The 576,716-nt window shown below is 41.3% G+C and overlaps 6 protein-coding genes, 1 long non-coding RNA gene and 2 other non-coding genes across 17 annotated transcripts; 4 read left to right on the plus strand and 5 right to left on the minus strand.

Annotated features, from left to right (window-relative positions):
* Window positions 1-7,085: 7,085 nt before the first annotated feature.
* Window positions 7,086-324,001, minus strand: LOC140741864 (chemokine-like protein TAFA-4). 4 transcript variants are annotated; one of them, XM_073072352.1, is made up of 6 exons: window positions 323,424-324,001; window positions 305,186-305,302; window positions 295,072-295,187; window positions 198,564-198,716; window positions 118,204-118,328; window positions 7,086-7,857 (listed from the first exon to the last, which is right to left on the minus strand). In XM_073072352.1, the coding sequence occupies exons 3-6, from the start codon at window positions 295,184-295,186 to the stop codon at window positions 7,825-7,827; spliced, it is 426 nt and encodes a 141-aa protein (XP_072928453.1). In that variant the 5' UTR covers window position 295,187; window positions 305,186-305,302; window positions 323,424-324,001; the 3' UTR covers window positions 7,086-7,824. The 4 variants fall into 4 exon arrangements, with proteins under 4 accessions (XP_072928453.1, XP_072928452.1, XP_072928454.1 ...); XM_073072351.1 differs by having other exon boundaries at window positions 323,228-324,001; XM_073072354.1 differs by lacking the exon at window positions 7,086-7,857 and adding an exon at window positions 92,813-93,335 and having other exon boundaries at window positions 323,228-324,001.
* Window positions 324,002-341,078: 17,077 nt separating this feature from the next.
* eogt (EGF domain-specific O-linked N-acetylglucosamine (GlcNAc) transferase) lies at window positions 341,079-378,719 on the minus strand. 3 transcript variants are annotated; one of them, XM_073072357.1, is made up of 17 exons: window positions 378,583-378,719; window positions 377,576-377,590; window positions 375,361-375,577; window positions 372,238-372,338; window positions 369,000-369,108; window positions 368,000-368,094; window positions 364,700-364,804; window positions 362,921-363,027; window positions 362,696-362,799; window positions 356,493-356,585; window positions 356,323-356,394; window positions 355,507-355,593; window positions 354,717-354,785; window positions 351,979-352,034; window positions 346,746-346,865; window positions 345,989-346,091; window positions 341,079-343,542 (listed from the first exon to the last, which is right to left on the minus strand). In XM_073072357.1, the coding sequence occupies exons 1-17, from the start codon at window positions 378,687-378,689 to the stop codon at window positions 343,396-343,398; spliced, it is 1,707 nt and encodes a 568-aa protein (XP_072928458.1). In that variant the 5' UTR covers window positions 378,690-378,719; the 3' UTR covers window positions 341,079-343,395. The 3 variants fall into 3 exon arrangements, with proteins under 3 accessions (XP_072928458.1, XP_072928459.1, XP_072928460.1); XM_073072358.1 differs by lacking the exon at window positions 378,583-378,719 and adding an exon at window positions 377,984-378,122; XM_073072359.1 differs by lacking the exon at window positions 378,583-378,719 and adding an exon at window positions 377,816-377,876.
* On the plus strand, window positions 378,715-398,428 carry LOC140741867 (uncharacterized). Its single transcript, XR_012102148.1, has 2 exons — window positions 378,715-379,289; window positions 398,172-398,428. It is a non-coding gene; the product is annotated as an uncharacterized lncRNA (long non-coding RNA).
* Window positions 385,109-421,212, minus strand: tmf1 (TATA element modulatory factor 1). The gene is made up of 17 exons (XM_073072356.1): window positions 420,969-421,212; window positions 414,400-415,772; window positions 413,363-413,466; window positions 411,959-412,085; window positions 411,003-411,108; window positions 408,493-408,635; window positions 408,010-408,176; window positions 407,273-407,429; window positions 405,768-405,860; window positions 404,960-405,116; window positions 403,582-403,774; window positions 400,841-400,910; window positions 400,669-400,761; window positions 400,418-400,537; window positions 396,325-396,477; window positions 390,476-390,601; window positions 385,109-387,198 (listed from the first exon to the last, which is right to left on the minus strand). Exons 1-17 carry the CDS (start codon window positions 421,108-421,110, stop codon window positions 387,055-387,057), a joined length of 3,468 nt encoding a protein of 1,155 aa, XP_072928457.1. The 5' UTR covers window positions 421,111-421,212; the 3' UTR covers window positions 385,109-387,054.
* An 8,966-nt stretch (window positions 421,213-430,178) lies between these two features.
* LOC140742171 (U4 spliceosomal RNA) lies at window positions 430,179-430,319 on the plus strand. The gene has a single exon (XR_012102245.1). It is a non-coding gene; the product is annotated as a U4 spliceosomal RNA (small nuclear RNA).
* Window positions 430,320-439,545: 9,226 nt separating this feature from the next.
* On the plus strand, window positions 439,546-439,686 carry LOC140742172 (U4 spliceosomal RNA). The gene has a single exon (XR_012102246.1). It is a non-coding gene; the product is annotated as a U4 spliceosomal RNA (small nuclear RNA).
* A 6,619-nt stretch (window positions 439,687-446,305) lies between these two features.
* uba3 (ubiquitin-like modifier activating enzyme 3) lies at window positions 446,306-482,982 on the minus strand. Of its 3 annotated transcripts, none has more exons than XM_073072360.1 (18): window positions 482,918-482,982; window positions 482,765-482,803; window positions 481,362-481,482; window positions 479,086-479,166; window positions 477,454-477,536; window positions 471,866-471,946; window positions 468,635-468,678; window positions 465,224-465,288; window positions 459,368-459,523; window positions 458,392-458,494; window positions 454,706-454,819; window positions 454,563-454,616; window positions 452,443-452,479; window positions 452,272-452,353; window positions 451,418-451,518; window positions 448,996-449,059; window positions 448,855-448,909; window positions 446,306-447,695 (listed from the first exon to the last, which is right to left on the minus strand). In XM_073072360.1, exons 1-18 carry the CDS (start codon window positions 482,935-482,937, stop codon window positions 447,607-447,609), a joined length of 1,389 nt encoding a protein of 462 aa, XP_072928461.1. In that variant the 5' UTR covers window positions 482,938-482,982; the 3' UTR covers window positions 446,306-447,606. The 3 variants fall into 3 exon arrangements, with proteins under 3 accessions (XP_072928461.1, XP_072928462.1, XP_072928463.1); XM_073072361.1 differs by having other exon boundaries at window positions 482,719-482,803; window positions 482,918-482,955; XM_073072362.1 differs by lacking the exon at window positions 482,765-482,803 and having other exon boundaries at window positions 482,918-482,944.
* A 22,619-nt stretch (window positions 482,983-505,601) lies between these two features.
* On the plus strand, window positions 505,602-520,975 carry LOC140741870 (PRA1 family protein 3-like). Its single transcript, XM_073072365.1, has 3 exons — window positions 505,602-505,877; window positions 518,704-518,921; window positions 519,749-520,975. The coding sequence occupies exons 1-3, from the start codon at window positions 505,702-505,704 to the stop codon at window positions 519,922-519,924; spliced, it is 570 nt and encodes a 189-aa protein (XP_072928466.1). The 5' UTR covers window positions 505,602-505,701; the 3' UTR covers window positions 519,925-520,975.
* On the minus strand, window positions 520,502-538,132 carry lmod3 (leiomodin 3 (fetal)). Of its 2 annotated transcripts, XR_012102149.1 has the most exons (4): window positions 537,508-538,132; window positions 535,565-536,983; window positions 534,247-534,365; window positions 520,502-525,309 (listed from the first exon to the last, which is right to left on the minus strand). XR_012102149.1 is itself a non-coding variant. In XM_073072364.1 (3 exons), exons 1-3 carry the CDS (start codon window positions 537,964-537,966, stop codon window positions 525,283-525,285), a joined length of 1,905 nt encoding a protein of 634 aa, XP_072928465.1. In that variant the 5' UTR covers window positions 537,967-538,125; the 3' UTR covers window positions 520,502-525,282. The 2 variants fall into 2 exon arrangements, 1 of the variants encoding a protein (XP_072928465.1); XM_073072364.1 differs by lacking the exon at window positions 534,247-534,365 and having other exon boundaries at window positions 537,508-538,125.
* Window positions 538,133-576,716: the final 38,584 nt, after the last annotated feature.

Raw genomic sequence — 576,716 nt, forward strand, 5'->3', positions numbered from 1 at the left:
CAAGCCTATGTCCATAACTAGCCACTGCCAACCACCAAACACCTTGTGGGACACTTGTTCCCCTTTCTCTTCAGTGAAAGCAGCTGCAACTACTTGGGAGTGACAGTAACAGAGGCAGGCCCTTGTCCAAAGGGAAACAGTGAAGTACCACTGGTGAAATAATAGCTAGTAATGTATCTTGTCCCTAATCCTCCTCCTTGCTTTCAGCACAATCCATAATCTCCTCTGGAAATTTCAAATGATATAAACAAGTGGCACTTCCTTTTATTCCACCTCTGTCACTCTGCAACCCTACAACATCAGCTTTGTTCGTTTCTTCTTTCAGAGAGCCAGGAACTGCAACCTGGCCTGTTAGTGAGTTGGAAGGATGACAGGAAAGACAGCGAAGATAAAGCAGCATGATTAATCATGTTGAATACTTGCAGCCATTGCTTAAATACTGTGTATTATTCAGAGGTTAGCTAACAGATGAGATGTTGGGCACATGATTCCTGCTGCTAGAACGAGGCTAGCTCTCTGGAGTAACGATGTCACACAAAAGCTTTGTTGCCGAGGATTTCAGAAGAGACAGACCGCAGATGCAGGCTGACAGCTATGTACAGAGGATTCAGGTTATTTTGGCCTTTGGTAAATCAGGGCAGCTGGCTTATTTCAGACAACTCCTATAGAACAAAAACAAATTAGGAAAATAGCTGGGATTCCCTTCGTTTATTTGCAACACTAATTGGGACAGCAGACTGTTTCTATCTTGCGTCAGTTGCATGCACTTGTATGGCCCTTACACTACACAATGCTTAGAATGAATAGTTTTTAAATAGCATCAATTGCAAAAATTTATGTTCATAAAGCAGTGATTTTTGTCACTGATAGTTAGTGGGAAATAAGCAGTAAGACAATTCTGAACTGTTTTGCTCACTGTGGATTCAAGCATTCAGGCTTGGAGATGCCAGAATAAAAATGAAACAATTTCACTATTTCCATAAGTTAGGAACTAAGAAGAATTTGAAGGTATCAACAATCGCCTTGAAGGTTACAATGAAAATGAAGATTTGGAGGATGCAACAATTTCTAACTAGCATCAATCGTGTGCACTTGTGAGGCTGTTACACACTACACCGTGCTTAGAATGAACAGCTTTTAAATAGCATTAGTTGCATATGCTTGTGTTATGTTTTTCATTTGAGCTGACCAACACCGAATTAAAAAGCAGTGATTTTTGGCACTACTTCACATAGGAAGTCAGTCCATTATTATCTACACTGGGTGTTGGTGTTGATTTTGCTCATTTACAGTCAATCAAAAAAGTATGGCAGCATACACTGCATGAATTCCTCTGCTAATACACAGTTTTATACTATTGTACTAGTATTGGGAATGTTCTAATTTGTTCTATATTGTATTTAAATATATAATTTGTTACTCAGTTAAACAGTAGTCTGTCTTTTTTAAACTATTCCTATGAAAATTCCGCTAAATGGGGCAAAATGTACTGGCTCTGTTGTGTTCTAATTAACGGGAATCCACTGTAAAATGAAGTGCAGAGCACATTGTCCAGCCTGAAAAAAAGCTGTGTGTTACACAAGGGCAAATCTGTAGGGAGATAGGAGCCTATACTTCCCAGGTGGAAACCATATTTCCAAGTGTGAACCATAGCATGACATATGACTGAGATCCCAGCTTCTACCATAAGACAAATTAGCATGGCGATATTACAGTGCCAGTGACCAGGGTTCAATTCCACCGCTATCTGCGAGCAGTTTGTACATTTTTCCCATGACCGCATGGGTTTCTTCCCACATTCTGAAGACCTGTGGGTTAGTAGGTTAAGTAGTCACATGGGTGTAATTGGATGGTGCAGGCTCTTTGGGCTGGAAGAGCCTGTTTCTGTGTTGTACCCCTAAATAAATGACTTAAATTATTACTTTATATGTGGTTGCTGCCTTTACCAAACAACCCTTTGACCCTTAGCAACTTTTATCAATGCACCATAGTAAGCATCCATTCTGGATGCATTAAGGCTTGGTAGCACAACTGCACTGCACATGACTGCAAGAAACTGCAGAGAGTTGTGAACGCAGATCAGTTCAGCCTGTCACCCTCCTTGTTTCCTCAGTAAAGTAGCAAGCATAATGACTCTGGACATCCTCTCTTATCCTCTGTCCTATTGGGCTGAAGATACAAAAGCCTGAAAGCACATACTACCAGGGTTAAGAACAGCTTCTACCACCCCCCCCCATAAGAATATTAAATGGTTCCCTAGTACGATAAAATGGATTCTTGACCTCATTATTATCTTGCACTTTGTTTACATACACTGCTGTTACACTTTATTCTGCATTGTTATTGTTTTACCTTCTTTTACCTCAATGTGGCATGAAATGATATGACCTGCATGAACGGTGTACAAGACATGCTTTTCAGAATCAGAGTCACGTTTAATTTCACCAGCATATGTTGTGAAATTTGTTAACTTCGTAGCAGCAATACATGTTAATGTAGGGGGGAAACTGAATTACAGCAAGTACATACATGCATATCGAATAGCTAAGTTAAACAAGTAGTGCTAAAACATAAATGTAAAAAAAAGTAGTGAGATTGCATTCATGGTTTCAATGTCAATTCAGAAATCTGATGGCAGAGAGAAAAAAGCTGTTCCTGAGTCACTGAGTGTGTGCCCTCAGGTTTCTGTACCTCCTACCTGATGGTAGCAATGAGAAGAGGGCAAGCCCTGGGTAGTGGGGGTCCTTAATGATGGATGCCACCTTTTTGAGGCACCACTCCTTGAAGATGTCTTGGGTTTACTGTATTTTGGTACATGTGTCAATAATATTCCAATACTAAGAAGGCTGAATACACCAGTGCTCTAAAGGGATTGTGGAATATTCCAGGAATGTTCAATGTTTCTAGGATTGGAGAGGTGTGGGAGTGGTCTTGGTTATTCAAAGCATAAACTTGCTGTCCCCTCTCAATCTCAGAGCAGGTATTATCCTTTCATTGCCATTCGATCAGAGCCCTGCTTGCCGGTCAGCAAGGGTAATCTACTACCTTCCATGCCTGGACAGGACATTAAAGGGACGTATGAGCCTAATTGGTGCTTATTTCAATTCGAAGTATCACAGAATGTTTCTTTTTGGCCTTTGCTTTCGCAACAAGGCCAGGGAGTTGCTTTGATGAGCAGCAGGAAGGGGAAGGGAAGGTGATGTCGGTGAATGAGGAATTGGGGTTGCAGTCAGATGGACTCACTCGCAGGCGAGTCAGGCAACTCCTGGGTTGCCTCCTCCCTTCCTCTTCCAGTCGCAGCTTTTCCTGGTTCACCTGTTCCTCAGCTGGTCGCTTTATAGCTGGTGCTTTGGTTCATGCCCTCATGATTACAAAGGTGTGCTGTACAGCAGGGCATCATAAATCTTGACAGCCACACTGCCACTTGCTTGAAAACTCCAGCAGAGTGCTGCAGGCAAGGAGAGCACCGGGCCGGATAATGCTTCATCTGGTCTGCTTCCCATGATAGTCCCATGCTCCTGCTTGCTCTGCTCCCTTGGGTCCAGTTCTCCTGGTTGTTACGTGAGGGGCTGCAGTATGTGACTTGCTATTGTCGGAGCATTTTGAACTGCTTTTAAAAGAGGCTCGGGTGATCGGATTTATGTAAAAATATGTCAAATGAACTTAAGCATTTTTTATCAAAGACATGAAAATTATATAAAATGTAAAGTTCATTTCCCTCTATTTACTTTCCAGTCCATATCATCACCCCTATCCCAATGAATGAGGCGACCCAACACACACCATTGAACAGGGCAGTCACCCCTCACTCTCACACATTTGTGCCCTGACCTGGGATTCATGGTGTGTCCAGCTGTGGAGAAAGAGCACCTCGGAATTTGACAGAACTTGAGCCTGTTTCAACCCGTGGTTTTTTTTCAACACACTAAGGTTCTGCTCTGTTGCATTTTGCTAATTGAATTGAATTGATTTTATTTCTTACATCCTTCACATACATGAGGAGTAAAAATATTTACGTTATGTGTCCATCTAAATGTGCAATCATAGTAATTTACAATAATTTATAGTAAAAAGAACAGTCAGTGTAATATACAGTACACTCAAATCAGCACAAGTTAATCAGTCTGATGGCCTGGTGGAAGAAGCTGTCCTGGAGCCCGTTGGTCCTGGCTTTTATGCTGTGGTACAGCTTCCCGGATGGTAGCCGCTGGAATAGATTGTGGTTGGGGTGACTTGGGTCCCCAATGATCCCATGGGCCCTTTTTACACACCTGTCCCTGTAAATGTCCTGAATCATGGGAAGTTCACAACTACAGATGTACTGGGCTGTCCACACCACTCTCTGCAGAATCCTGTGATAAAGGAAGTACATTTCCCATATCAGGCTGTGATGCAGTCAGTCATGATGCTCTCAATTGTGCCCCTGTAGGAGGTTCTTAGGATTTGGGGGCCTATACCAAACTTCCTCAATTGTCTTGAGGTGAAAGAGGCGCTGCTGTGCCTTTTTCACCACACAGCTGGTGTGTACGGACTACGTGAGGTCCTCAGTGATGTGGATGCCATGGAACTTGAAGCTGTTTACCCTCTCAACCCCAGATCCATTGATGTCAATAGGGGTTAGCCCGTCTCCATTCCCCCTGTAGTCCACAACCACTCCTTTGTTTTTGCGACACCGAGGGAGAGGTTGTTTTCGTGACACGGGAGAGAAAATAAAAAGTAGCACCTCATTTTGAATAGTGACCTTTCCAGAAACCTTCCTGATGGAAAACAGGAGAGGAAGTTACAAGACATTGTGGCTTGAGCCAGGAAGGAATAGTAAGGCCCAAGATCAAAGGCTGTGATAATGTTGATAATTACAAAGTGGTCCTCCACCTGTTTTGTGATTGGAGTTCTGACTGGGCCAGTTGAAAGAGTTTAGAGTAAACAACCTTACTAAGGTGATTCATTTCTACTTGTTGAGGTTCAGTAGGATTACTGCTTCCTGGCACATCGTGGGTAGATGTAGTTTTCTTCTGCAGGTCTTTCCCTCCATCTTTAGCAGCTTTTTACTTTCTGCTTACGGAGCTCCATACTGATGCATCTATTACTGAAAAAACTGTTCACAAAGCCCTTCACTTCCTGATAGATAATTTCCTGTTGGCTTCAGCAAGTTTATGGAAAGTACCAGATAGTTGAAAATATTATCTGTGACAAAATGAATAATTTAATTTGCAATGAAGGTACTGGAAGCTGATTTTGTTAAGAAATGCTGGAAGGGAGAATTTTTGCTGTTAAACAAGCATTCAGCTCTTGGAGGCAGGAAGAGAGAATTATTACAGGAACAGTGAATTCCAAAATGGTGACAATTCCCCCATGCTGATTGGCATTCCTATCCGCCACCTTTGTTTACTTTTGGCAGCCGTCAGCTGAGTGCTGTCTCATCGATCTACTGCAAAATGTGGCCCAAACTCATGGAATTAAATTTACTTCCAATTGGGAATCAATTAGATATACAAAGCAAAAGTCCCATATACATAGCACCTGCATCTTATTCAAGATTTAAATTTTGTCTTAATATATATTGCAAACAAAGTAGTTGGATAAATGATGTTAAAGGAAGATAGTTCTTAGATAATTTTGTTATGTCAATGAAGTCAATCTCAGTCATGGAGTCATACAACATGGAAGCAGTGTTTTCAGCCTAACAGATCTATGCTGATCAAGACACCAGCCTGAGCATTTACCAGAGTTCGACCCATTTCCTCCTAAACCTTTCCTATACATGTACCAGTCCTTGTACCTTTTAAATGGTGTTAACGTACCTGCCTCTACCATATCCTCAATCAGCTCATTCCATACACTGACCACTCTCTGGGTGGAAAGGTTGTCCTTCAGCTTTTTATTATATCTCTCCCTTCTTACCCTATTTCTTCTAGTTCTTGACTTCCCAGCCTGGGGAAAAGATGGTGCACATTTTCCCCCTATGTATGTCTCTCATGATTATATACACCTCTATTAAATTACCCTTATTCTCTCCTACACTCCAATAAATAAAACTCCAGTCTGCTCCGTCTCTCTCCATAACTAGGCCCCTCATGTCTTAGCAACACCCTTGAGAATCCTTTGCACTCTTTCCATGTAAATTGCCTATTTCCTATAGAAAGGTGACCAAGATTGAATATAATATGGCCTCACCAATGTCTTGCACAACAGAAACATAACATCCCAACTTCTATATTCAATGCCCTGACTGAAGGCCGATGTGCAATAAGCCTTCTTCACCACACCGTCTACCTGTCACACCTGTTGTATGCTGTGAATCTCATTTAAAGTTTTAGTGGATAAACCTGATGGATTGTATTAAGCTGAAAAAGATCACGTTATTGGCACCAATAAAGCATAGACACTTTCACTCCAAGTGTGAAAACTATTGTCAAACGTCGCAATGAAACCAATAGCTCTCTTCATAAGCAATTCATGAATAGACCAATGTTCCTGGGCGGACATGAGAAATCTCAGTGTTCTATGGAGCTTGTGGAAGTATAGAACAGAGGTTATTTTAGGAGGCTTCTGATTCCACAATCTGAAGAAAGTGGACATTTCCTACTGCTAACGAGTCCTAAAAGTTAAGCAGAATAATCGTCCATATCAATCACTCATCAGTGTGCGAGATGCCGGAACGCAAGGGATCAGGCAACATCTGTGGAGGAAAATGGAGATACTTCAGGTTGACTGGACATAAAATCCGGAATAATACAGGAAATATTTTATATTTGACTAGGTTGAAGATACTAATTTCATCGCAAATATCATGAAGCTTTAATAGTAAATTTTCCAGAAAGCCAGTCAATGTGATTATGAAAAGCATATTAAATTGAGTAGCAGTGACACGATTGCAAAATGGCTTCTGGCTTGCATCTTACAAAATAAATTGTCGATAAATGAACAAGTGTGTAAATCCTATATTCTAATAGATGCCATGGTCTGCATATTTGCAAGTGCCCATAGTTCTGTGAAGTTGCTATATTCCCAGCTATAGGACTAAGGCACGAACACTTTTGAAAGCTATTTGTGCTTTTTGCAGCTTCTAGTAAATGGGAATGCAATGAGATTAACCATTTATTATTTCTTTTCATTAATGGCAACTCAGCTACATATATAAAGCGTAAAAAATGCTGTAACTGCACAACAGGTCAGTTATCATCTGAAGGAGAAAGATAGTTAATGTTACAAGTGGGACAATTCAAAAGCAGACTTGTCAGCTTTATACTTCCAGGATATTCTGGGGGTTTTTTACTGCAGATTTTACTGTTTCTCATTTCAGCTCTATAAATTATTCTGCAATCCCATAATAGAAAAAACAAAATATTCGCAAAGGCTAGCAACAATGGTTATTACAAAACATCCTGACAGGAACAATTTCTTATTACCATGGTCAAAATTTGTTTCCCTAAATAGTAGTATGTGGAAGAAGTCATGGTGAGCAGTATCTTTAAGACTCCAAATTACATATTGATATTTTGTTGAAGGTTGATGAAGAGTCTTCCAAAAATGAGACTGAAGCGTAGGGAAATAAATAGTTACTACTTCAGTGTGATTCCAGAACATTCAACACAGATGTTACCAAATCTATAACATTCATTACTGGGAAATACTCTGCAATATATTCTGCTTGTATTACAACAGATGTACAATGTTTAAGCTGAAATCCCTGGTGTGCCACTCCTCGGGCAGTGGAAGGGTTGCCAGCGTAGCATCACTGTTTCAGATCTGTCCCAGGCACCATTATCACACAGATGCAGCATTTGTACAGAGATATTTGGTATAGGTGAAGTGCTCTGATTCCTATATACGTTGCAATGGACTTGAAGGGCTAATCTGTAAAACAGAGAAAAGAAAACCAGTGAAAGAGAGTATTGGAGTGAATCTTACAAATGGACTAATTCTGAACTTGTTATGCAAAAGCTCCTTCTCTGTGACAGCCAAACTCCCAATGGAGACATGGCTTAACCAAAACAGAAAGCACACAAAATTATAATTTGTATCAGTGGCTGTGTAGCCACTTTGGTCCCTGGTTTGTTTTCTCACAACAATTTCTCACCGTTAGGTTGTTATTGAATTCATATGAACTGCTTGTCACAGTTTGATAGAAGCAAAAATAATTCACTAATACACAGAAATCAGGTTGTCACATCACCACAGTCCAGGCAATATGCCATGCTGGAAACCATCTTAACAATATGCATAATTAAACCTGTTTCAACAGGCTTCTCTCCATACACAATTAAGCAAGCAACTTTAAACTGAGTAACAGTTATACGAATGATGTTTATAGTTAGGTGCTTTCCTTAGCAGTTTTCCACAAAGAAGACTAAACCAACAGCCACAGAAATCTTGGCCAACAAAACCTTATAGTGTTTCCTGGGTTTCAAAGAAAATGTACCGATGCTGCTTCAACATTACTTTGACATCCACAAAAACCCAGCATTCTGGCCAGTAATTCTATTTCTCACTGCTCGTCAAGCTCACAACATGCCACATGGATCATAAACTAAATTTTCAAGTATTCAAGAATTAATTTTCATTTAAAATAATCAGCAGTAATCTCAGAAAGACATTTTGCTAAATAAAAAGGCCAGAACACTATATCTGTTTTACTAGAGACATGCCTTTAAAAATGGTACAATTAGTTGTGAGTTGCCGAAAAGAATCACTGCTGTTTTTCAGCTTTTGATTTCCTTTTATTCCAGATAAAATGGTTTCGCCAAGGTACTTGGAGCTAGATTCTTTGCAGCCTACAAATCGAATAAAAATAGTCACCAATTTTTGAATTGAATTGAATTGACTTTATTTCTTACATCCGTCACATACATGAGGAGTAAAATTCTTTATGTTACGCCTGTCTAAATGTGCAATGTGCAATCATAGTCATTTATAATCATTTATAATAAATAGAACATCAATATAACATGGAAACACACTCAGATCAGCATGAGTTAATCAGTTTGATAGCCTGGTGGAAGAAGCTGTCCCGGAGCCTGGTGGTCCTGGCTTTTATCCTGTGGTACCATTTCCTGGATGGCAGCAGCTGGAATAGATTGTGACTCGGGTCCCCAATGATCCTTTGGCCCTTTTCTCACACCTGTCTTTGTAAATGTCCTGAATCATGGGACGTTCACAACTACAGAAGCACTGGGCTGTCCACACCACACTCTGCAGAGCCCTGTGATTGAAGGAAGTACAGTTCCCATACCAGGCAGCGGTGCAGCCAGTCAGGATGCTCTCAATTGTGCCCCTGTAGAAAGTTCTTAGGATTTGGAGGCCCGTACCAAACTTCCTGGGCATTAATGAAACCCAGTTCTATGCCTCTACTGATTGCAAGCCTTTGATTGAAAGCCATTCATCGACACGTTGCAGTGAATTAATATGGATTTTGACACCTAGCAAATGGTGGAGGAAAAGTTGATACAAGGTACTTGTGCTTTCAAGTTGAACCTGAGCTTTGCTGGGATAGAAACCTGAAAGAGGAAATGTGAGCACAAAATGTTCCAGAGACTGATGCACCATCAATAACTCACGCCGAGACTTAGGAAGTGAGATATCGGCTTTTATTGACTGAAGAACAACACTACATCCTGGGGAAAATGAGGGAGAGCAGCAGGCCACAGTCGCCTTTATACAGGGGTCTGTGGGAGGAGCCACAGGGGCAGTCAGCAGGGTCTTGGGAGGAGCCACAGGAGCAGTCAGCAGGGGTCTGTGGGAGGAGCCACAGGAGCAGTCAGCAGGGTCTGTGGGAGGAGCCACAGGAGGAGTCAGCAGGGGTCTGTGGGAGCAGCCACAGGAGCAGTCAGCAGGGGTCTGTGGGAGGAGCCACAGAAGCAGTCAGCAGGGGTCTGTGGGAGGAGCCACAGGAGCAGTCAGCGGGGGTCTGTGGGAGGAGCCACAGGATCAGTCAGCAGGGGGTCTGTGGGAGGAGCCACAGGAGCAGTCAGCGGGGGTCTGTGGGAGGAGCCACAGGAGCAGTCAGACAGGTATATCTAGTTCACCACAGAGACCTCACTCCTATTCTTCACAAAATATTAACTCTTGCCCATGATTAGTCACTCACTTGTATCAAACTCACCACAGTTTAGCAGATTGCGCCATCACCTTGAATTTGGTCCTTGACCAGGAAGGTGACGTTTTTGGCACAGCTGTCTTATGAACATCACCACTGCTTATTGGGTTTTATAATATGATACCTTTCAATGCATTCCAGAGCCCCCACTCTTAAGCAGTGGCCTTTTCATTGAGTACACGTGACAGATAGGGAAATGAAATATGAACCATTTGATGGCAGGATTGATAATTGAAAGAAGGTAGGGAACTGTTAAATTAATATACTGTAAGCTGTCTGTGCTCCTTGTTGTTGTAATTTATTTGTTACCTGTTACTCAATCCAAAATAACCAAGCAAAGGCTGTCAATAGAAAATCAGCTTTCTTTACTCCATAAATTATTCAGTTGTTACATTAAATTGCCATGTTTCATATATAACGCTTGGCTGTTGTTCTCTCAAATGGCAGATTTCTTCAGAGCAAAGTGTTATGTTTTGTATCTCCAGAAACTAATCGAATGAAATACACAGCAGCCAGGGCATGGGCCTACTTAGTTTTTACTTTTCTTTAGTGAGACGCTCACCTATGACATGGGGGCATAATGATGTATGCTATTCACATGCTTCTTACATGTAACCCGTAATGAATTATGTAAGCAAACAAGAATGCTTAGTCAAACAATACATTTACAACATGACTCAAATACTACTGAAATATTAAATGCACTACGCAAAGGACTGCAGGTCTGGATATAGGGAAGCCATATCAAAGTTAAGGTCAGCCAATCAAAGAAATCTAGATCACCCCGCTAACACTACTACTCCTTCAATCCCACTAACACAGAAATTGAAAACCATATTTATATTCACGTTAGTTCCCAGTGGTCACCTCAGCAACCTGAAAACTGCAAACCCATACAAGCACCTTTAGAATATTAGTACCACCATCCCCGAAATGGCCAGACTCAGCTGCAAAGTCTTCTGTCAGGTCTTCCTACATCAGTAACCACCCTGAACCTTTGTCCCAGAGCTCACTCTCGAGTCTTTAGGCTGTGTTAATTTCACATCTTACCCTCTCTGAGCTTAATCATCAGAGCCACAATCCAATCCTGATTTTTACTTAGACTCGCCCCTTTCTCTAGCCCTACTCTTTTGTACTAAAAACCTTCAGAAAAATTCTGTGCTGCCTTGTTTTGGTCATCTTGCATAATTTCTGTGTTTTCTTCCTCTTTTTGATTAATTAAAAATGTAATGAAAGTACAAAACATTACTGATAGTGGGACCTAACCAAAGCTACTCGTACTATAATTGAAAAAAAAACAACAATGATTATAAAATAAAATAATATTCATAGTAAAAGTTAAACTGTAGGCAATTAAATCACTGAAAAGCATTTTTCTGTCTAGACCTTAACAGCTTTTCTACCATTACTTACTAGCCTGCAATTGCAATTTGCAGAAGAAACACTTCATTTGCACTCTAAATTAAGAGCCCAAGCTGATGTTCCTAGTTTACTGCTGAAATTTTAATAATTGCAGCTTTCCAGATCCTTAGAATTTTATTAAATAAGAAAGTGCAATTGCAAGCCATTTTCCAGGGAAATTGGATCTTAACATATATGCACCAAGTTCTGACAAGCTCCGATTTGATCTCTTCTGACTGATGACATATCTTACATTTAGACAGATGGAGGTCAGGTAAGTGAGCAGCTTTTCCCTGAGAGATAGGCCCATTATTCTGCATCTTGTGTTGATGCACTAAATCATTTAGCAAACGATGTTCACTTCAACACACTGAGTGCTTTAACATTAAAACAAATGCTGTCCTCCAACACTTCCAACATAAAGTGATAAATATAAGTGATAAATACTTAAATACTTAAGGCAGAATAAGCCATAAAACTCAATAGCAGTTTTTGTCAGACTATGTAGATCTGGGAATTTGATAGCCAGATTTCACCTCCATTGATGTTATAACTCCAGTGTGAGCTGGTTAATTGGATACAACTGCCTTGAAGAACAAAGCAGGAGATGATGGAGGATAGATTTTTTTCCACACTAGACGCTCATGACCAGCTGTGTTCCTCAAGGGTCTGTGCTGGACCCACTATTATTTGCCATCTATATCAACAACTTGGATGAAATCGTACAAAATATGGTATAGTCAACCATTTTGCTGTAGATCTGGATCCCGTATGGTCCCAGAGTGGGTAAGGATGATGGACTTCATGAAAGGCAATTGGGAATTAAACTGATTTTTGTCTAGTTTCATTGAAATTCCTTGATTTTTAATGGCAGATTTATTTACTTAATAAAATTTAACTTACTCAGCTGCTTTGGTGGAATTTGACCCTATGTTTCTAGATCAGGAGTCCCCAACTTTTTTTATACCATGGGCCAAAACCATTAAGGAGTTCATGGACCCCAGGTTGGGAAACCCAGTTCAAGATTGATTTTTTCACACATATAGAACTGATATACCACATACCTGATGATCATCACACACTGAACTTAGTCAGGAACTCACAGTACTCACGGGCAGAAAATGTTCTTCATTAGGAACTTTCATGCAGTAGATTGCAGTTAACCTGGCAGCAGTTTGGCTAGTTTCTAGAAAATTAAGTACAGTATTTGAGAAGGATAAACTACCAGCAGCAGACTGTTGTTAGCTGTTTTATGAACAGTTTGACTGCAGTCATGGATAGTTTGATTCAATTGTTTTTGGTGCTAGACCAGGAGAAGGTTCAGCAAGAAGGAAAGCAAAGATATGAGAGGAACAGGAGGTCACTGCTCAAGAGAACACATCCATGAACCCATGAACAGTTATACGTAGGGGAACAAAAGTAATGTGGACCTGCACTTTACGAAGGAGGCTGTCGCCACATTATGTTCCCTGTTGAAACCACTTAATACTCTTTTTACCTGAGGACAGAATCCTTTCAGTTTGTAGCAGATGACATCAGTAGGTTTGCATTAAATCTGAGTTCCACAGGAAGTGACAAGAGACTCCTTGTACAAGGAGAGCTTCATGCCCTGAGCAAAGCAGGATCAGAAAATAAGACCCTTTACTTAGATGACTGGAAACCCCAGAGAACAAGATGTCACCAACCACCCCCTGTATCTCTAGACTCTCATTTTTATTGATTCAAAGTGATACCAAAAGAATTAGAATCAGAATCAGGTTTGCTATCATTGATATATGTCTGTTTAGTAGCAGCAGTACAGTGCATGACGTAAACTTTATTATCTTTATTCATCTCAACACTAAATTGATTACTCAACCTATGGACTCACTGTCAAAGGCTCTACAATTCATGTTCTCAGTATTATTTATTTACTAATTATCTACTCATTATTATTAATACTTCCTTACTTTTTGCATTTCCACAGTTAGTCTTCTTTTGGTTGTTTGTCAGTCTTTGTACCGTAAGTGTGTAGTTTTTCATTGATTCTATTGTATATCTTTGTTCTACTGTGATTGATGCAGGAAAATATAGTATGTGGTGACGTATCTGTTCTTATAATACATTTACTTTAAACTTAGAATGTGCAGGATGCAGCCTTTTGGAATCCTGTGTCTTGGAGGCTTCATAGCAGGCTGTGATGCAAGCAGTCACAGTACAATCGTAGAAATCTCCTCAAACTCCAAGTGAAGGAGATGCCTTCCAGATGATTGCATTGATGTCTCACACCCAGGATAGATCCACTGAGATGTTGATGACCAGGAACTTGAAGCTGATCACTCTTTCTGCCATTAATCTCTTAATGACGACTGTGTGTTCTCCCGACCTCCTCTCCCTGAAGCTCATAATCAATTCCTTGGTGTCACTGACGTTAAATGCAAGGTCATTGTTGTAGCACCACTCAACCTGCCAATCTAAGTCAATCCTGTAAACCTCCTCATCACCAACAGCAGTTCCTCAGTATACAATACGTCTTAGCTAAAAATAACATACCATTCAGGTATTTGCTCACTCTTGGCTGACTCCTTCACTCTGCACCAATCCTCTATTATTAACTTTATTCCAAAGATGCATAAAAGTTACTGTCAATGCTGACTGCTAGGTAACAGGGAGTATCCGCTCCAGACATAATAACCATCATAAATCCACAAACTCAATGCGTGGAGCCCATGGTGCAACAGGAAATACGACAAAGCAAGTAATTGGTGTGCTCAAGCACAGCTTCAGCTGTCTAAAATGTTTCAGAAGAACTGTGCAGCACATCTCTATCGGTATCTGTGAATAACTGCCGTGGGCTGCACAGCTATGCCTTTCCTGGCAATGAGACATGGAGTAGGAATAGAAGGATGAGTAAGAGGATGAAAAGCATGACAGGACTCGACCGCCAGTGTACCTCATTTCCTGAACACTGAGAGACGTACCAAGGGAGCTCCGTCTGAACTACTGCCATCAAACAAACCCGCAAATTTTACCACCAGGCATGTTGCAAATTCTAATTAGTCAACTATGAGTCAATGTCAACGGATCTTCACCACATTTCACTCAAGAAAAGGGCAAGTAGTAAATTAATCAAGTTTTCAGGATCTAGTAATCAATAGAATTAATGGTAAGTTACACGGTGCACTCTCAGTACCTATTCTTTACGTTTATCTATCAGCCCTAAAGCTCTTAAAAAGTATTTGCTGGTTTAAAAAAAAGGATCTAGTGCTTTCTCGGTGTAAATGACAAATAAACTCTTCACAGGTTTCCAGGCAGGCTCAGGTATGAATTTAACCGACGTTTCGATGCCAAACTCTGCCATCTTCAGCAGGGATGATGCCTGGGCATGGTCTAGTCTGGTGGTATTTATAACCCTGTCATCCATCCCTCCTGACTGGTTAGCCCTCATCCAGTCAGGTTTCCGCTGTCCCACCTTGTTTACAACCGAATTCCATATTTGCTTGTTGCAACTTCATCTTCCAAGCCACTTACTTGGAATACTGTTAAATACAAGTTGAAAATTAATAGAGTAAAAATCATGAGCTTTAACCAAACTGATTTCCAAACAAGTAACCTCGCCCATCCACATGACACATGTGAATCCATGAATCCATCTAGTCACTCAGTATTCAATCTAATATTTACGCCAGTCATCTGTACACTTACTTGAGCTATGAGTAGGAAATAAAAGGTTACAAGAGAATTCTCTCTTCGCCAGCCTTTACAGATACATGCAAAACTTGTGCCAACATTTTGGAGAGATCCAAACACTTTTGTAAGGCTTTGGAATTGGGGGTGACATCACCAGCCTGCCCTGAATATGGCTGACAAACAGTTCAAAGCAAACAAACTTTAAGATAAAATTTGAGTTTTCATTCTCAGCTGCTTTACTCTGAAAGATGATGAAAAGTAAAGTGACCCCTTCAGGAATATTTTGATGTGATCATTAAATGCACCCACTAGAAATTTGAGATAGATGTCCTGTTTACTTCACGCAGAGACATATTGCCAAAGATAACTCCATAAATAAGGCAACAGAAGCACTGTCAATAACACTAAGGCTCTCCTTGCAGAAAGCTTTGATTACTGACTGCTGAATGCTGGCAACTAGAAAGGGCAGTTTCCAATACCACTTAAGGAGCGTTCGCTGTTTTGTGCTTCACAAAGGTTATGTAATGGCCATCAATGCTCCCTCAAAAGTTCTCAACCGCATGGACTCCCCCTTTGGTATGTACTAACAACCTGTTAGGAATGGCAATATTTTCCTAAAGCTTAAGCAATTGCTTTAAAGTCATGATTAACTATCAGTTAAATTTGATCTCAAAGTGCTCAGATATTTTTGAGGAGCTAGCAAAATGAAGTACACAGCAATTCTTGACAGAGGAGGAAAGTTACTGTTGAGAATTCAGATATAATTGAATGTGAAAAATCATACCATGCGCACCACAGTATTTAATAATGAAAAGGCAAAAAAACAGTCAATATTTTACGTTTTAAGACCATCAGGCAAAATTAGGCCATTCGGTCCACTAAGTCTGCTCCATCATTCCATTATGGCCGATATATTACCCCTCTCGGCCCTATTTGCCTGCCTTTGCCCCATAACCTCTGATGCTCTAACTCAGGCTTTCTCAACCTTTCTGCCCTGGAGGAACCCTTGAAATAATTTTCAGGTCTCAGGGAACCCCTGCATAAAAATTATTATATCTACAGCTCAGAGTATGTTAGCACAATCAGTAAGCTGTAGATATAATTGTAACTCAGCTAGTGGCTTAATCTAGGGGCCCCTAGCCCGGCCAAACTTAAGAAATTTTGTTTGTGTGGATGCTGCACGATGTGTCCCGTTATAAATCAGTACCCTGTAATAACGAACAGTACACAATATGCAATTAAACGATTGAGCTTTATAATTCTTAATTTGACCATATGGCTATCACTCGTGCTCACCTGCAACTCGGACCCCTCTATCCCCCTTCATCCCTTGCAGGGTCCCGCTGCAACCCAGGCTGTCCACGGATAGCCCCCACCCCCCACTTCACCTGACTCAGTGAGAGAAGGGCTGGAAGCCTCTTCCTCAGTCAATGGGGAGTTAGCAAAAGGCAGCATGTCCAAAAAATTGAGGTCCTCGTCCTCTAAATCAGTATCCTTCTCAGGGGTGGGGGCTTGCCTAACCTTGCCTGCTTTTGGCCCTGCAGTTGCCCCCAATGTTTCCGCAGAGTCCTCTTACTAGGTGTGGGCTCCAAATCAGGCTCTAGGTAAACCTGAACCTCTTGACCCAGGGGCAACAGGTGGTTCCAACGGAGAATCTTGACAGGCCCATTCCCATCCTCTGGTTTCACCCAGAAAACTGGCAGGTTTGGCATCTGACTCTCCACCACATAGGGCGTAGCTGCCCAGCGGTCAGCCAATTTATGCTGCCCAGGTAGCCCCAAGTTCCGTATGAGGACTCGGTCTCCCGGCAGGATTTGGGAGAACCTCACCTTTTGATCATACCTCCTCTTATTTCCTTGATTCTGCTGGGCAGCCACGACCCCAGCTAATTCATAAGCCCTCTTCAGCTCCCTTCTCATATCAGACACAGATAAGTCTTCAGGGGTAAGTCACCCTCGTCAGTCCCAGAACAAAGGTGAATGGGCAACCTTGCCTCATGCCCAAACATCAGATAGTATGGCGAGTATCCAGTAGCTTCATTTCGTGCACAATTGCAACTGTGAATCAGTTGCCAATATGTTGACTCCACCTGCTCTTCTTGCTGATCTCCAGGTTCCCAAGCATTGAACCAGTGGGGTAGATATTCGTGCTCCAGATGAATTGTTAATTTTCCTGTTAAGTACTGTTAAAGTTGCGATTGTGGGCAGAGGTTTGATAAAATGGCTGGCGCAGCTCTCGTTTTAATGCAGACCAGCATTGACATAGCGGTAGCTGAGATTTCAAAGACAGTGTTTTATCATTTCTGAGGAGTGAGGGGAAAGAGTGGTCTGATTTGGAATGTCTAATTAGTCCCGTCCCCCTAGGGGAGAGTGAGAATTCTGAGTTAATATCCGCCCTTACCTCTATGCTCTCAACCATCTGTGAATCATGTCCCTCTAGGTAAAAAAAAATTCTCATCTCTGTTCTAGATGGAAAACCCTCTATGCTGAGGGTGTGCCCTCCAGTCCTAGACTCTCCCACTATAGGAAAGATCCTCTTCACATCCACTCTATCTAAGCCTTTCAATATTCGATAGGTTTCAATATATTCGTCCCTCATCCTGCTAAACTCCAGCGCATCCAGGCCTAGAGCCATCAAACGCTCCTCATACTTTCAATCCTTTATTCCCAGAATCATTCCCATAAACCTCCTCTGGGCCCTCTCCAATGCCAGCACATCTTTCCTTGGATTATGAGCCCAGAACTGATCACAGTACTGCAAATGCAGTCTGACCATTGCCTTATAAAGCCTCAGAATCACATCCTTGTTATTATGTTCTCATACTCTCAAAATGAATGCTAAGGACTCCTTTGCACCTTTGATTTCTGAAGTTTCTCCCGGTTTTGAAAACAGTCTATGCCTTTATTCCTTCTACCAAAGTGCATGGCCAGATACGTCCCTATACTGTATTCCATCTGCCACTTCATTGCTCATTCTCTAAGTCTACATCCACACTAGACCACATAATTTTGAAAACGCCGGTTTTGCATAAAAACGATAGGCGTCCACACTACGCATTTTTAAAAATATCTCTATCCACACTGAAACAGAGATTTCGACGAATCTCCTCCTCCTGCGCATGCGCAGGACACATCTGCCGAAAACAAGCGACATGTTTGGTGTCGAATCTCGCCGTAAAAGTGCGTGTTTGTGCAGTTACAGACTAGAAAAACTTAAAACGACGGACAGCTGTTGGCTCTCGCGCAGGAGAACTTAAAACTAAAAAAAAATACTGGAGCATACAGAGGCAACCGACAGGGATTTCACAGACAGATTGACCCGGCTGACGACGAACATTGAAAAACTGACTAACTCTGTTGCATTAATAAAGCACCTTGTTAAATGAATAAAACATGTCTGCATCAGCGTTATCTTGCATTTCCATACAATGTTACATTTGGCTGTTACACATCTATTGTCAGAGAAGTACTTGCATAAATAGGTAAACCACCTTCATATGAGCAAGGACAGAAAACAGGGCAAATTGAGTACAGTATACTTATTTATTCAGTAAGTTATGGGTCAAAGTATTGGGTGAGTACATTTCTAATTCTTCTGGCTTCAGCCTCTTTGCCGTCTGTTCTGAAATTGTTAGGTTGCGTTCAAGAAAACAATGAAATAGCGCGCTGCCGTCTGTCAGCATTTTCAGAAGTCTCCGGTTACCACATCCACATTGATCTGCCCGAGCAGCGTTTTCAAAAATACCCACCCTGGAAAGCGTTTCTGAAAAGCTCCGGTTTCAGGGGACGAATACGCCATTTTAGTGTGGATGGAGGGTAAAAGTGAACAGAAAAAGCTTCGGTTATGGATTTATCCAGCGTAGTGTGGATGTAACCTAAATCTGTTCAAGTCATTCTGCAGACTCCTAGCATCCTCAACCTTACCTGCCCTTCCAACTATCTTCATATCATCTGCAAAATTGGCCACAAAATCTTCAATTCCATCATACAAACAATTGACTTATGACATGAAAAGAAGCGGTCCCAGTACAGGCCCCTGCGGAACACCGCTAGTCAATGGTTGCCAACCAGAATAAACTCATTTTATTCCCACTCTTTGCCTCCTGCCAGTCATCCAATCTTCTATCCATGCTAGTATCTTTCTGAAATACCATGGGCTCTTATCTTATTAAGCAGCCTCGTGTGCAACCCCTTGTCAAAGACCTTCGAAAAATCCAAGTAAACAACATCCACTTACTCTCCTTTGTCTATACTGCCTGTTACTTCCTCAAAGAATTCCAAGAGATTTATCAGTCAAGATTTCCCCTTAAGGTCTTTGGCCTATTTTATCATGTGCCTCCATGTACCCCAAAACCTCATTCTTTATAATGGTCTCCAAAATCAGTGAAGACAGGCTAATTGGCCTATAATGTCCTTTCTTCTGTCTCTCTCCCTTTTTAAAGAGAGGAGTGATATTTGCAATTTTCCAGTCCTCTGGAACCATCCCAGAGTCTACTGATTATTGAAAGATCATTACTAATGCCTCCACAATCTCTTCAGCTACCTCTTTCAGACCCTGGGGTGTAGTCCGTCTGGTCAAGATGACACTTCAGACCTTCCAGTTTCCCAAGCATCTTCTCCTGAAGAACAGCAACTACACTCACTTCTGCCCACTGGCAGTCTCAAATTTCTGACATACTGCGAGTATCTTCCACAGTGAAGACTGGCACAAGATACTTTTTAAGTTGTCGGCCTTTTCTTTGTCCCCATTACTACCTCTCCAATGTGTTTTTTCAGCAGTCCAATATTCACTCTCACCTCTCTTTTACTCATTATATATCTGAAAGACCTTCAGTATCCTCTTTTATATTATTGTCAACTTACCTTCGTATTTGACCTTTCTCTCTTTATGGCTTTCTTAGTTGCTTCTGTTTACTTTTAAAATCTTCCCAATCCTCTAACTTCCCACTATTTTTCTGCTATATTGTATTTCTTCGCTTTTCCTTTTATGCTGTCTTTCACTTCCCTTGTCAGCCATGGTTGCCTTATCCTCCCTTTACAATACTCCCTTCATTTTTAGGATATATCTATCCTGTGCTTTCCAACTCAGCCCTGAAATTCCAGTCATTGCTGTTCTGCTGTCACCACTCATAATGTCCCCTACCAATCAGCTCTGGCCAGCTCCTCTGTCATACCTCAGTAACTCCCTTCACTTCACTATGTTACTGATACATCTGCCTTTATCTTCTCCCTCTCAAACTGCAGGGTGAATTCCAACATATTATGATCACTCACCCCCTAAAGGTTCTTTTACCTTAAGCTTCTTAATCAAATCTGGTCCATTACACAAGACCCAACCCAGAAATGCCTTTCCCAGGAAGGCTCAATCACAAGCTGCTTTAAAAAGCCATCTCATAGACATTCTACAAATTCCCTCTCTTGCAGTAAAATTAGTTGCATTGCATTAGGAGAGTTTCAGAGAAATATAATTACTAATTATTCTAAAGCAGTGGTTCCCAAAATGGTGTTATTGCCCCAATGGGTGTGTGGGATTCAATGGGATAAAGTTCAGAATCTGCCCTTTCTAATGGTTTATGTAGCTCATGTACAACTAAAGTATCACTGCCCCACTTTATGCATGTTCAGGTTTTCCCTGACGCAGCCAATGTGTCTTTTATGTGAAAAAGTTTTTTTCAAATGAAGCCATATAGGCTCCTTGAACACTTGAAGAGAATACATTCTGATAAAGCAAACAAGAACTTGGCTTATCTTCAGTCATTTCGTAAAAACTTACAGAAACATAAAACCCTTCAAAACATGTTTGCCAGCACTTCACAACAAATATGATGGTTTGCATGCTTCATTCAATGTTTCATTGCTCACTGCAATGCCCCATACAGAAGAAATGATTCTGACAGCAGTAAGGGGGGTTCTGAGTATGGTTTTACTTAAGTCATCAGATCAAATCATTAAAACCATTCTACTCAGCAACAACTCTGCTCAAAGACGAATAACTGAAATGTCTCAGAATGTGGGAGACACATTGTGCAACAAACTTAGGACAAAAGTATTTGCTCTGTAATCTTGCAACTTTGCCAGGCAATGAATCTGTGCTTCCTGGTTATGTTCATTTCATGAAAAATGAGAGCATGGTTCAAGAGTTGTTATTTGCAAGGGGACCAGAAACAGATAGAAAGTGGGAGTCAGAAGATGGGTAGCTGTGCAATTTTTCAAAGAGAAGGACATTCCACTAACCAGCATTCTTACTGGTGCAACATACTGGACACTATCAATGAGAGGATGCCACCACAGAGTTAGTACTTCATTGAAAAAAACTATACCCAACTATACCTCTACAACTGGATCCTAGACTTCCTGACTGGGAGACCTCAGTCAGTCCGGATCGGGAGCAGCATCTCCAACACCATCACACTGAGCACGGGGGCCCCCCAAGGCTGTGTCCTCAGTCCACTGCTGTTCACTCTGCTGACCCACGACTGTGCTGCAACACACAGCTCGAACCACATCACCAAGTTCGCCGATGACACGACTGTGGTGGGTCACATCAGCAAGAATGACAAGTAGGCATACAGAGAAGAGGTGCAGCGGCTAACGCACTGGTGCAGAACCAATAACCTGTCTCTGAATGTGAACAAAAGAGATGGTTGCTGACTTCAGGAGGGCACAGAGCGAGCACTCTCCGCTGAATATCGACAGCTCCTCGGTAGAAATTGTTAAGAGCACCAAATTTCTTGGTGTTCACCTGGCGGAGAATCTCACCTGGTCCCTCAACACCAGCTCCATAGCAAAGAAAGCCCAGCAGCGTCTCTACTTTCTGCGAAGGCTAAGGAAAGTCCATCTCCCAACCCCCATCCTCACCGCATTCTACAGGGGTTGTATTGAGAGCATCCTGAGCAGCTGGATCACTGCCTGGTTCAGAAATTGCACCATCTCGAATCGCAAGACCCTGCAACGGATAGAGAGGTCAGCTGAAAAGATCATCGGGGTCTCTCTTCCCGCCATTACAGACATTTACACCACATGCTGCATCCGAAAAGTAAACAGCATTAGGAAGGACCCCACACACCCCTCATACAAACTCTTCTCCCTCCTGCCATCTGGGAAAAGGCACCAAAGCATTTGGGCTCTCACGACCAGACTATGTAACAGTTTCTTCCCCCAAACTATCAGACTCCTCAATACCCAGAGCTTGGACTGACACCAACTTACTGCCCTCTACTGTGCCTATTGTCTTGCTTATTATTTATTGTAATGGCTGCACTGTTTTGTTCTCTTTAAGCAGTCCTGGGTAGGTCTATAGTCTAGTGTAGTTTTTGTGTTGTTTTACATAGTTCAGTGTAGTTTTTGTATCGTTTCATGTAGCACCATGGTCCTGAAAAACATAGTCTCGTTTTTACTGAGTACTGTACCAGCAGTTATGGTCGAAATGACAATAAAAAATGACTTGACTTGACTTGATTTACAATTCGCTGTGTAATTCACAGTTAAATCTTGTCACAAAAAAAATCTAAATGATCTGCTGCACAAATCATTAAATGCTGTTCTGATAGTGGTAAATAAAATCAAGTCCCATGCTCTCAATTCTGGAGTATTCAAGAGCTTTTTATTGAAAATGATGAACAGTTTGAATACTTGCTGTTGCACACAGAAGTCAGGTGACTCTCAAAAAGAATTGAATTGAATTGATTTTAGTACTTACATCCTTCATATACGAGGAGTAAAAATCTTTACGTTACGTCTCCGTCTAAATGTGAAATGTGCAATTACAGCAATTTATAATAAATAGTATGTACAACAGGACAGTCAATATAATATAGAAGTACAATTGTATCAGTGTGAATTAGTCTGATGGCCTTGTGGAAGAAGCTGTCCGTGAGCCTGTTGGCCCTGGCTCCTACGCTGCAGTACCATTTCCCGGATGGTAGCAGCAGGAATAGTTTGTGGTTGGGGTGTCTCGGGTCCCCAATGATCCTTCAGGCCCCTTTTTACACACCTGTCTTTGTAAATATCTTGAATAGTGGAAAGTTCACATCTACAGACACATTGGGCTGTCCGCACCACTCTCTGTAGAGTCCTGCGATTGAGGGAAATACCGCTCCCATTCCAGGCAGTGATGCAGCCAGTCAGGATGCTCTCACTTGTGCCCCTGTAGAAAGTCCTTAGGATTTGGGGGTCCATACCAAACTTCCTCAAATGTCTGAGGTGAGAGGTGCTGTTGTGCCTTTTTCACCACACAGCTAGTATGTACAGACCACGTGAGGTCCTCAGTGATGTGGATGCTGAGGAACTGAAAGCTGTTCACACTCTCAACCCCAGATCTATTGATGTCAACAGGGGTTAGCCTGTCTCCAATCCTCCTGTAGTCTACAACCAGCTCCTTTGGTTTTGCGACGTTGAGAGAAAGGATGCTTTCTTGACACCACTGTGTCAGGGTGATGACTTCCTCTCTGTAGGCTGCCTCATTATTATTTGAGATGCCAGTCACTATAGTATCATCAGCGAACTTAATCAGTAGATTGGAGCTGTGGGTGGTGACACAGTCATGGGTAAAGAGAGAGTAAAGAAGGGGGTTTAGGGCACAACTCTGGGGGGCACCTGAAATGCTTTAATGAGTTTTTTGAAACTGTTATAAAAATTTTTGAAAGCTGAATGCTTCATTCAGTAATCAACTCAAGAATATTAGGCATGACATTGCTTATTTGTCAGAATGATTCACAATGTTTAATGAAATCAGTCTTGAATTGCAAGGAAATGATGTGAATCTTATCAAAGTCAAATCAGTCATCTCCACATTTATGTCCAAGTGAAACATATTTAAGTATAACATTGGCTGTTGTGACCTTTTCCAGTTTTCAAGCCTTTCTGAGTTGGAAGAGAAAGAAACAATACCAGCTAATGATCGTCTAGTATACTGTGCCCACCTGGGTGAGCTGCACAAAGACATGCCAGAGAGATTTCAGGATCTTCTCTCAATCTAAACTCCAGATTGGGTAATAAATCCATTCCTGAACACTTGTAATGGGGAATTAACAGGAAGGATAGAGGAAGAACTGATCTCTCTACAGTTCTGAAGAAAAGGTTCAAAAAATCATATAAACTATTCCAGCTACTGAAAGAAATCTCGGATCGCTATCCTACACAGTGGAAAAAGATCAGGATGTTCTTTATTGTCTTTCCAACATCATGTATACTGGAACACAGTTGCAGCTCAATCACTCAGCTTCTTTCAAAGCAACAAAACAGACTGCAAAATACTAAACGTGAGGATCTGAGACACTTCTGAGTGACACTCAGCCTGACGTTGAGAAACTGCTATGGCCATCAAATCCATCCATCTCATGGAAAGGTGGGGAAAAAAACAATGAAATAGTGAATTGTTGGACTACCAGTGTATGCTCTAAAATTGTTGATGAAAATTGTTTTTAATGGCAATTAAATAGAGAAATAATTTTATTTGTAACTTTAAATAGGCTTGTGTATTTTTGCAAGTATTTATCACTTCTTTGAATATGCATTTCCTATGTTTTTTTCACTGTGCATCATAAATCAAAAATCTTTACAGTTGTTATGGGCAAGAAAAGTAGAGGGGGATGCTGGGGATGTGGTCTGGGAGTCAAAGGGGTGGTAACCCAAAAAAGTTTGGGAACCACTAGTCCCTAGGGATTGCATATGACAGAGATTCGATAACTACTCAGTACTTTAACTAACATAGGGGCAATAGTCAAGATGCTTCTTTGATGAGCTATGTTTTTCCTCTAGTTATTTAGTCTCATTTATAGCAAATTTCTCATTTTCTTTGATTATAAAGGATTTCACACCTTCATCAGGAGTTTCTTTCATGTAATTTGAATTTGTTTCAACACTATTCACTTTGGCATTGTGCAGAATTGCTGGACAAGACGTGATCAACGTTCAAAGACTTTTTGGTCATACATAATCCATATTTCTTGCCCTAGATCACCCAGGTGCCACTCCCAAACTATGCCAAGAAACCCTAATACCCCCACACAAAATGGGTTCACCTTTTCCTATGCATTTCTGCACTCAGAATTAGAATTGGGAATTGACCACTACACTATCACTCCGAGGGGAAAATTGCCCACAGCCCAGTGTCACCATTATCCACATCCTCCTCCTGCAGCTTTATTCTCTTTCGACTTCCCTGCTTATGAGCAGATCAAAAGAGATGAACCTTTATGAATCGTACAGTCATGTACCCACAACGCTTGCTGTATGGTGATAATGATAAAGTTTTTCCTCACTGTAATGTAGAGCGAGCGTCATGATCTCCTGCATATAGTGCATGATAAAATGGACTTCTGATAAAGTCAATTTATGACCGCACCATCTACCTCTTTATCACCTTGCACCTTATAAGACCATAAGACAAAGGAGCATCTACCTAAAATGGACTGTAACTGTAACTAACTGTAACACTTTATTCTGCATCCTGTTACTGTTTTACCTTATATGATCTCAATGTATTGTAATGAACTGATCTGTATGAATTGGAATGCAAGACAAACGTTTGGTTGTATCTCTTAACAATAATAAACCAATTTATAAATTTATCAATTTACCACACTGGAAGACATGGCACCTACTATCCATCACCAATGTGAATGACACAGAGCCCAATACTTTCGAGTTGATAGTGGCATTCACTTCTGCGGGCAGTCCAGTGCAAACACATATGTGTGGCTGGATCTCTACCTGCCAAAGGTGGTAGAAAAATGTGTTACGTACTGCCCTTAAAGATCTCAGCCTTCTTCCTCAGAAAACTGAAAGTCAGAGGTAACAGCTTATTCAACGGCAAACTCTTGGGAGATAAACCTGTCTAATCATAGTCCTTCTCCTGCAGCCTTCTCTGCAAAGGAAAGTCTACCCATTGGGACCAATTCTCAATCTGCTTTATTTTGAAACTAAAAAAAATGCATCTCAGGATTCACTCTAAAGTTAACAGCAAAATTCTTCTAATACGCTCAGCCTAAGAGCACATGACCTTCCTATTAACTAGAACGAAAGTGATGATGCTTTGAAATTGCATAGGTTAAAGGTGTTCAGGATCGCTTAATAGAGTATTACAGGCCATTCCCAGGTAATGAACTGGTTTTGTTTTTACAGACATCCACAAAACAATTTCTGCCCATTTGTCAAAATATACACAAACATCTCTTTATATTCTTTAAAGGAAGAACATCATCAAAAGCACATAAGAGTGATATGAAGACCAATTACCAAAATTGGAGAGCGAGCAAACTGGTTCTGCCGATCATAGGAACAAACATATATATACATATGTCAGACTTGTAACTTAATAACATGGGAACTTAATTGTATGTAGGGAATGTCCATGAGTCCGGTGTTTGTAACAGCTTGCAGTTCTACCTTCATGAATCACTTTCACAGGGTGATATCAATGCACAAGCATTGGTAACACCACTCCACACCTTGCTTGTTCAATGCCTGTGCTTTATGCATTATAAGGTTCCTGTTGTGCTTACCGATCAATTTTACACCACAAATAAAACAAGCAGAGCATGTATTTCTAGATCACTGCAATTTGGGGGGAGAAAAATCTAATGATATTCTTCAGAAGTTAAAACAGATCTATACTTCTACACTGCTCTTTTCACTCCTGATAGAAGCAGACCTCAAAGGATTAGAATTCACGTGAACATCAAAACAGTAAGGTTAACTGCTTCATGTTTCACATTGCTGAGATCAACACAAGGTGCACCCCATTTTTGAATGTGGATACGGATCATGAATAATTCAGATTTACTCTCAGTGATGCTCTTCCCTGTTAATAGGTTAATAGCCATTTTAGTTAATTGTCACTTCCCCCAAGATTCCTCTATGGCAATATCAGTGCATGCAGATTTTAATCTTGTTGGTAAATGAAGGCATGTATTCATAAAAAAAGTGATTCATCATCATGTCACCGCCTATAACCTCAGAGCAATGTAATTTACTTTACTATTAGAGCAGTTTCTTGTCTTGCTAATTTTCTCTCCTCCTTTGAAAACACTGACAACCTGCTAAGGGTAGATTGTTGTACGTGCAGGCTGCCCTCTGGTGCCATGCCAAGAGGAGATGTCCGAGTGTTGCCAACTTTGCTGACAATGGGAGTCTGAGGCTCTTCAGTCCTCATCTAGTATCAATATGTGATGACCAAGGGAATGAAAAGCTTTGCTGATTTTTTCCTTCCTTAGCAATGGCCTGATTTCAATATGTGTTGCCAATGAATCAAACAGAATGAAATAAAGTCAAGGCTTATATTAATGACCATGCTGCCTTATATATATATATATAAAATAAACTTGATGACATAAATAATAAACTTTACTATTAATCATTTCATCTTAACTAAGTTAAAGTCAACCACTAAAATGAAGCAGATTGTGGGTCACTTTCTTGGTACCAAATTCCTTCTATGACATAGTTAAAATTAGAATGTAGAATGCTCCTGAACATATTTTATGCCTTTTGCACGATTAAGTCATTTAAACATTAGTTTTTGGATGAGCAGAATACAAACCTTGACTCTAAAACTGGAGCAGCGCAGAGGACTCAGGATTTCTCGGCAGTAGCCCCTTTTTATTTGATCAGGCAAACACGACTTACGCTCCTAAAGGAAATCATCATACCACCTAGATTCAACATGGAATTTAAAGGAACAACTGGAGTAAATATTGTCCTTGGATTTCAGCCACCGGCCTCATAGCATTTGCCTCTCCGCTGTAATGGTGTAAGCATATAAGCAAATTAACCATTCATCTGAGCAGATGGTGAATGATCTAGGGAGATCAGTGGGCCTGAAAAATAATATAAGAGCCAGAAATGATGAACGAGGGACAATGTTGACTGCCTGAGTTGCAATATGGACTTACCATAGAAAATTATAAAAGAAGACCATTTTTAAAGTGATTATTTAGGTCAGAGGTACAATTAGAAACAGAGATCATTAGCAAACCATGTCCAGACTGCAAGTCAGACTCTGGTAATCTATATGGAGCTATGGATTCATCACTCTTTATTGTTATTTTATTTAAATTTTTGGTCCTAAAACTAAAGCAGGTAGTGCTGATGAAGCACAGAGTCTACAGAAGGACTTAGACAGGTCGGGAGAGTGGGCAAAGAAGGGACAGATGGAACATAGCGTAGGGAAGTGAATGATCATGCACTTTGGCAGAAGGAATAAAATTGTGGACTATTTGCTAAATGGGTAGAAAATTCAAAAATCAGAAGTGCAAAGGGACTTGGGAGTCCTTGTACAGGATCCCCTAAAAGGTAACGTGCAGGTTGTGTCAGAGGTAACGAAGGCAAATGCAGTGTTAGCATTCATTCATTTCATGAGGACTAATATACAAAAGCAATGATGTAATGCTGAGGCTTTATAAGACATTGGTCAGACCACACTTGGAGTATGGTGAGCAGCTTTGTGAGCATACAGAGAGCATTTGATGGCTCTGGGTGTGTATTCACAGGAGTTTAGAAGAACAATGAGGGAGGGTGTCATTTAACCCTATCGACTATTGAAGGGCCAAGAGACAGTGGATGTGAAGAGGATATTTCCTACAGTTCTAGGTGCCTAAAAGAGACACCATTGATCCGGTTCTCATCCACCATTACCATCACCGTCTCTCTGAGCAGCCAGGGTCATCAGGAGTCAGCCATAGGGGAGAGGGTCCTGTTATGAGGCACTCCCAACCGCGTCAGCTTCCAGGGCTTAATGCGCTAACTCTCCAGAGTATGGACAGTAGGCGCAACCCCTTCAAGGGTTCAGGATCATCATGCTAATAGGCAATCATGTTTTGGGTGCCAAGAATTGAGTATCTAAAGGGCACCTGGATAAAGCCTCATTACTTTATTGTTTACCCAACCAGAGATATCATCTAGCGTTTTGTTTTGTGCTCAGTTCTCAAACCTAGCCTCGGATACTCCAGCATTTGGGCCCAAACCATCTCGTCAAGGACTCTCGTCACAAACGCCCTCAGATCCCCCAAATACATGCTTTTTATCTCCTTCCTGAGATTGCCATGGATAATATTTATGTCCAATTATGGAAAGGAGGAACATTTTGCAATACAGTGCTCATTAGGTGTCAGATCTCTGTGGGAGAGCATTTTGGAGATAGTGATCATAATTCTATCTCCTTTACAACAGCATTGGAGAGAGATAGGAACAGACAAGTTAGAAAAGCGTTTAATTGGAGTAAGGGAAAGTATGAGGCTAAAAGGCAGGAAATTGGAGACTTAAATTGGAAACATGTTCTCAGGGAAAAGTACAGAAGAAATGTGGCATATATTCAGGGGATATTTGTGTAGAGTTCTACTTAGGTACGTTCCAATGAGGCAGGGAAGTTATGATAGGGTACAGGAACCCTGGTGTACGAAGGCCGAAATAAATCTAGTCAAGAAGAAAAGAAAAGCTTACAAAAGGTTCAGAGGGCTAGGTAATGTTAGAAATCTAGAAGATTATAAGGCTACTAGAAAAGAGCTTAAGAAGGAAATTAGGAGAGCCAGAAGGGGCCATGAGAAGGCCTTGGCAGGCAGAATTAAGGAAAACCCCAAGGCATTCTACAAGTATGTGAACAGCAAGAGCATCAGACTTGAAAGACTAGGACCTAACAAGTGTGACAGTGGGAAAGTGTGTATGGAACTGAAGGAAATAGCAGAGGTACTAATGAATAATTTACTTCAGTATTCACTATAGAAAAGGTTCTTAGTGATTGTAGTGATGACTTGCAGCAGACTGAAAAGCTTGAGCATGTAGATATTAAGAAAGAGGATGTGCTGGAGCTTTTGGAAAACATCAAGTTGGATAATAAACACAAAGTACACTGCAGATACTATGGTCAAATCAACACATACAACAAGCTGGAGGAACTCAACAGGTCGGGCAGCATCCATGGAAACGAACAGTCAACGTTTCGGGTCAAGACCCTTCGTCAGGACTGAGACTGTCAGTTCTGATAAAGGGTCTTGGCCCGATACGTTGACTGTTCGTTTCCACGGATGCTGCCCGACCTGCTGAGTTCCTCCAGCTTGTTGTACGTGTTGATCAAGTTGGATAAGTCACTGGGACCGGACAAAATGTACCCCAGGCTTCTGTGGGAAGCAAGAGAGGAGATTCCTGAGCCTCTGGCGATGGTCCTTGCATCATCAATGGGGTCGGGAGAAGTTCCGGAGGATTGGAGGGTTGCGGATGTTGTTCCTTTATTCAAGAAAGGGAGTAGAGATATCCCAGGAAATTATAGACCAGTGAGTCTTACCTCGGTGGTTGGTAAGTTGGTGGAGAAGATCCTGAAAGGCAGGATTTATGAACATTTGGAGAGGTATAATATGATTAGGAGTAGTCAGCATGGCTTTGTCAAGGGCAGGTCGTGCCTTACAAGCCTGATTGAATTTTTTGTGGATGTGACTAAACACATTGATGAAGGTAGAGCAGTAGATGTAGTGTATATGGATTTCAGCAAGGCATTTGATAAGGTACCCCATGCAAGGCTTATTGAGAAAGTAAGGAGGCATGGGATCCAAGGGGACATTGCTTTGTGGATCCAGAACTGGCTTGCCCACAGAAGGCAAAGAATGCTTATAAATGGGTCATATCCTGTATGGAGGTCGGTCACCAATGGAGTGCCTCAGGGATCTGTTCTGGGACCCTTACTCTTTGTGATTTTTAGAAATGACCTGAATGATGAATTGGAGGGATGGGTTAGTAAGTTTGCTGATAACACAAAGGTTGGAGGTTTTGTGGATAGTGTGGAGGGCTGTCAGAGGTTACAGCAGGACATTGATAGGATCCAAAACTGGCCTGAGAAGTGGCAAGTGCAGTTCAACTCAGGTAAGTGTGAAGTGGCTCATTTTGGTAGGTCAAATATGATGTCAGAATATAGTATTAATGGTAAGACGCTTGGCAGTGTGGAGGTATCTTGGGGTCTGAGTCCATAGGACGCTCAAAGCAGCTGCACAGGTTGACTCTGTGGTTAAGAAAGCATACGGTGTATTGGCCTTCATCAATCATGGAATTGAATTTAGGAGCCGAGAGGTAATGTGGCAGCTATAAAGGACCCTGGTCAGACCCCACTTGAAGTACTGTGCTCAGTTCTGGTCGCCTCACTACAGGTAGGATGTGGAAGCCATAGAAAGGGTGCAGAGGAGATTTACAAGGATATTGCCTGGATTGGGGAGCATGTCTTATGAAAGTAGGTTGAGTGAACTCAGCCTTTTCTCCTTGGAGCGACGGAGGATGAGAGGTGACCTAATAGAGGTGTACAAGATGATGAGAGGCATCGATCATGTGGATAGTCAGAGGCTTTTTCCCAGGGCTGAAATGGTTGCCACAAGAGGACACAGGTTTAAGGTGCTGGGGAGTAGGTACAGAGGAGATGTCAGGGGTAAGTTTTTTACCCACAGAGTGGTTAGTGCATGGAATGGGCTGCCGGCAATAGTGGTAGAGATGGATATGATAGGATCGTTTAAGAGGCTTTTAAGCTCCATGGAGCTTAGTAAAATAGAGGGTGATAGGTAAGCCTAGTAATTTTGAGGTATGGACATGTTTAGCACAACATTTTGGGTTGAAGGGCCTGTATTGTGCTGTAGGCTTTCTATGTTTCCATTACTGATTCCTTTTAAGAAAGCAGGTCTCTAGATTTTGTGTAAAGAGACCAGACAGAGAGTGCAAAGGTTTGGGGCATTGGCCATCTCAGGGCTTAAATTTCATCTCCATTTACATTAGGCATGCCTACTCACCCAATGGTTACAGGATCATTTCCTGACCCAGAAGAAATATTTATCTATCTACTGGCAGCCAGCAGTATTGGACATTATTTAAACAGCAGAATTCACCAGAGAGCAGATGATCATAGTATTATCAATAAAAATGGTATTATTTCTTTTCATGGAAGTTCTGAGAGTTCTCTTATAGTGTGACTAGAGTGAATTGGTGTTTATGGTTATTGTTGCAGAAGAGTGGACATTCTACACTCAGTGACCACTATATTAGGTACCTCTTAAACCTAACAATGTGGTCACTGAATGTACATTTGTGGTCTTCTACTGCTGTAGCCTATGCACTTCAAGGTTCAATGTGTTGTGTGTTCAGAGATGCCGTTCTGAATACCAATGTGGTAACGTGGCAATTTGAGTTACTGTTGCTTCCTGTCTACTTGAATCAGTCTGAGCTTGTTCCCAGGCATTTCTCATTAACAAGGCATCTTCCACCCTCACAACTGCCGCTCATTAGATTTTTGAACCATTCTTAGCAAACTCTAGAGACTTTGTGCATAAAAATCCACATTTCTGAGATACTCAAAGCACCCCATCTGGCACCAACAAGCACTCCACAGTCAAAGTCTTTTAGGTCACATTTCTTCCCCATTCTGATGCTTGGTCTGAACAACAACTGAATCTCATGACCATGCATTGACTCAGTGTAGAGGCTACCTTCACTGGCATCGTCGGCAGGAACTGCAAACAGGATAGCCGTGACACCACAGAATGTAAGGTGAGCAAGTGCTGCGGTTTGCATGGAAGGCACATTACCTCTACAGAGGCTGGCCCAAAAATTCCTTCATCTTCTTCAATAGAAGATGCCCCAACCAAGAGTCTGTGAGAGAAGCAAAAAGTCCAACAAGCAATTTCCACTCTTGGATTCCACTCAACTCTTTCACTTGGGAAGAAACCTTGAAGAGTCAGAAGGAAGAGACAATTCACATCAAAGGCACAGTAGCAGATCAATCACACATTAACATTGGATGAATGCACAAGGTCAATCTCTCAAGATGACTAAAGTTCACAGAAGAGGTGGCTTGTTGGTTGAATTGTACTTCACTCTGTGTAACTGGATTGGCCCAAACGTACTGGAAGTGTACAGCACTATTCTTCAAGATTCATGTCAGAGGGGAAATATGACCCTCACCTACAAGTAGAAGGAGGAGGAGAGGAAATCAAGAATTGGCAACTACATCACTGCTTAATGAGGACTGCAGAATTCTACTGAATCAAGGTATTTCCATTGGGGTTGCTGATTCATCTGGATCTGGTCTGCATTGTGTTCAGCAGGAGGATCACTGATAGGAGTCAACTTTATGTTGGCTAGGCAGCTGGATGCTTGCTGAGTCAGTTCGTGCTGTGGCCTTACAGGTTGAGTGACCCAGGTTCGATCCTGACCAGGGGTACTACCTGCAGGGCATTTATGCAAAGCAACTCCCACAAAATGCTGGAGGAACTCAGCAGGACAAGCAGCATCTATGGAAATGAATAAACTGTCGACAATTCAGGCTTCACTGGGACTGGAAAGGAAGGGGAAGATGCTAGAATAAGAAGGTGGGTGGAGGAGAAGGAAGACAAGTTGGAAGGTGATAGGTGAAGCCAGGTCGATGGGTGGGGGGGGGGGGTGAAGAAAGAAGCTGGGAGGGGATAAATGGAAAAGGCAAAGGGCTGAAGATGAAGGAATCTGATAGGAGAGGAGTGTGGATCATGGGAGAATGAGAAAGAGGAGGGGCACTGAGGGAGGTGATAGGCAGGTGAGGAGGTAAGAGGCCAGGGTGGGGAAAAGAGGAAAGGAGAAGAAAAAAATACCATAAATTGGAGAAATCAATGTTCGTGTCATCTGGTTAGTGGCTTCCTCTGCAGAATATGAGGGTTCGCTCTTCCAACCTGAAAGTGGCCTCATTGTGGCAGAAGAGGAAGCCATGGATGGACATGTCAGAATGGGAATGGGGATTGGAATTAAAATGGTTGGCCATCAGGAAATTCCACTTTTTATGGACAGAGCTGAGGTGCTCAACATTTATGCAGACTCCTAACTGTTCAGCTCTAGTTGTCTCACTACAGGAAGTATGTAGAAGCTTTCAAGAGGGTGCAGAGACTTACCAAGATGATGCCTGGATTAGAGCAATTGTCTTTTGAGGAACAGTTGAGTAAGCTAGGGCTTTTGTCTTTGGTATGAAGGAGGATGAGAGGAGACTTCATAGAGGTATGAATAGAGAGGACGGCCAACTCCTTTTCCTCAGGGCATCAACTTAAGGTGACTGCAGGAAAGTTGAGGAGACATGTCAGAGATAGGCCTTTTACACAGAGGGAGGTAGATGCCTTTATCATCCTGTTGGAGGTGGTGGTTGAGGCAGATACAATAGGGGAAATTATGAGACTCTTAGATGGGTATATGGATGTAAAAAAAAAATGGAGGGTTATGGGCTGTGTAGGAGGGAAGAATTAGATTGATTGTTGTGCAGCTTTATATAGGTCAGCATGACATTGTGGGCTGAAGGGTCCACACTCTGCTGTTTCATTTTATGTCCTATGTTCTATAACTGCTTCTGCCAAGTGTTCCAACCTTAACCAGCATAGTAAAGTTGGTACTATAAATTACCCATTAGTGTAGATATGTAAAAAGAATCCATGGGGATTTGATAGGCATGTAAAAGAGAATAATTTGTAGATGTATGGCAAAATTAGGAGTGGGGAGGTACAAATAGGGTTCCTATGCTGCAGGCTGAAATTGAACTGATGGGCTGAATGGCCTGATTGATAGTAATTACACCTGCTGGTAAGTCATCTGCTTAATGAAAGACATGCTCTATCTTGTCATGACTTTCTGAATTTCTGGAGTAAACAATCAAATATTGCAACTAGTACATGCCAATGTCCAGGAAGCAGATGGTAGGGAACACACTGCTGTAAACACTTCATTAGGAAAGGCCACAGTTTAAGTTAATCCCACCATTGGAATCTGTCCCAAACACTTCAATCATTGCTCATACAATGTATGTTTAAAGGAAATGACGTCATGGTGACATAACATAAATCTTGTAGTTGATATATCTTCTTGACATCATCTTGATATAATGTAAATTTTCATGCTCTTGAAGGAAAATTGTGCAATCATTAGCAAGCATTATTACTTCTGATCTTTTGGTGGAAGGAAGATAATTGATGAAGTAGCTGAAGATGCTTGAGCCTAGGACACTACATGTTGATGCTAGGATGTCAGACCCCCAATAACTACAACTATCTTGCTTCGTATAAGATATATTCCCCTTGATACTGTTCAGTTTTGCCAGGGCTCTCTGATGGCACACATTATCAGTTCCTGTGAACAAACTCTTGGCGTAATTAGAGATTGTACGAAATGACGTTGCGGGCATCACTGAGTTGTGGGAAATTAACAAATTAATAAATATAAACATACTTTGTATTGAAAGGACAGGCAGGAAGGCATACAAGGTGTGGGTCTAGTGGTAAGAGATGGAATTACATCTTTAGAAAGAGGTGACATAGGTTCAGAGAATGTCAAATCTTTGTGGGTTGAGTTAAGAAACTGCAAGGGTTAAAAAAAACACATTATGGGAATCATACACAGGCCTCCAAACTAGCCGATAATATATAACAGAATACTAAAAGATTTTTGCAGCTATACAAAGACTAAAAGGGAGGTGAGAGTTGATATTGGACCACTGGAAAATAATGCTGGTGAAGTGGTAAGGAAATGGCAAATGAACTTAATAAGTACTTTGCTACAGTCTTTACTGTGGAAGACACTAGCTGTTTGCCAGAGATCTGTGAGTGCCAGGGAGCAGGAGTGAGTGCCATTGCTATTACAAAGGAAAAAGTGCTAGGTAAATCAAAGATCTTAAGGTGGATAAGTCACATAGACCAGATGGACTACATCCCAGAATCTTGGGAGGTTGTTGAAGAGATAACAAATGTATTGGTCATGATCTTTCAAGAATCTCTTGATTCTTGCCTGGTCATAGAAGACAGGAAAATTGTAAATGTCACTCCACTCTTTAAGAAGTGAGGAAGATAGAAGAGAGAAAATTATAGGCCAGTTACCCTAACCTCAGTGGTTGGGAAAGTGTTGGAGTCTATTATTAAGAATGAGGTTTCAGGGTACTTGGAGACTAATGATAAAATAAGTCAAAGTCAGAATGTTTTCTGCGAAGGGAAGTCTTGCCTGACAAATCTGTTAGAATTCTCCAAGGAAGTAACAGGCAGATTGGACAAAGGAGAGGCAGTGGATGTCATTTATTTAGATTTTCAGAAGCCATTTGATAAGGTGCCTCACACAAGGCTGCTAAAAAAGATAAAATCCTACAGTGTTACGGGAAAGATACTGGCATAGATAGAGGACTGGCTGACAGGCAGTGAATGGGAATAAAGAGGGCTTTTTCTGGATGGCTGCCAGTGACTATTGGTGTTCCTCAGGGGTCAGTATTAACCATATAACCAAATAACAATTACAGCATGGAAACAAGCCATCTCAGCCCTTCTAGTCCATGCCGAACGCTTACTCTCACCTAATCCCACCGACCAGCACTCAGCCCAGAACCCTCCATTCCTTTCCTGTCCATATACCTATCCAATTTTTTTTTAAATGACAATATCGAACCTGCCTCTACCACTTCTACCGGAAGCTCAATTCACACAACTACCACTCTCTGAGTAAAGAAGTTCCCTCTCATGTTACCCCTAAACTTTTGCCCCCTAACTCTCAACTCATGTCCTCTTGTTTGAATCTCCCCTACTCTCAATGGAAAAAGCCCATCCACGTTAACTCTATCTATCCCTCTCATAATTTTAAATACCTCTATCAAGTCCCCCCTCAACCTTCTAAGCTCCAAAGAATAAAGACCTAACTTGTTCAACCTTTCTCTGTAACTTAGGTGCTGAAACCCAGGTAACATTCTAGTAAATCTCCTCTGTACTTTCTCTATTTTGTTGACATCTGTCCTATAATTTGGTGACCAGAACTGTACACAATACTCCAAATTTGGTCTCACCAATGTCGTGTACAATTTTAACATTACATCCCAAATCCTATACTCAATGCTCTGATTTATAAAGGCCAGCATACCAAAAGCTTTCTTCACCACCTTATCTACATGAGATTCCACCTTCAGGGAACTATGCACCATTATTCCTAGATCACTCTGTTCTACTGCATTCCTCAATGCCCTACCATTTACCATATATGTCCTACTTTGATTAGTCCTACCAAAATGTAGTACCTCACACTTATCAGCATTAAACTCCATCTGCCATCTTTCAGCCCACTCTTCTAACTGGCCTAAATCCCCCTGCAAGCTTTGAAAACCTACTTCATTATCCACAATACCACCTACCTTAGTATCTTAGTATCCTATCTGAGTATTGGGACATTCTTTTTCAATTATTTAGATAGACTCCCAGAAGTTTAATTCAGAGGTTGATAAAGAAGGCAAATGCAATGTTGGCATTTATTTCAAGGGGAATAGAATATAAAAACAAGGCGATAATACTGAAGCTTTGTAAGACACTAATCAAGCCGCACTTGGAGTATTATCAACAGTTTCAGGACCCATATCTCAGAAAGGTTATGTTGTTATTGGAGAGAGTCCAGAGGAAATTCATGAAGATGATTCCAGGAATGAAGGGATTAACACAGGAGGAGCGTTTGACAGCTTTGGGCCTGCACTCACTGGAATTTAGAAGAATGCGTGGGGATCTCATTGAAACTTATCAAATATTGAAAGAACTACATAAGGTGGATGTGGAGAGGATGTTTTCTCTGGTGGAGGTATCGAGAACTAGAAGGCACAGCCTTCAAATTGAGGGGAGACCCTTTAGAACAGAAGTAAAGAGGAATTTTTTTTAGCCAAAGAGTGGTGAATCTCTGGAATGCTCTGCCACAGACTGAGGTGGAGGCCGAGTCCATGGGGTATATTCAAAGCAGAAGTTGATAGATTCCTGATTGGTCGGAGCATCAAGGGATATGGTGAGAGGGCAGGTGTATGGGGTTGAATGGGATCCAGGATCAGCCATAATGAAATAGCAAAGCGGACTTGATGGGCTGAATGGCATACGATCTAATGTCAGGGGCAGTTACTTTCTTCTCCCTCTGGATTCAGCCATTGGTGAGGAGGTCATGTGTGCTAATGCTGTCTGATAGAACTGTAATGACTCCTTCCATCACTTCACAGATAATTGAGAGCAGTGATTAGCCAGCTGGATTTATCCTGTTCTTTCTTACAAAGGAGGCATACATAGAGAATTTTCCAGAAGGTGTAGTAGATAGCAGTGTTGTAACTGGTTTAGAACAGTTTGGTTGAAGGTATAGCTAGTTCTGGAGCACCCGCCTTCAGTACAGCATCTGAAATGTTGTCTGGTTACATAGCCATCGTAGCATCAAGAGATCTCAGACATTATTTGCTTTTAAGTGGAGTCAACTCAATTGGCTAATGACTGAATGTTGAAATTGTGGTAATCGCAGGAGGATGATATAAGTGTTTGGCAAGCAAGGCATCATCTATTAGTTTTATGCATCATCGGGCTATTATTAGCCAATTTTCCCATACATTCTGCACAACAAAGACCAGAAAACACCATAATTCAAAATGTGTAGCCATATTGATGGCAAATGGCAGAAGGTATTGCTGAATCTGCATGAAACATCACTTGCAAAATTGGCATAACATTTAAACCAGCTACTATCAACATGCTGAGAGTGGAGGAGTTTGATCTGTTACCGTGCTGGACTTCCCATACCAACTCATAGCTTGAGTGATGTATCTGCAGCGATTGTCTTATTGAACAGCGCACCAAGCTCTAACCCTCTTCATACCCCAGCGAACTTAAATAAATCATGTTCATTGAATGATATAATGCAGACAATTAATGTAGTTTTATAATTTTGCTTGCCATGACACACAAGCTACAGATGAAAAGCAGGGAATGCTACAAATGAACCAAGAAGGTAAAGAATAAATGAACAAACAAGAAGAGCACCAACATAAAACATAGCACCCAGACTGCGCAATAAAATCTGTAGTAAAAGAAGGTTCTACAGCAACTAATGACAAAACATCCAACAATCCAGTCCCCAAACACTTTAATGCACTCTGGAAATTGTAAAACAGTAAATAACACCACTACCAAGAGAAAATCTGCACATGCTGGAAATCCAGGCAGCACACACAAAATAACATCGCTGGCATATTATCAGAATTTTAAAGCCCTAACAATGCAGAAGGGTATACAGATATTTAACATTCATGTTTCTGAATTGTTTGGCTTTTCAAATAACCACAGCTGTCTTGTATATATCCCATGAATATCAACTAGGAATATGCTTTCCACTTTTGCATTCTGGAAGTTTGGCTTATTTTTTTCTAATTGTTCTGCACGCACAGAATCAGGATATCCTCTGAACGGCTCAGGTGTGAGATGCATAATGCGCAAAGTTTCAACTCTCTTTCGGAAGAGAATTGAATCTTTCGGAAATTTTTGAGTTCAAATCCACCTCCAAGGCTTATGCATACAAAATGGGATAACTGAAGCTCCAGTGCAATACTGACGGAATGCAGTACTTCATGCGCCAGATACAGGATGGGTTATTAAACTGCAGCTCCATCTACTGTCATAAAATGGTGCACAGTTCAAGGGGAAGCATGGAAGTTATTCCCAGAGTTCTGGCATATACCCCTCAATCAAGATTACTAGTCAATATCTAGAAGAAGCATGCTGCGTACACATTGGCAGCCACATTACTCATATAACAACTATAGCTTTGCTTCAAAATTAAGTGCAAAGCCTATAAAGAATAATAAATGTTATACTTTTGTAATTTTACTTACAGAATTACAGTAGGTGATTTTAACTTTCCACATATTGACTGTGACTCCCATACTGTAAAAGGACTAGATAGGATAGAGTCTGTCAAATGTGTTCGGTGAAGTTTCCTTTGTAGAAGTCCAGAGAAAGTCTGCAATACTTGATCTGCTATTAGGGAATGAGACAGGACAGGTGACAGAGTTTGTATAGGGGAACATTTTGCATCTAGTGCTTACAATGCTGTTTGCTTCAAAGCAAATACGCAAAAAAATAGGTCTGGTCCACGAGTTGAGATTCTAAATTGGAGAAAGGCCAATTTTGATGGCCTCAGAAATTACCTGGTAAGTGTGGATTGGGACAGGCTGTTTTCTAGCAAAGCTGTACTTGGTAAGTGGGAGGCCTTCAAAAGTGAAATTTTGAGAGTATAAAGCTTGTATGTGCCTGTCAGAATTAAAGGTTAAAGATAATATGAGTAAGGAACCTTGGCTTTTGAGAGATTTTGAGGCCCTGGTTGAGAGAAAAAATAAGGTGCACAGAGGTATTGACAGGTAGGAACAAATGGGGTGCTTATGGAGTATAAGAAATGCAAGTGAACAATTAAGAAAGAAATCAGAAGGGCTAAAAGAAGAGAGGAGATTACCCTGGCAGACATGGTGAAGGAGAATCCTAAGAGATTCTACAGATATATTAAGAGCAAGAAGATTGCAAGAGACAAAATTGGTCCTCTGGAAGATCAGAATGGTAATCCATGTGTGGAGCCAAGAGAGATGGGAGAGATCTTAAATTTTTTTTTGCACCTATATTTACTCAGGAGATGGCAGGCAAAATAGCATCAACTTCATGGACCCTACACAGATTACAGAGGAGGAGGTGTTTGCTGTCCTGAGACAGATCAGGGTGGATAAATCCCCAGGGCCTGACAAGGAGTACCCTTGGACCCTGTGGGAGGCAAGTGCAGAAATTGCCAAGGCCCTAACAGAGATATTTAAATCATCCTTAGTGACAGGAGAGGTATCTGTGGATTGAAGGACAGCCAATGTTATTCCACCGTTTAAGAAAGCTCTAAACTTAAACCAGGGAATTATAGGCCGGAGAGTCTGACATCAGTTGTGGGAAAGTTATTAGTAGGTATACTAAGGGACTGGATATAAGTAGTTGGATACACATGGATTGATTAAGGATCGTCACCATGGTTTTGTGCGTGGAAGATTATATCTAACCAATCTTCTCGAGCTTTATCAGGAAGTTACCAGAAAAGTGGACGAAGGCAAGGCAGTGGATGTTGACTACATGGACTTTAGCAAAGCATTTGACAAGGTTGGTGAAGAGGGTTCAGTTGCTTGGCATTCAAGATAAGGTAGTAAATTGCATTAGACACTGGCTTTGGGGGAGAAGCCAGAGAGCAGTAATAGATGGTTGCTTCTCTGAATGGAGGCCTGTGACTAGTGGAGTGCCGTAAGGGTATGTACTGAGTCCATTGTTTGTCATCTATTTCAATGATTTGAATGATAAAGTGGTTAATTTTTTCAGCAAATTTGCAGATGACACCAAGATTTGGGATGTAGTGGACAGCGAGGAAGGGTATCATGGTTTGCAGAGGGATCTGGATCAGCTGGGAAAATGGTAGATGGAATTTAATGTAGAAAAGTGCGAGGTGTTGCATTTCAGTAGGATCAACCTGGGTACACCTTACACAGTGAAAGACAGGGTACTGAGGAGTGCTGTAGAACAAAGGAACCTGGGAATACAGGTCCATAATTCATTGAAAATGGCATCACAGGTAGATAAGGCCTTAGATAGATAGATAGATAGATAGATAGATAGATAGATAGATACTTTATTCATCCCCATGGGGAAATTCAACTTTTTTCCAATGTCCCATACACTTGTTGTAGCAAAACTAATTACCGTAGATGTCGGATTATAAGCCGCTACTTTTTTCCCACATTTTGAACAGCTTTGAACTCTGCGGCCTTTAATACGGTGCGGCTAATGCATGGTTTTTTTTCATGCCGCCAAAAACATTTTGCCTTGTAACAGTAGACCAATAAAATTGATGAGTAGTTCACAGAGGTCCAATGAAATTGTACGATAAATCAAGCGCACTTTCACAATTAAATTATTGTAAATCAGTCATTTGTACTCACCCTCATCAACATGGAAAACACTCGAAGAAAAGCATTGTGCTGCCTTTATGGCAGTTATTTAGTTTATAATATTTTCGCTTAGTAATTCATTTTCTAGTTAAAGTTAGAAGTGTTTTAACTATATTTGTTTTCTGTACTACATCGCGGGATGCTATGACGTCACACCCGGTTTCGCCGCGTCTTGTGGGAAAAATGCCAGTTTGCGATAAACGGGAAGGAGGGGGGCGAGCGGCATTACGCGAGCGGCATTGGATCTGAGCGAACGCTGCTTTTAAGTTAAAGGCGATCAATAACTTTTCCTGGTAGGCTGCAGTATATATTTTTTTTACCAGTCGTTAGGAGATATTGGAATGTTGTTCAGTAAAAAAGTATACGCAACGTATATTTAAAAGTAGCCGCGTTACAGGCACGGTTCGAAAAAAAGCATTTGCAATATGTATTTGTTTATGTTACCATATGGATTTAATTAAAAGTTAAAAAATCCTCACGTGTAATATCTTTCTGTGTAAATATCTCATATTACAACGTGGGACACCTGCGGCCGAAAATCCGGTGCGGCCTAAAATCCGGTGCGGCCTGTACAAGTAAAAAATTGATTTTCTTTCTAAAATTAGAGCCAGCGGCTTTTAATCAGGTGCGCTCTGTAGTCCGGAATCTACGGTACATACAATACTTAACTCAGTAAAAAAAAAATATGATATGCATCTAAATCACTATCTCAAAAAGCATTAATGATAGCTTTTAAAAAGTTCTTAAGTCCTGGCGGTAGAATTGTAAAGCCTAATGGCATTGGGGAGTATTGACCTCTTCATCCTGTCTGAGGAGCATTGCATCGATAGTAACCTGTCGCTGAAACTGCTTCTCTATCTCTGGATGGTGCTATGTAGAGGATGTTCAGAGTTATCCATAATTGACTGTAGCCTACTCAGCGCCCTTCGCTCAGCTACCGATGTTAAACTCTCCAGTACTTTGCCCACGACAGAGCCCGCCTTCCTTACCAGCTTATTAAGACGTGAGGCGTCCCTCTTCTTAATGCTTCCTCCCCAACACGCCACCACAAAGAAGAGGGCGCTCTCCACAACTGACCTATAGAACATCTTCAGCATCTCACTACAGACATTGAATGACGCCAACCTTCTTAGGAAGTACAGTCGACTCTGTGCCTTCCTGCACAAGGCATCTGTGTTGGCAGTCCAGTCTAGCTTCTCGTCTAACTGTACTCCCAGATACTTGTAGGTCTTAACCTGCTCCACACATTCTCCATTAATGATCACTGGCTCCATATGAGGCCTAGATCTCCTAAAGTCCACCACCATCTCCTTGGTCTTGATGATATTGAGACGCAGGTAGTTTGAGTTGCACCATATCACAAAGTCCTGTATCAGTTTCCTATACTCCTCCTCCTGTCCATTCCTGACACACCCCACTATGGCCGTGTCATCAGCGAACTTTTGCACATGGCAGGACTCCGAGTTATATTGGAAGTCTGATGTGTACAGGGTGAACAGGACCGGAGAGAGTACGGTTCCCTGCGGCGCCCCTGTGCTGCTTACCACCGTGTCAGACCTACAGTCTCCCAACCGCACATACTGAGGTCTATCTGTCAAGTAGTCCACTATCCAATCCACCATGTGAGAGTCTACTCCCATCTCCGTTAGTTTGTGCCTTAAGATCTTGGGCTGGATGGTGTTAAAGGCACTAGAGAAGTCAAGGAATGTAATCCTCACAGCACAACTGACCCCATCTAGGTGAGAGAGTGATTTGTGCAGCAAATACGTGATAGCATCCTCCACTCCCACCTTCTCCTTATACGCAAACTGAAGAGGATCCTGGGCGTGCCTAGTTTGTGGCCTCAGATTCTGTATTATCAGCCGCTCCATGGTCTTCATCACGTGCGACGTCAAGGCAACAGGTCTGAAGTCATTCAACTCCTTTGGTTGTGGTTTCTTCGGTACTGGGACAATACAGGATGTTTTCCACTGTCTGGGTACTCTTCTTAAAGGAAGCTTTTGGCACATTGGCCTTCATAAATGAGTACAGGAGATGGGATGTTATGTTGAAGTTGTATAAGACGTTGGTGAGGCCTACGTTGGAGTACTGCATGCGGTTTTGGTCATCTACCTACGGGAAAGACAAAATAAGTCTGAAAGAGTAGAGAGAAAATTTACAAGAATTCTGTCATGTCTGGAGGACCTGAGTATTAAGGAAAGATTGAATGTTAGGACTTTATTCCTTGGAACAATGAAGATTGAGAGGAGATTTGATAGAGGTATGCAAAATTACGAGAGGTATAGATAGGGTAAATGCAAGCAGGCTTTTTCCGCTGAGGTTGAGAGGACTACAACCAGACTTCATGAGTTAACAGTGAAAGGTGAAAAGTTTAAGGGGAACATGACAGGAAACTTCTTCACTCAGAGGGTCACTTAAGTGTGGAATGAGCTGCCAGCACAAGTGGTGCATGCAAGCTCAAATTGAACACTTAAGCAATAACTTGATGGTAAGGGTATGTAGATGTCGTGCCCTGGTTCACACCTTTATTGTTATGCCGTAGGTATTTCACTTAGCAGTTCTGTAAGAGCACTCTCTTCTGCTTCAGCCTATTTGGGTTATTTTTAAAGATAAGTTATGATGAGGAATGTGTGCCATCCAATTAGGATGGCGGATCTGCGGGCAGGTTTCTATAGTGAGGGACACTAAGGTTGGTCTTGGGCTTTTGTTTGGCAGGAGAGAAAGAGAGAAGATGCTGGTGAGAACTGGTCGTAGGATACGACATGGTGGGAGACCCATTTGATCGAGATGGATTGTGAGCGCCATTTGGAAGGTGGTGTGTGCTTTCACGCAGACCAAGGGCCCAACGCGTGAGTGACAGAGAAGTTCAAGATGAGCTCCATCTTGAGCACATTTGACTGTTTAATTATAATGGGCCCTTTTTGTTTTTTTCTTTCTTTTCTTTACTAACTCTTTAAGTAAGTTTCATAAATATAATTTCTTTAGTCGTATGCAGTGTGCTGTCTGTTATTTCATGGCATTGAGTTGTAACAGGGTAGCAAGTTACACAGCATCCACACAAACCAGGGTTTGGGGTGAGAGAGCCGTCACAATCTCACAGGTTTGGCGGGACCGGAGTGTGTCTTCCCTAGACTTACTCAGCCAAGGAAACCAACAGGATTTCATAAGACTACGGTCCCAGTGCAGGTCAATGAGAGCAGACAGATTAAATGGTTTCAACATGGACTAGATGGGCCAAAGGGCCTGTTTCGGTGCTGTACTTTTCTGTGACACTATGAATTACCTTCATTATTATATCCTTCACAAATGGTAGAAGAATCAGAGCCGTCTCTACTTCCTGAGGAGACTGAGGTCCTTCAACATCTGCCGGACAATGCTGAGGATGTTCTACGAGGCTGTGGTGGTCAGTGCTATCATGTTTGCTGTTGTGTGCTGGGGCGGCAGGCTGAGGGTAGCAGACACCAACAAAATCAACAAACTCATTCGTAAGGCCAGTGATGTTGTGGGGGTGGAACTGGACTCTCTTGACGGTGGTGTCTGAAAAGAGGATGCTGTCCAAGTTGCATGCCATCTTGGACAATGTCTCCCATCCACTCCATAATGTACTGGTTAGGCACAGGAGTACGTTCAGCCAGAGACTCATTCCACCAAGATGCAACACTGAGCGTCATAGGAAGTCATTCCTGCCTGTGGCCATCAAACTTTACAACTCCTCCCTCGGAGTGTCAGACACCCTGAGCCAATAGGCTGGTCCTGGACTTATTTCCACTTGGCATGATTAACTTATTATTATTTAATTATTTATGGTTTTATATTGCTATATTTCTACACTATTCTTGGTTGGTGTGACTGTAACAAAACCCAGTTTCCCTCGGGATCAATAAAGTATGTCTGTCTGTCTGTCTGGTAGTGGTGTTTTCAAAGGGCTTCAGCTTCAGGTTCAAGAATCAAGTTTAATTGTCACATTTACTGTACATTAAAACATAACGAAATGCATCATCGTCGTGAACAACCTACACACCCAAGGATGTCTTGGGACAGCATGCAAGTGTTGCCACACATTCCAGTGTCAACATAGTATGCACACCATGCTCAGCAGAGCAACACCTAACATGTAATACTGAGCTTTAAAATAATTGTTATTTGATCACATGAAACAAAGTTTCCATGTACCCTGCTTCCAAGAATCCTTGGTTCTACAATTACAGCTAGTCTCATTCATGAAGTAGATATTTCGGATTACCACTTCATATCAGCCACAACGTGACAGTGTGCATGAATTTTGCATTGCTTCAGGCAGTATTTCTCTTCCCACATGCCTTGACATTACTGGTCCATAGACAATGAAACCTTTTATCTCTAAATTGTCAAAAAAATCATACTTCATTGCTTTATTCTCCATCTGCTCTCTGACTGTCCATTTCATCAGGAAAGCAGTGAACCAAGAACTCCAAATTTGTCACTGCAAATCATTTTTTCTCTCTAATACACAGTTTTTGAGATTTAATGTTGCTCTCAACAAGAGACAGAATTTGTTAAGAAAATGTATGCAAGTTAAAATTTTGCACATTTTAATAAGAAGAGATGGAAGAATAGAAATTACTGTCTACAAATCCATTGGCAGTTTGTATGGTACTGTAATCTTACTGAAATTGAATTTTGAAGAAAGAAAGTAATGTCACAACTATATAGCAACTTTAACTATGCCAACCAGTGATGAATTTCTATAGAAGTCCTTGCTATATTCCTTTATTGACAAAAAATTTATCTCACACTCTTGCTCTACCAATTGCAAGGATACAATATAAAGTAATAAATGGAACTTCCAAAAAATGTACTTTCCAGAAGAAATGATTCTGATGAGAGCAGATGTAATGCCAATTTCGGGATGCTCTGTGAAGGTGATGGGAGATTGGAGGGTTGTGGATGTTGTTCCCTTATTCAAGAAAGGGAGTAGAGATAGGAAATTATAGACCAGTGAGTCTTACTTCAGTGATTGGTAAGTTGATGGAGAAGATCCTGAGAAGCAGGATTTATGAACATTTGGAGACACATAATATGATTAGGAATAATCAGCATGACTTTATCAAAGGCAGGTCATGCCTCACAAACCTGATTACATTTTTTGAGGATGTGATTAAACACATTGATGAAGGTAGAGCAGTAGATGTTGTGTATATGGATTTCAGCAAGGCCTTTGATAAAATACCCCATGCAAGGCTTATTGAGAAAGTAAGGAGGCATGGGATCCAAGGGGACATTGCTTTGTGGATCCAGAACTGGCTTGCCCACAGAAGGCAAAGTGTGGTTGCAGACGGGTCATATTCTGCATGGAGGCCGGTGACCAGTGGTGTGCCTCAAGGATCTGTTCTGGTACCCCTACTCTTTATGATTTTTATAAATGACCTGGATGAGGAAGTGGAGGGATGTGTTAGTAAATTTGCTGATGACACAAAGGTTGGAGGTGTTGTGGGTAGTGTGGAGGGCTGTCAGAGGTTAAGTGGGACATTGATAGGATGCAAAACTGGGCTGAGAAGTGGCAGATGGAGTTCAACCCAGCGTGTGAGGTGGTTCATTTTGGTAGGTCAAATATGGTGGCAGAATATAGTATTAATGGTAAGACTTTTGACAGTATGGAGGATCAGAGGAATCTTGGGGTCCGAGTCCATAGGACGCTCAAAGCTGCTGAGCAGGTTGACTCTGTGCTGAGAAAGCATACGGTGCATTGGCCTTCATCAATTGTGGGATTGAGTTTAGGAGCCGAGAGGTAATGTTGCAGCTATATAGGACCCTGGTCAGACCCCACATGGAGTACTGTGCTCATTTCTGGTCACCTCACTATAGGAAGGATATGGAAATCATAGAAAGGGTCCAGAGGAGATTTGCAAGGACGTTGCCTGGATTGGGAAACATGCCTTATGAGAATAGTTTGAGTAAACTTGGCCATTTTTCCTTGGAGCAACGGAGGATGAGAGGTGACCTGATAGAAGTGTATAGATGACGAGAGGCATTGATCGCGTGGATAGTCAGAGGCTTTTTTCCAGGGTTGAAATTGCTAGCATGAGAGGGCACAGTTTTAAGGTGCTTGGAAATAGGTACAGAGGCGATGTCAGGGGTAAGGTATTTATGCAGAGAATAGTAAGTGCTTGGAATGGGCTGCCGGCAATGGTAGTGGAGGCGGATACAATAGGGTCTTTTAAGAGACCTCTGGACAAGTACATGGAGCTCAGAAAAATATAGGGTTATGGGTAACCCTAGGTAATTTCTAAGGTAAGGACATGTTCGGCACAGCATTGTGGGCTGAAGGGCCTGTATTGTGTTGTAGGTTTTCTAGTTTCTATGCTTCTATTTTACTATATCTCTGAAACACTCTATAGAACATTATTGCCACCGGGAGTCACATGGCACAGTTCCTGAAGCAACAGCAGCTTTATACTGCTTTCTTTAAAAAAAAATTAACCCACTCACAAATTTTATGAAGTTAATTGAGCTCCTTCTGTCAGCTTCAAAATGACGCTGGTATCACTTGTCTTAATGATGTTTCTTCAGCAAGTGCTGTTAGGGTGTCACTCATCTCCAGACTGTACAATCTGGTCTCTCATTTGCTGTTGTGTGAAACTTTATATATTAACTCTGCTTCATTAACAGTTAGGACTCATTTTGGAACAGCTTGCTAGGCTCAAATCAATATGACTTTTACAAACTTCTCCCTATTTTTCACAAGATAATTCCTATACATTATCACACTATACTTCCATCATCTCTCTGTGTTCCTTTTATTCATCTTTGACCTATTGTGAGGTCTCAGTACATGATCATGGTCGTGCAATCTCCTTGTGACTTGCAATCCATGCATTAGTCACCTCTCCTCCCTTTTCCTTCCAGGTTAAATGAATGAGATTCATCCATACTCTAAGCTTTCTAATCATTAACATTTCAGTAGGAAATATTCTGTTGTAGAGTGTGAGGTTGTCCTATACCTAAAGAGAAAAGCTTCAAGTTGTTGCTTCAAGGCTAAGTTTGATCGTAACTTGTAACTTTTCTACTTTTGCATTTGAACCAGCATGGTAGGAGAAGGAAAATAGTGATTTAATCTGTTGTTCTTCATGAATCATTCAAACTAAAAAAAATCTGAACTTGATCCACTATCTGGCACAAATTCTTTAGGGAGTCTCTGTGTGACAAGTCATATCTTAACTATTACGTATTCTGTGGTAGTGCATGGCTCCATGTTTTAATTCTAACCATATTGATTAGTACTAACTTCTTTCCTTTTTCTAAATAATCAAATGAAACCAATTGGAATGGTCCAATGGTTGTATGGGCCACTGTCATTCCTGAAATGTTGCTTTAGGGATTTGTGTTCTATTTTACCTTCTGACCTATTGGCACATAACCTGCTACCTCCACCATCAATATCTGCCAATAAACAGTTTACATTAAATCATGAGTTCTCAACCTGGGGTCTAGAGATCACAAAGGTATTGGTCCATGGCATAAAAAAGGTTGGTAACCTCTGCTTTAAATGCATGATGTCTATAATTATGCATTATATTTCCTTTGCATCAGTGCCCCGTGTCACTACTTGAGACAACTCTGCTTGTGGACAATTCATATTATCTGTGAGAAATTGGAGCTCTAGAGTCATAGAAACAGGCCCTTTAGCTCATCTGGGCCGTGCCAAACCATTTAAATTGCCTATGCCCATCGACCTGCACCAGGCCCATAGCCATCCGTATCTTTATCATCCGTGTACCTATCCAAACTGCTCTTAAATGTTGAAATCGAGCTTGCATGCACCACCTGTGCTGGATTAAGTGGATTAAGCACAAAACTGGATTAATGTTTCCATTTAGACTTGTGTCTGAATCCTTTCATCCATTTAATGTGTACAATTGTTTCCAAAGAGGGTCATTCAGTGTAATACTAGCTACTTACATTGCTATAATGAGGAAGTTATTTATTCAGTACATAAAAAGCAGGGCAATTTCAAGGCAGTGAATTTCTGCCTGATTAGTTCACCCTCCACAGGTTTATGTGTTGGCAATAGCTAACCTAGAATCTGTTTATTGATGCACACTTTGAATTTCTCTAGAACCACAAAGCCCCAGACCGCATGACAGGTGAATTCCTGAGGTAAGGCGAGAGTGACTCATTTTGAGTTAAGTGTGAGCACGGCACCAAGGAATCTTCAGCAAACTGACCATTGGACATCAAAGCAGAAACAATCCAATCACTGGTCATACTCTACACAAATGAAGTGGTTATTCCGGGTCGATCAGCTCACTTAAAGGACAACACTGCAGGATATCCTGGCAGTGGAGTCCTGGACCCAGCTATCCTATGGTACAACATCAATGACCTTCCTTCCGTCACAGAGTCTGAAGAGGGAATGTTCACTAATGGTTGCATTATGCTCAATTTCATTTGCAAGCTTCCTAGCGAATGATGCAGTCTACGTTTGCGGCATGGCTCAGAATATTCGGGCATGGACCAAGAAATGGCAAAAGACGTACCCGTCAATGAAGTGTGAGGCAATGACAATCTCCAGAAGGGGAAAGTCTAACCAGATACTCCTGGCATTAAACCGGACTACCATCACTGAGCATATCATCAGGAGATCACCTATAACTAGTAGACCAGTGACACAAGTACCGTGGCAATGAGAGCAGGTCAGATGCTGAGGTATCACAATGTGAGTGACTAACATCTTGACATCCTAAAGTCTTTCTGTTGTCAGAGACCTCAAGAAAATATTGGCCAGATCTTTAAAAATGATTTTTTTAAATGCATAAACCTATCCATCCCTTCACAATACAACTTGAAAAGCTCCCAAACTCTGTTGGAACAACAAAGGTTTCCAATCTAACTGGTCTTTGAATGATCAGTCAATTTTATAATTACTGTGCTGGCTCTCTGTACTCAGTTTTGCACGTTTAATTTTTCATTCTTTCCTCACACATGAGTCAATATCCTAGGCTCAGACTCACCTTGTTTATTAAAGCTGACATGTGGTCAATCAACCTTCTCAATGACATTCTCACTTTTAATGACCGTTATTCCTCACTATCCTCATCATCAGTATCAATTATAGGGTCTAAACCATTAATGAAGTCCTTTGCAGAATGTACAAACATGCTGAGATCAGAAAATCCCTATGTCTTTTATTCTTTAGTGCTGGGACTTTCTACAAATCACTGTTTCAACAGAGCGCAATTTATCATGTTATAGTAGACCATAAGACCATAAAACATAGGAGCAGAATTAGGCCATTTGGCCCATTGGCTCCTATCTACCATTCCATCATGGCAATTTATTATCCCTCTCCAACCCCATTCTCATGCTTTCAGCCTGACTAGTCAAAAGCCTATCAAAGTCTGCTTTAAATATACTTAATAATGTGGTCCCCAGAGCCATCTGTGACAATGTGATCCACAGATTCACCACGTTCTAGCTAAGGAAATCCCTTCTCATATCTATTATAAAGAAATGTCCTTCTATTCTGAGGCTGTTCGTTCTGGTTCTAGACTCACACACCATAGGAAACATCCTCTCAACATTCATTCTCTCTAAGCCTTTCAATATTCAATAGGTTTCCATGAGATCCTCCCTCATTCTTTTAAACTCTAGTGAGATCAGGCCCAGAGCCGTCAAACGTTCTTCACACAGTAACCCTTTCTTTTTAGGATCATTCTCTAAAAACCTCCTCTCAACCTTCTCCAATGCCAGTATGTCTTTTCTAAGGTAAGGAGCCCAAAACTGCTCACAATACAGTCACTGCTCATAATGCCTTATAAAGCCTTAGCATTCCATCCTTGTTTTTATATTCGAGTCCTCTTAAAATGAGTGCTAACAGTGCATTTGCCTCCCTTACCACTGGCTCAACTCGTAAGTTAACCTTTAAGGAATCCTGCACAAGGACTCCCAAGTACCTTTGCACCTCTGATTTTTTTTAATACTTTTTCCCATTTAGAAAATAATCTACACTTTATTCCTTCTACCAAAATGAATGACCATACACTTCCCTACACAATATTCTATCTGCCTCTTTATTGCCAATTCTCCCCATTTTCTAAGTCCTTGAGACTCTCTCTGCTTTCTCAACACTACCTGCCCCTCCACCTATCTTCATATGATCAGCAAACTTGGCCACCATACCAACAATTCCATCATCAAATTCACTGACCTATAATATGAAAAGAAGCAGTCCCAATACTGACCCCTACAGACCACCACTAATCACTGGCAGCCAACCAAAATGGCTGCCAGCGCCCTAAATGGCAACCAAAAGCCCCCCTTTATTCCCAGTCTTTGCCTCCCACCAATCAGCCAATCTTCTATCCATGTTAGTATCTTTCTTGTAATACCATAGGCTCTCATCTTGTCAAGGGCCACCATCTGAAAATTCAAGTAAACAACAATATCCACTGTCTCCTTCATCTATCCTGCCTGTTATTTTCTCAAAAAATTCCAACCAATTCATCAGGCAAGATTTCCCTTTAAGGAAACCATGCCGACTTTGGCCTATATTATCATGTGCCTCCAGTTACCCCTAAACCTCATCCTTAATAATAGACTCCAACATCTTACCAACCACTAACATCAGGCTGATAGGCCTATAATTTCCTTTTTTTCTCTCTCCCTCCCTTCTTAAAGAGTGGAGTGTCATCTGCAATTATCCAGTCCTCAAAAACCATTCCAGAATAACCATTATTGGGATTACAGGAGTAAGAAGCATAACTTACACTGAAAAGAGGGGCTCCCCAGATTATGAATGACCTGATTCATGGAAATCCAACTTTATGCAAATTCCTCCTTAGATTTTTAAAGCACCTTTGAAGCTAATAATTATTGCAGTAATAATAATTATTATTTTTATGAACACACTCACACAATTGATAACATGCAAACACCTTATGTTATAATGGATATGTTAAAAGCTACAACTGAAAAAGTGACAATATTCATAATCATTACTATAAAAAATTTACTTGCCTTCATCTGTACCTATTACTGCATATCAACAATTTTCTTGAAATTCATGAAAAAGTGCCCTAATTTTTGACAGAAGGTAAAACCTATTGCTAAAGTAAAGGAAAAATCATAAATAGCCTATCAAAATATTTTTGCTTTACTTGTTTACAAGTTGTATATAAAATTGTAACATCATGTACAGTGAAAAAGGATCTGGTAGTTTCCTGGCATATATTGCAAATAAACTCCTCCCGGGCTTTCAGCTGGGTACCGGTATCAATTTTAATTGATCTTTCGATGACAAACACTGCATAGATGCAGCAGTTTAACTCACAAACAAGAGAAAATCTTCAGAGGCTGGAAATCAGAGCCACACACACAAAATGCCGGAGGAACTCAGCAGGCCTTTCAGCCCGAAACGTCGAGTGTACTCTTTTCCTAGATGCTGCCTGGCCTGCTGAGTTCCTTCAGCATTTTATGTGTGTTGCTCAGCAGTTTAACTCAACCTGATTACTTACACTGGCACAATCAAGTGGCAAGCGTCATTCACCAAACTTTTGCTTTAAAATACCAGCTCATAAAAGACACCATATCTTACTACAAATACAAGCCCGATCCAGTTTTAGAGACAGAATCCTACAAATTGTATTACGATCAATCCATCATTACAGATAGGACAATCCATAATAACTGTCAGATATAATATTACAGGATAAACAAGCAAGAATAACTTACATAGTAGATATAGCCAATGCAAACGCACATAATATACAGAAATCAATCATTGAAAACCACCAGAAATATGCTGAATTAAAAGAGGAAATTGAAAGACTATGGAACATGCTCAGGTTATACATTGTCCCAGTTGTAGTATCTATAACAGGCATCATCCCAGATTCACTACACAATAGCATTAAACAATTAGGCTGTCACAGCAATATTTATGTAAAATCTCCAGAAAGCCCCAATACTAAACACTGCTAGAATAGTCAGAAGGTTCCTAATAATTGGGAAATGAGTGTGCTTGGCTATGCTCATACCTCAATTTTACCAGCTTGAGCTGAGAAAAAATAAAAGTACAATAATAATAATGTATCATGTTTTTCATTAATGATTAACACTATGTATTCCATTACTTTAATTATGGGTGGTGCTAGAATGAGTATTCAATGAAATGATAGAATTATAGCAAGTATTTATAGAGCAATAAGATACAGGCTATGTCAGAAAACAGATGTTTCTGACACATGAAGAAATCATCCCATGTATAGTTCTCAGGAACAGAACCATTTTGTAACCTTGCGATAATTGCATTTATGCCGCACTCCCTCCTCTGAATCAATTTTTTTAAATAGTAGGATGTATCCTGATGAATTAAGCTTTCAGATGGCTGTTCATTATTTTGAACTTGCCAACGTGTTGCACCTACTTGTGCTCTCAATGTAAAACAGAGATCCTCGTTTGGTCAATCTCCCTGAAAACTAATGGAAAATCTGCAATTCGAACAATGGACTATCAGCAGCCACTGCAGATGGCTTTAGTCGCGTATGCTTGTAATTGTACATCACTCATCTTAAATCATTTATCATGTTGTCTGTTTGAATGCTGCCAATAAAAGCTTAATACAGCTCTTTGCAAACTACAAATAGGGAAGAGGTGATACATTTTTTATGGTTAGCACATTATTACCCACACAGAGGAGTTCAGGTTTTAGGCAGTCCCCAATGTAGCCTATGAAGCTTTGCAGTTTTCTATTTGTTTAGCAATTTGTTATTAAGTTTTTGCAGGAGCCTTACTCGTAGAATCAGGGTCATTCGACTGCTTTTATGTTTGTCGACTTCCCATTTTGATTGCCTTCTTATCAAAGCACAGACAAGAAGCAAAGATTTGGGACAATAGGCATATTTTCTGTTCTAATTTTATTATTTGGAGCATGTCGGTTTAACAATTATGCCACTCTGCCCGTCGAGTACAAGTAAATTAGTATACCAGTCTTTTAGTAGGGGTGTAGAATTCAAAATAGAATAGGAGCTACTTGTTGTAATATGAACAAAGTCACCAGACAGACGCAGCTGGTAGATATAAAGTAGTCTTTTATTCTACAAAACAAGAAACTATCTGAAGTAAGAGGCCTGCTCAACCCAATATTGCATGACAATTCTATATTTACAATGTATCTACAGTACTTCCTTTGAATTACATATAATTTTCACACGTCCTTTTTCGCACCCACATCTCAAGACACCCAAGATGAATGTTAATCAGTATTGGCTGGTTTGTCAATTACCTACTCTCTACAGCTCTAGGAAACTATTGTCCAGGGCTGCATTTTAAATTTAGTCTACAATGCATGTTCAGTTCTAAAGACCGGTTGCTGAATTTAATATTTTGCCATGTAACCTAACTTCCAAATACTCCCTAACACTACTTATAGCTGGGTGAGGTAACTATGAACACATAAGAAAATAACATCACTAAATATTAAAGTATCATTTGAAATATTAATTTTCCCACTTCAGCAATCCTACTATAACATGAGATCTGGTTTATCTACTTAATCGCTTGAGGCAAAGGTTTTAATTAATACTGCATGCCTTTAAAGGTAATCATGGAATCCATTCATACCTGTATTTTCAGGATAAGATAATCACCTGCAGTCCTCTATCCATTACCCCACCTTGACCCATCACCATGGGAAGCAGTGGCAAATAGATTTTTAGCTTCGGTGAAAATGAAAATTGTGCAGCTTTTTGTAACCTACAGAGAATGTACAATAACAGCCTTTGTGCTCAGATAGTAACATGAAAGGTTAATGCACTATATCCTCTCGTGAATTTGGCCACTTCACTCATTTTTTTAAATCCTTATTATAAATCAGGCCCTCGGAACTAATAATGAAGACTGATAGAGACCGGAGGTGTGAGAGAGTTGATTTAATATGCAATATTTAAAATTACAATTAATGAAGCACCCTAGGCTAATAACAGCATTTAAACATGTTAATTCAATTTCCTTACAATACTGCACCCCATAGCTGCTCTCAATCAGTTGCCTGCTTTCTCTGGTGAGGATTGATCAATTAAATAGAGATTTGAAAAAAGGAAAAAGGCACCCTCTTTATGAAAAGGTTGCTGCCTGGAAGTTCATCTCTATTCTGCAATACTCAATGCACTAGACAGTAGTAACAGCATGATACACTTGGCTGTTTTGTGCTCGTTGTAGTATTTATTATTACCATGTATACTGTTTACTCCATGAGCTTCATGCCAGCAAGGAATTTCATTGCACCCTGGAGTATATGACAATAAAATATTCTGATTCTGAATCTCTCAAATTCATTTTCATTGACTGCTATTAACTTCAATGGAATTACAAATGCAGAGAACATCGCCCAGCTACAACTGCACTAGAAGTTGGCAAGGAATTTCAAGGCAATGTATTTTTAAAGCGAATGGAGAGATTATGCCACAATTATATCACTAATGATATCAACCATATCATTAATTTATGTCTTTTTCTACAAAAGACCAAAGAATCGTCAAACAGTTTTCTATGAAGGGAAAAGGATAAATTTTCTAATTAGTTTCATCTGATTAACGGCCACCACCTTTATAATTCATTATATAGCCTTTTTTCAAGTTTTCAAGACATTTTAAATAAAGAAGGTGTGAAACTGTGTGCTTTACATTATCAAGGGCAATGGTCATGCCTACAGGTTATGCAAAGCAGAATAAGGTAGGCAGTTTTCTCAGAGTGCAGAGAGTTTATGGAACAGACTGGCCACTTGAATGCTGAATATAATTAATTACATTCCTTAAGTTGGGTGCTTGGCATCTTTTCCTCTGTATGATTTCAATTGGGATTCAAATCCAGATCATGTGATTAGGGCATTTTCAATATATTGGATTGACTAGTCCTATTGTGCCTCATCTAGAAGCAAAATATCATTGATGATTAAAATCTGATAAAAGGTCATCGGCCTGAAACATTAAATCTGGTTCTCTCTTCACAGATGTTGCCTATCCTACTATTTCCAATGATGTCTGCATTAATTTTTACTTTTCCCACCGGGCCTTTTCCCATCACATCTCAGATCTCAGGGTTTCATGCTAAGCACTTTGGTTCAACTTTTCTTTTGAGAAGTCGACAATACCAGGGCAACAGGCTCCCCAAGTGAAATGGAGGAAGCGAGGGAAAGGTAGAGCACAGGACCCACCATGACAAGTATAAATGGCATGCATCTAGTAATGCTGTCCCATCTACCTTACAAGCAAGTGAAGGCCAATTACTGGTGGAATTGGCTGCAAAGTTCATTAGATACAGTCCCCTCTAAGGTGTGCACATGCAAACATCTTTTGTTACTAGCACACAAAGGAACTTTTAAGTATGTTTAACAATCGTACACAATCACGTTCCCTCTTCCAGTTTCCGATGCAGACGGTGTTGATTTGTCTGTGGGTTTTAGAGCTGGCTTATTCATGCTGTTTTCATTGAAGAAATTACACAGTGTGCACATGTTGTTGTCACTGGGCTTAAAATTGCACAGCACAAGATTTTTGCACACACTGGACATTACAAGTTAGAGGGGACAGCATAATACAGAGCCCATCCACTGCATCCAAAGAGCAGGACTGCAACAGATATTCAGTATCCACAATAATTTGCTTTGATGCTGCTTTAATGTTTTCTGTATTTTATTCCTTCCTTCCCAGAAATACTAAGTTAATGCCCCACTAAGAACTAAAAGTATCCACCCACTACAATGAATTTTATAGGAGCACCATTAAGAGCGTCCTGACATGCTGCATTTCCGTCTGGTATGATAGCAGTCGAGCATCTAACCAGAAGTCCCTACAAAGCACTATGAGAATGGCTGAGAGAATCAATGGGAATTCCTACCATCCACTGGGGACATTTCTCAGAAGCGCTGCATACACAGCGCACTTGGTATTATCAAAGATCCCACACATCCATCCGGCATCCTCTGGCTTTCTACCATCAGGCAGGAGACTCCAACGCGTAAAAACAAGAGCAGTCAGGATGGGAAACAGTTTCATCCCTCAGGCCATTAGACTTCTGAACTCCCTGCCGTATTGCAATCAAAGTATCACCAGTTAATCTGCTCTGTATCTGACAATATTTAATTTATGCACTTTACCTTGTTTATTATGAGTAATTCATATGTAGATTTTATCCTTATGTTCCTAAATTATTGATATACATGTATACATACATACACACACACATATATATATTATATTTGTATGTGTATATATATGTATGTATGTATGTATACATGGATATCTCATGGTATACATGTATATAGTTAAATGACAATAAACTTGACTTGATATCTTATTCTGGGCTACTTGACATCAGATAATATTTACACAGAAACCTCCCAGTAAGAGAAAATGTTAGTTTCCTTCTATTCATTAGGTACAAAAAAGAAATTTCTGCCCTGCTTTTGATCACTGATATACACCCTAATAGCCCAAGTTTCAGTCTAATGACATCTCTGAAAGATACCACCTCTGACAATTCAGAATTACTTCCATTCTGCCCTGTAGCATCTGACTAAAGCATTGACCTGGATTTATAGTGCTGCTTGACCCACAGGGAAGAGAGTATTATCAACTGGCCAAGTTAACACAGCAGTAACAGTTTAAATGCTTAAATGTGAGCACAGCTGCTATTTAAGAGGACACCCTTTGATTAAGAGAAGGTCAAAACCGTAGTTTGCTCTATTTTTCTTAGAGCTAACAAAATGACCTCTCCTACCTACAGAGGTCAGCGGTATTCTTTGAACTAAACTTTTAGGTGTTGTGGATTGCATTCTGCAGCTGAAAGTATCAGTTGAAAATATTACTGTAAAAACCAAACTGCCTGCAATATGCTGTAGGCTTATAAGAGAGGTCTAGATGTTCCATCAGTTGGTTATACTCTGCCACCTAATCCTTAAAGTCATTTCCAGGTTTGATGAACACTGCATGTTGCCAGATTGCTGAACTGATCACGTGGGGTCAATTGGAACCTGAACTACGAAGTTTGAAATTTCCAGCCCTGAGCTGTGTTGTTGGACCACAACTGATAAATGTAAACAAACCAAAATTCACGCAAGAAGGGGAAGAAAAGTTAATTTTTGTTCTTTGAATCTGAGGGACAAATGCTTTTAAGTTCAATAAGAGAAAATAGATTTCATAGGGTTTATTAATTTCATTTTAACACGCCTCATTGTGGCACAATTCTTTTGTTTCAAATTATGCAAATCAATTGAATTCCATTTTATCACTCAAGCTCACATTTGCACCTTAGGTGCTTTGTGCTTGCAAAGAGGATGTAATCTTAATATTTCTGGTGACTTGAACAATCATTCAGGTCAATAGAGCCTCCAGTAACTAATTACATCAGGGAGCCAATTTAGCCCGCCACCCTTTAGCAGTGAGAGTAAATACATAATGCATGTTTCTCTGGCAACCAATCAAAAATAACAAAATTGAGCATCTCAAACCTACCAAACTGACAAATTAAAAATAATCAGCTGCTGGTGTTCTTTATTTACACTACAGTAGGGTGACTAAACTTCTATTTCAGAACAATCTCTCAAATGCTCCAGAAACATACTTAAAATAAGTTGAACAGATAATTGTGGAATTCAGTGAGTTACATGTATTTTGTTGACATTTGCACTCACGTTAAACATTGAAATTTCCTGCTTTGTAACCTATGAGCACCTCAGTTCTGATGCCTGATATTTTCAAATCAAGGTAAAGATCATTCCTGCTGTTTAAAATGCTAGCATTAACTGGAGCTGTTTATAGGGAACTACTGGAATCATTATGATTTTAAAAATCTCAAGCTTCTTGCATTTGTCTAAATGCTGCTTCAAAGACCTGGATTATTTGAGTAAATTAGGGTTCCACAAACTACAAAGAATTCATGGAGCGACATTTGTTATCCGGGAATTTAGCACCTCTGAGTATGTTTACTAAAAGCTTCCTGAAGTCATCTTCGGAGATACAAAACAGCAGAATGCACATTTATACACTTAATTAACACTGCTTTTACATGCAGGTGAAAGACTACGATCTACTTTTATTTGTTCAGGCATATTTCATACTTTACTCAATTCCATTGTTATATTTTTGATGGAATTTAGCTTGCTTATGCAGGATTTAAGCAATCTGACTTTGCAACTCCAGATATTGAGTACCTTCAATGTTCATGTCTTTATATAATCTATTTTTGTCTGTGTTTAAATTAGACTTGCAAATCTACCCAATTACTTTAAGCAATAAATCTCTGGTTAACAAAAACGGCTTAATATGAGATTTTAATCTGTGTTTTAAAAAAAATTTTATGCCTTTGAACTTAGCACCCTAAATGTTGCTATAACTACCATTCTGCTCCTGATTACAATTTATGCAGTAGTTCAAAGCACAGAGGGTAGGACATGTACCATTTAATTAAAGGCTCTTCAAAGATGTTTCACTGTGCAATGCAATAATGAACATTATTTTCCAAAATTGTTCTTGGGAAAATTAGTCAAAACCCATTACTTCAACCCACTGACATTTGAATCTATAAATGTTAACAACACTAGTTCAAGGAGGGTGAAATTCATTAACAAACAATATTCCTTCAAAAGTACATTAATAAAATCATTGAGATGGAATACATAAAACATCTAAAGATCTTGCATTACATACCTATCGAAGTTTCTCCTCATCTTATTTATTATAAGGCCCAAATATCTAATTTATAATACAGTAAGAATACCTTGCAGAGGGATCTCAAAGTAATAAATTATTTATTGATCATTGATATGTGTGGATGCAGCATAACACTCAACATGCCTTCTGAACTACAAATCAGTCTGTGCCACTTGCAAAGCCAGCTCACCTGCTTCCACATCTTTTTAGAAAATGCATTGTTCTGTGAATATGGTGCAAATAAGTTTTGGCAGCTACTTTCCTCCTAAGGAAGGCTTATGCCATCAAAATTTCCAGCCAAAAACATAGGTGTGCTGATTTTATCCATCTCAGTGAACTGCCAGCAGGCATCAGGTTGGGAAGTGCCAACAAAGAGGCTGACTGAAATTTCCTACAACACGTTATCTGATATCCATTTTAATTAAGCTAAAACACAAGCTTAAAATTTCAGCTTCCTCCCAATTAGGCTGTGCCGACATGATAGGCATGCTCACAACTAAATTCCATCGCCTCTCTTTAAAGTTGATCTTGGATGCATCTCTAGATACCTGTGCAACAGGAAGAGAAGGCAAGATAGACCTCAACTGATTGAAGGCAGCACCTTGCTTCAGTGACTTGTCAGTTGATCTCTTGCTGTAAGGACCTGAGGAGACATCATTTTCTCTGCTTAGGGGAGGGAAACGAGCAGTGGTCACACTTAGAAATGTAGCTGAAGATACTCAAAGGCATGAACAGCAGAAGTGTGCTTCCCTGTTCCTTGATTCGGGACTGCAAGTATTTTCTTACTACTGCTCTCATCAGAACAGAAAGGGTGAGTATAGTACCATATTCACTGAAATCCTGAGATATGTCTGTTTGCTTAACTTTACTCCAGTACATTCCATCAAACACAAATTCCCAAAAAGATACACCCATTTTCCTCAGTATATATACTGTTATGATCCCAGCCCCCTCCCTTTTGAGAATCGCAAGGGCCCTAGTGAAGGGGGGGGGGGGGGGGTCAATGACCCAAGAGAGAGACGTGCGGAAGTTCGCGTTTCCATAGGGATGAAAAAAAAGGCGACATTGACTATTGTCTCATGGAGACCACGTGAAAATCCCTCGGGCAAAGTGGGCTGGTTGAGAGAGAGATCGCATCACCTGCAACCTGATTGACACCTGCGATCCCGTGAAGAAGTATAAAGGAGGGTCTGAGGGGGGGACAACCCTCAGACGCACCAAGGAGACACCAAGGAAGCACGATACCGATTCCCGTGGGAGCGGGAAGCCATTTTGAAGGAAGCCACGTGCGTTAGATTCCGAATTTTGAATCTGTGGCTGGAACCAACGGAAGACCGCTTTTAACTAACAACAGGGAAGCCTGCTCCCCTGATTCCAAGGATTTGCTCCGTAAAGACAACGGGCAAGTGTTTATCCTTTCTCAACCATCTCTCTCTCTCCACAACGTGAAACCCCAGCGGTTCCCAAAAGGGGAAAGCCTGCAGACTTCTGAGTGACTCTTTATATTTCAATTGGACTCAGTATTATCCCCTAGACCACGATTGAGCTTATTTCTGATTGATTATTACTATACCTGTGCTGTAGATTGAGTAGTGATGACTTATATTAGCTGAATGTTTGTATTAACCTTACTTTTGTGCCCCTTTATAAATAAAAACGTTTAAAAATAGTACCATCAGACTTCAGCAGACATATCTATCTTTGCTGGTAAGTGACTCAGTTACGGAGTTCGTAACAATACTTTCTCAGATCCCCATCTCTCCAACTACTGCTCACATTCACCTTCTCCACGTTGCAATATACCATCAACAGATATTCTCAATCTACCTGTTCCTTAGATGCTATTACTTCACCTTAGAGGAGATCCCACCTTCCTGGAGGAGATCATACAGATTACCAGGGACAGCCAATGAAACGGTATGGTTTTCCATTCCTGGAATACAATGCCATTGAAGACAGGAAGATCAGAGCCTTATGGGTGGTCACAGAATTCTACCTCAATTATCATGTGTGTTACAACAATTTAAAATAATCTTGCTTTACAGTGCCAATTGATGCCAATTTTCCCATCAACCAAGCCACTCGGCAGTGTGATGAGGAAGATGAATGCTACTCAGAAGAAGTCGCCCACCCTGAGGGTGCACCATTACACCTCATCCACACACACTGCCAACATGTGCACACTTCGGTGGGTCTGACAAGAGAGGCGCCCAAGCTGGTGAGCAAGAACAGATGGTGCGAATGGGGGCAGCAATGGGAAGGCTGCCTTGGCTGGCTCAGCATTTACCAAGCTCCGCAATGGGAAGAGTATTCTGCTAACACGGCAGCAAAGAATGCACAAGCAGGAGGGACGGAATGTGCATGATTGCAGGGACATTGGAAGAATTCATTTCAAGTTTCAAATGCATACCAACGTGATGACATCTTTGACTAAGTAACAGAGAAATGAGGTATTAGAGGCAGCAATCACTAAAATGTAGCAACCCCTCCACGTTGTTTTGAATGGTTTACAGGATACTGTATACATTAGTTATCATTGCACTTTTGTTCCCACTGCCAATTTTCTTGATGTTCAGTTTAAGTAATAAAATTAACAGTATTTTCAAGATAGCACTTCAAATTCAGCCCATGCAATTATTAATTCTTTAAACAGTTGCCATTCCAATCAGTGATCATTAAGTAGTACTGCTTTTGTATTCTTTTTATTTCACAGCAGTTTCTTTTGTTTCAAGTTACTGTGATGGCACCACGAGGAAGAGGGAAGTGAAAGCTGGTTTGGAGATATCAGTGAACGTAGAGGTGTGTATGTTCTATGTGAGACAATCAGACATGCAGTCCTGATGAACACATACCTTTGCAATGCCAAACCTACTTACAATTCAACAAACAGTTCTTTAAAACATTTTTCTCTTTTTTTAATGATTGGTCCAAGGTTGCAGTACCAGTATTTATTGTTCAAGTCTAAAATGCCACAGACCCACCAAGCTATTTCAGAAAAAATACTACATTGTCATGGATCAAAGTCACATATAGATGAAAGGAATCAAGGACAGTTCAACAGTGAATCAGAGTGACTTTTACTTTTACTTCATTTTTATTCCAGTTTAATTGAATTTGAATTCTCAGTTGTGGTGTAAGATATATTTCTAGAGTTGTCCAGGCTTAATGATACAGTAATAAATATGATGCAACTATAACTCCCCCATTTTCCTACATGATGCCAACACTGGTGCCCTCTGATGCTGCAAGCTGCTTAAAACTCCTCAGATATCTAAAAAATAAATAAAATAACAATGCCTAATAACTAAATGGTGGTTTGATGGTGAGATTTGTTATTTAATCTGAAAAGCACTGAAGTGTGTGGGACCTGAATGCATAGAAATTGTCTGCAATGCTCTTGATATTCCAGTATCTGACTATACTTCAAAATTATTCCATTAGCTATAAAATGTTATGAAATATTCTGAGCTTCGAAAACGCTTACCAAATAAGTACAAATTCTTACTTTCCTTTTTTAATAAAGTGTTTTTAGTTAATACAATGATACGTTAAGGATTTATGGACTCTTTTGTAAAACGGGACCAAAAATCGTCTGCCTTAACCTCTGGAGAGCAAGTTTCCTTTCTGCATTAGTTGTAATGTAGTGAGTCTTAGCAGATGAAATTGTTTCAATACACTGAAGAGCAGGAAGTACATTACAGAAATATTGAATGAGTACATTAAGTTTCACAATTGACATTGACTTTACTATTACATAAATTCAATTATAAAGAAAATCAGTGAATATAGCATTGCACCATCAATTCTCCCTGTGCCGAGTATGTAGATAATGAGGCAAGAAGCGATAGCCTTGGAAATGCAAGAAACTGGGAGCTGGAACATATGCACCATACACTGTTACATGCAGAGATCAGCTACAGAACATTGGGGCAGAACTACAGCAAGAGGCATCATCAAACAGAAGGGAAAGGGAGACCTGAAGTGAGTTTGTACATCACTGATTCACTGTAGATGCACCAGTGTGAAATATCTCAAGATTCAGCTGGTAGTCAGTATATCATAGGGCCACAGCATAGACATATAGGAAACTAATATACTTAAGTGCAAGTTCGAAATACAGTCTTTTAAATTCAGATTTGTGGTATGAATCGGTGCTACTCCATTGGCTGATTAACCACCTACAGATTAGCCCACCCTTTTATCAATGCAACAAAGATAAATCCTGTTTTATTTTCCAGACCAAGTGCTCACATCCCCACAAACATACCATAAAGTGAAGCATTTGTGAACTATGCCAAACAGGAAGTGCACTATTTATATAAAACATGAATTAAAAGAGCTGCCCTGTATATTACAAATTTACCTGTAAATTTCATATGCCTTAAGAAATGGTCCACAAAGAAGCACATTTACGAAACAGTAGTACAAGAATTCGGAGGGTGGAGCTTAGTCAAGATGGCGCTAAACGGCGACTCCTTTGCTTGCATCTTCAGAAACAGCTCTGTTTCTATCTTTAATGTCTCTATTTTCCCCTTTCAGGGTTCTTTTGAAGACCCTGATCTGGAGTTGCACGCTGACTTCAGTTCTTTGTGGGAATGGGACCTGCTCTCAGGGTGTCATGACCGGCCGTTATCCAACATGCCAAGGTCACGGCCTAAGAGGTCGGCTTGCCTTTGGAGGCCTGGGATCTCAGGGCTCTGGAGACGGGTGGATCGAAGGTTGGTGACCCCGACTGGTGTGTCATGGGAGCTGTAAGATCTTTGGCTGTGTGCCCAGAGACCTGAGATCTTTGGGCACAGAGCTCAGAAAAAGCGACACAATTAACTTTTAACATCATAAACCAGTGAGTTGTTTGTTATGTCGCTCCCTTGCTGTGAAATGGAGACATCTCTTTCTCCCTGATCAGGGAGAGAGAGAACCTGTGTTAGGTCGAATACCAGGTGAACACGTAGTCTTTGGACTACTGCAAGTTTGTGTCTCTACTGTTGCCTTGCTCACGCTTGAGTGCTCCGTGGTGGGTACCGATGCTTTTTTTGCTGGTGGGGGAAGGGGGGATTGTTGCTTGCTGCTGCTTACACGCGGGAGGGAGAGAAGCTGGGGGGGGGGGTCTTTGGGGTTCTAACATTTAAATGTCATTCATTCTTTGTGGCACTCCTCTGTTTTCGTGGATAGTTGCTAAGAAAAAGCATTTCAAGATGTACATTGTATACATTTCTCTGACATTAAATGTACATTTAAAACCTTTGAAGAAATTAGATCATTTAATACTTAAAATATATTTTTAATATTTGAATAACATTTTTCTAGTATCTATACATTATACCTAGGGTGAACTGACACAGTAATTGCAGCAGTTGGTGCTGGGGCATGAATTCTTTCAGAGCAAAGCAAACGAAAAAAAAATCAGGTCCTAAGAGAAGAACAAGAGAGAAAATTGAATATTTTCAGCTGTGCACCCCGGTGGGTCTGGCAGTCTTCCAAGATTTCTGCACAAGCGCCACACAAGAATTAAAGAGATAGATTTCAGTAGGTCTCTGAAGCAGCTTGCCCTACGGTGACCTGATGGTCCCCTCTACCATTTCTCAAAGCAATCCTACATGCCTTATCTAAAATAACTTAAATAAAAGGAACAACTCTAGTCTTTAAAATGCTGAAGATGTGCTTTCATCAATAAAGCAACTCATATATTGGATGTGCTTGATATGTCACTGCAATATCTCCTGCTACTAATACTAGAGGCCATGTTCTTGCTCATGCAGTATTCCCAACTCTTCAATTACTAAATCAATTTGGCACAAAGACTACCTGAGGGATCTCCTGACAATGTGCTTGTGATTCTACTGGCCACCTATCTCTGTGCGTTGCGGATCAAAACAGACCTATTTATCGTAACCCATCAAGTTTTAGCTTCAGAACACTGCATGATTTGTAAGTATCTTTTCATGTGGCATTGCAGCATTTTAACATCTAAAATTAAAAATCTAACCTTTTTTTTGTGTATCTGAATGTGCTGAACAGTTCTCGCTATAGAACTAGCGTAGGTAGTCAACCTGGTTGAGTTTCGAAGAACATCGAGACTGCTCGTCACATTGGATGACAATGTCACAACATCGTCAGTGAGATAATGCTAAGAAATCGTCTTCTTCAATTCACCCCAAAAGAGCCTTTGATAAGGTGGTGGCGAGCTATCTTCTTGAACCTCTCAGTCCTGAGGATAAAATTATTTCTAGAATTCTGTTGGTTAGATGTTCTATCATTTAGAACTAGCAATAATGTAAGAACAATATATTTCAAGCCTGGATGGTTTATAGATTGGAGACAAACATGTTGATGAAGATGGTGCTTCCACGAACCTTCTTAATGGGAGCGGTCATGGGTTTCCAGAGCAATGTTGGAGTTTTGGAGGGGACGTGAGGAGGGCCTTTCTCACCCGGAGACTGGTGATTTAAGAAGTGCCAAGATGACCATCCAGATCATCAAGGCAGAACAGAGCAAGTGCCGGCCAAGTGCTGAAAGATAGGATTAATATGAATGGGTACCCTTTGGGGCAGTGTGAATGTGGTGGGCCTAATGCCCAGTTTCCACGCTGATTAACTCTATGACTCTTTATGAAAGCCATGGTGTTTGACTGTCATATGTCGTGGAAGTTACTGTCAGGGAAAGGACATTGCAGATAACTGCAGCCATAGGTGGAATGCTGGTAGAGAGAATGAATGTTTGTGTGGTGTCAACCAACTAGAATCTTCTTTCTGGATAGTGCTGAACTTCTTGGGTTCAAAGTGACTTGCACCTTGTGGATAGTTGTGGCTGACATCTATATTGTCTCATTAGGAGACAAGTCTCTTACCACATGATAACCAACATCTGACCTGCTCTAGTAATCATTGACTGAACCTGTTGGGTTGTTAGCAAGTGGTGACCCTCAGGACATTGATGGAGGGAATCTCAGAACCAGTGAATCTCAATTGTTGGTGGGTTAGATTCTCTACCTTGTAGATGATTATCATTGTCTAAAGTGGCACACTTTACCTACCAATGCCCGAATATTGTCTAGGGATAACTCCATGTAAACATGTGGTGATTCATTTTCTGAAGAGTTGCAAATGAGATTGAAAATTGTGCAACCATCAATGAGCGTCACACTCTTCACATCTCTTACAGCAGGTGAAGATGATGTGATTCTCCCAGAATATGTGAGAAGTCCTGTCTCCAGTTGGCATCAATAATAGTTATATACTGAACAACAATGCACAATGTATTTGTAGAATTCTTCCTCAGACCAACGCGTATTCTACTTTCCAATAAAATTAACATCTGTCCAATCATAAATACGAGCTCTTCTTTTTCCATGGCTGGCTCCAAAAGGTGACTCTATTAACTAACAGAGAACAGGAGATGCCATGCTAGAACAATGCTCTGCAGAAGGGATCTTGCCTTCACTTGCTTTCCAGAACTCACCTTCTGTTCTATTCTCAGCCAAAATGCAAGAGTGAACAATGGAGTTGTGCTCTCCTCCTCCCCCTCCTCCTCTTCTTGTGGTGTGGGGAAAAAGGCCATTAGCATAGTTTTTCATGTAACTGCCCCACTATTTCCTAAGCTATTTTGATCTTAACATTAATAATGGGGGGAAATGCTTGCAACAAGCACTATTTTTTGTTTCACTGAGATTCTGGCAAAGTGACAAGTTGTGTGCTTATGATGACCATTGCAGCCTCCCTGCAACAAGTTAAGAAGATTAAGTTCTAGAGTACAAAATGCTCTGTCTTGATGAACCTCTGCAAAAAAAAACCTGTAAAGCCTTTCAGATAGAATTTTGAGTTTTTCCATATCATCTATATCGTGCAGCTTAACCTTAAAGTGCAAACTGACGATGCTTGGGCTGGTTTAGAATCAGAATCAGATTTAATATCATCGGCGTATGTCGTGAAATTTGTTAACTTTATGGCCGCAGTACAATGAAATATATGGTAAATAAATATAGAGAAAATAAACTGAATTATTCAGTACATGTATGTCTATTCAAGAGTTAAAATAAGTAGCGCAAAAAACACATTTAAGAAGCAGTTATGTAGTGTTCATAGGTTCATTGACTATTTAAAAATTGGATAACAGTGAGGAAGAAATTTAAAATAATTCAATCTTGTAGGCAATGCTTCCTCTTCCAGCCTATTCTAATACTTCTGAATTAACCTCATGGCTTCTGTTTTCAGATACAACTTCAACACGATACTTGAATAATGCAGGCAAACAATTCAAATATTGAGGTAAATCCGTCATCCAGCTGTGGCAATGTAAGATAACTGAAAAACATGCCCTTGTTTCTTACTGAAGTTCATCTGAGGCAATGTAAGATCGCTGAAAATCATGCACTTGTTCCTCATTGAAGATAGTTATTCAAACTCTGAGATATTTTATCCGAATTTGGAGCACTTCTATGTGTAGTGCATGGGAGACATTGCACACATACTCAGCTGATTTCCTCCTTTGAATCCACCTGTCTAATTTGTGGTTTTCCCCTCCACATTCAAGAAAGCATTTCCACATTTACTTAAGTAATCTCAAAACTGAAAAAGGCCTTTTTTTTCTATTTTCCTTATTTAGTCCTGAAACTCTACCTGAATATTCATCTATACATATACTGGTTATGTGCCCTTTCGGAAGATTAACATGTTATTTAGTTGCATTATTCTCAGCATATTCTGATCAACCCTCAGTTGTGTATGAATGGTACTGTAGCCAACATCAAAGAAAATGTAATCAGTGAGATTCTGCTTTCCTACGTGAATGCTGAAAGAGAAGGCAGAAACATGAATTCTCATTAAATGCAGTCTCCATAAGCTCAGGAGAAATTCACCTCCAGGGTTTAATAAGAAGCAGAAAATATCACCCCAATCACTTGGTTGTAGAATAAGCTTTAAAAAAAATTGAAGCCAAGATCTTCTTTCAAAAGGAGTTTTATTTGATTTTGGATTAAAGTTATTGAATATCCACAAACTGTTTTACCTAATACAAAGACAACAGAGAAATCCTCTATAAGTCACTGTCTTGATAATCCGGCATTCTTCCATACATTATGTTTCACTCTTTCATCTTTTAAGGCCATTTGAATGTCATATTAACTAAGGTATAATTTGTATCATTAGACAAGTTATTAGTGTAATCCTTACAATTTTTTTTTGCATTTTAACTGTCTCTTTTATAGTAGAGAGCTTCCACTTAGTATTCTGTTTTCTTGCAGATCACAATTCCTATTCTTATAAAGTGAAGCAAATTTCATAGGTTTGCTAAATACGCTGTGTTGTCCAGTTTTTATTTTTGCATTACCAAAAACAGAAGTGTCTTCATCAGTATCTTGTCAACTAACACAAGAAGCATGAGCCTTGATGTGTCGTTTCTCCAATCTGAAAATTCCTCAACCAGTAAATTACAGTTCAAACCACATTGGAGCAGATGACTGTATTGACCTTGCTTTGTGTCTGTATATAACAGAAATAATGTATATTAAAAAAAAGTGAGGTAGTGTCCAAAACTTCAAAGTCCATTTAGAAATCAGATGGCAGAGGGGAAGAAGCTGTTCCTGAATCGCTGAGCGTGCACCTTCAGGCTTCTGTATTTCCTACCTGATGGTAACAGTGAGAAAAGATATGTTTATCTTGTTTCTGTTCAGCAATAAGGTCCCCACTTCAGGTTTATAGTGCTATGCTCCACTGTATGGTTCCCTTTTAGTTTCTGTGTCAATTCCAGATCCTTATTTTACTGCTGATAATCCAAATTTTACAAGGTTCAAGTGGCTTAATGTACATATAGTGCATACATGTGTTATGTGCTGATATTTAGCTATCTGCAAAGTCCATTGTTTCAGTGTTAATGTTTCTCAGCGGAACCGTGGGGTAGTCCAATTCAGACATCTCTGATTGAGTGTGCAGGTAGAGTCCTGGAATTCTTCTACACCCTATATATATGAGTGTAGAAGGTATGATCAATAAATTTCTGCACGACATGAAAACTGGCAGTTTTGTGGATAGCAGGGAATATTGTCTATGTGTACAGCAGGATATACAGTAAATCAGATGGAAAATTGGACATATAAAATAAATGGGAAGACATTAATGAATGTTGATGAGTCTTGTTTGATTAAGAACCCTTGGGATTCAAGTCTGTAGTTCCCTGAAAGTGACAATGCAGATAGATTATGTGTAGTTCTGATCACCCCACAATAGCAGGGATACGGGTGTGATGGAGAGAGTGCAGAGGAGATTCACCAGCTTTTGCCTGGATTGGAGGAGTTTAGTTACAGGGAGAGATTGGATAGACTAGAATGGTTTTCCCAGGAGCAAAAGAAGTTGGTTGATTATCTATGGTACATAAAAATATAAGAAGCATAAATAAGGGAGATAGTCAGAATCTTTTTTTTCTCTTAGTTGGGACATCAAAACCCAGAAGGCATGGGTTTAATATGAGAGCAAAGAGTTTTAAAGGAAGTTTAAGGTGAAAGTCATTTTACACAGAGAGTGGTTGGTGTCTAGATCTTGCTACCAAAGAAGGTTGTGGAGCCAAATAAGATTACTATATCTAAGAGATACTTAGACAGGCAATATCATTGAAGGATACAGATTTCATGCAGGCAAATGTAATTATACTAGATGGGCAAAAACATTGTCTTAGATGTAGTGGGCTGAAGAGATTATTTCTGTGCTATAAAACTCTGACTCTATATTGAAACAGAAAAGCACAAATTGTCAAGTCTATCCCAATTGTCCTGAGGCACAGTCACTAATGTTATTTCAGTTGTTGGTTCTTCCAGCTCTGAGTTTTGTTCTAGGCTGTCCAGTCAACCTAGATGTCTTCAGGAAATGGGATCCCTGTTGCAGATACAATAGATAGACCCAAATTTTCATTATATATGTATGAAACCATGCTAGCTACTGGAATGGACAACTTGTGATTTGTCACAGTGGAAATGATTGGTTTCTGTTTTGAAACTAAATAGTTCTACCTCTGACATCCTTGCAGATGAAAATGATATATGTGACTATTATATTTTTAGTACTTCCTATAATGACTATATATTTTGTTCATTCTAGCCAACATGATGTACAAGGTTTGTGTCAGTAATTACACCAATGAGAATTGGCTCTTGCATTGCCATGTCAGTTAGTTAGACTGTTAGTTCACTGGCCCAAAACCAGTGTCAGGGGAGTAGACCTCTAATTAAACAGTGAGATACATACCCATGGGCTTGGTCCTCCAGTTGCCTTTCCCTCACTGTGCTACAAGCATTTCAAACCTCTAGGTAACTGTCAAAATTCCCCTGTCAATATTTTCCTTCTTCAGTAAAATATCTAATGATCTACCCATGTTTTCCTCCCACTCCACCCTTTGCCGCCAATATGCATTAGGGTTTTGTTTTCGTTTTTACAGTTATATTCAGATCTCATTTCAGAAATTACAAAAAAAAACATGGGATATATACTGGATTATCCTGGTACCCCTTTTCTATATTGATGCACCATCAATAACTCACTCTGAGACGTAAGAAGCGAGATATCGGCTTTTATTGACTGAACAACACTACATCCTGGAGAATGAGGCCGGGCTCAGGCCTCAATCGCCTTTATACAGGGGTCTGTGGGAGGAGCCACAGGAGCAGTCAGCAGGGGTCTGTGGGAGGAGCCACAGGAGCAGTCCAGACAGGTATATGTAGTTCACCACATATATGTAATAATTCTCCAAAATCACCTAATTGATGTTAATTCCAAGAGCATAGAAAGAAAATGAATTAATGGATCTAAGCCTGCCTTGATTTTCTTTCAACTGCTGTGTGAGCTTCATAAAGTGTTTATCATAATTGTCCAGCTTATTTTTGCTAACAGTTCCATTAGTATCATAAATTGGTTTCCAGCTGCAATGTTGCAACGTGTGAGGTTTCTGGGGGATGAAAATAAAGATAAGCAGAGGGATTCCAGACAGGACAGATTCACCAGAGACATGCGACACCGGTTATATGTGTGGCAAGTGAAAGAAGCTTAAATGCCTCTTTTTTGCTGAGGATTAAATATTATTTTACTTGGAGTCACCAACATAGAAATTAACCTTTAGTCCAACAGACAGATGCCAATGCTTTCCACTTGATATGACTTAAGTTGTGTAAATCTTTATCCAACCTTCACGCAGTTCATACTTCCTCTTAAATGCAATTGCACTATTTGCCTCAACTACTTCATTATCAAATTCCACATTCAAAACAGTCTCTGGGTAAAGAAGCTTCTCTTCAATTCTTTAATGGAGTTATTAGTTACATTCATGGCCATTAACTAATTCCACATGTTGTGATATTTGTTTCAAAAGCATGAATAAAGTGCATGAATAGCTGACTCTGTTTATACATCATATGTATATGATTTCCATTGTTTCCACTGTTTCCATTGAGAGTAGGGGAGATTCAAACAAGAGGACATGATTTGAGAGTTAGGGGGCAAAAGTTTAAGGGAAACATGAGGGGGTATTTCTTTACTCAGAGAGTGATAGCTGTGTGGAATGAGCTTCCTGTAGAAGTAGTAGTGGCCAGTTCACTTGTGTCATTTAAGGTAAAATTGGATAGGTATATGGACAGGAAAGGAGTGGAGGGTTATGGGCTGAGTGCGGGTAGGTGGGACTAGGTGAGATTAAGAGTTCGGCACGGACTAGGAGGGCCGGAATGGCCTGTTTCCGTGCTGTGATTGTTATATGGTTATATTGCAGAAGTTCTTTAAGCCGTAAATCATTTTTCAGAAGGACTTCAATCTCTCTTGAACCAACAATGAGAATACATCATCAGACTGCAATCTCAATTCCACATTCCCACCTACCTCTGGTAAACTTTTACCAACTTGTTCATCAAAAATCTATCCAGGGTGAAAATAACTGGAACTATCTTACTGGTCACGTTGTATCAGTAACATTGCCAATTTAATCCATCTGCACTGACTGCATCAATCACTTTCTTACTATTTGCTGCACTGGCCAATAACTTCACCTTTCCCTTCACTGTAAAGATATCAAATGGGACTGTATCTGCTGCCCTTTGAAGAAGAGGATTCCAAAAATTCATGACCAACTGAGAGAAAATATTTTGTTTTATCTCTATCTAAAATAGGTGGCCTATTATTTTTAATAGTGATCCTCCAGTTGTACATTCTCTTAAAGGTGGACGTTATGAAAGCACAACTTTATGGAAGCCCATATCAAGCTCTTAGATAGCCAATATACATGACTGGCTGCAACCACTATGATACCATTAACTAATTCTCAGGTATTTTCACATGGGAACTCTTTATATCGTCTCTGGATCAGCAAACAAGTTCAGAACTGACCCACATCCCACACCGATAGTTACAGCTAATATGCAATAAAGTGTATGTGTTGTAAGAATATATTGGACAAACGTTTTTTCCCCTGTAGAATTATGGAGGGTGAGGGGAAACCTAATAGAAGTTTATAAGATTATGAAAGACATACAGTAAGTAGAACGGACTGACAATATTTTCCCCATGGTCAAAATGTCTATTAGAGAGCAAGCATTTAAGGAGGGTAATGTTTTGTAACTTCAGAAACTAATTGAAAGAAAAACATGGGAGTCCAGAATAAAATGTCTACTTACTTTTCTTTCATGAGGCACTCACATATGACATGGTCACATGGTATTTCCAATACCAGGTAGTTTAAACCTGTTAGGGTTTGTAACTCCAGAGACAAATCAAAGGAAAAATACAGGAGCCAGGAAAAGGGTGTACTTAGATAGTTATTTTTCTTTTAGTGGGGTGTGCACATATGATGTGGTGCTGTAATAACGTACGCCATTCACATACTTCTAACATATAACCCATATTGAATTATATAATCAAACAAAGAATGCTTAATCAAACAATATATTACTCAAACATTACTGAAATATTAAATACACAACTGATAGAGGGACAAGTCTTTTTTATATACAGAAAGTGGTGGGTTGCTGGAATGTGCTTCCAGGGGTGTTAGTGGAGGAAGATCCAAAAGAGGCATTTAAGAGGTTTTAAAACATACACATGAATATGCAGAGAACGGAGGGATAAGGACACCTTGCAGTCCGAAGGGATTAATTTAGGCATTCAATTACCTGGTTATTAATCTGGCACAACATTGTGACTCAGGACCTGTACCTGCGTTCTAAAATGTTGCTGCAACTCACCTCTCACCTGGCTCATCTTCCTCAACAAGCTGCAGTGCTAAAATACAGAGATGTTGCCATGGAAAACCAGACCAAGCTCGACTGAATAGTAATAAATAAAGGGGTTTGCGGTTGACCGGCATCATTATTTGCACTTGCACTTGGGTTGTTGATGATGACCTTTTAACCTTCTCCCCTGCAGTTTCCATTTACATCAGGAATATCCTTCCTGCTCAGGCCAAATCTGTATTTGCAACCATTATGTAATGATGCAAAATGACCTAAAAACTGAACGTCACTAATGTATTACAATTCTGCTGTGCCTTTACTTACCAGTTTTCAGCTTTATGGAACTACTTTTCATCGGTGCATCAAGACTGAGCCCATGATCTAAAGTACACATTGTCACTGGTGATTCAGATAATTTGGTCCTGTCAATTGACATGCTGATCCTTCCATAGGAAGGAGCAATTTGACCCGAGTGGTAAATGCTATGGGATTTGCAGAATAAGTAAATAAATAAACAGACTGCATTGTGGAATATTGCACTTAGTTATGCCAAGTAATCATCACACCTGACCACTTAAATTCCACACTGGATGAGCCCAAATTTGTTACAGTTTGGCATTTCAACGTTTGCGCCATTTTTCAAAACTAAATATAACATATAAAACAATTCTAGCAAGACACCAGGACCAAGAAGAAGCTGAAAGGATTTCACACTGATTATAATATTGTTGAAGTTTAAACTGTATCTTGAGGCACAAGTATGACCAATCTCATTCCAGTATAACACGTATACTGTAAATGGAACTTCATACATCATGGCAGGTATGAAATCACTTTAATCTAGGGATCAGCTTTTCATTTCCGCTTCAGTCATTTCAAACTATCTGGCATTTAAGAACCAAATGCTGTTCACCATTTTCTGATGTAGTATAATGAAAGCTTTCTTCGTGTGCATTTCACATTACAGAAGGTTACTCTTTGCCAAGAAAGCAAAGCATACAACAAACAATAGAATCTGCCCAATTATATACCTGTACATCATGAAGCAAGAAGTTAACAGCATGGTTTACAGTGGGTCCAATTCTGCTCTTGCTTTACACATGTGCTGATAAGATTTAGACAAGTATATGGTTTTAGAAATAAAGATAGCATGTCAAGTTGCCAAGGTGAACAGGATAAATCCTAAGATAAAAATACAAAAGAAAGAATGTCTACATATATTGCTGTTTTATTCAGTCCCAGGACTTCCCAAAGCTCTTAGTGCCAATGAATTACTTTAGAAATGCAGTCATCATCATTTTGTAGGCATTCATAACTGCTCATCCATTTAGAGCAGTCAAACAAACAGCAAATGAGAGGAACGTCATTCTTCTCCCAGCCTAGACAGATGGAAATTTCCCAGCTCTTCTTCAATTGGTCTCTCATGTACATTTGAATAGATGGATGGATTATTTGAAAGATGGCAGTCCTGATAATGTAGCACTCTGCCAGTACAGAACCAACAACTTTAATTATTTAAGGGAAATGAGACTAAACACCAACCCACTCCCCACCAACCACCAGCAATTCCCCTGCCACCGACGTACGCCCAGGATAATTAACAGCAACCAATCAACATACTCATGAAGTACACAGACATGCCTTGTTCATGAAATGAACTTCAACCACAGTTTGTTACTATACTGTATTTTACGGCATACAACATGCTCTTTTCTCTACACTGTGTGTGTTTTTAACATTAGCTTGTTCAATTGAAGAGCCATATGGTGTACCTTCTTTACAAAAACAACACTGACACGGTCTAGAACATTCACCTTTGTGTATTACCTTGCAAAATAAGCTACTGCGTCTTCAGAGATCTGTTCAGTATAAAATTAAAACCTGACCTGAACCCAGCCTAACTAGAATCAATACAAACCGGATGTCAACCTGAAAATGTAATTTATTTCACTAACCAACTCTATTATTGGCATATTGAATGCTGCTCAGGTCTGGCGAATCACACACAGTGCATAATTACTCAACTCAGCGTTGCTGAGGTCCCATATGCCCTCAGTTAATATTGACTGTCTAGCCTGATTCTGACCCAAGTACAAAGACTTAATTTTCTATTTCAAATCTGACATGACTCTAAACCAACAAATACGGTTGTGTCCTATCAGGTGTGAGCTGGATAACCAGACTCCAGTATACATGCCTTGCTGCAATACTATTGTAATGACATTGCATGTATAACTAGACCAAGCTAATATTTAACCTCATAAATATGGGGGGTTACATATTTGGTTAAGATATGTTACATTCCAGTTCCATGCCATTTAGTACAAAACCACCCTCAATGCCAAGTGTACGATATAGCAGCAAATGCACATTGTATTTTGGTTCTGATGTCAGTGGAATTAAATTTCAGAAGCTGATGGTATAATGTGCCCTCGACTATACCGAGTGCTATTCAAATTGAACAAATGTCCATCCTAATGTACCTAAAGTAGCAGCAGATATTAATACCATTTTAGATGGTTAAGGTCATTCAGGGAGTTTAAGAATGATGAACCCATTACAGCAATCTTTGCTGAATTCATGTTAAGTAGATCACAGGGAAGCAAAGCTGAGGTAACTTGATGCTTCTCCGGGTCTGGGCACAGTCAGTGTGTTATTTCTTTGAGCATTATCTCCTGTATTACGGTGTGTTATTTGCTGTATCACTGATGAAGAACTACGGCTGAGAAGTTCTCGTGCAACAAGATGGCTTGCTGCTCACACACAGCGGGGATCCCAACAATCAGGGCATCCCACAACACAGTTCAGTGGTAGCTGAAGCCCAGGGCATAACTAAATGGATGTCGCCCTCAGAGATCAGGGCCATCTCTAGTCATGGGCCAAACACACACACACAATACTGAAGGAACTCAGCAATCAGACAGGCAGCATCTATGGAGAGGAATAAACAGTCGAGCAGAGTTGCTTCCTTTCCAGACCTAGTGAAAGTCTTGGACTGAAACATCAGCTGTTTATTTCCCTCCACGCCACAGATGCTGCCTGACATGCTGCTCAAGATTTACAGCATCTGCAGAATCTCTTGCATCTCTAGTCATGGGCCTAACAAGAGCTCATGCTGTGGGAGGAGCTTCACAAGATCATGGGGCAGAAACAGTGTAAAGAATCAAGGCCGTGCCTTGAGAGGAGATAGGGAGAAGGAATATGCCTGTGCCTTTGTGTGAGTGTGGAGGATGGGACTGGGGTGTAACAAAAGAAGGATCAGGCCTACATCTTGGGTGGAGAAAGAAAGCATTGGATCATGGAGCTTGTCAACAAAACTGGGTAGGTGGTGGGGAAGAGGACCTTGAGTTAGAGTGAAGGAGATTAAGATGCACAGGAGCTATAGCCTCAGGTTAGTGTGAGATGAAGGAGGAAGAGGGACTAGGGTTTGAGCCTTGAGTCAGGAATGGAGAAAGATGAATCACACATAGCATCACGGAGGGTCAATAAGAATTGCCAAGATCCATGGCTGACATTTCAAGCAGTGGAGAGGGAAGCAATGGGATGAGAAATTGGAGGTCAAAGTGTTCATCAGAGGTGCTAGAAGCTCATAGTGGCAAGTGTCTGGGGAGTTAGGAGAGTGCTGAGTTGGGATGCAAGGACCAGACATTCTGGAAATTCAGATGCTGGACCTCGAGAAATTGACAGCAACAAAGGTGGTGATATCAGAGCTCAGCTTCTTCCAGCATCAATCCAAAGGGTAAACATATTGTTACGTACCCCGTAACTGGGTGTCTAACCAGCAGAGAAAGAAGAATCCGTTGGAGTCTGGTGTACCAAACTAAAGGCGTTTATTAATAAAAATAAGCAAAAACCATATCAATAATGCAAATATACATATAAAACAAGTTAGCAGTAATAAACCTAAAAGTGTAGGAATAATAATAATAAGCAATAATAAACAAGCTCTATCGATGTCTAGGGGTAAATAAATTGTCATAGAATATACAGTTCAGTTCAGTTCATGAGTGCTGATGTAGTTATGGTTGTTGTATTGTAATCGTTGGAGAGAGAGAGAGAGAGTGAGCGAGAGGTAACAGCTACAGCAGCCAAACCTTCCTTTGCTTTCTTAATCCATCGTATCGGTGTGGTCATTCAGTTATGACCTCTCCGTCCTTCTGCTAGACCGTTCTTCTGTGGTGGACTCGTCACTCTGGCATGAGTGGACACACACACAAGTCCCCACCGGCCCTGCTTTAACACTGATAGCCTTAATGACCGACCTCCTGGTTCGGTCTTCGAAGCCCCCACCTTTCTTGTGGGTTCCGACACTCAATCAGTGTTCACTGGCGTGTCTGGAGGGTGTCTCTCCAGACCTGTCTTTTATCCCTACTAATGGGGACTCAGCTATCCATCACTCCTGAATGACTGTGTCCATCAAATAAGGCCACTCCTTCAGTCCACTGAGGAATGTTTATGAGCAAACTATTGTCCTTGCAGCGAAACAGTAAATAATTCAAAAAGGAGTCACAATACGGTTAATCAGCAATTTCCCCCTCTCTCTTATCTATCGCCGATGTTCTTGCTTGTTTTTCTGTCTCTCTTTCTCATGGTCAGCATAGCAACAGTAATAGTTCATGTTTCTCAGGAGGGGAATGGTTAACTCTGTACCCCATTATCTATCAGGTCTAGTCATCACTCATAACAATATAAATTAGGAGGATGATTTATGTAGGTGATAAAATAAATATATTTTCCTGTTTCTCTTTAATCTCTTTGATCTAATTACTTAAGGAAAAAAAGTAGAAGATAGCTTTGTAGATTGGGAGAAATAGATATTCAGATTCCCCCAAGGATAAATTCTGTTCAAGTTGTTTCAGCAAATTAGAGTTTCGAATGAACAACACAAGAACAGTACAGTACAGGCCCTTCAGCCAATGATACTGTGTGGACCTTTTAACCTGCTCCAAAATCAATTTACCCCTCCCCTCCCACATAGCCCTCCACCTTTTTTTCCTATGTGCCTGTCTGAAAGTCTCTTAAATGTCCTTAATGTACCTGTGTCTACCACCACCCCTGGTAGCTTGATCCACAAATCTACTACTCACTGTGTAAAAAAAAACCTCTGACATTCCTCCTATACTTTTCCTCTCAACACCTTAAAGTTATAACCCCTTTATCAGCCACTTCTGCCCTGGGAATATATCTCTGGCTACCCACTCAATCTATGCCTCTCATCATCTTACTGTATACATCTCTATCAAATCACCTCTCATTCTCCTGCTCTCCAAAGAGGAAAGCCCAGGCTCACTTCAGACTTGGCTGGTAATACCTTCATTGTTGGGGGTGTTACGTACCCCGTAACTGGGTCAACTACCAGCAAAGATAGAGAGGTCCGTTGGAGTCTGATGGTACTATTTTTAACAGTATTTATTGATAGAAATACACAAAAATAATATCAATGCAAACACACAGATAATATACGTTGTCAATACTAAATCTAAAAGCGCGGGTATAATAATAATCAATAAGAAATAGCTCTATCGTTGTCTAGGGGATAATGTATTGTCCGATGGAAATATAAAAGTCACTTTAGTTCAGTCAAGCTGTAGGCTGCAGCCTTTGGTTGGAGAGAAAGACGGGTTAAAACTTGCCCATTTCTTTTATGATGTCAATCCTTCGAGAGTCGTTGGGAGTTGATTTTCCCGTTGTTAGCTAAAAACCGTTCTTCCGTGGTAAAGGCAACCGATTCCAGGGCAAATGGAAACGGATGCACGTGGCCTTCCACTGGTTTTTGCTATTACGGGATCGCTAGCGTTTCTTCTGGTGTGTCTGAGGGGCCGTTCCCACAGACCTTCTTTTTATCCTGACTCACAGGGTCTCAGTTGTCAATCAGGTTGGGATGATGCAATCCCTCCACCAACCCCCCCCTCGGTTCATTGCCTGGGGCTTCGATGCATAGTACAGGATGCAATACACAAGTCCGTCTCCAAGAGACAATAGCCGGTGTCAATGGGTCCGCCTTTCGGAGGCCAGGACACATTCCAACTCTTTGTGGATTCTGCATGTCTTTCTCTCATTTCCTGGGTCCCCTGAACTGACTTAATAGCGATCTTGCGATTCTCACAAAGGAGGGGGCTACCCCGCACCCTTCGGCCCCTCAGAGCTGTGGCACATTCGTAACAGGGGAAAGGATTGGAGGATTCATTTAGATTGGGGAGAGGTGTCAATATTGAGAACAGCAACATGGTATAAAATTATTAAACTTATAGAACTGACATAAAAGTTATAAAATAATTTCATCGTGGATAAAAGCTTGATATTATGGTTCGGTAAGAAAATAATAGAAGCTATATGCATGTTATGGAAAATAACAATTTAAATGGAGTAGTGGAGGAAAGAGAAAGAAAGTAAGGAAACCACTAAGTAGGCATGGAAGTTAATAAGCCCATTAAAGAAGTAGCCAAGTATTGGATTTATTTCCAGAGGGATATAATTAAAAGCAGAGAAGTTATGTCATATTTCTTTAAAATCTCTTATTAGAGTCTAAGGAATTATATTGAAACTACCTAAAATGCTAAAAGGGTTATTTCTGCCTATGTTTTAGAATATATATATTCTCAGGCTCTGTTAAAACCCTCCAAAATAAAGAAATTAATGAGATGAAATCACGTATTAATCAAAATTTCATTGATGTAGAACATATACAAGTTCTATGTCATTTATTCATGGGAAGTGGGTATTGCTAACAAGATTTGCATTTATCCTCTGGAGACAACAGTGCAGGCCATCTCAAGGTAACAAATAGAGTCCATTTTTGCAGATGTCCTTGCGTCAATTTTTTTCATAAGTTGAAAAATACACAGAAATCACTGAACGTGGTAACCATTCCTCTACAATATTGTAATAAATTGCATTAAAAACACACATAAGGCTGAGAAGAAGATTGTGAGAAGTTGAGAGCAAGGAAAAACTAGTTCTGCCATTCATGGGAATAAGCATATGTACATGCATTGGACTTTTGACATGAATAATATTATGGGAGTTCAAACATGAGGAAATCTGCAGATGCTGGAAATTCAAGCAAGACGCACAAAAAGCTGGTGGAATGCAGCAGGCCAGACAGCATCTATAGGAAGAAGTACAGTTGACATTCCAGGGCGAGACCCTTCGTCAGGAATCTTATGGGAGTTCAGATATGTATCAATGGCCATAAGTAAGGCATTCATAACCCAGGGACAGTATATGGTGAACTCCCTTCTCGAACTAGTGCAATTCTTTTGTTGAAGGCACTCCCACACTGTTACATCAATGAATCTGAAGCTGTTACATCAATCAATCCACTATGTTACCCCAATAATAATGAAGGGCTTGAAAATATTTTCTTGCTGGGATGGTGTGTGATTTGAAGGGGAACTTGGAGATGATGTTCGGCTCATGTAACTCATATCCCTGTCCTCCTAGGTGGTAAGGACCAAAGATATGGGGTGTGCTATTAAAGAAGTCTTGATGAGGTTCTGTGATGTACTTAACAGATAGTAGAGCAGCAAAAGTTTATGATGATGAATTAGGCACAATCAAATGAACTAGATGGTATAAATCTGCTTGAGTGTTGTTGGAACTTCAATCATCCTGAAGGGTATTCTATTACACTCTCAATTTATGCCTTTTGGATGTCAATAAATCTTTGAAGAGTAAGGAGGCAGGTCACTCAGTGCAGGAAATCTAACCTTTAACCTGTTTTAGCAACCATGGCATTTACATCTAGTTAAGCTTTTATTCATTTGTAACTGCCAATCAGCCCCACCCTTAAAGATGTTAATTGTTTGGGACTCAATCGTAATGTCAATGGGCGGTTGTTGGACTCTTGTTGGAGATGGCCTTTCCTGAGCACTTCTGTAGCAAAATTCTTTTCAAGTTTTGATTGCAATAGGCATAGACTGCTTTCTTATCTGAGGAATTGCAAATTAACTGAACACTGTGCAAACATCCCTGCTTCTGAAGTTCTGATGAAAAGGAAGGCTGATAAATCAACTGAGCTTGGATGCTCCTCTGATAAACTCCAAGAGCAATGACTGAAAGCTAAGATAATTGGCTTCTAAACTGCTCAAGTTTATTCCTTTGTACTAGATTGTACTCTAGACATTCCTCTTTGATTCCCAGTGACTTCATTTGGTAAGATCACCTTCATAATCCAATGATACTTAAGTATCAAGAGCAGTCAATTTCACTACCCCCAAGGAATTCTTTTCTCGTCTCTCCATCACTGGGCTAGGTTTTAATGGTAATTTAAACTAAACTGTAGTGACAACCCCAAATGCAAAATATCATTAAGTAGGTTAGTATTGAGTAACAGCAACTTAATAATAACCACCATTTTGTTAATAACTGACAGCAGACAGATGGGGTAGCGACTGACCCAGCTAGATTTGTCTTACTAGACCCAGCCAGGATGCTGTCAAAACCATAGCCTGCACAGCCTCAGTGGTATCAGTCACTTAATATTCTGTCCTCATTAATCAGGACTTCGGGTAGAATGGTGTATCAACTCAAAGTTCCATGTACTGATCACCCTTGTTCCCGATATTTCTCACATTCAAATAGAGACATTTTTGATCAATCCAACTAACTGCACTTCTGCCCTATCTACTGCCCTATCCTTCCTCATAGTCTCTCTACTCTCTGCATCTACCATTACCACAACAATTCGTCCTCTGGCCCATTACTCAGGTTTCTATTCCCTGGTAAACTAGCTTAAACCCTCCCCAACAGCTCTAGCAAACCCTACCCACAAGAAAATTGATGCCCCTTGAGATCGGGTGTAAACCATTCCTTTTGTACAGGTCATAACTGCCCCAGAAGAGATCCCAATGATCCACAAATTTGAAACCCTGTCCGCTACACCAATTCATCAGCCACAGAATCAACTGTTATGTCATCTTATTCTTACCTTCAGGGTGGATGACACAGGCACAATTCAGAAATAAATCTACCCTGAGGTCCTGCTTTTCTGCTCTCTCTGTATTCTCTCCTCAAGACCTCATCTGTTTTCCTACTTATGTTGTTGAACCAATATGTACCACAACTTCTGGCTGCTCACCATCCCCCATGAGAATGCTATGGATCTTATCTGAGATGTCCCTGACCCTGGCACCTAAGGGCAACAAACCATCTTGGAGTCTCTTCCAATTCCACACAATCTCCATTCTGTTCCCCTTACAACCAAAACCCCCATCACCTCTTTCTCCTCTCTTCTCCCCACTTCCCTTCTGAGCCACAGAGCCAAACTCAACGCCAAAGATCTGGCTGCTGTGGTTTTCACCTGGTAGGTCAACCCACACCCAACCAACAACAGTATCCAAAGAGGTATACTTATTATTGAGGAGAGTGGCCACAGGCAAGTATATGGGTACTTGGATAGACAGAGCCTGATAAGGGATAGTTATCATGGCTTTGAAGAAGGTAGGTTGTGTCTAACCAACCTTATCAGTTTTTATAAGGAGGGTACCAAGAAGGTTGATGAAGGGAAGGCAGTGAATGTTGTCTACATGGATTTTAGCAAGGCCTTTGACAAAGTCCCGCATGGGAGGCTGATCTAGAAGGTTAAGTTGCTTACATTCAGGATAGCATAGCTAATTAGATTCAAATTGGGTCCTGGGTCCTGATGAAGGGTTTTGGCCTGAAACGACGAATGTTTACTCTTTTGCGTAGATGCTGCCTGGCCTGCTGAGTTTCTCCAGCATTTTATGTGTGTTAATTGGATTCAAAATTGGCTTAGCAGGAGAAGCCAGAGAGTGGTATGGATGGCTGCCTCTCTGACTGGAGGCCTGTGCTGCAGAGATAGGTGTTGATCCATTGTTGTTTGTCATCTGCATTAGTGATATGGATGATAATGTGATGAACTGGACCAGCAAGTTTGCAGATGACACCATGACTGAGGGTCTGATGGACAGTGAGGAGGGTTATCAAAAACCTTGTAGTGGGATCTGGACCAGTGGAAAGATGGGCTAAAAAATGGCAGATGGAATTTAATGCAGACAATTATATGCTGTTGCACCAGAGTAGGATTTACACAGTGAACAGTAGGACACTTTGGCGTGCAGTAGAATAAAGGGATATGTGAATACAGATTGATGATTCCTTGAAAGTGGCATTAGAGTTAAAGCAGTAAAGAGCTTTTGGCACATTGGCCTTCATAAATCAGAGTACTGAATACAGGATTTGGGATGTCATGCTGAAATTGTATAAGATGTTGTTGAGGCCAATTTGGAGTATTGTGTGCAGCTTTGGTCACCTACCTGCAGGGAAGATATAAATAAGATTGAAAGTGTAGAGAAAATTTACTTGGATGTTGCTGGGACTTGAGGACCTGCGTTACAGGGAAAAGTTGAATAGATTAGGACTTTATTCCCTGGAGCATAGGAGAATGAGGGGAGATTTGGTAGAGGTTATACAAAATTATGTGCAGTATACATAGGGTAAATGTTTTTTGCACTGAGGTTTAATGAGATTATAACTAGAGGTCATGGGTTAAGGGTGAAAGATGAAATATTTAAGAGGAACCTGAAAAGGAACTTCTTCACTGTAAGGGTATTGCAAGTATGGACAGCAGAAGTGAATATGGGTTCAAATGTAACATTTAAGAGACATTTGGTTAAATACATGGATAGGAGGGGTATGAAGGGCTGTGGTCCAGGTGTGGGATAATGGGACCTCGGCACAGACTAGATGTTCCAAAAGGCCTGTTTCTGTGCTGGTACTCAATGACTGTATCTGATTAATCATGTTCAGTTCTAATCTGTCTTTAAATTACTTTGTATTCTAAGGCGGCAGTTCCACAGGTATGTCATGCATGTTACATGATGCTGCAACGCAATTTGAATGCAAATTCTGGAAAAGAATGCAAGGTAATTTGATGCATGCTCTTGTAAGCACTTAGAGATTGAGAGAAGACTTAAGTGCTGTTTCACAAATGACCTCGGCAATGAAAAAAAATTAAGATGGTATTCAGAGACATTGTGACTACATTTAATAGGCAACCAAAGGAAATGCCTGACAATCAGATGAATAATTGTGGAATCAACACATTAAACCAGATACAAGTGCTGGTATGAGTGTGGATCTGGAAGACGGGCAGGATGAATTTGCCAGGCTGCAGGCATTTTCTGCCACATGGGAACTTAATTCACAGCCACATTTGTACTTGTGGCCCATTTGGGTTACAAACAGTTCTCATAAAGGAAACCATGTTGTAGCCTACGGACAACCTGTAACTGTATCTCTGCTTTAAAGGCAAACAATTTTTAGTGTTTTAACAAGTTACAGTAAATTAAAGTTCAAAGAAAATAGGAAATTCTGCAGACAAGCTGCCATCTTGGGAAAAAAAGGCAAATTAATAAATTTGCTATGAACTCTTCAATGGAATTTTAAAATTTCCTTCTCACAGGTGCTGACCAGCTAAATGCTCTTCTTTCTGAAGAACATTGGTGCTAACATTGGTGTGAAAAGTGCTAGTCTTTGGCTCGAGAGTCTTTGGCGAGGAGGCTGAGGGAGGAGACTACGCCAGGCACAATTGGAGAGGGTGAAGACATGACCGCTAAGCTGATTCAGTGTGCTACATGCATGATGTGGGAGGTCAGGGACACTGATGGTGCCCCCGGCTGCTACAGCTGTGGAAAGTGTGTCCAGATTCAGCTTCTGAAGGAGCATGTTGCAGCACTGAAGAAAGAACTGGATGACCTCAGGTGTATCCGCAAAAACGAAAGTTTTCTGGACAGGACCTACAGTGAGGTTGTTACACCGAGGATACCGGAAGAGAGAAAGGGGGCAACGATGAGGAAGGAAAGGATGCTTGAAGTACAGGAGACACCAGGGGATGTACCTCTCGTGAACAGGTTCACCCTCTTGAAAGCTGTCAGGACAGAAGATACTGCCAGTCTGAGAGGTGGACAGGTCTGCGAGCCGAACATTGGTGCAGAAGCAGAGCTGAGGAGTCAGACATCAGGAAGAGCCGTGGTAGTAGGGGACTCCATAGTAAGAGGTACGGAAGGGGGTTTCTGCAGCAACAGGCCAGATTTGAGGATGGTGTGGTGCCTCCTGGTGCTAGGATCCAGGACATCACGGACCGATTGCAGGGAATCCTCAAGGGTGAAGGTGAACAGCTGGAAGTGGTAGTGCATGTCGGCACAAATGACATCGGGAAGAAGAGGAAGGAAATTCTGCAGTGGGACTTCAGAGAACTCGGAAGAAGGCTGAAAAGCAGGACTTCCAGGGTGGTTATCTCTGGTTTGCTTCCACTTCCTCATGCTGGAGAGGGCAGGAACAGGGAGATAATGGATCTGAATATGTGGCTAAGGAACTGGTGCAGGAAGCAAGAATTTACATTCTTGGACCACTGGGATCTGTTTTGGGGTAGGGATGAATTGTACAAAAGGGACGGGTTGCACCTTAATAGGTGGGGGACCAGCATTCTGGCAGACAGGTTTGCCACTGCAACACGGATGTGTTTAAACTAAGTAGTGGGGGGGGAGGGGATGAACTGGAAATATAAGGATGGAGTTAAAGGGAAAGTGAAAATAAGAAAAGTTAAAAAGGACAACAGAATCAATGGAGTAGAAAGCTCAAGAAGAGATCATACATTATGGCCAAGTGAAATAGGAATTGATATGAAAGGAGAGGGGAGTAACGAATTAAAAGTATTATATATGAATGCATGAAGTATAAGGAATAAAGTAGATGAGCTCGAGGCTCAGTTGGAAATTGGCAAGTACGATGTTGTGGGAATAACAGAGACATGGCTTCAAGCGGACAGGGCCTGGGAAATGAATATTCAAGGATATACATCTTATCGAAAGGACAGACTGACTGGCAGAGGGGGTCGGGTGGCTCTGTTGGTGAGGAATGATATTCAGTCCCTTGCGAGGGGGGACATAGAATCAGGGGATGTAGAGTCAGTATGGATAGAACTGAGAAATTCTAAAGGTAGAAAGACCCTAATGGGAGTTACCTACAGGCCCCCAAACAGCAGTCTGGATGTAGGGTGTAAGTTGAATGAAGAGTTAAAATTGGCATGTCACAAAGGTAATGATACAGTTGTCATGGGGGATTTCAACATGCAGGTAGACTGGGAGAATCAGAATGGTACTGGACCCCAAGAAAGGGAGTTTGTGGAGTGCCTCTGAGATGGATTCTTAGAACAGCTTGTACTGGAGCCTACCAGGGAGAAGGCAATTCTAGATTTAGTGTTGTGCAATGAACCAGATTTGATCAGGGACCTCGAGGTAAAGGAACCATTAGGAGGTAGTGACCATAATATGATATGTTTTAACCTACAATTTGAGAAGGAGAAGGGAAAATTGGATGTGTCAGTATTACAGTTGAACAAAGGGAACTATGGAGCTATGAGGGAGGAGCTGGCCAAAGTTCAATGGATCAATACCCTAGCAGGGAACACAGTGGAACAACAATGGCAGGTATTTCTGGGAATAATGCAGAAGGTGCAGGATCGGTTCGTTGCAAAGAGGAAGAAGGATCCCAAGGGGAATAAGGGGCGGCCATGGCTGACGAGGGAAGTAAAGGGAAGTATACAAATAAAAGAGAAGAAGTATAACATAGCAAGGATGAGCGGGAAACCAGAAGACTTTTAAAGAGCAACAGAAGATAACAAAAACGGCAATACACCAAGAAAAAATGAGGTACGAAGGTAAACTAGCCAAGAATATAAAGGAGGATAGTAAAAGCTTCTTTAGGTATGTGAATAGCAAAAAAATAGTTAAGACCAAAATTGGGCCATTGAAAACAGAAACGGGTGAATTTATTATGGGGAACAAGGAAATGGCAGATGAGTTGAACAGGTACTTTGGATCTGTCTTCACTAGGGAAGACACAAACAATCTCCCAGATGTAATAGTGGCCAAAGGAACTAGGGTAAAGGATGAACTGAAGGAAATTTATATTAGGCAAGAAACAGTGTTGGATAGACTGTTGAGTCTGAAAGCTGATAAGTCCCCAGGACCTGATGGTCTGAATCCCAGGGTACTTAAAGAGGTGGCTCTAGAAATCGTGGACGCATTGGTAATCATTTTCCAATGTTCTATAGATTCAGGAACAGTTCCTGCTGATTGCAGGGTGGCTAATGTTGTCCCACTTTTCAAGAAAGGAGGGAGAGAGAAAACAGGGAATTATAGACCGGTTAGCCTGACGTCAGTGGTGGGAAAGGTGCTGGAGTCAATTATAAAAGAGGAAATGATAGCAGTAGAAGGATCAGTCCGAGTCAGCACGGATTTATGAAGGGAAAATCATGCTTGACTAATCTTCTGGAGTTTTTTGAGGATGTAACTATGAAAATGGACAAGGAAGAGCCAGTGGATGTAGTGTACCTGGGCTTCCAGAAAGCTTTTGATAAAGTCCCACATAGGAGACTAGTGGGCAAAATTAGGGCACATGGTATTGGGGACAGAGTACTGACATGGTTTGAAAATTGGCTGCCTGACAGGAAACAAAAAGTAGCGATTAATGTGTCCCTTTCGGAATGGCAGGCTGTGACCAGTGGGGTACCGCAAGGTTCAGTGCTGGGACTGCAGCTGTTTACAATATACATTAATGATTTAGATGAAGGGATTAAAAGTAACATTAGCAAATTTGCTGATGACACAAAGCTGGGTGGCAGTGTGAAATGTCAGGAGGATGTTATGAGAATGCAGGGTGACTTTGACAGGTTGGGTGAGTGGGTAAATGTATGGCAGATGCAGTTTAATGTGGATAAATGTGAGGTTATCCAGTTTGGTGGCAAGAACAGGAAGGCAGATTACTATCTAAATGGAGTCAAGTTAGGAAAAGGGGAAGTACAATGAGATCTAGGTGTTTTTGTACATCAGTCAATGAAAGCAAGCATGCAGGTACAGCAGGCAGTGAAGAAAGCTAATGGCATGCTGGCCTTTATAACAAGAGGAATTGAGTATGGGAGTAAAGAGGTCCTTCTGCAGCTGTACAGGGCCCTGGTGAGACCCCACCTGGAGTATTGTGTGCAGTTTTGGTCTCCAAATTTGAGGAAGGACATTCTTGCTATTGAGGGAGTGCAGCGTAGGTTCACAAGGTTAATTCCCGGAATGGCGGGACTGTCATATGTTGAAAGATTGGAGCAACTGGGCTTGTATACACTGCAATTTAGAAGGATGAGAGGGGATCTGATTGAAACATGTAAGATTATTAAGGGATTGGACACGCTGGAGGCAGGAAGCATGTTCCCGCTGATGGGTGAGTCCAGAACTAGAGGCCACAGTTTAAGAATAATGGGTAGGCCATTTAGAACAGAGATGCGGAAAAACTTTTTCACCCAGAGAGTGGTGGATATGTGGAATGCTCTGCCCCAGAAGGCAGTGGAGGCCAAGTCTCTGGATGCATTCAAGAGAGAGTTAGATAGAGCTCTTATAGATAGCGGGGTCAAAGGATATGGGGAGAGGGCAGGAACGGGGTACTGATTGTGTACGATCAGCCATGATCACAGTGAATGGCGGTGCTGGCTAGAAGGGCCAAATGGCCTACTCCTGCACCTACTGTCTATTGTCTATAAGATTTATGTCTATTTATATCATGGAGCAAAGATTGTCATAAGAACAAAGTAACAACTCTGAATAACCCAGTACTGGCAGCAACTTTATTAACCAACTTAACATATTCATATACTGCATTTTGGGTGATTCATTAAAATTAAGATTTACAAATGTCTCATAGTTCCATGTTAGGCAGGTGTGAACATTTCCTCTCTGATTTTTAAGCTCAGTAAACCACCCCAACCACCCTACAAGTGAAACAACTTTCTAAGTCAAAAACAAACCTTCATAAGTCTTGTTGATTGTTGTATACACTGAGGATTAAATGATGCTGGTGCTGTCCCCTCTGGCATCTTGGAATGTGTCCAAGATACAAGTGTCACAGACTGCAGTGACCTTTCCAAAAATGGCAGTTCTGTGCTTGCCCTGAAGACTTGCAACAGATCACCTGTCAGGACCAATCACTGTTGATCTTTTTGATCACTTTGAGCCTGTTTCTCACCTATTAGGGTACAAGACCAGCACCAAAATGGACACCATTATTTTTCCACAGATGTTTGTTAACTAACAAATTTACAAATCACCTTACCCACCACTTTAAACAACAGCTGTGTTTTAATTCCTGAAAACAATCTTATTTCCCAATCTCATTTACAAGCACTTATGCAGACTGAAAAGAAACTGGGGCCTAAAACCTTCTCTTTTATTACCAGGTGGAGATAATTTGCCCAGTCTAATATCCTTGGTGAATGGTTTATTTATCTCATTTTAATGCCCCTAATGTTTGTTTATTTACATGTAATGATACATCACATTCCAGGAAAACATATTCATAAAGCCAAATTAAGAAGAGATTTAATTGAGTTTCATCCATAAGTAGTAAACATTAATCGTCCTAAAGTTGAAGCTGCACTAATTTCTGCTTATGGCTAATTGATGCATTTATAGCCAGGAGAGACATGAAGGTGTTAAGTAGTTGACAATCTTTCCTAGCTCTGGAAATAAGCTCTCAGAAAACTGCAACTGTTACTGGCCAGCAATTCGATGTTAATTGAAATGATCTTCTGAGCATAAGACACTCAAAAGAAGACACAGTAGTCAGCAGAATTCAGGCTTGAGAGCTTAGGTCAAGCATTAGCCTCACATTAATGGATTATAATTAATTTCACAAAGTCAGATCATAGCATCACCACTTTCATCAGACGTTGCAGCCCCATCAAAGTGTACAGCATTCACTCCTATCGCACACTGCTCTATCTGATCTTGGTGGCTTTTGCATTGTTGGCACATTGTTGGTTATATGCGCAATGTGCAGAAGCTTGTCTCTCGAGAATTGGCTGTGTAATAAGTATCTGAAGGGAAGCTACGCAGTGTTCTTACAAATTAATTTGGATGCTGTAAAGTTAAGATTAGAAAACTATTAAGACGTCTTTAATTTATTCAGTCATGAACAGCCGACTTCTTAAAATGCTGAAAGGTGATTAAACACAAACTGAAATATCTTTCAATGATAACTCAAGCGGTGCTTTGGGAGAATCGTCAAAAGACATGGTTCATTTTTCACACAGAAATCCAGACATCGAATGCAACACACACACACACACACACACACACACACACACACACACACACACACACACACACACACACACACACACACACACACACACACACACACACACACACACACACACACACACACACACACACACACACACACACACACACACACACCCCCCCCCCCCCCCCCACACCCAGGGTTTAAATACAAGAAATGAGAGATTAAGAAGATGTCATTGTAAGATATAGGAACAGGATCGGCACCTCTTGACCTTTTGAGCCGGGTCTACCATGCAATAAGATTATAACCAACTTGTTATGTCTTCTGCTGATGTGCACTACTAATTTTCTTATGGTAAGTTAAGAAATAGTGACATTAATGTAACCTGTTGAATATTATTTTTTATTGTTAAAGTACACCTATATATTCACTCTGGTAATGGCAAAATAGCTACCTGTGCCTTTAAGAGAAAATGGTGATGTTATTATAGAAACATAGAAAATAGGTGCAGGAGTAGGCCATTCGGCCCTTCGAGCCTGCACTGCCATTCAGTATGATCATGGCTGATCATCCAACTCAGAACCCTGTACCTGCTTTCTCTCCATACCCCCTGATCCCTTTAGCCACAAGGGCCATATCTAACATTGAGAGCTTTGAGCTGCTTTTCCCATGTATGGTAATGAAAGATGAGTAATATTTGATACTATCCAGGTAAATTTATTTATACTTGTTTGCAAATCTAGAATATCAGAAATTTGACATGTTTTACATGTGGATGCTTTAGATTTCCACAAAGCTATTGGCGCAGGATAGCGTGGTTTTGCAAAGTTCCTTATCGGCCTAGTAGGTTAGTCTTTCTAGTGATTTTAACTACAAGGCAATATATTGTAAAAGTTTTTGTATAAGTTTATTTTTGTTCTACTTTATTAAGTACATGATTAATTGGGACTGGAAATGGTGTGTTTACAAGTTAACAACTCTCCTGCTACCAAACATGATGCAATGTATGCTGCCAAAGGTTAACGCCTCCACTGCAAGAAGAAGCTATCAAACTATTGGGCGCTGCACTAGAAGATCTGCTCTCCAGTCCAAGTTCAGTCAAGCTGTTTGCATGGCTCTGGACTGTACTGTTGGCAAGCCTTTAATGGTGCCACACACTCCAATGATCTCCTTTCCAGCGGATTAGCAGGTCAGCTTATGTTCCATTTTACAGGAGTGGCAGTGCTTTCATGGACTAAGATTTCCTGGACTACATCAAACTTTATGTCTCATCACACATAGTATACCCCTCTGCTGGACAGTTTGCACAGATTGCTGCCATTCATAGGTGTAGCTAAAGCCAGGCCAGCAGCCTAGAACTAGTTCAGGTCACCCTTCACGGTTTTCTCCTCCACTCCAAATCAGCAGCTATTTACCTGTTTGGCTCCAGCTAGTGGGGAGCAATCTGTTGAAAAGACAAAAGAAAAAAAAAAGGATGAAATGAATCTACGAGTATGTGCACACTATGACTGTATGTATTGGCATTCGCTTGCAGATGAAAAAAGGGAATGTTTGCAGGTTGATTGCTTGGTTCGACATTGCATGATTTGCACACTGAGTTGGTCAGGGACAGAGCGATTGCAAAAAGGTGGCTTGCCATTGTAGCAAGTGGAAAGTGTCACTGTGGGATCAGAAATAACTGTCCATATCTACAATTAAGGCAGTGGAAAGCAATTAAGAACCTGTTTTTTAAACGGGTTGGAATGTTGTTTCTCGCTTCCATGGTTTGCATGATTTGTGCTTTTTTTTCCTTTGCCCGCACATCAGGTGTATGTCATCATTGTACTTATTTATTTTTAATTGAGTTCTTTCAGGTTTCTAGCTTTGTGGCTGGCTGTAAGCAAACAAGGCTGCAAATTTATTCATTCCTTGATAATAAATGTACTTCGAAATTTGAAATTTTGATGTGAAACCAGCTCCAATGTAATGAAGAAGAGTGACTTTGAGATGACTGCCTAACTATGAAGTTTAAAAAAACACAGTTCACGCCTTTGTTTTTCTGAGATGTCCTGTCCATTGCTTCTCATTTTGATAAAAAGGAAGACTTCAGAATTTGTTGCCATCTAATTGAAAAATGGCACAGAAGATGAGTCCCTCACACCAACTCTGATCTACTCACAATCTCACTGGTTTATGTAGTTTTCTAATCAATAATAAGTGCCATGTAGTTTTTATTATGTAGTTTTTAACCATGTAGTTTCTGAATATCTTGGGGAAATGGCAAAATTTGGACAAAAATCAGATGGTAATTGCCAGGAAGGATTGAAATTGCTCACCAGGGCTGCTCCTGTTAGCTTGTTAAGCTCTCTCCTGCACTACAAATGAACACCTAGAGTTATGGAGATAGCATTCGCTGCCAGAGTTACTTCTTCATATAGTGTGCTTCCTGGATTTTTACGTAACCAGCTCCAGTTCTCGGATTTGCTCTCTTGACTTCACTTGCAGCATACCTTAGACACATTTTAAATCTTTTTTTTTAATTATTCTTCACTTTGCTAGATATGTAAATCATGATCAAAGATTGATTTACATAAAGAGGAAATAATAAAATATTTAAAAGATATGAAACATACAGCAAATAAATCACACATAGGTCTGTGTGAATTTTCTTTAATTGTAATAGGCATTCTTTTATAAAATCCATTCTGCTTACTGCTCAATCTTTAAGGAATAATTTGAAACATTTTTCTCATAATCTACTTGGAATGTGTTGCAATTTGAAGTTGCTAATCTCATGCTAAAATCTAAATTTATTGCATGAATTCTATTTATCTTAATAATGTACAGATATATCACAAATTTACAACTAATGACTTTCTATCTGCATCACACTTAATTGGTTTCTAAAGAAAATTGCTTCCCGGCTCTAAGTGTGGCTATTAGCATTTAATATAACTGTAAAATGCCCCAGCTACCTGCCCAGTATTCATGTTATGTTTTGATCATTTTCTTTTATTGATGATTTACAACTAAATGACATTCACTATCATGACATAGTCATATTTGTTATTCCATGAAAATCCCAAGTCCGGTTCTGTGATTGAGGTAACTGATCTACATTGTTTTTGAGGTGATGCAAGGACTGGAGGATTTGAATTGGAAGGAGAGACTGGATTGACTGGAGGGTAGAGACTGAAGGGTGACATTATTGAGCTAAATGAAATTACAAGAGACATAGATAAGGTCCACAGTCTTTTCCCCAGACTAGGGGAAGACTAGAAGGCAGAGGTTTAAAATGAAAGGGGAAAAGTTTAAAAGTGATCCTGAAGAGCAACTTTTTTGGGAATAAGATGCCAGAGATGGTGGTAGTTAGTCACTGGATAACAAAACGTTTTTCAAAAATGTTGCTTCCGCAGAATATTTCTTTTGTTTAGGAAACACTGCTTGAAACTGAACACAAATATAATTTCAGACTACTTGTATCATGCAGGAATTTGGAGAAACAAGAAATTAACTTTTATTGAATATAATGTGTTTAATTGCATAACAGTGCTATCACTTTTCAACTAAGGGAAGAATTTTTGTTGATGATTTTCATTTGCACTCTGTCTGAGGCTTCTCGCTTAAGTATCCAACAATAAAAAGCTAGCATTGATGGATTCCATTTGTCCTGATACTGTTTCTCCGTGACCACAATGTCCTGATGAAACCTTTCACCATGCTCGTTACTGGCATCACCAAATTTGGCAGGGAAGAAGTCTAAATGGGAATGCAGAAAATGAAGCTTTAGTGACACGTTGCATTTCATGGCTTTGTATGCTTGAAGCATGTCATCAATCAGCTGCACGTAGTTTGTTGCCAAGAGCATTTTCAACAACAGCCTTGAATGCCTTCCATGTGATTTTCTCCAGTCCCAACAGAAGTCCTTCAAATTGCCTGTCATTGATGACATGTGTGATTTGTGGACAACAAAAGTGACTTCCTTAATCTTGACATCAGTTATTCTGTCTTGAATTATGAATTGAAATAACAAACATAGATGATTTTTTTAAATAGTGCACAGCAGGCAAATTTCATGGTGATTTTCGTGATCAGCAGCCCACAATCTATAAGATGCACCCAAAAATATTCAGGAGGCATAATCTTTGTGATCCAGTGTTATAATGTTTAAAAGGTATGTGGATAGGAAATATTTATAGGATATGAGCCAAACATGGACAAATGGAACTAGCTCAATAGGTGCAAGTTGGACTGAAGGGGCTGTTTCCACATTGTATATCCCTATGACTCTAATGCTATAATTGCTCAAAGGGATAATTTGCCATTGGCCTGATTTTAAGAGGTAATGATTGCGAGCAGTTTTAATTCTTGCCTGTACAAATACAACTGTGTTAAGTATTATTTTATGGGTATCCAAAGAACACTTGGGTAGTTACTCTTCCTCAAAATCACACATGAAACTTGTCTGCCAGCTGTACAAACCTCAACCTGTAATTAACACACATATATTTGTTCTTATAATTTTGACCTAACAAAATAATAAAAGTAATGAAAAACTTAATCTGCTTCCCTGAATATCCCCAAAGATCAAACATTAGCATTGTAAACATTGACGGCAATCACTGTCACCTACGCTCAGTCAGTAATATCCTCAGTAGAAGTCTTGGATTTCAACATCTTCCATGTGCTGCTTTATAAATTTGCATGCCTTTGGATGAAATGTTACAACAAAAGCCACTGGAGATTTTAGGAGTCACTGGTGAGGAGGAGACTAGGTACAGTATCCTAGTAGGCATTTCACCCACAAATAAATTCTATAAAAGTGTCATTTATCTTATGTCGGTGAATCTGTAAAACGGATCCATTTATGCCAATGGAATAACATTTGAAGTCATTGAGTGGAAAGTAACAAGGCGCTGTAATAAAAATTCCTACTGGATAAACCCAAAATCAAAATATGACAAAATTTGTTACATAGGTATATTGATCTGTTTAGTATAAGTGAGTTTAAATAAATGGGTTAACATTGGATTCAAAACAGTAATGGGGGATTTTAATGTATATGCTTCACGGGTGAAAATTTTCTATTTTATAAAGTCCGCACTGGATAAAAAGTAAAATATTTCACTGTTGTGTGTAGACAGCTGGGAACTGCAGAAATCTATTCAATCAGAAAGATGCTTGACATTGCCTTAAAATAAGCACACTCAGGAACCAATTGTATTTCTAAGAAACAGCTCAATGCCATGAAACATGTTGAAAACAGGCAAGTAAGCAAAGATAAAAATAATGATGAGTTGGTAGTGAGAATACAATCTGATAAGAATGTAAGTCAACACTTAACACAACAGAATAATTTGATATGTACTGGCAGAGATATTTTAATGTATAGTAATTTATAGCACTAAAAACAAGGCTTTTCAGACCATCAAGTTCATGACAGCAAAGCATTGCCATACAGCCTAATCCTGTTTCCCAGGACTCGGAGGTTCTACTACATTAAGTGTTCTCTTTACACTACAAGTGATGAAGATTTCTGCCACTGTTACATTTTCAGGTGGTCAGTTTCAGATATTCAGTGCCCTCTAGATGAACAGAAGTCCTCAAAGACTTTTTACTTCTACTAGCTATCTTAAATACATTTCCCCAAATTCCTGATTTTGGATATAGGTCCATCATCAGATCTCTCTCAGTCTATAAAGACATTAAATACATATTTTCATCATAATTAAGCTTCAAGTTCTTGTAAACATCCTCATAAATTTCTCTGAAGCCTCTTTGGTGCTATCTTATTTTTCTTGGAGAAATGTGATCATTCCTCACTACAAAACTTTATAAATGCAACACAATGTTTCAAGCTCCTCCGCTGAATGTACGAAGGAGCTCCATGAATCAATTCCAATGAAAATGATAACAGCATGGTGTTTAAACAAAAAACCAGAACATATAGGAGCAGAATTCGGCCATTCAGCTCAGTGAGTCTGCTCCACCATTTCATCATGGCTTATCTATTTCCCCTCTCAACCCCATTCATCTGCCTTAAAGCTGAAGAGATTCGTGTCATGTCTTCCTTAGATTATGCAATCCCTAAATCGCTGCAGATAAAAGCAGATCAACATCCACCTGACTTTAACAGGATACCAAAGCCCACTTCTGTCCAGGTCACATCTGTCTGCATATATTATATCAAGTTATATCAACCCTAACCCTAAATGACTATATCAAAATTGCAATGCTGACTAACTGACCAGGCTAAGGATAGTTAGGTGATGTGAAAACATTTCAATATTAAATTTTAGAGCATTGTCTTATCTCATAATGCCAATAACAAAATTGTTCGATACTTTTACTAATAGAATTTACTTTTTGTTTCAAAGTTACAGATGACTGAAAAGCTACTCTTTACATTGTCTAATCTTAAAGTTGTGTCTCTCATATCCTCAAGATCTTCCAGTACATAATATAACTAATTTCAGTTCTGTACTATGGAGATGCATCAATCTGCTACCAAGGATCTAGACCTGCTCCAATTTGCCTACTACCATAAAAGGTCTACAGTGGACGCAATCCACCTGGCTCTCCACTTGGACTTGAACCACCTGGATAACAGCAATACCAATACCAAGCTGCTGTTTATTGATTACAGCTCAGCATACAACACCATCATCCCTTCAGTACTATTCAACAAGTTCCAGAACCTGGGCCTCTGTACCTCACTCTGCAACGGAATTCTTGACTTTCTAATCGGGTAGCCACAATCAGTGCAGATCGGTAGTAACATCTCCTCCTCGCTGACAAGCAACACGGGCACACCACAAGGATGCATGTTAGTGCACTGCTCTACTCACTCTACACTCACGACTGTGTGGCTATACACAGTTCAAATGCCATCTATAAATTTGCTGATGACACCACCGTGTCAAATAGTGACAAGGAGGAGTACAGGAGTTAGATACATCAGCTGGTTGAGTGGCGTCACAATAACCGTGCACTCGCCATCAGTAAGACCAAAGAATGGTCGTGGACTTCAGGGAGGGAAGGTCAAGAGAACATACACCAGTCCTCAGTGAGGGTTCAGCAGTGCAAAGGGTGAGGAGCCTCAGATTCCTGGGTGTCAATAGCCTGGGCCCCACGTATTGATTCAATTATAAAGAATGCATGACAGCGGCTAAACTTCATTAAGAACTTGAGATTTGGTATGTCACAGAATACTCTAACAAATTTCTACAGGTGTACAGTGGTCAAAGTTCAAAGTAAATTTATGATCGAAGTACATATATGTCATCATATACAACCCTGAGATTCATGTTCTTGTGGGCATACTCAATAAATTCAATAACCATAATCGAGTCACTTAAACTCCTTGCCAACTGAGCATACAACCACTATGCATAAAACAACAAACTCTGCAAACACAGGGAAGAAAAATATAATAATAACAATAAATAGGCAATAAGTATCAAGAACATCAGATGAACAGTCCTCAAAAATGAGTCCATAGGTCCTGCGAACAATTCAGTGATGGGGCATGTGAAGTTCTTTGAAGTTGTCCCCTTTTGGATCAAGAGCCTGATTGTTCAGGAGTAATAACTGCTCCTGAACTTAGAGGTGTGAATCCAAAGGCTCCTGTACCTTCTTCCTAATGGTAGCAATGATAAGAAAGAGAACATAACCTGGGTGGTGGGAGTCCCTGATGATGGAAACTGTTTTCCTGCAATAACGTTCCATGTGGATGTGTTCAATGGAGGGGAAGGCTTTACCTGTGATGGACAGGGCTGTATCTAGTACTTTTTGTAGCATTTTCCGTTAAAAGTCATTGGTGTTTGCATACTAAACTCTAATGCATGCAGACAATATACTCTCCAGCATCTATGCTGGAGAACATGGATCTATGTAAGTTTCTCCAGGTTTTAAGATGTCATGCCAAATCTTCGCAAACTCCTAAGGAAGTAGAAGTGCTGTCATGCTGGGCCCAGGGCAGATCCTCTGAAATGATAACACTGAGGTATTTAAAGTTGCTGACCCTCTCCACCTCTGATCCTCCAATGAGGATTGGCTCATGGACCTCTGATTTCCTCCTCCTGAAGTCAATAATCAGCTACACACACAAAATGCTGGTGGAACGCAGCAGGTCAGGCAGCATCTTTCGGGAGAAGCACTATCGACATTTCGGGCCAAGAACCTTCTCAGAACTAACTGAAAGGAAAGATACTGACAGATTTGAAAGTAGGAGTAGGAGGGGGAGGGGAAATGTGAAGTGATAGGAGAAGACCGGAGGGGGTAGGGTGAAGCTGAGAGCCGGAAAGGTGATTGGCAAAAGGGATACAGAGCTAGAGAAGGGAAAGGATTATGGGACGGAAGGCCAAGATGAAGCCACACTCAGGTTGGAGGAACAACACCTTATATACCGGCTGGGTATCCTCCGACCTGATGACATGAACATTGACTTCTCTTACTTCTGTTAATGCCCCTCCTCCCCTTCTTACCCCATCCCTGATATATTTAGCTTTTTTCCCCCCTTCCTTTTTTTTCTCTCTTTCTGCCCATCACTCTGTCTGTTCTCCATCTCCCTCTGGTGCTCCCCTCACCCTTTCTTTCCCCATAGGCCTCCCATCCCATGATCCTTTCCCTTCTCCAGCTCTGTATCACTTTCACCAATCACCTTTCCGGCTCTCAGCTTCACCCCACCCCCTCCAGTCTTCTCCTATCACTTCGCATTTCCCCCTCCTCCCTCTACTTTCAAATCTCTCAGTATCTTTCCTTTCAGTTAGTCCTGACGAAGGTTCTCGGCCCGAAACATCGACAGCGCTTCTCCCTATAGATGCTGCCTGACCTGCTGCGTTCCACCAGTATTTTGTGTGTGTTGCTTGAATTTCCAACATCTGCAGATTTCTTTGTGTTTGCCTCTATAATCAGCTACTTGGTCTTGTGGCATTGAGTAAGAGGCTGTTGTGGCACCACTCAGTCAGATTTTCAATCTCCCTCCTATATGCTGATTCATTACCACTTTTGATTTGGACTGTGACAGTGGTGTCATCAGCAAACTTAAATATGGCACTGGAGCTGTGCTCAGCCACACAGTCATAAGTGTAAAGCAGGTAGAGCAGGGGGCTAAGCACACAGCCTTATGGTGCACCTGATCTGATGGAGATCGTGGAGATGTTGTTGCCAATTAGAATCTGGGGCCGGCAAGTGAGGAAATCAAGGATTGAATTGCACAAGGAGGCACAAGGACTTGAAGCTTATTGATTAGTTTTGAGGGGGATGATGATCTGAATGCCAAGCTGTAGTCGATAAAGAGCATCCTGAAGAATGGATCTTTGCTGTCCAGATATTCTAGAGCTGAGTGAAGAGCCAATGAGATGGCATCAACTATGGACCTGTTGCTCCAGTAGGCAAATTGGAGCTGATCTAAGTCACTTCTCATGCAGAAGTTGATGCGTTTTGTCACCAATTAGTCAAAAGACTTCATCATAATGGTTGTAATGCTACTGGATGATAGTCATTGAGACGGGTTACCAAGTTCTTCTTAGGCAGCGGTATAATTGAAACCTGCTTGAAGCAGGTGGGTACCTGAGACTGCCAAAGTGAGAGGTTAAAGATATCGGTGAGCACTCAGCCAGTCGAATAGCACAGGTCTTTAGTACTTGGTTAGGTTCCCCATCCAGGCCGGATGTTTTCCATGGGTTCACCCTCCTGAAGGCTGCATGCACGTTGGCCTCAGAGACTGAAGTCACAGGATCGTCAGGGTTGTGGGAGCTCGTGACAGTTCCTCTATGTTTTGATGGTCAAGGTGAGCAGCGAAGGCACTCAGCTCATCTGGAGGTGAAGCCCTGTGGACACGTATAGTGCTTGATTTTACTTTATAAGAGGTGATAGCATTAAAGCCCGGCCAGAACAGTCAAGCATCTTTCATTGATTCAAGTTTCATATGGAATTGTCACTTCAACCATGAGATAGCATTCCAGAGATTGTACCTGGATGTCTTGTAGCTTTCTTGATCACCGCACTTGAATGCCTCTGATCTAACCGTTAGCAGATTGGAGATCTCATGGTTCATCCAGGGCTTCTGGTTGGGGAGGATTCTGAATGATGGTGTGGGGACACACTCATCTAGAACTGCTTTTATAAAATCCCTGACAACCATGGTGTACTCATTTAGATCCACAGATGAATCCTTGAATGCAGCCCAGTCCACCAACCTGAAGCAATGCTTTAACCGTTCCTCTGCCTCCCGGGACCACCTCTTTGTTGTTCCAATCTATGGAACCTCGCTCTTTAGCCTCTGCCTGTGTGCGAGTAGGAGAAGGACAGCCAAGTAATCAGATTTCTCAAAATGTGGTCTGGGCATGGAACAGTAGGCCTTCCTTATCTTAGTATAACAGTGGTCTAGTGTGTTGGGACCTCTGGTGGCACAGGTTAGATGGTGTTGGTAATTGGGCAGAGATTTCTTCAAACAAGCCTGACTGAAATCCCGCAAGTGCATCGGGATGGACTGTTTCTTGTTTGGAGATGGCATCATGCAGTATCTCAAGCACTTTATTATAGTTGGCCGCTGGTACTATATAAACTGGGGGTAGGATCATAGATGAGAACTCCCTTGGTAAATAGAACGATGGCATCTGATTGTTAGGTGTACAAGGGCAGGGGAACACAAGTTCAACAAAGCCTCCACAGAGAGTTTATCATGAAACACACACCTCCACCCTTTGCCTTTTCCATATCAGCAGTTTAGTCCATCCTGTGTATCGAGGAGCTTTGGGGTCTGATTGTTGCACCTGGTGTGCTGGCAGTGCATTCTGACTGGTTGCACCACTATCAGGTATGAATAGTACTTATGGATAGTACTTAAAACACAATGCTCAGCATTGAAAGAGAATGCAGAGGGCTTTAGACTCATCCAGCTCTGTCAGGAGCACAAACTGCCCCACCATCAAGAATATGTTCAAAAGGTGGTGCCTCAAAAAAGTGGCATCCGTTATTAATGACCCTTGGCATTTGGAACATGGCCTCTTCACATTACTACCATCAGGGAGGAAGAATAGGAGCTGGAAGATGCAGACTCACTTTATAGGAACATCTTCTTCCCCTCCACCATCAGATTTCTGAATAGTCCATGAACTCTTGATTGTCACCTCACTATTCCTCTGTTGCACTCTTTATTATTTTACACTGTAACTTATTTTTTCATGTATTGCACTGTACTGCTGCCATAAGTTCACAGCATACGTGTGTGATAATAAACCTGATTCTGATTCTGCTCGATTTAAAACACTGGAAGCCCACAATGATCAAATAGTCTCCCTGTTTTATTGATGTTGAATAAGGGATGAACATTGGTCAGGACATCTTTCAATTAGTTTCATGAAAACTTTATATATACCTGAGGGTTTAGATGGCATTTCACCTCTTTCAAAATAAAGCCTCTTCAACTATGTAGCACACACTCAGTGTTATAGAGAAATGCCATCCTTGTCCCTAGAGTAGAATTTGAGCCCCTAAACTTTTGATTGAAAACTGATGTATCTACAATAGCCCAAACCTGTCACTTTAGCTATCTGTCATCTTTAAAGGAAATGTCAAAACTTCTTCCATACTTTACCAGGCTACTGAATGAGAAATCAGATGTATTAAATCGCCTCTGTTAAACTCTGATTGGTGTCTTGAACTCATTTGTAAGAGATTTCTTGAGTGAAGAAACATCAGTGCCTGCGGCACCTATATTTTCTGCTTTTCATCCCTCTTCTGGAATATTTTTAAGTAAAGCATACATGAATTAGCATGGGCCTCTTCCCTTTTTGCAGCAGTAACTCCCACAGACAAATTTCATTGCAAGGAAAACATTCTACTGTGGCATATAATGTGCATTAACATTCTGTGCACTCAATATTATCTGAAGGACTCATGACTTCTGAGCAATTCCGGAGCCCTGCAGTTTTTAGAGTGAATTTCAAGACTCAAAGCAAAGGAAACCTGGCAAAGGATGAGAAAAAAAATGTTCCCCTATGTTTTCTGCTGTTTGGTACTGCATTTGAATAATAAAAGGGAGTACTGCATAACAGCAAGGTCTATCTTATTATTATCTTCTAATTTATTTCTAATTATACTAAGCTGAAGGTGGGCTGTGATATGATCAAGGACTCTTCACTTACGGTAGGTGGTGTTTCCACACTACCCCTCAGCTTCTGAATAATATAATTCAATCACACTTCAGGAACATATCATACTGGAACAGTGTGGTGTGATCATTTTCTCAGTGCTCTAAAAATGTATCATTTTCAGTTGAGACTGGAGAATTGTCTTTCCTTACTGACTTCTTTCACCACTGAATCATTCCCTTCAAATGGAGGCTGTCCCCACTACGTCCCCTGGTCAGAACAAAGGATGGATTGTGGTGCAAGTTGCGATGCACTTTAATTCGATGCACTAAGGTGGTGGCTGACATTAATCAATAAGATGAGGGCTTTATTTCGCACCCCCCCCCCACCATTTTTGGCATTTTATTTATACAGTTATAGGTTGTCCTGATATATTACATAGAGCATACACCATACATGTTCTACACTTTGCACAGCATTTAAATAAATTCATCTCAAAGGCAGTCAAGTACATTAAATGAAATGGCTTATAATCACCCAACCATCTAATAAAACTGTCTATTCCTTTTTTTATGTTTTACTACTGGGTGCATTTCTTGAATCTAATTTGTTTTCGAGATTTTTTTTGAAACAAGTATTGATGATATGATTAGAAAAAAGTTTCATAAAATTTTTAGAAAATCACCACCAGCTATAAAACTTCCAGCTAACTGTTGAAATTCTACATTTTTTATTCCTTAGCAACTAAATTTATAAATGATATGGAGAAGGATTGTGATAACAAGGGACAAGGAAAAGTCATTGTAGGGTAATGTTATTGGTGGAAGTGTACATAACTTACAACCACCAACATTGAGTTGGAGTTCCCTTTAACAGGCTGATTTTACGTGATGAGGTAATTACGCAAAGGTCTTTTACTGCGCTTTGTATTCAGCTTTTGATGTTCAATAAATAAATGAGTTGCTATGGTTTTTCTTAAACATAAAACACCTCCACTATTTTATTTCTGAAAACCTACACTGGTGATCCCGATGCTCCAGATCAATTCCAGGATTATTGACCATGTCGACCAATGAGGTCTCTTTTGAAACTGCTGGAACTTTGGGAGCAACATGCCATTATTTGGTTTGTATAAACAAAGGCCCATTTCGCACTGTAAGAAATCTCCGCTGACAACACCAAATATTTCTACGTAGTAGCATCACTTAGTAACTCCATGGCTGCAAGGGTGGTGTGTCTCCTAGAACACGCCCCTGAACACAATAAATCCCAATCACTGAAAACTCACCTCTTACACACTTTTGGACTAACGGAGTCTGAGAGCGCCAAACAGTTGCTCTCCTTGCCCGGCCTTGGCGATGTTGAGCCATCAGAGCTAATGGACCACATGCTGTCTCTCCAGGGAAATCACCATCCTTGTTTTATTTTTAAAGAACTCTTCAGGCAGCAAATGCTTGAGCAAGTTCACAGAGCCCTCACTAATGCACTCGTGAAGAACTATAATGGCTGATAGTCTACACTCAACCAGGCAGCAGTGCATCATTCCTCCTCCTTTCTCTACCTCAATAAGCCCGGTCAGCAAGGCCCCAAACGTAAGGATGCCAGTGGCTACAAAGCAGGCAACGCCAGGCCTGTGTTTTTACCAGGCTCGCTTTGGTACGAATGCTAGGAAGTAGCATCTGTCTTGCAGCTTCGACAGTGCCAGCACATTGGGACATCAGAGGGCTGTGAACACTGTGGGTTCCATCTGCCAGGGTCATCTACAGTTCATTACAGACACCCTTTCCAGGCGCTTCCCGTGTGACATGGGTGCTCAAGTGAGTGTTCTGCCAGCATCACCTATTGAGGAGAAGGCAAAGTGTGAAGGAACCTCACTGGAGATCACCAGCAGCAGTAGGATCCAGATTTATGGGACATGACGGGTGACACTCTGCTTCAGTGGGCAACATGGGACTAAATCCTGGCTAAAGTGACTAGATCTCTGCTTGGTGCAGATTTCCTGTGTGCCCAAGGACTATAAGTCGATCTTAACAACTGCCAGCTTGTGGATGTCAAGGACTTTTGAGTCATTACCCTGCTCCCCCAGTAAGTTCCCCACAACATCTCTGTCAAGCACATGCACCATCGCACGTGAGCTTAGTCAGCTGCTGGGCAAATTCCCAGACCTCACCAAGCCCACACTCTCCACTACAGTCACAAAACATGGGGTCAGAAACCACATTTCTACAACTGGCCCACCAGACCATGCCCGCGTGTGGAATCTGGACCCGATTGTTACCTGGTCCTACACATCCAGGACTTGTTGGCATGTTCAGCTGGAAAGTTAATTTTTTCCCCCAAAGTCAATCTATTTAGGAGCTACCATCAGGTGCCCAAGTGCTTGGAGGACATTTCCAAAATGGCTGTGATAACGCCATTTGGCCTCTTTTGAGTTTCTGCACATGCCATTTGAGCTGAAAAATGCAGCACAGACTTTCTAATGGCTGATGGACTCTGCATTAAAAGACTTAGGTTTTCTTTCATTTACTGGATGACATACTTGTTACCAGCGCGTCCAAATGCGAACATGTAACTCACCTCTGCATACTGTTGAGCACTTAAGCCAACATGCGTTGATTATTAACTCCGCTAAATGCCAGTTTGGGTTGACAACCATCGACTTTCTCAGCTATTGCATCTCTGCAGAAGGTGTGAAAACCCTCCCATCAAAAGTAGCCGCTATTCTGTATTTCCCACTGCCCCGCACTGCTAAACCACTGCAGCAGTTTATCGGCATGGTGAGTTTCTATCACCACTTCATTCCGCAAGCAGCTGAACTTGTGCTTCCCCAGTATAGTGTACTTAAAGGCAACACCCCTAAACACATGCTTGACTGGTCAGCGGACATGACCAAGGCATTTGATGACACCAAACAAGCTCTTTCTAATGTGATCCTACTGGTGCACCCCCTCCCCATAGGCGTTACTACTGATGTTCCCGATGTTTCAGACTATGCTGTGGGTGCTGTGCATGAACAATGGGTTGGAGGCATGTGGCAGCTGCTCGTGTTCTTCAGCCTGCTGCTCCACCCCTACAAAAGGAAGGAGAGCACATTTGACCATCAGGCTGGCCACCCTTTTTGTTTCCTTTTAGAGGGTCACCATTTCACAGCGTTCATTGACCACAAACCCCTCATGCACATGAAGGCCAAAATATCAGGTCCTTAGTGTTGTGATGGAAAATAACTGGTTCTTTGAGTCTCCACAGTAGAGGCCTGGACATACACAGTTTTAATAATAAGGAATTTATTTACAAGGGGAAGTCGGGTCAACACAAGCAACTACAATACACAGGAAGCGGTGTGGGGACAGGGTACGGTTACACAAACAAAGAACAAGGGAAAAGCACTACAACAGCTATTCCCCTTGACCTTGGATAGCCGTGGCTCCCTTACCAGGACAAACGATAGACCTTCCCAAACATAAATCAATGCACTTACCTCCAATGTGGTGGTCTGTAAGAGAGGGCTAGCCAAGGGCAAGTCTCACCTTTTAAAGCATGGGGCTGGGCGAGATAATCCAATTAAGGTGACCAATAATTTAGGTGTGCATTGATTAGTTGGGAGGGACCAAATGTTGATTGGCATGTGGTGTGTCCTCCAACCAGCCAGGTGGCGGTATATCTGTCACGTGGCCGGTATCTCTGGATACACTTGGTCTGCATGGCGGCAGTGCCAACTGACCTATGTATCCGAGTTCACAACTGATAAACAACTTAGCAAGGGAAAGAAATAATATCGTGGTTGATTGCCTCTCACAGCCTGCTGTTGAGGCCATACACAAAGGGGTTGTCTATGCAGGTATGGCAGCCAACCAAGTTACTGACCCAGAAATCAGGGCCTTCTGAATAGCGGTTACAGGCCTGCGGTTGGCTGACATTAAGTTCAGGGAAGCTGGGGTTTCTCTCCTGTGCGATGTCTCAACCAGTCACCCTCGCTCCATAGTGCCCGCAAACTGGAGATGGACAGTTTTTGACTCCATACATGGCCTCTGGCATCCGGACTGGAAGGCCTCACAGACCTCTGGGCTGTGATGGCCCTGATTCTTGGCGTTAGGCTACATCACACCACGGTACATCACTCACAGTCCAATGGCCTAAGTGAGTGGTTTCTCTGCTCCTTTAAGGCTCCTCTGAGGGCTTCCCTGATGGATGAGTGTTAACATGATCATCTCCTACGGGTCCTGCTAGGGCTCAGAACAACTCCAAAAGAGGACCTGCAGTTGTCTGCAACTGAATTGGTATACGGGAAGCCATTGCAAATGCCAGGTGATTTTATTCCTGACACCACAACGCCCGGTTGGCCTCTCAAAAGCACTCCACCCTCCTCAGTAAATTCTGTTCCTTTGCACCTATTCCTACCTCCCATCTAGGCATACAGCACTCTTGACCCACATTCTGCCTTTTTGTCTTTGTCCACCATGATGCACAGCAACATCCCTTCCCCACCTCTGATCCTCTGATGAGGACTGGCTCGTGCACCTCTACTTTCCTTTTCCTGAAGTCAATAATCAGCTCCTTGGTCTTGCTGACATTGAGTAAGAGGTTGTTGTTATGGTACCACTCAGCCAGATTTCCAATCTCCCTCTTATGTGCTGATTCATCACCACCTTTGATTTGGTGTCACTAAAACAATGGTGTCACCAGCAAACTTGAATATGGAATTGAAGCTGTGCTTAGCCACACAGTCATAAGCGTAAAACGAGTAGAGCAGGGGGCTAAGCACACAGCCTTGTGATGCATCTGTTCTTAAGGAGATCATGGAGAAGATGTTGTTGTCAATCCAAACTGACTGGTGTTTCTGAGCGAGAAAATCGAGAATCCACCTGAACAAGGGGTGTTGAGGACAAGGCCTTGAAGCTTATTGATCAGTTTTGAGGGGATGATGGTATTAAATGCCAAGGTTTAGTCGATAAAGAGCATCCTGATGTATATATCTTTGCTGTCCAGATGTTCCAGGCTTCAGTGAAGAGCTAAAGAGATGGAAAATACTGTGGACCTGTTGCTCTGGTAGGCAAATTGCAGCAGATCCAACTCACTTCTCAGGCAGTTGATATGTTTCATCACCAACATCTCAAAACACTTCATCGCTGTGGAGGTAAGCGCTACTGGACGATAATCATTGAGGCAGGTTACCACGTACTTCTTAGGCACTGGTATAAGAGAAGTCTGCTTGAAGCAGGTGGGTACCTCAGGCTGCTGAACAAGGGGTTAAAGATCTCGGTGAACTCTCCGCCCATCCCATCTCATCATTCATTCTTCACACCTTGCTACCTTAGAGATGCACCCACCATTCTTTACCCATGAACTTCCTATAATAGACAGCAAGCTGAACTGCCTGCCTCTGTGCAGAGGAAGGTTTGATAAATATACATGATTACATAAGAGAATGTATTTAGGTCTGAATTCTTTTGTTAGCAGAGATACAGTAAGTGTTACTAATTGTACATTTTAAATTGTTTAAAGGTGAAAAGGAAGCTATGAATAGCTAGAGATAAAGGGCAGGAGGTGGGAAAGGATGGGTTGGTGTTCAATGGAAGGCTGGTTAATTGCAACCTTGTGACCTTGCTCTACCGGTGCAAAATAGTATACACATCTCTATATCCTGAACAGCAAAGTGAGAACAGGCTCTCTTGCCCTTGTTACTCACCTCATCTTCCTTCTTATCTGAAGCAGATCTGAAACTTTTCTTCCACCCGCAGGTCCAAATTTACTGATCCGCAATGTTTTGTAATTTTCAGCAAACACTGCTGATTTTGAAGTCGCAACATGATAGATGATTGGCTGACTGGCAGGAGGCAAAGTGTGGGAACAAAAGAGGGCTTTCTTGGTTGGCTGCTGGTCTCTAGTGGTATTCCACAGGGGTCAGTGTTAGGACTTCGTTTCTCATTATAGGTCAATGATTTGGATGACAGAATTGATGGCTTTGTGGCCAAGATACGAAGACAGGCAGAGGGACAGGTAGTGTTGAGGAAGCAGGAAATCTGCAGAATACCTTCGACAGATTAGGAGAATCAGCAAAGAAGTGGCAGATATAATACAGTGTGGAGAAGTATAAGGTCATGCACATTGGTAGAAGGACTATTTTCTGAATTAGAGGTGCAAAGGGACTTGTGAATGCATGTGTAGGATTTCCTAAAGTTTGACTTGTAGGTTGAGTTGGTGGTAAGGAAGGCAAATGCAATGTTAGCATTCATTTCAAAATGACTAGAATATAAAAGCAAAGATGTAATGCTGAGGCTTTATAAGGCACTGGTTAGAGTATTGGGAGTAGTTTTGGGCCCCTTCTCTAAGAAATGGTATGAGAGGGTCCAGAGGAGCTTCACGAGAATTATCCCAGGAATGACGTGGTTAACATATGAGGAGCACTTGATGGCTCTGAGTCTGTGCTTACTGTATCTTGAATATTGAAAGACTCAGATAAAGTGGATGTGGTGAGGATATTTTCTAAAGTGGTTAACTCTAGGATTAGAGGGCACAGTCTCGGAAATAGGAGAACACCCCTGATGGCATGGAAGAGTAGAGCTGATGGGCCTAATGGCACAATTCTACTCCAATGTCTTCTGGTCTGATAAAGAGCTCCTCCAATGAACTTCACCTTCAGGATGGCAACTCATTTAATGGCACACCAGGTAAAAAGCATTCATTATAGTGTTGCTGTGATTCGTTGCTTGGATTCAGTTGGCTTTGAAGTCAGTGACCCACCAGGTAGATCCAAAACCCTTAGTCTATTTAAATGGTCAGAAAGTGAGAACAGATTTCCGTGGAACTGTTGAAATAGCAGTTCTGTCATTCTGTGGTGGCACACTAGCTACGCAAAGTAATGGCATTGACCTTGAAGTTGGTGACAACTCCTTGGGGATTTGGGGTTACCTGTACGATCACACGTGTGCAGTCAGTGTCTCCCTGCTCCTGTATTAAGCCAGTGTGCGTTTCATGCCCATTCTTGCTCAAGTGACTATGTGATCCCGTAAACCTTTGTGGTCTTTTGATACTGGTTGAATGCCCAGCTGGTGCAGTCTTTCATTGATTCTATCATGGTTAATATTCTATTATGGATTTATTGATAATGCCCACAAGAAAAAGAATTTTAGGATTGTATATGGTGATATACGTATATATACTTAGATAATAAATTTACTTTGAACTTTAAAATGTTTCCAATGCATCATTACCTAGAAGATGGCAGATGACATACATTCCAATCCTCCTAGGACATGACTATCAACAAAATTCTCAACCTTTTCCTGTAGATCAGGTGGAAAATGGAATGGTAGTAAAAGAAACTTTGTCCTTCTCTCACACCTCATTCTCCTATCCTCCCAACTTTGCACCACAAGAAATTCTACAGATGCTGGAAGTCCAAAGCAACACACAGGACTGGAGAAGGGTCTTAGCCCGAAACATCGACTGTCTGTCCATTTCCATAGATGCTGCCTGACCAGCTGAGTTCCTGCAACTTTTCAGTTTAGTTTGTGCAAGACTCGCTGCTGTCTTGCTTGGTTGGTACCTTGGGGAAGCCATTTCATATCTGCAGTATGAATGTGTCTAGCACCCAGGCTGTCATGGCCTGCAAGCACATTATTATGTAAGTTAGGGGGAGGCACAGAGGCGCAGCAGTTAGCATAACTACTGAGATTTGGGTTCAATTCCAGCCGCTGCCTGTGAGGAGTCTGTATGCTCTCCCCGTGACCACAGGAATTTCCTCCTGTTGCTTGGGTTTCCCCACAGATTCCAAAGACATATGGGTCAGCAGGTTACTTGGTCACGTGGGTGTAACTGGCTGGCACGGGCTCGTCGGGCTGGAAGAGCCTCTTACTGTGCTGTATCTCTAAATACATAAAATAAACTCTGTTGGACTCCCAACAGCTCAGAAATGTAATAAGCTTACTGTTGGAGAAGATTACAGCCTGAGGATAAATGGCTATCACTTGAAATGTTTGAGCATTTAATGGCTCTCTACCTGTATTTAGTATTTATAGATACAACATGGTAACATGCCCAATTACACCCATGTGACCAATTCACCTACTAACCCATACATCTTTGGAATGTGGAAGGAAACTAGATGAAACTTCTAGGTCACAGGGTGTACACAAAAACTCCTTACAGACAGCAGCAGAATTGAACTCAGGTCCCTGCGCTATGATAGTATTACACTAACAGGTAAACCACGGTGTCGCCACTCACTAGAGCTTAAAAGGATGCTGAAGAATTTATTTGAAACCTACCAAATATTGAACAGTCTAGATAGATTGGACATGGGGAGGATATTTCCAATAGTGGGAGAGTCTGGGACCAGAGGACACAGCCTCAGTATAGAAGAACATCCCTTTAGAAAAGAGATGATGAGGAATTTCTTTAGTCAGAGACTGATGAATCTGTGGAATTCATTGCCACAAATGGCTGTCGAGGCCAAGTCACTGGGTATATTTGAATGAACGAACGAGGTCTCCGTCGGTCAGGGTCGACCATGGATGTTGTGTCCCAGCTGTCTAGATATGCAAGCCAGGGCACTACGATATGGAGAGCAAGCTGCTGCCCATGTAGCAAGCTCCCCCTCTCCATGCACCCGATGAACCCAAAGGAACGGCAGAGACCGATACAGTTTGGCACCAGCAGCGTTGCAGTAGCCTCCGGTCTGCATTGAACTCAACGTAGGACTGTCTTAGTTACTCCAACTCCGGATTTTTCCCTCTGGGTTTACTCCCGAAGCCTTCCCCATGAGTGGATACAGCCGCAAGGGGAGGCTAATAGTGATTGATTAATTATGGCCACAAAAGTTACAGAGAAAAGGCAGGAGACTGGGTTGAGAGGAAAAATAAATCAGCAATGACTGAATGGCAGAAGACTCGACCGGCTAAATGGCCTTACTCTGCTCCTTTGTCTTATGGAAACTGTGGGAAAAAAAGCAATATGACAGTGAGACAGAGAGATAGAAGCTGGAGAGGGCAAGAAGCTCAACTTGGACAAAGAGAAAGATTAAGGGGAAATATGTCAAAGTTAAGGAAAGACAATTAGAGACAAGAGCATAACAAAAGAAGCAGGAACAAGACACTTAGCCCCCCCCCCCCCACCACATACCTGCTCAGCCTTCCCTCCCACAAATTCCACGTTTGTAGCACAAAATGGTAGAGGAACTCAGTAGGTCACATAGCATCCATGGAGGAGAGTGAACTGTTGACATTTCAGGCTGAGACTCTTCTTCAAGACTGGGAGGGAAGGCAGAAGACACCAGAATAAAAAGGTACAGGGTGGGGGTGAGGAAGACTAGCTAGAAGGTGATAGGTGAAGCCAGGTGGGTGGGAAAGGTAAAGGGCTGGAGAGGAAGGAATTTAATAGAAGAGGAGAGTGGACCATCGGAGAAAGGGAAGAAGGAGGAGCACCAGGGAAAGTGAGGCAGATGAGGAGAAGAGGTAAGAGGCCAGAGTGGGGAATAGAAGAAGAGGGAAGGTGGAGTGATATGAATTACTGGAAGGAGAAATTTATGTTCATGCAGGTTGGACCCTACCTAGAGGGTGGCCTCACAGTGGCAAAAGAGGAGGCCACGGACCAACACAGCAGAACAGGAGTGGGGATAGCAATTAAAATGACTGACCACCAGGAAATTCTGCTCTTGATGGATAGATCATTCTGTTTTCTGTTAACCAATTCTCAATCAATGCTAGGATATTACTCCTAATATATCTGATACTACCTCCAATATCTGCTTAATTACCTCAAATGTGACACCCGATCAAGGTTCATTTGTAAGTGCAAATGCACCTTATTGGGTTGTTTACCATACCTGTCTGCTAGATTGAACCGGAAAGAAGGCAGGCTTGTCAAAGTTTAATTGCCCTTGTGAATACTGCTCAACTCTTTACATTTCTGCCCCACAAGTACCCTGTTGACACTTACTAATGACAGAGTCCAGCATTTTCCCTGATTCTAATACAGCTTTAATGGGTCTTGAGTTTCTTGTTTACTGTCTCCCATGGTTATATTGCTACCTTCTCTGAGGACCATGGAATAATGGATAATGACAACTAACATCCCAAAATATATGCTCAGAACTACTTATGTTATCCATATAACCTGAGTGCTGAGAATGATTTATTAGCTCCATCCATACAGTCTGGTTGTATGTCCACAACCACCTCCTGCAGAACACTAAGGTGCAGACCATCAGGTCCAGGAGATACACAGAAAGGAGAAGCAGCACCTTGTATTCTGTCTTGGTAGTCTCTAACCAGACAGCGTCAACAGCAATTTCTCTAACATCCAGAAACCTCTCCCCTCTGCACTCCTCTTGCATCTTCCTTTATCCCTCAGGTCCCTTTACCTCTTCTCTTTCCCCTCTCCTTCCCCAACGAGATCTACTCATCACCTTCATCTTCCTCTGGCTCCCTGTCTCTTTCATGTTATGCCATGGTCTAATGTACTCTCCTGTTGTTTTCCTTCTTATTCAGCCCTTTGCATCTTCAACCCATCACTTTCCAGCTTCTCAAATCATTCCCTGACCCACCTCCTTAATATTCCTACTTTTCCCCTTCACTCAGACTCATCTATCACCCACCAGCTCATGCTCCTCCCAGCCTTCTCGCCTATTTGTTCTGGCTTCTGCCCCCGTTGAGTGTCAACTGTCCATTCCCCTCCATAGATGCTGCCTGACCTGTTGAGTTCCTCCAGCGTCTTCTGTGTGTGTTTTCATTTATGTTAGTTTGTCTGTTCCCTTTGGATGTCAGTCCTCTAATATTTAAAATAATAAAACTACAGTCCTCTATTATATTTAAGACATTCTCTTAAAAATAAGACAGCAAATATTTGTTTAACTTCATTTCCACTCTCTTATTTCCCAATTTTTCATCAGCGGGACTTGGAATGCAGGACAATTAATTCATTAATTCAATAATGTACATTGTTTAGATATTTCCACTAGATACAAGGACACTGGAGACTATATAATCCACTTTAAAACTGCAGGTCATAATCAGAAAGCAACTGTCAATTAATAAGAAATTTTGAACCTAAATATCCTTAGGTGATCATTGCAGAAGATAAAAAAAATTAGTTTTAACAGCAGCAGACTATGGTGCTCCCACTCTTTGAAAGTGCCTTCTATGATTTAAGTAAAACTAAGCAATATGTGCATGAACATAGCAATGTCATAGCTATAATTAACTATCCTCTCACACCCCAGTGCTTTGTTACCACTAATGAATGTTTAAATGGAATCCTTTACATTATGAGTCAATGGAACCAATGATGTGTGTGGATGCAAACTGTGTCCTTTGTTAGCTCTCCTTTTCATTGGGAGAAATTAAATTGAGAATGTTGGAGTCACTTCTTTTAATAATGATGAAGCTTCAAATGGAATATTTAACCTGATAAGTGACCTTTCCTAGAAGGAAGGAATTCTCTTGAAAAATTGTGTTAGCTTATCCTTGAATAATGAAAGCAAGAACCTGTGCTGGATTGAAAGGCAAAATTTCTAATTTTGAAAAATCACATGTATGCTGGAAGTACCTACATTATCTACGTAACCTCAGGGCTGACAACACACTACTAGCTCTGAAAATAGAATCTGCTTAATTCTACCTCTTATTTTAAATTATTCTTTTATAAAAACTCAAAAAGGTCGGCACAACTAATTTCTGTAAAATTAAAAACAGAAGAAACTAAAATATGGCATATTCATGAGCCATTGGTACTGGATTGGCTGCTAAATCTGAATCATCCCAGAAGAATACTGATGTTTCACAGCTGCAAAGCTTCCAAATCCAAACAAGTAGTGATATTTGCTGTTTGTAAACTTAGTCTTGGCTTCTGGGCACACTCTATCAACAAGAATATTCTCAGCTGATCCCTAAAAGCAGGTGTGCTTTCAACATCTAGACTTGATACGGTTGCAAGAGTTGATTTAAACTACTTAGAAAGAGGAAGTCTGTTCACCAGTTTTGAGTCGAATCGTTCAATTGCAGCATCACTAATAAGGGTCAATTAGTTTTACTCAGATGCCCTAGACTTCAATGTAGGAGTTGCTTTCATTTTCAGAAGAAGATGACAAGTCATGATCCAATTTGAAAGAAGTAGCTGGGATTGCTGATGCCGCTATGGGAATGAAATCATCTTCAGGAGACAGGAGAATTTAATGACAACCTTTCCAGCATTGATAAAAACTGAAAAAAAGTGGATTAAATTTTGAAGATTCTCAAATTCTGCCAATGAAATATTGGCAATGCAAACTGAAGGCACATCACAAGGTCTGGTCTAGAATTGTCCTTGCCAGTAAATACATGTAATGTTTAGTAACTTAGATATGGCAATAAAATAAATTTCAACCAAAAAGACCTCTCATAGACAATAGACAATAGGTGCAGAAGTAGACCATTTGGCCCTTCGAGCCTGCACCGCCATTTTGAGATCATGGCTGATCAACTACTATCAATACCCGGTTCCTGCCTTGTCCCCATATCCCTTGATTCCCCTATCCATAAGATACCTATCTAGCTCCTTCTTGAAAGCATCCAGAGAATTGGCCTCTACTACCTTCCGAGGCAGTGCATTCCAGACCCCCACAACTCTCTGGGAGAAGAAGTTTTTCCTTAACTCTGTCCTAAATGACCTACCCCTTATTCCCAAACCATGCCCTCTGGTACTGGACTCTCCCAGCATCTGGAACATATTTCCTGCCTCTATCTTGTCCAATCCCTTAATAATCTTATATGTTTCAATCAGATCCTCTCTCAATCTCCTTAATTCCAGCGTGTACAAGCCCAGTCTCTCTAACCTCTCTGCGTAAGACAGTCCAGACATCCCAGGAATTAACCTCGTGAATCTACGCTGCACTTTCTCTACAGCCAGGATGTCCTTCCTTAACCCTGGAGACCAAAACTGTACACAATACTCCAGGTGTGGTCTCACCAGGGCTCTGTACAAATGCAAGAGGATTTCCTTGCTCTTGTACTCAATTCCCTTTGTAATAAAGGCCAACATTCCATTAGCCTTCTTCACTGCCTGCTGCACTTGCTCATTCACCTTCAGTGACTGATGAACAAGGACTCCTAGATCTCTTTGTATTTCTCCCTTACCTAACTCTACACCGTTCAGATAATAATCTGCCTTCCTGTTCTTACTCCCAAAGTGGATAACCTCACACTTATTCACATTAAACGTCATCTGCCAAGTATCTGCCCACTCACCCAGCCTATCCAAGTCACCCTGAATTCTCCTAACATCCTCATCACGTCACACTGCCACCCAGCTTAGTATCATCAGCAAATTTGCTGATGTTATTCTCAATGCCTTCATATAAATTGTTGACGTAAATTGTAAACAGCTGTGGTCCCAATACCGAACCCTGTGGCACCCCACTAGTCACCACCTGCCATTCCGAGAAACACCCATTCACCGCTACCCTTTGCTTTCTATCTGCCAACCAGTTTTCTATCCATGTCAATGACTTCCCCCCGATGCCCTGAGCTTTGATTTTACCCACCAATCTCCTATGTGGGACCTTATCAAATGCCTTCTGAAAATCGAGGTACACTGGATCTCCCTTGTCTAACTTCCTGGTTACATCCTCGAAAAACTCCAATAGATTAGTCAAGCATGATTTACCCTTGGTAAATCCATGCTGGCTCGGCCCAATCCTATCACTGCTATCTAGATATGCCACTATTTCATTCTTAATAATGGACTCTAGCATCTTCCCCACCACCGATGTCACCTCATAAGGATAAAAGGTTAAAATTTTTAAAACAGTTAAGATTTGAAAGGAACAAATGTGATTACAGAATTATTCTGCTACTGTCATAAACTTCACTTAGCATTAGGTTTACCATTCAACAGTTGATGTGATTTTTTGTCATATGCTTCTGTTTTTCTGAAAAAAAATTCTGCTATTTGTGTACATTTTTATACTAAATATTCCAGGTAACTTTACAAACTCACCAAATTATGACTTCCCATGCTAATATTTTACCAGAGCTCACATGTTTCATACTTTTTATAAATGAATCATCGTAAACTATTTATAGTGAACAAATATAACTATGAACATTCAATTGCTTATCTCTGCCATTTTGGGTAAACAGAAGATAATAGCTTTGCTTTTTTAAATTTCAGTATTAGAACAGAAGCTCAAAGGAAACTGCTTCACATCCTGGCACTTAAGATTAGGATACAATAAGATATGTGCTAGTTCGATTTACTTGCCTTGGTTGTTTTAACCTTGTTGCCACTGCTGCAGGACCATCCGGAAAGATCTGGAAGAACCTTGCATTCTTCACCTTCCAGGCAGGGATCCATGTGGCACCACCACTTTTGCATCACTACAGAAGCTGGAAAAGCATGGAAAGGGAACTATTTCAGAGGATTAACAAATGACCTTGTTACACATGCAAGTAGAAAGTAGGAAACAAACTATTTAGATTGTACTATTGAAGCTGAGGTACCAACCTCAAACAAAGAAGCTATTAAATATAATATACCTCATTGTCTGTGTCAGAGTGATTTTTGGGTTTAGATCATTTACATTTAACAAATAGCTTTGGCTACCAGTCTTCTGTTCCTTGACAATGTATTGTGGATTTAATTTGGAACAATGCTTTTCCTAAAAGCTATGAATCCCAGTCCAGATACTGCTGGCGTCTGTGGGATGGATATGAATCAGAAAGTGTGAAGTTTGTATGTAGATTCAAAAGAAAGCATTGTAAATATGGAATTGACCTTTGTGTTTAGCAAATAAATATCGAGCCCCACACTGGGCCAGCAGACCTTTCCACCAAAAGCGTCTCCGTATGATGCCTGCTGAACCTGTTTTGTCGAATACAAAGGCAGCTTTGTATCTACCAGTATCTCTCTCTCCGGTGATTTCATTCACGCAACAACAGTCTGGTTGTTGGGGTCAATTTGGTTTTATGGTTGAATCTTTGAGCTTCATTTACTAGTTTTAAGTTTCCAACAAATATAAATGGGCCATGATTATAAGAGACATTACCAGAGTTTTGGAAGGTTCTTGATGAACTCTGAAATAGATTGACTCTACCTGTTAAGATATGCATTTGTAGAGTGCAAAGATCTTTAATTTTAAAGCTGTTTATCTCTTTTGTTTTATTCATTGGGCACAGCTCATCTCTTCAATAACTTTCTTCAGTTTTGAAGTCAAGGATTCTCCGACCCCAGTATATACAACAACAAAGCTGTCCTCCCACTTCCTGTCCCCTACAATGGCAAAGGTTTAAGGTTCTTAAGCAAGTACTTCATACTGTGAGCAAAGAATCTGAGATGAGGAATTATAACAAGAACATCAACAGAAGCTGCTTAAAAGCATGAACACAGCACAAACATCATCTACAAATTCACCAACAACACCACTGTTACTGGAAAAATCGCAGATGGCAACGATGAGACGTCCAGGAGTAAGATATATCAACGGGTTGAGTGGGGTCGCAACAACAGCCTCACACTCAATGTCAGCAAGAACATGGAAGTGATTGTGCACTTCAGGAAGAGGAGGGCAAGAGAACATACTCTAGTCGACATTGGGGAGTCAGCAATAGAAAGGATGATCAGCTTCAAGTTCCTGGTCATCAGCATTTTAGAAAATCTATCTGGGGCTCAATATATTGGTGCAATCATGAAGAAGGCATTGTCAAGAGGCAGTACCTAAATGAAGCAGCATCCATCATGAAGGATCTTTCCCGTCCAGGACACGCCGTCCTCTCATTACTACCATCGGAGTGGAAGTAGAGCAACCTGAAGACGCACACATAATGGTTCAGAAATTGCTTCTTCCCCTCTGCCATCAGATTTCTGACTGGTCCATGAATCCATGAACATTCTTGCTATTCCTTTTGCATAATATATTTATTTGTTATTTATAGTAATTTAATGTTGTACTGTAAACAAAACAACAAATTTCATTTCACGTGATAATAAATCTGATTCTGATTTTGATTCCGAGGAAAAAAACTCACTAGTTTCTGAAGCTCTGTTAAATGAGGAGGTTCAGCAGGTTTTGCCAGTGCTTCCATGCTGTTCAACAGAAAGGGCAACTGTACCCCTTTCCAACATAACCTGCAGAGGTCACTGAGTAGTTACTCCACCATAAACAGAAACCCAGGAAATTGTGTGCATTGTTGCATGATGTTTAGCTACTTAATGAGACAATAAATCAATATTACTCTTTAATAACCTCTGTGCACCCATACATTTATTTTATAGTTGTGAATAAATATTTCAAAGTTTCTGATCTATTTATAATAATAAAAATCACTTTTTCATTTGATTTTTAAAGATAATGTCGTTTCAGCAACCTAATTGTAAGTGTATGTTCAGATGTTCATTTTGCAACATAAAGAAAAATAATTTTTTGCAACTTAGTCTTCTGTCTCAGAATTATTCCATGGGAGTGACTGCTCAGTTTGCTGGATGGCATCCCTTATTGGGTGACAGAGATCCCTCAGACCTAACAACTGACCAAAACCAATTTGAAGAAAAAGGTGTGGATTTGGAGAGCCATGAGACATGCTTCCATGCTGCATTACTCTGAGAGTACAAGCAAGAATCAATTAGAAAGAAATATAATACCACCTGCTTTAATACTAAAAGATTTGTTTAGATCAGTGCCAAACTAAGATGACAGAGCTATTATTGGACCCCATTAGAGTTCATTAAATTTCACATACGTACAATAATTAAGCAACCTTTTGCCTTTATATAATAGCACAAACAGCTCCACATTCATCTTATGGAAAAGAGAGCTTACAGGAAAAGTTACCTTCATTAGAAAATAAGATTTTCAATCTTACATTTTTCAATCACAATATCTACCAATTTAACCCTAAATACGAATGATGCAGCACCAAAAGAAAACAGAAAATTAACATGGAATGAAACTCTCTTCTCTTTTTGCACATTATATCCTTAAGATTACAACTTCTGTATTATAGATTGTTTAAATAGATGGGGTTTGTAGTGTATTTAATATTTTAATATTTGAATAATATTGTAAATATATTGTTTGATTAAGCATTGCTTGTTTGTTTGCATACAGTAATTCATTACAGCTTACATGTAAGAAGTGCCGAATGTGAATGGCATACATCATTACACCACCACGTCATGTGTGTGCACCTCACTAAAAGAAATAAATAATAGTTAGACCTGTTTTCCAGCTTCCATGTTTTTCTTTCAATTAGTTAAAAATCATAACAGTGGCAATGAAGTAGTTTTAAAATGAACCTGAGATTACGACATACACGTTGGATTGCAGCACGTTCTTTTTCTTCTGAAGAAGAGAGACATTTGAGTCATAAAAAAGCACAGCATGTTTCTTCGGAAGGGGCAGAGATGGTCGAGTTTAAAAACGAAGACAGTAAATGAATGAAATTCATGTGTTCATAAGCAGTGAGAACTGGGAGATAATAATAATTTTTTTACAAAGCAGAAAAGGCTGGCTACATCAGAAAGATAGATGTGTTTGATTGTGGAACAGATGATGTATACTGAATGAACTGAACAGTATTTTGAATCAAACAAAATAGCCAATAGCAAGAGTCACTGTTAGAGAGTGCAATAGGTAGAAAAGATTACAGTTTGCTTAGAACTTTTACTGCTCCAACCAAAATAGCCAAAATGAGCTTTGCTGATATCATGAACAATGCAGGAAATGATGCAGGGTGGAGCTATATCTCTATTAAAGGAGGGGTAAGGCACTCCTTCCCTTCACTAGCCTCCAAGTCACCCTTGGGAAAGGTGTAGCATTTGCTTATCCCCCTGAGCAGGGTCACATGAAGCCATGGGAGCAGGTGATAGATGGTCATATGAGTAGCTGGTATGCATCACAACCACTGACACAAGACAGGTAATCTCTGATGAATATTGATAATGGCTGGGGTTACCTATGTAGTAAAGACACTGCCCAGAAGAAGGCAATGGCAAACCACTTCTGTAGAAAAATTTGCCAAGAACAATCATGGTCAAAGACCTTGATTGCCTACATCATATAATGACCATGATGAATGCAGAAACATTTAGAACCAAAACCCATTTAGATTGCAGAATGCTTTATGTTTCATAAGTGGAATCAAAAGGAAGGGGAGTCCATTTCAGGTTAAGTGGCTGAATTGAAGAAATTGTCCGAGCATTGTCAGTTCAGTGATGGGGCTAATGATGCACTGAGATTTCTTTTATTTTGTGTAATCTTACAAGAAAGCATTTGAAAATAGCTCCTAACTGAAGTGCAACTCAAATTTAAAAGAGGAGTTGAAATCACTGTAACAATGGAAACAGCAGTCAGAGATGCAATGAGTTACAGACCGGAATGAAAGTGAGTGTGAACAAAATCGCAACATCTAGACAGAAACCTGCCTGGCCGAACAAATGTGTTTCCTTTCTGGCAGGGGTTCACATACACCAGGCCAATGTGGAAAGGTGAAACCTGCAGAAAATGCAACAAAGTAGGACATACACAAACAGCGTGTTGGGCAGACAAAAATAAAAGGACTGCAGAGGGAAGAGAAAAAGATAAAAAGTCAAAATGCAGTTTCACAAATACTAATCTGTATGCTGTTGATGAAAAAAATATTAATGATGAGACAGGCCTGAGTAGCCTTGAGATTTGTATTGTAAAAGCTAACAGGAGAGAAGCAATATGCTTACACAAGAAGTGGACAACAAATTAATTAAAATGGAAGTTGACACTGGTTTGGCTGTTTCAGTCATTCCATAAAATGAGTTTGAATCGCATTTCAAAGATATTGAAGTGAAGCCTGCAGATATCCAACTGATGCACCATCAATAACTCTTGCAGACGTGAGGCGAGATATAGGCTTTTATTGGCTGGAAGAAAGAACAAGCAGCAATTGACCACCACACTGCATCCTGGAGACTGAGGCCGGGGCGGTGTCCCCAATCGCCTTTATACCGGGGTCCGTGGGAGGAGCCACGGTCAATGGGAGGAGCCACAGGAGAAGTCAGCAGGGGGGCGTGTCCAGACAGGTTTATGTAGTTCACCACACCAACTAAGAACTTATATTGCACAAAAAGTAACTTCTGTGGGAATGATATTTGTAACAGTGAAACACAACAACTAACCCGCCACACTGGGCTTGTATCCAGTAAAAACAGGAGGACCAGGGTTTTGAGGGTGTGATTGGCTGAAACAACTGCAATGTTATTGGACATCCATCCACCAGTTGCATGCCACATCCCCTGCTATAGAGTCAACTGAAAGCAAGTTAAGAAAGGTACTGGATGATGCCACAGCAGTGTTTAAGGATGGCTTTGGAAAATTCAAACGTTTCAAAGGTAAAATAGTGTTAAATGAAAATGCCACACCCAAGTTTTGCAAAGCCTATCCAGTTCCTTATGCCATCTGTGATAAAGTAATCAGTGAGATAGATCGTGTGGAGGCTGAAGGAATTCTTTCCAAGGCTGAGTGGAGCCCATGGGCAATGCCAGTTGCCCCAGTAGCCAAGAAGAATAGGTCTATCAGTATCTTCGGTGATTTTAAGGTCACTGTCAACTCTGTACTGAAAGTAAATCAATACCCGCTACCCAGGGTAAAGGAAAACGTTGCAAACCTTTCTGGAGGGAAACACTTCAGCAAAGTGGACTTAGCTGAGGCCTACCTACAGATGGAGACAGAAGAAGAGTCCAAAGTGTTTCTCGCCATTAAAAACTCACAAATGACTTTATCGCCATAAAAGGCTTTTTTTTTATTATCATCTGCTCCTACACTCCGGCAGAAAGCTATGGACCAGGTACTCCGTGTTACCCATAAGTATGACAAAGAACATCTCCAAAACCTCAAGAAAGTGTTAAAAAGGTAAGATTATGGACTCAGAGCATAACACAACAAGTGTGAATTCTTTAAACAAAGCATCACTTACTGTGGTCACACCATTAATGCACAAGAATTACACAAGTGTACTGAGTAAATTCAGGCAGTGCAGGATGTCCTAGGGACAAAGTGCACGATGCAGTTGTGCTCCTTTTTAGGATTTGCCAATTACTATAACAGGTCCCTGCCAAACCTCTCCATTGTGCTCCTCCCCTTAAACTCATTACTATAGATTGGAAAGAAATTACAATAGACAAAGCACTGTGAGTTGGCTTTCCAAAAGTCAAAGAAAATGGTGACATCAGACACCCTATTTACACATCATTATGATCTACATCATCCAGTAAAGCTTTCCTGTGATGCCTCGCCGTATGGTATTAGTGCTGTCATGAATGATGGAAGTGAACACCCCATAGCTTTAGCATCACATTCCCTGACTGCTGCAGAGAAAATGCACACACAGATTGACAGAGAGGCCTCGAGTCTGGTTTGGGGTGTAAAACATTCTAACTAGTACTTGTTTGGGAGTTTACCCTCGTACTGATCATCAACCACTGGTGTCCATTTTCAATCCACAGAAGTATGTTCCATTAACAGCAGGACTAGAAATGCAGAGATGGGCTCTGTTTCTTGGAGGGCACGATTACAAGATCAAATTGAAGAGGACAACTAATCATGGAAGTGCTGATGGATTGTCCCATTTACCCTTGGTAAAGAAAATAACCGAAAATTTTACGAAACAGGATACTCCTCTAGACAGTTTCTCCCTGATGCAAATCAAAAGTCTCCCTATTATGGCAGAGATGATCCAAAGGGAAACCAGAAAAGACTCCACACTGTCTCGGGTCTAAATGGCAACACCAAGTAGCTGGAATGTGCAGCAGAACTTCCAGTTCCCTCAGTTTTAGCAACACCAGGATGAACTTACCCTTGACAGGGGTTGCTTATGTGGAGATTGAGAGTTGCTGTAACATCCAAGCTGAAAGCCAACTTGTTGGAGAAGCTACATGCTGGTCACCTACACATTGTAGGTCAAAATGAAAACACTGGCTCAAAGCTTTGTCTGGTGGACTGGGATAGATCAGCAGATTGAGTAGCTCACCATGCACTGTTTGGGGAGCCAACATGTCCAGAAGGTGCTAAGAGCAGCACCTCTCCATCCCTAGGAACGGCCTACATTGCCCTCACAGAGAAGAAATGTGTGCAGAGTTGTCAGAACCACTTCCTGCAGTCCCACAGTCCCGGTGCAGTACAACCGCCTTCCGCCACTCAGGCAGACCCACCCGGTATAACACATTGGAGGCGCAGTCGAGCACCTCTCCTGGCCCCTTCCCGTGGTTCCAGGCTTGGGGGTTCATCCTTTCTTCCATGTGGGGCAGTAGACCCATACTCAGTCCCCCACAATGAAGACCTGTCCCCAGCTGTACGCATCATAAGCCCATTTTTGGCAGCCACCAGCTGGGCTTTGGCTGTACCGAGCCACATCACGGCCAGCCCACAGGTGCCCCCCTGAGGTGCTGTAGGAGGCCTACGTAGCCTCCCTAGGAATCTTGGGCCAGATACCAGATCCACTGGCGTGCACAGCACCTGCCCAAACAAGAGCACAGCTGGTGTCCACCTGGTGCTCTCCTGAACTGCTGTCTGCTATGCCCACAACGCTAGGGGTAGGTGGCGAACCCAGTTGTGCTGGTGCTGGCTGATGAGGATGGCAGGGTGTGGTTAAAACACTCCAACAGCCCATCATGTTGCGGGTGAAGGGGGTGGTCCATGTTTTGATGATTCCCAGCCGCCTGCAGACCTCGACCAACACCTACGACTCAAAGTTCATCCCTGGTCGCTGCAGAGTACTGTTGAGCTCCTCAGGGGTGCTGAACAGCAGAAGAACTCCTCCACAAGTCTCTCAGCGTTGGTGGTAGCACGCTGGTCAGGGACCGCATACATCTCTGGCCACTTCCTCAAGTAATCCATGGCCATGAGAACATAGTGGTTCCTGGCTTCAGTGCGGGCAAAGGGACCCAGGATGTCCGCCCCTCCATACTCTATTGGGGCCCCTGCCAGCAATTGCTGCATTGGTGCCCTTCTGGGATGTGCAAGCATCGCAGCAGTGCACGAACAGCTCCATGTCCTGTCTGCACCCAGACCAATAGAAGCATTTGTGCAGCTTGCCCATCATCTTTGAGACCCGAAAATGGTGGCCCCCCCACCAGCCCGTCCACCGACCACAGCACCGTGGCACTGAGCTCCCAGGAGATGTCTGTCGCAGTCGGAAAACAGCCACTGCAGGACCAGCAACCCGGGCACGCACCTCCTGCACGCCCTGCTGACAGTATAGGGCTTTGGCCTCTGGATCCAGGTAAGAAACCTCTGCTCATTCCAGCCGCTGTCCTGCGCTCAGCCATCCCTTCACCCGGGCCAGCACGGGATCACTCTCCTGCTCGCGGGTGATCAATGGTGGGGAGGGTCTACCTTGCCGCAACCACCACTTGCCCCCGACTCCGCTCCTTGAGGCGTCGGCAGGAACGACACCCAGTGGCCTCGCAGGGACAGCGAGAAAGGGTGACGGCATTGCCGTGATGCCTTCTGGCAGGGTGCTCTACCTCCAAATCGTAGCCCTGGAGAGCCTCCAGCTGCCCTACAGGACCGCGGACGCTCAACACATCAGTGGCTCATGGTCTGTGTGATTTGAGTGTTCGGATTGGAGCTCATCCTCCCATGGCTGCGGCATCTTGGGTTCACCGGCACAGGCCGCGAGGGAGGTGGGTTATGCACTCCGCTGTGTACTCTGGGTACGCTCGCTCCATCGGACCTTCCTGGGAAGGGATGAGGCTCGGTTGCCAGGCTCACCCTCCAGGCCAGCATTCTGTCTTCGGAAGCCAGGCCAGTGGGTGCGGGGCAAGGCGTACCACTCAGTCCTCCGCTTATCCCCCGGGTCTTAAGGCACTCCATCCAATGTCATAACTCTTCAATTTCACTGTCAATTTCTATGTCCCACTCCTGATGCCAGTGTGGCAAGCATTTGATTCATGTCGACAGACGAGAAAAGCTCATTTATCTAAACTGACGTCTTTATTGCGACAAACACAATAACAGACAGAGTGCATTAGCTCAGTGAAAACTAACTCAGTCACATACAGACAGGGGAGGTGACTATCACACACCTTGGTTACTGTCAGGATGGCCCACAAACACACAAGAGAAGAACTGTATAACCCGAGCTAAAATGTAACAACAAACAAATTTGAATATCTCGTTGTACTTCTACTGAACATGCACACCACAAACGCATTTTAAAAACGAGAACAATAAGTAGCGCTGGCCGCTAGGAACGCTGTGGCGAGCTGTCGACCACACCTCGGAGCACCACAATATTGTTTGATTAAGCATTCTTTGTTCGTTTTCATAATTCATTATGGGTTATATGTGAGAAGTACGCAAATGGCATTACACCATTACACCGCCAAGTCATATGTGTGCTCCTCACTAAAAGAAATATAACCACATAGACCTGTTTCCTGGCTCGTGTTTTTTGTTTGATTTGTTTCTGGCGTTACAAAACATAACAGGTTTTAATAATATGCTTTTGGAAGTACCTTGACTGACTCTGATTAGATGAATTCATAACCTAACTTCCTGGAACAGCAAACAAATCCTTTTGTATAACTGTCTTTAGCTACTGAATCCACCTTGTGCCTTCATTAAATTTTTCGCATATTTTCAATTACTGCAAACAATCACAGTGCAGCAGCTAACACCTTCAGATAATGCAGAAAATTAACTGATTAATAGATAAGCAAGCAAACTAAAAGCCATTTTATGTTCATCCGTTTTGGGCCATATCATATCTACCTATTGCCAACAGTCTTTTACCTGGCATATCTCAGACTTCTGCATTTAGCCAAACACGGAAGTCGGAAAGGAGCCAAAGGTCAAATGTGGCCATTTCTTACATGGTCCAACGGGATCACACTATGTACAGCGGAACAGCTGGACTGGGGGCCAGATGTAAGCTAATACAAGTACAACACCATTCACTTGAATGGGGTCACCAACTATGATGAAAAGACAAGTTTTTTTTTGATTAGTTGCTAGCATTTTGTTTGAAATATTTATCGAGATATAGCACAGCAAGAGTCCTTCCAACCCAGCATGCCTGCTCCACCCAATTACACACACACGACCAATTTTTGGAATATGAGAGGGAACTGGAGCACCCACACGGTTATGGGGAGAACTTACAAGCTCTTACAAGCTCTTACAGCAGTGGAATTGAGCCCGGGTCACTGGCACTGTAATGGTGTTACCCTAACTAATATACTATCATGAATTTTCAGCTAGATTCCTGCATGCTTTAAAGCAGAGATAAGCAAATAACTCAAAATAAATCTGAAAGAAATGAAATCACTTTAAAATCAATTTTTCCTCTATTATTTGCACCAGCAATTATAAATGCATTTGCTGAATGGTTGGAAGCAAATGTTGAAGTGAAACAGCTGTCCTTCCTGAAGACTCTTCACTTCTTGGTGGCTACAGGGGATATATTTCTTTGACTCCCTTTGATTTCTTATTAGCTTCATCATATTGTCTTCTGATTGAAAGGCCAGGCAGGCAATTTTATAACAACCTCACCCCATGCTGCTGCATAACCTGCTACATGGAAATTATCCAGGGAATTACGGAAGCACCCCTGATCAACCCCTTGCCTGTTGAGTGTTGTTACAGCTTTGGAGCAAATTATATAGACAGACTGACACGTTGTGTGTCATTCTGCAAGCCTCTGATGGTTCACAAAGAACTGCAATCCAAACACTCAAATAACACATTTAGCGACCATATTTTTTGGAGCGGGGGAAAGAGAGCAGTGTTGGCAGCTGGAAGACAGTTGTTGAGTGGTGAACAAGGGAGTGGAAGAGATTTCACATTAGAGCTAAATATGGGTAACCGTGGATGTCCTCCAAAGCCAAAGGACATCATTTCAAAAGGCTATCGCCATTTAAGAGCTGGTTGGCGGTCCGTCATGAGACAGGCCTCCGGAAGATCAGAGCCATGGAATCATGCAGAATGGAAGTAAGGATGAGAAGAGACATGCATTGCGGTTTTTTGTGAAATCACAGGCCAGTGGATGAGAGTTCAGGGACATCAGACTGGGGGTTTGAAGATGAATTTATGGGCTAGGATGGATGCTAGGTGAGAGGAGATCTTTAATAGGCCAGGTCTGATGAACACAGCGGATGAGCACGGGGATCTCACACCTGTATCTCCCATCCCATCGGTAATTATGCTAAGGCTCTTTTGCCTCCTTTCAGGGATTATCAAGCCACATAATACGTGGTATGCAGTATTAAAATCGGTCAAAGTATACTCCACAAATGCCTATTAGCATATTTAAATCTCTCAAGAGCAGACTCCTTGCCCTGCTCCTCTAGTCCATCCCAACTACAGAAAAAGGTTAGGATGTTTCAGAAAGAAATATGGAGTTAAAGTTCCCATTTTATGAAAACTGTTCAGTTTTCAGTACATCCGTGATTTTCCGAATGAAATTAGCCCAATGCGTGACCAGCAATATTCCAGTCAACGTTCTGTCAACCAAACTGCATGGGAGACAGGGGTAGGGTGAGCGTTTGTAAAATGCCTCAGAATGCTCCAAAGTTTTAGTGGTGTCTCTCTGGGACATGTTTAGAACGCATTAATTGCTGTGAAGTAGGTGTCAGTTACATTCCCTTTAATTTCAATGTAAGCCAGCTGATCCCCAGTGAAAATTAGTTGCAACTTGTACATCACTTCAGTTTCAAAATATTAGAGCATTCTCAAGATGAGCTGATGAAGCGAAGCTTCTACATTTAATGCCAAACATACAGTAAAATATTAATTTAGAATTGTAATTTGCAGTCAGTAGCAAAGTATATAAATTAAAATAGCAACCAGTGCTCCTGTTATAAATATCAAATGATTTATGAGCAAGCAGAGTTCTTTTCTCTATCTGCACACCTTACCGAGACAAAGCCAAAAACTCTTGAGTTAGGGGAAAAGGGACAAATTACTGGAGAGAAAAAGCACATTAACTTCTTTTTATAGCTTTGGATTCTGCACACTGCAGATTCTTGTTTGAAGATTATGTAGTTCATCCCCGGGAGAAATCTGCTACAAACTAATGAGCTTATTCATTGAAATGAGTGAAATGCCAGTCAGTGCTCCACAGTAGATGCACATACTGAACCTCACTCTACAGTAAAATATCTGTTCTAGACTGAAAATGAATAATTCCATAATAAACACCTGCATATGATTTGATGTTATCCTGAATAACCAAGGAACCTCAGCACCAAATTACAAACATGTGTTATAATTAAAAGGGGAGATGAAGCAAATGCCTCCAGGTTTCTTAATTATATAATTATGATAAAATTATTTCTGCAGGTCATTTTAAATATAGAAAAGTCTTTAAAACTTAAATGTTTTACAATGTTCAACACATCGTTACTTTCAGAAGCGAATTTTTGCATAGTATCATAAATATAGTAATGATTGAATGGTTCATTTTTTTCCCAAATGATACAAATATTCAAATTTTCAACTTTATCTGAGAATGTAATTTAGATCTAAGACTGTAAGATTTGTCTCTGTGTGTTTTGGATGGTAAAGCATCCACAACTGTTTCCAAAATGATATTCAGTGCACAGGCTTTATGACACAAGCCAGTTAGCACACCATATCAACAAGGACATTAAAGCAGGCACATTAAAGTTAACACCCATTGGGAGTAGGGAGAACAGGCTGAAGTACGTGGTCAGCAAGTTTAATGGTGCCTTGGTGTCAGCACTATCATTCCGATTGCACTTAACCTTCCTCAGATGAGTTTGCATTTAGTCACAGCAAGGAAATCCTACCAGCATTCTTTGAAGAGACCATCAACCTTAAGGTGTTACTTCTGGATTTCCCCTGGCTGCTGCCATGATTCTACAAGATTTTTGAGGCTAACTAGCCCCTCGGTTAATGATGAAGCTCCATGGTATAAAAAAGTTTGGGAACCTCTAAATATTATTAAATTCCAAATATCCCATGTGCTTATGCATTTAGAGTCTTCTGGACAAATCAATTGTTCTCTAGATGTGGATGACATTGTAGGCACACTATCTTGACTGGTAAAAGGCACACAATGGAGGACAATAATAGAGGAGCAGGACGAGGTGCACAAAGTCTCTCAGTGGGAGGCCATTTCACCTAAAGTGCGCAAGGAGCTATGCTCCTGCTTGTATCTCAATGAGAAACAGTTAAAGATGCCTGAGCTTCAGTTAGGGCTTCCTTGCCAAATTCTGCGAATACTTTAGGCACATTTGCATAGTTTGGGCCCCACAGTAGCGATGCAGTTAGCATGACGCTATTGCAGCTCAGGACATCAGAGTTGGGAGTTCAATACCGGCATTATCTGTAAGGAATCTGTACATCCTCCCCGTGGACGCCATAGTTTTCCCCGGGCCCTCTGGTTTCCTCCCACAGTCCAAAGACGTACATGGTAGGTTAATTGGTCATTGTAAATTGCCCCGTTAGGTCTAAAGTTAACTCGGGGTTTTGGGGGGACGCTATGTGGTGCAGCTCGAAAGGCCTATTCCACACTGATCTCTAAATAAAAAATAAATTAATTAATTGCCACACCACTGCAGAGCAAGGGCCACACTTCCAGTTACTGTCATAACCACTAAGGCAGAGTCATGGCCCCAAGGCTAGAACTGGAGGAACAGGAGGAGGCGGAGAATGGGAATGTGGGATCGAACAAGCAAAACATAAGTAGGGAATTTAAACCCATGTGAACAAATCCAATCCCATTTCCTCAACCACAAAGTCATGCTCAGTCTTCACTGAGCACTGTAGCCCATTCACTTGGTCACAGAATAAAACCAAACAGGCAACACAGAATAACCTGTCTAAACCAGTTTTTAATGAAGTAAAATATAAGGGATAGAAACATCAGCTAATTAATCTTGTGCATTCTGCCTTAAGACCTGCCTTTGTTTTTCATGTTGCCCCTGTGCAGTGCTGCCTGATGAATATTTGCTGATGGTCAGTGAAGAAGGCAACTGATGGCCTTGGAGATGAACTTGAGGAGGACTGGCTTGGAATACTGGGTCTCAGATCGCATTATCTCTGCAAAGACAGCAGCTGTCAGAGCTAGTAACAAGAGACAGCCAAAAGTCAGAGTTGAATCACATTCAGAGTCATTCATCACATCAAAACACACAGTGAAATGTGTCATTTGTGTTAGCAAGCAGCGCACGCAAGGATGTGCTGAGGGTAGCCCTTAAGCACTGCCACTCGTTCCAGCGCACACATGGCCTACCCGTAATGTTCAGCAGAATCACACGAGCGACACAACAATAACAAACAAGACAGTGACTGCAAAACTAGCCCTTTCCCCACCCTTCCAACGATTCAACCACTCATATACACAAGACAGGCTTCCAACCCCAAGGCAGGCCACCTCTGGGTCTCCAGTTCTCGGCCGCAGACTCACAGATATCAGGCCTCCAAATTACAGTCCCTGGCCTGGACGCAGACTCTCAGACATCATGCCTGCGACCTCTGGACAAATAGACCCAGGGGTTTTGAACTTCATGAGTGGGTGCTATCCTGAGAGAGGACTGCAGGTTCATCTTCCTGCAGTAGGATCCACTACCTACCCCTGCCATAGAGCAGTACCTCAGCACTCCAGACTATGCTGGCAAGTAGATTCCTGTATCGCTGTGATACTCTGCAAGGCCCATTTCACCCCAGATACATGATGGCAGCCTGAGAACTTACACTGCACTGGCAAGATAGTTGGTGGCTCTGCTTCAGCTCCAAAGGAAGCTGAGACATCAGTCATCAGACACTTCATTATGATTGAATCCAAAAGGATGCAGACATTGCCAGTAATTAATTCCATGCTGCAAAAGAACGGGCTCCTGTCTGTGTGATTACGCATCAGATTCATTGATCACAAATGTAAAATTTCAATGCATATACATATTAGCCTAGTTCTACAAGTGGCCTCAAAAAAATCTTCATTTGGCTCCTCTCTACTGCTGAACTTGATCTCTAGGGAGATAGCACCAGCAGTTAGCATCTTTAAAAAAAAAAGCCCCCCAACTGAAAGCAATTGAATTGTTAGTCTTGTGGAGATCAACAGTTGAGCATGGACTTATGGGAATTCTGTAGCACCTTGGGGAATCTAGTCAATGGACATATTCCTGGTTCAGGCCTGTGTCAACAGAATGGCAAAGGGAGACCACAGTAGGCTTTGATTGTTTGTTTGTTGATTTATTTATTGACTTATATATAGATAGATAGATGTAGCGCCTTTCAGCCCTTCAAGGTGCACCATCCACAATGCCCAAAAACCCCAATTTAACCCTAACCTACTCACAGGACAATTTACAGTGACCAATTAACCTACCCGGTACATCTTTGGATTGTGGGAGGAATCCGGAGCACCCATAGGAAATCCATGCATTCCACAAGGAGGATGAACAGAGACTTCTTACAGATGATGCTGAAATTAAACTCCAAATTCTGACGCCCCAAGCTGTAATAACGTCACATGAACTGCTACACTACCGCGGTGCCATTTGAATTGTATTCATTTAAATTTGTTTAATTATCTTTAAAAGTTCATAAGTGGCTTATTTTATGAAACTATCGAATTCAATTATTTTGAAATGTTCTGATTACTTTTACATTTTTAATAGATTTTGTTTGCTTATAGAGAAGCATTCAAGGATCTTGACAGGTCATATGCCAAGGATATGCCACAAGATTTCTCATCAATCATGTGGGCTGGGCTTGACCTGCCTGTCGTGTCCACACTCCCTACTCCATGGGGTGCCCTGTAACTATGCAATGTCCTGCCTACACACAAGATCTCACCACCAGTGATCTGGATGCCACTTTGTAGGAGGCTCAGACCAGGAGTCCAGCTTGACTGGGTATATAGATCACTGGTGAACTACCCATATTCACAACTCACAAGAATTTCTAAAGCAGTTAAGTTTGGCTGTTTGATTATATGTTAAAATTTGATCCCAAACCTGTCACAACCATGGATTCGGCGGCACATCAGATTCAGCAGTTGCCCTCATGAATATGCACATGTCAAGATAACTATTATTTCATTGTGATAGTGTTTAACTCCATTCATTCCAGACTTGGACATAGCTGTTCTTCGTTATCTGCATTCCGCCTTGCCTGAGAAAACTGGACTGTTGAGACAACTGACTAGTGATATTCATTTTATTCTTAGTTGTTCCTTTCTGTGGCAGTGTAGGCTTCATTTTCCATTTGAGTGTTTTAGTCAACGGCCCTGGTTGGCCTAGCATTTATTGTTTTCTTTTTCCCTTTAATGTTGCTGGCATTAAAGTCTGTGAAATATCGACCTGTTTCAGTGTCTCTCACTCTGCACTTGGGCCATATCCACACCGCGTGACAAAACCTCTACTACATTAGTGTAAATTACATTTTGAAGTTTATACCTTTTTTGTTTCAAATAATACTTATAAGCCTTCCACACATCTGACATTAACTTCCAGGGAGGAAGTTAATCTCAGATGAAAAGCATGTATGCTGAGCTAGCTATAGCTTTAACATCAAATTATATCTTTTTTTAATATAAATTCTTCCTCTACCTTGCATTAATTTTTAAACATGGGCAATGAGATTGTAACAAATACTCACTTTTCTGATGCGGGTTAACAGACAAGACCAAAGGCAAGCAGAAGAAATGAGATGTAAGTCAAGAACTGGAGTTAAACAATAGCCAGCTTTGACTTTAAATATCTTTAGAGTGTAGGAGGAAGTCAAGACTGAAGGAACTAATGAGCTCAGAAACTGTGAGCTTGAGGAGAAAATATATTGGTGTGAGGGACAATGTGATGAATCTTCATTTCAACATAGTGACATGCAGGGAGGATACGGAATAAGTGGGAGAGTTCATGTGGAGCTTGAATGATGGCTCTAAAAGGCAGCAAATAGGGATTGGTGTTGGAGGAACAAAAACTAGATTGGTATGTGATCTACAAAACACATCCAAAAAAATATGCATTGTCGTGTACTGTGGTGTGAAACTACAGCAGGAGAATCCAAATTATCGGACCATGTGTAATTTTAATTAGAATAAGAGTGGATAATTATTCAAATACTGAATTACAGTAAAAAGAAACCACCAAATATACTAACACATTCATATCTACAAACCATTGATATTGAGCTGTATGTTCCATGTGCACTTCACATAACTTGCCACAGCAACTCCATTTTAGAGCTTTATTCAAAAGTTTCCCTTTAATAAATCTGCTGAGGTGGAACAATGTTAATATTTCTACATTAAGGACTTAATTCAGAAAAAAAATTTGGAAGCTAGTTTCAAACAGAGAGCTAAAACATGTAAGCTATGACACTAGTGAGCCGTTAATTGTGTACCAGAGTTCAAACGTAATAACTGGGATCTGACAGAAAGTCATTGATCTGAAACTGAATCCCGATGAAGAGCCTCTGTCCGAAATGTTAACAGTTCATTCTCCTCCATACAGATATCACGTGACTTGCTAAGTTTCTCCAACACTTAGCGTTTTTGACCTGAAACATTAAAATGTTTCTCTCAAGGTAGATAATCAGAATCAGAATTATTATCACCGGCATATGTCATGAAATTTGTTGTTTTGCAACAGCAGAACATTGCAATACATTATATTTTAACTATAAACTACCATAAGAAATATATATAAAAATTAAATTAGGTAAATAGTGCAACAAGGATGCAAAATAAATTTTGCAGTAGTGTTCATCAGTTCATTATTAATTCATAAATCTGATAGAGATGGGGAAGAAGCTGCTCCTGAGTGTGTCTTCAAGCTCCATTACCTCTTCCTTGATGGTAGCAAAATAAAGATAGCATGTCCTGGGTGATGGGAGTCCTTAATAATGGATGCTGCTTCTTCAGCCATCTCCTTTTGAAGATGTCTTCAATGCTGGGGAGACTAATGCCTGTGATTTAGCTGGCTGAGTTTACATTCTCCTCCACACCAGACAGTGATGCAACCAGTTAAAATGCTCACCACAGTAAACCTGTAGAAGTTTGCACAAGTCTTTAGTGACGTACCAAGTCTCCTCAAACTCCTACTGAAATATAGCCACTTTCCTGACTTCTTTGTAATTGTATCATTATGTTGTACTCAGAATAGATTTTCAGATATGTTTACAAACCAGGACCTTGAAACTGTTCACCCATTCCACTCCAGATCCCTCAATGAGAACTAGTGTATGTTCCCTTGGCCCCCCCCCCCCTTCCTGAAGTCCACAAATCAATTCCTTGGTCTTACTGACGTTGAGTGCAAGGTTGTTGTTATGACACCACTCAACCAGCTGATCTATCTTGCTCTTGTATGCCTCTTCATCACCATCTGAAATTCTGTCAACAATAGTTGTGTCATCTGCAAATTTATAGACACCATTTGAGCTGTGTCTAGCTAAACTGTCGTGGAAGTAGAGAGAGTAGAACAGCAGGCTACACACCCATGCTTAAGGTGCACCAATGTTGATTGTTGGAGGGGAGGAGATGTTTTTTCTGATCTGCACTAACAGTGGTCTCCCAATGAAGAAGTCAAGGATCCAGTTGCAGAGGGAAGTACAGAGGCCCAGGTTTTGGAGCCTGTTGATTAGAACTGAGGGCATGATTGCATTGAACACTGAGCTAATATCAATAAACAGCAGCCTGATGTAGGTATTGCCATCACCCAGGTGATTCCAAGGCTGAGTGGAAAGCCACTGAGACTGCATCTGCTGTAGACCTATTCTGGCGACAGGCAAACTGCAAAAGGTCCAGATCCTCGCTTAGACAGAAGTTGATTCTGGCCATGACCAGCTTCTCAAAGCACTTCATCACAATAGATGTGAGTGCAACTGGACGATAGTCATTGAGGCAACTTCTTGGGCACTGGTATGATTGTTGCCTTTTTGAAGCAGGTGGGAACCTCCGACGCAGCAGTGAGAGACTGAAGATCTCTCTATCTGACCTGCTGAGAACTGTCAGCTCCTTCTGTTTTCACTTTGGATCTCTGGTATCCATGGTGTTCTGCTTTTCTGTTAGTCAAGTAGCGTTGCTTCACATTGATACAGCAGTTGCACAGGATGAAGCCAGCAACAGAGTCTAATAGATTATCAGTGCAAAGCTAAGTAGCTGTCTGTTGAAGGAACGCCTCTAGGCTTTACTTGGGTTTCAGCTGCCTCTTCATCATCAGTTTATTTAAAGCTCAACATTAGCCTGAAAAGATCTTAGGACTCAGGATTCCAAAAGAGCTCCTTAGGTCTGGTAAAGTAGATACCAAACAAACCGGAATGCACAGCCCCAAGCTTTAACTCTTTACAAGAATGTGATCATCAACAAGCTTGGAGTAGCAGTCTACGTCCATACGGATATTTTAACATTTTCCACACCTTCCAAATAATTAGTGGAATGATGCTTCCGTATTCGGTAGAACAAAAAGACTGACAAATGCCAAGCAGAAAATTATTCAACTCTGTCTTCCTTCTATGTATAAAACCCAGAGATAGTGAAGGAGCAGTGGCTTCATAAAAGTCTTCACTGAACTCATTGGATAGACAGAGTTCCCCTGAGATCTTACAAGCTCATATTGAGTGTTCACAGCTTCACAGTTCCCCAGTGTAACTGGGCTCTGTCCTGTTACATTATGTGAGGGTGAGGCAAGACAGAAGGAGACAATGTGATGTCGGTGGAATTAAGTTGTCTTGGTCAGTCTGATATAGAATGGCAGGCTTATGAATAATCTACTTTCAGCCAATGGAATGCCAAGTTGAGGACCCTGCTAAAACGAAGAAAAAGTAACGGCATAAACTAAAAGTGATGGCTTCGGATATCTGACGTTAAGCTGTCCCTCATTATGAATTGATATTAAACGAAGAAGTTGGCAACAAGGATATAGAATTAGAATTAGAATTTTATCTCTTACATTCATCTCACAACATGAGAGTAAAAATCTTTATGTTGCATCTCTGTAGCAATGTACAAGCAATAAGGAAGGCAAATGTGGGAGGATATTGCCTTAATATTAAGATTGTATACATAATCGTTTTGTATACATGTATGTCCAGTTAGATATGCAATCAGATTGATGTGTATTGATAAATCTGATGGCCTGGTGGAAGATGCTGTCCCGGAGCCTATTGGTCCTGCCCTTAATACAGTCGTACCACTTGGCAGACGGAAGCAGCTGAAACAGTTTGTGGTTGGGGTGGCTGGAGTCCCTGAAGATCCTCTGGGCCCTTTTTACACACCTGCTGCTGTAAATATCCTGAATAGCGGAAAGTTCACATCCATAGATGTACTGGGCTGTCCGCACCACTCTCTGCAGTGCCCCGTGAATGAAGGTCGTACAGTTCCCTTACCAGGCATTGGCTCAGTCAGTCAGGATGCTCTTGAAAATGCCTCTGTAGAAAGCCCTGAGGACTTGGGGACATTGCCAAACTTCTTCAGCTGTCTGAGGTGAAAGAGGCACTGTTGTGCTTTTTTCACCACGCAGCCAGTATGTACAGTCCAGGTGAGATCATCACTGATGTGTCCACCAATGAACTTTAAATCACTCAGCCTCTCAACCATAGTCCCATTGATATCAATAGGGGCTATCCAGTCTCCATTCCTCCTGTAATCCACGATCAACTCCTTTGTTTTTTGAACATTGAGGGAGAGATTGTTTTCTTGGCACCACTGTGTCAGGGTATTAACTTCTCCTCTGCAGGCTGTCTCATCATTGTTGGAAATAATGCTTGTCAATGTCGTGTCATCTGCAAATTTGATCAGCAGATTGGAGTTGTGTGTGGCAAAACAGTCGTGAGTGTATAGTGAGTAGAGGAGGGGTTCAGGACACAACCCTGGGGGGCTCCTGTGTTGAGGGTCAGAGGGGCAGAGGTGAGGGAACCCACTCTTACTACCTGCTGGATCGAGCTGCACAAGGCAGGGTGCAGGCCAAGGTCTCTGAGCTCCTTGTCGAGCCTGGGGGAATATGGTGTTGAATGCTAAATTGTAGTCCAAGAACAACATTCTAACATGGTTGAAGACACAGAGCAGAAAATGAACATGAAACCTAACTGAACTATTTCAACAAGGGGCAATTGATAGCAAGTATATAAGGAAAACGTCTAGGACATGTCAACTTCTGCAGATTTAAAGGAACTGATTGTCAACTGCTAATTTTATTCAACAACATTCAGGCGAATAAGAGACAAGCTGTCTTCATGACACAAAAGCACAATGTATTGAATATTTCCAACAAGAAAAAGTTCTAAGCAAATCCTCTTGAACTTCAACGGCATTACTATCAACAGAAGTCTCACTATCAACATCCTGGGCTCAGCATTGACCCAAAATGTACTTATAACAACTATAAATATAGTACCTAATACACCTTGACTACAGGAAGTACCATCCATAAAATGAATTATTGAAACTTGCTATGAAGTCTTTGACAGCAACTTCAAAATCCATGACAACTCAAATTGGAGAATGACATTTGGGAGAATATTAAAGGAATACATCAGGAGCACTCTGAAACTCTGTGCTATACCACCTCCGACATTATGCTCCTGTCCACCTCATCAACCACCTTTTGTTTCATTTGGTCTGGAGCCCAAGACTCACAAATTAGCCAACAGACCTAAAACTGGAGTGGAAGCAAGTTATCCTCGACCTTAAGGGACTACCTAAGTTGAAGAATGATACTGCTTGCAAGGTATTTTTGTATCTGGATTTTGTGTTTCAGGCATTTTCTTTGTACTGCACAATGATATTTATTAGTTTCAGTACTCTCCCAAACTACATATTTCCACTTGCAATTATGTAAATCCTCCTGTCTGTCCTGCCTCATTCGCTGGCTGTATTTGTTTAACAATAAAACCATTCTGGCTTTGTGGTTTTACTTCGTTTCACTTGCACATCTTTAATAATTGCAAAGACCTCAAAACGTTTAAATGGAATTTAGAGTAACTGTTGCTAGTCCCATCTGCAATGCTGTGGCTGAGCATTTTCTTTGCCTGCATCAATGTGACGAACACACATTTATATGTTTCACAGACTTGCCAAAGAACCTGTAAGGAACAACTTTCAAAGGTTGAAAGTAGCCATTATTGTCAGTGAAAACAAGCTGAAAGAATGCAAGTAGTTCATTACTTTCTTCATGTGACAGTTGTCATAGAAACATAGAAAACCTACAGCACAATACAAGCCCTTCAGTCCACAAAGCTGTGCCGAATATGTCCATACCTTAGAACTACCTGGGCTTTACCAATAGCCCTCTATTTTTCTAAGTTCCATGTACCTATTCAGGAGTCTCTTATCCGCCTCCACCACCGCCGGCAGCCCATTCCACACACTCACCACTCTCTGTGTAAAAATACTTACCCCTGACATCTCCTCTGTACCTACTTCCGAGCGCCTTAAAACTATGCCCTCTAGTGCTAGCCATTTCCGCCCTGGAGAAAAGCCTCTGACTATCCACACGATCAATGCCTCTCATTATCTTGTACACCTTTATTAAGTCACCTCTCATCCTCCGTCACTCCAAGGAGAAAAGGCCAAGTTCACTCAACCTATTCTCATAAGGCATGCTCCCCAATCCAGGCAACATCCTTGTAAATCTCCTCTGCACCCTTTCTATAGTTTCCACATCCTTCCTATAGTGAGGCAACCGGAAATGAGTACAGTACTCCAACATTACCTATCGGATCTTAAACTCAATCCCACGATTGATGAAGGCCAATGCACCGTATGCCTTCTTAACCACAGAGTCAACCTGCGTAGCAGCTTTGAGTGTCCTATGGTCTCGGACCCCAAGAGCTCTCTGATCCTCCACACTGCCAACAGTCTTATCATTAATACTATATTCTGCCATCATATTTGACCTACCAAAATGAACCACCTCACTCTTATCTGAGTTGAACTCCATCTGCCACTTCTCAGCCCAGTTTTGCATCCTATCAATGTCCCGTTGTAACCTCTGACAGCCCTCCACACTATCCACAACATTCCCAACCTTTGTGTCATCAGCAAATTTACTAACCCATCCCTCTACTTCCTCATCCAGGTCAGTTATAAACTTCACAAAGAGTAGGGGTCCCAGAACAGATCCCTGAGGCACACCACTGGTCACCGGCCTCCATGCAGAATGACACATCTACAACCATTCTTTGCCTTCTGTGGGCAAGCCAGTTCTGGATCCACAAAGCAATGTCCCCTTGGATCCCATGCCTCCTTAATTTCTCAGTATGCCTTGCATGGGGTAACTTATCAAATGCCTAGCTAAAATCCATATACACTACATCTATGCTTCTACCTTCATCAATGTGCTTAGACACATCCTCAAAAAATTCAGGCTCGTAAGGAACGACCTGCCTTTGACAAAGCCATGCTGACTATTCCTAATCATATTATGCCTCTCCAAATGCTCATAAATCCTGCCTCCCAGGATCTTCTCCATCAACTTATCAACCACTGAAGTAAGACTCACTGGTCTATAATTTCCTGGGATATCCCTACTCCCTTTCTTGAATAAGGGAACAACATCCACAACCCTCCAATCCTCCAGAACCTCTCCCATCCTCATTGATGATGCAAAGATCATTGTCAGAGGCTCAGCAATCTCCTCCCTCGCTTCCTACAGTAGCCTGGGGTACATCCTGTCCAGTCCCGGTGACTTATCCAACTTCACAAAATGCTGGTGGAACATAGCAGGCCAGACAGCATCTATAGGGAGAAGCACTGTTGACGTATCGGGCCGAGACCCTTCATCAGGGTCTCCCTATAGATGCTCCCTATATAATCTTCTCCCAATAGATGCTGCCTGGCCTGCTGTGTTCCACCAGCATTTTGTGTGTGTTGCTTAAATTTCCAGCATCTGCAGATTTCCTCATGTTTACTTATCCAAATTGATGTTTTCCAAAAGCTCCAGCACATTCTCTTCCTTAATACTTACATTCTCAATCTCTTCAGTCCACTGCAAGTCATCTCTACAATCGCCAACATTCTTTTCCATCGTGAACACTGAAGCAAAGAGTTCATTAAGTACCTCTGCTATTTCCTCTGACTCCATACACACTTTTCCATTGTCACACTTGATTGGTCCTACTCTCTCACGTCTTATCCTCTTACTCTTCACATACTTGTAAAATGTCTTGTGGTTTTCTGTAATCCTGTTCACCAAGGCCTTCTTGTGGCACCTTCTGGCTCTCCTAATTTCATTTTTAAGCTCTTTCCTGCTAGCCTTATCATCTTCTAGATTCATATCATTACCTAGATTTTTAATCCTTTCATAAGCCTTTCATCTTTTCTTCTTGACTAGATTTATAACAGCCTTTGTGCACCACGGATCTTGCACCGTACCATCCTTTCCATGTCTCATTGGAATGTACCTACTCAGAACCACGCGCAAATATCCCCTGAACATTTGCCACATTTCTTCGGTACATTTCCCTGAGAACATCTGTTTCCAATTAATGCTTCCAAGTTCCTGCCTCATAGCCTCATAGTTCCCCTTTCTCCAATTAAACATTTCCTTAACTTGTCTGTTCCTATTCCTCTCCAATGCCATTACCATTAAAGGAGATAGAATTGTGATCACTATCTCCAAAATGCTCTCCCACTGTGAGACCTGACACCTGACCAGATTCATTTCCCAATACCAGATCAAGTACAGCCTCTCCTCTTGTAGGCTTATCTACATATTGTGTCAGGAAACCTTCCTGAACACAGCTAACAAACCCCACCCCATCTAAAACCCTCACTCTAGGGAGATGCCAATCAATATTTGGGAAATTAAAATCTCCCACCACAACAACCCTGTTATAATTACTCCTTTCTAGAATCTGTCTCCCTATCTGCTCCTCGATGTCCCTGTTACTGTTGGGTGGGCTATAAAAAACACCCTGTAGGGTTATTGACCCCTTCTTATTCCGAACTTCCACCCATAGAGACTCAGTAGACAACCCCTTCAGGACTTCCTCCTTTTCTGCAGCCGTGACACTATCTCTGATCAACAGTGCCACGCCCCCATCTCTTTTGCCTCCCTCCCTATCCTTTCTGAAACATCTAAAGCCTGGCACCTGAAGTAGCCATTCCTGCCCCTGCACCATCCAAGTCTCTGTAATGGCTACAATATTATAGCTCCAAGTGTTGATCCACACTCTAAGCTAATCCGCTTTGTTCATGATACTCCTCGCATTAAAATAGACACATCTCAAACCATCAGACTGAACGCATCTCTTTTCAATCACCTGCCTATCCTCCCTTTCGCACTGTCTCCAAGCTTTCTGTTTGTGAGCCAACCTCCCTTTCCTCCATCACTTCAGTTTGGTTCCCACCCCCCAACAATTCTAGTTTAAACTCTCCCCAATAGCCTTAGCAAACCTCCCTGCCAAGATATTGGTCCCCCTCAGATTCAAGTGCAACCTGTCCTTTTTGTACAGGTCACACCTGCCCCAGAAGAAGTCCCAATGATCCAGAAATATAAATCCTTGCCCCCTGCTCCAATCCCTCAGCCATGCATTTATCCTCCACCTCATTATATTCCTATACTCACTGTCACGTGGCACAGGCAGTAATCTCGAGATTACTACCTTTGAGGTCCTGCTTCTCAACTTCCTTCCTAACTCCCTGGAGTCTGTTTTCAGGACCTCCTCCCTTTCCTACCTATGTCGTTGGTACCAATAGGAAACATCCCGGATCCTGGCACCTGGGAGGCAAACTACCATCCGTGTTTCTTTCCTGCATCCACAGAATCGCCTATCTGACACCCTAACTATAGAGTCCCCTATTACTGCTGCCATCCTCTTCCTTTCCCCACCCTTCTGAGCCACAGGGCCGGACTCTGTGCCAGAGTCACGACTACTGTTGCTTCCCCCAGGTAGGCCATCCCCCCCAACAGTACTCAAGCAGGAATACTTATTGTTAAGGGGGAGAGCCACTGAGGTACTCTCTAGTACTTACTTCTTGCCCTTCCCTCTCCTGACTGTTACCCATTTCTCTGTTTCCTGTGGTCCCGGAGTGACCACCTGTCTATAGCTCCTCTCTATCACCTCCTTACTCTCCCTGACCAGATGAAGGTCATCAAGCTGCATCTCCAGTTCTCTAACCCGGGTCCTAAAGAGCTGCAGCTCGACACACCTGGTGCAGATGTGGTTGTCCGGGAGGCCGGGAGTCTTCAGGACTTCTCACATCTGACATCGAGCACAGAAAACCGGCCTCGCACACATACTCTTTGTCTTTATTTTAAACAGATAACCCACCTCGCCTCGACCCTTTATCGCCAAAGCCCAGTTGAGCCAAAGCCTTCCTACTCGGTCTCCCACTCCGTTGCCCGCTCTTTAAATCTGTCTTCCTTTTAAACTCTTCCCGCTGTTCTCACTGGCCAACCTCCATGCACTTGCGCAGTCGTGCCCCGTTCAAACCGCTGAAGAAATAACCTTTATAAATATCCAAGTATTTCAGTTTTGTATTGTTCTCATAATAACCTTATCCTAGAAATCCCATTGGAGACATTTTCTTTCTTTCTTTTGCCTTTTGTTTCTCCAATTTCCCCACAAATGCGGACAGCTGCAGATCAGTGCAAAACTCTTAGACGTATTATAGCTAGGGTGCCTAAGACTTTTGCACAGTACTGCATAGAGAAGTATAGTTCTGTAGGTAACTTATTGAGAATAGATATCGAACATCAATAGTCTTTTCTATCAGGTGAATTCAAATCTAAATTGAGTTTGATTCTGCACTTCCTCAGCACTTCACCTTCCAGCAAGGATCAGTGAAACTGAACTGGTTGAGTTTTTTCTTCTTCAGTATCTAGAAATCCCAATGTCAACAGTAATTCTCTGTTCTACCTTGACAGAAATCTAGTAATAAGGCACAAAATAATTGTGACCTTGGAGCCTTCCAAGTATGAGTGGCTCCTAAACTGTACGGTTATTTCCAAGCATGGAGGTGCGTTTTTCTTTTTACATTTTTGACAAAAAAAATAATGCCTCATTAGACAGTTGAAATCCTGAGAAGTTAGACTGGCATAATGAAGCCTTGCTTTTGTCACATTGTTTGATCAGCCTTCACAGGGATGGTTTGATCTTTGCAAAATCATGTTTTTCATTAAGAATGAACTGCATAGCAACGTGAGACATTGAAGAGTTTGCACAAAGGTTTTGATGATGGATCAAGCCTTGCCACTCTGACAATGTTTTGCTCATACTATCAATTCTGCTGAGATTGTATTCAGGCTAGTTTGTAGCCTTTGTTCCCACAAAGATAAAAGAACTGTGATTTCATGAAAAAAAATGTTTGCATTATAGAATCATAGAGACACTATAAAGGAGACGGATTGCCATTCTGCTCACTGATCCTGATTCAACCATCCTTAAAGGCAGTCAGCTCTGGATCATCACCAGTCTCCATTAAAAAATGATTTCTTTCACATTTAGAAAAAAAAAATCTTCCTCCCTCAACAGCTTGGAGAAGGTAGGTAGCACATGTGGGCAGGAGGTTGTGGTGGTGGTATTACCATTGATCAAAAACTAACCTGGTCAGACAACCAAATAAGAATAAGCTAGAGGCTACATACATATATATGGAGGGGTGGCACGGTCGGGTAGTGGTTAGCACAACACACCACTGACCTGGGTTCAATTCCTTCTGCTGCCTGCAAGGAGATTCTATGTTCTTTTCGTGGCCAGGTGGGTTTCCTCCGGGTGCTCCAGTTTTCTCCCACAGTCCAGAGACGTACGGTTGGTAGGCTAGTTGGTCTTTGTAGATTGACCTGCCAGTAAGCTAGGGTTATATCGGGGGCTGCTGGGCAGCACAGCTCGAAGGCCTATTCTGCGCTGCATCTCAATAAATAAATAAAAGTACTCTGCAAAGGCATGACTCAGCTCCTGACTCCGTAAATTCTTTCCAACCTCTTACAAGTTCAGAGCATGAGGAAACACCATCCACTCGAGACAGTGCAGCTGCACCGCTGCTCAAGTATCTAACATAAAAGTCTACCTAATCAGCATCCCACACGATCATTTATTCCCTTCACCCGGGCACATTGATCCTGTTTCCCTGGCCTTGAACTCTATACCAGTGGAAAAACTTCTGTCAATTTATCCTATCAAGCGTGTCATGAACATTGACTCCTCTATCAACCTTCTTTTCTCTGAGGAAAACACCCTCAATTTCTCCAGTTTGACATAGTATTTAAAATCCCTCATCCCTTTTTAAACTTCTTTCTGACAACTTATCAAACCTTAGTAAAATATTGTAAATTGCCTCCAAAAGTCCCATCATCTTGCACATGTAACCATCATTTTTGTGGAAATATGTGGCCTTTTGGGCAAGCATAGATACTGCGTTTCCATTTTAGTCCATGGTACATATCACTCTGGTCCAATGCAGCCTCTATTTCTTTATGTGCAAATGGAATAGCAACTTCAAATGAAAGGAAAATGCAAATAAACTCAAAATTCTGGACTTTGCTGACCAGGCTGTGTTGGTCTGCCAAGCATTTCATGAAAATAGCAACTTTCTGACTGTCCCCAGACTGATGTACCATGAATAAAGTTGCTCTCATTAAAAGGTGTCCCTTTCCATCCAAGTACTATTTCAATAAAGTGATCAATGTCAGGTTGCCAATTTACTCTCAAGTGAGCGAGAATAAGGAAACTTCAGACCAGTTACTCTGATACAAATAGAAGGGAAAATGTTGGCGTCAGTTATTAAGGTACTTGGAAAGCAGACTCAAAATGGATTAATTAAAGGGATAACATGTTTGACAAATTTGCTGGAATTTTTTGAAGTTTCACCTCGTGGAATAGGTAAGGAAAAGTTAGATGTATTGTATTGAGGCTTCAGGTGGGGTGAGGATGTGAGTGAGAATTACACCCTCAACATAATTCTCAGTGTAACTTCACCTGACAGATTGAAATGGCTCAAGAAGTAGATTTACCACCACCTATTCAGGGCATCCAGGAACAGCCAGCACTAACACCATCCTCAATACCTCCAGTATCAATTGCATCGTTGTACAATCTGACTGGTTAAGAAAATGAACAATTAGTTGTCCCATATTTATAGCATTTTATCTATTGCTTAGCAAATTAAAAATGAACATAAATTCAGTGTTTATTGAACAGAATGTTCAGTGAACTACGAAAACAAGCTATTTTGTCTGCTGAAAATATTAAATAAAAGGGGGAATGCAAGTCAGGCAGTGTCTATGGAGAAATAAAACACAATTTTATTTAAGTCATGACCTTTCATTCCAACCAGGAGTAGTAACTCTGTTGCCCTTTTCACAGAAGCTTTATGACCTTGATGAGTATTTTCAGCAGTTTTGCTTTTTATTCCAGATTTCCATCATCCAAACTACTTTCCTTTTGCACTTCTGAATGTACTTGCATTGAAACTTTCCTCGCTACTTCTTAGATAAGTTTCTGGCTGGTGATGACACAGTATATGGGGAACATAGGAATAAACAGTCCACATTTCGACTGAGACTCTTCATCAGGAAAGGCAGTTCTGACGAGTGGTCTCAGCCTGAAACATCGACTGGTTATCCTTCTCCAAAGACGCTGCCTGATCTGCTGAGTTCCTCCAGCATTTCGGGAGTCTTACCTGGATTTCCAGCATCTGCAGAACCTCTTGTGTTTATGGGGAACAGAAACAGATTATTTGGCTCAAACAATCTATAACTTAGCAGAGTACAGCACAGCAACAGGCCCTTTGGCCCACAATGTAGCAAACCAGCTAAAAATTTTAAAAAAACTAATTCATCCTACCTACACAATGCCCATATTCCCCCATCTTCCTCATATTCACGTTCCTATCTAAACATTTCTTAAAAGCCTCGAATGCATTTGCCTCTACCACACCAGGCAGTGCATTCTGGGCATCCACCACTCTTTGAGTTAAAAACTTACCCCTCACATCCCTTTTGAACTTACCCCCCTCACCTTCAATGCATACCCAAGCATTTACATTCAAGTCAAGCTTCCCCCAATCTTTTCATACTTGATTCTATCAGAGAAACCCTCTATTCCCTTCCATCTCTTATCATTATACAGCCTCTCCTTTAAGCATTGCTTGATAGCTCATCTAGTAGCGAAGGTTCTTCTGAATTCCTTAATGGACTTCTTAGCTATTGTCATATTGATTGCAAATTACTGTCTTTAAAATCTTTAATCTTCTTTGTCCTTTATCCCAAGTGGATATATTTCTGCATCCAATCTATCAAAACCCTTCATAATTTTAAACATCTCAGACAAAATTAACCAAAATTATAATTATGGCAATACGCTTGCATGGTTTGAGAGCCAGTTAACTGGCAGAAAATAAGCAGAAGTAGTACTGGGGTCATTTTTTGTTGAGATGTGCTATTAGAGGGTGTGGAATGCAGAGGTACTGAGGTGTTCCTGCAGATAGAAGTCAACAAGTAGGCTCAACAAGCAATTAGCAACTTGCTGTGTTTTGCCTTAAGAGGATTAGAGTACAAGAGGAGAAAAATCCTTTTCTTTCTTGCGTCAACATCAACACAGTCCGAGGATCCATTATTTAGGGCACAAAAGGGAAGAAGTTTCATCAACCAGAAGCTAGTGAATTTTTAGACACTTTGCCGAAGAGGGAGGTGGAAGCTCAGTCAATGAGCACATTCACAACAAAGATCATTAGGTATTCTGAATTCATGGGGTTACTACAGGAAAGTAATAGCTAGTAGAGGAGTAACAAATACCGTATTGGAATGGTGGTACAGGCACGACAGGGCGAATACACTACCCTTTTTAATAGTTCATATTTTGGGGGATGCCAGGGGTAAATATTTTCACACAAAGAGTGTGGTGCACAGAACATCCTGCCAGGGGTGGTGGTAAAGACCGATACATGAGGGGCATTTAACAAACTCTTAAATAGGCACACGGATGACAAAAAAATGGAGAGCTAAGTAGGAGGCCAATCACAAACAAGAGAAAATCTGCAGGTGCTGGAAGTTCTAGCAATGCACACGAAGTGCTAGAGGATCTCAGCAGGCCAGGCTACATCTACAGGAAAAGAGTACAGTCGACGTTTCAGGTCAAAACCCTTTGGCAGGACTGATGCCCTTTGGCCCGAATCGTCAAGTGTCCACAGATGCTGCCAGGCCTGGCTGAGTCTCTCCAGCATTTTGTGTGTGTAGCTATGTAGGAGGAAAGGGTTAGATTGATCTTGGAATAGGTTAAAGGGTCAGCACAACATCATGGGCCAAAGGGCCTCTACTGTGTTGTGATGTTCTGTCTGTTACACACCATTCATTATGAACCAAGTGTTACAAATATAGCTGATGTAAAAGTGAATAGGATACTAAAATAACTTTAGTAAGTACAAGATATTGCAACAATCCCATAGCATTAAATTAATACAAGCTAAATATGAACTAAGCCACTTAATCTCACCATAGCCTATAAAAACAAAATAGCCAATAATTATTCTCATGGGAATCAGGAAAAAAAAATCTCCAATTTACCAAGCAAAGATTTTTTTTCTCTTTCTTTTGGAAACCATATATATTTTATGTTTCCTTCTGGCATTACTGTTCAACTAAGGGTTGTGATCTCTTGACCAGCACTCATATATCAAGGCTGTTAAGATATTCATTGGGTGTTGCACTCTTTGCTTCCTCTGAGAAAAGCAATAAACCTCACACAGCGCACATACGCTGTCATCTGGAATGGCTGAGATCCACAACTTGGCACGTGTGACACTGCATGAACAGAGCCAATACTCAGTGACAACAATCAGTAGTTCAATGAAAGAGTTCAAAAAAGTGATCTTCAGGATCTATTTTGCTACCTTTAACCGTGAAGATCCGGTTTATTTGCCGACATACACGTATCAGCAGTGACTATATTTCAAATAATTACCGGTAATTGGAAACGCAAATGTTATTTTCTTGACTCCTAGCTTCAATGTATTATTATGGCTGGAATTCCACGTCGAACTTTCATTTGATGCTATAAGACAATGGCAAAGAAATCATATTTAGCAAAATAACCAATAGTTTAAATCTTACAGAAATGTTGCGTTATGGGGAGGCCAAATTAATTCAAAATCTGCATCTTATTGAATTGAGATAGAGAGAACCTCAATTTGTGTTACATGCGATAAGAGAGCAAGCCTGATCATCTTGAGTGGATAATGTAACAAAGTAATTCTTACGTGCCTTGAAGATATTGCAGATTAGCTCGTTAAATTATTATTTTTAATTAAATGCTATTAAACAACTTAAAATATTTCTAAACTATTAGGTAAATATTGTAGCGATCTCCTGGATTTGCTTGAGACATAATCTCTGCAAATGCCCAGAGAGAATGGAAAATGGTCTCTGAGAGCTATTTATATTGAGAGTATTCTCAAAGTGCTGTTAGATGGGCTCTAATATTTTGACCCAGTGTCAAGGATGAGGCAAATGCATTTCACAGTCAGGGCAGTGTGTGGCTTGGAGGCAAACTTCTGGATGATATGATATCCTTGTCTTTCCAGTTGATAGAGGCTGCAGAATTACAACACATTTTTTATTAGATAAGGAATCCCAAACTGCTCACAATACTCCAAGGACAGTCTGATCAATGCCTTATAAAGCCTCAGCATTATATCCTTGCTTTTGTATTCTAGTCCTCTTGAAATGAATGCTATCATGCCATTTGCCTTCATTACCACCAACTCTCCCTGCAAGTTAATCTTTAGGGAATCTTGAGGAGTCCAAAGTCCCTTTGCACCTCTTCATTTTTAAATCTTCTCCCCATTTAGGAAACAGTCAGCACCTTTATTCCTTCTACCAAGTGCATGACCACACACTTCCCGACACTACATTCTGCCTGCCACTTCTTTGCCCATTCTCCCAATATGTCCATCTCCTACTGCAGACACCCTGCTTCCTCAACATTGCCTGCACCTCCACCTATATCATCTGCAAGCTTGGCCACAGAGCCATCAATTCCATCATCCAAATCATTATCATATAATGTGAAAAGAAACGGTCTCAACACTGACACCTATGGAACACCACTAGTCACTGACAGCCAGTCAAAGAAAGGACCCCTTTATTCCCACTCTTTGCCCCCTGCCAGTCAGCCAATCTTTTATTAATCTTTCCTTGTCAAAGGCCTTCTGAAAATCAAAGTATACAACATCCACTGACTCTTCTCTGTCTATCCAGTCATTTCCTCAAATAATTCCAAAAGATTTCTCAAGCAAGATATCTCATAGAAACATAGAAAAGCTACAGCACAATAGAGGCCTTTGGCCTCCAATGCTGAGCTGCAAACATGTACTTACCTAGGCATACCCATAGTGTTCAATTGTTCAAAGCTCCATGTGCCTATCCAGGAGTCTCTTAAAAGACCCTATCGTATCCGCCTGCACCACCGTTGCTGACAGCCCATTCCACACACTCACCACTCTCTGCGTAAAAAATATACCCCTGACATCTTCTCTGTACCTGCTTCCAAGCACCTTAAAACTGTGCCCTCTTGTGTTAGCTATTTCAGCCTTGGGAAAAAGCCTCTGACTATCCACACAAACAATGCCTCTCATCATTTTATACACTCTATCAGGTCACCTTTCATCCTTTGTCACTCCAAGGAGAAAAGGCTGAGTTCACTCAATCTATTCTCATAAGGCATGCTCCCCAATCCAGGCAACATCCTTGTAAATCTCCTCTGCACCCTTTCTATAGTTTCCACATCCTTCCTACAGTGAAGTGATCAGAACTGAGCACAGTACTCCAAGTGGGGTCTGACCAGGGTCCTATATAGCTGTAACATTACCTCTCGGTTCCTAAACTCAATCCCACGGTTGATTAAGGCCAATGCACTATATGCCTTCTTAACCAGAGAGTCAGCCTGCGCTGCAGCTTTGAGTGTCCTATGGACTTGGACCTCAAGATCCCTCTGATCCTCCACACTGCCAAGTGTCTTACAATTAATATTATATTCTGCCATCATATTTGACCTACCAGAATGAACCACCTCACACTTATCTGGGTTGAACTCCATCTGCCACTTCTCAGCCCAGTTTTGCATCCTATCAATGTCCCACTGTAACCTCTGACAGCCCTCCAGTCTATCCACAACACCTCCAACCTTTGTGTCATCAGCAAATTTACTAACCCATCCCTCCACTTCCTCATCCAGGTCATATACAAAAATCACAAAGAGAAGGAGTCCCAGAAAAGATCCCTGAGGCACACCACTGGTCACCGACCTTCATGTAGAATATGACCCATCTACAACCACTCTTTGCCTTCTGTGGGCAAGCCAGTTCTGGATCCACAAAGCAAGGTCCCTTTGGATCCCATGCCTCCTTGCTTTCCCTATAAGCCTTGCATGGGGTACCTTATCAAATGCCTTGCTGAAATCCACATACACTACATCTACGGCTCTACCTTCATCAATGTGTTTAGTCAAATCCTCAAAAAATTCAATCAGGCTAATAAGGCACAACCTGCCTTTGACAAAGCCGTGCTGACTATGCTTAATCATATTATGCCTCTCCATATGTTCATAAATCCTGCCTCTCAATATCTTTTCCATTGCCTGGGCTATCTCTACTCCCTTTCTTGAATAAGGGAACAAAATCTGCAACCCTCCAATCCTCTGGAACCTGTCCTGTCCCCACCGATGATGCAAAGATCATTGCCAGAGATTCAGTAATCTCCTCCCTTGCCTTCCACAGTAGCCTGGGGTACATCTTGTTCGGTCCCGGAGATTATCCAACTTGATGCTTTCCAAAAGCTCCTGTACATCCTCTTTCTTAATATCTACATGCTCAAGCTTTTCAGTCTGCTATAAGTCATCCCTACAATCGCCAAGATCCTTTTCCGTAATGAATACTGAAGCAAAGTACTCATTAAGTACCTCCGGTTCCATACACACTTTTCCACTGTCACACTTGATTGATCTCCTTAAGGAAACCATGCTGACTTTGGCCTATTCTATCATGTGTCTCCAAATACCCAGGAAACTCACCCTTAATAATAGTGTAACTCCCGCTTCGGCTAGTTGCTTAATATTGGGGGTGATAGCCCCCGGCCCAGCCAACTTAAGAAATTTCACTTGGGTGGATGCTGTGTGATTTGTCCCCTGTTACAAATCAGTACCACGAAATAACAAACAGTACACAATATGCTATTAAACGATTGAGCTTTATAATTCTTAATTTGACTATACGGTTAGTAAAGAAACAAAATAAAGGGCCCATTTCCATGAAACAGTCTAATGCGCAATGTTGGAGCTCACTGATAAGGCCGTTCATCCCCCACTGACCTCCTCCGATTGTCGCTGACCTTCGGACCTTCACTCCAAGTCCACCCCGTCTGGCGGTCGACCAACTCTCTGCTCATCTCCCCCTGGCAAAAGACCGTGAATTCCCGGCTCCCAGACATACAAGAAAGACCAACATCCACTCATTGGCTAACATGCCCTATTATCTCTAGTCATAACCCAAACATTGCTGCTACAGGGAAACCATTACCTTATCAGTGGAACATTACAGAGAAGCCACTACATTAGCAGTGAAACCTTACAGCGCACTACAATGGGTCCAACATTTTCCCAACCACTGAAGTCAATCGAACCAGCCTATAATCTCCTTTCTTCTGCCTCTCTCCCTCCTTAAAGAATGGAGTGACATTTGCAACTTTCAAGTTCACTGAAACCATTCCAGAATCTAGTGATTGTTGAAAAATCATTACTAGTGCCTCCACAACCTCTTTAGCTACTTCCTTCTGAACCCTGGTCCAGATGACATCTACCTTCAGACTTTTCATCTTTCCAAACACCTTCTCCTTAGTAATAAGAACAACACTCACTTCTGCTCCCTGGCACTCTTGAACTTCCGGCATATTTCACTTTCACAGTGAAGACTGACACAAGATATTTATTAAGTTCATCTACTATGTTTTATCCCCCATTACTCCTTCTCTAGCGTCATTATCCACCAGTCCAGTATCCACTCTTGCCTCTCTTTTACTCTTTATATACAGGTGTCTCTCCCACCCCCCCCCCCCACTCCTTTTACAAAGGTACAGCGTTCCTGTGAAACCTTCCTTAAGCCAAAATGGCGCAAAGCGAAGAACCATTAATTTATATGGGAAAAATTTTCGTAAAAGTGAAAATCCTCTTTGTAATGCGAAAACAAGTTACTAATGTAAGTCTTTTGTAAAAGCGAACTGGTGTAAAGCGAACATTCATAAAGTGGGGGGCACCTGTACCTGAAAAACTTTCGGTATCCTCTTTTATATTATTGGCTAGCTTACCTCAATATTTCATCTTTTCTCTCTTATGGCTTTTTTAGTTGCCTTCTGTTGGTTTTTAAAAGCTTCCCGATCCTCTCTACCTTCCCACAAATTTTTGCTATAATATTTTTCTTTTATGCTGACTTCGACTTCCAGGCACGATTGCACATGAAGGATGTACTCACGGCTACCTTGGACCAGCACTAGTTTGCCTACAAGGTGAAAAGATCAACTGAAGATCCACCTCTGTCACCCTTCATACTGTCTTGGAAATTCTGGAGCACAAAGGCACCTAACGTCAGGATGCTTTTCATTGAACACAACTCGGCCTTTAATACCAAACTACCAAACAACCCGACTGTCAAGCTCCACATTCTGGGTCTCGGCACATCAACCTGTAATTGGATCTTGGACTTCCTCACTGATCGTATACCCTGATGCTGAAACTAGGTAAGTGCACATCAACCCCCTAACCTTGAACACCAGTGACCACAGGGGTGTGTACGTATCCTACTTCGTTACTCTCTCTTCCCCCATGACTGTGCTCCTGTTCATGCTACAAACTCAATCATCAAATTTGCAGATGACACAACTGCAACTGGCCTAATCACAAGCAGTAACAAATCTGCATTCAGAGATGAGGTGATGAAACTGTCTGATTGGTGCAGGAAGGAGACAAAAGAAATGATAACTGACTTCAGGAGGGCAAGAAGTCCTGAATAAGCCCCACTATTCATAAATGGTGAAGTAGGGAAAGGGTCTCCAGTTTCAGGTTTTTGGGGATGACCATCACCGAGGATCACTCTCTTGATCCATCAACACAACCTCAATAGTAGAGAAGGCACAGCAGCGATTATACTACCTGTTAAAAAGAGCTAATCTGTCTCAAAGATTACTGCCCAACTTTTTTCGATGTGCGATAGAGAGCATATGACATTTGGAAGAACGGTGTTGTACTCTAGCAACAGCAAGACAGATCACAGGGCACTCCAGTGGGTGAATAGGACAGCTCAGCACACCATTGGGTCCCAATAAAGAGGGTTGATCATGTCTGAAGTTTCTTCTGTATTGTTTGAGCTTAATTCATTCAGGGAAGTGAAGAATGTTCCATCTCATTTGTAGAATGCCATTTAGAAATTGAAAGCATTTGAGAAGTCAGAAGCTGAGTCACACACTGTTCATGCTCAGCCTATATCCTTCCCTTTTACCCATAATAATTACCTGTCCACTGCTGTGCAGATGTCTGGCCATGGGATTAATCAGACCTAGCTAGCTTCAACTGATCCGTGTCATTCAAATACTGCACCCCATGGACATATACTAATGTAAAGAACGGTGTACTTGGTCCTGTTTTGATACTTCAGTCATGATAATGAGGTGGAAGAACAAATTTTATGGTGTGACCTGCAGTGTATTACATAAGAGTAGCTTAATGGAACATCTCAATTCCAGCACACGTTTTCCAGCTCTGTTCAATTTCTCCACCAGTTGTCACTTCTGTACTGAAGTGGCAACCAGAATAATGCATTCAAACATTGGAAGAGAGCTGGGATACAGATTTTTAAAATCAACAATTTGTTAATAACTCAAAAATGGAATCACTGATCTGGACTTCAATACTAATCTCCTCACATAATGTTTAACATCCTCGACAGCTGGTTACTATCAGACCTTACAGAGCAATGGTCGATTTATCATATTTCTGCATTTTAACCCAGTCAACTCATGCCAAATTGAATGTCAGTCATTCTTATAGAAAATCAATATATTGCTTAAACCCATTCACTTAACTTCCTTAAAAAATCTAAATCAATGCCTGCGTTGCCCTCCCAAGTTTGCATCTAATATTTTTATTTCAATCCTCAGGAATGGATTTTAAGAATGGAATTGCAGCTGTGAAATATCAAAGGCATTTAAAGAGGCTCAGAGACCAACAATTCTTTATCTTAGCTACTTTACCAAATCTATGGATTAAGTGGATACACAAAAACGGTTCTAATATTAATGGAAATGTTTTGGTAATTCCAACAGTTTTGATGTAATAATTTTACACCTTTATAAGACTTGGATTTTTACCCATTCAAATGCTGCCGTTGTTTACTAATTGGTTTGTTTTCCACATTTCCCAAATTGTCGGCTCAAAAGCAGAGTTCCAGCCAAGTTATTTTTCCCTGCCTAGCTCTTCATGACATTCTGGATTCCTGTCAATTTTAAATTTGCTTGTGCTATTTATGAGTTTCTGAACAATTACAATGGTTCCAGCACAGTTTATACTGAACAGTTTCCTGTGCTTCTGAATTGAAATAAGAATTCCTGAAGAAGTAGCTGAACAAGTATTCTTCATTCTGGGCTTTTGAAATGCCTGGTGCCGAGAGCAGTTAACCCTCTATTCATAACAACTCTCTGATCAGCACCAGTTGCTGTGGCTGTGGTACAGATTTATCATTCCGTCTGATGGTGAGGGAAGGAAATCAGATTCTGATTTAAATACAGCCCTTTAAGACTCAAAATATTAAAGATGTTATCGTTTGCTTTTGAAGACAGAAAACTCTATTAGTTAGCTGACTATGTAACAAAATATTATTAATGGGCAGTCGGAAAATGCAGTCCAAATATCTCCAAGGATTATCATATCAATCCTTCTTAGTCTCTACTCTCTACTATATGGTGGTAGTAATAGCATTGCAATCACTCAAGTCGAGTATGATGTTCTCCAAAACAATTGCCTATCAGTGGGTTCTCGAATGGCTGCAGAGGCTGATCCAGGATCCAGCACCCAGGACATGCCCTTTTCTCACTGTTACCATTAGGTAGGAGGTACAGAAGCCTGAAGCCACACACTCAGCGATTCAGGAACAGCTTCTTCCCCTCTGCCATCCGATTCCTAAATGGACATTGAAGCTTTGGACACTGCCTCACTTTTTCTAATACAGTTGGCCCTCCTTATCCACGGATTCTGCATGTGCAAATTCAACCCACCGCAGATCATGAAAACCCGGAAGTGCTCTTCCAGCACTTGTTGTTCGAGCATGTACAGACTTTTTTTCTTGTCATTATTCCCTAAACAATGCAGTATAACAACAATTTTACATAGCGTTTACATTGCATTAGGTATTATAAGTAATCTAGAGATAATTTAAAGTATACGGGAGGATGTGCGTGGACTATTGTGCATCTGGATCGAAAAAAAATCAGAAGTTCTCTTACTAAGTAAGTCGGAACAGGTACATCCGGTATTATTTCAAGTCAGTTGGTCAAACGTTTGTCTTGGTATATAGTATATATATTTACCTTTCTATGCATATAAAACACTTAAGAACGTATGTTTCAGCGCCGGGCTTGAGAACGGAAGTTTTCGGGACTTGGGACAGATCGTTCCCGAGAGCACTCTCCACTGTGCCGGGTTGATGTGGAGGATCAAAAACCCAAAACCCAATAATTAAACCACTGCGTTGCTTAGTAATAATTGTAGCTTTCATCGGGGTAGAGCCTTTCTCACTTTATCTTTTAAAATTGTTCCGATCGTTGACCGACGTAGCCTAACACTTTTCCAATGACCAATGGCATTTCACCTCTTTCCGATCGCTTTTATTATTTCCACTTTATTTTCAATCATGATCGTGATTATTTTCGTGAACAGAAACACTGCGCATTCAGAGCTCTGGCGCTGGGTCCTAATGTCCACCGCACTGAGACAGGTTAAATAAGGTCTGGAATTCCGCTGGGTCCTAAGGTCCACCGCACTGTGACAGGCTGCATAAGGGACTTGAGCATCCACAAATTTTGGTATCCGCGAGGGGTCCCGGAACCAATCCCTCGTGGATAAGAAGGGCTGACTATATACAGTATTTCTGTTTTTGCACATTTTTTAAAGTCTTTTCAATATACATAATTGATTTACTTGTTTATTTATTATTATGTTTTATTTTAAATTTTTTCTCTCTCTTCTAGATTATGTATTGCATTGAACTGTTGCTGCTGTTAACAAATTTCACGTCACATGCCGGTGATAATAAACCTGATTCTGATCCACATAATCCTGTATGCTAGGATGGATTCCCTTAATGGAGAATGCCTGTGCGTGGCTTTTTTTAATGTGGGGAAGCTGATGCATGCGCAGCCACCACACAGTCCTTGACAGATTGGGTTGGCATGGATTTCAAAGACAACTGGGGACCCTTCACTGCTGTAGTCTTCCACCACCTTCACTGTCATTGTGATGTGTCATCATCTTCCACCAGCTCCAACGCTAAGGGTTTTGGTTGGATCGCTATTTGTCTGGAACCTCCCCGCTGACCTTACCACTATGGGTGACCCTACCAGGACCTAAGCACCAGATGGCTAAACTCCAGATGGCATTGCTGTTGGGATCTCCGGAACTCACAAGCCTCTCCACCACAACAAGATGATGATCCTTAGAGAACTATGTGTACTTGGTACAGAACAATTATCAATATCAAAGATCCCCAAGTTCCCAACTCAAAGAAAAGTCAACTTGTTTTACACCTTTTAATTAAAAAAAACTTCTTCCAAAGTAGTTAAATGACCAACCAAGCACAAGAATGGCATTTGCTATGGTTAGTAGAGAATCACAAAATGTTTAAAAGATATCTGCCCTGAAATTCATACCTTGTTGGTAAAAGAGATGCTCTGCTCTGTGTATTCTGCCACCAGACGTCATTCCATTGACTGAGGGGAATGAATTTCAGAAAGCAAGTACTAATTCTGGACAGGGAGGACAGATAGGTTAAAGAGGGGATACAGAAGCCATCTTTGTCAAACTGGAAAACCCATCCCTGAACAGAGGGTGTGGGGTACCTATCAGTTACTCACAATGAAGTCCTCACACCTCTACCCTGGCGTCTCCACAACCATTCACACCTCCATTCCGGCAAAGTTAAGACTAATGACCCTCTCATGACCTCTATGACTCTTAACGACCCTTATGTGATTGCTACACCTTTAAACAAGTCACAGAGTTTATAAGCCGGAAAACTACCCACCATGGATTACAGATGAAGAAGCAAGCCCAGTTGCCTTGATTTACTGCTTATATTATACTCTTCTGAGCTACAATGAAATTTCTACCCATCGCATATTAGATTGATTTTAAATTGTAATTCAGATCACATCAGTGTTAAATATTTTTGGTAGCTATTCCTTATATAATCATAGCTGTCATTCTGTTTTTATTTTGAAGAAGGCATAAAATACAGGAAGAGAAAAATATTTGCGGATAGTGAATGTGAGAGTTTTAACTATCACCTGACACCTTTAAGACTTGGATTATACAAAGAAGCAGCCATATTTCCCGGAGTGACTGCTAAAAATTTTGAGACTTCCATGAGTGTCAGCTCCAATGCAGCGATTCCAAAGTAACAGACAGCAGCAGCTCTGCACTCTCATACTGATTATGCTCCAATACCGAACTCAAGAGCATGAAAATTTAGTAACACCAACCCTTCCCCAATGCCCACTGCCGCCCCTAACGCTAACACACAAACACAAAATTAACAATGGAATTAACACATAAATGTCCTGCAGTGCTTTGGATCTGAAACAGAACGCACTTTCCCATCTACTTAGAAAGAGAACAGCTTTAATAACTTCTATTTGTTAATACAGTATCTTCTAATTGATTAAATCAGACAATCAGACAATCAGACATGGTACATTTTTGTTCTTAACGTCTTCCAAAAATGTTCTGAATACTTAAGGAACTTCTGGGTACTTTTAAACATCAGGAACCTTCAGAATCAGAAATTGCCAGGTACTGCATCAGATGCTGTATTTTTGTACTAAATGCATTCTCAATGAAAAAACAATCACAACTGAACATGAGAAACATGCTGAGAGCTGCATGAGCTTTATCATTCCAGCTCCGGTTTCAGACAGCACGACTGATCTTGCGTGACGGCCTACAGGTGGTTCAGAAGGAAATAAGTACAACTATATATATTACTAATAACACCTTTTCTGAAGTAAATTGTGGTCAGCTATCACCACAAACAATTAAGAAGCAAGCAGAGGCAAAGTTGATTCAGAGGATGAGACTGTTGGAGTATCGCAAAAGCCGAAAAGCAACATGTCCAAGACAGGGTCTCGGATAGAATTGGTATCGCTGTCGCTGTTGGAGTGAACGATTTGGAGAGGAGTCGACACGGAAGACTTTCGATGCCCGCCCACCTCACCCTGGTGCGAGGTTGGTTCGCTCCAAGCGCTGAGCCGATTTGGTGGGATCGAGAACAGCTTCGGGCTGTACAGACCAAGCGTGTTGCTGCACCGGATGCGGATCCTAGAGTGAGGCACTACCCAGTGCCTGGACAATTTAAACACCAGCCCAGATAGGCCGGAAAGCCGTTGTGTCAGGACTGGAGGTGAAGGGCGGACTGATATTGCTCGCTCTCCCTCAATGCTCATTCCTTTTTCTGCGGCATCAAGGCCGTGAACTGCTCTGGCGGCTGTCGTTTCTGCGAGCTTCGCTACATTTTTGCCCCACTAATATGATGAACTGAGTTTGAGGCTTCGGCCTACTCCAGCTGCTCTGGGGAGCGGATCTAAGACTCAGTCTGGTTCGGAAAGCTGTTGTTTGCTCTTATTGCTTGCATGATGTGTGTGTGTTTTTTTTCCTCTTTCTTAGTGCAGTGGTTATGGTCTTTTTTTTAAATTGGGTTATTTGTGTTTCTTGCTTCCCAGCTGCCGATAAGCAAATAAGTCTCAAGGTGTATAATTTATACATTCTTTGATAATAAATGTACTTAGAATCTTGAACAAGTCTTCTTCATGCACTGGACATGCTAAAGCAATGACAACTCAGAACATGCATAGGCTCCAGAGAATGCTTGAGGGAAAGAAAAGAAATGGAATGCATGAGTTAGAAACATAGAAAACCTACAGCACAATACAGGCCCTTCGATAACCATGCTGTGCCGAATATGTACTTACTTTAGAAATTACCTCGGGTTACCCATAGCCCTCTACTTTTCTAAGCTCGATGTACCAATCCAGGAGTCTCATAAAAGACCCTATCATATCTGCCTCCACCACCGTCGCCAGCAGCTCATTCCACACACTCAACGCTCTATGCATAAAAAAATTACCCCTGATATCTCCTCTGTACTTACTTCCAAGCATCTTAAAACTGGGCCCTCTCGTGCAGGCCATTTCAGCCCTGGGACAAAGCCTCTGACTATCCACACAACCAATGCCTCTCATCATCTTATACACCTCTATCAGGTTATCTCTCATCTTCCATCGCTCCAAGGAGAAAAGGCCATTTTCACTCAACCTATTTGCATTAGGCATGCTCCCCAATCCAGGCAACATCCTTGTAAATCTCCTCTGCACCCTTTCTATAGTTTCCACATCCTTCATGTAGTGAGGTGACCTAAACTGGGCACAGTACTCCAAGTGGGGTCTGACTAGGGTCCTATACAGCTGTAACATTACATCTCAGCTCTTAAACTCAGTGCCGCAGTTGATGAAGGCCAATGCACCGTATGCCTTCTTAACCACAGAGTCAACCTGCAAAGCAGCTTGGAGTGTCCTATGGACTTGGACCCCAAGATCCCTCTGATCCTCCACACTGCCAGGAGTTTTACCATTATTACTATATTCTGCCATCATATTTGACCTACCAAAATGAACCACCTCACACTTCTCCGGGTTGAACTCCATCTGCCATTTCTCAGCCTAGTTTTACATCCTATCAATGTCCTACTGTAACCTCCAACAGCCCTCCACATTATCCACAATGCCCCCAACCTTTGTGTCATCATCAAATTTACTAACCCATCCCTCCATTTCCTCATCCAGGTCATTTATAAAAATCACGAAGAGAAGGGGTCCCAGAACAGATCCCTGAGGCAAACCACTGGTCACCAACCTCCATGCAGAATATGACCCGTCTACAACCACTCTTTGCCTTCTGTGGGCAAGCCAGTTCTGGATCAACAAAGCAATGTCCCCTTGGATCCCATGCCTCCTTACTTTCCAAAAAAGCCTTGCATGTGGTACCTTATCAAATACCTTGCTGAAATCCATATACAGTACATCTGCAGCTCTACTTTCATCAATGTGTTTAGTCACATCCTCAAAAAATTTGATCAGACTCATAAGGCACGACCTGTCTTTGACAAAGCCATGCTGACTACTCCTAATCATATTATGCCTCTCCAGATGTTCATAAATCCTGCCTCTCAGGATCTTTTCCATCAACTTACCAACCACTGAAGTAATACTCATTGGTCAATAATTTCCTGAGCTATCTCTACTCCCCTTCTTGAATAAGAGAACAACATCTGCAACCCTCCAATCCTCTGGAACCTCCCCTGTCCCCATTGCTGATGCAAAGATCATCACCAGAGGCTCAGCAATCTCCTCCCTCATCTCCCACAGTAGCCTGGGGTATATCTCATCCTATCCTGGAGACTGATCCAAATTGGTACTTTCTAAAAGCCAGCACATCCTCTTTAGTAATACCTACATGCTCAAGCTTTTCAATCCACTGTAAGTCATCCCTACAATTGCCAAGAAGTACCTCAGCTATCACCTCTGGTTCCATACACACTTTTCCACTGTCACAATTGATTGATCCTATTCTCTCATGTCTTACCCTCTTGCTCTTCACATACTTGTAGAATGTCTTAGGGTGTTCTTTAATCCTGCTTGCCAAGGCCTTCTCATGGCACCTTCTGGCTCTCCGAATTGCATTCTTAAGCTCCTTCCTGCTAGCCTTATAATCTTCCAGATCTCTATCATTACCTAGTTTTTTGAACCTTTTGTAACCTTTTCTTTTCTTCTTGACTAGATTTTCAACAGCCTTTGTACACCATGGTTCCTGTACCCTACCATCCTTTCCCCGTCTCATTGAAACGTACCTATGCAGAACCCCATGCAAATATCCCCTGAACGTTTGCCACATTTCTGTCGTACATTTCCCTGAGAACATCTGTTCCCAATTTATGCTTCCAAGTTCCTGCCTGATAGCTTCATATTTCCCTTTACTCCAATTAAGCACTTTCCTAGCTTGTCTGTTCCTATCCCTCTCCAATGCTATGGTAAAGGAGATAGAATTATGATCACTATCTCCAAAATGCTCTCCCACTGAGAGACCTGACACCTGAGTTAAAGATACGAACATGTAATGAGTTTGATCGAAATTGTGAATGAATGGAAAAGTTAATGGGGCAAGATAATTATTGACCAATTGGGGAAAAAATGTGAAACATGCGATAAAACCGCATGATAGAGACAGTAAAATGCCTAAAGAGCAAATCACTGCATCTACCGAATGAGCAAAAAAATAATGATATGTGTAATTAAATCGAAGTGCAGCATACGGAGCTTAGAAACAAAGTGAAGCAGTATGAAAAAGCTCCACAAGGACTTCAGGGGTGTGGTCCTGTCAGTGATGCTGCCAAATGGTTATCCAGTACCACAAACATAACAACTGGCAACAAGGTGCAAGTCCCCATGCGATATTTATTGTTTGGTTCCATTCAGCAAGGAAAGTCCGTGTGCAACGCTGCTGGTATACCGCTGTGTAACGTGGGTGAGTGAAAAGAAAACGGTCGCAGGAAGCAGGGTGAATGAAGAACCCAAAGGGAGAGAGCAAGAATGGGACAGTTAAATAAAACAAATAAGAAAGAAAGAGAGAAGCTAGTTAACTTTTCTGGAATGTCATTGTGATTGAAAATGGCAAAAAAAATGCATATTTGCAGATGTATTGGGACCAGAGTCACAGGAACTGTTGACCATAGGAATTCCCAAAGGAATATTCAGGTACCAACCCCTTCCATTTGATATCACCTTGGCTCCTTCAGCAAGCAATGGGCCAGATGCTGACAGGGCTGCAATTCCATTTGGATGACCTACTCATTGCTGGGAAAGGTGAGCATGAGCACCTGCAAAACTTGGATGCTTCTCTACAAAGACTCAAGGAATATGAGTGAAGGGTCTGGAAGGATGATTGAATATTTGGGCCATGTTATTAACAACTCAGGGCACCACCAAAGGCAAAGGTAATCATGGAGGATTTACTACCACAGAATGTAAATCATATAAGATCTTGCTTAGGACTACTAACATACTACGCAAAGTTTGCTCTTAACCTAGCAGGTATGATGAAACCCCCTTGTGAGCTTTTAAATTAATCAATACATTGACAGTGGACAGATTACTGTGAAGAGGCTTTTAAAAATGCTCAAAAGGGCTTTGTCACAATTGGAAGCACTCACACTCTTCAACCCATTATTGCTTCTACAGCTGGCCTGCGATGCATCGCCCTATGGTGTGGGGGCGTCTGAGGGCAGTTTATCTCACACATCATGCCATGCTGTGGGATGAAGAGCATCTAATCGCTTTCACATCAAGGACATTAAGCAAGGTAGAAAGCCGCTATGCCCGGAGTGAGCAGGAAGCACTTGCAACTGTCTTAGAAGTTACGAAATCCTTGGTTGACAATTTATACCACTGACAGATCATTGCCACTTGAGGTCAATTTTTTGTCCACCTATGGGCATTCATTCCCTGGCTGCTGGTCGAATGCAGTGTTAGGCTCTGTTATAGTAAGATACAGAGTACAGGAGGTCCGAGCACCATTCGAATACTGATGGACAATCCAGACTTCCCTTAGCTGTTACAGTTCCAGAGCCATCCCCAAAAGAGATCTTTTACTACAAGGAAGTACCTACAGCTCTGATAATTGCAGCACAAGTCTGGAAACGCACATGTACGGATTCTTTTCCAACCAAAGTACTGGGTATGGTAACTCAAAAAATGGAAAGGAGAGCCAACCATAGCAGTAAAACCTCACCATACTCAATGGAAGGAGCTGCCAGTCCAAGTAGGAGGTTTACAGTGGGGTTACCGTGTTATCATTCCTCCACCATTAAAAAGCAAATGTCTGACAAGCTACGTGCAGGACACTGTGGTGTAGTATACATGAAAGAAATTGCACACAACTACTTCTGGTGGCCAGGACTGGATGTAAACCATTGAAGAGGAGGTCAAAGCAGCGAGTGAGAAATGCTCCTCATCTTGCTCCTTTGCATTCCTGAGAATGGCCTGAAGATCCGTGAGAGAGGATTCACCTGGGCTTTGCAGGACCTGTAGAAGACCACATGTCATAGTGGACGCACACAGAAAATGGCCCGAGATTTCCATTATGAAGGACACTACATCTGAAAAGTGCATTGAGGAGCTCTTGTTGCATCTTTATCCTTTTTGGGCTTCCTCGACAGCTTATGTGACAATAACCCACAATGCCTGTCTGAAGTGTTCGGGACTCTTATGGGAGCAAACAGCATTCAGCGTATCAAGTCAGCACCATATCATCTAGCCACTAACGTCCTTGCTGAACAATTTGTACAAACAATGAAACAAGCCCTCAAGACTTCAGTGGGAGGTGGATTCCTCAACCAGCATCTTAGCACTTCCATGCGGACATACTGCAACACACCTCTCACCAACATCAATACGGCTCCAGCCACTACTGATGAAAAGTCGGCCTCACACCCGGCTTGGCTTGCTTGGACCCTCAAACACAGAACAGATTGTGCTAAATGAGCAGACAACCCAAGCAGAGAGATGTGCCAAAGCAAAGTACAGATGTTTCACTACAGGAGAGGGAGTACTTGCCCAGAACTACATCTCTGCAACAAAGTGGATGCCTGCGACGGTGGTGGCACAAACTGGTCCTGTGTCATACACAGTGGAAACTAGTAACCACAACATCTGGAGAAGGCATGTTGATCAACTAACTGTTGCCCACTCTGAGGCTACTGAAAACCAACACAAACTGACCAATCCAGATCAGTTGTAGAAATGGGACAGGGTACTAAGACAATTATAGAACCTCCCTTAAGACCACATGACACAGCCAGTGCTCCCCCATCGTCTGTGCTCTCTGAGATGTCCCCTACTGACAATGCAGTACCCAAGCTAAGATCTATACACACAACACCAAGAAATCGTCATTGGCATCCTCACAGGAACACGTGGCCTCCAGCCAGATTGGATATCCAGTTTACTGATGAATCCTCAGCAAATGGGGCGGAATAATCTCCTGGTTTATGTCAGGGAACAGAGGCAGTTAATCCTCTTTCCCTAGTTTAGAAAAAAAAATGTTTTTTTGCTGTTGATTGAATTTGATAATGAATCCATTAAATATTAATAGTTTAGCAGCTGGTCTGTGTATGGGAAGGGGAACGGATATGTTATGTTTTCATGTATATTTGGGCCCTTACAGCTTGCTGTCAATCTTCCCTGTGTGTTAGGTACTGACCATAATGTGAAAGGGCATTTTGGGTAGATGACTTACAAGTAAAATAGAACAGCAGCACATTGGGTCCTTGCTTCTCCATCTCCCATGTGTGTTACTCACAGCCACTCACATTCCCAGTACTACAAACATAACAGTAATATTTCAGTAGGAGCTATTTGATTGGTTAATTCATATCTAAGAGTTTGAATGGAATGTCTCTTTATCTGTGTTATAAAAAGGGTCGACCACGTTGACAGCCATCTGTTTTCTTTAGTCTTTCTGTTATTTGTTCTTAACTATCAGACTTGAACTATTCTACATTTTCAATTCCTTTGTTTGTTCTCTTAGCGCTTAATAAAACGATGATGAAGCAACAAATTTTATGTCTCTTTCTTGACTTCCCAAAGAACCTTGGAGAAACCAACATCTGACCTCCTGATACAAACCTGACCAGTACAAATAATCCCTGATCCCTTCCGAACTTTCCTTGCTGCCGACACTACATTATCCCCAATGCTCCCTTCGCGCACTTCAATCCTTCTCACAGCACCTCCAAAATGCAGACTTACCCGATTATCCTGCAACGGCAAAGCACGGAAAAGAAAGGGCTGTTCAGAATCATGACATCTTATACACGGTGAGTTTTGCAGCAGTGAATCCTCAAAGAAAATAGTCGTTGATGCACAGTCCATCTCTGGGGAGTGGAAAACTTTACAGCTCTGACAGCTTATTATCGATGCTTCTTCCTCTGACTTTCTCCACCAACACCTACCTCGAGTGACAGCATGAGAGATTGAGCTGGCTCTCCTCCCCATTTTGTGGTTACATGAATCACTCCAGATATCAGATTCAGAATCAGGTTTATTATCACTGGTGTATGTCATGAAATGAGATGCTCTCCGGCAGTAGCACAATGCAATCCATAAAATTTACTAAAAGCTACAATAAGAATATATAAAAATTAAATAGTTGCAAAGGAGAGCAAAACAGTGAGGTATTGTTCATGGATCCATGGGCCATTCAGAAATCTGAAGTTTGAGCATTGTATGAACGTCAATGGAAATCACAGATGATCTGCCACTGACCCAGAATTCTGCAGTATAAGATTTGAAGTGACTGCTAGACATTAGTTGTTGAATATTTGTATTACATCCCTTAACTGCTTTATTGAGACAAGCTCTAACAAAAGCAAAAACAAGAACTTACACTAGCTATTTAAAGCCTTTCACAGCAATAAAGTGAGTGGAATGAGTTTCAGACACAGGTATTGTGCTCTGATATAAGTACGATAGATAATTTTGTGCTATTAACCAGGGATGTATTTCTAGGCATAGCGCCTTCTCTGATTTCTTTATAACCATCAATTTCTTGACATTTAGACTTTGAAATGTTGCATCACTGTCAGTCTGTCCCTTACACAACTGTTACCAAGAACTTCCAACTTATATCAACGTATTATGATGCCTAACTGTCTTTATTTACTTAGAGACACAGTACAGCAGCAGGCCCTTCTGTGCATTGATCCCATGCCGCCCAATTACACCCAGTGATCAATTAACCTGGTAGCCTGTACGTTTTTGGAAGGTAGGAGGAAACCCACACGGTCACAGGGAGAACGTACAAACCCCTTACAAACAGCAGCAGAATTGAACCCCCATCACTAGCACTATAATAGCATTACATTAACTGCTGCTCTACAGTGCCACTTTAGAAAGTAGTCAATTTGGTACCTTGAGATGCTTTTTTATTATTAAGACTTCTTGAACAAAACAAAATCAATTACAGAAATGTAGACTTTCTAGTCACCAGGATGGCCAATGGAGGTAAACTTGAATTTGAGTGCTAGAGTAAAACATGCAACTCAATTATTCAACACCTTTTTGACTCAGCCACCAAGCACCTTTTTTACTGAAGAAAGCAAAAAAATGAAAATGGGAAAAGTCCTTAACACAACCACACTACTAATACCAACTGACTTTTTGTAATGGGGGCCCATTAACAAAACCAAGGCAGTGAGCATCTTAGTTCACTGTCGAAGTATACACACCTTACAGTGGGTATGGCTTTTCTTACTGCCAAAACAACCTTACCAACAATAAATATTAACTTAAATATATTCCAATGTATAGTATTCATCTACATTCTCTCCAGATGTTCAAAATCTGCAAAGCATGCCTCATCAAGTTTTATACTAAATTAACAAGAATAATAATAAGCTCGCTGATTATTTTATGACTTAATGTTGCAATATTTATTTTTCTTTATCTTAAATGCTTTGATTTGAATTAGCAGGCTAGTTCTACCACATGTTCCTGGCTTTGCACTCTTTTATTCTTGAGGTGACATTAACTCCAAACTCATCAAATGTACTCAGTGCAGGTTGCTTGAGAAGGAGATAATGGGTCTTCTCCAACGAGAGGCATGGTGGTATATTCACAATGGTTATTAGAAAGGGGATCTCAACCAAAGAAGAATGGTGTCATCTGTCAAAGTTAGGACCTTTAATAACTTTAAGCTAAAGATATTCTCAGTTTTTTTTTAAAAGGGTGCAGTAGAGGAGATGGGGTTGAAGTTATCCTGAAATGTTGCAATAGAACGTTCACCTCCAAAGAGGTTCAAGGTGTGAAGATTCATAAAGCTCTGCCTAATAGTTTCTAAAGTTAAAATGTAACAATCATTCAAACGAATGCCTTTGGAACCCTGTGCTCCAGCTCAAGCAAACCTACATGAAGTCTTCATCACTCAACTTAAATTCTACACCAGATACAGTAATACTAACACCATTGTGTGAGTTGCAGTACATCATTATAACAACATAAAGCTCTTTATGTTATGATTCAGATCAATTGTAGTTTATGCAGAGAATTTAAAAATCTTTGCATAAAATCTGTTCGTATCGTTTTACGGAATTGATAGTTGCAGAAGAATCCTGCTGGTACATTGAGACTACATAATTACCATTCTTCTCCATGCTAGGAACAATTCACTGCCTTGTAACAGAACAGCTCTAATTAACTTTGTGGTTGAAAGTGAGGTTGGAGCACATTTGCACTGCTTTGGTGAGTAAATCATTGCTATGGTGAAATGCAAACCTTTTAACAAACAGCAGGGCACTGAACTTTGATAAGGACATGACAAATCCACAGCAAATAAAAATACCCTAGTGTTAATGGCCTGTTCAATGGGATTGTTTCATAACATTTCAGCAATTTCTAAATCCAGGCTCTAACTCTCTCTCCCAAACAATGTGTTTAATATAGTGATATTTCAGTTCAAATTAATTCTTGCAGCTCTTTAAATGGGTAAATGACAAGCTAGGGTTTTAACTTGATCTTCTCAGATGCTAACAGTGCACCTAAGGATCAAATGTACAAGTGTAAAATTATCAGTTGCGCTATAAAGAAGAATGCAATGCTGGTATATCCGACTTACATTTGAAGATGTACATGATTTACTACACTTACTAAATAAAGATCAAAGACTAACTTTACTTGTCATATGTAAGTTGAAACATAGAGTGAAATGCATTGTTTTTGTCAAATCAGATCAGTGAGGATTGAGCTGGGAATTCTAAGTTTCGCCACTGCTTCCGCACCGACTCACTGACCCTAACCACATGTCTGTGCAGTGTGGTAGGACACCCAAGCACCTGCCTGGAGGAAACCCATGTGGTCACAGGGCAAAGGTACAAACTCCTTACAGACAGGAATTGAATCCCGATCTTACAGCTGTCACTGCAAAGCATTGCACAACCACTACACTCTAATAAATGGGGACTTTAGCATCGGATAGAATCTAAATTTTGCTAAGAATTACAGTTGCCACAGATAGCAACGCTGATGTGACTCTTTCTGGAATAGGTCTTGAATAAAGATATCTTCCAAAAATATAACCCTATCCTATCTTGACTGTTGAATGTTAGTGAAAATACAGTCTACAGATATTGTTAGAGGAAGCTTCAGATGATAACAGTAAATCACTCGCTGTGTTCCCAGTACTCATTTTGCCGTTAACTGGTGAATGTCATTGTAAGAGAACAAAGTGACCAAGATAAATCCTCTGAGCCTAAACAAAGCATGCACACAAAAGGCAGCCAATTAAATTTGAGAATATGGCGGCTCTCCATTACCCTGGAGAGAGTTAGTCTGCCTTGTTTACATAATATCAAAGTCAAGCTTGAAAGAACCCCCATTAAAGGATAGTTTGTTTGTTTATTTAGTTACTATCTCCAGGGTAGTGATCTCTGGATTTTGACCTGTGCCACACCCCATTAAGGTAGCAATACAACAATGGGACAGATGCAGTGGGCATCTCGAACTTCCAGTAATGGACCCCCTTCTCCTTCACCATTCCACATCCCCTTTTCTCTCTCTCACCTTACCTCATTGCCTGCCCATCAACTCCCTCTGGTGTTCCTTCCCATCCCCCTTTCTTTCTTCCATGGCCATCTGTCCTCTCCTTTCTTCCCTGTTCTCCAACCCTGTAGCTTTTTCACCAACTTCCCAGCTCTTTACTTCACACCTCCCCTCCCAGTTTCAACTATCACCTTGTGTTTCTCCCTCCCCTCCCCCCACCTTTTAACTCTACCCCTCATCTTTTTTTCTCCTATCCTGCTGAAGGGTCTCAGCCCAAAACATCAGCTGTACTCTTTTCCATAGAAGCTGCCTGGCCTGCTGAGTTCCTCCAGCATTTTGTGTGTGTTGCCTGAATTTATAACATCTACAGATTTTCTCTTGTTTGCAGTGGGCAGAGTTTCAGATTAGTGAATCATTGGGATCTATACTGGACCTTTACACAAGGGTCAGATTACACTTGAATTTAAGAGAAACCGATGTCTTTGCAGGCAGGTTTGCTAGCACTGTTGCAGAAGGTTTAAAGTCAGAGTGATAGGTCAGAGGACAGAGCAGTGATGTAAGGGTAGTGGTATTGTGGAGAGAGGCTGAGGAAGGTTAGGCAATGCAAGAAGGATCAGGACAAGGTGATGAACCTAGACCATGGATGAATTATGATGCTATAGGCAGGAACTTGGAAACAGATGTATTCAGGGAATAAATTTGGAGCAGGTGTATTCAGGGAAATGTACAACAGGAACGTGCAAGTTGTTTAGGGAGCACTTTGCATTATGTTCTGACCCATTGAGTAAGAAAAGGATGGTAGGGGGAAGGAAATATGTTTGCCAAAAGAGGTGGTGGATAAACGCATGGCTGACAGATTGAAGCAGAGGGCAGGGATTCAGATTTCTGGATTATTGGGACCTCTTTGGGGCAGGTGTGACCAGTACAAAAAGGATGGGTTGCACTTGAATCCCAAGGGGACCCATATCCTGGCAGGGAGGTTTGCAAAGGCTATTGGGGAGAGTTTAAACTAGAATTGCTGGGGGGTGGGAACCGAACTGAAGTGACGAAGGAAGAGGCAGTTGGCTCACATATAGAGAAAGCTTGGAGACAGTACGAGAGGGAGGATAGGCAGGTGATAGAGAAGGGACGCACTCAGACCGATGGTTTGAGATGTGTCTATTTTAATGGAAGGAATAGTATGAACAAAGCAGATGAGCTTAGAGCTTGGATCAGCACGTCAGAATCAGAATTCAGAATCAGATTTATTATCACTGGCATGTGATGTGGAATTCGTTAACTTAGCAGCAGCAGTTCAATGCAATACATAATCCAGCAGAGAGAGAAAAAATAATAATTAATAAAATAAACATAATAATAAATAAGCGAGTAAGTCAATTACGTATATTGAATAGATTTTTCTAAATGTGCAAAAACAGAATACTGCATATTAAAAAAAGTGAGGTAGTATCCAAAGCTTTAATGTCCATTTAGGAGTCGGATGGCAGAGGGGAAGAAGCTGTTCCTGAGTCGCTGAGTGTGTGCCTTCAGGCTTCTGTATCTGCTACCTAATGATAACAGTGAGAAAAGGGCATGCCCTGGGTGTTGGAGGTTTTTAATAATGGACGCTGCCTTTCTGAGACACTGCTCCCTGAAGGTATCCTAGGTACTTTGTAGGCCAGTGCCCAAGATGGAGCTGACTAGATTTACAACCTTCTGCAGCTTCTTTCGGTCCTGTGCAGTAACCCCTCCATACCAGTAATGCAGCCTGTCAGAATGCTCTCCATGGTACAACTATAGAAGTTTTTGAGTGTATTTGTTGACATGCCAAATCTCTTCAGACTCATAATAAAGTATAGCTGCTGTCTTGCCTTCATTATGACAATGACTTGGAGCTATGATGTTGTGGCCATTACAGAGACTTGGATGGCTCAGGGGCAGGAATGGTTACTTCGAATACCAGGCTTTAGATGTTTCAGAAAGGTCAGGGAGGGAGGTAAAAGAGGTGGGGGTGTGGCACTGTTGATCAGAGATAATGTAACAGCTGCAGAAAAGGAGGAAGACCAGACATTGCTCCGGTGCCAAGCTGTATGGGTCCTAATGCCCTTCCCTTGGACAACATCGATGGTGTGGAGAGGGGAGACTTGCAGCTTCGGCATTTTCCGGTCTTCCATAAAAAAAATCCTTGCCCAGGCTTGCGCCCTGGAAACTTTCCAAGGAGCAAATCTATGGTCTATCGAGACTAACGGAGGCCTACTACTACTACTGTTGTGGTGGGAGATTTTAACTTCCCAAATATCGATTGGCATCTCCCTAGAGCAAGGGGAACAGATGCGGAGGAGTTTGTTAGGTGTGTTCAGGAAGCTTTCTTGACACAATATGTAGATAAGCCTACAAGAGGAGAAGCTGTTCTTGATCTGGTATTGGGAAGTGAACCTGGTTAGGAGTCAGATCTCTCAGTGGAAGAGCATTTTGGAGATAGTGATCATAATTTTATCTCCTTTACCATAGCATTGGAGAAGGATAGGAACAGACAAGTTAGGAAAGCGTTTAATTGGAGTAAAGGGAAATATGAGGCTATCAGGCAGGAACTTTGAAGCATAAATTGGAAACAGTTGTTCTCAGGGAAACGTACGAAAGAAATGTGACAAATGTTCAGGGGATATTTGAGTGTAGTTCTGCATAGGTACATTCTAATGAGACAGGGAATGGATGGAAACATGGTGTACAAAGGCTGTTGTAAATCTAGCAAAGAAAATAAGAGCTTACGGAAGGTTCAAAAAACTAGGTAATGATAGAGATTTAGAAGATTATAAGGTAAGCAGGAAGGAGCTTAAGAATAAAATTAGGAGAGCCAGAAGGGGCCATGAGAAGGACTTGGCAGACATGATTAAGGAAAATCCCAAGGCATTGTACAAGTATGTGAAGAGCAAGAGGATAAGATGTGAGAGAATAAGACCAATCAATCAAGTGTGACAGTAGAAAAGTCTGTATGGAACCAGAGGAGATAGCAAAAGTACTTAATGAGTACTTTGCTTCAGTATTCACTAGGGAAAAGGATCGTGGTGGTTGTAGGGCTGACTCACAGCAGACTGAAATGCTTGAGCATACAGATATTAAGAAAGAGGACGTACAGGAGCTTTTGGAAAGCATCAAGTTGGATAAGTCACCGGGACTGGCCAAGATGTATCCCAGGCTACTATAGGAGATGAGGGAAGAGATTGCTGAGCCTCTGGCAATGAGTTTTGCATCATCAATGGAGATGGGAGAGGTTCTGGAGGATTGGAGGGTTGTGGATATTGTTCCATTATTCAAGAAAGGAGTAGAGCTAGCCAAGGAAAGTATAGACCAGTGAGTCTTATTTTAGTGGTTGGTAAGTTGATGTGGAAGATCCTGAGAGGCAGGATTTATGAAAATTTGGAGAGGCATAATATGATTAGGAATAGTCAGCATGGCTTTGTGAAAGGCAGGTCGTGCCTTAAGAGTTTGATTGAATTTTTTGAGGATGTGACTAAACACATTGATGAAGGTGGAGAAGTAATTGTAGCGTATTTGGATTTCAGCAAGGCATTTGATAAGGTACCCCAAGCAAGGGCTATTGAGAAAGTAAGGAGGCATGGGATCCAAGGGGACACTGCTTTGCGGATCCAGAATTGCTCTGCACACAGAAGGCAAAGTGTTGTTGTAGAAGGGTCATATTCTGTACAGAGGCTGGTGACCGGTGGTGCACCTCAGGGATCTGTTCTGGGACCCCGACTCTTCGTGATTTTTATAAATGACCTGGATGAGGAATGGAGGGATGGGTTAATAAATTTACTGATGACACAAATGTTGGGGGTGTTGGGGGTGTTGTGGATAGTGTGGAGGGCTGTCAGAGTTTACAGCGGGACATTGATAGGATGCAAAACTGGGTTGAGAAGTGGCAGATAGAGTTCAACCCAGATAAGTGTGAGGTGGTTCATTTTGGTAGTTCAAATATGATCCAGAATATAGTATTAATGTTAAGACTCTTGGCAGTGTGGAGGATCAGAGGGATCTTGGGGTCCTAGTCCATAGGACACTCAAATCTGCTGCACAGGTTGACTCTGTGGTTAAGAAGACATACGGTGCATTGGCCTTCATCAATCATGGTATTGAGTTTAAAAGCAGAGAGGTAATGTTGCAGCTGTATAGGATCCTGGTTAAACCCCACTTGGAGTACTGTGCTCAGCTCTTGGCGCCTCACTACTGGAAGCATGTGGAAACCATAGAAAGGGTGCAGAGGAGATTTCTGTTGCCTGGTTTGGGGAGCACGCCTTATGAGAATAGGTGGAGTGAACATGGCCTTTTCTCCTTGGAGCGACAGAGGATGAGAGGTAACCTGATAGAGTTGTACAAGATGATAAGAGGCATTGATCATGTGGATAGTCAAAGGCTTTTTCCCGGGGCTGAAATGGCTATCATGAGAGGGCATATTATTAAGGTGCTTGGAAGTAGGTACAGAGGAGATGTCAGGGGTAAGTTTTTAATGCAGAGAGTGGTGAGTGTGTGGAACAGGCTGCCGGCGATGTTGTTGGAGGTGGAAACAATAGTGTCTTTTAAAGGATTCCTGGAGCGGTACATAGAGCTTAGAAAAATAGAGGGCTATGGGTAACCTTGGGTAATTTCTAAGGTAGGGACATGTTCAGCACAGCTTTGTGGCTGAAGGACCTGTATTGTGCTGTAGGTTTTATATGTTTTTCTCTGTTTCTATGTGAAAATCTCATCAAGAGGAAAAAGAAAGTGTACTTAAGGTTTAGGAAGCAAGGATTATCAGGACTCTTGAAAGTTGTTATGTAGCCAGGAAGGAGATGAAGAAGGGATTCTGGAGAGCTAGGAGGGGACATGAGAAAGCCTTGGTGAGTAGAATTAAGGAAAACTCAATGGCATTCTACATGTACTTGAAGAACTGGAGTGAGATTTGGACTGATCACAGATCGGAGGAAGAAGGAGGGTTCCTTATTAAATACTTTACTTCTGTATTCAATAGTAAGTGGGATCTTGACGAAAGTGAAGGCAGCTTTTACTACCCATTGCCGAGCCTTCCTGTTAGCTGCAGTGAAGTTTCTGTGCCGTGCATACTGCAACATCTTAGAATGCTCTCTACCGCTCATCTGGAGAAGCATCATCTGATCAGGGATAGTCAGCAAGGCTTTATGAGGGGCAAGTCGTACCTCACAAACCTAATCGAATTGTTTGAGGAAGTGTCAAATCAAACCGATGAAGATAGTGCAGTGGATGTTGTGTATATGGATTTTAGCAGGGTGTTCAACAAGTTTCATCATTCAGAAATTCAGGAGGCATGGGATCAAGAGAAACTTAACTGCATGGATTCAGAACTGACTTTCCCTCAGAAGGCAGAGGGTGGTAGTAGATGGAGCATATTCTGCCTGGAGGTCCATGACCAGTGATGCTCCACGGGGATCTGTTCTGGGACCCCTGTTCTTTTTGATTTTTATAAATGACTCAGGTGAAGGAGTGGAAGGGTGGGTCAGAAAGTTTGCAGATGACACAAAGGTTGGTTTTGTGATTAGCGTAGACTGTTGTCGTAGGTTACAACAGGACATTGTACAGCTGGGTTGAGAAGTGGCAGATGAAGTTCAATCTGGAAAAGTCTGAAGTCATACGATTTGGAGGGTCGAACTTGAACCCACGGTACAAGGTAATGGCAAGATTTTTAGCAGTATGGTGGAATAGAGGGAACTTAGGGTCCACATCCATTGATCCCTCAAAGTTATTGCATAAGTTGGTAGGGTTGTTAAGAAGGTATAGGGCGTTTGTCTTCATTAGTCAAGTAACTGAGTTGAAGAGTCGCAAGGTATTGTTGTACCTCTGTAAAACTTTGGTTAGACCACACTTGGAGTATTGTGTTCGGTTCTGATCACCTCATTATAGGAAAAATGTGGAAGCTTTAGAGAGAGTGCAGAGGTGATTTACCAGGATGCTGCCTAGATTAGAGAATAGGCCATATGTGGGATGATTGATTAAGCACAGTAGTGTTTTTCTCTTTGTAGTGAAGGAGGATGAGAGCTGACTTGATAGAAGTGTATAGAATAATGGGGCATAAATAGCGTGGACAGTCAGTGCCTTTTTTTCTCAGGCTAATACGACAGGGCAAAACTTTAAGGTGATTAGGGACGATGTCAGAGGTAGGTTCTTTTTTAAACAGAGAGGGGTAAGTGTGTGGAGTGCTCTGCCAGGAGTGGTGGTAGAGGCTGATATGTTAGGGACATTTAAGAGACTCTTAAGTAAGCACATGGTTGAAAGAAAAATGGAGGTCTACGTGGGAGGTAAGGGTTAGATTGGTCTATGAATAGGTTAAAGTTCATCACAATATGGTGCACTATAAGGGTTGTACTGTGCTGAACTGTTCTATGTTCTATATTGTACATTTACTTAAGGTTGTTATAGCCAGGGAAGGTAACTGTTGATTGCTCGATTTGCACTATTGTCTTGTAGATTGTTGATTGCTAATGTACAAACTGTTCTGATAGTGTCCTGTTTTTTTATGCTAGCACTGAACCACCTTCCAGAACCATGACCGCTACCATCTAGAAGGACGAGAACAGCAGATACCTGGGAACACCACCATTTGGAAATCCCCCTCCAAGTCACTCACCATTCCGGCTTGGAAACATATCGCCGTTCCTTCATTGTCGCTGAGTCAAAATCATAGAATTCCCTCCCCCTAACAGCACTGTGGGTGTACCTATGCCTCAGGGACTGCAGCGGTTCAAGAAGGCAGCTCAGCACCACCTTCTCAAGGGCAACTAGGGATGGGCAATAAACGCTGGCTTAGCTGATGACGCCCAAATCCCGTAAATGAATAAATGAAATAAATAGATAGATAGATAGATGGATTCTGGTACATTTCACATACTGGCGATAAAGTGATACTGATTCAACACTAACTGGCAATACGTGTGACGCCAAACTGTATCAGTCTCTGCTGTAACATTGGATTAACCAGCTGTTTGGAAAGGAGGAGCCTGCTGCATGGGCAACAACGCCATATTCTACTGCTATATGATTCTACGTTTCAGATAAACAGCTCGGAGAGAACAACCATAGTCGACCCCGACCAATGAGGGCCTTCAGACACTGCGTTCTATATAACAAGTAGCAACACTTAACTAATCGCATATTATATGCTTCAACTCTATCCATTGCAGGATGATAAGACCATAATACCACGCAGAGTAATTTCCTTACTTACATAAAGCTAAGATAAAACCAGAAATAAATTCATCGCTACAGGAAGTGAGAAAACCGACTTTCATTTTTCCGGTAAGATCAGGAAACACGTGGAAAAGGTGAGCAAATGGACCAGGAATGGGAACTGAATTTTACCAAGAACTTAGCAACAAAGGAATTGAGCTGAATCTCAGAAAATGATTCAATGATGCTAAATATGTTATCACATTGACAATCAGATTCAAAAACTGAGCTTGTGATGTCACTGAGAGCAATCCGCTCATCCTGATAACTTGCTGCAATTTTCTTTCTTTTATCTCCCAGAAACAATGTAAGCTGTGTGATTGAAGAGTAAGCTAGTTTGTTCTGCTGCTGAAACAATTTCACCCTATCAACAAAGACAAATTTGCTGGAAATATCTGGCAGGTCAGGCAACATTATGGAAAGAGAAACAGAGTTAATGTTTCAAATTGAAGGCTCTTTGTCAGAACTGGAATAATAAAAAACAATTTACTTGCAGAGAGAATAGGGGAAGGATGGTTAGGACAAAGTGAATTTCTCTGATAGGGCTGCTGGCGTCCAGAACTGTTGTAGAGGCGATGAAGTTGATTGGTTCATCAAGGAGAGAGAGATTGCATACAAACAAAATGTAAAAGGTGTGAAATGAAGAGCTGTAAGAAATGCCAAATCATAGCAATGCAGAGAGAAGATCGGAGTCAATAACCTACAGTAGAATTGGCCAGATTTGAGACAAATGGAGAAAGCAAAGTTTTTGAAGTTATTGAAGTCAATATTCAGCCTAGAAATCCACAACATACACAGACAGAAGATAAGTCTCCCCCTCTCCCTCTCTTTCTCTGAAGCTTCCATTAGGTCAAATTATAACAATGCCAAAGACCACAGACAGATAGGTCAGTTGGATGTAGAATTGAAGTGACAAGCAAATGAAAACTCAGGGTCATTCCTGCAGACTGAAATCAAGTTAACTCATCCAATCTGTGTTTGGTTTCTCAAGAATGCTTTTAACCCAACTTCTCATAAGGTATCAATGAATTCCATGGGTCTACACATTCTGCCACACATTATCTTCCTGAAACAACAAGTCCTTTAGCTATGTGATAGACTGAAAGAAGCTACAGAAAGTAGTAAAATTAGACAATTCATTCTTGGATACTAGCCTCCATCATATCCAAGACATCCAAGATACTAGCCTCAGAAACACGACATCGATTATGAAGGCCCCCATCATTCAGGACATGCCCTCTTCTCATCAGGATAAAGATACAGAAGCCTGAAGGATCACACTCAGCGATTCAAGAACAGCTTTGTTCCCCCTACCATGCAATTCCAAAATGGATACCCTCATGAACACTACCTCACTTTTTCAAAAATATTATTTCTATTTTGCAGTACTTCTAATCTAACTATTTAATATACATATATACTTACTGTAATTGATTTACATTTTTTTTCTTTCTATATTATCATGTATTGCATTGTTAACAAATTTCACAACACATGCTGGTGATAATAAACCTGATTCTGATTTTGATTACTTAATCTTCTGTTCTTTCTCTTAATCAAAGCTGCATTTTATTCCTCTTTAGAATTCTTCTTCTCTGGGAATAGTTTCTAATGAGGGCTGTAAGCAAGCTCCAAAACAATTAACACTTGCCACTGAATCATAGTGAATCATTTTTGAAACTGTGTCTTAAATTCATTGGGTATTAATTATATAATGAAGTAATTATACACAATTAAAATAATATTGTTACTGCATTTTGTATGTTTATGCTAATTCATGAAATCAATTAATTTTTAAGAGAAGTCACCTGGACCAAATAGACTATATTCCAGGGTTCTGAAAGAGGTAGCCGAAGAAATTCTGGAAGCATTAGCAGTCATCTTTCAAGAATCACTAGAGACTGGAATGATTCTGGAAGACTGGAAAATCATAAGCGTCAATCCACTCTTTAAAAAGACAGGAAGTTATAGGTCTGTTAGCCTGACTTCAGTAGTTGGAAATATGTTGGAACTCATTGTCAGGAATGAGGTTTCAGGGTACTTGGAGGCACATCATAAACACACAAAGTCTGTCGATGCTGGAAATCCAAAGCACAAAGCAACAAGCGTATTGCCTTGGAGACACATGATAAAGTAGGCTGAAGCCAGCGTGGTTTTCTTAAGGGGAAATCTTGGCTGACAAATCTGAGGAAGTAACACACAGGATAGAGAAATGAGTGTCAGTGGATGTTGTTTACTTGGATTTTCAGAAGGCATTCGACAAAGAGCCGCACATAAGGATGCTAAACATGATAGGAACACAAGGCACTACAGGAAAGATACTAGTATGGATAGAAGAAGGCTGACTGGCAGAAGACAAAGTGTAGGAATAAAAGGGGTCTTTTCTAGTGTGCTGCCAATGACTAGTGGTGTTCCACAGGGTTCAATATGTGGACCATTACATTCCACGTTATATATTAATGATCTAGATGATAGAATTGATGGCTTTGTGACCAAGTTTGCAGATCACAAAGATAGGTGGAGGGGCATGTAGTGTTGAGAAAGCAGGCAGTCTGCAGAGAGACTTGGACAGGTTACAAGAATGGACAAGGAAGAAGTGGCAAATGGAATACAGCATAGGGACATGAATGGTTATGCACTTTGGCAGAAGGAATACAGGCATAGACCATTTTCTAAATGGGGAGCAAATTCAGAAGTCAGAGGTACAAAGAGACCTGGGAGTTCTCGTGCAGGATTCTCTGAGTTTTAACTTGCAGATTGAGTCTGTAGCAAGAAGGCAAATACAATGTTAGCATTCCTTTCTAGAGAACTAGAATATAAAAGCAATGATGTAATGCTGAGGCTTTATAAGGCATTGGTCAGAGAGCACTTGGAGTATTGTGAGCAGTTTTTGGCCCCTTATCTAAGGAAAGTGTGCTGGCATTGGAAAGGGTCCAAAGCAGGTTTACACGAATAGTCCAAGAATGAAAGGATTAATGCTTGAGGAGCGTTTGATAGTTCTGGGCCTGTAAATGGTGGAGTTCAGAAGCAATGAAGGGGTAATCTCATTGAAAGCTATTGAACATTGAAAGGCCTGGATAGAGTAGACATGGAGAGGATGCTTCCCACAAAAGGAGAGTTTAGGAAGAGGGCACAGCCTCAGAATAGAAGAGGCCCCTTTAGAACAAAGATAGGAGAAATTATTTAGCCAGAGGGTGGTGAACCTGTGAAATTCATTACTACAGACAGCTATGGAGGCCAAGTCATTGGGTTTATTTAAAGTGGAGACTGATAGGCTCTTTATTAGTAAGAGCATCAATGGTTATGGAGAAAAGGCAAGAGAATGGATTGAAAGGACCCATTTCTGCACTGTACACTCCTATCATTCTAAGCATACACGCTGCTGGAGAGAGGAAAGGTAAACCTGCCCAGTGGGAGTGCAACACACCTGGGAATCTGGGATTGGGCTTCAATCTAAGCTCCAAAGGGTTACAATTTTTGTGTAGTGATGTGATCGGTACCCTTTACAAAATTCTGCCTTCTTGCCATCACATCCCGGCCATGAACCCCCCCACCCACCTAATTAACCATTTTATCAGCGCAACTACCAAAGCTCATGACCTGCATCACTCCCCGGTGACAGTGTCAGCAACCGCTTTCTCCATGTAGGAACCTTACTGTTTTACTTCCCTTTCAATGCTTTTCTTTCCACCTAGTATTTTGATTTCAAAAGTAGCAGCTCACCGTCATGTTATCAGCTGGTCGCCCTCTTATGCTATGCCAATAGGTTGAAGTCCCATTCTGTAGCCTTCAGCACAAAGTTTAAGCTAATACTAAGGCAGTGTTGCACTGTTAGAAGTCTCACTCTTTGGGTCAGAGATTAAATCGAGACCACATCTACTCTCACATTAAGATATATATTAAAAAAAACAAGGGGATTACCTCAGGTGCTCTGCCTTCAGTCATCATCATAAATAGTGGATTTACTACTTTTTTTAAAAACATTACAACTTGTAAGAGCTGACTGTGAATAGACCGACTTCCATGTTTCCTACTGCCCAGCAGTGACTACAGTTCAAAAGCACTGCAATGGTTGTGCACTGCACTGTTGTACTGAGACACTGAAAGAGAGCCTTTTTTGTTCTTTCTATGTATTAATCTGTACCTCCTAATTGTTCTTTATATCTTCCTACAAACGAGTCCTTTCATTCTTTTTCACTGCTGTGTCTCCTAATTTGTGATCATCAGTGAGCTTCAAATTCATTCATTCGTGTGTCCTTGGCCAAATTGTCTACCCACATCTACACACCCATGAGCAAATCTATTTACTGTTACTGAGTGGTAGATGACATGCTCTGAATATACTGCACACATCATCCTATACAAACACACCCATATTCTAACCACCATCCTCACAAGGCTTCACCTCCTCACTTCTGTTAATGAACTTCAACTTTTGCAAACCTGATACCATTCTCCACTTCTCCCAATCAGATTTCAATAATTGTCCAGAACTACCCTTTCCAAATTACTTACCTTTTCTACATTTATAAAATCACACCTCGCATTTCGTCCAAAGCTTCTCAACTTTTTTGTCATACTTTTGACACAAGGATTCAATTTTGAGCTTTGTCACTTTAAATATACTCTTTGCCAATTAGTGTTCAAAGAGTAACACACTGCCCTGATGTGTTCAAATCAGTGGCCAGTACAGTTTTGTTAAGCCTTTACCTGTCTTGCATTTCACCATTTTGAAGGAATAATTCAATATTCTGCTGGTTTTATAATTAATACTGTGTATTGCTGAACATGAGGTGCATCATTTCTGCTAAGATACGTGGACCTTTCAATGATACTGTTATCATTATTCATTGATAATGTATATTACCGATTGTTCTATTCTTTATGTGTTACTTGCATTTGTCTGTATTTCACCTTCCACTGTTCTGGCCAACTGATGAAAAGTCACCAAACATTAACATTAAAGTGATTTCTCTCTCTACAGATGTTGCCTGTCCTTTTCAGATCTGTCAGTTTTTACTCTGATTTACTGATTTTGAAATTTCTGGGCTGCTTCTTCCAATTCCATTCTCCCTCCTGATTGGTATCATCAACAAATTTAATTAGTTTGAATTGAATACAAGTTAATAAATTCATAATAAACAGCCAGGCTCCTAAAACTAATTTCTGGACCTTCTAATTGCAATATGTTCAGATATAGAGATCTAAACACATTTGTGTTTGGGCACATCAATAGATATTGATGTCCAAATGGCTAATTCGGAAAGAGAAGTCCCTGTTTTATTTATTCTTTCATTGGATATGAACATTGATGCAACATCAGTATTTATTACCTATCCTTATTGGTCCTTGTGGAATGGTCGTAAAGCCACCACCCTCAAACTTCTAACTCCAGACCTTGTCACAGCCTTGCTCCAAATGTGAATCAAAGAGCTTAAGTCCAGAGATGAGGTGACAAAGACAGTCTTTGCCTTCAAGGTAGCATTGGATTGAGTATGGAGTCAAGAAGCCTGGGTAAAATGAAGTTAATTTGTCTCAAGAGGAATGTATTCCAACAGTTCAATTCATAGCTCCCATAAATGGAGATATATGTGCTTATTGGTCATTCATTCCAGTAAGATGGCAGCACATTCAGTCAAGGCCACACTGGGTCCCAACAAAGGTTCAACTGTTACATTCTTTGTGCCTTTTTTTGCGATCACAAGATTCTGCTGGATATTGAGAATTTCACTGCCCCACTGGTGATTTGTTTGAGGAATGGAAGGCGTCAAGTCGGTGCACAGAGGCAGCGTGTGGTCCAACAAACAGCGTAAATGATAGTCTTGGACATATTTCTTGTGATCGCAAGAACCTGTTGGACATTGGTAATACAGAATAGTTCACGGGCTGATTGGGGAGACCGACAGTGGGGGAGCTGCGTGGCCTCGATTGTTGCACGGACCAGGCCCTCATGCTGCGGGGGTCACCTGCTGCAGCTGCCCAGGGAGGAGGTGACGGGGGCAGTGTGGGAGGAAGCTGGAGTCCACGCTGGGTTGGGGGCTGGCCCCCCCTGTCAGTGCTGCCCTCCAGTATTCGCTCAGGGGAAGACAAGCTGGATCACCTTCATTTGCAGCTGCACGAGCGTGTGAGAGGAACTGCTGCGTGCTTGTTCTTGCAGAAACGTGGCTCCAAGACAACATCCCATGCACCATTAATTTACAGGCCATGACACTCAGGGGCTTGGGCAATATCTCTGTGTGGCTGTATGGTTTTCTGCTATCGTAACAAGATGTACTATGTGCCGTGTGCGACTGTTGGAACTGTGTTTTGAACCTTGGCCCTGGAGGAATGCTGTTTCATTTGGCTGTGTTTATGGGTACGGTTGAATGACAATTAAGCTTGAACTTGATCATTCCAGCCCAATGCCATCAGTGTAGGAATCTCTCAGGACAGTGTCCTGGATGTTTGTTAGGTGTGTTCAGGAAGGTTTCCTGACACAATATGTAGATAAGCCTACAAGAAGAGAGGCTGTTCTTGATCTGGTATTGGGAAGTGAAGCTGTCAGATCTCTCAGCAGAAGAGCATTTTAGAGATAGTGATCATAATTCTATCTCCTTTACCATAGCATTGGAGAGGGATAGGAACAGACAAGTTAGGAAAGCGTTTAATTGGAGTAAGGGGAAAGATGAGGCTATCAGGCAAGAACTTGGAAGCATCAATTGGGAACAGATGTTCACAGGGAAAAGTACGGCAGAAATGTGGAAAATGTTCAGGGGATATTTGCGTGGCGTTCTGCATAGGTACGTTCCAATGAGACAGGGAAAGGATGGTAGGGTACAGGAACCATGGTGTACAAAGGCTGTTGAAAATTCAGTCAAGAAGAAAAGAAAAGCTTACAAAAGGTTCAAAAAACTAGGTGATGATAAAGATCTAGGTTATAAGGCTAAGAGGAAGGAGCTTAAGAATGCAATTAGGAGAGCCAGAAGGGGCCATGAGAAGGCCTCGGTGAGCAGGATTAAGGAAAACGCCAAGGCATTCTACGTATGTGAAGAGCAACAGGATAATATGTGAGAGAATAAAACCAATCAAGTGTGACAGTGAAAAGTCTGTATGGAACGGAGGTGATACCTGAGGTACTTAATGAGTACTTTGCTTCAGTAATCACTTGGAAAAGGATCTTGGCAATTGTAGGGATGACTTACAGTGGATTGAAAAGCTTGAGCTTATAGACATTAAGAAAGAGGATGTGCTGGAGCTTTTGGAAAGCATTAAGTTGGATAAATCTCCAGGATCAGAAAAGATATTCCCCAGGCTACTGTGGGGAGGCAAGGGAGGAGATTGCTGAGCCTCTGGCAATGATCTTTGCATCATCAATGGGGATGGGAGAGGTTCCGGAGGATTGGAGGTTTGCAGATGTTGTTCCCTTATTCAAGCAAGGGAGTAGAGATAGCCCAGGAAATTATAGACCAGTGAGTCTTACCTCAGTGGTTGGAAAGTTGATGGAGAAGATCCTGAGAAGCAGGATTTGTGGACAGTTAGAGAGGCATAATATGATTAGGTATAGTCAACATGGCTTTGTCAAAGACAGGCCGTGCCTTACGAACCTGATTGAACTTTTTGAGGATGTGACTAAACATGTTGATGAAGGTAGAGCAGTAGATGTAGTGTATATGGATTTCAGCAAGGCATTTGATAAGGCACCCCATGCAAGGCTTATTGGGAAAGTTAGGAGGCATGGGATCCAAGGGGCATTGCTTTGTGGATCAAGAACTGGCTTGCCCACAGAAGGCAAAGAGTGGTTGTAGTTGGGTCATATTCTGCATGGAGGTCAGTGACCAGTGGTGTACCTCAGGGATTTGTTTTGGGACCCCTTCTCTTCAAGATTTTTATAAATGATCTGGGTGATGAAGTGGAGGGATGGATTAGTAAATTTGCTGATGACACAAAGGTTGGGGCTGTTGTGGATAGTGTGGAGGGCTGTCAGAGGTTACAGCAGGACATTGATAGGATGCAAAACTGGTCTGAGAAGTGGCAGATGCAGTTCAACCCAGATGAGTGTGAGGTGGTTCATTTTGTAAGGTCAAATATGATGGCCGAATATAATATTAATTGTAAGACTCTTGACATTGTGGAAGATCAGCGGGGTCTTGGGGTCCAAGTCCATAGGACACTCAAAGCAGTTGTGCAGGTTGGCTCTGTGGTTACAATAGCCTACAGGGCATTCGCCTTCATCAATCGTGGGATTGAGTTTAAGAGCCGAGAGGTAATGTTATAGTTATATAGGACCCTGGTCAGACCCCACTTGGGAGTACTGTGCTCAGTTCTGGTCACCTCACTACAGGAAGGATGTAGAAACTATAATATGGGTGCCGAGGAGATTTACAAGGATTTTGCCTGGATAGGGGAGCGTGCCTTACAAGAATAGGTTGAGTGAACTCAGCCTTTTCTCCTTGGAGCTATGGAAGATGAGGGGTGACCTGATAGAGGTATATAAGATAATGAGAGGTATTGATCCTGTGGATAGTCAGAGGCTTTTTCCCAGGGCTGAAATGGCTATTACAAGAGGGCATAGTTTTAAGGTGCTTGGAAGTAGGTACATAGGAGATATCAGGGTTAAGTTTTTTTACTCAGAGAAGTGAGTGCATGGAATGGGCTACCAGCAACGGTGGTGGAGGCAGATACAATAGGGTATTTTAAGAGACTCCTGAATAGGTACATGAAGCTTAGAAAAATAGAGGGCTATGGGTAACCCTAGGTAATTTCTAAAATAAGTACATGTTCGGCACAGCATTATGGGCCATAGGGCCTTTATTGTGCTGTAGGTTTTCTATGTTTCTATCTTTATCTTCTACATCCATCTACCTTGAGGGACCTCTATCAAACACCTTATTAAACTCCATGTAGATAATGTCCGTTCCTTAGGTTCATCAAGCACCTTTGTCACCTCCTCAAAAAGCTCAATCAAGTTTGTAAGGCATGACCTGAAAAAAGCCATGCTGGCCCTCCTAAGCAGGCCATACCTTTACATGATCTTTATCAAAGCCCTGACAATCTCATCACTTTCTTTTTTCAATATTCTGGGATATAGGCTACCAGGCCCTGGTTATTTATCCACCTTACTGCTTTTCTGAAGACCCAGCATTACCTCCTCTCTAACCTGAAAATGTTCCAGCACCATGACATGCCTTCACTATCCCCCAAATTGTCTACTTGGTGAATACCAACCAAAGTACTCAGTTAGTACCTCAGACATTTGTTCTGACTCCAAACACAAATTCGCTCTTTTATCCTTGATGGATCTACCTTCCCCTTGGTTGTCCTCTTTATCTGAATACAAGTATAAAATGGCTCAGGATTCTCTATGATCTTGCTCACCAAGGATACCTCATAGCCTTGTTTGCCCTTCCTAATTGCCTATTTCAGCATTTTACTGTTATCACTATGATTCACAATGACCCAATCTGATTTTAGGTTCCTAAACCCAATGTGTGTTTCTTTTATCTAAATTTAAGACTTCTCAGTTCTTCAAGGAGTTCCCTTACCATACCATTCTTGTCCACCCTCATAACAAAATATGCTGATCCTCAATTCTGAACAGCTAGTTGTTAAGCAACTTCCACGTCAGTCATGGACTTGTCTGACAGAAGCTGCTCCCAATCAACAACGCTTTAGCTCCTGTCTTGTCCTGCCATTATTTGCTCTTCCCCAATTTATTACCTTCTTACAAATGCTGATTTTATTTTTACCCACAACTATCTCAAAATGTAATGAGTTGTGGCCACTATTCCCAAAATGTTCACCCACTATCAGATCAGTCACCTGGCCTGGCTCATTTCCCAAAACCAGGTCAAGCATGTTCTTTCCACTAGTTAGAATTTCCACATACTGTTTGAAGAATTCCTCTTGGATGCACTGAAAAATATCCACTCCATCTAAGCTCCTCGTACAAAGGAAGCCCCAGTCAACACTGGGGAAGATAACGTTGCCCACTATGACAATTCTGTTGTTTTTGTGACTTTCCTTAATCTGTCTACATATCTGTTCTCCACCCCCCGCATCTCACTGGCTATTGGGGTCCCATAATATAACAGATCAGTGTAATTGCATCTATCCTGTTTCTGAGCTCCACCCAATTTGCTTCTGTGGATGAGCCCTACAATATGACCCAAGTACTGCTGTGACATTCTCTCTTATCAGTATTTCAATATCCCCACCCCCATTGCATATAGAGCAACGAAACCCAGGAATGTTCAGCTGCCAGTCCTGTCCTTCATTTAACCAGGTCTCTGTAATGGCAACAACATCGTAATTCCATGTACTGATCCATGTCCTAAGTGCATTCTCCTCATCCATAATACTCATAGCATTAAAATAAACGCTTTTCAGTCCATCAGTCCTACCATGATTAATCGTCTGACCTTTGCTGTCCATCATTTCAGTCCTACTCGTTATAAAACATCCTTCTTGCCCTCAACCCTACCTCCTATTGCCCTGTGGCTCTGGTTCCCATCCCCTGCCACTCTAGTTTAAACCTTCCCAGGATGCACTAGCACACCTCCTGATGACAACATTGACTCCCCTCCAGTTCATATGCAAACTATCTTGTTAGAACCGGTTCCACCTGCCCTGGAAGAGAGCCCAATGATCCATAAATCTGGGCACCTCCCCCTGCACCAGTTCCTTAGCCTCATATTGAATTGCACTATGTATCTATTTCTCACCTCACTAACACGTGACATGGGATCCGGAGATTATAACCCTGGAAGTTCTACTTTTCAACTTTCTACCTAGCTGTCAGGGCGCTGGAGCAGGGATCCAATTGCAGGCCCAGTATTGTGCACACAGTGATATTAATTGAGTAACAAATCTTGAGGTGCAAACAAAGTCAGCGTCAAAGTTCAGGCAGAGATCAAAACATCCAGAGGAATCCAAAAACCAGAATCAGGAAACAGGCAGAGTCAATATTCAGATACAAATGCTGGACAGGCTCAGGGAAATTCACTGGCACAATCTGGAAACAAATAAATGAAAACACAGGACTGAAATACACTGAGGAATAAACAGAGAGGCTGATGATAGGTGGAGCACAATGAGACTCAGGTGGCAGCAATACAGGTAATAATGAGAAACAGGTGGGAGACGGAGTACTCAGTAATACAGGGGCCAGAGTAGAGCAGGAGCACATGGCAATACAAAACCACAGACTGACAGCTAGGGGGAAACAGACAAAAAGACAAGAGTTCAACTGGAGGTACTGACACTAGCTCGCTAAGGACACTTTGCAGGACCCCGTCCCCTCTCATGCCCACATCATTGACCATTACAAGGATAGCATCTGCCTGAACGCAGACATTGATGGTTTATGTCTGAGGAAAACCACCCAGGGCCTCAAATCTGAACATCCCCTCTCTCAAACAAATATGATGACATTTCTGTCCTTGGGAAACAAACCATCAGTCACCTGTCATGTATCTTTCTGGACTAGCCCATCTGGGTGATCCTAACCGTGACTTTGACAAAAGAAGAACTGAGGAGAGCACCAAGTAAAACAAACTTAATGAATTAGGTGCTTCCTTAGATACAGATGTCTGCCTCCCTTTCTGTGGCTCTCCTTCTGTAGCTCCATCTTCCCACCACCCCTCACCTCACCCCCCAGCTCCCACTGCTGCCTCTCTCTCTATGGCTCCCCATCATACAGAAACATGAAAGTTTCTGTCCAGCTGGTAATCTCTTGCTGTGACTGTCTCAGAACACAGTGCCCATTTTGAAACTCCCCAACAGAATCAAGTGGGAATAACTAGGGCCTCAGTACTGGGAAGGGTTGTCTTGAGAGTATTAGTATGCTTATCCTCCCAGAGAGTCTGGCTCTTTGGGAGAAAACTTCAGCAGGACATTGCCGAGACCTTGACATTACTTACCCATGTTTTTAAAACATATAGGAAACAAATATGCCAACGTTTTTGGAACGCAGCAGGCCAGGCAGCATCTATAGGAAGAAGCACTGTCGACATTTCGGGCCGAGACCCTTCGTCAGGACTCGGCCCGAAACGCCGACAGTGCTTCTCCCTATAGATGCTGCCTGGCTTGCTGCGTTCCACCAGCATTTTGTGTGTGTTGCTTGAATTTTCAGCATCTGCAGATTTCCTCGTGTATGACAACGTTTTTACTGACTTCGGCATTACTCAATCCCCGTCCAAACCCAATGCATAAATTTAACCAAATTGAAGTTTTTCTTCTGTGTTTTACTTGCACAATATTTTTACTCTACACAGCACACTTAGTTTTCATATTTATTCTATTCTTGCTTGCATGACGCTTTTTTTAGCTACAGACAATTTTGGTATTTTTGTACTGTGTGTGATACATTTCTTACAGCAATTCCTAACGATCCTGTAAATACAGTCTAATAATGCAGCAGCATCACACCACAGCACCATGTGTTTTTAACTTGAAATGTGGGGTCAGAAAAGGAAAGCCAATCCAGACAGAGCACTTTCTGTTCAAACACTTCCTCAGTTTCTTTGTGAAAGAATGAATTCACAAGTCTACACAATCACATAGCACAAAAACAGGCCAAAAGTGAGTATTGACCTTGCACCCATTAATCCTGTGTTATTTTCCACAAAACACCTCAATCTTCCCTAAAAGTCTACCTGTTCTATATTTCCAAGGCTTCAGATTTGCTTGCCATTATTTTGTGTGTGTGTGTTTTTTTTTTCTTTTCTTTTCAGTGTCTACAAAAGTGGTAGGAGACTTGATAGTGAGGAGGACAGGTAGCAGCTTCAGTGGGCTACAGGAGGGATGTGAGGATCGGCTGTTGCCTCCCTGGTCCCAGGGTCAAGGGTATCTCTAAACGGTTGCAGAAAATTCTCCAGGGGGGTGGGGGGGAAGTTATACAACTTGGAAGAAATGACATAGATAGAATAATGGATGCGGTCTTGCAGATGAGTGTACGTAAGAATTTAAGGTGCAGGACCTCAAGAGTAGTGATCTCCAGGATCTCCCCATGCCATGTGCTAGGTCAGAAATAAGAAAGATCAGATCAATTTGTGGCTGAGGAGCTGGTGTACAGAGAAGGGATTCAGGTTCTTCCACACTGGGATCGCTTCTGGAGTAGACGAAACATGCATACGATGGATAGAAGCAACATGTATAGGATTGAAGCAGGGAGAGACCAATATCCTTGCCAGGAAATTTACTCGTACAGCATCAGAGGGTTTAACCTACATTAGGATGGGGTGGGAATAAAGCAGTAGCCAGCAAGAGTAAGTCTAGTAATCAAGATATCCAGGGACAGAATAAAGGCAGGGAAAGGAATACTCAGTTAAATACCACTTCTTTCAATGCTCGAGCTTTAACAGATAAAGTGGTCGAACTCAAAGCATGGACTGGTTCTAAGGACTGAGGTGTTACAGCCATAAAAGAAAAATGAGTGAGATAAGGGCAGCTCAGTATCTGAGATACAGATGCTACGGACAGGACAGAGATACCAAAAAGCTTAGATGGGGTGGAGCCCTATGGATAAAGCCGTTGCTGCAGTGCTTAGAGATAACGTTCTTGGAAGATCATCCAGAGATGCCATATGGGTAGAACTTAGAAACAAGAAAGGGAGGGTCACTCGAGTGGGGCTTATTATAGACCCTTACAATAGTCAATGGGAACTTGAGGAATAGGGGTCCTGAAGAAGGGTCTCGGCCGGAAACATCAACTGTTTACTCTTTTCCATAGATGTTGCCTGCCCTGTTGAGTTCCTCCAGCATTTTATGTGCATTACTTATAGGTGTGTAGAGAGGTTGTTCACAGTTCTAAGAATAATAGGGTGTATTAGTGGGAGATTTTAAATACCCTGGTACTGACTGAGCCTCTCAGAGTGTTAAGGGCTTGGATGGGACAGAATTTGTGAAATGTGTCCAGTAAAGTTTCCTGAGTCAATACTTGGGGTCCTATTCAGGAGAGTGGGATACTGGATCTCCTCTTAAGGAATGAGGTAGGGTACGTAACTGAAGTAGCTTTCAGGGACCAATTTGGTTCTACTTCCTGTTATTCAGCACTTAATGTGTGTTGCTTGGATTTCCAGTGTCTGCAGAACTTCTCTTGTTTGTGACCATGATTCAATTAGTTTTAAGGGGGTGATAATAAAGTATAAGACGGGTTAACAGGATAGGGTCCTAAATTGGAGCAGGGCTAGTTTTTGCGGAAATACACGGGAGTCCGCAGAGGTTAACTGGGTGAGTCTGTTCAAAAGGAAAAAGGACAAGTGGCTAGTGGGAGGCTTTTAAGAGTGTGACAGCAAGTGTCCAGGAGCAGCGTGCTCCAGTGGGGTGAAGGATGAACCAGGCAACTTCAGGGAACCTTGGCTGACAAGATATTGAGGAAAAGAAGAAAGTATACATTAGGTTTAGATCAGGAGAGGTGACTATAAAAAGATTAAGACTGCTCTTGAGAGGGAAATCAGGAAGGCAAAGAGAGTATATGGGATGAATCTGGCAGTGAAGATTAAGGAAAATCCAAAACGAATCTATAGTTATATTAAGAGTAAAAGGGTGAGCAGATCCCCTCAGAGATCAGCAGGATCACCTATGTCTTGAGCCAGTGGGTGGATGGGATTTCTAATGAATATTTCTTATTGATGTTATTGATGAAAAATCATGGTTGCTCGAGATCTACAGGAAAGAAATGAAATGTTTTGGAGGACATTTATATTACCAGTGAGGAGGCATTTACAACTTTACAGGGCATTAAGGTGGATAAATAGCCTGAGCATGTGCATCATCAGGCTTTGTGGGAGGCTAGAGAAGAAATTGTGGAGGGGAGGTGGATATATTTGCTTCATTGTTAGCCACTGGTGAAGTTCCCAAAGGCTGGAAGGTGGCTAATATTGTTCCATTGTTTAGGAAGGGTAGCAAGCACAAAAAAGGAAATTACAAGCCAGTCAGCCTGACATCGGTGCAGGGGAGGTTAGTGGAGAGAATTCTGAGGGACAGGATCTACCAGCATTTGGATAGATAAGAGTCTGACGCGGAGGATTCAGCATGACTTGGTGAATGGAAGTCATGATTGATGAACCTTTTACAGTTTTTTGAAGAAAAGGTAGATGAGGGCAGGGCAGTGGATGTTGTCGAGCAAGCCCTTTAACACGGTCACACATGGCAGGCTGATCTGGAAGGCTAGGTCCCATGGAATCCAGAGACAGCTAGTTAGGTGGGTTCAAACTTGGCTCGACGGTAGGAAGCAGAGCCTGGTTCGGAAACTGCACCATCTCGGATTGCAAGACCCTGCAGCGGATAGTGAGGTCAGCTGAGAAGATCATTCCCGCCATTACAGACATTTACATCACACGCTGCACCCGCAAAGCAAACAGCATTATGAAGGACCCCGCACATCCCTCATACAAACTCTTCTCCCTCCTGCCATCTGAGATAAGGCACCGAAGCATTCAGGCTTTCACAACCAGACTTTGTAACAGTTTCTTCCCCCAAGCCATCAGACTCCTCAATACCCAGAGCCTGGACTGACACCAACTTATTGCCCTCTATTGTGCCTATTGTCTTGTTTATTATTTATTGTAATACCTGCACTGTTTTGTGCACTTTATGCAGTCCTGTGTACGTCTACAGCCTAGTGTAGTTTTTTGTGTTGTTTTACGTAGTTCAGTGGAGTTTTTGTTTTGTTTCATGTAGTACCATGGTCCTGAAAAACATTGTCTCATTTTTACTGTGTACTGTACCAGCAGTTATAGTCGAAATGACAATAAGAAGTGACTTGAATTTGAACAGAGGGTGGTGTTTGAAGATTGTATCTCAGAATGGAGACCAGTAACTCATGGTGTACTGCAAGGATTAGTGTTGTTATTCCCTATTTATATAAATGACTTGGATGCAAATACAAACAAGAAAAAATCTGCAGTCTTTCCAGTCCTGCCGAAGGGTCTCGGCCCGAAGCATCGACTGTACTCTTTTGCGTAGATGCTGGCTGGCCTGCTGAATTCCCCCAGCACTTTGTCTATGATGCTTGGATGCAAATGCACAAGGCTTGATCAATAAGTTTGCGAATTACACAAAATTAGATTTTGTTCATAGTAAAGATCATCGCAAATGATAGGAGAATCTTAATCAATCAGGGAAGTGGACCAAGAGTGACAAATGGATTCCGATCCAGATAGTGTGAGATGATGCATTTTGGAAAGAACTTACACAATTAATGGTTGTGAGCTAGGGAGTGTAATGGAACAGAGGGATTCAGGAGTACAAGTGCATAGTTTGTTGAAAGTGGGGTTATAGATAGGTTGGTGAAAAGGACACTTGGCAAACTGGCCTTCGTCAGTCAGGGGACTGAGCATAGGAGTTGGGACATCATGTTGTAGTTGGTTAAGTCCTTGGAGAGGTGGCATTTGGATTACTACATACAGTCTTGCTCCGCCAGTTTTAGGAAATACATTGTTAAACTGGAAAGAGCACAGAAACGATTTATGAGGATGCTGTCAGGACAAGAGGCACTGAGTTACAGGGAAAGGCTGGCTGTGCTCGGTCTTTATTCCTTGGAACGTAGGAGAGTGAAGGGTGTCCTCATAGAAATGTTTATAACTGTGAGGGCATAGATCAACTTTTCCACAGAACAGAGGAAGTACAAAACCAGAGGTCATACATTTCGGGTGAGAGGGGAAATGTTCAGAAGGGACCTGAGAAGCAACCTTTTCATGCACAAAGTGGTGAGTATATGGAATAAGCTACCAGAAGTGGTTGAGGCAGGTACAATAGTATCATTTAAGAAGCATTTGGGTAGGTAGATAGAAGGGGTCAAATGCAGGAAATTGGGACGAGCTAGGTGGGCACCATGGTCAGCGTGGATTCATTGCGCAGAAGGTCCTCGATCCATCTCTTACTGCCCTTTAACTCTAAGAGCACAATACCTGTTTTACCTGTTTGTGTCTGTAAGCAGCCTCATTCATTTAAATAGCAACCCAATGCAAATCATCCTGGGTACTGATCCAGTCATCTGGAAATTGTGCCTCCAATTAAATACACAGCAAAAATCGAGTGGGGATTACAGACTCACAGAACAGATTCAAAGAAAGTACTAATCCCAAGAACATGAGAAAGCTAAACTAATTAGTTAAGAAATGGCAATTAACTTGGGCTGAGAATTTTCAGCACTTTTTTTTACATTTTAGATTTTAAGTAGAATTTTGTGTATAACAGATATAAAGTTATCATCCTTGCTTTTAAAATCCTCAGTGGTTTAGGCACACTATTATCTCTGTAGTATCCAACAACATTGCAACTGTCCAAACATACTCCTCTCTTTCCGCTCACTCATTCAATTGCTCTGCCATTGCTGGTTGTGTTTTCAGCTGCCTTGAACGCAAGTTGTGGAACTCCATCCTGAAACCTGTCTTTCTCTACCTCTTGCACTGAGGCACATAATATGAGGGAGACAGACAGCAGATTCTGTGGCCGCAGAAGGGACATGAGGATGGTCTGTTGCCTCCCTGGTGCCAAGGGTCAAGGATATCTCTAAACAGCTGCAGAAACTCGGGGTTGGGGAAGGGCAGTTCGGGGTGAAAACACGCGGGAATTTATACGTGTTAGGAGAAATGTGATAGATGAATTCTTTCAGAAAGGGGTTAGGTAAGAATTTAAGAAGCAGGACCTCAAGTATAGGGGCCCCCAGATTACTCCACGTGCCATGTGTTAGCAAAGTCCGAAATGTCTCATTGAATCACTCCTGTTCTTTTCCGAAAGAGATCCAAGAGATCCTTCCAATCAAATAGCAAAAATCAATACCTTGGCTACCTCTGCCACTCCATTGCACCTGCCGTGTTATCAACATAGCACTGACACCAGATCTGACCCAGCACTCATCTTCTAAGCTAGATTCACAATAAGTTCCAGTAAGTTGCCGGCACACACGGTCGCAGCGGCCTCTCCTGTTCAAACAAAGGTGTGATTGTTCATCTTTTACGGTTTTTTTTATGATCACAAGACCCCGATGGTTATCAAGAACATCAAGTACTGCAGGCCTGCCCAAGAGCCGGACTTGTTGCGTACTGTGTTATTGCCTGGACTTGTCACGTAACATTGTGCGGAGGCGGCCTGTGGTCAAATGATCGTCACAAATGTTTTTATTCTGATCACAGGACTCTGTTGGACTTTGGTAATGTAAAGTACTGGAAGTCCAGGTCATTGGTTCATTGGAGATACAGAGCCGAGGGAGCTGCCTTGCCTAGCTTGTTTCCTGGACTAAGCCCTCAGACATGGCGTTACCTGTTGCCGCTGCTCAGGAGAGGAGACACCAGAGGCAATGTGGGAGAGAGCAGAGGCACCGCCGGAATCCTTGCTGGATTGGAAGCTTGACCCTCCCATGGACGCTGCTCTCCAGTGGTCGCTCGGTAGAATACAAGCTGAATTGCCTCAGCTGCAGCTGTGCTAGCAGGTGATGAAGAAGTACTGTGTGCTTGTTCTTGCAGAAACATGGCTCCCGGCCAATGTCCCATGCACCATCAATCTACAGGCACAACCCTCTGGGACTTAGTTTTTTATTGTAACTGTGTGTTTTTTTGCTATCATAACTATAGGTACAAAACACTGTGTGTTGTGTGTGACTGTTGGTACGGTGTTTTGCAGCTTGGCCCCAGAAAAAGGCTGTTTCATTTGGCTATATTCATGCATATGGTTGAATGACAATTAAACATGAATTTGGACTTGAACATCAACATACGTATACCTTCAGAATGGCGCGCATTTAAATTCCATTTGGCCCTCTACCTTTTAGGCACCTAGAAAATTTGTGCAGGTTAAATGGTGCTAATCAGGAATCCAATGATCTTGAGCCATTATTAACTCCTCCCGGCCACCGACTTCAACTTGCACTGCCTTAACCTCCACTTTCACACAACTTCTGCAAAGGCCTATGCACAATCTTGTTCTTTGAACAAACAGCCAAAAATAACCAAAAGTGGAGTGGAAAGAGGTTAGCGGGAAGGTGATAGGTTGTGGTGAACTACATATACCTGTCTGGACACGCCCCCTGCTGACTGCTCCTGTGGCTCCTCCCACAGGTATAAAGGTGATTGAGACCTGAGCCCGGCCTCTCTGTCTCCAGGATGTAGTATGGTGGTCAACCACTGCTTGTTCTTTCTTCCAGTCAATAAAAGCCGATATCTCGCCCTCACGACTCAGAGAGAGTTATTGATGGTGCATCATAGGTGAAGCCAGGTGGGTGGGAAAGGGCTGGTGATAGGAGAGGAGAGTGGACAATAGGAGATAGGGAAGGAGGGGGAGCAGGCAAGAAGAAAAAGGCCAGAGTGGGGAATAGATAAAGTGGAGGGGGGGGGGGACTTGTTTACTAGAAGGAGAAATCGATGTTCATGCCATCAGGTCAGAGGCTATCCAGACGGAATATACGGTGTTGCTCCCCAATCCTAAGGGTGACCTCATCTTGGCACAGGAGTCCATGGATCGACAAGTCGGGACGGGTATGGGGAAGGGAATGGAAATTAAAATGTTTGGCTACTGGGAAGTCCCGCTTGTAGCACTTGGTGCGGAGGTGCTCAACGACGCAGTCACCCAATTTATAACAGGTCTCAGCAATGCAGGGAGGCCACACTGGGAGCACCGGGCAACCCCAGCAGGTTCGCAGGTGAAATCAAGAAGGAGCTAGATAGGTATCTTATGGATAGGGGAATCAAGGGATATGGGGACAAGGCAGGAACCGGGTATTGATAGTAGATGATCAGCCATGATCTCAAAATGGTGGTGCAGGCTCGAATGGCCGAATGGTCTACTTCTGCACCTATTGTCTATTGAAATGTCGCCTCACCTGGAAGGATTGCTTAGGATCCTGAACGGAGGTGAGGGAAGAGGTGTACGGGCAGGTGTAGCACTTAGGCTGCTTGCTGGGATAAGCGTCTGGGGGGAGATTAGTGCGGAGGGACAAATTGACAAAGGAATCGCTGAGGGAGCGATTCCTGTGGAAAGCGGAGAGTGGGGGAGAGGTAAAGGTATGTACAGTATAGTCGCTGAAGGAGTGATCCCTGTGGAAAGTGGAAAGTGGAAGAGAGGTAAAGGTATGCATACTCCTAAGGTCCCTTTGGAGATGGCGGAAATTTAGGAGCATAACGTGCTGGATGCAGAGGCTGTTGGGGTGGTAGGTAAGGACAAAAGGGACTCTATCACTATTACAACAGCGGGAAGATCTTGTGTATTATTGTCAGAAGACTATGGACACCCCAGAAGCAGAAAATAAAATGTGAATACAAAGTTCTCTCCTGAACCTACCTAGTCATCCAATCCTTTCAAAGCTTCTTGGAAAATTTCTTCCACAAATATTAATGTTATTCTTGCACAGACAATTAAATAATTTACTCTATAATTTCTACGCCCCAATCTGTCCCATTTTTGGCCCTCTTTGCTTTTGATTTATATTGAGAGTCAATTAGGAGAAAAAAGTTGCAGCTTTACATTGCGCTATTGCAATCCTTGTTGGATTCAACTGTTTGCTAATGAAAACCACACACAAATTGGATTGCTGGATGATATGAGCACTTAAATGAAGTGTGGGAGTTTTAGCAGAGAGACTAAGTACTGAAACAAAGTCCCTACCTTCAACACAAGAAGGCTGTGCCCGAGTTGTACCAGCAACCTGGCCTGGAAAACAAGAACATTTCACGGTTTGTGATCGTTCTTCAATTCGGTTCTTATTGCAGCACCGGTGCACAGCAACAACCTCACATGTGCCCTGTTTGACCTGATGTCCTAGAAAGAGAGGAAAAGCATTAATAGTACATGGCTTGCTTTATCATGAATGGTTGAAAGACAGTCAATTTATAGCACTCACTTCAACCACTGACAGTGGCATGCAGTGTTCTAACTGGGTGAGGGGCTAGACAAGACTGAAATGTCAATTTCATTAAGCTTTCAATCTACCTTAAATCTTGAACTTGGGGCTGTTAAAAGAGTTCAGCACTGCATTAAGGTTAACACAATTCATTAGACCTAAATAATAGTTGGTAAAATACAAACTGTATTATTGAATTGAATTGACTTTATTTCTTACATCCTTCACATACATGAGTAAAAATCTTTAGATTACGTCTCCATCTAAATGTGTAATATGCAATCAAAGTAATTTATAATAATTTGTAATAAACAGAACAGTCAATGTAACATAGAAATACACTCAAATCAGTGTGAGTTAATCAGTCTGATGACCTGGTGGAAGAAGCTGTCCCGGAGCCTGTTGGTCCTGGCTTTTATGCTGCGGTACTGTTTCCCGGATGGTAGCAGCTGGAATAGATTGTGGTTGGGGTGACTCGGGTCCCTAATGATCCTTCAGGCCCTTTTTACACACCTGTCTTTGTAAATGTCCTGAATCATGGGAAGTTCACAACTACAGATGTGCTGGGCTGTCTGCACCACTCTCTGCAGAGTCCTGCGATTAAGGGAGGTATAGTTCTCATACCAGACAGTGATGCAGCCAGTCAGGATGCTCTCAATTGTGCCCCTGTAGAAAATTCTTAGGACTTAGGGGCCCCTAACAAACTGCTTCAACCGCCTGAGGTGAAAGAGGCACTATTGTGTCTTTTCCACTACACAGCTGGGGTGTACAGACATATGAGATCCTCAGTCTGGATGCCGAGGAACTTAAAGCTGTTTACCCTCTCTACCCCAGATCCATTGATGTCAACAGGAGTTAGCCTGTCTCCATTCCTCCTGTAGTCTACAACCAGCTCCTTTGTTTTTGTGACATTGAGGGAGAGGTAGTTTTCTTGCCAGCTGATATTATTTATCAAAGCCTACTATTAAGCTTGTTAAATCAAAGGTAATACTCAAAAAATTATTATCAATTAATAAATACCAACTAACTTCCTCACATTGTGGGACAGATGTAAGATTTAAATAAATTCAAATTCCACAATGTACAGTAAAAGAGGTTAATGTAATCCATTTAACATATTCATTTTCTCCCCTCTGTTTGATTTTTCCCTCTACCTTGTTCAGCACCATCTCACAGGGTGGTAAGGATGCAAAGAAAGCTAGTTGGTGGTTTCACGGCCTCTCGCTTGAACACTGTGGAAGGTAACTGTGTCCCCCAATGGTGCAGCCAGCAAATGCAGGGACGTGAGCCACGTATTCTGCTCAGTGAAACACCAACGTGGCTCCAGGACAAAAAAGAAACACCTTCCAAGAAACAATGAACTGTTTTAATGAATGATTACTAACAGTTTATGACTGAGTATTTCACAAATAGAGAGAGAGTGTCTCTAAGCAACACAAGTAGAAAGCTCACCCATCCATTCTGGATGGTCAGAGAAAGAAATATTTTCTAAATTCTGAATGAACATTCATTTAGTGTGTTACGAATGTGCCACAGCTCTGAGGGGCCGAAGGGTGCGGGGTAGCCCCCTCCTTTGTGAGAATCGCAAGATCACTATTAAGTCTGTTCAGGGGACACAGGAAATGAGAGAAAGACATGCAGAATCCACAAAAGGGTTGGAATGTGTCCTGGCCTCCGAAAGGCAGACCCATTGATACCGGCTATTGTCTCTTGGAGATGGACTTGTGTATTGCATCCTGTAATATACATCGAAGCCCCAGGCAATGAACCGAGGGGGAGGTTGGTGGAGGGATTGCATCATCCCAACCTGATTGACAACTGAGACCCTGTGAGTCAGGATAAAAAGAGGTCTGTGGGAACAGCCCCTCAGACGCACCAGAAGAAACGCTAGCGATCCCGTAATAGCGAAAGCCGGTGGAAGGCCACGTGCGTCCGCTTCCATTTGCCCCGGAATCGGTGGCCCTTGCCATGGAAAAATGGTTTTTAGCTAACAACGGGGAACTCAACTCCCAATGACTCTCAAAGGATTGACATCATAAAAGGAATGGGCAAGTTTAACCCGTCTTTCTCTCCAACCAAAGGCTGCAGCCCACAGCTTGACTGAACTAAGGTGACTTTTATATTTCCATCGGACAATACATTATCCCCTAGACAACGATAGAGCTATTTCTTATTGATTATTATTATACCCGCGCTTTTAGATTTAGTATTGACGATGTATATTATCTGTGTGTTTGCATTGATATTATTTTTGTGTATTTCTATCAATAAATACTGTTAAAAATAGTACCATCAGATTTCAACGGACCTCTATCTTTGCTGGTAAGTGACCCAGTTATGGGGTACGTAACAATTGGGGTTCTCGTCTCGGGATTTGACACCAAATTGGGAGGCCAGTGAATCGGGCTTGTAAGTCCAAACTTGGATCTGGTTACGCGGGTAGCCAGACGGGAAACCAGCAAAGATGGACGTGGGTGAATTTATAGAAAACCCGACTCTGGAGGCGCTGGAGGTGGCCACCAAATCAGACTTGAAAAATTTGGCGAAGGGGTTAAACCTCGCAGAGGTGAGGTTGTCAATGAAAAAGCGGGAGGTGCGAAGGGCAATAACTCAGTATTATATTGGGAAGAATGTGTTTGCAGCTGAGGTATTGGAAAATATCCCTGAAAAGGTACCAGCTAGTGGGACGGCTCAGTTAGAGTTGGAGAAATTAAGGTTGGAACATGCAATTAAGTTAAAGCAGCTGGAAGCAGCTGAGAAGGCGAATGAAAGAGCCGAGAGAGAAAGGGAGCATGTGCTCCAGCTAAAGGAGTTAGAGGTGAAACGGGAGCAGGAAAGAGCTGAGAAACAAAGAGAGCACGAAATTCAGTTAAAACAGCTGGAAGCAGCTGAAAAGAAGAAAGACAGAGCCGAGAAGGAGAGGGAGGCAGAGAAACAGAGGAAACATGACTTGGAGATGGAGAAGTTAAGGCAAGAGCAATGAGTTCAGGGGTCAGACCGAGAGGAGCGGTTTAATGTTAGTCAGAAGTTGAGGTTAGTACCTCCGTTCGAGGAGACGGATGTTGATAGTTATTTCTTGCTTTTTGAAAAGGTGGCAGTGAATCAGAAGAGGCCCAGAGATCAGTGGGTGGCGTTGTTACAAAGTGTGTTAAAAGGGAAGCACAGCGGGCCTATATGGCGTTGTCCATGGAGGAGGAAGAGGAGGAGAGTTATGACAAAGTAAAGGCGGCCATTCTCCGGAGTTATAAGTTAGTACCTGAAGCGTATAGACAAAAGTTCAGAAATCTAAAGAAAGGGTGGAATCAGACGTATACCGAGTTTGCCTATGAGAGGGGTGTGCTCTTGGACCGTTGGTGCACAGCAGAGATAGTGGAAAAGGATTATTGGCGTCTCAGGGAGTTAATTCTGATTGAGGAATTTACAGGTTATGTTTCGGAGGATATCTGGATGTATTTGAATGAGAAGCCGAATAAGTCCATCTCAGAATTTGCTAGCTTCGCAGATGAATATGCCCTAACCCACAAGACAAAGTTTTCCTCGAATAAAAGTTCCCAGAGAGACCGTGGGAACGATTGAGAAAGCCCGCCGGCTGAGGCAGAGGTCCCGCCGGGAGCTAGTGGTAAGATTGAGGGGGAAAGGCAAGATGGCCAGAGATTTCCGGGCGTGACCTGTTTTAATTGTGGAAAGGGGGGGCATATTGCATCTAGGTGCTTTGCTCCGAGGAAGGAGACAGGAAAAGGGAAAGCAGCAGTCCCTATCGGATGTGCCGTGGTAATCAGTAAATCGACAAGAGAGCCCCGGGTAGACAGAGTACGAGAAGGGTCTCAGACTTGTATGTCAAACGGAACTGTGTCTGTGAGGGAGGGAGACACCCCAGTTCCAGTACGGATCTGGAGAGACGAGGGGGCTGAACTATCATTGATCAGCAGTAAGGTACTAGATTTTGGTCGCAAGACGGGAATGGTAGCTGTGAAAGGAATAGGCAAAGGGACGGAAATGGTGCCCTTGCATAGGGTAATTATGAATTGCAAGCTAGTCTCTGGACCAGTTGAAATGGGGGTGCGATCAGAATTCCCGAGAACTGACGTGAACGTCCTTCTGGGTAACGATTTAGCCGGTGGTAAGGTTTGGTCAGCAATGACGCTGACGAGCCGGCCGGTGAGCGTTGCAGCCCCGCCCCTAGCGTCCAAGATCTATCCCGCATGCGCGGTTACTCGCAGCATGTCGAGAAAGGCAGCTGAGAACGAGAGCAGTTTAAATCTGGCCAGTGTCGATTTGGCTGAGACGTTTTTACCGACCCTGTACCACGAGGGTTTAGAGGGTGGTAAAACAAAGAGTAGTAAAGTGAAAGAGAGTAAGGGAGAGGAGGTAGACCTTACCTTAGCGAGGAGAAAAGTTCTAGAGGCAGGAGATAAAGATGAGAAACAGGTAGAGCTGTTAAAAGGTCCAGAGTTGGACATGGATGATCTGTCTGGTTTGGCAGAATTGTTTGAAGAAGTTGAAAATTCTAAAGGTGTTCCCGATAATGAACTGAGGGCAGTCCTAGATGAAAAGGGTGCCCTTACCTTGAAGAAGTCTGCTGGGTTGGCAGATGAGGTTGTTTCAGCCCGCGGGGTTGAGTTTACTCCGGAAGGGAGTTGCCCAGAGAGTAGCTGGGAGAATCAGGGGAATTTAGAATTTGGACCGGGTACGGGTATTGAAAGCCTGGAAGAGGCAAATGTCCCGTTTGAGTGTGTCCAAGATGTGGATGCACGTGGTACTGAACCTAGTAATGGAGCTCGGAAAAAGTCTGAAGTATTTGATTCAGTTGACAAGGAAGGCAGTCCTTGTGGGTCAGATAGACTTGGTTCAGCGAAGAAAGGGTTAACCTTGGTAATAGTGGGAAGTGAGAGTTCCCAGGTGTTTGTGCTCGAAGGTGTGTTAAAAGTTAATGCGGAGATCAAAAGTGGGGAGATGAATATTATCATTGAAGGAAATGGGAAATATGTAGTTCCCAAATCGAATGAAGAAAATTTAAAACCTGCGGATCACTTACAGATTGAGTTGGAAGATGACGGGGCCCCCCCATGCTATTGTTATTTCAGAGTGTGGTGTGAAAAGGCAGAATTTGAAATGCTGCTTGAACAAAGAGTTCGAACTGAAAACTAATAGCCTGAAGGGTCCTGAAGAGAAAGCTAGCAACTTGCGTAAAATTGGGTGGAAATTCAGAAGATGGTCTAAGTTTGGGACACAGTGTTGATAAAATAACTCCTATGAAAGAAGCGGGCAAAAGCCTATTTCACCAGGGTACCCAAGCTCCCCACGTGGGAACTTACCGGAAAAGAGGTGAGGGTTAATGGGGACGCCATTTTTAAATAGCAGAAACCAGTTTTAAGGGATTTCGACAAAGCCTGTGAATGATAAAAGACAACCCCCATGGAAGCCTGCCTGTTGAGTTTGAAAGCAACATAAAGATTAGTATTTGCGTGAACTGTTGTAGTATACCCGTAAGCTAAGATCACAACTCTTTAGTTTTGTTGGCTAAAGAAAAATATGAAAAATAAAAACAGGAGGTTATTGAGTTGGAGTCTGATGCTGCAAGAGTTCGATATTAAGATACAGCATATTAAAGGAAGTGATAATGTGCTCGCGGACTGTTTATCAAGATGCTGAATTGAATGTATAACTGTATTACTCTGTAGTGAAAAGAAAAGCTTTTGTATGTGTTAGATTCTAAAATCCTGTAAGACTCTGTACTACTTCGTTTTCACCGCTGGTGAAAATGCTTTGAAGAAAGGGGGTGTTACGAATGTGCCACAGCTCTGAGGGGCCGAAGGGTGCGGGGTAGCCCCCTCCTTTGTGAGAATCGCAAGATCACTATTAAGTCTGTTCAGGGGACACAGGAAATGAGAGAAAGACATGCAGAATCCACAAAAGGGTTGGAATGTGTCCTGGCCTCCGAAAGGCGGACCAATTGATACCGGCTATTGTCTCTTGGAGACGGACTTGTGTATTGCATCCTGTACTATGCATCGAAGCCCCAGGCAATGAACCGAGGGGGAGGTTGGTGGAGGGATTGCAACATCCCAACCTGATTGACAACTGAGACCCTGTCAGTCAGGATAAAAAGAGGGTCTGTGGGAACAGCCCCTCAGACGCACCAGAAGAAACGCTAGCGATCCCGTAATAGCGAAAGCCGGTGGAAGGCCACTTGCGTCCGCTTCCATCTGCCCCAGAATCGGTGGCCCTTGCCACGGAAAAATGGTTTTTAGCTAACAACGGGGAACTCAACTCCCAATGACTCTCAAAGGATTGACATCATAAAAGGAATGGGCAAGTTTAACCCGTCTTTCTCTCCAACCAAAGGCTGCAGCCCACAGCTTGACTGAACTAAAGTGACTTTTATATTTCCATCGGACAATACATTATCCCCTAGACAACGATACAGCTATTTCTTATTGATTATTATTATACCCGCGCTTTTAGATTTAGTATTGACGATGTATATTATCTGTGTGTTTGCATTGATATTATTTTTGTGTATTTCTATCAATAAATACTGTTAAAAATAGTACCGTCAGACTTCAACGGACCTCTCTATCTTTGCTGGTAAGTGACCCAGTTACGGGGTACGTAACAAGTGAGTAAAGTATTCTCTTTACAGGAGGCTCTCTGAATGAGCTAATTCTTGAAGGTGTACGGCTCATAGCCCAAAATGTATCAATGATTATTCTACAATTAAAATAAGGCCGATCAAATTACCAAGATGTTTTAAATGAGTCTGGGTATTTAATGTGCTTGTGACTAAAACACTCACACTCGTTGCCTTCTCGGATGTGCTATTTATTCAGGAACTCTGGCCCACAGCACAGGATACCGTGAGGTTCAGAACAATATTGGAGCAGACAGGATAAATAAATGATTAATGGTGAACTGATGCTTAGCTTAGCTGTGGGTTTATAAACCTGCAGATCTTAAAGGGAAGGAAATCACTAAAGTACGGAATTAGTTCAGTAGACAGTGCTGTGACTCACTCCAGTGCTGCTTTCTCCTGCAGTGAACTGCTGACATACCTATTCAATAGAAGCAACAGCTGCAATACTCCAGGCAGAAATGAATTACAACAGGCTTCAGCGCGGCAATGACTGGGTGCAAAGATATACCCATTGGAGAAAGACTTCTCCCATAGAATCTTCATATATACTGTACCACATTCTCCTTGGAGCTCTCTGGTGCACAAATGCAAGCTCAGGTTTCATAAGGGGAGATACAACTTGTGCTGCAGGGTGATCATCAGTCACAGTCCCATGGCTGGACCATTCTCTCTTGTGAAGGCCAGGTTACATTGACTGTCAACTTCTTCAGCACAGTGCATTTCAAGGTAGCCATCCTGTCACAATTCACAATTTACAATTTGTTGCTCATCAGAGGCCATCCATAGAAACATGGAAATCTACAGCACATTACAGGCCCTTCTGCCCACGATGTTGTGCCAACCATGTAACCTACTCTAGAAACTGCCTAGAATTTCCCTAGCACATAGCGCTCTATTTGTCTAAGATCCATGTACCTAAGAGTCTCTTAAAAGACCCTATTGTATCCGCCTCTACCACCGTCACTGGCAGTGCATTCCACACACCCACCACCTCTGTGTGAAAAACTTACCTCTGACATCCCCCTTGTACCCACTTCCAAGCACCTTAAAACTATGCCCTCTCGTGTTAGCCATTTCAGCCCTGGGGAAAAGCCTCTGGCTATCCAGGAGGCATATCCTTAAAAGAATAATTTTGTCGTCTACATTTTCCTTCAGAATCAGATAGGGTGCCTGGCAGCTGGATTTGCCAGATTTGCCAGCATCTCATGAGCTCAAACAAACAAAAGAGTTTCCATTAAAAATAAACACAAGGAATTCTGCAGATGCTGGAAATCTAAAATAAAACACACAAAATGCTGGAAGAACTCAGCAGTTCAGGCAGCAACTACAGAAAAGAACAAAATGAACCCAGGTGAAGCATGTCTGTTCAAAATGGTGATTCTTTATTCTTTTGCATAGATGCTGCTCGATCTGCTGAGTTCCCCGAGCATTTGGCATGTGTAACTCCATTAACAACAAGAGGTTTATCCCCAAGGGGAAAGGTTTCTGCTCTCTCAGTCTTGGAGATTACAAGCTGTGACAAGATTTTCCTGATGATCAATCAGTGCTTTCGTTTCATGCCTTCATCTTTAGGAGACCAAAATGTCAGACATTTTACAAGATCAACACCGGGGACAGGAAGGGTGGATGGGTGGTGGTGACCGGAAGTATCCTGGGAAACACTGGCTACCCTCCACCTCCAGCTCCTCATACCACAGCACTCTCCAACCAGAACAATCAAGTGCAGTTAGTAGAGCTGCTGTCCCACAAAGATGGCAGCCGAGGTTCAATCCTGGCGTCTGGAGTCATTTATAACCATATAACAATTACAGCACGGAAACAGGCCATCTCGGCCCTTTTAGTCCGTGCCGAACGCTTACTCTCACATAATCCCACCGACCTGCACTCAGCCCATAACCCTCCATTACTTTCCTGTCCATATACCTATCCAATTTTTTTTTTAATGACAATATCAAACCTGCCTCTACCACTTCTTCTGGAAGCTCATTCCACACAGCTCCCACTCTCTGAGTAAAATTTTGTGTGAAATTTGCCAAAATTCCTTCTTAATGCATGAGCTTCTTTGGGATTTTCCTCAACCATCCCAAAGAGGTACAGTACACGTTGATTGGCAGTTAGTCTCTACCTTGCACCTTGCTTGTAGATAGATAGATCAATGGATACTTTATTGATCCCAAAGGAAATTACAGTTACACTGTAGCATTACAAGTGCACAGATATACAAATATTAGAAGAAAAGTAAGAAAGAATAAAAAATAAGTTACCTCAAACAGGAGGGGGCCATCACTTCCCTGGCTACAGGTTGACTCATAATAGAGCCTAGCGGCCAAGGGTAAGAATGACCTCATACAGTGCTCTTTGGAGCAGCACAGTTGTCTTGGTCTATTACTAAAAGTGCTCCTCTGTTCAGCCAAGGTGGCATGCAGAGGGTGAGAAACGTTGTCCAGAATTGCCAGGGTTTTCCATAGGGTCCTTTGTTCTACCACAGCCTCACAGCCTCTGCCCAAGCACAGGTATCACAGGTGTGTCCAGTCTGACTCCTCCAACAGAGACAGCCTTTCTAATCAGCTTACTGAGCCTGTTGGCATCACCCATAGGTTGTAGGTTAGTAGTAGAATCTGGTGCAGGTTGTGGTGCAGATGGTGGTGGTGAAAGCAAGGCCTTAATAGGAATATGAGGAGAGTAGGTGAATAGGTTGCAGGTAAAATTAATAAGCGAATAAGATAGCTATATGAGAGCGTAAACTGGTAAACCAAATGACCTCTTTCCACATCAGAAGGAAAGACATGGAAATAATGGAGGGTAATGGTTGGCAATATTACTGATCTTCTGAGGATGTGATTTCAATTGCTTCGTCAAGACCGGGGCACACTGCAGGTACATCCTACAGCCGCAGGGGTGTTGCACTCTACACAAGAGGACAAGCAGAAGCCAGCAGCCGTTGCCAGCTAAAGAGTAGCAATAAGGACCTGGAGCCAGGAGATAATGAGGCAGCGGCTGAAGAGCAGCAAGAGGAAAGGAAACAGAACGATGAGAAAAAAACAGGGAAAAAAAAGCATTTGCGAGCTAACGGCCTTCTCAGACCGGTCACAGGGAAGTGCTCCTGGTAATAATAGAGAACAGAGCGGCGATTACAACCCACAGTTCCTATTTCAGTTGCTGAGATTGAATGGGCTGGCGATGGGTAACAAAGGAAAAGAGGCAAACTGAATCATGAGCAACGCACATGAACAACCGGAGGAACTCAGCAAGTCAGGCGGTATCTATGGTGAGGAATAAACTATCGACGTTTCGGGCCAAGACTGGAAAGGAAGCGGGAAGAAGTCAGAATAATAAAGTGAGGGTGGGGGGGGAGGGGAAGGAGCACAAGCTGGCAGGTCGTAGGTGAAACCAAGGGGAAGGTGAGTGGGTTGGGGGGTATATGAAATAAGAAGCTCAGACGTGATCAGTGGAAGAGGTAGAGGGCTGAACAAGAAGGAATCAGATGGGGAGGACTATGGGAAGGGACAGAGCTGTGGAACCAGAGGGAGGTTATAGGCAGACGAGAAGAGAAGGGGATGGGCAGAGTTACTACCAGAAGTTAGATAAATCGATGTTCAGGCTATCATTTTCAAACTACCCAGATGGAATATAAGGTGTTGCTCCTCCAGCCTGAGTTTGGCCTCATCATGGCAACAGAGAAGGCCATGGTCTGACATGTCAGAATGGGAATAGGAAATTGAATTGAAATGGGTAGCCACTTTGAAAAAATAAGCCAAGTTACAGTTTTTCCACACTTATTCTCAAGACAAATACCTACAAAGCATCAGATGTACAGATTATATACTTATGGTGAAAATATACAGGTTGAAGAAATGAAATTCATTCCTCTGTGCTTAATGTAAAATAAGCCTTAAGACCAACATCTAGTGTGTGGTCAGACCTAACTGTTTTGATGTAGGGTCCACTCCCTGTTTGAAATCACTTTTTAAGATCTTATTTTTCATGTGTAAATACTAAAACTTCAAATAGCTGTGTAAATCAAGCATCGTATTTTTAAAGTCAAGGTCCACTTTTACAGTCAAAAGCATGACAAATCATTAGCTCAAATTTGCTGTGGCAGTTTAATGTTGGCAACGAGACTTGTCACTGCCTGCTTAATTCATGTGATGCTTCTTTGGCAGACTGCTGGAAGTACAACAGCATAATGCTGTTGAACAACACACACAAAATGCTGGATGAACTCAGCAGGTCAGGACTGATGGAGGGTCTTGGCCCAAAACATCAACTGTTCATTTCCCTCTGCAGATGCTGCCTGACCTGCTGAGACCCTCCCGAATTTTGTGTGTGTGTTGCTCCAAATTTCTACTATCTGCAGTCTCTCTATTGTCTTCAAGGAGTTCACGTGAGGGCAACTGTGACCTGTGTGAACCGGACAACCAACTGTGTAAGTCCATAAGGTGTTAAATTAAAATTTTACAAAATTGCAAGTCAGGGACTGAGAAGAAAGTATTAATTGAAAGAGATTAAATTAATTTAATGAAGTAGAGAACAAAAAAAGGGAAATACTAGGCAAAAGACTGAAGGAAAACATTTTATTTTTATATGGTAAAAAACTTTTAAAAAAGACGTGGCATCCCTTTGTAATGGTTTAGTGACTGTGCTAGAGAAGCTGACTGTCAGTTATTAACATTTAACATGCTGCTGAAAGTTTACTTGATCACAAAATTTCTTGACAACTTTTTCCTGTGGCATTTCTGCCCAAGCACAGGTATCACACACTGCTCAGTATACATAAGGAGCCAGATAGTGTGGAGCCATTTTCACTAGGCCAACGCTGAGTGGAGCAGCCCAAAAGCAGCTTTTGGGTTTCCATGTTTAATTGATCAGTCACCTTTGCTCAGTGACATCACAGCAGCTACAGGTAAATAAACATGACTTGCCATTTCCTATGCTGTTACTTTGACAGCAATTGATGATATTATCTTCTGTTCAAAGGACCTAAATTAGAAAAACAAACCATTTACTAACTGTATTGGTTTGATGCAGTATTGACATTTATATAGTATGTGCTTATATTTAAATACAAACAAATCCAGAATCTGATTTGTGCCTCATGCGTCAGATCTATATGCAAAATTTGATTTTTAAAGTTCACACTCTTCCTTAGTATTTCTAGTTTCACACCTTACTAAAATTAAAGTTCAATTGGCTTGCAAAAATAAAGGCATTAGAATCAGCTGCAGATTCAGATAAACCTGTCGTTGCTTTGTAATATAGCACACTATTTTCACCACTTGTCAGAACCTGCTTCAGTCAATGTCTGTTCTGAGCCCATCCACATTTCTTGTTCATCTCCGTTCACATCCACTCAGTGCCCCCTCTCATTAAATAAAATGTGGGGCAAAAGATTAGAAAACCATCTGATGTGGTTGATCTCAGAATAAAAGGATGATTTGCTGGATTAATTATCTTGTGTCCATTTCTTTAAAAAAAATCCTTGACCTCGCATACTTTTCTTTTGGGGAAGGCAGATAGGATGGAAGAGCTGAATATTTCATTACTGAACTCACCACAAGCACATCCTGTACCTGACTACTCTGTGAAATGGAACCTCTCAAATAAGTAAATTGCCTTCTCTGGAATCCATTATTTTCTCAGTGAGGTTCAAGCTCAGCACACCGCGTCTGCAACAACCACTTTTAGAAACGGCAACAAGTGCAATTTGGGCAGAATTTCTACTGCAATTCTGGAAAGACTCTGATGTTTTTCATCATAGTAAGATCAGACCGAAAGCACTGCTAATTCAAAACTTTTAAAAGAGGTGAAAATGTGACAAATTCAGGCATAGCCACAATTTTCACAATTCCATGAGTTCAGCACTGGAAGCTGAATGTATCTTTTCCTGCAACTCAGTTGCTTTCTACATTGTTTGTATTTGATTCCTTCTTTTCTTATTATATAAGGGTCATAGTCTCTAAAGATTACTTAATGCCCAGGAAGACCTGTTATCAATATAGAGTATACCAGGTTTTGATCACAACTTATCGAGAGTTTCTATGAGTCAGGGTTCCATTACCAAATTATTTCTGGCTTTACTATAATCCATGTAATATGCATACTTATGTTTTACATTACTGTCTACTAGAAACATCATTGATTTTAGATTTTTAGTCATAGGTTAGGTGTAACACACCAGCATTGCCTCATAACAGAAATATGTTTCAATTCAAGGGCCAAGCTGTGTTGTTGACAAGTCCAATCATTTTCTTTTATTCTACCAGGTACAAGTTCCACAAAAAAAAGGCAAACTTTTCAGTTATAGTGTCATAGAAAAGTACAGCACAGAAACAGGCCCTACAGCCCATCTAGTCCATACCAAACCATTTAAAAACAAGCCAATGCCTTGCTGCTGTTATTCACAATTATTTTAAAAATAGTTCAAGACTCAAGATTCATTTTTTATTAAAGAATGTATAAGTTGTACATCCTTGAGATTTGCATGCTCACAGGAAGCCACAAAGCAAGAAACCCAGAAAAAAAACAATAAAAAAAATAAAAGACTCAATGCACATGAGAAAGAAAACAAAATTAAATTTAAAGTCACACAGACAATTGAAGTGAACAACAGCATTCCGAACCATTAATTGAGTCCTCAGACCTGAACCCCGGAGCAGCCCAGAGTAGGCCCAAAGCATCACTTATCAGTTCATCATATTACCAGGCATGGAGCACAGTAGCCGGGGGAGTCTTCATAGCCACAGCGCCATGGAGATGACCACTGCAGAGAGCAAGTGCAATCATCTCTTATCCCAGCCGACACTCTGTCCTTTCTGTCTCCCTGGCCCGGCGTTTGAATTGGCCCAACGACAGCGGAAGTTTCCAGCACCATGTAGAGAGGAACGAAGATCACAGAGAGTGAGCAAAGTCAGCTCTCACCTCCAATCTGTGCCAGCGTTTAAATTGTCTAAATAGCGCATCATACCTCGCACTAGGACTTGGGCACTGCTGCTGCGTATGGCTCCTCACACGAGAACCCAGGCACCACCAGTGCAAAATGCTCCAGGCCGAGACCACACCGTCCAGCAACTCGCTGCGGGCCCACATTCCGTCTCCCAGCCCGATGCTGCTCTCAAGCTCTTCAGATCAACTTGGTGCCCATAGCGATCCAACCTCGCTCCATGGTGTTATGGGTGTGCAGACTGTACTCCATCTGCATTGGAACTCCATCTGCACATCCCACGAACTCACCTCACCATCGCTCACCTCTTCACTGTTTTTGATGATCATTTAACACAATCTACCACAGAAAAACTATTTTCAGTGATATTTTTAGCCGGATTCCTTATTTTTGTTGACTACCAAAAGCTGTTACACATGCTCGGTAGTGCCATCTTAACCAGAATAGCTACAATAATGGATGATTTTGTTTTATCTGAGAGTGGTCAAAGTTCAAAAATTTGCATTACTAAATAAGCAGGGCAAAACCTCATGGAATTTTAACAATTAGGAAAATTAGTTTTTTTGTGTACAGATTATTACTAATATGATGCTTATCCAATCTGGGACAGGAGTACATCACAGAATCACTTTCATTTTATAATCCTGCTCAAACTCTTGGGTCTTCTTCTGCCAGTCTCTTAAACAACTTCTCTCAAAAGATAATTTGCGAAAATAGCCAGGGCATCAAAGGGTATGGGGAGAAGGCAGGGGAGAGGAGATGACTGGAAGAATTGGATCTGCCCATGATTAAATGGTGGAGCAGACTCGTTGGGCCAAATGGCCTACTTCTGCTCCTAAATCTTATGGCCTTATAATTGTCAGGTTAGCTTGTTGGAACTATGCTCCTAAACTGTGGAATTAAATACCTAAAACTATAAAGGATGGGGACTTAGTTGACACCTTCAAATGCCAGCTCACAACCTACTTATTTGACCTTGCTTTTAACTAATATATTTTTGTGTTTTATTTTCATGTTTGCATTTATCCCATTGTAGAGCACTCTGTACTATACTGTCTGTATGAAAAGTGCTGTATAAATAAGTTATTACCATTAGTATTGTTTTTTTCTCAGTTCAAGCTAGTAAAGCCTGAGGTACGGACATAACCAAGCACACTCATTTCTCAATTGCCTGGAACTTTCAGACTATTCAAGTGGAGCTTAGTATTGTGGCTTTCTGGAGTTTTACATAAATATTGCTGTGTAAGCCTAATTATTTAATGCTATTGTGTAGTGACTTTGGGAAAATACCAGTTGTAGACATTACTATTGGGACAACGTATACTCTGTTCATGTTCCATAGTCTTTGAATTTCCTCTTTTAATTCAGCATATTTCTGGTGTTTTTCATTTATTGATTTCTGTATATTGTGTCTGTTTGGAATGGCTATATCTATTAGGTAAGGTCTTGCTTGTTTATCCTGTAATATTATATCTGGATGGTTATTAGGGATTCTCCTATCTATAATAATGGATTGGTTGTAATATAATTTGCCGGACTCTGACTCTAAAGCTGGATCCATTTTACATTTATAGTAAGGTATGGTGTCTTTTATGAGTTGGCATTTTAAAGCAAGATTTTGGTGAATGATGTTTGCTACTTGATTATGCCGGGGTAAGTAATCAGTGAGTTAAACTGCTGCAGGATCATGCAATGAGTTGGATTGTTTCTGGTTTCTCTTGGCATTTTCTACATGTATCACCTTGAATTTGTTGAATTTTATTATGCATTTTTGATATTTTTGTGTTAATCACCTGGTCCTGTATTACCACAAGCAACCCCTCTATTTCTGGGCCAAGTGTCCATTATTATTATCATCATTATCCAGTGATTGGCTTAGACTTACAGGTCAGTCCTGCCAGATCCAATCCCTATCTCTAGCCAGAGCTGTTCAATGGGTTCAACAACCTGACTTGGAATAGAAAAGGAAATGTTACCCTTAGAACAAGTTTTCCTGATTACTATCCAGAAATTCCTGCCTGGATAGTAAATCTGCATCTGTCAGGTAGGGAAGCACAAGGCTTGATTATTACCCTTATGAAGTAAAAGAATGCTGACATTAACAGTTGAGCATGAAAAACAATTACTGGCTGACACCCATAGAGTGTCAGTGCTTTTGGGCATAAGAAGAGGGAGGAAAACTGACAAATTCTGATGTATTTTAAAATCAAAAATAATTGACCTGATAAGCTCACATTTCTATTAATATTTTACAGACTAACAAATCTACAAATCATGCTTGTACTAATTTTACTCTCAGTATTGGTGATTTCCATAACAGTTAAGAAATGTCTCTTCCAACCAATCTGCTAATAGCTGAGCAAGTTATTAAATCGCCAATACATATTTTATGAGCACGGCAACATTTCACAGGCAATTGGAAAACAGACCACTGCTACTTCAACATTTATATTCTGACCACACTCCGAGGAGCAGAAAGCTACTTATGTATAATGCAACAACAAGCCTCTCTCACCACACACTGAGCGCTCTTTCTAGGGGTAGCCTTGTGAAAAAGGGCTTTTTTAGTGAAAAATGATATCAGGCAAATCGGCTTTACTGTGATTTCATTAAGCCACGCTTTGATTTTGGGAAAACCAGCCTCTCTTCACATCATATGATCCATCAACTGCATGACGTGTACGTGCCTTGTGAGCAGCTGCTAAATATTGAATGAAGTCAAGTTGCATAGCGGCTCTGCCTCTGTCCCAGAAATAGTACTGCACTGATTTCTGTTGTGCATTTGCCACAGACGGTCTCAATCCTTTTTTAGGCAATTGTTCTGGGAGCACAGAAGTCAATGTATCACGGCAAGCAACAGAAATATCAAAGGCAGAATGAACTCAGCATTTTAACCTCCAGAGGTTAGTGGCTCAACCTGTAAGTAGCAGCTCCACTTCTAAAGAAAAACCCTTGTGGGGCATGAACTCAAATTGTGAGGCAGGTGGTATGTGTGCCAGTGTTGCACTACCCTTAACAGGTCAGATAAAGGGACTACATCCACACTGAGTGAAACTTGGAGTCTAAATGCAAACATACAATTATCATATACTGTTCAGAATGTCATGTACTTCAGCCCTACTTTGTAATGATGAACATGATGTATATTAGTAAATTAGTAAACTGGTTTATAATTGCCACAAGTCCATAGGACCATTAGACACAGCAGCATAATGAGGCTACTTAGCCCATCCAGACTGCTCCACATGTCCTGAGCTACATGCATACACATACATGAAATTGATATTATAAATACAGGCATTACCTGACATTTCTAAGGGCTGGAAATTGTACCATCGGACATTAAATTCTTCATTTCCATTTTCTGTTCCAGCCAAATGAACTCCGTGGACAAGAAAGCACACCGACACCTCTACATCCTCAGAAACTAAGGAAATTTGGCATACCTCCAGTGATTCTCAGAAATTTTTACAAACGCCCCTTTTTGGGTGCATCATAGCTGGGTTTGGCAGCTGCTGTGCTGAAGACCTCAAAGAAATTGTTGAGTTGAGAACACAGCCCAGAGTATCACACAATGCAGCCTCCCTTCCATTGACTCTGTCTGCACTTCCCATTGCCTTTAGATTTCAGCCAACATAATCAAGGTCTCCTCCCAGCCCAGTCATTTTCTCTTCTTCATCTTCCCATCATGTAGAATACATAAAAGCATGAAAGCCATACCACCAGGCTCAAGTCCTGCCTCCACTCTGCTGTTAACAGACTTGTGAATGCACCTCGCCTACACTAAAAGGTGAACTCCTGATCTCCCAATCTACCTCATTGTAGTCCTTGCACTTACTTGTTTTCCTGCACTGTTTCATAAACTATATCACTATATTCTGCATTCTGCTTTCCTTTTTGCTATCTCCAGGTATTTATGCATGGAATCGTCTGTCTGGATGGCCCACAACCAGACGCTTTTCACTGTATCTCAACATATTCAACCAGATGTTGCATGATAAACCAATTCCAATCCTAATATGCAATTAAGACACAAGACATAGAAAGATGGACAGATAATCCCAAGAACATGCATGCATTGTAGAGTCCTTGAAAGTGAGTCCACAGGTTGTGGAGTCAGTTCAGAGCTGAGGTAAGTGAAGTTATCTGTATAATATAATCAGCTTCTGGGTATGTCTCACTGGGTTGCACACTGAATCACAAAGAAGGACCATGGTGAGTAAATAAGCATCTCCTTTCAGCCATTCCTAGATCTTCTTCCTGTTGTATTTACCAGTAAGAAAGCTAGAGGGCCTTTCCCCACACGAGCAAAGGCCCAATGACATCATTGGATCCCTCTGGGCTTTTGACTTGTGCAAGTAAAGACTCTGCCATCTTTGTTCAGCAGGGCAAATTCACATTTGTAAAAGGGGGCTTTAGTCCTTTACCAGTGAGTAAATAGCCATTCCACCCAATTTCTACTGGACCAGTGGGATTCGCATCAGACTCACTGACTTACATTTTGTTTTGGCCATTCACAAATATACTCAACCAAGCTGTAATAATTGATTCATGGAAAAGAATAATCAGGGCACAAATGCCATATAATTCACACAACAGAACAATTTCAGTGCACTCAGTATGATTTAGAGCCACTTCTGCTCCACTCCAGTGTGTGCTCGGATCCCTGTAAAATGCCTTCTGGGTGGCAAGAATGTATTTTGCACCCATCTGCTTGCAACCACATAAATCAAACTATGCACCTGGGAAACATTACATGAATGAAGAACAATTCAAGCAAGTGAAATTTAAATGTAAACATCATTAATTTTTGCAAAATGTTTTATCTGATAGAACGCCACTCAGGAGATAACACAACATAATGCTCTGGAACATTTTTTTTATTGCCAACAGGAAAAACTATTACAGCTTAGTGATTTGTCAAGTCACTAATATCTTGCTTTTGTGATAATAAGATAGGATATATCAGTTTGGCAAAATGCTTCAGTTTACTGTGCTTATGATAAGCATTTGAAAAAAAAAATCACTATTCTATGGCGATGCCAGTAATGTGATGAATAACATTGGTGACTGACTGCTGGTAATCAAAACCATACATTCAATGCAATAGCAAGTCTCTCCCTCCTACTGGTTGGGCAAGGGGTGGGGGGTGACATAAAACAAAATGTAGGGCTATCTAGCATTGGACAAAAGAAAACAGGAAACAATGATTTCCTAATGTTTTCTCCTTGCCTTAGTGAATATAAGATTGATTGTTTGGCTTATTTATTTGGAAAAAGACAAATGAGACATGAAAGTGTGTCATAAATTACTGTTAGACTTCAGTGCTGACAAAACTGTCAGAGAACTGGCATCCAAGTGCAACATTTCATCATAAAGAGTTATTAATCTGAGATGTTAACTGTTCCTCTTTCCACAGATGCTTCCTAACATGCTGAATACTTCCAAAATATTCTACTTTTATTTCAGATTTCCAGCATCTGCAGCTCTTTGCTTTTGTATCTCTTCTTGAAGATCGACCTGATAAAAATTATTTTGCTTAGGAACTGATCCACAAATTATTGGTATAGTTTTCACTGCCGGACATCTATCTACTAATGGCAAAGAGTGATTAAAATGCCACTCTGTTATTACAATCAAGTGCACTATCACTCCAGTTGGTGATTCAAAGACTAAATTGAACACATTTGTTTCAAGTATAACGCCGTCAACTTCATGTTGGTTTGAGATTAAGCTACATATATCCTTCAGTTTGTTGACAGGCAGACTAAACCATGTACGAGAGCAGGATGCGTTGACATTGGGCAGCCGATCTGCTGTTGCCTTTTAGAGCTTACAGCAAAGGTCCAGCAGATTTGATATGAATGGACTAGTTTGCTACTATAATTGTAGGTGGAGATAAATTTGCAAATCTGCATCTTAATGACAGCTTTATAAAAGGGTCTGCAGTTAAAATGGTAACTCATCTGCTCCCACTTTTTCAGTATTTGTGGTAGTTTGTGTTTTTGGAATAAATACACTGCCTGAAAGAGCACACAATTCTGAGTCAAATACAGTATCAACGAAGTGCCCTCATGCATCCATTCTCCTGTTTGAACCACCTATCAGATGAAGTTTTAAATGAATGCTCAAACTATGACTGTTAAGATACACAGAGCCAGAGTCTTACACCCACTGTTAGCTCCCCAATCACAACTTTTAAAATAAAGTTACAGAGCACTATAGCATAGAAACAGGCCCTTCAGACCATCTATTCCATGCTAGCCCATTGTTCTGCCTAGTCCCATTTACATGCACCCAGACCATAGCTCCTTCATGCTCCTCCCTCTCATGTATTTATCCAAACTTATCTGAAATGTTACAATTGAACCCACATCTACCAACTCCACTGGCAACTCATTTCACACTCACACCACCCTCTGAATGAATAAGTTCCCCCTCAGGATTCTCCTTTCACCCTAAACCTGTGACCTCTAATCCTAGTCTCACCCAACCTATAGGGGAAAAGGTTGCATGCATTCACCCTATCTCTACCCCTCATAATTTTGTATACCTCTATAGATCTCTCCTCATTTTCTTGCACTCCAGGAAATAAAATCCTAACCTTTCTCTATAACTCAGGTCCTCAAGTGCCGGCAACATCCTTTTAAACTTTCTCTGCACTCTTTCGACCTTGTTTACATCTTTCCTGTAGGTAGGTGATCAAAACTGCACACAATAATCCAAATTTGGCCTCACCGGTGTTTTATACAACTCCTGTATCCAATACCCTGATTTGTGAAGGCCAATGTGCCAAAAGCTCTTTACAACCCATCTACCTGTGATGCCACGTCCATGGAATTATCGATCTGTCTTCCAGGGTCCCTTTGTTCCATTGCACACTTCAAGGCAACACTGTGCACCTTATTTCTGCAGCTACTGTGAAGACTACCTTATAAAAGTGGAGTTTCTCAAAAGGTATGTTGGACTCTGATGTTTTAATCCAAGTTATTTCAGAAACCAGGCAAGAGGCTTAGAATTTGTTGCTTGATGATCATTTTATTAAGAGTTAATAGAACAAACAGAATTGAAAAACAGTGATAGAGATCTCGTAAGGGAAAGGAGAGTGAAGCAAAAAGAAGAAAAAGGAGATGCCACAGCCTGGTAGTCAGCTCCTTTTAGACTCAGCAGATAAGGAACATTCCAATCAAGTTTGGAGATAAGAGTCAGCCAATCAGATAGCCCCTATTCAAATAATGAAACACCAGAGAAGCTTCCAAAGTTTTCCAGAATACAAAGAACTGAAACAACTAAGGAAACATAGTAAACTGTTACATGTATATCAGTAGTTATGTAAAAGAGCAGCATGCAATTAAGCTGCAAAGAAAATAACAATTAAAAAGTCTAATACAACAGGTAATTAAAAAAGATCATTTTTCAGTAGCCTGGAGGAGCAATAGCAGCCAGTTTTCATCCCAGCTGGTATCTCTACTTCCTCTACATGATGTTATCTGCTTTCCATCTGTATGGACTAATCAGAAACTGGCATCCTGCCAACAAAATCTGGAAATAAATTGCATCTCCCTAATGTTACATTGAGTGGGTTCCAGAGGTTCTTTACATTCAACGCACAAGTCTAAATTATCTTCTCTTGTCAGTGGAAGTAGAGACTTGTGATATGGAAGGTGGTTTCTTTGGTTATTATTTTCAAAGTAGTTTTGTAACTTGGCAAAAAATAGTGAAAGATAGATAAAGATGGGAGAAGGAAAACATCACAAGGTGCCTTAAATTTATTGTATCGATTTTCTTTGTGAGGAACTAAGTTTCACTTGTTTTTTTCCCCTGCCTGATTTGTATTAAACTTCCTAACATCAGTTGTCAACTTCAGCCTGGAGAGTGAGCAAATAAATGGACAAAGTTACTCCAAATAAAGTATTACCCAAAATTTTATATTCACTGGTGACCACCCTGTCCTTGTCACAGACTTCAGACAATGTTTGCATCAACCTTACTCACATTCCTAGGCAGAACGTGAAGGAAAACAAAACCAGCCAAGTGCTCAGAGCCCAGGAGCTCCAGAATAACAGCATCTTCCTCATGCGAATCCTCTCTCATACAGGATACATCAAGCAAGCCCCACCCAGAAGAAAAGCTTGGCAGGTCCACTGGCTTGGTCAAAAAACTTAAAATGGCATTGACTCTAAAACCATTTAAAAATAAATTATTTAAAAAATTGAGAAATTATGAAGGAGAATCGATAAATAAGTCTAACACTTCATAATAATTCTACAGCAAGCTTTGGCCACCCAAACTTCCTGGCACTTTTATTGGGTATTTGAGAAGTTCCATATTCCAAATCTATCTTGTTATTCTTGATCCCACCATGCCTCTGGGCCTTTTCCTGATTGGTGAGATGCAATGGGATGTAATGAATGCTGTGCCACATGGAGTGCTGCAGGGGAATCAAGTTTTACAGTCACTATAATTGACTTGGCTGAAAGCATCAAAGGTTTGTTGTGATATTTGCTGATGACCCAAAACTACGTAGGTCAGAAGTAAAGTTGGGAAGAGGTAATAAAGGGACTGCAAAGCATTATAAGTAGGTTAAGGGATGGGGTAATGAACCAGAAAACAGACTATAATATGGACAAATGTAAAATTATCCAAAAAGAATATCATCTGAATGATGAGAATTTTAGTATGTCTTTCACAAAAGACAAGAATGTATTCACACCAAGAGATCAGGAAAACTGATAGTATGTTACTGTTTACTTCAGGGGAATTGAACGCAAAAGTAGGGTGGATGTTTCATCTTGTTAGAGAATGTAAAAGCACAGGGTCAAATCAAAGCTAAATCAAGTGTATTGTCACATGCACAAATACGTGTCTAAACAAGGGCAATGAAAAACCTACTTGCAGCAATACCACAGGCACATAGCATCAGATAAACAGCATTCACAAGTTAAACATAAAATATACACAATTTTACAAAACAAAATTAGAATTAAAAAAACACTAAGACAATAAATAGTGCAAGGTGGTCAAAGTCATAACACTGCTGCTAAACTGTGGCAATTATCATTTTGCCAGTTCGTTTGAAAAAGGTTGTTTTTGCGGCACCAGTCAAGCAAGTGACCTATCTTACTCCAGTATGCTGACTCATCAACAACAGAAGTGTCATCGGCGAATTTGGAGATGACATTAGAGCTATGTTTAGCCAACAGTTATGTGTGTATAGAGAGCAGCTCAGCTGACTAAGCACACAGCCTCAAGCACACCTATGCTATTGGTCCGCCAGGAGGTCACTGCTTAAAAATGTCATTGTCCATTTAAGTCAGAAAGGAGGTAGATTTCTTCTCATAACCTCAAAGGCAGTAGAGCATTTTTAAGACAGATGCAAACAGATTCTTGGTAAGCAAGGGGCCAAAATTTTATTATGGGTAGATAAGAGTGCAGAGTTGAAGTTATAGTCAGATCAACTACAATCCTCTCCAGGGGAGGGTACCTTCTCCAGGCTAGTGCAAACTTATCAAAACAGGGTCTTTGACCATGGTGTTCAAAGGTTTCAAAGGTACATTTAATGTCAGAGAAATATATACAATATACATCCCGAAATGCTTTTTCTTCGCAAACATCCACAAAAACAGAGAAGTGCCCCAAAGAATGGACAACAGTTAAACGTGAGGACCCCAAAGTCCCCCCAGCTCCCCCTCCTGGGCATAAGCAGCAGCGAGCAACGATTCCCCCGCCCTCAGCAAAAAAAAAGTGCACCCACTACTGAGCACCAGCATGAGCTAAAGCGACGGCAAAGACACAGACCTTGCAGTCACCCCAAAGACTATCGCATTTCATCCAGCATTCGACAAACCGCAGGTTCTCTCTCTCCCTAATAAGGGAGAGGGAGGTGTCCCCCATTTTCACTTCATTTTAAAACTAAACTTTAATTTAGAGATTCGGCAGGAAAGCAAGGCCTTCTGGCCCAATTGTGCCCATGTGACCAATTAACCTACTGACCCATATGTCTTTCAAATGTGGGAGGACACTAGAGCACTCAGGAAAGAAATAACCCACACGGCCACAGGGAGAATGTACAATCTCCTTACAGACAGTGGCAGGAATTAAAGCCCCGTCACTGGCATTGTAATAGCGTTGCACTAACCGCTAAGCTACTGTGCCATCCCCGAATGGCATGGCAGGCTATTATTAAGTTGTATGAACTGCCAATTGTAAGATGGCTTCAGGACCTTTGGGCTCAATGCCCATTCTTGACAATTCATCTAATTGCCTCGTAAGTTGGTATGATTTAAAATGATTGATTAAATTTGCTTCAAAGGTCATATCAACTTTTTAAAATCTTGACCATATTACAAACTATTATCCATTTAATGAGATGACAAATTGTGGACGTGATAAATATATAAATGAGCACTAGTTAAGTTTTTCATTGTTACACATCACAAAGGCTCGCCAAAGTGTACAAAATAATTAAACCCAGTACAATAAACTTACCCTAGGCACAAATGATACAGTAGCAAGCCTTCATATCATAATGACATCAAAGATATCCTTTCCCTCAGTGTACTCAACACTCTGTGCCAGTGTTCGAGCCACACAGTACGCTGATGGCAAAGTTACTTGAGCACATTCACAATCCACAATAGTCTCTCAGTTACTATGGGCAGAGACCACAATTAATCAGATTTTTGTTTCATTCTGAACTGCTCATTTCTAACTGCATTTGTTAAGTTCAGAGTGGATTACGCAAGCGCAGTTAAAGGCATACATTTTTTGTTTGTGTTAAGAGGTCATCTAGAGAAATTTTAACCTTAATCGTAGTTTATAATTTACACTGACCAATAATTCATCACCTGCTTTCCCAAGAGTGGTAACACCGAGTTTTCTTTCAACAAACTGGAATTTTTTTCCCTTCCTCTCTTGCCAGTTTCCTCGGACACTTCCCCAGCCAGCTATTATGATCGTGGATTGCCATGTACCGCCACAATCGCTGAAGCTTTAACAAGACTGTAGAACTGCTAAATGAAAAATCACAGATTATGCCACCCAAGGCCTCATCCACTCAGAAAGTTGGGTTTTTCCTGCAAAAAAAAAGACCAGTTTTTTTTTGCAATTTTAGATTTTTAGAGTTGTTCGATTTTAGCGGTGAATCGACCAAGAAAGCCAAGGTGTGCTGATTGCAGCACAGAATGTAGGCAACAGACAAAAAAAGATGGTGGATTACATTTGAAAGGCCAAGAAGCGACACCCAAGAATCACCTCGCAATCCCCTCGTGAGAAACCGAAATAAAGAACCCTCTTCTGGAAAGCAAGAGAAATACAGAACCAGTTTAGTAATTCTGAACAAGGGGTATATTCTTTTTCAAAAAACTACTTTATTTAAGAATGCTAAAATGGACATAGTCCTTTCCATTCCCATTGCACTATATAATTGAGTAGAAATATAGATTCTTTTACAGAAACTGTTGCTTTGCACTGAAATATAACTTCAGTTCACTCATTCTCATTTATTTTGGAAGAAACAGTGAGGAGAAATTAAAAACCATCAGATGTCTCAAACATAATTCAAAACCTTATTTTAGCAAGACAGACGAGTACTTTCCATGTCTCTGTGAGAAATTCATAACATAAATCGTATGGAGCACATTAACAAATTTCCAACCAGTACTATCATATCACACAAAACCAGTAAAAGATCTTCATAACAATTTTTTCAAAGTAAAGCTCGTTCAACTGCAACAAAGTTTACTGTATCAGAATGTGAAGACACTACTCCTGAATGGCATAATTTCATAAGACATTGTGACAAAAATGGCAGAGTTTTCTTAATTTAATCAATTATATATTAATTCATATAGAACATTTCATGTATTTCGGATGTCTCAAAGGAGCAGCACTGTCGAGTTGTTGCCTCGTAACACGTGGCTCACTTTCAAACCTGACTTTTGTGTGGAGATTACAGGTTCTTTCAGTGAAGTTTCACAGTTTCCTCCAGGTGCTCCCATATTTCATTGATGTGAGGGTTGGTAGGCTCATTTCCCACTGCAAATTGCCCCTCATAAGTAGATGAGAGGTAATATCTGAGCTGATGGGAGTGTAGTGAGATTAAAAATGGAATTAGTGAACATGGTGTTTAATATTAAGCATGAATATTAGTCAAGATGGCACTAAACAGTGACTCCGTTGCTTGCATCTTCAGAAACAGCTCTGTTTCCAACTTCAATGTCTCTATTTTTCCCTTGCAGGGTTCTTTTGAAGACCCTGACCTGGAGTTACAGGGGCGGATCGAAGGTCAGTGTCCTGACTGACCGGTGTGTCGTAGGAGCCAGAAGGTCTTTGGCTGTGTGCCTAGACATCTCTTTCTCCCTTATTAGCGAGAGAGAGAAGCTGTGGTAGGTCGAATACCGGGTGAACGAGCAGTCTTTGGGGATCTGCAAGTCTGTGTCTTTGCTGTTGCTTTCGCTGCACACTTGAGTGCTCCGTGGCAGGTGCCGATGCTTCTTTTTTGCCGGTGGGGGGTGGGGGGGAATGTTGTTTGCTGCTGCTTACGCGCGGGAGGGACTGGAGCTGGGGGGGCTTTGGGGTTCTGACATTTAACTGTCATTGATTCTTTGGGGCACTTCTCTGTTTTCGTGGATGGTTGCGAAGTAAAAGCATTTCAGGATGTATATTGTGTACATTTTTCTGACATTAAATGTACCTTTGAGACCTTTGAACATCATCTGTCAAAGACCCTGTTTCTGTAAGTTTGCATTAGCCTGGAGTAGGTACCCTACAGCCAGTTGCCAAGTTGATAGTTGTAACCTGCTGTCTGTCTGTCTGTCTGTCTGTATGTCTCTCTCTCACTGTTACCCAAATAATGAACCAGTTTACAAGTGTAGTTAAAAATGCATGTCAGTTCACCCACAGGCATTAACAACCAATTCATGATACTTTGTTGTATTACTTGAGGAGTGAACGTTGGCCAAGCCAGAAGAATGCTTCCTTGCATGCACATCGGGATCTTCTGCTTATATTGTCAATGGGAATATCATTTTGTGGCCCAGTCTGAGTTCACTCTGGCAGCAGCAGGGGTCAGTGCAAAATTATATAGCCCAGATGGTAAGCCGAGCAACAAGAAATCCATTCCAGAAAAGAACGGTCAAAGAGGGATCAGGGGAGCAGGCTGCTAGTAGTTTATATTGAACTTATGGAACCCTGCTGCCCTCTTCTCCATTCAAACACCAACTTACAGCTCACTTTCTTGTGCCTTTCCTGCAGTTCCTCTAGGTTTTACTGAGCAGATCATCTAGGCCGTACAAACTACACAAAAGGCGAGAGCATTTGCAGTGGGCTCTAAGCATTAATCTGAGCATTAACGGAGCTCCCATCTGATTCTGGGAAAATGAAATTGAAAGGGGAAGCTCCAGTCTAACTGCTATATTCCCCATGTTGCAAATATACTTAGAATTGCCCACCATCCACCCCCTAATCCAATTAAATTCCTGGAGGTAACCTGAAAATTGAGGTTAGATGGTAGCTGTGGAGATGAGAGAAGAAATTTCTTCAAGTGACTTTCATTATCAAGGAGAGAACAATATTGATGAGCATATTCAACCATTGAAGGTCTCAGACCATTAGAGAAAAAGTAAGTTCATTGTTATTTTTATAGTGACGTGAAATGCCAACTTTAACTCATAAGCTCTGTAAAAATCATGATATCATAGACTCACAGAGTTATACAGCTGATGACCAAGATGCCTACTTGAGCTAGTCCTTTCATTTCCCTTCATTTGGCCCATATCCCTCACCATTCCTACCCATATACCTGTCCAAATATTTTTTTTTTAACTCTGTCCTCTAACAAGTTGTTCCACATACATAACACCATATGTGCAACCAGCCCGCTGGAAATTCACAATTATCTTCCATTTTGACTTTGTCCTGATCGATCTTTGCTTGTTTCATAATCAGCATCTGTTAAGTGGTATATGTTCACACTGAAACTAACGAATCCATTCTTTCAATACAAATCAAGATCTCCATTTATCGCTTTGTGCTTTTTTTCCTATTTTTTGTTAACTTCTGTTCATTACTTAGGTGAGGCCACTCCTCAGAGTTGTCTGATGTGCTGAGACCTGCACATCGTCTGGGAACCTTCCCAGCACCTTGTGGAATTTTCCATCTGCGACATTATGTCAGCGCTCAAAAAAAAAAATTCAGGTTTCGGAGGCTTTCTGATTTTGGAATTTTGAATAAGGGGTACTCAACCTGCATGAAATTTTCTAATTTGGCTGTAATATCTCCAGCAGCTTGACTTCTGGTCTCTGTCACACCGCAAGATTGAAAATAACATTCAGAGCACAAAACAGTGTCATCAGAATGCATTCAGAATCCTTATTCCTAATTTAATTAACCCACACTAAGTGTCGTTGGAACTCAACGTGGCAGGTGTGGCATCTAAAGAGCCAATGTTTCAGGATGAAGCTTTTCATCAGGACCTAACCTAATTTATGCAAAGAGGTTCAGACCCTCAAATAAAACTTTAACGGATGCAAAGAAAGACATATAAGAGCTGCAAAGATAAAGTTAATGACATAATATTTGGAATGCATTAAAAGGTTTAATTTATTTTCCTTAAACATACTTTGGACTTAAGAAATTTCCTTCACATTGCAAATAACAAATGCCAGAAAGCACTTTGAGCAATGTATGGGTAATTACTGGCTCAATTGTTGAATCACAGAATAAAATACTTTCATTAGCTGACTGTCACTGTACCTCACAATATAAGTAAAAATAATTAAAACAGGAGAAACCAGCAGCATGAGTATTTCTAAAAGGCTTAAATGATTAATACATAATGTGGTGCTCCGGGGGCGTGGTCGACAGCTCGCCCCAGTGTTCCTAGCAGCCGGTGCAATTTATCGTCCTTGTTTTAAAATGCATTTGTGGGATTATGCTGAGATGTTCCAGTTCACGTATTGCGACTGGTTATATAGTTGTTCGCTTGTGTGTTTGAGGGTCACACTGACTGCAGTCGGAGTGGGTAATAATCACCTCCCCCATCTGAACGTGAAGGAGTTAGATCTCACTGAGTGCTGACACTCAGTGCTTCTCGCAATAAAACCGGCAGTTGAGATAAACGAGCTCTTCTCGTCTGTCACCATGGACCGAATGCTCACCGCACTGATGTCAGGAGTGGGATTAGAAACTGACGGCGAGATTGAAGACCTACATTGTCAGATGGAGTGCCTTAAGACCCAGGGAATAAGTGAAGGGCCCGAGCGGTATCTGCCCCCTGCACCCCCAGGCTGGGCTCTCGAAGATAGGATATCGACCTGGAGGGAGAACCTGGGAACCGAGTTCGTGCCTTCCCAGGGAACCCCGATGGGGCGAGTGTACCCAGGCTCCCCAACCTGGGGTGGTCATGGCAAAGCGCACCACCCCCCTCCCTCGCGGCCTGCACCAGGGGACCCAAGACACAGCAGCCATGGGAGGACAGACAACTCGACAGACACCACTAACACCACCAGAGAAAGAGAAGGACCAACAGGCCACAGCAATTAATGCCAGAAGGTCCACCCTGAACTCCCCCAGATACAACGGTACCGGTCGCCAGGAGCCTCACCTGGCGCAATTCAAACTTGCCACATGGCACAATGGGTGAGCCCCGCCGAGACGCTGGTGCGCCTTGCCCTGGCACTGGACGGGGATGCCCTGCAGGCCCTCCTCGGCCTAATGCCAGCTGAGCAGCGTGATTACAGGGCCCTCATAGTGGCACTGTGTAGGAGAAATCCTGGGGGCATTCACAGCAGATATCTGCCACTGTGTTTGGCATGGCTACCCCTAGTTCCCTCCCGCAGCCTAGGAGGAGCTTGTCCTCCAAGCCTTCGTAGAGTCGCTGGCAATCGTCAGGAGGCTTGCCTGACGTCATCATCATCGCCAGAGGCAGAGAGGGCAGAAGCAATCTTAGTGCCCCAAGGCATTCCAGCATGGCACTGCACGCCAGGAGCCCGGGTTTGTGTCACCGAGGCAGAGGAGGAGCCCGTGAGACTGGTCTGCCCTGCACCATGCCAGCCCCACTGCATGCCAGGGAGTGATCTCTGCTACCGGTGTGGCAAGGTAGGCTGTGTGGCCTGGGACTGCCCCACACCACAGCCCAGTGCAGCCATCAGGAAACACTGAGTGAGCAGCACTGCCTGGGACCTCCAGCAGAATTCTTCCATTCTCGCCTCTCAGGGTGGGCCGTTTGGGTGAAGAGCTAGGCTTATACATAGACTGCAGAGTGGGGAGGGGGGCATCAGATGCCATGCGTTGGTAGGCACGGGGGTCATCACCATCACCCATCTGGGTGTCCTCCCCAACACGGACCAGCCATCCCCACCTGGGTGGACAACGACGGTGGTCCAGCTGGCCACGGTCACCGGTGACAGTGCGGCGATGACAGAGTAGCTGCGCGCCGCATTGGGGAGAAGCACGGTGGAGCATGAAGTGTGGCTCGCCAATATCCAGGAGCCCTGCATCATTGGCCTGGATCTGCTGTCCCACTGGGGTGGGGGGGCATGTGGATATGCTGGGTGCAAAACACTACCTTGGCACTGAAGCCATGGCTCTCTGGCAGGGCAGCTCCAAGAATATTCTATACGGCTGAAGCATTTTTAAACTCAAATTACATACCAGAAGAAAGTTATAATGGAAAAATGCACTGCAACTAAGTTGGGTATTCTAAAAGAGGACACACACAAAATGCTGGTGGAACGAAGCAGGCCAGGCAGTATCTATAGAAAGAAGTACAGTCGATGTTTCGGGCCGAGTCCTGACGAAGGCTCTCGGCCTGAAATGTCGACTGTACTTCTTCCTATAGATGCTGCCTGGCTTGCTGCGTTCCACCAGCATTTTGTGTGTGTTGCTTGAACTTCCAGCATCTGCAGATTTCCTTGTGTTTGCGATTCTATAAGAGGATATAGTTTAATCCTTCAACAACCACAATTGCTCCCTTACCCCATCCCGCATCCCAACTACCTACAGTACTCTGCAAAAGTCTTAGGTACATACATATATAGTTAGAGTGTCTAAGACTTTTGCACAGTAGTTTTATGTATTGCACTGTACTGTTGCCACAAAAAAACCATGACATACAGTATGTGGTGATGATAAACCTGATTCTGATTTGGGTCTCTATTGTGGACTGAGAACTGGGAAGGGGGCAAGAAGAGGGGAATCATAGCTGGGAAAAGGGGAAGGAAGAGGGAAGGGAGCAGGAAGCACCAGAGAGACATTCTGCAATGATCAATAAACCAATTGTTTGGAATCAAATGACCTTGTCTGGTGTCTCAGGGATGGGGCTGTCTGCATCCATGCCAATCGCCACCCCCCCCCCCCCGCCCCGGCACTCCTTCTCTGACACCCGTCCCAGGGCCCTCCTGCAACACTCCATCCTCACCATTACCAACATCCTTTGCTCCCACCAGATTTACAAACTTGCTCTCCGCTCCACATTGAGAAATACAGTACTGTACCCTAGCAAGAGACATGTGCCTAAGACACCTGCACAGTACTGTACCTTCCCACTCTTACCTGGATTCACTTACCTGCCTGCTCATGCTCCACCCCCTCCTCCCACCCTTTTATTCTGGCTTCTACCCCCTTTCTTTCTGGCCTTGTCTCAGCCGAAAGCACAACTGTTCATTCCCCTCCATTGATGCTGCATGATCTGCTGAGTTCCTCCAGTATTTTGTGTGAATATTTATCGGCTTTGAGTGAAGTATATATCTTTAGTCAAACTGAATGAAATAGTGCCAGTTTTTATTACATTAAGAATAGAATAGCTGGCAGTGCTGACAACTGACAATATGCATAAAACTTAGCATATAAAATTATTGTTCTATCAACAAAGAACAGCTACAAGGGAAACCACAATTTTATTCAAAGTGCTTTAGGTGCTAAATAAAAATTGGATTTGAATTAAAATTCCTTCCTCGACATCAGGAACTGTGCTGTAGATTAGTAGATGGCCCAGGGTTATCACCAAATAAGTGAGTACAAGATGCAGGTTCAGCTCGAAAGATGCTGAAGCTGAACTTGATTTGTTTGGCAGCTCTAAAACCAAATGAACTGAGGAAAGGACCGACTGATACACAAATATTAGAATGCATAATACTGATTGTTTTTACATGATCCAAAAATAATACAGCCCAATCTAGATTGGGTTAGCAATCATTTTTAGGTGAAATTGACGCTTAACAGGCACATCCAGTCGTGATATATGTTAAAGATGCAAGAGGTAGTGCAGTTGCTGGAAATCTAGAACAATATACACAATGCGCTGGAGGAGCTCAGCAGGTGAGGCAGCATTCAAGAATGGGAATAAACAGTCGATGTCTCAGGATGAGACCCCAGGACATGATCGATGTTTTCACTTGTGACATTGTGCCAATCAGCACACAGTGCAAGCTTTAGCTGTAGTTCATATTGGAGTTCAAAATGCCACAAAATGACCACCATGCCGTAGACCGATCTGGGACCAAGCTTAGCACGTTTTGTTCTTGTTTTACTTTGAGTTAAATGAACACTCTGGTTACAAAAGGCCAGCTCCAGAAAAGACTGAAAACTGCTCAAAGATCTTCCAACCTTCAAGCAAAATACTGGAGGAGCTCAGAGGGTGAGGTAACATCTGTGGAGATAAATGGATAGTCAATGTTTTGGGTCAGTCCAAATGTCCAAAACAGTGACAGTCCATTTCCCTACACAAATGCTGCCTGACCCACTGTGTTCCTCCAGCAATTTGCTCTTTGCTCTAGATTCCACCATCTGCAGTCTCTTGTATCTCCATCTTCCAAACTCCACAGAGTGTGCCTGCTGCAGTATTCAGTGGCTGAACTGCTCTTGATAGATGTCTTGCTGGTAACACTGTTGGCAGTTCTCCATTACTGGAAACTTTGGGAGAGGCCTTTCTCATGTTGCTATGCATTCGTTTCTCAATTTACTACAAAAGTGGTAGATTTTGTATTTTCCCTGCTTGCCTTTTCAGCATACATAGAATAACATTCAAACAAATCAAAAATTCCCTAATGCTCATAGCTCTTCTTGGTCTATCATGTGAGCTCAGCTGGTAAACATCAGCTAGATATTAAGCAACACACACAAATGCTGGAGGAACTCAGCAAGTCAGGCAGCCCCCATGGAAATGAATAAACAGTCAACGTTTTGGTCCAAGACCCTTCTTCAGACTGAAAAGGAAATATGAGGACAACAGAATAAAAAGGTGGAGGATAGGACCAAGGAAAGTCAGAAGTTGATAGGTAAAGCCATGTGGGTAGGAAAGGTAAAAGGCTGGAGAGAAAGGAATCTGATAGGAGAGTGGACCATAGGAGAAAAGGAAGGAAGAGGGAGTTTTTTTTTACCAGATGGAGATATTGATATTCATTCCATCAGGTTAGAGGCTACCATGATGGAATACAACATGTTACACCTCCACCCTGAGGATGACCTCATCATGACACAAGAGGAGGCCATTGACAAACATGTCGAAACAGGAATGAGAATCAGAATTAAAGTATATGGCCACCAGAAAGTTCCACTTTTGGTGCATGGAGCAGAGATGCGCAACGAAGCAGTCCTCCACAATTTACGACAGGTCTCACCAATATCAAGGAGGCCACACTGGGAGCACCGGACACAAGAGATAACACCAGCCGATTTGCAAGTAAAGTGTTGCCTCACCTGGAAGGACTGTTTGGGGCCTTGAATGGAGGTGAGAGAGGAGGTGAATGGGCAAGTGTAGCACTTTGGCCACTTGTAGGGATGTGCCGAAGGAAGATTAGTGGGGAAGGACAAATGGACAAGGAAATTATGGAGGGATAGAACCCAGCACAAAGTGAAGAAAAGTGGGAGAGGTAAAGATATGTTCGGTGGTAGAATCCCTTTGGAGATGGCATAAGTTACAGAGGATGATGTGTTGAATGTGGAGGCTCCTAGGCAGTAGGAAAAGACAAAAGGAATTCTATCTCTGTTAAGGTGGCAAGAAGATGGGATGCACGGATGTTCAAGAAATGGATGAGAAACGGGTAAGAACAGTATCAATGGAGAGGGAAAGGAAACCCCATTCTTTGAAGAAGGAGGACATCTCTGATGTCCCGCAAAGGAATGCCTCATCCTGGGAACAAATGTCATGGGGGCAAAGGAAATGAGAAAAGGGAATAACTTTTTGACAGGAGACAGGATGCAAAGAGGTATAGTTAAGATAACCATGGGAATCAGTAAGTTTATAAAAGATGTCAACAGTTCATCTCCAGAGATGGAGACAGAGAGATTGAGCATGAGAAGGAGGTGTCAGAAATGGAACAAGTGAATTTAAGGGCAGGGTGGCAAAGTTGATGAAATTGACAAGCTCAGCATGGGCGCATGAAGCAGCACCAATGTAGTCATCAATGTAGTGCAGGAAGAGTTGGGGAGCATTACTGGGGAAGGCTTGCAACATGGACTGTTCTACAGAGCCAGTGAAAAGACAGGCATAGTTGTGGCCCATGTGGGTACCCATGGCTACCTCTTGAGTCTGGAGAAAGTGGAAGGAGCTGAAGGAAAAATTGTTGAGGCTGAGGACCAGTTCTGCCACATGGAGGAAGGTGATGATGGAAGGGAACAGTTGGCTCATTAATTTAGAAAGAAGCGGAGAGCTTTAAGGCCTTCTTGATGGGTGATAGAAGTACATAGGGACTGGACATCGATGGTGAAAATGAGGCCATCAGGGCCAGGGATTTGAAAGCAACTGTGGAGATCAAGAGCATGAGCAGTGTCATGGACGTATGTGGAAGGGACTGAGCCAAGGGGGGATCAAATGGAGTTGAGGTATGAGAACACAAGTTCAGTAGGACAGGAGCAGGCAGAGACAAAGAGCCTACCTGGACAGTCAGGTCTGTGGATCTTGGGTAGGTGGAAGAAGTGAACAGGAAGTGGGGGGAGAGGGAGGGAATTATGAGCTTGGTGGCAGTGAATGGGAGTTCTCCAAAGTTGTTGAGAATAGTGATGGAGTCAAAGAGAGTTTTTTGATGGTCTGGAGTGAGGTCTTCAAGGGGTAAGTTTGAGCAGGTGTCTGACAGTTGCTATCTGGCCACAGCAAAGGAAAGGACACTCCGCTACACCACGGCAGAACCCCTTTTGTCCGCGGGTTTGGTGGTAAAGTTGGGATTGGTGTGGAGAGAGCAGAGAGCAATGCATTCAGTGGGTGTAAGGTTTGAGGAGGAGAGAGGTGTGCTGAAGATGAGCCGGTTGATGCCTCGTCACCATTTTGAGATGAAAGGATCCAGAGCAGGCAAAGAACCAGAACAGATGTCCAAGAAGAGGAGGAGGGTCGGAGACAGGAGAAGGCTCATCAGTGCAGGGTGTGGAATTCTTTGCCAAGGAAGTGGGCTCGGAATCAGAGGTGCTGGAAGAAAAGCTCAGCATCGTGGCGGGCGTGGAACTCACTGAGGTGTGGGCAGACAGGGACAAAAGTAAGGCCCTTGCTGAGGACAGAACATTTTGCTTCAGAGAGGGGAAGGTCGGAGAAAATGATGAAAACACGGCAGGGGTTAGAGCTGGGATCAGAATTGGTGGTGCTGGAGGGGAGATAGGGTTGAGGTGTTCAATGAAGGTGGGGGAGTAGAAAGATGGAGGCTCCAAGGACCCAAGAGGTGACGGTGTAGCCTGAGAGACCTGGAGTTGGAGAATGGTGATGGGGGAAGGAGAACCCGGAGGCCCAGCATCCGCGAGGATAGTCTCAGCCAGGCTACAGGCCCATGCAATTTGCAGTCTGAAGGCCGTATGTGGAGCACTACAGGCAATTCAGCCTAGTTAACACAAAAATCTGGGATTACACATCCAGAGAACAGGGGAGACTTTGCACCAAAGACAGTAGCATCTCCTTTGTCTCAATATCTGTTATTTACTTCTCTAAAATATATGATTCAGTCAGTAATTTAAGCAGCTAACACAACAGTTTACTGAGGCTGCAATTATCCTTGTATCTCATTTCTTTCCCCAATAGTCTCCTCCAGCAAATTTCCATCTCCAAGCACTGTTACAATTTAGAAGCAATTAGTCACACAATGCATTGCTTACAGGGGTGATGGCTTTAAAGGGACGATAATTGTCCACTGTTTGATATTACTTATGTCACACCAACCGAATCTGTGCAATCTCTGGATTAAATTTAAAGCCTTCCTCAACTGTTTAAGCTATTTCTACTTCTACTCTGCATTCAACAGCAGAGCCATCTTCCTTGCTAAAATAGCTAGAAAACAGAATGAAAACTTTCAGAAAAATATTAAGTTAAACCAAAATAGATGAGAATTTGAAATAAAAAATTAAATGACAGCAACAGTATTTCAGACCTTCTGTAAAGGGAAAGGATGAGTTGAATGGCATTATTATAGTTAAGAGGCAACTTTGTTCCTCACTGGAAAAAAAATCTAAATTCTCACATGACCATGATCCGAAGCCTTTTTCTTTAACAGATTTTGTGCTTTTTCTATGTCCACCACCCATCTCTGAAGATACCCATCATATAGGCCATGAACTTCTCTCACTACTACCATCAAACCAGAGGTATAAGAGCCTTAGCTCCCTCACCATTAAGTTCAGGAACTGTTATTATCCCTCAACCATCCAACTCCTGGACCGGCGTGGATAACTTCACTCACCTTAACTCTGAACCGATTCCACAACCTACAAACTTACTTTCAAGGACTCTTCAACCCATGTTCCCAATAATATTTATTTACTTTTTATTTGCATAATTTGTTCTCTTTTGCATATTGGTTGATTGTATGTATATATATATTTTTTTTATAAATTCAATTATATTTCTTTATTTTCCTGTAAATGCCTGCAAGAAAATGAATCCTCCATTAGTATATAGTGACATAAACTATACGGGTCAGCACGGTAGTGTAGTGGTTAGCACAACATTTTACAGTACCAACGACCCAGGTTCAATTCCAGCTGGTGCCTTTAAGTAGTTGGTACGTTCTCCACATCTCCTTGTGATCACGTAAGTTTCCTCCAGGTGCTCCAGTTTCCTCCCTCGGTCCAAAGACTGTGGTGGGCTAATTGGTTATTGTAATTTTTCCCGTGATTAGGCTAGGATTAAATTGGGGAGTTGATGGGCGATGCGACTCAATGGGACAAAAGGGCCTATTCTGCGCTGTATCTCCATAAATGAGTCCAAATAAATAATAAACATAGTTTGATAATAATTTTATTTTGACTTTGACTGTGACAAAGTCAGATTTGGGTAAAAGAACTGAAAGTCCTGGTTGAAATCATACTGCCTTGACTATCCTCATTGTCAATTATAGTGCTCCGGGGGAAATCTGTGAGGTGCTCTTGCAGAACTGGGAAATACTGTTCAATAATAACTTCAGGAGACAGCAGGGCCTTAACCACAGAGCAAAAATAACCACCAAGCATGATCATGTCATGTGTAAAATTCTATCATTACTGAATTGCATATTTTCATACAAATATAAAACTAGTGAGTCCAAAGCGAACGGCATGTGGATGGTGGCCAGAAAAAACAAAATTTGCAAATCAGCAAAGAGGAGTGAGCCAAAGGCAGTAGAAGCAAACAAAGCAAATGTCTTTGTTCTTAGCATATTGTCAAAGGAATGGAGGCTGCCATTTTGAGAGACTGTTCTTGCAGTCACCGTTTGGTGAACTGCTTAATGAACTGGTCTTGCTCAAGGCTAGCTTAATTAGAGCAACTGAAAGAGGATACAAGGAGTTTCCTACGTATGATTTGCTAAACTTGAGACCATTTCCAAATAAGAAGCTGTTTATTCGGTTATGGAAAAATGTGTAGAAAAATCAGCCTGTGCTCTGAAACAACCTGAGCCCAGTGTTTGGCTGCACTGGTGTTAGTTGGACAAAAAAAAACCCAAGGAAGTTAACTGAGGCACAAATCTGGAATGATGTAATACTGGTTGTAGCCTTGGCCAGCTCCAATGAGAGGCTGACACTGATCAGTGAAATGAGCTTGAGCCAACAAAACAGAAACATAACAGATTGATCTGATAAGGAAAATAATAAGAATGGAGGTCTTTGAGAGCACAGGCAGCAACGACTCTGGAGACAAACCATCGCAGAAGTAGATGACCCCACTTCAGAAAAGTGGGATCAAGAGAAACACCTAGCCAGTGTAGTCTTCTCTTCCTGAGTATAACCTTTACTATTCTTCGACTGTAACGTAGTTGGTGTGTGCACAGGGGCATTTAGTTCTGCAAATTCACGATTGTTGTTAACTAAACCAATAATGATTATTTACCACTTCATACAGATTCTCCTTGTGCCTAGCTAATCATTATTCTTGAGGGTTGATACCTGTAACAGGCAATTTATGGACAGGGTGGTGAAGAAAGCTTTTGGTATGCTGGCCTTTATAAATCAGAGCATTAAGTATAGGAGTTGGGATGTAATGTTAAAATTGTACAAGGCATTGGTGAGGCCAAATTTGGAGTACTGTGTACAGTTCTGGTCACCAAATTATAGGAAAGATGTCAACAAAATAGAGAGAGTACAGAGGAGATTTACTAGAATGTTACCTGGGTTTCAGCACCTAAGTTACAGAGAAAGACTGAACAAGTTAGGTCTTTATTCTCTGGAGCGTAGAAGGTTGAGGGGGGGGTCTTGATAGAGGTATTTAAAATTATGAGGGGGATAGATAGAGTTGACGTGGATAGGCTTTTTCCATTGAGAGTTTATAGGCATCCGTTAGTCTTGTGAGACCATGGATTTGCACCTTGGAAGGTTTCCAGGGCGCAGGCCTGAGCAGGTTTGTATGGGAGACCAGCAGTTGCTAGCCTTCCCCTCTCCACGCTACTGATGTTGTCCAAGGGAAGGGCACTAGGACCCAAACAGCTTGGCACCAGTGTCACAGAGCAATGTGTTGTTAAGTGCCTTGCTCGAGGACACAACACGCTGACTCAGCTGAGGCTCGAACCAGTGACCTTCAGATCACTAGACCGATGCCTTATCCACTAGGCCACGCGCCAACACAAAAGTTGGGTAAAAGGACCAAGATGGCCTGTTTCTGTGCTGTAATTGTTATATGGTTATATGGTTATGGAAGGGGGAAAACTGGAGAGACTGGCAAAGACAAGGGAAGTTAACATGAAGCAGTAATTTGGGAGCACAGAGGCATGGGCATAGGATGGCTGTCATAAGAAAGGGTGGGGACAATTAATTAGAGAATATTCAGGAATGAGGGTGTTGGCATTGACTTGAGGATTTAGACAATTTTTTTTCACTTACCTCTGTATTCTCCAGCCCAGTCCTAGGAATGGAGACCTCTTTACCATGAACATACCCAACAAAGATAATGTCAGAGGTGGCGGGGTGTTACATGTGGAATGACATTGACCTGTGTGTCTCTGACACAGAACCCCTCACACTGGTAATGCAAGGGTAACTCATGACAGAGTGTGCTTGGTTGACTTTTGCAAACAGCATGTTTTGATCCAGAAATAGTAACAAATGCAATTTATACCAGCCTGAATTGATTTTCAATCACGTAACGCAGGAGAAAACAACATTTGAATTTCCAGGCATTGATGCATTGTTTAAACCCTTCAACAGAAAAGAAACTGAAAGATGAGCAAGCAGCTTAATAAGGCTTGAATAAATGGAAAGCAGAAGGGTGGAAAGACAATAGATATTCCCATTAAAGTAGAAAAAAAATTTCAGATTGGAAGTGTTGCAAACTACTTGGGCATTTAAGAGAGGGATAAGGACAGGATTCTGTAAAAGCTATTTGTAGTGAAACTGCAAAATGACATTAATAAAGACAAAAGACTTGAAAATAGCCAGGAGATGAATGGTTGTGAGGTTGCTCATATAATTAAAAAGTGGGGGAAACAAGATAAAGAACGGCAAGTACAGAACAATTAATGGTTCCAGCATCACTTGGACAAAAGAAATGACATCTTATACCATCAAATCAATATCACTCCACTCAATTGACCTCAGCCTCTTTAAAATATTAACTTTTTCCTGTTCATTCACCACTCCCATCCATTTCCAGAAGAGGAAATGGCCTTGCGTTCACTTATTTGCAATTCTAATGAAGGATCTATGACCTGAAACACTGGCTCGGTTTCTCTTTCCACAGATGCTGCCTGATTTCCTGAACGTTTCCAAAACTTTCGGTTTGTATTCCATATTTTGAGCGTCTCCACGTCTCTCATTTTCAGCTTCCTCTTTGTCTGCTACACCTTTCTACTTATTGAAGATTAGGGCCAGGAACAAACCATTCAGCTCATCAAATCTATAACAGTCAGCCAGGGCCATCTTCTTTCACCTTGTCAACACATCCTTCCTTACCTTCCATATTCTGTGCTTATTTTTATTTGCTCTTGGGCATATCAGTACTAATCGCCATGTCTATTCCTTATGATAGCAAGTTCCACAATTTAATTTCATTCAGGAAAAGGTATTGTCACCTTCAGTCCAGTAGATTGCCAGTGCCTTATTCAAGTTCAAGTTTATTGCTGTCATAGGCAGGCAAAGTATGAATGCCATGGCAGGCAAAAATTGAGCTAAAAACTCACCATAACACATTGCAAGGTGACAAAGAGGCTTTTAGGAATGAGGTAGATCAGTTGACTGAGTGGAGCCACAACAACAAACTCACCACTCAACGTCAGCAAGCTGAAAGAATTCTGAATCAGAGATAATATCGCCAGCATATATCGTGAAATTTGTTGACTTTACAGCAGCAGTACAATGAAGTACATGATAAATAAATGCAGAGAAAAAACTGAGTTACATTAAGAGTATGTATATTAAATAATTAAGTTAAAATAAGTAATGCAAAATAACAGAAATAAAGAAGTAGTGAAGTAGTTTCATGGGTTCAGTGTCCATTTAGGAATCAGATGGCAGAGGGGAAGAAGCCATTCCTGAATCGCTGTGTGTGTGTCCTCATGCTTCTGTATCTCCTTCCCAATGGTAAGTATGAAGAAGGCAGGTTCTGGGTGGTGGGGATCCTTAATGATGAACATCACCTTCCTAAGGCACCACTCCTTGAAGATGTCTTGGATACTAAGGAGGCTGCTACCTATGATAGAGCTGACTAATTTTACAAGTACCTGCAGCTTATTTTGATCTTGTGCAGTAGCACCCCCCACACATACCAGATGGTGATGCAGCCAGTCAGAATGCTTTCCATGGTACATTTGTAAATGTTTTCGAGTGTTTTCATTAACAAACTAAACCTCCTCAAACTGCTAATGAAATATAGCTGCTGTCTTGCCTTCTTTATAGGTGCATCAATATTTTGCATCCAGGTTAGGTCCTTAGAGATACTGATACCCAGAAACTTCAAGTTGCTCAAACTCTCCATTTCTGATCCCTCTATGAGGAATGGTTTGAGTTCCCTCATCTTACCCTTTCTGAAATCTACAATCAGTTCTCTGGTCTTGTTGACGTTGAGTGCAAGGTTGTTGCCACGCCATCACTCAACTAACTGGTATATCTCTCTCCTGTATGCTCTTTCATCACCATCTGAAATTCTGCCAACAATGGTTGTACCATCAGCAAATTTTTCAGACACTCTTTGAGCTATGCCTAGCCACACAGTCATGGGTGTAGAAAGATTAAAGCAGTGGGCTAAGCACACACCCCTGTGGAATGCCATTGTTAATTGTCAGTGATATAGAGATGTTATTTCCAGTCTACACAGATTGTGGTCTTTTGGTTGGTAAGTTGAGGATCCAGTTGCAGAGGGAGGTACAGAGACCTAGGTTCTATAGCTTTGATTGTGGACTTCAGGAAGGAGAAATCAGGCGAATACACACCACTCCTCATTGAGAGGTCAGTGGTGGAAGGAGTGAGCAGCTTCAGGCTCCTAGGTGTCGATACCTAGGAGGATTTACCGTGGGTCCAAAATATTGACGGACTCATGAAGAAAGCATCCAGCAGCTCTTTTTCATGAGGAGTTCCAAGAAATCATGAATGTCACCGAAGATTCCTGCAGGTTTCTGCATCCTGACTGGTTACATCACAGACTGATATGGACAGGATCGGAAGAGGTTTCAGAGGGTTCTAGATTTGCCCATCTACAACCTTCTCCTGGATCAAAGACATCTTCAAGAGGTCACACCTCAAGAAGACGGCACACATCAATAAGAACTTTCACCTCCAGGACATGCCCTCTTCTCATTACTACCATTGGGGAGGAATTACAGGAGCCCAAAGATCCACACTCAGTAATAGAAGCTTCTTCTTCCCCTCCACCATCAGATTTCTAACAGTTCATGAACCCATGATTACTGTCTCATCATTCCTCTTTTTTGCACTATATATTTATTTTGTAATTTATAATAATCTTTATTGCTTTGCATGCATTGTTGTCGCAAAACACCAAATTTCACACCAAATAAGTCAGTGATAATAAACCTGATTCTGAATACAGTGCTTTCTCATCTATACTTGTCCTTTTCTGCTATAAGGCAAACAACCAGCCTCTCCAATTCCTCTACCTAACTGAAGTCCTGCATTCTTGTCAACGCTCCAGTAAATCTCCCCTGCACCCTCTCTAAGCCCTTGATACCCTCATTAAAGAGTGATTCCCAGAACTGAACATAATGTTCGAACAAATGTTCTACCCAGTAAAATATTCATGTTTAGGGTCCAATCTTGTTTTAAGACTAATAATCAAGTCTAGGTTCCTGTACCTTTCTTCACCGCTTTTTGACCTATCCTGCTCCTTTCAAAGATTTATGTACACTGTTACGAATGTGCCACAACTCTGAGGGGCCGAAGGGTACAAAGTCACCCCCTCCTTTTTGAGAATCGCAAGATCGCTATTAATTCGGGTCTGGGACCCAGGAAATGAGAGAGAATCCACAAGGTTTGGAATGTGTCCTGGCCTCAGCGAAACAAAACCCCTGATAACGGCTATTGTCTCTTGGAGACGGAATGTGTATTGAGTACTGTACTATTCATTGAAGCCCCTCAGGGGGCAGCCAGAGTGGGTTGGTTGAGGGATTGCATCATCCCAACCTGATTGACATCTGAGACCCCGTGAGTAAGAATAAAAGAGGGTCTGGGGAACAACCCCTTTAGACGCACCAGGAGAAACGCTAGAAATCCCGTGACAGCGTTTAATAGCGACAGCCGGTGGGGGCTCGTGTGCATCCTTCCCTTGCCTGGGATTGGCGGGCTCACCACGGAAGAACGGCTTAGCTAAAGGAGAGGCCACAAGTGAACGGCCACACCAACGAGACTCTGACGGATCAAAATCATAAAAGGAAAGCCAGCAAGTTTCTCAAAATCTCTCTCTCTCTCCAACCATTGCCACACAGTGGTCCCCAAAGGCTGCAGCCTGCATGAACTGAGTGACTTTTATATTTCCATCGGACAATACATTATCCCCTAGACAACGATACAGCTTATTTCTTATTATTGTTATACCCGCACTTTTAGATTTAGTATTGACGACGTATATTATCTGTATATTTGCATTGACATTATTTTTGTGTATTTTTACTAATAAATACTGTTAAAAATCGTATCATCAGACTTCAACGGACCTCTCTATCTTTGCTGGTAAGTGACCCAATTAACAATTAATTATATGCTTGTACTTTAAGTAGCTGTTATATTCATAACAGTTTCATATGCCTCTAATGGCCATATAAAGTATAAGTCTAAAGCATCTTTGTCTTTCATTTAAGTGCCTAGTATTTTCTCATTAGTTGAGTTTTAAGGGAGTATTGACTAAGTATTTTCTGATTGGTTCTCTTAACCTTGGAATTTTTCTTAACTATAGTATAAAAATGGCTGCTTTGTGCAAGGCATCTCTTTTCCTTTACTTTAGATTCTCTCTCAGCAATCCTTTCAGTAGCGGTGTACATTCCACCTCAGGCTATCAAACAGGTTCTAGACGAACTGAGCGATGTAATCATCAGGCATGAAACCTTCCCCATGATTTGGGGGGATTTTACCCAGGCCAACTTGATAAAGTCACTAAATAATTACTATCAACAAATCACCTGTAGTACTGGAGGAAATAACACACTGGACCACTGTTACACCACTGTCAAGAATGCCTACTGTGCTATCCCGTGCCCACACTTTGGCAAGTCTGAACACCTGGCTGTACTCCTACTCCTGGAGTACAGGCAGAGACTGAAGACTGCAGCACCAGTAGTGAGGACCAAGGACATATGGACCAGGGAGGCACAGGACTGCTTTGAATCGGTGGACCAGACTACATTCAGAGAGTCATCATCAAGCCTGAGTGAGTATGCCACAGTTGTCACCAATTTCATTAGGACCTGTGTGGCTGAGTGTGAGCCTACAAAAACTTGCTGTTCATTCCCAAACCAAAAGCCTTGGATGAACCAGGAGGTTCATAGTCTGCTGAGGGCTAGATCTAGGTCTGCTGATCCAGGTCTGTATAAGAAAACCAGCTATAACTTGCGGAGGGCTATTTCAAGAGACAAGAAACAATTCCAGGAGAGATTGGAGGCGGCGTCAGATGCACATCAACTCTGGCAGGGTTTGCGGGACAGTACTTTCTACAAAGCAAAACCCAACATCATGAATGGCAGCGATGCAAATAAGCTCAATGCCTTTTATGCTCGCTTTGAAAGGGAGAATAAAACCAGAGCTATGAGGATCCCTGCAGCATCCAATGACCCTGTGATCTCTGTCTCGGAGGCTGACATCAGGAAGTCTTTCAGGAGGGTAAACCCTTGCAAGGCAGCAGGGCCTGATTGAGTACTCGGTAAGGCTCTAAAAACCTGTGCCAACCAACTGGCAGGAGTATTGAAAGACATTTTCAGTCTCTCACTGCTACATTGGAAGTTCCCACCTGCTTCAAAAGGGAAACGATTATACCAGTGCCAAAGAAGAGCAGCGTGAGCTGCCTCTATGACTACTGTCCAGTAGCACTCAAATCTATGGTGATGAAATGCTCAGAGAGGTTGGTTGTGGCTAGAATCAACTCCTGTCTCAGGAAGGACCTGGACCCACTGCAATTTGCCTATTGCCACAGTAGGTCTACAGCAGACGTGATCTCAATGGCTCTCAACACAGCCTTGGATCACCTGGACAATGCAAATACCTATGTCAGGATGCTGTTTATTGACTATAGCTCAGCATTGAACACCATCATTCCCACAGTTCTGATCGAGAAGTTACAGAACCTAGGGCCTGTGTACCTCCCTCTGCAACTGGATCCTTGACTTCCTAACCAGAAGACCACAATCTGAGTGGATTGGAAATGACATCTCCACTTCACTGACAATTAACACTGGCACTCCACAGGGATATGTGCTTAGCCCACTGCTATACTCTCTCTACACCCATGATGGTGGCTAGGCATAGATCAAACAGCAGTCTATAATTTTGCTGATGATACAACCATTGTTGGCAGAATTTCAGATGGGGACAAAAGGGGATACAGGAGCAAGATATACCAGTTAGTTGAGTGGTGTCACAACGACAACCTGGCACTCAATGTCAGTAAGACCAAAGAGCTGATTGTGGACTTCAGGAAGGGTAAGACAAGGGAACACAAACCAATCCTCTTAGAGGGATCAGAAGTGGAGAGAGTGGGCAATTTTGACTTCCTGGCTGTCAGTATCTCTGAGGGCCTAACCTGAACACAATATATTGACACATCTAAAAGGAAGGCAAGACAGCAGCTATATTTTATTAGGAGTTTAAGGAGGTTTGGTTTGTCAAATAAGATACTCGAAAATGTCTACAAATGTACCATGGAGAGCATTCTGACTGGCCGCATCAGTCTAGTATGGGGGGGGGGGGGGGGCACTACTGCACAAGATCGAAGTAAGCTGCAGAAACTTGTAAAATTAAACAGCTCCTTCATGGGTAGCAGCCTCCGTAGTATCCAAGACATCTTCAAGGAGCGGTGCCTCAGGAAGGCAGCGCCCATTATTAAGGATCCTGATCACCCAGGGCGTAACCTCTTCCCACTGTTACTGTCGGGAAGGAGATACAAAAGCCTGAAGGCACCCACTCAGCAATTCAGGAACAGCTTCTTCCCCTTTGCCATCCAATTTCTAAATGGACATTGAACCCATGAACACTACCTCACTACTTTTTTTATTTCTGTTATTTTTGCGCTACGTACTTTAATGTAACTACTTAATACTTATATACTTTGGGAGCTGGGTGGGAAGATCCTTACCAACTGTTGCTAATCACCACGTCAGTGGTGAAAGTAGTAAAAGTAAGCAGATACATTGCAGTCTCTGCAAACGAGCTAAAGTGGTAAACAAGTAAGGCAATGAGTGCAGTGCTTAATGTGCTAGTAACCTTGCCTACGCTGCTGGGCTGTAGTGAGCAAATCACTAACCAGCCAGAAGACTTCAAACAAGTCAACAATTACTGAAAATTATCAAGTTTATTCTAATATTATTTGTTGTTATAATTTTGCCAATTTTCCCTACTCATAATGTGCCAGTTGAGAAGACTCATAATGTTGCAGACTCCCGTCGGTCAGAGATGACCATGGATATTGCATCCTAGTTGTCTAGATATGCAAGCCTGGGCAGTACGATATGGAGAGCAAGCTGTTGCCCATGTAGCAAACTCCCCCTCTCCATGCATCTGATGAACCCAAAGGAACAGCAGAGACCGATACAGTTTAGTACCAGCAGCATCACAGGAGTTTCCAGTCAGCGTTAAATGCAGTGTAGGACTGCCTTAAGGACTCCAGCTCTGGATTTTCCCTCAGCGTTTACTCCCAAAGCCTTCCCCACGACAAGACAGCGGAGGTTTGAGATCAGAGTTTTCCTTCTCCTGGATGAACTGTGTACTTGTATTATTGACAATCAAAAAAATATTACATTTCAACAAAGCTGCTGTCAAGTCTAAGTTCATGGAACAATACATAATTGGTTAGGATCTTGTCATTTAGGGTATGTTTTTGCATACCATAAGGCATACACACACCTTACCTTTACCTCCTGAGTCTGGAAGTAAATGAGGCATTTCAGAAGCAGATCGTTTTGCATCAATTTTATTCCCATTTTATGGAGTTGCAAGGAGTATAAGAGAGATTTTTAAATGTTGCTGCAGCCTTACAAAAGATCTTCTTTAGCAGCTAATGGGGGAATATGTGCAGTTATAGGCAAGGAGTGTTGTACTTACATCCCTGACAAGTCTGAAGACAAAACTAATTTGGCTGATCATATTCATAAAACAGCAGCTAAAATACATAAATGTGATGGATACGATTTCTTTGATTGGATTCATTCAAGTTTCTGAAGCTAGGGTTACTCAATATTACAAGTCATAATACTCAAACAAAAATGCCTTATGATAATTTACATTTTTTTACTTGTTTAATAGTGATCATTAATAGAATAGTTCAAACCTGTGTAAGTGTGCCTACGAATCTGCCTAACTGTGACATAATCTGATGATACTTTGAAGAATGTATACACTTTGATACTTCATAACCAAAGATATTTTGAGTATTTTATACATAACATAGATATTACAAGTTTTGCTGCCCACAACCTTCAGATGTAATGATTCTAAGTTTGTGACTTAGAATCAAATGGGGAACATTGGACCTGACTGTTTAACTTTAATTGTCATTTTCTTTTTTGCAGTTTAACAATCTGCTTGTATTTGAAGTTGCCTTTATATGCATAACAGTTTGGTATGCCTCTGGTAATACTTATATTATACAAAGTACTACTACTTATACAAAGTATAATTCTGAAGCTATTTTGTCTTTTATTAAGTGGCTAGTGTTTTCTCATTGCTTGATTTTATCGCTGTAATGAATAAGTGTTAGTTGTCTCTTATCCAGGGAAGTTTTTTTTTATAAAAGCAGCTGCTTTGTGTTAGGTTCCATTTTTCTTTAGTTTCTCTTTTCAAGTAGTAGGCTTCTGTTCCTGTTTTTTCAACTTCCCTTTGTTCTATCAACTCTTAATAAAACCATCACGAAGCAACAAGTTTCAAGCTTCATTCATTTCTGACTTCTAAAAGAACCTTGGATTTAAACATCAAAATCCATCAAGAGATATTTATAGACAGCAGTAGTTTTAATACTAACTACTATATGGTTCCCTCTGGCCTCTTAAAAAAAATACAACCATCATATAAGCATAAGTTACCTATTAAGTATATTAATGATTTTAAAGTTTTATTAGTACAATCATATCTGGGGGTAATGCATTCTGGCACAAGGCCAACACACTCGTGTGATGTTAAGCAACGTGACCTTGGACGCAACTAGTAAAGTTTCAAGTTTCTCAGTCTTGCATACATTGGCCTAAAAGAACAACATTATGACCCTCATTCACATCCTCCTAACAACTTATTACTTCAATTGTCACATTTTAGTGCCTTAGTCTCAGCATTCTCCTTGTTACAAATGAATTACATTGAATTGACCTTATTACTTACATCCTTCTGTTGTCACTGTTGTCAGAGAAACACCAACTGTTCAGAGCGCACCAGAGCGATCCCACATCACAAGCAAAGATAGATGCCTTCACCAGTTCAAGACGGAAAGTGCAGAAGAAACTCCGTGAGATGCAGGATGTCTGGTTTAGCAATAAGGCCGATGAGATCCAGGGCTACGCAGACAGTCACAACACCAAGCGTTTCTACGACGCTTTGGAGGCTATGTATGGACCTCAATCCTCTGGCTCCACCCCCCTCCTCAGTGCAGATGGGACTCGGCTGCTGACAGAGAAAAAGCAGATTTTGGAAAGATGGGCTGAACATTTCAACCAGATCCTCAACTGCCCTGCCGAATTCAATGATGAGGCCATTGCTCACCTACCTCAGGTGGAGATCAACCTGGACCTTGACAACCTCCCCACAGAAGAAGAAGTCAGAAAAGCCATCAGGCAGCTTTCTTGGAGCAAAGCAGCAGGATCAGATGCAATCCCTGCTGAAGTCTACAAAGCAGGAGGCCCATTCATGATGCAGAAGCTGACTGAGTTCTTCCAGTCTATGTGGAACGAAGGAAAGGTCCCGCAACAGCTGAAAGATGCCAGCATAGTCCACATCTACAAGAGGAAAGGCAACCGCCAGTCTTGTGACAATCACCAAGGCATCTCCCTCCTGTCCATAGCTGGGAAGATCTTGGCTCACGTCCTGCTTAATCACCTTCTCCAACACCTTGAGCAAGGTCAAGCCAGTGTAGCTTCCGTGCAGAGCATGGAACTGTCGACATGATATTTGCTGCACGCCAACTCCAGGAAAAAAGGCAAGAGCAGCACAGCGACCTCATAAAGACCTTCATCAATCTGACCAAGGCATTTGATATGGTCAGCAGAGATGGCTTATGGAAGATAATGGAGAAGTTTGGCTGCCCTAGCAGGTTCATCACGATTGTTCAGCAGTTCCACGATGGCATGATGGTGAAAGTTTTGGATGATGGTGACGAGTCAGAAGCCTTCCCAGTGATGAATGGTGTGAAGCAAGGATGCGTTCTCGCCCCTACACTCTTTAGCATGGTCTTCTCTGCTATGCTGAATGACGCCTTCCGCGATTGTCAGGATGGTATACACGTCAGATACAGGACTGGTGGCGGGCTATTCAACCTCCGGCATCTACAGGCTGTTACAAAGGTAAAGGAGACCGTCGTCAGAGACCTCTTATTCACTGATGATTGCACCCTCAATGTCAGCACAGAGCAGAAGATGCAGTGAGAAATGTTCTGCTTCTCACAAGCCTGTGACAACTTTGGACTTACAATCAGCACCAAAAAGACCGAAGTTATGTACCAGCCCGCACCCAGAAACCCCTACCAGGAACCACACATCACAGCAAAGGGGCAGAAGTTACTGGCAGTCGACAGCTTTACTTATCTGGGCAGTACTCCATCACGAGCGGTGAACATAGATGCAGAGATCAGCAACAGTATTGCCAAAGCCAGTGCCGCCTTTGGGAGACTCCGTGAGAATGTATGGGAGCGGAGAGGACTCAGCCTTACAACCAAGCCGAAGGTCTACCGAGCAGTGGTTCTCACCACCCTCCTCTATGCCAGCCAGACCTGGACTGTCTACAGCAGACATGCTAAACAGCTCAACCACTTCCACTTGAGCTGCCTCCGCAGACTTCTCCACGTACGATGGCAGGACAAAGTCCCAGACACGGAGGTCCTGAAGCGGGCTAACACCCACAGCATCTACACCCTCCTACAGAAAGCCCAAGCCAGATGGGCTGGCCATGTCATCAGGATGTCTGACAGTCGACTACCAAAACAGCTGCTGTATGGAGAGCTGAGCCAGGGCAAGCGCTCAATTGGAGGGCAGAAGAAATGTTTCAAAGACTGCCTCAAAGTGTCCCTCAAAGACCTCAACATCAATCCCAGTAGCTGGGAATCGCTTGCTCTGGACCGCCCAACCTGGTGGAGCAGGACCACTAAAGGAGCGTATGCAGCAGAAAGCAGAAATGAGCACAGGCTCAGAGGAAACGCGCCACGCGCAAGGCTCGAGCTACCTCCACTTCCACCACCGCCCATTTCAATGCCAGGAATTCCAACTTGTGCATTGGATAGTTTTTCTCGGAGGATGACAGACTCCAGCTGACAAACACAACGGGCCTGAACCCAGAGCCCTGATTCTGATACAGGACACCCCCTAAACCCACTCGGCTGGCATCCGTGTGCAGTACATATGGTAATCGGGGACCCACAAAAGCCAGCACCGGCGCCTGGGTCAGCAACCCCTTCAGTAACTGAAAGGTCTACTCAGACTTTGCATCCCACCTCTGTCCAAAGGGCTCTAATGGGCTAAGATACTCTCCACCCTCCTGTCCCTTTTTCCCCCAGTAAGGGTAACCACACAGAAGCTGATTCAATGGGTGACTCACTTTCGCGTAGCCTTTCACGAACCTCCAATAGTAACCACAGAACCTGAGGAACGAGCTCACCGTCTGGGGTCTTGTCCAGGTGGTAACTACCTCTATCTTAGCTGGGTCTGTAGCTACCCCATCCCATGAGTCTATGTGCCCAACATAGCTATCAGATGTTTGGCAGAACTGGCACGTGTCCAGGGAAAGCTTTAACCCTTCAGTTTTCAGGTGGCCCAGCAACTTCAGCAGCCTCACTTCATGTTCTTCTAAGGTAGATCCAAATACTACGAGATCCTCCAGACAGACCAATACCAAAAAGAAAGTTCATATCCCCCCACCATCTTCTCCATGACCCGCTGAAAGGTTTCAGGAGCTCCTGAGATGCCCTGGGGAAATCCCAGGGGACATATAAATGCCATTTTCTCTTTGTCAGCCTCACTCATGGGGACCTGGTAATAACCACCCCTCAAGTCCCACACTGAACCACTTTGCACCACTCAGACAGGCCAGCGTGTCTTCAATCCTCGGGACTGTATACTGGTCAGGGATGTTGCGCCTGTTCAGAGTCCTATAGTCCACACACATCCGTACCTTCCCATTCTTCTTTCGGGCCACTACTTTTGGGGACGCATAGGGGCTTTGGGACCCAGCTTCCTTCAACTTACACGAATGTTGCTCAATGTCCTCCACCTCTGCAGGGGCCAGTTGCCACCACCTTTCTCCGAACGGGGTATCCTCAGTCACCCGGATAGTGTGATGCGAACTCTTGGACCAACCCACATCAAACTCGTCAGTGGAAAAGACACCTTCCAGCTTCAACATCTTCTCTACCAACCTCCTCTTCCAACCCGCAGGAACCGGGGAGTCCCTGAAATTCAATGACTCAGCAGTCAACTTTCCCCCTTTTTCCAACAGTTTCTCCCTGGCTTGTCTCACAGGGACACTAGATATTACCGTCACCGGGAACAAATGTGCCATGGCATCCCTCGCTTGAAGGTTCCCTTCTTCATAGTGTTCCTGACAATCACTGCCATCCCGCATTCCTGTACAACCGAGGGCTTCTGCAATTCGGGCCTCACCAGTACCCCAGCAGGAAATCCCGACTCCCCCTCCTGGTCTTCCAGAACGTCCACTAAGACAGCTTCACCCTAAGGCACTCCAGGAAATTTGGGGGTCCCCATCACTCTCGCTATTTTACCAGGCCGTACCAGCATTGGCTTCAACTGGGTGAACCACACAGTCCCTCATTTAAATTCGGTGTCCAGCCCGATGCTGCCATGCACTTCCTCAAAAGCAGCTCAAAACACCGGGTGCACGGACAGTGTTCCCAGAAAGCTCTCACCCGCCTTCTGCTTGCAGGCCCCCATGAGCCTCCACACAAGAGGGGTGTTGGTCCCCACAAGTATTGAAACGCTGCCCTTCTCAACAGCATCCAGACAAACCAGCACTAATGTATCAAGGATCTCAGACACTCCCACATCGGCCTCCGAGAACTCCAACTTCACTGATAAATAACCGTCGTATGGATAATCACCAGCACTAAGCCCCCAGATCTCCAGTGCCCTGAATGGTGTTAATGGTAAATGCTTCAGATACTGGTTGTCAAACGAATGGTACAACAACATAACCTGCGACCCAGTGTCGAGTATGGCTTTAACATAAATACCCTCTATTCATAGCTACACACTGGAGAGTGGTCCCACTAAGCTTTCAGGAATCCGGCCTTTTGCTTTTGGGGGTTCGTTGGTACATTGCTGGGAACATGTTCCCCCAGACACCAGGCCATTCCCTCACTGGGTCTCCTCAATGTTTTCCCAACGACTTTCCCTGCTGAGATACCCGGGGGCTCACTCTCCTTCTGGCGTGACACCTGCTGCCAGCAGCCTTCTGCATTCTTCGTTACCTTGGAGGATCTGCCCTCCCCATCAGCTCTATCATATGGGGGGGGGGGCCACACCCACTGATAACAGCCAACACGTCTCCGTTCTCAACTCTGCCACCATCTCCTCTACCACTCCCCGGGGTAGGCTATTTGTGATCACTTCACTGCAGGGGACTACTACCGAGGACTGTACCCTGCTGACGGAGTCCTCCAGTGCCTCCGCTGCATTCTCCTCTTCCCGTACCTCTCTGATCAGCTCAACAAAAGATGGAGGGGATGCATCTTACGAGTCTGTCGGAGACCCCACGCAATCAGGTACTGGGACTGGGCACCCCCGGCTATTTGGTCCATCCTTAACTGATCGACCTCAGCTGCCTGAATGACCCCACTGCGCCGCAAGCAATTTAGCTGACTGTCTAGCTGAAACATAAAAGCAGAAAGATTCTCCCCCTTCCCCTGACACATGTTCTGAAACCCCACCATGAGCTCCATTGGGCTTCCAGTTGGAACAAAAGCATTGTTCAGTGCTTGCAAATAATTGACAGTTGTCGCTACGGGAGATTGCAACCTGACCGTTGTCACAACTTCAGCAGCTCACCCATTCAAACTTTCAACCAATCTCTGTCGCTTTTCATCATCAGAGCACTGCCACTCATCTAACAACTGAGAGGTCCGCTCCGCCCACGTCTCATATGCCTTCCCGTTAGGGGTGGGCGTTATTCCAGAGAATATGTGGAGCCTGCCATAGCTGGGACTTTGAATCTGATTTTTCCATTTATTCACCAGAGAAGTAAGGACGAATACTAACTCAGAATTCTCACTCTTCACCGGGGGAAGTGGACTAATTAGACATTCCAAATCTGATCACTCTTTCCCCTCACTCCTCAGAAATGATAGAACCCTGTTTTTGAAATCTCCGCCCCCAGCTACCGCTACCTCAGCGCTGGTCTGCGTTAAAACGAGAGCTGTGCCAGCCATTTTATCAAACCTCCACCCACAATCACAACTTCAACAGTACTTAACAGTGGAATTAATAATTCATCCGGAATACAAATATCTGCCCCACAGGTTCATTGTTCAGGGTAATCACACAGCATCCAACGGAATCAAACCTGAACATAGTCCCCACAATTGTAACTCTTGCTTCAGCTAGCAGCTAAATATAGGGGGTGATAGCCCCCCGGCCTGGCCAAACTTAAAAAATCTCATTTGGGTGGATGCTGCACTATGTGTCCTCTGTCACAAATCAGTACCCCGAAATAACAAACAGTACACAATGTGCAATTAAGCGACTGAGCTTTATAATTCTTAATTTGACTATGTGGTTAGTAAAGAAAATGAAAAAAAGGAAAAAGGCCCAATCTGATGAAATAGCTTATTGTGCAATGTTGGAGCTCACTGATAAGCTGGTCATCCACCTTCGACCTCCTCCAATCATCGTTGACCTTCGGACCCTCGCTCTAAGTCCACCCTGTCTGGCTGTCTACCAACTCTCTCCATTCATGGCTTCTCTCCTCATCTCTCCCCAGCAAAAGACCGCGAAAATCTCTCTTCCAGACTCACAAGAAAGAACAACAGCATTCCAAACCCCGTTAACTCTAGTCATAACCCAAACATTGCTGCTACAGAGAAACCATTACATTATCAGTGAAACCCTACAGCATGTTAGACTGCAGTAAAACCCTACAGCATGTTACATATGTATAGCCAGGGCCTCCAGTTTTTAGGAGGACAATTTAAATTCTAGCTTTTCATGTACACTTTTCTCCAGTACCATGCTCTGGTCAAAACAGTTTAAGCACAGTAAACCATTAACTTTAATAGAGAATACATTGCAGAAATGTCTGTAAATCCCCGGAATCACAAACACCGTTTATTCTTCAAGAGATTACTTTGCAGGAGGAATTTGCAGAGTTGAATGAGATTTTTATTTGCTGTGAGATTTGTCTTGAATCCTCTCAAAGCGCAAGTCACACGGGCGCAACCCAAGGCTGTTAGTTCGGCATTTACCAGAAACAGAATATCTGGATGGGGAGGGAAGGGGTTAGGAAGGGTAAGTGTGCTCCCAGTCATTCCATTCAAGGAGCTCACATTTTAAAAAATAAAAATAAACTTTCTCAAGGATCATCTAGAGTAGGGGTTCTCAACCTGGGGTCCATGGACCCCTTGCTTAATGTATTGGTCTATGGCATCAAAAAGGTTGGGAACCCCGATCTAGAGAGAGAGTTAAATCCATTGTGTTGAATTATTTCCTGATCAGCATAAGAAACAAAGGTTTGAAAAGTCTTGTAAAACAATTTTAAGGGCACAAAGTCCAGAGGATGTAGATGCTGAGGAATCCTGGATTACTATCACAAATTGGAAGTATATGGTCATGCACTTTGGTGGAAGAAATAAGTGGGCAGACTATTATTTAGATATAGAGAGAATTCAAAATGCAAAGGGACTTTGGAGTCCTTGTGCAAGATACCCTAAAGGTATCCAGGTTGAGTCGGTGGTAAAGAAGGCAAATGCAATGATGGCATTCACTTCTAGAGGTATAGAATATAAGAGCTGGGATGTGATGGCTCTATAAGACACTCGTGAGCCCACACTTGGGAGACTTGTGTGCAGTTTTGGGCTCCTTATTTTAGAAAGGATATACTGACATTGCAGAGGGTTCAGAGAAGATTCACAAGAATGATTCCAGGAATGAAAAGGTTACTGTATGAGGAACGTCTGGCACCTCTTGGGCTATATTCCCTGGTGTTCAGGAGAATGAGGGGGGATCTCATAGAAACATTCCAAATGTTAAAACGTCTGAACAGATTAGATATGGCAAAGTTATTTCCCATGGTAGAGGAGTCTAGGACAAGAGGGAACTACTTCAGGATTGAAGGGTGTCCATTTAGAACAGAGATGCGGAGAAATTACTGTAGTCAGAGGGTGGTAAATCTGTGGAATTTGTTGCCCCGAGCGGCTGTGGAAGCCAAGTCATTGGGTACATTTAATGCAGAGATAGATAGGTTCCTGATTAGCCAGAGCATCAAAGGGTATGGGGAGAATGCAGGGGAATGGGATGACTGGAAGAAGTGGATCAGCCTATGATTGAATAGCAGAGCAGATTCGATGGGCCAAATGGCCTACCTCTGCTCCTATATCATGTGGTCTTATGGTCTTAAATTCCCCCGGGGGCCAGGACCAGAGACTTAGAAGAGACAGCATGTTTAGTACATTGAGAAATGGTTTATTCACATGGCATATAGGTAATCCAAGCAGGTACTAGACCTTGCATTGGCAAATAAGCTGGCCAGGTGATCAGAATTTTTGTGAGAGAATATTTTGGAAACAGTGTCCCTATAAGGATAAAACCAGACCTTGGGGGGAATCTCGAATAGGGGGATAGGCTAATTACAACAGACTAATTACAGGCAAGAGCAGAAGAGACTAGATCAGTAGTAGCAATTATTGATTAAGTACATATTTCGTAAGTGGGATTCTTTTAGAAGCCAACTAGTCAGAATTCAGGACTAGCACATAACTGTGAGGAGAAAGACAAGCAATGTCAGGTTTGGGAACCTTGGATGATGAGCAATGGCCATAGATTTTGTCAAAAACATAAGGGAAGTATATGTAAGATTCAGAAAGCAGAAATTGGATAAGGCCTTAGAAAAACATAAGGGAAGGAAAGAACTTAGCAGGGAATCAGCAGAGTTTAAAGGGCCAAGAATTTTCTTAGGCAAGTAGGATTTAAGATAATGCCAAGGCATTTAATACATACATTCAAAGCAAGAGAGTAATTAGGGAGAGAGTAGGACCACACAAGGCAAAAGGAAGGAAATTTTGTCCGGAGCCAGAGGAAGTAGACAAAGTACCAAACAAGTACACTTATCAGCATTCATCAAGAAAGACATAGAGACCATAGAGGGATATGCTGACACTCCAGAGCAAGAAGGAGGAGTTATTGGGGAGTATAGCTATTGTACCTGTTGGCTTGGGGTTAAATCATGTCTGTACCTTCCAATAATTCAGAAGGATGATCTCTCTGGTACTTTGGTTGGAAAAATTCTGAAGGATATCAGTTTGGGTAAGTGACAGACATTTTTCTCACAGCTTAGATTTCTCACAATTCAATCCATAAATATCTCCACATAAAGACTTAAAATAATGGAAACACTACATTGTCCAATTCAGTTGGTTGCTTTTCCTCAAAAAATTAACTGACTCTGCTATGTTCTCGGGCCTTCTGACTCAGTAGCTTACTTCTTGTAAAAACAGGACTGGCTAGAAGATAGTTGGCTTCTCATGCCACACTTAACAGTCAAAGATCCAAAACATTTTATAAAAATAAATGAAAGATAACTTCTAATTTTTTAGATAGAAACTAATTAACTGTTTATGATTATTACTGCCTCTGTAAAAACAATTACCAGTTAACATATTAACCATCCTTTATTTGATAGTTTTGCTTTAAACTAATCTTTCTTCATTTTAGAAGAGCTCTGGACTGAAGCCTACGTCTTTGGAGAAGAAAACCATGAGAAAGAGACAACAAGAAGATCTTCTCATGTTAGTCATTACAGATATGATGGGTGAAATGAATGGGCAATCATTGTGCCCTCTGAATGTCATTATATACCTGACTAAACTAGAAAAGGTGGTGATGTTGAGGAAGTAGGGAAGAGAAGGAAGCAATGGGAATACACCACTTTAACAACAAATCCTTGATTTAAATAATAAGCAAATTTGCAGGATGCAACGTTAAAGACATTGGGATTTTTTTTAGGTACACTATCGGCTGATCTTCATAGAAAGTGCTCTCTTTCCATATCATAGACCATCCAACTACTGAAAGTTTTGGGATGTTCTGTAAATACTGCAAACCAGTGACACTTTGTGGTTGCAAAGAGGAACTGTACAATGCATCTTTATTGAAACATTGGTCTTCAATATTTTTATTTGAGATTTGAATTAGCAAAAAAAAATTGATGAACATATATAATGTAATAGAAACACGGGCAAAACAAAAAGTAAATACTAGTTCTGATAAAAGAGGTCATCAGCTTGAGAGAAGAATTCTGTTTTGCTCTCCATGCCTCCTATTCTTCTTCCTTGTTACTTTGTTCTGTTTTCAAAATCTCTAGGATCTGCAATACTTTTCCCAACTACAGCATTACCAACAATGCCCCACCCACTCCCCCTGATAATTCACAACCCCTATATTCCCTTGCCACCTTTACATCCTCCTGTCCATTCAAACTCACTACCAACTCAGTCCACAACAACTCCGCAAGTAATTGAAATTGGAGAGCTGGAGCAAAGTACGAACAGGTTAAGGGGCCAAGGCTCTCATGTTCATTAGACCTGTATTTCATAGCGTTACTTACATTTACAAAGCCCAGTTGGCCAGGTATTCTAAAATCCACAGCGTTCAAGGATTGACACTGCCAATGGTCTACACTGCATGTATCTGATATGCTGGGGAAAGCACATAAACTGTTTGATTCAATTTCATAAGTCATAAGATGCACACCACAGGGCTATGATCACTGATCATAAATTCCAACTGAATTGGTGCCAGCACTACTGACAAAACTCTTTGAAATACCACTCCAACCAAACCAGTTGTTTGTATCACAACTGCTGGCCATAAAAGCCTTTCCAATTAATTATTAGAAATACCAGGATATTAAAGGAATCGCTTCTATGAATGGGAATGATTGAGTTAACCTGATTGTTGAATTTTCAACCTTTTCACTATCATTCCTCTTACTCATATCCCCCCCCCCCGCCAATACCTTATATTCCAGATTCTTGACATCAAAAATTAATAACTGTACAATCTTCAACTTGTGGTTTACTCTTTGCAATAACAGTTGAAAGCAGATTTATTGTGCATTGTTCTTCTGTTAGAACAGTGAACTGCATGGTCAAATGTCAGTCTACATTAAAGTTACGCAGAATAATAAATAGACGCTGCTCTGTGCTGATTATCCCCAGGAGTCTTAATTTACAATCTCGGGTGAAGAATATAACAAATAGGAGATCCCATACATTCAAGGCTGTCAACGTCCACAAGCTTTTTCCTACAAATTCTAATTTTGATTAACTTAGCTTCAATATCTAGGAATTACCAGAAATAATTTTCAAGAAGAGCAGATGGAAAAGAACACAAAGACTTTAACAAAAAAAAACAAGTTGGTCAGAATTTTGACTGAAATTCAGAAGTTCTAGAAACACAACTGGGTATCTAAACCTGGCAATTACTGATGTGGATATAAGAGCATATTTGAGTCAAGTATTCTACAAAGCAAAACTCAATTCCAGACTTAGTTATGTCTCTCTACCTTCTAAAAGACACAAATTAGGATTGCCAGAATGTAAAAGATGACCCTTTCTGGACTTTACACGGTCTCCCCATCAATTACCCTGAACACTCTCAGCTTCAGACTATCAACTACAAAATGGATGGCAGCGATTTACCAAGGCTTCCTCAACACGACTCAGAAACTGTGTGACCTCTACCACCTAAAAGGCTGCGTGGAGTAACTGGATGTGTCCTCCACAGCTAGCAGGGTGATGACAGGCACTATCTAGACCAGAAAATGTGTCACCAATTCTCGCTGGCCTGGAATTCTGACTGATTCTTTTAGCAGTATTATAGATGTTCCTTCACAACTAGTTCTTACAGTGGGATTGGAAGGTCATCCCAAATGTGGAAGAACACCATTAGTGATGCCAAATCCCTAGAGTGAAGAAAAAGAGAAAAGACACAAAACCCAATAGTTTCACAGTTCTTCTGATATCTTCCCACTGTCGCAGATCATCTCAGTGCCTGTAAGAACATAGAAATGAGTACAAGACGCAAACAACTCAACATGCCAACACATCCAATCAGGACTAAAAATCTGATAGTCACTGACAAACATCTTCTCGTGCTTTTACCTGCCCCTCTGTTTCTATGCAGAGCTGCATCACAACTGATGAAAAGTGCTCCTTAACAGTTGAACGGGCTGCATAGCATCCCAAAAGATTACCTGAAGCAGCTCTGGGTTTGTAAATGCAGCATTTAGCCTTGAGCAGCAGGTTTGGGCTATAACTAAACAGCTGGGGAAATTCAGTGGGTCAGACCGTGTGGGTGTTCTGGGTTCCTTCTTCAAAGCTTTTTGCTCAATGGCTGGTCACAAGCAGGTGCAAAGCTCTTAACTGTTCAAAGGAAAATAACAAAGGAATATCGTTCATGTGGAGGGGAGGAGGACACATGAGAGCTTAAACCACTGCACCTTGAAAATCAGAGCAGAGGGATGGAATATGACCTTTGGGACTGTTCCAGTAATAGCCAGCAACTTCTCCTCTGGGCCAGAGGCCTACATAGCCACTCACATCACTGGCCTACATTTCAGTGACTATTAATGTTTAAACAGGACAAATATATATGAATGTTAGCATGTCCTTATTTTAATATTTCGTTACAATGTAGAATGAGGCCATTGAGCCAATGCTATTTTACAAACACATCCCACTACCCCACTATTTTTTCCCTCTAACCTATTCTTACCACATTCCTATCAACCGTCTCCAGGTTCACATAGTTATTGTCACGCACCCCAGAGGCAGTCTACGGTGGCTAATTAACATGCATGTCGTTGGGATGAAGGAATAAACCAGAGCACCCTAAGGAAATCCAGATAGCTACAGGAAGAACTGGCAAACTCTCGCAGCAGCAACAAATTGGACCTGGGTCACTGAAGTTATGACGCAGTGGCTTTACTAGCTGGGTCACTGTGCCACACGTCACTCAGGCTAGCACTACAAAAACCTAGTGGTCAGTTAGCAAATATACTTCTAGAATGCCAAGCTTGCATGATAGTCACTTGCTTATGTTAAATGTCTGACTATGTGGTGGGTTATAAGAAAGAGTGGAGTTATAATTAATAAAGAGTGATGTATATGTGGTATATATGTGGTTGTACTATGTACAACATAGTATCTCTATGTTGTGTGTAGCTATTGCAAATGGCATGTATTCATTCACCATAAACATGTTATTACAATAGTCAAGGGGGATTTCAATATGCAGATGGATTGGGAAAATTGGGCTGGTGCTGGATTCCAAGAGGGGGATTTTCTAGGATGCCTACGAGATGGCTTTTTAGAGGGGGAAGGCAATTCTGGATTGCGTGTTGTTCAATGATCCGGAATTGATTGGTGAGCTTAAGGTTAAAGAACCCTTACGAAAGAGTGATCGTAATATGATTGAATTCACCCTGAATTTTGAGAAGGAGAAGATAAAGTCAGGTGGATCAGTATTGCCTCGCTGAGACACTGCTCACTGAAGATGTCCTGAGTACCCAAGGCTAGTACCCAAGATGGAGCTGACTAGATTTACAACCTTCTGCAGCTTCTTACAGTCCTGTGCAGTGGCCCCTCCATACCAGACAGTGATGCAGCCTGTCAGAATGCTCTCCACGGTACAACAATAGAAGGTTTTGAGTGTATTTGTTGACACGCCAAATCTGTTCAAACTCCTAATAAAGTATAGCCGCTGTCTTGCCTTCTTTATAACTGCATCGATATGTTGGGACCAGGTTAGATCCTCAGAGATCTTGACACCGAAAAACATGAAGCTGCTCACTCTCTCCACTTCTGATCCCTCTATGAGGATTGGCATGTGCTCCTTCGTCTTACCCTTCCTGAAGATCACAATGTGCTGAAACTGGAGAGGGTTCAAAGGAGTTAACAAAGATGATTCCAGAAAAGGCTCCCTTTATTCCCGCACTTTGCCTCCTGCTTGTCATACAAATAACGTTTGATGTCTCTGGGACCGTATTCACTGGAATTCAGATGAATAAAGGGTGACCTCATTGAAACCCATCGAATGGTGGATAGAGTGGATCTGGAGAGGATGTTTCCTATGGTGGGAGAGTCTAGGACCACAGGAAACTGTCTCAGAATAAAGGGGTGTCCTTTTAGAACAGAGATGAGGAGGAATTTCTTAGCCACAGAGTACTGAATCTGTAGAATTTTTTGTGTGTATTTAAGGCAGAGTTTGATAGATTCCTGATTGGTCAGGGCACGAAGGGATACGAGGAAAAGGCAGGAGGTTGGGACTGAGAGGAAAAACGGATCAGCCATGATTAAATGATGGAGCAGACTCGATGGGCCAAAGGGCCTAATTCTGCTCCTATATCTTATGGTCTTATGGCCTCATTAACCTTTGACCCACTGAGTTCACACTAACCATCGAGCCTTCATTTGCACCAATCATATACCTGTCCAGAATTGTTCTCCCCACATCAACTGCCCCGAGAGTCCATCACTCACCAACAAATCATGGCTCAATTAACCTCCCAACAGTATGTCTTTGGGACATGGGATGAAACCAGAAAAAAACCCAGAAGAAACCCATGTGAACATTCCACACACAGCACCAGCACTCAGGAGTGAACCTGAGTTGCAGGCACTAAGGTTGTGGGTCTACTAACTGTGCCACGGCACTGCTTCCTTACCTGGTCTGAAATAACATGCAGCAAGCTATCCAACATTTAACAATATCTCGAGCAGTTGTCTAAGCAGTAGGAGACAAGATTGCAATGAGCATTAATCTGGTTCGGCTGTTGCCAGTGTATTGGAAAGCTGGCTGGATGTCACAGTTTCAGGTGTGAGGTAAATTGCCTCAGTCTGGTGTGGGATTCTTTGTTGCTCAACTGAGTTCCCCAGAAATGCCTCCTCATGAGAAACGCCTGGAAAATCTGCACACCCTGTAGGCTGCTGTATGAAATGTATAATGTTGTATTATTTCAGTGAGGGACACTGTTTCAAAGGTGGAACTGAGGCACATTTCTTGGGAAGACAGGCACCCTCCATTCCTCTAGTTTTTTCCCTGTGACCAATACTCTATCATATGCCCCTCTTTGAGATTTTTTTTTATTTAGAGATACAGCACAGTAACAGGTCCTTCCATTCAAATACACACAAGTGACCAATTAACCGACTAAGCCAAGCGTCTCTGGGATGTGCACATGGTCACTGGGAGAATGTATCAACTCCTTACAGACAGCAGTGGAAATCCACGTCGTCACAGGGAAAATGTGCAAACTCTACTCATCGACAAAACTGGCTCGGTTACCAATCTGCAAAGCACAACACTACCTGCTATGCCTCTGAGAAAACTTGAAGTGTAGTTGCAATGCGAAATGAACAAACGCCCAGCCAAAAACCTGAAGAAATTCTGACAGTCATCAACCTGAATGCCGTTAACCCACTGAGTTTTTCCAGCAATGTTTGTTTTCAGTTCAGATTTCCAGCACTTACAGATTTTTAATTTCCCCACAATAATCATGAAATAAGACTGTTTTTTTTTAGATGTTAAAATAAGTTGGCGAAAATAGTCAGTAAAATAAGGAACAAAATATTTCTGGGACTGGTCTTTAATGGGTTCCCATACGGATCACCTACAATTTGGAATAATAAGGAAGGAACTGCAAATATTTTTAGTGTTTCAACAGCAATTAAAGCACAACAGGGTTCAAAACTTGAGAGAAATTAGCTCACTTGCAGAGAACATGAAGCATCATATATAAACTTTTAAAATACCATTCCTGCCATCAATTAGCTCATACCATCTCGAGTAAAGCCCTCCCAGCCATTGAGCACATCTACATGTAGCGCTGTCGTAGGAAAGCAGCATCCATTATCAGAGAGCCCCATTGTCCAGGTCATGCTCTCTTCTCACTGCTGCCATCAGGTAGAAGGTACAGGAGCCTCAGGACTTGCACTACCGGGTTCAAGAACAGTCACTATTGCTCAGCCATCCAGCTCTTGAACAAAAGAGGGGATAACTACACTTTAACTTCACTTGAACCATCTTTGAAAGGTTCCCACAATCAGTTGTCTCACTTTAAGGACTCTTTATCTCATTATCTCATGTTCTCTTTATTTAATGTTTTTTACTTATACTTTGCATTTGCACAGTTTGTTGTCTTCTGCACTCCAGTTGATCTTTCATCGATCCTGTTGTAGTTACTATTCTATCGATTTGCTGAGTATGCCCACAAGAAAATGAATCTCAGGGTTGTTTTAGTGGCCTATATATACCTTGATAATAAAATTTACTTTGAAGTTTATAATTTGTCTTAATATGGATATGTCTCATTCTGTTTTGGTTTATTGTGTAAAATATTCATAACAAGTAAAAGGAATATTTCCCCATTTTTACACTATGGGGGATAAATTAGTGCTGGTGATGAGATGAGGGTTAAACTAAGTAGGCTAGTTTGGTAAGAACTTTAGCCTTTAATCACTTTATGAAGGCTATATTGTATCTTGCTGCACACCGCTCTGTGCAGTCGAGATAATCAAAGGGTATACATTTCAACTGCCTCTCCTCAATTATTTATACTGCCATATGCTTTGGGGTAGTGACTCATGTTTGATCAGCTTGTAGAAGTGAGTCTCTCATCCAGTCGGGGCAGGAATCAGTGCTTAGACAGTGGGCAGCTGGCAAATTTTGGTCAGTGGGGGGGGGGAAGGTAAATGAATCAGGAGGTGAGGGCATAGAAGGCGATCCGTCTTTTCCTGCGGTAGGAGAGAAATATAGGGAAGGACAGAAAGCAGTGTTAATTGCATAAGAACTTCTTTGTAAATCCTCCCTGCCTCTTCTGGTTTTGCTCTAGCCTGATGCAGGTTCCAAATGACTGGCCTGGCAGTGGTTGTAAAATGCAAAATCTGATCTGAACTTCAGCTCCAAAGGCCTGGCCTTTTCACATCTACAAGACCCTCAGCCGACTGCACTCTGCCCAAAACATGCACAGTATCGGGCCAGAGAATTGTTTTTACCTTTCATGATTTAACTGGTCCCAATCCAGAAGGAGATGGCGCCAGCAAACACAACCCGGGGCAACATCCTCCAAGCAGTTCACAAACATACTTCCTTCACTTCTTTTACATCTTCTTTTTAGTTCAGATGTGGTTCTGCTGCTGCTGGAGCCTGCGATCTACATTTGGTGTGTTCACGGGCCGATAGAGCAATCTAGCACATTGCTGTCTCCAAGGGTGTTCAGTGAGGTTTCCAGTGAAGCGTGAGGCCTCAAGGCCAAGAAGCCTGGAGCCTGGGCCCACGATCAACTCCTATTCTCGGCAATCTCACCGATTGAAGCATCCAGGCAGGTGCAGGGGGCGAGCGAGGGTTCAGCACCATCTTGCTCGCTGCTGTCGGAGGAAGGTCCCTGCTTTCGAATGATCTCTCTCTCTCTCCCTTGCTGTCAAAGGATGGTGCCAGAGTCCTGGGTCTCGGGCAGGGTTTACTTGACACTGTTTGTGGATTGGACTCTGCAGTTCACGTTATTATGTGCTTTTGCTTTCTGGTCCCTCCTACTTTTGGTGCTGTTTTGTGCGATTGTGATTGGAGCCACCAGGCAGATAAAAAGACCATAAGATATAGATTAGGCCATTTGGCCCATCGAGTCTTCTCCACCATTTCATCACGCCTGATGCAATTTTCCTCTCAGCCCTTATCTCCTGTCTCCTCCCCATATCCCTTCATGCCTTGACTAATCATGAATCTATCAACCTCTGCCTTAAATATATGTGTAGGCATCCTCCGCAGCTACCTCCGGCAAAGAATTCCACAAATTCACCACTCTCTGGCTAAAGAAATTCTTCCTCATCTCCGTTCTGAAAGGATGGCCCTCTATTCTGAGGCTGTGTCCTTTTGCGTTAGACTCTGCACCCACAGGAAACATCCTCTCCGCATCCACTCTAACAAGGCCTTTCACCGTTCAATAGATTTCAATGAGCTCACCCCTCATTCTTCTGAATTCCAGCAAATACAAGCCTAGAGCCATCAAACATTCTTCATATGACAAGCCATTCAATCCTGGCATCATTTCCATGAACCTCCTTTGAACCCTCTCCAGGTAGAGCATGTCCTTTCGAAGATAAAGGGCACAAAACTGCTCACAGTGCTCCAAGTGAGGCCTTACCAGTGCACTATAATCCTTGCACCCTTGCTTTTGTATTCTAGTCCTCTTGAAATGAATGCTAACATTGCATTTGCCTTCCTCACCACAGACTCAACCCACAAATTAACCTTCAGGGAATTCTGAACAAGACTCCCAAGTCTCTTTGTGCCTCCATTTTTTTACCAAAGTACATGACCATATACTTCCCCACACTGTATTCCATCTGCCACTTCTTTGTCCATTCTCCTACTCTAAGTCCTTCTGTAGCCTTTCTGCTTCCTCAAAACTACCTACCACTCCACCTATCTTCATTTTGTCTGCAAACTTTGCAACAAAGTCATCAATCCCATCATCCAAATTATTGACATAATGTAAAAGTAATCAGTCCCAACACAGGCCCCTTTGGAAAGCCACTAGATACCAGCAGCCAACCAGAAAAGCCTCCCTTTATTCCCACTCTTTGCCTCCTGCCTATCAGCCATGGCTCTATCCATGCTAATTTTTTTCCATAATACTAATAGCTTATAGCTTGTGGCACCTTGTCAGAGACCTTCTGAAAATCCAAGTACACAACATCAACCAGTTCTCCTTTGTCTATCCTGCTTCTTATTTCTTCAAAGAATTCTAACAGATTTGTCAGGCAAGACTTTCCCTTCAGGAAACCATGCTGACTACAGCCAATCTTATCATTTCATCCAAGTACCCCAAAATCATATTCTAAATAATTGACTCCAACATCTTCCCAACCACTGAGGTCAAACTAACTGGCCTATAGTTTCCTTTCTTCTGCCTCTCTCCCTTCTTGAAGAGTGGAGTAACATTTGCAGTGGAACCATTCCAGAATCTAGTCATACTTGAAAGATCATTACTAATGCCTCCATGATCTCCTCAGCCACCTCTTTCAGAACTCTCGGGTGTACACCATCTGGTCCAGGTGACTTATCTACCTTCTGACATTTCAGTTTCCCAAGAACCTTCTCTCTAGTTGTGGTAACTTTACACACTTCATGACCCCTGACACCTGGAACTTCCACCACACTGCTAGTATCTTCCACCATGAAGACTGACGCAAAATACTTATTCAATTCATCCACCATTTCATTGTCTCCTATTACTACCTCTCTAGCATCATTTTCCAGTGGCCTGATATCCACTCTTGCCTCTCTTTACACTTTATGTAGCAGTAGAAACCTTTGATATTATTGGCTAGCTTACTTTCATATTCCATCTTTACCTTCTTAATTACTTTTTTAGTTTCTTGTCAGTTTTTAACAGCTTCCCAATCCCTAAATTTCCTACTAATTTTTGCTCTATTATTTGCCGTCTCTTTGGCTTTTATGTTGGCTTTGACTTCGCATGTTAGCCACAGTTGTGTCATCTTTCCTTTAGAATACTTCTTCCTCTTTGGGATATATATATTCTGTGCCTTCCGAATTGCTTCCAGAAATTCCAGCCACTGTTGCTCTGCCATCATCCCTGCCAGTGTTCTTTTCCAATCAATTCTGGCCAACTCCTCTCTCATGCCTCTGTAATTCCCTTTACTCCACTGCAATACTGATACATATGACTTTAGAATGGCACAGTACAAGATTGAACTGAACTGAGCTGAAATGAACAAACAAGAGAAAATCTGCAGATGCTGGAAATCCAAGCAACACACATCCCCTTTTCCCTCTCTCATCTTATGTCCTTACCCGCCCATCACCTCCATCTGGTGCTCCTCCCCCCTTTTCTTTCTTCCATGGCCTTCTGTTCTCTCCTGTCGGACCCCCTCCCCCTTCTCCAGTCCTGTATCTCTTTCACCAATCAACTTCCCAGTTCTTTACTTCATCCCTCCCTCTCCTGGTTTCACCTATCGCCTTGTGTTTCTCTCTCCCCCCCGCCTCATCTTCCCCGCTCCTCATCTTTTTTTTTCTCCAATCCTGCTGAAGGGTCTCGGCCCAAAATGTCGACTGTACTCTTTTCCATAGATGCTGCCTGGCCTGTTGAGTTCCAGCAGGCCAGCGTCCAGCGTTTTGTGTGTGTTGCTTGAGCTGAAATGAACATTCCTGGGCTCTTGGTGTTTTATATTCTGCATTTTTTACCGTTTGTGTGATATGGTTTTTTGAGCATGGGAGGATTTTGTTGTTTATCCATGGTTCGTGGCTGTCTGTGGGAAGACGAATCTGAGGGTTGTATATTGCCCCCAGACTTTGATAATAAATGCACTTTGAATCTTGAATCGTGAATCTTTGAATCACTGGCCAGGTAGGCATTTATCGATACTCTTCACTGCCGTTAACAGGTCATTTACTAGACCATTTCAGGGACCATTTTAAAGTGTCAACGATGATACTGTGGATCTGAGGTCATGTAGAAGCCAGAGCAGGCAGATTCTGTCCCTGTCCTCCTCAGTGATGGGCAATGATACGCCAAATGGGTTTAGATGACAGGTATATTCTCATCCTTGCCATGAATGGCTGTTTTCATTTAATACCACATTATTTACCGAGTTTGTTTCCAGAGATGCCATGTTGAGATCTGAAATCAGGTCTCACAATTATTAGTCTGCATGAGTTGACATGATTTGGATGGTAAAGAAGGTGTACGGCATGCTTGCCTTTATTAGTCAAAGTACTGAGTTCAGGAATCGAGAGGTTGTTGAATCTTTGAATCTTTGGTTATGTTGCAGCTTTACTTAGGCCACATCAGAAGTATATTGCATTAAATTCTGGTCACTACATTACAGGAAGAATGTGGAGGCTTTGGAGAGGGTGCAGAAGAGGTTTACCAGGATGCCAGCTGGATTACAAGGCATGTACTATCAGGAGAGACTGGGCAGATTTAGTTTGTCTTCTCTGGAACGGTGGAGACAGAGGGGAGACCTAACAGAGGTTCATAAGATTATGAGAGGCAAAGCTAGAGTAAACAGCTGGTATCTTTCTCCCAGCTTTGGAATGTCTCATATTAAGGGATATGCATTTAAGGGTTAAGTGCCAACGAGATGTGCAGTGCGCAAACGAGGGAAAGTCTGCAGATGTTGGAAGTCCAAGCAACACACACAAAATGCTGGAGGAACTCAGCAGGCCAGGCAGCATCTATGGAAAAGAGTACAGTTGATGTTTCAGGCCAAGACCCTTCAGCAGGATTGAAGAAAAAAAGACGAGGAGTAGATTTAAAAGGTGGGGCAGGAGAGAGAGGAAAGTAAGGTGGTAGGTGAAACCGGGAAGGGGAGGGGTGAAGTAAAGAGCTGGAAAGTTGATTGCTGAAAGAGATACAGGGCTGGAGAAGGGGGTGTCTGACAGGAGAGGACAGAAGGCCATGAAAGAAAGAAAAGGGGAGGGAAGGAGCACCACAGGGAGGGAAGGAGCACCACAGGGAGGCGATAGGCAGGCAAGAAGATAAGGTGAAAGAGAGGGTGATGTGCAGAGCAATTATTTTTCTCCCCCACAGAGAATGGTTGTCGCCTGGCATGTGCCAGATGTGGTAGTAGAGGTAATTAAAGTAGAGTTATTTAAGAGTTTGTTAGATAGACACATGAATGTGTAAAGAATGGATAAATATGGGCAGTGTGCAGGCAAAAAGGATTAAGTTAGTTAGATTACTGATTTAATTATTTCAGAATAACATCACGGGCTAAAGGGCCTGTGCTATGTTCTATGTTCTGACTGAGTCCCGATGTCTGGAATACCAGCCCAGTACCAACCACAGTGCCACCACCGTATCCACTGCCAGCAGGAGAACGTTGTATTTATTTAAACCCAACCAGTATGGAGGAAGTCAAAATCTGCCTCTGGGGACTCCTTTCTGATCTTCACTACTCTCAAAGTTTATTTGAAAATGTAACCACATTTCAGCTAGCAACAAGCACTGCTCCAACTAGACTATCATCCTAGACACAGTCAAAAGAAATAATAATGTTTGTGGAATTTACATTCAAGATTCAAGATTGTTTAATGTCATTCCCTGTACAGGAGAAGGAAATAATTATTACTCCGGATCCAATGCAGCACAAAAAAAAACAAAGAACACAAAAATAATGTTAAAACACAATAAATACAGCACCAATACATTAGATAGCTTATGTACATACATTGACTGTATGTCCATAAAGTGACACTAGGTTATACATTAAGGTAACAGACAGGAAATAATAGTAAGGTAGTGGTGTAGTTAATGGATGGAGATGTTGATTGGCCTTACTGCTTCAGGGAAGTTAACTTTTTTTAGGCTAGTGGTCCTGGTGTGGATGTTATGTAGCCTCCTCCCTAATTGAAGTGGGACAAACAATATATAAGTAGGGTGGATGGGATCCTTCAAGATGTTACTGGTCCTTTTCCAGCACCTTTTTGTATATATGTTCCTGATGGCAGGTAGGGTGGTGCTGGTGAGGTGTTGGCAGGTTTGACTACCTGTTGTCTGCAGCAGTGCAGTTTCCGTAACAAGCATACAGTGCATTGGCCTTCATCAATTGTGGGATTGAGTTTAGCAGCCAAGAGGTAATGTTACAGCAGCTATATAGGGCCCTGGTCAGACTGTGGTCAGTTTTGGTCGCCTCAATACAGGAAGGATGTGGAAGCCATAGAAAGGGAGCAGAGGAGATTTACAAGGATGTTGCCTGGATTGGGGAGCATACCTTATGAAAACAGGTTGAGTGAACTGGGCCTTTTCTCCTTGGAGCAACAGAGGATGAGAGGTGACCTGATGGAGGTGTATAAGATGATGAGAGGCATTGATTGTGTGGATAGTCAGAGGCTTTTACCCAGAGCTAAACTGGCTAGCACAAGAGGGCAGAGTCTTAAGGTGCTTGGAAGTAGGTACAGAGGAGATGTCAGGGGTAAGTTTTATGCAGAGAGTGGTGAATGCGTGGAATGGGCTGCTGGCAATGGTAATGGAGGCGGATACGATAGGGTCTTTTAAAAGACTTTTGGATAGATACATGGAGCTTAGAAAAATAGAGGGCTGTGGCTAAACCTAGGTAGTTCTAAGGTAAGGGCATGTTTGGCACAGCTTTGTGGGCCGAAGGGCCTTCATTGTGCTGCAGGTTTTCCATGTTTCTAAGCAGTGATGCGGTTTGTCGGGATGCTCTCTACTGAGCATCAGTAGAATGGCGTGAGTGTGGATGTGCAAAGTCCAGCTCACTTCAGCCTCCTCAGAAAGTTGGGGTGTTGGTGAGTTTTCTTTAACTGTGATGTATGTGTTCTGGGACCATGAGAGGCTGTGTGAGATGTGCACTGCCAGGAGTTTGAAACTGTTTGCAGTTTCCACTGCTGTGCCGCTGATCTAAAGGCGGGCGCAGGCTGTTCGATTTCTCCTGATGTCAGTAACCATCCCCTTTGCCCTGTTAACATTCAGGAGGAGGTTATTTGCCCAGCACCAGGCCTTGAGCTCTTCCACGTCCTCTCTGCAGACCGCCTCGTCGCTGTGGGTGATGCGCCCCAGCACTGTCATGTCATCGGTGAACTTGCTCAGGTTTAGCCGTGGAGTCGCGTGCGAGCAGAGTGTGCAGCACATAGCCCTCGGAGGCGCAACTCATGTTGAGGGTGATGGGGAGAGAGGAGTGGCTGTGCCTCCTGACCATCCCAACACCCAGCTGCACAGTGGTATATTTAGACAGATGAGCAGGAGCTCGTTCACCACCGTCTGTGGGAGAATCGCCGTGCGATAAGCGTTGTGTAGAACACGACAACAAAGCAGGGCAAGCAAACTCCTGAAGGGTTGATGGAAAGCAGAAGGCCAGATCTAAATTTCAAACTCCTAAGAAGAGCAGCCATTAGTCTCTGAACAAATCCAGGTGAATTGTCAGGTCAGCAGCTCATGACTTGGCCACAGGACAGATCCCTGTTGAGATTAATTCACTGCAGTGCCATAAGCCTAGTGGCAATGATGAAATCCAAAAGAAACTCAACAGCTTTGTCCAAATCATAATTAGGTCACCAGGGGCACGAGGCTTTGAAATGTTGTTAAGCAACAGCTACTGCTAAGGGAAAGGCATTGGCGCTCTGAGCGTGACTTGAATGCACAACTATTCGATTTTTTTTCACCCCGTCCTTTCACAATTTGTAATGAGAAAGCAACTAAAATTGTCTAAGCACTGAGCGATCCCTCCACTTGCATCCTCTGATCAAATATGAATCAGTACTCAGAAGCACTCAAAAAAAAATAGTTAAGAGCAGGCAGTTTAAACAGCTGCTGGCAGCCATTTGATGACCTCAGCTACACAGGACTGTGTGCAGCAAGATGAAAGAGAGCCATGATAAAATGATTTAAATAAAAATTGTCACTGGCTGGAGCTGGTGCCATCCACATGGGCACCTGTGATGTGATAATGTACTTGCTGTGTTTATTCTATAACTATGAGGGGTCTGCTTGGCCTAAGCCATTGAAATGTAGCGCATATTTCTCCTCTAGATTAACAACACATTAGTTCAATTTATCCTCTATACCGTTTAACCCCATGCTTGCTAATTATTTGCATAAAGACATGATTAATACTTCCTCCTCCTTCTTTCTTTTGAACTTACTCTTGTACTTTCTCAAAATGCAGTCCCTTCCGAGTTTCCTTTGGGGCTATATATTTCAACATCAGCCCAGCCATTCCCCATGCATTCAGAATGTAAATGCCACGGGCTGGTGTTATGTCTAAAGTAGGATTATTGATGGCTGTTGTTATTTATGTGACAAGTCAAAGGAATGTGTTTTGCAAATTCCCTCATCCTCCACATCGGAAGAAAGCAGAGGTCGCAGAGCAGGACTGATTGCCAGCACGTTGATAACTCAGGCTTGTGTCCTGCTACATCTTACCAGCTGGAAAACTCCAAGCCATCCATTCACACTGTGCTGCACAGCAGCGCTGCTGGCTAGAGCAATCCATAAATACAGAAACAAATTTGAATTTGTCGAACAGAAGAGCACAAAATTATCATGAGAGTCCTTCCGGAAAAGCTTTATGAGAAACAATCTTTTTAAACTTGCCAATTTTCTCCCCTTCCTAGCTGCCCGAAGGTGCCAGGGAATTGATTTTATAAGCATTAGCTGCATTCCAGTGCTTGATCAATGCAGCCATTTATCAACTACGAATCCTTGACAGAGATCACTTGCAGACAATTTAACCAATCTGTCGCTGTTCCTATCCAATCACCATGCACAGACAGCTCGAAAGAGTCCACCAGATCAAGAACACGGACCCTGCTAATTTTATCCCCTCTGTTAAAGAGCCATTGAGGATTATAGTGCTACCCCCTCCCAATCTCAGCAGAGATTATAAATTGAAACCAAACCATGTACAATGCTTACACAAATTTGCTTTTTGATTTTATTATTATTCTGTCTTGATTTAGACAAGGCCATTATTTATTTATTGACGTTATTAGTATTCTGTGATTTAGACAAGGCCACATGAAAACACTTTTTCAGACTTGTTGACAATGAATTCCACCGGCCTGACACCCTGTTTTATTGGCCTATTGATTCTAAAACATCAGGACATTCAGCAGAAAAATAATGGTTTTGAAAGTATTTTCACTCGCCTTTTGGTTACCTAACTCAATCTTGGAGTGAACATATTAATTTGTGGCCAATGCTCCCTTCGAAAGTCAGGAGGTTATGTTGCAACTTGATAAAACTCTGGTTGGGCCACATCTGCAGTATTGTATACCGTTCTGGTCACCCACTATAGGAAGGATGGTGAGGCTTTGGAGCAGGTGCAGAAGAGGTTAACCAGGAGGTTAACCTGGTTTAAAGGGCATGTACTATCACAAGAAGCTGGATAAACTTGGGTTGCTTTCTCTGGTATGTCAGAGGCCAAGGGGAGATCTGAAAGAGGCTTACAAAATTATGAGAGGCATCGATAGAGTGGACAGAGAGTATCTGTTTCCCAGGGTTGAAATGTCTAACATCAGAGGGCATGCATTGAAGGTGAGAGGGGATAAGTTCAAGGGGGATTTGAGGGGTAAGTTATTTTACTCAGATAGACATGGTGCCTTGGAATGCTCTGCCTGGCATGGTGCTGGAGGCAAATACATTAGAGGATTTGAAGAGATATTTGGATAGTCACATGGATGTAAGGAAAATGGAGGGATATGGACATGGTGTAGGTAGGAGTGATTAGTGTTTGGGTGTTTTTGATTTGCTTTTTAGCTGGTTCGGCACAACACTGTGGGCTGAATGGCCTGTTCCTGTGCTGTACTCTTCTTTGTTCTATGTTCCCCCTGCCAAATGAGATTGCAAGTGTTTGTCAGGATCTGAGTGTAGCGTTCTAATGAAAGTCTCAGCTAACAGTGAATGGAGGATGATAGATTTCAGAGAGAACGTTAATGACCAATAGTGATAGAGGCATCAAACAAGGCCACTGCCAAACAATGAAAAGGAAGTCTGTGGGACTGACTTTTACATGGTCTCATGGCCCCATGAAAGTCTTTCCACCCAACTGCTGAATGCTTGATGCTACCCACGACTCCCACCTATCGCCATGGTACTGGCTGCCTTTTCCCTTCCCCACTCATCTCCACAAACATCTTGTCAGATTTGCCCCATCCCTACTTCCCCTTGTGTATCAGACTGAATTGGTGGCAGCTGTTTCAAACATAAGGTAAGAAATGAAAAGCTGTATCTAGATGCAGCCAGGCTAGAGGAACAGAAACAAACTGAGGTTATTCAAGCCCAGGAAAACCAAGTATTCATTGTTTTCAAACATTCATATTTTGACACGTTCATTCTGTCCAGCTTCCCAAAGTGAGTATGTCAAATAAAGCACTAAAGTACTATCCAAATGTTAGCATAAGTAATCTGCATGCAAATGTATGAAAACTGGACAAAGAAAATGACTCAGAATATTGGGGTTGCTGATACGGATTTCCAAACCGTGATGTTTTAGTAGAATGGATGGAGAAGAGATTAAGCAAGATATTGCCTGAGATTGGAGTATTTCTGCTTTGATAGAGATGCTGGATTTGTCTTCCTTGGAGTGGAGGTGGCTGAAGGAGAATTTCGGAATTACAAGGTAGCTAGTGAGAAAATTTCCCCTATCATTGGTGTCTATAACTCGAGGGCATAAATTTAATTGGCAGGGGATTCACCTGAGATTTGTGGAAGAGTTTATTCACCCAGAGGGTAGTTGAAACCTGAACGCACTGCTGGAGAGGGTACTTGGAGTTAAGTACTTCACAACATTTAAGAAGCATTTAGATGAACTATGGAAAATCCATCAGACAGAAAGCTACAAAGCTACGCGGCAGAATTTGAGATTAGTATAGGCCATTACATTATGGCAAGCAAAGACCTGGTTTGCTGAAAGGGACCATTTCCATCCTTGATGATTCCATAAATTAGCACCTCTGCACTTAGGCTCATAATTTCATATCTACAATAAACTGACTAAATTGTGATGCAAAGAAAATCTTTAGCCCTTTTGTAATGCAACTCTGATTCTGCATTAAGGAGAAGAGTTCGAAAGCTGTGTGTTCTTGCAAATATTGCACAAATCCTCACAGGGAATGATGCTGGGAAGCACAGATCCAAAAATTGGTTTACACCAACCTCCAACCCAGCAATGCACCAAAAGGCAGCTTTAGAGCTCAGTGAAGCATTTCCAATCTACAGGACTGAGCTAAGAGTTTCTGACAACAATGTATATCAGGAGCTAGGGCAAACAACCACATCCCTGAGTGGGAAGTATTTCGTCCCTCTGCAAATGCATTCTGCTATTCTTCAAAGAATCACATTCACCTCAAATTCTGACAGGAAAGATTCAGGTATTGAAGAAAGTACCTTCAATTATCCATATAATTGTCTGAATTTTGAATACCCAAAATCAAATCTGTAGCTTTCACACAAAAGACATTAAAAGGGGCGATCTTTAAATTTAATCCTAATTTACAGGATTCACTGTAAACTTTGCAAAATAATGATTCAACAGCTGCCGGTGACCTTCCTTGCCTGTTACCAAGCAACCCCATTTTAGTAACTGATGTATAACAAAGATTGTATTTCTTTTTATAGTTTTTGTGTGTTTCTGAGCTGATAATTACAGCAAGGCATGTACAGTGACCTATTTTATTATGGCAGTCCTTAAGAAACTAAAAGGTCTGCGGTGAAAGTTTTGTTTGCCAACCGTCTCTAAGTCCAATGTCACTCAGTCCAAGAACAAAAGGTTGAACGCTGTCTTAGCAGTGTCAGACCATCTTCCTCGGCTACCAGGGAGACATTAATAGATGCTTCCCCAGTTCCTGGATTAATTCGAGAATTCAAATCCTTTTCACGTGTGGGATTATATACAACACTACTTCCACTGACTTCCTACATTCTATTACCTTCCTGTTGAAGCCATTTGTGAAGCAAAAAAAAATCACCTCATTATTACAGCTGAAATCATTGGAAGATAGGTGTACAGTGAATTCAATAATGCTTTGCAATATGAGACCATTATATTCACCTGGAGAGACATATTTTTCTCCGTCCTCTTTCGTCTCCTGGTCAATTAGTTCAAGATCTCTTTTCCCTTTGTCATCTTATCTGATGTTCTTACGATATCTGTCCTCCTGCAAATTATGTCAGTTGATTCCTGAGCAACCTGCCATGTCCTCTATTTCTCATCAATCAGAGTGACATTATCACCATTTAACACTATAAATTATTTAAGTCATAAATGGTATGCAAATCTAACAGGTAACTCTGAATCTGAGTCAGTCAGCCATACCAGCCTGATTCAAACAGAAATCTTGTTTGAAAAGATAAGCTTTCAGTGGCCACCTCAAGCATGACAGCTGATGATGGAGAATATTTTATCTGCAGTCCTTTAATTTTTCCCAGTCTGCTTTGACACATACAGAGAAACAATATTAATAGCTAAAGGCATTATGCCAAGGCTGGTCTGCAGACTCTAATTTGAAAAACTATAGGCCTTCTTCTCTCTGTTATTTTTGTTGGTTCAGTTCAGGCAGTGGACCATGTCTACAGACAAAGGAAATCAGTAATCCTTTTTCAAGGGAAGACTTTATTAAGTCTTATGCAAATCATTTCTGTGACCAGGAACCAAAATGGTAATGGACCAGATCTCACTCGAAAAAAATTATACATCACTTCAGGAAGCAAGTATAATCTCCTCATGGAGATGTCCTTAATGGACGGTCTTTTGTATTTCTTTCCCACTCTTTTCACAGAACACAGAACAGCACAGTTGTGCCAGGCTTTTTACCTACTATGAGATCATATAACACTTCCCTCCCCCATAGTCCTTCTTTTTCCTTTCATCTATGTGACTACATAAGAGTATTTTAAATGCCTCTGTTGTACCTCCCTCTGCCACTACCCTGGCAGCACATTCCATGCATCCACTATTCCCTGTGTAACAAAACCTACCTCTGTCATCCCCCTATGCTTTCCTCAAATCACCTTAAAATTATGCCCCCTCATATTAGTCTCTGTCCACTCTATCCATACCTCTTATACACTTACATCAAGCCAACTCTCATCCTCCTTTCCTCCAAGTAGAAAAGCCCCAGCTCGTTCAACCTATCTTTGTAAGACCTGCTCCCTAATCCAGTTGGAATCCTGGTAAATCCCTGCACCTTCCTCTTCTGACATTTACTCATATCTATATCCAAGGGTATCTTTCCATTACCTCACCCAAAATCCAAGCTTCACCTAAGTACTTAAGTCACAAATCATCAGTAGCGAGTTTGAACATTAATGTTGCATCTATATAGGACCCTGGTCAGACCCCACTTGGAGTACTGTGCTCAGTTCTGGTTGCCTCACTACAGAAAGGATGTGGAAACCATAGAAAAGGTGCAGGGGAGATTTACAAGGATGTTGCCTGGATTGGGGAGCATGCCTTATGAAAATAGGTTGAGTGAACTTGGCCTTTTCTCCTTGGAGCGACGGAGGATGAGAGGTGACCTGATAGAGGTGTATAAGATGATGAAAAGCATTGATCATGTGGATAGTCAGAGGCTTTTTTTCCAGGACTGAAATGGATAAAACAGAGAGGGCACAGTTTTAAGGTGCTTGGAAGTAGGTACAGAGCAGATGTCAGCATTAAGTTTTTTTACGCAGAGAATGATGAGTGTGTGGAATGGGCTGCCGGCAACGATGGTGGAGGCGGACGATAGGGTATTTTAGTGACTCCTGGAAAGGTACATGGAGCTTAGAAAAATAGAGGGCTATGGGTAACCTCAGGTAATTTCTCAGTAAGTACATGTTCGGCACAGCATTGTGGGCTGAAGGGTCTGTATCGTAGGTTTTCTATGTTTCAATGTATGAGCCCATTTTGTTTTCTCCCACCTGACACTTAATGACTACAACTGGAATCCTTGCAGAGGTTCCCCTTTCTCACCCAGTTACTGGGGCTAACTGTAGACCCATTCAATAGGGATGAATGCCATTAGGCTGGAAAGGAACTTACGCACTAAGGCATAGCGGTATGAGGAGTGATCTTTTTGAGGTGTATATAATGATGAGAGGCATAGGCGGGGTGAATCCACTGCATCTTCTTTTCTCCAATCACCCTCTCACGAACTAGAGGGCACAGGTTAGAGATGAGATGCACGAGAGAGTAAATATTTAATAAGAACATTAGCAGCAACTTTTTCACACATAGGATGGTCCACATGAGCTGACAAAGGAAGCGGTTGGGGCAGGAATGTTCAAGTAATTTACAAGTCACAATGTTCCAGACACCTGGACAGGTACATACATAGGAAAGGTTTAGAGGGAAGTGAATAAGTCTAGCTTAAATGGGCATTTTGATCAGCATGGACCATTCAGGTCGAAGGGCATGTTTCTGTGCTGTCAGACTCTATGGCTACGACTCATTGTTGCAGCAATGATAACTTAAAGTAATTAAGTACGTATCTGATGCTCAACTGGTATTAAACATCGGTGTTTTCACAGATTTAAGACAGTAACTTCATGGGAAGGGGCAGAAAGACTTGTACATTTCTAAACATAAAGACGATAAGTTAAAAAAAATGAATAAGATCTGAATCCAGTTCATCGCTTTGTGATGAAGCCTCTTCAAGGACTATGAGATGCAGAAGATATTTGCTCGGGCTTTCACTGGATCAGTACAAGAGGCAAAAACAAAAAGGTCTGCGTGGGATATAGAACTAAAGTGACCAGAAGTTAGGAAGTATGTTAAAAAGCAGGGTCTCAGGAGGAAGTGACCCTGGGGCTTGCTCCCAGTGCCACACCAGAAGAGGAATAGCAGAACAGGTGAAATTAGCGTGCAGTTGGAGGAATGGTGTCAGAAGGTGTGATTTATATTCTGAGGCTCTGGGATTGGCTCTGGGGAACACCAGACCTCTACACGTTGGAAGTGTTCCACCCAGGCAGAACCGGGACTGATACCTTTCCAATGATACTTGACAGGGCTGCTGGGAAGGGATTAAGGCAAGGGTTCCCAACCTGGGTTCCACGTACCGTTGGTTAATGGTCGGCGTCCATGGCATAGAGGAGATTTGGAACCCCTGGGTTACAGGGATTGGTACGCAGTCACGGAATCAGAGAGGAGAAGAAACAGAGGTAGAATGGAAGTCACAAAGTAGGAAGCAATAGAGGAAAGCAGGGGAAAGAAAGATAAAATGCAACGTCACAACAGATGGGGCATAACATAAGGAAAAGCTGGAAAATTACTAAATTAAGAGCAAGAAGTACAGAAGCCTTAGGTCTCACACCACCAGGTCTGGAACTGTCAGTACCCTACAACCATCAGGTTCCTAAACAGACATGGGTAACTTCATTCACCACGATTCTAAACTGGTTTTTTTTACAGAACTAATGAAGGAACAAGCTATTTTGGATCTGATAATGAGACAGTTTAAAAAAAACACCTCAAACCAAAAAAATTCCACGGAAAGTAGTGGTTACAATATAGCAGAATTTAGTATTCAACCTGAGAGTGAGAAGTTTGAATCTGAAACCATGTTAAATGCAAAAAAAGAGAATGATAGAGGAATGAAGAGAATCAGAATCAGGTTTATTATCACTGACATACGTCATTAACTTGCGGCAGCAGTACAATGCAATACATGATAATATAGGAAAAAATAAATAACTAAGTCAATGACAGTAAGTGTGTGTGTGTGTGTATATATATATATATATATATATATATATATATACATATACATACACACTATTAAATACATAAATTTAAAATTGTGCAAAAACAAAAATAATATTAAAAAAGTGAGGTAGTGTTCGTGGGTTCAATATCCAATTAGGAATCAAACAGCAGAGGGGAAGAAGCAGTTTCTGAATTGTGTCTTCAGGCTTCTGTACCTTCTCCCTGATGGTAACAATGAGAACAGATTATCCTGGGTGATCAGGATCCTTAATGATGGACGCCGCCTTTCTGAGGCACCGCTCCTTGAAGATGCCTTGGATACTACGTTGGCTGATACCCAAGACGGAGCTGACTACTTTAACAAGTGGAAAAGGTGAATGGATCAGCAAATAAAACAACAGACACGCAGTGACAAACACTTAAAGGAGACAACTGATGAATCCTGGTGAAAATATATCCAATGAGGAGAAGCATTTTAAGAGTGGTATTAGCAAATCACAGACAACCAAGGAAGCTAAGCAGAGCATTCATTTGAAGGAGAAGACGTATAATATAGCAAAGGTTTGTGAGAGGCACCAAGATTGTGACAAAGTCAGAATTCACTAAAGGAGGGCTACAGGATGATGGGAATGCACTACGATAGCTAACTAATGATGAATGTTAAAAATGGCAATAGGAACTTATTTAAATTTAGTTTTTTACGCAGAGAATGATGAGTGTGCGGAACGGTCTGCTGTCAACGGTGGTGGAGGCCGATATGATAGGGTCTTTTAAGAGACTCTTGGACAGGTACATGGAGCTCAGAAAAATAGAGGGCTATGGGTAACCCTACATAATTTCTAAGGTAAGGACATGTTGGGCACAGCTTTGTGGGTTGAAGGGCCTGTATAGTGCTGTAGGTTTTCTGTTTCTAAATGCATAATAAGAATAAGAAAAATTAGAGTGAATGTGAGCCTCTTACAGACTAAGGCTAGAGGAACACGGGGAATAATGAGAGGAACACGGGGAATAATGAAATGGGAGAGAAGTTATAGAAATATTTTACCAGTTTTTACAGTAGAAAATGGTACAAGGATCCCACAAATACTAAATAAAATGAAGAATTAAGTACCATCACAAGAGAATTAGGATGAACTAAGGGACTAAACGTTGTAAACAGGAACTGTCCTGCATCCTAATAATCTGGAAAGGCATACGAAGACTGAAAAACTGCTAATTTGGAAAATAGGAAAGGCAAGTATAAACCAGTTAGTGCAACATCTATTGTTGTAAACTGACAGAATCAATGATTAAGGAGGTAATAGCAAAGCATTTGGGAAGTTACAATCTGCTGAAACCATGTCAGCGTACCTCATGAAGAGGAAAATATGACTGACACATTCATTAGGATCCTGAGATGAAGCATCAGCCAAAGTGGATAGAGCAAAAGTGGGGAATGTAATATCTGGATTTTCAAAGGCATTTTATAACATTCCACATGAAAGTTACTTTGCAAGATGAGAACTTACAACCATCACAGTTTTTACCATTCAACCATCAGGCTCCAGAACCAGCATGGATAACTTCACCCGCCTCAACTCTGAACTTATTCCACAACCTATGGATTCACTTTCAAGACCTTTAAACTCATGTTCTCGGCTATTTATTTATTTATTTATCGTCCTCTTTTTTTTTTCATTTGTATGGATGGTCTTCTTTTGCACATTGGTTCTTTGTGTGTAGTATTTCATTGACTCTGTTGTATAGTCAGTGGTCATTTCATTACATACCTGCTCATTAATGCAAATATCTAATCAGCTGATCATGTGGCAGCAACCCAATGCAAAAAAGCTTGCCGACATGGTCAAGAACTGTGCTGAGATAGTCCCATGAACAACACTGTTGTACGTTATTCCACTAACAACTGTCCAGAGAACACAATAAGTAGATGAGGATGTCATGGGATTGTCATTCTGTGGGCAAAACACTTGCAATGTGAAGCATAAGTACCTGCTTGCAATTAAAGAACTCTCTGGCTGATATTAAAAAAAATGCTCCTGTTTGTTCAATTCTGGATGTTAATTGTAATGGGTGATTAACATTGATAGGGCTGAGTCTATGATAAGGATGGAAAAGAGGAAAGGAAACAGATGTGTTTTGGTGTTCATTTGTTGAATGATTGAGTTCAGAGTTGTGAACACCTAGACTGGGGCAAAAACAAAGGAAATCTTAAGAATATTGGAAGGAAGATCACAGAAAGGAGCTGTCTGAGACATTGGTGGCAACAATGCGGGAACAATCATTGCAAGGAGAAGAGCCTTGGGTTTAGGAGTGAATGTGGCCAGATCTATCTCACATAGGTAGTATTTAAGTCCAAGGTGTGAGTCTTGACCAAGTTGGATCTCCACACATTGGAGTTTGGATGACAGTGATATTTCCCTTCATGGGAGAGTCTATGACCGGATGGCATGTTCAGAAAAAGAGATGCCCTTCAAAATACCAGAAGGGGAGAGTATAGGAAGATGTCTCTGACAATATCTCATTGAAAGTAATAGCAATTATGGAGGAAAAATTGTTTAAAAAATGGAGGTTAGTGGAGCAGAAAGTGAGGACAAGGGAAACCCTGTTTCTGAATAGAGGAGAGGGGATGAGAGTCCAAGCTCTATACAGGTCAAAGGGTAGAGGCCAGGCTAAGAGTGGCCCACCAGTTCTCCAGGTTCGACAGTTCAGTTCAGGGATAACAACCCTGACTGGCAAGACAAAATTGTTATGGTAACAGCCATGAAGAATCATTCTACATCTGCAACAGCATTCCTAAGTCTCCACCCACGACTTGCGTGACTGAGAGTAATGAAAACCAAGAGGAAGCTACTGACATAATGAAGGAAACCCTTAACACTGCCAGAGATGGAGGACCTTCATTATTACCCTAAATGCCAGGAGCATAATGGACAGTAAGTAAGTCAATTATGGTGGAGAGGGTGTCATATCATGGTCAAGAAAACAGGAAGAAATCCCAGAAGCACTGTTGTGGACAACCTTTGATGGAGATGGAGAATCTGAGAGAATAGAATGGAGTCCAAAATCGATATGTTGGAAAAGGGAAGAATCAGATATAAAAGTCGAGGAGCATGCAGAAACTGACAGAGAAGGTTTCAGTCCTATAGAGCCCCTCCTTCACTCCATTTTCAGTATAGTGGCTCCATTGGTATTGTATCTGTTCATGGACAGAATTCTGAAGTTTCATTGCCTTACAAATATATTTCATGTCAGCTCATCCACTCCTAGAATAATTCAGATGCTGCTAGACCTGCTGTGTATTTACAGCTTTCTCTTTCGTTTCAAGTGTTCTGTATTCCACAGTTCAATCCTTGTTTTTTTCTCCTCTCTTAATACAATGCCCTCAGTAACCTTCCTTTATTTACACTCAGCTAAAATTTACATACATACAGTTGGCTCCCTCTTCTAGCCACCCAGTTAACTTTGGCTTTGACCCCTTTAAAGCATTCCGGTGTTGTTACTTTACTAATTCCAATGAAGTGCTAAAGACCTGAAACATTAAGTCTGTTTCTCCTTCCATGGGCGCTGCTTGATCTGCTGAGTATTTCTGCCATATTTTTGTCTTTGATTTATCCATATAAATGTCTTGGTTACAAGCGTAACACAGAGTAGGTATTCTGCAGCAAATAACTTTTTTACCGACTTCTCAATTACTTTTTATCATCCACATGGCATAAATCCAATATATGTTATAAAGCTGTCCACTTACCTGGGTGAATCGAGTCCCAAAAACACTTAAGAAATTCTATATCACACTAAAGACTCAGTTGATTGACACCTGGACCACACAGTCCTAAGCATGCACTAGCGTATATCAGGACCTCAATATGCACCACTTACAAGATACACCAGCACGTTACTAAACTACCTTTGACAATATCTCCGCAATCTTCCATTTCTTAAACTCACAAACTCTATCACCCAGAATGTCAATAGCATCAAGTATCTGGGAATACTAGTACATTCAGATACCCCTGCGGGCATCAAACTAATTTCGATTCAGTATCATCACTAATCATTCCTTGGTTTGGTGATGGTTGGTCAAAATTCTAGAATTTAACAATACAGTTGAACTACCTGACTCACACTGCAGTTCTTTAAGAAGCTGGCCAACTATCACCTTCTCAAATGCACATAAGGATGGGCAATAAAGCCTGGCCTTGCTGGGAGTGCCCATATCCTGTGAATGGTCCCACCATGCCAGAGAGTGATGAGTTAGAATGCTCTCCATAGTACATCTGTAGGGATCTGCGAGTGTCGTCGGTGACATATCAATTCTCCTCAAGCTCCTAATGAAAAATAGCTGCTGTCATGTCTTCTTTGTAATTGCATCAATATGTTGGGCCCAGGATAGATCCTCTGATATTGACACCCAGGAACTTGAAACTGCTCACCTTTTCCACTTCTGATCTCTCAGTGAGAACTGGGTTCCCTCAACTTCCCGTTACTGAAGTCCACAATCAATTCCTTGGCCTTACTAATGTTCTGTACAAGGTGTTGCTATGTCACCAGTCAACTAGCTGACCTGTCTTGCTCCTGCACACCTCACCACCATCTGAAACTCCGCCAACAATAGTTGTGTTGTCAGCAAATTTATAGATGGCATTCAAGCTCTGCCTAGCCACATTAATTGTGGGTGTAGAGAGAGTAGAGCAGTGGGCTAAGCACGCATCCTTGAGGTGTGCCAGTGTTGATTGTCGGCGGGGAGGAAATGTTATTACTGATCACATTGACTGTGGTGTGGCGGTGAGGAAGTCAAGGATCCAGTTGCAGAGGGAAGTACAGAGGCCCAGGTTTTGGAGCTAGTTGATTAGAACTGATGGTATGATTCAGAAGACTAAGAATCTCCTAGATCATTTAAGGCTTTTGTATCTTGACAATACATTTGAATAGTTCAATCAAAGAACTTCGTCCTTGGTATTATTGAGAAGTAAGTGCAGACACAGTAATTATGTAACCTAGAGTATGTCGATGTCATTTCATAATATCAGAATAAAGGTAAGTTCAGCTAACCCAAACACAGGAGAGAATCTTGCTCAAATAACGGGAAGGTCATGGATTAAGGAATACAATACTGTAGCCCAATTTCCAATGTAATTCCATCCAGCCTAATTCATACAGGCAGGGCAAGCAATTTAGAACATAAAATAACAGGATTAGCCTGGCACCAGTTGGCTGATGCTGTAAATCTCATCTACCTTATCCCATCTTCATTTCATTCATAGACTTTACTTAGTAAAAACCAGCAAAACAAAACACAATAACAAGTTTCCACAGTAAATATATTTGGAGAAACTGCTAGTATATTACTTTCAGAAGAAGGAAAGGGGATCATAGATATAAATAAAATTATGAAAGGGATGCATAAGTTAGAGGCAGGAAAGTTGTTTCCACTGATAAGTGAGACTAGAACTAGTGGACAAAGCATTGAGTTTCAGGGGAATAGATTTAGGACTTAGAATAATGAATCTATGGTTTCTCTGCTCAGGGAAGCAGTAGAGGTTACTTCATTAAGTATATTTAAGACATAGTTCAATAGCTTTTTGAATAACAGCTGCATTAAGGGTTATAGGGAAGAGGTAGGTAGGTGGAGTTGAGTCCATTTTCCAGATCGGCCATGATCTTATTGAATGGCAGAGCAGGCCAAACAAGCCAGATGCCCTACTCCTGCTCCCATTTCTTGTGTTTTGATATTTTAAAGGATATAACACACCTATCAGAACTACAGAGCAGTAATTCAGCAGAAGGATTATTATATAAAATAGTAAGGATGAATTTTTGTGATTTATGATTTCATTTCAATTAGTCCATTGCACCAGTGTTTAACTTTACTTCCCATTATCAAGGCTAATGTAGGAATATATGAAGGGCTGATTTATTAAGCATCTCCACTCATATACTTACCAAGAAATAGCAACCATTTTAAAGTTTTATAATCTATTAAGCACGATGTACCAACATCATCTTTCCCAAATTCCCAAAACAATTTTTGCTTAACAGCCAGTGAAATGTAGACACAAATCAAAATATTCTATCACACAATATTTGAAGGTACATCAAAATGCAAAGATAAAAATCTGTCTTAGAACATAGAATAGTACAGCACATTACAGGCCCTTCAGCCCACAATGTTGAGCCGACCTTCAAACCCGGCCTCCCATATAACCCCCCACCTTAAATTCTTCCATATACCTGTCTAGTAGTCTCTTAAACTTAATTAGTGTATCTGCCTTCTCCACTGACTCAGGCAGTGCATTCCACGCACCAACCACTCTCTGAGTGAAAAACCTTCCTCTAATATCCCCCTTGAACTTCCCTCCCCTTACCTTAAAGCCATGTCCTCTTGTACTGAGCAGTGGTGCCCTGGGGAAGAGGCGCTGGCTGTCCACTCTGTCTATTCCTCTTAATATCTTGAACACCTCTATCATGTCTCCTCTCATCCTCCTTCTCTCCAAAGAGTAAAGCCCTAGCTCCCTTAATCTCTGATCATAATCGATACTCTCTAAACCAGGCAGCATCCTGGTAAATCTCCTCTGTACCCTTTCCAATGCTTCCACATCCTTCCTATACTGAGGCGACCAGAACTGGACACCGTACTCCAAGTGTAGCCTGACAAGAGTTTTATAGTGCTGCATCATTACATCGCGACTCTTAAACTCTATCCCTCAACTTATGAAAGCTAACACTCCATAAGCTTTCTTAACTACCCTATCTAACTGTGAGGCAACTTTCAGGGATTTGTGGACATGTACCCCCAGATCTCTCTGCTCCTCCACACTCCCAAGTATCCTGCCATTTACTTTGTACTCTGCCTTGGAGTTTGTCCTTCCAAAGTGTACCACCTCACACTTCTCTGGGTTGAACTCCATCTGCCACTTCTCAGCCCACTTCTGCATCCTATCAATGTCTCTCTGCAATCTTCGACAATCCTGTACACTATCTACAACACCACCAACCTTTGTGTCGTCTGCAAACTTGCCAACCCACCCTTCTACCCCCACATCCAGGTCGTTAATCAAAATCACAAAAAGTAAAGGTCCCAGAACCGATCCTTGTGGGACACCACTAGTCACAACCCTCCAATCTGAATGTACTCCCTCCACCACAACACTCTGCCTTCTGCAGGCAAGCCAATTCTGAATCCACCTGGCCAAACTTCCCTGGATCCCATGCCTTCTGACTTCCTGAATAAGCCTACCGTGTGGAACCTTGTCAAATGCCTTACTAAAATCCATGTAGATCACATCCACTGCACTACCCTCATCTATATGCCTGGTCACCTCCTCAAAGAACTCTATCAGGCTTGTTAGGCACGATCTGCCCTTCACAAAGCCATGCTGACTGTCCCTGATCAGACCATGATTCTCTAAATGCCCATAGATCCTATCTCTAAGAATCTTTTCCAACAGCTTTCCCACCACAGACGTAAGGCCTTTTTTTATCCAAAAAAGATACCTCCTGCTTCTTCTCATAAAGAAAGAATGACTTCAGTATAGAGAGAGTTACACACCCTTATTTTGCCATAGTAGCATTTAAGCATGATGTTTTTAGTGTGCACGGTAACATGATTTTCACAAATATTTGGAACTTCTGGTCTCCAGTGACCACCACTCGATGACTCTGTTGATAAAATCTTACATCAGTTTGCTGATGATTACTTGTAGATTGATGGAATTCCTGAATTTTGAAGAAGGAATATGCATTGGGGTAATGTTCTCAGGAGCTGACAGGGTTGTGGTTTTGCTGGACCAGGTGCAGTGGAGATACTGTACTGCTGTTTCTGAAGCACAGGACAACAGCGCTATAGCCGAGGTGTTGTCCAGACTCTGTCTATTGCACACAGCCTCTCACTGAGGTCACATGAATTGAATTCAATGGCACATAATGTCAGGGGCTTCAAGGTGAGGCTGTAATTAATTAATCGCTGCATTAAAAAAAAGAAAGAAAAAAAAGTTTAAAAAAAAATTAATCGCTGCATATCTGGCTGAAGATGACTATAAATACTTCAGAAAAGTCTTTAGCATTCACACACTGTATTTGAGGAGGAGATGTTCATGGTGCATTCTCCTCCCATTTGCTGTTTAATTAATCAACACCATTCATCGACAACTCTGGAAGGAATTTAGAGCTATAATTTAATCTGTTAGTCTTGGAGTTGCTCAACTAAGTCCATAGTATATTGCTCCTGCTTCTTAGCATATATGTTGCCCTGAATTGTTGCTTCACCAGGTAGAAGATTCATTTCTAAGAACTCCTAGTATTTCTTTTGGTTCAGAACCAGATTTAATATCACCGGCATAGATCATGAAATCTGCTAACTTTACGGCAGCATTACAATGAAATACATGATAAATAAATATAGAGAAAAAAACTGAGTTACATTAAATATGTAAATGTCTATTAAATAGTTATGTTTGTCTCCAGACATAATATTAATATAGACTCAGAGATAGGTTGGGCCAGGGGTTTTAGAACTCGCTAATGTACAGATCTGTTGATTTTTATTGTCCTAGATCTGTCCTGAATCTATACTATTTTAGTGTGCACCATGCAAGAGTTATCTCCACCATGGCCGCACACTAGTGAACTCACTATTGTGTATTATCATGGAGAGTTACGTCTGTAACAGGTAACTGGGCAAGAATGGGGTCAATCTGGTTGCGTCAGTTTGACTTGTCACAGCATCATTAACATAACATCCGTTGGTGAACACTGAAGCCCCTACCAACCGTGCTTGAGAATAAAGCTCACTTTCACAGATCTGCATTGAAGGCTTTTAATCATACACATACATTGAATGGTCAATACTTTAACTTGCAATGATTACCCTGGACCGCAGCAAGTGAGAAAAAAAATCAAACCGTAATTCACTAACATTAACATTTTCAGCTATCTCAGGTAAACAAGTTAGAAGCACATTTAATGCATCTGTTATTATTTTCCAATTACTCTCTCCTTTTGAATTATCACACTAATCACTGCTCGACTAATAAATAGAGGTGAATCCAGGGGCACTTGCTTAACATCCATTTATCATCATGATGCCGAGTTAAGTCAATTAATGCCTAAACTAGAAGCAGTGTCAATGACATGAACACATCAGTTAGGCATTAAATAATTTACTAAAGCAGCAACACAACTTATCAATCTGTGTTCATAAATGTAATTTTGCACTGTATTTCAGCAGAGGTGGTACGGGCTAGTTTTGGAGATCCATCCGTGAGACAGCCATGCCCAAAGACAAACGAACAGCCACTGCCAGTTTCCCTGCAGTAACAGGGCTCAAATGGAGCTCCCGCAAAAGGTCACATTGCCAATGTGGGGGGTGGGGGGAGACAGAGAGAATCGCAGCTATTTGCAGAGGAGACGGATAACGTGTGACTGGGGCCACAGAGGAATGAAAGTCAGTGGTTCAGCACAAATATCATCTGAGGGAAGGTGTTACAGCATTATTCAGAACAACATTGCACTAGAGCCGTTTCAGCTAACTGCACATCAGACCAACTACACGATGCATACTTTGAATATTAAAGTACAGCAATTAAAGATATGCCAATTACGCTGGAAATTAAAGTATACATTACTTCTTCCAATTTTAATATATATTGGTTATTGAAAGTAATCCTGACTTCTGCAATCTTCTTTACTCAAGCTTTGAAAGATTGCATGTATAAAATTGATTAATGTTTGTAATCCCATGGTTTAGATGAGGTATTTTGCATTTCTTTGATTATGCTGAATGGCAAGTTCCAAGCTTCAGCTCAGAGTTATGGTTTTGCGGGAATTCGATCCATCGACAGTGCTAAACGAAGTGATAAAAATCGCAGGTCAAATCACACACATTTTCAGAAGCCTTCGCTCAGCCTATGCCACCTGACAGACAGCTTTATAAATGGTGCATGGGCAAAAAGCAAAAGTACAAAATGATTTAAACACAGGAGATTCTGCAGATGCTGGAAATCCAGAGAACACACATAAGATGCTGGAAGATCTCAGCAGGTCAGGCAGCATCTATGGAAATGAATCAATGGTCAGCGTTTCAGGCTGAGACCCTTCATCAGGACTAAAAAGGAGTGGGAAAGACACCAGAATAAAAAGGTAAGGGGAGGGGAAGGAGGACGAGCTAGAAGGTGATTGGTGAAGCCAAGTGGGTGGGCAAGGTAAAGGGCTGGAGAAGAAGGAATCTGATTGGAGAATGTGGACCATGGGAGAAAGGGGAGTCACCGGGGGAGATGCTAAGCTACTGAGGAGAAAGGTAAGAGGTCAGAGTGCCAAATAGAAGAAGAGAGAAGGGGGAAGAGGAAAAACATTACCAGAAGGAGAAATCAATGTTCATGCCATCAGGTTGGAGGCTACCTAGACAGAATATGAGGTGTTGCTCCCCCACCCTGAGAGTGGCCTCATCGTGGCAAAAGAGGAAGCCATGGACTGACATGTCATAACAGGAATGGGATATATTAATTAAAATGGCTGGCCACCAGGAAATTCCATTTTTGGCGAATGAAGTGGAGGTGCTTGACAAAATGGTCTCCCAACTTACGTCAGATCTCACAAATGTAGAGGAAGCCACGTGGATACGATAGGCAACTCCAACAGGTTGGCAGGTAAAGTGTCGCCTCACCTGGGAGAATTGCTTGAATCCCTTATGGAGTTGAAGGAGGAGGTAAGTGGGCAGGTGGGGCTTTTCTGTCACTCCCAGGAGGGAGATTAGTGAGGAGGGGCAAATGGACAAGGGAATCACAGAAGGAGCGATCCCTGTGGAAAACGGAGAGTGGGGGAAGGTAAAGATGTGTTTGGTGGAAGGATTCTGTTGGAGATGGCAGAAGACACAGAGAGTGACGTGTTGGATGCAAAGGTTCATGAGGTGGTAGGTGAGAACATGAGGAACTCTATCTCTGTTCAGGCAGCGGGAAGTTGGGGTGAGAGCAGATATCTGGGAAATGGAGGAGATGAGGGTGACGAAGGAAACCCCCATTCTTTGAAGAAGGGGGACATCTCTGATGTCCTGGAAAGGAAAGCCTCATCCTGGTTACAGGGGCAGTGGAGACAAAGAAACTGAGAAAAGGGAACACGTTTTTACAGGAGACAACATGGAAAGAGATATAGTCAAGATAGCTGTGGGAATTGGTAGGCTTATGAAAGATGTTGGTCGACAGTTTGTCTCCAAAGATGGAGACAGTGAGATTGAGGAAGAGGAGAGAGCTGTCAGAAATAGACCATGTGAATTTAAGGACAGGGTGGAAGTTGAAGGCAGTGTTGATGAAATTGATGAACACAGCATGAGTGCATGAAGCAGCACCATTGCAGTCATCGACGTAACACAGGAGGAGTTGAGGAGCATTACCGGGGAAGGCTTGAAACATGGAATGTTCTATGTAGCCATTAAAAAAGCAGGCATGGCTGGGGCCCATGTGGATGTCCATGGTTACCCCTAAAATCTGGAGTGAGTGGAAGGTACCAAAGGAAAATCTGTTGAGGGTGAGGACCAGTTCTGCCAGATGGAGCAGGGTTATGGTGGAGGGGAACTGGTTGGATCTTTTGTTAAGAAAGAAGTGGAGAGCTTTAAGGCCTTCTTGATGAGGGATAAAAGTTTTTAGGGACTGGAGAAAGTGAGGTGGTCACGGCCAAGGAATTGAAAGTTATTGAGGAGATTTAGAGCAAGTGACGTGTGGTGGTTGATGGTGGGAAAGGACTGAACTAAGGTGGACAGAATAGAGTCAAGGTGTGCGGACACAAGTTTAGCGTGGCAGGAGTGACCTGAGACAATGGGACCACCTAGACAGTCACGTTTGTGGATCTTGGGTAGGAGGTACAAATGAGCAGGGTGGGGTAAGGAAACTGAGTTTGGTGGCCGTGGATAGGAGTTCTCCAGAGTTGAAGAGGTTAATGATGGTGTTGGAGACAATTTTCTGATCATCTAGAGGGGGGATGATTTGGAGTGCACCAGAGAATCAGCATCAATTCAACCGGAATCTATTTGCTATCAGTCTCTTAAAATATATGGTCCAAACACTAATGCTGCATTATCTTATAACAGAAAGAGTCCGTTTGGATTGACACCAATCGCATACATTCACTTCCGCTCCTTTGACTTCCTTGCACCCTGAAACTCACTCTGTCTCTCACGTGCTCATCAACTCCCCTGCGATTCTTTTTGCCGTTAACCTACACAATGCAGTGACAATTAACACACCGGTGCAGCTTTGTGATGTGGGAGGAAGCCAAGGCAACTGTCAGATACCCATGCAGACACAGGAAGACTGTGGGAACTTCCCATAGTCGGCGTCCCTGGAGCTATGGGGCAGCAGCAATCACTGCTGCTGAGGGCAAGTATTTATTCGACTGTGGTGGCAGAATTTATTCAGGAGTTGTGATGCTGCGTACTGTCAGGATACAGCTTTGCTGCCAATTGTGGTTTTGTGCAGCATTATGGTTCAGCTATCGGAAACTCCTGAACAGACTGAAACAGAATGTAAAGCACTGCCACTTTCAATTGTTTTAGGGTAAAGTGAAATTCCAAACTGGTTTGATGTCTCATCCTAAAGAGAACCCTCTTTGACCATTAGGCCTCCATACATGTTGTATTTTGAATTTTGCAATGTATTGCGAATGCTTCTCTATCAATAATTTATCCACTGCAGCTCAGGACAAGCATCAGGATATGGAAGCATAGAGCTGCTTTGCACTGTACTCAGTGAAGCCCACACAAACACGTACCGTTCAATATCCGCCTGATTACATGGATGCTATGCTCTATGCAGACATACAGCATGCCATGATCTACATAGGGGCAGAGTCTGACATCATCCAGTTCAAGTTTAACAGTCATTTGATCATCCAAGAATAGAGCGTTTGTCTGGGGTCAAGGTACAAAACGCAGCACCAACAGTCATGCACAGCACAAGGCACGTACAACACATATAAGACAGCAGCAAATGTACACAGTCACACAAGGAAATTACAATACAGCCCAAGTCCCTGAGAGACGTGTCCCGCAAATTAATGGTGCATGGGTGATTGTCAGCAAGAACAAGCTTTCAGCAGTCTGCAGACGAGCGAATGCACGCACGCACGCAATTCACCTTGACCTCCACCGATGACAGCACTGATGTAGGGGCTAGCCCCCAGTCCAGCATGGGCACGGTGCCACAGTGCCTGCGGTATCTCCTCTCCTGGGCGGCTGCGACAGGCAAGCCCGCGGAACGAGGACTGGCCCACACTTCCACCGAGGCCACGCAACTCCCCTGCTGTCGGATATTCCATACAACATGCCATCATTTACATAGGCGGAGAGTCTGCCATCATTTAGATCTAATTGTTGTCCTGTATAACAAGAGCTGGTGCAGTATTTGTAATCTTCAAGGCTAGAAACTGCTTTGTAAGAAAATTAGCCATCCAACATTAATTCCTGCTTTTGTTGGATTACAAATTCAATTCATGAGAGAATGGCTAGCAGAATTTCAAGTATAAAATGAAGAGTACCGATCAGCTTTATATAAAGCACTACTAAAGGATGTGTTTATTTAAACAATAAGCATTGATGTTACAATCAGGTTACCAGTTTTGGAAGAGATGCTGAGCCTGACAACGTAACAGTGCTGAATTAATGCACATTAAGTCAAAGTGACAAGATCACTGAAGCAAATTTAATTAATGACAGTATCCTGGCTGATGTTAATTTAACTTCCCTCACTTTAACTCCTCATTAACTTCCCCCTGAACCAAATACCGATCTCTGTAAGAGAAAAGGCAGCATCCTCTGTGTCTTTGATTACCTTAGGAGGTGTTGCAAAGACTGTCTCATTCATCAGCTCTTCAGCAGCCCCTACAGTACAGCCCAGAGTGAAATGCACCATGGAGCCAACAACATCCCAGCATGGAGTACAGGAGCACTCCGTTTAATCTCACAAACAGAACAGCTATTTAAAGTTAACATTTATTTTCTAAAGCTGAAATTACTTTTAAGGAAGCCTTAACTTTGATTAAAACACAAAATAAATTCTAAAATAACAACAGTGGCACTGGCATGCCTTTGCAGATGGCTAAGGGAAAAGGTAAAATTTACATGAAATGCCTTAAATTTCCTCAAAGCTTTCTGTGGGAGATCCCACAAACTGTCGGTTGGTGGCAGAAATAAGGACCACAACCATCACCTCCGTACCACTGCTTGTTGTGGGCAGGTTTCTACACATGATGAATTTTCCTTCACGTTCCAAACAGCAGGGTTACAGTTTAGAAATTATCCTCTGGGGAAGGAAATAAATTCAAGATTGTGTCATGCAACCCCAACAAACAGCTCCATGGAGGCCTGAGAGGAGGACCTAATTAGGATGCTGATCCATCCTCACAATTACCTGGAAATGCCAAAAATGGGCCAGGCATAAATATAGAGAGGAAAAGTCTCTGGAATTAGACATCCTCAAGCAAAATGCTCATTGTTCTCCTCAGGAGAGTCCTCGATGGAAATTATGTCTGTGAGCAATGCTGTTGCTATGCACTTGTAATGTTACAGTGCCCTCTGCTGGATCAGTTGATTCACTGCAAATTCATTTTTTTCCCCAACACCTTTCTAACAAGCCTAAATTTAGAAGTTCAACAGTAAATTCAAAAGGATAAGGTCATGCAACAGTAAGAAATGAACAGAATTATTTTAAGCAACATCTTAAATTAGTGCATGGAACATTACTGGGCTTAATGAGGAAGGATAAATTAGGTCACTTTTACGAGAGTATCTAACCCTTTAAGTGCAGATACTTTTTACCTCATGCAAAGACAAATCAATTAGTTATGACGAGCATTGGTTCTGCATTGACACATTTTAAATGAGCTATTTTTTCACACAAAACAGAGGTAATAGGAGCTTTCACATTTCTAATTCTTCACTGAGAAGTTCTTTTAACAACAAAAGCAGAAATGATCAATACTAAAGAACATTTTCTTTAACAAAAGGCCAGTTTGATTTTCTGCTGGGGGGGGGGGGGGCTTTGAGCTGTGGACTACAATTTTAGGAAGAGTTTTGTGTTATTAGCCATTGGTCATCGAGAAGAAACACAGGCCAACTCCTGGTTCATTGAAGAGGCTCAACCTGTCCTATCAGCTCTGCTATTCGTTAGAAGGAAATTGACTGGCTACATAGTTCAGCTGCGTCAGCTCAGTCACAAATCAGGACAGCTCTGCACAAGTGGAGAAGTGTGCTTTTGGTATATGAGCCTTTTGTAAATAACCAGGATGTGGAGACTTCCCACCTCAAACTTATGACAAGACAATTGAGCTGTCTGAGTTATTTCTGTCCTCTTTCACCACTTCTAGCTGTACATTCACAGCACCTGGCATTTGAAGTTTACCTATTAGTTTATTTGCTAAACTTGAGACAGTTTAAGAAGTAAATGAAATATAAAAAGATGATGTAAATGACTGTATTAATATATATTAAGTTAACCAATTAGTTTAATTAACTCTTCATATTTGTTTTACTCTCCCTATTTATGAAAATCACATTATATTGAACATTGACTTCCATGCAACATGAATAACCAGAATACTGATGGTTGTAGAATGGGGAAACAAGGGACCCACAGAACAAGATGCTCTTTGGGTTCTTTCCTTCCAAGTATGTACAGTCGGCCCTCCTTATCCGTGGATTCCGCATGCACAGATTCAACCAACCACGGACCGGGAAAACCCGGAAGTTCTCTCTTCAGCACTCGTTGTTTGAGCATGTACAGACTTTTTCTCTTGTCATTATTCCCTAAACAATACAGTATAACAACTATTTACATAGCATTTACATTGTATTAGGTATTATAAGTAATCTAGAAATGACTTTAAAGTACAGGCAGTCCCCAGGTTACGAATGAGTTCCATTCCTGAGTCCGTCTTTTAGTCAGAACAGGTACACCCGGTATTATTTAGCGTCAGTTAGTCGAACGTTTTCCTTAGTATATGGTACATATTTTACCTTTCTATGCATATAAAACACTTAAGAAACATACATATTTCAATAATTAAACCATTGTGTTGCTTAGTAATAATTGTAGCTTTCATCGGGGCAGGGCCTTTCACATGCTCCATTAAAATTGTTCCGATCGTTGACTGACTGTAGTCTAACGCTTTTCCAATGATCGATGGTGTTTCAACTCTTTCCGATCGCTTTATTACTTCCAGCTCATTTTCAATCATGATCGTGATTATTTTCGTGAACAGAAACACTGCGGATTCAGACTGAGCTGGGTCCTAATATCCACCACACTGAGACAGGTTAAATAAAGTCTGGGGTTCCGCTGGGTCCTAAAGACCACTGCACTGAGACAGGTTAAATAAGGGACTTGAGCATCCGCATTTTTTGGTATTCGTGGGGGGTCGGAACCAATCCACCGTGAATTAGGAGGGCCGACTGTATATCCTTTTTTCTCTTCACCTTTATGACACAGGTAGCTTTGAATGCTGAACCTGGTGTGAGTTAAATACCACAATTAAACTCTTTTTAACTTCCAACTGTTTTTCAGCCTCCATAATCTCACTTCCAATTACTTCATCTTTTTAGAGACTAACTTTATTTGTGCATCGAAACGTGGAAACACACAGTGAGATACATCGCTAGCGTCAAATCAAATCAGTGAGGATTGTGCTGGGGGAAGTCTGCCACACCTGCAGCCCGACATAGCGTGCCCACAACTCACTGACTCAAACGTACATTATTAGAATGTGGGAGAAATCCCACACGGTCACCTGGGAGAACATATAAACTGCTTACAGACCATGGTGGGAATTGAACCCCCAATCGATGTTTCTGGTTCTCTCAATCAAGAATGCATCACATTAAAGGTATAAAGGTTAAAATCAATATAACGAGGAAAAAGAGAAGGATTGCTTTCACTCAGAAGATAACATCTACCAGGCCAGTGAGCACACAGAACAGTTAATGCAGAGTAAGGGTCTTCTCAGATATCTGATAACATGCAGTCTTCTGTCTGCAGGAATCCTTACCTGAGTGGCCCCGGGGGTGGTGACTTGAAGCTGTCAAAGATCTACAGCAAAGCATTAGTGCAGAGGCCAGCAACAGCCAGTGTGGGAGGAGCATCGATCTTGCACAGAATTTCATCCTAACAGAGAGGGGAGACACAAAGAGAAAGCAGACAAGTTACGAATATGTGAGGACTAAGCAGCGGCGTTCAGCTTCTCATTGTGAACGTCCAAGTGTCAGTCATGGATTACGCGATGCCAGTAGATTCTCTCGCTAATGTTATAACTTTTATAATGCATGCAGCATATTCTTTACAAAATATAAGGAAGTCATTCCAGGCAATCACAGAGCAATTGCAATCACTACTAGCGTTCCTTGTAACCTATACGCTCCCCATTCCCATCGACTCCACAGATTCTACTGCTCACCTACACGCTAGGGACATCTTTTAGCTATCAACAAACCTGCTGCATGATTTTGAGATGCGGGAGGAAAGCAGGGCGCCTGGAGAAGATGCAAGCTTCACATAGATGGTACCAGAGGCCAGGATCGAATCTGGCTCCTGGATCTACAAGGCAGCAGCTCCACTAGCTGTGCTACAGTGCCACCCCACATTAACACATCATGTCCAGGGTAACGTGGGTGCAGTCCCACCATACAACACAAGATAGCGCACCCGCCACCTAAAGTCAGGCCGTAGCTGAAAGCAACCGGGCTTCATCCTACTAGTTTTTCCACTAGAAAAGGAGAAAGTAAGGAATGGAAAACAGGAGAAAATCTGCAGATGCTGGAAATCCGGGCAACACACACAAAATGCTGGAGGAATGCAGCAGGCCAGGCAACAACTATGGAAAAGAGTACAGTCAACGTTTCAGGCCGAGACCCTTCAGCAGGACATGTAGTACAGGTATAGGACAAGTAGGAATGAATGGGTGATTGAGTTACAAAGGATACAGGTCTAAAAGTCGCATATGCAATCTCTCAGTTACCCAAATTACTGTGCAAAGCTAATAAAGGGAGAAGAGAATTTCTGTAAAAAGATTTAAGATATAGATGTATATATATATATATATATATATCACACACATAACAGAACTAGTCATTACTTTTTATTGAAAAGAGTTGCACACTCTTTTAGGTTCAAGATGAAGAGGTTTAGATCATTCCTTGACAGAGAAATAGCTTCAGTCCAGCTGGGGAAGTGGATGATTCCCAGTGAGGTGTGCACAAAAATCAAGAAAAGGCCGAGTTCATGTCAGCAGAGAAGAAATGTTCAATAGAGTTATTATCATTTCCCAAGCACGGTGTATTGGATATAAAACATAATAACATAATAAAAAATAACTATGAAAATGCCTTAAAATTATTAAAACTTGGTCAGATTTCCAGATTACTACATGAAAATGAGACAGACCAACTTGCTTATTACAATAACTGAACTGCATTTAGTAGTGAAGTATTGGAGAAGATTACAAATCGCAAAACTGCTGCAGCCCCATGTAGTGCTGCCTCTTATGTCATCAATTGACTCTCCTTCCAATTAGCCCCAGCTTATCACGACTGGTCATACCTGAGACAGACACAGCAAACTCTGCTAGCTCGCTCCTCAGAGTCTACGTGGCCAGTGTTGGATTACTTTCAATCCCTCCTGGACATAACCTCATCAGTGTTCTACAAGAGCCACACTTGAGGAGAGGGCAAGCTGACTCCTGATTGCATTGATATGGTTTAGCCAGTTCCCAGCATATACAAAGGAAAGATGGTTGCCTGCACTTCACTCTTTGGTCTTTCTCCCCACCTGCCTAATGACTTTGTAAGCCAGTTGCTGACATTCCCCATTAACCAGCGTGTCTAAAATCAGCAATTCTTGCACTGCCGGATGAAAATGGAAATCTCCGCAAACTATAAGGCTCATTAGAACACCGAGCACAAATACCAAGGAAACTAGGTGACCTTCATCTGCATGCAAAACACCATGAAACATTATAGATTAGATAGGGCTTTATTTGTTTTATAAAATATCATTAAATGTCATTAGGCATTCCAGTGGCTGTAGAGCTACACTCAATTACATTTGGAAAATGTGTTTACTAATGGTGAAATGTGCTGAAAATGCATTGGCTGAGGTTAAGCATTTCTCTCGTCATCATGCAAGGAACATAGCAACAGTATTTCAGGTGAAATTGTAAATCTATTCTGAAAGAAATCATTTATTATCCTCCTTTAAATAGACAACAGAGGAAAGTTCTGAAAACGGATTTCTATTAGTGATCAAAGCAATTCTTACCAACAAACGGGTTTTCAGAAAAGTTATATTCTAAGTTTTTAAGATATTCTTTGGAATATTTGAGTATTTAAGTGACAGTCAGCTGAATGAAGAGCAATGACTGTTGAAATGCTTGTTCATCCACTGCTGCCATCTTCTCCACATCCAGTATGAATTTAAAAGGATTTGCATTTATAAAAGGGAGTACCAGTGACGTCCCTTTGAAATGCAGCCACTGCTGTGATGTGGGGAAACACCACAGCCAACTTGCATAGTGCAAGCTTGCACAAACGATAATGCAATCGTGATCTGAAGATTGATTTATTTTTACTGATGTTGATCCAGGGATAAATCCCGTGCTCTTCCTCGAAATATATATACCCATTCCAGTTTGGATGACACAGTAACACAGTGAGTAAAGTCACGGCCTCACAGCACCCATTCTGCACATCTTCTCTGTGACGATATGGGTTTCCCTTGGGTGCTTCAGTTTTCTCCCACGCTCAAAGAGATGAGGGTTAGGAGGTTAACTGGCCCTGCACCCTGTGTTAGGAGAATGTCTGGAGAGGAGCTGATGAGAATATGGGGAGATTAATGTAGGTTTGGTGTAAATGGGAGTTTGATGATCGACATGGATTCAATAGGCTGAAAGCTACTGTACTGCATCCTTCTATAAGTCTAGGTCACTTATATCCACTTAAGGTTACAGGCAGGGTTTAATGATTTAACACATTAACCAAAATCAATACTGTACAGTACTGAACTGCGATGTCAGATGAGATTCTTGTGCCTCAACCCAGAAAAAGACACAAATGCTACCACAATAAATTTGGGAGGGTAGAGCACAATGTCAAAATTATATGGAATGCTAATCACAACTTACCCTCCATAAGTCAAACATAATGACAACTCTGGGTACAATAAATAGAGATTTCATCACTGAATTATTACTATATTGAAATCTGACAAAACTGAAGAACATCTTGCCGCTAATTTGGACGAACTTTGACTGCTTCATGGATGATATTGCAAGTTTGAAGATGATACAGGGGCCCAAGTTTTAAATTAATTACCAATCCACCCTTCAATTTGCTCAACCCTATGGTGGTCTTTCTGACACCACACTGTGAGGTGCAAATGATATGAGGTCAAGCTGAGGTGCAGTTATACATCGTACATCTTGTTAAACAAGAGAGGATGAAGAAACTGCAGGCGCTGTAAATTTTGAGCAACACGCAAAGGAGCCGGAGGAACTCAGCAAATCAGGGAGCATCTATAGAGGGAAATGGACAGCTGACATTTAGAATCAAGACCCTTCATCCAAGTTTCAAGTAACAAGCCTCATGTTCTGATTATTGGGGAAATGAGCTGAGTGTGGATGAACACTGTCCCTTCATAATGTTTAATCTGGACACAATTGCCTCTAGTTTCTGTTGGGAATAACATTCCAGAGAACCTTGTCAGTATAGTCTGATAATGTACAATATCTCACAGTATAAAACAGACAATAATCTTCACAAGTGGAACCAGTTGTGCCAGGTAAACCTCTTCTGTTATATGAATGCTTCCTTCGGGAATTATGGCACTTGTCCATAGCATGAAACTTTATCTTGTTCTTTAAGTGCCTTTCCAGATCATAAGGTTTGATATTAAATGTATCATACCCATCAAACTTTACAGCACAGATACAGGTCTCCCATGTCTGTGGCAGCGCTTTACACCTGGAATGGACACCACTCCTCTCATCTCTCTCCTTAGACTTCAGTCTTCCTCTGCTTTATTTGTTCATTCTTCCCTTCCCATCAGCTAATCCCTGTACGTTCTATGTTCCTAAACACTTTCTATTAAAGCACTTCTTCTCTCACTCTTTTTCAGATTGACATTATTCAAGGAAACAGCATTCGCTACTCCTACTAAATGTACCATGAGGAAAGTTAATATTTCTCTTACGCAAGTTTGCATCGGCATTGTAATCACACAAAGTCTCAAGCAACAACAACGTACAGCATACTTTTTTTGCGCTCTCTCATTGTCCTCGGATAGGCCATTCCTCTTATGGGTGTGGGGATGTGTACTCTATGGCCCATTAACAAGCTCTCAGGGTCTATTCCATCTCCCCCTCCTGCCCAGAACAATGATCTTTCACATCAAGCCTCCACATTTAATAGATCTCATCTCCCACCCCTCACAATTTCTGACACCTCCAACATGACACCACCACCCAGACAGGTCTGTCACTTCCCTTTCAGCATTCTGAAAGGACCATTCCATCTCGGGCTCTCTGGTTCACTCTTCCGTGACTATCAACACTCACTTTCTTTCCATTTCATCTTTCCGATGCAATCTCAAGAGGTATCAAACCTGCCCTTTTATCTCTTCCAAATGAAGAAGCAATATACAGTACTTGTTCTCAGTAGTTAACAAATTGAATGTAGATTAGGTACCCAGTGCAGGATTTCTCTGCTTGATCTTCAAGAGTGACTTTGGTCTCCAGTTGTCCAGCACGTTAATTCTGTATCCCACTCTCACTCTAACCTCTGTCCTACAATGCTCCAATGAAGCTCAATGTGAGCTTAAGGAGCAGCACCTCATCTTTAGTCTTAACACATTGCAATCCTTCTGAACTCAATATTGACTTCAAATAAGACAGGCTCAACTCCAGCCTTCTTACTTAACATTCCCCAAAATCACCTGATTAATACCATCAATTATTGTACATTTCTCATCTGCAGAACTACCTTTTTGGCATTCACGAACCCTTTTACACCCCTCCTTCATCCTGCATATCACCCTTTGTGTCAGTGTTATCTCTCTAGCCTTCTGTCCAGCACTGACCCCCCCCCCCCCACTTACTCTACAGTTTAAAACTTGATCTCTATCCTTACCCAGCGCTGATTCAAATATCTATGCCGTTTTCTCTTTCTACGGTCTTTCATTTCATATCATATTTCCAGCACCTGTGATATTTGGCTTTTGAATTCTTCCATTTGATTCTGGCACACATCACTCCCACTGATTATAAAAGCAATCTTCCTCAGCTTCCCTCTTAGCTCCTGCTGTTATTCCATCATTTCTGCAACCAGCTCATTCTGACACTGTCACTCTTTTCTTAATTCATCTCATTCTCATCCCACTTTAATAGTTTACATTGCCATTTTTCAACCCAACGCAATACCAATACAAACACATTTTACCTCCCTCCCCCACTCTCCACTTCCCACAGGGATTGTGCCCTCTGTGATTCCTTTGTCCACTTGTCTCACCACACTAATCTCCCTCTTTCACTTATCCCTACAAGTAGAACAAGCGCGACACATGCCCCCTTACTTCCACTCAAGGCCTCAAACTGTGCTTACAGGTGAGGCAAAACTTCATGTGGTCATCTACTGTGTCCAGTCGTCTCAATGTGGCCTCCTTTACATTGGTGAGACCCAATGTAAATTGGGGGATCGCTTTGTCGAGCACCTTCACTCCATCCACAAAAAGCAGATTTCCTGGTCACCAACCATTTTGATTCCAATCTCCATTCCCATTCCAACATATTGGTCCACGGCCTGCTCTATTGCCATGACAAGGCAGTCTCAGGTTGGAGGAGCAGCACCTCCTATTCTGTCTGGGTAGCCTCCAATCTGATGGTATTTCTCCAACTTCCAATAGTATTTTCCCCTCCCTCTTCCCTCTTCTTCTATTCACCACTTAACTCATCTCCCCACCTGCCTATCGCCTCGTCCTGGTACCCCACCATTTTCGCCAATGGTCCGCTCTCCTCTCCTATCAGATTCCTTCTTCTACAGCCCTTTGCCTTTTTTACCTATCACCTCTCAGCTTCTTACTTCATCCTCACTCCCCCACCCACCTGGCTTCACCTATCACCTTCTAGCTTGTGTTCCTTCCCCTTCCTTCACCTTCTTATTCAGGCTTCTTCCCCCTTCCCTTTCCAGGCCTGATGAAGGGTCTCGGCCCAAAACAATGACTGTTTATTTATTTCCATCAATGCTGCCTGACCTGCTGGGTTCCTTCAATAGACTCCTTTGTCTCTTTCCAGCGCTATGCTTATCCCTCAAGTGGCCTCAAGAATCCTTATCCAGAATTCCATTGTGAAACACAGCGGGAACTCAGCGGTCAGGCAGCACCTTGGAACCCGAGGAATGGTCCGTGTTTCAGGTCAGAACCCTGCATCACCACCAGAAGTAGCAGCAGGCAGGGCTCCTCACATCAGATCGGATGCGCTGCCAGAAGATGCTTGTTATGCATTAATCCTGCACGTGTCTACCGTGGCCTTTCTCATTTGCCCACCCATTCATCCCATGAAGCAAAGGCAGGTTTTCCCACTGAGATGATCAATGCATCCTGTCTTTAAAAGGCAAGAATCCCTTGCAGTCGCTCAGTTGAAAAGACACAGCAAAAAGACAATGATCACATTAGGATATTTATAATCTGCTATTTTAAAACTCCTTGAATATTGATCCTGACAATCTTATGCAGTAGTTTTATGCATCAGTGAAAACGTTGGCTGATAAGATGTGTGATATTACCCACAGTAACTGGATATTCCACACACATATATCCGTTGAAGCTCAATCAACTATTAGGAATAACGACTGAAAGCAAGTCACTCAGAATAACATCAAGAGACCTTAAGATCTTTTTTTATAGTAAATATATATTAGAAAAGCAAACAGAATTATAATATAAGATTGAATCATTGATTCTATGAATCTAGCTGGGGTAATACTGGTCAGGTGCTGAGGGATTGTGGGGCCCAACTAATGTGAGGTCTTAATGGAAGTCTTTAACGTCTGTTTGCCAAGGTCCACTGTCCCTACGGCTTCAAGGCAGCCACCGCCGTTCTGGTGCCCAGGACAGTGGCGGTAACTGGCCTAAACAATTACCTGCCCAGTGACACTGACCTCGACAGCCATGAAGTGCTTTGAGCAGCTGACAGTGGATGGTATAAAATCCCACCTTCCAGCTATGTTGGACTTTTCCAGTTTGCAGTTTCCAGTTTTCCAGTTTACCCACCAGTTGAGTCAACTCTCCTCTCTGTAACTTCTTAATGGAAAGACCCGTGTCGGTCTGAGTTAGCAGCAACATCTCAGGTTTCATCATGCTGAGCACTACCACCCCCCAACCCACACCCCCTGGGCTGTCTGCTCAGCCCACTGCTGTCTAACAACTGCAGTGCCAGAACCAGCTCAAACCACATCATCAAGTTCTCTGAAGATGCAGTAGCTGGCCTCCTCGGCAACAATGAGTCGGCATACAGGCAGGAGGTAGAGAGGCTTGTCAAATCTTGTGAGAACAACCACCTGAGTTCCAACATGATTCTGGCCTTCAGGAAGGCGGAGGCTGACCACTCTCCATTGCTCATCAATGGAGACAGTGAAGATCACGAAGTTCCTTGGTGTGCACATGATGGATGATCTAACCTGGGCCCACAACACCTTCTCGTTAGTAAAGAAGGCATCTCCACTTTCTGACGAGAATGAGGCGTGCAAGGCTCCCTGCCCCCATTCTAAAATCTTTCTACAGGAGCACCATTGAGAGTGTCCTGTCTGACTGCACCTTGCATGGTAACAGAAGCTTTAAGGAATGGGACCACAAGACCCTACAGAGGACAGTAAAAACCCTTTGAGAGAATCACTGGGCTCTCCCCCACCCCATTTGTGACATTTACCAGGAGCATTGCAAACGAGGGGCCTGAAGCATTGTTGAGGATCCCTACCACCTCTCTCTGACCCACTACCGTCAGGAAGGAGGTACAGGAGCATCAGGTCTAGGGCAGAAAAACAGGGTAACAGCTTTTTACCCCTGTCACCACTGAGGTCTCATCACGAGGAAAGTGAGCTACCTGCTGCACTGTTCACTGCTTACCTGCGCTGTCTGCCTCAAGTGCATGTTGAATTACATTTTGTTAACCTACTTGTGGTAGTGTTTTGTTTTATGCGCTGCGTGTAACATAGGCATAGTGGGTGCACTGTAGTCCAGAGGAATGTTGTTTGTTTGTTTGTATATGTGTACAGGCTGGTGACAATAAACTTGACGGTGTGCTGTGCGCACTTGCTGTTCACCTAGTCATCATTCCGGAATTCCTTGCTGTCCCACTCTACATCGTGGAAAGGAGTTCCCACTACAGTTCTGAGGGATCAGGAGGTTTTGGCTGCAATGTGCAACAAGGCTGCAAGTCCCAGAAAATATCAACAGGGTAAACATAATCCAAAGAGCAAGGAGAGGCCAAAGAAAGCCACTTCAATCCTCCCCTCCAGTCCCACTCTAACCCTTCTCTCTGTCACCTCCTGCACTGCTACAAGGTCCAGCGCAAGTGTGAGGAAAAACATCTCTTCATTCGGGGCATATTTCAGTCTTCTCAGCTCAGTATTAAACTCTCCAACCTTGGGTAACTCACTTTCTCTGTCTGTATCAGAACTGGCCATTTCTGCTCTGAGCCATCCAGCTGTGGCATTGGCTCAGTTTTCCTCATGTCATTAGAGGAGCCTGATATGCTGACCATGTCTCACGGCCCTGCTACTGGCAGCACACAGCACAGACAAAAAAGCAATATCAATAACTGGACCTCATCCAATCACAGATACTCCCTGTGTCCTATCCATCCCTCCTGCTGCCTTCTCCGCACCTTTAATTATGCCTTTTATCTCTCCGTCAACGTTTTGATGAATGGTCTCTGACTTCAAATATTAACTCTGTTTCTCCTTCCACAGATTCTGCTAAACCTGTTCAGTGTTTCAACAGGTACACTTAATGTCAGAGAAATGTATACAATATACATCCTGAAATTCTTTTTCTTCACAGCCATCCACAAAAACAGAGGAGTGCCCCAGAGAATGAATGACAGTTAAATGTTAGAACCCCGGACCACCCTCCCAGCTCCCTCTGCCACACGTAAGCAGCAGCAAAGCGACAAACCCCCCCCCCCCCACCAGCAAAAGAAGCATCTGCACCCTCCACTGAGCACTCAAGCATGCAGCAAATCATCAATAAAGACACAGACTTGCCGTGCCACAAAGTCTACTCGTTCACCTGGTATTCAACATACCAGAGGCTCTCTCTCTCCCCAACATTTTCGATAATTATTTCAGATTTCCTTTTTATTTCAGATAATTTCAGTTTGCTCATAATTCAGCTTTTGTGGCTTTCATTGAGCAAGTAAAGTACTGGTTTGATGTCCTGAGTTAAAGGGAGGCTTCACTTCCAGCACAGAGGGCAGACATGCCGGTCAGAACTGATGGGGAAGGGCCACAGTATGCCTAATGAATTGAGAGCTGGGAGAATAGAGGGCTAGACTGCAAGCAAGAAACAACAGATGAACTGAGAGGAATCCAGAGAGTTTAGGATTATAATAAACAAAATCTGCACAAAATAGAGAAGCACGCACTGTGTAGCTCTGGTGCCTGTACAAAAACAATCTAGCAACTATATTCTGCAACTAAGTCTGCCATTTTCCAGACCTTGTTCCAGAGGAACAAAGGAAAATTCTAACTCTGTAATACTACATTGCTGAGTATACCGGCTCCTTACGGACAGAGCTTGCACATCATTCCACTTTCAGTGTAACTACCAGACACAAGAACCGTAGTTATGGTTGTTTCTTAGTTGTGTGCAATTGATTGAGATTCTATTATCTCTTTTAACATTGTTGTTAAACTTCTTACTAGTTCGTAATACTCTTGCTATTGTCCCTTAAGGCACATCATTCTAACATATATCATTGCTGTAGAGCCTTGAGCTTTGGTTGTCCATAATCTGCCCTGACGGTGTACAATAGATACTTTACTTTGAAAGTAAGGGATATATCTAGAATGTTGTTTAACACTTTTCAGTAATATGCAAATACAACATTTTCACATTCTTACCTTGCAGATTTTATTTTCAGTTATAAGTCTTTTTCAACATATTGGACACGAGTCAAGATTGCCAACTGATGTACCAACATCCCTGTCCTCTTCTGCTCAGCCTCTCTTCATTGGAATCTACCAAGAAAAATTACCATATGTTAGATTTCCTAATGACCTCTAGGACTGCTGGAATCATTGAATGGCATCTCCTCCAATACTAAGGTAAACGCCTTTGTTGATTGCTCTTGGAACCATGGAAGGACAATTGAAAGACAAATAAATCCTGACTTGTGAACTACTGCTCATTGTGGGTTCTTCCTTGTCCTTGAGCAGCTCTCTACACTATGAACGAATTAGAGACTGAAATATATAATGGAAATGGTATTATTTTATTAAGATGCAGAGTGCATCTTGATGTGGAAGGTTTGAACATCTCCCACTCTGATCACGGATGCGTGCCATGGGTTCTATCTTGTCGTTGCCTCAGTATCATTAAGGACAAACAAGTGTTTAACAACTAGCCATCTTTACTTTTGTCCTAATTATTTTCAGTCATCAGCATCTCTGCTAAACTTGCAAAAACATTCATCTCACATGACTAAGACACACAGAATGCTGGAGGAACTCAGCAGGTCAGGCAGCATCTCTGGACCTTTTATTTAGATCTTCCATGTCTCTCTCCGTTTAAATGAAGCTCTCACATTTTCTAATTTTCTCTATTCAACCTCTTACCAAAATTTGTTGCAGCTTCTCATGCCCCCACCTATCTGATTCAACAGTAACTATAACTAAGGCTGATTCTAAATCAAACTCAAAGAGAAAGAACTATGAACATGTTACTTTTATTTACACATAAGATAAGACAGACAGGTGTGCTGCTTGTGGCGAGAAGGGAACACTTCAGCATATTTTGAGTGCATGCAGAGTCAATCTTTCCAGTGGCATGTACACTTGGAGACATAACAACGTTCTCAAAGTTGTAACAGAAGCGGTTGAGCAGGGAGTACTGCAGCACAACTTCTCTCATGCCCCATGCTGCACAGAACATCGCATATCATTTGTGAAAGAAGGCCCTAAGTCAAGGGTGTACAGTGCAGGCCCACGATCAAGCATACTTTCTTCAGCCAATGATTGGTGTGTCAAGGCCGACCTAGATGGGAAAGGCAGTTTCCCGGAGCAAATAGTTTTCACCACATTGCCTCCAGATATAATCATCTGGTCTGACACCAGTAGAGAAGTGGTTATCGGTGAACTCACAGTCCCCTGGGAAGACAACATCGATGAAGCCCATGAGCGCAAATTAATCAAGTATGTAGAATTAAGATCAGAGTGCAGAGACAGAGGGTGGAAGGTCTCATGCTATCCATTCGAAGTAGGTTGCCGTGGCTTTATTGCGTTCACTTTCCAGGAGTGGCTGCGTGACCTTGGCTTCACTAGAAGAGAGATCAAGTCAACCAGCAGGGCTGTAGCTGAGGCAGCAGAGACAGGATCATCATGGGTGTGGACTAAGTACGTCCAGAGGGGCAGATAGTCGGAGAGTGTATCCATCTTTTGTAAACTCTTCAGTAGCTGCGTAGATACCTGAAGAGTAGACTATCTGTTGGATGGGAGCGACCAACAACTCTGATAGAGGCAGATGCCAAGTTGTTAAGCTCACCAGTGGGAAGTGGTGATTTAGCACTGCTGGCCCACCACCTCGAGGGAGTCTTGATCATAAGTGGGCCGAAACTCCTGAAGACAGGTGGCAGATCAACTGATGATCCCATTGATGATAGCACAGGACAGTTAACGTCTTAGTCCACACGTATTTTCAATTCTCAACTTTGTGAACTTTCTCTCCCATACATACCCTCAAGTTCCATAATATCAGTTTCCCTGAGGGATTCTAAACACAGGCAGTGAACTTGACCAGTTGGCATGAGCTATGTCATATAATTAAATGGGTTGAGGATTATCGTAATAACTGTATCTGAAGTAATTTTGTTTACAGGAATTTAATTAGTAAGAAAAATAATACTATGGAGAATGATTTTGTCTAATATGATGAAAGCAACCAATGTTAAAAGAGAACAAATAATAACTAAAAACTTAATTGATGATAAAGAAAAAAATGGCTGGTGATTCAGTGATCGTGATGTAAATGGCAGAGTGACTGCACAGTAAGATAAATTTCATTTTAATGATATGCTTTCACTTGTTAATCCATTAGTGAGTCTGTTCCAGTGATGCTTGGAGTTCTGCCAGTACAAATAGTTTCCCTGTTCCTGGTTATAAACGGAATGAATTAATGTCTGAGCAAATGTTTCCCTTAACCAAAATCTCAATCAGCATTGTGTCCATTATGAAACATGTAACTGACAAGAGAATAATTTGCAGAAATTTTAATTGTTTCACTTTATTCAAATTGGGGTGATGCCTGAGACATGCAGAAGTTGCTGACTGTTATCAAAGCCAGTGAGTTGTGACTTTTATATTGCAGCTAATCCGAATTTCTACCAAATCAACACACAGGGCTGGTAGAACCAATTACTTCAAACTAATGAAAAGAAAACTATATACTTTATATAATTAAGTACATGCCTACATTTCAGATCTGACTTATTTTATCCTTGAGAGTTCAACACCAACTTTACTAGGCCCCTAGCCTAATTGAAATCCACTAATTCTGACAAGGTAATATATTTCCAAAGTCAAATTTATAGCATGCACAGCTACTTCAATGAAATCTTCATCAGGACGGAGGCAGAAACAAAATATATCTAGTACAAATAAATAACGAGAATCCTGCACTGTTTAAGAAGCCATTTAGGAAGGGTGATGTCACTGTTACCATGTCCCTCGATCCACCTCCTTGTGGAATTTCATTTTCCCATTGTGGCTTTTAAGCTAGTTCATCTGCCTGCTTGTTCCCACCCTGCACGTGAGCTGTTTCGTTTTTATCAGTTATCCACAAATGCTTGGTTCAACTGATGTACCATCAATAACTCTCAGAGACGGGAGGCGAACGATAGGCTTTTGTTAGCTGCAAGAGACCACCACACAACATCCTGGAGACTGAGGGAGGAGCAGTGCCTCCAATTGCCTTTATCCAGGGGTCTGTGGGAGGAGCCACAGGAGCAGTCAGCGGGGGGGGGGGGGGGGTGTCCAGACAGGTATATGTAGTTCACCACAATACCAGAGAAAATGGCCAAAGAAAAGAGCGTAGGTCTGAGGATCCTTGAATTTCAGAATCAGAATCAGAATCACCGGCATGTGACGTGAAATTTGTTAACTTAGCAGCAGCAGTTCAATGCAGTAAACATCTTTCTGGGTGAGTGGTTGAGCTACCACAGTTGGTTATGTTACCGTTGTGAGAGCTAACAGGGAAGGTTTCCACCTTTTATTCTTCCTCCAATAACAACGACACAACATTATTCCACAAAGGAGTTTTATTACCTCAGCATGACCTTTTCAATGGTCTGACAGCATATATCAATGCCGTGCATGCGCAGTTTGGAGAATCTCTGTGCACATATCAAAGGGATTGTTAAGTTGAAGGTAAAGCTCTCACTCATTGTGCAAAGATTTGCCGGCTACTGAGTAGTCTGCAGCCACTTCAACCCATTCGGACTTATGACACCGGTAACCTTCCCACCCATCCTCTGCCTGACCCCAATCTACTTCCTACTTTTTCACCAAGAACTTGTTTCCCTCGTCTCTATTTTCAACTCCGAGGGAGAGTGATATCAAAATGTTTTTTTTAATCTCTCTTTTAGATCCTAGTTGATCCCACCAATCACACTGCTTTTTGGAAAAATGCAATATGATGTTGATATTACTTATTAGTAAACTGACGCAGATCAACACTTCTGACTGTCTAAATAGACGCAGAATAACGGATGCGTTGTATGCTGGCTCCATTTCAACCACATAGCTGTGCTCTCCAGTTGCAAATCAGTGCCAAAAGTAGTCTGCTGGTATATTAATGAAATCATCAATGTAGATGCAAGGGAAAGGAGAAACGGAAAGAGAACAAAAGGGATTATTGAGGAAAAGAGATGCTATAGAGAAGAAACAAGAGGGATCATATAAACAGATTAAAGGAGAAAAATATATGTTCAGGGCCAATAATGAGATGAGTCCGACAGACCAGAAGGGTACGAAGAATTCACCATCAGTAACACTACAAGACAGTTTTCTCCCATAGTCCAAAGTCTGTTGTCGGGTTAATTGGTCATTGTATATTGTCCTGTGATTAGGCTAGGATTAAACTGTGAGGTTGCTGGGCAGCTCTGTCAGAGGATGGAATCTTAGTAAATGCTGCACTGTAACTCAATAAATACTGAATAAATAGATATTTGCTCGTAGTTTCTTAAACACTTCTGGGTGGCATGCAATAGCTGTGATATTTTCAATGCATTTTGTTCCTGGGCTAAAGTGAGGGACTCAAAGAAAAACACTAATAAATCAGAACTGAAAAGTTTATAAATATACAAGTTAAAGGTAAGAAAAATAACTGTTAAATTAATTGCAAATGGCAAGGTATTAAACGCCTGCTAAAACAATCAATCCTGAATCACCAATGAAATGATATCAATAATAGCAAGGTGAATAAATCAAACCTAATTTGAAACATTCCCATTCACCTCTTTTAGTTCATGAAATATCTACCTTACATCCTATGATTTTGAACATTTTTTAAAGATTAAAAATTCTAACATGATTAAATTTTCCAATCAAATTGTTTTACATCGGTTAAAATCTTATTATGCTCCCAAGGTATCTGTTTCAACATCTATATTTATGGATTCCTACCACGATCAGTTTAGAGAGCAAACAAGCATCAGAGAGATTCTCTATATTCATGGATGTACTTTCTCATCATTTGAGGAACTTTCGGTTCCATTCTTTTTTCAAAAAGATTTCAAAACAAATTATCTACACTTTTATTTCATGCATAATTCTCATTTATAACTTTAATAACTATTTCTTGATAGCCTCTCCTACTGTTAATTAAATGAACAGGAAACAAGATAATTACCACAGGACATTGCCAAGCCTTTTGTCCTCCTCGCTTTTGACTTTAGGTGCCAGGATCTTGTGGTTCACATGACTGCAGCATCCCACTATCACCTCCACCCTGTCAGTTACAGAACCAACTAATTTCTGAAACTTCTTGAAGTCATCACCATTCCAAACATCAGATACAGGTGCTGCTGAAAACAGCCACCCAAAATATTGCATACTCTCTTTTGCCTCTCTTTTGGCAAGGCGTGCAATCTTGTCCAGGTGGAGGGATGCTGTCCAGCCCACCCATGCTCAGTGGGTGGGCGACATCATGTCCAGTCTATACCTTGAGAAGATCCATTATTCAACTCTCAATTCAGACATAAAGTTCCAAAAGGTGTGGGGGACCCTTCCTTGAATATTTTCAGAATTCCCAGCCAAGCTAAAGATTCATCCCTTCTTCCTTTCCTCTGCACATAATTCCCTGACTTTCAGCATTCTCCAGTAAAATTCTACAAACTCAGACGTGTAAACATACAACAGTGTATGGGTTAGGACAATACACCTTCTCTATACCGATGCAGCTCTGTGGGGATAAAGGTTCTATTTAACCCTTTTTGCTAATGAAATGACAGCTTGGCGATGGGAATTGGGAGGGGTAGGTCGGGGCAGGGAGGCAACCAAAGCACGATGGGTGCATCTCTTTCATAAATGTGAATTGTACATTTGTTATGTACTGCACAAACCTCCTTTGTACTATGCTTTCTTGATTTAAAAAAACAATAAAAATATTGCTGTGAAAAAAAAGTGTTGCATAAATTCCCTCAAAGATACTGTATGAGGTCATTAAGTTTTTTTTATATTTCCAGTTAAAGTAGAGCCCACTTTGGGATATATCTAGAAATATTAAGAAACAGGAATATTCACATATTTATGATTTCACTACAGATAATATCTTAGAATATTGACAGCTCATTCTACCAGCTACCTGCACCATCTAGTTTTCCATTTCGTCAAACCTCAACTGAAAAGTGTCAACAAGAGAACTATGTGCTGGCTCTTGTCACATATTATCCACCTTCCCTGCCCTTTCCAACAGGATTTTCTCTCCTTTATGGCCTTCATTCAGAAATTCAGCCAGCTACCAGTACTTTTCTTTAAAAGAAACCCTGATCTTTTAACTGGTAACAAAGATGACACAGGGAAAAATAACAAGCAACAAAATCCCTATTTAATGATTTTCTAGCTAGTCACTGTAGCCTAGTGGTGGTGAAGGGCTGAGTAGGGTTGCTGAAAATGTACTGCAAATTATTTATTATATTCTCAATCAGTGTTGACACTCAAATCTTAAATGCTCCATAAACATGTAAGTAATCAGTCATCTTCCATTATTTACCCTATCTATATGTAGAATTGTTCATAAAGAGTGCATTTCATTACACCAGAGTAGTTTCATATTCAATCTCTTCAAGAAGAACTCCTAAAGCAATCCTCACCCCAGCCATTAAACTCTTTATCATAGTCGGATCCAGCTAAGTGATTAAAAAAGTGAGTTGTTTACTCTTACCAAGTCAATACTATGTATTGCAATGAATGGCAAAAATAAGTTACAAAAAGTAATAATAGAGAGACGTTACAGGGCATCCATAGAGGTTCCATAGTCAGTGGGACTAACACTAACAAGAAATGTACTGCCATTTTGTGTAAATGAACAGGAAAATTAGACCAAGTAATTCCTTGTGAGTTTTGCCTCCACATGAGAATGCAGAATCAGTTCTTCAACATACTGGCTTTACTATCTACATCCATTTCTTATGCAATATTTTTGAGATGACCCACTTTTAAAGTATTTTATACAATTTTAGTAAACTTTGGAAAACAGATTGACAAAATCAGTTTGCGACCATTCACTGCGTCCAATCGACACTTCTCCTGGGAACGTTATATCAAAGGGAGAGGGAGAAGGAATGAAGGAGAGAGTGAGAGAGAGAGCGAGCGAGAGAGAGAAAGAGAGGAGACTGGAAATCAAATGTCATTCTTCATTTAAGTAATGCAGGCAATGATAGTCAAGAAGCCCTCTTCACAAAGAAATTGTTGTGGCTTTTATCAGTGACACATAAATTGTCTTCTGATAACTAATAAATAGATGACAGATCTGGGGAAATAAGTTTCGACATAGAACATAGAACAATACAGCACAGTACAGACCATTCGGCCCACAATGTTGTGCTAACCCTTAAACCCTGCCTCCCATATAACCCTTCATCTTAAATTCCTCCATATACCTGTCTAGTAGTCTCTTAAACTTCACTAGTGTATCTGCCTCCACCACTGACTCAGGCAGTGCATTCCACGCACCAACCACTCTCTGAGTAAAAAACCTTCCTCTAATATCCCCCTTGAACTTTCCTCCCCTTACCTTAAAGCCATGTCCTCTTGTATTGAGCAGTGGTGCCCTGGGGAAGAGGCGCTGGCTGTCCACTCTCTCTATTCCTCTTAATATCTTGTATACCTCTATCATGTCTCCTCTCATCCTCCTTCTCTCCAGAGAGTAAAGCCCTAGCTCCCTTAATCTCTGATCATAATGCATACTCTCTAAACCAGGCAGCATCCTGGTAAATCTCCTCTGTACCCTTTCCAATGCTTCCACATCCTTCCTATAGTATGGCGACCAGAATTGGACACAGTACTCCAAGTGTGGCCTAACAAGAGTTTTATAGAGCTGCATCATTAGCCCACAACTCTTAAACTCTATCCCTCGACTTTTGAAAGCTAACACTCCATAAGCTTTCTTAACTACCCTATCTACCTGTGAGGCGACTTTCAGGGATCTGTGGACATGTACCCCCAGATCTCTCTGCTCCTCCACACTCCCAAGTATCCTGCCATTTACTTTGTACTCTGCCTTGGAGTTTGTCCTTCCAAAGTGTACCACCTCACACTTCTTCAGGTAGAACTCCATCTGCCACCTCTCAGCCCACTTCTGCATCCTATCAATGTCTCTCTGCAATCTTCGACAATCCTCAACACTATCCACACCACCACCAACCTTTGTGTCATTTGCAAACTTACCAACCCACACATCCAGGTCATTAATAAAATCATGAAAAGTAGAGGTCCCTGAACCGATCCTTGTGGGACCCCACTAGTCACAACCCTCCAATCCGAATGTACTCCCTCCACCATGACCCTCTGATTTCTGCAGGCAATTCTGAATCCACCTGGCCAAACTTCTCTGGATCCCATGCCTTGACTTTCTGAATAAGCCTACATGTTATAAGTTAAATAAGATGAAACTTATTTCTTAATTCTTCTTTTACAGTGCATGGCAAGAACACACTTTTCTTAGAATATTGCATTTAAGAATATATATTGATTTCAAGAGATTTTATTTTGAGTCTATTTACAAACTTGACCAACAGTATAGAGTCTTTCTAAAGTTTATTACTTGCATGTATGGAATAGCTTTGCACTTTTAGCCACTTTAAGCTGATTGCCAATGGGAAAGTTGAACCATCTAATTTCAGATTCTCAGCATCAGCTGATGAGTTTGGTACTCTGAACGTGCTTACCATCTGTACTTACAAGACTTCAGTGGATCTAAGACAGGACACTTTTAAATTTCAAGATATTTTGTTTTTTAAAAAATAATAATCCTCCTATCAGTGGTCTGATGAATTGATGGTCAACTACTTGTAAATGGGTTTATCTGAGATTTTTGGTTTCCGTTCATTTATTTTCAGAAGGAACTGGTTTTACAAGCAGGAAGAGCCAATTTTCTTAGTAAATATCTAGATATTCTAAATGTTTTATAAGTTATAGACAGTGGTGCATATTGCAACTGTAAATTGCAATTCACTTTAATCTCGATTGTCAGTGCAAGTTTACTAACAGCATAAACATGAAGGTTACTCAAAAGCTACAAGTCAATGAGAAACAATACCAAATGCAACTATTATTATGCAGATAAACTTCATTATATTTTGAAAAGCTTGTAATTTCTATCTTTATTACGAACAACTTACCATTGTCAAATACAAATGTAGTGAGAAGCTTGCTGAGGATTGGTTAACCTTTTCTTAGATTAGTCATTGCTGTTTGCCCACGTTTTGCCTGGTAGATTTTGAACTTGATGATTGGTAGCTTTTAGATAATATTTACTAATTGCTGGCTGGTGTATAGCCCAACTGTTCATCTGTTACTTGCTGCTCTTTTCCGCATGTGATTTTTTACACCATCCAGAGCCAACTGTGGTACTAAATCTTGCGTACAGAAAATCATCAGACCTTGAGAATGATAGGGGAGGGGGGAATTATTCAAAATACTTCACAGTTAAAACCAAATAATGAATTCCTAGACTGCAGGAATGGCACAGAGGTACAGCAATTCATGAAAATTACCCTTCCTTGCATTGATTTTATCTACACTTCTCACTGCCTCAGCAAAGTAGCCAACATAACCAAAGACCCCAGGTCTCCCTTCTCCCTCTTCCTGTTGGGTGGAAGATACAAAAGCCCGGAAGCGTGTGCCACCAGGGTCAAGGGCAGCTTTTATCCCTCTGTTATAAGACTATTGAACTGACCCCTTGTATGGTAGACTCATGAACTCAAACCTGCTTCATCATGGCCTTTCATGCTATTGTCTACCCGCACCTGCACTGCACTTCCTCTGTAACTATGACGCTATGATCGGCGTTCTGATTTTGTTATCCCTTCTACTGCCTTGATGTAATGAAACAATTTCCATGGATGACAAGCAAAACAAAATTTTTCATTGCACCTCAGTACGTGGGACAATAATAAACCAGTGTGCCAATTTGCTAATTTACCAAATCCAGCACGAAAAAAATACATCAGTTCAGAGACGACTCTCAAATGTAAAGTGGTAATGAGTGGAAGGATTTGAAGTGAACGTTTTGGAGGGTAAAGGTATATTGTCTAAAGGTTCTGTCAGCTGATTAATCCAAAGGAACAGCAGTGACCAATGCAATGACATCGCAAGAGTTGTCAATCAGCATTGAACTCACTTGCTTAAGTACTCCAGCTCTAGATTTTTCCCTTGGCATTTGCTCATCCCCATGTGTGGGCATTGCCCCAAGGCAGCGAAGGTTTGATATCACTGTTTTCCTTCTCCTAGAAGAGCAGCCAACCATGGTTGATGAGCCCCATCTGCCCGAAGTGACTAGTTTTAAGGAGTAACCTGCATTTGCCCTTTCTCGCATCAGTAAAAATGGTTCAGCAGGGCTTACTAACCAAGCCACAGGTGAAGGGCAGGAGCTGGACTTGGTTGTCAGAGGCTACTTGAGATGCACGCCTTTGGGAGTAACAGGTAGTGGAAGCTTGTCCCTGCTACCACCACCCCTCTGGTTATAACAACCTTGAGAACCACCACAATATAGACCTACACTAAAATATTTTTACTGTACAGTAAAAGGAGTGGTTCCATACAGTGGGCCTTTGACCCAGAGACACAGTGAGTTATCAAGCATGTCACTCTTACATCTTTCAGACAATAGAAAAGCAAGAAATTACAGGCACAGACCATTCCTGCCAGTTTCATTTTGTTTTTGATAACCCAGGAAAACTAATATTAAAGTTTTAATATGCAGGATAAAAATCATCAAAACTATGACTCAATCAAACTCTCTGTACAATTTGCTGACACCCTTAGTAACATTCATACCAAAACACTAAACTTAGCTCAAAGAAGTATTCTTTCATGCCCTGTGAGCTCTGCTCCAAACAAGCTAAGCAATCAACCAGTCTTGTACATTTAATATTAACATCTAAAATTACTAGATTTGATCATATTCTACACTTGAATATGCCAACTTATCGAGTACTGGTAAGGTGTGCCAGTGTTTCATCTCCAATCATCAGTTATATAGTCTTTTAACACAAAGGAACAATTTTAAGGAGCTGAAAAAGATGATTTTAAAAATGGATGGTGAGGCCATGAGTATATCTGGAAAAAAAGACGAGAGTTTTTCTAATCTGAGGTGTTACCATAGCAGGAACTTTTCAAAGCAATATAGGTCGGCAAGCAATGAAATGATGAATAAACTGAACATGGTGTGGGTTCGGCTGCAGTCACCAGAATGTTGAACATGCTCACATCGATGCAGGGAGAAAGACTGGAGACCAGCCAGAGGAAGGTTAGATTTGTCGCCCAATAGTTAAAGGGCTTGGATGAGGTTATTTCACCACACAAATCTAAGTGTAAAATTAGTTATTGCTTCACAGAAAAAAAATGAATCAGAAAATCTTAAATCAATAGGAATATTAAGTAATAAAAACACCTGAAATAATGTATCAATCCCATATTCTAGCAATTTCGATTTATGCTGGAACCATGGAAAATGAGTCAAACATTAGGATTTGCATCCAGAATTTTGATAAAGAACATGGTAAATAACAGGCAATTTCTAGAATTCCACTTTAGGCCATCAATGATTTTACAACTATTGTGATATAATCAATTAGGATAACTAGGAAATACATTTACTTCCCAGTCATTTTACTCACGTCAAAGGAAGCAAATCCTTCCTATAATGATCTGACTCCTGATAGTCTTCCCATGAAATCATTGATTGAGAAAATGTACAATAACATCCACTGCATTTAACTGTATTACTAACTCAGATTAATTGTATTAACATGAGTCACAAGCTGATCTGGAATTATTAATCAATTTTAACTTGATTCAATGCCTATATGAGCTCCATTCAGCTTTGGTTCTTAGGGTGATAAAATATAAAAAAGAAATTAAAGCACGTCATTTTCCTATGTTTGAAAAGCAATCAAAATTTGAAGTAACTACTTAAAAGACCAATCATCCTGGATCGTAATTTTCCTCTGATTAAAATTTTTCCTAAATATGCTTTATGCTTGGCTCCCTATCTCTGCAATCTCCTCCAGGCTGACAACTCTGTGATAAATCTATGGACCCCCAATTCTGAGCTATTCCTTCCCTTCAATTTAAATTGTCCTACAATGGACAGATATGCTTTCAGATGCCTAAGACAAAAACTCTGGAATTCCCTCCCTATATCTTTGTAATTTTTCCCCTTTTGGCCAAGCTTTGCCCATCTGTCCTCTTCATGTGGTTAGATCTCAAATTGTGCCCAACAATATTCCTGTGAAGTGGCCTCTACTTACCAAGGGAGTTCACTGCCAGTATAATTACTGCTGTTTCTATCACCCCACCCCTCCGTGCCAGAGCTGGTGAAATACTGCAGGAGATCTATGGCGCCATCTGCTGCCCCGGTGGTGTCTTCAATCATGACAACTTAAAAACAGTCCTGCCAAGGTTCTACCAACATGTCAACTTCTCAACCAGTGGAGAGAATATATTAGACCTGGTTTATGCCAATGCTCATGGAGCGCACAAGGCTGTTCCCCCCCCCCCCCCCACCGCACATCACCTTGGATACTCAGACCACTTATCCATTTTGCTAATCCCTGCACACAGACCACTGGTTAAACAAGTCAAACCAGTTCGCAGGGAGATCAGAACCTAGCCAGAAGGTGCCACCTCAGCGCTGCAGAACTGCTTCAAAAGCACAGACCAGAGCATATCCAGGAAGATGGCTACCTATGAACATTAATGAATATGTATGATCGGTGACTGGCTACATTGAAAAGTGCATTGAGGACGTAACGGTGATTAAACGCTACACTGCTTGGGCATACCAGGAACCATGGCTGACTGCAGAGGGTCATGCATTGCTTAGGGATCGGGAAGATGCCTCCAGATTGGGGACAGGACAACTCTGAGCTCAGCAAGAGCTGTGCTCTCCCATACCACCAGCAAGGCAAAGCTTAAGTACGCACAGAAAATCAACTGACACCCTTGTGACACCAGGGAAACCCAGCACATTTGGCAAAGTATACAAACCATCACCAATTACAAGTCCACCCTCCGTGTCAATGAAGGTGACGACTCCCCTCCTGAAAGGCTAAGTACAATTTGACAGACTGAATGACGTGACATTAAGGAAAGCCCCCTCTCCCCCCCGAGGAACAAACAGGCACCCTGTCTGGCTGCAGCCAAGATGGAGAGGATGCTAGTTCGGGTAAACTATGCGGGACCAGCAACATACTTGGTCAGAGGCCGAGGGACTGTGCAGCCCAGCTAACAGAGGTCTTAGCGGACATCTCTCTCTGAAATAGCCCACTGGCCCTGCAGGCTTCAAGGCACCCATGACCATTCCATTCCCCAATGGCAACTGACCCAAACAAGTACCGCCCAGTGGCACTGAATTCAACAATCATGAAGTGCTTTGAGCAACTGTTAAAGGGTCGTATAAAATCCCACCTCCAGCTACCTTGGACCTTTTCCTATTCTCCTGCTGCTCAAGCTGGTTCCCAGATGACGCCAAAGCCTCAGCCCTCCACTCCATCTTGTCCCACCTAGAAAACAATGCCTCATACGCCAGGATATTGTTCATCAACTTCAGCTCAGTGTTTAACACAATCATACCTCAGTGGGTAAACTGTCCTCAACGGGACTCAACACCGCTCCCGTAACTGGATCTTGGACTTCCTGACCGAGAGACCCCAGTCGGTCAAAGTTGGCAGCAGCATCTCAAGCTCCATCACGCTGAGCACTGATGCCACCCCGAGGGTTCGTCAGGCTGCTGTCTCTCGGAATGTACCGCCAGACTCAGCTCAAACCGCATCATCAAGCTCGCTGATGATACAACAGTGGTTGGCAACAATGATGAGTCGGCATACAGAGGGGAGCTGGAGAGGTTTGTCGATTGGTGCAAGAACAACAGCCTGAGTCTCAACGCGAGCTAGACAAACGAGATGATTGTGGAATCCAGGAAGGCACAGAACGACCACATCTGCACATCAACAAGGATCCCTACCACCCATCCCACAATCTGTTTGACCCACTACCGTCAGGAAGGAGGCACAGAAACATCGGGATGAGGACTGGCGAACCGGGTGACAACTTCTTCCCTCGGGCTGTGAGACTGATGAGTACCCGCCACCATCACTAGGACAACAAGCTGATTAAATGTTTACTGTATTGTCCACTGTTTACCTGTGCTGCACACTGCGTGCTTTTTGAATTTATCTTTTATTAACTTATTTACGGTAATATTTCGTTTTGTCTGCTGCATGTCGTAAAGGGGCTGGAAGAGTATTGTTTCATTTGGTTGTACAATATATATGTGCTGTCAGATCACAATAAACTTAGAACTTGAAACAGTGTTCTTCCAGCCTCTGAACATTAAAGGGCATGGTGCTAACATTAATGTTCAGAGCTCTTACTGACTTTCTGCCTTCAGCTGGGTCAAACCCTCAGCACCCATTAAGTATACAACACAACACTGCCTGATGTTATGTATAAAATATTAGTATTGCCACTTTGAATAACTGAAACCATGGTGGGATAAAGGATTATTACTTAGCTTATTATTATTGTTTCAGGCTTCATGGGAGAGTTGGATCAGTGCAAGATTTCTTCACTCCGACATTAGGCTGTAGGATTACCAAGCATATTATTCTCCTGATGTATTTGCAATACATGGAAACCAAAATCACATCTATCTGGAGAAACGTTCACAAGTCAAGCCAAAGATAGTTTGAGCTTCTGGACTTTAAATGTTTCCTTCCCATTTGACCATTTGCAGATAAGCAACGCCACCTGCGCTGCTGCTGCCCCCACCATCGCCCTTCTCGGCCCCCAAACACGGGCCTTAAAGCTATTGTCAACTCCATACTTTCGAAATCTTTGGTTTAACCCCTGACAGCAAGTAAAACTGATGAATTTGAACGGGTCAAAATATGCAAATGAAAGATTTTATAGAAATCAACCTTCTGACGAAAATTGTTCGACTTGAAACGTTAACCCTTTTGTTTCTCCCCTTCACGATGGCCGACCTGTCGCCCACCTGCTCCTGTTTCTCTTTGATGTTCGCGCTAAGCCTTTATCCGATGTAGCATTGTCTCCCTCTGGTGGATCTAATTGCACTCACAACCCGAAAACATTTACACGGCAACAAGAGAATGGGCAGCGAGTCAATGAAAAAATCACTTAAACAGCACGAAGTTCCTAATATTAATTCACAGGATGGAAGTTTGGACTACAAAAATATTCAAATTTCATGTTGTACTCTGCAGTAGACAGATATATTTTAATTAATTTTATCGGTGATTTTAGACGCTCCATATAGAAATACGATTATCCGCTTTAACGTTACATGACCCAAGTTTGTTTTATTAGATTCTCTAGATAGGAATATGAAAACAGTGAGCAAACGGAATGTTTTTAAATACCGGATCAGCCAAATATTTAGCTCTTTACTGGAAGCAACGGCAGAAAATGCATTTGAAAAGGTATTTGCTCCCCACGCCTATTATGCAGATAACATCCTTCAACAATGCTTCAGTTTACTGAAACCCAACAGGTAAATAGATGATGGTGGAAAGTAAATTACCAAGTAACATTAACCCAGAAGCTTATAGCCGATTGCTTTGTATTGACACTTAGCTGCACGGTGAACTGAAACAATTATTAACACGAAATTCTGCAGATGCTGGAAATCCAGAGCAACACACAGACACACACACACACACAGCGTGCGTTTTGGACATGAACTCAGCAGGTCAGGCAGCATCTATGGAGAGGAATAAAACAGTTGGGATAAATTTAAGATTTTTTAAATAAAATATAAATTTATCAATTCTATTGAAGACAAACTCTTTCGCCATTCTGTGAAGCCCGTGCTGTGGACAGGGAATTGATCAGTCGTCTAAGTGGTTGATGGAGTACTGTCGATCTGAGTGATCAGCGGTGACGAACGCTACGTGTTTCTGTGATTAGGAGGAGGACCAATTGGCAGTGAAGGACGAAATAGTGCAATTAGCGGCAGAATAACTTTATGACGACCTTCCCGGGGTCTGTAATTACAGATACTGCCCCTTCTCTTTCTTTAGACGCCGCTGGCATTGCTTTGGGTGTCACGTCCCGTCGTTAAACACAGCCAGTGCCGAGCAAATGAGCAACCCGACTCCCTTCCGGTCCACCCAGCTCCTTCACCAAACCGTCAATACCCACTCCGAAAAGTTTGACACTCAACCTGATTAAGACTAGACAGTTTTTTTTAACTTGATTGATTTTACCTGCCAGCGCTTTTTCCAAGAAACATTCGGGGCAGTGCGATTGCGCGACCCGTGGCAGTGATCACCGAAAGTTGGAATTACAATACTGGCAAGAATTTTAAACACGCGATGGCCTTTTATTCAGCTAAAGCCATAATTTTATTAATATATATCAAGTACTTAATACGTTATATCAATGCATTTTACAGGAAATATGATTACAACTTCTAAGAGTGCGCTATGTATCTCAAAAGGCGCACGGGAACTCTAGTGGTGTTGTCTGAACGTAATGATGGCACCTGGAATATGTACGATAGCAAGGCAAGCATGTGATGTAAATGTGCGAGTCTGTCGCTTTCTGTGCTGTGGAGGTGGCGGGCGCACGTTCCACTTTGTTGGTCTGCAGCTCTGCCTGTGGGGGACACGCTCGCTCTCAAACTACCTTCATGTCGATATCTACGGTTGAGTGCGTGGGACTATTGTCTGAAGCGTTTGAAAGGTCCGGTCAACGACTAACGAGATATGACGTTTTCAAGATTTTAGCGCTGACAAGCTGCTGTTAGAAGTAGGTTTGCCAACACCCAGAGGAAAGGGCCCATTCGCCCTGATTAGACAACGAGCCCCCTCCGCCGATTCCATTCTAGTCCGAGAAACCTTACAACACTGACATGGCTTTAATTAAGGCGGTTTAAAGGGCTCCGTTTCCATCTCGTTCAGAGGCTGGGTCAACAATAATCACACTTACTCAAGTGTTACAACCGAGGTTCAGGCGCTTAATCCAGTGATGTAAATCCATTTGGTTGACCCCTCCCACCACCCTCCCCCCCCCCCCCACCGACAAAAAAAACAGCGATTAATGTCTGCCCGTAGGTTTTGCGGAGTTTGACATACAACAGGCATAGTGAGCACGCTAAGTGGATAAGAAACACGTTTTATGTAGGGGTGTGTGCGTGTAACTGGGGAAAGGAGGTCAAGCTGAGGCGGAATGGGGCTCCTGTGTGAAATGCCTAGAGTAGGAACCGACACGGAGAGTTGTCGTGTGAATAGTGTAACCTTTATAAATGGAAATCAGACATTGAAGAGACACTGGCAGGAGAGAGAGACAAGCGGTAGCTTGTGCGGAGCGCTGATGCAGTGAAAGCCGAGCGAATAGAGAGAAAACCCGGTTGATAGAATCCGTAAGAAAGGTTGAAGATAATTCGGGTGCTGAAAGAGCGGGGAACGCATCCGTCAATGAAAATTACAGCATCACAAAGCCTCTGACAATCCCGCTCCGGGGAAGCTCGATGAAGGCAAGAGCGCCCATTGGCTTGTGGGGGCATCAAACTCGTTCCCCAATGGTGCCAATCGCATTTTGGCACAAGCGAGGAACAGGGCAGGAGCGTTGTGTCCGTCGGAAGCAGCCTTTGTGTGAATATGCGTGGCGCTCCAACATGCGAGTTGCAGTGGCCCCGCTAGTCCATTGCTGACCGCTGGGCTAAGTGACCTCTAATCGGCGCTTTCTCCACACATTCGAAACAGGAGGATTTCCCAGTCCGGCTCAGCCAAGCTGGGTTCTTCGTCAAATGTCACCTCAGCTGCGCCAGAAAAAAAAAAGCAGTCAGGTCCAGTGCAGTTTGATAGAATGTCCCGAAAATCAACTGCACCAGCCCCACATCCAAAAAAAAAGAAATCTGTGGAAGTAATGAAGTAGGGGGAGAATTAAATACAGGTCCACGGAGTATTTCCGTAACAGATTTGCAATTACAGTAGGGTCCTCGCAAACTGGCATGCACATGCCAACACCCGGGCACATATGGGCACAGTGTGCGCGCACACTGCAACGTGGAGACATAGTTAAACATGTTCGAACAGCGCTCACTAGGGAACATAAATTTCTCCAAAAATTAACTGACTTGGTAGCAACAATTGGGAAATATAGAAACTTGTTCTTAAAATGGGGATGGTCTAAGCGAGGTACCTCCTAGCGTTCCTCCACCGCCTGTGTCATTCAGGCTAATTTACACGATCACTGCGTGGTTGGCTGTTCCGCTGTGTCGCCTCAACTTTTCTTCTGGAACACGGGCGGGTCACCGGGTAACAATCCCGCCCTCAAACCCAGCTGCAACGGACTTGAAAAGTTCAAGCGGGAAACTTCCGACCTTTATCTCCCTCACCTTGGCGAATCGAAGGCGGGTCTCTGCCGGTTGTGAGCTGTCCGTAACTGAGCAAATCCTCAAACACATCCCATCGAATAGAAACACCCAGCTGTGGAGGGGTGGTCACACCGGACCGAGCCGCGCCAACCTCGCCGAGGATGAGACAAGCGTGAGATCGAGCATCGAGGTGGGAGCGGAGTGTGTGCTCAGTCTAACGTGGAAGGGCTGCGGGCTGTTTCGCTCACTGCCCGGGGAAGGTCTCTCTCCTTCACCACCTCACACGAAGACAAGGCAGGACTTTTTCTGCCTCATTTATCCATCGCTGAGCCCTCCGGTGTCAAGTCGGCGCCTAGGCAGGGGTCGGCAGTGATAAAAGTTGCTGCAGTTGCGTTGTTTCTTTGTAGAACGGCGAGTGTCTCGGAACTCCCTTTATCCCACTCGCCGCCACCTCCTCACCGGATCCCCCTGGACGCCGCCCGCGTCCTCGGCTCTGCCTTGGCACTTTCAGAGGACTCGCCACGCAGCGGACGTGCTGTCCTCGCTCCCCGCCATCGCCTCTAGACACGAGTCAGTGAAGGAGAGACCCGCTCCCATTCCCGCCCGAGTGACGCGAATTCCAGGCACGCCCCCCCCCCCACCAGCTCCCGCCCACGCCGACACACACACACCGCCCTCTGGAGGAGTTCCTATTTCTCCCCAACCCGCTCCACTTCCACCTCCGCTATCACTGGCAGCGGCCACAGTCCTTCGCTTTTAACTTTTTTGCGTTCTTCTGTTAGGGCGAGGAGCAAACCAGGGTTCATCTGTTTCCTCCGCTTCAGCTCCCCTGCTTTTGTTAGAAATAACGCGGGAGGATTAGCCGCGATTCAGCTCACTGGAGTCTCGCCCGCAACCTTATGCTGCATTAACCTCTCTGACCAACAGAAGGATGCAGGGGCTACACTTAGTGCTGAAATTTTAATTCGGCATTATCTTCAGAGGTCTCCCCCGAGGATTCTTTAAGTTGTGAGATCTTTGTTGCGGAGTATCGCCGTCGGTACTCAGAAACACAGCGCCTTGCTATAAGTAGCCGGCAGAGATTTCATGCATTGTGTGTAACACCAAGTTACCTGGGCTGCAATCCGGACCGCAGCTGTGTGAGGGCTTGGAGCGGTCCAGAACACTTCTGTCTGATGCCTGTGGGGATCTTTCCCCCGACCCGTCCGGTTTGGACAGATTCCGCCTCAAATGCGCCCTAGTAATGCGGCTTTGTTGAAGCCAGCGTTGAGCTTGAAACTGGCTGTGGACCCGTTCAAAGCTCATCTGGGTAATCTATGCGTGCTAGCCTACTGACTTAATTGAATGCAAACATTTTAAATGTGTTAGGTTTAATTTTGTCCAAAATGAGTGTCGGAAACCGTAGCTCGCTGTCCCGGTCATGAGCCAGTGGCTTTGCAAGCCTCCGAGCTTCGCCAATGCACCGATCTTTCTGTTATGAGGGGCTCCTGAAAGCAACTTGACCGAGAAGGTGTTGGTCCACCTCCTGACTACCGATGGGTTTCATTTACTGGTGAACGTTAAGCGGAACTGCAAGATGTCGTATTTATAAAGACCTGAAACAAGGGCACCGAAGATCAGACTTCAGCTACGATTGCATTTCCCACGGAAATTCCTAAAACCATGTCATTCTTTCATTGCGGCCTCGATTGCGAACGGGCTCTGTCACATTTATCACCGGCTCTGCGCGCGGCATGGATAGAATTAACCCTTTCTGCATCTCTCCAGAATTATACACCAACCAAGACCCAGCCTTCCCAAGGACTATTCCTGACTACTTTCCCATGCGATTCAGAGTGAAATCTGAAATAATAAAGCGAATATACAAAAGGTTGCATTCCACACAGCTTACTTTTACTTAGTGTTGGGGGGGGGGGGGTAATCAAATTACAGAAATTTAGGGCTAATAATGGATTAACATGATCAAATCTAGCAATTAATGAAGAGTTGCCTCAAGGTGGTATGACTGGCTGTCAATAAATACAAACGGAAAGGCTGATGTTTTTAAATCTTCCTTCGATACTGTTTTGTTCGTTGACATTAAAAAAACTGCACGCCTGATTAAGAAAAGCATATTAGTTTTAGCACTATAAGGGATTTAATTAACAATTCAAGATGAGTCACTATATAAGAATGTTTGGTTGACAATGCATTGAGAAAATGCCAGTTTTGCAGCAGTGTTAACAGCAATGTGGCACAAATAGCCGGCCAGGCAGCATGAGAATCCGAATCAAGTTTAATATTAGCGGAATGTGTCGTCAAATGTGTTGTCTTTGCGGCAGCAGTACAATGCAATAGATTTTGGAGGGGTGGGACCGTGAACTATAGTAAGTATATATAGATATATCCATCACTAATATATATTAAGAAGTTAAATTAAAAAAGTAGTGCAAAAATAAAAATTAAATGTAGTGAGGTAGTGTTCATTGGTTCAATGTCCAACCAGAAATCGGATGGTGGAAGGGAAGAAGCTTTCCTGAATCGTTGAGGGTGTACCTCCTTCCCGATGCTGCCAAATGAGGACAAGGCATTACCTGGGTGATGTGGGTCCTTAATGATGGATGCCGCCTTTTTGAGGCATCGCTCCTTGAAGATGTCCAGTATAATAGGGAGGCTGGTGTCCATGGTGTAGGCTAATGCGACGTTAAGAATTGGTACGAATGTAATAGTACTTGAAGATGGTATAGTGTTACCTGCCAGCATTACAGCATTGGTCAGTGAAGATTAGACATGGATTGACATTCAGTCTTAGTGACAGTCAATTCATTAATAACCCACAATATCGTATTCGTGATTAATCGACAGGATGGCGTCGTTGAGTGACTGACATGGTGATACAGTGATCGGATTTGACTGCATTATGAATAATTGACAAAGTGGTATTGGGACAGCAGAACTGAGGACAAACACGTTTGTAATCACCGACTGGTACTCAGTGAGTAATTTACTCCACGTTTTCAGATTAGGCTTTGCGTTGAGTTCTGGATAAGATGTTCCCCACTATAGAGGGCAATGATGCACTGCGTAACGTGTACGTTACTGATTCAAAATATGAATCCCCTCTGGGCAAATAGTATAAGAGACGACATTATTTCGAAACTATACCCAGTTCAGGAAGATGAAGCGGTACAACAGAGTGGGTGGAATTAATTTTATGTTCTCTCATGGATAAAGTTACGGTAAAGTCCCTGATCTTTTTCTCAAATAAGAATTGTCCCTTTTATCAAAACGGAGTCCGCAAGTAGTTTATCTTGCGCCGCAGTAAACCCTGTGTAACTCTCGAGGCTTTCAGCTAATTAAATATTTATCATTCTTTATCCAGTGTTTTCATTGGCCATCTCTGCGGAGTTTATCTATTAAGAATCGCCATAAATCTAAACTCCCAAACCAGCTTCCCGGAAAACGCATTTGTGCGCGGGTTTATTGATGCATGTGTGTGCTTCCTGTTGTCTATGAGGAGACTGGATTTGTAAATGAATGCAGCGTCGCCCTCTTAGCAGAGCGGCGAACTACTGTCGGGACAATGTCCACGTTTCTATAGAACAGTGGACATTGTGCTGGCTCATTCCTCTCAGTCATTCGCACTATTGTGCCCTGACCAAGTGTGGCGGACATTGCACAAAGTTACTTTACAAAACCGTCTCCGCCCGCTCAGTCTTGTGTGGGAATAGAACTCCAGAAATGCGCAGAAATATGCGGATAAATGGTCCGAGAGGGAGCCAACAAGCCCTCATACGGCGTGGACGCAGTATCAATACGGGCAGTAAAAGTAAACATGTGGTTTGATAATGAAGCTATGCCCGAAAAGAAATAAACGGACAGCTCGCTAGAGTAACTCAGCGGGTCGCGCAGCATCGGTGGTGATGCTGCGTCAGGTGAGTCCCGATGCAAGGTTGCGACCCTCACTTTGCCTCCACTGATGCTGCTGGCTCCTGCCGTTCCTCCAGCTCTCTGACATATCCTCGAGATTCCAGGAACTGCAGTCCTTTCTGTCTCCTGTGAAATCCTGCCTGATCAACATAGAAACGCATCGGCAGGACCCCTTACAAACCCTTTTTCCCTCCACCTTCTCCAGCCTACCGCTTTTGAGGGTAACTCGTCAAATCGCAATAGGCCCTAGTTATCCTTCAGGAATGCAAAAAAAAAAGGCTGCAATTCATTGAAATTCTTTTAAATTCTTCCTATTCTACTTCCACTGTAGTGTAATAATCTACTTTAATCGAATCTACCACAATAACGTTCTACTGTTCGCTGCTCTAGGTAATGTCTTACAAACTAATAAACTGAAGTAAGTTCCCAGGAACAAAAATATAAAAAGTTTCGAGGCACTGTTTTGGGTTTTGTTTGTCTGTGCTATTATATTTATAGATACTCATGTATGTGTGTTTGCATATATAGATATACAGTATGTATACAGTACTGTGTAAAACTCTTGAGCACATATATATACTGTAGGTAGGGTGCCTAAGACTTTTGTCAGTACTGTAGTAATTTTATGTATTACACTATACTGCTGCCAAAAAAAAACAATATATATGAGTGACGACAAACCCGATTCTGATATGGGTCTCTTTTGAGAACTGAGAGTGGGAAAGGGCATGATTTTCCTAATCATAGTTAGGAAAAGGGGAACACAGAGCATAGAAAATCTACAGCACATTACAGGCCCACAATGTTGTGTCGACCATGTAATCTACTCTAGAAGCTGACTAGAATTTCCCTACTGCATAACGTTCTATTTTCCTAAGCTTTCTTAAAAGACTCTATTGTATTCTGGAAAACAGAGCAGGAAGCACTAGAGAGACATTTTGTAATGATCAATAAATCCAGTTGTTTGGAGTCAAACAACCTGGCCTGGTGTCTCAGGACTGTGTGTGTCTGCATCTGTGCAGCCCACACTCACCCCCCACTCCCCCCCCCCCCACTCTGGATCTCCCACCTGTCCATCTGTCTCACACTCCATTTGTGGTGTTCCACCCTCACAACATCCTTTGCTCCCACAGGATTTAGAAACTCACATTGTCCGCTCCAGACAATGTCTGGGTTCCTTTGGGTTATTGCTAGGCGATAACAAAACATTGCCAACTGGTAAGAAGATTGTTATGTAGTTCAATGTTGAGCCCTTGATTGGGGTGACTACATAACAAATTTTAAATGAATCCAGGGTTCTGACTGCCAGCACTCCCCATGACAAATGGCTGGTGTTAGTTACTCCTTACTTATTTTTTATTTCTTATTTATTAATCTCATGTGCATTGAAACATACAGTGAAATACATATTTTGCATTTGCAATATAAAGAGGTGCTGGGGGCAGCCCACAAGTGTCATCACCATTCTGGTGCCCACAATGCTCAGCAAAGCAACAGCACCCCTTTTCCGCCAAACACACAGAGATGGGGCCTCCAACCACAGGACAGTCCACCTCTGGGCCTCGGACCTCCAAATCGTGACCCTAGAGTAGCAAGCATTGCGCCTCTGACCTCCATACTCGCTGGTCTCAGGGCTTTGATTACCAGTCTTCGACCCAGGACTCACCGATCAAGGCCCTCAGCCTTCAGAAGCAGCCAACAAATTTTGCACCTCCAGTCCTAGTACTCGCTGATGTCAGACTTCTGACCTCAGACCCACCAACCTCAAAGATCACGAGCCCTTGTTTTTGGGACCCACAGACCTCAGATCTCTGTCCTTGGTTTCCAACTGCAGAACATTCCAATCTGAACACACACCGCTGGCTCTTCCCCCATCTCTACATTTACAGTCCCTGTCCTCTTGCTCCCCTCATCACTGTCCCTACCCCTAACTTGGACTCTTTTTTTTCAGTGAGCCCTGATGTCTTGCGACAATCTGGCCCTACGCTGTGTGTAATGTTAAAAGATTCACATGACAGGTCGTCATTATTTTGTTGCCAGCATCATCTTGTTCAGATGGATTTTTTGGCAGTGAACCACAGTGTCTTTCTGCAGCAGCCCTTCCATTGGTGTACTGACTTACTTGCTGCCCATTACGCTGCTGGCGGTTAGGGCAGCAATGAAGGTCCTCCGTCTCTGGTGGTGTTCAGGGCTTGCGTCACCATCTCGGCAACTTCCTCTCAGTGTTCACTACTGTCAGTCATGCAAGTCCTGGGTAGAGACTCAGGAATACCATCACACTGGAATGTAGAAGGATTCTTCATTGCTGTTTTGGTAACAGTGTTTTTATGACCAGTCAAGGTTGCTAGCTCTGAGATGAATTCCCCATCCAGGAGCACATGTGGACTACTCTTTATCTGGCCTCTACTCTTTGACCTGTTTGGCATGGATGACCTTACCAAGAGTCAAAGCATAAAGCCCTGACTCCAGCCAACAGAGCTCTCTGGGTCACTGAGCACGAAAGCCTCCAAACCATGATAAGGTTGTGTTCCTCTTGAAGGATTCCATTTGTGTCAGAACACCATTCCTCCCCCCACCCCCAAAACATACCTGACACTCAAGCATGGTCCATCCACCAGCTGTCAGTCAGACACAAATACAGTAATCAATTGGAAGTCAAAGCTTTTTTAAAAAAATATTTTGATAGCAGTTTAAAAATCCGTCCCTTCTCTGCTATAGTAAACATGACCCCCACTGCTTTTTGGGCATATTGGCAGCACACCTCGCCCTTCAAGATGTTCCTTCCTACTTTCTGCCCAATCGAGCCTAATCTGTGATGGCCCCATTCTGTAGCAGCTCTGTACTGCCGGTTTCTATCTCCTCCCCAATATGCACAATGGTGACTGCCCTTGTAGGCTCATCATTTCTGCCTGTCCTTAGCCCACTGAACATACCCCACCATATCTCAAATCTGTCTTGCCCTCCACCCACCGTATCCACTCCCTTCCTACCGACATCTGGGCATCTAGCGTGCTCTTCATTTTAACAACCTCCAGTTCCCTGGCTGCCACTGCCTCGTCTTCACCTTGGGCATCCAGTACCTCTTACACCTCCATTCCCCACCAGGAGGGTATAAGGGTTCTCAGCTTCTTTCTAGAACTGCTACACCACTGACCCTACCTCCCCAGCCCTATTTAAAATGAATAACAATATACGGTTATCATCGAGCAAATTGTTTTTTAAAAAACACACAGAATAAACGGCATATGTTGGAGATGTGAATTAAACAGAGAAAATGCTGGAACTAAGCAGATCAGACAATGTCCATGGGGAGAGAAACAGTTAACATTTCATGATGAGTTTTTTTTACCAGATATCGGAGCCACTGGGGAATTCTAGCATTTTACGTTTCTATTCAGGTAGTGAGTAATAACCATACAACTGGGTCTGATCACTGAACTGAGTAAGTTGTACACGGATCAGTGAGACCAATGCAGTGAGTCCGGCTCAGCACAGGCGGCAAACGAAATTACAATTCTACAGTTAACTCGGGTACTTGGAGGAGGAAAGAACCAGTTAGGAAGAGATTTATAAATCTCATCCCCAGCTGTCAAACAGAACGAATGACTGAGGAGGTTTCAGCTACCGTACCAGTCTTCACTCTCAGATCTCAGAGACCAGAAGTGGGTGTTTGTGGACTGTACTGATGCGGGGAGCTAATGTTTTCCGGCTTTTTAAAAAAAATTATAAGTTAAAAAGTGATCGAGTTATTTTTGTTTAGTTTGATTTCTAGTGAAGGAGTTGTAATCGTCGACGCAAAAATGGAAGTTGCGATCATACCTTGTATTTAGGTAGCTCCTGGCACTTGAAAGCACGCTGCGGAACTGGACAGGCGGGAACTGGTGCGATCGTGTACAGGGCAGGCGGGGTGGGAAAGGGTCGCCTTTGAAGAGAGAATGTTTCAGTGAATTTGTCAGGGATTTGCATTCCTGGCACATCGGATTCCCAGCACCACCATGATCACACTTTGTTTCGTTTGGGATGTAGCCTTAACAAATTACAAACGTGTCCGTATGTGATACTTCATAATCGAGATTCATTAGTTCTAAACTGGCCTTCTTGTAGAAATACCTGTTATACAGGGGGCTAACCCGCTTATCTCACAGTAGAAATGCAACACAGCCCTGTAGGCTGTGGCGCAAACGCGCCCATAGTCAAGTATCTGGACGCGGCTCTGCTTTATCTCCCAGCACTAATTTCTGCTTTGATCTCTCGCTGGAGAATTATGAACAATGCCTTGGTTAATCCACACTCTTCACCAAGTGATTTGATGTCTTGATGAATTAGTCCAGGTGCCAACCTCTTCCTCTGTACAAAAAGCAAATTAGCGAGCTATTGGAATTCTGATGAGTAATGGATCAGGGCGAAGGATCAAGCGCGAAGCTGGCCTGCCCACGGGTTTATCCTTTATGCTGTGCATTATATTCTTTTACGTCGGCTGTGCCTGCAATTAAACTGATAAGAGGGCACACAAAGAAAATTATTGTTGCTTCTCCAACGAAGAAAACATCTGTTTCGGCGCTGCCCAATATGAGTGCCTGTGTCTGGCGGTGATATTTCGCAGGTTAAACCTTTGGATTATCGCCCTCCAGCTGCCCAGCAGAGTTACTTTGTATGGGTCAAGAAGAAATATGAAGCTGATCCTCCAGCGTCGAACAATATGTCCAACTTGTTCAACGCAAACTAGATGGGTTGAGCATTGAGAGATAATGTTAGAAACGGGCTGGCAGGTCATGGGGGTGGCCAAGGGGAAAGAGAAGCAGTAATGTGGCACCTTCACTCTGTCTGCCATAACAGCCAGGATCTCTAGGTGGCCAGCACTTTTAACTCCAGCTCCCATTCCCCAGCTAAAGCATCTATCCATGGTCTCCTCTACTGCCATACTGAAGCTAGGCACAGTTTAGAAGAACAACATTGAACTACTGAGGCTAAATGAGTGAAACTGAGGAATAAGAAAGGGATGACCACATTAATGGGATTATGTTATAGATCACTGAATAGTCAGCAGAATTTAGAAGAGCAAATCTGTAGACTAATTTCAGTATGTTTCAAGATACACAAGATGTAAAAGAAGGCAGTTTTATCTTTCCACACATTGACTGGGAATCCCATAACATAAAAGGGCTGGATGGGATAGAGTTTGTCAAACGTGTTTAGGAAAGTTTCCTTAATCAATATAGCAGAGGTTCTAAATGGAGAGAGTGCAATACTTCTATTAGGGAATCAGACAGGGCAAGTGGCAGGAGTGTGTGTAGGGGAAAACTTTGCACCTAGCGACCATAGTCTCATTGGTTTCAAGATAATTATGGAGAAGGATGGGTCTGGTTCTCGGGTTGAGATTCTAAATTGCAGAATGGTCAATTTTGATGGTGTCAGAAAGAATCTGGAAAGTGTGGAATGGGGCAAGTTGTTTTCTGGAAAAGCTCTACTCGGTAAGTGGGAAGCTTCCAAAAGTGAAATTTTGAGAGTACAGAGTTTGTAAATTCCTGTCAGAATAAAAGACAAGGACAAGAAGTTTGGAGAACATTGGCTTTTGAGAGATATTGAAGCCCTGGTTAAAAAGAAGGAGGAGGTGCAGAGCAGGCACAGGTGGCAAGGAGCAAATGAGGTACTTGAGGAATATTTTTAAATGCAAGAGAATATTTAAGGAAATTAGGGAGGTTAAAAGAAGACATGGAATTGCTCTATCAGACAAGATCAAGGAGAATCCCAAGGGCTTCTTCTATGGGTATTAAGAACAAAAGGTCAGCAAGGGGCAAAATTAGTCCTCATGAAGATCAGAGTGGTCATCCATGCATGCAACCAAAAGATATCAGGAAGATCTTAAACAGATACTTTCATCCGTATTTATTCAGGAGCCAGACACTGTGTCTACAGAAGTGAAACAAAACAACGGTGAGGTCATGGACCTATACAGATTACAGAGGAGGTGGTGTTTGCTGTCTTGAGGCAAATCAAGGTGGATAAATCCCCAGGGCCTGACAAGGTGTCCCCTCAGAGCTTGTGGGAGGCAAGTGCAGGAATTATAGGGGCAGAGAAATTTAAAACATACTTCACAACAGGTGAGGTGCCAGAGGATTGGAGGACAGCTAATGTTTTCCATCGTTTAAGAAAGGCTCTGAGAATAAGCCAGGAAATTATAGGTCTGAAGTCAGACATTGGTAAGTTATTGGAAGGTCTGGATATATAAGTATTTGGATAGATGGACTGATTAGAGTTAGTCAATATGGCTTTGTGCATGTTAGGTCATATCTAACCAATCCTAAAGAGTTTATCGAGGAAGTTACCAAGAAAGTTGATGAAGGCAAGGCAATGGATGTTGTCTACATTTGCTTTAGCAAGGCCTTTGACAAGGTCCCACTTGGGAGTTTGGTCAAGAAGGTTCAGTCACTTGGCATTCACGATGCAGTAGTAAATTGGATTAGACATTGAGTTTGTGGGAGAAGCCAGAGAGTGGTAGTAGATAGTTGTCTGTCTGACTGGAGGCCTATGACTAGGGATCAGTGCTGGGACCATTGCTGTTTGCAATCTGCATCAATAAACTAAATGATATTGTAGTAAACTGCATCAGTAAATTTACAGATGACACCAACACTGGGGGTGTAGTGGCTAGCGAGGAAGGCTATCAAAACTTGCAGTATCAAAAAATGGCAGATGGAATTGAATGCAGACAAGAGTGAGGTGTTGACCTTTGTGAGGTCAAACCGGAGTAGGACTGAAGCGGTGAGCGGTAGGGCATGGAGGAGGAGTGAGGTAGAACAGAGGGATCTGGGAATACAGATCCATATTTCTTTGAAAGTGGTGTCACGGGTAGATAGGGTGGTAAAGAGAGCTGTTAGCAGAAGTGGTGGATGTGGGTTTGATTTCAATATTTAACAGAAATTTGGATAGGTACATGGATGGGAAGGGTACGTAGGGATATGATCTGGGTCAGGTCAATGGGACTAGGCAGAATAATAACTCACGATGGACTAGCTGAGCTGAAGGACCTGTTACTCTGCTGTGGTGGTCTCTGACTTTATAACACCTCATGTCCCATTTTAGTCGTCTCCAACAGAACAACATGGACATCGGTCACTCTAATTTCTGGTAACTATTCTCCTCTCTTCCTCCTCCCTTTGTTTATCCTCATCCCTCTGACCCCCTTTTCCCTTCCCCATCCTCACTACGTGACCATCACCCACACCTTCTTCCCTTTGGTTCTTCACCGCCTTCCTTTTCTGTATGATCAGATCCATCTGATTCCATCTTTTTCAGCCCTTGCCTCTTCCACCTATCACCTGCCAGCTTCTCGCACCATCCCCGCTCCGCCTTCCACCAATTTACCTTCCCTCCCTCACCTACATTCACCTTTCACCTGCCAGCACCAACTCCTCCCCCTTCCCCTACCTTTTTTTGGTTCTGGAGTCTGCCTCTTTCTTTCCAGTCCGATTAAGGGTTTAGCCCGAAATGTCGGCTGTTCATTTTCCTCCGTGACTGACCTACAGGGCTCCTGCAGCATTTTGCGCGTGTCGCTGGAACGATGTTTCTTCTAATCGAAAGAATTTCTGTCACTTTGCTCAGAGCCCCATCATAATGAGCCTGTTGAATGAGAGATTGGTGTAAACGTACTGGAGATTCACAGAAAGGGAAGTATATTTATGCACACAAGCAGAAATCATGTCTGCTTTAGGTAATTACAAAACTTTTTTTTAGCCTCGCCTTTTTCCCATTTAACTAAAAGCTAGCTAAATCTAATTGCAATGTTAGTAAAACTCAGCGAGCAGTCAATAATTTCTTGCAGTCTGCAACCGAATTGAAAATAATTTGCTGGAAACCAAATTTCCTCACGTTTAGGGCTCTGCTGGAAACCCATTGTACAGTCTTCAAGCGCCACCTAGCGACCACAGTTACCCAACTTCAGACCGTCCACGACATTTTTCGCCATCGATTGGAATTCGGTCCCTCTTTCATACGTACTCTGTGCCTCTCAAACCACATTACTATATTGTGGAGGCCCTCATTTTTGACATTAACTTCGGGTCGCGTCGACCCGGCTGAGATCTCGCACTGTTCTATACAGCCGATACGAATCTGGACTTCGGACGCCGGTGTTGGCACACACCTGCAGGGGCACCCGAACAGGGCTCGGGATGTGCCCGGGTATGAGCTGGCAGAGCTGCCCTTTCCTCAAATCGTTTCATGATTCCCAGTTCACCGAGCAAACAAAAATCAAACAAAAAAAAAACAACATTTGCAGGTGGAAGAACTCGACTGGTCGGCTAGCGGCCGTGGAGGTAAAAATGTCCTAACGTAGGGTGTCGAGCCGAAAGTTGACTTTCGCCTCCGCAGATGTTGCTTTTCCAGTCGAGTTCTCCCAGCATTCTCGATTCCTTTAGCAGCACCGTCTTGTGTGTTCTAGTTCGCCATTTATATGACCCGAAACGAGCTGACAAAAAAAACCTCTTGTTTTCTCAGTAGTTCGACTGCCTGATCCACAGTGACATTGGCCAGCGTTATATCCTCATTGGCACGGTCGAACAGATTTCCTCCTCTTGAGCCCCCAGAAGAATAGGAGAAAATGGGACGCGTCCTCTGGCCCACGACATCTGTGTCGACAGTGGAGCCAAATGAAACCAATCCTATGTGATTTGAATCCCTCCATACCCTTCACATTCATCTGTCCATCAAAATGCATCTTAAATGCCGCTGTTGTGTACACTCCACCACCTTCCCTTCAGCCCTCTTCCAGACACCTACCATTCTTTATGAAAGAAATTTACTTTCTCCTTCCATTAAACTTCCCCTCCCCCCACACCTTAAAGCTATGCCATCTACCTAGTATTGACATTTCTACACTGCAGAAGTATTTTTCACAGATAATTTCATAAATTTCAATTAGGTCTCCCTTCAGCTTCCACAGAAAGTATTCCAAGCCTGTCCAACCTCTCTTTGTAGTTTCTCTAATCTAATTTAAATCTCTCTCTAATCATAAGATCATAAGGATATAGGAGCGGAAGTAGGCCATTCAGCTCATCGAGTCTGCTCCACCATTCAATCATGGGCTGATCCAATTCTTCCAGTCATCCCCACAGCCCTGCCTTCACCACATACCCTCTGATGCCCTGGCTAATCAAGAACATATCTTTCTCTGCCTTAAATACACCCAATGACTTGGCCTCCACAGCCGCTCATGGCAACAAATTCCAGAGATTTACCACCCTCTGACTAAAGTAATTTCTCCACATCTCATTTCTAAATAGACGTCCCTCAATCCTGAAGTCATGCTCTCTTGTCCTAGAATCCCCTACCATGAGAAATAACTTTACCATATCTAATCTGTTCAGGGCTTTCAACAGTCAGAATGTTTCTATGAGATCCCCCTCATTCTCCTGAACTCCAGGGAATACAGCCCAAGAGCTGCCAGACGTTCCTCAATATGGTAACCTTTTCATTCCTGGAATCATTCTTGTGAACCTTCTCTGAACCCTCTCCAATATCAATAAATCCTTTCTAAAATAAGGAGCCCAAAACTACACGCAGCACTCCAAGTGTGGTCTCACGAGTGCCTTATAGAGCCTCAACATCACATCCCAGCTCTTATATTCTATACCTCTAGAAATGAATGTCAACATTGCATTCACCTTCTCCACCATCGACTCAACCTGGATCTGGGCAGCATCCTGGTGAACTTTCTCTGCACCCTTTCCAAAGCCTCCATCCACTACCTGTAATGGGATGACCAGAACCAAACACAAGCCTCCAAATGAAGCCTAACCAATATTTTTATACAGCTGACACATGGCTTCCTGATTCGTACACTCAGTGTCTCCACTGATAAAGACATACAATTTATCTTCTTGTGTTGACCTGAGAGACCAAAACGTTAAAAACCCATTTCAGAGCTCAATAGTTGCATTGTTCTGATGGAATGTGAAAGATTCTCTTCCATGAGGACCTCTCAGTCACACACCTATGTGTATAATCATGTGCCATTTCCATTGGCAGGGAAAAAGCATTAGCCCTGGGTGCGGGACTGGGGTGAGTAGTGAGGAGATGGTCGTCTCAAGATGGGCAAACTAAGAACAGATTTCTTTCTCAGACCATCTGTTGGGAATGGGTGAAGGGATCATCTGGCTGGACGAAGGAGAAACCTGAGGCCAGAGGGGCAAGTGGTCAGAAGCCCGGAGAATGGATGTTAGGTGGGGTTGTGCGTGTTGAAGGCTGGGGTATGTGGGGCCAGAGTTCAGGAAGGTTGTGGGGAATCAGAGTTTGGTAAGAAGTTTGGAGCTTGGGAATTGGGACTATAAATTGGGGTTGCAGAGGACAGGGGTGGGGGACTTGGAGACTGGTGGGTTTAGAGAATTGAACTAAATAAATTGAACTGAAATCTCTAGTGGGAAGGAAGGTATTCAGAGGTCGGAAGGATTAAAAGGCAAGGGGCTTCAGATGGCCAGTAGGGGGAAAACAAGTGGGCTTGGATGGCAGTGGGATATGTCAGTCATGAGATCAGAATCCATGGCCAGGGAGCAAGTATAGGATCAGATCCAGTCAGTGGGAGATTACAAATATATCCCATGACATGCACCTAATCATGCTGGCTCATAGCCACTGGTGGAGAAATGCATTTTACTTTACCCAGCAGCTTAAATTCTCTGCAGTATTCTCTGTCACATTAACCAGTTTGCATATCTCTAAATTCGAACACACCATATTGATTGATATTATTTTAGTTTGTGATTGAAAAGGGAGGAATGTAATGGCTGGCAGAAATAAGAAGCTATTCTATGGGTTGAAGAGTCTCAGATGAGGAGGAGGATCACATTATTTTAATACTCTTGATTATAACAGGCTTTGTAGACTTTTCTGTGTATAACATCCTAAGCACTGACATTAAAAATGAATGACCACATGTTCCAGGAGTTTGATAATAAGTGAAAGTTTATTTATAAAGACACTGCTCCATTATTTATAAATCTACTAGCAACTTTTGGCTTTGTGATTTCAAATATGTTTATAAATCTTCTAAATCTCCAGAAAATATAGAACATGAGCAATAAAAAAATAATCATAATCAGCAGAATAATGCACAGATCTGAAGAATGGTCTCCAACCTGAAATAAATAATGCAGTTTCTCTTTGATGCTGTAGAGTGATATTCCCTCAATCTTTATATAGCAGTGTGGACCAACCATTGCTCTGAGCAGGAATATTTTTTTACATGGTCTGAAAACTGCACAGCGCTTTAATAAACATTATATAAAAGAAAATTCCAGCTGCATGGTAACAAAGGCTATGTGCACGGGAGCATTTCCGTTACGGCGCAGCCATGCATCTCTGCAGTTTAGAGGGAATCGTGCTGTAGTGGGCAGACTAGTGGACTAGTTTGGAAATGTTCTGGTTTTGGGATTCATGAAAAGATACATGGTAGAAAGCAGAAGGAAGAACTTACCCATAAATTGATTCGAGAGTAGTGGGATAAGAAAGAGTAACATTTGCACAATCCTAGTAATAACCAATTTGGGCAAGAGAATGGGTTGGGGGGATGGGAACAACAGAGCCAAGTCAGGTAAACAAGCTGTTGAAGTGTTAGGCAAACTAATGCAATGGGCTCCTGCACTTGATGAGGGAGCGGATTTAAGAAAACAGCATTGTAGAACGGAATGATAGGCTGAAAGGGTGAACTGTCTTAGCACTGAAGGTCACAAATCTAAATCAAAGATTGGTCATGAAAGTGAAACATTAGACTGTCCGATTCATTAAAATGTCAACAAGTTATTGAAGATAAATTAGAAGGGTCAAATTTGCAACCAGCATTCTCTTGATTATTTCAAATGCAGGACTTGTCGCTCTTGTGTTTTCTTACTTGACTGTTTTTATCCCCTTTCTCATATTTTTACAGTGTATATTTTTGCACCTTGGCCCCAGAGGAACACTGTCTCATTCGGCTGTATCCATGTATGGTTTGAATGACAATTAAACTTGATTTGATCTTGCTTTAAGATACTCAGGATGTGCACAGCACAACTGGCAGGTGTGTTTACTGATATTTTTAATCTCTCCCTCTCCCAGGGTAGAGTTACCTCCTGCATCAAATTATCCAGCATTGTCCCTGTACCAAAAAAGACCACGGTAACATGCCTGAACAACTGGTGTCCTGTCACACTCACCTCAATAATAAGCAAATGCTTTGACAGGCTGATCAAGGACTACATCTGCAGCATGCTACCACCCAAACTGTACCCCCACATTCACCTACCAACCCAGCCGATCAACAGATGACGCAATAGCCACTGCTCTACATATCATCCTTACACATCTGAAGAAGAAGGATGCTTATGTGAGGATGCTGTTCTTGGACTACAGTTCAGCATTCAACACCATAGTTCCATCCAGGCTCGACAAGAAGCTCAGAGACCTTGGCCTTGTGCAGCTGGATCCTGGACTTCCTGTCAAATCGCCAGCAGGTGGTAAGAGTGGGCTCCCTCACCTCCAACCCTCTGTCTCTCGATATGGGAGCCCCACAGAGCTGCATATTGAGTCCCCTCCTTTATTCCCTGTATACCCATGACTGTATCGCCACCCGCAACTCCAATCCGCTAATTAAATTTGCCAACACTACATTGATTGACCTTATCTCAAATAATGAGGTGGCCTACAGGGAAAAAGTCATCTCTCCGACACAGTGGTGTCACGAAAACAACCTCTCCCTCAATTTTGCAAAAACAAATGAGCTGGTTATGGATTAATGGATGAGGTTGAGAGGGTGAACAGCTTCAAGTTCCTCGGCATCCACATCACTGAGGACCTCACGTGGTCTGTACATACTGGCTGTGTGGTGAAAAAGGCACAACAGCACCTCTTTCACTTCAGACGGTCAAGGAAATTTGATATGGGCCCCCAAATCCTAAGAATTTTCTGCAGGGGCACAATTTAGGGCATCCTGACTGGCTGCATCACTGCCTGCTATGGGAAATGTACCTCTCCTAATCGCAGGACTCTGCAGAGAGTGGTACGGACAGCCCAGTGCATCTGAAGTTGTGAACTTCCCATGATTCAGTACATTTATAAGGACAGGTGTGTAAAAAAGGGCCCATGGGATCATTGGGGACCCAAGCCATCTATTCCAGCTGCTACCATCCGGGAAACGGTATCGCAACATAAAAGCCAGGACCAACAAGCTCTAGGACAGCTTCTTCCGCCAGGCCATCAGACTGATTTGAGTGTATTTCTATGTTACATTGACTGTTCTATTTACTATAAATTATTATAAACTACTATGATTGCACATTGCACATTTAGACTGAGACATAAAGGTTTTTTACTCCTCATATATGTGAGGAATAAAGTTAATTCATTCAATTCATTATTCCAAAAATAAAGACGGTTAATGCTAGAAATCTTTTTTTAAAAAAAGAAACTGCAAAGGTACTGCAGCACCATTGCCACAGCTAAGTAAACCTTTCTGTGAAGCTTCTATTTTAAAGTCCAGATGAGTGGAACTGCCTTGACCTAACTCCATTCATGGCCTCGATTTTCATCTCCAGACAGCTCTCAAACTCCCTTTGGGATTATCGTTAGTGCTTCATTTCCTTCCTCTTGGTCATATAAACCACATTACAGTAAATTCCAGTTAACTGTGGCACATTGGGACCAGTACACTTTGGTCCAAATAAGTGGCTGCACCAAACACCCGAGATTTCCTGGAAATGGTTAAAAAGTATAAAAAAAGACAAACTACTGTTTAACTCAGTAAAAATTTATGTATTTAAATTAAATACAGAACAAATAAGAACACTACCAATACCTCTACATTGCTATAAAACTTGTATTAATTCCTAATACCGGTAGTTCTCAGAGGAATTAATCTTTTTTATTGACTGTAAATGAACAAAATTACAGTAGACACCTAGTGCAGATAGTGGACTGCCTTCACACAATAGTTTAGACAATTACATTCTCCAAATCTTAATATTAGTTGTAACATTCACAATGATTGTTGATATCTTCAAAATTCCTAACTTGTTGAAGTAGTGAGATCCATTTTCACTCCCGGCTGTTTCTAGCATCTCTAGGCCTGAATGATTGAAACCGCCATGAACACAACTGTTCCGAATTATCTTACTGCCGAACTCTCTCCAACAAACACTGATAAAAATCACTGCTTTTTGAACACAAGCACACACAACTGACACTATTTAAAGTTATCACTCTAAACACAGTGTACTCGACTACGCAAGTGCACTCGACTGCTGCTTAGTTAGAAACTATACGGCAACAGTCTCCTACACCAATGAAGCAGCACAGTGTCCCAAATAAATGAAGGGAATCCTGGCTATTTCCTTCATTTAGTTTTTGTCTTTTAAGAGTTCTCCCAAATAAACTGTTGCCCCAATTAACCAGATTCCACTAAACATGATTTTGGTTTCTAAGTGTATACTGATGACATTCAGCCATGAATTTCCACTGCTACTTTGACCCTGTGCTCTTAAATAATTTAAGCAAACCCCCTTTTGGAATTAGATAAATGATGACAAGATTGTAACAATCATCTTTGCATTCCATTCCTCAAACGATCACCAATTCTACCTCTGTCCCAGCCATATGACTAAATACTTTTTGATGTTACTCTCCCTGCCTTGTGGCACATCGGGTGGCAACCTTGCCATTTCTTTAGCATTTGGTTTTAACGAGGCCAAGTTGCTAATTTGACATTCAACCCAACATGGATGGAAAGCGTGCAAGGAGCTGGCTGGATTTGAACCCAGAACCATTCGCCTCGAAGTCCGGTGTGGATGCCACTACACATCCAAGCTAGAAGTACTTCTTACCTCCAATCATTACGGCTGCCTGGCTGCTCCAAGTCTACACCAGCTCTCAGAACATTCCAACCGGTCCCATCCCTGTACCCTTTTCCCTCTTATATCTCCATTAACTCCATCATGATCAGCATGACTCTCTAACCAACAGTGTGGGCAATTTATGGAAAACAATTAACCTACCACACTCCTCATGTTCGGGACGTGGGATGAAACCAGAGCACACAGTCGACAGGAACACATGCAAACTCCACACAGACAAATGTCAGAGATCAGGATTGAACCTTGGAAAGGTGGTAGCATGACCTGCAGCAACCCTGTGCCCATCAGCATTCATCTGCTGAAGATTATCTACGGCTTCATTTCAAATCCCGTTCTTGGGTCAATTCCAGACTGAGGTATTCAAAGCTCTCCAAGTCAAATAAACTCTTCTCGAGCCTCCAGCCCAGTACAGGTATTAAGGAAGCCTGAGAAGAGTTTATTCTTCATATATGCCAGGAAAGCACTAGATCCTTTTTCACTCTCCAAGTCATTTGCAATTGTCTGAAAATGCTACCTCATCTTATCCCTATTTAGTATTCTGTAACAATCCCCACCACCACGCCTTCCTTCCTTAACTTCACAGTCTTTCGATTTCTCAATCAATCTCCCTTGTGTTTAAATTGTTTCTTGATCATAGCTAAACTTATCCTTCTGACTTGTTACAGAATAGACTGTTCCTATTGCACTGGTCTTTGCAAAAAAAAAATCTCTCCTTGACAGCCTTACCCACCCCAATCACATTGTCATGTCTTCTGTCATCATTCCCATTCTTTGAAATTCCCTCCTTAAAATCTCCAAACCTCTTTCTCTCATTAAGACTTTCCTCTAAACCACATTGATCCATGGCTTTGGTTATCAATAATTACTTGTTTCACTCAAAATGAACAGCGGAATACCCAGTCAATAACAAACTCCTTTGGATATATTAATATATAAAAATGGAGGGGAGTGCATAAAGACAAATCAAATTAATACTACATACTGCAGATAGGTTTATACTTAAAATTCTAATATCTAATGGTACAACCTGATACTTGCCTACTTTCAGAGAGATTTGATTCTGACCATGAATATCTTACACACCAAGAAATGCATTTAATACAGCACATCTAACAATAAGAAAATCTTATCTGCTTTCACAAGTGTATCTAAAAAGTGATCAGTCATTTTAAAATTTGCCAACAAAACATAACTTCCACATTTTGTCATAATTCATTGTGATACTGTGTGAAAGGCCACTTCGGATGCCGCGTTACTTTCTGTGCAGCAGACATCACCAGACGCATAAATTCAGTCACGTCAAAAGAATAGTTAGTGAACTTCGGATGATCCCCAAGTGTCGGATGATGTCCCTGCATGAAAGAAAAAGATCATGTATCATTAAAATTAGGAGAAACTGTTTAATTTCTCCATCCTGAGATTATGACCAACACAATAAAGAACTATAAATGTAAACATTGACAATATAAATTCAAAGACAATGAAAATAATTAATTGCCATATTTTATTTACATCACAGCATAAAATGGACATACTTCAGTGAGATCTCTCTGGCAAACATTTGATTATTGCAGTTCAACAGATTAATGAGGATCAGAGGGGAAGAAGTTAAATCATTTAGGGGTAGGAAAAGAAAATATACCTGGCCTTGCCCAAAGAATACCAGGTCCCCAAAATATATTGCTAGGCAATGTGATCCCTGCTGACCCTTTAGACCACTTCAAGAGGAAGCGGGACCTTCTTAAACTGGGTTAAATATTACATTTTTACAGATGGGCCTTGTAGAAAGCATTTGGTCAATGTCTTCTACAAAGGGATTTCAATTATCTGAGGAAAATTGGAAATTAATTCTCCAGGATTTCTTTTTCATTAATCACACCATTTTATTCTCTTTATTGTTGCTTTGCCCTGGAGATTACATCACAGCAGGAGTGATGATGTGGGGAAGAAGGTATAGTTAATATTAGGTAACAATTCTCCTGCTGGAAACGTATTTGGTTCTGCTCAAATGACCAACTAGTCTTTTCCCTCTCATCAATTTTCTACATTGTGCATTGTCCTATTTGAAAATGGAGGCAAATTACAAAATTTCCCAGAGGAACATTGAGCATTTTGAAATCAGGAACTTAAAGTTATCTAAAAAAAAAAGTCATAAACTTTTATTATTAAGTTTGCATCATTCTGTTTTCAAATAAAAACAGCAAACTACTTTAAAACAGCTTCTTGACGGTGGCTGAGATCTACAAAAAACAACCAGCATCAAGAGGTCCAGCCATGTCTCACTTTCTACTGAAGTTTAGCTTGGTGACCCAAGTGTACACATTATGAAAAATCATTAACATTGAGATCGCAGTTAAATAGAATTCAAACTGTCAGAAAACTGCATTAATTAGATTTCAATTGGCTTTGTTTCCATTTATTCTAAAGAATGTCCTTTCATAACATTACTTCATAAATTTTAAAAAAATAACATCAGTGAACTATTTCCTTGCTCTTATTCATTTTAGATCAAGGGTTCCCAACCGGGAGTCCACGGACCCCTTGGTTAATGGTAGGGGTCCATAACATAAAAAAACATTGGAAACGCCTGTTTTAGAGGTAATCTAGAATGAAACTACAGAAAATAGGGGCAGAGTAGGCCACTCTGCCCCTCAAGTCTGCCTTGATGTGGCTGATCTATGTTGGCCTCAACTTCTCTTTATGTGCCAGTTCACATCATCCTCCAATCCTCGATCTTTCAGAGATTTATCGATACTTTCTTTAAATACTTACAATGATCTGGCCTCAATCACCCCCTGGGACAGAGAATTCCAGGGAATCACTGCCCTCCCCCATATCCCCCTCCCCACTCCCCCCCGAGAAAAGTAATTAATCTCTCTGCATTTCAGTTTCAAATGACCAGCCCATCAATTTGTTATTCTATAACTACATCTCCTAGTTTATAACTCTCCCATGAGTGAAAACTTGCTAGCATTTAGCCTGTCAAGCCTCTTTGAATCTTAAATGTTTCAATTCTCTTAAACTCCACAGAATATAAATTCAAACCATGCAGCCTTACTTGAAGGGACAGTCCTCTTATATCATAAATTAGCCTGGTGAATCTCCTTTGACTGCCATCAATGCCATTATATCATTTTTTGGTTAAGGGAACAGAAACAGCATTTAATATTCCAGGGGTAACCTCATGAACACCCTACACAACTAACAAAACTGCATTATTCTTAAACCTAATAAAGGCCAAAATGCTGTTCGTTTCTTAATACTTGTGGGACTTGCCTGATAACCTCTTGTGATCCACACACTGTAACCTCAGTCATCTGCAGGCTCTCTCTTTTTAAATAATAATCTACTTTTTGATTTCTCTTACTAAAGGGCAAGACTTGAAACTTTCCCGTATAAAGTCTTGGCAGGTTCTCACCCCATCTATCGATATCTCATCGCAGAATCACAATATCCTCATCACATGTCCTTACACCTATTTTCGTAGCACAGGCAAACTTGGAAAGATGCCTTTCCTTTTTTGCCTCCTGGTCACTAATGTAAACTGTGAATATTTGGCAGAATATGGACACCTGTGTGAACAGTAAACCGTAGTTCAGCCACTTTAATTTGAGTTTGGTATAGATTATTTTGCTTTATTGCTTGATTGAAGTCTTAAAGCTCCACAAAGTAAATCAACAAATCAAGTAGTTTAAATCATAATTGAAGACCTAACTTTTGGAACAAATTGCAGAGCAGACTTGATGGGCCGAATGGCCTGTCTGATCCTATGGCTTCTGGTCTAAAAAGATCACAAACCTTATCCTGAGGTATCACTTTGTCAGCTTTCTCCCAAGTCATATAGGGTATTCCTCGAAGCCGAGCTAAATCCAAATAGCAACGATCATCTTCACAATTATACCTGAAAAAAAAACTTGGTAATTATATAACATTTTATCTAATTAGAAAATGCAGTGTATCGCGAAGAAATAACTCATTCTCAAGTGCAATTACTACTAGGCATATGCAGCAGCATGTTAGAGGAGTTAGGCCCAAATACAGAGAGTGTTTGATGACTTTGTAGGGATTCTAAGCATTGGCTTTATGATCCTTCCTTTAAGAAAATAGGAAGATGTGCAAATTAATGGTCAAACATTTTTTAAAAATGTGATTTGTGAAGCTTCAGAAAACATGCTTATGTAATTTACAAAACAAAACACTTAGGTACCTCCAAGTCTTAGCACACATTTAAAGGCCCAGGTGCACTCCTGTCACTTTAAACATGTGGAAACATGAGTCAACTATCCAAGTGAGAGAGGACAACAAATTTGATTAACGGAACTGCAACTAACCTGACAAGGATATCAAATTATTCAAACCTTATAATTTACTACTTGCCTCTATTTTTGCATAACATGTAAACACTGTTCAATCGCAAGGTGCTTCTTAACATTAACAGAATTTTGATATTTGCAGGTTAAATAGTGCAGTTATATTATGTAGAAAAGATACATGAACATGTCAAAGTTCATCGTTTACAGAGGAGCTGGTGAGAGGGGAAAAACAACTTACGTACAGTTCAAAAATGACAGCCCAGTCAGGTAGAAAAAGCAGGTGAGTCAGTCCAGCTCCATGTATAGAGATAAAAATATCCGAATTGTATGTTATTTTTAGCTGCTCTGAAAACCCAATGTCTCTAGAAGAATAAAAAGAAAGTAAGTAATATTAATTTAATTAATCACAGCCACACATAAGCAGTTTAAGGCAGATTAGTCTTTCAAAACGCAATTATTTTTAAACTAATCTTTAAATGTATTGAAGCAATTGAAAACAAAAATAGATTTCAAAGTTGTAGTAACTCAAAGTAATAAACTATCTAATGCTAGTACTTAAACCACTAACCAACTGGTAACATTTGTTTGATGTCATCAAATATTCTCAGTTGCTAAGCACTGTAAAGAACTTTGCAGAGTTATTTTCAAACAAAATAAAGCAAGTTATGGATTTTATTTGCCATAGATTTCTCTATAACTGCATACTATTCAGTATCAGAACAATTTACTGTTCTGATTTTACTTTCAGTCTGTGTGGAAAATAAGCAGTTAGTTCAGTGCATGTCCGATAATTTCAATATACCTCCAGGTAGTTCATGTTGATTGCTCGTTGGGAAGATTAAGGTGAACGGAATAATAAACAAGATACTATATTTGCGTAAAATTGCACTTACAAAGTGAAGCTAGACTGAAGAAAATAATGAACCCTAATTTAAAAGATCTGTGTTGAAAAACTAATCATGATTCCTCTATGAATAAAATTGCAGGCCTTTTTTTTTTGGAGAATGAAAGTCATAAAGAACAATACAATGAAAGAAAACTCAATACAATTTGATGCCATAATCAGAAAGCGCTGTATCACAGTTCACTCCAAACAATTTGCTACTTAATCCATCAATTTCATGCTTCATTTTTTTTAATTGAATAAGTTGAATTTACAAAACAAGATGGAATAACGAGTTTATTAAAAAAAGATGCAATTTCAAACCACTGGCTCCAGAATATGGTTTCTTCTTTATTATCTGCCTATTTTAATTTTCTGAAATGACATGTCACCTTACATTGAAATTACTGAACGCACACTGAATTACTTTATTTGGCCCACACAAAGATAAATGAAACTCAGCAAACTTTCTATTGAGAACTGACAGTCAAGGCCAAACTCTCCTAGCTATTCAATATTTTTTAAAATCAAGTTCTAGTAGCTTTCCATGAAGATATTATAGCAGGAAAGTGCTATTATATTAGAAAACATACCGACTGATACTCAGTCTGGTAGATAGCTACATAATGAAGTTGGCTTACAGGCCCAGGCCCACTACATTACTGTCTTGACCAATACTTGCCCGCAATGATCCCCTTATGTTTGTTTATCATCTGTGTGCACAGCTACACCATCTTTGGCAAATAAAGAAATAAATAGCTCATGAGCCATATTTGGGAAGGCACATCAACCATGACCTTCCTGCTTTTCAATTACACACTGTAATATACTGTAAATGGTCAAAGGAGGGCAGGGCCAGCTAAAAAAAATTACACTGCGTTAGCTAAAGTACACCGTGGAACTTAGTGTGGCAAGTTTTTACATGTCATAGAAGATCTCAACTAAGAATCCTGAGAAAGAAAAATTTTAATCCATAGACGTCCTGCACAGGCATTTAGATTCAAAACAATTATTTAACAGTAAATGGAATAGAAAGATGTGCGCTCTGTCTCTCTGCAAAATGCAAGATAGGTAGGGGTTGGGGTATTGCGGAAAAATTTAAAGCACAAAATTGGTCTTGCTGGGGAAGGACTTACTTCAGTGACTTGTGTAAACTATTTATTAGTTGGGGCACTAAAAGTACTGGGAACTTCCAGACACAATGGTATTCTGTATAGTTGGCCACCTTCCTCTATATAAAGGTTTAAAATTAAAGGTTTCAGCAGTCAATGGCAGCTAAAAGTAGTTTTCTGCTTTACAGATAATGTACTAAGATAAAGAGCAAAACAATGTTGCCTTGTAGGCTGTACAATAAGAGAGTAAGGTCAGTGAAATTTGACAGTATGACCAGCACAGATGACATAACTTATAGATAAGCTAGAATCAGCTAGAACTGAAGACTCAAGTGAAACAAATGACTGCTACAAAGATGACGATGAGTTCAGAGAAAGACTCAATGATATTGCTTGAGAGAATTCTCCAAGAGAAATGACAGAATTGTTGGTCAAATGTAGTCTTCAGCAGAGGCAAATCATATGTTGTTTGCTCCTGAACTTCCATTGGTGGATGGAACCTCAGTTGTTTTTTTTAATAAGGGGCAGATTTTCAGAGCTTAGGACCCAGGCAGCTGAAGGCATGGCCCTGAATGGGGAGGTAATTAAATGCAGAATGCAAAAAGAGGCCAAGAGTGCAGCGATTGCGGAAAGTTACAGGGCTGGAAGGGATTGCAGACAATAAAGCACGGCATTATGATGTAACAAATTTGTTGCCAACTGTAATGGCACACTAAATTTTGGCTTCATGGCATAACAGTGATTTGTGGGTGTAATATTTAAACTTTGCTTTCTACTTTTTTTTAAAAAGTGTACCAGTAATACTACTTACACAAAGGCATGGGTTGTGTGATTGTAATCTTTCTTAAAACAGGAGAGCAGCATCTTCAAACAAGGCACAGGAGCAGATGGTATGGAAAATTATTTAATCAGGTGGAAGAATTATTAATGATGATATTGTGAAAAAAAACACTTTACAATATCACAATTTGTCACCTCCATAAACTGTGCTCCACAAGAGTTCCTGTGGTCTGGATACCTAATTATGTTTTTTAAGTTGAAACACAGAGAAAGAACTTGTGGAAATGACTTCAATGCACTCCCCCCTCCAGTCACTAATTCTGCAACATCTAACTCTTCTTTCATATTGCAAACATCCTTTGAGTTTACATTTCTCAGCCAGTGTGCACCAGCTGGTGTAATCACAATGAATACTAGAATTAGAGCCAGTATAACGCTGTCAGAAATGTAGAAAGTTTACAAAATAGATAACTTGGTTTTTATCATCGGGGATTTTGTTTTTACCTGGGGAAACCAAAGTATCGTGTTTTACAGCACAAATACGCTTTGCTGACAAAAGCTGGCGTATTCTTCACCAACATCACAAGTGGAAGGCATTTCACTGGCAGTTAAAAGTAGCAGTATGCTCCTTTACAGATAATGATTTAAGATATTAAAAAGAATCCTCCCCCTCCTCCTTTCTTCTATTCCCTACTCTGCTCTTTTACCTCTTCTTTCCTGCCTATCACCGCTCCCTGGATCCCCTCCCGCGTCCTGTTCTCTGATGCTCCACTCTCCTCTCCTATCACATTCCTTTCTCTCCAGCCCTTTATTTTCCTACCCGTCTGGCTTCACCTATCACCTTCTAGCTATCCCCCCTCCCACCTTTATATTCTGGTGTCTTCCCGCTTCCTTTCCCGTCCTGAAGAAGAGTTTTGGCCTCTTTATTCATTCCCATTGTTGCTGTCTGATCTGCTGAGTTCCTTCAGCATTTTGTGTGTGAGGCACTGTAGATGATGGGAGAGAGTTAGGTGTGCCAAATGCCTTCATCAGCTCACAATTTTCCCTTCTGTTTGAAGGTGGCATTCACCCAAAGTGAAGCTAAATTTGCATCAACATAGTAAGTGCTTTTCTCTGAGCTTCCAATTCTAGAACACCAAAATATTCCTTTTTAATTCATTTGTTCATTTGTATTTGCAATCTGAGGTAATTAAGTCACCCAATCATAGTAACATATTTTCATTGGCAGCTTACACATACAGGATGCTACATGATTCACTCCCTCTTCATTTTCCCCACTGTGGATCCCTACATGACTTTTTGAGTATAGTGTCCTATAACAGTGGTCCCCAACCACCGGGCTGCAAAACATGTGCTACCGGGCCATGAGGAAACGATATGATTTGCTGATATGAAATGATATGAGTCAGCTGCACCTTTCCTCATTTCCTGTCACGCCCACTGTTGAACTTGAACGCACGAGGTCATCAGTCGCCTAAACGCAGTGATACCCTCGTGCCAGAGACCACTGGTTGACGTCGCGCAGCCGGCGAGAAGTGCCGTTGCTACTGGCCTGGAGCGTGGACAGATGGGCGCCACCTCCCATCTGTTTAGTACACCGAATGTTCGTGGGGAACTCGGTGCTAAAATATTTGCAGATGACCAAATTCAGGCTAAGGGTTTCGTAAATAGCAGAGCAGCTACCTCGCTGCAATCTACTGAAAGTCATCCCTCGAGCCAAACTTTTGTTTGCCGATAGATCCTACAAGGGGGGCGGGCCCGCGCTCTGTTGCACTCCCCTCTCCGTCAGTTGCTCTCTCCGGACTGCGACCGCTGCGGCCCTGGCACAGGGACCTCCAGGCCTTACCTTGTCCTCTCACCCCACCCACAACCAGCCGCATCTGGCCAAGGTAGTGGGCAGGCGGGAGGCTGGAGTTCGGGCCCGGAGGCTGTCTAATGAGGCAATGAAGCCCTCAAAACTGCTTCGGTACCTTGAGTCCAAGCACCCTGCACTTAAAGACAAACCTGTTGAGTTTTTTGAGCGGAAAAAACGTGAGCGAGCAGGACAGAAGCAAGTGCTGATGGCCACGAAAACTAAACTGCAGAATAGACTAGACATAAGGAATCCCCTTCGAGTATCGCTATATTCCGGTTGTGATTAACAACCCCCCCCCCCCCACCCCGTCGACCAGTCCGCAAGAATATTGTCAATATTAAAAGTTGGTGACCCCTGTCCTAAAGAAGCTTCAGCTACTAAAGAGCATTTTTCCTGTACCTTCCTAACCAACTAATCTTGGTCCACTCTATAAAGTAGTCACTAGCACTGTAATTATACAGGATCCACGGTGGCACAAGTAGTAAAACAGAATTGATTAACCACTTAGCTTTTTTCTAATTCAGCAAATACTCTAGAAAGCCCAGTCAATGACTTTGTTAAGCAAGAAATTAAACCCTGAGCACATGGTAATTAAATGTCTAAATGTACATTAAAGACATGAATTAAAGACTGAAATCCCATTTTTTTAGCATGGAATTACCCTGCATATCAGAATACAATCTTAAAATCTTAACAGTATAATAGGCAGTATAGCATGGCTTTGAAAAGACCACATTCTGAGAACATAATTTCATTGCATATCAGTTACAGAGAAAAACAAGCATTTCCCCTTTACATTGAGAGATTTAAAAATCACATCCCTGTTGTACGATTTAAATACCTACTTGTAATCCACCACTCTGACGTCAAATACAGACACTGTCTTCAAAGCTTTCACCAGCTGAGAACAAAATAAAAATATTTGTCCAGACATTAAATTATTTAATTTTAATGAGTACTTCATACAATTCAAAAATATTTAGCAAAAAACTTCTATAATTAAATAGTTGTTACGACTCTCAAAAGTTAAATAAAGCTATCATTTAATCTCCAATGATATTGCCTGCAAAGCAAAGGATACAATATGTCACAGCAACACAGATGTTATCAACAAAATATTGTAGAGATTATACAGGGGTGGGTCATATTCTATTTTTACACAAGATTTTAAATGTATTTCTCAATTTCCTCAGTTGCTACGTTCTGGGAACATGTGGTGTCATGAGAGAATTCGGCAATGCAAAAGGTATTCTCCAGTAACTCTGCATTAATTCTGGAATTTAAGCAATACAACTAACTGAAATGATAAGCTATAACTTTACTAACAAATGAAACAAAGCAACAAAATACATCGATGAAGTACGGAATTCACACTTTCAGGGTACTGACTGTGAAATGCACAAGGTGCAGACACAAGTCGACACAAAAGATTGCAGTTGCTGGAACCTAAAGCTACAAAACAACCCGCTGGAGGAACCCAGCAAGTCCAGAAGCTTTGGGAATTGTTGATGTTTTGTGTCGAGACCCTGCATCAAGATATATATTGACATGTACATGTAATCTCTCTCTCCCTCTTTCTGACCAATCCCCGCTCACAACCCCGACACACACTTGCCGTCTTTCTCCTCCAGTTTTTAATTTGTCTCTGTCCTGCTGAACCTGCATGATCCCTAGAGCACCACTCACTCCCCTTCCCCACCCCTTAATCGAGCCCTCCTGCCCCACTCTTCCCCATCTCCCCTCACGATGGTGAGGAAGGCATGGATTGACTGATTGTACTCTTTCTTAAAACAGAAGAGCAGCATCTTCAAACAAGGGATAGGAGCAGACAGAATGGAAAATTATTTACTTGGGGTAGGATGACTACCGATACTCTTAGGCAGGAACTGGGAGTGTTAAGTGGAACAGATCTACTCAGGGAAATGCACAATGGAAATATAGAGGCTGGGAAGTTTTGGTAAGACTTTCACAGGGCTCTGGATAGGTTTGTCCCATCGAGGCAGGGAAAGGATGGCAGTGTGACCATGCTTTGACAAGAGATTTGGAACATCTTGTCATAAGGAAGATGGAAGTATACTTTAGGTTTAAGAAGCAAGGATCAGATTGTGTTCTTAGGAGTTATAACACAGCCATAAGGGACATAGGAGAGATAGAAGGGTTCATGCTAAGGCCTTGCCAAGTAAAATTAAGGAAAATCCCAAGGCACTCTACACATACATGAGGAACAGGAGGATGGCTAGAGTAAGCACCTATCAAGGATAAAGGAGGAACTGTGCCTGGAGTCAGAGGAGGTAAGGGAGGTGCTTAATGAATACTTTGCTTCAGTATTCAACAGTATGAGGGACCTTGACAAATGTGAGGACAGTGTAGCAGAGCCTAATATGCTGGAACAAGTCAAGAAAAAGAAAGAGGATGTGCTGGGACTCTGAGGAACACTAGAATAGATAAATTCCCAGGTCCAGACCAGATATACTCCAGGTTACTAAGGAAAGGGGCTGCTGCACTGTTGGCGATGATCTCATTGGCCACGGGAGCCATACCAGAAGACTGGAGAGTGGCAACTGTTAATCCTTTGTTCAAGAAAGGTAATAGGGATAATCTTGGGAATCATAAACCAGTCAGTCTTATATTAGTGGTGGGCAAACTACTGGAGAGGAGTCTTACAGGCAAGATTCATGAGCATTTACTGAAGCACATTCTGATTAGGGATAGTCAGAAATGCTTTGTGAGGAGCAGTTCACATCTCTGAGCCTGACTGAATTCTTTGAGGAAGTGACAAAGCAAACGGATGAAGTTAGAGCCATGGATGTGGTATATATGGATTTTAGTAAGGTGTTTGACAATATTCCCCATGCAAGCTCATTCAGAAAGTCAGAAAGAATGGAATCCAGGGATTCAGAACTGGCCTACCCACAGAAGGCAGAAGGTGATAACAGATAGAACATATTCTGGATGAGGCTCCATGACCAGTGGTGGTTCCCAGGGATCTGATCTGGGACCGCTGTTCTTTGTGTTTTTTATAAATGACTTGGATGAGGAAGTGGAAGTGATCCAACCAGATGTAATGAGTCAGAGAGGGTGCGGAGATTTACCAACTTGCTGCCTGGATAACAGAGCATGAGGAAAACCTGAGCGGATGGTGGTAGAGGCAAATACATTAAGGACATTCGAGAGACTGGTAGAGAGGCACATGGAGGAAACAAAAATGGATGGCTATGTGGAAGGGAAGGATTAGAATTGAAATAGAATTCTATTCTAATTCTTGGAATAGATTAAATGTTCGACACCACACCTTGCGCTGAAGAGCTTGTACCATGCTGTACTGTTCTCTCTCCAACCAACCTGGGATTTCAATTGTCATTTATTTAAAATCTGCTGCATCTACAGTTTTCCCCCAGAAAAATATGCAAGAAAAATACACCAGGCCATATCTGGCAGCTTTAAAAAAAAACATTAAGATACATTTTAAAAATGGTAGTTTACTGAAATAAATTGGTAGCCTTTTTTTTATTAAACTGATCAAAAATTTGTAGTCACTCCCAAGCACCTTAGACAACAATATGAACTTCCTTTAATTGCTCACCTCATCCTGATTTAAAATTCTGCGGTACTGAGTGCTGCGAATCAGGAATGTAATACGAATTCTTCCAATCTTGATAAAAGAGAGTTACATTAATTAAGAATTCAGCAAGATCTGTAAACATTAAAATTTTAAGAATATCAGGATTTAAAAATATGAAATACACATTGTGATGTCATTTAGAACTTCAGAAACCAAATTAGCCACAACTAATAAATATATTCAAATATTGCAAATGAGAATTTTTTCTTATCCGCTCCCGTCTTTGCACTTAACTCTTCCATTCCCACAAAATTGGGGACTGAGCAGAAAAAAAAATCAACCTGCTTTCCATATTTAAAGATTGTAAAAATAAATTTTAATTGTCATTCATATGGATAGTGTACTTGCACAGTCTGAAATTGAACAGTGGTTAGTGTGTTCCTCTCACCTGCATGTTCCTCAATCTGTGTTTAACTTACCTTCTCCTCCCTGTCCCAGATACAACCAGCACTCTTCCCAAAGTCATCATGGATCATCTTATTAAGCCAATATGATATTGTTTCTACTTAATCAATCACTTAAATACACTTCGCAAATATTAATTTAACCAATTCCTCTCTTAAAATCAAGAAACCAGTACACTTTGGTCCAATTAAGCAACTGTTGTTTTTCTTACATACTTAAAACCCGGTACGAACAATGAGAAGAGACACTTTGATATGTCATCTTAGGTAATTAACAGATCTCATTACTTCAATCATTAACTTTGAGCTTAATCCTTTACTGCTGCACTTTTACATTTGACACTTACCACTGGAATATCTTGTGTAATATTTAATCTAAACAGAACATGCTGTGAAAATGCTCTAAACATTCCTGTGCTGAGGCAATCAGGCACCTGTAAATTAAAGGTGTAAAATTAATGTTATACATAACCAATCACCGAATTGACAAGCATTTTACAAGCTGCAGACATTTTAATATTTACTCATCAGGTTTCACGAACCTAGTGGTAAACAGACTGAACCTATTGAAGAACTCGCGTGTTTGGCTTATGACGAAATTGCTGTACATTTAAAGCAACAAGAGTGGATGTTAAACAACTCCATTATTTTTTGCTTATTTAAGCTGTCTTAATATGCTTCGTTATTTTATTTATTTTTACATATAATGAATAGAAAACTACCTTAAAAATATAAACGTGAGAAATATTGTCAGAAACAAGAAGGTATTTTAAAGTTTAGTTTATGAAAATTAAACAGCACAACAAACTTTCTATATGCAGTAAATTCCTTAAATTCTTTCCAAAAGCAGCTATTAATTCCAATTTTGCAGAAACACCTTGTGATTTGATTGGGTACGTTGTAAAATGCAAAGCACACACACAAGGATTTGGGCTTTTTGTATTATGAATCTGGTCACAGAGGATCCATAATCTCATGGAGCAGACCTTACATTCCTTCCCTGCGGAATTCGTGCAAATTTGTGTTTTGCAAAGTATGAGCATTTTCAAAGAAAAATTAAAAACTTACCATTGTGCATGTGCTTATTCAGAATGAAATGTGTTAAATAAAGCATGTTTTCACTGCAGAGGCAAATAGATTTTGGAAGCATCAAACTCACTTACCAAAGGTGTATTGTAAAATAATCCATGGCGCATACGCGGCAGTAATGAAAAGACTACCTCCTTGAAACATACCTAAATTGTCACATACAAAATACCGAAATGTTGGTGTGTAAACAGATTACATTTAAAAATATACGAAGTATGCAGCAGAAATTAAGTTAGTTTCATACCCGTTTTTGATCAAATGATTTTAAATGTATAATGTTGTAATCAGAAAATGCTTTCCAGGTATCACTAAATAAATCACCGTAACCATAGTAACTCTACAAAAGAGAGAATAGATGGATTAGCACTAACAAACACTCAACAGATAAAAATAAAAACAATTTACCTCTATATTTTGGAAATAAATAACATTGAAACCTTCAACTACCATTAAGATACATCTTAGACATTTTGCAGCAATCTGCAATTATCTTTTTTTTACAAATTCTAAAGCAATTTTGATACATATTTTGTAATTTATTTTGAAATCATACACTATAGTTAACATAACAGAAAATAAATTATTACAGAAAACCAATGACAAAACCAACAGAAAAAAAGAATGCATGAAAGTTAGCAAAAAAAAAATCAAAGTGGAGAGGTTTTGAAATACATGGTTTTCCAAGGCAATTTACATGAAGAACTGAGTTCTAACATATTTTTGTAATGTGATCAGGAGTATTATATCAAAGGAAAATACATTGAGCAGCAATTTCATTCAAGTCTAGAATACATATACCAATCTTCAAGGAGAAGATTAGAAATCTACTTTGAAGTGGCATTCAGTGAAGTTTTTACAAATTAAGAAATGATTCTGCACAATCTATACAGGACAACAACGTTCACAGTTTCTATAGCTAGTTACAACTAATACCCGAATAAAAGCACATCACTGTCTGGAGGGGAAAAGGAAACAGCTATTGCTTTTATATATATATATATATATATATATATATATATATATATATACACACACACTTATAATTCAGAAACAACAATCAATTTAGATGCGGCTCTGCCTCTTGCATGAAGAAATTGGACTGTAAATAACTGATTTTGAAATTATCTGAAATGCTTCTTTCAAAGAAAAAACTGAGTCTACAGAGGGATACAAGCAGGGTCAGCAGTAGCAGGCATAATAAAATTAACGGTAGTAAATGTGAAATAGCCTTTCAAACATATGGTTTTCCAAAACAATTTACCAAGAATATAGACTGAAGAATCAGACAAGCCTTCAAATTATCATTTTAATGAAACATTCAGGTTACTGATGACATGAAAGTAAAGCCACTGCTCAATTTATTCTGAAGTACTGTATTTACTGGGAACAGATAATAGAGACCAGATAAACATGGTATAAGAGAAGAATCTTGCATTGTATATTATACTGTACAAAGTACTGAAATGTTGTATCGAAGATTATGTTATGAATAATGGCCACTTTCCAGAACAGCAGGATTTTACTCTATATTATCTGCACTTTATTTGAGTTAGACATCCTTTAATTGATGATGGAGTAAAGTCATCAATTTATGTTCTCAATGAATAAACAAGTGATCTTGTCTGGTGCTTTGGTGTTACAGTGAAATAAACGAAGGGAGATCTCCCACAGGCTTGAGGTTACTGGCCACCTGCTTCTGGATCGTACTGTGCCTTCCCGGGCAGTCCAGTACATAATCCATCCACTGGGATCAATGTCCGAGCACGACAACAGGGTACAGAGTCGAACCCAGCACAAGTGGCCCAGCAGCACTGCTGTGACAGCTATCAAAGCCTCACACAAAGTCAAGGGAAGGTTATCACTTATTAAATGATTGTGGCTGTCATCGATGGTTAGTAACATTCAAAATCACTTTAAACTTGTTAATAAAACAAAAAATAATTAAGAAGAAAATTAAATCTAACAAAATATAAAACTGAAGACAATTAATTAAAATCTGCATGCCTTTCTCCAGACAGCAGGGACTGCAGCACAGAGAACATTTAACCTCATGCTGATACACGTTCAGCAAGTGGATCTCCTGAAATCTGGGAATTCTTTGAAAAGTGTCAGTTGTCCATCATTTTCCAACAATGACATAAACCTTGTGCAGAAGGAGTTTTATTAGTGAAAAAGCCACTGCACTGGGGCAGTTCCACTCTGGTGGCCTCAAAAACCTTGCTCCAATGGTACAAAAAATCTTCACAACTGGAGACTTCCTCGGCTGCAGTAGATAGCCATGATGCCTTCTGTGCTTCGTCTTGCCCTTTGCTCTTCGTGAAGTGTTGCGGCACCACCTTCCTGGCTGTTGGATCTTGCAGTTGATCTCATCCCCCGCCCCCCCCCCCCCCCCCCAGTCTGCCAGAACAGGCTTGGCATTCTGAGGTAGGCATATCCCTATCTCACCAGAGTTGGAGGTTCCCGACTGCCCTCAGCTGGTTTAGACCGCCTGTCACAGCGATGCACTGGTGTGCGGCCACTGTCACGTGGAAACACTTATTTGGAATAAGAGGCGAGAGTTGGGTGGCAGATGGGGACCCTGGGCAGAGCACGACAAGCCCACCATCACCCCTCCCTGGACAGCCCATACATCCTACTTTCTTTGAAAAGTAGCTTTGTGCCAACAGGCTGCTGAGATTCGGAAGAGCCCAATTACAAGTTTCAGCAGTTGTCAGAGCTCGGCAGAAGATCTTCCCTATGGCATTCTCTGCTCAGTCCCAAAGGCTACTGTTGTTTAACAAGATGTTTGACCAACCTCACCTGTACTGAATGTTCCACTGTTGGAAGAGCTGTCTTCAATGTGTCATTACATTGAAGTGCACCTCATCTCTTAATCAACCAAAATGTATTGCTGTACTATTTCTAGAAAAGTATAGAACTCTTCCCTTGTGTCCTTGCCCATATTAATCCTGAAACTAGTAATCACTAATAGGTGGCCTGCTCATCATTTACAGGCTATCATCACTCAATGTATATTCTTAGCATCAAATTCTGATGTGTGATTAAACATGGAAATGCAAAATTAGCTCTCCACAAGATGGTATTATGTGATTAACAATTATCAATATATTGATATTAAGGGGATTGGTAAAAAATAATTATTACTATCATTTAAGGAACTATAGCTCTACATGGATACTTTTATTTTGTATTTATAGAGCACAGAATTCCTAAGGTTCAGAAATCCAATGAGAAGGAAGAAAAATGAACACATGCCCAACTAGCTTTATTTCACTGTTTAGAACAGAGAAAGCAGGGGGTATCCTCAGGGACAACTTTGGCTTCACAGTAATTCCACCACTAATCTTGCCTCCCTTTCAGCGTTTTGCAAGAAAACATTCTCTGTTGATGGGTGTTCTGTGTATTGTTATACTGGAACCACACACAGTTATAAAAGGTTAAGATTACTGAGCGTGCTCAGTTCATCACGTGATTCTGAATGTGCTTTTCACCTGCCAAAAATGTCACTTCTGTTATTTACAAATCACAGACAAACGTCAGCAAATAGTGCCAATGTAGCTGTACATTACAACCTGCCAATATTAACTTAGATTGCTTTAGTGTGAAAGTTACAGAGACTGCAGGTCCAATGAGCACTGGATATTAAGGAATATCGGCACCTGAATAAAGTAACTAACAGGAAGCAGATGGCATATATTGAGACCTGGAAATAGGAGAGGTCCTTCAAGAGTTTGGTAAGTGATCAGAGGGCAAAGAGGGGCTACAAAATGTCCCTGATGTACAAGAGCAGGAAAATCCTAAAGCATTTTATATTAAGAAGGATAATAAGGGAAGGAGTAGGCCAGTCAAGGTCCAACATGACAGCTGGTGCATGGAACCAGAGGGTGCAGGTGAGATTTGAAATGAACAGGTCTCTTCTATCTTCACCAAGGCAAAGGACGTGGGAGCTGGAAAATTCAGGGAGAGAGACAGTGAAATTTTAGATAATATATCATTAAAAAGAAGATAACAGACGTGTGATAGTGCAAATTTAGTCACAAAGTAAAAGGAAGCATATGTAAGATTTAGGAAGCCAAAATTAGACAAGGCCTTTAGAGAAAAATAAAGGAAGCAGGACTGAACTTAAACAGGGGATCAGGAGAGAAGAAAAAAAAGGAGCCATGAACTGTCTCTGATGAGGAGGATGAAAGAATATCCCAAGGCATTTTCTGCATTCATTAAAAATAAAAGGGAGAGGTGAAGGCCATAGACATAAGAGGGAATTTATGCCTGGAACCAGAGGAAGTGGGTGAGGCACTGAACAAATATTTTGCATTGGTATTCATAAATATTGTGCTGCAGCCATTCATGTAATGGAAATTCACCCTTATAGAATTCACAAATCATTACCCAAAAGTTTGCTATACAGAATTAAATTCACTTTTACAGATTTTAATAAACACAAGGTTATTATCAGTCTGCATTTGCTAACACAAATAGATGCCAGTCCTTCACACACATTTTAGAAAATCGTAATATGTAGCATTTTCTAGGAATGCAATCCTCCTATAACATGGGATGCCTTTATATTACCAGATTATATTTAATCAATAGTGACTTTTGCTGCTTATTTATGTTGCATTCTAGATTTTCACAGTCTGCAACTTAATGAATATTAATGAAGCTAACAGATAACCTACTTTAGATCTTCATTAATACGTAATTTAGTGGAAACAGATATTGCAGCTTTGAACTGCCTCGTATTCAATTGTGATTAACCCACTGAAACAGCAAAGGGATTTGGAAACGATTAACAAATGGTAGAGCAAAGAGAGTGGAGAAGACACAAATTGTCACTGAAGACAAAACAAGAGGTGAGCAAAGTCATGAAGAATGTGAAATAAGATGACGATGTTACATTTCAGATAAAGGAGAACCACAGCTGGACAGTGTGAGGATGCCAGATGAATATGATTTGACTTTGCAAAGATATAAGAAATTGTTTTGTACAAATTGAAGTGGAGGAATGAAGGCCAAGGCCAGTCAGGAAAGCATTGAAAATGGTCTTGTCTGAAATAGATAAAAGAATGTTAGCTACACTGAAAGTTGCCTGCAGAGCCAGTCATGATGATGATATCACTTAAAATTGCATGAACATATTTTTGGGACTTTGAACAGGTTGCAGTTGCGATGGCTGGAGGCAAATAATCTCAGCCGTAGGACATTTCTGCTAGTGTCCAAGAGAACCATTTTCAGTTGCTCCGTAAGCGACCTGCCTTCGATCATAAGTTCAGAAATAGGTATGTTAGCTGCCGATTGCACAATGCTCAGATGCTGAAGCAGCCCACAGCCAAGTTCAGAAAAATCTCACCAATATCCAGGTCTGAGTTTATCGTCGGCAAAAAATATTTGCGCCATAATAAAGGTCAGGCAATGAGAATACAACAAGAGAAAATCCAGTTATCAAACCCTTACATTCAATGGCATTATTTCATTAAATCTCCTGTTATCAATAAGCTGGATGTTACCATTGATCAGAAACTGAATTGGCAGATACACAACATGGCTTACAAGAGCAGGCCAGAAGCAAGGAGTCCTGTGACAAGCAACTCACCTCCTAGATTTCCCAAAGGATGTACAAGGCTCAAGTTAGGAATATTTTCCACTTGTAGCTTCACCAACAGTTAAGAAGCTTGACACCTTACAGGAGATAATCACAACCATGTTCTTACTCCATCACCAAAACAACAGTTTATGTTATAAACAGGATGCACTGCAGCAGCTCACCAACACACCTGAGGCAGCACATTCCAAACACCCGAACCTCTACCACCTAGAAGGACAATGATGCAGAGGCATGGAAGGCCGGAATCCTCCACTGACCGCCGTTCCTCCACCTTTGCTGAGGCAAAAATCCTAGCACTCTCTCTCCCTGATAGCATTGTCAGTATAGCCACACCTCAAGAGCTGTAGCGCTCAAGAAGTCAGCTCACTGCTACCTTCTGAAGGGAAATTAGGGATGGGCAATTCACCGCTGGCTCAGCCTGTGAAGGACTGATACATAGAATGAAGATAAATAAAACAGATTTACTAAAACATCAAATAGTTTCCATCAATAGCCAAAAAAAACTTCATAACACAACAGATTGTGTTGCCAAATTTTACAATACTAACCATCTCTGGAGAGAATCAGAACACACAGTTACACTATCAACAGTAATGCTTGATTTTGTAATGCAAACAGATGTGGCTCTACCTTAAACAACTGTGAGAACTGTAAAATGTAGCAAGATCAGCAACGAGCACAAATAAACATGTTATTCAGGTTTTAACTTTCATTGACCTCTTAGAGAAGAGTCCTACTTGGTGTTCAACTTAATCTGGTTTAATACAAAGAAAAGGGATGGTGACCAAATATATCATAATATTGGTGATCTATGACTAAAAGCAAAAAGATGAAATACTCACAGTATCCCACATCACGATATTCACATCGGTGTTAAAAGAATTATTGATGTGTTGGGAAATATAGAGATTAATAAAATCACAGAAATGATGATACATATTGACACCTGAAAGTAAAGAGGAAATTTTCAAGTACTGAATGAACCAATATTAATTTATTTAATGCAACAGGTAATGATGGAACTAAATGCAAAGGCAAAACATTATGAACAGGAACTTATAACTTACCTGCATCTAACTTCATAAAGTAGGTTGGCTTTTCAATAATGAGGTCACAATTTCCATACTCCATCGGTTGAAAGTTTAGTTGAGAATATGTTTGTAATTCTGCGAACCTATGCAGAAGAATTTACAATGCACAAAGAACATTAGGAACAGATCACTCAGCCTAGAGTCTATTCAAAAAGATCATGAATGACATGACTGTAACCTCAGCTCCACAATCTCATCTGCCCCTGCTCTCTTCACTCCCTTGTTTATCAAGAATTTATCTACCTCTACCTTAAAATACATAAAAGGCTGTTGTGGGCACGAGGGAATGAGTTAGAGGGGAAAAAAGAGAAAGCAAGAGAAAGAAAACAAAGTGAAAATGAAGACAGGAAGAAAATAAAGAGGAAGAAAAAATAAGAGAGGGTGAGAAAGTAGGGAAACTGCAGACCACTCTGTCATCTCACTGACTTCTCAGACTGGGATCCATAACTATCAACTCCCATCTTCCACCCTCCATAAACTTCACAGTTCAAAGTACATACAGTATACGTCACCGTATTTGAGATTCATTTTCTTGCAGACATTCACAGTTAGTACAAGAAACACAATAGAATCAAGTACAAAAAGAAAAAAAAATAAGCAAGAAATATCGAGATTATGAGTTGAAGAGTCCCTGAAAGCGAGTCCATAGGTTGTGGGAGTAGTTCAGTGATGGGGACGAATTAAGTTGAATGAAGTTTCCCCTCTGACCCTACAGCCTGATAGTTGAGGGATCACAGCTGTTCCTGACCTGTGGTGTGGGTCTAACCCGTTCCAGCATCACTCTGCTTCTATTGACTTGGATTAGTTGCCAGACCAGCAATGCATCAATTTCAAAACCCTCCGCTGTTACTAAATGTCAACAAGGCCTTACCCCTTCCTTTCTCTGAAGCCTTCATGAGTGCTACAGCCCTCCTGCATTCTCTCAAGTCTTGCCTTTTCTATACCCAACAGCAGCCGTTGGTTTCATCAGCTCAGACCTTAAATTCTGGTATTTCCAATATAAACCTTTCTTCCTCTCCCATCTCATATAACATGCACCTTAAAATGCATATCCAAGATAAATCTGCCCTTACATTTCATAGAATATTGCATGTACTCTAATATCAACGTATATTAGAAATTGTTGCTTTGAAGTGTCCTAAAGTGCTTAGCTCTGACATTGTTATTACATACGGTAATCAGTTTTTGATACTGTGACTTTGAATTTTAAAACGCGTTCTTTTTTAACCCCACAAAATAAATTTTCTCGCCACCCTTTTCCCTTTTTTTACATCTCCCCTCTGGAAAACTACAGTCCTTAATCTCTTGTGAAATTGTCTGCTGTGATGAAAAGAAATCTCCATGGGAACCTGCACATGGAGGATGCACTGGGCTTTGAAGAAGCTGAAATACATGTTTACTTTCGTGTAAACATAAGGGAGTCGGTAAAATTAGTCAATCCATTTACCACAATTAAAAAAGTATAAGTAAATTATCAAGGAAAATCACCTAAATGTGATTTACAATATTCTCTGGGTAGCTGAGAAGACTATCAATCTTATGAGCTCATGTATTTAAAGATTAAGTTAAGAGGCTGAACTAATTTTTTTTTGACAAGCAGCCATGTACGGATTCCAGATGGTGATCACCTGGATTTAACCACCTTGATAAAAGTACTAAAGTCACAAGATGTAAGCTTTTCTATAGCATCTTGAAACAGGGATAATACTTCCTCTGCAGTAAGTATTTTATGTAATCACAATACCAAGAACTTACCAGGACTGCAGAGGACTCTTATGTTCTCCTTCAGCCATCAATGCCTCCTTGTTCAATTTACAATGGCCTCCAATTTCACCCTCTTGAAGAAAATCTTCCTTATATCTGTTGGGAGCACAAGGACAGGATTAGGCTGCCTTCTCAAGTTTGTTCTGCTATCAGTTAAACAAATAACATACTTAAATGAGACATTTACAGTGCAATTAGGATTTGCTAGAAGACCACAGTTAGTTCCCATCCATCATCTTATGACTGGCTTGAAAAGTCACTGCTGAGTCATCATGTAGGAGCCAAGGCATGGGAGCCTTTTTGATTGGCATTCCTACAATCACCATTCATCATATAAACTAATGTCATGATGATTACCAATAGAATAATTCTTGACTTCAGTGGCTAGATAAGAGATGATGAGGATCTTCCTAAGATCAAATGTTCATATGACAAATTACTGATCTACAGAAAGAGAAGCAGAGTTAACATGTCAGGTTCCAAGCCCTTCATTAGAATTGGGAAAGAGCTCAGGGACCCTGGATCATAGGAAAAGTAGAGGCGATAGGTCAAGAATTGCATATCCTGTGGTTGAATAGGAAAATGCTACCTGACCGAGAGTCACACTGACTCTTTCTGAGCCTCGGATTTATCACTAGTCAACTCAGACAACATCAAATACACACGTCATCCATTTTTCCTAGTTCATCAAAAAGCTTAGTCAAACATGATCCAAGATCTGCCTTCCAAAAAGCTATGCTGTCTCTCTTTAGTTAACCTCTAACTTCTTTGTGCCTTTTTTCCCCACTGTAAATTGTTTCCAGAGTGATTTTACACATCTAAGAGTCTATTTCAAGTGATGCCAGAACTTCCAATGGCTCCACATGCTTTTGTTACCAAGCACTTATAAATGCTGCTAAATCACATTTAAGCATGTTTACCTTTTCATAAAACTCAGGTTTCAGCCAATTGACAAAAAAGGAACAACAATATCTCCAGGGAAGGGCATAAATATTCCCCTGACATCTACCAGCAAATCCAAATGGAAACTTCACAGATCTGGAAATGGGATGAATGTCCCAATTACGAGGTGTTCTCTGTTAAAATACCCCCAATGAAACTTGCAGCATGGTGTTATCAGATATGAAGAATAAGACAATGGACAAACTTTCAAAGAAATGCTAATATCACAATAACAAGGAAGCATCTTCAGAAGAGTGTGTGGCACGTGGCCAAGTGGTTAAGGTGTTGGACTAGCGATCTGAAGGTCGTGAGTTCGAGCCCCAGCCAGGGTAGCGTGTTGTGTCCTTGAGCAAGGCACTTAACCACACATTGCTCCAGTCCACCCAGCTGAAAATGGGTACTGGCAAAAATGCTGGGGGTTAACCTCGCGATAGACTGGCGTCCTATCCAGGGGAGAGTCTCGTACTCTCAGTCGCTTCACGCCACGGAAACCGGAAATAAGCACCGGCCCGATGAGCCTATATGGACTTTAACTTTAATCTTCAGAAGAAGGCAGAAAACCTCCTGAAGTTTTTGTAGGCTGACTGAGAGCTTGTTATTTAGTCCAAACAATGGCCAATCTAATATTGTCTCTTGGTATACAATTAGATACTGTATATGGACAGATTCACACAAATTTACAACCAAATGAAAATTACCTTGTTTTCAACTTGTAAAATTGAAAATTCTTTAAGAAACAAGCTTATATTGCTCACACATGTACATAGTCCACCAGTCTCACATGCCAGGAATTTGTTGGCTTCTTGAGGCACTTGTGGAGTCAGCATTGGCATTTAGCACTGCAGTACCTGCTCTACCATGTTCAAGCGTCAAAGGCAGACAGGAGGACTGGGATCGAAGTGGACCATGAGTTATGCACAGGATTTGAGGTGTTGACCCTCCAGCACTCTTTTCTTCAGATAGCCAAAGACTGTGCTAACACATTGATGGCCTGGTGAATTTCATCATCAATACCTGCCTTCATTGAGAAGAGGCTTGGGAAATGTGGGAAATGAACTACAAGTTCAAGGGTCTCATTTTGTACCTCTATTGGCAGAGGAGAGCTTTGCACTGTGAGCAGCATATACAAAATACTGCAGGAACTCAGCAGGTCAGGCTGCATCTATGCAAGTGAATAGCAGTCAACATTTTGGGCTGAGATCCTTCATTCAGACCAGTGGAAGCATTTCAGAATATACCCTGTCAAGCCATTTAGGACCTAACATGTTTGAATAAGGTCACCAATCATTCTTCTAAACACCAGGAGGTGCAAACCCAACTGTCTAGTCTCTGTTTATAGAAGGATCCTCTCTTCTCAGGAGTTAGCAAGAAGAATCTCATTTTGACTTCTTTCTTTTTCGATACAGGGAACAACACCAAAATTGTGTATGGTTTTCCAGGTGTAGGCTCACCAACACCTGCGTAACTGCAACAAAACTTCCCTATTCTTAAACTCTAACACCTTTACCATAAAAGCTAATATATCAGTTTCCTTTTTAACTACTTATTAAACCACTTGGCCATTCAGCCCATCGAGTCTGCTCAACCATTCGGTCATGGCTAATGTATTTTCTCTCTCAGTCACAATCTCCTACCTTCCATAACCTTTATCGTGATCTCCACAGCTGTCTATGGCAATGAATTCCACATATTCACCACCCTCTTGCTAAAGAAATTCCTCCTCATCACAGTTCTACAGGGATATGCTTCTATTCTGAGGCTAAGCCCTCTGGTCCTAGACGCTCCCATTATTGCACAGAGTGCTAACAAGTTCAAAGGTTCATTTATTATCAAAATATACAAATCTGAAATTCTTCTTGTTCCAAGTTTCAAGAATGTTCTCAAGATTTCCACACTGACTCCTCGGAAACCCTGTCCCAAGACCACTGTAAATGATGAGAAGGAACGAGCATTGTGTTAAAATAGCACTGAGAACCTGGAGTCAGTGTGTAGAAATGCCCAGAAGCCAGTGTACACAAAAGGACACACCACCTCACAAATTTATCTCCTACCCTAAAATGATTAAATTTGTGGATTCCAAATTAGCCTCATCAGTAATCTCAAAACCCAGAGAATGCAGTGACAACAATAGAAGACCATTTTGAGCAAAAGGTCACGATACTACACACTTGGACTGCTTTAGATTCCGAGAATCTACATAGCACACTCACCGTGTGACTGGAAAAAGAAAACTGCATCATCATACAGGCGTCAACTGTTGCTAGCTACATTAGGAAGGTGAAGCAAATTTTGAAAACACATTAATATAAAGATTCTGCTATTACAATCAAGATATCTGAAGATAAAGACCTATCTGTGTTCCTTCTTGGGTTTCTCAAATCAATGTAGAGGTTAGAAGCTCTACAATAACGAGTGTACTTTGTGCACGCCAGGAAAGAATCACCCTGAAATGAAACATCACAGAAGAAACAAAAGTCAAACTTGAATAAAATCAAAGCCCACATTTTTTTTAAAAATCATTCAGAAACTAATGGGTGAACTTTACAATCAACGTGCGAACAATGCTTACCACCAACTTTTAGCCATTAAGATTAAAAGAAGCTTTGTAGCATGAACTCTCCCTTTTAAAAAGTAATTGGGAATCAACCATCTTCTGTTGGTGATATCTGTATCCAGCAATGGTGATGCCATCAGACAAGCTAAGAAGCCAATTATTTTGTAGTATTCTTACAGACAGTACATCAGGAGATAAAGAGTCCTAATATGATGTAGCAGTTAAAAAATTTATGGGAAGTAAAATGACATTGGGCATTAAGTTGGAAGGAAGGCAGAAGCTGAAGTGTCACCAACAAATTTGAAAAAAAAACTTTGAAACTTATTTGGCATTTTTACAGCTGACGAAATTTTAAAATTTGAGAAAATAACTTCCTAAAAGTATAAAGTGACATTATTTTTCAAGGATGGAGGGGTTGCTCAGCAATGGTTGTCTCCATGTAAAAACTCAGTTGCACCATACTCAATGTGGCCATAATTTACAATAGCTTTTACAGCGTTAAGGATGCACTAAAAGTCCACATTCTTGTTTTTTTTTAACCGTCCGGATTGGCAAAGTTAACAACATGGAACCTACGGTGTTGCAGGGCAGCAGTGACAATATTTTGTGGGTTTTTTTAGGTTTTACTGTGCACCCACAGACAGCAGAAGTTGCAATTACCCTAAGTAATGATGGTAAATGTAGTTGGTTTTGCTATTGTTACAATCACAAACTCTGTAGCAATATAAAAATGGAGAGACAAGACTAATTTCAAATTAAACCAATTTAAAAAGGTAGATCAGAAAAAAATCTTACTGATTTGACTGGTTCACACAGTGTTTTCATTTCATGAAGCATTTCTTTAACGTAACCAAAATCGCCTTGCTTCCAAAAAATCTCCTCTGCTCCCTCTATTGTGTTGGCCCTGTAACAAGACATAACATGAAAACCTAGTTTGTTAATATTTGGTTTATCCATTTACTGGCTGAGCTGCAAATCCTCAAAATCTCAATCTGCTTTTTGGCTGCATAACAATAATGGCAATAAAGCTGGGTTTAATGGAGGATCTGAACCAGTATGTGCATTTTGCACTGTTTCCATTGCTTGAAATCCCAAGAGCTCAAGATCAAAGCTCTGAACATTAATCTGTCATATTATTAAAACCAAAATTAAACTGAATTTCAGAGCATGTTAAAGTATAAATGCTTCGAACACCAGCACACATGGCATTTAAACGAATATCCACTTGGTATAATAGTGTGAAATACCATTCTGGGGAAGCTACAACAGCATAAAGAGCCTCATTCTGTAGTTACCAACAAATTTTCTAAGTGTTGATTCAAATATTATGGAAGCTGCAGATGAAAATGAAATTGTGCAACACAAAATTAATCAACTAGGAAGTCAGCCAGTCAAGTATATTGTCAGCTGTAGCTTAGAGGCCAGCACTCTCAACTCCAAGTCACAAAGACAAGGATTCAAATAATCACTACTTAAATAAGAGTTGATAAATGTTTGTGCAGAAAAATTAGAACCTGGAAGGTAGTGCCCATGATGATGACATGCATTAAGCTGGTATTCACTCCGTACTGACATAGTCTCTATACTCCTCTTGCTGTAAATCTGCTCTTTTCTGTCCTTTATGATTAAGAGCAGATGTGAAGAAGCTATCTGAACAGGGAGCTATTGAATCAACAAACTGTAAACGTGCAACTGCTCCATCTATACTTTTGATTAAGGAGATGTCTAGCTTGATCTGCAATCTGAACAGTTGAATTCTCCCTTGAAAGAAAATACTTTAAAGCAAAGAATTTTAAGTTGAAAGGCTGCAAAGAATGCAAAGTACTGGGGAGCATTATAAAACAAAAGCTATTTTAAAAAGTATTTTAGTAAACTATTTAAGAACTTTTTAAAAAGCTATTTTAGTAAACTATTTAAGAACTTTTTAAAAGCTATTTATTAATGCTTTTTTTGAGAGGGTGATTTTAGATGCATATCATATTTATACTGAGTTAAGTATTGTATATAATTGTTTTTTTTTGATACAATAAGTGTATGGGACATTGGAAAAATGTTGAATTTCCCCATGGGGATGAATAAAGTATCTATCTATCTATTCGTATAACATTTTGGTAAACTCCGTACACCAACAGTTGCAGCATAGAGAAAACAACATGACAGGATAAATGGCTTGCCATTAGTATTAATGATGAAGAAACAGTTGGCATTTAATGTAAAGGAATTAAATTAAGCTAAGTCTATTAATAAATGGAAACCATTAGGAATCGAGAAGAAAAGAAAATGGCTAAGAGAATTTTAATCAAACAACAAGAAGAATGATGTCTGAAAGATTCAGTTCAGTATTAAGGCCTCTGGTTACCATAGTTCTAAGTCAAAACGAGACATAAGACATTAGCTAAGATGCTATGAGTGATGGCTACAGCCAAAGACAATGTGTTTCCAGGATATGTAATGAAACTCTTTTTGGGCGAAAAACCTTGACTAGCACAATTCTAGCCCCTGAAGAATTTTCTTCAGAACAACCAGACAGGGAGACAACCAACTTGTATTATTCTTGTGGGTTGTCCAATAAAATCTCTTATCAAATGAATCTGTCTACATAGTTTCATGCCCTTAATCACAAGGTGCAAAACATTCCAACTTTCACTGGCTCGACTTTCAGAGGCCAGGTTTTATGAGTTTAAATTACAAACTTTGTGGCAAAGTGGAATCCCTTTAAAAAATTTTAATACCTTCCTGAGGGCTTGCTGAGATCCAAACACACCAGCCCAACAATATCGTTGACTTTGCTAAAACCAGAAAGGGTCGGCTTTACAGCAGATCAGTACCATGTTTTAAAGTGTCAACATCGAATTTCCCACCCAACATAAACGCAATCACTTTTAGGTGAGAGTTGGGAGAAGGTGGTTCAAATTTAACAACAACTTATCATTTATCCCTAAAAAGTTAAAATCAATAATTATACCACAATATTTACATTGATGCTTAAGAGGGCAAGAAAAATATTGAATCTGTCATGTCATCTGTCAACTGAAGCCAAATAGAGAAAATACACCAATTACCATATGACATAGAAAGCCATTTAGCTCATCAAGTCTATGCCAATGCAAAGTGATCCCAGTTCCCACCATTTTTTCATATAAATTATTCTCCCCACATTCCTATCAACAACCCCGGATGCTACCACTCCCCTTAAAGCTAGGGGCAATTTACAGAGGCCAATTAACCTACCAATACATGAGGAAGCCAGAGTAGCCAGAGAAAACCCATGGGGTTACAAGAGGAACATTCAGACTCTACAAAGACAGTACAGGAGGACAGGGATTGTACCCAGTTTGCTTGAACTGTGAGGCAGTAGCTCTATTAGCAGCATCGCTGTAGTATTTTGTTGAGTCACGTTTATACCATGGCAAACACTTGCACAGAAATCAAAAAAAGTTTGTAAGAAATGAATCACAAATTAAATTGTATTTTAAGTAATTATAATAAATACATTTCATAAATCATTTATGGCAATCCAAAACTCTGAGGTTCTAGTTAAGCAATTACAATAAATAGTGTTTACTTTTTAAAGCTACAGTTTACACTTGTGATAGAGGATTTGTTGAACTGTCATATTCAATGTCTTTTAAAGCTTTGATAAGGGGATGAGTAGCTTCATCTGAAATCTGAAGAGTTGAATTTTCCCTTAAAAGAAAATAATTTAAAGCAGTTTCACTGATTAAGTAAACGATTAAATGCTCACAAGAAGTCTAAAATTTGCTGTCAATCTTCAGGACAAAACGACAAATGGCTATAAAATGAATACATTCTTAGTATAGAGCCATAAAATTAAACTCTAAATCCTGCTGAAACTTAATTTAATAATCATTCCCAATATTCCAAGAGATAATTAAGCTTCAAATTTAACTCAAATTATAAATGCATTTGTTGCATCGTTAGTCAACAATCAACACATCAATTCTTCTCATGAATGAGACATAACTCCAAATTCATATACTGTTCTCTTTATTACCTTTGATGAGGGTCTTACCATCCTGAAGCAGCTTCAGAGCACACTGGGTAACTGAATCTGTATTCTGGTTTGCAATTCTTTTCATAACCCCAGCAAGATTCCAGCTCTCTCAAATGTTTCTACAGAAAAAGCAGAAATAGCTTGATGTCTAATTTAATTTTAAATAAATTACTGAATACTCATTCTTTACATACTGTTAAAAATGTATTGGACTGACTTGTTAACATAAGAACAAAATGGTTAAATGTGGTATAGAAAAAAGATTTTAAAAGAATGAATGCTCTTATTCTTTCTAAAACATTCATTTTTATTCTTAGTTTAAAAATACTTCCAAAAGGTATTATTGTTCAACTAAAATAATGCAAGTAATTAGTGATAATGGCAAAGATTTATAGCTCAGTGGTGATATAAATGTATTAAAATATTGGATATATTTTAGAAACTGATTTAGAGACATGGTCCTATAAATCACATTAGCAGGGCAAAAATTCACTCAACATTCCCCAGTTCTGTAAATTGACAATTTCATCAATGTTGAAAGAATATCTAAGTACAGCTTAGACAGTTCTTAATGCAAACAAAAATAAAAATTTGGTGGGTAATTACCCCTAGTAACCTTCAGCCAACAAATAATGGCTGATTTAGTGCAGGATGGCTAGGGACCAGAATGTAGAATGACCATTTGCTGAATTCTTGAATACAGAGGGGTTGAAAATGCCGTCTCCTCTGGGTGCACGTTGCTCAGTAACTGAAATGCTTCCGCCCACATAGCCTTTGTTGCCACACAGCAGGAATTTTCTTTTATATAATGCTAATATAATTTTGAAATCCGTCAATACAATATAATTGCGATTTTGAGCAATCCACAATATCGAGCAGCATTAGCTGTCCTTCATACTATTTCAGATCTGATATCTTTATAAATTCCTTCAGAAAAAACTGTTTGAAAACAATTGAAGCACTGCAGTACGTGAAAGCAAAAATTAACAAGTTACGGTCACAGTACCTTGGCAATACCGTTTATCGGAGTGACAAAGTGAAAGCTCTGCTTACATCTATTGAGTTCTGATGTTGATACTGCGGCTGTTACTCGATTCATTCAATGTATGTGTCATCATTTGGATAATAGATATCCTGTCGATGAGTTAAGAGAATGACAAGCTTTGGACACCATTGCTTTTCAAATGCAACCAATTTTGAATTTGGAAGCGAGAATGTTGTACGACTGACAAAAAAAGCTCAGCTACTATTATGAATTACAACAAAAGTGTTGCCACTAAAATAGTGCAGCAATACTATGATTTCAAATTTGTCCTTTCGAGAAAGTTAAGACTGATTCAACTAAAATGTTCACTGATAGGACTGTTGAACTATATGTTTAAGAATGAAGAATTTGAAGAACTGTCAATTCTTGTTGACCTCCTTGGAACATTTCAAATTTCTAGTTCTGACTGTGAACGTGGATTCAGTTTTGTGAATTCAAGCAAACATATATTCAGAAACAGACTAGAAGTGAAGCATTTGGATGATCTAATGACGATTAAGACGCACCTTTCAGCTGGATGTGAAATTTATCTGGACAGTGTTTATACACAATGCATTTGTAATAAAGACAGATGAGAAAAAGTTTATGAAATGTGAAAGATTTTTTTTGTTGTACTCTATTTCATTACATCCTTCAATTAATAAATAAAATCTAAAGTATGTGATTTTTCAATTCTCATTCTAAATATTCATAGTATGCCAAATACAAAAAATAAATATTTAAATGCCACGCAGTTTTCAGGCCATGTAACAATTTCCTGCTCAGAGCAATGGCTGGTCACACAGCTGTAAAATAAATTAGAGGGAACATTAATTGCACAGTATACTCACTTTGTTTTTGAAATAGACAATCTTCAAACAGTTTACTGTATTTCAAAAGTAAACATGTCAAAATTCTTAGTCCTACGGGGCTCTGTTAACATTTTATGCAGACCAGTGGCTGATAATTTTAAAGTCAAATGTGCTCTTCTGCATAAAGTGTTTTACAAGGGACAGGTGACAATGCAGACTAAAAGCATTAATCCACGGCAACGTGGTCAAACCCAACCTCATAACAGAAAGAATCGCAACATATAATGAAACTTCATGCTTGCATATCTATGCAGCCACACAAAAAGCAGCCTTCAGAATGAGGACCACATTTGGTACAGTTTTCCCCTTTTTTTCTGGTCATTTATGTAACAAAGTCCTGCAACCTTAATTCAATTTTCAGTTCCAGATGAATTGGAAAAGTCATGATTTCGACAGTGGTCGTAAGTATAGGCCACCACAACAGCAGGCACTCCAGTGGGAGCATCCAGCAGCTGATGATCAGATTCTATTCAGTGATCAAACATCACTGTTGCCTGTCTACAAGCTTTTACTTTATCTATACATTCCACTCATCATGTTCTTGCTCCCATAGCCATACTGTCAACACCATGGACCAGTGTGAATAAAGAACATGACCTAGCACTTGCTGCAATTGTCTTTGATACTCTTTCTCCCCTGCCCCACCCCCAAGACCAATTCAAATTGATGATATGCACATCAATCTGCAAATTAACACAGTCTACTCAGTAGTCAATGTTGTCACCCATGTACAGGGAAGTTTTGAATGCCTCTACTGCCTGGGATTATCATCACTCTCGTACCCACATTTTCCCTGATAGTCTTGAGAAAAGGCTCATGGCTCTCAGTTTCCAGGGTAGGGGTGGGAGGGGATGCACCAGCCAGCTCTCCCGGCCCCTTGTTTCCTGCCACATCCTTGAATTGCTGGTTTCACCATTTTCCTCCATGATGTGTCTTTTCTCCTGCCAGTCTCCTTGCTCCTTTTTACAGGATGTTCTGCGGGAACTCCAGGGATCCTTTACTGCTTTGGACATTGACCCTCTTAGATTTGCAGGGTTCTCCTTTCCTTCTTTGAACGTCCAGCCAACCCCTGCTTCGATGTTGCTCTTGAACAGTTCTACGTCCCTTTGGACTGGTGGTTCGAGCTTCATACCATACTTGCCCCATGCTGTTTTGTTTTCCTGTTTTCCTCCCATCCATCTTTTTTTCCTCTAAAAGTACAGCATTATTTCCCATCACAAAGTGCACAAATAAGATTAAACCTACCTTAAATGGACAGAGAGAGTCTTTCTCACAACTAATAGCTATATCTATGTTATTGTGTAGAAAATAAGGAATATGTTCAACAGGCAATCGAATGTTACTGTACAAAGGCTCTTCCTTGGCACTATCCACATTGTTTTTGTCTTCTAGTCCAAATCCTCCAGCTGGTCCCATTGCAAACTGAAGCAGTATTAATATCACGACTGAAAAGATAGGAGACCTGAGGGGGAAAAAAATTAAGTCCTAATAGATTTCCATTTGTGGCTTAGCAACAGAGAATGATATAAATATTAAAATTAATGACTTTACTGAATAAAACAAAGAACTGATGCTCTAGAATGTTTATTCTGTTGAAAACGTACTCCAAAACTTCAAATTATGTTTAAGTAAACAGCGTTACTAAAATATAATTCATTGACACAGCTTCTTTCTCTTGTAATAAATGGAATTACTGCCACAGATTGTGATTTAATCTTGCCTTTAAATGAGACATAGAAATAATGAAAAGAGATTAACAAACATCTGCATGATTCAAACCTGTGTTTAACCAGCTGGAGGTAATAATCAATTTAATATCTATGTGACCTACATGAGATATAAATCCTGGAACAAAACAAGTGACTACACGTCTGTCTCAAATCTATTAGTTAACAGAAAATACAGCTCCAATTGTTAGCACTGCTTTAGACACTGCCTTGTTATAGTACCCAGTTAGGTTGCTAGTCTCAAATGATCACATGAAATGACACAGTGAGTACCATAACTTATATTTAGGCATTGGGCCAGGGGCTTGTGATCCTGAATGGAACCAAATTTCCAAACACTGAAGACCTCAAGGCAACCCTGCCTCCTTCCCTTGGGGCCATATCCAGAAACTTACAGCTACTTGCGTGTTGCAGTAAACAGACTTATTTCAAGATCAACACACACAAAATGCTGGTGGAACAGAGCAGGCCAGGCAGCATCTATAGGGAGAAGCGCTGTCGACGTTTCGGGTCAAGACCCTTGGTCAGGACTTATTTCAAGCTCTATAGTTTATGCATTCTTTGATAATAAACGGGCTTTGAATCTTTAAAGTTATCCTAGTTCACAGGTTGTTAACGTTCACAGACACCTCCCGCTGGCCCTCATACTCTCATCGCTAACTGTCAACAAAACATTGAAAATATCAAGACAATCACTGTCATCACTCATACTAACTTGAAACCCCCCTGTGAATGTTCAGCACTCTCTTACACAAGATCATTCCCAATCCTGCCAACAAAGGAGACACCGTTGCTTTTTGGTTGAAGTATGTTTGAACTCTCTGACATCCTCTTAGACTTTCCTCTGGTATATGCTTCCAACTCTGAACATCAGGCATTGTCTCTCAGACAGTCAATGAACTCATTTCCTTTGGATATCTTGCTTCCATAAACCCCATCTTCTTCATTCTCCAACCACGCATAGCTCACTTCAACCTCTTCTCCAAGATCCACAAGCAGGATTCTCTGGGCAGAACAATGATCGCAGCCTATTTCTATCAAACAGAGCTCATTTCCACCTTGACCCTACCCTTTGCTCCCTCCTCCATATTCTTCCTATTTGCATCCATGCTATCTCTGAAGATTATCTCTTGCATCAAAAGTTTGCAGTTTGCCGGTCCCACCAGGACATCAAATCCCTCTGCGCCTCCCCTTCTACCAAGATGCTCTGAGGAATCCGTGATTCCTTCTTGAAAAGACAAACCAGTGTCCCTCTTGTTTTCACAATGAACAATTTCAACTTCAACTCCACTCACTTTTTGCAAATCACAAGCATAGTGGGGAACCCTCATGGGTCCTAACTGGGGGCAGAAAATTCTGAGAGAGTCAGCAAGCAAAGCAGCATCATTTTTAATGAGATCTACTTTCTATCACCTCAGATGCTACCTGGTTAACTAATTATCTTCAGCAATTCTTGTTTTTATTTCAGATTTTCAGGATTAACAGTAATTGCTTTTTGTCAAGCTTGTGATTTCAAGTTGCATGTGTCCCTTCATGAGCAAAATGACATAATCCATGTTTCAGTCATTCTAACGTTCCTCACTTAATTTCCCAGTTCACTAGGGCTGCTTCGGAAATCAAATCCCTTTTTGCGTTCTACTTGATCACTTTCTAAAGACAGTGGTGTTTTTTTTAAATTATTAAACGTAATTTTGGAAATCCGAATTAATAGCAAATCTGCATGAAACACTCACCAAGTCAGACACCATCTGTGGAGAGAAAAAAACAGAAACATGTCAGGTCTAGGGGCAGGGTGCACAATGATGCCATTCCAGAACCCCCAACACATAAACAGGGCAAATCGACAAGTAATAAGCACAACACAAATCTTTATCGGACGGGCCAAGAATTTTCTTGCGTAGTCTAGCTGCGATTTTAACGATTATAACCTGTTTTAATCTACCCCAGCTTCTCATTCTACGAGTTTACTAAACCTTAATGAGAAAGGATTCGCTCTCAACCAGTGTTCACACCGAAAAGTGGTTTAGATGCTTTTTTCTTTTCTCTCCACACGTCCCCACAAACCCTGCACTAAATACCGGACAGCTGATGAGACTCTCGGAGTTTTGTGGTAACAATGTATCGTCCCTAGGACTTGCTACCTGGGCCGGCGTACTAGGAAGAAGCTGGACAAGCACGGCGCCATCACAAGTGCAACATCACAACCTTCCCCCAGAAGCAGGGAAGCGATGGGAAGTGCCTCCGCCGCTCGGGGTAGAAAACATCGCAGAGATGTGACGGTTCCAGGGATGACATCGCGGTTTACATTCTTGGGCTTACATTGCAACTTTGACCGTACTCAGAACGTAATCCATTGAATGTAATTCATGCAAGTTATTTCTATCCAGAGCTAAATTTAAAATCGGAAGTACTATATTTCGAATGCATTTGTTGCACACCGACTTTATTTTCTCTGAAGCCTTGAAATCGCATATAATAGCAGAATTCTTCTATCGGGCAATAGAATCAAAGATTCATTTTGACTGTGAGCGATTACTGAAGCCTGGATCTGATGCCTCGATAGAAAAGGAAATGGTTTCACTTTCCCCGGGGCAACTTCTGATGAGACTCAAGAGATACAATAAATAACTGCGCTCCATCCTTCAAAATCACTAGCGGGAAACGGTACGCTGTCAATGTCCTTTGCGCATTCCCCATCAGACAACAGTTAGAGGCTCATACAATTAGGTGAAGGCATTACATTTTCAATGAGGCTTTGAGAACGCTACTGAAGCAACTTCTCTGCCGTTCCAGCAATCTCTGGCCTTGTTGGAACCCAGTGTGTCGGCTTTGGGAATCTGGCATCATGGGCACTCAGTAGAGGGAGCCCAATGTAATCAGGGCAGTAATGTTGTGAATGTTTGCCCGAGAAGGCGCAGAGACACGGTTTTGATTTTAACCAATGGATTTGGGGATTATTCCTGAGGTATTGCAAGTATTTTGGTCCTTCCATCCTGCTCTGCCAGTCAATGGTATGTCTGATTGAACCTTCCTCGTCCATTTTAGCCCTCTCCACCAAAACTCCTCCTCTTTCAGATTTAAAATCAATCTCAGCTTTGAATATATTTAAGGATTAATCTTCCACACCTTTGAAGTAAGGAATTCTAAAGACTCAGAATGAAAATTATCGTCAGTTTTCAACGGGCACTGTCTTAATATGAGACTGCCTCGTTGTAGAGGCGGCGGCACCAACAGCACTGTTACAGTGGGCACTGGCAGGTGTAACAATTATCCCTGCAAGCAGGACAAAGTGCCAAGAGGGAGATCAGCGGGAAGGGACGAATGGACAAGGAAGTCACGTAGAGAGTGATCCTGTGGAAAATGGAGAAGGGAAGGATGTGCTCGGCGGTAAGATACTGTGGAAAAAGGCAGAAGTTATGGAAAATGGCATGCTGGATCTGGAGGAGGGTGAGTACAAGGGGGAACCCTGTCTCAATTATGGCAGTGGGAAGATGGGGTGAGGGCAATTGTGGAGGAAATGGAGAAGATACAGGCAGCATTGATGGCGATGGAAGAAAAGCCACATTTGTTAAAGGAGGAAGATGACATTTCATATTCTGAAATGGAAAGCCTCGTCCTGAGAGCAGATGCAGCAGAGACAGAGGAACTGAGAAAAGGATTATCTCCTCCCCCCCCCCCCCCCCCCACACACACACACGTGTCAGGCTGGGACGAGGTATAGTCAAGATAGACACAAGAAAGAGTTTATAAAAGATACCAGTCTTTTAGGCGGTTTATAAAAGATACCAGTCAATAATATATTTCTTCTGAGATGAAGACAGCAAGATTGAGAAAAGGAAGAGATGATTCATATGGACCAAGTGAACATAAGGTCAGGTTGGAAGTTGGAGAGGCAAAGTTGATAAAATTGACAAGCATGAGTGCAAGCAACAGCACCAATGTAGTCAATGTAACATAAAAAGAATTGGAGAGCATTACATCATTCCAACATTATTAAATCTCTAACATAAATTTTGTGATATCTGAAAAGCAATAGAGGCCCACATTAACCAGGTTATTAGAACATAGAATAATAAGATTTTCCAGTAAGATGGTGGCTTGGTTGCAGTGGCTTCTATGGGTCCAACAAATGGTGTAAATGTTTGTCATGTTTTTCTTGTGATTCCAAGACTCTGTGGTACATTGCTAATACAAAATACTGCAAGTTTGATCATTGGTTCATTAGCAAAACCATTGAGGGTTTGCTCAGACCAGGTCCTCATCATGGCTTACAGCTGCTCGGGGGAAGAGGCACCAGAGGTGGTGTGGGAGAGAACAGAGGCACAAGCAGGCACTCTGTGATCTGTGGTGGGTTGGAGGCCGGCTCTCACATCAGTGCTGCTCTCTGGTGTTCGCTCCCTGGAAGACAAGCACACTGTGGCTGACCCAGTGTGAGATGTGGGGCTGCTGCATGCTTATTTTTGCAGAAATGTGGCCCCAGGATAACATCTCATGCACCATCGATCTATAGGCCATGCCACCCAAGGGCCAGTGCTATTTTTTTTTTGACTATGCTATTGTAACTATTTGTGCTGTGTGTGACTTGACTGCATGCTGTGTGTTTAGCACCATGGACCCAGAGGAACCATGTTTCAATTAGCTGTAGATTTATAGTGCCCATAAAAAGATCTAAATTAATTACAAACATAAAACTCAATAATTGATTCCATAAGTATTCGCCCCCTTCAAGTCAGTATTTAGTAAGATGCACCTTTGGCAGCAATTATAGCCTCGAGTCTGTGTGGATAGGTCTCTATCATCTGGACACTGCAGTTTTCCCCATTCTTCTTTACAAAACTGCTCAAACTCTGTCAGATTGCATGGGGATCGTGAGTAAACAGCCCTTTTCAAGTCCAGCCACAAATTCTTAATTGGATTGAGGTCTGGACTCTGACATGGCCACTCCAGGACATTAACTTTGTACTTAAGCCATTCCTGTGTAACTTTGACTTTATGCTTGGGGTCATTGTCTTGCTGGAAACTAAGCCTTCTCCCAAGTCACAGTTATCTTGCAGACTGAATCAGGTTTTCCTGTATTTTGCTGCATTCAATTTACCCTCTAACTTCACAAGTCCTCCAGGGCCTGTTGTAGTGAAGCACCCCCACAGCACGATGCAACCATCATACTTCATGGTAGGGACGGTGTTTTTGTTCGTGTATGGGGTTAGGCTTACGCCAAACATAGCATTTAGTCTGATGGCCTAAAAGCTAAATTTTAGGTTCATCAGACCGCAGAACCCTCTTCCAGCTGACTTGAGTCTCCCACACATCTTCTGGCAAACTGTAGCTGAGGTATCGTGCAAATTTTCTTCGACAGTGGCTTTTCCTTTGCCACTTTCCCATAAAGTTGTGACTGGTGAAGCACTTGGGCATCATTTGTTGCATTTCCATCTCACTCACTGAAACTTGCAACTCCTCCAGAGTTGTCATAGGTCTCTCACTGGTCCCCTTCTTGCCCCGTCACTCAGCATTGAAGGACGACCTGCTCTATGCAGATTTACAGCAGTGTCATGTTCTTCCCATTTCTTGATGATTGACTTAACTGTACTCCAAGGGCTGTTCAGTGACTTGAAAAATCGCTTGTATCCATCTCCTGACTTGTGCTTTTCAATAACCTTTTTACAGAGTTGCTTGGGGTGTTCTTTTGTCTTCATGGTGTAGTTTTTGCCAGGTACTGACTCACCAGCAGTTGGACCTTCCAGTTACAGGTGTATTTCTTACTGCAATCAATTGAAACACCTTGACGGTACACAAGTCTCCAAAAACAGATCTCTGTTTAACTAATTATTTGACTTCTAAAACCAATTGGCTGCATCAGTGATGATTTGGTGTGTAATATTAAAGTGGGTGAATAGTTATGGAATCAATTATTTTGTTTTATATTTGTAATTAATTTGGATCACTTTGTAGAGATTTGTTTTCACTTTGACACAAAAGAGTCTTTTTCCTGTTAAAAGGCTAAATTAAATCCACTGTGATCTCCCTTCATGCCTTGACCGATCAAGAATCTATCAGCCTCTGCCTTAAATATATATACAGACTTGGCCTCCAGAGCTGCCAGTGGCAACAAATTCCACAGATTCACAAGTGTATAGTTGAATGACAACTGAACTTAAACTAATACAGAACAGAACAGGCCCACGATGTTGTGCCATCCTTTTAACCTACTCTAGGATCAATCTAACCTTCCCTCCCTCCATTTTTCTTTCATCTGTGTGCCTTAAAAGTCTCTTCAATGCCCCTAATATACCTACATATTAGATATTTCTGCCCTGGAAAAAGTCTCTAGCTCTCCACTCTATCTAGGCCTCTTACCTGTACATCTCAATCAAGTCACCATTTATTTTGTTATTAAGGTCTTTTTACAATCTTCATTCATTCCCGAGTTAGAACCAGGACATACAATTGGTATTTTTATTAAATGACAGAACTCAATGACTCCACCGTCTACAAAATTCATTTAACAGAGTGGTAGACCCAGAAGAAAAAAGATTGTCACTTTATCACGTGACTGTACTGTACTTAAAATAAAAATGGGAAATGGAGTGGTATTTTTGTTGTTTCCACTCCTAAAAATCTCTCCCCATTTTTAAATGTTGATCTAACGGCTTAAATTATCAAGTTGAATTTATCCTTGGTCAGAGTTAAGCACAATACTTCTGAAAGGAAAATGTCTTTTACACAAAAAGGGAAATTCAGATGTTTTTAAAATATGCAGATGATTTCCAGCACAATAAGAAGCTAATATAATCTTCCATTTACAAATGGTTACAATGGAAAAGAAAGGAATAGTGGGTAAAAGGTTACCATCTACTTTTAAATTACTGAGACACAAGTTCTGGGTATTCAAGCAACCAAGCAATATAACAATCTTTAAATACCACCATTTACCGGTAAAGAAACAAGTGTTGTTCAAAATCTTGTGAACATCTAACATGGGAATTCCTTACCTCTCCAAAATTGTACAGATGGCAAGGTCAGACACCAATTCCAAATGCAAAAAAGGAATAGAAAGTTGACTCAAATCAGGAATCCATTAAGTAAAATGCAAAGTTATGAATTCAAGCAGTAGGACAGCAGATGACTGTTCAGACATATGAAATTGCAATCATAAAAACAATGTTTTGATGCTCAGGAAATGTACAAGGGTCAAAATTCTAAGTCAGCAGCTGTTGAAGTTCACGAATTAATTTATCCAGGAGATATTAATGATGCATTAAAGGTTTAGAAACATAGAAAACCTACAGCACAATACAGGCCCTTCAGCCCACAAAGTTGTGCCGAACATGTCCCTACCTTAGAAATTACTAGGGTTACCCATAGCCCTCTATTTTTCTAAGCTCCATGTACCTATCCAAAAGTCTCTTAAAATCCCTATCATATCCGCCTACACCACTGTTGCCAGCAGCCCATTCCACACACTGACCACTCTATGCATAAAAAAAACTTACCCCTGACATCTCCTCTGTACCTACTTCCAAGCACCTTAAAACTGTGATCTCTTATGGCAGCCATTTCAGCCCTGGGAAAAAGCCTCTGACTATCCACACGATCAATGCCTCTCATCATCTTATACACCTCTATCAGGTCACCTCTCATCCTCCTTCACTCCAAGAAGAAAAGGCCGAGTTCACTCAACCAGTCTTCATAAAGCATGCCCCCCAATCCAGGCAACATCCTTGCAAATCTCCTCTGCACCTTTTCTATGGTTTCCACATCCTTCCTGTAGTGAGGTGACCAGAACTGAGCACAGTACTCCAAGTGGGGTCTGACCAGGGTCTTATATAGCTGCAACATACCTCTCGGCTTCTAAATTCAATTCCACGATTGATGATGGCCAATACACCGTATGCCTTCTTAACCGTGGTTAAGGGTTTGGGCTGGCGATCTGAAGGTTGTTAGTTCAAGCCTCAACTGAGGCAGCGTGTGTGTCCTTGAGCAAGGCACTTAACCACACACTGCTCCTGCATGTTTATAGCCCAGTGGCGGTGGTTGGTGTAGTATGGACAAGATAAGGCATTGTTTCTGCGCAGCTGCTTTGAGCATCCTATGGACTCAGACCCCAAGATCCCTCTGATCCTCCACACTGCCAAGAGTCTTACTATTAATACTATATTCTACTGTAATGGTGACATATACATAATTTGATAGTGGATTTACTTTGAAATTTGAGACTTCAAGAACGTCACTGCACACAATGTCAGCTTGTGCATGAAAGATAAGGTTAAAGCATTTGCAATTTTGTTCAATCAGAGGTGCTGAGTAGTTTATTCCATCTTTACATTCTCTGAGGATCTCCATTATCACATAAGCTAACTTCAGGCCAATCTGATCCACAGAAACCTTGTCAAGAAATATCTGAGAGTTTACAGCGGCAAAGGCTGTAACATCAGGTAACATCCCAGCTGCAGCTCTACTCCGAACTAGTCAAATTTCTAGCTACGTAGTTTTGGTCCAGTTAACCAAATGTGGCATCAAGGGGCCCTGGTATAACTGAAAGGGTAATAAAGGGAAAACATGCCAACAATTGGAGTCCTAGCTCACAGAAATGAGGATATTTGTGTCTGCTGGAATTCAATCACCATAACCCCAGGACATCACTGTATGAGTTCCTCAGAGCTGTGCCCTGTTGCTTTGTTCACCATTTCTCAGTGTACAAAGCAGTCCACGCTAAATGCAGACAGATCCGTGCAAAATTCAGACTCATGCTCTTAAGTGAAAAGCAACAGCCATCTCCAACAAGTGAGAGACTAACCATCTACTTTTGATGTTTAGTAGAACAACCATGACCGACTGGATCACCACCATCAACACCCTGTCACCACTGAGCAGAAACTCAAGTAGTCTAGCCATTTTCCTACTATTGCTTCAAAGGATTTGAAAACTAACTACAATTCTAGAATTACAGTGAGTTTAACATTTATTATAATTATCTATACATCACCAAGTGGAACTTTTTAAAGCATCAGACCATAAATTTGGTTATCAGTAACATTAATTTTACTATACCATAACATGCAACTGTATGGAATTCACTTTGGCTCGGTTCCAAAGGCAATGGCAGCATGATTCAGGATTCTAGTACCAGCCAACCAGCTGTGAATGAGAGAAATTCTTTATAGCAGTAGCTTGAGAACATCTTTATGAAAAGGCAAGTGGAGCATTAATGCTAAAACCTTTTGTTTTAAAATTTTACAAATGATTAGAAATCATATCCAAGAAATGGCTATTATAAATAAAAATTATTTATTCAATCCCTTCAATGATGAAGCCATACATCAAAGTTAGATGACAGAGCAGAATGATATGCTTAGAGAAAAGCATTCTATTCTACGAACACCAAGTAATAAATAAATTGTACACATTCAAGCCCAAAAATCATCAAATTTGTAGTTCAGCGGATAAAATACCTTCTAAGAGGAAACGTCTTTTAATGCCTCAGGTACCAATGACTCTTATGATAAACATGCTGTAGTTTCTAAAATATACTACTCAATACGAATATTTTAAGTCACAAGAGGAAATAATCAAATGTTAATATCTAATGAATAAATCAAAAATAAAAATATTAACATACTCTAAAAGTTGTTGCCATGTTCTTGAGAATTTTAAAAATTTGTCAACATTGGTTTCTTTCACTCACAAATACCTATCACCAAACATTGCCATTCATAACTGAGCAATGCAAAAACATTTTTAGAAAATTAAAGATGTGAATGCAAAACAAATTAGAAATTATATCAAGGTATGAACATACTGATGATTCTTGTTTCACAATTCATATACATTCAGCTTCTTCAATAAAAACAAATTTGTCCAAATTTTGCAGGTTCAATATATTTGTTCAAAAATACACTATTATAAATATCACCAGATTAGAATAGTGATACTCCACTAAATTTGGTAACCTCTAAAATTAATGTTCTTTAAAGGCAACAACTTTGATAAGCAACAACTTTTGCTCTGCATAGATACTGAATAGCTTTGCATATATTTCTTTCTTTGTTCCCAATTTTGGTGTTTTAATAGATATTAATTTCAAGATAGATATTTTACAAGGAGGTAAACAAAAGGAATAAATCATAATTCTTGAACCATTTTTCCTCAAAGCAACAAAATTACTACCAGCATTTTACGAAAACCAGGAACTAAATGCCTGCCCATTGGTCAAGAAATATGCTTAGTGAACATATTAAAAATAATTAGCTTCCAGATTTAAAACTATATTTAAAAGAACAAAATTATCCCCTTTAGGGTCCAGCCCAAGGAAGAAATGTAGTTGAAGTCATTTATCAGTTATTACATCTAATGTAAAATTTGAAGTTCATCTCTACCATAGTAAACAACAGCAGATCAGGCAAGAGACTTTATTATCCAAGTCCCACTGTTACACAAAGTAATTATTTACAGTTTAAATTTACATTTGGAAGATACAATAGCATAGATTTATGAATTCCAAATTTAGAAAATTAGTTTAAATAAATCATTTTAATTTATTTTAATGCACAGAATAGAGCAAAGAAAATGTATTAATGTTACTAAGTGCATAAGCTATACAGAAGATTCTATTAATAGTATTTTTTAAAATCAGGTATTAAATTAGTGCAACTATTAGCAAAAGTAGGCCAATTACCAATAGCAAGACATCATCTTGTACTAGTGACTTTGTTTATATGTCAATAGTAATTTTGAAATGTGTGTAGTTCATTAACAATTAGAACATTGAATAGTATACAACACATTGAATTTCTTCTCAAGTCATCGAGTAAAACTATTAATAGTGTCATGAAGAGCCTGGTTAACTTAAACATTTACCATCTTTGACAGATAATGCTTTAGGCTGATCAATTAAGTTTGATAAAATTGGTCCATCTTTTACTTGGAAATACAACTATACAGAAAAGTACATTTTTGAGATCTTCACCCTAAAGGATCGGCTCATAATTCTTCATAATATTGCACTTGAATCTGCACTTCACTTTATGTACAAGTTACATCAGTAAATTTTCCAACACCAATGCATAATTTTCCTCTAATGCAACAGCAGATGATTAACATTACACTGATAATACTATTATATTTACAACCATATATTTACACTCTATGCCAAAAACCTGTCAGCAGTATTGCAATTCACATTAAGGGAAACTTGGAAAGAGGCGAGTAAAGCAAGTCAAGTCAGCCTCTGCTTTAATAATTCATCAATTTGAGTCTTATACATGTTTTTCACATCTTCCAAGTCCAGCCGCAGTTCCTCAGCTTCCTCAGCTTTTTCGCCATACATCTGTAATATGGTGTTGTATCGTTGATCAATATCCTAAAAAGTAAATTATATTAGTTATTCAAAACCAAACACAATTACAATTCCAGCAGACATACTACACTCAGCAACTTTCCTTTCAAAATAACTTAAAAATGATAACTGTCTTGCCAAAGTTATATTCCAACTATGCAGCTACTGGATAAATTCAACAAGTTACAACATACATTATAAGATTAATTTTGGAGACTCAGGCTAGCATAAAAAGTGTTTAAAATTTAAGTATGAATAAGATGCATTTCAAGCAGCTCGGATTTGTACCTCTGAGAAAAAATAGAATATTTTGCAATGCTGTCCTCCTTCCACCCTCCTTTGTTTCAATCTAAGTGTTTTTATTTTGAATGAGATGCATTCCAGAGTGAAAGGTTCCCTGCTGTTACTCACCCAGGTAATCAATATTAACGAGCAAGCCTTGGCAGTGAATCCGCACATCTGAATCTGAATCTCTACTTACCCATTACCACCATCTACTTTCAAAGCTCAAAAAGAGCAGGGGTTCCCAACCTGGTGGTCCACGGATCCCTTGCTTAATGGTATTGGACCATTAATTTTAAAAAAAGGCTGGGAACCTCTGCTATAAACACTGATCAAGAGTGGAACTCCATTAGAGTTTTAGAAACATAGAAAACCTACAGCCCAATACAGGCCCTTCGGCCCACAAAGGCATGTTGAACATGTCCTTACCTTAGAAGTACTTGGGCTTACCCATAGCCCTCTATTTTTCTAAGCTCCATGTACCTATCCAGGAGTCTCTTAAAAGATCCTATCGTTTCCGCCTCCACTACTACTGCTGCCGGCAGCCCATTCCACGCACTCACCACTCTCTGCATAAAAAACTTACCCCTGACATCTCCTCTGTATCTACTACCAAGCACCCTAAAACCATTCCCTCTTGTGCTAGCCACTTCAGCCCTGGGAAAAAGCCTGACTATCCTCATGATCAATGCCTCTCATCATATACACCTCTATCAAGTCACCTCTCATCCTCCGTCGCTCCAAGGAGAAAAGGCCGAGTTCACTCGGCCTATTCTCATAAGGCATGCTCTCCAAACCAGGCAACATCCTTGTAAATCTCCTCTGCACCCTTTCTATGGTTTCCACATCGTTCCTGAATGAGGCGACCAGAACTGAGCACAGTACTCCAGGTGGGGTCTGACCAGGGTCCTATATAGCTGCAACATTACCTCTCGACTCCTAAACTCAATCCCACAAATAATGAAGGTTAATGCACTGTATGCCTTCTTAACCACAGAGTCAACCGGCGCAGCAGCTTTGAGTGTCCTATGGACTCGGACCCCAAGATCCCTCTGATCCTCCACACTGCCAAGAGTCTTACTATTAATACTATATTCTGCTATCACATTTACCTTCCAAAATGAACCATCTCACACTTACCTGGGTTGAACTCCATCTGCCACTTCTCAGCCCAGTTTTTGCATCTTATAATGTCCCAATGTAACTTCTGACAGCCCTCCACAATACTCACAACACCCCCAACCTTTGTGTCATCAGCAAATTTACTAACCCATCCCTCCACTTCCTCATACAGGTCATTTATAAAAATCCAAAGAGAAGGGGTCCCAGAACAGATCCCTGAGGCACACCACTGGTCACCAACCTCCATGCAAAGTATGACCCGTCTACAACCACTCTTTGTCTTCTGTGGGCAAGCCAGTTCTGGATCCACAAAGCAATGTCCCCTTGGATCCCATGCCTCCTTACTTTCTCAATAAGCCTTGCATGGGGTAACTTGCTAAAATCCATATACAGCATGTCCCCGAGTTACAAATGTCCGATTTACAAACAATTCGTACTTACGAATGGCCTGCCATAAAGCCTATTATATTAAAAATTCATCGGCTCAAGGAAGGAGAATGCCATCCGCCATTTTAAGTCCGATCACAGTGCCGTTAACACTGTGTTGAGTGTGTAACTTTGTATTTGGCTTAAATTTTTCTTAACAAGATTCACCCTGACCCCCCCCCCCCCCTTTTCCAGTCAGCACTGCCCCTACTTGTCCCATTTAACCTGTCTCTGTGCGGGTGAAATTTAGGACCCGGAGAGCTTAGGACTTGCCTCCTGCGGCTGCTGCTGAATCCACAGTGTTTCTGTTTTGTTGACGGAAAATGATCACGATTGAAAATAAAGTGGAAATAACAAAGCAATTTGAAACGCCATCGGTCACTGGAAAAGCATTAGGCTACAGTCGGTCAACGATCGGAACAATTTTAAAGGGTAAAGTGAGAATAATGGAGCATGTGAAAGGCCCTGCCCCAATGAAAGCTACAATTACTAAGCAACACAGTGGTTTAATTATTGAAATACATACATTTTTTAAGTGTTTTATATGCATAGAAAGGTAAACTAAATACTATATACTAAGGTGAACATTTGACTAACTGACACTAAATAATACCGGATGACCCTGTTCCGACTTGCGTACAAATCCGACTTAAAGATGGGCTTAGGAACGGAACTCATTCGTAACCCAGGGACACCCTGTACACTACATCTACTGCTCTAACTTCATCAATGTATTTAGTCATATCCTCAAAAAATTCAATCAGGCTCGTAAGGCACAACCTGCCTTTGACAAAGCCTTGTTGACTATTCCTAATCATTTTATGCCTCTCCAAATGTTCATCACCGGTGCCAAGCTGCATGGGTCCTAGTGCCCTTTCCTTGGACAACATTGGTGGCATGGAGAGGGGAAGGCCTGCAGCTTGGGCAACTGCCAGTCTCCCATACAACCCTGCCCAGGCCTGCGCCCTGGAAACTCCAGACGCAGATCCATGGTCTCTCGAGACCGACGGATGCCAACAACGAATGTTCATAAATCCTTCCTCTCAGGATCTTCTCCATCAACTTACAAACCACTGAAGTAAGACTCACTGGTCTATAATTTCCTGGGCTATCTCTATGCCCTTCCTTGAATAAGGGAACAACATCCACAACCCTCCAATTCTCTGGAACCTCTCCCATCTCCATTGATGATGCAACGATCATCGCCAGAGGCTCAGCAATCTCCTCCCTAGCCTCCCACAGTAGCCTGGGGTACATCTTATCTGGTACCAGTGACTTATCCAATTCGATTTCATTTTCCCAATTCAAAGAAAGAGAGGCCAATTGTAATCTACTCCTCAACCAAACCTATAACCACCAAGTAGGACTGATATTTCTAACAGTAGAGATGAATGAATTCAGTGGTAGCATTTTGAAGAATATGATTATGATGTTAAAATTTGCACTTGAGCTGAAAATAAATAGTATATACCTTAAGTTGTAGACGCAACTTGGGAATTTCATTCACTTTCTCTTGCAGTTCATCATTCTGTGTAGTTAATTTGACAAGTTCCTCAGCCATGATAGCTCGACTTCTTTCGAGATTGGAAATTTCAAGCTGTAAAAACAAAGCTTGATTTAGTTGATCTATACTATTTTTTGAAGATAGAAAAGATCAAGGAGATTCATTTAATCATTAATTTGGCAGTGCACAAAATAATTAGAAAGATGCAAATAATATTCCTGCTCACTCTTCAATGGATTGGTTTATATTAATAGAACAATTAATATATTCTACAGTTATTTGAAGAAATTTGAAACCCAATATCCAAGATAGCTTCAAAACCTGTCTGATTTCATTTTCAAGATAGTTCAAATTCAAAGCATCTGATTTTTTTTAGGTTAATGAAGCTAAATTAAGTGACAGCTCACTGCTTCAGGTGTTACTGCATGGAACTCACCAAGTAATGCTGACTTAACACTTAGAATAAATGAAAAAAAATCTAAATAACATTGAAGTTTTATGCACAACATATGACTAACATAAATTCAGAAAAATCACACATCTGATACACGATGCTTTATGTAATACAGTCGCCCCCTCCTTATCCACAGGTTCCGCATGCGCGATTCAACCAACCATGGATTGGAAAACCCGGAAGTTCTCTCTCTAGCACTCATTGTTTGAGCATGTACAGACTTTTTTCTCTTGTCATTATTCCCTAAACAATACAGTACAGGCAGTCCCTGAGTTACAAACGTCTGACTTACGGACAACTCGTACTTATGAACGGAGAGAGGAGAACGCCGTCCGCCATTTTAAGTCGTTGCCATTAACACTGTGTTGAGTGTTTAACTTTGTATTTAGCTTAAATATTTCTTAGCAGGATTCACCCTGACCCCGCCACTTTTCCAGTCAGCACCGCCCCCATTTGTCCTATTTAACCTTTCTCAGTGCAGGTGGACTTTAGGACCCAGAGCAGCACAAGATCCACTGCCCATGGCTGCTGCTGTATTTTTTTTATTATTAAGTGCGATTGTGAACAATAGCCAGATCAGAAATGCTGATCAAGTCAGCTAGTTCCTAGAGGGAACTCTGATGGGCCAATCAGAAGGTTCACTGCTGCTCAGCAATAGAACATAAAACCCACAGTTTTCTGTTCCATTGATGGAAAACGATCGCAATTGAAAATAAAGTGGAAATAATAAAGCAATTGATAAGAGGTGAAACGCCATCAGTCTTTGGAAAAGCTTTAGGCTACAGTCGGTCAATGATCGGAACAACTTTAAAGGAATCAGGTAAAGGATAAAGTGAGAATAATGGAGCATGTGAAAGGCCCTGCCCCGATGAAAGCTACAATTATTACTAAGCAACGCAGTGGTTTAATTATTGAAATACATATGCTTCTTAAGTGTTTTATATGCATAGAAAGGTAAAATATATACTATATAGTAAGACAAACGTTTGACTAGCTGATGCTAAATAATACCGGATGTACCTGTTCCGACTTACGTACAAATCCGACTTAAAGACGGACTCAGGAACGGAACTCGTTCGTAACCCGGGGACTGCCTGTATAACAACTATTTACATAGCATTTACATTGTATTAGGTATTATACATAATCTAGAGATGATTTAAAGTACAGGCAGTCCCCGGGTTACGAACGAGTTCCGTTCCCGAGTCCGTCTTTAAGTCCGATGTGTATGTAAGTCGGAAGAGGTACATCCGATATTATTTAGCTTCAGTTAGTCAAACGTTTGTCTTACTATATAGTATATATTTTACCTTTTTATGCATACAAAACACTTTTTTTTTTAAACTTTTTTTATTGTTTTCAAATTGTTACAGAATAAATGTGCATGAAAAAAAAAAGTGTTACCCAGCCCCCTCCCCTTAACCCCTCCCCCCTAACATCCCTATTAAAAAAATAAGAAAGAGAAAAAAAAAGGGAATGCCTGGATGTTGGAAGATCCCCACATACTCCACGGAGTTCTCATTTTTTTTTTAAATATATGTTAAAGTTCTTTTTCTTTTCAATCTATAATAATACCTAATCTTTCCACTTTCGTGGTATCCTGGGAAATCTTTATAAAAGTCTCCATGTTGCTATGTGTGTCCCCACCATTCATCCAGGCAAAAAGATAGAAAAAAAATTAAAATATAAAGGAAAAAAAAAAATACCCCCCTACTAATGTTGTGGAAAAAAGACACAACATTACCCCCCTCTGCTGTACGGGTCATGGCAACCGCCATGATTACACACGTGAATCCCGCAGTAACCGATCCACAGCCTCCCAGCTCCCCCGCAACATAAAAAAGTATATGTATAAGAAGAGAAAAAAAAAAATACTATTCTCATTTAGTATTTCTAAAATTTTGCTTTTCTCTTCTGTAATATCCATAAATGTCCATCACTTCTGTTCCTTGGTTCTATCTTCATCTTTAATCCATTACGTTTGGAAGCCTCTATGTGTAGTTAGCGAATAGATGGAAGTTCTTGTACAAACTCCTCCGCTTTTCGATAGTCGGAAAAAAAAAATTTTCTGTCCTCCAAAAAAATTATCAGTGTTGCTGGATGACGCATTGTAAATTTATAACCCTTTTCCCATAAGGCTTTTTTTGCTGGGTTAAATTCCTTCCTTCTCTTCAACAGGTTGTAACTTATATCAGGATAAAAAAGAATTGGTTTCCCTGCTATCATCAGTGGCCCGTTTCTATTTTTGGCACTTTGGGCAGCGGCCTTCAGGATCTTTTCTTTGTCTTGGTATCGTAAGCATTTTATCAAAATTGATCGTGGGTTTTGGTCAGCTCGCGGTCTTGACCTTAAAGATCTATGCGCCCATTCAATCTCAATTGGAGTTTCTCTTTCCATTTTCAATTTTTTAGGGATCCATTTTTGAAAAAAATTTATTGGATCTTCTCCTTCTATATCTTCTTTAAGTCCAACAATTTTAATATTATTTCGTCTACTGAGATTTTCAAGCTTATCAATTTTTTCCATAAATTGTTTTCTTTCTGATGTCCAAGCAGTATTTTCCTTTTCCATTTTGTCCATTCTTTCAACCATGTCTTCCGTTGTAGTTTCCAAGTCCGTAATTCTTTTTTCCATTTTTTCCTGTCTCTTTGTCATTTTATCAAGCATAGTCTCCATATTGGTCATTTTTTTTCGAGTTTTTTTTGGTTATTTTTAATTACTTTTAATGTGTCTAATTTACGCATTATTTGCCTCAAAGTCTTTTCTATATTTCTAGAAGGACTTTTACCTCCTTCAGCTGATCCTTCCGAGAGATTTGACTCTCCCTCCGATTCGCTATCACTTTCAGTTGCAGTGGTAGCTGGGCTTTGTAGTTCTTTTTGTTCCTGTTTGCGCATGGTCCATCCTTCGCGTTTGCGCAGTTCACGATGGTTTTTTCCTTTGGAAGTGGCAAGCGTTGCCACCATCTCCTGTTCAGTATCACCGGCGATACAATGTACCTGAGATCGCGGCTCCTCGGTAGACGTGGGCCTCGCTCTTGTTCCAGCTTGCGTAGTCTTCCCGGTATTAGTTTTCTTCATCTTCTTTCCTTGAGGCATAGCTTGACACAGTCCGGAGTCGTTTATAAGCAACTTTTAGAGAGTATTGACTAACTTTTCTTCATTTAAACATTAATTTATTAACTTTTTACGGGAGAGCTGGGTCCCTGCGTCTCGATCCTACGTCATCACGTGATGTCCCCCATACAAAACACTTAAGAAGCATATGTATTTCAATAATTAAGCCACTGCGTTGCTTAGTAATAATTGTAGCTTTCATTGGGGCAGGGCCTTTCACATGTTCCATTATTCTCACTTTATCCTTTAAAATTGTTCCGATCGTTGACCGACAGTAGCCTAACGCTTTTCCAATGACCGATGGCATTTCACCTCTTTCCGATCACTTTATTATTTCCACTTTATTTCCAATCGTGATCATTTTCTGTCAATGGAACAGAAACACTGCAGTTTCAGCAGCAGCTGCGGGCGGTGGGTCCTCAGCTCCCCCGGGTCCTAAAGTCCATCCGCACTGAGACAGGTTAAATAAGGGACTTGAGCATCCACGTTTTATGGTATCTGCGGGGGGGGTTCTGGAACCAATCCCCCGCGGATAAGGAGGGCCAACTGTATGTATCAGTCTCATTGCTAATGGACAACAGGAACTGCTTAAGATGTCAAATCCATTGAAGGCCATTAGTAATGGACTATAAATCCCAAATTCCAGTAATAAAAGATGTCAAACATTATCCTCATATACATTATTTATTAGGTTAATGAGCAAAAATGGGAGGGAATAGTTTGCAAACAAAATTGAAAGGCACACTGTGCCTTCAATACAAGACCACCAAGAAATTACCTAAAAATATTAATAATCTTCCCAAACATCAATGAGGAAAACTATAATTAACACTCACGAAAATTACCTAAAACATTCAATGCTGGCTATGTTTACAAAAAACAACAATCCTGTTTTAGCATACTCTTTGTGGATAATAATTCTGCCAATATCCAAATTAAAATTGATACAACCTGCCAAGCTACCTACAATCAATCCAATTCAAATGTACTTAGTTTAACAGCCTGGCAGACAAAGAAAATATATTTTAAAAACTATACAGGTCACATAAAAAATGTGAATAAATTCAGTCATTTTGTTATGCTAAGTAATCCCAAGGCCTGGACTAATGATTTGAAAAAAATCATACCATGGCAATGTGATAACAGAATAAAAAGTTGGCTTCAGTAATGGCAACAATGAAACTACCAGATTTTCACATTCAGTCCATTTAATGCCTGTAATTGCACTGCAAACCATCACTGCTTTCTGAGGCAGCACTCTCTCCACACAAACCACATTGGTTCACAGGCAGCTCTTCAACGTTTTGCTCAAGTAGAATGAAGAAACATAGGCCTACCCAGCAATATTCTTGTAAAATAAACAAAATCAATAAAAGAACAATCTAAGCATTAAATGTTAAATCAAAGATATTTGATTGCAAAATTGAGAAAAATTTGGATAATACTGTGTATCTAAAATGCCAAGATAAATTGGTCAGAAATCAATGAAATTCTTTTCCACTTTTAGAATTGCAAGAATGCAAAGATTGTTAAGACTAGCAGTCACATTAATTGACATCCCACAACTTGTAGCTATTAGTTAACAGAACCTGGATTCATTTTCACTACAAAAATGTAGTTATAGTTTTTTTTCCCCAGAAATATTTGATTCTGGCTTTGTTTAACAATCTCCAAGCATAAACGATGAACTCCAATATTACACACTAGGCATTTCATACCGGGAATAAAAGACCAATTCCAGAATACCCTTTCAATAACTTCACGAAGGTTTATTTTTCTCTCCCATATCACCCCAAATTAAAGAGCTTTCTTTCTTTCAATGTTCTCAAAAGGTTCTCTTTTCTACCTTCGCTCTTGCTGATGCTTCTCTGACCCCTCCCTACCCTTTGTTTTTTAAAAAATTAAGGTTCCAATGGCTATTAGAAATACATACTAGCTAATTTGAAAATAGTGATCTTCAAATTCAAAAGATGGTGCAGGCATTACAATTATATTTTAATGTACCTATTGAAATAGCTGTACCAGATTTTGAATAAGAGTAAAGAATTGGGAGGTTAATATAGTACAGATGCACAGAACGCATTCTCATCCCAGTGAGTTAAGTCAAAACATAATAAACAGTATTAAGATCTAGCTCTAAAGAGGTACACTGGGCAGTTCAAAGCAAAAGGCATTAAGTAGTCAATAGAAGCTGCAACAGTATATTATAGATGTCTTTATGCATTAGTTACTTTATTGCTACTGACCTGCAGCTGTGCAATTTCTCCTTCTCTTTGTTTTAGTTGAGACTGCAAATTTTCGAAGATGCTTGATTCTGCTCCCATTCTGAGTACATCATACAAGCTGTTACTGCTGGCCGACGTAGTTAGAGGTGCAAATGAATTTTCAAATAAATCATCCTAAAAAAAATACATCATAACTAAATTTTCAATGTTCAATTCTTTCCAAGCCCTGTTGTTCAATTTGAATGAGACAGTGCAGAATGACAGACCGGTTTTACTATCCATCTGACCCTGCCTTTTACTCCTGCCAAATTTTGTCTGTCATAGAAACTAATATTCCAACTCAAGTTTCAAGTTAGACACTGCAACCACAATGAAAATCTAATCTCGATACTTATAGATGCTGGGAAATGGACATCTTTGGTAGCTGTTGCTTGCATGCAAAGAGTCAGCAAAGTATGGACTCTCAGTATTTTAACCCCGCATCTTTTATTAACACCAGACTGGACATATGGTGACAGCAGGATAGAGAAAAGATTACCATTAAGCCCACTGTGTGTAAAATAAAATAATTTCCCAGTAGCAAGATTAAATATGAACAACATTTTAAAATATCTTATACCAAGTGAATTAATTGCACTAACACTTCAAAGAATATTTCAAGATATCCAATGAAGTATGTGGATTTAACGAAAACTTGCCAAGTTTGTGACATCATAATTCACATTAGACCACAATAAACAAAATCAGAATTTACACTAGCTTCACAGTGCAAAACAGGCAAGATTATTACTGCCATTCTTCTCTACTACACCAGCTGTCTAGTGCTGTTATGTCTTCTCCAAGCTGCTGAAACATCAGATTCTCTTAAGTGCTTCTCAGCATTTTTAATATCCAAATTCCACTCAATGACATGTTAAAGACAGGTTTGCAAAGGGGTTTTAATAGCATATAGGTGAGCTATAGCCTCAAACATGAGGAATCAAACTAAACATCTTAAAATTAGAAGCATTTATCCCAAGTCTTTTAAATGCAGAATAGTAGAAGCCTTATTGAAACATTTTTGTCAGTGAGGAAATATTTCATTATATTTTACATGCCATTATTTGCAGATATGTATTAAAGTAAGTTTTTCCCCACATTAAAGCACAACAGTATCAGAATAACTAGATGCCTAAAATAAGAAATTAGGTAAATTATTGAAGACAGATGACAAGCACGAATCCCTAATATATTTTAATGAAGCAAATGAATGAACTACTTTGATGTTGCTAAAATAAATGATGCCAATTAGGCCCTCAGAAGGCCTTGTGAGTATACCAGACATTATTTTTGACTAGACATGTTACAGTACAACAATAATTCAGCACCCTCAGGGTATTGTTGCCATGAGACTGCCAGACTTTTTTTTGGAATATTAGATATTACTCTTATTTATACCCCAACACATTTTCCTTTAAAATCATACACAGTGGTATTATAAATTTTTAAGTGATTATGTGGAAAGGGAGTGCAGGAAAAAGAGCCCAATGCATTTAAAGGAAATGCAGGAAACGTGGCCCTTGAGAGCCAGATGGTAAAACATCAGAATTTCCAACTAACTAGATAGCAATTACGGGTTTTAGTATAGCATCCCACCATATCTCCAAGAGGACCACAACCTTGTCATGGTTTGGAAGCTTGTGTGCCTTAATGACCCAGAGAACAATGTTGGCTAGAGTCATGGCTTTAGGCTTTGGCTCTTTGTAGGGTTACCCATGTCAAACAGGTCAAAGTGCACAGGCCAGACTAAGAGTGGCCCTCCGGTCCTCCAGGTTGGGGAGATTCAGCTCGGGGCTAACACTGACTGGTTTTTTAAAAAATTGTTACAGAAACAGCAATGAAGAATCCTTCTACATATGAGTGCAACGGTATTCCTGAGTCTCCACTTGGGACTTGCATGACTGACAGTAGTGAAAACTGAGAGGCGACTTGTAGTGTTCTCGCTCAGGTGTAAGAGAACTCTGAACTAAACACCGAGGTAAACCGAAGTCAATGAAAACAGGATCGCAGTAAGATTAACCGTTTACTGTTCACTCTTCCACATTAATGTATGGTGAAAACTGTTGATAAAACAATACAAAATGTATACAGTATTTGTTTCCTTCTTGATATCACATTTACATCATAAATACTTGCAAAAGTAAAACTACAACAACTACATTACATTAAAGTGCAACATAGTCAGAATCTACCTACGCCATTGACTGCTTTAAATACACTTCAACACAAACTATCTGCAACTCTTTAACTAACGAAAACATAAACCTTATCAACCGTCATTACTTTTAACAGAATCAGCGTTAACATTTTTAATTCAACACATCGATTATCTCATGAACTTACGGCGTTGCTTCACTGATGTTTCTAGTGCGTAGAAAGAAACTTTTCTTGTGCTGATCCTGCACATATGAGCCCCCTCCTTCCCGTTTCTCCAAACCGGTATTTTCCCACAAGACGCGGCGAAACCGGGTGTGACGTCATCGCATGCCGCGATATATCACAGACAACGAATTTACTTTAAACAATCTTAACTTTAACTAGAAAATGCTAACAAACGAATTACTAAAGTGAAAATATTATAAACTAAACAAATACCATAAAGGCTTGACCTTTGTAAGGTCACAATGAACATAATACAAAACGTCAGTCTCTAAATCAGTCGTTAGGTAGAAGTAGAATGACTTCTGTAACTGGCCTTTGGTAAATTTTCACATCACCTTGGTCGGTAGTTTTCAACTCAACCTTCCTGACATGTCCAACATGATGGAGGAAGTCCTGAATACCGCCAGAGATGAAGGACCTTCATTGCTGCCCCAAATGCTAGCAGCAAAACGGAGATGTATCCAACCAGAGATGTATCAAATACTTGGCCAGAAATACAAATTACTCTAATAATCATAAATGACACTATTTTTCATTACATTTGGAAATAGAGTGCAATGACATGGTCTGTCAATTAGAGAAAATAAGGCTTGTAGTTCAATTTTATCTATATTTTCTTTCTCAGTCCAGGTTTGTATTACAACACACTAACAAATGTTTAAATGCTATCCACCTTTGTCATTTATTGTGACTCTGCTTACAGATATTCTGTCTACAAGGATCATTAACATCCTCTACCTCACCACTGTAAACTCACCAACGCTGCACTGAACCACGAAAAATGAATCTACCATATAGCTTCACATTTCCTGAATGGTTTAATACAACAGTTAAAATTAGCAACATCCACGCTGCCCGTGACTGATTACCTAACCCCATTAGACGCATACCATATTGGCCTCAAGCATGCGATTTTCCCCCATGAGAGTTCTCGTTGCCCTGGTGGAAGCAAGTGAGTACAGCCTCTTTCCAACAAGGAATGTTATTTCCCTCGGCAGAGAATTCTAAGAAAACCGCTCTTAGAAAAAACAAGAAGTTGTGAGGCTGCCACTATCCCTTTCCAGAATTCAGTTTTCAGACAGATCTCTGGCTGCTTCCAATGCTCATCATCGTTATGTAGAGTTTGATGTCTCTCTATGACACAACAGTGCAGCTGTGGCACTCTGGGTCTTGCTATGGCGGGCAGGTAGGCCTCTCTGCCACATGTTGTGTCCATCTCTTTCGAAGAATGTTGGTGATATTGTACAAATGTAGGATGGTATTGTGGTTCTGCATTTATGGATTGGACTATTAAGTTTACGGACTGTTGACTTTTTTCAGACTTATGGTTTTTATATTTTTTCTTTAATTGCCCATTCTTTTTCTGTTTTGTCGTACTGGGGTTTTTTTTGGGGGGGAGGGGGAATGTTGATAATCAGGATGCCATTATTTTTGTACAGGGGAGTTTGATGTTTCTTTCTGAACGACTTTCATGGCTGTTGGAGAATACAAATTTCAGAGGTGTATATGGATACATGCTTTGATTATAAGTGAACCTTGCTGAGATCATTTGCACCATTTCTGACCCGGTATTTTCCATTTTCTCAGTCCCTACTTGGGTACTTTGAAATTCTTTTCTTTGATTTCCAGAATCTTTCTAGCCATTTCGCCAGCTTCCCTTTCATACCAGTGCTGGAAAATTAGGCATTCCTACCTGGGAATGGCTGGAGGTTTGTAAGATTGCCATCTCAGCACCACTAACAGAACTGGATCGAGAGAGAGTTGGGGTGACGGTCAAAGCCTCTGGTCCCTGATTAGTAAGTAGTTTCCGCTCCTTTGAAAGAAACGAAACAAAACTTGAGATTACAAAACGTGTCAAGCAATGTAATTCTTATGCAAACATGTCTAACTCATGGAAGCAAATCCATACTGATGAGATCTAATTAGAATTTTTAAGCTAAATACCTTCTCTTTTAATGCATCTTGTGCAAGGATTGCCTTTTTCCTTTCCTGTTCAACTTTCAACTTTTCCACTTCCAACTGTTTACTCAGGGCATTCTAATAAGAGAAAATATCATGAGTTGGATTGAAAGACAATAGTCCAGCAGACTAATTAAATAAATGAGTTTTTTGTTACCTTTTCCTTTTTTGATTCTTCAAGAGCCTTAACGTATTCAGACTTCAGATTGTCAAAAGCCACCCGATTCCTGAAAATATTAAGTGCTTATTTTCCAATAATTTAACTCATCTGTATCTATACTAATAGCATGTAATAGAGCAGTTTAGTTAACAAATCCAGACGTACAAGGTGTTGCATGAATACATTATTAATATGCAAATTTTTCAGTCTTATTACACATTTTACATCTGTAAATCCTGTTGTCACATTGCAAGTTCCTATATCCAAATTAGTAATTATTTTTGCCCATGGAAAATAACTGAATTCAGCACATTTCCCAGCTTGTTATTACTGCTGAAGTACAGAAAGTCTCTGTTACATAAATTAATGGAAAAACTAAGTGACTTGCTTTTTATTTCACTTCATCTCAATGCTTCAAATAACTATAAATTGGTTTTTAACTTCCTTTAATATGTATTTAATTATTTTGAATCAATTTTAGGCTTAGATCATCAGAAACATTTAAATGCAGTTGAAATGCTTTTGAAGGCAGTGAGCTGTCAAAAGGCCTTCAAGGATGTTTATAGACTGGGCACTAGGAACTGCCACAAAGACTAATCACTACTTGAGAGCACCCTGACTCCAACTACAAGACTTAGAGCAGGGATTCCCTACCTTTTGACACTGAATCCATGAACACTACATCTCTGCCTTTTTTTTGTATTTATTTCTGATTTTTGCACTACTTATTTTAACTTATCTATTTAATATGCACACATATACATATACGCAAACACATACATATACCATATTCTGCTTTTTTCTATACTTATCAAGTTTTGCACTGTACGACTGGTGCAACGTTAACACATTTCACAACATACGAAACCTGATTCTGAAGTGTTTGTTTACAGGCAGGCACAAGAAAATATAAATTACTATGTAGATCCAACAGGTGGCACTATTTGGATTAATATAGGAAACATCCATACAAACCAAAAAAAAATGACATGTTTGTCTAAAATCAGGCAAACATTTTAAAATTAATTTATTTCACATTATCAGTATAAAATCTATTGATCTTGGTTCTTCCTGGAAAAATATAAACAACATTTTTGTTTCAAATGCAACTTAACGTTTCAATTATGAAGCAGTAACTGGGATAGAACCATCTTCAGCTAAAGTCAACTAAAATCAAACTGAGGATTTATGTTATACATGAAAAGCTGAGGAAATCAGCAGGCCAGGCAGCATCTAAGGAAAAGAGTATACAGTCGACATTTCAGGCTGAGACCAAAACATCGACAGTTTACTTTTCTCCCCCCATAGATGCTGCCTGGCCTGCTGAGTTCCTCCAGCATTTTGTATGTATTACTTTGATTTCCAGCATCCGCAAATTTTATCGTGTTTGAGAATTTACTCATGTATAATTTAGATTTTTCACCCCAAATGGAGAAACGCTCAACTACTGAGTACGTAAATAAAGTTTGGCAAATCACTTTCCAACCTGTTTATATTTCCCAATATCGAAAAAAGAATAGTAAATGATTTTTTCATTTGAAGAGTGTTTGGCACGTGCATGGATAGGTGGTTTGGGAAGAGGAACAGTTATATTATAGATGACAAATGAGTGAACTAATGGCAGAGTACAATTAGACACTTCAGAACGTGAGGTGTGGTGGGGGGGTGGGGGAAGGGGCTGGAGATGAAGGCAAAGACAAAGGAAACACCCTATTGTTGTCTGGGAGTCAGATGTGAGAAATGAGATTGCATTATCGAGGACCACAGAAAACACAGTAGAGTGTAAACATAAGCTGAGGAAAACGAAAGGCACAAGAACAGTGATATGGAAGATGGTATTGTCAGAAAAAGTAGTTCCAAGATGGAAGATGCAGTGGAAGGAAGAGTTTGGATAATAGAAAAACAGAAAACATTGACAATCCATAAAAGGTCAGAGAACATCAGTGGAAAGTAAGTATTTTTCAAGTTGATTAGAACTAATAAAAATAATAAGTATTGACTAAAAATTGCTGGACAGTATTGGTTGAGGAAGACTAATGTACCTAATGGATAGATGGAGTGCTCGAGTTCTTTTTGATCTAGCCTTCCTCTTAATTGATGGTACATAGATATCAGTACCTGTATATATTATTAACGAGAAGGGCAGATGAACAATAGAGTAGCATAGATATACAGATCTTTAAAAACCGGCATAAAGGATTGTTAAGACAAACAGCACAGCTTAATACATCAACAATGACTTGAGCATAACAGCAAGGTTGCGATCAAAATTAGTACAGGAGATTGGCCACACCAGAGGTGGGTATTATGCGACTTCTTGACAGTCAATTACAGAATGGATTCTCAATTTAAAGAATAGGAGTGGAAAAAATACTGTAATAAGAATCAATTTATTATTCACTTAGTCAATAAGGAATACATTTTCAGGCAGCAATGTTTACCTACCAAGCATACAGAATTAACTCAATTAAAATAGGAACAGAGAGCATTGAATAATAAATAGTTTCAAGTTATAGCCAAAAAAAATGTTTCTATTGATTGGTAGTATAGATAATTACTAAAAGATGAAATTAATAAAATACTTAAGCACAAATGCATAGTAAATTATCAAAATTGCCATAAATGCCAGAATTAAAATATTTAAAATCTACAAAAGACTATTTAAGGCATAAGATTCAGGATGCCACTTTAAAAATCCCAATTTTTCTAATTATAAATTAAATTAGCAATTTACTCACCTGCTATTTTCATCTTCAGTCTTTTCAAGCCTGGCTCTTTCCGACTCCAACTGAGCTAGCAACCTGCTCTTCTCTTGACGCAATAAGCTGCTTTGTGAATCCAGTGAAGAGATTTGCATTCTAAGAGAAAGCAGTTCTTCTGAGACTGTCCGCTCTTTTTCTACAGCAGCTGCAAGCTGAGCTTGACCATCAGCTAACAAAGAGAAAGATTTTTTTTTAGGTGCATTAACATCTCCATGGGTAATAAACTGCAAACTTTACTTATTACTGTACGTGAAAGCGTTAGTTACTTTAAGTAACTTTTTCTGTTATCTAAAATGCAACTATTACAACCATCAAGTGCACAATTTTCTTCACGTTCACTTTTAAACATGGCAAAACATTGCTAGTGATTGGAACAGCAGCTAAATTCAACCAACACTCTGCATGCCAAGTATTTCAAAGTACATTTGCCATTTCAAGGTAGTTCATCTGCAAAAAAACAAGCTGCTGCTTGCAGGAAGTGAACTAGGCATATAATTAAACAAATGTGTTGGACTGATCACAGTGATGCTGGGAGAGATCTTCCTGATCCCAAAGCTTTTAATTTGTATATCAGAGTACTTTCCAAAACATTATTAGCTTTAACATAGCAGAAATGAAGCAGCAGCAGTTATTTGGCATTGTTTGAATGGCATTTAAAAAAATATCCTCCTGAAGTACCGCATGATCTCCAGCAAAATTAAACTGGATATGATTATTAAACAACTTAGCAAGTAGCAAAGATAGATTATGCTAGCAGACTCATGAGAAAATAAAATCAGAATTAGCTTGATGGACCAAATGGCATTCATTTTAATATTGTAGTGTTAATTATTCTTTGCTTCTCCCAAGAAGTTATTCCAAATATTTTAAAATTTTGTTATTCAACAATGAAATACAAAATCGTTCTTTTCAAATATTTTCCACTAAATCAAACTTCTCCAGTCTACAGCAATTGTATAATGAGAGAAACACTTCAAATACTTAGCAGTTCAGGCAGTAGAGTTGAAAGCTGCAACTTAAGATCTGGATTAAATTTCTTCCAGCTATCAGAATTGGAGTTTATCACTGACATACGATTTGAAATGTGTTTTCTGACAGTCACAGTGGAAAGACAAATCTATAAACTACAAAATAAATAGCGCAAATAAAAGGCATAATAAGGTAGTGTTCATGGATCATTCAGAAATCTGATGGCACAGGGAAAGTACATGTAGAAAGCAAATTAAACATATTGCATCAAGGCCAATGAACAATTACATAGAAAATCTATTGGCATTCCTTAAAGATTTAAAAAATACAATTCAAGTAGTTGACTGGAAAATAAGCTCAATGCATGCGTAATATTGTTAGTTACCTAGTCGATTAGACAAGTTTTTTTCCAATTTTTCCCAAGTTGCTGACTGCGCCACAAGCGTGGCCTGTAGATTTTCAATCTGTCGCAGAAGTGGTCTGCTTGCAGATGTAACACTTTGGCTTAACTCCTGGTTTCGATTATCTGCTTCCTGAAGTCTCTTTAAAATTCATACATTAAAAATATTTACCTTATGGCGTACTTTAGCCTCGTCAGATAAACAAAATGTGAACTAATATGTAATTATAGTTATAAATAATCTAAATGGATTGAATGGCCCAGATTACATAGGCAAGAGAAAAGTGAAGAAATTGCAACACAAAGCTATAATTCATTTTAATATTGGAAATCAAAATATTGTATAATGGATTGTATATTACGACACTCTGGTCAAATAGGTTGCATGCCAAGAAGATTGAAGTATCTACACTACCAGTTAAATATAGTTCTTCATAGAATAACCTGACACCTCCCCCACCCAACCCACTCCCCCCTGCCCCCTGCCCTCGGCAGATCAAAGTCTCCTTAGCCAATATGGAATTATAATAGCAATCTGGAGTACACATAACTAATTTTCACCTATTCTAATCCAGAGATACGAAGGCTAAGCTTGCTGCAGTGTAAATAATGAGATCAATCGAAGAACTTTTTGCTATATGTATAAAGATGTTTGGTTCAGCCTGTAAATATGTTTAATTTGACAGGAAAATTATGCCCAAAGTAAAAAATGAACTGAGCTTGCTTTCTTCCCAGTTGTCTCCTTCTAAATCATCCAAACCTGATTTCATAAATATACAATAATAATAAATACCTGTTGAAGTTCACTAATTTCTTGACGCAAGTAGTCCTCCTTCCTGGCTTGCTGTTGTTCAGCCCGTTGGAGACCCAGCCTAAGATCTGCCACCTATATACCAGCCAGAAGTAACCAGATTAACACACTATGCAATATGTGAACTATGCAAGACAATACTAAGCATAACATTCAAGGTTTTTTTTCCCTACAGACTGTCTAGAAACTGAAATGTATAATTTATAACTGAGGATGCAGTATTATTTGTAAAAATTGATACACAGATTTAAATATTTTAGAAAATAACAATTATACACAACAATTTATAATAAAATATACCAGTCCTTTCCAGCTTATGATATAAACATGCATTTGAGAGACAAGAGGAATGGATTTGCTAGTTACAGTGGGGCTGCAGGCATCTTCTGCAATTCCAATTTGCAGGTGTTCCAGGTCAACAGTTCAAAGGAACAGAACACTGCCATAACCTGGGGTGGGACCTATAAACCTTATGAAAAACGGAAGGTGAACAAGTATCACCTGTTCAGTAGCCACTGCTGTTATTTGAACTTTCAAGGACTCTGCATCTCATGCTCTCAACATTTACTGTTTGCTTGCTTATTTATTTATTTTGAATTTGCAGTTTGTCTTTTGCACACTGGCTGTTTGCCTAATTGTGCGTGGTTTTTCATTGATTCTATTATGTTTCTTAGATTTACTGTGTATGCCTGCAAGAAAACGAATCTCAGGGTTTTATATGGTGACATACATGTATTTTGATAGATACATAAACTTGTCATATTATGCATTGTACACTCAGTGGCCACTTTATTAGGTACACCTGTATATCTGCTCATTAATGCAAACGTCTAATCAATCGTATAGCAGCAACTCATTGCATAAAAGCATGCAGACACGGTCAAAAGGTTCCGCTGTTGTTCAGACCAAGCATCAGACTGGGGAAGAAACATGATGTAAAGGGCTTTGACTGCAGAATGATTGCGATGCCAGACAGGGTGGTTTGAGCATCTCTGAAACTGCTGAACTGCTGGGATTTTCATGCACAATGTCTCTGAAGCAGGGGTTCCCAACAATTATTTTACTACCATGGACCAATACTATTAAGCAGGGGTCTGTGGACGCCAGGTTGGGAATCCCTACTCTAGAGAATGATGCAAACAAAAACATCCAGTGAGCGGCAGTTCTGTGAGTGAAAACACCTCTTCAATGAGATAGGTCAGAGGAGAATGGTCAGGCAGGTTCAAGGTGACAGGAAGCCAACAATAACTCAAATAATCACACATTACAACAGCAAAGAGCATCTCTAAAGGCACAACACATTGAAGTGGATGTGCCACAGCAGCAAAAGACCACGCCGGGTCCCCCCCCGTGCTTACAGTCACTGTGAATATTGTTCGATTGATAAATTATAGTAGTCTACCATGTAATTTTAATCAAAAGCATTTTCAGGAAGTTCAATTAACCAAATTTAATGCAAGAATAAGCACTATAACAATGACACTAACTTGAACCGCTAGCGCCTCCTGTTGCTGCCTCGCCTCTTCCTGGGCTCGCTCCAGAGCCACTGACAGTGCCTCCTTGGTTTTAATCTCATGACTCAGAGCTGCTTCCTGGGCTTCACTATCTTTAGCTGCGTTTACCCTATGTAGTTCAGCAAGCTCCCTGAAAATAAAAAAATCAATGTCAAGAGAAATTACTAAAAACCTTTAAAAGAGAAAACAAGTGTAAATCAGAAACAGCCTCAGAAATTCAAAGCTGTTTTCTGAACGAAGGAGGGTGGCTGAGTAAACTTAATAGTTAGTTCTTCCTAAATTAAGCCAATTCTGCATAAACAACAAGCTCTACTCGAGTGAACAAAGACTGGAAACAGGATTACATATTGTAGCCAAAATTCCCTGGCCAGGTCCATCATGTGAAACTAGCTCCCAACGATAAACACTACAGAATTAGTAATTATGCTGTTAAAAATCAACTCGTGCTCTTGGAAAGAGAGGAGGGACTTCTACCAAATTACTGTCTGCAGAGCACAGGAATGGGCTCTTCCTCATTTAGGTGAGAAATACAGCAACTTGAAACCCTAAAGCAAAATGGTAAGCAAAACAGTATTCAATAAGTAGCTGTTCACTTTAATAGATCCTGTGCTTAAAAATAATAAAAATTAAAAACAGACTTAAAAATAATGTTTAACTATTTTCTTCCAGCCCTTCAAGTATGAAATGTAAATCATGTATCCTACTCTTACTTGTATGAGTTGTCAAGTGCAGACTGAAGGCTACGATTATTTTCTTGAAGCTCATCCAAGTTCATCTGAAATTTGCTAATCTCTTTTTCTTGTCTCTCCACCACATCATGCAACTTCTTGATATTCTCTCGATGCTGTTTTTCCACTTCTTCTTTACCATCAAGTACCTGCAACAAGAAAATGAAAGAAAACTCCCATTTAGACTAATGTATATAGAATTAGTCGTTAAACGTAAGCTACTAAACTGTTATAACTTTCAAACTAAATTGCTCACTTCTCTGAAATATATATTATGCTATTAACCACCGCATACAAACAGACTGTAACGCTATAAAAGAGAGGTTGTCAGGGCCTGACCAAAACATTACCCTTAGACTTAATACAAAACGAAGTGGTATTTCAAAAGTAATTATGTTGTTGCTGGAAGCAGTGTTTTAATATTCTGAGACCATTTTAAGGACAGTATGAATTTCATTCTCTCACCTGCTGTAGATGCTTAATTTCCTCCTCTTGTTCTTTTGTCTTCTTGCTCTGTTTTGAAATCAGTGTCTCATGTTCTTTTTCTTTCATCCTTAGTTTCTTTATTATGTTTGAATTGTGCAAGTGTTGCTTCGAGAGCTTCTCTCCTGAAACCATGAATGGTATATTGAATATAAATTATGTTTTCTGACTTATTTCAAGCAACCAATACTTAAATAAATACTTAAGTAATTTTCTAACAAAAGCAGATTGCAAATGAAGTCTAATCACTCTTTTTCTCCCTGTGTCAAAAGCTATGGACTTGAACAGCAGCAATTTTCTTTTATTTATTCCCTTCTTTGCCACATTTACATGTCCTTATAAAGATGAAAATTACAGATGCGCACTACATATGGGTGTATATTTAGTTATAATGTTTCAATCAACTGACATACAGTGGCATGCAAAAACTTGGGCACCTCTGGTCAAAATTTCTGTTACTGTGAATAGTTATGTGAGTAGATGATGAACTGATCTCCAAAAGTCATAAAGTTAAAGATGAAACATTCTTTTCAACATTTTAAGCAAGATTAGTGTATTATTTTTGTTTTGTACAATTTTAGAGTGGGAAAAAAAGGAAAGGAGCACCATGTAAAAGTTTGGGCACCTCAAGAGACTTGAGCTCTCAGGTAACTTTTACCAAGGTCTCAGACCTAATTAGCTTGTTAGGGCTATGGCTTGTTCACAGTCATCGTTAGCAAAGGCCAGGTGATGCAAATTTCAAAGCTTTATAAATACCCTGACTCCTCAAACCTTGTCCCAACAATCAGCAGCCATCGGCTCCTCTAAGCAGCTGCCTAGCACTCTGAAAATTAAAATAAATGATGCCCACAAAGCAGAAGGCTATAAGAAGATAGCAAATCATTTTCAGGTAGCCGTTTCCTCAGTTCGTAATGTAATTAAGAAATGGCAGTTAACAGGAATGGTGAAGGTCAAGTTGAGGTCTGGAAGACCAAGAAAACTTTCCGAGAGAACTGCTTGTAGGATTGCTAGAAAGGCAAATTAAAACCCCCATTTGACTGCAAAAGACCTTCAGGAAGACTTAGCAGACTCTGGAGTGGTGATGCACTGTTCTACTGTGCAGTAACACCTGCGCAAATATGACCTTCATGGAAAAATCATCAGAAGAAAACCTTTCCTGTGTCCTCACCACAAAATTCAGCGTCAGAAGTTTGCAAGCGAACATCTAAACAAGCCTGATGCATTTTGGAAACAAGTCCTGTGGACTGATGAAGTTAAAATAGAACTTTTTGGCCGCAATGAGCAAAGGTATGTTTTGAGAAAAAAAGAGTGCAGAATTTCGTGAAAAGAACACCTCTCCAACTGTTAAGCATGGGGTGGATCGATCATGCTTTGGCTGGTGTTGCAGCCGCGGCACAGGGAACAATTCACTGGTAGAGGGAAGAATTAATTCAATTAAATACCAACAAATTCTGGAAGCAAACATCACACCATTTGTAAAAAAGCTGAAGATGAAAAGAGGATGGCTTCCGCAACAGGATAATGATCCTAAACACACCTCAAAATCGGCAATGGACTACCTCAAGAGGCGCAAGCTGAAGGTTTAGCCATGGCCCTCACAGTCCCCTGACCTAATCATCATCGAAAACCTGTGGATAGACCTCAAAAGAGCAGTGCATGCAAGACAGCCCAAGAATCTCACAGAACTAAAAGCCTTTTGCAAGGAAGAATGGGCGAAAATCTCCCAAACAAGAATTGAAAGACTCTTAGCTGGCTACAGAAAGCATTTACAAGCTGTGATACTTGCCAAAGGGGGTGTTACTAAGTACTGGCCACGCAGGGTGCCCAAACTTTTGCTTTAGGCCCTTTTCCTTTTTTGTTATTTTGAAACTGTAAAAGAGGGAAATAAAAAAGCAATCTTGCTTAAAATATTAAAATGTGTCATCTTTAACTTTATGCCTTTTGGAAGTCAGGTCATCTTTTACTCGCTTAGCTATTCACAGTAACAGAAATTTTGACCGGGGTGCCCAAACTTTTGCATGCCACTGTATATACAGAATAAGTAACCAAAAGGAGCTTGTGAAATTATACAGTAAGTATTTGCATCATTTTATTGTGATACAGCAACATTTTGGTGTTACACAGTAGATATCTCTTCCTGCTAATTTAAGCAGCAAATCAAAAAGAATCTCAATAACAATCACTCGGGTTGCTACCAAACTGGGCTCATGCTAAAGACCCATGATAAAGCTTGTTATAAAAGAGCTCTCAAAACAAATCGCATGGGTTCGCTCAATGTTAATGTATCCGACTTCCAGTCAGTAGCAAAGAAACAACAATGTTAAAAGATTAGAGAATGCTGCATTATTTCATTAGTACAAGTATCAGATTTTGTAATACTTTCAGGATTTCAAGCAATGATCTTTCTCTGACGTTTGGAATGTGAGTATTTGGGATATTACATATATATACATTGTGATTCTGCTGTAAAATCTTAATCACATTTTTCCTACCCTCCTCCAATAGTCCTCTGATCTGTTCATCCTTCTCTCGTACCAGATCTGCTGTTTCATTTGAAGTAAATCGTGTAGCCAGCTCCGCCTTCAGTACTTTTAATTCCTAAATGCTCATAAATTGTAGGGAAAAAAAAGTAAATTTAACATTGAAAACATCTCCATAAATTCTTAATCATAAGTTTCAACATTCTTTTAAATATCATTTCCATTTCAACTATATACATTTACTTATTTAGAGGTCTGTGCTCAAAGCTACTCCTGCAGCCCTAAATTTACAAGAAATGGGGGGGTGGGGGGGAATACAGGCGATAGGATAGTTAAAGCTCAATAACCTGGCACATACTGCACTTGACAAATGCACTGACTAAGCCTACACCAGCACTGGGGAACCTCGAGCACGGCCCCAGTGTCATTGAGCATTCCTTAATGATGCCCTGTATCAGTCAGATTGTCCCAACATCCACCCAAGTGTCCCCTAGCATCTCAACGTCAGCCTAGGCGCTCCTTGGTACAAATCCATTATCAGCCTTTCACTTCCTGAGAGTCATGCCAACATCAGCCTGGGCAGCCGGAGTAATTTACCGTAATTGTTTCCTCAGCATTGCCCAGCCTCATCCCAAGGACTCAGTCTGTTCTGCCAAAGGTCAGCCTATGCACCCCCTCAGCACTATCCTATTGTCTGCCCTGACCAGCCTTTAAATCTACAAGAGCGTCCTCCCGGAGTTTCCCCCACAGCAATCTCCCTGCATTGGCCCAGCCTCTAAGCTGTCCCTCCTTTAGCCCAACAATTCCCTCACACAGCAGTTAGTAAAGCACTAGATACCCAAGCAGCCACTGTATTACAGTATTTCCTCTCCATCTTTATTATATGGTTATACTTCAATTAAAACTTAAATGTGGACTTCTAGATTTCAACACAAGAAAATTTAAGCAATAGTAACAACTCTGCTTACTTTTTTAATATCATCCCTTTCTTTACAAGCAAGTTGGGTTTTCTTCTCAGATTCTGCAATGCGCTGAGTGAACTCATCCTTTAGAGCTGAGATACTGGTGCTTTCTTCCTTTAGTCTGATCATTTCACTTCATATGTAGAAAATAAAGAACTTTAGTGTGCTAACAAACATTTATCGAAATCATTCAGAATAGAGACTGATGGCTGTTACCACATAAAAGGAAAATTAAATCAGTGTATTTGTATTTAGCTATAAAATACAAATTCATTGGTTAATCGAATCTCTGAAATTTAGCCAAAAATATCCACACCTTACCTTCTAGACAAAACTGAAAGGTAGCAGTTAAATAAATGGACTTTACTTGCAAAAGGTAACTTTTACCTTCTATAAATTGGACTCAAACACTAAAGCAATCTTTTTTCTACATTTACAGGTACTTTAGCAAAGCATTACTCTTGCATTATGGTGGATAGAATCAAGAACTATGATTCACATATAGAACAAAACCTAAATCTGACTTTGATTCCTTATTCTGCCTTACCACTATTTTATCACAATTATCAAAGTGTTTTTAATATCCCAAGTAACTGAAATATAAGAAATACCCACAACCAGAAGATTTTGCTTTACGAGTCCTCAATAGTGGCAGAAAGGATCAAATATTGAATAAAAATAAGAATTACTAGAGGTTACTAGAAGTGCTGAATTAATGCCCAAGTAAAATATTTTTATAGCCTATCTATACAAATGTTTACATTTAAAATGAAAGATATACTCTGGAATACAAAACGAATAAAATTGTTATGAATACTAAGAAAATATCCTATTGTTGCCTTTGACATAATTTCAAAATCTTAGATAAATCAATTAAGCCAAATAATATTTGTTCATTCCACTCCTGTACTTTCAACAGCACAGTACTCTATTCCTCAACGTGAAACAGGAAGCGACTTTGTAATTCTGCAAGGAGGGTGTTGTGAGGGTGCAGTGCCACGGGAGAGGCGTGGGACACTGAGAAACGAAGCAACGTCATTTGATTCCAAACAATTGATTTATTGATCATTACAGAATTTCTCTCAGGTGCTTCCCGCTCCCTCCCCTCTCCCTGCCCACTTCCCACACCTAGTTCATAATACTCATATCAGAGTCAGATCTATCATCACTTACATATGTCCTGAGATTCTTTTTTTTGTGCTGCAGCAGTACAATGCAACATACAAAATTACTACAGTACTGTGCAAAAGTTTTAAGCACTCTAGCTATATATATGTGCCTAAGAATTATACACACGTCTGTATAAAAAGAATATGATTTTTTGGGAAGTGTTTTCTTCTATCACCCCGAGTAGCCTATACTGTAACCTTGTACATCTAAAGCAAGGGCAAGTTAATAAACCTTACTTACTCTTTCAGGTTATCAATTGCCTCCTCCAATGCAGCTTTATCTTTGCTAACAGACAACAATTGCGATTCTCTCTTTTCCAACTTGTCTGTCAAGTCATCAATAATCTGAAGACCATCAAAAGATAAATATGAATAATATTCCATCTTCAAAACCAGCTTTAGCAATATAAAGCAAACAAATCTGGGCAGGACAGAATTTCAAAACAATGCTTTATCGTCAAGGGCTGGTAATCAGCCAGACAAAGTGAAGAGCATAATTCAAAGACTTTTCTGTGGTAAGACTATCTCAGCCGACGTTCACTATCTCATTTCAGAATCACTTTGCCTGCGCATTTAGATCTTAACTGGACAGAATCTTTACTAATCAGATATGTGAAAAAGATGATGCAGGACAACCTGTGGAACATGGGATGGAGAAGAGACTGAATTCTATCTGCACCTCAACTGGTAATGACTTAGATTGAGTAAAAAGGACATTGGTTCATCTCATTCCAGATATTTTATCTTACAAATCTAAACTAAGAGAGTGTCACATTGTCATCTTTAAAGCATATCTGCTCTCAGGAAAAATATTTTTAGCAAAATATTGGAACTCTAGAAGGAAAGCAAAATTGAATCTTTAGAACTATAACCTGTACTCACACTGTAATTAAGAACAGAGGACACAGCCTCAGAATAGAGGGCATCATTTTAGAACAGAGATGAGGTGGAATTTCTTTAGCCAGAGAATGTGAATCTGTGGAATACTTTGCCACAGGCAGCTGTGGAAGCCAAGTCTTTTATGTATATTTAAGGCAGAGATTGATAGATTCTTGATTGGTCAGGACATGAAGGGATACGGGGAGAAGGCTAGAGATTGGGGATGAGAAGAAAATTGGATCAGCCATGATGAAATGGTGAAGAAGACTAGATAGACCAAATAGCCTAATTCTGGTCCTATATTGTAGCTCTAATGTAATTCTATAGTCAAGTCTGCACAAATATTTTAACATCAAGACTACCATGTAAAATTATGATATATATCATGAATAAGTTTACCTGCTGTAAATGAAATCTTTCAGATTTACTACTGGGTTGGCATTCATCTTCAGCAGTTCCTTTCATTGGCCGGTTAAGTACTGTACATTCTACATTTTGATTCTCAATTTCCGTCAGACCAAGTACAGGCAGGACCTCCGGCTGATCACTGTTCACTGGTGTGGCACTTCGGCCACTCTCTTCCATCTCACTTTCATCCAGTACACTCTCTTTCTGAGCATCCCTCGTGCTCTCTTCCATCTCACTTTCATCCAGTACACTCTCTTTCTGAGCATCCCTTCTGGTCTCTTCAACATTCTTCACTGGCACACCAGCTGACGAACCATTATAGACGGCCTGAGTTAGCGACCCTGAGGCCACATTACATCCTCGACCTGAAGTTTCATCATCGGAATTGATCTCACTCACACTCCGGCTGTCTAACGACTGCACACTAAAAGCATCGATTCTCTCAAAAGCATCTGAGGAACCGCAGCTCTCAGTAAGTTTCTGATATTCATCCAGATTATGATACTCAGGACAGGCTGACGTTGACAGCAACTGAAAGGATGTCTGCATCAAATGCAGATTAGCCTTTGAATCTACAGCTTCCTGTCTAGAACTTGCTGAACTCTCACTAATCACACTCTCATGGTCCAATACCTCAATGTCACTGGTAGTTGATGTCCCTGATGAAAATGTACTAATGGGGGGAGAGGGCGTGTTACTTTGCCGGTCCTCAGATTTTTGCTCTTTTGCTTCCAGAAGTGAATCCTTCGCAGAAGCAGTGCAGGATTTTGACGGACTGTCAGGCGGACTTGCAGATTTTTCTGCATTTTTCTGCCCCTTTTCGACCCGAAAGGCAACCAATGCATTTGGCTTGATTACTTCAGAAGTTACAGGCGCATTCTCATCTCTTGCCACAATAGACTTTACTTCATCTTTATTCTGTGGCTCCGCACTTTCGAGAGACTTGGGACTTTTAGCCTTTCTGCTAAGTAGCTGGTGATCACTCAACTGACCCGTGACCTCCGAATCATTGTGTACTTTCTGAGGTACAGCTGTTGAGTCCTCAGTGGAATTTGCCTTTTCTGGCACATTTAACTCAACAGATTCCGTGAGATGAATAGTCAACGTTGCCTCTACTTCTTTGGGCAGTTGGGATTTGCTTGGGGGCTTGGACACAACTGATGTTTGCTCTATAATTGCAGTATCTGTTGAATTCAGAAAGGCATTGAAGAATGTCTCCGATTCATCCACCACAGTTCGTGTAACGGGTTTGGTAATAGCTTTCGGTGAAGCCACAGGGTGAGGTTTGGGGTTGTCATCCGATGATCCCCATTGTGTGGAAACCCATCCTTCATTGATTGAAGAGGTTTTGCCTGGCAATATTACTGTAATTTAAAATAAACAGGATATTAAATCAAAGAAAACTTTCCATTCCTATGTATTTTCATAAATACAGTAACGTTTCTATAGCATTTTACTGAATTACTGAAAGCATAAGGCAATTTGTTCCCAATGCAATAACCTTTGGAAATCAGCATCTTGTAAAAGAACACAGACAAGGACAGGAGAAGAGAAGGGCTTTTATGGAAGCTTCTGTAGCAAGACAGGGTACTTAAAGTGCGTACTGATCTGGCAGCACTACAATAGGGAGGATATCATTATACTGCAAAGGTGCAAAAAAAAAAGGTTTACAAAGATATTACCAGGACTGGAGAGTTTGAGCTATATTGAGAGGCTGGATATGGTCTAGAACTGTTTGCCCTGCAACGCAGGAAACTGAGGGATGACCTTAAAGGAGTTGTAAAGTCATGAAGGTCATAGACAGGGTGAATAGTTAGGGGAGTCCAAAACTATAGGGCATAGGTTTAAAATGAGAGGAGAAAGATTTAGAAGGGAGCTTCTTCCCCACAGAGGAAGTGGTAGATGTGAGGGATGATTACAACATTTAAAAGACGTGAACAGATACATAAAGATATTTCAAGAAATTTGTGTCCACCCAGGATTTCAGAAGATTTATATTTCATGTGAAGGGGAAGGAGTGCAAGCTAGCAGGTAATAGGGAAGACCAGGTGAGAGGTAAGATGAGATGAAGTAACAGGCTAGGTGATGCAAGAGGCAAGAAGCTGAAGGAGGAGGAATCTAACAGGAGAGGACAGTGAACCATAGAAAATAAGGGGGGAAAAGGAGGGGAACCAGAAGGAGGTTACAGGCAGTGAGGAGAAGGGATGAATGGGTAGCCAGAATGGGGAATGGAAAAAAGAGAAGGGGGGGGGGGGAGTAGTTACAGGAAGTAAGAGAAATCAATATTCCTGCCATCAAGTTGGAGGCTACCAGTCTCGGCCTGAACTGTCAACTATTTATTCCCCTCCTTAACCTGAGGGGATTCATTCCTGAGAGCTGTTTGCATGTAGTCGACAGTACACGGGGATAGAGATGGAGAGGCAATGGATACACACTGAATGGTAGAAATCCAAAAATTGTAAAACAGATGAAGTCACTGAAGGCAGCACAAGTTGGTTACGGCAAACACATGTTACATATATATCATGCCAATCCTTAGCACAGAACAGAAAATCCTGGAGGTCTTGCTAGAAATATACAGAAGACTGCAGAACTCAGTTAAGAGTTCAACGTACAATACTAGCCACTAAAAACAAGGACATGATGCCACTAGATAGTATACACAAAAAAGATTTACAAGGCTTTCAGAACTGGATCTAAGCTGGTAGGATCAAATTATAAAAAGCCTCAAAAGAGACTACTTATCTCAGCAGACAGGTTTAATAGAGAGCAGATTAATGAAGAGGAGATGAGAACTGCTTACAGCCAGTTGTCTTGGACTCGCTATCTGAAGGAGTAGTAGCTGCAGAAGCCATACGCCTTTTAAAAAATATGAATCACTTGATGTCCATGAAATCAGAAGGCCATGCAAACTACAAATTAATCTGAATATTATACAGCCCTGATGGACTTGGTGTCCTCTGTGCTGAAAAAGTTGTGTGGATAGGCAGGAGTTTACTTTCAGGACGTAAAGTTTATTCTCACTAGGGGCCACATAATATTGGCAGAGCATAAGGAGACACAAAAACAGCATTCATCAAGTTTGCAGGCATTTATTTACACCAACTGGATGACATTTGCATGTGGTGAATAATGCCAGTATTATCTTGAGCAACGCACACAAAACGTTGGAAGAACTCAGCACGTCAAGCAACATCTCTGAAGGGAAATGAACGGCCAAGAGCCTTCACCAGGACTGGAAAAGAAGGGGGCAGAAGCCAGGAAGGTTTTTGTCCGAAATGTCCCCAAATGGTTCAATGCAAGAGAAAAACACAAGCTTGAAATACATCCCTGCTTCTGACCTGCGATTCAATGGGAAAGGGGGCTCACGTTACAGGAAGCCAGTCTAAGGAACACAACCCGTCTGTAATGTGGGGGGGTAGGGCACGTAGCTTGTAGGTGTGCAGTCTACCTCTCTGGCCCTCTGCAGCCTGAGCAAAGTACAGGTTTCAGACAACATAGCACATAAACCTGCTCCAATAGTCCTTCACAGCTAACGGAACTAGGTCACAGCTTTGCCAGCCATGATTGTAGTTAGTCAATAATAACATTTAAAATACATGAAATCCCCGATATTTAAAAGCTATTAAAATGGAAGCAAGTAAAACTGTTAATAAAAATCATTTTTAATCATAATTTTTAAATTGGTAATCCGAGAAACATTAAATGTGTTTGCCTGCTTCTCTTTAGCCTCCTGAATTTTTGCTGTACAATTCTACTGAAATTAACAGCATCTTTGGTTCTACAGCAGATCTAACTTGTAGCTGGATCAACCAGGCATTTCCCCAAGAATAAGACTTGCAGTAAACCTCAGAGTTCTGCATTTCAAATCATCTACGAAATCTAGGACATATTTTGGTTTCAGCACTGACAACTCCTCTCAGAACTGCTTGGCATGACCTGGGCCAAAATGTGTTTGATTCTGTATAACCTGGAAACACTCAGCATTAGGCAGCAGCTGTTAAAAGAGGCACAGTTAATATTTCAGAGCTATTTCCATACAAGAAAATCTTTCAGGTCCAAGACTGTTCATTAGAAAACAAGTTAGTTTCAGTAGTGGAGATGGTAGCAAAGAATGAAATATTCCTGTCTGCCTTGCTGGGCCAATCACAACTCTTTAACATTAGCAAAACATTACACAAAGAAACATAATCTGCAGCTTAACTGAACAGTATCATTTGTTGTCACCCTAGAAATGTTCCCTTTGCTCTACAGGGGTGTCAAACTCATTTTAGGTCACGGGCCCGATTGAGCAAAATGCAGCTTCATGCGGGCCAGATCAGTCGGACGTGTGCGAACGCAGCTTTCGTTGCCTCCGTTTTTTCAGCCTGCTCTCATGTGTCTCAGTCTCTGCTATAACTACAAAGTGTTTCACTTTATAAGTTCCGTTTCTTATGAAGAAGACTGCCGAATAAACACTAAAAACCCTGAAAACCTGGTACCTGAATAAACTCAGCATTAGCCATATCATACGCCATAGGCGCTTTGATTACTGGGGCCAGCTTTAATAGTAATTAGATATTATCTCGCGGGCCAAAGATAATTCCACCGCGGGCCGGATTTGGCCCGCGGGCCTTGAGTTTGACATATATGCTCTACACATTGCAAGATCTGAAACTTGAAACATTTCTACTTGCATGGATGCTGAGCGACCTGTTGAGTGCTCCCAATATTATCTGTTCATTTTTTTCCTGATTTTCACTTTTTTCATTTTAAGCATTTGCCATCTAGTGGCAGAAATACTCAAAATGTTAAGATGTTGAACTCAAGTCATAGAATAGTAATGTCAAAAAAAGAACTGCACGACTTTCAGTGAACTGAGTGCTTTACGGTTGTGGAAAGATCTATCAGCTGAACTAAAATGATTGTAGACTCAGTGCTGCCTGAATGATCAGCACTTACTCAAGATGGTAGAAGTTACGATGGTTCACAGAAAGCAACTTTAGCTTTATAAATGCTCTCTGCATTTTATAGGTGGAATTGCATAGCATCCCCAGAGACACTCTGAAGTTAATACTGGGCATGGACTTGGCGTCACTTGATAAATCATAAACAGCTAAAAGGTACCAAAACTAAGTCCAGGATATGTCAAACACCAGAATATTTTTACCATGGCGCACTAAGGAACACTGCCCAAGCTGCCCAGATTCAATCCTGATCTCCAGGTGTTTGGGGAGTTTGCACATTCTCTCCACAACCATGTGGGTTTCACATAAAAGCTCTGGTTTGCTCCAACATACCAAGAAGTTTGGAAGGTTAATTAGTTACTACACATTACCCTAGTGTAAGAGGAGTGGGAGAAACATCCACTGAGTTAATGGGCATGAGACAGGAACATTAGTGAGGGACCAGGACTAACAGAACCTGCCTGATACTCAACACGTTAAATTGTCTCAGTCACAAGGAAATAAAACCTATTAAGTATTTTTTTATATAAAGGCAAGACACATCAGAGTAGCTTCCATTTTAAAATGGAAATATATGGAATAGGTTAGATATGGAAGTTATTCATGTTATTAGAACATATTCACCACCTTTGTTTTTTTTTTCTAACTTGTATCATTAATAGCCAAGCAAGAACTATTTAAGACCTATATTACTTGCAAATCTCTACCACTATGACTATAAAGCAGCTAGATTTGCAGAGCTGCAAGTTGACTGGCTACACCATTCTGCTCTGGAGAAGTACATAACTGCCCCTTAGAACCTGTCTTTGCAGAAATAGCATGAGAGGGGAGAGCCACTTACTCTCCAGTAATCAGCACTGTTGCATTATCCCAGCTTACCATTTTTCTTTAAGGAAATGAATGGTCTAGTAAAGTCACTGTTGGTAAAGTCGCAATACTGCAGCTAACCATTTGGAAATGTGATTTCCTTCATAATTCGTCAAAATCAACAAAATGTAGAAATGTAGCTATCAACCCAAATGTAGAAACTAGTGAAATACGGATAGAAAACAAAAGATCATTCTTACATGTGAACATAGCCACTGCACAGAAAACTAACTTTTCAATCTGCTAAACTGTTTACCTCACACTTAATGTAAGGGTTCCTGTATTAGCTACTAAATTCATCATACTAAAGACTCTGGATTTCCAGATCAGCAGATTACTGCACCTAACATTACACTCCAGACGTTCATAACCGAACAAACAAGCGTATTGTTTCTTCCTGAGATTTAGCTAATCGCCTTTATTCTCGTCTTTAACCTTCAATCCCTCTGCCACAGGGATTCCCCTAGATCTGATAACTTCACAACTTTAAATTAAATCTCTCTCCCAGACCTGCTCTGCTCAAGGAGATACCCCTAACTTCCACAGGAGAAAAAGTCCCTAGTTTTCTAGAAAAGGGCACAAGTACTTAAGTTGCGGCCAAAGAGCACATGCGGTGTTTCTCAATCTTTCCATGGTGAGACAGATAAAGACAAATAGGGCACAGCTGGCTATGTGCATCGCACAGCTGTATCGCGGAGGGCGGCCGTTCTCCCCTCCCTGTAGAGGCAGCAGTCCCAGTCACTGTACCTTCCTCATACTCCGCCGAGATACCAGTCCACGGGCCCCCCTCGTCTTCCTGGATGTCCAAGACCCTATCGATGGACTTCTGAGCCTGGGACAGCGCCTGTTTGGCGAAACTCGACAGATGCGAGGCGTTGAACCAACTCATAGTGTGGACCGCCCCACGGCGCCCAGGCCCAGGCCCTCCGCAGCGGAAAGCCGGCCAGGACCAGGGTCAATCGTCGCTCTACAGCTGACGGCCTATATCCCTCTCACCCTGCACCCTGTCAAGGTGACAGAGCGCCTGCCGCCCCGACACTGACTTGGGCTGTGAAAGGCGAAACTCCGATTATCTCTTCGGTGTCGCTCGCAACTCTCCACGTAGCAGCAATGACGCGACTCCCAAGCATCCCTGCGCCACGGCTATGCCCCGCACTCCCGTCAGGCAACGCAACACTGCCCCGCTCTCCCGACAGGCACAGCAACACTGCCCCGCTCTCCCGGCAGGCGCCGCAACTCTGCCCCGCACTCCAGTCAATGAAAAGCGCCCTTTGATCTGCACACGACTTGTTGATCTGCCGGCACATCGAAATGTCTGTAGATTGCTACATCCCGGGCTGTTACAAACAAGATGCTGTAAAATCTGCAGACGTTGAAAATCAAAGTAATACAGCATCTTGGAAAAAAGTCTTGGCCCGAACCGTCGACTGTACTTTTTCCCATATATGCAGCCTGGCCTGCTGAGTTCCTCCAGCATCTTGTGTGTTGCAGGAGTAGGTGCTGAGGGACGTACTGGAGCTTGGTGCGGCCATCACAGGGACTCGGGGATGAAGGGCCCAAAAGTGTAGATCCTGGACCGGGGAGGGCCCTCAGTTACTGTAGTCGTGAACCGACACCGGGTCCACATGAGTAGCAACAGTCCTAATGGTTGTAAGGAATCACTATCCTAATGGTGTGATAGAACACCACACAATGTAAGAATAAAACACATTGCACTGTTTAATCTTGTAAATATTGTTTTATTATGAATAAAGATTATTTTGATAGATTAAAAATATGTTCCCCCAACTGTTTCCAACAGAATAACATGCTTCCTTAACTCCACAGGTCTTCAGATGGGGTTTCAACAATGCCCTCCCAATATAACTGAAACATAATTTCCCTATGTATGTATTCAAATCCACCAGCAATAGCAGAAACATATAATTATCATATTTCATAATGACTTGCCCTGACTCCACCACATCTCAGAATACTGCTTTTTTCTCTAAAATTGAATATTCCCTACATTGAATTGTGTAAGGTAAGGGAAACAAGTAGGGTAGTTATGGAAACTACGATGATTAAAGAAGAGGAAGTACTGGCGCTTTTAAAGAATATAAAAGTGGATCAATCTCCGGCTCCTGACAGGATATTCCCCAGGACCTTGAGGGAAGTTAGTGTAGAAATAGCAGGGACTCTGACAGAAATATTTCAAATGTCATTAGAGACGGGGATGGTGTCGGAGGACTGGCGTATTGCTCATGTGGTTCCATTGTTTAAAAAGGGTTCTAAGAGTAAACCTAGCAATTATCGGCCTGTCAGTTTGACATCAGTGGTGGGTAAATTAATGGAAAGTATTCTTAGAGATGGTATATATAATTATCTGGATAGACAGGGTCGGATTAGGGACAGTCAACATGGATTTGTGCGTGGAAGGTCATGTTTGACAAATCTTACTGAATTTTTTGAAGAAGTTACTAGGAAAGTTGATGAGAGTAAAGCAGTGGATGTTGTCTATTTGGACTTCAGTAAGGCCTTTGACAAGGTTCCACATGGAAGGTTAGTTAGGAAGGTTCAATCATTAGGTATTAATATTGAAGTAGTAAAATGGATTCAACAGTGGCTGTAAAGAGCAAACATGAGGAAATCTGCAGATGCTGGAAACTCAAACAACACACACAAAATGCTGGTGGAACACAGCAGGCCAGGCAGCATCTATAAGGAGAAGCACTGTCGACATTTCGGGCCGAGACCCTTCGTCAGGACTAACTGAAAGGAGAGATAGTAAGAGATTTTCAGTTAGTCCTGACGAAGGGTCTCGGCCCGAAACGTCGACAGTGCTTCTCCTTATAGATGCTGCCTGGCCTGCTGTGTTCCACCAGCATTTGGTGTGTGTTGTTCAACAGTGGCTGGATGGGAGATGCCAGACAGTAGTGTTGGATAACTGTTTGTCAGGTTGGAGGCCAGTGACTAGTGGTGTGCCTCAAGGATCTGTACTGGGTCCAATGTTGTTTGTCATATACATTAATGATCTGGATGATGGGGTGATAAATTGGATTAGTAAGTATGCAGATGATACTAAGATAGGTGGTGTTGTGGATAATGAAGTAGGTTTTCAAATCATGCAGAGAGATTTAGGCAAGTTAGAAGACTGGGCTGAAAGATGGCAGATGGAGTTTAATGCTGGTAAGTGTGAGGTGCTACATTTTGGTAGGACTAATTAAAATAGGACATACATGGTAAATGGTAGGGCATTGAGGAATGCAGTAGAACAGAGTGATCTAGGAATAATGGCGCATAGTTCCCTGAAGGTGGAATCTCATGTGGATAGGGTGGTGAAGAAAGCTTTTGGTATGCTGGCTTTTATAAATCAGAGCATTGAGTATAGGAGTTGAGATGTAATGTTAAAATTGTACAAGGTATTGGTGAGGCCAAATTTGGAGTATTGTGTACAGTTCTGGTCACCGAATTATGGGAAAGATTGTCAACAAAATAGAGAGAGTACAGAGGAGATTTACTAGAATGTTACCTGGTTACAGAGAAGTTACAGAGAAAGGTTGAACAAGTTAGGTCTTTATTCTTTGGAGCGTAGAAGGTTGACGGGAGACTTGATTGAAGTATTTAAAATTATGAGGGGGATAGATAGAGTTGACATGGATGGGCTTTTTCCATTGAGAGTAGGGGAGATTCAAACAAGAGGACATGAGAGTTAAGCGGAAAAAGTTTAGGGGTAACATGAGGGGGAACTTGTTTACTCAGAGTGGTAGCTGTGTGGAACGAGCTTCCAGTAGAAGTGGTACAGGCAGATTCGATTTTGTCATTTTAAAAAAGTGGATAGGTATATGGACAGGAAAGGAATGGAGGGTTATGGGCTGAGTGTGGGTCAGTGGGACTAGGTGAGAGTAAGCGTTCGGCACGGACTAGAAGGGCCGAGATGGCCTATTTCTGTGCTGTAATTGTTGTATGGTTATTATATTCCAATTGCCAGATCTGTGCTTACTCACTGAACCTACGTCATAGACAAAATACATACCTTTACTGCCCTTTTCTAACTGTCCTTGTGACATCAGCGAATTCAGCAACAACCCTGGTGCCTTCATCCAAGTCATTTATGTAAAAGAAATTAAGACCACAGTACACCTTTTTTTGCAGCACAATACTCCTCTTGGCAACCAGAAGAAACCCCATTTGTGCCTGCCCCGTGTTCTGTGTTAGCCTTTGACAAAATCCCAAACCCTTGATGAGGCCCCAAGAAGGAGATTAATCCTACATTGGAAAAATACAACAATAACTAGGCAAACTGATCCTTGAGCAGGATGGATGGTCACATGAGGAGAGATTAGGTCAATTAAATTTGTATCAACCAGAGGTTAGAAGAATAAGAAGGGAACTGTAAACTTGCAGTAAGATGAAATGTAATTAGTGATTTCCCTGTTACAAAAGCTATAAAGTGGCTGAATAGATGGACAAGATGGCTGACTCAAGTTTTGTTTTGGACCTGGCTGAAGCGATTTATGGAAATCATATGGTACTTTCCAGTAGATTGCATATTAGATCTTGCCTTATAAGGAGTTGCCATGCACTTGTAGGGGGAGATAAGGGAGACTCTGAACAGTATAATAGTAAGGCAGTTTCAAGTTATTGCTGGAGTTTCTCCATTGGCTGGATCGTTACTGGTGCTTGGCATCCGAGATGTCTCCTTGAAGTGTTCGAGCTCACCAGTGGCTTAAGACTGAATGATTAAGAATGTATATAATAGTAATGAAACATATTTTTAAATTCATAAAATGTAATGTTGCAGCTATATAGTACCTCCAAGTACTCCCACTTGGAGTACTGTGCTCAATTCTGGTCGCCTCACTACAGGGAGTACATGGAAACCATAGAAAGGGTGCAGAGGAGATCTATAAGTATGTTGCCTGGATTAGGGAGCATGCCTTATGAATGAACTTGGCCTTTTCTCCTTGGAGTGACGGAGAATGAGAGGTGACCTGATAGAGGTGTACAAGATATTGAGAGGCATTGATTGTATGGATAGTCAGAGGCTTTTCCCCAGGGCTGAAATAGCTAACACGAGAGGGCACAGTTTTAAGGTGCTTAGAAGTAGGTACAGAGGAGATGTCAGGGGTTAGTTTTTTACGCAGGGAGTGGTGAGTGCATGGAATGGGCTACCAGCGGCAGTGGTGGAAGTGGAAATGATAGGGTCTTTTAAGAGACTCCTGGATTGATACATGGAGCTTAGAAAAATAGAAGGTTGTGGGTAACCCGAGGTAGTTCTAAGGTAAGGACATGTTCAGGACAACTTTGTGGGCTGAAGGGCCTGTATTGTGCTGTAGGGTTTCTATGTTTCTTTACTGATTCAGAAAGGGGGTTTTGTGTATGTATTTGCAAACGAAGGAGTTATTGTAAATGCTTTATTAGAGTTACACAAGGCATGTAATACAGAAAGAGAAACAAATGGTTAATGAAGTTGCAATTAAAAAAAAGACAAATACTTATCATCCACTGAATGAGATGATTTGCAAATTCCTGGAAGGAACCACTAATCCAAAAGGTTTCATGCCTCTCCTTCTTCCCTTCCCCTCCCCATCTTCTTCAATTCTTAGCACAGGCACCTAGCTGAGAAAAGGATACTCCCTTGCAGAAAGTAAGTCCCTTTTTATACCCTTTCAAATCCTGTATATCTTTTCCCCTACTTCCCATGGTAAGGCACCGTTTAGAGAACAATGCTCTCAGTTTCCCTGGACAACACACATATTCGGCTTTATCTACTCTCAAGGATGTGGACTTACACTCCTTTAACTTTATCAAAGCAACCTCACTCCAGACTAACACCATTTTGTCTAACAGACTTCCATTCTATTTTAGCTTAGATCAAGGAGGAATCACATTTAACTCCTTCCTTACACCAAACAGCACTGCTAATTGCTGATAATATTCCCATGAATCGCGTTAAACCTGGAGCTTGATCTATTTGTGGATCAAATAAAGAAACCCAAGTTTTGTTCTTTTAGTTGAATTAGACTAGGTTCATAGCTATAGTTAGTTGAATTACTGCTGTAGTTAAGAGTTAAGCAAAATTACGTATGTTACAAGTTCCTTTGTTTTTTAGTTCAGAGCTAACTAAAGTTGATCAAACAATTTGTGAAGCTGTATCTTTCATTGCCAACTCGGTCACTCGAGAGGAACCAAAAGAAACCTGGGCTCTGTTTTGAGACTACATTGAAACGTTCAAAACTCTGCCAGGCAAGGAGATTGATTCTGTTGGCTGTGATTCGAGAACCATTGGTTGCATCTAGTGATAAAGAGTGACATCTAAAGAATGAGATGAGGAAGAATTTCTTCCCTCAGAGGTATAGAACCTGTTGAAATGTCCATTTTAAGGGGGGGCCAAAAATGGATATACGTAAGTAGAAAATGGATAGATTTCTGGAAACAAGGCGTTCAAGGGTGCAGGAGGAAACAGGAATATGATATTGAAACAGAAGATCATATTGGTTGGAAAATCATACTCAAGGGGCAAAAGCGCCAACTCATAGCCCTGTTTGGGACGAATTCTGGGATACAATGCAGAGCTTCATCACAAACAACTACACAGGATAAGACTCTGGGGACACGGTTACAACATAAAGGGCTGATTATTTAAAACTGAGGTGTGTTGAAGTTTCTTCTCCAAAAGGACAATGAACTCTGGAATTTGTTGTCCCAAAGGGAGATGGAGGCTAGATTATTAAAAATATTTAAGGTGGAGATGAATAAATAGGTGAAAGATCAAGGAGTTGAGGGTTATTGATTCAAGATTGTTTAATATTATTTTTACACAAGTAAAAAGGAGAACAAAGTAATTGTCACCCTGGGTGCGATGCAGCACAAACAACACATTAAGGTCAGGGACACTCAATAATAATAATAAAACACAATAAATATAAACACATAAGTTAGCTTATTTACATAGATTGACTGAATGCACAGGAGTGTCTGACATAATGTGACCAACAGAAAATGATAAGGTAGTGGTGGCTGGGGGTATGAAAGTGTGAGTTAATGGATGGAGGTGTTGATCAGTGTTACTGCTTGGGGAAAGTCAGTGTTTTTGAATCTGGTGGTCCTGCCCGTGGATGCTACGCAGTCTCCTCCCCGACAGCTGTGACAGTCCATGAGCGGGGGGTGGGATCCTTTATGATGTCACTGGCCCTTTTCCGGCATCTGTATGTATGTATCTATTGATGGGAGGGGTGAAGTGACTCCTTTGCTTGCATCTTCGGAAACAGCTCTATTTCTATCTTCGATATCTCTTTTTTTCCTGTTCAAGGTTGTTTTGAAGACCCTGACCTGGAGTTACTCTCTGACTTCGGTTCTTTGCGGGAATGGGTCCCGCTCTCAGGGCCTCACGGGACCGGCCACTTTTTGATATCCCGAGGACGTGGCCTGGAAGACGAGTGCCTTTCGTGGCTCTGGAGACGGGCTGACTTTAGGCCGGTGCCCCAGACTGAGGCACCGTGGGAGAACACGGAACATCGGGAGCAGCAGGTTTGCTGCTGGTTGTGTGTCCAGAGACCAGAGTTCTTTGGGCACAGAGCTCAGAAAAAGCGTCACAACAGACTTTTAACATCATAAATCAGCGAGTCGTTTGTTATGTCTCCCCTCTCGCTGTGAAACGGGGACACCTCTTTTTGTCTTATTAGGGAGAGAGAGCCTGTGGTATGTCGAATACCAGCTGAATGAGTAGTCTTTGGGATACTGCGTCTGTGTCTTTATTGATGCTTTGCTGCATGCTTGAGTGCTTGATGGGGGGTGCTGATGTTTTTTTGCTGGTGGGGGAGGGGGTCATTGCTTATGCGTGGGAGGGGGAAGCTTTGGGGTTCTAGTGTTTTACCTTCATTCATTCTTTGGGGCACTCCTCTATTTTTGTGGTTATTTGCAAAGAAAAAGAATTTCAAGATGTATACTGTATACATTCCTCTGACATGAAATGTACGTATTGAACCTATTGATGGTGGCTAGGCTGGGGGCAGTGGTGAGGTAGACAGTTTTGACGACCCTTTGTGCGGTGTTCCTGTCTGCAGCAGTGCAGCTTCCGTACCAAGCAGCGATGCAGTTTCTGTACCGAGCATCGATGCAGTTTCCGTACCGAGCAGCGATGCAGCTTCCGTACCGAGCAGCGATGCAGTTTCCGTACCGAGCAACGATGCAGCTTGTCAGGATGCTGTCTACCGTGCATCACCAGAGTGACTAGAATATAGATGTAAATAGACCAGCTCTCCTCAGATATTAGAGGCATCGGTGAGCTTTCCTGATTGTGTATAATGTCTTCTGGGACCCAGGAGTTTGAAACTGCTGGCAATTTTCCCTGATGTAAAGGGAGGTGTGAGTGGTTCAAGCTGATAACCATCTTGTTTGTCCTGTTGACATTTCGGAAGAGGTTATTTGCCTGGCACCAGGCCTCGAGCTCTTTCGCCTCCTCTCTGTAGGCCGTCCCATCGTTACTGGTGCCCCACCACCATTGTGGACTAACACAGGAGCTGAGAGCCACATAAATCAGCCAGGCTCACACTGGATGGCAGGCGGGCAGGCGGGAGGGGCCTGGTGGCCGACTCTTGCTCCTATTTTTGTTGTGTTCTGTGTAGTACGTTACATCCCAGGGTTCACAGAGAGACAAGTATCACTGTATTGACACTGGAAAAGCAGTCTTTTATGACATCATGTCTCGATCTCCATCATTAAGGACTCTCACCACCCTCCTCTCATTACTACCATCAGGGAGGAGGTAAAGGCGCCTGAAGACACACGCTCAACGTTTCAGGAACAGCTTTTCCCCTCCGGCATCAGATTTCTGAATAGTCCATGATCCCGCAACCACTCTCATTAATTATATTGTTCTCTTTTTGCACTATAATATATATTTATTTATCATATCTTACTGTAGTAGTTATATTTTATATATTGCACTATACTGCTGCTGCAAATCAACACATTTCATGACATATATCAGCGAGAATAAACCTGATGCTGATTCTGACTAAATTTAGTGGTAGTCCAAATCATGGTGTGGTGGACACCTGTGAGCTCAAACAAATATAGCCCAAGACCTCAGCTTATGTATTGAGGGGCACACGAAAGCTGGGTGCAGTCACTGCTTGAGCCCTATGAAGGAGCACATTTTGAGGTGAAATCGTGAAGATTAACTTTTTGTGAATTATAGCTGATAACATGCTAACAGGAATAACCTGCCCTGTTACGAAAATATTCCACTTAAAAACATTTGTGAATAAAGTATCTTTTGAAAAACATACACGATAGGCCATTAAAATTAAAGTAGGAAACAAGTTAGTTTCCATGCACTGTATGTGTGTAAATAGTTTCAATATGTGATGAAATAAATTGTTGTGTTCTTTCATAATCAAATGTCCTGTATCATACACCCTTGGAGGTCGACCGGGGCGGGGTGGTGCTACCTCCCCGAAAAGAGTTTTTGCAGGGTGGGATGTCTGTTTACTCTTCATTGATGTTGCCTGGCCTGCTGAGTTTCTCCAGCATTTTGTGCGTGTTGCTACGACACGGTATTTTAATGCTGGGCTGAAACACAAAGCAACTTGAAATCAGAACCGAAGGACAAACACCAGTTAATAAATCAACATTTACACTGACAGGGAAGTGAACCTTCCACCGACCACGCAACTTAATGCCTCGATACTGCGCCTGCGCAAACCTGCGACGCGCAATACTGCCTCAAACAACCCCCGTTACAGTGACGTTACGCATTAATTAGCATACTGTATCCCATAATCCATCTCTTTAAACTTTATTTTAATATATTTGTCAGTTTAGAAGGTTTATATCTGCTGTAGCAAAGAAACAATTATGGAAAGTATTATTATATGTAAAAATACTAAATGTACTGAAAATGATGTTTTAGTCGCTGTCAGTGTGAAGTGTAAGCAATTTCTAGACCTGGGCTCCCAACCACTGTTCGTTAGCTTTGCGCAGTGGCAGTATCGTAGCCGATGAGGTTTATCCGAGGCGCGATTATTGCTTATTGAAAACTTTTCCCAATACCCCGCTATGACGACTTGAAATATAGTCGGCATTGGCAATTTTTGACAGTCTCTGCGGAGACTTCACTACAGTTCTAAAAATAGATCAAACACATTAATATTTTCACTGGTTGTTACTAGGATATTACTTGGAAAAAAGGTTGAACAAGTTAGGTTTCTATTCATTGGAGCGTAGAAGGTTGAGGGGGGATTTGATCGAGGTATTTAAAATGTTGAGAGGGATAGATAGTGTTGATGTGAATAGGCTGTTTCCATTGAGTGTAGGGGAGATTCAAACGAGAGGACATGATTTGAGAGTTAGGGGGCAAAAGTTTAAGGGAAGCACGAGGGGGTATTTCTTTACTCAGAGAGTGATAGCTGTGTGGAATGAGCTTCCTGTAGAAGTAGTAGAGGCCAGTTCAGTTGTGTCATTTAAGGTAAAATTGGATAGGTATATGGACAGGAAAGGAGTGGAGGGTTATGGGCTGAGTGCGGGTAGGTGGGACTAGGTGAGATTAAGAGTTCGGCACGGACTAGGAGGGCCGGAATGGCCTGTTTCCGTGCTGTGATTGTTATATGGTTTATCTGTCTGCGTGGTTTTCAGCCCTTTAAGTGTCATTACTTGCGGAAAGCGCCTCATGTTATCAAAGGCATTATTTTTAAATGCTCGTCATGTGATCAATTGCTGTCACATGATAGAGCGCCGTGTAGGCCTTTTCAGCCGCAAAGTCGATTGCAACCAGTTACTGCAGTTCGTCGACTGCCTACTCCGACAATTATACAAATGACATAAGACTGCACACAGTTATTGATTTTAGGATTTCCCCCCAAAAATATACTTTATTCAGAAATATTACAAAATAAAGTTATTTACATAAAAAAACATTCGTTAACTCTGAGTCCTTATTCAATAAATAAACAGATGATTTAGGCTTTGCTTCAGAAAGATGAAATATTGAGGGGGGTGGTGGTGGTGACTGGAGTAAAGAGAAAACAGAGCTTGAGCTGGAAAGCATGGAATACTGGGTGAATCTTCACATATGATGGTGGGTGAAGTGTATAAGAGGCTCTGTTGATAGCCTTTTCTACTACAACTGCTCTCACTTTTTGGCAGAGTCGATTAGCCTGCCGGGCATATGGTTCCTGAGTGTGTCCTGGCCCTTCTCCGCTTGTGCATTGGACCAACTGCTCAGCAGCAGGAACTCCCATTGGAGTGGGAAATATTGATGGCTGGAATCTGCTTTGGCATTTGAAGGGAGGCATGCCAGTGGAAGATGACTGGAGGTAATTGTGGGTGATCTTTGCCAAGACAAGTTGGGAGCTCCAGGTGGTGGTGATGAAAGACACAAGTCAGCACATCCTACTCCCGATTCATTCTCTCAATCAGGCCATTAGTTTGAGCTTGGTAACCAGATGAGAGGCTGGCTGTGGCTCCGAAAACAGGAAGTGAACTATGGGCCTCGATCAGACACAATATCCCAGAGGAGGTCAGGCAGCCTGAATTCGTGCTGAATGATGAGCTTGGGGGAGAGTAATGAAGCAACTGCTTTGGAGGATAACTACCAGAACAGCAGTGACAGAGGCAGACCGGTGATGAAAGCACCAAGAGGTGGGGCTAGGGGCGGTGAGGCACAGACAGTGGGGTGACGTCTTGTTCTGAGCAAAAGTGGGACAGACAGAGACAAAGTCGTGGAATCTTGCGACATAGACATCCACCAAAATTAACTCTGTATAAATTCCAGGGTCTGTTGAAGAGAGACCCCACTCCAACACTCGGGGCACACGGTGGCAGAAACAAACAGCAGGTTGGGAGGACCCCACCTGGGCCTGGATCTGACTTTTTTTGCAGCTCACCTCTGCTTCTATTCCCTAAATCACCTGAGCAGCTTTGCACAAGCGAGGAATGACAGGTTTTGTCCTCAATGGTATCAAACTGACGAAGAGAGCATAGATCTTCGTGTTTTTGCTGCCAGGTCTGTCAGTGAGGGGGAAACTAAACTGGGTGAAGAAGAGAGCCCATTGGCTTGACGAAAGTGTCATGAATGCAGGAGAGGTTCGTGGGATCTCCCTATACCATAAATGGGGGCTCTGCTCCCTCCAGCCAGTGTCGCCGTGCCCCCAGGACCTCCTTGACAGCCAGAAGTTCTCAGTTTCCGACAATGGGGTGGGAAAGAAAATCTACAGAAGAGCACTAGGAGAGTGCAGCTCCTATGGCAACATCTGATGCATCAACTTCCCGCTGGTGCCCTGCACATCTGTAGATGTGAACTTCCCAATATTCAGGACATTTACAAACACAGGTGTGAGAAAGGGGCCCGAAGGATCATTGGAGACCTGAGTCACCTCAACCACAAACTGTTCCAGCTGCTACCATCCAGGAAACGGTATGTTTACGTACATGTAACGGTTTAAATAAACCAGCAGCAATAGAGTCTGGTTTTGATGCTAAAAACCACTATTTATTAGTAACTACATAATATAGTAACTTAAACAAAAGTTAGCAGCGATATGCATATATATATGTGTGTGTAAATATAATTCCCAAACTCATTTAAGCTCGGGTGGCAAGATTTAAAGTCTTACGATGGTAGTGTAAGGAAGTTCAGTTGAATGCACGGAGTTGGTGAGGGGAGAGAGAGGTATTTGTAAGCCAAGGTGAAATCCACAGTAGGAGAAGAACGAATAAGCAGTGTCGTTGGTCTTCCATTGTCGGACTCCGAATCCACTCTCGAGTTAACCAAACATAGCTTATCACAAAGGGTACCGTCTTTGAGGGAAAACTACCACCCAGGCAAGGGTAAACACACCGGTAGCCTCCACAGGGTCAGCCATTCTACACACCGTGATAGCTACTGATCGATCCTCAACCCACCCTCGTGGGCACTCGGAAGTTCCATCCAGTGACTCTTCTGTCACTGGTGTCCTTCCATGGTCAATTCCAGCTGTGTGTCTGTGACAGAGTCATCTGACCTTGCTTAAATAGACACGCCGCGAAGCAACTGTAAATATCAACTGTCCATCATGTAACTCCACCTCTCTCTCACCATAGCAACCCAGAAGCAGGCAGCAATACTGTAGTCAGTCTCTCTCATTCTGTCTCTTTTAAAGGCACAATCCATGTCCGTCACAGGTACCGCAGCATAAAAGCCAGGACAGCTTCTTCCACCAGGCCATCAGACTGATTAACTCATGCTGATACAATTGTATTTCTATGTTATATTGACTGTCCTGTTTATTGTACATACTATTTATTATAAATTACTATGAATTGCACATTTAGACAGAGATGTAATGTAAAGATTTTTACTCCTATATGAAGGATGTAAGTAATAAGATCAATTCAATTCAACTCCAGTGGCAGTTCAGGCAAATCAGCAAGTTTGGAGAGGTTGTCTTCTACCAGGAGTTGAAGGAGTTCTGTGGAAAGGGGGATCTCAGAGGCCAACAATCCAAAGCCCTGACATCAATATCCTGTCTTGATTGTTCAGTGGGAACTCACCAACTTTAAGCCGGTTCTGGGCTGCCCGGAATTGATAAATGCCTGAAGAAAAAAGAGGTTTACCACCCCAAAGACAAGAAAGCTGGGAGCATTGCCTGCTTGCAGGGAGAATCGTTCCCTCAAATTCCCCTTCCTGCTGACAGGTATCCTCTTTTACCGGGCACTTGGCACAGGATGCTCAGAAGTGTCCTGGAGTGCCACCTTAGAGGCAAGAACTTGCCCTCCCCCCCCCCCCCCCCCCCCGTGGCAGATGTCAGCCCTCCTGAGAAAGGGTGAAGGCAGATAGTGATCTCTTTGCTTCACTCAGACTATTCGAATGGCCAGATTTATGAGGAAATCCCGGCTATCCTGCTTATCATGCGCTGCGATCTCACGCTGGACCCCGGTGCTCAGCCGGGGAAAGCGGTGATGAGGGATCTCTCATTCCACCCCATCTCAACCGCGAGCCTGCAGAACTTTACTGATAATCCCTCACTGGCCCCTTCCCTTGGCGCAGGTCGGCAGCAAACGGTCTCTTGAACTCAACTACAAGTTGCTGCAGGGGAATCTTGTTCTCGTAGAGTGTCGGACTGAGTAGGGGTCCGCCTGAGAGATTCTCCACGTTGGCCAGTTTGCATGCATCCTCACCGAACTGACCTGGTCCGGGTCACACTGGGTAATAAAGTTTCTGCAGCTGTCGGGGTCATCAGGGTATATGGCTGGTGGAGGAAAGGTCGGTTTTGAGCCGGAAACTGCCGAGGGAATCGGGCTGAGGCTGACCAGACTGTTACTGAGGAGGAAGTAAGTGGGACTGTCCTGACTGATTCTGGCTGTCAGTGGCGAGCTGCTGAACTGTCGCTGCAAACACTGACACCTATTCTTCCCAAACAACACACGCACAATGCTAGAGAACCTAGCAGCCCAGGTAGCATCTCTGTACATGAATAACTTCTTCTTCCTGCTTAGACTGGGCTTGCGATTGTCGCGCTTCCCCAGCATTTCTGCCATTGACTTCACCCTCTCTTCCGTCTGCCGAACGAACTTCGGTTCAAGCCATTCTGCCAACCCAGCCCCCACGGAATTTCACTTCTTTCCTACCTGCCCAACTAAATGCAGGGCCAGGTCAGCCGTTCTCTCTCCACTGGCTCCATGATACTGTGTTCAGTGACGGTCCAGATGCTGAAGGAGACACCGCAGCAGAACAAATAATTCACTGAGTTTTAATAAAAACTGTACAGAACAGAATGGAAAAAAAATAAACACGAGGCCAACAGGGCCGCTAACTACAACTCTCAAACTAAACGTTAACGCTGTCACTGCGGCTCGGAGGCAGGAACTGAATACTAAACTCCCGGGCAGCGTCGATCTTCGTTCCCGGAGTGTGGGCTAAGGTAAGCGGGCAGCGTGCCATCACTGTGCCTCGGTCAAGCCTGTAACAAAGCGAAGTCAGTTAAATGCTGCCACAGATAAACCCTAAATGGCTGGACTGCATACTCGGGAGCACGACTGCCCGCCCAGATCCGCAGCAGAGTCCGTGCTTGCGACAGGTTTCCCCTCTACCACGGGAAACCGAGCCCTTGCCCACGTGTCATCTATCTCCTGTACCTTAACCTTTACACCTTCTTCTCCTTGGACTGAGCAAAAGTAGAATTACCATGACCCTCTCTCCCTCAGGTGCTGTAGCTGGTTTCAAAGAACCGGAGAGCCTGGTTCAATCCTGAACTCGTGTAACATCCGCATGCTCATTATCTCTGTGACCACTTCACCCGGGTGCCCTGCCTTCCTCCCACTTCACAAAAATGTGCTGGGGTTCGTCAGTTAATTGGCCTAATGTGCAGGTGAGTGCTAGAATCGGGGAGAGTTGATGAGAACATGTGAGAATGAAATAGTCTCGGATATGGTAATCCCCAACTCCTTTCCGTCCAAAGACCTTTTAAATGTTGTAATGTGGACTGCCCTGGCTACCACCCTCCCTATGAAGTATTTACCACTCAAATCTCCTTTAAGATTTTACCTCTCAGCTAAAACAAATGCCCTCTAGCTTTAGATTCCCTTGCCATGGGGTAAAAAAAAACTTCTAGTATCCATCCTACCTACAGTATGTCCTCACTATTTTGGTTTCCAGACAAGGGGATTCGGTTATGTTTTGAAGCTCCAGAAATTAATGGAAAGTAAAGCACGAGAGCCCTGGGGAACTTCTGTATGTAAAGCTTTTCTTTTAGAGAGGCGCACACCGATGATGTGGTGCTGTAATGATGTATAGTATTCACCTACTTTTACATAAACCCAGTAACTTATTCTGTAAACACCAAAGAATGCTTAATCAAACAATAGATTTACAATATTGCTCAAATATTAGATACACAACACTCCTCCGTGCTGAGTCATAAACTCCAACTCAATATAGAATTCATCTAAACTATATACACAATGTACTACATAATACAACTACTATCTAGATATCCACAGGACAATATTTTTAAGTTGTCCCATTCAGGCCTAAAGATTTAATTACTGTGCAGGATATCTTAATCTTGTGGGATAACATCTTTCCAGACAAGGCAGGGAATCACTCTGCTTGGCAATTGAGACTTGTGACTGCGAAGCAATCTCAGGTTCTGGGGCCTCCTCCGTGGTGGTTGTAGGAGTTGACTCTGGGACTGCAGGAAGTGGTTCTGACAGCTCTGGGCACCTTTCTTCTCTAACAATTGACTCTGCTTTCCTTAACTGACCAATGTATCATCTCCAGCTGACATCAGACACAATCTTCACTGTGTAGAAGAGTAGCTTCTGTGTGGCTTCTTGGCTACTGGGACCACTGCATTGCCCATGGACTCCACTCAACCTGGGAAGGAATTCCTTTGGCCTCCATGTGATCTAGCTCACTGGCTACTTTATCACCGATGGTATAAGGAACCAGATGGGTTTTGCAAAATTTGGTGTAGCATTTCCATTTACCACTATTTTAACCCCGATACGTTTGAGTTTTCCGATGCCTTCCTTGAAAACTGCTGTTACATCATCATCCAGCACCTTTCTTAATTCGGTTTCACTTGACGTTATTGCAGGGATGTGGCATGCAAATGGTGGCTGGATCTCCAATCAAGTTGTAGTTGTCCCAGCCAATCAAGGACCCACAATGATGACCCTCTTGTTTTTAAGACATACAAACCCAGTGTGGTTTGTTAGCTGTTGTATTTCACTGTTATGATTACCATTCTCACAGGATTGATCTTTTCTCTAGTATAAGTTCACAAATGGATATCTGCATGCTTCAGTTCAGTATCTTTGTAATGCCGTTCAAACTCATTTAGTGGAATGAGCAAAGCAGCCAAGCCAATGTCCAATTCCATTTTTATTAATTTGCCGTTCACTTATGGTGTAAGCCATATTGCTTGTCTATTGTTAGTTTCCACACTGAAAATCTCAAGGCTACCCATCACCATCAGATTTTTCATTAACAACATGCAGATTAGTGCTCTTTTTGAAACTGCAACTTGACTTTTTATCTTTTTCCCCATGCAGTCCATTTATTTTTGTTTGCTCTTTATATGTGTCCAACTTTGTTGCATTTTCCGCACTTTTCACCTTTAAACCTGTGTTGGTCTGGTGTGTGTATGGGCCCCTGCCACAAGGTAACACAACTGGTTCGGCTAGGCAGGCTTTTATTTTAACATTGCAATTTTGTTCTCACATACTTTCATTCCTGCCTGCAACTCCATTGGCTTTCTGGCTGCTGTTTTTTAATTGAAGAAGCGATTTCAACTTCTCTTTTAAACATAAGTTGTGCTTCAGTTAGGAGCAGTTTTTGAATGCTTTCTTGTAAGATTCCCCAAACTAAACAATCTCTCAGAGCATCATGAAGCTCATCACTGAACTGACAATGCTCAAACAATCCCTTCAATTCAGTCACGAAAGCTGAAATAGACTCCCCATCCTTTTGATTCTACTTATTTAAAAAAAAGTGTTCTGCAATCAACAATGGTTTCAGTTCTAAATGTTTCTGCATTACTTTCACCGAATCACCAAAGCTCATTTTGGCTGGTTTGCTTGGATCAGTCAAACGTCTAGGTAAACTATCTTCTTTTCCACCTACAAAACCTTCAGCAAAACTGGCACTCGCTTTTCATTGGCTATTTCATTTGCTTCAAAATACTGCTCAATATGTTCAGTATACATGACCCAGTTATCTGTTGTACAATCAAATGCATCTATCTTTCCAATGTACCCGCCGTTTCTGCTTTTGAAACAGAAGGTCATATTGATTGGAAGATCATGCTCAGGGGCAAAAGAGTCAACTCATGGCCCTGTTTGGGAACAACTCTGGGAAGTGATGCAGAGTGTCATCACAAACAACTGCATGGGCAAAGACTCTGGGGGCACGGTTACAACAGAAAGGGCTGATTATTTAAAACTGAGGTGTGTTGAAGTTTCTTCTCCCAAAGGACAATGAACTCTGGAATTTGTTGCCCCAAAGGGTGGCGGAGGTTAGATTATTAAAAGTATTTAAGGTGGGGATAGATTAATAGGTGAAAGGTCAAGGAATTGAGGGTTATTGACTCAAGATACAAAATTGTTTTATTTCATTTCCAGTACACATATAAAGGAGAACAAAATAATTCTCACTCTGGGTTCGATGCAGCACAAACAACACATTAAGGTCAAGGACACTCAATAATAATAATAAAACACAATAAATATGAACACAAGTTAGCTTATATACATAGATTGATTGAATGCACATAAAGTGACGCTGGGCACAGGAGTGTCTTTTATTTATTGTTATTATCACCCGGTACTGCTGTTTATGAACCTGTGAATTTTGTCAGTTTTCTGCCTTTTTAAAAACTCAACCATCTCTCTCCCTTTCTGAAGAAACGCGTGCTACGTTTCACAGGCAGGTAGTCACCTTGTGATTGTTTTAAATCTACCCTGTCACCACTGTTATGTACTATAACTTCAGAAATTATTCTAAAGAAAAACACAGGAGCCCAGGATAACTCATGTACGTTTAGCTTTACCTTTAATGAGACGCACACACGTGACAGGGTGGCGTAATGACATAAGCCATTTCTATACAATACTTTTACATGTAACCTATAATTGATTATAATGAACCAATAATTCTTACTTAATATATATTTACAATATCATTCAAATATTACTGAAATATTAAATACACTACAGTTTCAACCAGAAATATCGACTGCCCATTTCCAGACGCTGCCTGACCCCCAGAGCTCCTCCAGCGGCTCACTCTTTGCTCCGGATTCTAGCATCTGTCGTCCCTAGTGTCTCCATCATTGTATGGCTGCAGCTTCCTGCGTACACCCTCAGTGTCCACTCCTTCCAATTTTACAATGGTTCACAGGCTTTCACTAAAGTTTAGAAGAATGATAGGCGATCTCATAAAAACCTACCACATTCCAACAGGACTGAACACAATACTTTCCTCCCAGCACAGCGGAAGGGGTTTAAAGAAGAGCAGGTGCTGAAACAGAAACAAAATAAAATGCAATCTGGAAAACAGAACTATCTCCCCCGCTAGCGGAGCCGCCGAATTTACAGCTTTCACATTCATTCTGAAACGACGCTGCTGAATGATTAACATATTACCATCCCATAATCCTTTATCTCCCATGCGAAATTTTAATAGAATCTATTTCTTTTTCTTAATTTCATGAGGGACCTAACATGTTTCGAGATTCTACAGATGACCTGTAATCTTACTAGCAACAAAAAAACTGTTTAAGCAGAGTTGATCGACAGTCATCACAACTGTGAGTGGCGGGAGCGAGATAGATGATATCTCCGGGGGGAAGTGATCGTTAGCTTTGCGCAGTGGCAGTATCGTAGCCGATGAGGTCTACCCGAGGCGCGATTATTGCTTATTGAAAACTTTTCCCAATACCCCGCTATGACGACTTGAAATATAGTCGGCTTTGGCAATTTTTGACGGTCTCTGCGGAGACTGACATTGTGCGATAAAAATAGATTAAAGTTACATTTCAGTTTTCTCTTTTCTGGTAATTACTTTACCTTGTCTCGTCCTTTCTTCTACCTGCTACTTAGGGTCCTCACACCACCAATCTCCCAGGTCACGAGACAGACACTTTTGCCCGTGTTTCTTCGGCTCACCGCTTTACCGAGCACCACCAGAAAAAGCGGGAACTCCCAGTGCCCATTCATTTTAACATTACACCGTTCTGACACGTCGGTCCATGGTTGCTCTACTGTCGCGATGAGGCCACACCCAGGAGCAACCTCTAACGTCTGGTAGCCTCGAACCTGATGCCATGAACATCGATTTCTCGAACTTCCAGTAATTAACTCCATCTCCCCCCCCCCCCCGCCCCATCACTTCTCCACTTATCTCCTTACCTACCCACCCATCACCGCCCTCTGGTGTTCCACCCCCCTTCCCTTCCTTCCATGGCCTTCTGTCCTCTCCTATCCATTTCCTCCTTCTCCAGCCCATTATCTCTTTCACCAATTTTTGATGAGACTTCCCAGCTCTTCACCCCTCCTGGTTTCAGGAGCAGATTGGGAGGCAGATTTTGGAAAGGTGCAAAAATAACAGGGTTGTTATCATGGGTGATTTTAACTTCCCTAATATTGATTGGCATCTGATTAGTTCCAATGGTTTAGACGGGGCAGAGTTTGTTAAGTGTGTCCAGGACGGATTCCTGTATGTTGACAGGCCGACTGGGGGAAAGCCATACCAGATCTAGTATTAGGTAACGAACCGGGTCAGGTCACAGATCTCTCAGTGGGTGAGCATCTGGGGGACAGTGACCACTGCTCCCTGGCCTTTAGCATTATCATGGAAAAGGATAGAATCGTAGAGGACAGGACAATTTTTAATTGGGGAAGGGCAAATTATGAGGCTATAAGGCTAGAACTTACGGGTGTGAGTTGGGATTATGTTTTTGCAGGGAAATGTACTATGGACATGTGGTCGAAGTTTAGGGATCTCTTGAAGGATGTCAGGGATATATTCGTCCCGGTGAGGAAGATAAAGAATGGTAGGGTGAAGGAGCCATGGGTAACAAGTGAAGTGGAAAATCTAGTCAGCTGGAAGAATGCAGCATACATGAGCTTTAGGAAGCAAAGATCAGATAGGTCCATTGAGGAATATAGGGTAGCAAGAAAGGAGCTTAAGGGGCTGAGGAGAGCAAGAAGGGGGCATGAGAAGGCCTTGGCGAGTAGGGTAAAGGAAAACCCCAAGGCATTCTTCAATTATGTGAAGAACAAAAGGATGACAGGATTGAAGGTAGGACCGATTAGAGATAAAGGTGGGAAGATGTGCCTGGAGGCTGTGGAAGTGAGTGAGGTCCTCAATGAATACTTCTCTTCGGTATTCATCAATGAGAGGGAACTGATGACAGTGAGGACAATATGAGTGAGGTTGATGTTCTGGAGCATGTTGATATTAAGAGAGAGGAGGTGTTGGAGTTGTTAAAATACATTAGGACAGATGAGTCCCCGGGGCCTGACGGAATATTCCTCAGGCTGCTCCACGAGGCAAGGGAAGAGATTGCTGAGACTCTGGCTAGGATCTTCATGTCCTCGTTGTCCACGGGAATGGTACCCGAGGACTGGAGGGAGGTGAATGCTGTCCCATTGTTCAAAGAAGGTAGTAGGGATAGTCCGGGTAATTATAGAGCCTTACGTCTGTAGTGGGAAAGCTGTTGGAAAAGATGGAATCTATGGGCATTTAGAAAATCAAGGTATGATCAGGGACAGTCAGCCCTTTGTGAAGGGCAGATCGTGTCTAACAAACCTGATAGAGTTCTTTGAGGAGGTAACCAGGCATATAGAAGAGGGTAGTACAGTGGATGTGATCTACATGGATTTGATAAGGCATTTGACAAGGTTCCACATGGTAGGCTTATTCAGAAAGTCAGAAGGCATAGGTTCCAGGCAAGTTTGGCCAGGTGGATTCAGAATTGGCTTGCCTGCAGAAAGTAGAGGGTCGTAGTGGAGGGAGTACATTCGGATTGGAGGGTTGTGACTAGTGGTGTCCCACAAGGATCAATTCTGGGACCTCTACTTTTTGTGATTTTTATTAATGACCTGGATGTGGGGGTGAAAGGGTGGATTGCCAAGTCTGCAGATGAGACAAAGGTTGGTGGAGTTGTGGATACTGTAGAGGATTGTCGAAGATTGCAGAGAGATATTGACAGGATGCAGAAGTGGGCTGAGAAGTGGCAAATGGAGTTCAACCCGGAGAAGTGTGAGGTGGTACACTTTGGAAGGACAAACTCCAAGGCAGAGTACAAAGTAAAAGATACTTGGAAGTGTGGAGGAGCAGAGGGATCTGGGGGTACATGTCCACAGAGTAATTAAGAAAGCATGGGGTGTTAGCTTTTGTAAGTCGAGGGTTTCCATCCAAGGGGTCAGTGTGGACATGGTGGAGGATTATAAATACCTGGGGATATGAATTGACAATAAACTGGACTGGTCAAAGAACACTGAGGCTGTCTACAAGAAGGGTCAGAGCCGTCTGTATTTCCTGAGGTGACTGAGGTCCTTTAACATCTGTCGGACGATGCTGAGGATGTTCTACGAGGCTGTGGTAGCCAGTGCTATCATGTTTGCTGTTGTGTGCTGGGGGAGCAGACACCAACATAATCAACAAACTCATTCATAAGGCTAGTGATGTTGTGGGGGTGGAACTGGACTTTCTGACGGTGGTGTCTGAAAAGAGGATGCTGTCCAAGTTGCATGCTATCTTGGAAAATGTCTCCCATCCACTCCATGATGTAATGGTTGGGAACAGGAGTACATTCAGCTAGAGACTCATTCCACTGAGATGCAACACTGAGTTCCATAGGAAGTCATTCCTGCCTGTGGCCATCAAACTTTACAACTCCTCCCTCGGAGTGTCAGACACCCTGAGCCAATATTCCACTTGGAATAATATACTTATTATTTAATTACTTATGGTTTTATATTGCTATATTTCTACACTGTTCTTGGTTGGTGCGAATGTAACGAAACCAATTTCCTTCGGGATCAATAAAGTATGTCTGTCAGATAGAGTTTAAGAGTCGTAAGGTAATGATGCAGCTCTATAAAACTCTGGTTAGGCCATTCTGGTCACCTCACTATAGGAAGGATGTGGAAGCATTGGAAAGGCTACAGAGGAGATTTATCAGGATGCTGCCTGGTTTAGAGAATATTCAGATTCAGATTCAGTTTATTGTCATTTAGAAACCACAAATGCAATGCAGTTAAAAAATGAGACAACATTCCCCCAGAATGATATCACAAAAGCATGTGACAAAACAGACTACACCAGAAAATCCACATAACGTTTGGCAATCCGCAATCCAGAGTCCAGAGAGGCTGCTGCGTATTAATATCGCGCTACCATCTTAGCACGTTCCCCGGAAAGGAGCTCCAAATCCACCAGACAAAAACAAGACCAAAAACTAAATCTACAAGACCTGCTCAAAACCACATAATTACAACATATAGTTACAACAGTGCAAACAGTAACATAATTGATAAAAAAAACAGACTATGGGCACAGTAAAAATAGGCCAAGATGTTAAAGGACTGTAAGTTCAAAAGAAATCACCACACAGTTTCCATAAGTCCCCAGGGTCCCAACAGACTCGCCATCACACGCCGGCGGCAGAAGGGAATACCCCTGCTATGGATTTCCAAGGCGCCGCCCAACTCAGCCTCGCAGACGCAGCACACACCGAAAGCGACCTGAGTCCGTCGAAAGGACTCCGAGCCGACGACCATCCCCTCCGGCACAGCTTCTCCGAGCACCATCCTCTGCCGAGCGTATTAAGACGGCCCCACCAACGGCCATCGGTAACGCGACCCCGAGGACTGGGGGCCTGTTCTTCCCAGCAGAGTCCTGGACCTCACAGCAGCAACGAAGAAGGTCTTCCTGGAATTTCCCGAATATGCATTATGATCGGAGTTTAAGGGAGCTAGGGCTTTACTCTTTGGAGAGGAGACATGATAGAGGGATACAGGATATTACGAGGAATAGATAGAGTGGGCAGCCAGCGCCTCTTCCCCAGGGCACCACTGCTCAATACAAGAGGTCGTGCCTTTAAGGTAAGGGGTGGGAAGTTCAAGGGGGATATTAGAGGAGGGTTTTTTTACTCAGAGAGTGGTTGGTGCATGGAATGCACTGCCTGAGTCAGTGGTGGAGGCAGATACTAGCGAAATTTAAGAGACTACTAGACAGGTATATGAAAGAATTTCAAGATGGAGGGTTATATGGGAGGCAGGGTTTAAGGGTCGGTACAACATTGTGGGCTGAAGGACCTGTACTGCGCTGTACTATTCTATGTTCAGCCATCAGCTATCTTCCTCCCCTCCCCCCACCTTCCTACTCTGACTTCTGATCCTCTTTTCTCCAGTTCTGAATGGTATCAGCCCGAAATGCAAACTGTTTTCTCTTTACCGCCAAGTTCCTCCAGCATTTTGTGTGTCGCTCAAATTACTCTCAATTGGTTATATAGCTGCTTTAAACGTGAGCATTTTGCACCTCACTTGAAGATTTTAAAGTAAGTCAAAGTAGGTTAGAATTAGTAGTAATTTAAATACATTTTTATGAATTGTTTGAAAACAAAATACGAGTTTGTTTGCATTCCATTTCAAGTCATTAGTGTATTCAGAGCTCAATTTCAAAATTGTAGACATCAGAATTTGAAAACCTAGTGAACTTCAAGGATGGTAGTGTAATTCAGAGGATTTCGCAGAGAAAATGAGAGTCTGGTTGAATGGGAAAGTACTTGGCAGCTGACATTTAATGTAAATTGCAGCGCTACTTTTTGACAGGATGAATAAGAGGTCAAATAAAGGGAGAATTCCTTTAAAGTGGAAGAGCGAGGGTAGACACTGGCTGGAAACGCCTGTGGAGCTGAGAGTGCAGGAGCATGGAAGGCACGATGTTCACCCAGTGACAAAGGACTTGAATTGCAGGGAGGGCAGAGATGCTGGGGTTATTCTCCAATCAACAGAGAGGGAGAATAAGCTTTTCATCTTAAGCTTGCTGCTTTTTTTTAAAAAAAACATCCGGTGTGATGTTTGCTTCCAGAATTTGCTGGTATTTAATTGAGTTCATTCTTCCCTCTACCAGTGAAATGTTCCCCTGGGTGCAACACAAGCCCAAAGCATGATCGATCCACCCCTGTGCTTAACAGTTGGAGAGGTGTTCTTTTCATGAAATTCTGCACCCTTTTTTACTCCAAACATACCTTTGCTCATTGTGGCCAAAAAGTTCCATTTTAACTTCATCAGTCCACAGGAGGAGACCATGGCTGCTGATTGTTGGGACAAGGTTTGAGGAGTCAGGGTATTTATAAAACTTTGAAATGTGCATCACCTGGCCTTTCTGAACGATGACTATGAACAAGCCATAGCCCTAACAAGCTAATTAAGGTCTGAGACCTTGGTAAAAGTTATCTCAGAGCTCAAATCTCTTGGGGTGCCCAAACCTTTGCATGGTGCTCCTTTCTTTTTATTCACTCTAAAATTGTACAACACAAAAATAGTACACTAATCTTGCTTAAAATGTTGAAAAGAATGTTTCATCTTTAGCTTTATGACTTTTGCAGATCAGTTCATCTACTCACTGTAACCGAGATTTTGACCAGAGGTGCCCAAACTTTTTGCATGCCACTGTACATGTATTTGTGCATATAACAAAAACTTGACTTTCACACAAAGAATTATTAACAGAAGGATCAACAATTAAGACAAAACATTAAAATGACTGTCAATAGCCAAATTTTGGCAGAAGTAAGCATTAGTAGGTGTAAATAGAAACAGATTCAATAGCGGGGTCTTGAAAGGGGGTCCGAGTAGGCATTTGAAGAGAAACCGGAGAGAACTGGTTGTCAGACTTTCAGATTAGACTGGCGTTCAAACATAACTGATCAACAGCAGGTCAAATGCCACCTTTCCTGTTGCTACCAATAGGAGTAATAATGAAATGTTGCAAAAGCACATCTGGTTCAATAACTTCCTCCTGGCAATTTACCGCTTTAAGCAATGCCTGACATGCAGCAATGCTACCGACCTAAACGCAATGCAGCAGTACTGCGAGACTGAAACAATGTAGACTGGCAAAAATAAAAGTTGTTTCAAGAGGTAATCATTAGATGAAAAATAATAATGTCCAAAGAAAAAGACTGTGAAACTCCAGTCAGAGTGGGAAGGAAGTCACTGCAGTAACTCAACGTCATTGGGCCAACAGAGAAGGGGAAAGTAAAATTGGGAACATCTCCAAGTTTTGATTGCTATCCAGTCTCCCCCAGTGCATGCATGCACATCAATTCAATACAGGACTATTAATTTATTTATTTCCAATTATGCCTATGTTGGCTCACTATTCCTCCACTACCTTTCTCTGTAAAGAATTCTCCCGACATTCCCACCACTCCGACACCAGGGGAAGTTTCCAGTGGTCAATTAACAACATATCCTCCCACAATCAACGTGCCAGCCAGCACTTAATTAGGCAGGCAATACAGAATGCTCGTGAATTAGAATTTTGTTCATGCCTGTGAAGCCATCACAGTGATCACAACAACAGAATACTGACACCATACATGTTTTGCAGAAAAACCTTTGAACATTGACCAAAATATTTTTAATAAGATGCTTTCCAGTGTCACAACTTGATATTCACCACCGCCCCACTTATATACAATTACAATAAATATTTTCAAGTTGGAACTTTGTAAAATTCTACTGCAAGAGGTATCCAACATTCAGCATAGAACACCCATTCAGGTCTCAACAGATGTCATCTAAAAAAACCTTTATGCTCCATTCTATGCTGTACCTTTTCTTTATTTCTTTGAGCCAGACGGTCACTTGCAATGTTCAGCTTCCTCCTTCAGTCACAAATCTTGGCTCCATGTGCCTGTGCACCAGCACCTTTTCTAATAGTTCAATCTATTTCATTAGTTTGAGTCAACACTCAAAGAACCACAAACTCAGCAAAAATATCACAGCATTATATCCTACCCACCAGTATTTCAGACTTGCTTCTTTCCATGTGGAAAATGTCTCAAAGACTTTGGACACCAGAGCTTCATGATGAATAAACCCTTCTCATCTTTTTAAAGCATTGTTCAAACATATTACAAATGAGAATATTTTCGGTATCTTTCAGAATTTACACATTTAATGCAGACTCTAGTTTACAACCCTAAGAGTATTTACTTTATTAGAGAAATTCACAAACTTTAAGTGTAGCAGGATGACAGATAATTTACATTTTTGAAACTTTAAAAATATTTGTTTTAACAGCTTATGGTTTGGAATTTTACTAAAGCCACAACCCATTATTGAACATCTTTTAAAAGCACATAGCAGCCAAAAGTGGAACTTAATTGGCCTATGACTTTGTTCTGAACTTCATGTTTATTAGTAGGCCAATTAGATATAATATTTAAAATAATTAGGGACAAAGTTTAAGTGGCTTACTTAGTACTTTGATTAACACCCCATGTCAATAAATATGTACAAAACCTAAACTACAAAACATTCTGAAAAATTGACAAAAAGCTGTACACATTTTGAAACAAAATTTATCCCTCGTTTTCTTAATATAAAATATTGAAACTTAATACTTTGGGGCTATTCTATGTGAAGTGAAAAAGAACAAGAGTCAGTCTCTATATTCAATGTCATTACAATAACTTTAAATTGACAATTCATATCTTGTCACATTTAAAACTATACACAAAATAAACTTACATTTGTGGGTCTGATGTGATACTACTGAATATATTCAAACTCAAATCCAAGTCCATTCCAGCATGATAAGGTACACTGAAGAAAAGCGAGTAACTTTCCAAAACTAACTTTTGTACAACTGGATTATTCAAAGTTTGCAAAACACATGTCAAGGTGTAAAATGGAGTTTGAACAGCACTGTTTGGGGTGTTGTTACATCAGCCACTGCCAGCTCCTGTCCATTCGTAAGGCCAAGCTCTGGAAAATAAGATTCAGCTTAGTTAATGCTGTATTCTTCAAGTGAGAATAATAACCAAACACAAAAGTGGCAAGTGTTCTTTTGAGATTATTCAATAATCCCTTCATCAGCCCTCAAATCAGCTCCAGTGTGCAATGTCTGCAAACACATTGATCTCAGTCTGTGGCTGTAAAGGTTACTCCAAATAACTATTAACAGATCCATTCACTGTAATAAATCAGTCTTTATTAGGACTTGAAAGGGGAAATCCACTAAAATTTCCAAATTATATCATTGCACTGATACCTGTTGTCAGCTCTCGTGACCCTTTTCATTAACCCATAGGTCCTTTGCTCCCTACTGTTGTTGTATAATGCTGCCCAGCTGCGCTGGCATGTTTAATTGGATACCGTAGGTGTAGGTGGCCGAGAGGAGAATCAAAGTAGATGATGTATGAGAACTGGTTACAGGGAAATAAGTAGATGAGTAGGACTAATGCGAGTGCTGAGACGCAGCATTTTCAAGGCTTGTAATTAAGAAATTACATTCCGAATGCTTTTCTCAGGCACAGAACTGTCTTACTTAACATACTGTCCTCAAACCTTCCGAAAAAAAAGTAGAATACCCTTGCAAAGTACCACTACATTCTGAAACTTTTTCCCACCAGAAGTCCTAACGTGCCTCCATATCCATTCCTATCTTTTCTACTGGTATCATACTTAATTTATTCCAAGCTTGGTTCTGCCACTGATACAGGGCAGCTCTTAACTGTAAAGATCTATCCTTGTCCAATACCACTTTCATCTACCTGCAAGCTGCCCTGCCCCTCCATCACAATGGAAAACTAATCACAAACCAGAGAAATCTGCAGATGCTGGAAATCTGAGCAACACACACAATGCTGGGGGAACTCAGGCCAGGGAGACAGTACAGTCAAAAAATGTACAGTGAATGTTTTGGGCCTACCGAAGGGTTTCGGCCCAAGTGTCAACTGTACTTTCTCCCCATAGTAACGTTAATGGATTTACATTATTAATTTATCAACTCATCCAAGACTTGAATGAACTGGCTCCCAATGTTTACTTGCTGAATACCAGAAGACAAAGTAGAGCCAGCTCAGCCTTGTGGAAGCAATGTACTCCAAACAGCAGGATTATTAGATATACATCTTGTACTAACCTTTTAGTGTTTTTGATAGATTTGGTCGTGTTCTTTCTTCTATTGATGATACTGTCTGTAAAAACCAAACATGACATTAGCTTCTAATAGAATACTATGAGACTCATTCTTTTGTTGTTTGGGCATAGTTTAAATACATACCTGTAAATAAAGTGTTTTATTTTTTCCATCCAAAGTTGCAGTAATAGCTGGGGACTTCATTTGCCTGGTTAAGACATACAAATTACTGTTTATTTATCAACAAGTCTTTACACCCTCTTCATTGTGAAAAGGGCTTAATCCATTTAATTCTGGACTCATTTTGAGAATCTTACTTTTAACTACTGTGTAAGAAAATTTCAAAGAATTGCATCAACCATCAAATTAAAGAATGACCCTTTATGGTTAAGATAATTGTTAAGAACATGTCCTTGAGGAGAATAAGTGCAATCTGTTGTGTCATACCAAATCAACAATGATGCTCTGGATCACCTATGTAATATCCACATTAGAGTACAACAGTACATCAGGAAATTGCTTCTCGATAGCAAATCCATTATATATAATGACAAACAAGAGAAAATCTGCAGATGCAGGAAATCCAAGCAACACACACAAAATGCTGGAGGTATTCAGCAGGTCAGGCAGCAACAATGGAAAAGAGTACAGTTGACGTTTTGGGCTGAGACCTTTTGACAGCACAATTATGACAAATATCTTCTGCTTTTCTTCAGCCCACCCTTACTCCTTCCCTACCTGCTACCCCCATAAACCCAGTGTTTCTTATTTTAACCATGCGTCTTTCACAAGCAGACATCTTTAACCTAAATGCTGAGGGCCAGGTCAGTGAAGTTCAAGTCAGGCGACCAAATAAAATACAAGAGGAACAGGTACGATCGCCAGAAAGTTACCTCACGTGCAAAGTGGCAAATCCAGACCAAACTTGAATCTCTGAAGAATGCTCAACAGCTGTGCATGGCTTGAATGCCATCTCCTCTTACGAAGTGAAACCATGCAACAAGGGGGACAAAAAAAGCTTCACTCTCAGGTGAGCTTTCCTTTTGTGTTTGCTCTACCCACCAAAACATGAAAGTGTCCTTCAGGAGGGTGAACACACAGAAAGCAGCCAGCCCAGACGGAGTAACTGGCTGAGTATTTAAGACCTGCGCTATTCAACTGGCTGATGAGTTCACTGATATCTTTAACCTCTTGTTTCAGCAGCCCCAGGCACTCACCTGCTTCAAGGAGGCATCAATTAACTGGTGCCCAAGAAGAACGTGGTAACCTGCCTCAATGACTATCGTTCAATAGTACTTACATCCACTGTGTTGAAGTGCTTTGAGATTGGTGATAAGGCCTCAATCAATAAGCTTCAAGGCCTCGGCCTCAATACCTCCTTGTGTAACACGATCCTCAATTTCCTCACTGGTAGACCGCAATCAGTTTGGAATGGCAACAATATCTCCATTAGCACAGGTGTACCACAAAGCTTGTGCTTAACCCCCTGTTCTACTTGTTTTATACATACAGCTGTGAGGTTAAGTACAGCTCCAATGCCATTTTAAAGTTAGCTGTTGTGAGCCGAATCAGCATATAGGAGGGAGATTGGAAATCTGGCTGAATGGTGTCACAACAACCACCTCACTCAATAACAGCAAAACCAAAGAGCTGATTATTGACTACAGGAGGAAACTCGAGGTCCATCAGGGGATCAGAAGTGGACAGAGTTAGCAACTTTAAATTCGTTGGCATTATCATTTTAGAGGGTCTGTTCTGGGTCCAGCATGCAACTGCCATTACAAACAAGGCATGGCAACACCTCTACCTTCTTATAAATTTGCATAGACTCATTATGCCATCTAAAAGTCTGATGTGCAATGGAAACTATACTGACGGGTTGCATCGTGGCTTGGTATGGGAACACCAATGCCCTCCAATAGAAAAAAAATACTTCAAAAATAGTGAACATAGCCCAGTTCATCACAGGCAAAGCCCTCCCCACCATCAAACACATTTACAAAGAGTGCTGTCACAGGAAAGCAGCATCCATCATCAAAGACACCCACATTCCAGGCCATGCTCTCTTCTCACTACCGCCGTCAGAAAGTAGGTACAGGAAACTTAAGTCCCATACCAGCAGGTTCAGCAACAATTATTACTCCTCAGTCATTTGGCTCTTGAACCAGAGGAGATAACCTCGCTCACACCAACAATGAACTGATTCCACAACCTATGGACTCACATGCAAGGAGTCTACAACTAGTTACTGCTTAGTTATTAAGTTTTCTTTTCATTTTTGCACTGTTTGTCGTCTTTTGCACATTGGTTGTTTGCCCATCTGTCGTGACATTTTTTATTGATTCTCTTGGGTTTCTATTTTCTGTGAACGTCCACGGGGGGGTGGGGGGTGGGGGAATTGGAGTAGGATATGGTGGGATAAGTAAAATTTACTTTGTACTTTTGTAAATGCATACAAACATGCTAATACCTTCCTGTCCAAAGTTTTTGAAGTCAGATAGCAGTCATCAATATAGAAAAAGTCTCAACAAACACCCAAATATTTAAAGAGAACAAAGGCACTTACAATGAAGCATTTTGAGTTAAGTAATCTAGCAGTTCTTGAAGTTTTGCAGATGGTGAAAACTGTAAGTCCTGAGGAACTTGGCTGCAGGCAGGACAATTTTCCTTTAAATTAAAACCAGAGAAGGAGGAAAAAGAATCAGAAGTTTGTGTTTTCCTGTTAACAGTCTTGGGTCTTCAGATAGTTGAGAGGTTGAGACAAAAAGTCTAATGAAATTGGTACTATTTAATAGATTGTAATTTTATTAAGTCATTTCATTCAAATTATCCAAACTGAAAATTCTGAACAAAAACTGCAACCACAGAACAGCTTCTTCCCCTCTGCCATCAGATTTCAGAATAAACACTTTTTTGCTCTCTTCATGTACTACTTTAAAAAGTATATACACTTCTTTTGCAATCTTTAGTTTTTATTCTGTATTGCAATGTACTGCCACCACAAAACAAACTTCATGACATATGCAAATGATATTAAACCTGATTTGGAGGCAACGATGCACGGGTAAACTGTAAAAGGGTTTGGCATTCAGCACTTGAGCAGTACATTCTAATAAGCAGTAAATTTCCTTGAAGAAGCACATGCCGAGTTTCCATCTTAGATTCACTATACTGTTAAGTAGAAACCAAGCATCTCCATCATTTCTTGAATCATGTAACTAGGTCCCCAACAGTTCTGACAGATTTGAGGCAAAGAATTTCACTGTACAAAAAATATTTCTAGTTGTATTTATTTTGTTGCTCATTATTCACACATTAAACAATGTAGCATTGACATTACAAACTGTTAAAACAGAGGTTCACTATTAGATCCATCAACTATTATGTCTACTCCATTATTTTTAAGTAACAGGGACTCACCTTCCGCTCTGCTTCAAATGTGTACGTGTAAAGTCCATCAACGTCATTGAAGACCAAGTAGTTATTCAGAGGAATATATGCACTGAAAATACAAAACCGGTGTAATTTAAACCATTATATACCAGACCAAATTATGAAACGATTATCAATTGTTTTAAAATTAAAATTCACCTTGAAGCAATTTTGAAGACTTCCGTCGCACATACAGCTAAGAAAGAAATAAAAATCAAAATCATTATTTCTGTATAACCACACAAGTCAATAAATTCTACCATATTGTTTATGATTAAGATAGTAAACAATTAAAGTATGCTAAAAAGCAGCTTCCCCATCACTTCCTGCTAACCTTTACTGAATGAAACAGGTGATGAACATTTGTGAAATATTCATCTTCCTTTTTTAACTTAGCAATTTTACAATTATTACGAAACTAAGCCTTTTAAAAACCTTTGGATACCAAATAAACTTCAACAGGACTTACATATTGATATGCTAGTAGGAGAGGAATTAGTGTCTAAAGTATCACTCATCGCACACATGAACAAATTAATGATTGATTCAGTGTGTAATTTCAAGGTTTAATGCATTAGCAAGTTAACTCTTGCCCTCTGTTGTTTTCTTCTGGTATTGCAATGATTCAGATATTCCAAAGCGCGCTTTTTTTTTTACAAAGAACATACAATTATTAAAGGATGAATACAAACTTTCTACTAGAAAGAGAATGGAACATTGTTCAAGGAATGTAAGAAATACATGCAGATATTTTGCAGGGATGTATCACCAACTCACTTTGAAATGCTGAATTTCTGCACTCAGATTCTATGTTGATAAATTCCACAGCTAATAAAGCACACTATTTGGAACATCACATGAATATTCAATATTGAACTGAACAACTATACAATAAAGTGTAAATATTTCACCTTCAAGAATAAAATGGATGAAAATCAAACATTTCTTCATGCAGTAACTCACATTTAGCATCGGAACAGAAATTCAGATTTCTGCAGTCTAAGCCATAATCACATGAGATAGTAAGATGTTAAATGGAAGTGTCTGAATATTTACTGTAATACTGACAATTGAGAAATACAGCTTAAACAATGCTTTGTAAGCTTTAATTTATTTCTCTCCCATTATACAGACTTGCCAAATATTTCTACATTTTATCTCTATTTCATATTTTCAGCATCTATAGTCTTCTGTTTTTTTGTTATTAAGGGCAACAGTTTGCTGGAAACTTTGCAAACGGATGTTTGGAAATATGGAGTACAACTAACAGTAGTTGATTTCAACAGCATCATTTAAATACTCAATTTGAAACTAGCCGATGTTTGATAAAATAACTAAACTGAATTATAGGATTAAGGATTATAAATTCAATTAAACTCAAGCTACAGGATACATTTTGCAAGTTGGTGACCAAAATGATGTTGAATAGGAAAATCAAACAACACACACAAAATGCTGGTGGAACACAGCAGGCCAGGCAGCATCTATAAGGAGAAACACTGTCGACGTTTCGGGCCGAGACCCTTTGTCAGGACTAACTGAAAGGAGAGATACTAAGAGATTTGAAAGTAGTGGGGGGAGGGGAAATGCGAAATGATAGGAGAACCGCCTCCAGTCCTATCATTTCGCATTTTCCTCCTCCCCCCACTACTTTCAAATCTCTTAGTATCTCTCCTTTCAGTTAGTCCTGACAAAGGGTCTCGGCCCGAAACGTCGACAGTGCTTCTCCTTATAGATGCTGCCTGGCCTGCTGTGTTCCACCAGCATTTTGTATGTGTTGTTTGAATTTCCAGCATCTGCAGATTTCCTTGTGTTTGAATAGAAAAATGATCAGTCTTGTATCAGAATAATTTAAGCACAAAAAACACAAAATGATTAAACTTAAGTAGAAATGGAAAATGAGTAAATACCATCCAAGTTCAGTCACCTTGGATCAGAAGGTTTGCATTCTCTCATGGGCAATGCAATGGTTAAAAAACTGCATTATCATCAGTTCATTCTGAGGCAACAGTCAGGATTAAGAATAAGACAAAAGTTAATTGTAAATCCATAAGTAGCTTAAAAAATGCTCCGATTATAAATAATCTGATTCCTGATGGTCCAAAAAAAATAAGTGTGTGCCCTTTTAAAAGTATCTGCAACTAAAATTTGTAGCATACTTTACTTTTCCAGCTTCTCTGATTTCTGGACCACTTTAACTCTAGTTTGAAACCTAACACTCAAGGTTTGTACAAACATTTATTGGCATTCAGAAAACATTATTGAACCTCTAACAGTACCTGCAATTACAGCATTTGTTGATGCTACTGCAGGGATAATTCTCTTGACAACACCTGCAACAAAAGAAGTTTAGATAATTTACATTTAATTTAGCCCAATGCAAATGTGCAAAATTTCAATATCCATACTTTATGGGACTTGCCTTGTGTAAGTCTGTATGTGACACCCGTAATGTTGAACTGAGCAGCTCTTTCAAGTGATTTCAGGAAAACCCACTGAATATGCTCTGGATCATCACCGTCTAATGCTATGCCCTCTGTAGGAAAGATGAGGTAAATGAAGCAACTTATGCCGCTAGCAAAAAAAATGTCAAATTAATCAGACTGCTGAATGGATGGCATATCTAGTTTGTTGAATTACAGCAAATGCTAGGAAGTGCAGTTCAAGTCTTTTCAGCATCAAAGACTCAAAGCATGACAAGTGATCAAAAACATTGGTCCCTGCTGCTCTCCTGAATTCTTCCTCCAAAACTAGTCAACCCAATGTCTCAGTAAAATTCCTCATTTCACTACAATGTTTGCTCAAATAAGAAAAAATTACCTCAGACTAATTCTGAGTTATATTGATAGAGGTCTTTAATCTAATTGCAAACAGGTATGAATCCAACAGATCCCATGTGAAAGAGACAGATGTACTGATAAGCCATTTGTTTTTAAGAAACAGGATAATACAGGAATGCTATACAACTGGCATGAGGAATCAAAACCAAATGCAGAACTAGCTTCAGGAGGATTGAAAGGCAACGGAATAACAGGAACTTGACAGAGAAAGGGGAAGTTGGTGGCAGACAAGAGATAGAACATTTACTATAATTAATTAGATTGGTGGGGAAGGAAAAGGGTACAATTCTTCTGCATCAATTTCAGCTGGACAGGGATGCGAATCCAAACTAGAATCCAAGGATGCGAAAGAACACAGCAACTGGAAAAGGGGAAATGCTCAACTCAGAATCGGGTTTATTACTACTGACATATGTCCTGAAAGTCGTTCTTTTATGGCATCAGTATCAGTACATAAAAGATGCCGTACACTATAATATATTTAAAATATTAAATTAGTGCAAAAAGAGCAAAAATAATGAGGTGGTATTCATGTTTATCATCATTTCAGAAATCTGAAGGCAGAGAGGAAGAAGCTGTTGTAGTCATAGAAAGTATCCCCTCAATCTTCTAACATCTTTGTAAATTTTCTCTGCACCCTTTCAACCTTATTTACATCTTTCCTGTAAGTAGGCGACCAAAACTGCACACAATACTCCAAACCAGGCCTCACCAACATCTTATACAACTTCAAACACAACATCCCACCTCCTGAACTCAATACTCTGCTTTACGGAGGCCAATGTGCCAAAAGGTTACTTACTCCCCGACCTGTGACACCACTTTCAATGAATTGTGGACCTGTACTCCAATATTCCTTTGTTCTACCACACTCCTCAGTGCTCTACCATTTACTGTGTAACACCTACCCTGGCTGGTCCTACCAAAGTGCAACATCTCACACTTGCCTGCATTAAATTCCATCTGCCATGTTACAGCCCCATTTTTCCAGCTGATCTAGACAGCTTTTATCACTGTCCACTACACCCCCAATTTTGGCACCATTCACAAATTTGCTGATCCAGTTAATGACGTTACCATCCAGAGATCTGACATAGATGACAAACAACAACGGACACAGCACTGATCCCTGCGGCACTCCACAAGTCATAGGCCTCCAGTCAGAGTGGCAACCATCCACTACCACTTTTTGGCTTCTCCCACAAATCCAATGTCCAATCCCATTTACTACCTCATATTGAATGCTAAGCAGTTGCACCTTCTTGACCAACCTCCCATGCGGGTCTTTGTCAAATACCTTGCTAAAGTCCATGTAGACAACATCCATTGCTTTGCCTTCATCCACTTTCCTGGTAACTTCCTCAAAAAAAGCACCAAGATCGGTTAGTCATGCCCTACTACAACACACAAAGCCATGCTGACTCTCCTTAACCAGTCCATATCTATACAAATATTTATATATCCAGTCCCTTAGAATACCTTCCAATAACTTTCCCACTACTGATGTCAGGCTCACTGGCCTATAATTTCCTAGTTTATTTTTTAGAACCTTTCTTAAACATCAGAACCACATTTGCTCTCCTTCAAACCTCTAATATCTCACCTGTCGCTAAGGATAATTTAAGTATCTCTGCTCGGGCCCTTGCAATTTCTGCACTTGCCTCCAGCAGGGTCCAAGGAAACATCCTGTCACACCATGGGGACTTATCCAGCATCCTCCTCTAATCTGTATAGGGTCCATGAAGTTGATGCCACTTTGCCTCACTTCTATAGACTCTGTACCCATCTCCTGAGTAAATACTGATGCAAAATAATCATTTACGACCTCCCCCATCTCTTTTGGCTTAACGAATGGATTACCATTCTGATCTTCCACAGAACCAATTCTGGCCCTTGCAATCCTTGTACTCTTAGCATATCTGTACAATCCTTTAGGATTCTCCATCACCTCATTTGCTAGGGCAACCTCATGCCTTCTTTCATGATTTCTTTCTTAGGTGTTCTCTTGCATTTTTTAAAAAAAAACACATCATAAGCACCTCATTTGTTCCTACCCACCTATACCTGCTAAGCACCTTTTTTTCTTAACCAGGGTCTGAATCCCTCTCAAAAACCAAGGTTCCCTACACCTGGAAGTCACTAACATGCTCTGCACTCTCAATATTTCACTTTTGAAGGCCTCCCACTTATCAAGTACACCTTTGCCAGATTCCTTCTGATACCAATTTTTCAATAAATTGGCCTTTCCCCAATTTAGAATCTCAACCCACATACCAGACCCATATTTACTTTGCACCTAGTGATCATAATGCCATTAATTTCAAAGTGTTCCCTGACATTAACTTCTGTCACTTGCCCTGTCTAATTCCCTAATGTCAGATCAAGTATCTCATGCTCCAGTTCCTAAAATTGAGTCACGACTGTGTCTTGAGTGTGACTCTTCCAACACCCAACCACAGAGTTGCAACTTAGAAAGGGAGCAACAGGGCATCTTATATTCTGTCATAATTTAAAATTCGATGAAATGGATGGTAGGTTGGTCAAGGCTTTTAGGAAGCAAGGAATTTCTCCACTACAAAACAATGTTAAAGATTAAGCAATGTGCAATGAACATACACTCATCATTCTAACACAAGAAAAAACAGATCAATACATCCAGTACACAGAATTACAAAATGAAGCACATAGTACACAAAATAAATCTGAGGGGCAATGAAATGTCCGATTACTGATACACGTGGATAACAGTCAGAAATGGAGAATCCACAGAAGAGTTGGGAATAAAAAATGCAAATTCAACCTAAAATGTAATGTGAAAGTAAAAGGTAAAAATGTTTTAATACGGAAGGCTAGTCCCAGTATGACAAACTGGTACAACAGGTTCTATTTTGAAATGTAACAAGGAGTAGCTCCTCCCTCTTTACACAGGGCATGCGGGAGTATCTCTACATGGGAGGATGCACTCTATATATGATGCAGCTTCTGTTTAGAACACCAATTAACTAAAATTTATTCAAAGTTTCAGGTTAAACTTTAAATGTTTAAACAAAGTTTCAGATGGTTTCTAATCAACTTAAGAGTGTACTGCAACGTCTGTATTCTCAATTTCCCACTCTTACTTACAATGGAGATTTTAGTCTATGCACAACAGAGCAGTTAGAGTAAAACACTTGTTTATATACAGGAATCTTTTACACTCGCAGTAAACAGTGTAAGTAACTCAAAACTGCAAATTCCACAATATTAAAGTTTGTTTGTTTAACTTTACCTCCAAAAGGGTTTTCCTTGGGCCATTGTAGGACTCTAACGTATTCAATACAATGCTCTGGAAGTCTAGGCATTGAAGCAATAGTACACATAGGAAAGTTTATCTGGAATAACAAGAGGTTGCAATATTATACACATTTACTACCATTACCTTGAGAACCCTGTCACACAAAAAAAGAAAATTCAGGCCATGATCAGTTCAGCCAGCATCTTGAAGAAGAACAGCCTAGGGTTTGGGGATATATGACCCGTTCCCATTTTAATTTCTTAGGTTATTAATGTTTTAACTTTAATTGTTGTCCAGTTGCATCCAATTCTTCATGACCTCAGGGACTATAGGGTCCATAGGGTTTTCATGGCAAGATACGGAAGTAGATTGCCAGGCCTTTCTTCTGCACAGATACTGCTGCTGCCCAGGTTGGGACCCAGCTGGGTTTGAACTCTGGACCATCTGCCTTGAAGTCCAGTGCTGATGCCTCTACACCACCAGCCAGCCTTTTAAATTTTAATACATACACTAAAACTGGATTTCCCATTAGTTGAACAATAGATTCAATAATTGCCCAATCTAAAATATAAAACAGAAAGAAATAAACATAAATCCCTATAAGAGTTCTATATTTTAAAAGCACCAGGGAGGAAAATGCTGAGTATACAGAAGTGCAAAGGTTTACACTCATTATCCAATGAGCACAAATATAGTAACATTAATAGATTTATGAGTGAGGTTATTTTAGTCTTTCTTAGAATAATGTAGGTTGATCAAAGAGATACTAATAAATGGTAATAAACTATTCATATTAGTATGGACAGAACTTGAACTGAAAAATAATTGGTAAAATTGGGAATATGCTTAAATATGAATCTTACCGACTCAAGGATTTAAATAAGAAAATGCCTTACTAAATTATTAACTTTACCGTCAATGATTGAATTCCAAAGATTGAATCAGTAACAACTTTGTGATGCCAAGTTACCTGAGGAGGGTATAATTCCAATGTACATTCTATACATGCTGTCATTCCTGGAAGTATCACACGTGCATTACCCTTAAATCCTTCAGTCCCACCATCAATCAGTGGAATAATGGAGCTTGGGTCTAGAGTTCCATCTTCAAAGTTCAGCAGGGATATCTACAAGAAAAATATATTTTTAAAATATACAACCATCGAATCACAAGGTCAGCCAACACTTATAGCTCTCTTAGCAACCCTAACAAAAAAATCTAACATTTCCTTTCATTCGTCTATTGTCTTTATCCAATTACATAGCAATTTTCAAAGTTCTTTGTGCTATAGACTCTAGCATTTTCCTTACTAGTGATGGGCATGCATTTGCCTACTTTTATCTTTCCTTTGTTCTCAAATCCTGAGATAGAATTGCTACTTTATAATACACAAGGCCATTTCAAAACCTAGGGATCTCTGGAAAATCTCTGTAATCACCTCAAACTCAACTTTTTGTTCCCATTATTTTAGAGTAATAGAAAGTTACAAGACAGAAACAGGCCTATCTATTCCACAGTCTGCCTAGTTACATCAAACCTGCACTCAGACCATAGTACTTCGTACCCTTCCCAAACATGTTCCTATCCAAACTTCTCTTGAAGTGTTGAAATTGTCTCCACCATTTGCACTGGTAGCCTGTTTCACACTCTCACCACCCAGAGTAAAGTTTCCTCATGTTCCTGTTAAACATTTCAAAGGGGACATGGGTTAAGTGTGAAAGGTGTAGCTTCACCCAACCTCAGTGGAAAGAACAAGCACAAAATGCTGGAGGAACTTGGCAGGCCACGCAGCATCTATGGAAAAGAGTAAACAGTCAATATTTCAGGCCGAGAACCTTTACTAGGCAACATGGACTGTTTACTTTTTTCCACAGAAGCAGCCTAAACTGCTGAATGCCTCCAACATTTTGTACTTGCTGCTTAGATTTCTAGCATCAGTAAATTTTCTCGTCTCAGTGGAAAAAGCCTGCTTGCATTTACCTTATCTACCCCCCCTCAATTTTGTAATTCTCTATCAAATCTCCCCTCAATCTTCTACACTCTAATGAATAAAATTCTAACCTATTCAATTTCTCATTATAATTCCGGTCCTCCAGGCCCAGCAACACCCTTGTAAATTTTCCCTGCCTCTTTCAATGTTACTTACATCTGTCCTGCAGGTAGGTGACCAAAACTGCACATAATACTCCAAATTGAGTCTCACCAATATCTTACCCAACTTCAACACCAATCTTGTACTCAATACTTTGATTTATGAATGTGCCAAAAGCTTTCTTAATATCCGGATCTACCTGTGACACCACTTTCAATTAATTATGGGCCTGTACTCCCAGATCCCCCGATCTGTACAAGACCTACCCTAGTTGGTCCTCTCACAGAGGAAACACTCACACTTGACTGCATTAAATTCCATCTGACATGCTTCAGCCTATTTTTCTAGCTGGTCCAGATCCCGCTGCAAGCCATGATAGCCTTCCTCACTGTCTTCAATCTTGGTATCATCCACAAATTTGCTGATCAAGTTAACCACATTATCATCCACATTGTTAATATAGATGACAAACAACAAGAGATCCCTGTGGCACTCAAAGCAACCATCTACTACCACTCTCTGGTTTCTCCCACACAGCGAATTTACTACCTCATCTTGAATGCCAAGCAATTGAACCTTCTTAACCAACCTCCCATGCAGGACCTTGTCAAATGCCTTACTAAAGCTCATGTAGACAACATCCACTGCCTTGTCTTCAACTTTCCTAGTAACATCATCAAAAAAACTCTATAAACTGGTTAGACACAACCTACCACAAACCCATGCTGACCATTTCTAATCCCCTATCCAAATACTCAGATATCTAGTCTCTTAGAATCCCTTCCAATAACTTTCCCATCACTGATGTCAGGCTCACCAGCTATAATTTTCTGGCTTATTCTTACAGCCTTTCTTAAACAGCAGAACAAAAGTAGCTATCCTCCAATACCTCACCTGTTGCAAAGGACTATTCAACTATCTCTGCTAGGGCCACTACAGTTTCTGCACATCTCCCACAGGGTTTGAGAGAACACCTTGTTAGGCTCTGAGGATTTGTCCACCATGAATTGCCTTAAGACAGCAAACACCTCCTCCTCATCATCTGTATAAGGTCCATGACCTCATTGCTCCTTTGCTTCACTTCAATAGACTCTGTCCTTCTCCCGAGTAAATACAGATGCAAAATATCTATTTAAGATAATCTCTTTTGGCTCCAGACATAGATTACCATTCTGATCTTCCAGAGGAAGAATTCTGTCCCTTACAATCCTTTGCTCTTAATGTATCTGTAGAAGCCCTTAAGATTCTCCTTCACCTCATTCCTCAAGGCAACCTCATGCCTTCTTCAATGTCTCCTTATTTCTTTTAAGTATTCTCATTGCACTTCTTATACTCCACAAGTACTACATTTGTTCCTACCTGCATATGTGCTCTGCACCTCCTTTCTCCTCTTAACCAGGGCCTATTATCTCTCAAAAACCAAGTTTCCCCAAAGCTGTTATCCTTGCCTTTTATTCTGATAGATACACAAAAGCTTTGTACCCTCACATTTCACTTTTGAAGGCACCTGACTTATCAAGGACCCTTTGCCAGAAAACAGCCTGTCCCAATCCACACTTGCCAGATCCTTTGATGTCATTAAAATTGGCCTTTCTCCAATTTAGAATTTCAACCCGCAGACCAGACCCATCTTTCTCCATATTTACTTTGAAACTAAATGGTGTTCACCTACACAAACCTCTGTCATCTGCCCTGTCTCATTCCCTAATAGGAGGTCCAGTATCTCACTCTCTCAGTGGGACCTCTATATATTAAGGAAACTTTCCTGAACACATTTGACAAACTCTATCCCATCTAGTCCTTTTACAGTATGGGTGTCCCAGTCAATGTGGAAAGTTAAAATCACCTACGTACTATCACAACCCTCCCCCAACTTCTTATCCCCCCTTGACCATCCCATGTTACTTCACTCCTGATGAAGGGTTTCGGCCCGAAACGTCGTCACTACCTCCTCCCATAGATGCTGTCTGGCCTGCTGAGTTCTGCCAGCATTTTGTGTTTTTTAACTATCACATCTTTGTTTGTTTTTTTGCAACAGTCTGCAATTTCTTTACAAATTGGTTCCTCTAAATCCCTAGGACTGTTGGGTGGTCTGTGGTGACCCTTTTCCTTCCTATTAAGACCATTTCCTAAAAATCAAGTATTCTAAAATAATTAGTTTGCAACTCTGCCCTCTGCTACAGCTCTCATGATTACTGAATCGAACCATTTAGACAAACACTTCTCCTTCATGTTGGTTAGATACCCATTTAACACAAATGCTTGATTTGCTCATCTCGGTTGAGCCAGTTCTTTCAGTTCTGTAGTCGTGCAGGGAGAAAAAAAATAAAACCTCAACCACATTTGTAGCTTGAATAACAATTCAAGATTACTGAGAGTGCACATTCTAATACCATTCAAATTGTGACTATCACAAATTCCTATACCCAAATCATTTACTGTTTCTCAACCTTCATCTAAACTTCTGACCACAGTGTATCCAAAATATATGCAATAAGAGTAATGCCAATCTGTCAATTAATCAGAGTCAATGCAACAGACTGGATAGTTGAAATGATACATTGCCCTCAGCAGAGCTCAAAAAACTGGTAAACATAGGCTAGATGGTTGAGATGATGAGAAAGTTCTATCAATTCACTCAATGAATGGTAAGGGCCTGAAACACACTGCTTTGTGGAGGGTGCTGAAGCTTTTTTGCTGGTGGGGATGGAGGGTGGGTCTTTGCCTTGCTGCTGTTGTGTGTGGAAGGGGGGGAGCTGAGGGAGGATTTGGGGGTTCTAACATTTTAACTGTCGTTCATTCTTTGGGGCACTATTGCTTTCATGGATGTTTGCGAAGAAAAAGAATTTCAGATTGTATACATTTCTCTGACATTAAATGTTCCTTTCAAAACTTATTAAAAGGCAGAAATCCCCACATTTAAGTACCACTTGTATAAGAAACTACATAGCTGCTCAATGTTCAAGGATCCAAATGAAGATACCAAATGGCTTCTTCTGAGCTATGAACTTGTTTGATTCTACCACAGGCATAAAATTAGATAAAAGTATACCAATTATGCTTGTAGTGAGGGGTGGAAACAGCAAAACCAGTTTCATATATTACAACCACCAAGATGCAGTTTTGGATAAAAGACCATTCTGAAAAGTACAAGATTGTTTAGTGTTGTTTCCAGTACAAACTATTACTCAGGATCCAATGCAACACAAAAAACAGTAATGATTTTTAAAAAATGCAATGAATATAAATATGCAAGATAGTTTATATACACTGATTGTATGTCCATAAGGTGACACAAGGCACAGGAGTGCCTGTACATAAGGTGACCAGCAGGGAATGAAAAAGTAGTGGTCGGTAGGGATATGGAAGAGTGGGTTGGTGGTGGAGGTGTTGATCAGCCTTACTTCTTGGGGAAAGTAACTGTTTGAGATTGGTGGTCCTGATGTGGATGTTATGTGGCTCCTCCCTGATGAGAGTGGGACGAACAGTTCATGAGGATGGGCAGGATCCTTCATGTTACTGGCTTTTTTTGCCACCTTTCTGTAAATATGTTCCCAATGATGGCTAGGATGGGACCAGTGATGTGTTGGGCAGTTTTGACTACTCGCTGCAGAGCCTTCCCGTCTGCTGCAGTGCAGTTTCCATACCATGCAGCGATTCTGTGCATCAGTAGAATGACTTGAGTATAAAGGTACATTGGTCAGCTCACTTCAGTCTCCTCAGAAAGTAGAGGCATTGGAGAGCTTTTGTGATTGTGTACAACATGCTCTGGGACCACTGGGCTGTGCAACAAGAGCTTGAAATTGCTCGTAGTTTCGACTGCTATACTGCTGATGTAAAGAGGGGTGTGAGCGGTGTGATTTCACCTGAAGCCAATGACCATTTCCTTTGTTTTGTTGACATTAAGGAAAAGATTATTTACCTGGCACCAGGCTTCGAGCTCTTCCAACTTCTCTCTGAAGGCAGTCTGATAGTTGTTGGTGATTACCACTGTTGTGTTATCACCAAACTTGACAATGTGATTACTTGGGTGTTTGGCTGTGCACTTGTGTGAGTAGCGTGTACAGCATTAGGCTACGCTCAGAGCCCTGGAGGGCACCTGCGTTAAGGATGATGGAGAGGGAGGAGCAGTTGTGCATTCTGACTATGAGGTTTATTCATTAGGAAGTCCAACACCTAGTTGCATCACGGTGTATTTAGACCAAAGAGTGGGAGTTTGTTCACCAAGGTCTGTGGACAATGATGTTGACTGCCAAATTGAAATCCAGAAACAGTACTCTGACACAAATGTTTTTGTTTTCTAGGTGTGTCAGGACCAGGTACATGACAAATGTTATGTTTTCAGTCATAGACCAGTTTTGTTGGTAAGCATATTAGTGAATCTTCAATGTGGCAGGAACGGAACTTTTGATATGTCTCATTACCAGCTGCTCAAAGCACTTCATGATGATTTGCATCAATGCTACCGGCTGGTATTCATTTAGTTCAAAATGCATAGAGATGATGGTGGCTGATTTGAAGCGTGTGAGGAAAGCAGCCTGGATGAGTTATGTGCTGAAGATGACTATTTCTCTTCAGTTGTTTTGGGTGCCAAATGTTCCTTGTAATTTCTTTTTAAATGGGTTATGCATTGACAATGTCTCTTATGTCACCTAAAATCATTTTTTAAATTGCTGTCATGGAGCCATTCCAGAATTGCTACTGGCTATTAAATGTCTTTAGTATTATACATACCAACATTCCATTGATCCATCGCCGTGCAATGATAGAATCTAATCCACTAATAATGATGTGAAATTCTGAAACAAAAATATTCAATACTGACAGTTCTGTTTCAGCCAGAGAGATGCCCTTATTTCCCCAACTTTGATACTCACTTCCATATTCTAACTTCGTAATTAAAGTTTTTATGTATGGGTCAATGATCTCTCAAATAATGCATCATAGTATTCAAATTGAGACCAGAGACAGTCTTTAAATTGGAAAAACATTACAATCATTTTGTACACAAAATCCCAACACTAATCAATTAATCCTTTTTGTCAGTATTTTCATTTGAACAAGCTGGAAGAACTAAGGAAAACTATCTTTGCAAATAGTATAGAGCTTTGAAAAATAAAATTCCAACTTAAGTGCTCTACTTAAACTGTTGAAGAAGCCTCATCCAACAATGCAGCCATGGAAACCTGGATGAAAAGTGAGAAGTAACTATAGTTCTCTAAATTCCTTCGTGTCCTCCAATCTCTATTAAAAGACCCTCAACAGAAAATTACTGAGAAGAATTCTATTCTTATTCCATTCCCATTATAACATGTGTAAGGGGATTTCTTCTTTTTCTTTGTTACTGTGTATGTAATCAAAATGGCTTCTTTGTTTTGTTAAAAGTAGGAAAGCTTCTTTGTTGCGAGAGAGTGCTGGAAGCTTGCTTGGGTTAAAATTTACTGATAATGAGAATTGTATTCCTTTGTAAACCAATTGGGATTAATGTTGTTCTTTTTTCTGAGTCTGTAAGCTATTGTTGGCGGGCTTTTGGGGAGATCAGCGCGAGGGGTTGAGAGAGAGAGGATGCGATGCTGTAAGCTGGGCGAGGAACGGACCCCAAGCGGGGGTCCAAGGCCTGGAGGTACTCCGAGGAGAGGAGATGAAGCTAGATGTGCTTGGTTGACCACTTCGGATGGTCCTAAGCTGCGAGTCGAGGAGTTCGGAGGGGATCGAATGGTGGCCAGAAGACTTAAGTAATTGAGCTCCAACGGTTGTGCACGAAGTGGTTTGGACTTTGATAAGTTTGGCGCCTTTTCTTTATTTTTTAAAATATATTCTGTATCGTTATTAATCACTTAGTTATAGTAACCTTTATAAATTGTACTCATTTAATCGCATATGGTGTACTGTCTGTTTTTGGGCGAGGCAGGGACATCACACAGCATCCACACGAGCTGATTACCCAGTTTGGCAAGGCCGAAGGCTGCTCCCCCAGACGAGAACGAGCTGAGCGAGCCTGAGGCGACCCAGGGGGTTACACATGTTTGAGTACAAGTAGAAAGTGGACAGTAGGGAGATTTGTTCTATCCACCTACAAGATATTATTTCAACATACTTACTCAATACATACAATTCATATAACTGACACTTCTTTCTCCACATTCATTGTACAGGCCTCCTCAAGGTTACAAATAACCTACTTATGAACAGCCCACACATGCACAAGAGTTTGGGAAACTGATGGGACGGACTTTCTGGCTGCCACAGAAATGAAGGCATTCTACTACTGGTTGGGAGTTGAATGGGCCATCTCCACACAAGGGGATTAGTTAGAACTGAGAGCACTGATCAAACTCACTCACCAAGTCAGTGAAGCAGCTGCTGGCTGCTCACTCTCCCATCATAGCTGTTGCTGAAATCCTCTCACACAATGTTCTTTATTTTCAACATATGAAGAGCTCAGGATATGATCAGTTCTTAGGAATGAAACCCAATCATAGCCTGGGGACTGCCTGTACCTTCAACTAAAACCATTCATCTACAACTCATTAATGCCATTCATGTTTCTTTCTTAAATAATACATCAATAAACTGTTTGCAATGCTGTTACACTGGCATATTCCAAAGGTGGAGAACTGTGTGTTCAGGGATGTACTGAAGATCGGTGCAGCCACTGCAACGTCTCTGGGGAAGACCAAAGTCTGGGGTCCTGCTGCCAATGGACTCTGGATTGGGACCAGTCTCTCCGCTCCATTACTTCTGCCAGTGACTTTAATTCCCTGACCATAGCTTTTGATTCCTCTGCTAGGAGAAACCATTCCTTCCCACTTACTCCATGCAGGTACAAATAAGAGTTATGCTCCTCGATTTTATCCACACAGCCTGTCCCATTTCAAAGAATCTCACCTCATCTTATTCACTCTTCCCTTGTAGCTACAATTTCCAATCCTAGCAACATGCTCTTTACCTCCTTTGTAATCACTCCACTCCATTTATGAAGTGTAATACTTAAGCTGTGCTGCAACTAGCATTGTATAAAGTTCAAACAGCTATAGCTATACATCAGCTAAGAAAAACATTTGACATGCCTATTTTTTAAAACCACCCTATTGATATGCTTGAGTTCCATTAAGAATCTGCACAGTACAAGGTGGGCGTTCCTCCACACCTACTCAGTATCCTCCAATTTATGCTGCACATCTCAAACAGATTCCTTATACTTGACTCAATTACATTCTGATTTCTCACTTTGTTTGCCCTAGTGACAGACCACTTGACAGGCAGTATTAAGGAGGGTCAATTAACTTAGACAGGACATTCCTTTAGCAAATTCATAATGTCCATTATTAAATTAAGTTTATACTATTCCTTGGTATTATTTTCAACAATGTGTTCAACACTGAAATTAAACTGACTAGTAATTACTTCTCCCTTTTTGAACAATAGTGTTAGCTGTCCTCGAATTCCCTGGCACCATTCCTGTAGTTAATATTTAGAGCCTCCACAATTTTCATCCAAATATGCTGTGCATCAATAAATATTCAATTCATATCTGCTCCAAATAACTTATTCAGCTGCAAAGCAGCATTGTTCTTAGACGGAGTGCTCTACATTCCTCACCTAATCGTGACTTATGAACACAACAACATTCTTCATCAGTAGCAGCCATCACTACAAATCAATCACCCAAGCCTTTATAGTTAATTACTTCTATCATTCATACATAAAAGTGGAAAACTATCACTTGAGTGTAACACCCAAAACAATTCATGTCAATATCAAAAACACAAAATGCTGGCAGAACTCAGCAGGCCAGACAGCATCTATGGGAGGAGGTAGAACCCTTCATCAGGAGGGTTGAAGGATTTTGGCCCGAAACATTGTCACTACCTCCTCCCATAGATGCTGTCTGGCCTGCTGAGTTCTGCCAGCGTTTTGTGTTTTTTATTTATTTCCAGCATCTGCAGATTCACTCGTGTTGCTCATGTTAATATCAAGGTTATTTATCTAGGAAAAAATAATTCTATCAAAACCACAATGTCTGATTTTTGATTAGTAATTTCAACAGGATTAGACTCTAAGATTTTCAGTTTTGTTCACAAGTTAGAAACCTCCCATCAATCCCAAATAAAAAGCCACATTCTAGCAAGAGGCATTACTTACGCCTGTAAAATGTTTCATTGAAGTCTTGTATCCTTTTAAAATGGCTGAGAATAAAGATAAGAAAAGTTGCAACTCAAATGTTTTTATTCATATTATTTACTATATTGCTGACTTAGGTTCCCAATTTCATGATAGATTTGTATGAACTGCATGTGTCTAGCAAAAATCCTTGGCAGTAAAAGGTACACCACAGTACAGCATGACTACCGAACTTGAGCCTAGTAAAACTCAACTATGTTAGGTTCCGGTTGGGTCATTCTGGGTCAACTCAGAACTTTGCTAGAGTGCACTAACCATATTTTAACAAATATTTTACTTTGTCTACATTGCTGTGCTATGGAATCCTAGAGTAGTCTCATTACAACTAAAACACATACACACCAGGCACTAGCGTCATAAAAGAAAAAGCTCCTTTGCCAACCAACTAATACGACTTATAAATACATTAACAGAAAGGAAGAGGAAAATCAAAATATTTTGGGACAAATCTGAAACTACTAATGTACAGTCGGCCCTCCTTATCTGCGAGAGATTGGTTCCAGGACCCCTCGTGGATACCAAAATTCACGGATGCTCAAGTCCCTTATTCAACGTGTCTCAATGCGGTGGATCTTAAGACCCAGTGGCAGAGATCTGAATCCACAGTGTTTCTGTTCACGAAAATAATTACGATAACGATTGAAAATAAAGTGAAAATAATAAAGCGATCGGAAAGAGATGAAACGCCATCGGTCATTGGAAAAGCCTTAGGCTATGTCGGTCAACAATCCAAACAATTTTGAAGGATAAAGTGAGGAAGGCTCTGCCCCGATGAAAGCTACAATTATTACTAAGCAACGCAGTGGTTTAATTATTGGGTTTTGGGGTTTTGGGTGTTTGAACCTCCACAGCAACCCGGCACAGTGCAGTGCGCACTTGAGAGCAATCTGTCACTAGATCGAACTCGGGAACTTCAAGCCCGGCGCTGAAACATACTTTCTGAAGTGTTTTATATGCACAGAAAGGTAAAATATATACTATATACGAAGATAAACATTTGACTAACCGACACTAAATAATACCAGAAGTACCTGTTCCGACTTACTTAGTAAGAACTTCTGATTTTTTTCGATACAGATCCACGATAACCCATGCACATCCTCCCATATACTTTAAATCATCTCTAGATTACTTATAACACCTAATACAATGTAAATGCTATGTAAAATAGTTGTTAAACTGCATTGTTTAGGGAATAATGACAAGAAAAAAAGTCTTTACATGCTCTAACAACAAGTGCTGGAAGAGTGCTTCCGGGTTTTCGCAATAGGTTGAATTCGCGCATGCGGAATTCACGGATAAGGAGGGCCGACTGTATCTATGCAAAAGTGAACATATTATGAGCTTGAAATTAAATTTAAAATAACCTCCCCATGGCCTTACATTTAAGTGTTGCAATCTCAGCACCAAACAAAATGCTCAGATGAAAAATATATCCTTAACATGGAACAAGATTCTTAGATAACAAGACCATAAGATATAGAAGCAGAATTGGGCCATTTGGCCCAAAGAGTCTGCTCCACCATTTCATTATTGCTGATCCATTTCCACCTCAGCCCCAATCTCCTGCCTTCTCCCCATATCCCATCATTTCCTGACCAATTAAGAATCTATCAACTCTGCCTTAAATCTACATAGATTTGGCATTGAATTCCACAGATTCACCACTCTCTGGCTTAAGAAATTCCTCATCTCTGTTCTAAAAGGATACCCCTCTATTATGAGGTTGTGTCCTCTGGTCTTATCCCCCAACACAGGAAACATCGTCTCCACACCCACTCTATCAAGGCCTTTCAACATTCAATAGGTTTCAGTCAGGACAGGCCCAGAGCCATCAAATGCACCTTGTATGATAAACCTTTCAATCCCAGAATAATTTTCCTGAACCAAAGGGCCCAAAACTGTTCACAATATTCCAAGTAAGACCGCACCAGTGCTTTATAAAGCCTCAACATTACATCTTTGCTTTTATATTCTAGTCCTCTTGAAAGGAATGCTGAAATTAAATTAATCGTCCCCACCACTGACTCAATCAGCAAATTAATCGTAAGGAAATCCTGCATGAGAACTCTCAAGTACCTTTGATTATTTTTCTGAAAACTGAGAAAATAGTCTATGCTTTTATTTCTTCCACCAGAGTGCATGACCATAACCTTCCCAACACTATTCTATCTGCCACTTCTTTGCCCATTCTCCTAATCTGTCCAAGTCCTTCTATAACCTCTCCACTTCCTCAAAACAACCTACCCCTCCACCTATCTTTGCATCATCTGCCAACTTGGCCACAAATCCATTAATTCCATCATCCAAATCATTGCAATACACATGAAAATGAAGTGGTCCCAACACAGACCCCTGTGGAATTACTAACAACCAACCAGAAAAGGCTCCCTTTATTCCTACTCTTTGCCTCCTGCCAATCAGCCAATGCTCTATCCATGCCAGTATCTTTCCGGTAATACCATGGGATCTTAACTTGTTCAGCATCCTCATGTGAGGCACCTTGTCAAAGACCTTTGGAAATCCAAGGACATAACATCCACTGATTTTTCCTTATTTAACCTGCCTGCTATTTTTTCTAAGAATTCCAACAGATTGGTCAGACAAGATTTTCCCCTCAAGGAAAGCATGCCAACTTTGGCCTATTTTATCATGTGCCTCCAAGTACCCTGAAATCACATCCTTAACAATCGACTCCAACATCTTCCCAACCACAGAGGTCATACAAATTGGTCTATAATTTATTTTCTTCTGCCTCTTCCTTCTCGAAGAGTGGAGTGACATTTACTTGTATACAACTCCCATCAGGGTCTTTTTACTCTTGCAATTTCTTAGCTCTACCCACAATGATTCTACACTTTCTGATCCTATGTCACCTCTTTTTAATAATTTGATTTTACTTTTTAAACCAACAGAGCCACCCCACCCCTCTGCCTACCTGCTTGTCCTTTCGATTCAGTGTATATCCTTGGACATTAAACTCCCAGCTATAATCTTCTTTCAGCCACGATTCAAAGATGATCACAATGTTATACATGCCAACCGGCAACTGTGCTACAAATCAATAGCTAACTTTACAAATAGGTACTCAGTGGCAAACTCGATTTTTCTTAGTCATCTTGTGAAATGCAAATTCTATTTTCAAATGAAAATCATTTTACAGTGAAAATAATTTCTTATATAAAAGGATACGGAACCACATTACAACCAGGTATTCGACCATTAATGAATTCAGCAGCGACTTCAGCTTTTGGTCTTCCTACATCTTTTGGTCTGTTAAACAAAGATAAAGTAGTTAGGATATTAACGTTAATATTTTTGTAACAAACAAATCTTTACACATCTGCTAATAGAATGATATTTAAGTTCAAAACTGAAGAAATATGCATATGCATACACCTAAAGCATTTTATTCTGAAAAATAAAAGCTCATAGTGCAGGGGGGTAACATATCAGCATGGAGAAGAAAATGAATTTAAAAAAAGCAGAGAATAGATAAAACTGTGTCTTCGTCTGGGTGACATCCACTTTTTTAAAACTTTAGACAGTGGAACCTGGGTGCTGGGTTTGTGCGAAAGGGAAGTATTTATTATTTTACCGACTTTATTTTCAGTTATTAGGGAATGCATTTTGGGAGGTCCACATGACCTTCACGTACAAGCTGAAAGATCCCTAAAGCTGGTGGCAAAACTCGATAAGGTAACAAATGGGTTTTAGTGAAATAAAATACAAGGGTATATAGAACATAGCACAATCCAGCACAGGAACAGACACTTCAGCTCATAATGTTATGCCAAACCAATTAAATATCAAATAGCCAACTAATCCCTCTTCTGCTTACACGACGATCATACCCTTCAATTTTTCTCATATTGTCCATCTAACCGTGTCTAAAAAATATGGAGGCCTTGGTACAATATTATAAAACCTAACTCAGGTCATAACCAAAATATTTTTGTCATCACAATATAGGAATCATGTTTGCTTTGGAGCAGAGGTGATTTCCAAAATGCTTGGGATGGAGTGTTTCAGGAATTGGAAGAGACTGAATTGAATGGATGTGCTTTCCTTGGAGCCGAGAAGGTTGAGGGGAAGACCTGATAGTGGGTTACAAATTTGAGGGACATAGGGTGGATAATGAATTACTTTGCCACATAACAGATGCCAAATAATTAGTAGGCTCAGGTTTAAAGTGAGTAGGAGGGAATCTGAAAGAGGTGGGGGAGAGAGGGTGTTGCAACATGGAACGCACTGTCTGAGGTGGTGGTGGAATCAGATCCTAGTCATAGGCAGCTTCAGACCAAATGCTGGAAAATGAGATTAGTTTAGATCAGGGGTGTCAAACTCATTTTAGGTCACGGGCCGGATTGAGCAAAATGCAGCTTCATGCGGGCCGGATCAGTCGGACACGTGCGAACGCAGCTTTCGTTGCCTCCGTTTTTTCAGCCTGCTCTCATGTGTCTCATTCTCTGCTATAACTACAAAGTGTTTCACTTTACAAATTCCGTTTCTTATGAAGAAGACTGCCGAATAAACACTAAAAACCCTGAAAACCTGGTACCTGAATAAACTCAGCATTAGCCATATCATACGCCATAGGCGCTTCGATTACTGGGGCCAGCTTTAATAGTAATTAGATATTATCTCGCGGGCCAAAGATAATTCCACCACGGGCCGGATTTGGCCCGCGGGCCTTGAGTTTGACATATATGGTTTAAATTGATAATTAATGGTGAACATGGACATGATGGATTAAAGGGAATGTTTCTTTGCGTCCAACTTCAGTGCAGGCACCAAAAGTATGGCTACCAGATTTGCTGATGACAGATAAACAGACAGGAAAGGAAGCCGATAGATAAAGTGGGCGGGCAAAAGAGGAGGAAGTGTAAATCAATGAGAAACTGAAAACGTTGATTTTGTTTTTTAAAAAAATCAAAATTTAAGCATCATTTAAATGAGAGATTGCAGCATTTTTCCCTTGTGAATGATTCATAAAAGACCATTTTACATATATAGCTTGTTATTGTGAAAGCTAAAAAAAACATTATTTGTAGTTGGGGGTAATGCAGAAGAAATAATCTCTGCTGGAAAACCACAATATGTCAAGCTATATTGTAGCAGGAAACTAACAGTTTGCATTTTAAGCCAAAACCTTACATTAGGAGCACGTAAAGCACAAAAGCAGAAGGGTGTGATTTAGTTACATAGGGACTGTGGGACCAAATTTGGAGTACAGAAACAATAATAACTTCCTTATTTAAGGACGGATGTTAATGCATTTGAAGCAACAAACATTTTGTTTGCTGCTTTGGATTTCCAGCACCTGCAGATTTTCTCACGTTTGTGCACTTGAAGTAGCTTACATGTTTATTACGGATGTCTTTAGAAGAAAAGAATGAACCAGCTACTGGATTTTAGAAGAAGAGGGTACTTGACTGAAACAAAAAGTTCCTGATAGGTCCTTGGCAGAAAGAATGTGGAAATATCTGCTATTGTGGTGGAAGCTAGAGGCTGATGTTTAAACATCACCCATGGACAAGGGTCACCCATTTAAAATGTAGATTAAGCCAGTATCTTTTTCTCTCCAAGGATTGCAAGTCTTTAGAAGAGTGGTGGTAGCAGAATCTTTGAATATTTTAAGATAGAGGCAGAAAGGTAAGTGACATTGACCAGTGAAGCACAGGAAAAGGCCCTTCAGCCCATGGTTACACTGACGGGATGCTAATTGAAACTGCACGTCCCTGCACTTAATCAATAACTCTCCATTCCGTCTGTTCCTATGTCTTAGTAAATGCCACTGTCACATTTGCTTCCACTACATTGTTTGTGGTTCAATGCTAACCATCATCTATACAAAAGAATTGCCTTGCAAATCACCTTTAAACTTTCTCTTTCATCTTAAAATTAAGCCCTGCAGTATTTCATAAAACCACCCCAGGAAAATAACTGATCATCAGCCCTATCTCTGCCTCTCATACTTTTACATCAGGTGGCTTCTCAGCCTCCAGAAAAAAATAATACGTTTGACTAACCTCTCCTTATAATACTCAATAATCCAGACAACACCTTAGTGCACCTCTTCCATACCCTCTCCAAAGCCCTCATGTCCTCTTTGTAATGCAGTGACTATAAAAGCACACAATAGAGGTGTCCCCCGCTTCCCGAACATTTGCTTTACACAACTTCACTTTTTAAAAAAAATTTTTATTAGTTTTTCAAAACATTTTACAAAATTAAAAACCCCAAATCCCAATGAGGAGCATTAATACAGTGCAAGATTAAGCATACAATAACAATATGCTACAAAAGAAGAGAATTTAACAAAAAAGCACCTAAATTAAAGACAAGTGAGCTTAGTGTCCTCCCCAAGCCCCACAACACAAGAAAAAAACAACTACTCCAGACCAACCACCACACAGTATAAGGAGTATAAGTCCGGACAGTCAAACTCCCAGACTGTGAATACACTTAGTAACAGAGGATAATAATGCCTACTACCAGAAAAAAAAGGGAGCTGAAAGCAAGGGACTGAAAAGAAGAACAAGAAAAAAAAACCCTAGTCAAGAGGAAGGTTATGAAAGTACTCGATAAAAGGTCCCCAGACCTTATGGAACTTTAGATCCGAATTAAGAACTGAATAATGAATTTTTTCGAGGTCCAAGCAGGCCATAATGTCGTTAAGCCATTGCGCATGAGTGGGCGGGGCAACATTTCTCCATCTAAGGAGGATCAAGCGTCTCACCAGGAGAGGCAAAGGATAGTATTCGGCATTTGGTCGGACCCAGACATAAATCTGTCTCGCCCCAAAAACCGAACAGAGCAATTAAGGGGTCACAACTTCACTTTTATATAAAAAGTCCACTTTAAACTTGTGTTTACCCCGGGAAAGACTACCATGACCGTGAAGCCTTGTGCGGGCAGGTGTGTGCGCATGTGTGTACGTGTCAATTTTTCTCCCCGACAAATCGTTTTAGGCTCAATCTTCCCGATTCTGGCAAGTCAAACTACACTGTACATACATTATTTCTACTTTATATAGGCTGTGTATTTATCATATCATTCCTGCTTTTACTATATGTTAGTTTTTTTAGGTTTTATGTGCTATTTGGTAGGTTATTTTTTGAGTTTGAGAATGCTCAAAAATTTTTCCTATTTAAATTAATAGTACTTGCTTCTTCGCTTTACGCCATTTCGGCTTACGAACCGTTTCATAGAAACGATCTACCTTCAGATAGCGAGGGAAACCTGTACTTTAAATGTGGCTTTACCAAAATGTTATACAGTTGCAACATGACAACCTAACTTTTATACTCAGTGGGACCCAACCTATGAAGACATGTATACCTTCTGTCTACATGTATATCACTTTCAGGGAGTTATGGACTTGCACCCCAACACTCTTGTACATCTGTGGGAAGAGCCCTGACAGTTGCTGTTATTGGAGTATAAAAGTTGCATTGTTTGCTGTGTAACCAAAACTATGTAGTCAGCTTTGAGCTTGCTATTTGCTATGCATGTATCCAATTTAGTAGGAGAATGAAATCTTAAGAATGTAGAAGACAATGGTGTGTTAATGAGAGGTAGCCAAGAGATGTAGATTAGAACATGATTAAATCAATGGGTAGAAACAATAGTGGCGGATGTACTTGTGATACGCAAACTGTAGACCGATTGGATATGCTAATGCAACTAAACCAGGAGATTGCTATAAAAAAAATGCTATGTACAAGGATCGGTGGGCAATCAGCGACTAGCTCAATGACTGTCTCAGCTTTGATTTGCAAATTAAAGTTTAATACTTCTTGAAGAATCTTCTGCGTCTCCTGGTCATTTGTGGGGCATGAGAAACCACGACACTGTGCACCTTCCTCTTACATTTGACACAAGTACAACACATCACGCTGTCTAAATTAAACTGCACATAAAACATTTCTCTGCCCAATTTACATCTGGCCTAAATACTACTGAATCATCTGACTGTCCTAAATCTACGCCTTTATGAATCTGTGTAGATGCCATCTCAAAATAATCACTTCCAATGATTTTCCTCCCATATCGCAAGCATGCTGCAAAATTAAAGTTAAAAATCAGATCTGGCATGAACTTATCAAACAGCAAAGTGAGCTTGTGGGGTTTACAGGCCTATACCATATACCAATTACAGCACAGAAACAGGCCATCTCGGCCCTTCTAGTCCGTGCCGAACACTTACTCTCACCTAGTCCCAACTGACCCACACTCAGCCCATAACCCTCCATTCCTTTCCTGTCCATATACCTATCCAATTTTGCTTTAAATGACAATACTGAACCTGCCTCTACCACTTCTACGGGAAGCTCATTCCACACAGCTACCACTCTGAGTGAAGAAATTACCCCTCATGTTACCCCTAAACTCTCAACTCATGTCCTCTTGTTTGAATCTCCCCTACCCTCAATGGAAAAAGCCTATCCACGTCAACTCTATCTATCCCCCTCATAATTTTAAATACCTCTATCAAGTCCCCGTTCAACCTTCTACACTCCAAAGAATAAAGACCTAACTTGTTCAACCTTTCCCTGTAACTTAGGTGCTGAAACCCAGGTAACATTCTAGTAAATCTTCTCTGTAATCTCTTCATATACCTTCTCATTCTTCATGCAAAGTTATGCATGCATAATACTAAAATATACATATGTACTAGTTATGTTAACTGGCTTTCAAAAGAAATAAATGCAAATATTTACACTTTTTCATCCAAATTCCAATACTGTGACAGCAAAGCTTATGTAATTGCTCACCTAAATAAAAACTGTCTGTTCAGATTAGAAATATCTATTGTGTCCATATCAATGACATCAATTTGTCTGAAGCCCATTAGACCCTGCAGAAGGAACACATGGGTTCAATGTTAGCAAGCAACAAATAATCCTTATGCATCATTAGATCAGATTGAAATGTTTACTTGTCCAGAAAAATATTGTTGAAAAGCACATAAAAACAAAGAACTGCTTCATTTATTCCAACACATTCTTCTTGAATGTGATCTGCCATTTTTTGCAGAAGTCAGTGAAATACATATTCAATGAACAAGTTAGAGGAATCTAACATAGCGATTCAAAGCTTCCACAAATACCGAGCAAATTACATCTTTAATATCAAGTTCACTGTGATGCAACTGCACACAACATTCCTCTGGACCAAGGTGCACAACACAGTACATATAACACACACCTATAATACAAAGTAATATTACCACCAGTAAATTAAGGTGCATATATGACACAAGTTAAAAAGTAAACAGTATAATGCCGCGACCACTTCATGTCTGATGCAATCTGGAAGGTGGCAGGGCGTTCAGTTATCTGATGGCCCAAGGGAAGAAACTGTTTCCTATTCCAACAGCTCTTGTCCTAATTCTACAGATCCTCCAGCCTAATGGTAGGGGGCCAAAGAGATTGTTGGATAGACGGGAGGGATCACTGACAATTCTAAGGGCCCTGCGTATGCAGCAGTCCAAATAAATAATTAATGGATGGAAGAGAGACCACAATGATCCTCTTAGCAGTCTTTGCAATCCTTTGTAGGGACTTGCAGTCAGATGCCTTACAATTCCCGTACAAGATGGTGATGCAGCTGGTCATGACACTCTCGATGGTACTCCTGTAAAAATTTATTCGAATTGGAATCGGAACACCCGTCTCCATCCACTCTTCCAGTTATAGAAACATTTTTCTATTAGAATTCAGATTTGGGTTGAAATTCCACAACAAAATGTCAATGCAATAGTCCTAAATCTAGGAACATGGCAATCAATGGACATGCACTGTGCAAAGATTTTTTTAGCAAAATAATAAAAGGCTAAGATTTTTTTAAAGATACAAATTCCATAATAAACAAAAGGTGAGATGATAATGGAACTCATTGGAATGTGCTTAGTATTTAAGGATCCTCCAAGAGTAGCAATCCAAATTTTTTAACATTTGTGAACTATTTTCCTTCAATGGAAAAATGTTTATATAAAATGTAATTTAGTTGTACTTCCATGGGATGTAGTAACACTCATTTCTCATTCCTAACCAATGAACTCAGGTCATTTTTAGTATCAACAAAGTGGATTCACCAGAAGTTCTTTAGGACATAATTACCAATGTGATTCTATAACAAACCATTATTTCTCTGCTCACTATAACAAATACTAGCTTTATTTCAGATATACCTAATTAACCAAACTTAAATTCCCTGCTGCATTTGAAATAATCTCTAGATTATTAGTCCAGGCCAACAAATTACTAACACCACTTTCACAATTAGCCTACTATGCCTTACACTGCATCGGAAGGAAAACTTTTATGAGCTCATTTCAAATTACAAATTGTAATCTGATGATTTCATAACATAACAGAAAATTACAACAAAAAGAAATACATTACCAGATTTTTAAGGAGCTCACATCCCAAACCACCTGCACCAATAACAAGGACTTTGCAGGTCTCTAGCAGAAATTGGAGTGACTGAAATGAGAAATACCATAGTTCAGTCCACACCAGAAGGGGAAAAAAAAAACATTTTACAGATTTATGATAGATATTTTGACTGGAAATTAAATCTACAATAAAGAAAACAATATATTGTTCATAGTTCAAAACATACATCTTTAAAAGAACAATTTCAATTTTCAGTCCACCACCAACACCAGACAAAGAGACCACCTTACATTAAATATTTTCCCTTCAGAATGCTGGACTATCCATATAAAGGGAGAGAATGACACAGCTTTCACAACTGATACATAATGCAAAATGAACTCCTAAAACTTTTGAATACAACTGCCATCTTTAAATATGGAAAAATTGAGTATACTATATTTGATGTCAAAACAGAATGGTTAACACTTCGCAATCTGAATCATAAAAGTTAAACATTAGTACCTGCAGGACACAGTTTAGAAATGATGTACATTATTGAAGCATAGTTCCTGAACATCTAATTTTGGTATGGTAATGAAAAGGTACTACAATCTCATTACAATAGTCTGGTCAAATTCCATATATGCACACTTTTAAGACTAATCTCCAGCAAGGACTGTCTCAGTTAAATGATTTATAAAACCAAATGATGAGACCTTCACCCCCATCATCAGCATTAGGTACAAAGCCTAATCCCATGTGTAAAAAAAAAGGGCTAAGTTTAGCCCTTGTTTAACTACTAAAAATGTTTAACTGAAAGCAAGGGAGGACAATTGTATTTTCCCTACATACAAAACAAGCAAATCTCCATGGTCTGTGCATCCCTTCCAATAGAAAATTATAAACCGTAATTAGGGTTTTAAAATTTGTTCATAAAATAAGCAAAGTGGATGCAGTTGTAATAATTGAAGATTTTTTTTGCCTCTAAATATTAGTTGTGAAAAGAGGTCAATACAAACAGCAGGTAGTAGAGTGTATAGGAAGAGGGATAAAGGCGGCTTGTTTTTACAGAATGATTTAGACTCATAAGCTAACATATCCGAAGGATCTCGCAAAACATTGTGCAATGCAAGATTAAGTATAGTCCGATGCAGAGGTTAAATGCTGAATACATAATGAACCAGAGATGATGTTATTTTGCAAGTATAAACTTTTAAAATGAGTAGATTTACAAACTCGTTCATTTATAAAAGGAAAAACATCACTCTTGAAAATCCCAATGAATGAATTAGTCTATGTGTTTCTCAATAGACAAGGAACCAAGAGAAAATTGAGGATGAGGTTACTTAAAGCAAGCAGCAGCGAACATAGCTTGACAATTCACAGTTTAATAGAGTTAAACAGTAATTACAGAACACAAAGATATCACTTAATTTAACTACTTTACTGTGTTGTTAATTCATGTAAGAACATGAAGCACAATTTGACATTCCACCCCTCACCCATGGCCCATCTTCCAATATAAACATGGCTAATCTACTACATGAGCACAGCATTTTACTACTAATCCTTGAACACCCAAAATTTATTTATTTTTGTCTTGAATATACTTTCACAGCCATTTTTTTAGGACACAATATGAGAAGAAGAAATTTCATCTTAATCAGAATCTCTGAAGCTTACTTTGAGACTGATTCGAAATTCTGGAAGACCAACGAAAGAAAACATTTTCCCTGCATCTACTGTCAAGTGCAAAATTCTTTTGGGACTTATTCTTCAAAATATGAAAGCACACAAATCTAATTAGCTAATTTTAAAGGACAAATATTCCACTTGGAAACAGCTTTTACATACATCCTTGTCAGTTGACCTCAACAAGTTGCACCCTTGCTTATAGATTCATGTACTCACATTTATAAGGGAAAAATCTTACTCAAAACTAAAACAATGAAATAATATTGTGCATTTCAAAAGTGAATGAAAACTTGCAAATGTTAATTTGAAATAACACAATTATCTGATCAGAGTAGCCACCCTTTTATCAAACCATAAAAATACAGAATCAAAGTTAAAATTAACTTGAAACAATAACTTATGTGAATTAAAGCAAATGGGCAGCATTTCAGCTGTTGAGCTTCAGTTTTCAAGTCAGAGGTAGCTCTTCATGTTTTGTTAGCTTCCTTAATTAGCTTTTGCATGAAACAGCTAATTACAACAGGATAGCAAGAAACATGCAGCAAAACAAAGAAACAGAGCTGCAAGCCAGCAAGAAACGCTGATTTATAATAATGTTTTCTCACTTCAGTACTTGGTTCAAAGTCAGGATGTGTGAACGGTCCTGCACGCTCAAGGAACTTCTTCACATGATTCCAGCGACCTTCCCAGTCTCCAGTGTCCCCATACCCACCATCAACAGCCATTCTGCATAGAACACAATAAATAACTAGAAGTTCAGTTTTCACAACACAAAAATCAGATGAGAATTATTGAAAATATCCTTAAGATTAGATTTAAAAACACAGATTAAAAGATAAATCAAAATTACAACAAATTTAAACAATCCCACACTTCTTAAGCAGGGAGTCCAACTAAGGAAAACAAAGAGATGGAACTACAATATTAGTAATCAAACAATACAATATCTGTAACAGGGAAGAGAGGGTAAAACAAAGGACAAAGCAGAGGCTTGACCATATTAAGCAGCCAAAAACTGTATACATCAATAACCTAAAACACAGAAAGTGTTGGAAATATTCAGCAGAACAGGTAGCATGTGAAGAGGAAGTGTTAACATTTCAGGTCAAATCTTTCATTAGAAACTGCCTGGCCTGCTGAGCACTTCTAGAGTTTTCTGTTTTTATTTCAGACTAAATGATTCCTATTCCTCTGGCATATCATACTCAGAACTAAAGAGATTCTTAATCAATAAACATATGGGATTGTCCCTCAGACCCCTTTTCAAAGTTTTATGGCAGTACATTCCTGAATTCTCATATTTTCCCAACCAAGAAAGGTCAGCTAGGGGTAAACACAGATTCTGCAGATGCTGTAAATCCAGAGCAAAACACACAAAATGCTGGAGGAACTCAACAGGCCAGGCAGCATCTATGGAGATGAATAAACAGTCAATGCTTCGGGTTGAGACCCTTGATCGGGGACTGCAAGGTCACCAGGGAGAATTTTTTTTTTCTTTTGGGTGAGAATTACAGCTGTTGTACATTAGAGATAAAATTATAAGTGTACTTCAAGAAATATACTAAATTAATTTTAAAACCAAATACAATTGTAAATTTTAAATCATGATAATTCTACTTGAGGCACAATCTTTGAAATTCAGATTTGTTCTATTTAAATGTACACAATAACTGCTCTTGCAGAAATGGTACAAGTGGGAAGTTAGGTTGACAATTTACATCGTGCCAATAAATGACAGGGTGATTTAATAATTCCAACATTTTACATTTAATTACAAATATATATATATATAAAATTCTTGACTGAAAAATTCTCATCTTAAAATTTTATTCCTCCAAGCAGTTATTCTCTCGAGTTTGGGATAAAATAAAAATGCAGGTTGCGGCCGGCCGGCTGGTGGATTGATCCCGCTGCCTGTAGCTGCAGATCACAGCGAGTTCCTGGCCCGGCCCGCAGCCTCACCTCACACAAGCAGAAACCAGGGCTGCTACATTCATTCAACACTAACTTGTCAGTGTGCTCTTCTACTTTCCTTCTTTTCTTCTCCCTAAAGAAAGAGAGAATAAAAGAAGGTTCAGACGTGCTCACCCAAGAGAAGAATGGGCAGAAGTCAACATGAAAAAAAAGCCTAAGCGGCTGCAGCTCACGAAGAGATACTCACGGCTCCGCTACATCCGCCATATTTTCCCTCGCCCCTCCCACAATCCACTAGGAAGGAAGGGCAAAGGCTGCCTCCTTTTAGCCAATCGGGTGCTCCCAGGGTGCCCCGCGGCCCCAGGCCGGAGAGAATGGTGTTCTCCTGCGAAGAGAGACCGGCTAGTCAGGGCTGACAAACGTCGGAACTTGTGGTCTCTGTTAAGCTCCACACCTCCACCAGCCTTTGCACCAAAGAATTCCATCTGTGGTATGGTTCTGGTTTGTGACACACACCTGAGGGAAATGTAGGTTTCTCATAGTTTGTATACATCCTGAGAAATCACCTCCTCAGCCTCATCTGTTTCAATGAAAATAAACCCAATTCCGTTTATTTTTCTTTAATTAATCTTTCTCTCAGTATTCCCATCGAGCAATATGCATGGTGCTGGAGGACCTCAGCTGGTCAGGCAGCATCAGTGAAGGGAAGTGGACAGTCCACTCTTTGCAATCCTCACTAAACCCGACTGATACCTCTGGAATGCTACCACATCCTTCCTATATTATTGTATTGACCAGAAGTACACATAGTATCTCCCATCTACCTACCCACCCACACAATCAAGCAACTGCTCTCTGTTTGGCAGACCCTACATTGACCTCATCAGGCACCTCGGAATCCACAAAGCTAGTGATGAAACAAGCCATCCTTAATTCAGAGCGATGGCTTGAAAACATTCAATTCCTAGCCTCTTTATAGCAGGTGATTGCCAAACAGACGGGAAAAGTTTCATTGCTATCTCAAAACTCCTTCAAGAGGAGAGAGAGCCTCTCAACTCTTGGAAATTCCTGGCCCTAATTGTTCAAAGTGGGAAAGGGGCATTTGGGTTGACATTAAGAACCTCTTGTCTACGGTGTGTAAATACAACAAAAACAATGGAATGAGCAAACTACTTATCCACTTCCCCCGTTAAGCACTCACTGCTCAACCTGTGGTTCAATTTTGGCATAACTAACCAGATTAAGTGACTACATGGATGAAACAAACAAAGTAAGAGCAGAGATGAGCTATTCAGCCCTTAACCCTACTTTGCCATTTAACTCAATCGTACCTAATCCTTTTTTTCAATACCATATACCTGCCCTCTTTTCATTCACCTTGGTGCTTTTTAGCTCTGGAAAACCTATGTACCTCCTTTTGAAGACATCATGATGGTACAGCATTGTCTTCACCTCCAAGGAGTGAGTTTGATCCTGACTTTAGGTATTCTTTGATTGGAATCATGACATTCACTTACTGACTATATGAATTGTTTTGTGTAGTACGGTTTTCTTCTGCATTTCAAGGTTGTACTGCTAGGTTAATAGATTACTGTGAATTACCATGAATCCAATGTTAATGCTAAAAAGAATTAAGGGGAACTTAATGGGTGTATATGGGAAAGAATAAATTGCAGGGATACAGGATTGGGCAAGCAGCAGTAATAGAATCACTTCTCTGGTGGCTAGCGTGTACTAAGTAGGCTAAATGGACTTCTTTCATGTCATCATAAGTACAAGAAAATATTTTCAGTGATTGGTTCTTCATTGCTAATTAGTTTGCTAGTTTATTGCCATATACACCAGGGTTCAATGAAATCACTTGCTGGAGTGAAGCTTACAGAGTTAACAGTATACATAATAATAATACACACAACAATAATTACAGCACTCCACACACTCCCAACAGAATGGGACAAAGGTAGTCATGGAGTCTGAAATAATGCACAAAAATGATGAAGTCACGATAATGGAGGGAAGTGGAGTTAAGATTCTGAGAGGTTCTTCATCCGCAAGGGTACCCAGAAAGCAAGGCAGGGGCAGAGGGAACTGCGTAAACTCCAGACAGAGTTGCAGCAACTCCTCCTTCTGCAGTCGAGGGGGGTGGATGTCAGGGGAGAACTGCGGGAAGTGAAGGGTCGACAAGCCCAGCACTTTGCCGCCGAATCCTCCAAGATCATCTTCCGATCGAGGGTCCAAACCGTGGAGCAGGACGAGACATGCTCATGATTCTTCTTCCAAAAGGTACACAGGTGGAGCTCTGTGATCCACAACCTTAAGGACGGCTCAGTCGCGTCCTCGCAGACAGACATACTGAGGATCTGCAGGTCCTTCTATGCCGGTCTGTACGGAGAAAAGGCCACAGACTCCACAGCCTCCCGCAACTTCCTGTCGTCTATCACGCAGGTCTTAGACGACGGCAAGCGGGAGAGTCTGGAGCAGCCACTGACCCTGGAGGAGCTGACTGGCTCCATCCGTTCCTTTGAGTTGGGTAAGACTCCTGGAAGCAACGGCTTACCGGTCGAGCTGTATTCGGCTCTGTGGAACCAGATGGGCCCCGACCTGCTGGAAGTGTACAACGCTATGCTCCTGGCAGGCAGCATGTCAAAATCCATGAGGAAGGGCATCTTCACCCTCATCTACAAGCAGAAGAGGAAGAGGGAAGACATTAGAAACTGGAGGCCCATCCAACAGGGTCAAGTCTGCACTGGAGCAGGTGATCCACCCGGACCAAACCTGTGCTGTACCGGGCAGGAAGATCTCAGACAGCCTCACGCTGCTGAGGGACACCATCGCCTACGTGCAGGACAGAGGGATGGACGCCTGCCTGGTCAGCGTGGACCAGGAGAAAGCCTTTGACAGGATATCACACACGTACATGGCTGATGTACTCTCCAAAATGGGATTTGGGGAGGGAATCCGGAATTGGATCAAACTGGTCTACACAGACATATGTAGCACAGTACAGGTCAACGGATGGGAAACAGACAGCTTCCCCATCAGGTCTGGAGTCAGGCAGGGCTGCCCTCTCTCTCCTGTCTTGTTCGTGTGTTGCATAGAACCCTTTGCCGAAGCCATCAGGAGGGATGAGGGCATAAGAGGGGTGACGCTGCCAGGCAGTGGAGGGACACAAGTCAAAACCTCCCTGTACATAGACAATGTCACCGTCTTCTGCTCTGATCTGAGGTCAGTTCGCAGGCTGATCAGCATCTGCGAACAGTTCGAGCAGGCGTCGGGGGCCACGGTCAACCGCACGAAGAGCGAAGCCATGCTCTTCGACAACTGGCCCGACCGATCCAGCGTCCCCTTCACTATCAGGTCCAATCACGTGAAGATGTTGGGGATCTGGTTCGGAGGGGCCAAGGTGGGCAACAAGAACTGGCGGGAGCGGACTGCCAAGGTGAAACAGAAACTGGGGCTGTGGGGGGGGGGGGCGCTCCCTATCGATAGCGGGCAAGAACCTGGTCATCAGGTGTGAGGTGCTCTCAGGGCTGCGCTACTTGGCGCAGGTGTGGCCAGTCCCCCGCTCCTTCAGCTCGGAAATCACCCGGACCGTCTGGAGATCCAAGATGGAGCGGGTCAGACGGACCACAAGTCCCTGGACAACGGGGGCAAAAACGTCCCCAATGTCGCCATCACCTTGATGGCCAGCTTCATTTGTGGCTGCATCAGGTTGTGTGTGGATCCCAGGTACTGGGAACCAAGTACCACTATGTGCCCAGGTTCTACCTGTCACCCTGGCTATGAAGGATGGGTCTGGCCCCTTTACTGCGCAACACCCCTGTCAGCTGGTCGTTGCCGCCATACCTGTCCTTCGTAGAGAAGTTCTTTCAGGTCAATGCCTTTGACCACAGGGCCATCAGGCTGTGGTCAGCACGTAAGGTCCTGCAGACACTGCAGGAGAAGGACGTGATGGACACAGTGGGGTGGTTCCCTGAGTAGACCGTCCAGTTCATCTGGCAAAATGCCTCATCGCCAGACCTCACCAACAGGCACCAAGACCTCACCTGGCTGACGGTGAGAGGGGCCCTCCCAGTCCGATCCCTCCTGTACGCCCGGAACGTCGTCTCCACACCCCTCTGCCCACGGGAGGACTGCAGTGAGGAGGAGTCGGTGACCCACCTCTTTGCACACTGTGGGTTCGCCGAGAAGGTGTGGAGGAGGATGGAAGGGACAGTGTCAAGGTTCATCCCCAGCAGTTGGGACTCTCTGATCTACGGGCTGTTCCCGGGGACACACACGGAGAACAACATCCGGTGCTGCTGACAGGTCATCAACTCGGTGAAAGACCCTCTTTGGTCGGCCCGAAACTTGATGGTCATATATAACCAGCATATGGAGATGTCTGTGGGGGAATGCTGCCAACTGGCACATGCTTGGCTGCAGGAGTACATGCTGAGAGACACACTCAAACTTGGTGCAGCCACCGCAAGGGCCCGGTGGGGAAGGACCACAGTCTAGGGTTCTTCTCCCGCAGGAGTTATGGGGTAGGGGTGTTGGGTGTATACCCCTAAACAAGTGTATGTAAATATGAAATAACAGAGTGCCACCTGGGTGGTGAAAAGTGTGAAAATGTAAAGACAGCAATGGAAACAGTTGTAAAGGATTGAAAGTCATTGAATGGTTTATTGTATATAATTTATTTTTGAATAAAGTATATTTTGTTTAATAAAAACAAAAGATTCTGAGAACATTGCAGTACCACCGGGAAGGAGATACAGTCGTAGAATGCTACCGCACAGAAACAGGTCATTCAGTCCATCTAGTCTGTGCAGAACCATTAAACTGCACCTGGACTATAGTCCTCCATACCTCTCTCACCCATGTGCCCATCCAAATTTCCCTTAAATGTTAAAATTGACCCTGGATCCACCATTAGCGCTGGCAGCTCATTCCACCTCAGTGAAGAAGTTCTCCCTCATGTTCCCCTTAAACATTTCACCTTTCACCCTTAACCCATAACTTCTAGTTCTAGTCTCACCCACCCTCAGTGGAAAATGCCTGCTTGCATTTACCTTATCTATACTCGTCATAATTTTGTATACCTCTATCAAATCTCCCCTCAATCTTGTACATTCTAGGGAATAAACTCCTAACCTACTCAAACTTTCCCTGTACCTGAGGTTCTCAGGTAAGAACAACATCGTTGTGAATTTCCTCTGCACTCTTTAAATCTTATTTACATCTTTCCTATAGGTAGGTGACCAAAACTGCACAAAGTACTCCAAATTAGGCCTCACCAATGTCTCATACAATTTCAGCATCCCATCTCCTGTACTCAATACATTGATTTATGAAGACCAATGTGCCAAACCCTACTACCTGCGACACCACTTTCAAGGAATTACGGATCTGTATTCCTAGATACCTCTGTTCCACCACTCCCCTCTTTGCCCTATCGCTCACGGGTTGATCCTCCCAAAATGCAACACTCACACTTGTCTGCATTCAATTTCATCTGCCATTTTCAGCCCAATTTTCCAGCTGGTCCAGATCCCGCTTCAAGCTTTACAAGTCTTCCTCGCTACCACTACACCCGGAATCTTGCTGTTTCTGCAAATTTGCATCCGGTTTACCACATTGTCATCCAGATTGTTGATATACATGATAAACAGCAATGGACCCATCACCGATTCCTGTGGTATTCCACTAGTCAGAGAGGCAACCATATACAGCTACTCCCTGGCTTCTTCTGCGAAGCCAATGTCTAATCCAGTTTACTACCTCATCTTGAATGGCAAGTGACTGACCCTTCTTCACCAACCTCCCATGCAGGCCCTTGTCAAAGTTCTTGCTAAAATCCATGTAGCCAACATCCACTGCCTTGCCTTCATCAAGTTTCCTGGTAACTTCCTTATAAAAATCCAAGATTGGTTAAAAAAAACTTACCATGCACAAAGCCATGTTGACTATCCCAAACTGGTTCTCGTCTATCCAAATACTTATATATCCAGTACCTTCCAATAACTTTCCCACTACTGATGTCAGGCTCATCAGCTTATAACTTCCTGGCTTATTCTTAGAGCCTTTCTTGAACAACGGAACAACATTAACTATCCTCTGGCACCTCAACTGTGGCTAAGGATGTTTTAAATACCTCTGCTAGGGCCCCTCAAGATTTATACACCCTAATGTTCCTCAAGACTGCAAGCATCTACTCTGTAATCTATGTAGGATCCATGACCTTGCTGCTGCATTTCCTCACATCTGTAGACTCTATGACCATCTACCAAGTAAATACAGATGCAAAAAAATTAATTTAGGATCTTCCCCATCTTTTTTGGCTCCACACATAGTTTATCACTTTGATTTTCCAGAGGACCAATTTTGTTCCTTGCTATCCTTTTGCTCTTAATATATCTGTAGAAGCCCTTAGAATCCTCCTTCATCTTGTCTGCTAGAGCAACGTCATGTATTCTTTGAGCCCTCCTGATTTCCTTCTTATGAGTTCTCTTGCACATCAAGGTTTCCTAAACCTGCTATCCTTGCCTTTTATCCTGCCAGGAACATATAAACTCTGTACTCATAAATTTTCACTTTTGAAGGCCTCCCATTTACCAAATACATCTTTGCCAGAAATCAACCTATCCACACTTGCCTTTCCTTTCTGATACCATCAAAATTCGCCTATAGTGCATCTGTAGGTGTTTGAGTGAGTCTTGTTGGAGAAGCTGAATCCTCTCAGATGCCTAAGATACACCTTCTTGATCATTACATCAGTATGGAGGCAGCAAATAAGGTTGCTGATTAAATGGATGTCTAAGAGTTTAAGTTGTCGACCATCTACGGCAGTTCCATTGATTAGGACAGGGTTATATTCACCACTTCCATTTCCTAGGTCAACAACTAGCTCTTTTGATTTACTCATACTATCTACAGTGGAGAAAATTCCACAAGTTCAGCATTCTCTAAGTGAAGAAATTTCACCTCATTTCAGTTCTAAATGCCCTGTTGCATATCCTGAAACTGTAATCCATCTCAGATAGCCAGCAGAAGAAACATCCTACTCTGCATCTGCTCTGTCATCCCTGTCAGAATGTTAGACATTGCAGGGAGATCTCCTCTCAGTCTTCTACCTCTGGTGAATGTAGACCTAATCAACCCGACTTCTGGTATAACAGGGCTGCCATCCCAAGTGTCTGTCAAAGTCAAAATCAAGTTCATTGTCATATGTATGCTTAGATGCAATGTCAAATTTACCTGCAGCATTATCACAGACCCATACCATCGTATGAGCAGCATTCACAAGAAAAAATCATAAATAAGATCATCTTTAGAGGGAAAAAAAGTTATAACAAAAAAAGTCAATTTTAATGCAAAATAATCAGAGGCTATAGTGTTAGAACATAGAACATTGAAGAGTACAGCACAGGAACAGGCCATTCAGCCCGCAATGTTGTGCCGAACCAGCTAAAAAGCAAATCAAAAACACCCAAACACTAATCACTCCTACCTACACCATGTCCATATCCCTCCATATTCCTTACATCCATGTGCCTATCCAAACATCTCTTAAAATCCTCTCATATATTTGCCTCTACCACCATACCAGGCAACGCATTCCAGATTCACGATTCTCTGAGTAAAAATTTACCCCTCACGTCCCCCTGAACCTATCCCCTCTCACATTCAATGCATGCCCTCTGATATTAGACATTTCACCCTTGGGAAACAGATACTCTCTGTTCACTCTATGTATGCCCCTTATAATCTTGAAATCCTCTATCAGATCTCCCCTCATCCTCCGACGCTCCAGAGAAAACAACCCAATTTTACCCAGCCTCTCATGATCGCAAATGCCCTCTAAACCAGGAAGCATCCTGGTTAACTTCTGCACACACTCCAAATCCTCAAAATCCTTCCTGTCGTGGGTTGACCGGAACTGTACGCAATACTCCAGATGTGGCCTAAGCAGAGTTTTATAAAGTTACAACATAATCTTCCAACTTTTGAAATCATTGCCTGGACTCATAAATACAAGCCTTCTTAACCACCTTATCGACCTGTGTAGCCACTTTCAAGGAGCTAAACTCTAATCTTGCACCAGTTAGCTCAAGAACTGAATGCTCGAAGGAAAGTAGCTGTTCTTGATCAGGGTAGTGTGGGACTTCAAACATCTGTACCTCCTGCCCTAAGAATCAGATTCTGAATCATTTTTTGTTTCAATTTGTTGAATTTTAAGTAGTGCAAACAGAGAGTAAAATAGCGACTTAGTGTTCATGGGTTCATTGTCTGTTCTGAAATCTGATGGCGGAGGGGAAGAAGCTGTTCCAATCATTGAGTGTGAGTCTTCAGGCTCCTGTACGTCCTCTCTGATGGTACTAAGAAGATGGCATGGCCCAGATTGTGGGGATGCTTGATGATGGAGTTTGCCTGCTGTAGATACTACCAATATTGGGGAGGAATGCACCCATGATGCACTAGGGTGAATCCACGACTCTGCAGCTTCTCACATTCTTGCACATTCAAAATTCAGTACCAGACCATGATGCAACCAGTCGGGATACTTTTGACAGTTCAAGAAACAGGTTTTTTTCTCCTTCCTGAGATACAGTGCGGAAAAGGCTTTTTCAACCCTTTGAGGTGAGTAACCGAGCAATCCCCAATTTAGTCCATGGGATAATTTATAATGACCAATTAACCTGCCAACCAATCTGTCTTTGGACTATGGGAGGGAACCTGAGCACCCAGAGGAAACCCACAGGGACAGCGTACAAACTCCTTACAGACAGCGGCGGGAATTGAACCCAGGTCAATGGTACTCTAATGCATTCTGCTAACCACTACGTTACTGGGCCGCACAAGTTGTAGAAGTTAATTTGAATGCTCGTTAATAAGCCAAACCGCTTTATCCTCTTAAGGAAATGAAAAAGCTTGCATGGCTTCCTTGTGTTTCTACCTATTGCAGGCCCCAGGCAGGTCTTCCAATAAATCTGATGTCTAGTGAATCTTGCTGTGCTTCTGTGGTGAACTACATATACCTGTCTGGACACGTGCTCCTGTGGCTCCTCCCACAAACCCCGGTATAAAGGCAATTGGGGCCTGAGCCCTGCCCTCAGTCTCCAGGATGTAGCATGGTGGTCAATTGCTGCTTGTTCTTTCTTCCAGTCAATAAAAGCCAATATCTCGCCTCACGTCTCAGAGAGTTATTGATGGTGCATCAGCTTCCTCTGTGGCAAATGTTGTATTCATTATAGAGGAATAGTGCTGGGCACACCAGATCCGCAACACACAAGCTACTCCACTGAACTTTATTGACAACCCTGCTTGTAGAGCATGGGAACTCCTCCCATGTGGGAGTGGCGAAAAGACTGATGTAGGAATAGAACTATTAACTACCACTACATCTCCCCTTCTTGAAAAAAAAAGAAAAACTAGGTATGTACTTCTTGTCCACAGAACTCCATTGAAATTATAGTCACAAAAATTGAGCAATGCAATTCACTTTACCCATAGCATGTTACAAAAGCTCCTAACATAGGACAATTTAAACACTGGCCCTATAGTCTGGGGGCTCCTCTCCCTGTGATGCCAAGGCTGAGAGACTGCCCAGCTGCTGTGCTTCGTGTCTATGAACTTTGTGGTGACTTACCCCGCTAATGTGATGCACTGAATGCGGAGATTTCGAGCCAACTTCAGTCTCCTCTGGCGTTTTGATCTCAGATCTCAATTTGGTTCGGAATGCTGCTCGCTTCTATTGTTTACGCCATTTGTGGTTTTCTTTCTCTTTCTCTCTGGGCACTGGGGATTGGTCATATTTTTTTTAAATTGGGTTCTTTCAGGTTCCTTGCTTTGCAACTGCCTGTAAGCAAACAACTCTCAAGGTTGTATAATTTATAGTTTCTTTGATGATAAATGCACTTTGAAATGGGAATTGCCAACATTATGACTGTCTTTCACTTTGTTTTCAATGGCCTTTTGCTCTCTTTGTTCTCCTCCTATTTTTTCCACCAATTCCTTTTATTTTCAGGATACCCAACTGAATTTCATTGATAAACTCCGCTTGTGCAGTATGTGAGCTCCTCCTTTGTGTGAGTGGCTAACAGCGGCATTGGAATATCACTATCAACTACTACAGCAAGTATGTCATTTCCTGGTTAAGGAACCCAAAACTGTACACAGCACTCTAGGTGTGGTTCTCATCAACACCCAGTGGAATTGTAGTAACATATTTTTGCTGCGGTATACAAAACTAGCAAATGAAGGCAAGCTTATTTTTAATCTTGTTACACCTGCATGTTTGCTTTCAGTAACTGCTGTGCAAGAACTAGGTCCCTTGTACATCAATGTTTCCCCAATCTTTCTCCATGTAAAATTAGACTCTACTTTTCTCTTTCTGCTATAGATATGTCTAGCTGAATATTTATCCATCTTATCTGCATCTACCATGAGTCCAGCATGCTTTTCCTATTGAGGCACAGAGCGCAGATACTGAAATCTGGAAATAAACTCCTGGAAGAACTCAGCAGATCAAGCAACATGTGTGGAGGCAAAAGGGATTGTTGATACTGTACACCAGCTCAAAATCCTGCATCAGGACTGAGAGTATAGAGCCATGATGGCCAATATATAGAGGTAAGAGAGAGGTGGAAGACAGATGCTAGAAGGTGACTGGTGAAATGATGCACAAGTCTGCACAAATTGGAGCAAAAACAAACAGTGTAGATACTGCCTCATCCTTCCTTTTCACTTCTATATTCTGCTTTTTGTTTTCATATTTTATGTGTCTCACTATCAGGTGCACACTGTGCACACAGTGATACTAATTGAGTAACAAATCCTGAGGTGCAAAGTCAGCGTCAAAGTTCAGGCAGAGATCAAAACATCCAGAGAAATCCAAAAACCAGAATCAGGAAACAGGCAGAGTCAATATTCAGACGAATAGAGTACAGATACAAATGCTGGACAGGCTCAGGAAAATTCTCTGGCAACAAACAGCTAAGAAGACAGGACTGAAGCACACTAAGCAATAAACAGAGAGGCAGATGATAGGTGGAGCACAATGAGACACAGGTGGCAGCAATACAGGTAGTAATGAGAAACAGGTGGGAGACGGAGTACTCAGTAATACAGGGGCCGGAGCACATGGCAATACAAAACCACAGACTGACAGCTAGGGGGAAACACACAAAAAGACAGTGTCAAACTGGAGGTACTGACAGTAACCCTGCTCTACCGTTGCCTCCTGGTGTCATGGCAGGTAGAGTTGGGTGCTGGTGATGAAAGTTCCTGATGAGAGAGGTGTCCAGGATGATACAGGCAGGGACCCAGCACCTCTTCTCAGAACCTTAGCCCTCCCAGTCCACAAGGTACTGGAGGCCATGGCCCCAGCGATGAATGTCCAGCAGTCAACGCATGGTGAAGGCCTCTGACCCATCGATGAGCCGTGGGGGAGTGGGGTTTGGGGACAGGATACAAGGAGTGGCTCCCTCTGGTGCCCCTCCTCCTTCCCTTTCTTCCATGACCCATTCTCCTTTCCTTTGAGATTCCTTCTTCAGCCCTATATTTTTCCCAGCTATCACCTCCCACCTTTATTCCCCCTCCCCCACCCACCCACCGAACTTCCCCCCTCACCTATTACCTGCCAGCTTATACTCTTCCCCTCCCTCGCTTTCTTATTGTAGTTGCTACCGGCTTCCTTTCCAGTCTTAATGAAGGGTCTCAGCCTGAAACATCAACTGTTTTTCCCTCTACAGATGCTGCCTGACTTGCTGAGTTCCTCCAGCATTTTGTGTGTGTTGTTATCTGCATAATCTCCTGTGTTTATGTAAATGAAAGTTTCCTACACTTTCTAAATGGTTCATATGCCTGCCTTGTTATCTTCAGTCTATATGGTTAAGATAGTCCCTCTGTTACTCTGCTCTGCTCAAAATTCTACTAATTATCATGGATCCCATTTCTTTGTCCTGAGATGCATCACACCCTAACAGAGCTCCAATTGTCACATATTCAGAATCGGGTTTATTATCACCGGCAATATGACATGAAATTTGTTAACTTAGCAGCAGCAGTTCAATGCAATACCTAATCTAGCAGAGAGACAAAAATAAATTTAAAAAAAATAATAAATACACAAGTAAATCAATTACATATATTGAATATATTTTTTAAAACGTGCAAAAACAGAAATACTGTATATTAAAAGAACAAAAAGTGAGTTAGTGTCCAAAGACAATGTCCATTTAGGAATCAGATGGCAGAGGGGAAGAAGCTGTTCCTGAATTGCTAAGTGTGTGCCTTCAGGCTTCTGTACCTCCTACCTCATGGTAACAGTGAGAAAAGGACATGTCCAGGTGTTGGAGGTCCTTAATAATGGATGCTGCCTTTCTGAAACACCGCTCCCTAACAATGTTTGGTACTTTGTAGGCCAGTGCCCAAGATGGAGCTGACTAGATTTACAGCCTTCTGCAGCTTCTTTTGGTCCTGTGCAGTAGCCCCTCCATACCAGACAGTGATGCAGGTTCCCAGGTTACTCCATTTATATCTTATTGCATCCTAAAGACCATTAGTCTGAATCTCTGAATGGAAAGAAAGTCATTCAACATTTTAACTGATGAAAGGAAATTGGTAAGGTTAGCCAAAAGCAGCAATGGCACAGGTCCATGTTACAGGATCTTTCTTTCACAGCTGATCCAGCTACAGCTTCCTAATTTTAGGATATCAATAATGAGAATTAGGTTGTTTTTTTCCCCCTTGAGAATGGTTCCTAGTGACTTTAGATCGATTAGTCTAAGTTATCAGATTTAGCTGTTTCTCCTCTTTGGAATATATCTCTGACTTTTGCTTGGCTATTCCAGCTCTGGTGAGTGGCTCATCAGCTGAGCTGTTGGTGTGTTGAGCAAGTAGTTTGTGGAACAACATGAGTCAGCTGGCCTCTCAAGTGGTATTCCTGAATTCATGATTCACTATGTGGTCTAGGAGCACATAACATGCACAGTCTCCACGGAATTTCTGGAAGCAGCTGTGAAGGACAGTTTCTATTTTTAAGCAAACATAAGAGTTGATGATTCAAAGACATAAAATAGCCAGGCTGCATCTACTGCTCATTTGACCCAACTGCATGCAGACTGACATACATATGTTACAAAAAAACAAAAAAGTAAAATGCTACAATCTGGAGAAAAATGTTATTTCTATACTTTTTTAATTTCAGAATGTACTTCATTTATTAAAAAAATCAAATGTATGTCATATTGAATATCCAAGTTAACGTTTTCATAACAAGCCATATTATTCCCATTAATTAACAATAGTGTATCATCAGTAATTATTCATATACAGGCTTTTTCACATTATGTCATTTTATTTCACAATTCTAACAAAGAACTTAATTCCAACAAGAGGAATGATTGTTCACATATACTGGGCAAGACTACATCATATTGATGTAACTTCTTAACCCCAGTGTTGACACTTCCACACTAGTCCAGATGCCAAAAAAGCAGATCAATATCCCTCAGAATTCCCATATCCAACTCTGGAGGTGAACCTTCCATCCACAAATGATAGCCTTCTCTTCATGGCCTCACTCTTCCCGCAGTTATTTCTGGCCTCTGAGGCGTGCTCAAACTGGTCACAAAGAGAGGGGAAAATTACTGAGGTCCTGTTCAAGGGTTCATTGTCCATTCAGAAATCTGATGGTGAAGGGGAAGAAGCTTTTCCTGAAATGTTGTATGTGTGTCTTCAGGCTCTTGTACCTCCTTCTTGATGGAGAAAAGGGCATGTCCTGGGTAGTGTGGGTCCTTAATGATGAATGCTGTCTTTTTGAGGCATTACTTTTTGAAGGTATTCTGGATGCTAGGGAGGCTGGTTCATACCAGACGGTGATGCAACCAGTTAGACTGCTCTCCATAGTACATCTGTAGAAATTTGAGAGTGACATACCAATTCTCCTCAAACTCCTAATGAAATATAACCACCGTCATGCTTCCTTTGTAATTGCATCAAAACGTTGGGCCCACAATAGATCCTCAGAGATGTCGACACCCAGTAACTTGAAACTTTTTAACCCTTTCCACTTCTGATCCCTTGATGAGGACCCTCGACTTAGCCTTTCTGAAGTCCACAATCGATTCTTTGGTCTTCCTGATGTTGAGTGCAAGGCTGTTGCCGTGGCACCACTCAACCAGCTGATCTATCTCACTCCTGTATGCCTCCTCGTCACCATCTGAAGTTCTGCCACCAATAGTTGGCAAATTTATAGATGGGATCTGAGCTGTGCCTAGCCACACATTTGAAGCTGTAGAGAGAGTAGTGGGCCAAGCACACATCCTTGAGGTGCACCATTGTTGATTGTCAGTGAGCAGGAGATGTTATTATTGATCTGCAGACTGTGGTCTTCTGGTGAGAAAGCCAAGGATTCCGTTGCAGAGGGAGGTACAGAGGCCCAGGTTGATTGGTACTGAGGGTATGATTGTTTTGAAGATTGAGCTGTAATCAAAACCCTGATGTAGGTATTACTATTGGCCAGGTGATCCAAGGTGAGTGGAGAGCCAGTGAGACTATATTCGCTGTAGTCCTATAGTGTCGACAGGCAAATTGCAGCAGGTCCAGATCCTTTCTTAGGCAGGAGTTGATGCCAGCCATGACCAAACTCTCAAAGCACTTCATCACAGTAGATGTGAGTGGCACTGGTTGTTGAGGCAGCCATTTTGAAACAGGTGGGAACTTCCGACTGCAGCAGTAAAAGATTGTGGATGCCCTTGATCACTCACGCCGGTTGCTTGTCACAGGTTTGCAGAGCCTTACCAGGTACACCATCAGGACTTGATGCCTTGCGAGGGTTCACCCTCTTGAAAGATGTGCTGACATCAGCCTCTGAGACAGAGATCACAGGGTCACCAAATGCTGCAGGGATTCACGCAGGTGTAATTTTACTCTCCCTTTCAATACATGCATAAGAGGCATTGAGTTCATCTGGGAGTGAAGCATCAGAGCTACTACTTTGATGCTGATGTTAGGTTTCGATTTGTAGGAGTTAATGGTCTGCAAGCCCTGCCAGAATGACATGCATCCAATTCCATCTCTAATCTCAATCAGAATTGTTTTTTCACCTTTAAAATAGCCTTCAGTAGTTGTAGCTGGACTTCTTGCATAGTTCTGGATTACTAGTCTTGAATGCCACAGGTCTAGTCCTTAACAAACTACGAATCTCCCGGTTCATCCATGGCTTTTGGTTTGGGTATGTTCTCAAAGGCACATACTCATCCACACAGGTCTTGATGAAGTTGGTGACAACTGTGGCATATTCATTCAAACTCAAAGATGAATCCCTGAATATTGTCTGATACATGGACTAGAAGTAGTCCTGCATGTACTTCGCCACCTCCCTTGATCATACCTTCTTGGTCCTCTCAGCTGATGCTGTGGTCTATATGGTGGGAGTATAAGTACAGCCAGGTGATCGGACTTTCTAAAGTGTGGCTGTGTGGGATGGCGTGGTAAGCTTTCTTGAGGTTTGGGTGATATGTTGGTGGTAGTTGTTCAGAGACTTCTTCAAGCTGGACTGGTTGAAATTTCCTGCAATGATAGGGGAGGCATCGGGGTGCACAGTTTCATGTCTGCTGATGACATTGCTCAGCTCCTCCAGTGCTTGTCTGATGTTGGCCTGAGGTGGAACGTATACTACAACCAGGATGATGGCCTAAAACTCCCTGGGCAGATAAAATGGATGACTTTTGACCGCTGGATGTTCCAGGTTGGGTGAGCAGGACTGGGACAGAAACTGCCATATTTGTGCACAATGATGAGTTAATCATAAAGCATACGCCACCTCCTCTGCCTTTGAAAGATACAGCTGTCTTGTCTTTGCAGAGAATGGTGAAGCTATTGAGCTGTAGTACCATGTTGGAAATGGCAGAGGATAGCCTTGTTTCAATGAAGCAAAGTAGACAGCAGTCTCAGTCCCTGACCCTTGAATTTTATTTTCCTGACACTGTACGTTCGCCAGCAGGATAGTTGGGACTGGAACGGAGGAGACTCTGGATTATTAGATGAGCCTGCCCCTCTACAGCAGGGCACTTGGGCCAGAAGCATGACAATCAATGTCCGCTGACTATATCAACAACTCATGACATGACCATCAATTTTGACACCTGTGGTAGTGCAGTAGGCCACATTCTTGCAGAAGCATCACATCAATTTTGACCTTGGCAAGGTATTCCAATGAGACAATACATCGCACTGTGCTTTTAACACTGTGCATGTTATTGAATGTATTTTTCAAATCTATAATGTATACATATTTTAAAGTTAAAGGTCCATTATCATCGTCAATTATCCTGTGCCCACTGGCCCACTGTTTTCACAGATTGCTGCACTGTTTTTGGGCTTAGGTACTGGCATGGACATCCCCCAAGGGTGACGTTCCCTGTGGTGAAGTTAGCAGTGTTGCTGAGGGAAGATCAGCATGTTTTCTAACTTTTTTTACAGTTAAAGGGCAGGTAATGTTGAGGAAGTAGTGAGGATCCAGAAGGACGTGGACAATGTAGGAGAATGGGCAAACAAGTGGTGGATGTAGGGAAGTACTGTATAAGGTAAAAGGAATAAAGATGGAAGTGATTTTCTAAATGGGGTGCTAAGAGACCTAGAGTCCTAGTCCAGAAATCCCTGAAGCCTAACTTACAGGTTGAGTCAGTAGTAAGGAAGGCAAAATCAATGTTAGCTTTCATTTAGAGTGGACTAGAATATAAAAGCAAGGACGTAATGCTGAGACTTTGAAAGGCATTGGTCAGTCCACATTTGGAGCATTGTGAGCGGTTTTGGGCCCCATATCTCGGAAAGGATCTCCTGGCATGGAAGAGGGTCCAGAGGAGGTTTACAAGAATGATCTCTGGAATGAAAGGGTTAGCATATGAGGAGTGTTTGATGGCTCTGGGTCTGTAATTGCAGGAACTATCTGTAATTACGATGGGCTTAAGGCCATAAGACATAGGAGAAGAATTTAGAAGAATGGTGGAGGGGGGGGGGGGGGGGCGGAGGTGGGATCTCATTGAAATGTACTGAATATTGGAAGGCCTAGATAGAGTGGACATGGAGAGGGTCTTTCCAGTAGTGGAAGAGCCCAGGACCAAATGGCACAGCCTCAGAATAGAAGGATGTCTTTTAGAACGGAGACGTGTCAGAATTACTTTAGGCAGAGAGTTGTGCTTTGGCAGTCTGAGGTACCCATCCACTTCAAGCAGGCTTCAATTATACTGGTGCCTAAGAAGAGCATGGTAACCAGCCTTAATGATTATCATTCAGTAGCACTTACATCGTCAGTGAAAAAGTGTTTTGAGAGGATGATGATGAAACATATCAACTTCTACCTGAGAAGTGACTTAGATCCTCTCCAATTTACATACCTGCACAACATGTCCACAAAGAATGCCATTTAATTGGCTATTCACTTAACCTTGGAACATCTGGACAGTGAAGAAGTATACATCAGGATGCTCATCATTGATCACAGCTTGGCATTCAATATTATCATCCCCTCAAAACTAATCAGTAAGCTCCAAGACCTTGGCCTCAATACCTCCTCGTGCAATTGGATCCTCAATTTCCTCACTTGTAGACCCCAGTCAGTTCAGATTAGCAACAACATCTCCTCCACAATCTCCATCAGCACAGGTGCACCACAAGGTTGTGTGCTTAGCCCTCTGCTCTACTTGCTTTCCACTTATAACTGTGTGGCTACACACATCTCCAATGCCATATTCAAGTTTACTGACAACACCACTGCCGTAGGCCAACAGGCGGTGGCAAATCAGTGTATAGGAGGGAGATTGAAAATCTGGCTGACTGATGTATAACAGCAACCTCAATGTCAGCAAGACCAAGGAGATGATAATTAACTTCAGGAGGGGGAAACCGGAGGTCCATGAGCCAGTCCTCATCGGGAATCATAGGTGGAGAGGGTCAGCAACTTAAAATTCTTCAGTGTTATCATTTCAGAGGACCTGTTCTCTGAAGGAAGGAAGCTTGGCAGCACTTCTGCTTCCTTCGAAGTTTGTGAAGGTTTGGCATGACATCTAAAACTTTGACAAACTTCTCTAGGTGTAAGGTGGAGATTATATTGACTAGTTGTGTCACTACATGGTATGGAAGTACCAAAGTACCAATGCACTGGAACAGCAAAACCAACATAAAGTCATGGATACAGCCCAGTCCAACAGGGGTAATGCCATTCCCCCTCCCCACCCCCACAGTCCAACTGAGTACATCTACAGAGAGTGCTGTCGCAGGAAAGCAGCATCCATTATCAGGGACCCCTACCACCCAGGTCATGCTCTAATCTCGCTGCTGCCATCAGGAAGAAGGACAGGAGCTTCGGGATCCTCACACCAGGTTCAGGAACAGTTATTACTCCTCAAACATCAGGCTCTTGAACCAGAGGGGATAACTTCACTCAATTTCACTTGCCCCATTACTGAACTGTACACACAACCTATTGACTTACTTTCAAGGACTCTTCATCTCATGTTCTAGATACTTATTGCTTATTAATTAACAATGAATATTATTAATTTTTTTCTTTCTTTTTGTATTTTTGTCTTTTGGACTCTAGTTGTCTGCCCTGTTGGTATGGTCTTTCATTGATTCTATTATGGTTATTGGATTTATTGAGTACGCCCACAAGAAAATGAATCTCAGGGTTGTATATAGTGACATATATGTACTTTGATAATAAATTTACTTTGTTGCTCAAACTTTTTGAATCTGTGGAATTCATTGCCGCAGATGCTGGGGAAGCTAAAGCACTGAGTATATTTAAAGTGGAGGTTGAAAGGTTCTTGATTAGTAAGGGCACCAAAGGTCTTGGGGAGAAGGCAGGAGAATGGGGTTGAGAGGAAAAATAAATCAGCCACAATCAAATGACAGAGCAGACTTGATGGGTTGTATGACCCAATTCCGCTTCGAGGTCATATGTCTTATCTCTGGCAGATGTGTCGAATATTTGAAAATATTCACTGTGCACCATTAAAGCCAGGTTTTTGGCTAACTTTACTGCAATAATAAGCTGTACTATAAAATATAACCATAATATAATAAAATAATTAACCTTATAGCAACAAGGTTTAATACAATATATTTTAACAAAACTGAGAGAAAGGTACATGAAAACACAATATAAATTCTATTGTATGTTTTACAATATAAAATTCAGCAAATGAATAAAAATAATGGCTTAGAAATTCTGGTCCGCAGCAAAGACATAATGTTCACTGTTGAACATGAAAACCTGCCCCCAAAGACAGTTTGCTGGCATGCATTACCATTTTATTGATGGGTTTTACGGTCAGGCACCATCTGTAAGGTATCTTTGCCTTCCAGCAACAGTGACATCATCAAGCTATTTAAGCAGCCAACCAGTCTGAAGAATTCTCACACAACAAATACATTCTTTAAACTCTTAACAGAAAGTAAAGTAAAGGTTGGCAAATAGACATAGATTTATAATTGAATCTGAAATGTTAAAAAATCTTATATATCATATTTTATTATTCTGAAAAAACCACAGAATTTTCAAATGTTTTGAGCAATGACAGTCCACACATTCCCCCCCCCCCCAAAAAGACTGTAAGACCATAAGTCAAAGGAGCAGAATTAGCCAACTTGGCCGATGGAGTCTGCTCCACCATTCCATCACAGATGATTTATTATCCCTCTAAATCCCATTCTCCTGTCTTCTCCCCATAATCTTTGATACCCTCACTAATCAAGAACCAGTCAACCTCCGCTTTAAATATACCCAATGACTTGGCCTCCACAGCCATCTGTGGCAATGAATTCCATAGATTCAGTACCCTCTGGCTGCAGAGATTCTTCCTCATTTCTGTTCAAAGTCGATGTCCCTCTATTCTGAAGCTGTGCCCTGTGATGCTAGACTCTCCCACTAGATAAAACATCCTCTGCACATCCACTTTATCCCAGCCTTTCAAAATGAGATCCCCCCCCCACCCCCATCATTCTCCTAAACTCCAGCGAGTACACTTCTGGAAGTTGTAAAGAGTACACTTCATTTCTAGAAGTTTTTAGTTTTTGAATCAATATGCACTCATATGCTATTCTTCTGAATGCAAGACATAAGATTTCATTTGCTTACAAGGTTTATGAGCTGACAAAATTGTGACTCTTGCAGAACTGATGAACTTCCCTCAGCAGGTGATACTATGTGTCCCTTTGGCAGCCAGCCATAGAACAGAGAGTCTTTGTTACACAGGTTTAGAGATGAACCTCATCAAAAACAGCTGCATATCTCCTTTTGCGAACTACATTCTGGAAATGCTTATCTCTTCTGCAGCTGTTGCATCTGCAGCATTTAGTGATGCTGGGTCTCTGCTGTGTATGAAGGCTTTAACTGTGTAGGCCTTCTCACTATCAACCCTTGGTGCTTCTTTAAAATTTTTACTGATGAAACGTTCTGCCAAGCATATTCTCCTCAGGGATCCATCTGACATGATCCAGAACTTCCTTCTCCTGCAGGGCCTCGAGTATATTCCATGCTGGTCATTGCCTGATTGATGTGGTCTGCAAACATTTTTAAACTAAGTGCGGGTACTCCAACACAGTCTGACTAAATGAAAGTTCTGCGACTACATGGCCAAACCCATCCTTTGCAACACTGGGGACAAATCGAACTCAGCACATGTTTACACTCAGTATTTGCCTACTCAGGATCTATGCACATGTTGATACAAAGTTAGCCAAAAAGGTGAGGGCCACATTTATGTCTCTGCACTGTACTGCTGCCCCAAGACAACAAATTTTAGATATTAGTCGGTGATAAAAAAAATCTGATTATGCTTGAGCAGATCCCTTATTCAATCTCTGGTGAATTGTCCATTATGTCTCTGCAGACATCTAATGTTGAACTGCAGATGAAATGAAAATCAACTTTAGTGACTGCCAAGAACAAGTTTGTGGACCGCATTTAACAACACCGAAAGCACTTTTCACCTGAACCAGGTCCCTTCTTGCAGATGACAGGGAATTCTGCTTCCACAGCCAAGAGGTAAAAGTAAGCAAGCATGTGCTTTATGGTACATCTGTCCAGTAAGAAATTTAAGTTATAGATTGTCCCCAAGTTACATTACAGGCTTCATTTCTATCAATTCTTTGTCACCTAAACAGGTCAAGTAGAATATCTTCTTATTTTTGCTTGCTTCCCCCATTTAAGCATTAGAAAGACAAAGAGGAAGTTCATATTTCTCCAGTCTGTGTAACCCCTTTTAAGTTATTGTTTTCTAGGGTCAGCAGCTTGATGTTCAGCTTTCATACTTTTATGTCAGCCTCCTAACTTTTCCATGATTTTTGCAGCAAGAATGTGCCCAATAATAATAATAATAAATAAATTCACATTGAATCATCAATTGTGAAAACAGCAGCTTACTCAGTAGGAAATTGATTAACCACTGATATTAACTTCTGCAATTTTGTATTGAACTTCTCATAAGTGTACTCCGGACATTGTTGTTACTTTTAATGAAAGGTGGCAATTTTGCTATGAATACAATCAACAATTTGGTTGATGAAGTTAGTAAGGCATTTTACAAGGTCCTTCGTGGGAAATGCATGGGATCCATGGTGAACTGGCCATTTCAATGCTGAATTGACTTGCCCAAAGAAGACAAAGTATAGTGGTCAATGGGACCTATTCTGGCTGGAGGTCTGTGACCAGTGGTGCTTCACAAATTCCAGGACCTCTGATGGTTGCAATATATTTATAAGTGATTTGGGTGAAAACATAGATGGAGGAGTTAGTAAGTTTCCAGAAGATACGAAGATTGGTGGTGTTGTGAATGGAGTAGAAGACTGACATAGGATACAACAGGATATAGATCTATTACAGATATGGTCTGAGAAGTGGCAGATGAATTTTAGCTTGGCCAAATGTAATTTGTTGTCCTTTTGGGAGATCAAACATAAGGAGACAAAGTGCTGTTAATGCAAGACCCTTAAGAGTGTTGACGTGCATAGAGATTTTGGGGTGCAAGTCCATAGCTCCCAGAAAGCAGCTCCATTGGCTGATAGGGAGTAAAGAAAATGTACGACATGCCTGGCCTTTAATAGTCAAGAAATTGAGTTCAAGGGTCAGCAGGTTGTTTTGCCGCTTTATAAGATTTTAGGCAAGCTACATTTGCAGTATTGCATTTGGCTCTGGTCGTCCTAGTGTAGGAAAGATGCTGAGGCTTTGGAAAGGATGCTGCCTGGATTAGAGGGCATGAGCTATGAGGAGAGGGTGGACATTAGAGGGATGTCTGAGAGGTTCATAGGTAGGCACATGAATGTGCATGAAATAGAAGGATATGAAGATTATGTTGGCAGAAAACATTTATTTCATTGGGCATTTGATTAATTAGTTCTGCACGTACATAATGGGCTGAATGGCCTGTTCCTGTGCTGTATTGTTATCTGCTCTAATTCTAACCCTTAATATCTTATTTCCAAGTTTAACTATTTGAAATGACGGAAGGCAAAGAGAATCCTGCATATAGTTTTTATTCTGTGATTGAAGTTATATTGCATCTCATTCTGTTTCCCCTGGAGTTAATCGCTGTACTAACTTGAGGGAAATGAATCAGAGGGGCAGAAATGGCCTAAATCTGCTCCTGTATCTTATGGTCTAAAATTATATTTGTACAGCTGGTGGGTATCATTTGACTTTGGATGTGCACCGTATTTTGAAAATAATATTAATTTTTAGGTTCCTTTTCTGTCATGGCTACCAATTATTTCTCTCTTGAGCGGGGGTCTTTTGTTTGATTGTCAGACCGTCAATCCGGCATACTTTTGAGGCTTATTTTAGAAGGGACAAAAGATTAGATCGGATTGAAGCGGTGTCGGCCGATTTGCCGGAACAGCTGTAATCGGCGCATTGGACTGAGTCGACACGCTGAAGCTTCCGCGTGACGGGGAGCGAGGCGGTGGTACCGTCCGTGACGCCTCTTCCACAACTTGTCTGGCTGTCGCTGCTCCTCTCCTCAGCGCAGTAGCTAGCGGCTTAACATGGAAGTGAAGTTCGCTCCCTTAAGAGCTTGGGACGATTTCATATTTGGCTCCACGCGTTTCGCCCAGCCAGATTTTCGAGATTTAGCTAAATGGAACAACCGTGTCGTCAGCAATTTGCTGTTTTATCAGACCAATTACTTCGTCGTGGCTGTCTGTGTCTTCCTACTTATCGGGTAAAAGAACTTGCTGTCTGGGCCTTCAGCCTTTTGTTTATCAGATATGCAAGAATTACATATTAATTTGCTTAAACGTAGCTTGAGAAGGCGCCCTTCGTGAAATATCGCCTCACTTCTTCTGGCGGTGACCTATATAATATGACTATTTTATAATGCTTGTGTGAGCCAATTCTAGTTCGGTACAAATAATCCTGCAACACGAGAGGTATCCTGCTGTACCTATTAGTAACATTTTGTCCTGTTTTATTCAGTGTAGTAACTCAGCATCTCTTGAGAGAGCCGTTTTAATACGATTAGGAACTCATTACTGCAGTTCAGTCCTTTAAAATGGTTGGATTCCTTCTATTCATGCAAACATAAATTTATCTTACTTTCGGAGGCTGTAGATCATAGATTGGGAGGATGAAGGTGAACGTCTGCACACCGTTATTTCAATTCCTTCTTTGAGTTCTGGTTTGCTATGGTGGACAATGTATAGGATAGCTCACTCTTTTAAAAATACTTTGAAGGGCACGGAAAATATTAAACTTATTAGTTTAAAACGCCAAGTTAAAATTTGAACAATAGAATGTGGAAGTGTAATTATCTGGTATCTCCAGTCTGTGGCTTTCTATCAGCCAAGATAGTATAACTATATATACGTGGTTTTAGATCTGCACGTTCTCAAAGTTTCATTCAAATTATTATTTCTTAAGCAAATTATTTCTTAAAGCTTTCTTGAGCAAGTAATTCATTTTTGCCAAAAAGATGAATTAATATAATTGGGTATAAGGGGCACAATTTGTATGCCTAATTCTTTGTTTTCCTGCACAATTATTGATTTAAAATTATTTCTATTCATGCTAAATAAAACAATTGCTATTTGAATTCTTTTCATCTTCTTTTGGGTGGGGGAAATAGGAATTTTAAGCCAGAGGAATATTTCACAGTTGTGGAATGTCTTTCCTCCTGATAGTAATGTGGATTTTCAAAGCAGGGATTGTAGCTGGCAAATTAGGCATGTTCTTAGTGCTTTAACTGTCAGTAATCAAGGCCAATTAGACCAATTATTCCATTGTTATGGCTATCCTACCTGAGATCAGCAAACTCTGTAATCTGAAATGCTGCTTTGCATATGATGAAATGTTGAGCCTTAAAATGACTTGGGATGACTTTCTGACAAAAAACTGAGCAGCAGAAGTGAAGCCTTTAACAATATGCTGGGGAAACTCAGCAGGTCGGGCAGAACTTTGCAGAGTGAAGTGGACAGTCAATGTTTTGGGCCAAGACTCTTCATCTATGGCTTTCTCCAGCACCTTATCTGTTGGATGAATTCCTCCAGCATATTGCTTATTGGCCTTGCCGGCCAAGTTACTCCAGCATCTTGTTTGTTGCATCAGGTTCTTCGCTCTGTCTTGAGAGTGAAAATGAAGTGAGAGGGACGGGCAATGGGGTGCCCAAGATTCTCTCTTCCAGACTGAAGAGGGAGATTTGTAAAGCAGTCACCCAACCTACGTATGTTTTTTTTTCAAGCGTAGAAGAGGTGTTGCTGTGGGCCATGAATGTAGTATGCTAAATTGGAATAAATTGATGTGAACTGATGATTTACCAGGACAGGGCATTTGCAGCCCTGGACTGTGAGGAGGGAGGAGGTTTAAAGGACATCTTTTCTATGATTGTGGGGAAGAGGAGTGGGAATTGTGGATGCTGAAAGCAGAATGTGTCTGTTGTGGCATTTCATTGAAAATGCCAGAAATTATGGAAGATCCATTGAACGAAGAGGGTGAAAGACGATCTGTAAATCCTGTCCTTGCTGAGGATGGGAGGCATTTGAGAATGAAAATGCAGGAAATGGAACAGATGAGGATGAGAATTACCATCAACAAAAGAAACTCCTTTCAGAACAAATGCAGGAAATATTTAATCAGTCATATAGCCTGAGAAACTGGTAGAATTGCAGGAAGCAAGTAGGAAGAGGTGTTTCAAGGTAGCTAAGATTTTTGGGTTTCTAATGGAATTGGGCACCAAACCATACTGTATTATGGTGATTGATAAGTCGAGTGAAAGCAATGGAGTAATCAGTAATGGGAGGACATGGAAAGTGAAGAAACTGTCTTGATCTGTGATTCATTTTCACCCAGAAACAGAATTTGCCATTAATGGCATACTTTGGTCATCTTCCAGAATGGTATGGTCCATGAATTTCCAGTTACATGCACTTGAAACCCTGGCTACTAAATCTCAAACTGTAGCAGTCATCCTGCAGGTACTGCTTGGCCAGCATATTGGAGAGAGGCATGAACCAAATATTTCCAGTCTTAATACTCAAAATTGTTCATTTTATCTGTGAATGCAAGTGGATCTCTTCAACATGTTGGGCAACCAGTACCTGCAAAGTGACTTCTACAGATTAAGATTGAGTCGCCAGGGTTTTACTTTAAACTTCCGATGCTTTTGGTGAACACTATTAATACAGTATATTTCATTTTCTATATGGTATCAAGCATGCTTAAGTGAAATTAACTAACATGCCTAATTATTCAAATGTGGAAAAAATTGAACTTGAAACTGGTCAATATATTGAGGCTCGATACTTATCTTGAGTTTCTTGGCTGTAAACCAATGGAAGAAATTGACAAGAGCTTCAGGAAATTTCCCAAACTTCTTTGGAAAGCCAATTGGAAAATGAAATTATAAGACAGTAGGATGGTGTAAGAAGCCAGCAGATCAGGAGCCAGTTATTGATGCACTTGCTGTTAAGTGCAGTGTGATAGAGAATTTAATTGCAGAAGTTGGCATAGGTTTCTCAACAGTAGTTACCTTAAGCAAGCTTAACTCGTTGTATGAAAATGGATATTCGTTTAGAAAGATATTAGTTAGATTTTGTGTATAAGGATTTAATAAGGTTCCATGGGATCCAGTTTGCATGGAATTGTGGGTTGTTACTAAATAGACCCATGCATTGGAGGGAGGGGGATTGTCCTTTCCCATATTTGGGTAATTTAGCAGTATTTTTCTCTTGATCAATATATGACAGAGTTTTGGTAATCCGAAGCAATGTTGTCATTAAATTGGTTGCGCAGCCAATGATGTAGTACTCTTGTGCTGTGTAAGCAGGGGAAAGAAGTAGGTACTATTTTTTTGACTTTAGGATTCAAGATTATTTAATGTCACTTCCAGTCCTCAAGTGTAAAGGAGAACAAAATAATTGTTACTCCGGATCTGATGCAACCCAAAAAACCCACAATAAGATAAGAGCATAATAAAACACAATAAGTATAAATACATAAGATGGCTTAAAAACAATAAATATAAAATGGATAACAGAACTTGAATACATTGATTGTAAGTCCGTAAAGTGACTCTCGGCACAGGAGTATCTGTACATTAAGGTGGCTGACAGAAAATGATAAAGTAGTGATGGTGAATTGGTGGGTGGAGTTGTCTTTCACTAATCAGCCTTACTGAAAGTAACTGTTTTTGTGTTTGGTGGTCCTGGTATGGGTGCCATGTAGCCTTCCTCCTAATGGAAATGAGACAAACAGTCCATAAGCTGTATGGGTGGATCCTTCATGATGTTACTGGCCCTTTTCCTGCACCTTTCTGTATACATGTCCTTGATAGTGGGTAGGCTGGTGCCAGTCATGAATCTTAACTGTGAATAAAAATTTGAGGTAGAAGTTGAAATATCAAGGCCTTTTGGGGGTGGTGGTGGAAAATGCTTATTTCCATTACATTTTGAAACTCTTCAGAGGGATCTGGTGACAGTTCTGTACCAATCAAGCTGTAGAATCTAGATCCTGGTGTAGATCAAAGGGTGCAAATGATCTTTTTTTAAAAACATCATATTTGCTGAAGTTATAAAGGAAAATGTTACCATTTAGTTGGTGTCAAATTACATACGATACCCTCCTGATTTCATTAGATTCTATCTCAACTTTAAATGGGTAATGATCAGCAAGAATAATCACACTTCCATAATATGTTGTGTTCTGTGTCAATCTGCTGAGTGTTCTATGTTGACACTGCAATATCAATTGTGGGCTGCCCCCCCCCCCCCCAGTTTATCCTTGGGTGTGCCCATTTGTTAACACAAACAGAACATTTCACTGCTTTGAAAAACTTGTTGAAAGGCCTGCAATGAAAGATATACATTTTTAATCTGATATGCCACAAATAATCCTGAAAAGCAAAGCAAATCAATACCAGAATTACTTTGCTGTTACTTTTTACCATGACTCAGCAATAAGAGAAAACCATTGCTTTGTTTATTAAACTAATGGACTTTAATTTGGAATTGACTGCAGTAACTGCCTCTATCCCTTGCTGCAAAGGTTATTGAAATGGGGCAGCAGCTTTTGATTTCTGCCACCACCCTGCACAGTAAGCTGCTGAGGAAGAACAGTCCCAGCTCTTGGTGTTAAGCCACCCGGTGTTTCACACTTACAACAGTGCAATGAGGCATAAGGCTCTGTCTATGGTTTCATTATGTATGAAAGATGGAAACTTTGCAGTAGGTTTTGTTTTGGTTTCTGGCCTCACTCTCAGAGCTATCGCTCTCATGATTGTAGGTACAGATTTTATCTTGGGTTAATTAGGTTCATAGTTCCTCTTGCCACCATAATCTCCTCCACTGACAAAAGTACGGGTTGAACAATAAAGAAGGCATATAATAAGTCAAATAATTCAAGATGTTTAGGACTATACCCAAGCCACATTTTAACTTAACCTCTCCCTGTGATGATGATGATGATTATTATTATTATTACAAAATACTTTCAAGCTCTCTGTGTGCAACCCACATGCTCCTTCCTGGGTGTTTGCAAATATGCAGTTTTACACTGTCAATTTTGTTGACTCTGTACCATGCCAACATCTTACAAAGTCAATGCTGTATGTAATTAAATGGAAACTGATATTCTGCCGACACTGCAGTTTCTGGACTGGAAATTTTGGAATTGAGGTTTTAAGAATACGTATTGTTGTTAATAATAGCTGATAGGGAAGCTGAGCACATATGCACTCATAGTTTCCAATGAGTTGGCAGCAGAAAATGGATGATGAGTTCACAGCAGTGGAATGACAGGTGCTGGCTGAATTTAGGCAAATGAGTATTACATTTACACAATGATAACAGTAACTAAGCAGTTTCAGTAGAATACTTTGTTTCTAAATGCTATAAATGTTGTGTTCAAGGTTAGTTTTTTCCTTTCATTGTGCAGATGCTGGAAAACCAGAGCAATCTTTCATTGTGTTTAAAGTGGCACTGGTGGAGTACAGTGATGACCTGCTGGCGTAGCAAACAAAGCTATAAATTGCTGTATTACTCACACTTTTTCTCAGATAGGATCACTGCAATCCCTTTCAAAGTTGAGGTTTTGAATTGCTGTACGACCTGGCATTTTTGCGGTGTGAACTGGAGTCTCTAAGGTGCAGGATAGTTGCAGCATAGTGAGTGTGGGCTGAGTTCAGGCAGTGGGCCCGAGCCCGAGAGCAGAGGATGAGCCATTGTCTGGCCATTGCTAGAGTGGACTCAGAGAAGATTTGATGCAGCAGAACTGAGGCGAGTGGACATGAGGCAGAGTCAAGGCGGCAGGGCCTGGGTCTGAAAACAAGGAATGACCTGAGGTTTTGACAATTTAAACGCTGGGTCAGTTTGAAAAGGTCAGGGTGTTGTAACTGGAGGTGAAGGAGGGGCTGGTGTTCATCTCACTGCTCGGTGAGGTTTGCTCCTCTGCTGAACTGAGGCTGTGGCCTGCAACTACCGGACTCCTGGACCAGCTGCAGTGATGACTGGCTTTGCGGCTGTGGACTCACTTTCATGAACTTCAGTTCTAAATGTTATTTGCTTTCTTTTATTGTTTGCACAGTTTTTTTCCCCACATATTGGGTGCTTGACAATGTTTTTTTTAATGGGTTCTATTGGATTTCTTTGTCTTGTGGCTGCCTGTAAGGAGACAAATCTCAATGTTATATACAGGTGTCTCCTGCGTTACGAATGTTCGCTTTACGCCACTTTGCTTTTACAAATGACCTACATTAGTAACCTGTTTTCGCATTACAAATATGATTTTAACTTTTACGAGAATTTTTCCCATATAAATTAATGGTTCTTTAATGCTTTATGCCATTTCGGCTTAAGAAAGGTTTCATAGGAATGCTCTACCTTTGTAAAGGGGGGACACCTGTAATAAATGGATTTTGTTTTTGATCTTTGCAGCATAACAAAGGAAAAGTAGTGAAACAGTGACTGGAGTTTTCTCAACACTTGTGCTTAGATAATAGTTTTATCTCAGTGCAAGCTAAAAATGGTATCAAGATTTGTCATACAATGAGTGAGACTTGCACATAGTGTAATGATGTCCAATGTCTTAATCCTCTTCAACTCTGCCTACATCACTAAACCATTCAGAAATTCTGTTTACTCTTGGTTGATGAGGGTAGGATTGGAGAGGGATGGCAGAAAATTAATGTTGGTTTACTTTGGCTTTTAACATATGGCTTCAGTGAGTCTCATTTAAAAAAATACACAAAATAAATTCTTGCTTGCAGGTCCTTCAAGTATGCTTAGAAGGAATGATAGTTTGAATTAATTTTACATTTGAAACCGTGAACGTGAGACTTGGGTGGGGGAGTGGTGAAATTTAGTGTTTTCCTGAATCCCGATTTATTAATCATTTGGAAGTTAATTGTATTTTAATGTAATCAGAGGATACTTGATTTATTTTCCCCTTTTAACTTGGGTGCCATCAATGTAAAAAAAAAAGAAGCTCTTGGCAAGTTTTTGCTTATACAGTGCTGTCAGCCGTCATTAAAATGAAAAGCAATGGGGAGAGAAAACTGCAGATGCTGGTTGTATGAGATAAAAAAGAGAAAATATTGGAAATGCTCAGCAGGCTAGGCAGTTCTTCAACAATGGAAAGAGAAGCTCTTAACTTTCAGGTTTCCTCCCGACTAAAAAAGAGAAAACGTGTGCATCTAAAAAGCAGAGGCAGTGGGGAAACAAAAAAATTCTATGAAAGTCATAGAGAAGTACAGCATAGAAACAGGCCCCTTGGCTCATCTAGTTCATACCAGAACTATTTAAGCTGTCTACTCCCACTGACCTACACTGGGACCATAGCCCTACTATCCATGTACCTATCCAAACTTCTCTTAAACATTGAATTTGAGCCCGTACGCACCACTTGCTGGCAGCTCGTTCCACACTCTTATGGCTCTCTAAGTGAAGAAGTTTTCCCTTGTGTTCTCCTTAAACTTCACCTTTCACCCTTAACCCACAACCTTTGGTTGTAGACCCACCCAACCTCAGTGGAAAAAGCCTGCTTGCATTTAGCCTATCTTTATCCCTTGTAATTTTGTATACCTCTATCAAATCTCTCAATCTTCTACATTCTAAAGAATACAGTCCTAACCTATTCAATCTTTCCTTATAACACAGGTACTCCAGACCCGGCAACTATCATTGTGATCATTTTCTCTGCACTCTTTCAATCTTATTTATATCTTTACTGTAGGTAGGTGATCAAAGCTGTATACAATAATCCAAATTAGGCTTCGCCAAAGTATTCTGCAATGTCAACTTAACATGCCATCTCCTGTAATCAGTACATTGATTTGTGAAGGCCAATGTGTCAGATGCTTTCTTAATGACCCTATCTACATGTGAAGCCATTTTCAATGAATTATGGACCTGTATTCTCAGATCCCTTTGCTGTACCACACTCCTCAGTGCCCTACTGTTCACTGTGCATGACCTACCCTGGGTGGTCCTACCGAAGTGCAAGATCTCGCACTTGACTGCATTAACTTCCATCCGCCATTTTTCAGCCCACTTTTCCAGCTGATGTAGATAACTCTGCAAGCCTTGATAGCCTTCCTCACTGCCCACTACACCCGCAATCTTGGTGTCATTCACAATTTGCTGATCTATTTAACCACATGATTATTGATACAGATAATCAAAGGACCCAACACCGATCCCTGCGCCACATCATTTGTCACAGCCTCCAGCCAGAGAGGCAACTATCTACTACCACTCTCTGCCTTCTCCTGCAAAGCCAATGTCTAATCCAATTTACTACCTCAACCTGAATGCTAAGTGACTGAACCTACCTAACCAATCTCCCATGGGACTCATTGTACAAAGCCTTACTAAAGTCCGTGTGGACAACACCCACTGCCTTGCCTTCATCTACTTTCCTAGTATCTTCTTTGAAAAACTCTATAACATTGGTTAGACATGATATACCACACACAAAGCCATGATTTGTCTCAGGGCAGCAAACACCTCTACTGTAGTCTGTACAGGGTCCATGAAGTTGATGCCGACTTCCCTCACTTCTAAAAGACTCCATATCCATTTTCTGAGTAAATACATACACAAAGAATTCATTTATGATCTGCCCCACCTGTTTTGCCTCCACACATAGATTACCATTCTGGTGTTCAAGAGGATCAATTTTGCCCCTTGCAATCCTTTGCTCTCAACATACCTGTAGAATCCCTTATGATTCTTCTTCATCTTGTCTGTTTGGAGCAGCTTCATCCCTTCTTGTACTCTTACTGATTTCTTTAGGTGTTCTCTTGTGTTTTTGTACTCCGTGAGCACCTTATTTGTTCCTACCTGCCTATGCCTGCTATGCACCTCTTTTTTTCTCTTGACCAGGGTCTCAATATTTCTTGAAAACCAAGGTTTTCTACACTTGTCATATTTACTTTTTATTCTGACATGAACCTTCAAAATTTCGTTTTTGAAGGCCCCTCTCTCTGAGTACACTTTTGCCAGAAAACAGCCTGTCCCAATCCACACTTGCCAGATCATTTCTGATACTATCAAAATTGGCATTTCTCCAATATAGAATCTTAACCTGCAGACCAGCCCTATCTTTTTGCATATTTACTAAGAAACTAATGGCATTGTGGTCACTGGATGCAAAGTGTTCTCCTACTCAAACTTCTGTCACTTGCCCTGTCTAATTTCCCTAATAGCAGATCCAGTATCGCATATTCTCTCATTGGGACTTCTATGTGCTGATGAAGAAAACTTTACTGAACACATTTGACAAACTCTATCCCATCTAGTCCTTTTACAGTATGTAATTCCCAGTCAGTATGTGGAAAGTTAAAATCACCCAGTATAACAGTCTGTGATCTCTTCTAATTTTTCCTCTAAATTCTAAGATCTGTTGGGTAGTCTGTAATATATCCCCATTAATCTCCATTCCATGCTTAATGCCTCACTCATGAGTTCTCCAGCCTGTCCTGACAGAGCACTGCCATGACATTTTCTCTGACTAGTAACGCCACCTCTCCTCCTTTTATCCTTCCCATTCTGTCACATCTAAAACAACAGAACCCTGGAATATTGAACTGCCAGTCCTGCTCCTCCTGCAACCAATTCTTACTAATGGCTGCAATATCATAATTCCATGTATTGATCCATGCCCTGAGGTCATCTGCCTTTCCTACAGTACGTCTTGCATTGAAATATACACAGGTCAGGACACTGTTCACGTGATAGACTGGATTTACAGCCATAAAATAATCAGTCAGTTTGTTTTATCTGTAAAGTTGTTGAAGTCTATGTAATGTCATAGTCAATCTCACTATGGTATTCCCAGCAGGCTAATATAGATAAATGAAAGAGGGGAATGACATATAAAATGGCTTAATTGAGTTCTGTCTGCTGCAATCCACCCACATTGTAACATTGCGGGAGGTCAGATGGAATGTGATAGTGAATTAGTGGCAGGCACCAGAAGCTCAGTTACTCCTGTGGGGTGAGTGCACATCCTCTGCAAAGTTATCACCCCATCTCCGCTTGGTTTCTCCAGTATAGGGGTGGGTCTTCATTTTATTTTCCACCTTGAAAACCAAAGTGGATGATTTAATTGTGTTTCAATGCAAGTGGTATTATCCCAAAGTGGAACACCTCACACAAGCCAATTCATAGAAACATATAAAACCTACAGCACAATACAGGCCCTTCGGCCCTCAGAGTTGTGCCAAACATGTCCCTACCTCAGAAGTTACTAGGCTTACCCATAGCCCTCTTACTTTTCTAAGCTCCATGCACCTATCCAAAAGTTTCTTAAAAGACCCTATCATATCCGCCTCCACCAGTGTTGCCGGTAGCCCATTCCACGCACTCACCACTCTGCGTGTAAAAAATAAACTTAGCCCTGACATCTCCTCTGTACCTACTCCCCAGCACCTTAAACCTGTCTCCTCTTATGGCAACCATTTCAGCCCTGGGAAAAAGCCTCTGACTATCCACACTATCAATGCCTGTCATCATCTTATACATCTCTATCAGATCACCTCTCATCCTCCGTCGCTCCAAGGAAAAAAAAGGCCGCGTTCACTCAACCTGTTTTCATAAGGTATGTACTTATTCTCTGCTCTGATTTTCAGCTGGTCTATTTCCTTTTGAATCTTTTGACAATATACTATCCAAATCTCCAATTTTTGTCATTTGCAAAGTTGCTGATCATCTTAACCTTCATTTCATTGAAATAATTTGAGGCCTCAACAATAATCTTTGTGGGACACTACTAGTCACAGGCCTCCTATCAGATAAACACCCCTCCGTCACTGCCATCTGTCCTCAATGGATTTAAAATTGGCTTGGCCAGTCTACCAAGTCACTGTGGATGCCATCTGTTTTGATCTTTGGGATTAGTCTACCATGGAGCCTTGTTGAAACCATGTTTGAAATCCATATATAATATATATAGCATGTGCTTCCCTGCATCTTTATCATCTCCCTCAAAACTCAACTCAACTTGGTAAGGCATGGCCTCCCCTGCATAAATGTCATACTGACTGCGGTGAAAGGGAGAGAAATTCTGCTCTAAAATTTCAATTTCTATAATGTCATGGCCTGTAGAAATGCTTTATGGCATTCTTAAAGTGATTTGCATGCTTGGTCAAAGGAATTTCTCTTAACATGCCCGTTAAAAGAATATACAGTTAGAATGGGGATGGGAGAATGCAGGATCCAGTATATGAATTGCTCTCAGTTCGTACCCCCGGACCAATCAACTGCAATTGGAGGTCTCTCCAACCTTGCCTAGCCGGTAATGCTACCTGTGTCGTTACTTTACCCTGCACTGCGCACAGTTTTAGTTATCGCACTGGCATTTAATTGTTATTTGTCCAAGTTTGTTAGACTTCTGCTTGCATTCACATAAATCATGTAAACAACCTGTTGACTTGTATAATATTTACAGTGCATGCATATTTTAAAAAGTCAACTAATCATTTGCATTTCATATTCCCTGCCTTAAAGTGAATTCATTTCATCCTTTGCTGCTGTTGAGCAATTGATTTAAATATGCTAATTTTTAAATGGGGTTGGTGAAATATTTCCTCATGGTTGGGAGAGAGAGAAAAAGGAAGGGGCTATGATCCAGCGGTTGTGCATTTCCCAACTGAAGCTTGAGAACTGGCCGGATCCTTATTAGCCTAGGAAACAAGGCTATCTTTCAGTGGTGTATAAAGGAAAGCATAACCCTCCCAAACTTCACCTAAAATTTTGATTTGATTCTGGAAATTAACAAACTTCCCCCTTCACTGGTAAGTTATGGTAATTTCTGCACGAGTAGTGGCAGTGAGTAGCCACTTATTAATTAAAGTACAGGGGAAACTAATGTAGTTTTTAATGCTGCTTTTAAAAATTCCAGGTTTTTATCAAGTATTTATCAAACAAAATATGACCACTGACACGGCCATTAAAAATGATAACTGAAAGCTTGGTCAAAGCAGTAGCGTTTAAGGGCTTGGAGCAGTGGAAAGGCAGGGTTCCTTTGTTTAGCCATGAGTGTCATTAGTGAAATGATCACTGTTGAGGATGTTTCAAGTAGAATTGTTTATCTTGAAGCCTGTATCACTAGTGAAGACAGGAGATGGGAATGAACAAAGTCATTGAGTTTTTTTTTAATGGATTGCATTGCTTATCAGGAAAAAAAATCATATTTTAGGGAACAATGTGGTGATCAGTGAATAAGTTGTGAGTTTGGTGCCTTGCATAGCTTTGAATGATCTCATCTTCATGAAGGAAAGAAGAGTTTTAGAATGATCATGTCAAGATGAATAATCATGGCCCAGAATTTCAAGTAGATAAATTGTGGTATGGGTTTAATATCTCACATGATCCAAAGTAGTGAAAAGTTCTGCATGCCACTCAGATTGATCAAGTTGTACATGTAAGGGGCAGACTGAAGTAAGATCATTAGAGGTGGATGTAGATGCCTCAGTGTTGTGGAATTATGGCTCAAATATGATAGCAAGGTTAAGAACCATCTGGTTCAATCTTCAACAATTCTCAATGCAAGTGCTGAGACTGGGACTAGAGAAATGTATTTCATTGGTTGAAAAGTTACTTAAGGATGTCCAACAAACTACAATAAGTTAGGGAATGGTATCATCAGTACTCAAGGACACTTTGGGTAATGTCACTGTGGGGCAACATTTGGATTGCAGCAGAGACAAGATAAATCTGTAGGAAGCACTGAAGAGTCATTGCGAAGGAGTGTTCCTGTGACTACAACTAAATGAATCAAAATAAATATGGGTGACTGTGGTCCAGATAGCAAAATAATGAGGAAGAGCTGTAGGAGGATGATGGTCTGGTCACATACCAAGGAAGGTATACCAATTGAGAGGAACAGGGAGTCGATTGAAATTTCCTTTGGCAATTCATGAATGCAAGCCAGTTGACCTCTTGAAAAAGGACAGTTCAGCTGGTGCTGTTTCCTCATCACTTTTTTCTGAGCAGTATTCAAGATTTCCAGTGGTATCAAAAATAAGTTGTTCAATTTAACTTTTCTTTTATTGGCAGATTTATGAATCCATTGGAAATCATCCTAGGAGGAGCAGTGGTAACGGTGATTTTCATGGGCTCTGTGTGGGCCTCGGAAAATAAGGCAACAATCGGTAACTTCAAGCGCCAACATCCAACTTTCTTTGTTTTGGCCGTTCTAATGATGAGCTACTTTTTCATTTCCATAATCGGGGGTGTGATGGTTTTCTTGCTTGGAATCACATTACCACTATTTTGTAAGTATTATTTGTTCATTTGATATTTTGAACTTTGACAAATTTTAACCATCACATTAAAGGAACCCATGCATGATTATTGATAAATGTAGTGTTTACATTGAGCCAGTAAATTCTCCATCTTGAGCTCTACTGGTGCAAAATTTAATCAGGGTTCTGACTATATTAATTTACATGGATAGTAGGTGTTAAAAGGCTGGAATTTGTTTTCTTCTCTTCATTCTTTCACAAATACTGCTTGAATTCTAAATTTCATTTTTTTGGCTGGACAGAGTTAAGATTCCATTTATTTATACAATAACTTTAATAATCTTGTGCATCCCAAATTTTCTTATAATAAACAGTACAATTGCTGTTGTGAAGCAGTGACACTAATTACAATCTTGGTATTAGCAACACGATGACCACTTTGCACTACAGTGGGTTTACTTTTTTTTGTTTGTAGAACTATGTTAAATGTGGATTTTTTGGTGAAATTTGTCTCTAATGCTATATGCCTATAATGCTGTTGTAAGTAATTTGCATTATGCCTGTGCATACTTGTACCTATGACAATAAACTCAGCTTTGACTACAAAAGTTCATGTCAGTTGCTTCAAGTCAGACATAGAAATGTGAAGAATGTATTTTTTATAATGTTAAGGAGACTTGCAGGCAATTGTACATGGATCCTTTTAAAAATACACAAACCTTGTATGTTTTATTTTGTTACTAGAAGTTCAAATTGGAGATGATAGTGAACTAGTACCAATCTACAAGTCATGCTCTTGTATACACTGCTGTGCAAGTCTTTGACCAAAAATTAACTAAAATTTGTGCTTTTCTCAGTAATATTTGTGCATTCTTCTCTACGGCTTCGGAACCTTCAGAATAAGTTTGAAAACAAGATGGAAGAGATCGGACTTAAGAAAACTCCCATGGGAATCTTACTGAATGCGCTTGGTCAGGAACAGGAGCACATCTCTAAAGTTGCTGATATTTTGTCTACTCAAGGCAAACACTAACAAGGTTCTGACTAATTTAGCATCTTTAGTATGTGTTATGTTGTATTTCTGGAGTAAGATTTTTTTTTTGAAAAGCCTTAAGCTGGTATTGTCCATTTTCAAGTATTCCAAGCTTTAACAAGCTGATATTAATGCTGTTGCAAAGTACAACTGGAAATATTTTTTTTGGCAAGTTACAACGTATTGTGGAAAATTAATTGCTTGATACAGTGACAGTATGCCGTTTTGTCTTTGTGTACCTTAGAACAGTTCTTGACTGAATCCCAGATGACATGGTAACCTAACAGTTTATCTGGATGATACATAATCTTGCACTTTCTTTATTACTTGTATTTATTTAATTGGTTAAGGTCTGATTTAGGATGGAAGGATATTATCTTAATTATTTAGATTCGTATGAGTAAAAGAACCAGAATGTATAGATTTAATGGTGTAGGGTTATGTAGAGGCACATTGTTGACATTTTCACAATTGAAGTTCTCAATCCCAGCTTCAAATGGATCAAGTTGCACATTCTTCCTGTGTGATGTGATCTTGTTTGCAATTTGAAATTGTATATAAAATACTTTTTTTAAAAAAAAAATTGTTTGGTATTTGGGGAATTGGAACGATCAGTTTATCTTTTTATTCCACTTAATATGGTCTGCAACATTGGGTGATAGAAATTAAATACTGTATAAAACTGAACTTGAGTAAAACACAATGCAAACATCTGCTTTCCTATATGAACTGTCGATGTAAAATGGAGAACACATATAAGGAAGTCAAGACATCAGAACGTGAAAGTTATGCAATCATCGTTTAGTATCCAAATCAATTTTTACAAAACCTCTTAGTCATGGAAAATGAGTTTCAACAAACCGGTATCTTTGGAAAAAATTGGCTTTTTGACAAAACTGCAATTGTAATGCTTTGTTTTAGAAAAGATGTTAAATGTGAAGTATGAGCTCATGACAAAGAATTTGTTGTATAAAATGTTACTAATGTGTTTGAATTTTCAGGTCCAAAGATATGCAAAATACCTTGCATGCAATAAAGCTACTTTAAATTACTATTGTGTCGTATATGAACTATTTAAAACCTTTTCTTGACACTGTCTGAAGGTATCCTGGTTAAATAGACCCATTCCTGAAATCTTTACTCCTATTTTTGTTTTGCAAAGCAAGAATAAGGCAGCCACTTGCATCTCTTACAATTCTTCAGTAATATTGTACATAATGCAGGTGCAACACGATGTCCTTGTATGACAGAACCACCTCAAATTTGAAGACAAGACTAGATGGTTTCTTTGCATTTTCTGTGCCAGTGTAATGAGAAAACCAAAACTGATCATACTTAACAGTTGTGTGTCTGCTTGGTGCATTTCCTAATACTGTAAATTTCCAGGAAAAGCAGTTTCTGAAAAATGACTTTTGATCATGGATTCATTTCCATTATTAGGGACTACTGTAATCGTAACAGGACGGAGGGAAGATGACAAGAAGTGTCAGTGTTGTATCAACAGGAATTGTCCCCCAGATGATGATGCTAATCATGCCATCTCTCACCCTGTGCAGTTAAAAGCTTTGGTTAGGAAAGCCTCAGGCTGCAAATACTTTTTACCCCCCTCCCCCCCTTCCTCCCTTCATCTCTTATTCTCTGCTCTCGAACTGCTTGACTAACCTTTTGACCAATTGTACTAATGTCCTTGACAGGTTTTCTCTGCTTGTGTAAGAGATATGGTAATATTGACATCGGCAATGAATCTGTTGTACAGTAGAATTGCTGCTTGTGTATATGAAATGTATGGATTACCCATACATAACATCTAGTCAAGTTAGATGTTTATGGGTAAAACAATTTCAACTGTTACCAATGTGTAGTTTTACTAAGTTTTTTAATTTTCATAACCTCTTTTGGGTGGCATCACCTTTGACATTGAGGTATTGCAGAGGTTAATTTTGCTTCCTCCAATCAGTCTGGAAAAAATGAAAATGTGCTACTTAGAAAATCTGCTGAAGTTTACTTGGTGTCCTGGTTAATAATCTCTTCAGTGTAATGACCTGGTCAATAATATTTATTTTTGTACATTATTTAACTGCCATATGTCTTACAGTTGCACCAGTGATTGCTTCAGAAGTACCTTCATTAATTTTTTAAAGTGCTTTGAGAGAACCCAAGGTTATTTATTTTATTTAGAGATACAGTGCAGAATAGGCCCTTCTGGCCCAATGAGCTGCACCACTCACGAAAGTGCAAATTCTTAAAAATACATTTTACTGATCTATTTGCTTCAACTATGTTGATAATATTGCTTATTCTATCTGCAGATTTTAATCTAAATACTGAGTGGAAAGCCGAGTTTCATTTGCAGATTGTAAATAACAAATCATATCTAATTTTCATGTCACATTTGGGTATTGGAAGAAAGTCATTAAGTTTAACACCTCACTTAATACTTCCCCTTTTTGGAAGATCCTTTTAATGACCAGAAATTATTCTTGGGTTGTGAGTGATACTTAAGCGCATTTTTCTTGCTTTTGGTGCATAATCTATTTTTAAAAAAAAACACTTCTGCTTGACATACCTTGCTTGTCTACATTAATTTTGCAACAGGCTAGCAAGTATGAATTGTGTGGGCCAATAAGATTACAGCTTTGGAGTAACATATTCAAAATGTGGGAGGAAGTCAGCAGGTCAGGCAGCATCTATGGAAATTAATAAATGGTCGATGTTTCAGACAGAGACTCTTCATCAGGACTGGGATTCGTGAAGGCAAATTTGGCTCTGCATCAGTGTCCTTAGTTACTGATTCTAAAAAGCTGATTAGAGGACTGTGGATTTTTTTAAAAAATTGCTCCAAAGTAGCCATTTAGGTTGCTGAGTACAATTTCAAATGCTAGTTTTAAAAATGGTTGATTTTGTCCATTGTCAATTTGTTTCTTGTTAAATAACTTGTCTATAAGCATTGTTGTTAGATGCACAATAGAATTTTAGGAATTAGAGCATTAATTGTTAAAGCTGCTGGATTATCATGTGGGTGAACAAAACTCTCTTGTCCTCCTCGGGAAGAAACCACTAGTCCTATCAAGTCTATCAATCTGACTCTGGCCTTAAACTAATTAATTGATTCTTGATGTCAAAAGACCACAGAGATGAGCAATAAATACTGTATTCCTATCGTACACAATGATTTAGAGTATCTACCATTGATTCTGTTACAACAATTCTAATAGAATTTTCCCCAATAAGTTTTTAAGCAAAGCTGCTGAAACTTTCCAATTCAACTGGCCTTGATTAATTTAATTTTGCAGTTGACATGGTTTATAATGTCAGACTAAAATTTTCTAATTTTACCAATGGATAGATGAGCTTAAGTGCAGAATTTGGAATGATTTTCAAACTTTCACTTGTATACAGCATGTAATTTACTGTAATTTCTTTAAAGTTTAGGTACAGTACTAAAATACTTTAGTTTTAATGCTGAAAGTGGCAACTATCACTGTAACAAGTATTAAGTTGGGCAATTCATTGTGGCCTCTCAAAGATAGCAGAAACTTGTATCAGTCTTGCAGCTTACTATGTTACATCAAGTACAGTACCTGCATTGTGAACTACCTGCACTGTGAATTGATTTGACTTGAATGTACTGAAGCTGAGAATTTAAACCATTCACAGATGGTCACTTTTGATGTTTAAGAATGCACAAGTTAAGGAAAAGATACACGGCAAGATACAACTGCACCTCCTAATGACAAGCTTAATTGTTCGCAGATTTGTCATTGGCGTTCTTTGCGAAAGGACAGTGTAATTGTGATTTAAAAGTCACGATCATAGGTAATACAGCGCAGAATTAGGCACTTTCGTCTGATTTATCCATACTGTTAAGATGCCGGTCCAAGCTAGTCCCATTTGCCTACATTTGGCCCACATCTCTCTGAATCTTCACTTTCTATGTACCTAGCCTGTTGTTATACCTGCCTCACCATTTCTTCCATATATGCATGAAGAAGTTACACTGATCTTTTCCCTCACATCTTAAATCTATGCCCTCTAGTTCTTAATTCCATTTTCCTGGGGAAAAAGTTTATTTTCACCATCTATACCCCACTCTTCAGTCTTCTATGCTCCAAGGAATAACCATACACAAAATGCTGGAGGAAGTCAATGGGTCAGGTAGCAGGTATGGTGGGCATTGAGTAGTTGATATTTTGGGCTCAGACCCTTTATCAGGAAGGCAGAAGGGTGTATAAAAGTTTGGAAAGAGGTGGGGGGGTAACATGAGCTGGTGGAAAATAGGTGAATCATGGTGACAGGGTGAAGGTAGGAAGATGGAGAAGGGGAGAGCAAAATAAGAATAGTATGAGAAGTGGCAGGTGATTGGTGGAATCTGACAAAGGATGACAATGGGCCATGAAATAAATGGAAAGAAGGGAGCCAGAGAGAGGAAGTTGTCTGTGAAGGACATGCTGAGTCTGAGAGTGGGGAAAGAGCAGTGGTAAAGAGGGATGAGGGAAAATAGGAGGAGGTGGGAAATGGGGGTTGGTTGCTGTTCACTTGAGAATGCTAAAATCCTAGCCTGCCCAATCTCTCCCTGTATCTCGGGCCTCGAGTCTTGGCAATAATCTTGAAATTATTCTTTGCATTATTTAGAGCTTAACGACATCTTTCTGATGACACGATAACGATAACTTTACATGACAACTTTGGGTGTAGCCTCATAAATGTCTTGTCAATTGCAAAGTAACACCCCAACTCCAGGCACGAAGGAGCGACCTGTAATGCTTACATTAGCTGCACAGCATTTTCTTTAATTGCAAAGTATTCCACTGTGTAGAAAAACTGATATTAGTCATCGTTGTTTTTCCACAAATGATGATCCATATTGAAAGTAAAAAGGACAGACTAGAATAAATACATTAAGTATTGCTCATCTAGAATACAGAAAATCTTACCACTTGATGTTTCACCAATAGCCTAGAGTGGAGTTTGAGCTCTATCATTGAAAACAGCATTAAACAACAGTATTCTGGGACTCAAAACTTTCATTCTGAATTTTAGGCCTTTGTAATATATTCAGTAGTGTACAATAAGAGCTGTAATGGATCAGAATAATAAACATGTAGCTGATAATTGTATAATTTAATTTTATAATACATTCCCAATTCCAAGATACAAATTAAAGTGAATAAATAACTTTCTAAGACAATAGGCTTTTATGCATTAACACCTCCAAACTGTTCTTATTAATTGTTCCCACACAGATATGCAAACAGTAGGAATCTGTCAAAGGTTTATTGTGACACTCTTTCTCCATTGTTGCATGGTTTTGAAATTTTAGCCAAATATCTGGCTTACTGACTCTCCACATTAACACGACTAACTCAACAGCTTTGGAAGAGGAACCTGTTAATAAAACAAAACAGAGTTAATTTCAATATTTAGCTGAAATGCAACCAATCACACAAGGATATCAGAAGCAGAATGTCCTCTTACATTATAAAGGAAGAATAGATATTTGTGTGGTGCCCAAGCAAGACCTTTCATCATTCCTGACTGCAGAGAATTAGTCGCACAATATTCCATTTAATTGCAAAATAAAAAGTTCAGCAGAGAACTGCTTTAGAAATCAGTAATCAATGAGGTGTCACAGGTATCAATTGCAGGGCCTCAATTATTTATGTTAATGACTTGGATTAAGTGGCCAAATATATGGCAAGCTCATTTGCTGAAGATACTGTATAATGGTAGCAAGTTATGAGAAGGATGCAGAAAATGTAAAGACACAGGTTGCCGCAGCAAGTGGGCATTAGAGTGGCAGAGTATAATATGGAAAAATCGAAGTTATTTACATTTTTGGAAGGAAGAATGAAAAATAAAGTTGTTATTTAAATAGAGTTATACTGCAAAGTGTTGTTTGAAAAAGGATATGGATCTCCTGGTACATAAAACACAAAGTTAGTGTGCAGTTACAACTAATATTTAGTAAGGTTAATCAAATGTTGATGTTACTGCAACGGTTGTGTATTATGAAAGTTTTGATGCAGTTTTTTAGGTTGTGATAAGAGTACACACTGAGTGCTGTATGCATTCTAGTTTCCATATTAAAGAGAGGATGTGCTTGCATTGAAAAAAGTGTGGAGAAGGCTAATCGGGTTAACTTCCTGAGAGGAAGGAGTTATATTTATTAGAGTGTAGAAGAATGACATGTTACTGTATGGTAAAAGATTCTGAGGGGAGTTTTTGAGGTGGATGATGACAGTATTTCTTTTAGTTGGGTAGTTTGGGAAGGGGGTGAAGGTCAAAATTGGGGCATAGATTCACAATAAGGGGTTACCCATTTGGCATGGATATGAAAATAACTTATTTCCTTGGAGTATCATGAAATTTTCAAATTGTCCATTCCAGAGATGTGTGCAAACAGAATTACTGAATATATTCAAGAGAAAGCCTGACAGACATTTCAACCACAGGAGAATTTAGTGGTGTGGCAAGAGTGAGAAAGTTGTATTTGAGTTGAGATTGGATGAACCATGATCTCATTGAATGGGAGGAACATGATGTTACTTACTATTTTTTATAATTAACATGTTGGGAGTTGAGTGCATATATCCTTGCAATTCTAACATCTGTGATCAAAGTTAATTTAATTCTGAAGACTGATACAACTTCTAGTATAAACATAAATTAAAATCCTGATCACCATTTGATTTTGTTTTTAAGCAAAAGTGCATGATGTTAGTGGAAGACATTTTTTGGATTATAACAAGTTTCTATTCTTGTCAAGGCTTTAAGCTGTTTTAGTTAAAATTGTGTAATGTAGCTGCAGCAGACAATTTGAAACTTATTAAATACTGACAGCATTGTAAAATTCTAGGTTTACCAAAAGTATGCTAGGAAATGTTGACAATAATCTCAGCATTAGAATGAAGGATAATATGAAGAATTTCATTAAAATTCAATGTATGATTAATTTATTCTTTGACATTTCAGAATTGACTTCTGTCAATTTGCCATACTGTTTTCTCATCTGAGGTAAAGATCTTAAATTTTGCACCAATATGTGAATTTACACCTGAGTTCACCAAGGAAATTAACTTTACAAAACTGCAAAATACAAGGACAATAGATGAGATAAAACAAAGATACTAGAATGGTTTCTGGTACGTAAAGTGGATATTCCTAAACCTAACTAATGCCAGTTTCCAATTCCATAATCCCAACTAGCACTCCTTTGGCAATCACTACTTAGTATTTCCAACAGATTCAAATTGTATAAATTATGTGAGATTACCTGCTGGCATTTGTGATCTAAATATTCATAATATTATGAATTTCACTGCATCATCTGTTATAGGATTATCAGTATCCATGGTAATAAGGTTCACCTTTTGAAAATAAGCATCAGACCTGTTCATCTCAATATGAAGCAGCTTATGCAAGAAAGAAATAGGAAGTACTACATAGATTTCCAGCAAGTCGAACCAATACATAAAGACACGTTATTCTCAGCTCAAGTCTCCCCTTGTCTTTTCAAGGTTAAATCTGTTTATAGTGTCCTCTATCCTCCTCCATGTATTTCTCAAATCTCTGTTGATTTGAGTCAATCTGTTTACTACTCTTGTCTTCTTATTTGAGGAAGATACAATTGTTGAGGTTGGGGGAAGATGCAATAAGAATTCAATAAATTGATTTCTGGATGAAGGCATCTTCCTATGGTTTGATCTCTCTGTATATTTGGAAAATGGCAAGTGATCTCATTGATAACTAAGATTCTGTAGGAAATTGATAAAATAAATGCTTTGAAGATCTGGTAAATGAATTAAGAACTAAGGAACCTCTTTTTCCCCCCAAAGGTTTTGGCCAAGCTTAACTTGTTTGGGGCCAGAATTTCTTGTTTTGGAAAACTGTAGGAAACAGACGCTAACCCTGCTCAGTCTTTCCTCATGCAATTCATCATCTCCAGATCTGTTCTCTGAAACTTAACAATATTCCTTCAAAGATAAGTATGTCCTTTATTAGTAACCAAGACTGTGAACAATGATTCTAGGTCTGATCTTACCAATGCTCTGCCTAATTTGCAGCAAAACATCTTTACTCTTGTACTCAACTCTCTTACTATAAAGGCCAGTGTTCCTTCTGACTTGTGTTATAGTAGTTAATAGTGTCATTCCTATGCCACTCAGTTAGCCATGTTCACATGGGAGGAGTCCACATACTGTACAAGCTGGATTATCAATAAAGTTGAGTTGAATATCCTGCATACTGGCATTCTGCTGTGCTCTGCACTATCCCTCAATAATGAACACAACATGGTGTCAGAGATGGGATCATCAATTAATTGGTGCTACAGTCCAAGTGAGATACCCAACAAGGCAGAGTTTACAGTGACTGTTCTTGTTTGCATACAGTGTACCTATGAAAATATTCAGAGGCTTATTGACCTAAACCGCCTAAACTAGTTTGCACCACGAGGTAAGAAAGGGCCAGGGTTGCTAGGCAATGCCTTCAAGTTACACCCAAAAGTGGACATAATGTACTGTAATATTCCGTAGGCCACTAGCCTGGGAAGTGGACAGAGACACTCACAATAGAGAAGTCTGTCCAACTCTCAGAGAGAGAAAAGAAGACTTTGTAGTCCAAATAAATAAAATGCTAAACAAGTAAAGAGGAAATAACTGCAGTGTCTACATCTATTTACCTAATAATGTCCCCCTGAGGCATTTGATTTCTCTAAACCAGAGGACTTTGAGAGATTTAGGGTTGCAAGCAATCTCACTCAGGCTTCAGAAGAGCATCAAGTAAGCACACTGATATACTGCATATCAGACAAAGCAGATGGCATCTTGGGTGGATTGGGACTGATGGATGCTCAGAAAAAGGGAGTACAAACCAGAGCAGAACAAATTCAGAAGATGACTTAATCGCAGCATTGTGTGCCCTGTCAGACAACTGCATATGAAACTCTCAGAGATGAGCTCATTAGAAAAAGGATTGTTGTTGGGCTACTGGACACCAAATTGTCAGAGAGACTCAAATCTCACACTAGAGAAAGCTATTACTAGGGTCAGGCATTCGTCAACATCAGGCAGAACTCAGGCACAAAAAAAATGCTGAAGTAAAGCTAGAAGCTGCACGAAATGAAGGGTGCTAACAAGATGCAGTCAGAGAGAGTATAGAAAAGGGTGACAGTAGAGCTCAGCTCAAACAAAATAAACCAGTAAAACAGAGCAGATGAAATGTCCAGCTGCAGGAGATGCCACAAATCTCCAAAAGAAGTGAAATGCCCCCAAAGCAATAGAGTTGGCCATTTTAAAAGCCAGTGTCACTCAAAAACAGTTCTTCAGAGGGTCAAAGACTGTGATTTTAACGAAGACAGCTTTCCTTGGAGCTCTAGATTCAAATAGACAATCAGAATCAGAATCAGATTTATTATCACTGGCATGTGACGTGAAATTTGTTAACAAGAAGGCTCGTTTGCAAAATGAGGCAAAGACGTTCAAAGTGGATAGTGTGACAGATGTCACTGCCATCCCTGAATGTCCATTCACAAAACTGGCGAAGAAAACAGATCTTATGCTAAACGCAACAAAGAATGTGCTCATGGGGCCAGGAAAACATAAGCTCAGTGTGAAAGGAATGTTTACAACTTCCATCCTTAAAAATGAGAAATGGTTAAAATGTCTATGTTGTTCAGAATCTCTTCTCACCACTGCTGCTCATCAAGAAGCTGAACCTCATTGCAAGGCTGGATTGCTAAACAATGTTCAGTGGCAGGAGAAGTAGCTGAAGTTGTCCACAGGTCTGGGGGTACTGAAGAAAGAGTACCTTATCCAAATGAGGACAGAAGTGAAAACCTACTCACTGACCACAGTGAGGCATATGCCAGTACTATTGATGAACAAAGTCAAAGACAAACTTGAGAAAGTGGAGGCGCTTGACATCATAACTAGAGTAACTATAGCGAATGCTCCTACTGCAGGTGTGTAGGTATGGTTCCTTTTCCCAAGCCAGATGGTACAGTGAGGATCTGTGTTGATGTAACAAAATTTTATAATGCAGTGTGGTAGGAGAAGTTTATTGCACTCTCTGTTGAGCACACATTGGGTATGCTGGGTGGAGAATATTTCTTCACCAAAGTAGATGCGAACTCGGAGCTCTGCCAGATCCATTTAGCACCTGAGTCACAGAAGCTCACAACCTTTATCACACCGTATAGATGCTATGCCTTCAGAAGATTCCTTTTTGGCATTTCATCAGCCCCTGAACTCTTTTGGATGAGGATGAATCAAGTTTTGGAGGGACTAGAAGGAGTAATCTGCGACATGGACGATATACTCATCTTTGGAGGGTCAAGGGAGGAATGTGACGAAAGAGTGGAAGCTGCCTTGGAGAAACTGAAACGGCTGGAATCACTCTGAACAAAAAGAAATGAAAATTTGCAAAGTTGGAGGTGAAGTTCTTAGGCCATCAACTGTCCTCAGAGGGAGAACAACCGGATCCATACATATTAGCAGGCGTTTGGAACATGGAACAAACTATGAGTGTACAGAGATCTGCATTTTCCTTGGTACGGAAAACCAGCTGGGAAAGTTCACCGGCAGAGGAAACAAAGCCACTATGAGATCTCCTCTCTCAGAGAAATGCTTAGACCTGGGACGCGCCATAGGAGAAGTCATTCTCATCACTTAAAACAGAGCTTATCTATCCACCAACATTGGCATTCTCTGATCTGAACAAAGCCACCAAGGTCCCAGCAGACGCCTCTTCCTTGGCCTAGGGGGAGTGCTCATGCAATGCCACAGTGGTGTACAGAAACTGGTGGCATATGCTTCAAGAGAACTGGCTCCTGCTGAACAGCGTTAAGCCCAAATTGAAAAGGAGATGCTGGCTCTTTTACAAAGGCTTCAGCAGCTACCTGATAGGCACTAAATTCCTACTGAAACCAGACCACAAGCCACTTGTCAGCCCCCTCAGCTCGAAACACTTGGAGGACTTACTTCCACGTCTGCAAAGATTCAGAATGAGACTTATGCAATACTGTTATGACACTGAACGTGTCCCCAGCAAATCTTTCACAATACCAGTCGCTCTATTGAGGATGTCATGCAAAAGTGAGTGGATGGAAGCTGACTCCACCCTCATGGAAGATACCAACATCTACTTAGCTCAGGTACGTGAAAGCTTTCCTGCTTCACAGGGTAAACTGGATGAAATTTACACTGGGCTGAAAAAGGACCAAATCTGCAGCAAGGTCATGCAATACTGTGAACATGGATGGCCAGATGTTTCAAAAGGAGCTCATGCACTCAGACCTTACTGGCTTGAAAGAAACACTCCCACTATTCATGATGGTTTGCCGCTAAAGGACTCCAATTTCACAATTCATGCCTCTGTGCATGCCAAAATCATCAGACAAACCCACCGAATACATCAAGGCATCAACAAATGTAGCCTGCGAGCAAAGTAATCCGTATGGTGGCCTGGTCTGAGCACACAGCTCAGAGACTATGTAAAGCAATGTGAAACATGCAGAAAACTGTACAAAAATCACGCTGAACGTCTCTGTCCCACAGAATTCCCAGACTTCCCACGGCAAATTGAAAGCACAGACATTTTCAAACTGAAAAGAGAGAAATATCTTCTCACTGGATTACTACTCATGGAATGTTGAGGTGTCCAAGCTGTCCACTACATCTTCAGCAACAGTTATATAACATGTGAAAGCTGTATTTGCTTGCTATGAAATACCAGAGACACTGTGTCAGACAACAATTCAGCCGCTCAGAATTCAGTCTTTGCAAGAGACCATGAGTTCAAACACCAGATAAGTAGTCCACAGTACCCACAGGCAAATGGAGAAGTGGAAAGAGCAGTGCAAACTATTAAGAATCTCATACTGAAGACAAAAGACCCCAACAAAGCACTGTTAGCTTATTCCTCCACACCTCTTGCAAATGGCCACAGTCCATCAGAGCTGTCAAACGACCTCAGACTGAGAACAAGCCTGTCTCTGTTCTTCCTTTCCTTCTCCAGCCTCACTTACTATACTTAGACAGTGTGACAAATGTTGAGACAACACTGTGTGAGAAAGTGAAGAGCATGCATGATTTCAGACACAGAACAATACCCTTGTCGCTGCTCAGGAGTGGGGAAGCTATTTTGATTTCAGACTAATTCACCAAAGGAACAATAGCCTGGCAGCTTGCACCATGAACATTTGTGATCAAAATATCACAAGGTGAAATCAGTTGGAAACAGGTGTGCTAATGCACTTCAAAGTCCATGGAAGGTAGAGGAAGAAACAGGCCTGATCCTTATGATGAGGATCACTTACCTGAGGTGGACACACCTGTTCAAGAATCTCCATCCACTCCAAACTTCCAGGAATCTATTACAGATTGGGTCGTTTATCTGTCACGCCACAGAGATACTGTATACTCCATAGCCTAAAAGCTTGGGGCAAGTGACTAAAGAGGCAGAATAATCTTCTCACTTTGCCGGAGTGTTCAGGTAGTTTACTCTGAGCTCCATTAGATATAGTGTTTTTTACAAAGAGGTCTAATGTTGAAAACATTTCCCAAGATGAGACTGTTCTTTAAAAAAAAGAATTGGTTAAAAAAAGGAAAACAAAGCGAGAGAGAAAGAGAGACCATTAAAACAAAGAGAAAGACAGTTATAATGTTGGCAATTCTTTTTTATGTTTATGTAAGGGGCATAAGATACGTGCTCTGAGTAAAGTGAACTGAATCGTTCAATTTCAGTGACTATAATTTCTATACAGTTCTATAGACAAGAAGTACAAACTGTTTTTTCAAGAAGGGAGATATAGTGGTAGTTAATAGTGTTACAGTATTTCTATGCCACTGAGTTAGCTACTCCCACATGGCAGGATTTCACATGCTGTACAAGCTGGGTTATCAATAACATTCAGCTGAGTGTCCTGCACGCTGGTGTCCTGGTGTGCTCTGCACAATCCCTCAATAATGAACACAACATCTTGTCCACACTTATTGCTGTCTCAGGAAAACGGTGAGCATGCCTTCCTAACCTGTGATCTGCCCAACCCAAGACATTCTCTCTTCTCCCTTCCATTGAGCAAAAGATATAAAAACTTAAAAAGGTGCAGCACCAGGGGTTAAGGAAACTTCTAACCCTAAGGCTCATGAATAGACCTCTTGTATGTTAAAGATGAACTCCTGAACACCAAAACCCTTGCATCTTATTGCTATAACTATATTCTGCATTCTGGTAATGCTTTCCCTCTGTAGTACCTCTATGTACAGTATGTACATTTTGAAATGATCTGCATGGATGACTTACAAAACTAAGCTTTTCACTTATGACAATAATAATAAATCAATATTCCAATATTGCCTGCTGCATTTGTATATTCACCTTCAGTGACACACTCAGGTCCTTTGAACATCATCTCAACCATTTAAAAGATACTCTGCCTTTCTGTTTTCCCCTCCAAAGCAGGTAACATCACATCTTTCCACATTATGCTCCATCTGCCATTTTGTTACCCACTCATTCAGTTTGTCCATATTCCTTTGCAATCGCTTTGCATCCTCATCACTACTCAGTGTTTTTTGTCATCGAGAAATTTGGAAGCCTTACATTTGATATCCTTAGCCATGTTGTTGATATAGATTGTGAATAGTTAGGACCCAAGCAACAATTCCTAGGATAGCTCGCTAATCACAGCCTGTATCCTGAGAAGGACATAAACACAGTGGCCTCTTTATTAGGTACACCTGCTTGTTAATGTAAATATCTAATCAGCCATTCATGTGGCTACTCAATGCATAAAAGCATGCAGACATGGTCAAGAGGTTGCGTTGTTGTTCACACCAAACATCAGAATGGGGAAGTAATGTGTTCTAAGTGACCTTGACTGTGGTTTGATTGTTGGTGCCAAATGGTGTGATTTGAGTGTCTCAGAAACTACTGATCTCCTGCGATTTTCACACACAAGTCTCTAGATTTACACAAAATGGTGTTAAAGACAAATCATCCCATGAGTGGCAGTTCTGTGGACAAAAAACATCTTGTGAATGAGAGAGGACAGAGGAGAATGGCCAGCCTGGTTCAAAGTGACAGGAAGGCAACAGTAGCTTAAAATAATCACGTGTTCCAACAGTGGTGTGCAGGAGAGCATCTCTGAATGCACAACATGTCAAACTTTGAAGTTGATGAGCCTCCAGGAGCAGAAGACCACAAATGTACACTTAGTGGCCACTTTATTAGGTACAAGAGGTATTCCTTCCTATACCCTATAAGTCAATGAAACAAACTAATTTATTACCATAATTCTGCATTCTAACCATGTTCACTAACCTCCCATGAGGGACCTCATCAAAAGCCTTCTGGAAATCCAATACTTCCTCTGGTTCCTTCTCACCCACTCAATGATATACATCTTCAAAGGCTTTATGTGGATTAGTCAAGCATAATTTCTGTTTCATAAATGCATACAAAGTCTGTTCAATCATATTTCTATTATAGATTGCAGAATTTTCCCTATTCCCTTTGGGAGCTAAATCATAATTTAATGCTGAGGATGGTTTTTATCCAATGGGCATATCATGGTATCTAAACAATACACAAAGCAGTCATGATCTTACTGAAAAATGGAGCAGGTTCAAAGAGCTTCATGGATTATTCCTCCTATTTCTTTCATTCTCAAATTCTATCAAAACATTTTCAATTGTATTCATCTAAAAATAATCCTTCACTACTTCACCTTAAATGAGCTTCATCATAATTTGCAACTGAAGTGTAGATTTATACATTGAAATCTCTTTTTTTAACCTCTGCACTACTTGGACATTACCTTCTAGTAATATGACTATTTTATTACCAAAATTTATAAGTTAGTATATCCAGGTTGGAATCTGTAAGTTTATTTATTGTGATACAGCGTGGAATAGGCCCTCCTGGCCCCTCAAGCCCCACTGGCCAGCAATCCCCTGATTTAACCCAAGCCTAATCACAGGATGATTTGCAATGGCCAATTAACCTATCAACTGTACGATGTCGCACTCTGGGAGGAAACTGGATCACCAGGCAGAAACCCCCCCACACAGTCATGTGGTCCCGACAGGCAGTGGCAGGGGAACATGTTGTGATTTGTTATAGCCCTTCCAGGTATTGACAATACCTAAAAACTTTGGTTGTGGACTTTAGACATGCTTTTGACCACATTGTTATAAACAATGATCTTAGCACTAATTTTCTAGCAATCCAACTTAGTCTTATGGTACACTTAGCATTAAATTCTATGTTCCATCCTGAAGCTACCTATCTAACTGCTATTTGTTATCTGATTTAGCAGGCTACGGTAAGTCCTTATTCTTGAATTGACCTTGCAAATAAATCTATTTCCAGATGTAATCCACACAAAATACTAAAGCAGGCACAGCAAGCAACTATTAGCAAATTTTAGACTTGTTCAGAAGCTATGCCCCAAATATCAGCATTTCCCTTTCGTTTCGAATTCAGCTGAATTTACTGTCTCCTCGTCTTTCAGATGTGCAGCAAGAATGAATTCATTTAAAGTTTTGATTATTCATCATCATAATACTAATACTAGATGAATAGTATTAACTGAAAAACGACTACAGCATTATAGAGGAGTCAAGGAACTATTACTCACAGATTTTAAATAGGCCACGTTGCTCTGACGAATATCATTTAGCAAATTATCTCGAGGGGTACGTTCAACCACAGGTGCCTGCCGCGTCCTGGGAACTGGTTTTAGCGACCTTATCATAGCCTTTAAGTTTGGCGTTTCATTCCCACCTGTTCTATCTTGAATAACCTTTTTTTTACTTGTTTGTTTGGGCGTTTTTCTAAGTTGCACTTTTGGAGCAGTGCTCGGCGAGAGACTGTGAAAGGCGACGGGTGGGAGGAAGTGATCTTCCTCACACAGGTTGGAGAAACTCGGCATGTAGGCGCCCAACATAGCCAGAGTGTCGGGGGAGATTTTCTGACAGGCGTTCACCATGATTTCTTGCTCCTGTGCAGACTGGTTTCTCTGTTGTTCCAGTCTCCTCTGCCGCTGTTGATCCAGATTGCGACTCAGCAAGTTGGTGACTACCATCCTGGGCCCTGGCAACTCAAAGTGATAACCCAACTTCAGCAGCGTTGTGTTGGCTTTGAGAAGCCTGGCGATCTCCATCTCAGCATGGTGCCCCAACATATGCCTTTGGTTGTGAAACCTCAGCTCAGTCAGGACCTCGTTGTATTGCAAGCATCTCATAATAGCCACAATCCCTTTGCCTGAGATGTAGTTGGACTCGATGTTGAGGGTAATGATTTTCTTGTTTTCTCTCAGCATGTTGGCTATGGCAAAGGCAATAGTATCATCGGCACCTGTGTTTGTGATGCTGAAAGAAGTTACGTGCTTGTTCTTCTTTAAAGCTTCCACAAAGCTTTTCAGCATATCTTTTGGGATGTTTTCTATGTTATTCAGGTTGACCTCTTTAACATCTGGCTTGTTCTTGCGGATATTGGCTAGCGACTCGTCCAACAGCGTTGGGTTCCCTGAAGGCCTAGCAGTAAGTTTGAGGAAACTGCTGTCCATTTCCAGCTTCTTTCCCGCCTTTAGTTTCCCCTTCGGCTCGCTGCTTTCTTTTTGCGGTGCGGGGAGTTCTTTATTGGGCTCTCCTTCGTCATTATGTTCTTCGTCCCGATCCTTGGAGGATCCTGCATCTGCCTTGTCACACAAAGAGTCGGTGTCTTCGATTAGCCGCTGGCCGTGCGGCTGCTCCAGGTTCTCCTCCTCGGCTTTCTCCGTGTCACTGCTCTGTTCAGCATCGGCTTCAGTCACTGGCATTTCTTTGTCTTGCTGTGCCTTCATCGTCTCCACCAGCTCCTTCTCTTTCTCTGATTTGTAAGGGACAGCTTTGCTCTCCGGCTCGCCGCCTTCCACCTGCTGGATCTGCGGACTATTCCCATCACGGTTATCCGCTCCTTCTCCTCCTCCATCTCTGGGTTCCACCTCACTTTCATTCCTTTCCTCCTCACAGTGGTTTTCAGCTTGTGTTTCATTGACATTTTTCATTGAATTTTGCTGTTTGGAAAAGAGAAGTTAAAATTTTGCTCATACTTCTTGCTTTCGGTGTAAAGCTAACAGGCACCTCCGTTCCAATTTAACTCCATTGAGAAGGATTGAATTAAATTTAGAATCCTTACACGTTTACTAAACTTTTCCATTTCAAAGCGTCACAATTGAATTGCTTCGAAAATTGGAAGAGTGAAATGAATTAATATTACAGCACATGCTCTGGTTCACTCCTTTAGCGAACTGACTGACTTTCTATTTATATAATTGACCATGTGTCTAGCTAGCAAAAGGTGGCGATAGAAGAGATACCAAGCAGTAATACCTACAATAAAAAGGGCAAAAAGCCCATTTATTTAATAACTGGTAACGTCCTCGGTACTCTAAATTAGTCTCGTTAATTAAATTAATATCGTTACTTAGTTATCTGTGTTACATAGTTGTGCAGATCATCGCTGAGTTACCGTCGCTTTGCCTTGCTACAGTTCTCTGGGGCGATCCGCTGTTGGCATGCGCTGGGTTTACATACTCACCTCGCTCGCCAGCAGAGTGGCCGGAATCCTCTCTTCCTCCAGCAGTCGATTCGATTTCTTCTCCCAGAACAAGTACTCAATCAAGGATCTGTGATCGAAGGAGCCAGTGGGCGCTTTCTCCGTGTGATCCTTCTGCCTGTGGCCCAAGGGCACCAATGGGTCAGGGTCCAGGTCTTCCATCTCAGTTTGCAGTTGTTTTAATTCTTCAGCAGACAAGGTGGCGAGGATCTCGTCATCATCCAGCTCCCCGCTGCTGTCCGCCTCTTCTTCAAGTTGTTTTAATTCTTCAGCAGACAAGGTGGCGAGGATCTCGTCGTTATCCAGCTCCCCGCTGCTGTCCGCCTCTTCTTCAAGTTGTTTTAATTCTTCAGCAGACAAGGTGGCGAGGATCTCGTCGTCATCCAGCTCCCCGCTGCTGTCCGCCCCTTCTTCAAGCTCCTGGTTTCTGCACTCAGACATGGTGCCGGCCCGCTGACAACGTTATCACTGAGTGTTACCCTCGCTCTTCAGAGAAAGTGTGAAGAGAGCGTCCCGCGGCAGTAACGCGACGGCTCTTCTGTGCCTGGGGTCTATGTTAAATGTATTTATGGATCATGTGAGCTTCTGTGGCAGCAGCTTGTGCCGGCTCCAAGCCACCCTGACATTTCTCTACAGCTGCCTCCCTTTTTCGTCAACCCGCAGGTCACAGAAGGTTTTCGAGAACATTCGTTGGTAGTGTAACTTAAAACTACTCTGACAGATGGCATTTACGACGTAAATATTAGTGTATCCAGCCTGGAGGTCTAATTGCGGGATCTTGGGGACGGGAACGGGCTCCAAGTCATTGGCATCGTTTGTTCTAATTTAATTAAGCCAGCCTCACGGCAAGACTTGTAGCTACTTACCAGAGTTCATTTCAGCTGTGAGAAATCCAGTCTGAGAATGCAGTGGAGAGCACGACGCCCCCCCCCCCCACCCCAAATTAAAAATATTTATTTGTGCATGAAGTAAAACACAAGCAGGACAAATCTTGCTTGGCATTTAAAGTGTAATCACGTCAAACCATTTATTATGTATTAAATCAATGCATTCTATTTAGAGAGCCCCAATGCCAGTATTTGGCTTGGTGAGAGGTTGCTACACAGGACCCAATCCCTCAGTATCCAGTGGCAGCAGGACCTTAGATTGCTGTTTATCCCCACTGCAGAGCTGAACAAGTGCAACATTATTGGAGGTATCATTTTGCCTATAGAACAATAAACTCAGACCTTGCTTCCCCTCCCCTCTTAAATGGAAACTAAAGGTCACAGGTCCCTGAAGTGAGGCACCATCATATCCTCTCTGCCCTGGCAGAGGGTTACTGAAACACACCCTCAGCAGCTGCCCAAAAGCCTTGGGAGAAGGCTGCTATCACTGACGCCATGACCAGGTGCTGAAAGCAGTGGCAGAGAGTCTCTTTTTGCCATTAACAACAGTAGGCACCTCCACCAATGCAGAAAGCCTATAAGCCTTTGTCATAGCTGGAGACTAACCACAGCCTCAGCCCAGATCATTGGCAGGCTTGCTTGCCTCAGTATCTGACAGGCCCTGACTTTATTGCATCATCATCCTTGAGGCCTGACATGGCCATTCTGTCAGAAAGCCTGAACCAGCTGGTCATGGAATAACCGGCAGTGCCTTGAGAAGACCGGATAGAGGAGGCATTTGAGCATAAGACAGCCAAATACCAGGAGCTTTTAGAGCAGTGCCAGAGATGGGCAGAGGGCACAATGTGAGCCTATGGAGGCGGGGTGGAGAAGTTGTGCTCGCTGCTCGCTGTGCAGAACCTACTCACTCCTTGGCATAATGGGGTCTGCATGAAAAGAGCCATCAGGACCATCACAGAGGTACTGAGTGAGCCTCCAGATGGCTATGGATGGAGAGGTGTGACCTCTGGATCGAAGCTGCTGGGACCCAAGCCAGAGCCTGTTTAATCCTGTTTGGGTCACCTGGGTGAGTGTGTCTGGTGTTGAAAGAGCTGAAACACCGGAAGACCCCAGGTTACAGCACTGATGATGTGTCCCAGCTCATCCTAGGATGTATCTCAGCAGCAGACAGGAATCTCCTGGATGCTGCCACTGCTGTTTATACCTTAAGCAACACTGCTAAACTCACATTATGTGGTCTTAATCACATTTCTGTTGCCGAGCACAAACAGACTACAGTACAATACTGACTACAGACTAAAAATATGCCACTGGCCGTAGGCCACTTAGGAACATCTTTAAAAGGGCGTATAACTTGCCATGGTCCTTTTCTCTTTGGCTGGATTATGTAGCACTACCCATGGCAGATGTATCCAAATGAGCATTTAAATCAGCCAAACGTAGGATGCAAGCAATTGTGACTGTACAGGTAATGCTGCATCCTATATTTTCTGCAATATAGAAAATATATTTTGCCCCTTTTGCCATCCCTTCGCAACATCAAGAAGCCAAAACACTCCAAGGTGAAGCACTGATTCACTTGCACTTTTTTATTTGGTATATTATGCTTAATGTTCACAATATGTCTTACTCTACAATGAAGAAACCAAAATGGTCGACCACTTCAGTCCACTGTAGTGATCATGAATTCCTGATTGCCTGCTTCTTTGCTTCTTTAACCTACTCTCTCTTTGACATCCTGTACTGTTACAAGGCCCCATACAAGCTTAAAACAACAGCGGTCTGAGCACATTATGGCCTAAAGGACTCTATCGAAGAGAACCACTTCAGCAAACTCAGTCTTTCTCTCCTTTCCTGCCTGGCACCACTTTGTCTCAGATTTTCCTTTTTTTGTATAGTCTGACCTAGCTGGGTATTTTCTATTGTGCAATATTAGCAAGGCAGCTTAATCTGATTTTATCTGCTGCAGAAATGCCCCATTAAGGTATGTGGTCTGACCCTGTCAAGAGCTATTCCCTTTATTCTACCAGTTCCTTCCCACTTTCTCTGCTACCTAAACCCAACTTGTTTTTTCCCTTCCACTTTCAATTGAAATGTCCCAACTCTGAGATAATAACTGCTTCACTTTCCATAGATGCTACCTGGCTTGCTGAGTACTTCCAACATCCAACAACGGAGATGGGAGTAGACTCTCACATGGTGGATTGGATAGTGGACTACTTGACAGATAGACCTCAGTATGTGCGGTTGGGAGACTGTAGGTCTGACACGGTGGTCAGCAGCACAGGAGCGCCGCAGGGAACCGTACTCTCTCCGGTCCTGTTCACCCTGTACACATCAGACTTCCAATATAACTTGGAGTCCTGCCATGTGCAGAAGTTCGCTGATGACACGGCCTTAGTGGGGTGTGTCAGGAATGGACAGGAGGAGGAGTATAGGAAACTGATACAGGACTTTGTGATATGGTGCAACTCAAACTACCTGCGTCTCAGTATCACCAAGACCAAGGAGATGGTGGTGGACTTTAAGAGATCTAGGCCTCATATGGAGCCAGTGATCATTAATGGAGAATGTGTGGAGCAGGTTAAGACCTACAAGTATCTGGGAGTACAGTTAGACGAGAAGCTAGACTGGACTGCCAACACAGATGCCTTGTGCAGGAAGTGCAGGACTGTACTTCCTAAGAAGGTTGGCGTCATTCAATGTCTGTAGTGAGATGCCGAAGATGTTCTATAGGTCAGTTGTGGAGAGCGCCCTCTTCTTTGTGGTGGCGTGTTGGGGAGGAAGCATTAAGAAGAGGGACGCCTCACGTCTTAATAAGCTGGTAAGGAAGGCGGGCTCTGTCGTGGGCAAAGTACTGGAGAGTTTAACATCGGTAGCTGAGCGAAGGGCGCTGAGTAGGCTACTGTCAATTATGGAAAACTCTGAACATCCTCTACATAGCACCATCCAGAGACAGAGAAGCAGTTTCAGCGACAGGTTACTATCGATGCAATGCTCCTCAGACAGGATGAAGAGGTCAATACTCCCCAATGCCATTAGGCTTTACAATTCAACCGCCAGGACTTAAGAACTTTTTAAAAGCTATTATTAATGCTTTTTGAGATAGTGATTTAGATGCATATCATATTTTTTTACTGAGTTAAGTATTGTATGTAATTAGTTTTGCTACAACAAGTGTATGGGACATTGGAAAAAAAAGTTGAATTTCCCCATGGGGATGAATAAAGTATCTATCTATCTATCTATTTTCAGCATATATTTGCAGCCTGTTTTCTGTCCTGTATGACTCTATGCGGAAGTTTATCTCACTAGCCTCAGAGTAGCAGGGATCAGATGGTGACCGTGTTGCCTGTCCTGCCTCCAAAAAGCCCTGGCAACCTCTCGCAGAGGGTACAGTTGGGTGGAGCTTTGCCTTCAGTCAAAGTTATTGCTCTTGGAAAAGTGAGAACTGCTGATGCTGGAAAATCTGAAATGACAGCAGTAACTTTCAGAAATACTCAGCTGTCCAGGCAGCATCTGATATTAGATAAATAGAGTAGGGCCACCTGAGTACTTATGTTCCCCCTCCCCCCAGTAGTACATTCAAGGTACAAGCTTGTTTAATGTCATTTACGAGTACAAAAATGTAAAGGAGATGAAATAATTGTTACACAAAAACACAATAAGAATGCCATAATTAAAAACATAATAACTATAAATACATAAGATAGCTGATATAGATAGATTGATTGTATGTTCATAAAGAGACTCTAAGCAAAGGAGTGTCTGTACACTGTGGTAGGCAATGATAAAGTAGTGTTGAGAGGGTGTGTTAGTGGGTGAAGGTGTTAATCAGTCTTACTGCTTGGGGAAAGTAACAGTTTTAGAGTGTTTTTCTTTGTTTCATGACTATCTGGAGAAGAAGAATCTCAGAGTTGTATACTACATACATACTTAGATAACAAATGAACCTTTGAACCTTTTGGTGTAAAGGCTACGTAGCCTCCTCTGATGGAAGTAGGACAACCAGTCAATGAGTAGGGTGGCTAGGAGCTTTCATGATATTGCTGGCTTTTTCTGGCACCTTTCTGTATATATCCCCTTAATGGCAGCAAGGCTGGTGGCAGTGATATGTGGGGTAGTTTTGATTATCCGTTGTAGAGCCTTCCTGTCTGCTATAATGCAGTTTCCGTACTGAGCAGTGATGCATCTTGCTTGGATGTTCTCCACTGCACATCTGTAGGAGGATGTGAGTATAGACAGACAGACAGACATACTTTATTGATCCCGAGGAAAATTGGGTTTCGTTACAGTTGCACCAACCAAGAATAGAGTAGAAATATAGCAAAATAAAACCAAAAATAATTAAATGATAATAAGTAAATTATGCCAAGTGGAAATAAGTCCAGGACCAGCCTATTGGCTCAGAGTGTCTGACACTCCGAGGGAGGAGTTGTAAAGTTTGATGGCCACAGGCAGGAATGACTTCCGATGACGCTCAGTGTTACATCTCGGTGGAATGAGTCTCTGGCTGAACGTACTCCTGTGCCTAACCAGTACATTATGGAGTGGATGGGAGACATTGTCCAAGATGGCATGCAACTTGGACAGCATCCTCTTTTCAGACACCACCGTCAGAGAGTCCCAGTTCCACCCCCACAACATCACTGGCCTTGCGAATGAATTTGTTGATTCTGTTCATGTCTGCTACCCTCAGCCTGCTCCCCCAGCACACAACAGCAAACATGATAGAATTGGCCACCACAGACTCGTAGAGCATCCTCAGCATCGTCTGGCAGATGTTAAAGGACCTTAGTCTCCTCAGGAAGTAGAGACGGCTCTGACCCTCCTTGTAGACAGCCTCAGTGTTCTTTGACCAGTCCAGTTTATTGTCAATTCGTATCCCCAGCTATTTGTAATCCTCCGCTATGTCCACACTGACCCCTTGGATGGAAACAGTGGTCACAGGTGCCTTGGCCCTCCTCAGGTCCACCACCAGCTCCTTAGTCTTTTTCACATTAAGCTGCAGATGATTCTGCTCACACCATGTGACAAAGTTTCCCACCCTAGCCCTGTACTCAGCCTCATCTCCCTTGCTGATGCATCCAACTATGCCAGAGTAATCAGAAAACTTCTGAAGATGGCAAGACTCTGTGAAGTAGTTGAAGTCCAAGGTGTAGGTGGTGAAGAGAAAGGGAGACAGGACAGTCTCCTGTGGAGCCCCAGTGCTGCTGACCACTCTGTCTGACACACAGTGTTGCAAGTGCACATACTGTGGTCTGCCAGTCAGGTAATCAATAATCCATGACACCAGGGAAGCATCGCATAGACCAGCTCTCTTCAGGCTCCTTCGAAAGCAGAGGCGTTGGTAAGCTTTCCTGATCATGCAAAATCTGTTCTGGAATCATGAGTGGTTGTGTGAGATGAGCACTCCCAGGAATTGGGAACTATTTGCAATTTCCACTGCTGTGCTGCTGATGTAAAGTGGGGTGTGAGTGGTGCGAGATCTCCTGAAGTCGATAACCTCCTCCTTTATCTTGTTGACATTGATGAAGAGGTTATTTGCCTCGAGCTCTTCCATCTCCTCCCTGTAAGCCATTGTTGGTCATGAGCCCCGCCCCTGTCGTGCCATTGGTGAACGTGACAATGTGATTACTCGGGTGTTTAGCCGTGTGTGAGCAGAGTGTACAACAGTGGACTCAGCACCCAGCCCTGAGGGGTACCACGTTGAGGATGGTGGGGAGGGAAGAGGAATTGTGCAGCCCGACTGTCTGAGATCTGTTGGTTAGGAATTCCAACACATAGTTGCACAGTGGTGTATTTGAACTGAACTGTAGGAGTTCCTGGTCTGCTGAGTAGTTCCAGCATGTTTTGTCTTCATTTTTGACTTTAATTAAAGTTTTTAATTACTCTTGACATTTTGCCATTTAAATTGTAGTCAAGAACTAAACCATGTTTCAAAAATATAAGTACTAAATTTAATTAAATATATGAAATAATTATTAAAAGTAATTAAGTACATTAAATATTTATAAAAACAAATTAACCTCACCTTTTGCGTCTTGAATCTTTGTGCTGTAGCCCCATCCCTCACCCCATCGAAACCAGGTTTCAGATCTATATTCAAGAGGTAAGTTGAGGAATCACAGGAAGTCAAGGTCTAATCATTGGACTCCCTGCGGAGTCCGGAAGCATGATGAACTGATGGATTTTGCCCATTAATCCTGTCCACAAAATCCCAGACTTAAAGTGATTCACAGTGTATCTGAGTCCTGTGCTTATAGTCAGTATGATGTGGTGCTTTGTCACTAGAAGATGTGAAAACTTTGCCACTTCTCTTTGAGCTTGAGAAAGTCTGCTCCTTGCTCTGGAAGCATTTCCATTTTCCTCCTTTATCTTGCTCATCCTCATTGGTTACGGTTTCCAGTTTTGTTCTTCCTATGGGAATGCCTTACCCCCGTGCTCACTCCATGAACGTCTGCCGCTCTGATTTTTTCCATGGGGATTACAATTGAAATTCCACTTTTCAGTTGCGCACAACTGCAAGTATAGATATTGTCAAGACATTCAGTTTTTCAGGAATCACTCTATTTGTCAGACCCTTTGACCACACTTGATGCCAATACATTGATACATCGGTTCTATTGAGCTTCACCCCAACAGCACCGAGTACACGGCTCAGCCGCTACCACCACCACGTTTGTCATTTGATTTATCTTCATCTTCACCCTGTTACAGACATTCCATTTTTCTCCCTATCCTCCCTACTTCTTTGGAATTTAAATCATGTTTGCTTTCTAATTTTTCATTGATTGGTGGAAATGAGAGGAATTTTAAAGTTAATTCTTTTCTGTGTTTTCCTCTGCTTCATTGGCTCTCTTTGCAGATTACACATTGCTTTATAGAAAGGAAGCATCTTAGTTCTGATACAGCAAATTTAAAAAAAGAACAATCTGGGGTAGTGGATCAAGGTTTAGGTCTTGGTTTAGCAAAGTAAAATAGGCCTGGGTTTCTGCTTGCAGTCACTGTTGGTTAAAGCATATACAGTTTGAATAGATATTAATGGGAGAATCAAGTGCTGATTCAGTTTCTCCCACTGCCTACTGATCTTTCCTCTGGTCTACTGCTGGTCACAGACATGACCAGAGAGGATGGAAAGATCTCAGTCAAGACCCCAGCAAGCTCCTCTCTTGCCTCTCTCAATAACCTGGGATAGATGCCATCAGGCCCTGGGGACACAGCTATCTTCAAGAGAATCAATGCCTTCTCCTTGATATCTACGTGCCATAGAATATTGGCATATTTCCACTGATGTCACTCTCCTCTATGTCCTTCTCCTTGGTAAATATTGAAGCAAAGTACCTCTGTCTCCAGGCATAAATTCCCTCCTTTGTTCCTGAGTAGTTACACCCTTTTGTTTATAATGTATGTATAAAATGCTTGGGGTTTTCCTTAATCCTGCTCACCAAGGACATTTCATAGCCTCTTTTGACACTCCTAATTTCATGTCAATTCCTTTCCTGTTTTCTTTAGGTTCCCTCAGGAGCCCTTTCTGATTTCAGCTTCCTAAATCATATATGGTCTTTTAATTTATTTTTAATATATTAACAGTATCCCCCATCATCCGGTTTCTCAAACATTGCTGTCCTTATCTTTCTTTCTCATTGGAACATGCCAGTCCCAAATTCTAATCAACTGGTCCAGAATTGGATCTAGCTAATAACAGTGGCTCCCAATCTACCCCCCACCACCCCCATCAGCTCTTGTCTAATAATGTTATAGTTTGCCATGTCTATTCTCTGTGTAAGTCTGGGTAACAGATGAGTTTTGGCAGTGTGACAGTCAGGAGAATGTTCAGGATGCTATTTATGTGACTACGAGGAGCTTTCCAATCTTCATTCGGTATGTTCTTTACCAGTCTAAACAAGTTCGGGATTGCATCACAAGGAGATCAAAATATTGATCTGCTTCCTACCCTTCAGTTGCCCGTACAGTGTTTGTTTTATACTATTAAAGTCAATTAAAATTATTGGAATGGAATAGATCAGGTGTGATTGTTCTTTTCTCATTGCTGTTTGCACTACTGTCTTGAAAATTGTTGGTTGCTATTGTGTTGTCTCATAAGAACATGAGAAATAGGAGCAGGAGTAGGCCATCCAGCCCATCGAGCCTACCCCGCCATTCAATAAGATCATGGCTGATCTGTCTGTAAACTCAGCTCCACCTACCCGCCTTTTTTCCATAATCCTTAATTCCCTTACTATGTAAAAATCTATCTAACTGTTTCTTAAATATATTTAGTGAAGAAGCCTCAACTGCTTCCCTGGGCAGAGAATTCCACAGGTTCACCACTCTCTGGGAAAAACAATTTCTCCTCATCTCCATCCTAAATCTTCTCCCCTGAATCTTGAGGCAATGTCCCCTAGTTCTAGTCTCACCTACCAATGGAAACTTTTCTATTTTTATCTTATCTATCCCTTTCAAAATTTTGTATGTTTCTATAAGATCCCCTCTCATTCTTCTGAACTCCAGAGAGTATAGTCCCAGGCAACTCAATCTCTCCTCGTAGGTTAACCCCTTCATCCCTGGAATCAACCTGGTGAACTTCCTCTGCACTGCCTCCAAAGCCAGTATATCCTTCCTCAAGTATGGAGACCAGAACTGCACGCAGTACTCCAGGTGTGGCCTCACCAGTACCCTGTATAGTTGCAGCATGACTCTTATGGTATACAAAATTCAAAGTACATTTATTAGTGAAGTATGTATGCAGTATACAACCCTGAGATTCCCACAGACAGCTACAAAACAAAGAAAAGCATGAAACCTGATCAAAGAAAAGCACCAAACCCCGGCAAGCAAGAGGAAAGACAATTCGCACAAATGGCAACAGAACAAGCAAAAAACTGAGAATTTATAACACCAACCCACAAGAGTAATTAAAAGACATATTCAGTTTCAGCTCGGTCCAAATCAATCTAGTGCTCTGTTGTTCATTATCTGCAGGCCGTCCCAATCAAAATCACACAACATAGCAACAAAAAAGGAGCAATCAGGAACCAGAGGCACACCATAATGTGAAATAGAGAGTCCAGTCCATAACTGCATCAATTAAACCTTGCCCAAGACCCAGGACTCTGACACCATCCTCCGACAGTGTCAGGGGAGACAAAGACCATTTGAATGCAGGGACCTTCTTCCCGCAGCAGTGAGTGAGAGGCTGGTAGGCAGAACTGAACACTCTCTCACCTCAATAATTCCAATCTTCCTTGACACTTTCATCAGCGAGATTGGCATGAAATGGAGTCGATCATGGCCTCGCACCGTCCCCAGGGTTCTAGGCTTTGCTCGAAACCTTATCAGACACCCTCGGAGACAGCCAGATCACTCAAGATGTAGATCACAGGCTCCAACAGTAGCAGAACCACTTTTGAAAGAAGAAAGATGTAAAAGAAGTAGTTTTGTGAACTGTCTGGAGGATGTCATCCATGGTTGCGTTATTTTCTGGTGCCATCTTCTTCCGGAAGATGCCCTGTGTCCCGTGTTTTGTACTTGGCACCAAACCATAATCAATTCCAGTATGTTTCATGTTGTGAAAATAAAGTTATTCTGGTGAGGGAACTACTTAACAATGACATTAATGAATAACATGCAATTCAAATGTGTGCTGAGTTTGACATAAACTTTGTATAATATACAGTATGTCAAAAAAAGCTATGATTGCTTGGTTGTGTTGAAGACCCATCTGACTTGGGGGAAGATTAAATATCACCTGTTGTATTTATTCAGAGTGTTCTCAGAGGCTTGGAATGTGAACAGAGTGTTACCCAGTGCAAAGAGTCCTGCAGTTAAACATTTGACTTAGAGGCACAAGTGTCAGCATTAATGTGAAAGATCTTCAAAACATATTGTAGCTGTGTCTTTCTTTGTTGGTATTTTTAGCCAGTAGTTTACTCCCAGGAATAATATTCACCATTATTGGTTCCATTTTATTTGGCTTCAAAACTGATTCTCATGTTTCCGTCATAATGACGTGAAATATTCTTGACTTTATTCTGAAGTAACGGCCTTGTAACATATCGAAAAAATCAGGGGTTTGTGATAAAAAATTTCTTCATGACAACATTGAGTGAAATTGAAAAAAAAATGGACACACGTCGAGAGCTGCTAATACCTTTTGTAAGTCTATACAGAGTAATTCTATACATTTTGTTCTGTCTTGGGTTCTCTTATTAGTTATTTACACTAAATATATGTCACATGCATGCATTACTGATGCACCATCAATAACTCTCGGAGACGTGAGGCGAGATAGGCTTTTATTAGCTGGGAGAAAGCACTGTCAGCAGCAAGAGACCATCACACAACATCCTGGAGACTGAGGGAGGAGCAGGGCCTCCAATCGCCTTTATACAGGGGTCTGTGGGAGGAGCCACAGGAGCAGTCAGCGGGGGGGGGGGGGCGTGTCCAGACAGGTATATGTAGTTCACCACAATTACATAAGCCACTTTAAGATTTCTACTCCTTTTCTGTTGTCCCATGTTACTTTATAGTTTGCCAGAGAGGATCTGCCAATTAACCTTGTATTAGAAGTGGCACTAAGAAAGTTCCAAAAGTTCTTACCAAACAATTTTGTACAATTTATTTCTCTACTTTCTCCATTAGCATCCTAGCAGGGTGGTGGCACCAGTCCAATCATTCAATCATAGATTAATTATGAATGTATGGGTCTTAATAGTAAGTCTTGGTTGGGTACGCTGTGGTGAAGAGTGTGAGAGTGAAGTCTGAATTCAGTTACAGTTCCATGCTTCGTACTACTGCTTTGCATGTGGTGACAGGTGAATGAGTGATAATCTTAGAGCTGTGTAAAATTGAGGGGCATGAATACTGTGAAAATGTGCAGTCTGTTTCCCAAATATGAGGAATCAAGAACTAAAGGGCATTGGTTTGATGTGAAAGGAGAGGAATTTAATCGGGTCTCTGATTATACTGTCTGCATTACTGGATCAGTGAGAAATATACACAGAGTCCATTGAGGGGAGGGTAGTTTCTTTGATGTGCTGAGCTGTGTCCACAACTTTTGTAGTTTCTTGCAGTCATATGCAGAGCAGCTGCCATACCAAGCTGTTGTGCATCCCGATAGGATAATTCCTGTGGTGGATTGATTAAAAATTTGTAAAGACCGATGGGAACACACCAAACTTCTTTAGCTTCCTAAGGAAGCTTTGGTGACCTTTCTTGTCTGTGATGTCAGTGCATTCGGACCTCAACACCATTGATGTAGACAGGAGCAGGTACACCACCCCTCCTTTCTGAAGTCAGTGACCAGCTTTTGTTTTGTTGATGTTGAAGGAAAGGTTGTTGCCATGACATCGTGCCGCTAAACTCTCTATCTCTTTGTTGTAGTTCATTATTTGAGGTATGGCTCACAATGGTATTATCACCTGCAAATTTATAGATGGAATTAGAGCGGAATGCGGCCAGGCAGTCATGTGTAGGGGGCTGAGGACACAACCTTATGGAGGGCAAGAATAATCATGGTGGAGGTGTTACTCCTGTCCTTGTGGATTCCGGTCTGTTGGTTAAAGATCCAGTTGCAGAGGGAGGCATTGACCCCCAGGGTCTGGAGTTCGATATTTGCTAAGAATTATAGCATTGAAGGAGAACTGTAGCAAGGTTTAGTTCTTTAGTACAAAAAATTTGAAAGAATTTAAATGCCCTTTGCAATGTAACAGATACAATATATTACCTACCGTAAACTTAGGAATGAAGTAGTCAGGTATTGATTTAAAAAGGTAAAACAAATATCGAAGTTGCTGAGGAGTTTCTGTCTCCACAGAAGCTGCCTGGCCTGTTTGTAAATTCCAGCCTTTATTATTTTTTATTACTTTAGTTGCTTTTACAATAAATACAGCACAGGATCAAGCCCTTTGGCCGACATCTTTGTGGCAGACTAATGAAAATAATGATCAAATGCTCGACTAAACTAATCCCTTCATCATACACAATGTCCACAACCTTCCATTTCCTGCACATTTGTGTGCCTGTCCAAAAGCCTCTTGACTGCCTCTATAGTATTTTCTAACACGACCACCCCTGGCAATGCAATCCAAGCACCCACCACTCTGTTTTTTAATATAAAAATAACTTGCCCCACACATCTGCTTTGAACTTACCCCTCTCACCTTAAAAGCATGCCTTCTGGTATTATATATTTCAGCCTTGGAAGTGATGGTGTGGGGTGGGAGGGTGAAAAACTAGCCGTCAATCTCTCATAATCTTAAATCTCTATCAGATCATCCCTCAGCCTCTGCTGCTCCAAAGAAAACACCTCAAATTTGTCAAATTTCTCCTGATATATTATTCTTCTTTTAAAAAAGGGCAAAGACCCAACAGAGTGTTCCTCATACAGGCCGATCTCTCTGCTCAATGTTGATGTAAAGATCTTAGCTAAAGTGTTGGCTCATAGATTAGAAACTGTTATTCCCTCCATTATCTCTGATGACCAAACAGGCTTTATTAAAAACCGTCTCCCTTTTTTTACCATTCGGCATCTATTTAATATTTTATACTCAGCTCCAACTGGGACTCCTGAATGTGTTATTTCCCTCGATGTGGAGAAAGCATTTGATCGTATAGAGTGGAACTACCTTTTTGCAGTCTTAGAAAAATTTGATCTCTGCCAAAGTTTCATCTCTTGGATCCAATTGCTGTATCTGTGTCCTACTGCTTCTGTTTTAACTAATTTTCAGAAATCCCAAGTATTTAATCTCAAACGTGGCACCCGTCAGGGATGCCCCTTAAGTCCCTTTCTCTTTGATTTGGCTATAGAACCTCTGGCGATAGCATTTCGAAACTGTCCTGAATTGACCGGGATTTGGAGAGGGGGTGTTGAGCATAAAGTTTCTCTCTATGCTGATGACTTATTACTCTTTCTCTCAAATCCGTCTACATGCTTACCTCTAATGTTTTCACTTCTTGACCAGTTTAGCCAGATCTCTGGCTATAAACTTAATTTACATAAGAGTGAACTTTTCCCAATAAATAAAGAAGCACAAGAACTAATATTTTGTGATCTCCCTTTTAAAGTAGTCCATAATCAATTTACTTATCTTGGAATTACAGTCACAAGGAAGTTTAAAGATCTCTTTCGTGAAAACTTCGTCAACCTTTCATATGCTATAAAACAGAGTCTGGTACAATGGTCACCTCTATATATGTCTTTGGTAGGTCGTATTAATGTTGTTAAAATGTATGTTCTCCCCAAATTTTTATACTTATTTCAATCTATCCCAATTTTTATTCCTAAATCTTTTTTTGATTCCTTAGACTCTATTATTTTGTCATATCTGTGGCAGAATAAGCAATCTAGAATTAATAAAATCCACCTCCAAAAATCTAAAAAAGAGGGTGGCATGGCTTTACCTAATTTTCACTTATATTATTGGGCAGCTAATATACGTTGTGCTACCTTCTGGTCTTTCTTCCACGGCCAACCCGAGTGCCCTAACTGGGTGGCAATGGAGTTGAGCTCCACTAAAGAATTATCTATATCTGCACTTCTTGGCTCCGCACTCCAGAGCAGTCTGCCCAGATCAATAGCTAATCCTCTTGTTAGACACACTTTGCGTATATGGGATCAGTTTAGGAAATGCTATGGTTTCCAGGGGTTTTCCGTTTCTAGCCCTGTCGCACACAATCACCTTTTTTTACCTACTACATACGATTCAGCATTCCATGTTTGGTATAGGAAGGGCATTAGACATTTTGAAGATCTTTTCATTGATAATCGCTTCGCTTCTTTTCAGCAGCTCTCTGTTAAGTTCAACCTCCCTAATGCTCACTTTTTCAGATATCTCCAAATCCGACACTTTATTGCTCCTTTAATTCCTAACTTTCCTGAAATGCCTGCGAAAAATGCTATGGACCTATTTCTTTCCATTAATCCACTAGGTAAAGGTTTAATATCAATTATCTGAGATAAACTAGCAGCCTTACGACGGGCCCCTGTGGATAACATTAAAATGGCCTGGGAGCAGGATTTAAATATCTCCTTATCCAAGGAGAGCTGGGACTCAGTTCTCGAATCGGTTAACTCAACCTGCCTTTGTGCTCGCCATTGCCTTTTACAGTTTAAGATTGTTCACAGAGCCCATATGTCTAAATCTAAACTATCTCGATTCTACCCTGGCATTAGTCCGCTCTGTGATAAATGCAAGAGGGGCGTGGCCTCTCTCATCCATATGTACTGGCTCTGTTCTAGCTTGGAGAAATTCTGGAAAGATGTCTTCACTACATTATCGGGTATTCTGAATCAGCACCTAGAACCAAACCCCTTAATTGCTCTGTTCGGTTTTTGGGGCGAGACAGATTTATGTCTGGGTCCGACCAAATGCCGAATACTATCCTTTGCCTCTCTCCTGGCTAGACGCTTGATCCTCCTTAGATGGAGAGATGTTGCCCCGCCCACTCATTCGCAATGGCTTAATGACATTATAGCCTGCTTGGACCTTGAAAAAATTCATTATTCAGTTCTTAATTCGGATCTAAAGTTCCATAAGGTCTGGGGACCTTTTATCGAGTACTTTCATAACCTTCCTACTGACTAGGGTTTTCTTTTCTTTTTTTTCTTCTTTTCGGTCCCTTGCTTTCAGCTCCCTTTTTTTTTCTGGTAGTAGGCATTATTATCCTCTGTTACTAAGTGTATTCACAGTCTGGGAGTTTGACTGTCCTGACCTATACTCTTTATACTGTGTTGTGGTCGGTCTGGAGTTGTTGTTTTTTTTCTTGTGTTGTGGGGCTTGGGGAGGACACTAAGCTTACTTGTCTTTAATTTAGGTGCTTTTTTGTTAAATTCTCTTCCTTTGTAGCATATTGTTATTGTACGCTTAATTTTGCACTGTATTAATGCTCCTCATTGGGATTTGGGGTTTTTAATTTGTAAAATGTTTTGAAAAACTAATAAAAAAAAGTTTTAAAAAAAAATTTCTCCTGATAGCACATGCCCTCTAATCCAGGCAGCATCCTGGTAAACCTCTTCGACAGCCTCTCCAAAGCCTCCAATCCTTTCTATAATGGGGTGATAGGAACTGAATGCAATACTCTAGATGCTGTCTAACTAAGTTTTATAAAACTGCAGCAGAACTTCTTAACTCTTCAACACGATTCCTCCTCTGACAAAGGCAAGCATGCCATATGCTTTTAGCCACCCTTTCAATCTGCGCAGCCACTTTCAGGGAGCCAGGGAAAGTATTTAATATCTCCACTGTGTAAAAAAAAAGTGCTGGAATACATATTCATCATTGCCTTCTCAATGTGATAATGATTTTTACATGATCAGTCTTCCATTTAAATTAGGGGCCAACAGTTCCATATATCCCTTGAAGTACATCTGCCAGTAAACTACGTGTAACATGATGCAGTTTTGTGATTGATATCAGGCAGTAAGTGGCATAACTTGATATTCATGTTTGTCACTTAGGTCTTAGTGAAATACAAGCTGGTGTCAATACTTTATTAGTCACTTGGGATTGCACAAAGTTTCAAATTGGACGAAAAAGTGCATGTATTTTTAGCAAGAGGTCAGAAATAAGTCATGATAGGGTTCATATTTTCTGCAGCATATGGCTTCTTCTTCAGTGTCCAGGCAATGTGATTTCCTTTTGAATTATCTTCCTGTCATCGCCAAGGAAAATGGGGAAATGGTCCAATACAGGCGCCAATATAGATGTGATCACATTTAATCTTCCTTGCCCTGCCCTCACCTTCTACTTAAGCTTGAAAAGCTTCGCATGTGAGACTCTCCCTTCCCAGAGGCAGCCACGATCAGAAAGATATTTTAATTTCCACAAGGCCTCCTTACTTGTATTTATTAAAAGATTTTCCTGGACTGTATCTATGTTAAGTAACTTCGGTTACTCAGCTGTGGTTTTTATTCTAACCTGCATATCTGAGATTAAAAGCAAGTTTTTTTTTAAAGGAGAAGGGACACAGAGTCCACTGTGGCACCCGTTTTCCTGTTGGTAGAAAAATCAGTGAAGCTCCTGATGCAAAAATTTGCAATAAAGCAGAAAATGCTGCTGGGTCTACTGAATATTCTCACTATCTGTGCAGTAAAGAAATAAGCTAAGACTTAAAGCCAAAGATTTTATAAAAGAAGTGTAACTTTAAATAAAAAATATATCGACTATTATTCAGAGTAATGAATGCATCTTAAATATAACCCCAATTTTATTGGTTTTGCTAATCATCTGCATGATAAATGCATATTCCTGTCGTGTTATACTTTATCCTGGTCCACAAAAGTTCAAAGGAATTCCTTGAGACATAAAAACTATGGAAAAACAAAACAGAGTGATGATATTGGGTTCCCTTTCTGCAAAGCCCGAAACTCAAAATAAGATTTGAAGCCCTATCCCATGTAGATACCTATGTGTGCTGTCACTATAGGGAGGCTGTATCCACCAATGACTAGCTTACTTCTCTGTCCAGCCTCTGATAGATAGATAGATAGATAGATAGATAGATACTTTATTCATCCCCATGGGGAAATTCAACTTTTTTCCAATGTCCCATACACTTGTTGTAGCAAAACTAATTACATACAATACTTAACTCAGTAAAAAATATGATATGCATCTAAATCACTGTCTCAAAAAGCATTAATAATAGCTTTTAAAAAGTTCTTAAGTCCTGGCGGTAGAATTGTAAAGCCTAATGGCATTGGGGAGTATTGACCTCTTCATCCTGTCTGAGGAGCATTGCATCGATAGTAATCTGTTGCTGAAACTGCTTCTCTGTCTCTGGATGGTGCTATGTAGAGGATGTTCAGAGTTATCCATAATTGACCGTAGCCTACTCAGCGCCCTTCGCTCAGCTACCGATGTTAAACTCTCCAGTACTTTGCCCACGACAGAGCCCGCCTTCCTTACCAGCTTATTAAGACGTGAGGCGTCCCTCTTCTTAATGCTTCCTCCCCAACATGCCACCACAAAGAAGAGGGCGCTCTCCACAACTGACCTATAGAACATCTTCAGCATCTCACTACAGACATTGAATGACGCCAACCTTCTAAGGAAGTACAGTCGACTCTGTGCCTTCCTGCACAAGGCATCTGTGTTGGCAGTCCAGTCTAGCTTCTCGTCTAACTGTACTCCCAGATACTTGTAGGTCTTAACCTGCTCCACACATTCTCCATTAATGATCACTGGCTCCATATGAGGCCTAGATCTCCTAAAGTCCACCACCATCTCCTTGGTCTTGGTGATATTGAGACGCAGGTAGTTTGAGTTGCACCATATCACAAAATCCTGTATCAGTTTCCTATACTCCTCCTCCTGTCCATTCCTGACACACCCCACTATGGCCGTGTCATCAGCGAACTTCTGCACATGGCAGGACTCCGAGTTATATTGGAAGTCTGATGTGTACAGGGTGAACAGGACCGGAGAGAGTACGGTTCCCTGCGGCGCTCCTGTGCTGCTGACCACCGTGTCAGACCTACAGTCTCCCAACCGCACATACTGAGGTCTATCTGTCAAGTAGGACCTCTGTGTGAGGTTTACCTGCCAATACCCACTGCTTGATTGGTGCGGCCCCCCTCCCTACCAAGAAGGAGATACTGCCAACTAACAAAATAGTTTAAACACAATTGTAAACAAGAGAAAATCTGCTGATGCTGGAAATCCAAGCAACAGAAATAACGTGCTGGAGGGACTCAGCAGACCAGGCACCATCTATGGAAAAGAGTATAGATGACATTTACTCCAGCATTTTGTGTGTATTGCTTAAACACAATTGTGTTATTTTAAATAAAATACATTTAAATTTAGACAAATGTTTTTTAAAAACATTTAACCTTCAGAGGATTTCTGAATTCCAAATGATTTACAAACTACAAAGGATTTGCAAACACAGGTACAATCACAAACTAGAAGAATATACCAACAAGTTGCAGAAGAGTGAGTCACTTGTCGCAGAAGCTGAACGTTGAGGAATGAATTCTAATTCTTCTTCCTGTAACTCCATTTTCCCGTTGTTCTCTTTGTCATTCCCAACAATCCCAATGCGTTGATAGTTATACTTTTTCTACTAGATGACATCATCTGCATGTGCTGCTATCCAGTCCTCTTGCTGGGACAAAGTAACTCACACAGATGGTCTTCAAAGCTTCAGAGATCCCATACGTACACAATTAATCCTGAGGGGGCTCATCCTGACTTGGAACCATGTTTGATGTCCTAAGTGACACAACCCCATTGTCTTGCATTTGGCTAATGGAGATAAGTCTCCTGGTCACTTTACTTTATAAAGCTGTGGATCCCAATTTAAACTGATTGCTACTTACAACTTATATTAAAAACTGAGGACTGAAGGGGTCTAATCGACTTAACAACAATAAGCTGAACAAAGAATATTTGTTAAAAGTTTAACTTTATCACCAAGAACTCTGACCCTTTGGAAAGGTCATGCCACTGTGCTAGAAAGCTGAGCCTAGAAATAAAACATTCGATGATGAATATCCATCAGAATAAATTAGAAATCTTTTCTTGGATAGCAAAACAGTTGAATGCATAATGTCAAGCAACTGATAAAAAAAAGTTAATCTTTGAATGTAGTTCAAAGGGGAGTCCCTGACACCATCCAACTTGAAGCATTTCTATCACATTTCACTGATTGAAGTTCCCTTTCTTCTCAATCCTGTCCTGCAATCAGCTGCCCTACTTGAACTTTTCTGTTAACTTGGCCTTTACAAGGTATTGTGTGAGTAATCTGCTCTACAAAAAAAATCATCTTTTTAGAATCTAGACTCATGTTCAGTCAAAATAAATGCAAAGGCCAAGTTAGTAAGATGAAGGCGTTATTATAACAATGGATAATATAGACAAAAAGAAAGTTTTTCAGCCAGTTACTTTGCAACCAATCCCATACCTACTCTACTGTTCAACTACTCCTGTATCAAATCCTATCCTGACTCCTGAGGTCCTGATTTCCCTCCTCACTAACCAAAGCTCCTTTCCTCCGTGAACATGGCTGAACCCTGTCCTGTGATCTGTTACCCTACTCGAGCTTTTTTGTTGACTTGGCCTTTGCAGGGACGTCTGCATTGCAAACAAAGCTTTAGAATATCTTGGTAGCAGACAAGCACAAAGCACACCAAGTTTAACACACCTTTTCAAGTACTATTTCTGGACTATTGTCATGAGAATGGGCATCAATAATTGTGGTTCCCTCTAAGCTCCGCAGATGTGCAGCCTCACAGTAACCGAAACGCTCCCACTCATATAACCATATAACAATTACAGCATGGAAACAAGCCATCTTGGCCCTTCTAGTCCGTACCAAACGCTTACTCTCACCTAGTCCCACCGACCTGCACTCAGCCCATAAACCTCCATTCCTTTCCTGTCCATATGCCTATCCAATTTTTTTTAAATAACAAAATTGAACCTGCCTCTACCACTTCTACTGGAAGCTTGTTCCACACAGCTACCACTCTCTGAGTAAAGAAGTTCCCCTTCGTGTTACCCCTAAACTTTTGCCCCTTAACTCTCAACGCATGTCCTCTTGTTTGAATCTCCCCTACTCTCAATGGAAAAAGCCTATCCACGTCAACTCTAATCTATCCCCCTCATAATTTTAAATCCCTCTATCAAGTCTACCCTCAACCTTCGCTCCAAAGAATAAACCTTTCTCTGTAATTTAGGTGCTGAAACCCAGATAACATTCTAGTAAATCTCCTCTGTACTCTCTCTATTTTGTTGACATCTTTCCTATAATTCGGTGACCAGAACTGAACACAATACTCCAAATTTGGCCTCACCTATGCCTTGTACAATTTTAACACTACATCCCAACTCCTATACTCAACGTTCTGATTTATAAAGGCCAGCATACCAAAAAACTCACATAGCCTTTGTTACCATTCAGCTGGAAATTTATATCATCTTAATATGATTTTGAAATTATGCTAATATAATTTTGAAATCTACATTAATTATGTCTTAATGTAACCATAAATTTTCTAAATAATAAACACACATTTATCTTGAAACCTTTCAGAACTTCAATGTATTTACATTGTCAGTGTTTCAATTTACAACACTGATACAAATTGTAACAATGAACACAGAATGGACGTCGGACGCTCATTGTTAATGAACTGCCGGCCTCTGAATACCAACACCACTAGTCAAAACACTTTACTTTTACCATTATGTCTGCCAGTTGTTTTCACTGCCTGACATTGTTTACTTGTGTTGTGAATTATGGCTTGCATTGTTTGAATATTACAAAAAAAACATTTAAAGTGCTGTGCGGTTTTCAGGCCATGTAAACATTTCCTGTTCAGAGAAGTGGCTGGTCCGTGTAGCTGTAAAAGAAAACTAGAAGAAGCATTGTCAATAATACTGAACACTTTACAGTTTACCATTTTTTTCATTATTACTGTGTCTTTCATGAAAATAGGAAAGCAATAAAGAGAGAAAAATGAAATATGAAGGTAAGCTAGCCAATAATATAAAAGACGATATCAAAAAAAATTTCTGATATTTATATAGGCAAGAATGGATATTGATCTGTCGGAAAATGATGCTGAATTGCTAGTAAAGGGGGACAAAGAGATGACAGACAAACCTATTGTGTATATTGCATCAGTTTTCACTGTTGGATGCCAGCGGTATGCCAGAAATTTAAGTGTCAAGGGGCAGAAGTAAGTATAGTTTGCTATTATTAAGGAGAAGTTGCTTGGGAAGCTGAAAGGTCTGAAGGTAGATAAGTCACATAGATCAGATGGACTACACCGCAGTGTTCAGAAAGAAGTAGCTGAAGAGATTGTGGAGGCATTAGCAGTGATCTTTCAAGAATCACTAGGTTCTGGAATAGTTCTGGAGGACTGGAAAATGGCAAATTTAAGAAGGGAAGGAAGCAAAAGAAAGGAAATTATTGGCCAGTTAGCCTGACTTCAATGGTTGGTAAGATGCTGGAGTCCAATATTAAAGGTGAGGTTTTAGGGTACTTGGAGCCACATGATAACAACGGCCAAAATTAACATGATTTCCTTAAGGGGAACCATTACTGACCAATACGTTGGAACTCTTTGTGGAAGTAGAAGGCAAGGCACATAAAGGAGAGTCAGTGGATGTTGTTTACATGGATTTTCAGAAGGCTTTTGACAGAGTGTCACACATGAGACTGCTGAACAAGCCAAGAGCCTGTGGTATTACAGGAAAGATACTAGCATGGATAGAAGATAGGCTGACTGGCAGGAGGCAAAGTGTGGGAATAAAGGAGGCCCTTTCTGGTTGGCTATGGTAACTAGAGGTGTTCAAAATGTGAATGATATGGATGACAGAATTCAAAGTTCAAAATAATTTAATTATCGTAGTACATACATATCACCATATACAACCCTAAAATTCACTTTCTTGAGGGCATACTCAATAAATCCATTATAGAATAGTAACCGTAACAGAATCAATGAAAGACCACACTAACTTGGGCATTCATCCAGTGTATAAAAGGCAACAAACTGTTCAAATACAAAAAGAAATAATAATAATAATAATAATAATAATAATAATAATAATAATAAATAAGCAATGTATCAAGAACATGAGATGAAGAGTCCTTGAAAGTGAGTCCATAGTTTGTGGGTACATTTCAATGATGGGGCAAATGAAGTTGAATGAAGTTACCCCCTTTGGTTCAAGGGGTAATAACTGTTCCTGAACCTGATGATGAGAGTCCTAAGGTTCCTGTACCTTCTTCCTGATGGCAGCAGTGAGTGAGAAGAGAGCATGTCCTCAGTGGTGAGGTCCCCTAATGATGGATGCTGCTTTCCTGCAACAATGCTTTATGTAGATCTGCTCAATGGTAGTGAGGGCTTTACCCATGATGGACTGGGCCGTCTCCATTAACTTTGTAAGATTTTCTATTCAAGGGCGTTGGTGTTTCCACACCAGGCTGAATACAGGCAGCCAATATACTCTCCACCATGTATATATAGAAGTTTGTCAAAGTTTTAGATGTCATGACAAATCTTCACAAACTTCTAAGGAAGTAGAGGCACTGCAATGTTCTTCTTTGTAATTGCACTTACGCGCTGGACCCAGGACAGGTCCTCTGAAATAATAACACTGAGGAATTTAAAGTAGCTAGCCCACTCCACTTCTGATCCTCCAGTGAGTCCTGGTTTTCTTTTCCTGAAGTCAATAATCAGCTCCTTGGTCTTTGCTGACATTGAGTAAGAGGTTGTAGTTATGGTACCACTCAGCCAGATTTTCACTCTCCCTCCTATGTGCTGATTCATCGCCAACTTTGATCCAACCTATGACAGTGGTATTGTCAGCAGACTTGAATATGACATGGGATCTGTGCCTGGCCACACGGTCATTATTGTAGAGTAGAGCAGGGGGATAAGCACACAGCCTTTGTGGTGCACCTGTGTTGATGGTGATTGTGGAGGAGATGTTGTTGTCAATCCAAACTGACTGGAGTCTGCAAGTGAGGATACTGAGGATTCAATTGCACAAGGAGGTGTTGAGGCCAAGGTCTTGGAGCTTATTGATTAGTTTTGAGAGGATGATGTATTGAATGTTGAGCTGTAAATAATAAAGGGCATCCAGATGCATACATCTTTGCTCTTCAGATAATCCAGGGTTGAGTGAAGAACCAATAAAATGGTAAATGCTGTGGACCTGTTGCTCCAGTAGGCAAAATGGAGCAGATCCAAGTCACTTCTCAGGCAGGAGTTGATGTGTTTCATCACCAACCTCTCAAAATCATCGCTCTGGATGTAATTGTGACTGGGCGATAGTCATTGAGAAAGGTTACCATGTTCTTCTTAGGCACCGGTACAATTGAAGGTTGTTTAAAGCAGATGGGTACCTCAGACTGCTGAAGGAAAGGGTTAAAATTCTCAGTTAACGCTCAGCTAGTTGATCAGCACATGTCTTTAGCACTTGGCCATGTACCCAATCTGGGCCGGATGCTTTTTGTGGGTTCACCCTCCTGAAGGGTGCTGCACGTTGGCCTCAGAGACTGAAACCATAGGATCATTGGGGGCTGTGGGAGCTTGTGATGCTTCCTTCATGTGTTGATGGTCAAAGCGAGTATTGAAGGCATTGAACTTATCTGGAAGCAAAACGCTATTGTCATCTATATCACTTATTGAACTTTCTAAGAGGTGATGGTATTCAAGCCCTGGCACAGCTGTCAAACAACCTTCATTGATTCAAGTTCAGTCCAGAATTGATACTTTGCCCATGAGATGGCTTTCTGGAGATTGTACCTGGACCTCTTGAAATTTTCTTCGTTTCCAGACTTGAATGCCTCTGATCTGGCTCTCAGCAGATTGAGGATCTCCTGGTTCATCCAGGGCTGGCTGATTGGGGAAGACTGAAAGAGTCTGTGGGGACACACTCGCCTACAACTGTTTTAATAAAGTCCATGACAACCTCAGTGCATTCATTCAGATCCACAGCTGAGTCCTTGAACACAGCCCAGTCCACTGACACAAAGCCATCCCATACCTGCTCATCTGACTCCTGCAACCACCTCTTTGTTGTCTTAATCTCTGGAGCTTTTCTTTTTTGCCTCTGCCTGTATGCAGGTAGGAGACAGAAAGCCAAGTAATCCAATTTACTGAAATGCAATCTGGGCATGGAATGGTAGGCATTCCTTCTCTTAGTTTAACAGTGGTCTAGTGTGTTGGGACCTCTGGTGTTATAGGCTATATGCTAATTGGGCAGGGTTTTCTTCAAATAAGACTTGACATACAACCTATGCAGTATCATAAGCACTTGATTATAGTTGGCCGCTGGTGGAATGTGAATTGTGGTCAGGATTATGAAGAAGAATTCCCTTGGTAAATAGAATGGACAACATTTGATGGTTAGGTGTTCAAGGTTGGGAGCACCACCGAGAGTATATCATGAAACACACACCTCCACCTTTTGCAATTTTTGAATCAGTGGTTTGGTCCCTATGGAAAATCAGGAAGACTTCTAGTCTGATCACTATATCTGGCATGCCTGGAGAAAGCCATGTCTCACTCAGACATAGAAAATAACTATCTCTCATTTTCTTCCAATACAGCCAATCTTGCCCTCAGGTCCTCAATTTTGTTCTTCAGCAACTGTACATTTGCTGGGCAGAGTGGATTTCAGCCTGGCTTAGAGTCACCCTCTCCTGCCTCACTTCAACCATGGCGATGAACCTTCATCTGCTTACAGGTGCCTTATCTGTGTGGTCCGCTGGGTGTTTCGAAAGATCATGAACTCTGTAGATCGTTAAGTTGATTTAAAAGTACAATGCTTATAGGGAGATTGCACGCTGCAGGTTGTAGTGAGAGTAATTTGAAAGAGATATATTCAGAAATATTGTCCGTATCCTGCAGAAAGTTGCCGTGGTTAACCGGTGCCATCTTGCAATTTTGGAATGGTGAAGCATCTTGGAATTGATGGCTTTGTGGCCAAGATTGTCCATGATAATGAAGATAGTTGGAGGGGCAGGTAGTGATGCGGATGCAGGGAGTTTGTGATTGTCTTAGATTAGGAGATCTGGGAAAAGAAGTGGCAGATGGAATGTTCTGAAGGGAAGTGTATGGTCGTCCATTTTGGTAGAATGAATAAAGGCATAAGCTATTTTGTAAACAAGGAGAAAATTCAGAAATCAGAGGTGCAAAGGGATTTGTCCTTGTGCAGGATTCCTTAAAGTTTAACTTGCAGTTTGAGTCATGGTAAGGAAGGCAAAGCAATGTCAGCATTAATTTCAAGAGGACTGGAATATAAAAGCAAGGAGGTAATGCTGAGCTTTATAAGACATTGGTCAGACTACTCTAGGAGTATTGTGAGCAATTTTGGGCTCCTTATCTAACAGGGGATGTGCTGGCCTTGGAGATAGTCATGAGGATGATCCTGTGATTTGACCCTAGGCTTGAACTTCCTGGAGTTTAGAAGAATAAGATCATAATACATAGTAGAATTTGGTCACTTGGCCCATTGAAACTGCTCCACCATTTCATCATGACTGATTTATTAATCCCTCTCAACCTCATTCTCCTGCCTTAAAGGAGGATATCATTGAAACCCATTGAATATTGAAAGGCCTAGATAGAGTGGATGTGGAGGGGCTATTTAGCACAATGGAGGAGTTTAGGACCAGAGGGCTCAGCTTTAGAATACAAGGATGTCCCTTTAGAGCAGAGATAAAGAGGAATTTCTTTAGATGGAGGGTAGTGAATCTGTGGAATTCATTGCCACAGACAGCCTTGGAGACCAAGTCACTGGATATATTTAAAGTGGAGATTGATAGATTCTTGATTTGTAAGGACATCAAAGGTTACAGTGAGAAGGCAGGAGAATGGAGTTGAGAGAAATAATGGATCAGCCATCATGGAATGGCTGAGAAAACTCAATGGGCCAAATGGCCTAATTCTGCTCCTATGTCTTATAGTCTTTTGACCTCAAAATGAAGCACAAAGCCATAGGAACAACTGATTAAATGAATTGTAATTTGTCATGATGATGATGTCTAAGGGCTAAATATCGGGTGAGATGTCCGAGTGATCTTCAATGTCAATTTGAAAGGTCATATTCACCCTTGGCTTATGATCAAGGTCAAGCTGTTTAGTATTCCCTGTGGTCACTAGCTGAGCTGTAGCTCCAGCATACAGTTTTTCTTGGTATCAGTTTTTATTGGTTTCACAAGTATTTACTCCTGTGTTACTGGCACAGTATAAACATTCCTATCCTTGCAACGTGGGAGCTACTGAAGTATAAACTGTCATACTGGGCTAGGCGAGTTATTGGAGTTTTGCCATAAATTCTCCTGCTTTTGATCCAGTTAATCGTGAACTTGAAAAACTTGAAAAAATGTCTGAGCTTTTTTGGAATTGCCTGTGAGTTTGACTATTACCTCTCCCAATCCTATGCCGCATCTAATTTATCATTCTTTGTCCGAAATTCAGTATAGTCCCCAGGAACCAGTCCTTTGCCCCACCATACCTGTGACAAACACAATGCTGAATTAAACTACTGTAATTCTCTTCTGCCCGTACATGGTCCATATCTCTTGGCGTTTTGATGTGGAGTGACAGCCTCAAAAAATGATCCTCCATAAAAATGGAAGATATTGTCTTAGGACCCTGCCACAAACTCAGGCACTTACTCCACTCCTTTTAGATCTTGTTGTTGTATTCTAAGCATACAACTATCAAAAACTATTTCCTTAATGCATTTCAATTTCTCCATTATCTCACATCAGCAGCTGCTGCAGATGATAGACTTCGACATTTAGTGCTAATAGTTTCAGCGATTAGCCTCTCCCTTCCACTCTGCATAGCTCCTGTCCATCCAAACCTCCGATCCTCATTTGAGAGAAGAGGAAAGATCTTGAGGGAGCCACTTGACCTTTTTGGGTGGAGTAGTAAAAGTGGGTGTAGGAAACAGCATGGTAATTTGGTAAAAGAGAGATCAGCATCAGTGGCTAATTTAAGGGAAAGGGTCTATCATTTGGACTGGTGGGGAAGAAGCTGGTAGTGGATGTGAGAGGGAAAAAAGGAGGTGAGTTGGGTTTGAATGGAGAATTGAATAACCCGGGCCAAGACAAAGAGGAGATAAGAATCAGGGGACACAGTCAATAATCGTGGATGGGAAAAATTGAAGACAAGGAGCAAGATAATTGGGGATAAGTAGAATGGTTAGCAAGAGGTGGGGGGAAGGGGAGACTAATCACTAATTAAAGGGCAGATAATGGGGTTAAGGTGGTTGAAAGCTCACTTGAGCAAGTGTTGTTGTGTGGAAATACCCCTATTGTGTCTCAATCACAGGGAATACTGAAGCAGCTACTTTGTGGAGCCAGGGGTTCTCACCTTTCTTCTTCTGCTGTGTTTCTCATATCCTGGAAATCAAAATGGCAACATTACATTTTTATACAGGAGGCAACGAGTGCGAATAAAGGGGGCCTTTTCTGACTGGTTGCCAGTGACTAGTCATGTTCTGCAGGGGTTGGTGTTGGGACCACTATATTATATGTCAATGAGTTGGATGACAGAATTGATGGTTGTGTGGCCAAGTTTTCAGATGATACAAGGTTAGGCGAAGGGGTTGGTAGTGTTGAAGGAGCAGGGAATCTGCAGAAGGACTTGGACAGATTGGGAGATTGGGCAAACAAGTGTCAGATGGAGTGTAGTGCAGGGAAATGTATGGTCATGCACTTTGGTAAAAGGAACAAAGGTGCAGACTGTTTTCCAAATGAGGAGAAAGTTAAAAAATCAGAGGGGCAAAGGGGCTTGGATGTTCTCGAGCAGGATTCCAGAAAGGTTAACTTAGGTTGAGTGGGTGGTAAGGAAGGAAAATGCAGTGAAGCATTTATTTCAAGAGGACTAGAATACAAGAGAAAGGATGTAATGCTGAGGCTTTAAAAGGCGTTGGTTAGACCGCATTGGCACTCTGGGCAGTTTTGGGCTCTTTATCAAAGAAAACATGTGCTGGCATTGGACAGAGTCCAGAGCAGGTTCACGAGAGTGATTCTGGGAATGAAAGGGTTAGCATTTGAGAAACGTTTGATGGCTTTTGGCCTGTCTCCTCTGGAGTTTAGAAGACTGAGGGGATCTCATTGAAACCTGTCAAGTAATGAAAGGCTTAGATGGAGTGGATGTGGGGAAGATGGTTCCAAGACGGGGGCAGTCTAGGACCAGATGGTACAGCCTCTGAATAGAGGGGCATCCATTTAGAACAGAGATGAGTAGGAATTCCTTCAGCCAGAGGATAGTAAATCTGTGGAACTCATTACCACAGATGGCTGTGGAAGCCAGATCATTGAGCACAGTATATTTAAAGTGAAGGTTGATAGGTTCTTGATTAGGGTGTCAAAGATTATGGGGAGAAGGCAGGAGAATGGGATTGAGGGGGATAATAAATCAGCCATGATTGAATGGTATTGGAGTATAAAGTTGCATTGTTTGCTGTGTAACCAAAACTATGTAGTCAGCTTTGTGTTTGCTATTTGCTATGTATGTATCCAATTTAGTAGGAGAATGAAATCTCTATTGTCTCTGTACTATTGAACACATCAGTGACTTAAGAATGTAGCCAAATAAGAAGATAATGGTGTGTTAATGAGAGGCTAGCTAAGAGATAACTGTGGCCAGGGATGAGGTAACACATGGCCCAAGAAGTAGATTAGAACATGATTAAGTTAATGGGTAGAAACAATAGTGGGATGTGGGGAGCTGATGTACTGGTGATACGCAACTGTAGACCGATTGGATATGCTAGTGCAACTAAACCAGGAGATTGCTATAAAAAATGCTATGTACAAGGATCGGTGGGCAATCAGCGACTAGCTCACTGACTGTCTCAGCTTTGATTTGCAAATTAAAGTTTAACACTTCTTGAAGAATCTTCTGCGTCTCCTGGTCGTTTGTGGGGCACAAGAAACCACGACAATGGCGGAGCAGATTCAATGGGCCAAGTGGCCTAATTCTGCTCCTATGTCTTATGGTCTTTAATTAAGCTCTTAATTTTGTTAGATTTTTTTCAAGTGTAACTAAATTAATAGTCTAGTCAAAATATAATTTAGAAGTTTTCTTAATAATTGCAACAAAGACAAAGAATCACTTCTTACACTAGCAACACTTTAACAGTGGAGTTGATACTAGTCCACTGTTGCTAAGAAGTGAGTCTTTTTATTGGCAAAAAGGACTGAAAACAACTTCTTGAAGATAGATCAACCTTGGAGTTTAAAGAATATGTTTAAAGAAGAGCTTCAAAAGGTTCAAGGTAAACTTGATGGTAAAAAAAAGGAATGCATTGAGAAAACCATTCCCTCCTGTATAATATGGGAGGGCAAGACGTGGAGAACTTAATAAAGGCTTTCCGTTATATTATGTTTAGCAATGCTAATCACGGTGAAACTCTGGAGGTCTTGAAATTCACTCCAGCAGACAGACGCGTGCCTGCTGAGTGTTGGATGCATTTCCACATCTTGCTTTCAAGCTCGCCCTCGCCTTTTCTTGCCCTTAGTGCTGAGGTCACGGTGTTTCTGCCTGAAGCACGTGGCCGGTTTTGTTTGCTGTGCTGTTTTCTGATTTGTGCACTTGAATTTGAATGCCTTCACCAGTCTCCGAAAGGCTGTTGGTTGGTTCGCATTTCTGTTTGCAGCAGAAAACAAAGAAACAAAACAAAGGCTTGGCTTCAGCTGAGGCAGACAAAGAGCTATGGCAGTAGTAGAGAACACATTGGAAATGCAAACCAGAGAGCAGAGACATGAAACAAATCAAAAACAAAATGAGGCGAGAAAAAATAGATAACTGTAGGCTGGAATAAAGCCAAGGACATTCAAAAATCCATATTGCAGACAGAACAAAGAGGAAGTAATTAAAATACTACATGCATGCAAAATGTACCTAAGCGAAAACGCTCTGCATTGTGGGCTGGGGAAACAAGCAGGTCATATGAGGGTCAGAAAAGGAGAGTGCGGGGTCAGCCAGCCCAGAGGTATAAAGAACAAGTTGAGCCCAATAAAAGAAGAAAGTAGCCAGTTCTTGCAAAGAGTTGAGTTGTCTGAAGTCTGCAGGCTGCAGTATGTCTTGATGGAAGCTGAGGTGTTGTTCCTCAAACAAATGTCAGGCTCATTGTAACAAAGCAAGAGTTCCAAGGCTTCTTCATCAGGTTTCTGAATGGTCTATGAACACACCTTGTTATTACTCTTTTGTTGTGTGTGTATGAGCGTATTGTGCAAAAGTCATAGGTATATATATATATCTAGGGTCCTTAAGACTTTCGCAGAGTACAGCGGTAATTTTATGTATTGCACTGTATGGCTGTGAGAGAGAGAGAGAGATCATGCCACAGACTGAATTGGTGTGAATGCAAATGAGCTGGACCCTTTCAGTTGTTGGGCCAGCCAGTAGGTGGTGAGATCTTTCCACAGAGACTATTCCAAACCCTGCTGGAAACTATTCAAAAGGCCTGAGAAACTTTTGATTCTTTGAGCAATCATCTGTCATTGCCCAGAAAGTAAACTGTTGCCTGTGAACCTGAGGCAAATCTAGTTGCCCAGCGGGTGTCCCTCGCTACTCGGTAACTGATAGTTTCAGTTTTTAGAGGCTGAATGGATAAAGATAAGGTTGCAGTGGGGCAGCTGGGAAGGGGGTTATCCGCAAAGCGTCATGAATGAGAGAGCTACATTTTTAAACTCTGATTGAATTCATTGAGTGGGTAAGTGTCAAACACCAAATGCTGGACGAACTCAGCAGGCCAGGCAGTGTCTATAGAAAAAAGTACAGTTGACGATTCAGGCCAAGACCCTTTGGCAGGACCGGAGAAAGTAAGATGAGGAATTGATTTAAAATGTGGGGGGAGGGGAGAGAGAAACAGAAGGTGATGGGTGAAACTGGGAGGGGGAGGGTTGAAATAAAGAGCTGGGAAGTTGATTGGTGAAAGAGATGCAGGGTTGGAGAAGGGGGCGTCTGATAGGAGAGGACAGAAGGCCATGGAAGAAAGAAAAGGGGGTGGAGCACCAGAGGGAGGCGATGGACAGGCAAGGAGAACAGTGAGAGAGGGGAAAGGGGGATGGGGAATGGTAAAGGGAGTGGAAGGAATCACTGGAAGTTTGAGAAATGGATGTTCATGCCATCAGGATAGAGGCTACCCTAGCGGAATACAAGGTGTCGTTCCTCCAACCTGAGTGTGCTCTCATCCCAACAGTAGAGGAGGCCGTGGATTGACATATCGGAATGGGAATGGGAAGTGGAATTGAAATAGGTGGCCACTGGGAGATCCTGCTTTCTCTGGCAGACAGAGCGTAGGTGCTCGGTGAAGCGGTCTCCCAAACTACGTTGGGTCTCACTAAAATACAGGAGGCCACACCAGGAGCACCAGACACAGTAGATGACCCCAACAGACTCACAGGTGAAATGCTGCCTCATCTGGAAGGACTGTTTGGGGTCTGAGTGGTAGTGAGGGAGGAGGTGTAGGGGCAGGTGTAGCAAGGATAAGTGCCAGAAGGGAGATACTTATTTGTCCATTCATCCCTCCCCACTGATCTCGCTCCTGGCACTTACCCTTGCAAGTGGAACGTGTTACACCTGCCCCTACACCTCCTCGTTCACTACCATTCGGGGCCCCAAACAATCCTGCCAGGTGAGGCAACACTTCACCTGTGTATCTGTTGGGGTCATATACTATGTCTGGTGTTCCGGGTATGGCCTCCTGTATATTGGTGAGACCTGAAGTAGATTGGGAGACCGCTTTGCTGAGCACCCATGTTCTGTCCGCCAGAAGAAATGGGATCTCCCAGTGGCCACCCATTTTAATTCTACTTCCCATTTCCATTCGGACATGTCAATCCACGGCCTCCTCTACTGTCATGATGAGGCCACACTCAGGTTGGAGGAACAACACCTTATATTCCATCTGGGTAGCCTCCAACCTGATGACATGAACGTCGATTTCTCAAACTTCTGATAATGCCTCCATTCACTCCTTCACCATTTGCCATTCCCATTTCCCTCTCTCACTTCCATTGCCTCTCTCTGGTGCCTCTCCCCCTTTTCTTTCTTCAATGGCCTTCTGTCTTTTATCAGACTCGCCCCTATCCAGCCCTGTATGTCTTTCACCGATCAACTTCCCAGCTATTTACTTTGTCCCTTCTTCTCCCAGTTCCACCTCTCACCTTGTGTTTCTTTCTCCCCTCCCCCCCCCCCCACCTTTTGAATTTACTCCTAATCTTTTTCTCTCCAGTCCTGCCGAAGGGTCTCGGCCTAAAACGTCAACTGTATTTTTTTGCATAGATGCTGCCTAGCTTGCTGATTTCCTTTAGCATTTTATGTGTGTTGCTTGGATACACCTCCTGTGCTCCTTGGCTCGGGTTTCCACTGTGAGTCCCATCAGGCTGATATATGCTGCTCTGCTTTCACAGGGAATCCTGTAAATGCCAGCTGACCTGGGTCCCGTGTCTTTGAAGCACATAATCTGTAAAAAAGCTCGAACCATCGGTTATAATCGATACCTATACCCGGCTGGAGGCCTGAGAAGAGTTTATTCATCATATTTGCTGGGAAAGAACGAGATCCTTTCTCTTATACTATGCTTTGTGTTTGGAGTACAATAAATGAGTTGCTATGGATTTTCTTAAACATAAAATGCCTCATGCTGTTTTATTTGTGAAAACCTACAAAGGCTCATGATATTTACTGCTAATTTTTAGCCAATGCCCTGAAAAACAATATTGTTTATTAAGTGTGACTTCAACATAATCACAAGAAGCAACATAGTCTATAATCTAGCACCCCTGCCATCTGACCTGATCAATGCAGTTGTGAAACCATCACGTGCAAATAAATTCATCACTGGACAACTGGCAAAAGAAAATAAATATTAGGAGAATTTATGGAGTTAGAATCCAGTCCTTAACCATGACCCGAGCAGGATTTCCTCTCAGAGCCATCTTTCTGCAAAGGATGACTTGTCTGTCGGCAACACATTGGTCTGGCTGGTAGTTCATAAGAATTGTACATGTGGCTGAAAATCTGAATTATTCCTCAGAGTAACTGCGTTCCGTTAACTGTTTATTCTGCTTTGTTAGCTGAAAGTGTCTCCCTCTTGGCTGGGTTAGGCAGCGATTATTGACAGCTAAATCACTTCAGAAAAGAGACTAAAGTAAAAAGGTAAGTTAGCCTTTGAATTATAGGTTGATGAAGTATAATCTCCCTAAAGTGAAGGGGCTTATAGACACCTATAATGATAAGACATAAGGTCTTTTCTTAAGTTTAGGACTCTACATTGGCTACACTCAGTATCATTATAGAATATTCAAAGGGTTTCTGCCAGCTTGGATGTTACATGTCTGAAGTAGGTAATTATAGCCATTGAAACTGTATTTAATTGTCTCTTGTTATCCTTGTACTTGAAAAGTATAGAACATTGTGAGGAGGGGACAATTCTACTGTCCCTCTTGAAGATCTGCTGTTCTAGAAACATAGAAAACCTACAGCACAATACAGGCCCTTCGGCCCACAAAGCTGTGCCGAACACGTCCTTACCTTAAGTACCTAGGGTTACTCATAGTCCTCTATTTTCTATTTTTCTAAGCTCCATGTAGCTATCCAAGATTCTCCTGAAAGACCCTTTCATACCCTATGTTTTGAATAAGGACTTCCAGTTATAGCTTCCAGGTGGCTCAGTTTAGTCAGTTACAACAATGTCCTAGCTCTCTGTTGCTCCGATATAGTCTTCCTGGAGCTTTGTTGCAAATCTCCCTATAGTCCAGCCAGAAGTTCAAACTCATGATCCATTTTGTTTTTTACGCCCCACAGTGGATCACTTTATTTTAATGGTTTCTGTACAAGGAATCTTGATTGGTGATGCTACTGCAGTTTGGGGGCATCAGAGTTCATTTCCAGCGCCGTCTGTAAGGAGTTTGTTCGTTCTCTCCATGGCCGCTTGGGTTTCCTCTGGGTGCTCTGGTTTCCTCCCACAGTCCAAAAACATACTGGCATGAAGGTTAATTGGTCATTGTAAATTGCCCTGTGATTAGGCTAGTGTTAAGTAGGTGGGTTAAGGGGGGGGGGTGTTGTTCATTGGGTCGGAAGAGCCTCATCCGCACTGTATCTCATAATAAAATAAAACGTTTTTTAAAAAACTTTGCAAAGTTTACATTCTTTCTTGGTACCAAATATATGACCTTGTTCAACTGTGCTGATATTCGCCTGCCATTAAGCTATGCTTTCACTTGGTCTCTTTAAAATGTCTAATTGTACTCGTCCCTCCACACTTCTTCATCTGCCACCGACCTTTTAGTCCTTGGCAAATGCTTCACCGTCTACTGTGCTGTCTTCATCAAATACAGTGATCAGCTGAGGATGCAGTACGGATCCTCGCGCTCCATAGCTAGTCAGGTTCTTGCACTTTGAGCACATAGACATATTTCCCATTACTGTCTAACCAGAGTCCCAAAGTGAAGAATATTTAGATGTCAGTTCCATCTGCTTTCTCAGTCTTTAATAAATAGTTCCCTAAATCTATATACATTGAATCCACATGTGCTCTTCTGCCTACTGTTATAAATATTTTCATCAAAAAATTAAGTTGTCCTTACTTTATCCTTTAGTCCACTGCCCTACTCTCTCTACACTAATGACCATGTGACTAGGTACACCTCAAATGCCATCTATAAATGCACGGGTGAACCACCGTTGTGGGTAAAGCTTCAGATGGCGATGAGGAGGTGCACAAGGAGAGAGAGAGAGATTGGTGTTGCAGCAACAACTTGACATTCAATGTCAGCAAGGGGTTCATAGACTCACTCCACTCCATCATGGCACAACACTCTCCTCTATTAAGGACGTCTCCACGAGGCAGTGCCTCAAGAGGGCGTCTTCCATCATTAAGGACCTTTCACCATCTGGGACATGCCCTGTTCTCATTACTACCATCAGGGAGGAGATACAAGAGCCCAAAGACCCACGCTCAGTGAAACAGCTTCATCTACTCTTCTGTCAGATTTCTGAACCGCCCATCGGCTCTGCATTGTTATTCCTTTCCTCTATACCATTTCCTTTAAATTTATAGTCATCCTGCTTCTGTACTGCTGCAGCAAAACGTCACATTAGATAGTGATAATATGGATTTCTCAGTATCAGGTGTATTTAGTATTTATAATTGGTTCATATTTTCCAAATGCTCAATCACTTTGTCTCTGTTTATAGAATTCGGTTTTCCAACTCGAAGCATCAGAATTACTGGTTTGTAAATTCTTTCTCAGTTTTCTAAATCAGACTTCCATTTGTAAATGTCTGTTTCCTGAACTCTTACTCAAATTTACCTCAGCAAATTCCAACTGGAGTCATTTTAATTTTTTTTCCAAAATGTCAGACACAGCTCCTTGCTTTATCGTAAAAGCTGATCATTTTTAGTTGCACTGTTAAAATACATCTGTATTTAAAGGTTTCAGATTATCCATGATTGCCTATATTCTAACTGTAATAATCTTTTGATTAAATCTTGATCTCCATCAGAAGGTACTTTCATACTTCTTTCTATAGTAGATAATAGCATTTGTTTTCCGCCTGTCTTTCGCACTCAGTGTTCACTGTTTTTCCAGCTGTTGTATCTATTTCAGTGTTACACACCGCTACCTCTTTAGTTATCCAGAGATGTTTTATTTGACAAGAAAAGCTCTTGCCTCCTAGGGGAATACAGAATCTTGTTTCACATCTCTCATCTTTCATTTGTAATTTCATTCAGGAACCCGACCTGATTTCTCCCCTTCTTCCTTCAATCTAATCTTGCTCAATCTAATCGAAATCAGTGACAGCCTAATCGAATTGAAACCAGTGCTCCTCCGTGACCCCAGCAAGCCAGATAGATTTACTGAACAAAACCTGGCACGACAGAATGACCACAAAGTCCTATCACTCAGATCAGTTTGAAAGATTACTTATGCTCGGTCGGAACGCCTGTTCTGCTCGTGTAGGAGGTACCTTTAGCAAAACTTTGGCTGGTGAGTTGGTGTTACATTGGCACCATGCTTAATAGAACACATACTTACAATACCTCACTGAGCTGTCAGTGCCCAATAGGAGCCGTGATGTAAATTACTAGGCCGCAAAGGAGGAAAATCAGCAAGCTGCTGCTCTCAGGAGGTTGTAAGTAAAGAAGCAGAGGTTGGAAGTAAACTCAGTGACTTCTGTTTGGTCTGGAACCCACAGAGAATCTTTCTTTAAAAACAACTGGGTATAATATTCTTTCCTTTTGGAGGTGATCTTTTCTCCCTTAACCTTTTGTGACACCTGCTGAAGTGGTACTAGAATCTGCCTTGTGGTTTTGCTCTTTCCCCTCCCCTTGCAATCCAGGCCGCGCGCTATCACAGAATTTCAATTTTCATATTTCAGTTTTTTTTCTGTCTTGGGTTGCAGCATGAGTGTGATGGGCCGAATATTCTCAGTCTGTGCCCCTTCTGTGCCATTAAAGAAGATTCTAAACTTCTACCATTCAATCAGCACTGGGATCTCCCTCATCCCATCAGGACATCTTCCCTCCAACCTGATGGTGTCCCAACCCCACACTGTCCACTTTCATCTCTTGCATAAGAACAATAAGCAAGAATACCCTTGTAGGTCTATTACTTTTTGCCTTCTTCCCTTGCCAGATTTATCACTTCATACCTGGACTTATTCTGTCTCAGCTTGTCCAATCCCTTTTTACCCATATCTGGCAGAAATTTCACCACCATTTCAATACTCTTCAATTCCCATGGTCCCAACTTGCTCTTCAGGAAGGTCTTGTGACTTATTGCTTTCGGAAACAAAGCTCATATGATTCTGCTCCAACAACATCTTCATGCACTGGGCAGAATTTGCTCTTGCTCTCAATAACTTCACTTTGGATTCCTCTCACTTTCTGTGGGCACTCAGCTACACCTGGCTGTTAGTTCCCTACCTGGATTGGTCCTTGATCCAATCCTACTTCGTATCCCTCACCAGCTCCCGGTTATGTCAGCGACTGTATCGGTAAGGCCCCCTGCACTCTTGTAGAGTTTCTCAGTTATATCATCTTTATTATGAACGGACGCTGTACCCTCAAATACCCCTGGAGTACCTCTGACCTCAAATACCCCTGGAGTACCCCTGACCTCTATCAGAATCAGAATCAGGTTTATTATCACCGGCATGTGATGTGAAATTTGTTAACTTAGCAGCAGCAGTTCAATGCAATACATAATCTAGCAGAGAGAGAAAAAGATAAATAAAATAAAACATAATAAATAAACAAGTAAATCAATTACATATATTGAATAGATTTTTTTTTAAATGTGCAAAAACAGAAATACTGCATATTAAAAAAAATGAGGTAGTATCCAAGGCTTCGAAGTCCATTTAGGAATTGGATGGCAGAGGGGAAGAAGCTGTTCCTGAATCGCTGAGTGTGTGCCTTCAGGCTTCTGTATCTCCTACCTGATGGTAACAGTGAGAAAAGGCCATGCCCTGGGTGCTGGAGGTCCTTAATAATGGACGCTGCCATTCTGAGACACCGCTCCCTATAGATGTCCTGGGTTCTTTGTAGTGTTAGGATTAATGTTAGGGTTAATTCGAGACTGCCACTACAGGTCAGGAGTGGCTCACGTGATATTAGGAGACTGGAGTACAAGGGAGGGAGGAAGCGAAACTGGGGATTCCGCTACACCGAAACTGCTAGTGTCACGCGATTCAATAAACAAAAGAAACAGGTAACTCGTGAGCGAATGGCATCGGGCCAATAAGGGGGACACAAGTGCCCGATATTACCTAATATGTGCAACAAAGTTCGGCCTTACCAAATATGTGTAGCAAGGGGTTGGAATGGGGAAAAGGGGTATAAATAAGAGTAGAATGTAAGGGGAAGGCAGAACGCGCCTTCTCCAGCGACGCCGTGTACTCGCTGTGCCAGTTACGATTTTGCAATAAAGCCACGCTTCACTATAATCAGGTGTTGGTTGTCTCTCTTCCAAACGAACACAGGGCAGAATTTGAAGCCCAACATTTGGTAACCCTGACGTGGGGAGGGAAGAGACAACACAGGCTGGCGGGTCCGACAGCAGACAACTTGCGGCCGCAACCTCAATTAAGGTCAGGAAGTGCCTGTTATATCGAAGACTTCCATTAGATAGTTGAATTACCGAGTTAGATCTTGTCTGCTGACGGAACCTCACCAACCCCAAATTACCCTGGGAAAGATTATTCCCGGTGCAGAATCGTGACTGGCAAGTACTCATTTCTTCTTATCTGTTTTTAGAAGGATCCTCCGCCGGTGCAAAGTCTTCTGAGTGAGGGTACCCGCCGCCCACGAAGGGCATAAAAGTCTCAGGAGTGAGGAGGAGAAAAGTTATGCGGTACACCGTAGTGCACGGAGATACTGACGGCGCCTACCTTAGACTGGTTGTTAAGAGGAGAAATCTCCCACGCGAAGGTCAGGTTTTAAAAGGCGACTGTCCCACATTTGATCCTCTCCATGTACTAGGGAGCCATGGAGCACTTCAACTTCAAGTTACCAAAACTCAGACATTCGCGTGTTGAGTAACAGAGTATATGAGAGTTTTTAGAAATATGGTAAAATTGATAACTGTGCGAGTTCAATAATCTAACAGTGAGCAGCCGCAGGGGTCGGACACCATCAAGGTAGGAGTGGAAGTGTTCCTCCGAGGCCCGGGGAAGCTCACCTGGAACGAAAAACAGTGGCATGGTCCATACCCTGTCACCGAGGTCTCCAACAGGGCATTAAAAGGTAAGAAGGGAGGGGGACAATAACTGGCATCATTTTCTACTGGCTAAATAAGACCTTT

The sequence above is a fragment of the Hemitrygon akajei genome, chromosome 19 (genome assembly GCF_048418815.1).
Source record: "Hemitrygon akajei chromosome 19, sHemAka1.3, whole genome shotgun sequence".
In the NCBI taxonomy this organism is placed as follows: Eukaryota; Metazoa; Chordata; class Chondrichthyes; order Myliobatiformes; family Dasyatidae; genus Hemitrygon; species Hemitrygon akajei.

Coding starts and splice junctions, on each gene's coding strand:
- eogt (XM_073072357.1), bottom strand. CDS start 378,689: ATGATGCCAGATTCCCAAAGCCGACACACTGGGTTCCAACAAGGCCAG. Junction 354,786..355,506: donor TTACACAAGATATTCCAGTG/GTAAGTGTCAAA, acceptor TCTTTTATCAAG/ATTGGAAGAATTCGTATTAC. Junction 352,035..354,716: donor GAATTTTAAATCAGGATGAG/GTGAGCAATTAA, acceptor TTTTGTTCTCAG/CTGGTGAAAGCTTTGAAGAC.
- tmf1 (XM_073072356.1), bottom strand. CDS start 421,110: ATGAGTTGGTTCAACGCCTCGCATCTGTCGAGTTTCGCCAAACAGGCG. Junction 407,430..408,009: donor GCACTTGACAACTCATACAA/GTAAGAGTAGGA, acceptor TTTTATTTTCAG/GGAGCTTGCTGAACTACATA. Junction 400,911..403,581: donor ACTGAAGATGAAAATAGCAG/GTGAGTAAATTG, acceptor TAATATTTTCAG/GAATCGGGTGGCTTTTGACA.
- LOC140741870 (XM_073072365.1), top strand. CDS start 505,702: ATGGAAGTGAAGTTCGCTCCCTTAAGAGCTTGGGACGATTTCATATTT. Junction 505,878..518,703: donor TGTGTCTTCCTACTTATCGG/GTAAAAGAACTT, acceptor TTTTATTGGCAG/ATTTATGAATCCATTGGAAA. Junction 518,922..519,748: donor AATCACATTACCACTATTTT/GTAAGTATTATT, acceptor TGCTTTTCTCAG/TAATATTTGTGCATTCTTCT.
- LOC140741864 (XM_073072352.1), bottom strand. CDS start 295,186: ATGAAATTCTGTGCAAGATCGATGCTCCTCCCACACTGGCTGTTGCTG. Junction 118,329..198,563: donor ACAGCCTTCTTGTGTTGAAG/GTAGGGACTTTG, acceptor ATGCTTTTCCAG/CTTCTGTAGTGATGCAAAAG. Junction 7,858..118,203: donor ACAAGGTTAAAACAACCAAG/GCAAGTAAATCG, acceptor TCTGTTTTACAG/ATTAGCCCTTCAAGTCCATT.
- uba3 (XM_073072360.1), bottom strand. CDS start 482,937: ATGGCGGATGTAGCGGAGCC. Junction 481,483..482,764: donor GTAGAAGAGCACACTGACAA/GTTAGTGTTGAA, acceptor TGTTCTATGCAG/AATGGCTGTTGATGGTGGGT. Junction 458,495..459,367: donor TGGAATTATACCCTCCTCAG/GTAACTTGGCAT, acceptor TTGTTATTCCAG/ATAAACTTTCCTATGTGTAC.
- lmod3 (XM_073072364.1), bottom strand. CDS start 537,966: ATGTCTGAGTGCAGAAACCAGGAGCTTGAAGAAGGGGCGGACAGCAGC. Junction 536,984..537,507: donor CCACTCTGCTGGCGAGCGAG/GTGAGTATGTAA, acceptor TTTTCCAAACAG/CAAAATTCAATGAAAAATGT. Junction 525,310..535,564: donor ACGTGGCCTATTTAAAATCT/GTGAGTAATAGT, acceptor TTTTATTAACAG/GTTCCTCTTCCAAAGCTGTT.